Source organism: Homo sapiens, chromosome 3 (genome assembly GCF_000001405.40).
Source record: "Homo sapiens chromosome 3, GRCh38.p14 Primary Assembly".
Classification (NCBI taxonomy): Eukaryota; Metazoa; Chordata; class Mammalia; order Primates; family Hominidae; genus Homo; species Homo sapiens.
In genome coordinates, this window is record NC_000003.12 from 99,802,347 (window position 1) to 100,247,865 (window position 445,519).

Genomic DNA, 445,519 nt, shown 5'->3' on the forward strand with positions numbered 1-445,519 from the left:
ATCTTCCCTCTATCTGTGTCCTTATCTCTGCTTTTTATAAAGACACCAGTCATACTGGATTAGGGTTTACCTTTGTGACCTCAACTTAATTGCTTAAAGGCCCTATTTCCATATATGTCACATTCTGAGGTCCTGAGGTCCTGCAGATTAGGACTTCAACATATGCATTTTGGGGGGGACTCAACTCAGTGCGTAAGAGTGGAAGATGCCTGTGCTCCAAAGATGTGTTTTTGGCAGGAAGATGAAGGGTAGAACTGTGAGCATGGGTAGAGGCCTCATGGCCTCTTGTAATAAGAGGGAGAAAAAAGACTGACCAGTAATTAGTAACACCATTTGCAGAACAAAATAAATTGCTTTACAATTTCCTCCTTTATTTACTGCAGGAAGTTAGTTTAACACATCATTTCATCAAAGATACAGCAAAGGTAAACATCATCCAAATACATATGGAATTACAAGGAATTCCAAACATACAGAGGCAACATAGAGTTGAAACTAGTCATGTCTTATTATATTTTGGGAGCTTCTCTCCTTAATGGTTCTTTTGACCATTAAAATGCAAACGTTCATGCTCATTCCATATCCTGAATAACAAAAATATATCTGAAGTAGCCTTAGGATTATCTTTAACGGAGAGTTGCACAGAAGTTTAGATATTTCCTTTCATTTTACAGAACCAATACTTGTGTCCAGACAAATTTTATTCTCAAACAAGTTATTCTTTATAAGTCAAAATCATCTAATGAGTTTTATTATGAAAAAAAAATTTTTTTGCTAATTCCTGAGGATACATGTAATGGAATTTAAATCAAAGTGGGGCACATCATCTCACTTTTACAAGTTATTCAGAAGCTTCTTGTGTGTGTTACTGAAACACTGGCCCATCTAATCAAATTTTCCTTAGACATATCCAGAATCTTTCCAGAGACTTTTTTCTTTGCTATCTTACTGTAAGTAAAAATAGATTTGTATTAGAATCAAAGACACTTCTAAATTAAAGTTTATAAATCTTGAGGACATCTATATTTCACATGCCTTATTAATTTTGTAATAAGCCTAAAAATTAATTTTGTAATGAGCACAGCCAAGTCAGTTCTCATCTGACAAGTGAGTGGCTGGCAGCAATTTTCACATCTGCTCTTCATTCATGGGATGAGAGACACAGGGGAAAAGCTGATGGAACACTGACGACTCTCCACTTGCCTACTACTAATAATAGTCATCTTTCCTCAGCAAAGATGATGGTGTCCTTGCTACTTATTCTGCCAAACAAGAGTCAAAATAAAAAAAAAATGTTAGGAGAGGGTTCTAGGGTCAAACCAAAAGAGAACAAATCTCAGTGCCTCTGTTTACCAGCTGTGATACCTTGAGCCAATTACTTAACCTCTTTAAACTTTAGTTTTTGCACTTATAAGATAGTAAATGATAACAGTGAGTATCTTCTACAGTAGTTGGAAAGGGAGGTGAAGTAGTAGGGTGTGGTATGGAGGGTGTATTAGTCCATTCTCTCACTGCTACAAAGAAATACCTGTGATTGGGTAATTTATTATTTATTTATTTATTTTTGAGACAGGGTCTTGCTCTGTTGCCCTGGCTGAAGTACAGTGGTGCAATTATAACTCACTGCAGCCTCGAACTCCTGAGCTCAAGCAATCCTCCTGCCTCAGCCTCCCAAGTAGCTGGGACTACAGGCACACACCACCACACCTGGCTAGAGACTGGATAATTTATAAAGAAAAGTTTAATTGGCTCACAGTTCCACAGGCTGTACAGGAAGCATGGCAGCATCTGCTTCTGAGGAGGCCTCAGGAAGCTTTTATTCACAGTGGAAGGCAAAGTCAGAGCAGGCATCTTCTCATGGCTGGAGCAGGAGGAAGAGAGAAAGGGGGGAGGTGCTACACACTTTAAAACAACCCCATCTCATGAGAACTCACTCACTATCATGAGAACCACTGCATGGGGACAGTGCTAAATCATTTATGAAAAACTGCCTCCATGATCCAATCACCTCCCATGCCCCACCTCCCACATTAGTGCTACATTTTGACATAAGATTTGGGTGGGGACACAGATCCGAATCCTATCATTCCACTCTTGGCCCCTCCCAAATCTCATGTCCTTCTCACACTGCAAAATCCAATCATGCCTTCCCAACAGCCCCCCAAAGTCTTAACTCATTCCAACGTTAACTCGAAAGTCTAAAGTCCAAAGTCTCATCTGAGACAAAGCTAGCCCCTTCCATCTATGAGCCTATAAAATAAAAAACAAGTTAGTTACTTCCAAGATACAATGGAGGTATAGGCATTGGGTAAATACTCCCATTCCAAAAGGGAGAAATTGGCCAAAACAATTGGGCTAGAGGCCCCATGCAAGTCTGAAACTCAGTAGGGCAGTCCTGAAATCTTAAAGATCCAAAACAATCTCCTTTGACTCCATGTCTCACATCCAGGGCACACTGATTCAACGGATGGGCTCCCAAGATCTTGGGCAGTTCCACCCCTACAGCTTTGCAGGGTTCAGCTCCCAGAGCTGCTCTCAAAGGCTGATGTTGAGTGCTTGTAGCTCTTCCAGGCAACAGGTGCAAGCTGTTAGTGTATCTACCATTCCAGAGTCTTGAGGAAGGTGGCCCTCTTCTCACAGCTTCACTAGGCAACACTCCAGTGGAGACTCTGTGTGGGAGCTACAGTCCCACGTTTCCCCTCTGCAATGCCCTGGTAGGGGTTCTCCATGAGGGCTCTGCCCCTTCAGCAGGCTACTGTCTGGACATCCAGGCTTTTCCACACATCCTCTGAAATCCAGGTGGAGGTTCCCAAGCCTCAACTCTTGCACTCTGCATACCCACAGGCTTAACAGCATGTGGAAACCACCAAGGCTTATGGTTTGCACCTTCTGAAGCAGTGGCCCAAGCTGTACCTGGGCCCCTTTGAGCCACAGCTGGAGCGAGAATGGCTGGGATGCAGGGAGCAGTGTCCCAAGCCTGCACAGGGTAGTCAGGCTCTAAGTGAGGCCCACAAAACCATTCTGTCCTCCCAGGCCTCCAGGCCTGTGATGGGAGGGGCTGCCACAAAGATCTCTGAAATGCCTTGGAGGCATTTCCCCCATTGTCATGGCTATCAGCATGTGCCTTCCTTTTAGCTATACAAATTTCTGCAGCCAGTCTGAACTGCTCCCCGGAAAATGGGCTTTTCTTCTCTACCACATGACTAGTTTGCAAATTTTTCAAACGTTTATGTTTTGCTTCCCCTTTAAACGTAAGTTCTAGTTTTATGTCCTTTCTTTGCTCATACATTATTAGCATAGGTTGTTAGAAGCAGCCAGGCCACATCTTCAACACATTGGTGCTTAGAAATTTCTTCTGCCAGATACCCCAAATCATCACTCTCAAGTTCAAAGTTCCATAGATTCCTAGGGCAGGGGTACAATGCCACCAGGTTCTTTGCTAACACATAACAAAAGTAACCTTTGCTCCAGTTCCCAATAAGTTCCTCACTTTCATCTGAGATCTCATTACCCTGGACCTCATTGTCCATATCATTAACAGCATTTTGGTCATAACAGTTTAACAAGTCTCTGAGAATTTCCAAATTTTCCCTCATCTTCCTGTCTTCTTCTGAGCCCACCAAATTGTTCAAACCTCTGCCTGTTACCCAGTTCCAAAGCTGATTTCACATTTTCAGGTATCTTTATAGCAATGCCCTACTCTTCAGTATCAATTTTCTGAATTAGTCTGTTCTTGCACTGCTATCAAGAAATACCTGAGACTGGGTAATCTACAAAGTAAAGAGATTTAATTGACTCACAGTTCTGCAGGCTGTACAGGAAGCACTGGGGCATTAGATTCTGGGGAGGCCTCAGGGAGCTTCCAGAGGGGTAACAACTGCTACCATTTAGTGAGTGCCAACCATGTGCCACAAACTGCTTTAAATGTTTTTATGTATTGACTTAGTTACTCCTCATAATAACTCTATTATTAGCTCCATTTTACAGCTAAAGAAATGGAGGCACTGGGCATGGTGGCTCACACTGGTAATCCCAGCATTTTGGGAGGCGAAGGCACAAGGATGACTTGAGCCCCAGAGTTCAAGACCAGCCTGGGTAACATAGTAAGACCCTGTCTCTACAAAAAATATTTAAAAATTAGCCAGTGTGGTGGTGTGCACCTGTAGTACCAGCTACTTGGGAGGCTGGGGAGGAAGGATCCCTTGAGCCTAGGAGTTCAAACCTTCAGTGAGCTATGACTGTGCCTGCACTCCAGCCTAGGCAACAGAGTGAGACCCTGGGGGAAAAAAAAAGAAAGAAAGAAAGGAAGAGAGAAAGACAGAAAGAAAGAGAGAGAAAAGACAAGACAAGAAGCAGAGACATAGTAACTTGTCCAAGATCTAATAAATGACAATGCCATGATTTTAATGCAGATATCTGGCTTCACAGTCCATGCTCTCAGGTATTATGCCAGATCGCCTCCTCAAGGAAGGAGACAAAAGTTCTTAGCTATCTAAGAAGCAAACAACTGCCAGTGAGGGTTCAGGAGATGACAGGGCTCTCTGTTGTTTCTTGATTATTGTGCTTACCAGAGACAACAGATATAGTCAGCTACAAAAAGACTATGACAGATGTCATGGTGACATTCCCATCCCTTAGAATATATAAAGGCAGCAGGTTTTGAAAAGGAAAGGGACCTACCTCATACTTATTAGGAAGACTACTATCAAAACAAACAAAAACCAGATAATAACAAGTATTGGCAAGGATGTGGAGAAACTGGAACCCTTGTGCACTGCTTGGGGGGAATGTGAAACTGGACCACTGTGAAAAACAGTATGGTGGTTTCTCAAAAAATTAAAAATAGAGTTACCATATGATCAAGCATTTCCACTTCTGGTATATACCCAAAAGAATTGAAAGCATGAACTCAAACATACATGTGTATATTCATGTTCATAGCAGCATTATTCACAATATCTAAAAGGTGGAATTAACCCAAGAGGCCACTAATGGATGAATGAATAAACAAAATGTGGCCTATAATGCAATGGACTATTATTCAGCCTTAAAAAGGAAGAATATTTTGACACATGCTATAACATGGATGAACCTTGAGGACATTATGCCAGTCACAAAATAACAAATATTGTATGACTGTACTTATATGCAGTACCTAGAGTAGTCAAATTCATAGAGGTAGCAAGCAGAATGGTGGTTGCCAGTGGCTCGAGTGAGGGGGGTTTTTGTATAATGGGCACAGAGTTTCAGTTTTGCAAGATAAAAAGAGTTCTGAGGATGAATGGTGGTGATGGTTGCACAACAATGTGAATGTACGTAATGCCACTGAACTAAACTGTACTTAATATACTTAAAAATGGTTAAGATAATAAATTTTATATTATGTATATTTTACAATTTCAAAAAATGATGTTAAAAAGTAAAACTAAAGGGTAAACTATTTATCAATAGGAATAAACCATAGGAGGCAATTGGAAATGACTTCCAGCAGCCTCCCTTACCTCCAAGTTCACTGCACTTCTCACCAATAATGCATCAGGGGCCTAAGCAGCAACATTTTGGTGGTCCAAAAACCACAAATCCCAGCTCTCCCAGGAACACTTCTGCAGACCATTATGGAAACTGCCACTTTCTGTGCCTCCTCTACTTCAGTGGATGTTACCTTCTAGAGACCTTAAGACCTGGCTGCTGGACGCAGATGCTCTGCCTTCACCCATTAACTTCAAAGTACAAACCCAAATGACTGGATTTCCTTTTCCTCAGGCCCAAATATGCAATCTGCATGCTAATTCTCTTATTACAAAAGCAAAGTTAACAATCAGGTTTTTCTTCCCCTAAATGAGAGGATCTTTACAGAGTCCATACATACTGAAGACATAAGATTAGAAAAAGGAAGCTTTAATTCAGCCACCTGACCTCAGCAGGCCCTGTCAGGAGAAGGAAGGAAAATCCACTGCCAATCTAGGCAGGGACCAACAAAGGAATACGGTTTTGGCAGCTTGCAGGTCCCTAAGGAACAAGGTCTCCCTCTCGTGGCCATGATAGAAACAGCAGTTCAAGAAGCAGGTTTCAGTCATTTTCTTCTTACAGGAATTCTGTTATGTCAGACATTCAGAAAGGTCATAGTGGGAATGGCTAGCCTCTGCTCCATGATGTCTTGGACCACAGCTTGGGATCAATCAACAGCTGGTGACTGGAATCACCTGGGGGTATCTTTATTTATAGGTCTGGCTGTGGATGCTGTCAGCAGGGACCTTAGCTGAGCTGTGGACCAGAATAGCTACACGTGTTCTTTCCACAGGGTTTCTCTGTGTGGGCTACTTTGAGCTTTCTCAGAGTGATGCCTGGGTTCCAAGTGAGCATCCCAAGGGAGCAAGGTGGAAATGCACAGAATTTTAGGGATCTAGCCTCAGAAGTCACCGAATATCATTTCTACCATGTTCTCTTGGTTGACATGATAAAGTTCTGCCAAGGTTCAAGGAAAGGGAACACAGATCCCACCACTCAATGGGAGAACTGTCAAGGTCAGATTACAAGAAGAGTAGGTGAGATGGAGGATATTGGTGGCCATCTTTGAAAAATACAATCTACCGCATTGTCCACCTGGTTGGTCAATGCTTCACTTGTAGTGGATACTCTCTGGTGGACACACACATGTGCCACAAAGACACACACACTTTGTGCTCACTCCTTTAGGTCCCTCCACATGCCTCTTCCTCAGGTCTCTTTATTATTGAACTTCACATATTCTATCTTAGAGACCTTTCACCCAATCAACCATACCATTCACTGTTGCTCAAGGCCCTACATTTACACTGACCTCAGACTATTTTCTCCATTCAAAGGAGATGAATGCATGTACTGAAGCTCTGCCAACCAGGATTCTGTTCACCTCTGTCCTTTAAGGATCCTCCCTGAGTGGAACCGCAGTGTAGTAGCAATCCATTTTCAGTTCTACCAACATACCAAGCTTAACCAGCTTTGAGCATTTTCCAACATTATCAGCTGGTCATAGAGAATAACCCAGAGGACATAGGTGTGAGCTGAGGAACACAAAAGGCAAGGAGCTCTGAGCCATCTGTTCATGTATCTTGTGACTTTTGGACTTGCTTACATGTGCTCGCATGTATACCATTTCTGTTGTTCAGTGGATTGTTACTGTGAGCACCCAACCTTACAAGAGCCAATTCCTGAAGGGCAGTTCTGGTCATATAGTCATTTGATATTCCATAGTCAAGTGCCTGTTTCTGCTAGGACTCTACATTTTGCCCACAGCTGCTTTTCAAATGGTTTGGCTGTAGAAGGCAAAGCTGTACTAGAAAATCCTTGGAGCAGGCACCGTGATTCTCTCTTTAGGATCTGCCAGAGATTCCATCCAGCATCATTATCTATCACTCAGCACCTTTGGATCTGCCATGTCATTATGGCCTGAGTGGCAGGGCAGCTTGTGTCGTAGCCAAGACTTGCTGCTGAGCCCTCCCTTCTCTTGACCCTATTCAAAAATGGCAGCCTTTTGAGTCACCTGATAAATGAGTTAGAACACTATTTCCAAATGTGGCATAGGCTATCTGCACAAAATACTGTTTCTCTTAGGGGAAGATGAGAGATACAAAAAATTTTCCTTTACATTGAAGGGGATTCCCAGGCATGCTTCAGATCACCAAACTCCTAAAAATATAACCAACATTGCAGTTCCCTGAACATTTGTAATTTCTCTCTCACCCTTTGGCATGCATGTATTTTACTAGGGCATCCAGAATACTTGCCATTACCTGCTCTCTAGATCCAATTAACACTATGTCATCAATACAATGGATCAATGTTTTGTTTTGAGAAAAAAACAGAGTCTTTTTGAACTATATGATGATGGAGAACAGGAGAGTTAACCAGCCCTGAGAATGTTCACAGCAAAATATCCACAGCCTTCAGTTAATCTGAACTCAATCTGCCCAAGTGAATGCAAATTGCTTTTGATCTTCCTTCCTCACAGAGATTGAACTGAACATACCTGCCAGATCAAAATCACATATGAAGTGCTAGCGGCTATGTTAATTGATTCAACCAAAAATACATTATCTGTTACAGCTTCTCTGATTAGGGATACCATTTGATTCAGTTTACAGTAGTCTACTATTATTTGCCATGGTCCACCTGGCTTCGAAGGGATCATACTGGTTAACTGAACTCCTTAGTCACCATTAGTCTTTCAAGTTGGCATTAATCTCTGCAATTCCACTGGACTGAGGTATGGCCTATGATTTATTATCTTTGCCAAGGAGTAAGGGAGAGGGATAAAGTTTCAGGGACTTCCACTAGGCCCTTCCTACCATAATGATTCATATTTCATTGGTCAAAGGACCAGTGTAATGGTTCTATTAGCTGCTATCATAATTATGGACACAGCAACTGGGGAATGACCATAAGTTTATGGACCCATGACAGCCAGTGTGAAACAGATTAGAAAAAGTATCCTATCACCCAGCCACTGCATGCCCCATTCTAACAGGGGTTTATGGTGCACCTTAGACTCCCTGATATCGATGTAGTTCACCCTGTATCTGACAGCCCTTGAAAGAACTAGGAATTCCTAATTTCTCCGGTATGGTTCCTCTGAAAAAATGGCCACAGGTTCCTGTGGAAAAAGTATGGGTAAATACTATATATATTTGTGGTGTTGCAGGGGGTCTTCCTCAGGGGGATCCAGATTCTCTTTAATTGATGAGCTCTGGGTTTCCAAACTGGCTCACATCTGGAAACCGGTCCAGAGATCATACTATTCCATTTTGGCAGTTGACATGTACCTTCTGTTCACCAGCTCAAGTTCATTGTTATTGCTGTTATATAATTCAATCAACACTTTCATTAGCTTTCTATCTATCTTGCCCCTAGGAATATCATAGTCTATGGAACACCACAGATACCCTGAATATCAAGGACCTGTGACTGTAATTACATCCATTTTCCTTCTGATGATTCTGCACTGCCAAATGCCTTTGCTATTCTAGGATTCTATGGTACCTATTGATACTAGAGCATCTCCTGCTGTCATTCCTAGCCTGCACAGGACAGTCGCCATTAAGACTCTCAGCCAAGTTGGTACTCAATCACTACTGCAATCTTATTGCGTTAGTGAAAAGATTGTCCTCTGGCCCTCCCAGGGAACACAGTGAGCTGACAGGTTCTTTGGTCTTAAAAAAACAAATACATTCTAAAAAAAAGTCCAGGGCTCTGAGCCTTCTGACTCTTTCCTTAATAATCTGCCAAGGCAGTTCTGACGTCTCCATCTCATTTACCATAGATCACCATTGTGTCTAAGCTTCAAGTTACCTCACAAAATTGTTGGTTCTTGCTGACATAGAGAAAACCTATAGCTTTTCTCATGAATAAGTAATTTTCTCCTCTAGTAGGTACTATACTTTCCACTCTGTCTATGCCAAGATTTAACCCTAGTTCTTGGTGAAGAGGAAGTTTAGAGAGGTGAAAGCAGATCCTAAGACAATGAGACAACAAAAACAACATGTTTGTGAGGTGCTCAGAGAAGGAAGCTATCAGCATGATGGAAATGGTCAATCACAGCTGCAGAGCAGCTCAGACACGGGTCAAAGGAAAATGGAGCAGGTTATCAACAGTATTGCTTCAAAGTCATAATGAAAGAAGAGGACGGTATGAAAAAAACCAGGAGGATTTTAATAGAATCCAAATCTTTACATATACATACAAATCTTTCCAGGAAATTCCACCAAGCAACCAGAATTGAGAACCATTGTCCTAAATTATTGGGTTTCAAAGTTCACTGAGAAAATAAAAGTCACAAGATAGGAATGGCTTCATCGTCCTGCCATCTCAGGAATCTTCTTAAAATGAAGTGACCCTGCTCCTATCAGATGGCATCTCCTCCATGTGGCTCTGAATCTCCCTCTGCTTCCCCTTTGCAAGAACTTGACTCTTGCAATTATCCCCTTTTCCTTGACTCTCAGCAGTGCACCCTTGTCTTGGGACTACTCTTCTTTCTTGATTCGAAGGGATCATATTTGTGTCGCTCTCCTCCTCCCTCTGGCTATTTTCTCCTGGGCTCTTTGGCCTCTCCTCCTACACCTGACATCTAAACAGTGGAGGCCCGGGAACTCTTTTCTGCTCTCTACACTGTCTCCCTAAGTAATCTCATCTAGTTCCACTTCTCTTCATTTCCATTTCTACTATCAAATTCCAAGACACTGCTATCTAGCTTTGATGACTACAAGAGCCTCCAACCTAGTCTTTCTGTTTGTACTATTACTAGACATCATCCAGCTTAAAAAACATAAGCAGATCTCACAGCCTAAAAATTCCCCAATGGTTTCCTGCTTGAAATCCTTATGATTGCTGAGAAGCTCTTTCAGGTATGGCCCCCATCTACTTCTCCATCATCATCTCTTGCCACGGTCCTCCACTAACCCTCCCACCTAGGTCACAATTGCTATGTAGTTCCTTTATAGCACTTCTATCTTTTAGCTGAATTTATCATTTTTATCTGAATTTATTTATTCATTTAGTTGTCTTTTGTCTATTTTGTCCTTATTGTTTATGGTCTGTTTTGTCCTTGTCTAAGGCCTACCTCATCATTTTACCCCCTAAACTGTTCCCTCCTCGTTTTACTAGTCCCGTCTAAGATTTTTTTTTTTTTTTAGTTTTTAAGATTTGAACCTTTAGATTTTTTTGACTTCTGTTTTCCTCACCATCCTATTTCCAAAATATTAGCACAAATTGATGGTAATGCTCCTCATTTTGGTTCTTCCTTTTTTTCTATACTATTGTTACCCTAGTGCAGTGACTGTGGGTTATTTTGGGGACACAGACCACATTGGGAGTGTATGAAGGTCATGGGGCAGATGGGAAATCACTTACTAGTAACTCAGCAAGTTACTTAATTTTCTGTGCCTTAGTTTCACCATCTATAAAATGGAAAGAAAAACAGTATAAACCTGGAGCAGATGCTTTTTATGCCCCTTAGCTCATTTTGAAATTGGCTCAGCCATGGAGGAAAGTTCTGGGCACACTGTCATTATCCCACCTCAAGTGAGCTGAGGTATACTGCTCTACTCTTCTGCCTCAGGGCTTTCTCCAACAGCAGCACAGCCTGGGAATATCTGCCAATTCATAACCCTGGCAACAACCCTCACTCAATGGTAGATGACAGTCAGTGGATAAGTGTCCTAGCCTTCTGTCCTTTTGAAGATGCTATGTTGTCTGGGGTGTATACCCTGGGGTTCATCGTTGTGCACCAGAAAAATTTAGGACCTGGGCACACACGAGGAGTTTAGGAGCGTACATTTAACAGGCAGAAGAGAAGAAAAAGAGGTCTCTTCTTTATATAGAGAAAGGGGTCTCCAAGCAGAAAAGACTGGCTGGTGGCGGAAAGTGCCGAATTTTCTAGTCCAGTTTGAGGAGGTGGTGTCTGATTTACATAGGGCTCACAGATTGGTTCGACCAGGTATGATGTTTTCATAGCACACGGGGAAGGCTGGTCACTCCACCCTAATCTTATTATGCAAATGGACTTTCCAGTTGATCAGTGCCATCTTGCCTGCTCCTTGCAGTACACGTGGCTGGCAGAGAAGGGAAAACGGAGGCGCCATTTGAACATGTCTAGTCCTTAGTTCCTGCCAGCATTCATTCGTGTAAGCTCCCAGCTTGCAGGCTGCTCTTTGTTAGAAAATTATTTGGGGCTGCTTTTCATTAAAAAGAAAAGCCTTACTGAGGACTCCCATACCCTTACTATGTGTCTAAGTAATTTCTTCTTAACTCCTGTATCACTTTGTGAGGCTAATTCTGGGGTATATCCTATTTTTTTCAGAGGGTCTTCAAGAGGATAAAGAGCCAGTCATTGTCTACATCAAAACCAGTTTAATATCAATCCTCCTTCTTTGTCTCATTCTCTCTGCCTTTATTCCTGCATCCTGGTATCACCTCCCAAATAAACTATTTGCACCCAAGCCTTTGTCACAGGCTCTGCTTTGAGGGGAACCCTAAGTAGGCAGTTGATTTTATCAGTTGGGGTCCTACCATGCAAAAGATGACCCATTTAAGCTGGAAAACTGAAAATAATTTAGTAAGGGGAGTATTTCTGAACATGAGGTCAGGTTAGGGAAATGAAACGTGGTGTAGAACCCCAGGACTAGTAATGGTGGGGAGCAGTTACCACTCCTAAGTCTGAAGAGACAAAGGCAAGTTACTAGACTCAGAAGAAAGAATTGAGGAGAGCTGCTGAACTAGAGCTGTGGCCTTCAGTAAAGGGACCAGCGTCAGGACTCAAGTGAGACAAGCATTCTCAGGTCGGTGTCAGTGTCAGCCTGAGAGTGACTGCCTCCTTAAATCTGGTATCCTAGGTCTCTGCTTGCCTCACCCTAGTCCCAGCACAGTATCTCATGGAGTTATGATTAAATGAATTAAGATATAAGAGGCATAGAGAGGTACATACAACATGCTATTGTTGATATTGTTACTACCATTATTGTCTACATGATGCAAAAGTTTGAATGCATTATGATGGTTCCTGAAGTACACTTATAGGCTGGGCTTATTGACTAAGAACCTCTGCACTGATTAAGACCTTTTCATTGTGTGGTGAGCATTCACGAAACAGCCTTCAAACTTTATCGCTCTCTTACTAATTCAGTTTTTGCCAACCTTTCACATCATGGCATCCATAGAAAATGGTAATATCTGTACAACACTAGAGTGAAAAGATGATGATACCCTCAACCTGAGGCAACTGCCCCAAGGTCACTGCTTCCTCCAAAGACTGCAGGGGTCAGTCTTCAGCCCACCCATGCCAGGTGGGAAGCTCTGCTCAAATCCATTATTCATCCTGCACAGTAATACCAATTTAGCTTTCCTAAAACAATACTTCCATCATGTCCTTTGCCTCTAATAACAACGACAAAAATCCAGAATTCTTGGTCTGATACTCAAGATTAAGGCATGGAGTTGGAAGAGACCACAGGAATCATGAAATTGCTCCCCTTTATTTTACAGACTCACAAAGAAATGCCCAGCAAAGTTTAATAACTTATTCAAAGCAACATTGCAATCTTTCTGCCAAGGAACTATCATTTACCCTATCCATTTTTGCCGACAGACATCCATTGTCAAGTGCTACCTCCCAGTTCGCCCCATTGGGAAATGAATGCTTCCTCCTTTAAACTCTAATAATACTCATTCAGATACTGAACAGTAAGAGGGAGCAGAAAAAGACCTAATAGTTATTTCAGCCTGAGCTTCCCTGTGTTAGATGATATGATCAGATACTGGAGAGTACGGTTTTACAATACACTGATTTATAAACCAGGATGCCTATTCACTAATAACCAATTCACTAATAACAGAACAAACAGAACAGAAATGGATGCTACAACTTAGGTTGGCTATTCAATATAATCTGGGGTCAGTAAACTTTTTTCTGTAAAGTTAGAGCAAATATATGAGGGAATAGTAATAAATAGTAAATATATGAGGGCTACAGTCTCTGCTGCATATTTTTCTTTACGTTTTTGTTGTTGTCGTTGTTGTTTTGTTCTGTTTCTTACAATGCTTTAAAAATGTAAAAAATGGCTGGACACAGTGGCTTAGGCCTCTAATACCAACACTTTGGCAGGCTGGAGTGGGAGGACTGCTTGAAGCCAGGTGTTAAAGACCAGCCTGGGCAGCAAAATGAGACGCCATATCTACAAAAAACAAAAACAACAACAAAATAACCAAGAATGGTGGCATGTGCCTGTAGTCCCAGCTACTCGGGAGGCTGAGGCGAGGTGGAATATAATGTAAGACCATTCATAGTTCATGGTACAAAACAGGTATCAATTCCCATTAATGCATAGACACTCCATAATTTAGTATTGCCAGACTTCTTTTTTTTTTTTTTTTTTTTTTTTTTGAGACCGAGTTTCGCTTTTGTCAACCAGGCTGGAGTGTAATGGCACCATCTCGGCTCACCGCAACCTCCACTTCCCGGGTTTAAGCAATTCGCCTACCTCAGACTCTCAAGTAGCTGGAATTACAGGCGCCTGCCACCATGCCCGGCTAATTTTTGTATTTTTAGTAGAGATGGGTTTCGCCATTTTGGCCAGGCTGGTCTGGAATTCTTGACCTCAGGTGATTCACCCACCTCGGCCTCCCAAAGCGTTGGGATTACAGGCTTGAGCCACCGCGCCCGGCCCATACTTCTTAATTTTGTGATTTATTGCCTGAAAAACGGTCTCGCTGTGGTGTTTTTTTTGTATTTCCCAGATTAATAATCAGACTGAATTCTTTTCATGTTTATTAGCCATAGCAACTCCTCTTCCACACTGGCATTTCTTATCTTTTTCAAAAATCTATTAATCACGAAAATCTCGTCATCTACATTTCTTCACAAAAGCCATATTACTTTTGATCTTTATAGATTATTTTACATTTGCCATATTTATACATAATATCTTCCCTTTTGGGGCATTTAGAGTGTGCGGACAAAGTCTAGGCAGTAATGCATTTATAAAACATCTATGAGTTGGGTGCACACGGGGTAATTTTCCACATATGGCTAATCCTAGCCTCATCAGATTAAGTTTCCCTGTCTTGTCATTTCCGAGGATGTATCCTATTAGAAGTCTAGCCCTTTATTCCTACAAATTGAATTTCCACTACTGTAGGCTAACATCTGAATGGACTCATCTTACTATTCCATGCATAGTACCAGGCACGTTGCGTGCTTTTACTACATTTTGTATAATTTTTACGTCTGTGTTTGATGTCCTGAAAAATACCGTCCACAATTACTTCACAGCTAGCCCCAGCACTTGGCGCCCAGCGGGTTTTCCTAGTCCCTCCCTGCCAAATCACGTTGGGACTGAGACAAGAGGCACTGCGGGTCTCTTACCTATAGTTACGAAGCAATGGACTCCCTTATTACTTCGTTTCCCAAATAGGGGGTGGGACACACAACCGAGGGAGTATGAGGAAAACAACTTGCGGGTCTTCGAGCCACTTGCGTCTTTCTGTGGGCGAGCCTTTCCAGGCCAATTACATTTTCTTTACTCATATTGCATAAATAGCAGAACTACATTTACCACAAAGGCCCGACATTCATGGTCATGGATCCTTGCGCATGTTTTCTAAGAGCAAACTGTACAAACACATAAACTCTGAAACACTGACGCACAAGCGAAAACACACGCACATGTTTGGGTCTTCTCCCGCTGCGCAAGTTCTTTGAAACTGAGCGGAGAAAAATCGTCTTCACATGGTGTCTCACACTTTCGACACAATCTTATCGGGAAACGTAACACGTAAACAAAATTTTTTAAAATGCATTATCAAAAACGATGACAATCCCTTTCGTCTTATGTTCCTTTTTGTCTTTAAGCTTTGGGGGGATTTATGTTGCGTTTCCAAACTGCTTCTGCCTGTCGGCGCCTGTGTGGAAACTGCGACGAGTCTGGGAGCGGCTGCCGGAGAGGCGGGGCAGAGGTGTGACGTCATCGCCGCGGGGCGGAGGCGACAGTGTCTAGCGGGAGCTCCGCGTGTAGCTACGCCGGCCGCCTGGCTTTGAGACAACGTGATTCTCCGCAGCTGGTCGCCTACCCGTGATGTTCTGCCCACGTCGAGACCTGAGCTGAAATGGCAGACGATCTCGGAGACGAGTGGTGGGAGAACCAGCCGACTGGAGCAGGCAGCAGCCCAGGTACCCACTCTGTGCCCGCGCTCCTACGGGGCCTCTCCCGGAGCCCTTCCGTGCGCCTCAGCCCTGGTCGCTTCTGGCGATCGCGGTGTTTGCCCAGCAGGGGTGTGCACCGCCTTGGGAGCGCGCAAGCATCTCGGGGAAAATGGTGCAAGAGATTCTTTAACACGTGAAACAGACAGCTGTGACATTAACTCAGATCTGTCTGCCAGCCAGGAAGGATCCTTTCCACAAGCTTTCTCTTTTCCTTATTTCTTGAGAATGGATAAGACAGTTTTTGTGAAGAGAGGCAACTTTGTATGATGGTTAAGGGTGACCCATGAACTGCTTTCAATTCAGACTGAGGTCAGAAGCAGGGGTTGCTGCTTCAGACTCCCTCCATTCAAATCACGACTCCAGTATTCTGATACTGTTTAGCCTCCTTTTCCTCATCTGTAAAATAATGATAACAATAATGTCCATTTCGTAAAGTTGTGAAGATTAAGTGAAGTTAGTACAGTAATGCACTTTAGCATAGTGCTTGACATATAATGTGTGGTAAATATAAGTTACTGTATTTCTTGTGGTCATCATCATTATCATGGAATTTGGAATAGTAGAACTGGAAGGAGGCTTAAATAGAGATCATCCTTTGAACTCACTTATTTTACAGATGAGAAACATAACCTAAAGATGTCAAGTAACTTGACAAGTTCACAAAGCTAGCTCCTTTCAGAAACAATACTAGAATTCAGTTAACACAATTTGAATAGTTTCTACTATGCTCTGCTGTGTTTACCAACTCCTGATGCAGTGGGCATTTCATCCCCAAGTAGAGTAGCGTTAAGTGACCCCCCATGTCAGGCTAGCCTTGAACTTTTTAAGTTCCATCACACCTACCATGCAATTATTGGTTGGTTGGTTTTTATCACTCCTCAAGGTCTGCCTCTTTTCTCTACAAGAGAAGACAGGGCCAAAGTCAGATTCATACTTCTGTCATCCACAGGGCCCTGCACATGTTAGACACTTGATACCTATTTGCTGCAAACAATCTTGAAATACTAGTTGTGAAATATCCATTAAAAATAACCAACTTCATTTGTTGCATTGTTTCCGGAAGGTCAAGCCTTCAGGTACAAACTAAGCAGATGTCATTTTTAGAAAGGTAGCCAATACAACATTTCCTTGATTAAACTTCCTGACTCTTTTGCAGCCCTGTGGTGTTCCACATTTACTTTAATAACTACCCCTCCCAACTCAGGTGTTAAAAAGCTCTATTTTATGATATGATTGAAGATGAACAGAGGCCATTTAAGAAATAGTTGAATTCTGTTTGAGTGGTGAAGGGGATCCCAATTCTTGGTTCTAGTCCTCACTAGCTGTGTGACTTTCAAGTTATTCATCCGTTGGAAGAAAGGCAGTCAACATGTATTGAGTATCTATTATGTGACAAATGTCTTCATAAATATGAATTGATTTAACTTTCATAACATCCCGAAAAGGTAAGTATTCTCTTCATTTGTATAGGTGAAGAAACAGAAAAAAGTTAAGTCGTGTTCTTAGGAACACACATTGAAGAAGAGGTCTGGGAAGAGTTTAGTCAAGTGTGATTGATTTTGAAAGTCACGCTTTTCCCGCTACTACTTTGTGACTTCTCTGGGCCTTTGTATCATAATCTGTAAAGAGCCCTTAAAGATCATCTTTTTTAGGGTTTTACCAACCAACAGTTTTTTTTTTCTTTTTTTTTTTTTTTGACACGGAGTCTCCCTCTGTCGCCCAGGCTGGAGTGCAGTGGCACGATCTCGGCTCACTGCAACCTCTGCCTCCTGGGTTCAAGCGATTCTCCTGCCTCAGCCTCCCAAGTAACTGGGATTACAGGTGCCCGCCACCACACCCAGCTAATTTTTGTATTTTTAGTAGAGACGGGGTTTCACCATGTTGGCCAGGCTGGTCTTGATCTCTTGACCTCGTGATCTGCCCACCTCGGCCTCCCAAAGTGCTGGGATTACAGGCGTGAGCCACCGTGCCTGGCCCCCAACAGTTTTAAACACTGAATCTAGTAAAACTTTAAATCGCTACAGCCTCCTTCATCTAAGTTGCCAGAATTCTCATGAAGACAGTGTGTTGGAGTGCCTAAGATTGCTCTACTTCTTACATTCCTTCTAGCCATAAGACTAACCCTTTTTTTTTTTTTGAGACGAAGTCTCACTCTTGTCCCCCAGTCTGGAGTACAGTGGTGCGATCTCAGTTCACTGCAACCTCCACCTCCTGGGTTCAAGCGATTCTCCTGCCTCAGCCTCCCGAGTAGTTGGGATTACAGGAGCCTGCCACCACCCCCAGCTAATTTTTGTATTTTTAGTAGAGATGGGGTTTCACCATGTTGGCCAGGCTGGTCTTGAGCTCCTGACCTGAAGTGATCTGCTCGCCTTGGCCTCCCAAAGTGCTGGGATTACAGGTGTGAATCACCGCACCCGGCCAAGACTAAGCTTTGAAAATTGCTGGCATTAAATTTATCAGAGGCCTTTGCTTTGTTCGCTGCTCTTAAGCAAAGTAAGTATATGCCTTTATTTGAAATATCCTTGATTATTCACTGGCAATTTGCCTAATTGTAATCTGTACAGCGTTTCTAATTCAAAAGAAATCACAGCTGAACCACAGATTTCCTGATTCTTCTTTTGTTGATGGGATCTAGCCTTGATCCTAGAGCACAAGGCTTACTTACCTGGCTGCCTTCTTGAAGTCTTTACTTAAGTTATTTGATAGGGATGTCAAATGTATTCAATTGTTGTTTCAGCCTAAAGTATGTGAATTATGTTTTGTTTTGAAAGTTGAAGGAGAAATAATATGTTAAATCAGAGAAAGGAAAGATAGTTGTATTGGTGCTTTTATTCCTGTTGTGGATTATGCTACCTGCCTATAAAAATAAACATTTTTGCTATAATCTGTTCCCACTTGACATCCATGGTAGCAAGGCAGTGGAAGATTTCAGTCACTTACAAATACTTGTTGGTTGTACATGGTTTATAACATCTATCTAATGTGCCTATCTGTTTGTTGTCTGTCTAAGGAACTGTACTATTTTTTGGCTGTTATCATGTCTTCTTAGATGTGGTATGTAACAAAGTTTTCATGGCTCTTTAAAACCTGTCATTTTTGTGCTAGAGTTCTACATTGCACTGGAGCTCAACATGGGACCTGGCACTTAATTGGTGTTTGGTGGATGTTGGCAGAATAAATATATGTGTGTATGCGTGTTACCTGCTACAGAGTATGTAGGCAGACATATAATTTCTCATCCAATCTAGACACTTTTGTGAGTGGAAGGCTATGCAATTAGAATTTTGCAGGGACTCTCCTGGTCCTTAAGGGATGTCTAGTCACTCCATTGGTGGCAATTGGAGTCATGGCCCAACATAAGACAGCTGGGAGTTACAGTGCTGAGTGTGCAGCCCAGGATGCCTTAGGCATAAGACCCCAGGAATCATCTAATGGCATCTAATATTTGATTTATTTCCTTATTCCCTGTAAACCTTCAGCAACTGTTTGAAGTGACTTATAGTAAGTAATACATTCAGTAGAATAATGATGTGAAAATATTAATGCTGAAATGAGCAAACACAATGCCTGAGATTTTAATGTAGTTGACCGGTCTGGGTACTTTCTCAGTGTGAAGCTGAAAACTGAGAGAATGTCAATCACAGCATGGATTTCGTGACTTAAGGAAGAGAGCCAAGGGATTCTGCAGTTGAAAATGTCACTTGAGGGCCTGTAATCCCAGCACTTTGGGAGGCCAAGGTGGGCAGATCACCTGAGTCCAGGAGTTTGAGACCAGCCTGGCCAACATGGAGAAAACCTGTCTCTACTAAAAAGACAAAAATTAGCCAGGTGTGGTAGCAGGCACTTGTAGTCCCAGCTACTCAGGAGGCTGAGGCAGGAGTATTGCTTGAACCCAGGAGGTGGAGCTTGCGACGAGCCAAGATCGCACCACTGCACTCCAGCCTGTGCTACAGACTGAGACTCTGTCTCAAAAAAAAGAAAAAAGAAAATGTTACTTGATCATTTACTCACTGAAGATGAAGAGAATACTAATTGCTTTCCCTTTTTATTTCAATGACATACCTATTAAATTACCAAGTCGAGTACCCAGTAGGCAGCTAAGTATGTGAGTCTGGAGCCCCAGGGCCAGATCCAGGCTGAGATACAGATTTAGGAATAACTGGCATACAGATAGGTTATTTTTAAAGAGCATGTTCTTAGCAGTCTGTAACATTGAGCCTCCATGTCTTTTAAGGAGGGTCTTTCATATGCCTCCCCAACTCATTCTGAATCTTTGATGACATCTCTTCCCAAGCACCTAACTAGAAAACTGAAGTGTTAAGACACTGCTATGTACAGTGCCAGGAGACTGCAGGTAATAATACCAGCTTGCGGCCAGGCGCAGTGGCTCACGCCTGTAGTCCCTACACTTTGGGAGGCTGAGGCAGGTGGATCACCTGAGGTCAGGAGTTTGAGAACAGCCTGGCCAATGTGATGAAACCCTGTCTCTACTAAAACTACAAAAAATTAGCTGGGCGTGGTGGCACGCACCTGTAATCCCAGCTACTCAGGAGACTGAGGCAGGAGAATTGCTTGAACCCAGGAGGCGGGGGTTGCAGTGAGCCGAGGTCGTGCCACTGCACTCCAGCCTGGGCAATAAGAACAAAACTCCATCTCAAAATAATAATGATAATAATAATAATAGTAATAATACCAGCTTGCATTTGTTGAGCACTTAACTACCTGCCAGATGCTGTTTTGATTGCTTTACATGTTCTAGTTAATTTAATCTTCCCAAGTACACCAGCGGTAGTTACTGTTGTTATCTTTATTTTACTGATGAGGAAGTTGAGACACTGAGAAATTAAGTGATTTACTTAATACTATTTAATTTAATTCACCCAATACTATCTATTTAATTGGTAAATAGGGGAGCTGTGATTCATATGCAGGCAGTCTGAAACCAGAGCCTGTGTGCTTATATTTCGCATTCTCATTATCAGTGGTAAGAATCTCATCTCTAAAGGAATAATCTGTTATCGGCTTAAAGAGACTCATAATTTAGAAAGTCTTTTGTTTATATATCATTATGAAATTGTGTCTATTAGTTTTCCAAAGTTTACTCTTTTAAAGAACACTGGTTACTTGGAGCTACAAATAAGCAGCTTTTCCATTTGGGCTTTGAGAACCATTTCTGCCAGTAACTCAAACCTGATCCTGGAGCTCAAAGCTTAACATATGTGGCTGCCTTCTTTAAATCTTTACTTAGTTATTTAATAGGGATGTCAAATGTAAACAAGACCCAGCTACTGAATTATTCTCCAAACCTGCTTTTTCTCCAAACTTTCCTGTCTCCATAAATTAAACCACCAACTACCCAATTTCACAAAGGCCTAGCAGTATTCTGATTTATTTATTTTTTTCACCCCTATATCTCATCCATCAAGTCCTGTTGTCACTACCTCGAAAACATATCCTGATTCTTTCTTTGCATTTTTCTTCGCTCTGCCTCCATTGGAGTATACATTTTCATCCTTACTGCCATAAGCTTCTAACAGGGCTCAGAGTTTCCACCTTGTCCCTCACTCACCAGCTAGAGGCCTTTTGAAAAGAAGTCAGGCCACTTTCCTGCTTAAATCTTCCAATAGCTTTTTCCCTGGCACATAGAATGAAATTCAGATTACTTACCATGGCTGGTGGCCACCAGGTCTTCTACTATTTACTCCCCTATAGTTTATGCTGCCCCACCCACACCAGCCTTCATTCTGTTCCTCAGTAGGCCACACTCATTCTGTCTTACTTAGCCGTTTGTGTTAGCTGTTCTTTTCCTTTCTGTCCTGTCCTTCTGATTGGCTGGCTTTCTTTCTTTCTTTTTTTTTTTTTTTGAGCTGGAGTCTCGCCCTGTCACCCAGGCTAGAGTGCAGTGGTGCGATCTCAGCTCACTGCATCCTCCACCTCCTGAGTTCAAATGATTCTCCTGTCTCAGCCTTCTGAGTAGCTGGGATTACAGGCGCCTGCCACCACACCCAGCTAACTTTTGTATATTTAGCAGAGACGGGATTTCACCATGTTGACCAGGCTGATCTCGAACTCCTGAGCTCTTGATCCGCCCGCCTCAGCCTCCCAAAACACTGGGATTACAGGCATGAGCCACCAGGCCCGGCCAGCTGGCTCTGTCTTAACATTAAGTACTCAGTTCAAACGTCACCTACTCAGAGTGGCGCTTCCTGATCAGGCAGTCTAGAGTAACTATCTAGGTGCTCTATTACATTATCACAATATCTATTAAATTATTATGTTATTATAATTCTCAGCAGAGCACTTAGCACCAACTATTATTTTTCCTTGTTAAATTAATTACTTTTTCCCAGCAGTAGACTGTAAGAGCTCCATGTGAGCAGGTATTTTGTTTGTCTTGTTTGCTTTAGTTTCAGGGCCTAGAGTAGTATCTGGATACAGCGAAGGCACTCATTAAGTATTTGTTAGTTAACCAATTAATTATTAATATTTCGTAGTCACACCTTGAAGACCTCAACCTAGGAGATCTTTATCAAAAGAACCTTGATCTGCTGGCAGATTTGTCAAACTCCTGTCCAGGCTTTTGACAGATTTGGCAAATGCCGCTTTTCTCTTTTCAAAATTACATTAGTAGTCCTTGTAAAACTGTGTCTAACATTTTATTGTAACCATATTTGGATTTAATTTTATAAATTACGTTTGGAAAGAGGACAAGAGACTCTTTGTAAATAAGCCTGTAATTTTTACTGGTGACAGCTTTTGTCACCTAGAATCAATGTGCTTATTCTTTTTGAGATTGCTGAAATGAGCTTTGTAAATATTTTTGTTGTAATATCATTTTATGGTATATTCTTCAAATTATATTGCTTTATCCATGGTGAATTCCTTCTGGAAATGGAGTAGGGGAGCACCTTGGATCTTTTCTTTAAACCCAAGTACCCAGGTTTTTTTGTTCTGTGTTTTTTCTATTTTCACACCAAAGTTAAACCTTTACAGTATTAGTTTTACATATAGACAGTCTTGCATTGTAGATGTTGTAAGGCATTGTCTCTACATATAAAATTCAGACTTGGAATATTTGTAGGAGATGTTAATAACACACAACAGAGGATCGACTTCTGGGCATGTTGTTTTCATAATCATTCGTCAAGCTCTCATGCTTAGCCTTGTTTTAGACACTGTACCAGAATTAGAGGGAAAAAACATAATCAGCTTACATTACAGGATTTACACATTGATGTGGTTCAGTCAAAATGCAAATAGTATTGACAGATATTCAGGGGCAAAACACAGGGGCAGGATGAATTTAAAAAGCAAGGGGAAGGAAAGAAGAAAGAGGAGGGAGAAAAATGACTATGTTATTAGTCATTGCTCTACACTTGAAGGCTGTAACAGATGGACACTTAGATAACCTTCATGGTCTGGTTTAATTTACTGCATATAATTTCCACAGTTCTTTCAGATGATTAAATGAGTGGTTCTTGACAACAATTACGAACATTTAAAGGTGGAAATTTATGCATATTTCCCTAAATTGCATGTCAGGTAGTTCCTGCTATAATTTTGCTAAATGTCCATGAATCTCTTGAAAAATACAACTCATAAATGTGGAAGGCCTATACATAACTTCCATTTCCTCCCTCAGATTCAATAATAATATATCATTTTGTGGCACAAATCTTTTTTTCTTTTTTTCTTTTTCTTTTTTTTTTTTTTTTTTTGAGACAGAGTTTTGCTCTTGTCCCCCAGGCTGGAGTGCAGTGGCGCAATCTTGGCACACTGCAACCTCCGCCTCCTGAGTTGAAGCGATTCTCCTGCCTCAGCCTCCTAAGTAGCTGGGACTACAGGTGCATGCCACCATGCCTGGCTAATTTTTTGTATTTTTAGTAGAGGGGGGTTTCACCACGTTAGGCAGGATGGTCTTGATCTCCTGTCCTCATGATCCGCCTGCCTCCGCCTCCCAAAGTGCTAGGATTTACAGGTGTGAGCCACGGAGCCCGGCCCAGCACAAGTCTTTTATCTGTTGTTAATCTGATGTTATTTAGTGGAACACTTCAGATGCATTCATAGAATTATACATTTTACTAAATATATCACAGCTTGAAATATAGTTTCCCCATTTTTATCAGCTTTCATAGAATTCTTAATTGATTTTTAAATGGCTAATATTGCTTATAAAAAGTAGTTGATCAAGCTCTTAAATTCCTATTTCTGAGTTCCTTGTTCTAGTTCACACTAGACCAGAGGTCAGCAAACTTTTTTCATATAAATCCAGATAATAAATATTTTAGGTTGTGTGGGTCCAGTCATCACCGTCATAACTGCTGTTGCAGTGTAAAAGCAGTCATAGAAAATAAATGTGTAAACGAATGAGTATGGCTGTGTTCCAATAAAATTTTATTTATGGACAACAATATTTGAATTTTATGTAATTTTCACGTCACAAAATAGTCTTATTTTGATTGTTTTTCAACTTTCACAGTGGGTTGAATTTGGCCTGTGAACCGCAGTTTGCAAACGCTGCCCCAAACTCAAAGTCACATCGTGAATTGTATGTCACGTGTCTTCAGGAGAAGAAATTTGAAACAAATCCAGAGAGAATTGTGTTTTACCTTAGTTACTCCGTTACTTAGTAGTTATCAGCTATGTATTAGACCAGTCACATATCTGTTAAAATCAGATATTTGATTCTAAAATATCTCAAGATTAGTTCAGAAACCTTGAAGGTAAATAAATGAAGGACCAGGAAAAGACTTCAGCTTAAAAGTATCAGGTTTTTAACATTTTTGTTACAAATTGGATTTGTTTTCACTCACTTGGATTTTTATCTGCTTACTTTGAAACAGTTCATCAGGTGAAATCACTCTAGAATTATTAGGTCAGCTTCTTTTATTTTCATTTTTCTTCAGAGGCCACACTTCTGCGGAAACAACATGCCCAGGAGGAAAGATGCTTTATATTTCAGTTGTGTTACATATAGGTCAGACATTACTGTTTTGAACTCCAAATAGTATTCTCACTTTATAGTTGTATTTGCATTTTTATTATATTATTAATACATATTGCTTGAAACAAGCATGGTTTTTGGTTGTCAATCCTTTTGTTAAAATATAACTTTATTTATTGTTATTATTTTGAGACAGAGTCTCACTCTGTCACCAAGGCTATAGTGCAGTGGCATGATCTTGGCCTACTGCACCCTCTGCCTCCCAGACTCAAGCGATTCTCGTGCCTCAGCCTCCTGAGTAGCTGGGATTACAGCCATGCACCACCAAGCCCAGCTAATTTTTGTGTTTTTAATAGAGATGGAATTTCGCCATGTTGACCAGACTGGCCTCAAACTCCTGGCCTCATGTGATCTGCCCGCCTTGGCCTCCCAAAGTGCTGGGATTACAGGTGTGAGTCACCGCACCCGGCAAATGTAACTTTACTTTGAAGACTTTTGTCTTAATGGGATTAGAACTGCATTACCATTTAAAGATGAGTTTCTGCTGGTTCCCATAGAAGTGTCAACATTTTTCTACGCAAATTTTTTCTTTTTTTAATTTGAGACGGAGTTTTGCTCTTACTGCCCAGGCTGGAGTGCAATGGCGCAATCTCGGCTCACTGCAACCTCCGCCTCCCAGGTTCAAGCAGATTCTTCTGCCTCAGCCTCCGGAGTAGCTGGGATTACAGGCATGCGCCACCATGCCCGGCTAATTTTGCATTTTTAGTAGAGACGAGGTTTCTCCACGTTGGTGAAGCTGGTCTCGAACTCCCAACCTCAGGTGATCCACCGCCTCGGACTCCCAAAGTGCTGGGATTACAGGCGTGAGCCACCGTGCCTGGCTTCTACCTAAATTTTTTAGTACTTTGTATACTATCTTGTCCCTCTTTTTGTGCTTCCTCTTAAACTTATGCTAGCTTGGATAAAAATGTACTTTAGGAAGTCTCCTGACATGGGAGAAAACAATTTTGAAAGCTTCAACATACAACGTATTTTGTGCTTCATTTCAGAGTAAAATTTTTCCCAAGGTATTTTGTTTTTCTGGGACTATTGTTAGTGCATGTTGTTTTTCCTGTTTTATGCTTCTTTTCAACCTGTTTGGTTTTCACTAAGGGATTCCAATGGGTTTTTTTTCTATTAGCATAATTACCAATGTTGAATGTCACCTGGGCATAACTACTTTTCCTAACCCTGTCATACCATTGCTATCTCTTAGCATGTTTTCTCAAGTGAGAAAATGTCTTGACTGAATGGCCTTCTCTTCTTCATTTACTCATTCTCTATTCACTCTAGATTTATCAAATACCTGCTCTATGTGAGGCACAATACTAAGCACTCTGTACATACGTGTATTTTTTTTTTTTTGATGTTAGAGCTTCATCACTGCACCCTTTTTTTTTTTTTTCCCCACAAACAAGGTCTTGCTCTGTCAGTCAGTCTGGAGTGCAGTGGTGTGATCATGCTCACTGCAGCCTCGGACTTCTGGGCTCAAACAGTCCTCTTGCCTCTTCCTCCTAATTAGCTAGGACTACAGGTGTGCACCACCACACCTGGCTTTTTTTTTTTTTTTTCTTTTCGGAGAGACAAGGTCTTGCCAAGTTGCCCAGACTGGTCTTGAGCTCCTGGCCTCAAGAAATCCTCTCACCTCAGCCTCCCAAAGTGCTGGGGTTACTGGCGTGAGCCACCATGCCCAGTCTTCACCTTCTTTTGTAGTCCATCCCCTTCTACTATTCTCTTCCTGCTTTCCTTTCACTTCGACTTTTCCATTTCAGGCTTTTAATTCACTTGACCTCCCCCTACTGCCCTCTGCCACTTGCCTGCTGGGACTGCTGCCCATCATCCCTCTCAATGCTGCCTATCATCCCTCTCAATGCTGCCCATCATCCCTCTCAATGCTGCCCATCATCCCTTTCAATGCTGCCCAGGCCTCTAGCTCCTTCTCCTCCTTGAAATTGCAGGGGCCTGGGGGTGTTTGTACAGTGGCATTAGTGCAATGAGGTGGACTTAGTTAGATAAGTATGGGGAATGGGAGTTCCTTTACTCTTGCTCTGCTGGCTCCAACCCAGGGCAGCTGGCTAAAGCAGTCCTTAACCATGAGGATTTCTTCCAGGGTCATGCTTCCAGTTTTTAGTGAAGGATCACAAAAAATGTTTAGTGTCGTTCCATTGATTTTTTTCCCCCCTCGATTGAAGCTTTTTGAAATGTTTTTTGAACTGCCTTTTGTGTCAAACATGCCTTGTCTTAAAATGTCCTGTATTACTCTGTCCACACTGAATTACAGGCACACCTTTCTCTCAATTCAATGAGAGAGTTTTCAGTGTGATGTAAAGAATTGCTTTAGCTTTCTGCCAGGGGACTGTGTCTACCCTTATAGATGACTGTTTGAATTCAACATTTTGTATTAATAGTTGGGCATATTCATAGGTTATCAGAACTGGAAGGGACCTGAGGAATTATTTCACTTTCCTGTTTTACATGTGGAAACTCAAGGCTTAGATTGATGAATGCAAAGCTCGTTGTCACATGAATGAAAATCTAGGATTGGAATTTGAGTCTCCTAACCCCAAGCTTTTGTTGAATCAACTGATTTTCGATAGTGTTTATTCAGAGAAGAGATATGAATAAACAATGTCCTGTGAGATGATAAATTCTGTATTTTTTCAAGCACCTGGAATATTGATTCATGTCTCCCTAAAATATCTCAATGTTACTGAGACTAAGTGCCAGTGGTCAGGTATGCTTACTACACCAGTGATTGTCAGGTATTCTGCACAAAGGATATATTCGGCTGTTATTCACTTTTGTTATGCTTTTCCTCCTTTAAGAATTATCACTTTGCTTTTTCCCTCCTGGTCATAAAGAAATCATAGTTTTAGACCTTAAAGTGTGATTTTAATTGTCCTGTCATCTTGATGGAAATAATCTGATTTTCTTGACTCAGATTAGGAATTTTTGCTATCACCTTTTCTTAGCAAAATATGATTAATCAGCAAAGTTCTGTAGAATGAAGAATTACTTCTGTTTTCACCAGAAAACTCTTGAACTGTTCTAGTGAATTCAGTCCTATCCCAGGCTGATTCTAGATAGTTCATCTTTGGGTTAGATTATATGTCGGATGAGGAAATGGGTAGATTTGGGTGTGGGTCTAGGCCTGCGAGTGTTTGTGTGTGCATATACACATATAGAAGTAAAATAATTGTAGACGTGCTGCTTTTTGGGGGATGATCTTCATCAGGTCCACAAAGCTGCTTCACCATTTCCTGGAGAGATGGTCCTTTGGCCTTTCATAGTGGTAATTTTAGCTTTCCACATATTTCTGTAGATGAATGTATCCAGGCAGTGCATTGGTATGAGTTACCTTCTCCCTCCCACGTGGAGGAAGGTGTTGGAGGTGACAGTTCTCACGATGTGTAGCTTCCCACAGCCATTTTGGTAAATAGGCTTATCCATAGGCACTGTGGGGGCTTTAGTGGAAATCTTGGTGATGCCTGTAGATTTCGGTTTAGGGATCCGTGCTGGGATTCTCTGCTTGCATACCTCCTTGATCTTGAATTAAACAAGAGAACAAAAGGTAATTAATGGTACAGTTGGTGGAGAAGTAGAAATTGTTTAGGACATGGAGTCAGTTTGGAGGATTTGGCTTTGAAAGCACCAGTTTCTGGGGATGTATCAGATCAAAGATCGTCAGGTTGAAGAAAAGAATGTCAGTAAAGTAATCTGGTGTGTGTTGAATGTGTGCTGTGTGCACAGTTCTTGATAGAGATAGTGGTAGATACAGAGATGAATAGATATTTGGCAATCACGGTGTAGTAGGACATATACAAGAGTAGTGTCCCAAATTAATCTCAAAGAGCCATGAGATTGCCAGAGAAAGGTTAATTTCGAATGAGATTGTCTTTAAGAGTGCTTCATGAAGAATATGGCATTTGACTTGGGCCTTCAGACTTTTAAAAGTTTTCACAGTATGAGTGAGATGGGCAGCTCCAATGATGATTAGTGGAACAGCTTGGTAGTATGTATCAAGAGCCTTATGAATCTTTTCTAGGATGTAGAGAGGCAGTCAAGGATATTTGATTTTAGCATTGTTTATAATGATGAAAAATGGACAGTTAAATGAATAGGATGTGTTAAATGAATTATAGTATAATTATGACAACATGCTTTGTTAATGAGGCCAAAGCTTCAGGAAAACGTTTACTTAGATATGTTAAAAGTAGAATTTAAAACTGTGTACATGCTTTAATTATTTACATGTGAAGAGAAAAATACTAAAAGAAAATGCACCCATGCTATTGGTTGTTAACCCTGATTAGTGGACTTACAGGTACTTTTGATTTTTCTTACATTTTCTGTGTTCTCCACATATTTTATAGTAAGTATGCTATGAGAAAAAGGAACACTAAATTGTTTTAAAAGACGAAAAAGGAAGGAAACAACTTGGAGATCAGGACATTTCTGTGAACAACCATATTATCCAAGCCATGAGCAGTAGAAGCTGCAGTTGAAGTCAGTGACAGACTAATCAAGTCTGCTAATATTGTGACTATAGCATTAATAATAGCCTTCCCAAGATGGATTTCTGTGATGTCCTGTAACTTTATCAAGATTTAGATTGGGTCTCCAATTTAGTGTTCAAAAATCTATGTTGGGATCGTCTTTAAATTGTAGATTTCTGAATCTTACTCCTATGCATTGTAATTCATTGGTTTGTGGATATGTCCAGCAATTCACATTTTTAATAAACTCTCAGAGTGATTTCTTCAACTCAGGTGGTTGGCCTACCACACTTGGAAAAGTGCTGCCATAATTGAACTTCCTTTAGATGTAAGCTTTATTTTTTCTTCACCTGGAACTCTAGCCTACCTGGGTATGCATAGTTCAATACTGTGAAAGGCCGAGACAGATTGGTATGACACACAGTATTGGTGGAGCTCGTTTCTTTTGAGCAACACTGATACGTGTTGGTGAAGAAAATGTGGCTTGGAATGGTGGTCACTGATACTTTCAGGCCCAGCTGCCTGAAGGTTACTGGGCTCCTACTTGTTTCTACACCATTGATGTGCAAGCTTTTGTTTTCTAGGTAACTCCATTTTCATTACGTAGTTTTTACCTCTAGATGGCAGCAAAGGCTTGTTATTTTATCAGAACAACCCCAATTGTCATTCCTAAATCTTTTTTTTTTTTTTTTTGAGACGGAGTCTCGCTGTATCACCCAGACTGGAGTGCAGTGGCGCGATATCGGCTCACTGCAAGCTCCGCCTCCCGGGCTCCCGCCATTCTCCTGCCTCAGCCTCCCCAGTAGCTGGGACCACAGGCGACCGCCACCACGCCCGGCTAATTTTTTGTATTTTTAGTAGAGACGGGGTTTCACTGTGTTAGCCAGGATGATCTCGATCTCCTGACCTCATGATCCGCCCGCCTTGGCCTCCCAAAGTGCTGGGATTACAGGTGTGAGCCACTGCGCCCAGCCATTCCCAAATCTTTAAAAAAAAAAAAAAAAAGGCCTAGCGCAGTGGCTCATACCTGTAATCCCAGCACTTTGCGAGGCTGAGGCGGGCGGATCACTTGAGGTCAGGAGTTCGAGACCAGCCTGGCCAACACGGTGAAACCCTGTCTCTACTGAAAATACAAAACAGCCGGGCGTCGTGGCGCACTCCTGTAATCCCAGCTACTTGGAGGCTAAGGCAGGAGAATCGCTTGAACCCACGAGGCGGAGGTTGCAGTGAGCCGAGATCATAGCATTGCACTCCAGCCTGGGCCACAGAGCAAGACTCTGTCTCAAAAAAAAAAAAAAAAAAGTTGTTTTTTTTTTTTTTCTTGTATGACTTATCCTTGGACATGTTTCAGTAAATGAGGTATGGAGCATTAAAATGTGTCATCTCTTGGATCATTTTTATAGAGCGTTATGTCAAATAGCTCCAAGAAAGTTTTGTCCAAATTTGGAATGCATATTGCAAGAGAAATACATGCATATGGCTCTTTTAAGACCACACAGTGAATGTTCTACTCAGAGTTGGAGGCTCCTGGGTTTCATCAAAGAGCAGATGTCTTGGAGGAGATTAAGCAAGTTGGAAAGCTCATTCATAGAAGAAAACGATTTTTTAATAAATGCTTAACCCAGTTCAACATGAAGACTGGGATTTGGAATGCCTTAAAAGTCTGAAGGATGTTGAGTTCAATGAGGCAGAAGAAGTGGTTCCACCTAGGGAGCAGTAGAAAGAAGAGGAGTAAATTTGTGGAATATATTAAATTCTAAAAGTGTTGGTTTGTTTTATCCATAGATTCTCAAAAGAAACCTAGCAATCTAGAAGACTCCCTGGTTACAGTGAGTTATTAGAAGGCATTGAGTCATAATGAGCAAAAGAAGTATGGAAAGGTGAAGTGTTTTCAGTTGTATTCAAAGTCTCAGTTCTATAGCCCAATTTCTACATGACTCTTTTGTTCTTCCACTTTATCATGGAGCACAAATATACCAGAACAAAATCAGCATTTATGGAGAAACTATCAGATCTCAGACAGCTGGAGTCAGGATGTTTCCTTTTCTCTAAAGGAAATTAATTTTGTAAGTGCTTTGAACTTTTTGATCTGTATTGACAACGTGTTGTGTAAGAAAGCAGTGTTTTCTCAGGAGCGGTCCTGACTCCAGGGACTGCATCACACCTTAGCTCTAGAGGTTGAGAAGTTGAAGACTCCCAGAGACCTCTGGTCATTTTGATATGTGGTAATTGAGGTGGTGTGGGACGGTGGTTGGATTCAGGGCTGCTCACTCCCTTGGGGACTTAGCTGTGGAATGCTTGGCCAAGGCCATGTGTTATCAGAATTGACAGTGTTTTTGTAGTTTTGTTTTTATCTCAGTGTTTAATGGGAAAGTATATAAGCAATGATGATGGATATGGTGATGAAAAGAAGGAAATGCTAAACTGAAGAAAAATATATTTGAAATATTATTGCCTTCTTTTCTTTTGTCTTTTATATTGTTTGACAAATCACTGCTAATTTATGGGGAGTGGTGGAATGGAAATAAGAGATAATGAATCTGGCAGCTAGCCCAAAATTTCATAATGATGCTTTGGCTTTTTTCTCTTGATTTTTCTCAGAGCTCCCCTATTAAACAATGAAACTTTATCACTACAAGTTTTACGCTTTATACAGGAAAGGGTCTTTCAAAGGAAAGCTGTTTGATTTTATTAGCTCATTCTCATTAACCTCCTATGAGAGATCATTTGGTTTTGAATAGTGTTCTACTTCTATGGCTTATATTAAAGAGTTGTCCAATATCTGATGCAAAGGTTAGAGTAAATAGGTGCCTTTATTCTGTAATGTATCATGGTTTGTGGTTGTACCTAGTCACCTCTCAATCTCTCTTTCTGTGGAAATTATACAGTCAGCAGTGGGGGCAATCCAAGAATAAACATTGAAATAAAGTTTTCAAAATCGCTCCAAACCCAGTTGCCCCCACTTTGTGTCAGACCAAGCATCAGATGTAGCAATACTTTGTTAAAATAAAATATACTAACCTTAAATACTTGTCTTCCTCATTTGTTCTCTTTTTATCCATCTGTGAACTTTTTTCCTTTTACTCAGCTTTTCTTTTTTTGTACCCTTTCCTCCCTCCCCTCTCCTGTGTCTTTCTCATTTCTTCATTTGCACCCACTTAATTGTTTTAGTCATTCTCAGGCTTACATCTTATAACAGCCTTTGGGTAGTATCTAGAGCACAAGCCGTGGAGCCAGTCTTGGGTCTTCATTCTAGTTTTGGCACTAACTAGCTGTGTCTCTTTGAGCAAACACTTTACCCATGTAAACCTCAGTTTCCTCTTTTGTAATCTTCATCTGGGGATTGAAATACCTACTTGTAAGTTTTCTTTGGGGAGTAGAGATATTGTGTAATAAAGTCCCTGGCCCATCTAAAGTTTCGGGTGTTAGGTGTTCCTGTTGTGATCATCATCAGCATCATCTTTGTCTTTTTCCTTATATCACTTCTTAAGATGCCTATTTCTTGGTCATAATCCTAACTTCTTTGATTGTTTTACCTTTCTTGTTTTCCTGCTTTATCTCTCAACTTTCCTCTCTCTCCAATTATTTATAGGCAATATGTTGCTAAGGGTGGGAGTTAAGGCAGCTGAATAAGCAGCACTGATTCCTGGGCTATACTTCTAATCACCTTTGACCCAGAAAAGGCCCACTCACATGTCCTTTATCCTCCTTATGCTACTTTGTCTGGTCCTTGTGAATCTTTCTTTTTTAGAGTTCACCCAGAGACATTATCTGTTCTTTCCTGTTTTCATGTCTTTTGTTTGAAAAATGCAGTAGTTCTTTTAGATCACCTGTAAAGTCCTTTGGCTTTGACATTCTGTGATTCTGTGAAAAGGACAAATGCAGGCCAGCTATGGCTACCAGGTGCCTTTATTAGCCATATGAGCTTTTGTTGAGCACCTACTATGAGCACTATTTAAGTCCTGGGTAGAATAGGACCATGGTTCTTAAATTTTATATGCCCAGAGAGCCTGTTAGGATGCAGAATCCCTGCAGTGGGAATTAATAGGTCTGGGAATGTGAAACTCTGCAAAGTCATATGTGATTCTGATGAAGGTGGTCAATGACTGCATTTTAAGAAACATTGATATAAGGAGTTCAAAAATAAATGATAGCTGATTCTTGCTTTTGAGATGATAGCATAGGAGGGGTAACAAATAATTATGAGGTAGAATGACGTGCAATAATAGAATTACAGACAGCAGTTTTGGAAACTCAGTGGAAAACTAAAAAGTAAGGAAGGTTTTCCAGAGGAAGTGACACATGAGGGATGAGTAGGATTTTAGTATGAGGAACAAAGGAAGAAGAGTATTTCAGCCCTACAAACAGCATGATCAAAGGTAAGAAGGCCCAGTAGTATGTGGGAGGATAGTTAGTATGGTGTCCTGGTGAAGATGTGAGGGTATGTCCAGAGTTTCAAAGGGAGATGAAACGAAAGATGAAGGCCATGGTAGAAGGTTTGGACTTTGGGCACTAAGCAATTTTAAGTGCTGTTTTCTGGGAGGCTGGAGAATTGCTGTGATCAGAATGGTATTTAAGGCTGGATTATAGAGGTGAGGATTTAAGTGTAGTAGATTAACTATCTTACAGTACCATCTGTCCTAAATTCTGGGCTTGGGGAGTAGTAGTACAAATAAGTGGGGAGGACAGAGAAAGAAATAATATGACAGAGTGGAGGATGAGCAGAGAAGTGGAGAATAGTTCCCAGATGTTGAACCTGAGCAGTGGGGAAGGTGATGGACCATCAATAGAGGCGAGACAAAGAGCAGTTCAAGAAAGATAGTATATTGGGTTATGGGCGCATGCTAAGTTTGAAGTGTATAGTTGGGCCTTCCATGTGGAACTGTTTGGTAGAGTTGAAATTTTGGAGATGTTGCTTTGAGGATCGTGGTAGAGAAATTGTTGATACTACTCAAGTGCCTGAGACAGCCAGAGAGAAAAATGTAATTCCCACTCAACTGCCGCTCTTTTCTTCTCCCACCATAGGTACTTCTACATCCCTTTCCCAGAGCCTGAGATGAATTTTGTGGGACCCTACCATGTGCCCACATCCTCTGCACAAGGCCACTCTATCTTAATGATAAGAATATAACTAGTTCTGAGAACAGCCACCTAAGGAGGCATTTATTCCCATTACTTGAACAGTACATAGTGATTGAACCACTATCCAGGGAGTGATTGGCTTGCTAGGGGAAAGGAAATCCTGCACCTCTCTTCCAGTAACCTGGCTGGCCCCTCAGCCATTGTGTCTGAACCAATCAGACAAATTACATAAACTTGTACTCGCAGAAAGGTTTGCCACTTTGTGGCACAGAGCCATGCAGTAAGGACAGGATAGCCTCCCTAAAGCGTATTTCCTTCCTTATTGGCAGTCTGAGAAAAACCTGGAATAGGACCATATTTGATAGGTTTGGCCTAAAAAAATAGTAATAATCGTCCATTGTTCTCCCTAGTCTTCTCATTGTCCTTAGAAGCTATAATCAGCAGCCTCAGAAGCATTTATATTTTTCAGTTTCTGTAATTAATACATACTCTTATAATCAGGAAATTTCATATGAAATAAATGGGCTGCTTATATAAATTACTATGAGAGCTGTTCTTCTCAGCATGATCCGTACTCACTGATTCCCTCCCTGTTGCCCTAAAGGAATAACTATCTGCCTCTTGTGTTATGGAACTTTTGAGGACCTCTTGCAGTTTTTAGTTAGCTCCTGTTTATATAAAACAGTGGTTTTCTGAGGCTTCAAAAGTGACTGATCTCAGGCACAGTGAATTCAGGCAAGAACACCATGAAAAGGCATAAGAATAGAAGAAGAATAGCTTTTTCTAGTTAAAGAGAAGAGAGAAAAAAAAAAAACAGCCAAACCACTAATTGTAAAGGATAATAATGCATTTTTGAGGAATTACTTTGAGTTGTTTGAAGAGTGTCTGTGTTGATGCAGATTATTGTATTGTGAGGGGAGACATAGGAGCCAACTTGACAACTTTCCTTTGCAGTGGCAGTTTTTACTTGGGATGCTTCCTTGGTTTACAGTTTTGTACTCCTGAATTTGGAGACTGACAGGGTTGAACCCCAACACTTCTCCTTCTGACCTGGGAAGATACATAGTGATTATTTCTAAAAAATGATTTTGGGAGTGCCAGTCTTATTAAGTTACAGTGTTCCTTGAGAAATAGAAATCCAGATTTAGAGTGTACCATCTGGGAAAATTTTCTGTTTCTGCAAAGGCAGAATCACACCAAATGTGGCCTAAGTTGGTGGTGCTTGTCTTTATAGTGGCTGGACCTTGATCCCTTGATTGCCTTTTCTGAAAGTCTTGGGTCATTATCATAACTGTCAAGGCAGCCACCTACTTATAAGCTCAGATGTGCATGGTTGTGATGTTCCTTCCGTGAATCATTTTCACTCACTTCTGATGCTTTTCTATCCCATCATCTCTGAGGCTAATCAGGTACCTCCTGCTCTGCACATATTGATTGCCTGTCCAAGCTCATTCTTCATGCTTGGCATTTGTGCCCTTTGCTTATAGAATCTTACCTTAGGATAAAGTGGACACTGACTGCACCTTTTGTGTTCTGAGAACAGTCTCCTAATGAGAACATGAGCTTCTCTTTGGACTTGCTTTCTCACATCTCCTATCCCAGGTCAGTCTTCCCCGTGCCTGCCCATTTGTGTGGGGCTTGGCTTCTCACATTCATTATCTCTTGTCACCCTAACAGTGGCTTCAGGGAAGCAGGTGGAGTTGGAAGGAGAGGCAAATCACTCTTGGCTATGGTGATCATGGGAGGTTTCAGAAGAGGCGAGCATTGATACAGACCCTTCAGTGTGGGTCTTACTTCACTTGACAAGAGATGAAAATTGTGTCCATGTAGAGAAGTGGGGAGGAGAAAGCCCTGCATATGTTTAGGGACATTCTGAGTGTTCTGGCTGAAGTGGCAGATCTGTGAGGTGGAGCACAAGGAGGTAACATTAGACAATCTGTCTGTCACCACAGATTGTGGAAAGGATCAAATTCAACTTATAATGAATTTAAAACCCCTTGCAACTCAGTGTGTTGCCACGGAAAGAGAATGGGGCAACAGAATCAGACCTGTTTTCACTCCTCAGTTTTGTGACATACTAACAGAATGACCTGGAACAGCTTTCCTTATATGTCAGAGTTTTAATCTACTTATCCCTAAAGTTGTCATAATACCCACTTTCTAGGGTTGTTGTAAAATAAAATAATATTGTATAATGGATTTGTTTTTTGCCCTCTCTTTTATGTTACCTCACTATGCAGAAACCTTCTGTGAAGACACAGAGACTCCCTAGTGCTGTATTCATGGTTCTTCACAATCAACAGGTCTTTGCCCTTTAAGCCTTACCCTGCCCCAACCATCTCAACTTCATCCACATTGCACTGCTCACTGTTCCTTGAATGTTGATTATCTGCCCTCCTGCCTGCCCCCACACCTTTACCTTGTGGGCACCTCTTTGGAGCACCTTTCTTTTTTCTCTATATCCTAGTCTTCCCCATCCTGTATCCCCTGCTCAATTCTCATCTGTTTCTGAAGCCTGATCCCCAAATCCCACCTGAAAGTAACCTGCTCTTCCTCTAAAATCCTGTAGTACTTACTGTCTATATAGTTCCTTCTCTGTGTTGAGCTCTTAGTTACCTTTTAAGCTACCCCTTAACTCCCACCTTTTATTCCAAACTTTAACATCTGCATAGCTGCCTGGCACAATAATGAGCAATATTGCATGCTTCATAAATATTTGTTGGTTCATTCTTGTAGGTGATTGGTTGAGGAATGAAGGAAGCCTGTATCCTAATAGAAGACATTCATGCCTGTGGTGGTTATAAGCTAATAATACACAGGGAATTGCAGCTTCTCAGAGAGGACCTTTTAGAAAGGTCTAAACAGTAGAGAGTTATCTCTTCAATTCTTGGGATTCCTGCTGAAAACCAATTCCCTTCTCCCCCGACTCCATTTAAAGCCAAGGTGGTTGGTTTCTAGACTCTTATTTCTCCCAAGGGCACATGAAAAATGGAAAGCTCTAGTTGACCTGAAAATTCTAGTTTAGAATTCAGGTATCTTTGAAAGAGACAGAAGTATAAAATACTGTAATAATACAAATATAGATGTTCAAGTATGAACATGCTCTCAGCCAGTCTGTCAAGTAAGTGGAAACAATTATGCAACAAAACTCTTCAGTATAGGTTTTTAAAGTTGCTTTGAGGCTTATGTTTCATCAGATTCAAGGTTCTCATCTCTAGACACCAGACATAAGAGTTTTCATATGAGTTGTCAGATTTTTCCCACAGTGTTATATAAGAGTGGAACTCTTATAGAGTCACTTGGTCCATCTCTTTAATGTGGTGATTTTTAACCAGAGGGCGATTTTGCCCTTCAGGGAATATTTAGCCATGTCTGGAGATATTATTGTCACAGTTGGGGGATGCTACATGGTGTGTAAGTAGAAGCCAGGGATGCTCCTAAACATTATACAGTGCATGAACACCTCTTTCTTCCCCACAACAAAGAGTTACCAGGCCAAAACCATTAATAGTCCTAAAGTTGAAAGAATAATGGGGAGAAAAAGCTGATAGGATTAGGGGTAAAAGAAATTAATTCGTAGAATCTTTTTTTTTTTTTTTTTTTTTTGAGACAGCCTTGCTCTGTCGCCCAGGCTGGAGTGCAGTGGCGTGATCTCAGATCACTGCAACCTCTGCCTCCCGGGTTGAAGCGATTCTCCTGCCTCAGCCTCCCAAGTAGCTGGGATTACAGGTGCCCACCACCATGCCCGGCTAATTTTTGTATTTTTAGTAGAGATGGGATTTCACCATGTTGGCCAGGCTGGTCTTGAACTCCTGACCTCATGATCTGCCCGCTTTGGCCTCCCAAAGTGCTGGGATTACAGGCATGAGCTACCATGCCCAGCCAATTCATAGAATCTTAGAGAAGGAAACATCTAGTAGTTTTGACATCTGTAAGTGGAAAAATGAGGAAGAAGTTTAATTTCTGGAGGAAAGAAACTCATGCAGGTTGTTGGCTTATTTATGCTCCAACTTTATTTCCCAAAAGGAATTTTAAATGATTTAAGGAGGGTGGCAAGACTTCAAATTCAGAAGTCATTGGAAGTTAGAACCAGATGTGATCTTAAAGATCACCAAGTTCAATTCGCTTATTTCACAAAGGTTAAATGACTTGTCCAGGGCCTCACAGCTGACTAGAAAAGGCATAAACTAGAACCTGATCTATTTGCCTGCCTCCAGTGCTCCTTCCCCCAATCTTTTCACTTAACTGAGGCTTTGTTAATCTACTGTGGTCTTCCTTAATCTCCAGTTTATTGGTAGAGATTGACAGTTTCCCACTTGATTAAATGTTGTCTGATACTCTTGTTTCATTTCTTTGCCCAGGTTAATAAGCTCTTCAAGGGCAGTGAATCTTTCATCTCCATAATATCTGCCCCAGTGGCAAGTAAGAGGTACACAGTTTAATGTGTCATGATCAGTGGATTGATCGATTGTGTACATGTGATGCTTTGAAGAAAACATATTGCATACTAAGACACTGCGCATGTCACTGAGACACAAGTTTGGTTGCATAAGGATCGTTTCCACTCACTTGATTGACAGATTGGCCCAGAGTATATGTACATTTGAACAATTATATTTGTGTTAATACATTGTACCTTTGTTTCTTTCAAATATATCAAATTATAAACTAGAGTTTTCAGATAAACTGGAGCTTTCCATTTCTACTATGCCTGTGGCAGAAAAATAATGTAGATAACCAACCACCTTTGCCTTTTGCCGGAACAGCAGATAACTCCCTCTATTGTTTAGACCTTTCTAAAAGGTCCTCTCTCGGAAGTCTCAATTCCCTCTGTATTAGCTTGTAACCACCACAGGCATGAATATTCATTAGTAACCTCACCTCCACCTATCCAAAAGCCTCAGGAATGGCTGAGGACGAGGTAGGCTTTGTAGGTCTGTAGGGCTTATATTTGTATATTGTAGTTGTCCAAATATGGCTAGCCTTTAAAGAGCTGAACAAAACAGGCGCAATCCCATCATAAAAATGGGCTAAGGACATGAATAGACAATTCTCAAAAGAAGATATACAAATGGCAAACACACATATAAAAAAATGCTCAACATCACTAATTATCAGGGAAATGCAAATCAAAACCACAGTGCAATACCACCTTACTCCTGCAAGAATGGCCATAATCAAAAAAATTAAAAAATAATAGATGTTGGTGTGGATGTGGTGAAAGGGGAACACTTTTACACTGTTGGTGAGAATGTAAACTAGTACGAGCATGGAAAACAGTGTGGAGATTCCTTAAAGAACTAAAAGTAGATCTATCATTTGATCCAGCAGTCCCACTCCTGGGTATCTGCCCAGAGGAAAAGAAGTCATTATATGAAAAAGATACTTGCATATAAGTGTGTTTATGGCAGCACAATTCGCAATTGCAAAAATATGGAACCAGCTCAAATGTCCATCAGTCAATGAGCGGATAAAGAAAATGTGGTATATATACACCATGGAATACTACTCGGCCATGAAAAGGAATGAAATAATGGCATTCGTAGCAACCTGGATGGAATTGGAGACTATTGTTCTAAGTGAAGTAACTCAGGAATGGAAAACCAAACATTGTATGTTCTCACTCATAAGGAGGAGCTAAGCTATGAGGACACAGAGGCATAAGAATGATACAGTGCACTCTGGGGACTCAGGGGAAAGAGTGGGAGGGGTGTAAGGGATAAAAGACTACACATTGGGTACAGTGTACACTGCTCGAGTGATGGTTGCACCAGAATCTCAGAAGTCAGCACTAAAGAACTTATTCATGTAACCAAACACCACTTGTTCCCCAAAAACCTATTGAAATAAATAAATTAAAACAGGCCAAAAAAAAAAAAAAAAGATGGTCTCAGGTAACCCCTCAAATATCATACCAGGACCATTTGGCTATGAGGAGGAAGAAGAACTCACTAAAATAAGAAAACTAGTTTCAGTTTTTCAAAATATTGCCTCAAATAATAAGATAAGTTTTATTTCTCTTGATCAACAATTTTGACAATGAAATTTTAAATGATGCCACAAATAAAAGTGATTATCCCTGGAATGGCTGACTGCAATGCCAAAGGTTATTCCTGAATACATTTTTATGGTGGCATTCTAACTGTAAAACCTGGTACCTGATGGAATGTTGACAGATTTGTAAGTGCTCCCATGTAAATGGTGTTAATTCATTATCAAATTATGAAGTACTTAGAGGTGTTGGCCAGTTAACTCGCTAGACTCCCTCAAGATTCCTTACCCTACAGCATTGCCTTTGGGGGATGGCTGCTCTGATATATTGACTGCCCAAAAGCCTTACCCTTCTTGATGTACCTTGAGGAATGGAAAGGGTCCATCTGCTGGAAAGGAAAGGGCTTGAAGTTTAAGTAAAATGAATTTAAATGGGGTTTAAGGTTTGAGAACCTTAGTAAACTACTTGTCTTCCTTGCTCTTTCTTGTATTTGCTTCACTGTGCCATAAGTTGAATGGAGTCCTTTGTTTTGGTTCATCTAACTGCCTTATTTAATGTGTGTTCTGGACCCTTCCCAAGAAATGCTACAGATTTAAGTTGAGGGCCTGGGATTGAGAGAGAAACAGACCTTGTAGGTGTCAGACAGCCTACTTTAGCTCAGCCAAAGATTTAGGCATCTATGCTTTGCTACAGTTATAAAACCGGGAATCTTCCCACCCAATAAAATGGAAGTTTTTATTGAGCTTTCCTTTTAAATAAAAAGAAAACTTGGAGAATAAACCTTCTGTTTGTCATGCCAGCCACTAGAGGGTAGAATAGCCACATTTCCTACTACAGATGTAATTTAAAGAGAGGGACTATGGTCAGAATACATTTGCCAGTGCTTGTCAATACAGATGCTTTTTGACTTATGATGGGGTTAGAACCACATAAACCCACTGTGAGTTGAAAATATTAAAAGTTGAAAATATGTTTAATACACCTAACCTACTGAATATCATGGCTTTGCCTAGCCCACCTTAAACATGCTCAGAGAACACTTACATAAATCTACAATTGGGCAAAATTGTCTAGCAACACAGCACACTGTAGAGCAGGGGCCTCTAAACCCTGGGCCACGGACTGGTAGCAGTCCATGGCTTGTTAGGAGCCGAGCGGCAAGCAGAAGGTGAGTGGCAGGCAAGCGAGCATTACTGCCTGAGCTCTGCCTCCTGTCAGATCAGCAGTGGCATTAGATTCTCATAGGAGCACGAACCCTATTGTGAACTGCACATGCGAGGGGTCTAGGCTGAGCACTCTTTATGAGACTCTAGCTAATGCCTAATGATCTGAGTGGACAGTTTCATCCTGAAACCATCCCCCCAACCCCCCGCCCATGGAAAAATTGTCTTCCATGAAAACAGTCCCTTGTGCCAAATTGGGAACTGCTGCTGTACAGTATCGGTTGTTTACCCTCATGATTGTGTGGCTGACTGGGAGCTGTGGCTCACTGCCACTACCCAGCACTGGGAGAGAGTATCTTACAGCATATTGCTAGCCCAGAAAAAGATCAAAATTTGAAGTACCGTTTTAGGGCACAATTAACCAGCAGAAGAGTTTGTTAAAATGCAGCTTTCTGGGCCCTACGCCCCCAGAGGTTCTCATTGGATAGCTCTGAGTGGAACTTAATATCAGGGGATTCTCACACAGGTATCTTGGATTTTACTCTGAGATACGCTGATCTATAAGAGTTTTGGGGCATGCATTTTTGCCTATCTTTTCTCTTGGGATTACAAAGCAAAATGATTATTTGGAGGAAAAAAATCTTAATAACAGAAACCAGGGTATAGGAAAAAGCTAGAGTGTTGGTTAATTTAAAGGTCTTTCCCTGCCTTTGTCTAACATATTTCAAAGGAGACTCACTTTGTAAATATTCAGAATCAAAGAAGCTACTAAAACGTTTTTATTGGGAGTTTTACTTCAACCAGTAAAGACCATAGAATCCTTAGACTACAAATCTCTAAAATTTTTGATAAAATATCCCTTCTATGACCATCTCACAGCTCCCCTAATTTTATCCTTTATGGGTTATGTATGTGGTTTAGCTCTGTGTCCTCACCCAAATCTCCTAACTGAAATCCCCGTTTGGATCGTGGGGTGGTTTCCCCTGCTGTTCTTGTGATACTGAGGGAGTTCTCATGAGACCTGATGGTTTAAAAGTGGCAGTTTCCCCTGTGCACTCTCTCGCTCTCTTGCTGCCAGGTGAGATGTGCCTTAGCTTTTCTTTGCCTCCTGCCATGATTGTAAGTTTCCTGAGGCCTCCCCCAGCCATGAGGAATGGTGAGTCAATAAAACCTTTCTTCTTGATAAATTACCCAGTCTCAGGTATTCTTTATAGCAGTATAAAAATGGACTAATAAAACTGGTGTCATGAAGACCCCAAGCCTAATGTCTTAGCATTGTAAAATATAGTTGTGGAGACCTTACAAAGAGTGTATGTAATTTTATCATGATCTTGATTGAACAAGTATCAAGATTCTTTCTTATGTGTACAGATTCAAGTGTAGTAATGCACAATGTCCTTCTAGTAAGGATGACAATTTTATTTTTGTCAGTGCCCCTAGAGAGCAGTGGCATCCTCCTGGGGAAAGTTTTGCCATTGCTTTTAAATAGAAAAAACATGATAAAATCATTCGAATCTGTGATAGGATTCTACCTTTTAAAGAGTTAAAGAGATAGTGGGAATGTGAGTAAAATGAAACTTCGTTCTGAAGCGAGGACTTAGACCAATGAAAGAATGGTATGAGTTTTTCAGAGAGACGAAAAAACAGTCTATCTTCTGTGAGCCCTCATGGACCAAAGAATACAACCCTCCACCCCCACATATTTCATATGAAGATTTCTGAAGATTTTCCAGTGTCACTTCCTCTTTCCTTCCTGGTTTTTGGGGGAGTTCTATGATTATCTGTCAATGAAAAAGGAAGTTCTGTAATCTTCCAATCTCTTTCTCTCTCTCCTCTCTCACACGCACACAAAAAAATATAAGAAATCTTTTCAAAATTAAAGGCCAGAAATCTACATTGTGTCATTTTAGGTGTAATTCTATAGAAAAAAAGATGTTTTGCAGAAATTATGCTGCCTTTATGAACTTTAATTAGTAACACTTGTAATAATCTACACGTTATTAATCTGTCTCCTAAAATTTATTTTGATGCTGATACAAATTATTATACTGAAGGAATCCTCCCAGTAGAGGTACTTCTAAAAGAGGTATTCCTTGAAAGTTTGGTAAATTTCCAGTTATGTTAGATTAACTACTTAGGAAGCCTCTATATAGTTAAAATCTGGAACAAATGATTAAATGAGAATTTGTGCATTATCATAATAGAACACAAGACTTATGGTGTTAACTTTATTATAGAGAATTTCTGTAGCTCACATAAGAAATTGAATCCTTTCAAAATGGGTGGGCTGATGAATAGCCCAAATTTGGCTCCCAAACTCTATTAGTTACAAGTGTGCCAAGAATGGATTTCTTCCCTCCCCCCGTCCCCCACCAGCACTTGGGACAGCCAAGAGGAACCTGGGGTGATGGGAATCCCTTGGCTGGTTATCTCTGCCTCTTTATCTGTTTCCCCCAGTGCCACACAAGCATGTGTTTTGTTTATGCCATTATGTGACAAAGTTGGGAAGACTTTGTTCTTAAATTCTGATTTCCATTGTTCATAATTTTATGATCAGTTGATCGATGCCTTCCAAAATATTACATGTACCCACTCTCAGTAACTAGAAAAAGATCTCATGAAGCAGCAGCATTATCATTGTCTGTTTTGAAAGAGCTAAAATTAAGTTTGCCATTCCTTCTAGAGTTCTGGCCCAAGGTGACTTAAAAACAGTTTTAATAAACATTTAGACCATCATGTATTTTGTAATACAGTTGGGTCACTGTTGATTCCTAAGATAAATGTGTTTAAACAGAAGCTTTCTCATTCATCAGCAGCCTCAGCTTTCATCCAAATTTATTTAATGATGATGCAAGCCCATAGCGTTGGTGTTGCAGTTCGTCACCATGGAAGTGTTTCTGTCAACAAATCCTCGCTTTACTATCATGAAATTGATTTTGTAGGGGAAAGGAGGATAATTGTGAAAGCTTCCTTTTATTCTTAAAGATCTTCACAGTTTGCCTGGATGTCTAAATGAATTGTATTTAAAATCAATAACTGGCAATAAAATTAACCACACTAAATTAACAATTATGAGGTTAGAAAAAGGGAAATGGCAATAAGCTACTTTGTCTGAAATCGTCGTTTTGGAATGTGACTTGGGGACCATACTTGTAATTTAAATGTTCCCTGAAAGCTGTTGTTCTCTGCTCAGAAGTATGGATTATCCCCAGGGACTCCCATGAGGCAGATATCAGAATTTCTAGGAGGATTCGGCTGAGTTATTCTCATCTATATTGTAAATGGCATAATAATCACAGAAGAAATTCACACTATATTACTTCTTTCAACTAACATACTGTATTTTTTAAATATGCCTTTTCTATAGCTTATGTTCATAACTATCTTTGGCTTTTATTTGCTTGTTTAAAAAAAACTGTAAGAGGTTAAAACAAAAAAAAAAACTGTAAGCTTTTGAATGCAGGCCCCTTATGAACAGGGTAGGTAGCACCTACATTAAGTAATTCAAACTGTTTTGGGAACCCCATAGGAAAAAGAAACAAGAATGACATTTTCTTTTTTTTTTTTTGCTTTGAAGTAGAGTGTTCAAGAGTTTATGTCACAGTGGCTGGTTCCAGATTTGGTTGTAGACATACATGTTCTATGGGAGGTTTGATCTCTGGTAGAAATACAGTCAACTCTTGATTTGTCAATGTAACTATATTTCCAAATGTACTTTCTCTGGCTTCCTATCACATGTCAGAGCTTTTTAATTTTATCATCTGCTTCTATGTGCTCATGAAAACCAAAATTATTCGGTAGTATTTTATTTCATTATTATAAACATTTAAGTTCCTAATGTAGTCTAAGCACTGTGCTGGGCTCTTAGAGATACTGAAATATATCCCAAGCATGAAGTTATGTTTGCTTCTGAAAGATCTTATAGTTCACTTTGAAATCAAAGAGATGTAATTTTTATTTATTTGAACCACTTTTCTCTCCTCTAATATGTGATTAGAAGTTGACCATAAATGGGACATAGGTCCTGTTTGTTTTTAAGGAAGAATTAATAGAGACTATAAGCAAAAGACAAAATTCTATTGTACATGCAGAAATATAACACAGAATGACCAAAAGAAAATTCAGCAAGCAATGGTAAAAATAACAAATTATTTACTGTTTTATAATGTTAAAGTATTTCACCAAGACAAGTTGCAGTCAAATTAAAGTGAGTTATGGAAAATGAAATACATAAAGATGTATTTATACAAGTGCAGACTAAATATTTTCCATACAAGTATGTAAATGAAAAGATATACAGTAAGTGCACACTCGATATGACTATGCAGGCAACAGTTAGTTTCAGATACTCTTGTATAGTTCATGCACAAACCTTCCCAAAGTACGAGTTCAGTCAGTCTTGGGGGATATGGAGGGATGATTAAAAAAGGATTGAGTTCCTTGCAAAAATATCAGTATGGACTGGATGAGGGTGAGCGTGGTCAGTTATATATATTACTTACTGTAATTTGTGATTGTCGAGGAAGAGGTGTGGCTGTTGGTGTGATAGTAATACTGCTGGTGACTTTATTGGTTGTTTTGTTTAGTGCCCCGTTAATTAAGCCTTGAGTTCGGTTATCCTGCAGTGGTGCTGAAGGGCTGGCAGGTCTCACAGGGCTGGCTACAGCTTGCATGTAAGGACTTCCTAAGTGAATGTGGATTTTATTATCCTCAGTAGTTATCACACTTGAGCTATTGCTGTTTGAACGCTGAAACTGCCATGATGACTGCCGGTCTGGGGAGACTCTGAATATCGCATGCTTGGCACTGATTTCTGTTGGTTCTGGGGAGCGTCCCTGCTCAGGAGAGCTAGCTGAACCAGTCACAGCCAAAACCTGAATAGGGGACATTGTCCTTTCTGGAGTTAGAGAACCACAAGACTCTGGGGTCTGTGCTCTGGCAAAGGTTGCCATGGTAATTGGGGACATGCCTTGTTCTAAATTCATGAGGTCTTCGGTAGAGGTTTTGGACTTTACTGGTGTTATGGAGGCGTTTTGGAGGATGGTTATCCTTTGCTTTGGCGTGCCACAGTTCGGTATCACTGCAGTACTCGTGTAAGAGTGAGGACTCTCTGTGGTTGGACTTGTGATTTCAAGAGTGGCTGTGTTTTGTACATGGTCTGGAGTAACCTTTATATGAAGTGGCTGCCCAGGTGTGTGGCTTAGGACTAGATCTCCAGGTTGCACAAAGTTGGCATTGGGTTTAGTTTGCATTTTTCCATTCTGAAGATGGCCCTCCTTGGATTTCATCCAGGGAATCCATAGCTTTCTGTTAACAGGACATGGAGTAGACTGGCTGCATTTGAAGGACAGCACAGATCCCTCATCATTAGGGTCCTCGTCTTGATTCTCACTCTCCTCATATAACTGACCATTGATGACTGCACGTTCCAGAGGAATGAGGCTCTTGTAATCAGGTGGTTCATTGTCTACTGCTTCTGTCTGAACTTCTTTAGAAAATACTTGAGGATCGGAAATTCTTCTTCCATTGAGACTAGGCCTGAGGCTCTTACTGAAATGCCGGTACCTCTCTAACTCCTTAGTGAGGTTTTCAATCTCTCTTCCTAAATCTCTGTTCCTGTTTTCTTGTTGATTTAGTTTTTTTTGCAGGACTGAGTGATCTCCCTGGAGGTGACATATTAGGTCTTCAGTTGCCATGTATTCATGAATTTTCTCTTTTAATGCATCCACTTCTCTTGAGAGGTGCCCTGACTTAGCTTCTTCTTCTTGAAGCCTTTTGAAAAGCCATTGTTCATGGCTGGTCTCTGTCTTTTCTGCTAACTTGTACTTAGCAAGTTCCATTTTAACATGTTCTAGCTCTTTAGATAAAAATTGAGCTTTGTCTCGTTCATTAGCATACCTTCGTTCTAGAGTCTCATATTCATCTTCTGTTTTCATGAGGTCATCCTCAATGGCTTTCATGTCCTTTAGCTTCAGTTTCAGTCTTTCCACTTCTTGAGAGAGCTCCTTAATCTTATTGTTTTCTTGGTGTAATGCTGTTGTGGATTTCCCAGAGTCTTGATTTAATTTGTTTTTTAGGAAATCTTTCTCAATTGCTTCCAATGATTGAAGCCTATTTTTCAACATATTAACTCTTGACAGGAGATCATTTCCTTTCTCTTCTTCCGCTTTCAATTTGTTTTTTAAATCATCTCTCTCCTTGGTTACGCTGTACATCTTTTCTTCTACATCGGTTTTGGACTTGAGCGCCCTTTTAGTTTCCTCAATTAACTTCTCAGTAACTGTTGTTACTTTATTTTGCTCCACTTGAAGCTGAGAAGAAGCAGCTTGTAATTTATCTTCAGTTTTCTTTAATTTTTCACTCATTGTTTTCCGTTCATCTACAAACATCACAGTTAATGTTTTCAGTTTAGTTAAATCCTCTTTTAGAGTGAATTCTGTCTTTTCTAGCCGACTTTCAATGGCTTCTAGCTCTTTGATCCTTACTTTTAAACTCTCCAGTTCTTGAGACAACTGCTTTGTGGTCATCCTTTCTTTTTCTAAATTGCATTTCAGAGAGTAGCATTCTTGTTTGCTTTTGTTGAAAGCGTCTTCTAACTTTTCCAGAGCCATAATTCTTTTACTGAGTTTTTCAACCTCTAGTTTAAAGTCTTTACTCTGTAACGTCTCCCTTTCAAGCCTCTTATTGAGATCTCTGCACTGCTCCTCCATTTTTATGAGCTCTTCATCTTTCCCTTCCATATCTAGCACACGTTTCCTGAGCTCTTCCACTTCAGCCATGATACCAGCGTTTCCATATTCTCCCTTACTGATTTTTTCTTTTATATCTTGCAGCTCCTCTTCTGCTTTTCGTAAAGACCTGTTTGTCTCTTCTAACTCATCAATCTGCCGGCTGAGTGCTGCCAGCTTTTGTTGAAGCTGGCGATTTTGACTGTCCTCATTGGTGAGCTTCGCCATAATTGTGTCTTGGTCTTGGTGAAACTTTGTGGTCTGCGTTTGCAGTTCCTTCTCTAGTCTGGTTGCCTTCTGCTCTTCCTCCTGAACTCTGGCTTCAGCAAGGGCTAGTTTGGTATGTGTTTCCTTTGCATTTGTGGTCAGCTCTTGGATTTTCTGTCTTTGAAGGGTGAGCTGTGCCGTCAGCCTTTGCTGTTCATCCACCACCATCAAAGCAAAAGACTTCAGCTTGGTCAGCTCCTCTTTCAGGGTGGTGACCCTTTTCTCCTTTTCTTGCTCCTTCTCCTCCTGAGACTTGATTTCTTGATCAATTAGCTTCTTTAATCTGAAAAATGTAAAGTGCATTTTATTTTGTGATTGATGCTTTAGTAACTCATCGAATGTACTTAAATATATATGTAATTTAGAAATTATGTAATTATATGAGCTGTGTCAGTTCATATACAATATGCAAAAGAGTTCCTGAATTTGATGACAGAGGAAAATCTTGATAAAGTTATCTTGCTTTTTTATTTGACTACCATTGATCAGTAACAGCTGCATTTCACCAGGAGCCTTAGTAAAAGAGTAAGGGCAAGAATATTTAGTTTAAATTGCTTGGGTAACATGTAATTAGTAGGCAGTCTGGCCTGAAGGCTGTGAAAATAGCCACAAGCTTGAGATGATGCAGTTAGACCTGGCTTCAAGGCCGACCCTACTCTTACCAACTAATTGATCTGGGCAGTTATTTAACATCTCTGAGCCTCAATTTCCTCATATGAAAAATGGGGGCAATAATTTTATTTACTTCAGGGGCTTTTTATGAAAATTAAATGCGGTAATTCATCTAAGATTCTCATTGTCCTGGCACATGGTAAGCATTTGGTATTAGTTGTTGCTGCTGTCTTTATTAATATGGTTATTATATTTATCAAATGGCTTGCTTGAACCAAAGTGTTCAATTAATGTTTGATGTTCAAGTCCTTGATTCTTAGTTAAGAAAAAATTTAGTCACATTGCTTAGAAGTTATGCACTTCACTGATAGACCTCTGTGCCAATTAAAACTTGGTTTGCACTAGCACAACATTATTCTAGGAACTACTTCACATATATCTTATCCTCATAGTGGATAGCAATTAAATGAGGAGAATTGAGAGACATCTGTATGGGTTTGGTGTTTTCATAACATTTGAGAAGAGCATGCGGTTTGGTAGGAAAGTGCTTATTGATGAGAGTCTGATGCTAGACATGACAGAAGAGAAACTCTGTTATCAGGAACATAATAATTCCCTCTTAAATGATGACTACTATGACATGCTATTTTCTTCTTTTATGTTTTAAATTTGTCAGCATAACAGGAGGGTATTTTACATGTAGTATAAACTATCTCTTCCACTTAAGTAGTGAGGTCAAAGTTTTAAATTTGTGGCACTCTCAATTATACTGCGAATGGGCTGATTATAGAGGATGTAATTACAGCTTTGCAGTACTGTTATACAGAAGCTAAAATAGAATGGAATCCCTAAGGAATTGAACCAAAGGACTTGTCATGGATGAAGTTATGACTACTTACATTCTGATAGGTATAGAGAATTCATAAAACTTTAATGTATCTTTTCTATTAGGAATGAGTTAATTATCAAATGCATGTCTATCATCCTTATCACAGAACTTACTTTTTGAAAGTTGTGTAAGGATTTGAGAGAACTTTTTATTTATTTTATTTTATTTTATTTTTTGAAATTGAGTCTCACTCTGTCGCCAGGCTGGAGTGCAGTGGGGCGATCTCGACTCACTGCAACCTCTGACTCCCTGGTTCAAGCAATTCTCCTGTCTCAGCCTCCCGAGTAGCTGGGATTATAGGCACGCACCACCACGCCCAGCTAATTTTTGTATTTTTAGTAGAGACAGGGTTTCACCATGTTGGCCAGGATGGTCTCGATCTCCTGACCTTGTGATCCACCTGCCTCGGCCTCCCAAAGTGCTGAGATAACAGGTGTGAGCCACCGTGCCGGCTGAGAGAACATTTTAAAAGGAAACTAATTTAGGGTCATCGTCTTGGAAATTGAGTCCTTCTTTTTGAGATTCTAATCTGCTCTTTTCTGTAATTTTCTGTAATTACATTCCATAGGAGGAACATGTTGAAAATAATTGTATAAGAATTCTGCATCTTTTTTGTGGGAGTCCACTTTTAGTTTTTTCTGTTTTGAGAACTTAACAGGAGGCTGGCCCAAGGGCTGTGGCTTATAAAATTCAGAAGATGCTAGGCAGGATGCTGGGGTGTCGTTGATGATGATCTCATCCAAGGTCTTGGCAAAAGGCTTGCCCATGGTTTCTGGCCATGCCCCATCCCTATCTGAGACACATGAGAGCCTGAAAAGATAAGCATAGCAGCTTCTTCTCAAATGGTCATGGGACTTCTCAACCCAGTGGCAGAGTCCATGGGTAAACTGCTTTGGTGGTGAAATAGTTAAAAAAAACTTTGGCAAAGTGCTTCTTTCTCCTGCCTTAGCATTAGAATTCATTCGATGTAATGGTTTTGACAATGCCTTGAGCATAATTACAGTGAAATATTTTTCCCCTCTCTACACCACAGTTCTTACAGTTTTATTAGAGAACAGTTTCACAAAAGCTTTTAAATATTTATTTTCAACTTATTAAATTATAGCATGTGCTATGTCATTTTTATGAGAAGGGGGTGTGTTTTCTTAGGATATAAGGGAGGGAAGATTGTTTTGCAGTATAATTAAAAGAGTATTAAAAGGGAATGGTGATTAGTGAGTGCAGTGCAGTAACCTGCAAAAAAGGTTTAGAAAAAAATTCAGTTGCTTCCATTTTGTTCAGTGTTTTTGGAGTAGGCATGATGCATATTTTTCAGCCTGGGGCATGTTGCGTATTTTTCAGCATGATGCAAACATAAGCATCTTTTTCATGGTTTTTGTAAATTAGTTGGCATCCCCATCTGTTCCCCAAGTTCTGTCTGATTATTTGAATGCATTTTCTCTAAGCATTTCCTTACTACTTGTTTTCCAATAACCTGCTATTTTCTTGGGCCACTCTCATGAGCGCACCATAGGACAGTCAGCTGTCTAGTCTAGTAAAGCCTGTCGGGAAGGTAAACAAGAATTTATATGCAGAAAAAACTATACCCATAGCCATCAACTTGGGAGCTCAGGACAAGGAACCAGTGAGAACTGAGAGCAGGAGGCCCTGATGGAATCTTTTCAGAGCCAGTTGCTTGCGTGTAATGCTGTTACACATTGTGTGGTTGTACATGTGTGTCAGAGAGAGGGAAAGACAGCTGGTTATGCTACTGAATTTGAAGGAATTAGCACTTCTGATAGTGATGAATGGTCCACCCTAAATCGTTATTTCTTGCCTTGTATCCAGGAGCATTTGAAGGTTGAAGTTTGAGGCTAGTTTTTGGTCTTGAAGAAGGTATAGGGTGAGGAGGGTGTGGAGTTGAGCCTCCTAAGCCTGCTTCCTACTTTGAGTAGGAATGGATTTTAGACAACACAGTAACTTAATTTTCTGTCTCCATTATTTTTCTTTGCATATGTACAGGATTTAGCATTGATACTTGCATTATATGCTAATGCAGGTTATCATGAACTCTCGGTTTGCTAGCCAAAGCAGATCAATGATTTTGATTGCTTTTAACCAGGTTTTTATGATCTTCAAAGTAGCATAGACCTTGAGGTGCAGAACTCTGCAGATCTAAAATTCATTCCCTAAGAGCTGTGTAGTCAAATTATGACTCCTTTTTCCATTAATAGTTCCAGTTTATGTGCCTTTATACAGGGATAATCTATGCCAGGGTTTCTCCATCTTCAGCACTGTTGATATTTGGGGCCAGATAATTTGTTCATTGTGGAGATCATCTTGTGCACTACAAGATGTTTAGCAGCATCCCTTTGTTGTGAATTAAAAATGTTTCCAGACATTGCCAAATGTCTCCTGGGGGGCAGTCACCTCCAGTTGAGAACTACTGATCTATGCATGTGTATGTTTGTGGCATGTGTGTATGTCAGTCTGTCAGTAGAAGTTAGACTCCATCGTTTTGCTTTACTCAGCTTTAATTAAACAGGTGCAACTGAGAGCTCCCACCTGAATTACATGTACACCTGGTGATTTTATCTTCCCTGCTAGTGGCCTATTCTTTACCAATGCTTCTCACAGTGTAAAGTGCATTTGAATCACATAGGAATCTTGTTAAACTGCAGACTCCAATTCAGTAGGTCTGGGGTGGGCCTCACAATTTGCCTTATAACAAACTCCCAGATGATGTCAAGTCTGCTGGCCCTTAGACTGACTGTGGGTAACAAGGCTTTACCATTTACATGTCAGATGTTTCCTGGAAATGGGATACTGTTTGAATATTAACTCTGCCAATTGTTGTTCATTATTGATTTATACCCAGTCTGCAGTACCACAGCCTGTATTCCTGACCTACATGACCACCCATTTTTTTCAAAGAAGATACCAGGTGAGAGAATATGGCTAAATTAACTAAAATCTGTCCACATTTCTGGGGAACAAAATGACTCAAAATGCATACCATAGTTGGTGGGTCAGTAGCTACATTTTCATGCAAAAAGGGCGTTAAATGATTTTAGTTCCAATTTGTGGTTTTTCTCACACAGCACAAAGACTAAAATATATATATAATAGCTGCCATTCTTTACTTAGTGCCAGTGATGTGTTGCCAAGCAGTGAGCTGAGTCTGTACATCTGTCGGTTCTAATTCTCATGACAAATTTACAGGGTTTAGGATTATCTCCATTTTATAGCTGTGAAAATTGAGGCTCACAAAGGTCAAGAAGGAGCAAAGCCTGTGCGATTTCCCCACATTATATTGCAAAGAACACAAACCATTGCATAGGGCTGGTCCACACACAAGGATTTTTATCAAGAACACTCTGAATGGAGAACTATCAACTTAAAAAATCTTACTTAACATTGCATTTGTATTCTTTTTAAAAAGTGTGTATCTCTCAGAGCAGGGGTTTTTAAATGTTTGTTCTTATATCTGCCAAAAGAATGTTGAAAAACTAAGTACTCCTTTTCACATTTTTAACTGGCATCTAGATTCTTTCATTCAATGTTTAAATAGTTGTAAAAGGATATATTTTAACATTTGCCATCTAATGTAAAAGTCCTCATTAACAAATCGGACAGCCAAACCAGTCATTCAGGAAAAGTCTGACTTCATTTTTCAACCTAACGAAATCTGTAAATACATATCCCTCTGGTACCCATCTCATTTCTAAAAGATAAGGCATGAGGACTTGCCCTGCATTGTCCTCAGCTGAAGAAACAAGGCACTGCTCCATCCATTGTTTGGTTCTGAACCTGTTGCTGCTGCTGCTCTTGCTGCTCTGCTCTGCTCTGCTCTGCTCTGCTCTGCTCTGCTCTGTCCTCATAGGACTCTCAGGATTAAGGCTTTCTATAGTTGTACCTTTGTCTGATGCCCCAGAGGGGTTTCCAACCCAGGAAGATGCACTTGATAAGAGTTTGCTAAGAAGTTTGTTTTGAAAGTGTTGTTGGAAAAGGAGAAGTCATAGAACACAAAGAGTATAGGTATGAATAGTGGACGTAGACGTTGATCCCTTAAATCTCTCCATGCCTGTACCCATAGAAAGTCTTTATGTACCCTCAGGGGTACATGTACCCCAGTTTAAAGACTATTGTCTTGGAGTACTCATATTCATGTTCTAGTACTGACACCACAGCATTATAGGAACATTCAGTGAATCCGCTCCAATAAAAATGGGTTGTGGAAGCTGGTTTTATGGACACAAAAGTGAGGTAATTAAATCCAAACTGGCTTAAAGCAGTATCTTATTACAGCTTTCCGTTAGAGTTTCTACTATGGCTCAGAATTGTTATAACTTACTGTGGTTTATCACTATTATTATGTACAATACCAGTTCCTTATTTTTTCAAAAACATCACATCTGTCATCTTCAGTATTCTTTGGTACTAACCATAATTCTGGTTCTTCATTACAAATGATACACTCAGAGGGTTTTTTCAGTTTTTATTTGCAGACACATATAATATATGTCAGCACAGATGTGTGCCTATATTTTATCTCCTCTGTGAGACACTGAGTATTAGTAATAATGCATCATATAATACACATATGAAACACATGGTATATCTAAATGCTATAATACCAGTCATACCCATAATAACTTATATTATAATTCTTACCGCTTTTGATTTTATCTTATTTTTTGTACATTACAGTCAACCCTACTAAAATACAGACTTCTTGAGAACAGGATGAGTATCACTGTCTGATTCATTTCTGTGTCCTACAGTGTCTACCACAAAGCACTTATATGTAGAGGGAACCACATGAATTTTTTTTGAATAAATGAAAGAATGAACAAATACTCCCTTTTGTGAAAAATACTGTAGCACTGTCCTAAGTAGTTTTATTCACTATTTAAGAGGATGCTCTAATATTTACCATGTACATGTTTTTAGGCATTTAAGAAAATGAGGTATGAGTGGGTTTCCCATCAGTGTTCTCCAAGAACATTATTTTCTCTATTTCATAGCTACAGAGCCTCTAGAAAGAATCAACACTGTTGGAACAGGTCCTTCTCTCCTTTCTTCAGATCCCTGCATTAGAACTGTATGTGCTTGCTTGTTTGAGGAGAACAGGGTTAGGTGGTAAACGTCCACATCCTAGCCCATCAGTCTCCTTTGGCTTTATCAACTCTGCTAACAAAGGAGTGACTATTTTATGTTTTCCTCAGAGTCCAGAGATCTACTGGACAAATATGTTTGTTTATTACATAAGCAACATTGTATCAACAGCAGTGACAGTGGAAAGGAAATATCTATAATCTGACCACCCTAAAACATCAATTATGTTTCTGTTTTCACAGATTGTTTTGCAGTTTTTCAGATGCTTGGTCCATAGAAATAAACTTAGGGTGATCATCAAGCAATAAAACGAATTCCACAAGCCATTAATGGTACTGTATTGTTTCTATTAGTTTCAGAAATCAGCCTGTAAATAGAGAATAACTTCAGAGTCAGCTTAGCTTCTCATCTGTCTCTTTAAGGAAACCTATTTTTCACTATGTTCACTATGTAAATCTTGAATTTAATGTTTCTGATGTTATGAATATGGCAAGACTTTTATTCATTTAATATACAAACAACAAAGACAATCATTAGTACTAAGGCTATCCTGAGATGAACAGGGGATAGAGGATCCTATTCTCAAAGTGTTTATAGGCTAATTAGGAAAGAAAAAGGAGATAGTTCCAGCACAATTCAGTAAAGGCTCCAGAGCAGTAGTTCGTAACCTTTTAGGTCTCATGACCCCTTTACACTCAAAAAATTTTGAGGACCCTAAAGAGCTTTTGAGTGTATGGGCTGTATCTATCTCTTTACTGTATTAGAAATTCAAACTAAGATTTTAAAAATACTCATTAGTGCCAGATGCAGTGGCTCACACCTATAATCCCAGCACTTTGGGAGGCTGAGGCAGGCGGATCATGAGGTGAGGAGATCGAGACCATCCTGGCTAACATGGTGAAACCCTGTCTCCACTAAAAATACAAAAAATTAGCTGGGCATGGTGGCACGTGCCTGTGGTCCCAGCTACTTGGGAGGCTGAGGCAGGAGAATTGCTTGAACCCGTGAGGCAGAGGTTGCAATGAGCTGAGATCACACCACTGCACTCCAGCCTGGGCGACACAGCAAGACTCTGTCTCAAAAATAAAATTTAAAAAAAATCATTTGTTAAAAATAATAAATAATAATAAATCCATCATCTGCTAAATAACATATTTTTATGAAAAAATACTTTTACAAAATTATTTAGTGAGAAGAGTTGCATTGTTTTACATTTCTGCAACTAATGTCTGGCTTAATTGAAGACAGCTGTATCCTCAGATCTGTTTCACACATTCCATTAGCTGTCAGAGAAATCATCACACGTCATGGAGCCTCTGGAAAACTCCATATACACTTCTGAGAGAATGAGAGAGAAAAAGGTTGTGTTATTATGAAGATATCTTCTTCACTCTCAAAGGGGGCCACACTTTAAGAACCATTACTCCAGAGGATAGACAGTTGAAACATCAGTGGCAAATTTGTCTTTCTCTGGAAAAGCGTCTGGTTTGGGCTGTCACCTTGTGCTTCTTCTGTCAGCCTTTTGCTTCATCCTGATGAAGTCCCCCAATTCACTGGCTTAGTCACTGCTTTGATGTTTCCATCATTAATAAAGCCAGTCACTTGCTAACCGTCAAACATAGATGGGAGATTCTCTGCCTTCAAATGTTCTCTCCCAGTCCACAGAAAAGTCCTAAATGACAAAACTGTTTTCATAAGACATTGTGTTTTGTTTGAAACTCCAATTTGAAATAAGAGTATGGAAACCACTAAGTTGCCTGGTTTTTATAAATGGGTCCATCCATAGTGCTATGCAGTTCAGCTGACATTTAATTCATTTCAGACCTTGATGAGACAAATACAGTGACAGCTACTATGTGCAAGGCACTGTACTTGCTATTTGTCAGTTCTTTTTTCCCCAAAACCTGCCTGTATTCTTGCACAGATCAGTCTGATCATACTTACAGTATTCTCCCAGTAACAACCAAATAGTATGATGATACCAAAGCTTGTTTGGTCTTAAGATGTTTGAAACAGTGTAACAGTCACCCTAGTCCTAAGTATGTAACTTCATTTTGATGGGCTTAAATTCCTGTATTTGTTCTCATTATTCCAGAGCTAGTTTAATACATTACTTTTTCTTCCTGATTTAATATGTTGATTACTAAGCAGAAAACTGCATACATCACACTCCTTTATTTATTTTTATATCTGCTCTCACAGCTAGACTTTGATAGCCTGATTATGATTATATCCCATTTTATCTTTTAGCAATTCTTGTCTAATACATAATTTTAACTGTGTTGCGTTGATAGTAGCTGTGTTCATGGTTAAATAACCATGGATTTCTAGCAGTTTGCAGAGTAATTACATGGAATTTATTGGAAAGCTTCTTTATTTGAGATAAATTTTGGTATCAGGCCTATAATTTATGTTTCCTTGCTTTCCTCCCTGCTTTTTCTATGGGACTTTTCACTGTTTAGTCTAAATTTTAAGAGCACTCATAAAAATAGCTGTGACCCGTCTTTTTTATTCTGTGTATGCTGCTTCCTTGTATTTCACAAGTCAAAGGTTTTCTAAAAATTACAGCTACAGCATACCATAGCCATAATGTAATGTACAATTCATTTGACTTAGTCAGCAAGATCAGTAGAACAGTAACACTTTTTTTGGCATCTGCTAGTTGAATATGAGTGTACATCTATGTCTGCTTTATGTCCTTGTTACTGAAGATCCTGTCATCATCACTGAGATCCTTTAGAGATACCATAAATGGGTCCAGACCCAGCAATTTGGGTTAATACTATTTTCCTTCATTGTGAAATAAGAATTAGGGCAGGAAGTTAAGAAGGAGGCTTTAGCTTGGTGTCAGAGGAATATATGGTAAAAATGGTATACTGTTAGTCATTACTCTTCATCACCTGAACGATTAATCTTACTAGGCCCCCCAGAGGTCAGGAGAAGTGAAATAAGATGGAAATAGTCAAATGACCCATTAATTATAAGGAGCTTGGTAGCTTTTAGCAGAGAATCAGGATTCTAAAAAGCGGTACTGAAATCCTCAAATTGAGCACAAGGACTGGAATTGAGGCAAATCTCACTCTTTTAAGAGCAGAAAAAGGAGCAAAGTAACTGAGAAAAAGGGTCTCTGAAAGGTGAGGTTCCAGAACAAGTAAAAGGCCAGTCTGAGGGTCCACAGGCACAGAACTTGGGTAGTTAGGCAGCTACAAGGAGAATATTTTCATCTTGAGAACAAAGGAGGTGCCCATGATTCTGGGCTAGAAAAGACACTGTCCATGCTGCTATGAAAGGGCCAGGTGGAGACTTGAAAAGATGCTCAGGCTAGACCTGGAAGAAGAAACTGGAACTGACAGGGGAGTGACAACAAGTACAGCACATGTAAATTTGTACCAGGATAATTACTGCCTAAATAATGTGTTTTGACTTCTGCAGTACTGTATTGTTAGGGAGCTTTCTAGTAAGAACCTTTGGACAATGGATGTTCATTTAATACCGTGAATATTGTGCCTCTCCTATCACTCTTTTAATTTTTCTTATTAAAAATACCTACTCAAATGAAGTTTTCTTTATGCCGTTTACTCAGATGACATCTATCAAGAAGGAGCTTTTAAAAAGTTAATTACTGTGAATACACTGCTGTGCTAGAGAGTCTACTCATTTTTCTCACTTTTCTTTTTGTTTTCCTCCCCCACCCCCTGCTCCCACCACCACTCTGAATTGGGGTTCTTGATTATTTAGAAAAGATCCCTTAAATCAAAGTTTCCTCTTTTCCATACTTTCCATTTTGATTGTTAATACACCCCCGCCCTCCCAAAAAAAATTACCTGTCTTCCAACAGATTAAGACTTTAGGTCTTTGTCAGACTAACAGTTTCAGGTAGATGTCCCCTTAATCCTCCAAAGCCTACCTGGGCCTTCCACAGCCATGATGCCTTCCCCTGGCTGCCCTGTCCCTCTAGGGAGAAGTATCCAAAAAGCCACTCAGCATGTGATGCCTTGTATTATCACAGATGTGTGTGTATTCCTGAAAGTGCCTCCTAGTTCATGGCATACAGAGCTGCCTTTACACCTAGCATTGTGATGGTGCTCCTCCTGGGCTTGTCCTCAGGTTCCTAATGCTTTCATTGTTTATCATTGTCTCCATTCCTTCCTCCCACTCTCTGCAGTTGATTTTGTACTCTCTGTGATCTGCGTTCTTCTGTATCTTGTCTGTTTGCCCAAGGTAGCCTTCTTTAAGACAGGGATAATGTCTTCCCTACTGCCTGTTCCCTATTACCCCCAGCAAGAGATTGCAGTAAACAGTGCAGGTGGCAGAGGGCAGGTGGAATGACTGACAGCATGTACACTCTCTAGTACCGAAGCACCAATAGGAACGAGACAGTGGAAAACTATGAGAGGCAGGGCAGGGCAGTGCAGAGCGAGAAATTCAGACTCTGGAGTTCAGTTTTTGCAGCTGAATCCCGGCTTTCCAACTTCTGTCTAGTGTGACTTGAGCAAGCAATTTAACCTCCCTACAAGTCTCATTTTCTTCATCTGTAGAATGGGGATAATATTAGAGCCTCCCTCACAATAGGGTTGTTCTGAAGATTAATAAAAAACAATCCATACAAAAAGTCCTTATCATAGTGCCTGGCACAATACATGTCCGTTCTCATTAGAAGTAGGATGGTGAGTACTAAAAGAGTAGGTTTTAGATGTTCTCACCACAAAAAAATGATAAGTATGTAAGGTAACAAATACGCTAATTAGCTTGATTTAGCCATTCCACAATATCTAGATATATAAAAACATCATGTTATAGGCCCTAAATATAGTTTTAATTTTCATTTAAAAAATCAAATCAAATAAAAATAAGTGCTACTTGCTTGGCATATTGGAAAAAAAAGTAGGACAGTGAGACAACACAGTGAGACAACGTCAGTCACAATGAGCTGACCTAAAGTAGGGGTCAGCTGGGGGAAGAATAGCACAAATCACATTGGAATGAAAGATATGACTACATAATGTTTATTGCGATCTATTTTAAGGCTTTTCATGGATCTTTTCAGCTATGCACATGGTTAGTCATAATGATTGTCATTTTAGGTCAGAGTTTCTCAGCCTTAGCATTGTTGACATTTTGGTTAATTCTTTGTTGTAGGGGCTGTCCTGTACACTGTAGGGTGTTTAGCAGCATCCCTGATCTCTACCTACTAAATGCCAGGAGCAACACAGTACCTCCAGCTCAGTTGTGACAACTACTGAATGTCTCCAGACAACTACTGAATGTCTCCAGACATTGCAGAGAAATTGAGTCTGGTTGAGAAGTCACTGTTTTAGGGCATAATTTTTGGGTAGACTGTTAGATTCTTTGTGTTCGTTGTCTCTGGCCTGTATAACTCTTCTTAATTATCTGCTACTCAAATGTATTTGGGATCAGCCACTGTCTTCCATTTCTCTTTTGCTCACAGATCTACTCCACAGCTCTTCTCCCTTCCTGGAAGAGAATGATGCTGTGAATGTCCAATATCCAATGAAATGCCAGCATATCAAAATGGATGCTAATAGTTGACCTTCCCAAAGCCTCACTGATGCTCTGCTCATCTTACTCCTGCTCTTCATTTTTTGGATGTGAATGTGTACTTTGTCTGCTGGGTTTAGATACTCATAGACTTGGTCTACTTAGGCAGCGGTCCCCAACCTTTTTGGCACCAGGGACCAGTTTTGTCAAAGACAGTTTTTCCATGGACATGGGAGAGGGTGGTGGTGGTGGATGGTTTTGGGATGAAACTGTCCCACTCGGATCATCAGGCATTAGATTCTCATAAGGAGCATGCAACCTAGATCCCTCACCTGCACAGTTCACAATAGGGTTCACACTCCTATGAGAACCTAATGCTGCTGCTGATCTAACAGGAGGCAGAGTTCAGGCAGTAATGCTGCCTCATCCCGCTGCTCACCTCCTGCTATGTGACCCGGTAATAGGCCTCAAACTGGTACTGGTCTTCGGCCCTGGGGTTGGGGACTCCTGTACGTGGGGACTCAAAGTCTGGGTGGGTTGACTGGGTTAGTACACTGTATATACTATTCCTGGGCTTGGTTTCCATAGTCAAAAATGTCAAGTAGACTATTAAGGATATTTTATAATTTTTTTGACTCTTCAGAAGAAAATACAAAGCAGCAGATTGAAAGATACCCTAGTTGTCTGAGAAATAGGTCATTTGGGGTTTTCATATTGTTGGATAATTAATTTTTCAGTCTATTTTGTGTACTTTTAACTCTTTAAATTTCAATTATGGATTTTTAGATTAAATTAGTATTCCTAAATATTTGACACATATTTCAAAATGTGTGTATTAAAACGTATACTAGGAACAGTCTTCCTCTTACCACATCGTTCATCTCCCCAACTGTAACCACTGATACTAGTTTCTCTTATGTACTTGTAGAGTTTCTTTATGAGTACATAAGCAAACATAAATAAAGATTCTTATGCTCTCCCCTTTTTACACAAAAGTAGCTTACAAACACTGTTCCTCAGCATCTTGTTTTTTGCAGCCAAACATTTCTTGGAGATCTTTCCATTGGATCAGTGTTCTTAAGCAGGAGCAGGAAAAGGGAATAAAAATAAACATGGTTGCTAAATACATCTTTACAACTTCATGCTAAAGAAATTAAACTTTGTAGGATCTATTTTTAATGGAATTAATATGTAGGAGGTATGGAAGACATATACTTTTGCTGTTTTGAAATTATTAAGATAGATTGTAACAGTAAGATTATTTGACTTATAACAACAGCTTGAGTGTTGTATATCTATCTTTATAATGTCTGTGTAGAGCACATGCATTTATTTTCTTAGTTGAAAAACTGAGGCCCAGGCAGATTAATACTATGCAAGGCCATCATTATGGTGGCCCTGGAACTGGTACTAGAGTGTGAGACTTGGCTTATAAAGAGAAGGAAACAAGCATATTGAAGGTCTACTCTGTGCCACTAGATCTCACTTAATACTTATAGCAACTGTATGAGCTAAGTATTATTATTCTCATTTTGCAGATGGAGGAGAAACCAAAAAACTAAAATTTACAGAGGTTAAATAATTTTCCAAACAGTACAGGTAACAGACCAGAATAAAAATTCACTGGCTGCGAAGTCTGTGTTCTTTCTACCTAACAACCAGGCTACATGCCGGAAACCCCAGACAAAAAATGTTGACCTCAGAAGAGTTTCCTCTTATCCCATACCATGTTTTTGGTGTTCATTTGTTCATTCCCATGCTTTCTGCTCCACCCACTTGGCTCCCTGACCCCTTCTACTGTTCTCCTCTTTGCTCACTCTGCTCCTCTGCCCACTCACCAGCTTCTTTGCTATTCCTCAAACAGAACACGGCATGGTGTGCTTTTGTGCTCGCTGTCTCCCCAGGAACCACTGGATTCCCCCTCACCTCATTAGTACCATCTGGCATACTATATTTTATGTATTTATTGATTACTGTCTCTCCTACTAGAATGTAAACTACATGCAGGTAATGGTGTGTGTGTATGTGCGCACACACGCATCTCATTCAATGATTAGTCAATCATTGGTCTATTTTGTTTAATACTATATTTCTGGTAGGGAACAGTACCTGGTACTTAATTGGTATTCAATAAATATTTGAACAAATACCTCTTCTATTTTTGAAATAGGTACCATATTTGAAAGCATGGGTATAACTAAGCAATAGACATATAGTAGGCCCTCCTCTCTATAGTCTAGGAATAACAGCTAGTTGAACAATTTTTATATGCCATGTACCGTGTTAGTCCTGCAAACAGTCATAGGAGGCAGGTATTACCGTCTTCTTATTTTACAAATAAGAACTGAGGCTCAAAAAAGTTAATTTGCCACAGGTCCTGGTGAGTAATTGGCAGAGCCAGAATGCCAGTGTAGTTTTTACTCCAAATCCTGTTTCTCACCCCATTACATACATCCACACTTCCTATCTCATATATTATATCTCATGAGCCATCCTCTCCAGTGAATTTGTGTGCTGTAATATTCTGCCTGTCAAAGATCCCAAATCACCACCACTAGCAATTCAGTGTTGTGTCACAGTATTTCCTATAGGTTCATGGCTACTTTGAGCCTTGATCTTGAGACATTAGCAAATATTCTCTTAGTCATTATAATAATATAGCAAGTTTCGTCATTTGGCATAAATTCATAATTATTTTTGGATGGTTTAAAAAATTGTGACTTTGCCAGTAATAACATCTCATGTTCCCCAGAGGTGGTGGGTTTGTCATAAATACCATTTCCATAGAACATTTCAAGGAACCTAAAGTTCTTGGAAAATATTTTTAACAGGCAGCCATTTCTCTGACAGACTTCAAGGGCATAATAATAAATATATATATATATATCCTTAGAAATATGTGTGTATGTATTTTATCTTATTAAGAATATTTATATGTTTTTTTATTGCTCACAATCCATTTATATTTCAATGATCCTTTTGTATTTTAGCAGATTAAAGAATCCAGGAATGGTTCTTTAGAAAATCATTCCAATGTAGCTGTTAAATTTTGTTTTTAACCTCCATTAGTCCCTTTTTTCTCTTCCCAGGTCACAGGTTATTTTCACTTAGATATTGCACGTGGGCATTTTGGAGGATTTAATATGATTCCTTCTCTTAACCTCTACTCTTCGTTGGGCTGCTTTTCTTTCCTTTATTCTCTCCTTTATTCTCTCCTTTGTAGAAAGCATGTATCCTTTTCCAGAACTTATTCTGAGCAAAAAGTTAAAACTTTTTTTAAGCCTGTGTTTTTTTTTTTAAAGGCTTTCCTTTTTTATGTGGCTTTCTTACCTTAATTGTTGTTCAGTTCACCACATTTAATAAAAAGCCAAAGCAGGGGCCAGTCACGTACCAGAATGGATAAGTTCACTGGTTTTCACCTCCTTGTAGTCTGGCTGCCTACACAGAGGCAGTGGCTAAAGTGGTATGCTTGGGAAACCAAACGTTTCCTAACTTGTTAGTGGGAAATTCAAACTTCAGAAATTTAGAAACCACAACAACAGATGCCTATGTTTTACTGTGACTACTGAAGTCACAGTTTGCCATAGAAACAGGATGGATAGCAGCCTGAAGAGTATAAAATGTGAAACATTTTGATCCTTAGAGGACTTTTTTGGGTCCTCGATTTTAGCTGTCATAAATCAGTAAACAAGGAGCAAGGAAAATAGGGAAATTTAATACATTTAAGAGTACTTAGAGGTTCAGGCAGTTAGAGGATGAGGGTTAATGTGTGGCTTGGCTTCCTGCTGAGTAAACAATTAAATCATGAGCCACAGTGAGCATCCTACTTCTACCTTTACCCACTCTTCCTAGTTCCTGAGGATGATTGGTTTATATCTTTTCCATGATTTTTGCAAAGTGAGAGTTTGGGCCATATGCCATCTCTAATTACAGACAGGTGGAAAAGTTTTATTCTGTAATCTGCTGGAACATGAATGACCATTTTTCTTGTGGTCTGTGTTTTGCTTGTCCTCTTGCATGCTTTGTACAAATTAAAATTATTTTGGTTATCTGAGCCTTGTTTAATTTTCCCTTGACTGTAAGTCCAGAGCATTTGGGTTATGTTTTCCTTTTCAGCAACTTCTGAATACTGAGAAGACAGAAAATGCATAAACAGTCTGATCATACTTCCTTTCCTGTAAGTTGGGTTCTTTTAAGATGAACATGTTCTAGAGGATATTAAGCTTGCATAGCAAGGAGTAATTCCATCAAAATATGACAGTGGTCAACAGCATATCTGCTAGAGGTGAGAGCAATGACTGTACCCCACTTCTCTTGGCCCTGGGTCTGCTGCTTATACTGTCCCTGAGCAGGAGTTTCACCCATTTAGTTTATCTATGTGAGAAATGTTCTGTTTGTGGCAGTTAAAGAAATGGCTATAGTATACCTCATGTATGTGCTATTTGAATACCATCCATTTTTGCCCTGACCATATCTTACCTTGTGATTTGAATTTTAAGAGAAGGCAAACTATCTCAGGTTTTAGTAGCTGAAAAAAAGGTTTTTGAAAAAAGCTCTGGCTTCACTATTCATCGCTTTTTAAAGTTTACTAATTCACAGCTAAAAACAAAGAAAGCAGAACCCCAGGTATTAAACAATTGAAAAGCCACATATCTGATGGACAGGAAATGTTGGACCAAAATCTGCTAGTGACTTAACTATCTGACCTTACCTCATCTGCTTGTCACCTTAGCTGCAACATGGGAAGAGCAGTGCAATTTTGTCTCTAAGGTCTACAAAGCCTTTGGCAATCTCAAATCTCAGTTCCACAAAATAAATACTCCCAACAATCTTTAGAGTCCTTTCCTCCCTTCTTTCCTATATAACACTGTATACAAATTCACATGTCAAGAGATTTTATGGCTCATCAAGTCTCAATGGTTCAAAAGAATGGAAAACCGTAATTGGAATTCCATGGGATTCAGATTTATTTGAGTCTGTTGTAGTTCACAAGTTGTAAGTATGCTGTAAAAGCAAATAAGTACTTAAAATGTTATACTAAATTCAAAGTACAATTAAACTGAAAAATTAACACCTAGGCAAAAAGTATTTAGACTGTTAATTTCAAAAGAGACTCTTTATTGTTTGTGGCTAGGATCTGATATAAGCCATTTAGCCCAGGTTGTAAAGATTTGTCTTACAGATTTGTTTTTTGTGGGTGCATGGTAAAACAGGGAGATTCCAAACTAGCTTTTAAGCCTTTTGCAGTCACCAGCTCTCTTCGGTCCTTTACCTGCTCAGGAAGTTGTTTCTTACTTCAGATGAGTAAGACATTTTTAGGAAAGTTCTTGTGGGTTTCTCACAGGAGGGACTGCCTTGTAGCAGGGAAATCAAGGTAAAGGGTAACCTCTCCTTACAGAGTGGCTAAGGTTAGGCACGCTAGAGACAGATCTTCAACAAGCTTAATCCTTTACTCCACTTCACAGCTGGGTGTCTGAGAACAGGAATTCTTCATGACTGCATCCTACAAAGGACCTCCTCTTTGGCCTGAGACAGCCCCCTATATGTCAGCCCAGCAGCACCAGATGATGAAGGAGCATCATCCCTATGGATAGACTAGCATAACCAGAAGAGTAACAGTAGCTGCTATAGGTTTGGCACTGTGCCAACTGCTTCATCACGTTTAAGCTTCAGGTTAAGAAGTGATGTTACTTTAAGCTGCCTTCCTTTCTGCATAAGTCCAGGTTGTTCTGAAGGCCAAATAATGGGTTTTTAAACTTACAGTTTGGGTGCTCTGATCTTGGCACAAGCCTTATTTGTCTTTTAACCTCAGGTTCTCCTTTCATAATAGACTTCTGAAGAATAAGTCTGCCATCTTTTTTGGAATGCTGCATTCAGTCATCTCCATTTACATTTCAGTTCCCATCTTTTCCATGAATGTTTCTTAACTTGTCTAACCCTGGCTGATTTTCCTTTTCTAAGTCCCCACAGCCCTTACAGCTTTATTACCTAAATATTCTACATTATTTTGTACTGCTTTCTAATTTGTTTTAGTATATTACTTTTGCCGTTAAGCCAACTGTAAGCTCCTTAAAGGAATAATACCTCTGTATCCCTCATATGGGTTGAACTCTGTGCATACTTGACCAAATGATAGAGAGGTAAAAAGAACCACTTCCTAGGGGAGTATAACCATCCCTTAGGCTGAGTGGTACCTAAAGTTCTCAGAATGACTTGTTATTAGAATGGAAGAAGGACAAGTAGAGTTTTGTTCCTCTTGTTCTTGTCACTTCTGGAAGGAGAACCATTTAGTGAAGAGAAGAATTCACTTGGAGACAAATTTAATTAAAGTCCAGATGGGGAAAATTGGCCAGAGAATCTTAACTTTGCCTGTGATTCTTTGCATCTGTGTTCAGCCTAATGAATTTTATTGAACTGTAAAAAGAATTTTATGGGGCAGAATTTGGGGGGAGATTAGTGGAGCCCCAAATCACTTGGCAAAGTTACTCTCACTTTTATTTGAAAGCCTCAAGAATAATATGCGACTTCAAACATAATGTATTTATTTTAATAATATGAGTGTTTGAAAAGTAGATAATTTTCCTTTTAGCAGCAGTGGATTCATTTTCACAAAATTCCACAGAGTAATTCACTTCTTCTGCCATTCCCAATTAACAGACTAACAAGTTAAGACTAAGGGACTTCCACAATATCTCACTGAATGGGTGTTTGTCTTCAGCAAGAAACCAGCAACTTTCTCATGTTCTCTCTAGGCTCCTGGACCAGGCAACTCCTTCCTTTTCTTCAAATTTAACAGGCAGACACTTAAGTCTTGCGAGCCCAAATGTGATGTTTTACATTCCACTTATGATCTCTGCTCAGAGATTTGTTTTTGTTTTGATTCACATAAAAAAGCATTTTAAAAAGAAAGAGAAAAACATATTTCACCTTTAAACTTTTGTTCCAGGACTGGTGGGCCATGAGACACAATAAATCTGGCAGATTTGCTTCTGTCAGGGCAGCCCATCTTAGAGGACTGACCTCAGCCTTGAGGCTGCTTTAGATACAGTGATTTGGAGCTCTCACAGGCCCAAGTGCTACAGCTGTGTTCATCTTTTCTCCATTTACATGTGGACTCTTTCCCTCAAATTACCCTCATTTTCTTTAGCTAATTTGTCTCTGTAGTGATATAATCAGTAGCTTTTATTTTTATATTGTCTCTTCTCTACTTGATCAGAGTTCCCATGAGGGTTATTGCTCATTATTCAATCTTTATTGAGTACTGAGAAATACTTGGGGTGGATGACATTGTTCCCTTTTTGTAATTTGTAGAAACCAAGGGAACAGGAGGCTCACCCAGTAAATGGATGGCAGAGCTAAGAAGAGTAGAACTCTGATTTATCCACCCATTATTCTTACTCTTTTAGTCTCACCGTTGAGACACTAACATTTATCCCTGTCAATTCAGTGTCACTATTCAGCAAGGTTGGCCATTGACTATATTCTGTTGAAGTTTTTATAAGCATTCTCCCACATTGTTTATCTTTACTTAGTTTTTATGTGTAGCTGATCTCTCCTACCTTCATTGCATTACCAGTCAATTAAAATAGAGCAGGGATGGGACCATAATTGAAGTTGTTGTCCAAGAGCTGCTAGTGATCTTAGTCCTTGTCATTAATGTGGTACCAGTCCATGCTAGTAGCTATAGCTGGGTTAGTGACATGGTATGGTGTGTGGTGAACTTAGTTGCTGGGCCTGTTTTCATGCCTTGTGCTTAGCTCAGTAAATGTTTGCTACTGCTGAGGAGAATTATAAGCCCTAGGCTAGCTTCACAGGTTGACATTGGAGTAACTTTGAAATTAAAGAAAAATCACTCTTCTGTAAAATCTGGGAGATACACTGGTTTACCCACAGAAACTTTGGAATGAAGTACATGCTTGGGAAAAGGCAGTCTGCTGCATGGCAAAGATAAGCCATTTGTGCCCCGTAAGTGCATCTTCCAGGCCTTCACCTGAGGCACAGAGATTAGAGAAATTCAGAGGAGTCCACCCTTCATTAACCACTGCACTGTGTTCTTCCATATTTTGCTTGAAGGCCATTCCATGCCCCCGGGTGACTCACCTGATACTCCTTCACCAGGTATACAAAGTCTCATTTTATTGGGGAGGGAATTAAACTGAGGTAGATGAAGATGGGCAGAAAAGCATCTGACTTAGTCTGCCTATATAACATACACTGCCATACAAAGCAGATTTCACTGCCTTGACTTAAGCTGAGCCTAACTTGGTTTCTAGTTAAGTTCACTGCCTTGACTTAACCTGAGCCTAACTGGTTTCTGTAAGTCACTTCCATATGGTTGCTTTAAGTAGTGGCTGAGATTTGTTTTCAGCTCCTAAACAAAATCTAGAAGAAGGGGCCCTCCACAGCCCACTGTTTGCAGAAACACTTTTTTTTTGTATCAAATAAGCAGCTTCTAGGTTGTAATTTGTTCATATATTTATCCAACACCTTTTCTGTCCCAGCAACACACCTACTAATTGTACCTCGGTACTTTCCTAGGCACTGGAGGTAAAGCTGGTTGTAAAACTGACCCTGAAGGAGTTTATAGTCCAAGAGACAGATAATAAGCAAATAAATCATTAATGAGTAATTTAATGTCACATCACAGTGCACAGTTTGAAGGAAAATAAAGCAGGGTAAGTACCACCAGGAGCTTGTAGCCTTCATAGGTGACTTCCTCTGCAGTTTTGGGGGAGGTTGTTTTGAAGGCATTGAGTCACTTTGAATTTTGAAAGGGATCCTGCTAGCTGCGGACGTCTGAGGAGTGCAAAATGCTTAGCTGGAAGATACTAATAGAAGGTCATTTGTCAAGTTAGTGGTTCAGACCCAAATGTCTTTGACCACAGAGTACACAGTCTTTCCAGGGCACCTCTCACCTTCCAAGTAGAGAGTGGGATTTGCCAGCCGGAGGACCTTTAAATACACTTATTTTTTATTTTCTCTTTCCTCCCTTTATCACCTCCCTTCTGTTGTTGTAGCCTGATTAAATTGTATTGATTTTCACAATGCTTCCTTATCCTTTGCTTTTTTATTGCTTATACTTAAGAACTTTGAACCTTTCTACTTTCTTTTTTTAATGGATTTTATATCTAAATTAACACCTACAGTACTGAGGCTTTTTCTGGGGCTTCTGTTCTCCTCTCTTCCTAGCACTAATTAAGGAAAAACTACTGGTGAGCTGTAGCCCAAGAATGCAGGGGGCCCTGGCCCTACCTCTGCATAGCTGTGTCTCTGGGGCAAGTCACACTGTGGACATCAGTTTCTTCTGTAAAGTGAGGCATTTGGATCAGATGACCTCCATTGCCCCTTCCAGCTGTAAAATTCTGTGGATATTCTGTGCCAGGACTGTGTGTGTGTGTGTGTGTGTGTGTGTGTGTGTGTGTGTGTGTGTGTGTGTGTGACTGTGGGGCCTGGGGTATCCCATTTTCCATATAGTCAAGTACCTTATCAAGGTACTTCTCAAATTCATAGTTGAATGTTTGCTGTTCTGATGTAATGTATGCTTTCTTTTGCTGATAATAACTCCTTTAGGCTAGAATAAGTAGTTATCATAAACAGACACAAGGAGTTGAGGTATGTCTGCATCCTGTCTGTCCCAATCATACACTTACCTATCTACTCCTCTACTTACCTCCCTACTGCTCCCCTGCCTGCCCCCACAAACACATCATTCCCCAAGCTTGTTTAAAAAAAATTCTATACTTAACAATTTATCATATTTTGGAGCCAGTAGAGCATAGAAATGTGAGGACGGTCAGACTGGAAAAAGAATACTGCTAATGTGTTCTCGTTCTTGGGCTCAGAATTAAAACTGCTGCTGTCCTATCTTAATCTGCTAAAGCATCTCAGAGAACAAGCATGAAGAGGGAGTGTTTCTCATATCTGAAAAAGAAACCAGGGACTTTCCTTGGTAAGCCTTCCCATTTTTGTTTGCCCAGCTTTCCCAGGCAGAGACGATGTTAGTGCAGATGAAGGTCAAGGAGAATCTCAAGTCTTTTTTTTTTTTTAAAAAAAGGAGGGATGTGCAAAGGCTGATAAGTGTTGGTGATAATCTGCTAGGAATTAGTGTACCTAACAAAATGACTCAAAACATGAATGTCCTACCTCATTTTAAGTAGAAAATGACCAGCCATAGGAGGTTCTAAAAGTCATTGCAGCACACTTTAAGCATAAGTGACTGGGTTGGTGGCTAGAAAATGTTGTGGTGATGACAGCAGCAACCACAGAAATATTGCTTTGAAGGTTTGTGATGCTGGCTGCATATGCAGTGTCTCTTCATCTTTAAATCCTTATTTAAATATAATTTACAAAAACTAAACAATCAGTTTAAATTGAAGCTGAATTCATGGTCAAATACAAATTAAATGGACCTTAAAATCGTTTAAAATTAATATGTCCAACAGATAAGGTAGGGTGTATTAGATTTTTCAAAGATGACAGGCTCTGTGAACAACAGATGGGGCCATTTCAGTTCCTGAAGCAGGTTGAGACCAATATTGCCTTACATCCACAATATCCAGTCTTTTATAAACAGTTCTCTTCTTGCCCCTCTTCCTTTTTCCTTTAAATAGGAGGGGCTGTATGTTTTTTTTCTATTCACCTTGTAAAATGTTCACTTTGCCCTGAAGCACTAGACATGGACAGAACATGACCTAAGCAGAATTATTGGAATCTTATTCTTCCTCCTACATTTTCAGTTTTTTTTCTTAAATCTCAAAATCCATTTATTACCAAAGGCACTTTTTTGGAGGGGAAATTACAGCAGAGAACCCTTAAACAAAATTTACAGCCTTTTGAGAAGGCAAATTAATGGGAACTGCAAGAGAACCGGAAAATTAAGTCAAGGCTTGATTTGTGTTTTCATACTGGCTGTTACTATAGTCTCCATCACAGCATTAGGAAAATAGCACAAAAATACCAGGGCTTAACAGTTAAGGTTAATCACCACAAAAGTGCAAATGAACTTACTAAGCATAAAATTATTATGTGCTTTATTTGGAAGTGTAGAAATTCACATTCATTCTATCAAAAACATTTTCCCATCATACAGATTGTCCCAAGGACTAAGAAATTGCTCATCCAAAGAGCCCAGTGTGAGATAGGGTATCCATGATAAGTCATACTTAGCTTTCAGTTTTAAAAGAGGTCTTATGTGATTGTTCTTTGAACCATGCTTTAAAGTTAATAAATGGGAAAAAGTGTGGAATATTAAAGAGTGTTATTTTTAAATTTTAAAAAATCGATGCTTGCCTGCTTTAAAAAAATAAAAGACACTGGGAAACACAGCTGTTAGAATTTTGATGGAAGTTATGATTTTCAACAGTTGAGTTGTAGTTTATGGTACAGATGGTACTCTGGGTATACCTGAAACAATAATTGATGGTTTCTGTTTGTCTCTTCCTCTGTTAGATTCAGAAGAGCAGAATATCTTTTTTCCAGAGCAGGAATTTTTCAGTTTCCAATTACCGCTTATATCAGATAAACAACTCTTCCATTGCATATTCTGTACTTCTCCACAGTGACATGGGTGTTGGCCCCGCTCTTCTCATTATGGTGGGCTTCCCTAGGTTTGAAATAATAGTTTGTGGAAAATCCTACTTCTCAGTACTAACCTGCAGTTTATATAGCCTATCCTCAGGCCAAATAACATATAATTTTTCTTTTAAAATATGAAAACCAAAGTCGTGCATTGCTCCAAACAAAATTAGCAAAAACAAAAAAACTGCTATGAGGCAAAAATGATAGGCACCAATGTCATATACTTTTAAAAACCATCCAACAGAAATTATTAGAAATATACAGATATAACCCACATTTTGAGTATTTTTTAAATGCTGTGTTTCAATGATAAAATCTGGGATCTGACATTTTCTTCTGACAATTAAATATAAAAACATGAGTTTGTAACACACACATACACCTCAGTGGTTATAGTGCTCTGCTCCTCTGTTAAACTTTTACTGTACCTCCAAACAGTTATCTTATATGGTCATTTTAGTGCCAACTAAAATGCCAGCATTTTAAAATCTCAGAGTAAATATAAATGGCAGCCTATGAATTCTGAGTTTGAATTGTATATACTTATAAAACATAGAGACTGTTTTAAAAGGGACAATTCTGTCACATAGTTGTTAAAGTTTTATTTTACAATATATGTTTAGACCAGATAAGGATTGAATGATGAATCAATTTTTCATCTCCTATTCCAGTGTTCTAAAGTTGACATAACCTTTTTATTTTTAATTCCTACGTTGACTTTTAGTTGGAAAAAATGAAGTAAAATATTATGGAGATTTTTCTGCCAAGTGTTCAGTTATCATACTGTAAGAGTTCATTGGTAGCAATAGCCTCTTCAGGATTTAGATGTAACTAATTATGGTTTAAAATGTTACTGATTAATACAGTTACTCTATAAGTTTTACCTTTTAAATTGGCATTTTTTACATAATATACTACTATCCAAAATATTACTCTAGAAATGATAGCTGTAAGTGAGGTTTGTCATTTTTCCAATGCCTGGACTTGAAGCAGAAAGTTAGAACTCAAAACTATGATAGTTACTTCCTTGTACAAATTGACATATGCTTTTACGACAAAATAGCGTTTGTACGATTTTTTGAAGCTTAAAAAGATTTTACTTTTTAAGTTAGATTCGTCTTAATTCCAAGATGTATTCCTAACAGTGTTTTTCTAGTCGTTTATATTAACATTTACAAAAAGAGGGGAAAACCTGGCACTAACAAATTTTCGCATTCTGCTCATGTAAGACAAGCGAGTTTGAGTCCGGAGGAGAGATAGGGTTGCTGCAGTACAATATAGTCTCCCCCACCCTTTCCCCAAAGATTTCTCAATATGGGCAGGATTCAATGTGTAGCTCACTTGGAAAGCGTATGTAATACAGTCACCTCCCACCTCTCAACATTTAAAATTAAATCTCTAATCTGTTTTCTCCTCCAGAGAAAACTTCTACTTTCAAGTTTTGTGTGAGTTGGAAACGGTTTTGAACCTAGAATTCATTGGATGCGCTTTGCGAAACCTGTCTGCAGTTTGTGATGCTGAGACAGCTTTAACAGCCACCCACAGACTTGCTACCTGGCTGTCTGACAGCAGTGCCCCTTGGTGGAGCGAAGTTGCTCTCCCGGGCTTACCTGAACTGCCTGCGCCGGGGCCGGGCGGGGGCCGGGCCGGGGCCGCTGTAGTGCCGCGCTGCGAGCCGACTGTGCGCGCTCCGAGAGTCGCCCGAACAATGCGAGCGGGGCGCTGAGCGCGCCCGGCCTATGGGCGTTACGTCACTGTTCTGCCTTATAAGGCGCTCCGCGTGTGCGGCGCTGTCGGCGGGGGCGCCGGTGACCGCGGGACCCTCGGCCGCGGCGGCGGCGCAGCCACACACCCCAGCTCCCGCGGATGTTCCGGCCGTGTGAACGGACCGTGGTTCCCGGCTCCCAGCGGAGGGAATGAGTGGTGGGCCGGTGGGCCGGGGCGCCGGCGCCCTCCTGTCGGGCTAACAAAGTCATTGGGAGGCAGGGTCGATCCGCTTGTAACTTTTTTCCCTCTGGGTCCCTAAAGCTGTTGTTGCTTCAGGGACTTCAATACACATCCTGTTATTCTTATGTAAACTTTTGTAAATTCATTATACTTTTTATTTTTGGTTGCTGGGGGTAGGCGGGAGAGGGAAAGGAGAAGTCTGGGGTTTTGTGGAGACATCTCTGGGGGTGATTTAGACTTCAAACCTTCTCTTTCCTCTTTGTAATGAGTAGGGGTCCTCAGAGGATGGTGTTTTATTTCCTGATGATGTAACTACCAAACAATTCTTCAAGTGATGATGGAAAGGCCAGATGAAATCTTATTTTTTTCAGTGTTTTTCCTGAAAGAACTTCCTCTTTCCCCATTTCTGCATGCCTGTGTTTTAACGAAAGCAGTTAAAACTATCATTTTTTGGCAGGGAAAAAATTTTTAAAGAAATTAAATGTTTTGTGCTGTACTTTCAAGACAATGTATAAAATTAGAACTTTAGAGCCAGTTTTAATGTTTGTTCTCTTCTACCGGCAAACAAAATAAAGCCAAAAATAACCACGTGAAGAAAAAAGAAATTAGCCAAATGTGATTGAATTAAGAATATTATCCTCTAGTATGGGGTAGATTTACTTGTACAAATCCTACTTCTTGTGAATGAGAATTCACCTCCGAATTATAAGAGAAGTCATACCTAAAGTTCTAGCCCAACTATATGAATCTGCTAAATAAATTAGGGACGTGGCATTCTTATTTGCAAGCTTCAGATGAGTAATTTTAGTAGCTTGAGTCCTTTTAAAACCTCTTTTAAAATTACATTAAAATAGGATTGCTTCCTATTATGATGTACATATGTCTGTAGAATTATTGTTTCCATATGTTTTGTCAAACAAGAATGACGAAAATAGTCTGCTCGCTTCATTTTCTTAGTGTGGAGTGGAGAAAGGATGTTTGCAGAGTTGTTAGTGGAAATGGTGTGGAATAAAGATGCAGGGCACAACATTAAATGTATGTCCTCTTCACTAAATTGGGAGTTCACTTTATCATTATTCTAGATCACTCTAAGTACCTACTGAGAAACCTAAAGTAAACTCACTCTTGCTTTTCATATACAGTATACTAAGAGATGTGAATTACACATACTCTTCAGCCGAACTTAAAATTTAATATTTGATTTGCAATTGTGTACTAACATTTTGGATGTTGAGTTTGTAGTTTTGTTGGTTTTAACTCTTCTGCCCTATACTTGTGAATTGCATTGTAATCTTTTTAGTCTCCTGTGCTTACCTCATACTTATTAAATATCCTTTTTGAGACTTTTATGCTGCATTTTTTATTACAAATGAGATTAAATGACTTTTATGAAAGTTGTATGATGCATAAACACCTGAATCTCAGCCCCAAACTGATAGCATACTTTTACCCCAAAGCTAACAGTTTTGTAGCTTGTTTTGCATCTTTTTCCCTCTGATAGGCAAATATGTTTCCTAACATTTAACACTACCATTTGTTTCTTTCTCACATATCCATACTCAAGTTTTGCATTTATTTTCATTCTTTTGACTTGCTGGTTCCCATGAAATATGTTAGTATTATTTCCTCCTTTTCTTTAGCTATATTCTGAAGAATAGAGGAAAGAGGATTAGGGCTTCTACTCCTTGTATGCCCTTGCCTGGTACACTACTTGCCTGGTTACATTACTAATGTGTTACTCCTGAAACATCAGTCTCTTGACCCAGCTATGACTCAGCTTTCCAAGTGAGGTCATAGTTATGTGACCACTGTCTTCAGGAACCAATATTAATAGCCCTCATTTGTTGAGCTTTTAGATCATACCTACCACCATACTTAGTGCTCTACAAGCATTTCATCATTTAATCTTCACAACACATTTTGATGTGATATGATCCATTCTTTTCAGATAAAGACATTTAGAAGGCTAAAGTGGCTTGACCAAGGTCACACCGCTACTAAAGTAATGATACAGGGATTTAAAGCAATGTTTACATATATAGCCTTCTACATATATAGTCTTACATATATAGCCTTCTTCTACATAAATAGTCTTGTCTTCTCCTAATAGTTTGTTCAGAATCTCTCAGAGGTATGTTTGGTAAAGGAGTGTTCAGATTTAACTGAGAAGTTTCTGTTTATTTTCTAGACTGAATCTTGAACTGGGAAAGCCAAGACTCATCCTCTTTTTTGTGGATTTGTGGATTTACTGACAGTTTTCTGGAAGGTGGCAGCAACGTATCTTGTTCTAGTAAAATTAGAATATCATCACCATTTCACTTCAAACGAAAGTCAAGGGTTTTGAGGGAGCAGGACCTTTAACTGATACAAGAGTACCCTGGGTGGTGTATTGCAAACTCCAACCAGCTGTTGGCATTGTGCGCCATTGGCCACATAAGTAGATGAGTAGACTTTTATTTCCTTCCCTCTTTCAACCAAAATTCTTTCTGAGATGTAATTTTTATTCTCTTGGTTTCTGAAATTTTCTTCATTTGTGAAATTCTCTTGGTTTCATTTGTGAAAATAGTAGAGTTATGATCACTGTGCCTCAAAATTGGATGAGAGAGTTTTACTTCCTAACCTTGTTCTGTCCAATTACTTTTGTGACTTTCTTTTCATTTTTTAATCAGGAATTTACTACAAATAAGCATACCTAGACACCAAGGTCCTTTCTACAATTAGTAATCTGAGTTTATGATCTAAATCAGCACTAGCTTTAAACTGTTATTTAGAAATGATACAAAGAAATTTTTCTACCAAGTTCATTGCTTTCTAATGCGGGAGAAGGGGTTTGTAGGTAACAAGGCAAGAAACAAGGAGATACCAACTAGATTTAGCCATATTATATTATGTCAAAGACAGCTTAATATCACCAGTTTCCCTGGTTCGAGCTAATTGTCAGGAGGCCATGACAATGACCACATTAACAGGTGTTATTAGTGAAGTCAGTTGCTACTGACCATAATTACAACATCATCATTATTTAACTTTTAAAAAATACCATTAATATACTGCTAATCACATCAAGCCAGTTCCTCTTTTTGAAGTAACTGCTCTTATTTTCTTTCATGTCTTCTCTCCCTGCCTTTGTTTCTTCTTTTGACTGGTCATGTCTTTCAGTCATCCAAGTATAGTAAGTGCCAAAGAAGCAGTAATTAATAGGATGTTTCTTGCAGCTACCCAAAATTTTCATTGCTGGTCCTTTGGTCATTTAAGCAGTTGGTACGCTCTGCTCCCTAGGAGCTCTGCTTTGAGCTATGAGATGGTAATGCTAACTTTGTATATGACATGTTTGCTTCTTTGCCTCTGTGAGATAGTATATATGGAAACACTGTCATGTACAAAGAAAAACAGCAAGACCTGTATAAGACCTGGTCTTATGGACCTGGTCCTGTATAAGAAGCTGAACAGAGTGGGAACAGACCCAGGATTGCATAGGGAGAGGTATAGTTCCATGGTCCTGCATTGCTTCAGACTACAGTTGGATTGGCCAGAATATGAGCTTTCGGTGTTTATTGCACCCCACGCTACCTTCTACCACCTTACCCACAGCCTTCTTGCAAAGCAGCTTTGCCACTGAGCACTGGATAACCTTGCCATGGATCCGATCCTGTGCTTCTACTCTCCGATCCCTTCTCCTCTGCTGCTACACAACTTAGGACGAAGGCTGAAGGGACCTGTAGGCAACTGTGAATGTGGAGCCAAAGGGGATGTCTGTGGTAAAAGAACCTTCTCTCCATGCCCTAGACAATCATTTTTCTAATCAACCTCATTTCTTCACTCTTCTTTCACTCTTCTTTCAGTTCTTTGGGTGCCACCTGTCTGGCTCTGTACATGTAGATACCCACATGAAATATACCATATCTCCGCACTTAAACTGTACTTAAAAGAGCCTTTAACCAGCAGACCTTAATATACATATAAACTGCAGTAACTGAATATATATATGAACTGCAGGTCTATATATATAGACCCTCTTTACTTTTATCTGTAGCCTGAATCTCTGGTCCCAGGCCTATATATGGTCCGCAGAGTTTCCAGAAGGCTTCCAATTATTCTGCTCATACTTCAGCTGACTATGACTCTAGAACAGTGACATATGTACCTTGAGAAGTGATTACAGTAGTAGTGTCCATGTGATGCTAGGGAATGGGAAGTCCTTTGTTATTAAAACATTAAAATGATGATATTTTGTGGTTTTAAAATTAATTTAAAATTTTTTTGTTTTAAAATTAATTTAAAATTTTTTTTATTTTAAAATTAATAGGCACCCTTCATAATTTGGAAAATGCATAAAAGTAAAAAATTTTACATGTAGTCCTACCACATGAATACTGCCAACTATTAACAATTCAATGTACTGTGTTTCTTTTAGTCTTTTTCTAAGCATTTATAAAGCATCATTTTCGTAGTGTGGATGGACCCTGTATGTGTATGTATATGTGTATGTATATTATGTTTCTTTTTGCCTTTATTATATATTTCTGAATCATGTTAGTGGCTTTTCTGTAGACATTGGGCTATTTAAAAGCGCATGTTTACATATTCTCCCTAGCATTGGTGGTCACAAAGCCAACTACTGCCTGTTGGCCCCCTAACATTGCCACGGTCTTGTTCCTCATCAAACAAAGCAAGGAAGTCTATTTAATAAGGAATCATCTGTTGGTAAGAGACTTCCTACCCTTGGTTTACAGGGGATGCCATAAGTTGGCTATGGACTCTAGTGAGCATACTAGTAGGTAAGTAGAATGACTTAGAAAGAATGAAGAATTGGTAATGTGACGCCACTGTAAGATTATTAAATGGGAAGCAGGAAAAGTCTGTTACTTAGGTCCAGTCCATTTGCTTATTTATTCCTACAAACATTTTGTGTTTCCTTGGTAACTAATAATAGTTTTGAGAAAATGTTGAACTCACAAGTATTACTGCAGAAGTGAAAAAAAACCCCCAAATCACAGAAATTAGAGACGGAAAAGACCTATTAGGTCATCTTCCCTGTCCCTTGCCAGTACAGATTGTTCTCAGTGCTTTGTTCAGTCCATTTTTTAAAGGGACCTTGTCATATAATTTGTAGCCCATCTCTCTCTCTCTTTTTTTTTTTTTGAGACACAGTCTCACTCTGTTGCCCAGATTGGAGTGCAGTAGTGCAAGCTCGGCTCACTGCAACCTCCGACTCCTGGGTTCAGACAGTTCTCCTGCCTCAGCCTCCCTAGTAGCTGGGATTATACATGTGTGCTACCACGCCTGGCTAATTTTTGTATTTTTAGTAAAGACGGGGTTTCACCATGTTGGCCAGGCTGGTCTCGAACTCCTGACTTCAGGTGATCTGCCCGCCTCGGCCTTCCAAAGTGCTGGGATTATAGGCGTGAGCCACCGTGACTGACCCATTTCTTTTTTAAGTAATACATTTTTAAAGAAACCACTGACAGATTTTCCCATGTAGATGTGGAGCTTGATTTCAGGGTAAGTATTTGCAGAGAAAGACCTGTGGATTCAAAGTACAATTGAACAAGTTTTGTTAGTTTGAAGTCATTGGAATAGTTTAGGATGTCTTTGGAATAGTTGACCAACTAAGAGTAGAACAGTTAGGTAAATTGGATTTATATGTTTTCTTTTATCTTTGGAACTCAAATAGAGCAATTCCTGAGCATAAATTTTAATTATAAACTTCAAGACTCATTGAAATGGTCCTAGAAAGCCTGAGAAAATAAAGCATCCAGGAAGTAAAAAAATAAGAGTAAAACTATTTCTTCTAAGATTATTTTTATGAAAATTACATTTTAAAACGTCCCTTTCGGTTCCAAATTCTGCTTTGTCCATTATTTATGTAGTTAATTGCTTGATATGAAGGTGGCTTCTAATTGTAAAATCCTTTCCTTTTGTCTGGCAACTTCTTCCAGACTCTAGAAGGACAAAATAAAACTGTCTCATATAAGCAGTCAGTGGTGGTGGTAAGACTAAATCTTCCACTTCCTCATATAATGGCTGGAAATGTATTCACTGAGAAAAATGAACAAATTAAGAGTAAAAGGTGTGCTTAGAGTTTTATTAAGAAGAATGATCCTTTCATAAAATCATATTTTAGGGTATAAGAGGCCTTAGAAAACATCTGATCTTCTTATTGCCACTCTCTGTTCCCATTTTTAAATAGATGAGATAACTGGAGCTCAGAGAGGTTAAGGGACTTGCCCCAAGGTCACACAGTAAATTGGTGACCCAGTCACTGTGTTTTCTGGGACTGAATGTTTCTTTTGGGAAACATGAAAAAATGGCACAAACAGTGTGATTAGTATCTGAAATCCCAATTAATAATTGAGTAATTTACCTAGCTTATACTAACTGCAAAACTAATTTGGAACATTAATGAGCTAGTTGTCTACTTTATGGATTAGAAATGTTTTCTTTTGTTGCATTTGTTTTAAATTGGAGATTTATAGATTGCTGCTTATCATCTCAGGCCACTAAGATTGGCCACATGTCAAAACCCTAATGGAGATGTCTGAACTTTTAATATAAATTTCTGTGTTATCATGTAACACCATTATCTTGCATGCTTGCCAATTGGGGGTTCTGTACATGAGAAATTCTATTATAATTTATGTCACTAAGCATCCAGTCTACATCATAAAATGCAGGTTTGGAAGATATGTCAAAAGTCTTGTGTCTACGCTTAGATTGAATTATCTCTCAAAACTTCAGTGTTTTATCTAAGAATTGGTACATGCACAGTCTAGTTGTTATTAATCAGTGCCGAACAGCTCCAGAGATTTTTTACTTCCCCAGCAAGTCCATTCCATTCCAAACTGAGAACTGGCTGCTTCTAACTTCCACTCATTGTTCTTCATCTTTCCATGACACCATGTTGAATAAATGCGTTGCTTTGACATAAAAGTCTTTTAAATATTTGAAAAGTTTGTCTTGAGTCTTCAGTTATTCCTATATTATATCATTTTAGTCTTTTCACACCCTGTGTCCAAAAGGTTGGTGCTTAGAATGAACAGATTATTTCATCATGATTATTTCAGCATTATCAGAGTTATCCTCCCCTTTTATAGGCTATGTGAATGTGTGTGTTGGCTGGGGGGTGTTGTATAAACAGATTTTCTTACCATTTTAGACAACCATATCACACTGTTGAGTCAAAGAGCTTACTGATCATCAGTCTTCTAATGAACAACTGCACACCCAAATGTTGTCATCATGTACTGCTTCTGTGATAATCTAGGATAATCACTTCTATACTGGTTTTGTTTGTATGACTTCATTGTTATAATAATAACAAAAACAATAATAGGTGACACATTTAATGTTTAATTGATGTCAGACACTACACGCTTTACAAATAGTAACAACTTTAATCCACATAATAACCCTATGGGATAGATAACTGAGGAACAGAGAGGTTAGGTAATTTGTCTAAGATCACAGAGCTAGGGAATGATGGCACCAGAGTTTGAACTGCATACTGACTCCAGCAACTTCTGGGGAAAATCACACTCAGTGTTTTGTAGTAAGATTTGGATTTAGGGGGTAAACAGTACTAACAGAGAGTTACAGAACTTTGTACTTCTCTCATCTGCTATTTAGTTCATTGGACTTGAACTATGGGCTAGGAGAGTGAGAATGGATCTTGGAGATTATCTAGTTAGCAGCCCTTATAGTTCATGGAACTAAGACCCAGGCTGTGCAGTAGCCTGTTCAGGGATATGCATATGGGAAAAGCTCAAGCCAGAATGGAGTGCTTTTTTACTGAAGAATTCTAAAATGTTTCTGCTTCATATAATATCCTCTCTCTGTCCTTTTTCCCCTTCTTTCTCCTTGTCTTCTCTCCCTTTTTATTTATGGTGCTATCAGTGTTAGAACAACAATAATAGAAAGTACATGGAAAAGATCACTTAAAATCCTACCACACCATGTTTTAAACTATTTTCATGTATTGCTGATTTCTGAATCTGTTATCTTGTTAGATTATGACATTGATTTAAGTTTCATAGCTCAAATATGGAACCTCTATAAAGAAGTTCCAGGGAGTGGAAAGGGAAGGGAAAGGAATTGCTGTTATTTATTAAGAGCCTACTGTCTGTCAGTCACTCTGCCTACCTGCTGTCTCTGATGTCTCAAACTTCCTTCCCACTTTATGGGATTCTGTAGGAGGACCAGCACAATACCCTGCACAAAGTGAGCATTCTGCAAACCTAAAGAACGAGGAAATGAATGAAAGGAAGTGCTTTGAATTCAGCAGAAGAAAGAGATAACAATCATGTGCGAACTACTCCCAGCTATTGCCTATTGACTGTTAGCTTTCAGTTCATTTTTGTACAATTTAACCATTGAGGCAAATGTGTATACAGGATACCATGGAATGCTGTTTACAGGTATAGATTTTGGTTCTTGTACTTTTGAAGCAGCTGAATACTGATAAGGCCTGTGTCCAGAAACTATTTTTTTCCTTCATTTAATCAGGTTTCTTTACTTCCTTGACCACAAATATTATTTGCTAAGGAAATTTCTTCTTTGGGGTGGTATTTAACCATGCAAGTGGGGAAAATTGTGCTACGATACTGTTCTGACAGCCTGTGGACTTGAGGGAAAAAACTGCAGGAGCAGAGTTTCCTTTCAGCAGTCAACTATAGGCTCAGTCACTTCTTGACAAAACATAAGTTAAAATAGTGCTGATTTCTTTTTGAACATAATCAATTCTAATGGAAACTGTTCCAGCTGAGTTTGGAAACACACAGAAGCAGCCTTCAGTTACCATTGAGGCTATTATTGCCCTAGTAATACCAAAGAGACTCTTTCAGCCTACTTATTTGTATTGGATGCTTGTAGGGCTATTTCATGGGGACCTGGTGTTGACTCTCAGTGACTTCCACTTTGACTCTGAGATTTATCTTCAAATGCTGATGCATTCTAAGATTTATAGAAGTACAAACTTATCTTATTATTGCTAATTTGTCCCATTACTAGACTATGCCCCTTAGAGTTATAATTATGACTAGCCCAATTACATTTTATTGTCGTGCCCTTTTTTGGCAAAAAATAAAATTTCTTTGTTAAACTCAAGGATTTAAAATTTAGCACAAGTTCATAAACTTACTTTGATACTTCTTCATTTCCTTTTTAAAAATACATCAGTAGACTCAAAATGTAAAAGTGGCTTAGGGCTCACTTGACCTCTGAAAGGTGGCTGACTGACTTTTAGTTAAAAACAATATTTGTCTATATATCTCTGTCATCTATTTGTGGCTACTATGTGTTGAAACTTTGTGGAACAGATATCTTTCTCCCTTCTTCTTCCCTCCTCTCTGCCCAAAAGACACACACACAAACACACACATGTACACACAGAGACTTGAAGGCTTTTGTGTACATTTACCAACTACTACAACAACAAGAAATGAAGAACAATACAGCTCAACTCTGTAAATCTAGAATGGGGAATCTATTTCCCAAAGGCTGTATGCAGTATCTTTTCAGCGAGTCATGGTAGCCTCCAACAACTAGTAGCACTCTTTGTGCATGAGGATATTTCTGACTAAAAATCCACCTTTGTTGATAATGTTTGTTCACTGTAAAGGAATTGAGTGGATAAAAGAGGTATTACACTTTCCTTTCTATATCAAGGAAGGTGGAATATTCAAACAGAACACTCTATGTGTGCACACGTGCACATGGACGTGAGTGAGAGATGATTTATAGATATAGAAGAGTCCTACTGTATTCTTTTAAGAGGTATTCAGCAACTATTTGTTGAATACCTTCTGTGTGTTTATCACTATGCTGAGTTCCTGGTGAGAGGGGAATGAGTGTAAAGCAGGGATGTTATCACTATGCTGAGTTCCTGGTGAGAGGGGAATGAGTGTAAAGCAGGGATGTCCAATCTTTTGGCTTCCCTGGGCCACACTGGAAGAAGAAATCTCTTGTACCATACATAAAATACACTTAACACTAATGATACCTGATGAGAAAAAAAAAAATCGGAAAAAAAAAATCTCATGTTTTAAGAAAGTTTATGAATTTGTGTTGGGCTACATTCAAAGCTGTCCTGGGTCACTTGCAACCCATGGACCACGGCTTGGACAAGTTTGGTGTACAGCACATTCCTGCCCAGATTTTGGGGGGGTAGATAGAACAAACAAATGAACAAAGGCCCAAAAAAAAATTAACATTAAATTAAGATATTGAGTTGGGTGAAGTAAGAATATTTTAAAAATATCAGTTAGGTGGCCAGCGTGGTGGCTCATGCCTGTAATCCCAGCACTTTGGGAAGCTGAGGTAGGCAGATCACTTGAGGTTAGGAGTTCGAGACCAGCTTGGCCAACATGGTGAAACCCATCCCTACTAGAAACCAGTATCTACCAAAAATACAAAAATTAGCCAGGCATGGTGGTGGACACCTGTAATCCCAGCTACTCAGGAGGCTGAGGCAGGAGAATCGCTTGAACCTGGGAGGCAGAGGTTGTAGTGAGCCAAGATCATGCAACTGCACTCCAGCCTGGGCAGCAGAGGGAGACTCCATCTCAAAAAAAAAAAAAAAGTACTGGCCGGGTGTGGTGGCTCATGCCTGTAATCCCAGCACTTTGAGAGGCTGAGGTGGGTGGATCACCTGAGATTGGGAGTTTGAGACCAGCCTGACCAACATGGAGAAACCCCATCTCTACTAAAAATACAAAATTAGCCGGGCATGGTGGCGTGCCTGTAATCCCAGCTACTCGAGAGGCTAACAGGAGAATCACTTGAACCCAGGAGGAGGAGGTCGCGGTTAGCCGAGATTGAGCCATTGCACTCCAGTCTGGGCAACAACAGCAAAACTCCATCTCAAAAAAAAAAAAAGTATCAGGCTTAGAAATATCTGGTAGATCTTCATCAGAAGTTAAAGTTCATCTGGACCTTGAAGGGTGAGTAAGGCATTCCAGGAAGGAGAATGGTGGAACAAAGGAACCCTGGATTTACTATAGTCATTGGTTGGCTCTCATGGAGCAGAGCTGGGCCTCTGCAGGCAATTGTGCATGTGGTGGCTATCACAGCCATGACTGAGAGGTCACATAAGATGGATCCAGGCTACGAATAGGTCTTAAAATTTAAGTAGTGGGTTCTGGGTTTTAACTTCATGTTACAGACAGTCGGGTGCCATCAGCAGCTTTTGAGCAGTTGAATAACATGTTGAAAGCAGTTTTAAATGAATCATGGCATTGTTAGAAAATTCTTTTTCAATTTCTTATATAAGTACAATATATTTATATGAAATGGAACTGGGAATACCCAGATATACATATAATATAGATATGGATATGATGTAGATATTGAGATAGGGCCTCATTCTGTCACCCAGGCTGGAGTGCAGTGGCACAATCACGGGTCACTGCAGCCTCGACCTCTTGGGCTCAATTCATACTCCCTACTCCCACCTCAGCCTCCCAAGTAGCTGGGACTACAGGTGTGCACCACCACACCTGGCTAATTTTTTTTTTCCATAAAGATGGGGTTTTGCCATGTTGCCCAGGCTCATCTTGAACTCCTGGGAAGGTTCAAGCAATCCATCCACCTTGGCCTCCCAAAGTACTGGGATTACAGGCATGAGCCACTGTGCCTGGCCTCCTGTTGTATATTAATACTTCTCTTAGGTACTATCTTCGGACAATTGGTGATGTGGAGCAGCATCTATTGAAAAATTTTAAATGTCTGCTCTGAGAATAAAAATAAAATGGGTCTATGAAGTTGTAATTAAATAGGAGACTTTATTTTGAACTTATTAAATATTAGAATAGCTGTCAGAGGGCCAGGCATTATGTTGTGCACCTGTTGCTACTTGGGAGGCTGAGGTGGGAGGATCACTTGAACCTGGAAGGTTGAGGCTACAGTGAGCCATGATCATGCCACTGCACTTCAGCCTGGGCAACAGAGTGAGACTCCATAGCTTAAAAAAAAAAAGTGACTGCTAGAGAATGGTTTTTGAGCCATTTACTTGATAAGTAATTATGATTTACCAAAGGTTCTTCCCAGAGAAAAGTTGGTGGCTGGGTAAAGATCTCCCAGGCTACAACAAACAAAACAAAACAAAACAAAAGCACCCCTGAATATTAATGAGTTGGTTCGTTGGTTGGTTTTGTAGAGGTGCCTGTTTGATCCATCACTGAAAATAGAGAGAGGCTCTTTATGTTTTAGGTACACCCTCCTAACTGCTTAACCTATCAACAATTTTATATACTGGCTGTGGAAGGTAAAGTAGAGAAAAGAATCTTCTTAGACTGCTTTTTGTAGAGATATGAACACTTTATCTTCATTTTTCTCTCTTCCAGCAAAAGAAATTCTATAACCATCTTTGTTGATTCATTTTGATGTTTCATAAATTTCCTTGCAAAAAAATAACTCTGCTAAGAACTTTAGCTTGTCTCTTTTCTCTCCATGATCTTATTGGGCTTTCATCTCTTTACTTAGTTGTTTAGAATTGTGCTTCTTAATTTTTATAAACATATTTTTAGGTAGAGGAAGAGCATCTTTTTTGTCATTGATTACATTATATTCAGAGAATTTGATCAGTATGTTATCTATCCTTTGACATTAAGGTTTGTTTCATGGCCTCACTACATGGTTACTTTTTGTTCAGGTTCTCTATCTGCTTGAAGATAATTTATGTTTCATGAAACTTAACAGTTTTCTGTATATAAATAAAGCTTGTTAATTGTGTTGTTAAGATCTTCTGTAACCTTACTGATTTTTATCTGCTTGGTTTATTAATAACTAACAAGGATGTGCTGTACTCTCCCACTGTGATGATGGATTAGTTTGTCCTTGTGTTTCTGGCAATTCTTGCTTTACATATTTTTAGATGCACACAAATTCAAACTGTTCCTAGGAAATGGAATCTCTTCATATTATATAATAACCCTTTATAGATGTTTTTAACTTTAAGTTCATTTTGTTTGATATTAACATAGCTATATAATCTTTCTTTTAATTAGTAGTTACTAATGTCTTTTCTGACCTTTTACTTTCAGCTTTACCATACCCTTATGTTCTGGTGAGTCTCATATAAATAACGTATAGCTAGGAATTATAATTGTTAAAATTGCTTTAATCCAGTTTTACAATTTTTATCTTTTAGCAGGATCATTTTGTCTATGTTTATAGTAATTATTTGCTGTCTTATTTGATAATTCCATTTGTACCACCTTTTTGTTGCTTTTATCTCATTTCTTGGCTTCTTCTGAATTTTATTTTTATCTATTTCCTCTCTCTCTCTACCTTGTAATACATACTGTATTCCTATTCTATTAGGGATTAATGACCCTATAAATTCCATCTCACAAGTTAAATTCTCAAAAGTCTAAAGCTACTCAGTATATTAATCCTCCTCCAAAAAAATCTAAGGACTTCAAAACACTTTTAATTCTGAGCATACCCTCCCAGTTTTTATATTATTGTTATTATATATTTTAGTTCTAACTTTAATTCCATAGGACATTATAATCTATTATTGTTCTATTAGGCAATTATTGGTTTAGATATACCAATATATTTAACACTTTCTTCGCCTCTTATTTCTTCTTTTATTCCAGACTTCTCTCTGGGACCACTTTCCTTCAATCTAAATGCATCCTTTTGAAGTTCCTTTAGTGGAAGTCTGCTCTTTGCACACTGTATTTATTTGAATCTGTCTTTATTTCACCATCGTTCTTGAGGATTTTTACTGGGTATAGAATGCTTGGTTGAGACTTGTTTTCTGTCAGTACATTGAAGATATTATTCCACCAACTTCTGGTTTCCCATTTTACTGTTGAAAAATCATCTATCTAATTGTCATTCCTTTTTTCCCTGGCTGTTTTTATGATCTTCCCTTTGTCTTTGATATTATACTATTTCATTTGTATGTACTTAAATGCAGATTTCTTTTATTTTGTCCTTACCAGGTTTCATTGAGCTTCCTGAGTCTGTAGATTAGTGTCTTTCTTCAGTTCTAGAAAATTCTTAGTTTATATTAACATTTCAAATATGGCTTCTGAACAGTTTTTTCTCTCCTTAATCTCTTATAACCTAGATTAGACACATGTTAGACTTTCTTTATCTTCACATCCCTTAACTACTCTTCAGTTATTCCATCTGTTTGGCTTTCCAGACTATATTCTGTGCAATTTCTTTGAATTTTTCTTCCAGTTTACTAATTCTCATTCCTTGATCTACAGTTGTTACCTATTTCATTTCCCAAAGTTTCTATTTGTTTTTCTAGTTTGACCATTTTCTATAGTCTTTTACTTTTTAAACTAGAAATACCAATCCGCTGTTTTTTTTTTTCTGACATATTAAGTATGTCTTACATGCTGTCTGATTATTTAAATATCTGAGGTCTTTGCAGCTCTGATTCTGCCATTTAATGTCACTGGCTTTCAATAATTGTATATTATTTTCTGTATGCTTTCAGATTTTTTTATATGAAGTCACGTATCTCAGAATTTTATATGTAGGAATTCCTTGAGCCCTGAGTTGAAGGTAGTTTCCTCTAGAGAGGATTTCCATTTGTGCCAAATGCCAAAGGGGTATTTTCAGCCTAAAATCTTTTTAAACTGAATTTTTTGACCTAGGATCTTTGGGATTTTTTTCTTTTGTTTTGTTTTTGTTTTTTTTTCAGACCACCCAGTTAGTATGAATCTGCAAATTCTCGTGTGGGCTAGCTTGTTAGTATACCTTCTCAGTGGAGTTTATTTTCCCTCTAACTCCCAATGCCATAGTTCATGGAAAGCAGTTTTCCTTGCAGTCCTTTAGAGGTTGATTTTGTTTCTAAATTACCCTTTCGTCTGGGTAATGTGGGTACTTCCATCTGGGCATTCTGACAGTTTAGCTCTTTGAAATCTCAGCTTTATGTGGGGCTGGGAGGACCCTGGGCTTTGTACTCTGTCTACATGCCCTATGATGTCATGAAAACTAAAATTTAAGTTTATGGAGTTTAACAAAACATTCTCAAAGCAAAAACCAGCTTTTGTGCTTTGCTTTACCTTTCTAGGTTTTCACTTTTATTCAGTCTTTGGCCTTGAATATTCCTAATATTACTTGCCATCTTATAGATGTATTTTTTGAAATATTGTATATATTTTATTTTGCTTTTTAATATGTGTTGGATTTTTTGGGTTTTTTTTGTTTGTTTTGTTTTGTTGGTGAGACACTAGGTTAGGGTAGCTAATCCATTTCACCATCAGCAATGGACATTAGAACAATAATAATCTCATACCGAAAATCAGCCTGAAAACTATGTCTAAAAGGAAATATTTCAAATTAAGAAATGGAGTTTTAGCTTAACCCAGTACAGATTTACATCACAGCATTTCCATTCATTGCTCAGCTTACTAATAAGCCACCAGTGATTTTTCAGTTGCCTAATTGTATAAACATTGTGTCCAAGATAAGGTCCAACTATTAACAAAACTACACTTTTTAAGTTCTAGTCATTCTTAGGTCTACATATTAATAGAAGAATCAGTCGGCTATCTAGAATAGCTATGATTCACTAACACTTATTAGTTAAATTTATATTAAATACAATATAATAATTTTTCTGATTTTTTCACAGTTGTTACTTCTTAGTTCAGGCAAACACATTAGTCAGAGCCTGATGTAAAGAGGGATGGTCTAAGAGCTTCTGCTATGCTTTTACCAAACCTCTGTGAGAAATAGAATATCACTGGAGTCTCATTCCAGATGCTTCAAAGGGAAACTGTTCTTATGTGAATGATGCCACTTTGAGAACTGCATCTTGAATTAAGAAGTTTTTCATAGTGCACTAGGCAAGTCTCCAATTTTGTATGGAGAACCATGTAATGTGAGGGCTTCACATCTTTGAAGAATTCCCAGGATATGGCAACTTTAAACTATTGACCTTCACTGAGAACTGTCATGAAAATAGTGCCCTGGCTTCTCCAAGTGGTCTAGAATGTGAGTAACCAAAAAATTATACTTTGTCTAGGAAGTGTCCAGCTGTAATCATCCAAAAACCTGAACTCCCATTGGCTCAAACAATAGTGAAATATGTCACCACACAACAAAAAATCCAGCCTTGTGGCAGGTTCTAGACATAGCATGTTGCCTCTGACTCCCTGGTTCTTGTGGCTTTGATCTCTTCCCTTTGATGGCTTCATTGTCACACTGGTAGCAAGATGACCTCAGTAGTTCCAGGCATCTCATCCAAACCTGCAACACCCAGAGGTGGAGAAGGTGCCATCTCTTCTGGTGTCTCTTTAGGAGCCAGTAAGCCTTTCCCATAACTCTCCCCCAATTCCTTACTCCATCTCACCCACCCTCAAAGGCTTGCCCTTATGCCTTATTGTCTGGAACTGCCAAAGGGAAAGAGAATGACATAACTAGCTTATAAATCAATCAGATTTTATCCTTGATCTAAACATAGGTCAAGTTCATGTCGATCATGTGGGCTTAATGGATTATTCTAAGTTATCTTTTACATAAATTCTAAGCGTACTATTGGCCTGTATTTTTCTTCACAAAGAAGATGAGGCCCCTGTTGGTGCTGATCCCCCAAAACAGAGCTGAATTAGAAGTGATCAGGACAGTGACTGGAGGAGGAGTGGCAATGCCTTGCTAAGATGCAAGCATGATGCTCTGTGTGTCTGTTCTCTCAAGTGTTACTGGGAAGAAATCTGGGGATTTTTAGAAGACACCTTTCTGCTTTCAGGTATCTCTATTTCCAGTAACAAAATTGGCATCTAGACTTTTTTTTTTTTTTTTTTTTTGAGATAGAGTCTCACTCTGTTGCCCAGGCTGGAGTGCAGTGGCGCAATCTCGGCTCACTGCAACCTCCGCCTCCCGGGTTCACGCCATTCTCCTGTCTCAGCCTCCTGAGTAGCTGGGACTACAGGCGCCTGCCACCACGCCCGGCTAATTTTTTGTATTTTTAGTGGAGACGGGGTTTCACTGTATTAGCCAGAATGGTCTCGATCTCCTGACCTCGTGATCCGCCTGTCTCGGCCTCCCAAAGTGCTGGGATTACAGGCTTGAGCCACCTCGCCCAGCCGGCATCTAGACATTTTTTAATAGGCATTTAGTAACAGTAACAAATATTATTGTTCATTTTATAGAATTTGAAGTCTTCTCAATCTAAGACTAGATTTTGGTTTTTTAAGGTATGAGGTTTTATGGATCTTTTTACTATCATGTAGGTATCTAAGAATTACATCATTTGTTTGACAAAAGCAGATAGCTAATTCCTTTAAAGTTAGCTATTTTAAAGTAATCTTCAATTGCTTTAATCTCAAATCATTTATACTCTACAGATAATTTATTTTTCTGTGATGAGCAGAAATAGTTTCATGCTGATTGAGAATGATTTTTGTTTGCCAGCATCCCTTTATCAAATATAGAGATACTTAAAAATATCTTTAGGTTTTACTTCCCTCCACCCCAACCCAAGACGTTTTGAAGGTAAAAAATCTGGCTCCCCCTTTGCCAAATCCACAAATATTTCTGTGAGTTGCTCTACAGTTTTCTTCTTTTTGAAGCTGGGTGTCAAGATATTCAGTATTCATTTATTAAGGACCTGCTATGTTAAGTGAGATACATTTTGGAGGAGGAAGGCCAGTTAACATAGAACCAGCATATAATAGCTTCAGTAAATTTTCTTTCCTCTCTGCTATGATACTCAAAGTTTTTTTGTGATATTGCAGAAAGTAAGACAAATCTCCTGCTTTAAGACAATTACAGCTAGGAGTTGGTTGGAGAGGTATTAATAGAAAAGGAGATAGGATGGTTAAAAACTAAGTAGATTGCATAAGATACATAAATAAAATACTCTTTCAGTGCTAAGGGAGAAGATCTGTATCTGAAAAGGTGTAAGAGAAGGTGGCACTTAGGAGTTCAGGTGAAGATCTGCCCCATTTGTTCATCTGTTGTGGGTGCCTAACAGGAGCTAGTCTGGTGCCAGGTCTGGCCAGAGGTGGATTCACTGGCCCCATTAGCTTTGTGTGCTGGTGTGCTATTTTCTTGTTTCCACTTTTAGTTGTCACCTTTTTGTTTTGGGTTGGTTTTTTGATACTTCTAAAGTCTGTGTTGCTTATTATTTCTTTTGCTCATGGAAGAAATGTAGGATAATGCTGAATTTACTCTGAATTTAGATCTTAGGGCAATTTGCTTTCTTACAGCAAGGAGGAAAGTGAATACTTTAATTTTTTAAATGTAGGAAGTTTACTATCTTGCAGAAAGACTGTTTCAAGATATTTCCTCATAAAAACGATATTATTAATTATGGAGTTGATTCCCAGACTAGCACAAGGAAGCTTACTCAACCCATAATAAAGCTGAAAACTCCATTTAGGTAACTGTGATAGTATGGTGATTTTGTAGCACAATAATAGCATAATTCACAAGGTTTATATGTACTCCTATTATTACAGTACGGAGTAGAGAACAATATTCTTGCAAACGTATAGAGTTCAAGCTATATTTAGGTCAGCTAGCTTTTTGTGGACTAGCTGGGACCCTATGTGTTACACGAAACATGATATTTAATTAACAAATGTGTTCCAGGTTCCCACTTTGGATTCCAGGTGAATACCTCCCTGTCACATCCATGGCAGCCTCAGGCCAACTAACCTGAAGAAAAGTAGCTCTGGAAATACTCTTGCCCTCCAGGTGCCATCCTTCGAACAGGGTGTAGGCTGGCTTTTTATATAGAGAGAATGTTCACAACTCAGGTGTTCATAACCCAGAGAATGCTTATATATATATAGTGGCCAGGATGGTTAAACTTAACTATATTTTATTCTTAGCTGTCTCAGGTTCAAGCATGATAGCATGTTCTTTTAGGCAACTTGCAGTCACCCATGTTCACTGCTGGAAAAGCTGAAAACATCCCTCTTTAAAGAATGAATCATAATCCAACTAGCTTTGCAGTTGGTCTCATATATTTAGTGAGCTTTCAGTCAGCAGGACTTTTTTTTTTTTTTTTTTACTATGTATCCCATAACATATGAATGGTAATATTTGTGGCTTATTCAAGGTACTGTATTTCCTTCCGCTCATGGGCAAGAGCTTATTTTTTGGCTGATCTCCTTTTGCAGAAGAGGCCAAGTTCCTGGTGGTGTTTGCTAGATATAGTTTAGGGAACTTAGTTCACAATAGCATAACTATGAACCCATGGTAATTTTTTTTAACCTATAGATTGGTTTTCGTATACCAAAAGGGGATAATCAGTGCAGATCGAAATAAACATTCATTTCTTATCACTGTACATGTAATACCACACTTCCACATGTTGTCTTCCTTAATCTCCTTCATCTTTGATGGAAAACCTCTTCCTTTTAACTACTCTCCATCAAGTTTTCTGTTGACTCAGGACAATACCCTAGCAGCCTTCACCCATAGAATAGGTGCCTCCTTAAAAGACTGGTTAAATGTTGGCTAAACTCTAGCAGTGATTGCTAGAAAAGAAAACAATGTTGATGTTTGGTCAGGGCTGGACAAAGGAACCCATCATCTATGTTTGGTCAAGCTCTAAGCTGTAAAGATAGTCTTTTTGTAGAGGAGACATGTGGCTCACTGGAGGAGGGAACCATTTGCTTCTGCAGGGAACTGCCACGGTTCCATATTATAAAGCATGAGTCATGGATGTCTTTGTGATTACACATCCTTCTTCACATATGTGGAATAAACTTTTAGAAAAAAAAAAGGAAGTTAAGGGAAAACAGAAGTGTGAATAACTGCTAATGGTGCTCTCACTGGCTCCATTCCGTCTGCTATTTCATGATACATAAAGGGAGTAGGTCAGAGATTCCTTTCCTGGCAAATAAGTGGCAACATATGTTTGAAACAGTGAATGGAAACTATAGGAGGAAAATGACAGGCATATGCAAAAGGAAGGCAAGGGAAAATTTGTTGCCCTAATGTTAGCCACATAATTGGTATGCTTTTCTAGAGAGAGGCTGTTTCATTTTAAACAGTCTGCATGCCCCATTAGTACAGCATTTCTGTGTGTGAAGTGTATATATTTTCTAGGCTTTGGGGATTTTGGTTTTTTTCATGAATGGTAGTCACCTTAAGCTACTGAGGCTTCATACAGAGTCCTTTGAGAGAAAGGTTCCCAAAAGAGAACGTAGTCAGGAAATAGGACCCTTTATTAAAGTAGTAAGAACAAAAAGAGAGGAAGTAGTTAACAACAACTATTTTGATGGGCTAAGAACAAAGGAACAGGCACCAAATTACTATCTTCTGGAGTGCTCTTCATTTAAATTATAATTCTACAATGATAGTGTTGATTCATTTGTTGCCATAGCAACCGAACCTTTGTTCAGTAGAGTTTTGAGATTCTATAAGGTTCCAGAGGACTAGGGTTTAACGGTTTTTGTTCCACAATATATTCATAAGCAATGTTGCCTACTAATAAATTGAAAGCACAGTGATTTTCTTTGAAAAAATAATTTTCATAACAAATCAGTGTATACAACGGGTGCTGAAGTCCATTTCCACTCACCTGTCATACATGGCTAATAAATAGAAAATGTATTTTCAGTCGCAAAATTTAATTATGGCCAATTGGAGAAAAGTGCTAGAGAGAATGATTTGTTTCTCAGAACAAATTTTTTTTTCTTTCTTTGCATAGAAATGATTGTGATTAAGAATATTGTCAACTTTTGGCCAAGCATGGTGGCTCACGCCTGTAATCCCAGCATTTTGGGAGGCAGAGGTGGGCAGATCACTTGAGGCCAGAAGTTCGAGACCAGCCTAGCCAACATAGTGAAACCCAATCTCTACTAAAAATACAAAAATTAACCGGGTGTTGTGGTGCACACCTGTAATCCCAGCTACTTGGGAGACTGGGGCAGGAGAATCGCTCGAACCCAGGAGGCCTCCGCGGGAGGAGGTTGCAGGGAGCCGAGATTGCACCATTGCACTCCAGCCTGGGGGACAAGAGCTAGACTTTGTCTCAAAAAAAAAAAAAGTTGGCTTACTTGTTCTATACCTTTGACAGTAAATACAGCTCAAAACAAAGCTAAGAAAAACAAGTGAAAGTTTGCCATTATATACCTCAACTAATTTGTGTTCATTTGCCTGACACCAAATTTTGAATTTTCTTTACTAGTTATTTTTTTAGATCTTGAGTAGTCTATATTCTCTAAGGCTTAATATTATTGCCAAGACAATGGGATGCCTTATGATGGAGTGCTGGGGTATCGTGTATTTGAGGAGAAATCCAGAATACTGAAAGTAGAAAACCAAAATTGTGTTTTTGAGATTTGGGAAGCAATGAGGTTCTGAGCTGGTTAGTTTATTATATTTTTTGTCATACCACTATCTCATATTTTACCTTGACCAGATGGGGATGTCCAGGATGGATGATGGTGATCATAGAGGGATTCTGTAAGAGAACTCCACTACAGAGAATCTCCTATAGTGTGTCAAAGCTTTCTGCTGAAATATATGTGGTAAAACAAATGACCACGAATATGTCCAGTGTTCATAGTTAAATGAAGTTTTCCATGTTTCTCGTCACCATGAATAATTGAGAACCAACTCTATTAAGAAAAGATATCCTACCTCCAATTCTGATTCCTCATACCAATGTTACATTTAATTTTCTCACATTGGTTTTTTTTTCTCCAGTTAGTCGTCAGAATGTATTTATTTTTAAATAGGCTTATCTAAGTTATTAGACTCTCAAGGAAACTTTCAAAAGCAGGCAGGCTTGGTTTAAATGTAGCTTATTTGAGGGTTTAGATATGATACAATATTTTTGTTGCATATTTTGACATTTTTGAAGGTTATTTGGAAAAAAAGTATATCTTTATATTGTAGGTAGCATTATTTTTAGAGCTGTATTGTAGGTGTATGGAATGAAAGATTGCAAACAAATTATACTATATGGAATTACACAATGACCAGGGCCTGTGTTTGTCTTGATTCATAAGCCCAACTTCATCTTTTCATTCCATTATAAATAGAAACCTGGAAAGATCAGCTAAATAAAAATTATGTTTTGTGGTGACAAATTTCCATCTGGAATTATGACATGCACCCACTCACACATTAAAAATATATGTGCAAGTCAAGCGCGTTGGCTCATGCCTGTTATCCCAGCACTTTGGGAGGCCGAGGTGGGTGGATCACCTGAGGTCAGGGGTTCAAGACTAGCCTGGCCAACATGGTGAAACTCTGTCTCTACAAAAATACAAAAACTAGCTGGGCATGATGGCGGGTGCCTGTAATCCCAGCTACTTGGAATGCTGAGGCAGGAGAATCACTTGAACCCAGGAGGCAGAGATTGCAGTGAGCCAAGATCATGCCATTGCACTCCAGCCTCGGCAGCAGAGCTAGACTCCATCTAAAAAAAAAAAAAAAAAAAAAGTGCATTTTTCACATCATCCTAGCAGTTTTGTTTTTGCTTTGTTTTAATAAGGCTTGAACTATTACATATGAATACCAGAAGAAGGTACAATTGAATGAGGTATATTGCATGAACACTGACTCTGAAGCTCTAATCGAAGTTTAGCTTTATTTCAAACTACTCTCTTATTAGATACTTATTAATACCAATCAAATTTCTGTTGCTAGTTTCATCACCTGAGAAGGCTGGAACACACATACTGAAAAAAAAATGTGGTTATTCCTCCTTATTAGGACCTCAAAGACAGCTACAGTGAATGTGCTTTGATTATATTAGATGGAGATTTTATGTGTGCATTTATTTAGAGACTTAAACTGGGAACTCATTTCTTTTTATCTAAAAATATCTTTTAAAAGAATGTAGTTTCTGATGTTCGTTGATCTTTATTTTGCATCATATAAAGAGTCTGCTCAGTTTTATTTTGAACAGGACACTTGGTTATAATTTTCAAAAGCAGATTTTTGGTTTCCAATACCAAGTTATTACACTTTATGGGTGTTTTGGTCATTTCTTATTATGATGCATTCCTTTAGCCTTAATGAGCATAACTAATGCACTAGAGTTAAAAATGGAAATCTCATATTTTAAGATCATATTGGAAATTATTCTACCTAAATCTTTTTACAAAGTTTTCCATGAATTATATTAATGACACAACTAAACAAGTTATTGTATATAAAGGATTTAGTTTTTTTGTGAGATCTAAATGGTAGCTGTTGTGATTGCTGTTGTTGCTTTTTTCTAGCAGTTTCCTAACCCCTATTGCATTCTTCAGCAAACTATTTCTAGGACAAAGTACTAGGAATCTGACATAAAGTACACTGTTCCTGAAATTGTTATGATAGATGCTTTGGACTCCCACCTCCTTGATTGTGATTCCATTATGGTCCACCTTCAGGGCATCTTTTCTTAATGCACATTAACTCCCAGGGTGATGAACCAGACTCCCTGGGTTTGCATGTTGAATTGCATAACTTCTCTGTGCCACCGTTTTCTCATCTGTAAAATGGGAATGGTGAGAGTACCTTCCTCATAGGGTTGTTATATTTAAATGAGTTACAAACTTTAAGTGCTTAGAGTAGGGCTTAACTAGTTAGCTGTTACTAGTACATTCCTAAGGTGCTAAATACGGTGTTCTGGTTCTACTGGATCTTTGAAATCGTATAATTCTGAGGTCAGAACCAACTTGTCAGGACTTTAGGATGAAATAAATATAAATGTATGTGAAAGCGATTTGAAAAGTTAGTATGTAATACATATCTAGAACAGTGTTTCACACATAGCAGGTATTCAGTAAATATGTATTGGATGAATTAATTTAAAAATTAAAAATATTATATATAATGGTGATATCATTAGTAAAATTTATGACTACAGGATGGAAGTCAAAACCACTCAACCTCCTTGAGTTTGAGACAGAATATTCAACTCATCTACATTGATGAGGTGCAAAAAACAAAGATGGTGATGATGAGGATATTAATAACAACTAACACATACCTGGTGCTTCTTGTATGTTAAACACTATTTTTAACCCTTTATATTGATATAAATTAATTCATTTAATCTTTACAGCAGCCCTATAAGGGTTATCCCCATTGAATAGATGAAGAAACTGAGTCTCTAAGAGGTCATAAATAACCAGATTTCAGATGAGATAGAGTGCGTTCAGGGTGGTATGGCCATAGACAAGATTTCAAACCAAGGAAGTTTGGCCCCAAATGCCATACCTTTAGCCCTATGTTATAACTAAGGTGTAATTTCATAAAAGTTATTTGTTCCAACCATTTCTTCACACACTTAATATTCATCAGAACTTCCATAAAGTACCAAATGGGCTGATCATTGTGTAATCTTCCCTCTTTCTTCTTTTCCACGCAAGTCTTAAGTGCTGATACTCAAACTGAGCTGCACGTTGGAACTACCTGGTGTGAGCTTTTAGCACAGTTGCTGTTTCAGCCTCAGAGATTCTGACCTAATTGATGTGCCCCGGTTATCAGGTTTTTTAAAAGCTTCTCTGGTGATTCTTACATGTAGCAAAGTGTTAGAAGCACTGATCTAAAGGAAAATGAAATTGGCCTAGGCCCTAGAGTATGCCTGAGGGGAAGGGGCATGATGGTAGTAGGATCTGGACCCTGGAGAATCCAGGAGTTGAAACTCAAGCCAGTTTGCTTTGCTTCTTATTGATAATTATGAAGGCAGGCAGGGAATACTGGGTGGAAATACTGGATAACATTTGGTGTGGAATTTACCAAAGGATTAAACTGTATACAACATTCTTTTAACTTGTTATTTAATACAAATCAAGTAAGCTTTAGTATTGCTTTAAGGATTGGGTCTTAGATGGTCATTACAAATCTTCAGGAAAGTGTTGTTTAGAAAAACAAAATGGCTACACGTTGAAATAGGATAGTACCTTCCTTTAGAGATGCCAACTTAATTGCTCCAATGAGAAGAGTAGTCTCCCTTTACTAAACTGTTTAGGAAAATTGATATTTATTTCTAATGTTTATGGTTTGTTGTCTCAGAAGATTAATGCCAAATCCTCAAAAATGTAGTGACAAGCGATGACTCATTTTAGCTCATGTCAAAACAATGCACTTTTGTAATTTTCCTGTCCCTGGAGAAGCTATTAAACACTGAACAAAATGCCTCAGAATGAAACTGATTGAGTGTTTCAAATTATGTACTTTTGCTTGGCTATTAGCCAGATGTTCGTCGGGAAAGCTCACTGTACATCAAGGCCTATGATTTGTGCTGACAATAATATTACATAGTTTACACTGCTTAAATATCAGCGATGTGTATTCTAAAGCTAAATAGTCAAAGTTCAGTCTCTTTGCATAATCAAGTTGTGTAACTCTACTCTCAGCCAAGTGATTTTTCCTTTATTAACTCTGGACGGGATGTAAGTAATGGGTAAGGTATTTTTCTCTGCATTATCTTGTTGATAAATAGCACAGATTCCAGCTAGGTTAGGAAGAGTCTCAACACACACACATACACACACATTTTTAAGATTTATACATTTGATTTTTTTGTGAGTGGTACCACCTGCCTTGTCCCTAGTAGAGCTCAGCATAATGTTTTTTGTGTAGTAGGTACACAAAATATGTGTTGCTGATAATGATGCCAATAAACAAAACAAAACACAGAGTGTTTTTTTCATTAATTTCCTATAATCTGCCAGTAATATATGAGGTCTTACAAGAATCAGTGTTAAGCCAACTATGTTTTATTTTTTAGAGACAAAATATTTAAATGATTGGCTTGCTTTCACTGACCTCCTAAGTAATAGAAATATTCATGATGTTATATTAGACATTTGTGGAGGACAATAAAATTAGTGTAACTGACTCTTAGTATTCGAGACATTCTTAGTACCATGTGACATTTTTTTGAGTAGGAATTTGGGGGCATGGTCTCTTGACAACCAAAAGTATGAGGTTACTCATAACAGTTTCTATTACACCCAGCACCTGGGAAAGAGTCAGTGCTGAATAGATATCTGTTGAATTGAACTGAATTGAACAGATATTCAACTCATTCTCATTTGCTCATGTTTTACAAGAAGCAGTTTCTCAGATGCATTTCCATGGGAGGACATGAAAAAAGGTAGTGAAAATGAAATACCTTCTGATTCTATGGCATGGTAATAGGAAGTTATCTTGATATATAAGGGTATCTAGCTGTCAGCTCATTCTGAGGAAATGGTGTGAAGGGTAGTAATTCAAACTATATCTGAAAACTATAGTTTTGATCCAGGGAAGAAACCTTGGATTATAGTCCATTGTTACCAGTAGACACTGGACAACCAAAAAGATTAACAAGTCAACAAAATGCTTGTCAGGAAGAGATTCACACTAAATCAATAGTGTGATCTTATTTTTTATTAAAAATCAGGCATATCCATGTTATGCTTTCTACTATTCTAGTTGCCTGTCATGGAAAAGGTTTAACAGAATTTGGAGGTTACACAGACAGAATGGTAATGGGGTAACTTCCATGTGAAGATAGTCTGAAATTTAGATGATAAATTGATAGATTAAAGAGGAAAAAAATCTATGAAAGTGATTTATTTAAAGCAACTAAAATCTATAAAATCATAAGCAGTGTGGCAGGACAAATACTCCTGTTCACCTAAACCTAGAACTGTTAGAATCTGAGGTTTCATGATTAAGGATATAAACAAATGGTCAAACTTCTGGGTTTAATTCCTTTCCTGCCCATTTATACTTTTGTGTCCCTAGGTACCTTATTTATCATCTCAGGCCTCAGTTTCTTCATCTGCAAAATGCTGCTTATAATAGTAACTCTCTCATAGGGTTGTTATGAGGATTAAAGTTTAAGAGAGAAGCACTTAAAACAGTAGCTGGCACGTCATAAATCTGTGTGTATTCATACATGTGTGTATATGTATACACATATGCATGTTTTTTTTTTTGAGACGGAATCTCGCTCTGTCACCCAGGCTGGAGTGCAGTGGCGTGATCTCAGCTCACTGCAACCTCCGCCTCCCGGGTTCAAGCAATTCTCCTGCCTCAGCCTCCTGAGTAGCTGGGATTACAGGCGCCTGCCACCACACCCAGCTAATTTTTGTATTTTTAGTAGAGACGGGGTTTCACCATGTTGGTCAGGCTGGTCTCGAACCCCTGACCTCGTGATCCACCTGCCTCGGCCTCCCAAAGTGCTGGGATTACAGGCGTGAGCCACCGCGCCCGGCCATGTATGCATGTTTTAAAGAATTTTCCATATGGGTTAGGTGGACCAAAAAAAAAGTAGGTTTAGAAGAATTTTGATAGATTTATGGATGATTCCAAAAATTGGCTGTTAGGAGTAATTCATTTTTTAAGCTTGCATCTTAACAGGACCCTACACAACATCCTTGTAGCTACCATGAGAAACTGGGACCCTGGGCTGGTTGGATCAGTGACGTGGCCCCCAAAAAAGTGTGTCTTTTTTTACTAAGATGCTTCATATAGAAAACTACACAATGCTCTTTTCTTATTTCTGAGGCAGAAATAAGAAATAATAGAGCTGTCGTCCCCTGCTGCTTCATTTAATGGTACTCATTTGTCCTAAATAAAAAACTCTTCATTTGGTAATAGAAAAATATGGCTTCAAGTAATAGAAACAAGCCCAAGCTAATTGAGTTAAGCAAGATCTCTGGCCAGGAAGAGTAACTGTTGAGATATGCATCTTGTTTTTCTAAGCAAACACTCCTATTTCAGAATCTGATTGGACCTTAAAATCTGCTTACCTGGTTTAAGCTGCCCAATTTTCAGACAAGCACTTTACATTTCTGGCAATAGTGAGTGTGATGAATGTTTTTGTTATTATTGCTCTTAATGATAAGTGTATGGCTTTCATTACAATAAACAAAGGTCTATAAGGGCCATAGGCCAGATTGTTTCACCATTAGAATGTGCTTATTTTATTTTCATCATTTGCTAGTATTTTTGTTCCTAATCTTGGAAGAGATCTTTCAGTAGGGAGAGAAAACATTGCTATCCAATCAAGTATTTGTAACCATTTTCAGTAGTAGAATCTGCCTGGCAAAAATTTATTTGGTTTCTATGAAGGCAGTGTTTTCAGCCCTAGCATTTTTGAATTATCAAATTAAAATAGAGCTTTTTAAAAATATATTTACTATGCTTCTTTAGAATAGGATATTCCATTAAAATGAGGTCAAAGAGCCTTCCAAACATTAATTCTTGTTATTTTGACATCTTTTTATTTCAAACATAGTAAGCCTTGAGGTTTCCTTACTTTTCTCTTTTTTTTGTTTTTTTGTTTGTTTGTTTTTACTTTTCTTTATGGCTGCTTATTGCCTTCCAGTCAATTTTAGATTCATGCTAATTTTACCCCATTATCACTGTAGCAACTACCTCCTTCTTGCCTCCCACACCCACTTCTCTTCTGCGAGACTTCGTTCTATCCATCCTCTTTTGCTCTAGAATCTTCAATCTCAGTTGGCTTTTCCCCCTAATTTCACTGTTTCTACAAGTGACCAGCCTCTCTCTTTCCTACCAGTCCTTGGCAAACCTCTTGAAGGAGTATTATTACACTCTTTACGTCTACATCCTCACCACCTTCTTTGGGTCCTTGAAGTCAGGTTTCAGTGTCTACCATTCTGAAGAAATTGTTCTCTCAGAGGTCATTGGTGGCATCCTCAGATCCAAAAGCCTTCACTCTGACTTCATCCTCTGCCACTGCTCCATGCCAGTTAACATAGTTGACTGCCTGGTGACTCCCACTGGTCTTTCCAAGTTCTCTTTCTGTTTCATAGACTGCTTCTTGTCTACCTTCCTAGATAGCTTATCCCCCTTTGAATGTAGGCATTTGCCAGGACAGGCCAACTCTTTGCTTTCCACAGTATTTCTCCCCTGGGACTATCATCTACTACTGTTTCAACTTCCCTTCTGTGCTGAAACTCCCAAATTTTTACCTTCACCACTGCTGGCCTGAGTTCCATCTAGTCCCATGTGTGCACTTACTCCTAGATATCTCACCAGTTCCTCAACCACAGGATTCCAAAGCCAAACTCTCTTGTCCTCTACCAGTCTTCTAATTGCTCTTACTAGGACTAATCTTCTTGTCATCAGGGCCCACAGCAATTGCTGGTCTAGTCTTTGTATGTCTTGCATCTTTAGAACATGTAACATACTCCATTTTACATCTTATAGCATAATCATTATTTCTCCATTTTTCTCGTTTATTGAGGTATAATTTATTTTTACTAAATGTGCACAAATATTAAGCATACAGATTGATACACTTTTACATATGTGTGTACTATATAGTCTCTATCCAGATTAAGTTATAGAATATTTCCAACTCTGCCACTAGCCTCCTTTGTGGCACATTCCAGTTGATATCCACTTTCTTACTGAGAGGTTGCCACCATTTGATGTCTATTACTGTAGATTAATTCTGTCTGTTTTGGACTGCATGCATGTGGACTCTCATATTAATGGAAATGCAACTTCATATAAATGGAATTTACATTGCCATCAGAAATGTATGCAAACTCTAGTTGCTTCACTTCTTTAACATTTGGTAATATCTTTTTATTTAGCCTTTCTGGCCAGGCGCAGTGGCTCATGCTTGTAGTCCCAGCAGTTTGGGAGGCTGAGGCAGGCAGATCACTTGAACTTAGAAGTTCAAGGCCAGCCTAGAAAACATGGAGAAACCCTGTCTCTACAAAAAATACAAACATTAGCTGGGCATGGTGGTGCATGCCTGTGGTCCCAGCTACCTGCGGGGGCTGAGGTGGGAGGATCGCTTGAGCCCAGGAGGCAGAGGTTGCAGTGAGCGGAGATCGCACCACTGTACTCCATCCACCCTGGGTGACAGGGCCAAGACCTTGTCTCTAAATAAGTAAATAAATATTAGCCTTTCTGGTAGGGCTGTAGTACTCCCTCGTTGTAAATTTAATTTGTATTTCCCTGATGATTTATAATGTTGAAACTCCCTTTCACATGCTTATTTGCATATTCTCTTTAAGGCCCCTTCAAGTCTGTTTCTTTTATATTGGGTTGTCAGTCTTATTTTTTATTAAATTATTGGTTTATAGGAGTTGTTCATATATTCTGTATGTGAGTCTTTTGTTGGTTATACATAAGCAAATATCTTCTCCCAATCTGTAACTTGCCTTTTCATCCTGTTGTTGTATTTTGATTAACATAACTTATTTATTTCAATAAAGTCTTACTTTTTTAACCTTTTATGATTGGTGACTTTATGTTCTTTTCAAGAAATTTTTAACTTCTTCAAGGTCATGAAGATAAAACTGAAACACAGAAAGGTTAAGTGGTTTGCACTAAGATTGTGGCAGACTGAGTTTTCCTCAAAACTTTAATTGTCCCCCTCTTCCTGGGTATATGGCTGCCCAACCAGACATTTCTAGCTTTTCCAGTACTGAGAAGTGGCTATGTGAGTTTGGATTGGATCATTGAACTATAAGTAGAAGAGATGGTCATCCCTAACTTGAAAGCAAGACACTTTTCATGTATTTTGCCATTTTCCCCACCCATGCCCTAACTCCCTACCATGCCCTATAACAGAGATATGGTAGAGTTTCAGTATTGATCATGTGGATGAAGACAACTCTGAATGGTTTCATGGAGCAGAACGACTTTTAAGTTTATTTAAATAATATTTAAGTTTATTTAAATAATGTTTAGATAATTTAAAACTTGTTTGAATAATTAGAGTATATTTAAACCTAAATAAACATATTTTTGGGACTCTTACTGTTATTTAGACTTCAACAAATACACAGAGTTGGTTAGCATATACTGGAAGCAGCCCTTCAACTCAGATCTTCAGCTTCTTGTACTCTTAATACTTTGTCACGTTATCATAGTGCTGATGGAATGGTGTGGAATAGTTATCTTAACTACCTATTACCCTTTTAATTTTCTTTTTTATTTTTTTTGAGACAGAGTCTCACTCTGTTGCCCAGGCTGGAGTGCAGTGGCGCAATCTCAGCTCACTGCAAGCTCCACCTCCCGGGTTCATGCCATTCTCCTGCCTCAGCCTCCCCAACAGCTGGGACTACAGGCGCCCACCACCACGCCCAACTAATTTTTTGTATTTTTAGTAGAGACAGGGTTTCACCATGTTAGCCAGGATGGTCTTGATCTCCTGACCTCATGATCCACCCGCCTCGGCCTCCCAAAGTGCTGGGATTACAGACGTGAGCCAACGCACCTGGCGTACCCCTTTATTTTGACATCTGCAGCTCTTTGCTGAACATAACATTGCACCCATAGCTTCCACTGTTTTTTCACATTATGTGTACTTAAGCCAAACCATATTCCTTGCTTTTTCCTGAATTTGATTGCTCTTTTTGCCCTAATCCCCTTCCCTTATGCTATTAAGTCCACCTATAATGATTTTTGTGTTCCCTTCTCTTTTTCTCCTTGTCTGAACTATGTCTGTCTTTTAATGTGCAACGCTAATGCTATCTGGATCCATTAGGAGATCAAGCCATTCCTGATCCCCTAATCAGTGATCACCTCTTTTTCCACCACCTGAATGCTTTTCTCCTCCTGAGGGCAAGGGCCATATGTGTGATCCAGTGCCTGGCACATGGAAGGAACTCAGTAAGCATTTTGAAATGAATGAATAAATGAACTAGATGATAAGTAAATTTTTCAGGTACTGAAACTGTGTATTGAATATTTGTAAATATTGATCTGGTCATGCAATGAGCATGGCCAAGGATTTTTAAACTGTCCAATTGTTTTTGTGTCTTCTCTGTCAGTGAAGTTCTAACTCGGCAGTTCTGAATCAGCAGAATTTCTGTGCTGTATCACTTTCATCTTCCATAACATAGCCCATGCAGCTGGATATGTCAGTACAAATTGCTGACATAGTATGTCCATTACCTAATTTGACCTTTTAGCAAATAAGACCTTTCTATTATAAAGTGAGAAGAGGTATATGTGGAAAAAGAGATGCTATTTTCTATTGAAGGCAGATGATTTGACTTAGACAACTATGTGACAACTGGCTTCACTCGTGTTCTCTTGGCATCTTAAAAGAACATTTGAACCATATTTGAAATACCATTATGTTCCTATCTGCAAGTTCCACTGTTGGAGATTCTCATTCAGTATGTTTGGGGTTGGGCCCAGGAATCTATACTTTTAAGTGTCTCCCCAGGCAATAATGATGATCACTTAGGTTTGGGAACCACTGGCAAAGAAGTGTTAAGAGCTCAGATATGAGAGTCCTTGAGGCCTAATTCTCCTCTCCAGTTACTAGCAGTGTGATCTTGGGAAAGTTACTGTCTTTGAGCTTCTTCAGGGTGATTATCTGAATATTATGTGGACAATAATATTACCTCCTTTAAAAGGTTGTTAGGAGGATTAAATGAGATAATCTACTGTGCTTAGCACAGTGTTTGACAGTAAATATTTAATTAAATGTAATTGTTATTATCACTAATTATCAAGTTATTTACAAGAGACCTTTCTTTGTATTTTTTGTATAGAATATACAAAATAGAATCTACCATCTACAAAAAAAAATTCCTATTGTGTGTGTGTGTGTGTTCTTTCTTTTAATGGGAATCTTAATTAGCTTCAGGGATTTAGTTAAAATTCTGTGTGAGATTACTCTGACCCCATTTACTCTTTGTGAATAATTTACCAGTTAACAACTCTATACTTAAAAAAATTATTGGAGAACCTTTGTGTGTGCATGTGTGTGTGCACAGGCCATCAAAGGAATGCTTACCTGGAAAATGTAAGAACCAAATGTTCTAGTGCAGCATTTCTTGAACAAGTAGATGGCTAAAGTGTCATAATTTAGGAGCTTCAAGTTGAGGCTATGGGTGAAAGACATGCAGGGAGACACCTGTTTCAAGTTCTGGCCTCTTCTCATAAAATTAATTTTCTGTCTGATCCAATACCAAACAGAAAATGGAGCAGAGGTACTCTGAGCTAGGGTTTGGTGGTGCTACCTGCAAAATAAATTGAATTTTGATTGTGTGTATACACTGTACCATGTGCTTGTGTATGTTTCATATATATCCATGTAGGAATGATGTGGAAGCCTTGGGTCAGGTGAGGGGGTCTGGGGTGTGGGTGGAGTCATGGTATCAAAAGGAGTTAGAGCCACCCCTTGTACAATAGTTACTTGTTAACAAATTTGTGAATAATGAAAAGTCAAATTTTCCTGCAGACATAATCATTCATGGCAAGGGCAAGATTTCTTTTAGGTGAAGCAGAAACTCTCTAGAGTAAGAGAATGAGTAGATTTACTTGAAAAATCTTTGCATAAAGAAATAATAATACTGCTAATAATAGGGTATCAAGTGTGTCATGTTTTTCATCATACAGATGAAAAAAGTCCATCACACTGCTAATTTTATTTAACTCATAATAACTTAAAGTTGCTATCAGTTATAGTTAATTTAGATAACCTCAGTGTATATTTTGCCACATTTTTATTCCATTTCCATTCAACTGCCTATTGAATTCTGAAATTGCATGGAGAGTAGGTGATGAAAGTCACAGTCTGCAACCCCTTTCCTGTTCTTTCACTTGAGTGAACCCTTCATATTCAGAGTTCATTTATCATTGTCAACAAGAGCTGTTGTCATCTGACCAAAATGAGTGAGAAATTTCAGTTCTCGGGGCAAAATGTGTATTCAGAGCTGAAATTTTGTTTAAGAATAAGGCTGATTACTTAACAGTGAAGGGCTTCAGTGTGGGGTCAGCTCACCCTCATTGCACTTTCAAGTATAATATTAGGTATTCTTAGATGTCCAGAACCTGTGAAATTCTTAATAGAGTTGGTTTATACGTAATTTCTATTCTTTGACTTACAAGAACTTAAATCTTGTCTAAAAACCTGTATGGATTTCAAAGGCTTAGAGAGGATTAAAAGGCTATAAAAATTTAAATAACTTCATCCAGTGAGTATGTTTACCTAAATGTGTCATCAAACTTCTCAGCTTTCTGGTTAGAAAACTGGTTTGGGACACACTGACTCACACTGTCGACTGATAGAATGCAAACACATTCAGAATTCTCCTGGCAAGACTAATGTAACAAAAACAGGGTTCTGTGAGCTTTTAGAGGTGAAATGTTTCATTTCTTTAATAAATCTTCCTATCACTGAGAGCTTTTAAAGTAAACAAACACATGTCTTCACAGTTGTTAGGTGCTAGGTGAAGTGGCAGATGCATGTTGTTATATCCAGTACCCCTTACCACTTTCCAAGGAAACAATTTTTGTAGGTAACCTGGGGAGTATTATGTTTTAGCCCTTAGGCTGAAAAAAAGTAATACGCTATAATTCTAACTATTATCTCCATATGTAAATAAACATTTTATGGGGTTTATATTTTCCCTTTGGCCTATAGATCTCAAATTCTTTGCCCAAATAGTTACCCATACTCTTCTCAGAACCCTCATGCAAGAAAGTAGATAACTAGAATATTTATGCCCATTTTATAGATGGAAGCATCAACACATAACTAGTGTTATTTTTTTTAATGTTGCCCAAGAAACTTGGGCCCAAACTCAAACAATGGCCAAAGGCAGTTATATTCTCTAAGTAAGGTTAGCTGAGCAACCCTTTTCAAGGATGAAGAGATGGAGACTGGCCTGTCTTCTTGGCAGAGCTCAGGTTACAGTTGAAATAAATAGACGCTCCTGTTTCTTTCTCTTTTCCAGTTGGTTATATCTCATTGCCGTTTGTTCATTCACATGTTGCTGTAATTAGCCAATTTTAGGCTAGGCAAAGGGATTAGGTAGCGCATTACACACCCACATCTCCCTTTCTGGGATTTAGGATGAAATGAGATTTATTTTTCCATTTGCTTCAGCCAAATGGAAATGTATTTCTTCAATCCTATTTGGCTGTAAAGTAAGTTTTTATCAGGAAGTTGTACAATAATGGATAATGTGAAATCCATTTCTCTTGGGTGTTTTGCTCGTAATAGTTTTCTGGTTGTTGTTTTTGTTATTATATATTATATAATATATATTATATGTTATTATAACAAAATAATAAGTATTATTATTGTTAAGTTGTTTCCAAATTTGACTCTAGACACACTTAACACAAGGCCTGTATACACTCTAGGTTCTCTAACAACTTGCCAGTGGTGGGTTGAGATTTTTCTGCATGACGAATGTCTCATGGTCTCAGGATAAAGGGGAAATCCAAGGTTGTGGCATACAGGGTCTGTATGCCCTGGCTCTAAAATACTCATCCTCACCCGAGGCTTAACTCCATAAATTTATCTTTTTAATGTACCTGTGAGTGCATTTCTCTGCCTGCTAAGTCTACTCAGCCTTGAAGCTAATTGCTGCCTGCTGGGAAACCTTCACATTCGCTCCCTGCAGAGCTAATCCATCTTTCTAATCAGATCCTTGAGCACTCTTGTACATGCCTCTGTTACAGCTCACAATTAATTAACTCATTCTACTTATGTTTCCACCTGGGCCTCAAAGACAGGATCCATGTCTTCTTCATTATTTTTTTTTCCTAGTTCCTAGTTCCAAGCATAGTGTTAAGTTAAATGAAAGAATGGATAACAAATATCCCCCATTTTCTCTCTTTTCACATATAACCAAAATGTTCGTTCTCTCTTTTTTTTTCCAGCAAATAATCATTTGCTTTCAGTTCCAAGTCTTTATTCTTTGCTTCCTAATAACATTAAAAGTTTTAATTTTTAGAGTGTTAAGAACACAGTGAAACTTTATCTCATGAGAAATCTACATTATCATCAATAGTTTTATATCTATCTTGTTGGTCATTTAAATCAATCAAGTTATACATCCATACTGACCTTTTTGGTTTTATTCAGCCATAAAAAGGAATGAAGTATACTGATACATGTTACAACATGTCTGAACCCTGAAAACATTATTTTAAGTGAAAGAAAACAGGGACAAATAGCTACATCTTGTATGATTCCATTTATGTGAAATGCCCAGAATAGGCAAAACCATAGAGACAGAAAGGAGATCAGTGGTTTCTAGCGGCTGTAGTGTCACTGCTTAATGGGCACAGGGCTGCTGCTTCTTTTTTCTGTTTTTCTTTTGAGACAGGGTCTTGCTTTGTTTCCCAGGCTGGAGTATAATGGCGTGATCTCGGCTTACTGCAGCCTTGACCTCCCTGGACTCAGGTGATCCTCCTACCTCAGCCGCCCAGGTAGCTGGGACTGCAGGTGCATGCCAGCACACCCAGCTAAATTTTGTATTTTTTGTAGAGATGAAGTTTTGCCATGTTGCCCAGGCTGGTCTCAAACTCCTGGGCTCAAGCAGTCCACCTGCCTCAGCCTCCCAAAGTGCTGGCATTACAGGCATGAGCCACCGCACCTGGCCCACAGAGCTTCTTTTCAATTGACAAGTAGTATTCCATTACATGGATATACCACAGTTTTGTTTATCCATGCCTCAGTTGATGGACATTTGGGTTGTTTTCACTTCTTGACTATCATGAATAATGCTGCTGTGAATATTTGTGTACAGATTTTTGTGGACATGTGTTTTCATCTTCTTAGGTGTGTACCTAAGAGTAGAATTGCTGAGTTGTATGGTAACTGCAATGGACTGAATATTTGTGTCCCCCCAAACTCTTATGTTGAAATCATAACTCCCAATGTGATGGTATTAGGAAGTGGAGCCTTTGGGAGATAATTAGGTTTTGAGGTTAGAGGGGCATTCATGAATGGAATTAGTGACCCTCATAAGAACTTTCTCACCCACTTTCCACCACGTGAGGAAACAAGGAGACGACAGCGGTTTACAACCCAGAAGAGGGCCCTTACCAGAATACTTCTAGCACCCTCATCTCTGACTTCCACCTTCCAGAACTGTGAGAAATAAATTTCTGTTGTTTACAAGCCACCCAATCTCTGGTATTTTGTCATCACAGCCCCAGCGGACTAAGGCAATAATTCTACACTTAACTTTTTGAGGAACTGACAGACTATTTTCCAATGCACCATTTTACATTACTACACAGCAGCATATGAGGGTTCCAGTTTCACATCCTTGTCAATACTTGTTATTATCTTTTTGATTAAAGTTATCGTAGTGGATATGAAGTGGTATCTCTCTGTTACCAGTGATTAACCTATTTCTAAAGGAAAGTAGAAAGTAAGAGGCATTTGAAGTTACTGAGAATCAATTAACCAAAGAATGTTTAATAGGAAATAAAAAGGATACAATCTAAAGCTCATAAGGTGGCCTGGCTAAATGAATTGCATCTATAAAATTGAATAATATGCAACCACTTAAAAAAAGAATAGAAAAAGTATTGTATGATCTTCATGAATTGCTGATATATGCTTGTAATAATCTTTTTAAAGATAAATACAAGAAACTATTCATGGTGGATTATCTTTGAGGAGTAGGAAGTGAGAGCAGGGCTATGTGCGTGACCCTGAAGCATATATGCAAGATATAGTGTGAAAAAGCTGTGAGTTGGAAATTACTTATTTTTAAGAAAAGAAAAAACGTAGAAAACACATATTCAGTCTCATGAATCTTGCTAATGCGTTTCTTCTGAAACATCTTCTGAAGCTACAAGTTTGTCAGGCATCTCGGATATTTCAGAGTGTTACTGAGAAATTCATGGAAATAAATGGAGTGTATGTGTATGATAAGTAGGGAGGAAATTTAAAGAAGTGAGGATTGGCAAGTAGAAATTGAGTTAAATAGGAAACTGATAAAGAATTCTCAAACACTCCAAACTAACTGAATTTAAATTAGAGAGGGAATTTGGCAAAGTGGGCCTTAGATCCCACTATTTTCAACAAATCAGACTTTTCAGGACCATGTAGGGCCAGTACTGAGTGTTGTGAGCTGTTGCCAAATATGTCATGTGGTGAGAAAGGTAAGCCAGGATCCTGGATTTGGACTCTAAGACTTGATATAGGATATATGAAGGAGGAAGCCTCAGACATTTCAGAGAATGAGCAATGGAAGTTTTTTTATTTTTGGAAGACCAGTGATGCTAGGCCATGAGAACCTGAATTTGATAGGGAAAAGGAAATATACTGAAATTATATTGACAAGGTGAAAATACTCTTTCAATAAAATGTTATAATCTTTAAGTGTGTTTTTGATATGTTAGATTTTTTTTTCCAGAAGTAACACATCTCTAAACAAAGCCCAAGTCAGTGGGAAAGTCTGATTCATGTCATTAACATTCACTTTATACTCTTTACAACATCATATCATGTTTAAATTGAGGTCAGATTCAAGACTAGTCTCAGGTAAAGTTATAAAGTAAGAAATTGGTTCTCTTCTTCATTGTTAGTAATGGTATAAATATCTTTTACAGAAGGCAGTTTAGCTATAGGTTTTATAACTTAAATAGGTTCATAACTTTTGACTTAGCAATTTCACATATAAGAATTCTAAAACAATAATCAGAAAGGCATAAAAATTCATTGGAATGTGAGGCCATTCAGGATAGAGTTCTTTATACTAGTGACAAAGGAGGAATATAAATGCCCACAACAGAGAATTTGCTAAATAAGTTGTGATGCACCTGTGTGATACAGTAGTATTCATCTACTTTCATTGTGATGTAGAGTAGTTGGTGATTTGGGAAAATGGTCATGATGTTTTTGTTAGTGAAAAAATATTGGATATAAAAACTGCAATGTATGAATTGAGTGAGTTGTTTTTAGTGATTAGTTAATGTCTCTGATGTGTTTAATCTTAAAATCCCCTTTTAGGATCATTTTTTTTCTTCTAGCTCCATGATAAGGGCACCATATGCTCTTAATTCTGCCTTCTTGGGGATAGTCCCAATGCTCTTAAGCTCATTCTGCTTTCCTCATCAAAATGGGCTTGTCTTATATCCCATTCTCCCATGACCATGCTAACCGAAGGGAATGAATCCAGAAGCTAATTCATGATGAGAGATTAATGGAAAATAATAGATTAAAATGTAGCCAACTTTTCCTACATTTCATTCACTCATTCAAAAAAAATATTTATTTTACCTCTCCCATACTCTTGGTCCTGTGGAAGGGGCTGTGTAACAAAATATATCAAAAGTAAGCCCGCTTACCTTAGAGTGGGAATATTTGATTTTTCATAATAACTTTAGACAAGAAGATGCAATTAGTGTGAGGATTTTTGACAGTGGCAAGCCAGAGAAGCATTGGAGACTTTGGATGTACTTAAAAACCCTCACTTTGGTTCAGTCTTGATTTCGCATATTTGGAAGGCTACATTTTTCATAATACCACCAAACTAACATTTCTGTTTCTCTAAGTAGAGTGATTTACCAAAAAGAAGAAATGAGTCTTAATGGTTTAAAAAAAAAAAAGTTCACAGAGCACTGTCTTGCCCAGCTCAGTGTTATACAGTGTTAGATCATTAGGACATTCAGCAATTCTCCTACACTAAAGGAAATAGGATACAACCATGCCTTGAGTATAAGCCCTTATTTTGCCTCCTCTGTATCCTTTGTTGTCATTAGCCTGCAACTTTGCATTGCACTTATTGATGTTATGTCTGTCTCCCCTATACTAAACAATATGCCACTTGAAAACTCTTATTAATTGTCACATTATTAGAACCCAGTATAGGGTCTACATAAATGCTTTCTTGGCAACTCAAAAATATACCTATTGGTATCATGCAGAGTACATAAGTAAACTGCTTTGAAGAAAGGCAAATTTGAAGAAAGATACGTGTAATGGTTAATTTTATGTGTCAACTTGACTGGGCCATGGGATGTCTGAATAGCTGGTTAAACATTATTTTGAGGTGTATCTGTGAGAGTGTTTCCAAAGAGGTTAGCATTTTAGTTGGTAGACTGCCTTCCCCAGTGTGAGTAGACATCCTGCAATCTGTTGAGAGCCAGAATGGAACAGAAAGCTGAAGGCAGGTTGAATTAACTGCCTGGGTTAATTGCACTGGCACATCAATCTTCTGTCCTTGCCACTCCTGATTCTTAGGGCTTTAGATTGGGAATAGAATCTACACCATTGATTTTCTAGCTTTCAGGTCTTTCGGCTACATGACTGGCTTTCTTGGGTCTCCAGTTTGAAGACAGCAGCTCATGCAACTGCCCAGCCTTCAGGATCATGTGAGCCAACACTTTATAATAACGGTTTATACACACACACACACACACACACACACACACACACACACACACACACACGTTCTGTTTCTCTGGAGGACCCTGACAAATACAGTGCTAATGGTCACTGAGTGCTTTTTATGTGCTAGACACCTTACTTAGCACTTGCTGTGCATTATATAATTAGTAATCACAGGAACCTATGAGATCTCTATCATTTTTTAAACAGATGGTGAATCGGAGACTTAACAAGATTAAATGCTTTGCCCAAGGTCAAATAGCCAGTAGGATCAGATGAGAGGATGGGACCATGCTTCATGGTCCATGCTCCACGTTTGTTGTTCTAACTCGAGTCTATGCTTTTAACTCTGATACCCTGTGCTCTTCCATAAGGCCTTTCTGTGCAGTGATACTCACTCATCACTTGTGCCAGCCATCATCTTCACGGCTGGCCAAAGCTGTTTGGCTTCATCTTCTCATCTGAAGAATTAATACACTTGCCAGGAAAGTTTACCTATGAGTTGCAAATTCAGGATACAGTTTAATTCTAATATCCCACCTTGATTTTCACTTATGAGGCAAAAATTTCTATTTTGATATGGTTTAGTGGCTCTTATTCCTCTTTATATTTTTTAGTCCAAATGGAACAGAAGTTTGAGGTTGCCTTTCCACATTCAGTTTTTGGCTACCTGTTTTATAGGGCTGTTAAACTAGTAACCACCAGCTAGTTAGTAGATGTATTATAGAGTATTTACTGTATGTCCTGCATTCTCCTAGGGCTGTGCTGGCTGTTGGATAATTACTGTGTTTAATCTCCTTTTTGCCTGATCTTCCACAGTGTTGCAACAGTGGTGTCTGTGCCACAGAATGAACACCTGCATTCTTCCTAAATTATCTACAGATTATTTTGAGTGCCTTGTCTTTTCACCTGTATTTTAGTTGTGTGTAAAATTTATCTTGGACCTCCCGTAACACCAGGCACATAGTTTGAGTACCTAGGAATGATTCTAGGGATATTCTCTAGAATATCATCAAATATATTGTCAGGAGAGCTGGCTTCTACTCTGACTCTGCAACTATTTAGCTGGAAGATTTGGTGACTTTTTTTTATCTTGGGCTTGAGAGGCCTCACTTTTCTCAATTCAAAAAATCAAAGCATTGGTCTAGATTGCTAGGTCTTTTCTAGCTTAAATTCTTGGCTTCTGAGATTTCTGTAATTTTTTATAGTTATCTGGTAGATTGATTCATGGTGGTTGTATTAACAGGAATAAAAAAGTTGTGAGTGGACTTGGATGTGCAAAGGTGATATTAGGTTAAGTTTCAAATATGTGGAAGCAGTAGGGTATACCGAAATCTAGATGTCCTTTAAGAATGGATGTACAGATTTGGATTTAAAGTTGGTGGTAGTCACTGTCATTCTCACTGACCTCTTTTGGTAGTGGAGTTAGAATCCTAGGCTTGAGGTAAAAGGTACTTGTTCATGACAATCACATAATCACAAATTTTTAGGTGTGAAAGAGACACAGAAATCATAATCATATGCCCTGCCCTTGTTTGTTTGTTTTTTGTTTTGTTTTGTTTTGTTTTTTTTGAGACAGATTCTTGCTCTGTTGCCCAGGCTGGAGTGCAGTGGCGTGATCTCGGCTCACTGCAACCTCCACCTCTTGGGTTCAAGTGATCCTTCTGCCTCAGCCTCCTGAGTAGCTGGGATTACAGGCGCGCGGCACCACGCCCGGCTAATTTTTGTATTTTTAGTAGAGACAGGGTTTCACCATTTTGGCCAGGCTGGTCTCGAACCCTTGACCTCATTATCTCCCTGCCTTGGCTTCCCAAAGTGCTAGGATTACAGGTGTGAGCCACCACGCCCAGCCCCTTGTTTTATATACCAGAAAACTAAAGATTTGAGGAATGGAATTTGCCAAAAGTTATACATAGCTGCAGATCAGGTCTGCAGACCAGACTGCCACTATCTCTAAGCTCCTGGTTCATCCCTCACTAGGCTTGTTAATGTTTTCTTTTTAGCATTCATAGTATTCTTTTGTAAGCAATAAACTCACTATCATGTATGTTCAAATACACATTCAAAATTATTTGTAAAATTTAGTTCAGAAAACTAAATTTCTGGGAAGGAAAAGCAATCAGGTAGCATTGTCACTCTATCTGAATTTTGACCTCTGAAATTAAAAGGCATTGTATGGAAACCGCTGAATTGTGCAGTTTTAAGAGTATGGTTTTATGACATCTGTTGAAAGTTAAGTCATGATGGACGGTCCTAAATGGTTTTTTAGTACCCACATGAGGTAATTAATCTCTCTGCATCCCTTTTCAGATCCTGTGTTAGGTCCAGCATGTATGAACACAAGGCTGATCATGTCATAATTCTGTATAGAATTACAATAACAAAATATTTGTTTGCAGTGGATCTCCATTTTGTTCTGTCAAAGAACTAGATGCCCATGACAAAGGTCAAATGGAGATCTGGCATCCATTTCAATACTTGTAAGACATAGTCTTGAGAATATGTAATACAAATAGCTCCTTGCCAGAAAAACTGAAAGGAAATGATTGCATTTGAGTACAATGTATTCTACAACAATAGTTTAGTGTGTATGAAATTTAAAACTGCTGGCTTTCAAAATATTTTTTTTAAGTAGACTTTATTTTTTTAAAGCTTTATACCCACTGTGTATTGCTTTGTAGGATACCCTTAAAAGCTGAGATTTAAGACCAAAGAAACTGAAAATCTTAATGGCACGATATTGAATTCTCTAGTAAAATACTTTAGTTTAATGTGTTTATTGATTTCTCCTGAATGTTCTGTCTTCATGAGCATTAATGTTATTACATTAGTTTACCATAGTGGTGCCTTTTTTTCTACCCGTCATGAACTCATAATGCCTTAGAAGAATCAGTATCAGGTCTTAAAGCCTGCAGTGGTGTCTTTGTTTTACACAATGAACAAATATTCAGGATTGTATAGGTGAGGACCACATCTACCTTGTTCGCCCAGTATCTAGTATGGGACCTGGCTTGCAGTAGACATATATATTTAATCAATTATTGTTTTTGTTTTGTTTTGTTTCAGTTAATGAATGGCAAGTAGCACTAGCTCCAAACTAATGAGTTTAACCTAAAAATTAGATAAATTAACTCATTCATGTATGTATTTCAAGGAGGTTTCCAAATCCTCTAGAAAGAAAATTTGATGTTTTTGAGAGAAGCCTTTAAAAGTGGTCTGATTTACTCAGTTAACAGTAGGGTCAAATATGGCTCAAGCAGTGTTTTAGTCACCTTGTCTGATGCAGTCTGGAAAAATAGGCCTGTCATAATAGAAAAGGATTGATGGTGAAAATACTTGTTTATAAAGTTGTTTCAGCCAAAGGGAGAGGTGGAAGTGCTTTGTTCTTCATTGAAACTTAACAGCAAAGAACTTCCCAGGGTGTGGTCAAGGCAACAACACTTGAAGCTGGACACCTGGTGACTTTCCTCCAAAGGGCCCTAAGGCCTCTGCACCACTGTTCTATCTAGTCAAACTTGGACAGAAAAGGAACAAGAGATTAATTCTACCTTGACTCCTTTCTTTGTGGTGTTTGAGAAGCTACCATTTGAACTTCTGATTTACAAAACTGAACTATCAGTGCTAACCTACTAGGCCAAGATTTTATGAAAAGTAATTTAAGGCTTTAACACAATCCATGGTTGAAGCCACAGTTTTATACAGAGCTGCCATAACAATATTTCTTTCCTGCTTTAGTTGTTGTTTCAAGACCAGAAATGCAGTAACATATATGGATAGCATACATAGTTTGTTTTAGAATTCTAAGAAAGAATGCATGGTTTCAAAAAAAAGCAACTCTTTTTTTTCTTCAGAGCCTTTTGCCCCATTGAAACTGAAAAAGAAAAAAAAATATGCAAGCTTTTTTGAAAGTACAGACAAAATTGGCATTTCACTTATGGGAAAATTTTGCAAAATTACATTGACTAAAAGTACTGTGAAGCCACACAGAAAGGCCAAAAATTATTGGCATTGCTTTTGTGTAAAAAACCTTTTACATAGACTCCACCTGTAATTCAGCCAAGTACATAATTCAGGTCATTGGTGACACACGTATCCACATGTTGGAGCTGGTCAGTGAACGTTGTCATGAAACATGGATAGAATATTACCATATGGACAGACCAAACCGCACAGATTACAGCTAAGGAAACTTTGCATTAACATGCCTGGGAACAGGCTTTCCTGAGCTGATCCCTGCCCCCACCCACCCTCAGTGGGAAAGCCAATTGCTTACTGATTACGACAGCGACATCACTTGGCAAACATTTTGGCCTGAGCTCAATGTGTGACATCAGTCTCCTTTAGGGTTTTCCACATAAAACAAATTCTCCAAAGAAAACACAGAAATTGAGCCTTAATTTGAAATCCATTATTACATCCTCTGAGGTCTCATTAACTACCTCAATCACGTAGTTCTTAATTTTTGTTTTATTTCCAGGTAGATACAAACCAACACTTAGAATGTGAGCAGTAAACCTTTACCGTGTTTATTTCAGAGTTTCAACCAGATACCCCTTTGTATCTATTTTCAACCAACCTCCCTTTTACTGGGGTTATGATATCTTTGTTTCACTGCTGGGAGGGTTGCTAGTTTGGGAGTGGTTTACAACACTTTGTTTGAGGAAGGAAGTAAACATTGTTCTTTGACCCTTCAGGATAAGTTAGTCTCACTTTTGTGGGAGGCAGCTGTGTCCTTGAGAGAAAGCACTCAGTGAAGTTGGAAGGACTCAGTCATGGTGTGTTTTGCCATGTCACTTGAAAGCAAGGCACACTACGGGTATTTCACACTCTTGTGTGTAAGCACCTCCTCTGAGCGTTTATTTACCTGAAGTCATTAGTTTCCCCCACTTCCTGTTTCGTTAGATGGTATTCATTTAATACTACTTTGATGCACATGGCCTTAAAGCAGATAGAAGTCAGTTATGCCTCATGAGGCCTGCAGTCTCCCAGCAGAAGGCAGGAAAGCATGAAGGGTGGACGTGAATGGGCCCACACTACCAAGATACTGGAATTGTGATGTTCAGGCAAAGCAAGGGAAGTCACATATGCATCAAGGGAGTTGAGAATAGGTTTAATATTGTCACATTCAAAGAATTCCATCTGGAAGGTGTTCCTTGGCATATAGAAATAGATGAATATTCTCATATCTTCTGGAATGGCTAAACAGAGTGATAGACACTTTTTCCTACTTCTTGTTAATGGCATGTTCACTTTAATTATTCTTCAAGGTAAAGAATCCTATAAAGGAAACTTTATATCCTATAAAGCTAAAAGTAATCTCTTAAGTTCTTTCTCTTAAATTCATTTTATATATTTCAAAATACTATTCTTCATATATTGATTTAGTAGTATACACTTTACATTTTTCCCACAATTTTTCTTTTCCTCCAGCCCATGGCCTTTATCCCCACTGATCTTTTGTTCCCATTTCTCAGTGTTGTTCCTTCTTGCTCTCTTGGTTTAAATAATCTTTGCCATCTGCCTCCCAACATTCCAGTATAACTTCAGGATAGCCCTCTCCAGCCTTCCTCCAGAAGATAGTAGAGATACACAGTGAATATCAGAACTCTCCTCCAATAGCCCTTCACATTCCCACCATAAATCTGTATCATCTTGCCTTTTCATTAATGTGGTAAGCCCCCTGGGCAGGGACAGTCTGTACCTCTTTGTATTATGCCAGGCAACACTCTGACCGTGATCAGTAAATGTTCATAATAATGAAAGATGAAAGAAAGTGTCTGTGTTCAGCAAGTTAGTGCCAAATAAGTATGGAGGCCAAATGAGGCCACTAGTGCCAAACCACAGGGGTTCAAAATAATGTTTAATATAACATTGTCTCATTGAATAACAAATCTTATATTGTAATGTCTGAGTCAAATGTTTCTTTGGTGCCAGATTTCTTGTGCTCCTTTAATCTGTCCCTGTAGATATTTCAGAGTTCATGAGGAGCAAGTTAGTAGGACCTTTCCCCTGCCCCCTCTCTGCCGTGTAGTGAAAAATAAACCTCCTGGAAAAAATAGAGTGAATATAAGTGCCATGGATTCTCTGGCACTCCGAAAAAATGCCTACCATAAAGTATATGGAAAATAAATGAAAGTTTGCTATTAGCCTAGATATTGAGGTAACTAACTTAAGTTACCTAGCTGAAGTATGAATTGGAAGTAGTTGAATAAGCCATTTGAGATTGGTTACTTTCCATCTTTTCAGTATCAATAGAGAGGGTTAATTGTCCTTTCAGTTTCATATGGATGCTTATACTGTCTACAGTGGTTCAGAATAGAGGGTCAAAGTAGAACAAAATAATCTACCCTACATATGGTTAGAAAATATTTACCAACCAAACTCTCCTTTTTTGCAGCCACGCTTCTCAAAATGCTAGTTCACATTTTAAGCTTCTACATTCTTATTTCTTATTTTGTTTTTTAAAGCATTGCAATTTGGCTTCTGCCCTTACCACTTTATTGAAATGGCTCATTAAGTTCCTCAGTATTTTCTTCATTGCCAAATCCTGGGACATTTCATTCTTTTCTGCATTATTTGGTGCTATTTGACTGTTCACTCTCTTTTTAAAGTCTTTGCTCACTTCATTTCATTGCCTTCTTTGTCTTCTGGTTCTTCTAAGCTTCCACCATTTTTTTTTTTAGCTTCCATTTTCAACCCCCTTTTTCTTCCAGAAAACTGCCAAGCCTTGATGTATTCTAGGGTTCCCTTTCAACATTCTCTCTTCTCACCACACCAACACCCACAGTTTCAGCTATCACCTGCTGCAGGTCCATATCACCAGCCCATCCTTCTACAGACCTATATTTCTGACCATGGGTTGACTTTATACATATTATTCTTTACACCAGATACTGTAATATACCAAGGTACCTCATACTCAACATGTCTAAACCAGGACTCATCTCCTACCTACTCACCAAGTAGAAACCATCCTGCCTGATCAAAATCCTACAACACAGAAAACTGTGCCCCATTCCCATATTTCATATGTTCCTGAATAGCCAGGAGTGCTTCTCAGTAACTCCTTGTTTTCCTTGCTCTTCTTTCCAGTCTAACCAGTCACTAATTCATATTGACTAAACATCATAAGTAGTTCATGCGCACACCCCCCTCCCAACCTCATGGCTGTTGGAACACATCCCCTCATCTTTCTCATCTGGATATTTGCCTCCTATGTGAGTTTCCTGCGCCCAGTCTAAAGCTCCTCCAGTTGTTCCTCCATGTTCCCTTAATCGTTCTTTAGGAAAGCATAACTGATCATCTTATTTTCCCTTTCACAATTTTCCATTTGCTCCTTCAGGCCAACAGTATAAAGTCCAGCTGCTCAAGGCAAGCCTTTCCTTTTCTCATCCTACAATCATGCCCTATGCTGTAGCCATGTGAAAAGCTTGAGTTCCCTCAAAATGCAGGTTCTTTTCTCACTTCTATACTAACACACTTATTTCACCCCTTGCCATGAATATGGTTTTCATTCTTGTTTGCCTAGGGACTAGACCCCTGTTGCCTGGTCTTTGCAGCCTTCACAGGGCACTCCCTTCAAGAGTTAGGGGCCTAACATTTATGGTTCCACAGTCCTTATCACACATCTGGTTATCCATACATTGTACTGATAATGTCTTCAAACATATCCTTTTCCTCACCCTGGACTATGAGATCTTTGAGAACAGAGACTGTGTCATATTTATCTTTGTATCCCTGAGACCTGGTACAGTGGCCAGCTCATAGATTGCAGAATGGGACATTGTTTGCCCAAAGCAGCCTTACCTTTCACATTCCTGTTCTAGTAGGCATATGAATTCATCACTCTTCTCCATGTATTCTTTATGTTTTCTCTTTTCTTCCTCCAACTCCAATATGGTTTGCCTACGGGATTTTTCTGCCACTAAAAGCTGTCCCAGGATTCGTCTGTAAGATTCTTTATGTTTTTCCACAACTTTGTCCAACTACGAAAGAAAACATTTATAGCCTGTTACCAAATTGTTTATATACTGTTGTCTTTCACTCTTTTAGAAATGTCCCTGTTTTGATTAATTCGGCAGTGGGTTTTTTTGGTTTTTTGTTTGTTTGTTTTGAAACAGTTTTCGCTGTCGTTGCCCAGGCTGGAGTGCAATGGCGCGATCTCGACTCACTGCAACTTCCGCCTCCCGGGTTTAAGCGATCCTTCTGCCTCAGCCTCCCAAGTAGCTGGGATTACAGGCATGCGCCACCATGCCCAACTAATTTTTTTTGTACTTTTAGTAGAGACAGGGTTTCTCCACGTTGGTCAGGCTGGTCTTGAACTCCTGACCTCAAGTGGTCTGCCTGCTTCGGCCTCCCAAAGTGCTGGGATTACAGGCATGAGCCACGGCGCCCGGCCAGCAGTGGGTTTTTTATCTCCTTGTTTAGTGTTTATTCTCTTGTTAATTGATACTTTTGGGTGCATTTCAATACAAATGTAGTCTCTTTATTGCCATCAAATTTTTCTTGACAGAATAATCTGTGTCCCTGTGGGTATCAACTGTTTCCACATAACCTCTTTCTGACACTCTTATGTCTCTCTCCTGAGAAGCTACATTAAAGAAATGACAGGAAGTAAGAGAATCCTTGCACGGTGCTGGATTCGCAGCTGCCCTAGCTGATCTCTTCTGCCCCAGCCCACCCTATAGTTCTCTGTACCAGTATATGCCTCTTGGATCGCTCTACCAGGACATGCTATGATTTTCATTTTATTATACATCAAGGTATTTCCATTAAAATAGATCTATGAATAGATAATCTATTATGTGTTGGTGTATAGTGTGAATGTCACCAAATGTAAGTACTAAGTCCATTCAGATTTTCACAGCACTATACTTACATCTTTTTTACAAAATGATCAACCTGTGGCTGATACATGTGTTTGTCTCCCCTGCTAGACTGTGAACTCCCTGAAAGCTGGGCCTACATCCTTCTTTTTTTATTTTATTTTTAATCCTTGGCATCTAACAGAGTGCCTTGCTTATAAGAGGTGCCCAGTTTACAGACTGGAAACAAAACAAGCAAGCAAGGAAACTGAGATTTTTTTTGTTTTGTTTTGTTTGGTCACACATCTGCCTTTATTGTGAGCAGCATGTGGGACACTTCCAGCAGTAGTTTAAAAAAAATTTTTGATTAACAAAAGTAGGGATTCAGAGAAGCTGTCCAGCTGGTACCCTTAGGGGCTTATACGTGGATGCTAAGCCACAGCAGCAGGACAGGACTCCATAGCCTAGGAAGAGTGAGAGCACCAAGGACATGAGGAGCTCTTGGCAGATATCCCAAGTGCACTTGGTGGAAGTGGAGGTGACCTCATAAAGGAAGAACCAGGCAGTAAAGAACATGCCAGTGGCCAAAAGCATCACAGTCAGATGGAGTTAGACAGCCAAGCTCACTGGGCTGGTTTATCAGCTCCTGGCCTTGAGCTCCATTTTGCCCAGCACGGGGTAAGCTGCCACCAGAAAAACATGTTGGCAAGAGCTAACTCGGGATCTTTTGCTAGTGATAAATTAATATCTATTAAGAACTTGGTTTTGAAAACACCCGACTTTCTAGATTAGATACAGATGCAGTAAGTGATAATGTTGATTGATTTTTACAGTTTGCCTTTGTCATAAAAGATTTAGAATGTGTGACTCATTGTGAATTTAAAGCCAATTTAAGTTGTGTATCCTAAAAAGCATGTACTTGACTAGAAATGTACTTGACTAGAAATCTGGGCACAAAATGACCAAGTCATTTCAGAAAAAGAGTACAACTGAGGTGTCCCAGCATATAGAACCCAGTAAATTCTCTCTGACTTCTAAATGCTTAAATTCACAAAATACTTCATTATGCCATACAATTGTTGATGATTTTTAATGTAGCCAGTCCTTTTGTGAAAGCTGAAACTGCTATGTTGTATTGCCTGCTGGCAGAGGCATCTTCTGAGGAGGCTCTAGTGTTGATTGTCATGGAAGTGTGTTTCAAACCACTGCAGCCCTCTGAAAATTTTATCTTCAGTTGCCCAAACATTAGAGTCCATTGTAAGGAAAATTCAAATCAACTCCTTTTGCAATTTGAGAGTGAAATAGTGATAGGATCAGCTTTACTTTAGGGAAGTTATTAGTTGACTTAGAAAATACATTCAATTTAATTTGTCACAAGATTGACATTAGAATTAATGTATGAATAATTATAGTAGGTATTCAGTAAAGCATAAATGAATTACTAAAAGAGGCTTTTCTAAATCCAAAAACAGTATTTCCTTGGAGAGCTTGTTGTAATTGTCAAGATATGTATATTAAATTTTATACAAACCAAAGAGAGAAAATAGAAGGTTTATTTAATCCACTCTTGCTTTCCATTGTTTTTTTCCCTTTATATGTTCGTGGTTGTTTGAAGGGAATGGAAAGAAGGCTAGAAGGAATCCGTGCCCTTCATTTATTCCATGACCCCCTAAGTGGTCTCCCTTCCTCTAGCCTTACCTCCTTGCAGTCTGTCCTCATCACTGACAGCATGATTTTTCACCACTGGGACTCCACTCTCCTGTTCGGGGCCAAAAGGCCCTTCACCATCTGAACCTCCTGCCACCTTGGCCCCATCTTCACTCCATATCTTCCCACCGATCCTACCCAACTTTCAGCCACACTGGACTTCAGGCAGTTCTTACAATTCACCATGGTGCTTCAAGACTGCTTTTTTCAATGCCAAGACCTGGAAATCTTTTTTCCTCTTTCACCAAAACTTTCCCTATACATGAGCTTTTCAATACATATTAACTAACTAAATGAATAAAATTAAATTTAAAAGCTTAATTATACCATTGCTTAAGGTAAGTATTTTAAGATTTGCCCTAGGTTATGCTAATAATACTGAGACTCTTTTATTATAGTGCCTTGGTAAATCCAAAATGTTGTTATATTTTCTTTCTGTTTTTTTTTTTTTTGAGACGGAGTTTCGCTTTTGTTGTTCAGGCTGGAGTGCAATGGCGTGATCTCAGCTCATCGCGATCTCCGCCTCCTGGGTTCAAGCGATTCACCTGCCTCAGCCTCCCAAGTAGCTGGGATTACAGGCATGTGCCACCACGCCCGGCTAATTTTGTATTTTTAGTAGAAACGGGCTTTCTTCATGTTGGTCAGGCTGGTCTCGAATTCCCGACCTCAGGTGATCTGCCTGCCTCGGCCTCCCAAAGTGCTGGGATTACAGGCATGAGCCACTGCGCCCGGCCCATATTTTCTATAATATATTTTTTGGAAGAACTAAGAATACCTTAGGCTATTAATTTTTTTTTAAAATTAAGTTCTGATATAGAACCCTAGGCTGGAAAGGAATAGGAGGTCAAAACTCTTGTGGACTGAGTCCTTGCCTCTTCCCGCCCTCTTGACCACACCTCTGCTCCTAGCCCCAGCCCCAAGCATGTTCCAGCTCACAGGCTTCCACCAGTTTTTCATCTTAAGTCAGTGTTCCTGTCGTGTCATGTAACCGAGAGCTGTTTGTTCTTCTAAGTTATTTTGCCTTAAGAATTAGATAAATCACCTCTAGTTTACCCTAGACATGATTGAGATTTTTTAGGTTTTTCAAAAAGAACATTATGAAGAAAATAAAAGGGAGAAGGGGCTGTTAACACTTCAAGATGGGGGAATGCAAAAGAAGAATAACTTTAGCATTCAAGATGCTTATTCTCATGTAATTAGGATACAGTCACAGCTGGTCTCAGCAGGAGCACTGCCCTCCCTTTATTTTCTTCAGCCCTGTGTAGGAAAATCCTAGGCAGAATTCCCCTTCACTGTTTATTTTCGGGGCATTCCCCTCTCACCTAGTACTTCCTAGACCGAGGAAAAGGATAGACAACTGGGTTGTGTACGTGGAGTTATTTTGGCTTCGAGGAATTGCATAAACTGATATCTGAGGACAGAGAAATCCATAAGGGGGAAGTAGAGGAAAGAGAGGAAAATTGGCAGATCATGGAGGTGGGAATGTGAGAGGTGTATGTATATAGGGGTATCTGTTGGAGGAGTAATCAAAAAAGGCTGGACTTGTAAAGTAGGGCCAGATTATGGGTAACTTTCAGGGGCACCTTACAGAGTTAAGACTGCAAGCATTTGTAGAAGGGGGGTATTTCCAATTTTGCATGTGCACAATAGAATTATTTTGTAATTAAATTTTTTCCCACCGATTTCAACATAAGTTTGGAATCATCCTGTTCCATTTCACACTGAAGTGTTGAGAGGTTATGCCATTTGTAGAGTTTTGTTAGGGTTATGTTCAGAGATCATTAATTTGCATTTGAGCTCACAGGGGTTGGGGAATTTGTGCCTGACACTGTTTCATAGTTAATATGTTGGGAGCCAGGATACAGTTTTAACAGTATTCACTTGAATGCAGCTCTGGTTCCTTTTGTTTAAAATTTGGATTAAAGTGCAAATCAACAGACTTTGGGTGGTCTCATCCTCACCCCGTAGAGAAGCAGATACATATGACCAAACTCCTTCACTATTTGGCAAGACAGTAGTCTCTTCTCTCATGAGATACTAAAGACGAGAATAGCAAGGACATTAGAGGTCAGTCCTGAGGTAGGTTGCCAGAGTTTATTTGAGGGAAATTTGTCTGAAACTTGCTTTCACTCTCCAGCCTCAACTCATGTTCCTAGTTGTTTCTTTTCTATAAAAATGAAAAATTATGAAATTTTCCATGAAGGTCTCAGAGGAAAATTAAAGAATAAAATAAGAATTCCAAAGGGTTTCAGAAATGTCAGCAAGTAAAAGAGCAAGCAGTACTGCCTTCTCCCTAGTGGTGGCCCTGTTGGGACTGCCCACCTTTGCCGTTGTAATTGCTAGGTACGCTTGGTGAGGGAAAGGTCTTTGCTGTCATTAAACTTTGAAGGAAAAAGAAGGTATGCACTCATCTAAAATATATGTTTTTAAAAACTCTATTTCTTGGACAGTTCTTTAGATTATTTCCATTCATGTTCAAAATTTCTATGACATAATACCTCAGTGTTTTCCAAAAATTAACCTCTATGGTTGAACTTTATGTTTTTTATTACAGCCTGGGTACCCTGCAAGTTCCCAGAGTGTGTGTGTGTGTGTGTGTGTGTGTGTAAGCACATGTATGTGTGTGCATGTGTGTGTTTGTGTGTGTATGTGCCTGCACATGCACGTGAGAGTGGGGAGCATTCTCTGGCATTTGGTAGATTTTGGTTGATTCAAGCAACAAACCTAGTGGACGCATCCTGTCTATGGTTCATTCTTTTTAACTTTCCTATTGAACTTGTCGTATTTATCTGTTTTGTGTAGGCTTTAAGTGCGTTAGAAAGTAAAACTGTAAGGAATCAAAGAGGAGTTACAGATCATGCTCATCTGCAGGGCTAGTGCTTGGCTGCCTCCCAGGTACACACCCCTATTGTGGTACATACCTCATTCATTGGTTTCTCATAGATGTCCTCCTGCCAAGGGGTAGATTTCGCTTGAAAAGCATCTCTCTGGAGAGCCTCTAACACCTTTTTTGGAGTGACAAACCCATACTGAGCTTCCAGCAAAGCCAGGTCCATTTTTTCAGCCTTTAAAATGCCTATGACCTCATCTCGAGCCTGTAGGAACAAAAAGTATTTCAGAAAGCCTGCTGTCTCTACCAGCAGTCTCAGCAAGTGATTTTTGTGATAGTTGGCAGTGCTTTTTCTTCTCTTTCAAATCTAAATGAATCATATTTCATTTTCACACTTTTATAAAAGGTAACAAAACTATATCCCTTCATCCTTCTTGTAGTCTAATTACACAATTAATGTTTTAAAAAGTGATTACTATACAACATTGGAGGACTACTTTTTTTATTATGTTTGACAAGCAGATATCATGATATCCATCAATGTACTAGCATTTGGATTTTCAGGGGGTAGGAAATAAAATTCTCCTATATGTGTACCAGCTGTTTTTAGATTTTCATGTAGGTTAATAATGCCAGGGCTAGTCTAGGAGCCAGTTCACTTGGGGTACAAAAGCACCTATTGTTGTTTAAACCAATCCCGAAGTCATCTGGCATTATTGCTACTGATGCATGCATGTGCACTGAAGCTCCTGAGCAGCATGGGCAGAGGATGTGACCTTTCACGACCTGTATGCCAATCACATGTCATCATGACAGCCCCTTTAGATGGGATTAATTGCACTTTGAGTTGGCAGAGGAGAATTCTTTGTATATATACTTATGCTTTGCTTTCATGTACACACATGTATGAACCACAGATATCTATTTCTGTGGCAGCAGGAACACCAAATTCACAAGCAGCCTTCTGTTTGAAGCATGATGGGGATAACTCCAACCCAGCTGACCTGCAGTTCTCCCTCCAGAATGCTGAGGAGAAATAACAGGTCATCTCTTGAGAGGTCTTCTGCTTGGTGGCCATTACCACTGTGTGGCTTCTCTGCCTTGGGACACGGAAGTATTACATCCGACTCACTGGGGGAGTCTTTGTCTTGCTGTCTATGCTTCATGTTTTTAGGCCCTTGGAAACTGTGGCCTTTAGTATGTCTTGGAAATTTCTTTTGGGCTGAGCCCTCGGTATCACTGCCTCTGGAACGCATTCTTTAAAGCCTGGAAGGAGGGAAGAAAATTTGTAAAGCTTAATGGAAATGGAGTTTTAATAAGAGTACCTATTACTGCTTTAACAAGTCTACATTCTTGTTATATTTACCACAGCCCCAAAGTCAATCTTTTTGATGTCTACAGCAGAGAAGGATATTAGCAGATTCATAAATCACAGTCTTATTTGCACTTCTGCTTTTAAAGCAAACATTTAAAAAAAGGTGTTCTGTCTTGATTAAGGCCACTTATGTCCATGGGTAAACAGGCTGTGTTTGAACTTCATCCCCCAAGCATTCCACCTCAGGAACCCAGGTCAGACCTCCAACCATGACCCTAAGTGCTTGCTTAAGACGTACTTAACATAATTATAATATTGTAAAATGGTGACTTTGCTAATTCTTCTAACTTTCTTCAGATTTACTTTATAGTATTTCCTTTAAAATTGTTGGGAGCTTTTATGGGGTTTTTTGTTTTGTTTTTAAAATTTGTTAGCCTTTAAAAGTGCATTAGGACAGAAATGGCAGAGTTACTGCTACAGAATTACTGCATTATTTTGTTTTGAAGGCCAAGTCTAGTATTAAAGGAATGAAGGCTTGGTCCCTGGCTGTATTCCTGTATTCCTGACATTCTTCTAAAATTCTAGATCTATCCTTGGGTAAGTCAAGGGCTTATATTTAGGACCCTCATCTTCAAAGCGGAGATACTACTACCTAACGTAGTTGGCCATTCTGGAAACAATATAAAATAAATTAATGTTTAAAGGACACATTAGCTCCACATCTGATTATATAATCATCCAAATGAATTTATAATAGGAAGAAAAATTCTTCCACTGTTGAGGTTTATAACTAGGAGAGAAAATATCAGTTGAACTTATAATTGACTCTATGGCATATAAGCAGATTATTAATTTTACTCTTTGTCCCTACAAATCATGAAACTTTCATCATCGCCAGTACCTTACTTTTAGTTTGTAGTATTTCTTTAAAAATCTGAAAAACTCAAGTGTCCAGAAAAGTATAGAAACCATAACAAACTGCTATATGCTACCACACAAATTTATAAAATTTTAATAATTTACTGTATATTAGAAAACAGTTTTTAAGTACTGTATTATAGATGTATTATAATGTATGTATCTCTTCTGAAACCCCTTCTCCTCCCTTCCCACTCCAGAAGTAACCACGTAATCTTGAATTTGGTATTTATCATTCCCCTGTATGTTTCATACTTTTTAAAAACATGTACATATATATTGCTGAACAATGTATAGTATTACATTTTCAAACCTTATGTAAATACCATATTGAATGTATCTTTCTAAAACTTGCTTTTTCATCCTAGATTATATTTTTGAGATTCTTCCTTGTTCTATTTTACTGTAGTTTATGTATTTTGATTGCTGTAAGAATATTTCATTATATAGTCCATCATTTACTTGTTCATTTTACTGTTTTTGAATATTTTTTTTTCAGTATTCAAAAAAATGCTACTTCAAACATTCTTGCACATTTTTTTCCCTTGTGTTAGGTGATAAGAATTCTGTCACAAATCAGCTGTGGAACTTGATTAAGACATTGACCCATTGCCAGGCACAATGGCTCACACCTGTAATGCCAACACTTTGGGAGGCCGAGGCAGGCGGATTACCCGAGGTCAGGAGTTCAAGACCAGCCTGGCCAACATGGCGAAACCCCATCTCTGCTAAAAATACAAAAAATTAGCCAGGTGTGGTGGCACACACCTGTAATCCCAGCTACTCAGGAGGCTGAAGCCCAGGAATTGCTTCAACACAGGAGGCCGAGGTTGCATTGAGCCAAGATCGCGCCCGGCACTCCAGCCTGGGTGACAGAGTAAGACTCTGTCTCAAAACAAAAAGGACATTCACCCTCTTCAGGTCCAATGACCTGATCTGGAAGTGAGGGAGCACTTACTATGTGTGCTAAGCATTCTTCTCAGCATTTTCCATGTATTAGCTCATTCAAGTCTCACAACAACACTATGAGGTAGGGAATATTATTATCTCCATTTTACAGTGAACAAATGGAAGCACGGGAAACTTATTGAAGGTTGCACAGCTAATAAGTGGCAAAACTGGGATTTGAGTCTAGGAAACCTGGCTCAGGGACCCACACTCTTAAAAATCATGCCGTAATGTCATTATGCTGTATTGCCTAAGACAAATGCATATATACACTGGTACAAATACCTTGTCCGAAAAATGCCTATAGCCTTACTGAAGAGACTATTTACAAATACGGTATAGATGAACAATGATGTGTGACAGTAGTTGTCACTGGCTCTTCCCTAGGTAGCCAGGGAAAGGCTCATTTATTTGAGAAAAGCAAAGGCATAGAAGGGATATTTTTGTGTAGGAATGGGAGGTTGGGGATGTGTAAGAGATGAGATTGGGAAAAACCTCATTGTGTGTATATCTATTTATTTATAAAAATATTCATGTACTACCACAGTATATTATGTGCTTTATAAAAAACATTCAAAAAAGACAAAAATGAAAAATTATACATAAACAGGATTTCTAATTATCTTTCCCCACCCCTATTGTATTTTCTTGAACACCTAGGAATATCCTTACTCTGGGCTATAGAAATAATGGAAGGTTGTTACATAAATATATTTAATATAGGTAAATATTACATTCTGCTTTATTTATAGGTATGTTCACAGATTAATTATAGGGCCATCTATGTCCTTTGTCTTATATTTTTAAGACAATTTTATTCTTCATTCATGTCTCACATGGCGTATCTGACCTGGTGCTCCATACATAATGGGCATGCATTAGGGTGACTGGCTTGCTCCTTTTACTTTGTGCCCAACTGTCTCAGGTACATGTTAGTGTTTAACAAACAACCCCAAAACTTGGATGGAGGCTAAATAACAATGGCTCAGAATTCTGTGGGTTACTCCACAGCTTCAGCTTTCTTACAGCTATTCTGGGCCTGGATGGTCTAAGACGGGCTCTCACGTATTTGGCTGTTGGTTAGTTGGACTAGGAGAGCCTCAGCCGGGTCATCTCATCTCAGCTGTATGTGACTCTCAACTTACAAGAAGCTAGACCAGGCTTCCCCACATGGTGGTCTCAGGATAACATTCCAAGAACGTGAGAGTTGAAGCTCCCAACATCTCATTTGTGAAAGAATGTCACAATGTCAGCCCAGATTCAAGATTGAGGAAATAGATTACACCTCTACATGGAAGAAGATACAAGGCCACATTGCAAAGGAATGGAAGGAATTAACTGCAGCCATCTTTGAAAAAGTTCACCACACCCACAGATTCAGATTTCTGTGAAAATCTAATAAAAGTCTAGTTTAAAAGAGGAGCGAAATATATTTGGTTCTTTACTTCTTTTCATTTCCTGGAAGTACATAGGGTTTGGTTTTTGTTTTTTTCATTTTACATGATGAATTCCTATGTTTTCCTCTTGCCCACATAGTCCTGTGTGGAACAATAGTCTACTGATAAGAATCAACTTGTATCCTGCTGCTAATCAATGAGAATTTCTCTGCCCTCATCAACTTAATCTAGGATATCCCTTCCAGAATACCAAGATAATGTAAGCTTTTATTTAGCAGGGTAATTTGCTAAACATTGTTCATAAGTAGTGCCCTTTTAGCTTAAGGCAGCCCTGAGCTGCAACAGAAGACTGAATGGAGCTCTGTATACATTCTAGCTTCCTCACCTCACTCTTAAAGTGGGTTAGATGAAATCTGGTAGGAGAACATAGATCATTTGCCAGTGATGATATTCATAAGTGGTAAAAAAAGGAATGACCTGAAACATTTTTATACTGTGTTTGTTATTCTTCTAAAGAGATTAGAGTTTTACTGAGACCACCAATTCTCTTTGGAGGCTGGGGATAGTAGCATCAACATTCTCACTGATTAATGAAGTGGTGTTCACATTGGATTTGTGAACAGACCCATCATATGCAGACTTCTGGTCTACTGAGGAGCATGTGTCTCTACATGTTTACAGTGGTGGAGTTTCCTTGCCCCTCTGCCAATAACCACAAAATGATCAGTAATGAGAAATAATTAAGTATCTAGAGGAAGAAAACAAAGACATGAATTTCATGATACTCTCATGCTTTGTATTATCAGTGACTTCATTGTTTCTCTTGGCAAATTTTTAATGCATCTGTGCTTGGCCCAGGGGTGCATACTAGGGTAAAGAAAAATTTTGTAATAGCAACAGTGGTTTGGGATTTTCAGGGTACCAAAAAAAAAAAAAGGAAAGTTGCTTTTTGTGTATGCCAAATAATGATACTTTACTCTTCATGAAGTGCTGACCTAGTACCTAGTGAGTTTACAAGGGAAAAAAACCTGCTTAGTTGTCAGTTTAACACAGCCTAATGTGTTGTTATCTGTGACTGTCATAACCCTAGAACGATAACCTTCAGGAGTGTAGGCTGGGAATCAGGAAACCCAGCCTCTGATCCCAGCTCTGCCTTTAATTAGCCAGGGTCTGTGTTGTTGCTTATAAAATGAGAATACTGGGATAGGTTGTCCCATGAGATCACTCAGGCTGGAACAAGGACCAAGGATTGTTTCCTTTGACCTCTACCCTGTTCCTCACCCCCTGATGGATCCCGTGATAGCAGGGTTAGGACCTGAGACTGGATGATCTTTGAAGTCCCGGGATTTCCCGCTTTAGAATTCTGGGACTCTCTGTTGTCTTGTATCTATGGATACAAATACAGTGCAGTTGGCAGTGAGAAGTAGATCCTGCTTTGTTTTCCTATGTAGTTCCTTTAGTCAGTTTTACTTGGGCTTAAGTTAGTTGAAATCATGGTGTATCTTGGTAAGGATGTGTCCATGCAAGAGGACTAGAAGAGAGTTTGTAATTATTTACTTAATTTATTTGCAGGAAATGGCCAAATGTAAATAGAAGTCTATTCTACTCATTACCTTCCTCCAGCAGCCCCTCAGCCAATTACTTATTATAAAATTTAAATTTTAAAAATCATTCTTTATTAATGTTGTATATTAAAAATTACTCTACATAGTTAGGTGCTACTTAGACATACTTTTTAGTCTTCATTTTCTTACTCATTTTTGTTTTAGAATTGTGGATGTGACTAGAGGATATTTTTGCTTGTATCAAGTAAGTGAAAAGCCTCAAAAAAGAAATCATTTTTGGTCTTGGTCATTTAATATGGTATCGAGGTAGCCAAGCAAAACTACTCCAATTTAGAGAAAGAAAATAATAGTAATAATGGTAGCTAACATGTATTCATTACTTATCATATACAAGCCCATTCTAAATGCCTTCCTTTGATTAACTCATTTATTTTGCAGAGGAAGGAACTGAAGCTTGAAGCCTTTTTTTTTTTTTTTTTTTTTTTTGTGACAGCATCTCACACTGTCGCCCAGGCTAGAGTGCAGTGGCACGATCTCGGCTCACTGCAACCTCCACCTCCTGGGTTCAAGCAATTCTCCTGCCTCAGCCTCCCAAGTAGCTGGGACTACAGGCGCGCACCACCACACCCAGCTAATTTTTGTATTTTTACTAGAGGTGGAATTTCACAGTGTTGGCCAGGATGGTCTTGATCTTGACCTTGTGATCTGCCTGCCTCGGCCTCCCAAAATGCAGGGATTACAGGCATGAGCCACCTGCGCCCAGCCCGCTTGAAGCCTTTTTAAATCACTTGCCAAAGGTCACACTGCTAAAAAGTGGCAGAGTCAGAGTCAGGCCCTAATTTAGGCAGTCTGGCTCCAGAGCCTACTAAATCACTATGCTGTATCTACTTAGCTTTTATAAAAAGATATACATAGTAAAGGAAAAATCCTGGTTTAACATTAATTTATTCAACAAACATTTATGAAATGAAGCCCTACTATGTCAAGTATTGTGCTACGCAATTTTGTTTTAACTAGCTTATTTTCTTTTCTTTCTTTTCTTTTTTTGAGACGGAGTTTTGCTCTTGTTACTCAGGCTGGAGTGCAGTGGCGTGATCTCGGGTCACTGCAACCTCTGCCTCCAGAGTTCAAGCAATTTTCCTGCCTCAGCCTCCCAAGTAGCTGGGATTACAGGCGCCTGCCATCATGTGGCTAATTTTTTTGTATTTTTAGTAGAGATGGAGTTTCACCATGTTGGCCAGGCTGGTCTCGAACTCCTGACCACAGGTGATCCACCCGCCTCAGCCTCCCAAAGTGCTGGGATTACAGGTATGAGCCACCATGCCCAGCCTAGCTTATTTTCATATGTGGACCAATCTCCAATTTGTTGAATTCTGAGTATCCAAAATTATACAAAAATGTGAGTAACATAAATTCACAAACCCCTAGCCTTTGAGTCTATTCAATAAAGATGTTCTGTTTTCATATATTGTTTATGTGCAAAAACTATGTATTTTTAAATTTTCATGTGCTTTTCTCAACCACTGCTGTCATATTGAAGTGGCAGGAGACATGTCTTAATAGAAAGAGTATGAGATTGTGGAATCAAATAGAACTGGTCTTAAATCACAGCTCCAACATGTTAGCTCTGTGGCCTTGGGCGTCAGTGAGCCTTTAAATGTAAAATGGAGATAATGGTACTTGCTAATGGGTTTATTATTCATATTTGGTTAGCACAGGGCCCCTGTTGTTAATGTGTGTATCCCCATGTCCTACAGAGTTGGACCTCAGCAGGGATTTATTGAGTGATTGAATCATGCAGTCCTCAGCAGAGCTGGTTGGCTCTGAATAGGAGCTGCCTCATGGTAAAGATGATTCATTTGCAAACCACTGGCTAGAAATTAGAAAAAGGGTACTGAGAATCTACTGAAGTAGCTGTGTATAGACCTCTTACCACATGCCAGGCACTGTTTTAAGTGCTTCAGTTCATTTATCTTATTTATCTTAAAGAATTTTAGCCTGAAGTAAATGAAAAAAACAGAAAACCTGTAGGAAGGGAGTTGGTAAAGGTGAATTAAGGTGGAGACTCTCATAAGAGATAGCAAAGACAAATAAATTAATATCAATTTCAGGGCAGCACTGGTGCCTGCAAAAGGCTCAGGAAGTGTGTGTGTGTGTGTGTGTGTGTGCGCGCGCGCGCGCGCGTGCATGCACACTCGTGCTGGGTGGGGAAGAAATGTTAGATCCACGTAACTTACTGGAAATCTCCATTTAATTTCACTGAATTTTGTAAACTTTCGATCATAAATACCCTGATCTGCTATCCCTCACCCCCAGCCCTCTCACAGACACCCTCACATGCATGAAATGAACTGAGTATGCACTACACTATTTTTTAATTTGACAGCACCATTAACCATCATTAGTTCTGTTTTTAAGCATGTAACATTTTATTAAGGCAGTCATTTAAACTTAGTGTAGTGGGAAATTTTAGACATAAATTGTTTGTTTTGATGGCAAGAAGACTGCATAACACGGAGTGAGTCTGTGCTAACTGTACGACACTCATGGCCAAGGAACAAAGCTGGGAGTGATCCAAGGCTTTAAATTTGAATATATTTAACACCCCATACTTTGCTGAGTTTAGAGGGCAGACTGTCTGCTATCTTTACATTTGCACTTGCATTTCCCCCTATCTTTACACAGAACCTTTAAGCTAAGATTTAGTTCCCTGAAAGAATGGAAAGAGATGTATTAAGATTATGGGGTTCTCAGCAGAGCTGGTTGGCCCCTTTAATATTAACTGACTTATGGTAAATGTGATTCATCTATGAAAATAGTGGCTATAAATAGATGTTAATAGCGCTCAGTTGCAGAACAGCCAGGTTGTGCTCACATGGCCAGATTAGGGGAAAAAATCCTGTTGGGTATTTTATGTGGTCTTTCAAAAAAAAAAAGTTTCCTTTTATTGCCCTACTCACCCACATTTGAAGACACTAAACTCAGCCAGCTGCAGTAAAGCTATCTGATGGCTAAAAAAAGACAATTGAAAACAAGATAACCTAATTTAGTAATTGGCCTCCGTTATCTTTTTTCTCCCATTTTCAGTAAAAATCATTGAAACATTTTCTTAGTGATATTTTTCCTTGTAGGGCATAGACAAGTCTTTAGACAAGGGATTGGAAAGTGGGGATGTATGATTCAGGTTCATATTCCCAAGGATTCTAAGTCCTAAGAGAAAGTCAAAGCCACAGAGAGAAAATCAAATAAGAGCTTCAGAAGGTGGTGCAGTAGTCTCTCATCCATCACCCATAGTATCAGGCACTTAGTATTTTCCATCATCACCTGCTCACTTGTTATATGCCTGTGAGTGTCCAAAAGTGCTTCCTTGTTGTGAGCTGAAATCCAGCTCCCAGGAACTTTAGTTCGTGTATCCTGGTTCTGCCTCCAGAACTAAAGCAAGCCAAGCTACTCTTCTTGCCACAGTGTAGTCCTTTAACCGAAAGGACTCTATTCTTCTTTATTCCAAATGAAACACTCAGTTTCTTTATTCATTTCTTACACCACCTAGTTTCAGTCTCCTCCACCCACAACTCACAAACACATTTTGATTGTGCCCCTTCAGCCCAGGGTCTTTCTTAAAGATATGCATGGAATTGGGTATAATTTCCCAGATATTAAACACAACTAAAGCAGTGAATTGGTGAAGGTATATACTCAGGGAAGATCTTAGCAGCTTTTCTGATAGTGGTTCCAGTTGGAATTTTAAGTATGGATCCAAAAATTTGATAGTAGGTGTTTAATGAAAACTTCTTCCAGTTTAGCTTATCAGGTGAATGCTTGTAATGATACCTTTCACATGCATGTTTCTTGATACATCAGGAGACAGGGTATTATTTCCCCAGTTTGCAGATTCCTCGTCTGCAAGATTCAGGAATCTTCAATAATTTTAGTTTACAAACAGTGGACCACAGATAAAAAGCTAGGTATTCTGACTTTTTTTTCTCTATGCTCATGCTAAATTAATTGACATTTACTCTCTTTTTAGTTTGGAAGTGTTCTTTGGTTTCTTGTTTTCTACGTGCTGCAGTCAGAGAAGCTGCTGGGCTGTAGATACAGAATAAACAACCACTGATGAGGTCCAGTAGGGCAGACTTACATCATGGCTTTTCTTAGCTGTGTGTTGTGAAGAAAGGACAAAAAGAAATATAAAAATCTTCAAGTATAAATAGTGATTTATCCAAGTTTTCCATTACAAATCAGTGACTCTTTAAAGATTCTTTTCTCATTTAAGGTTGAAACAGGGCTGAGAATGTTTTCCAGATCTTTGTGGAATACAGCAGAAAAAGGAAATTATTTTTATGTAGTCCAAGTTAGGTTTAAATGCATTTTTAAATGCCACACTTCCAACCCTAGATCAGAGCTCTTGAAAATCATATGATTCTTTTAACAGTTTTCAAACTACATCACTTTCCATATTTCTTCCAACTTCATGCTCTGGTTTTTCTTAGAAATACAGTGATAATGAGCCAGTCACTTAACCTTTCTATTTTCTTTGAATTTTTGTCCGTTTGGACCTTGGAGCCAGTTTTGTCCAATCCCCTTACACTGTAACCAAATCCCAGCAAGGTTAACTGATGTGCCTATGGTCATGCCCTGAGCCAACACCAGAAGGCAGGTCTCTTGCCTACATCTCTGTTGTTCTTTCCATTGTATCACTTCTTGTTCATAGGCCAACCCCTGTTTCCTCCAGCTCTAGGAAGATGTGAATCCTAAAAGATAAAAATGCACCTTTCAGAGAACCCGAAATTTCCTACAAATTTTTATTTTTGTGAACCATCTTCCTCACCTTTTAGGTAACAATAGATCACCCTGAGTGCCTTTTGGCCTCCTCTTGCCTAGGCCAACCCAGCCTAATAAGGACCTTGAGGTAAACAGGTGATTCAGAGGAGGTCAAGAGTTTCCATCTTTACATTCCAACGTGAGGTCTTCCCTTTCTTTCATCTAAGGAACTGTGACTAGAATAGAGATGGGTTGTTGTAGAGAAGATGTTGCAACTCTTAAAGCGCCTTGGGCTACCCCTAACTTCTAAGCCATTTGGCTCCCCTTTCCCAGCATCTCAGGTATACTCCATTTATCTTCCTATAACTGGCAGAAAGTTTAATAACTTCTTGCCTCTGAAGCATATAAGTTTAGTCTGAAACATTTGCACTTTCTCTTTTTAGGGGAAGAGAGGGAAACTAACTTTTCTAAAGCTTCTGTTTTTGCCAAATAATACGATTCATTCTTCCTATTCCTTACGTCTTTTTTTTTTAGACACACGGAGTTGATATTATTCTCTTCAATCTACTGATGAAAAAACTGAAGTGTTATAAAGCTCACAGCTTATTATATTAATAGTAGAAATACAGGTTCACGAGTAAATACAAAATACTAGGAAATACTGTAAATAATGTTCAATGCACAAAGTGTTTTGGAAGGATTTGAGAAAGAATGACTAATTCTGCCAAAGGGCCTTAGTAAAGCCATCTCAGAGATAAGCTTTATCTTGGAGAATGAAAAAGGGTTCCCAGGCCATATGTATAGGTAGAAGGTGGATGAAAAACACAGTATGTGGGGAATATCAAATTGTGCCTATGCTGAAGCACAGGAGGTGTTCAATGGTGAAAAGTGAGGGCAGAAAGGTCAACTGTGGGTATGCATCACAGGGCTGTTTATAATAAGGGAGATGAAACAACCATGTATCCAACAAATAATAGGGAATAATTATATGGATCATAGAATATCAGTGCACATATTCTGTGGCCAGTGAAGCAGCCAGAAAAAGTCAAGTTTTCAAGGAGTATTTAATAATGTAGGAAAATATTTGTAATTTGTAATAAGTTAAAAAATTTGGAAAAAATATATTGATTTATCTATTATATTGTTTTCATATTTGTGAGGTGTTTTTCAGAAGAGAAAAGGGGATGAATGAGATAAAACCTTGAAATTGATCAACAATGCAATAGCATGTTGCCTTGATAGCAGCTGGTTTGATTATCCATGAGGTGGGAAAAGAAGACTAAGGAAATTTGAATGTGAACTATAAATTAGGTGATATTAAGAATTTACTGTTTTCAGGAGATCTAGACCATCCTGGCTAACACGGTGAAACTGTATCTCTACTAAAAATACAAAAAAATTAGTGGGGCATGGTGGTGGGCGCCTGTAGTCCTGAGGCAGGAGAATGGCGTGAACCTGGGAGGTGGAGCTTTGTAGTGAGCCGAGATCGTGCCACTGCACTCCAGCCTGGGTGAGAGACCAAGACTCCATCTCAAAAAAAAAAAAAGAAGTTACTGTTAATCTTATTAGATGTGTTAATGGCATTGTGTTTATGTGAAGAATGTGCTTTTTATTTTTCCAGATGCATAATGAGGTATTTAAATGTGAAATGACATGTTCTCCTGGGATTTACTTTTAAATACTCCAGAAAAAAATAATGGCAGGGGATAGAGGTGAAATAAATATGGCAAAATATTGAGGATCTCTGAAGATGGGTAAAGAGAACATGGGTTTTATTCTTCTTTCTACATTTTGTATATTTGGAAATGTTCATAATAAAAGATTTGAAAGAAAGCACTAGGCACATATTGGATACATAAACATTTTAAGAAGTGGTTTCCTTGCCAGTCGCCGTGGCTCACGCCTGTAATCCCAGCCCTTTGGGAGACCGAGGCGGGCGGATCACCTGAGGTCAGGAGTTCAAGACCAGCCTGGCCAACATGGTGAAACCCCGTCTCTACTAAAAATATAACTAGCCGGGCATGGTGGTGGATGCCTGTAATCCCAGCTACTCTGGAGGCTGAGGCAGGAGAATTGCTTGGACCCAGGAGACAGAGGTTGCAGTGAGCCGACACAGTGCCACTGCACTCTAGCCTCGGCGACAGAGTGTGACTCTGTCTCAAAAAAAAAAACTGAAAAACAAGAGGTGATTTTCTTAAAAGAAAAAAAGAGAGTGCCATGGGGGAAAGGGGAGAAAAGAAGAAGGAAGGCACCAAGCTTGGGTATCAGGCATAGACAGAGAAACAGGAGAGTAAACTATGTCCCAGGAGCCAAGAGAGAATTATTTCAAGGGGCAAAGAGCTGCTGTGACCTCATTTTAACAACATTACCACTGCTTAGAACAACTTTGGACCTCCACTTTTGGAGTCATCTGCTTTGAAATATCCCTCAGCTGGGGCAAAGCCTGTTTCTTTAAAGGCGAACTTAATTTCTGATAACAAGAACAGGTTCCTTAAAAACAAATCTAGTGAATCTAGTGGTCAGCTCATGCCTATTTTGGTCAAAAGAACCAATTATGACATTAAAATAATGGGACTGGCTTTTGTGTGTGGCCTTCAAAGGAGGTTTGAAGACATTTCCAAAATGTGTCAGCCCTGACACTTTTTCAGAATAAGCTTCATAAGATAAAACCTTCAATAACATTACACATTTGGATTAATAACTCCGGGCTTTTATTTTTCATATTCCATCTACTTTGGTTAAATGTTAAATCTTGCCGGGTATGGTGGCTCATGACTGTAATCCCAAAACTTTGAGAGGCCAAGGCAGGTGGATCATCTGAGGTCAGGAGTTTGAGACCAGCCTGACCAATATGGTGAAACCCCATCTCTACTAAAATTACAAAAATTAGCCGGGCGTGGTGGCATGCGCCTGTAGTCCCAGCTACTCGGGAGGCTGAGGCAGGAGAATCGCTTGAACCCGGGAGGTGGAGGTTGCAGTGATCCGAGATCACGCCACTGCACTCCAGCCTGGGCAACAGAATGAGACTCCGTCTCAAAAAAAAAAAAATTACATCTTTGGTGTCTTGGAGCTTCAGTCTATTTTCTATAATCCAAATATAAGCAAAGCAGTAATAAACAGCATGGTAGACAGCAGGGGAAAGAGCATAGGCTCTGGAGTCGGCCTGGCCGAGTTATAATCTTACTTCCCTCGCAACTTCTGCTGTCCAAATTGGGTCAAACTACTTCATTTCTTCAGGGCTCAGTGTTTTATAGGGTTATTGGGAGGATTAGAGATGACACATACAAGATGCTGTGCCTGGTACCTAGAACATGATAGGAACTCATAGCTTATCCTAATGGAGATGTCATAATGATACAACTTTATCTCTTGGTTCAGCAGACATGCCTTCCCTCTTAGAACATCAAATGAGATAAGAAAATAACTAGTGGATTTTTAGCATCATGAGGAGAGTACATTACTCAGGCCCTACCTCACCAAAGGGAGGGAGTTCTTCTAGTCAGTGCTAAACAAGTATTTTAAGAGTGTGTGTTATTTTGTGCCTAACTGAGATGGAGATTGGCAAGCTGAAGAAATTGGGATTTGGCCAAGAACCAGTGCTTGTTGTTTAGTAGAGAGGTGATAGGGAACTATGATCCTGCCAGTTTGGAGGGACGTAACATGAAATGACTTCTTGGTCCAAGCTGGCTACAGCTGTTCCAAAAAAGATGACAAAGGCTGCTGATTCAGAGGGGGATACTCACCCAGGCTGTCACGTCTGTCTCTCCACCAAGCAAGACTTTTTTAATCCTCTAACACAACAGCAACACAAAATTTACTGTCTGCAGGCACAATGCTAAGGCACTTTGTGCACACTAAATCGTTAGGCACTGAAAACAACCCTGTAAGGTAGTACTCTGATTCATCTGCACTTTATGGGTTAAAGTAACCGAAACCTAAAGAGGTTAAGTTAATCTGCCCCAAGCCACAGAACTGGCAAGTGGCAGAACAGGAATTCAAACTGGCTTCAGAGCCCACCCAGTCTTTGCAAGCCTACTTTCTAATGCCTGAATTCCTTCTCTTTAGGAAGAATTATCTGTGTAAAGTTGGGAGAGACATCTCAGCAATTATGGTGCAGCACTGACTATATCAATAAAATTAAAGTAGCCAGTATCTTTCACCAAAGACCTGCATCACAAAGTGGTGAGAAGAGAAAAAAACATAGATCACCAGGGAGAAAGGGAAAAAGCCTAGGTTTGGTCAAATCTGCGATGAAGGCACAGAGTGAATTAAATTCAAGCTTCTTCACTACTGTTCATTATTCGGCTCATTCTAGGCAGTAGGGAGGGAGTTGTTATAAAGCAGGAGCTTATAACAGCTTTTAGACTCTGCTTAAGTCAAAAATCATCAAGAATCATCAAAAAGCATCAAGGAAAATACACAGAACAAGCAGTCACCCTGCTGTGCTCTCCCTGATGCTTTTTGGTGGTCATGTGGCTGTGACTAGACCCTATGAGTTCGGGTTAAGTCCTGGGTTCTTCAGACTGATAAAAGGTTTCTTCTCATGTCTTCCTCTAAGAAGGGCCATCTCCACCCTTTCCAAAGTCCCACTCATCGCTACGAAGGAGTGCTTTCCCCATACTCCCTCATGAGGTGAGGTTGGCTTACCCAGACTGCTTCCCAGCCTTGTTGCGTAGATCTGGACCTCAGACTCTCTGAGGTCTGTGGTAATGGGGATAGATTGAGCTTGGGGGTTCCACCCACTGTGTGTGGTTCCATATAGCCCTTTGTTAGAAAGCACCCAGGGCAGCCAAGAGTGCGTGTTGACTAAGGAGGGTGGCTGCTGCTAGGAACTGTAAGTAAATAAATGGATGTCAGAAGCTTACAATTAAGGAGGGAAACAAAGAATCATTACTCTCCCTTAAGCATGTTGCTTTGGATGTTTTAGCAATGATTATGAAGCATTTACACACAGACTAAACTAAGCTCTTTGTGTTCCTTGCAAGGTAGAGAGCCTGCCAAGTCAATTTCAGCATGCAAAACCCAGACAATTATTTTGGCATTTAGGAGCAGCCACTGTTTTTGCTAGGGGTTGGGGGCTGGCAGCCTGTTGACACAGGAAGCCTTCATAAGGAAAGAGAAGTCAACTTTAACCCCAATTTTTTTAAAAAGAGAAACCCTGTCAGGGCTCTCACGTTCCCACCTCTTATGCGAAACCTCTTGTCACAGAGCCAGTGGGAGAAGCCCTTGGGCTTAGAAGTGCCACACATGCTTTTGTGTCCACAGCGTGCAACTCATTCATAGCTGTTTTCATATCCTCTGCCTAGCAGCTCTTTTGTGAGTGTGTGCATACAGACAGTTGGTAGATGTATTTCTAGTAATAACCAATAAAAAGATAAAGTTCTTGAAATTATGGTCTTGGTTCATCAGATAATATATGCTTTATGATAGTCATTCTCAACCTGTAAGCCCAGAACTCCTGGGAGCTTTCAGAGTTGACAAAAGGGGCCCTGCAATCCATATAGCAAAAGCATTTTAAAAAATTGGGTATGTCTATTACATCTTCAGAATAGCCCTGGATACTATTGTGATTGATAGCTTATAAGCTGCTTTAAAGTTTTCTGAATTTGTTATAGGCTTTTATAACTATGTCTTCACTCAGTCAATGAATAGAAAAAGCTACAACTATCAATGGAGAATTTGGAAATTTTTTGTTACGGAAAAGGAGTTTTCATCCTAGAAAGGGTGTGTAAGCAGTATCCAAAGGTCTTTTCTGTGTGGCTGCTAAACAAAAGACTGCTTTCTTATTATTGAACCTTTTGGTAGTGTTTTCTGACACAAATGATTTCATGTCTGTATCAGAACTGCCCTGTTGATGTAGCTGCAGCTAAAGAATGGGCTGAAGGCATTTGGTCTTACAGACTGTTAATCTGAAAAAAGCAAATGATGCCATTTTTTTTAGTGTTAAGACTTTATGCATCTAACCCACTCTCTTCAGTACAAGTTACCATGCACATCATAATTACTTGAAGGTATTTGAGGGATGATTGTAGTTTAACGTGGTGGTGGCTACATCTGGAGGCCTGAATCCACAGTATTCTTATTTTTAGCCTTTAGTAGGGACTGCTTCTTCCAGTATGTTGGCTGCAGTATTTAAAGTAGTGATTTGCTGGCTCTATACTACAAAGTACCAAATTGCCAATAGGCACTGTCTCCATCAAGGATACAGTCATTTGTTGCACAGGTGCTAACAGAGGTGGGCGGATCTCCTGAGGTCTGGAGTTCAAGACCAGCCTGGCCAACATGGCAAAACCCCGCCTCTACTAAAAAAATACAAAAATTAGCGGGGCGTGGTGGCAGGCACCTGTAATCCCAGATACTCGGGAGGCTGAGGCAGGGAGAATCACTTGCAGCTGGGAGGTAGAGGTTGCAATGAGCTGAGATTGTGCCACTGCACTCCAGCCTGGGCGACAGAGCAAGACTCTGTCTCAAAAAAAAAAAAAAAAAAAAGTAATAATATATTCAGCACTGAAAAATGGGGAAGCAGGCACAAAGAATTTTTAAAATTTACCTTTAATTCAACCACGCAGAGATTTATACCCTTGACCTTTTGTATAGTTTCCCATAGACTTTCTTATCTTTGTATCTGTTATACTATACATATTGTTTAGGGAACATTAGCTATTGTCATAAATCTTCCATACCATGATATTTGATAGCTACATAGTATTTCATTGTATGGAGGTGCCATTATTTATGTAACCATTCTCCTATTATTGGATATTTAGTTAACCACTCTCCAGTCCTTCCTGCCCCACCCCCTTCACCTTAGTGGCCTTTTCCCTATGGATCCAGAAGGGACCCAGAGCTAAAAAGGAACCTTGACTTTGTCTGGACTTCACAAAACTGGCAGGAGTCCATGAGAACTGTCCTCGGCTGAGAAAAATATCTGTTCGTTGTTTTAAAGTCATGATGACAGTGGCTGCAGGATTTAATCGCAACTCATAATCATTATTCTACCTCCCCTCTAAATTCTTTTTCCCTTACCAAATAAAAATATAAAATTGTTTTGAATACTTTTAATAAGGTAAAAAGAAAAATAGAAGGCATGTATACTGCTGGGGTAGACCACTATACTACCTTTCTAGGCCCTGAAAGTTGAGAATTTGAAAATGAAATAAGAATTTAGAATATTTGTCCAAATAATTCATCTTTAACAATAGGACATTTATTTGCACATTTTTTCCTTTCATGGAGGAAGCTGTTATTATATTTACAGATTACCTCATCATATAGACTTGAATAAAAAATATGAGAATCAGACCTGTAGAGCATATTTCAAACAAAATTAAAAGCAGAGCTGTGTAGACAATGGTGGTGGTAAGATAATAAGTATTTTTTATTCTAAAGCTATAACATTCTGTTTCTGATTTATAGAGTATGTCATCATTTTAATGCTGTCTTATGTCCAAAAAATAAGTAGTTAACAGTAGTGCATTAGAAACATGGTTACCAAACAGTATACCAAAAACTAAAACATTGCATGGTATAGGACATGGAGAGAAGAACCAAAGTTTGTTTAGAAAAGAGAGTCTCAGGCCAGGCATGGTGTCTCACACCCGATCACTTGAGCCCCGGAGTTTGAGATCAGCCTTAGCAACATAGTGAGACTGTCTCTCCAAAAAAATAAAAAAATTAAAAAATTTTTTAAAAATTAAGTAAAAATAAGAAAGAAAAAAAATTAGCTCGGTAGGGTGATGCACACCTGTAGTCCCATCTACTCGTGAGGCTGAGGCAGAAGGATCAGGATCACCTAAGTCCAAGAATTGGAGGTTACAGTGAGCCATGATTATATCATCACTGCACTTCAGCCTGAGAAGGGGGAGGGGAAGGGAGGGGGAGGGGGAGAAGAAGGAGAAGGCGAAGGAGAAGAAAGGAGGGAGAGAGAAAGAGAGGGGAGGGGAAGGGAGAGAGAGAGGAAGGAGGAGGAGGAGGGAGAAAGAAAGAGGGGAAGGGAAGGGAAAGAGGAAGAAGAAGAGGAGAAAGGAGAGAGAAAGGGAGAGGAAGGGAAAGGGAAGTGGAAGGGAAGGAAAGGAAAAAAGAGGAAAAGGAAGGAAGGAAAGAAAAAGAGAAAGGAAAGAAAAAGAGAAGAAAGAAGAGAGCCTCAGAATCATAAGACATCATCAGGGTTGGAAGGATCTGGAGATTGATTTGCCCCACTCCCTCTCAGCAGGACTTAGAGACTGGACACCCTCATTGTAAACTGCACACTGTAACCAGCACACATCCATACTATGAGGGGTCTTTTTGCATAACTGTGTGGTCTTAAAAATGTGGCCAATTCTTTCAAGATATATCCAGAATCCTTTAGCCATTTTATTTCCTAGCATACAGCTGTTAGTTGAATGCCACCTGACATAAATTTTGGTGAGTAAATTCCAAAAAAAATTGGGAGGAATATTTCATAAATGTGAAAGCAGGATAAAGTTCCCAAAAATCTGTGAGCAAGTAGCCAGAGTGATTTATTGTTAAGATTATAACTAAAGAAAAACTTGCCTTGTAACCTCCTGGTTCTAAAAATGCTGAGGCTAGGCCTACAAAAAAACTTTAGGCTGGTTTCCTCAATTTTTATTTTGACATATTTGTATGATTCAGTTTGTTTGTTTTTAATAAGCTAAATTTAAATAAAACCCTCCATAGTTGGCAACTGGCTTCTTGGTTAAATATTTAAATATACTTAGGATTTTTGTTCTTCAGCTCTGTCTAAAAAGTCAGTTGTATAGTAGTTCTTTACTTGAGGAAGTCAGGAATGCATAACTGTCTGTGCTTCCACGTATAGTCCCACCTTTCAACAGGCAATTTTACTCGCAGTACGTTTTATCAGTTGAAAGAAGGAAAAACAAACAATTCTATAGCAACCTTGGAATCTTTCTCAGGGCACTAACATGGCTGTATTTCAAAGTACTTAATATTTTCCTAAGAAAGACAAAGAAGTGCATGGTGCTTATGTTATAATTTCCTAATCAGAAAGGTACAACAACACTTAAAAGGTGATTAGAGTTGCACAATGAAATATTTGTAGTGGTTCTTTTAGCCATTATGTATCTAAAGTAGAATTTTTACTTTTTGGTCTTCTAAGTTCTGAGAATCAGAATGAGACTTACATGTAGAAATAATTCTTTGATTTGTTCATATTTTCCTTAAAATCCATCACAATTATTACCAAGGACATTCTTAATCAGCTGTGTGTGTGTTAGGGAGGTATCAGGCTGAGTTGTTCTGTTGCTGCTTTATACATATTCTTGGATATCATTAATTATTTCCCAGAATAACCTTTACTTTCATAATCAAAGGTATGCTTCTACCTTCGACTTTATATGTATTTTTGGCTACCTGCTAAGGAGGATTGGGGACAAGGTCATTTTAAGGTGTCACTTAGTCACTTGGAACCATTAGGTTAGAGAACAAAAGTAGGTAAAGTTTATAAAGCACAAGGAGCCACCTACTGTAACTGTAGATAGGACTTTTTTCTTATTTACTTCCTTATCTATATTTTCTCTTGCCACTTGCCCTGGTTTCTCTGTGTCCATGCTATGTATCGGAAATAGACTATATTACTGGAAAAGGATGATAGTTATACCAGAGCTCTTACTAAATGTTAGAAATTTTTACAGCATCTCATTTAATCCTAACAATTCTGTGATGGATGCCTGATTATTCTTATTTCTATGGGTAGGGAAATCAGAACTTAGAAAAGTTAAGTAAGTTGCCCAAAGCCACAAAGTTAATAAGTGGCAGGGCCATGATGCACATGTCCTATTCCTGAGATTTTTTCACTTCTTTATATTATCTTCCGTTTTCACTAGTCTCCCCTGGTGACTTTCCTTCCTTTTCAGCTACAAAATTTCATTCATCGGATAGTATACTTGAAGTTTTAAAATGTGCTGTTCCCAGCAGGAAGTGGCCCATGGCTGTATGACTATCCCCACTCACCATTTCCAATATTCGCCTCCCCAGACAGAAAGAGGAATGGAGGCAGCCCACGATTCTCTTTACACGTTTCATATATTCAGAAAAAGCTGTGTGTTAAATTCTTTGTTATGTTTTCCTTTTGCTTTGTGCTCATTGAATATGGTGCTGGAGACTTAGGTAAATATTCAAAACAGAGCTATGTATTTGGCCCAAGATTAAAAGGAGAGTAAAAATAAAGAGAGAGAGAGAGAAAGAAAGAGAGAAAAACTGATCACGGAGACAGTAGTAGCTGGAGGGAGGGGAAGGCTGTCACCCAGGGATTATTGGGTTTGACTCTGCCCTTGGAATAACTCAAAACTTGTTAAGAGGGATCCAAGCCCTGCTTGGTTTGGCCCACAGTTTCACCTCATGCCCCTCCCTTTGTCACTCTTTCTGCACCTAACGTGCTGGCCTTGAGTTAAGTCACTTACACTTAACTATTTTCTCTCTCACTCATAGGCCTTTGCCTGTGCTGTGCTCACTGCTTGGGCCTCTTCCCTCAGCTGTTCACTCAGCTAACTCCCACTTAGCCTTCAGCCCTCAGCTGATACTTCCTGGAGAAGTCCTCCCTGACTTCATAACCACATTATACACTCTAGTAGCACTAAGACCTCCTTCTTCTACCAGTAATTACAGTAGCTATTTTACTTACATCTATATTATTATCTAAAGAATTTCAACCTCCCCCACTGAACCCTTAGTCCTGTGGGTACAGGACGTGGTCTGTTTGCTCACGGATACCTTGCGCATAGTATGTACTCTGTCGAATGAATGAATGATTGAATGAATGAGGTTGTCTTGAAAGTCATCAAATGATGAGATTTTGTTTTAGTCCAGTCTCCCTGGTAAAAATCGCTTGGACTTGACCTAGTAGAGCTCATGTATTTGCAACTCTGTGAGATAGTAGACTAAGAAAGATGAGAAATAGTGATGAAGCAAGTGTTTTTGTACCATCATTGCTGCCTGACCACCTCCCCCACCACATATACACAGTCCCCACTATGTTGGGCTTGGCCACCTTATGTCTCTTCCCTAATGACATCCAGTGACTAATTGACCCAATAGGTACCCTTAGATCATGGGTCAGCAAACTCTTTCAGTAAGGAGCCAAACAGTAAATATTTTAGGTTTTGCAGTTTCTGCCACAACTACTCAAACTCTATCTTTCCAGAAAGCAGCTATGGAATGATATACATGTGAATGGCTGTGGCTATGTTCCAATAAAGCTTTATTTACAAAACAGCCATATTTTGCTGACCCTTGCCTTAGATGAGGTTCTGAAGTAATAGTGAGAGAACCTATAAGTAAGTCAATCTGCAAGAATACCTGCCCCCACACCCTTAGTTGAAATTTATTTTAAAAATTACTGTTTATTCCAGTGGACCATATGTAACTGCACATGTGACCTAGGGCCAACTCTGAAGCTGTTAAAGAGAATATATAGATTTGGCACAGGCATCACCAGAGGTTGTTAAGAGTCGCACAGACCACAGTCTCCTATAGATGTGTTTTTTTTTTTCGTTGACTTAATAAGGGGAATAAGGGTCAATTTCTATTTGAGATCTGATATAGTCTCTGATCACAAAATTTGTCTCCTAAATCAAATTAGGGCAGTTTCAATTGGATTATTTTGGCTTAAGCTAGACATCTAAGGTATTTTCATAATGAGCAAATTATCACTATACAATTCAAACATTTTCCTCAGCTGTTCTTCTGCCAGTCATTATGTCTGTTCAAGTTGAGGAAACAGAATAATTTTCTGGCTGATCCTACCCCAGCCCCAAAAATTCCAACTCTGAGAACCAGTGTAAAGAATTCAGGATCTGTGTGGAGTTCATTCATGGTTGGCTTAGTCATTGTGGAATAGAAGCCACAAGGAATGGATCATTTACATTCTCAGTTTATTAAACTTCTGGTGCTAGAAAACACTATGCTTTGGTTCTTATAGGCATAGATACACGGCTTTTAAACACATACACACAGAGAGAAAGAGAGCACTGTTCAAGAAGCATGAATTTCCTCTTTCTACCCTATATTTTTAAATAATATCTATAGTTTACTAGCTTTGAGTGAAGAAGGGAAAAAACAGAAACAGTTATTATTAAATTGCTCATGAATATTCCTAAGAAGAAACACAAGAAAACGTGTCTTACAGATTTTATTTGAATTAGTTAAGGATAATTTCAATCTTTATATGTTGGATTGTTTTTCTGCATAATGAAAAAAAGAATGCTATAGAGGTATACCCCCAAAATGGGCAATGGATTGTAGATAGTTTTGGAAATAACCCAGAATATAGCCTCTCATTGATTTGGTTTTTGTCACTGAACTGAGTGGTCTCTGAAGGTGGATTTTCTCATGACTGTTCCTTTTCTCTATCAAGTGCCAGAACTTTTTTAAAAATTGTCATCTTGATAAAAATATATTTTAAAGTAATTCATACTTAGCTGCATACTTAAAGGTCAATGCTATGTATATAAACAGCATATGAAGTATTAAATAATATTATCTTTTTGTATTTCATTTTCTACTTCCTCTGTGTTGTCAACAATCATTTATTTATATTGGTTAAGTTATTGGTTAAGCTATAACCAATCGTTTCTTTGTTCCTCTGACCTGCTTCTACCTTCTACCCTATGTCTAGTTTTTGCTTCTAGACATAGGGCAAACCAATGAAATTCTAAGGAAGTAGAATTTCTTAGACTGAGAAATCAGATAACCAATGAAATTCTAAGGAAGTGAAGTAGTGCAGAGGTTCTGAGGGTGCAGTTTGAGGTACAGATGCCTTTATGTCACTTTGTCTGGACTGGAGTTGTATAATTATTATGTCCTAGGAAGGTGGCAGTTGATCTGTCTCTATTTCATGCCACGTTGGACCATTTTACCTTTGAATGGGGTCCTAAATCCTTGCATTTTTAAAGAATTCAATAAAATCCAACCAGTCTTTTCTAAGATGACTTTGTGAGGGCTGTTCCTATTGTCTTGCTAATAGGAAGATGCTATAAATATATTTGAAACACTGATTACTTGTCATTTCTACTGGAATGTGCTTTTCATAGATAATGAAACCACAGTGATGGCCTTTCCTAGAAACTCAGTCTATACTGACAGAGAACTGCCCAAACAGTCCACATAGGCAATTAGCTAGCTTATTCAGTTGTGCCCTTTCATGAGGAATCCTGTCTTCCTTGATCCACAAATAGTCTGCCCATGCTGGAGGCAGAAGGCACCAAGGCATACCTCCCACACTGACCTGCTCTGTGGTTGACCAGTGCCTCTCTTCCCACATTGTAAGTCTCTTAAAGCTCCCCTGCAGTCTTCTTAGAAGTTGCATTCCTTATTTTTGTTGCACCCTTAAGAGAGTTACCTTGTTGTACATGTGACCCTCAAGGAGGAGAAGGTGGTGGCATCTCAGTTTGTAGCAGCCTTAGGCTAAGCAAGCTGTATGAGGGCTCATCTCACTTAACACTTCAGTAACTGTGAGGTACAAATATTGGTCTTCATATTTCACAGGTGACAAACTTGAAGATCAGGAAGCTGAAGTCCATGCCCAACATCACATAGCTAAGAAATAGTAGAGCTGGGCTTTGAGCCCAGGTCATCTAATTCCACAGCCCAGGTTCTCTCTGATACCCCATCCTGCTGCCAAGAGGGAGTATAATATTCATGCTAGACACACTTTGGGCCAGTATCTCACATAATAATCCAGCCACACTGTGAGATAGGTATCATAATGGCTCCCAGTTTAACACAAACAAGGGACATTAGGAAACTTGATGACAGTCACTCATCAGTTAATGGCAAAACCAGAAAAAGAACTCAACCTCTGTTTGACTCTCAGTTTCTCTAAGCCTCAATTTCCTCATTATAAAATAAGAATAACTGGGCTGGGCACAGTGGCTCACACCTGTAATCCCAGCACTTTGGGAGGTGGAGGCAGGTGGATTACTTAAGGTCAGGAGTTCGAGACCAGCCTGACCAACATGGTGAAACCCCGTCTCTACTAAAAATACAAAAATTAGCCAAGCATGGTGGTGCCCACCTGTAATCCCAGCTACTCAGGAGGCTGAGGCAGGAGAATCGCTTGAACCCGGGAGGTGGAGATTGCAGTGAGCTGAGATCACACCACTGCACTCCAGCCTGAGCCACAGAGCAAGACTCTGTCTCAAAAAAAAAGAAAAAAAAAAGTCACAACAGACTGTTAGGATTATTGTTAGGGTAAAATGAAATAATTGAAGTGCTAAGCACCACGTCTGGCATAAAATAAGCCCACAATAAATGTTAGCAAAGGCAAAATCACTTTGAATAGAAAAATCCTGCCATTCTCCTCTCATCTGTTTTGCCTCTTACAAAGATTCCATTATATAATGGTAAATGAAAGGGTATCTTCTCTCACTTAAAACAGAAAATTAGATCAAGTGCTGGGTAATTTGTCTTTCATCACCTAAGTGATTACACAAGTGGTTTCAAGGCCCCTTTCAATTCTATGGCTGTATCATTCTAGCAATGGGGTGCTGTTTTTTCTATTAAGAACCTGCAGGTCAGAACTCAAGTCTTCTCTGTAGTAATAAAGTGGCATGCTCACACAGAGGATGGAACAGAGCTATTAGCAAAACTTAGTAAAGACTTTGATTTTCAGAGTTGTAAATGACAAGGAGTATAAACAGAGACCTACGGAATATTTGTTTCTCATGGAAAGATACCTACAACATTTTTAAAAGATGAAAACAAAGGCTAGATAATTGATTTTTTTAGCGAAGGCATTTAAGAAAATATTTGCTTTGTGCTTGGCTCTGGGGGATAATAGAAGTAATTATTAAACCGGAATTTAGTGGCCCAAGTTGAATCAGGAAGCCAGTTCCTCAGAACAGTTCCCAGCAATGCTTGAGAACTCTAACAAGATATACAGCCAAAGCCAGACACTTTTTTACTTGTGAAAGACTGTGAAAAAAATTAATCATATTTTCCTGGAGCTCCGTTAGTCTTGCCTATCAAACTCTTTGATGATAATGAAATAACTTCCTGGAGCATTGATGATGAAGATCCTTCAGTGCCAATGTATTTAATTGCTTGATTTTACATAGAGTATGGTCATGTACCTTCCTTCCACATTAGTGTATCCTGGAAGGAAATAAGATGGAATTTCGAATGGCCTGTTCTCCATTTTCACAGATTACAGATATTCCCCCTCCAGGAAACTACATCCCATCCCACCCTTGAATTAAACGCATCTTCTCTGTTCTCCCATATAACCTATGTAGACTTCTTACATAGCGCTTACCACATTGTTATGACGTATTTACTTGCCTAACTCCCGGACTTGACCTTGGAGTCCTTGGCTAGGTTGTAAGGTGCCTGCCACTTCAGAGTTATTCAGTAAGTGTTCATTGACTGACACGTTTTTAAGTTTCCAGCTTCAAATGGGTCCTGTCAATAATAGATTTATTCATTCCTTATTGCCTCTGTCTCATTGCTAAGCCATGATTCCAAAGCTTTAACACTCTTTTCATGCCCTTTCTTCCACTTATTCCTTAACCACTCTCACCCTTCACAAACACCTTCACCTTCCTCACCTTTCTTCTTTGTTGCTTTCCTTCCTCTGCCCCCAACACCTCTTCACATCTTTACACATGTTCTCCTTTTCCTGTCTTTGGAAGTATTGCTCTTGGTTTCCGATTCTGTCCCCTCCATCTAAGCTTTGTTTGTTTTTGTGAGATGGACTTTTGCTCTGTCACCTAGGCTGGAGTGCCCTGGCATGATCTTGGCTCACTGCAAACTACGCCTCCTAGGTTCAAGTGATTCTTGTGTCTCAGCCTCCCTAGTAGCTGGGATTACAGGCACCCACTACCACACTCGGCTAATGATGAGATTATAGATGGGGTTTCACCACGTTGGCCAGGCTAGTCTCGAATTCCTGACCTCAGATGATCCACCTGCCTCGGCCTTCCAAAGTGCTGGGATTAAAGGCGTGAGCCCCCGCGCCCAGCCACCTCCATGTAAGCTTTGGATCATAAGCATCGCCTCTTAAATCTTGCCCATCAAATACCCCCTTCCCTTCTGTAGCTGTAGTTTCTTTCTCACTATTGGTTCTTTTTCCACAACTTTATAACACGCCCAGTGGTCCCACTTTCTAATAAAATCTCCCTTTCCCTGCTCCCCACTCTGCCAGTTTCTCTTCCATCTTCACATTGCCTGAATTCATTGTACTCATCTCCTAATTTCCCACCCCCGACTTACAGTCCAGCTTCTGCCCTCACCAATGGCTTCCTAATTTCCAAATCCAGGAACCTCTTCTTAAAGAGGTCTTCCTACCTATTTCTGTCCAGGGCTCTAGCTGGATTTAATAATGCTGTCTTTTTCCCAGCTGCCCAAGCTAGAAATCTTGATGCTATTTTGTACCTCCTCTTAACCCTGCTTAACATACTGTAAGAATAAAAATACTTGTGTTTATGTTTGTACATTTATTTTTTATTTGATATACAGCAAAAAAAATACTGTATGAAGTAGAGGAGTGACAAAACATTCATCAGGGTGATCTGATTTGGCAGTGAAAGGGCCAAGCCGGTGATAAAGCATGGAAAGTAGTAACAGCAGCGAATGAACCACATGCATTGTATGCATAGCAGCTATTCTTAAGAATTCTGATTTCCACATATTCTAAGCATTAACAGAAAGTATTTAGTTGAAGAAAGCCAACCCAACCAAGACTTGAAGCCAGAATGTTGTTTTTTTCACAAATAGTTGTGATATTTTTGAAATGCTAACACAAAATTATGTATCTACACATATGTGTGTATATATATATAGAGAGAGAGACATGAAAGATCCTCATTAGGTTTCTGTGTGGTAATATCATCAGACATCTTTTAAGGAACAAAACAGTGCTCTTAATCACTTCTTTAATACCGTAAACAGTTGGAATTTTCACCCTCTGGGGCCTCCTATGAACCTCTGCAGAGTAGTTCAGCCGTCAGACTGGAAATTAAGCTAATCAGTAGTTACTTGGCACTTCTCCTTTTCTCTTTTCTTTCTTTCTTTTTTTTTTTTTTTTTTTTTTTTTTTTGGTGTGTGTGTTTGTTTGGAACTTGTTTAATGAAAACACAGGTTCCATTCAGTGATATAAAGCAGCACATCACAAAGCTTTTTCACACATAGCTTGTTTTTAGTTCTTAGGCCTGGATATTTGTATGTTCTTAATATAGGCCTAATAACAGCTGAAATGTCATTTTTTAGATTCAACAAAACCTGTGTTTGGAACCTGTTTAATGAAAACACAGGTTTCTTTCAGTGATATGAAACAGCACATCACAAAGCATTTTCCAAGATAGCCTCTTTTTAGTTATTAGGGCTGGATATTCATATGTTTATATAAAGGCTCAATGGGCTCAGAAATGTCACTTCTTTTTTTTTTTCAATTTAAATTAATTTAATTTTAATTTCCAGGATACATGTGCAGGATGTGCAGGTTTGTTACATAGGTGAATCTGTGCCGTGGTGGTTTGCTGCAGCTATCAACCCATCACCTAGGTATTAAGCCCTGCATGCATTATTATTATTATTATTATTATTATTATTATTATTATTATTATTATTTGAAGGTAACATGGAGGTTTAGTTTGAATTTAAGAGAACAGTAACAGAAAGGGAAAATAACCAGCCACCCAGGGTCTATTTTTAACTGCCACGGCTTGAGCAGAGCCATGAAGAGAGAGAACTAGGGCCTGTTAATGCCAGCCATGAAAAAGCTGCTACAGTGGGCAGTGTGTGACTGAGCCCAGCAGGAAAGTGCTTACATAGCACTCAGGCCCACCTTTCAAGGACCATGCAAAGAAAGGAGACATTTGAGAGCCAACAAGAATTATAACATGTATGTGCCACAGAAGGGTAGGAGGAATTCCACGGGGAAATGGTCACATGGGTCTACGGTTAGTAGAATTAGACAACATTTCAGAATACACTTCCAGTGAAGCTTGGTTTGAATCTTGGTACTCTTGCAGGAGAAGAAGAGAGCTGGGGGCAGAGCAGGCAGTGTGAGGCATAGAGGCATGAGCCAGCAGGGCTCCTTCAGGGAACAGCAGTGTGGATCATGGGGCTAGAGCTTGAGGTTTTGGAGAGGCTGGTGATGTAGTGGAACAGGCAGAGAAGGGACCAGAGGAGATGTCAAAATGAACTGGAGATAGCTGTACTAGTTTGGCATCTTAAAGAATTTTGGCTTTACACTTAGGCAGTGGGAAGCTATTAGTTGTCTCTAAGCAAGTTTTCTTGTCTCTAAAATGGAAATAATGAGCTCTATACCACTGGATTCTTGTGTGTAAAAACAGCAAATTATCATGCCTTGGTAACTATTTGTTCCTTCATTTTTTTAATCCGATAAATTATTGAAATAGGTTATAAATGTAACAGAATTTGAAAACACATCAGGATATGATGGTAATTTAAAAAAAATTCATTGTGTAAATGTTCAAGTAGTTTCCATTTTTCCCAAACTTTATTTTTATTTTATTTTTTGAGGCAGAGTCTCACTCTCTTGCCCAGGTTAGAGTATAGTGGCACAACTTCAGCTCACTGCAACCTCCAACTCCCAGGTTACAAGTGATTCTCATGCCTCAGCCTCCTGAGTAGTTGGGATTACAGATGTGCAGCACTGTGCCCAGCTAATTTTTGTATTTTTAGCAGAGGCGGGGTTTCGCCATGCTGGCCAGGCTGGTCTCGAACTCCTGTCCTCTTGTGATCTGCCTGACTCAGACTCCCAAAGTGCTGGGATTACAGGCGTGAGCCACCGGGCCTGGCCATTTTCCTCAAACTTTAAATATTTTATTTTCTATATAAATATTAAAAAGAAGAGGAATTAAGTCATTTAATTTGTGTGTAGCTCTAATTCATTACATGGGTTGTATCAATTTTCTGAGCCTTAGTTTTCCACGTGTATAATTTCTTTAGCAGTCTGATAAATTGAATTTAGTAATCTGTAGACCAAAATGCTATAGCCTTTTAGAGATGGAACAAAATTAGTTGTAATAAAGATGCTTATTTTCTAACAGACTCCAATAAATAGAGCAATAATGAGTCTCCACTGGATTATCACATTAGCTCCCAGAGGACATGGGATAATTGTATAGAAAACAATTAAAGGAAGGGATTGTACTAATGTAATTTTTTTAGAATTACCCAACAGTAAGATTATGAGCATGGTTCTTGACTGAGCCCCCCAGCCCACTCAGTGTAGTAGGACTAAAACTCAGACCACTCCCATTGTACAAAGGAGATGCATTCAATGCATTCAGATGGCTAACATCTGTCACTTGCAGAAAAAAAGATGGGAGTTAGGCCTAGCTGTTCCTTTCACCTTTCCTCCTTTCCTGCCTCCCTCCTTCATTTATAAATTGTCTAAAGTGTGTATAGCATTATGCCTCTCAATGTTATAACGATTGGCTCCATCCCGACCTGGGTTAAGTTTAACATTGAAAAATTAGTGGTAGCTCACAACCTGCCAAGTACCGGAGAGAAGTAGTTCTTTTCTCTCCAAGATGTTTGACATCTTGGAAACGGCAGTTTCTGTGTGTTTTTCTAGTTAGAGTAGCCACCTTTACACACCTAGTTTTTGTTATTCCTCTCAACAACACTATGAGGTAGGTTTTAGGATCCCCATTTTACAGATGAGGAAAACGAGGGCTCCAAAAAGTTAAGTGGCAGAACCTGGATGTCAGATCAAACACTGTAACTCCCAGCCCAGCCCTCTTTACCACAGCTGCTCCTCAATTAGGCAGCCCAAGTGTTTGTCCCTACCCACAGGGGAAAAATCAAAGATTTTGAACACTAGTAGAAGCAACATTCTGATTAGGAATATAAAAGATTACAGCGTGAAGTGAAATAATCTCCCTCCTCACCTCCTGTAGGTCTTGCCCAAATCATTCTTTAGCATCTTCTTCTATCCCTCCCTCCTACAGTCTTTTTACCTGCTTCCTAATCATTAGATTGACATCTCAAGGTAGGGGAGAAGTAGGGGAGTCCAGAGTCCTGGTACTGGGATTGAGGGGAGGAACACTTTCACTTTCAGGGCTATTGTTCTTGCTTTCCTTTGTATGAAGTAGTATTTTCTGTTATTGATTTTATGTTTACTTACTGTCTGAATTGAATACTGTTAATTTATGTGCCCTTGGCTCTAAAGCTCTGGTTATATATTTTTGCGTTGTTAATATTTTTAATTGGTGTTTCTAAAGTAAATGTACTCTGTGTGTTTGGCAGACCAACAAAGTGAAATGTAAAAAGAGTCTATTTTTAAAAGTAACCATATAAGGTGAAAAGTCCCTTTTTGTGTGGGTGTGTGCATGCGTGTGTGCAGATCGCAGGTTTTATCAGGAACATATTCGTTAATATTTATTGTCACAGTTTACAGTGTGCCCCTTGAGTCCCTCTGGATTATGCACAGCCCAAATGACGTAACCTTGGAAAATGCAATAAATCTAAAGTTGGAAACCACTTCTAATAGGAAGTTTCTTGAAAGTTGTAAAGTTAAATTGCCTCTTCCAGGATGAGGGAGGTGGTGCGGAGAATGCCCGAGGGGATCCGGACTTGCCTCTTGCAGGTGTTATCCCCTGTGTTGGAATGCTGGGTTTGTGGGTTGGATTATTTTGTTTTGTTTTGTTTGAAATCCTCTGAGTATTTTTTTAACCCCAATACTCCATGGGGTGGCAAGCTTATATATATACCTTAAAATGTAACCTTTGATCATCCCTTTATGTATCTACAATGACTCTTATGCTATATATGCATACCCAGGAGCCCAGAAGTATAATTTAATTCATCAGAATCTTAACTTTGCAAGGAGACAGGCATTATGTAGTTCATTTTGCCAGCCCATGTGTGAACCCATCCAGTGACGTGCAGCTGAATACTGGTCAAAGTATCCCATGTTTTACATTTTAGGACATTCTTTGCCATATTATTTTGGGGAGCTGGAAAGGCTCCTGGGAACCGATACCTTTGGCCCTGGTGCCTCTTTTTGAAGCTACTTAGAATATTCTTTTATAAGTGATTTAGTCTAAAAAAAATTTTTTAAGAATATTCTTCTCCTTCCAAGACATTTGTAGATATTTAAAGATAATGACACCGATCTTGCCTTTCCCCCTTTCTAGATGTCAAACATCTTTAGGTCTGCCAACCTATTTTCTTATGTCATAGTTCGTTTGTACATTTGTAGAGCACAAACCGGGTATGCATTAGACACAGCTAGAAACTAGGGAAGCACTGAGGGACCAAGTAGTCTGTGATTCCTGCCCTTCAGGAACTTCTGATCTATTAATAGCAGAGTGGCAAGGGCTATTATAGGGGCCCCAAATTTAGCCTTGCTGATTGGGGGTTAGGGATGTCGGGGAAATTTTTCTGCAGGACACACCACACAAGCAAAGTCCTGAAGAGTACTATGAGTTACCCAAGGAAGCGAGATGAATGAGGAGAGGAAGGTATTCCAGGAAGGACTGGCTTGCTGGAAAGGCTGAAGGTGAGGGGATGCGTGGTGAGTTCAGGGAAGTGAGGGTGGTTCATTGTGGTTGAGGCACTAAGTGGGAGGTGAGGAGTGGGGAAAACAGATGCAGAAATGCTAGGGCAGAAACCAGGGCTAACAGTGGGAAGATGAGGTCGCATGTGATGGGAGAGTGGAAGATGATGGGCAGTCCTCATCAGGAAGGATATTTATTGTTCTCTTGGGAACATAATTACTATGGGCAACATAAAAGGTTCTGCATGAGGTCATTTAGGTTTTGGAATATTTTGTATATTATCTTTTGTTGTTAGAGAAAGGATATATTCAGTCATTAGGGTTAGACAGATATAGCTCTTTCAGTAGCATGACCATTTCTCCAGCAACAATATGTTTGGAGAAAGAAGAGGAAGAGATAATATTGTTTTAACATTCTTATGACTGTGAGAAACTTTGGTGGCTTTTATACACAGGATTATAATTAATAATAACAACAACAACAGCAACAAACACATATAGCACTGTAGGCCTGGTCCTGTTACAGTAAGAAATAGAATGTCCACATTAACTCTATGAGGTAGGTATTATCCTCAGATACAGTTAGTTTAAATAACTTCCCAAAAGTTAGAAAGCTAAGTGGGAGAGCTAGGATTTGGCTGCAGCCCCTAAGAACAAATTGGGAAAGATTTAAGTCATAGATGAAGTACTCTGAGGGTGCCTTAAGACAATGGCTGTAGCCTGCTGTTTATGGTCACAACTACATACTCACTGGAATGTTCATGGCCGAGATAAATAAAGCAAGTATTCATCCATATTTCACATGTTACTCACAGGCATTGCTGCATGGAAGAGATTGCTCTCTTGATGGATTTTAGGAGCTAGCCTGGGTTTTACCAGCCGTTGAGGTTGCTTGCAGCCTTAGTTTCTCTCCCTGCCTTCTGCCACTGTCAAAGAGGGTTTAGCCTGCCTACAGAGGGTAAAATAATTAGGATAACAGTGCACCAGAGAAAGTTCGAAATGCTCTTACTCTTAGGGAAACCTTTCCAAATCAAGCCACTTAATGCTAGCAACCATGAAGGTATAGTTGCCCCAGAATAGTGTGTGGTTTTCCACTAGCAGTGATTTTACCCTAGTGTTGACTGATCCCATGTGGTGGATATATGCAGGTAAGTGCTTCTTGGGAACAGAAGGGATGAAGATAAATAAGAGAAAGTTTGAAGTCATGATCCGTGGAGCCTGTGCTATATAGGAAAAGAAGTAAAAATAAGAGTGGGCTGTTATATAAGGATATAGCACAGAAGTAAGGGGCTGACGGTCTCTGTGGGTCCAAAAAGAAGTGAAGTGGGAGCAACTGCTTGAAAGTATTAGAAGGATAAGAAAGAATGTTGATTGAGCGGGATATTTACATTTTGTGTCAGAGAAGACTTTTAGCACTCCTCTTTGCCTTGATGGTGTTACCTGAATATGCATCCATTTTTTTTTTCTTTTTTTTTAGACGGAGTGTCGCTCTGTAGCCCAGGCTGGAGTGCAGTGGCGTGATCTCGGTTCACTGCAGCCTCGCCTCCAGGGTCCTGGTTCGAGCAATTCTCCTGTCTCAGCTTCCTGAGTAGCTGGGGATTACAGGCACACGCCACCATGCTCAGCTAATTTTTGTATTTTTAGCAGAGACAGGGTTTCACCATGTTGGCCAAGCTGGTCTTGAACTCCTCATCTTGTGATCTGCCTGCCTCAGCCTCCCAAAGTCCTGGGATTACAGGTGTGAGCCACCGCGCCCAGCCACATCCATTTGTTAATGACTTAATTAAAATGTGTCATAACGAAAATGATCAGTAGGCCAGGCAGGAGCTCCCAGGTACAACCAAGGTGAAGCTGATTTCACATGACTTTATAATCTTCAAGCCCATGTTTGAATATTTGAACATAATAATTGTTATGTGATTAAATAAAAACAGAGGGCATAGACTCGTTCTGTGGTGCAGATTTACCCTATAGACTTATATGCTCAGTAGGAAGTACATTGAGTTTTTATAAGCAGTGATAATTCTATCTTCCAAATCCATTACGCTTCAGTTAGATTTAATTTTTATTTATCAATATTTATCTTGATTAATGATCTTACCTCTAGCTAGGTTACAGGTTCCATGAGAATAGGGACAGTGTCTGTGTCTAGTTTCTCCCTAGCCCAGTACAAGGCATATGGTACTCAGAGACTTAGGGATTTCTAAGTCTCTTGAGTACCATATGCCTTGTACTGGGCTAGGTGATGTTTAGGATGGGTCCTTAAACAGGATCAAGGCCAAACCACTTACATTATAGTGAGGCAGTCAAGGTCCTGACAGGTAAGTGATCTGCTCAGGGCTCAGAGCTAGGTAGTGAGAAAGCCTGTGCCAAAACCCAAATCTCATTCCTCACTCTGTTCTTTGCACCATATCACTCTGACATTGAATCAGGTTCTTGTAGTGATCTTCTCTGTGTGTCTAGGGCCAAAAGGAAATGTGTTTCCTAAGCTAGAGCTTCCCAACCTGTTTCTCAATATGGCTCACAGAGAAGCTGGGAATATTTGTCTAGAACAGTATGGTAAACAAAGGAGGCTTTGGAGGGCAGCCGAAGAAAGAGGTCCCCTAGGAGACTAATGCCCAGAAACCTCCAGGCTACCCAAGGGGGATCATACCTTCACACACCTCTCATCTACTATGCTCCCTGTAACTGTGGAAAAACTCTTTCCTAAGTTAATATTAGATCACTTGAACATCAGTCCCATAGTGCACAGATACAATAGTTTCCCAGGCTTTAAGACTCTGTATAAAAATTGTTCTTCAAACCAAAAAGAAACATGATCCTTTTCATTGTATTTCTTGAAGTACCTGATATACTTAGATACTGCTGTATCTGTAAATAAATTATGATACCTTATAAAGTTTTAAAGGAAATTTACAAGTGTTATTTTCTAGTAATTACCTTGAAAGATTACATTGGTCCAGGAAAATGTTTTCTGAAGCAATGTTAATCCTACTAGCCAAGCATATCACTTAGTCCCCACTGTGAGATGAGGGATATGTGCTTAAATTGTGAAACAAATATATGAGTCAGGTATTTTTCCTTTGAGTCCAAGTGGTTTATGACTTTCTTTCCTGTGTTCTTTGTATATGTGGGAGTTTTATAATTTTTTATCAAGAATGAAAGGTTGGCCTGTGTTCTTACTGGTGCAGGCTGTCACATTTCTCTCTGTTGCCCAGTCAGGTGCTATGGCATGTGCTGCTTCTGGCGTAGTGTACTCTGTGGATGTACCAGCATGTTCTTCAAGGTCATGACTGATTTTCCAGACCTTTGGAATTGAGATAAATGTTAAATTTGTAGCTATCTCTGAATTTCTTCCAGATACTTTTCTTCATTTGTTTGTTTGTAGGGTAAACATACCTGATAGCAGCAATTTAAGCATACCCTTAGAATGACCATGTATGGCCAGTGCACCTGAATGTGTGTTCCAAGGTAGGGAATCCAGGAATGGCCAACTCGGAGATTCATTCCTTACTATGATAAATATCTGAGCCCCCTGCTCATCCTGTGGAACATGGGCTTATTGGGGATTAAGGCCCTGAGTTTTAGGTTAAATGAAGGTTACCAGATGGAGGTCATTAGGGGGAGGGTGTTAAATGAAAATGCTTTATAAACTGCATGCTGTTTGCAAGCAGTTGCAGTTTTCCTGCCCAGCCCGCAGCCACTGGCCATGCAGTCATGTTGTCCAGCCTGCCGCCACTGGACCATTTCTGTACATAAGGCAGTTCTCCTGTCCCGCCTGCCACCAGTTCTCCACTCTCTCCCCATATGTAAGCCCCTAGTAAACCCCATGTCTCATTTGCTGCCTCTGGGTCTTTTCTTCAGCCTCTTGAACCTAGTGCCTTCCCTGCTGAGGTTAATAGGGGTACAGCACAACAGTGTTGTAACACAGAAAGTGATATTTACAGGGATATCTCTCTCACAATATCTCTTAGGAAAGGTAAATAAAATGTTCACAACTTGTAGGTGAGTAATTCCTTAGATAAGTTGTTTCTTAACTTGGGAGGAGTTTGGGAAGGAACCTAAGCAGGCTGCAGAGGCTGGGCATGGGAGCTTGTCATGGCTGGAAGTTGAAATGGTCAACTCCAGGCAGATCTCCTGGGGCAAAGCAGCCTCCACCACCAGTAGCCCTTCCTTTCTGTTTCTTTCATAGCCCCACTGCTCCATCTGAAGCCTGAACCCTTCCAGAAAATTGATGGATAGATTTTTTTTTTCGGCTATATATAGTTTTAGAGGTTAGAACTAGATATAATTCAGTCTAGAAGATTTCTCCTTCCCCAGAAATGATTGTTTTTGTGCAGAGCCCCGTCAAAATAGTACGGAGACTTAGACTGAGTTCACTCATCACTAACAATTAACTTTATAAACATTCAACAAGTAGGACAACTATTATTACTGTTACTCAGAACCCTTCGCTCTGTATATACAGTTTGATTTAAGATGCCACATTTACATGGCATTTTCAACCTTCAAACTCTAGCAGATTTTAAAACTAGGTGGATGAAAATAGAATCATTCTAATAAATGTAGTGTGTCAGATTTGAAAAATCATTTGGTGAGCAGGATCTCTGTAAAGTTATATGGGCCACGTATACAAGACGTAACTGAAGAAAATTAATTCAACAGAGCATGCCGTACTTGAACGACTTAGAGATTTACTCGAACTGAACTAACTCAAGCTGGCAGAACTCCGAGCAGCCTGGATTGTAAAGTCTGGGTGAAAATAGATGGAGTATGCCTGACTGAACCTCTGTACTGCCCCACATGCTATACAGGTGGGGGATTGGATGGCTGTTAGGTGATCATTGCATTCTCTTTTGGATCCCTATTGAGAAGAAATGATAAGAGAGGGAAAGGATATGGGGCAAGAACAGTCTGAAAAAGAAAGGATAAAGTTCTCAGACTCTCTTCACACTCTAAGAAGAACTTTCTGAAAAGCTTGGATTAGGTCTGGCAATGGATATAATAAGCAAAGGACTCTTGGAATGTGTTCTTGGCTCTTAGCCCCACCTCTGACTTTGAGCAAATCAGCTGATTTCTCTGCCTGTAAAATAATAGTCCCTCTGATATTAATACTTACCTCATGAGGTTATTTAGAGGATAGTGTTGGTAATAATGCCTTGTGTTTACATCATTCCTTTCACAGAGAGCTCAAAGCACTTTACATGCATTGAGAGAGAAGCTTCTCGTGAAGAGTAAATAGAAGTGTTCACTTTTTGGAAATGAACTTAGGCCATAAGAGCCTGAATTTAATGCATTGCAGGAAGAAATATGGTACATAGTGATCCAGTGGGTCAACTGAATTTTTTGTTCCACTAAGAGTCCCCTCCTGGCTCCTTGTTTTGTGAATTGAGGAATATGGTGAGTCCCTACACCTGGATGGGAAATCCCACATATGCAATTGGAATGGTCTCTCACGACACATGCAGAGATTGAAGAACAGTCTGGACATTTTTTGATAACGTTCTTTGGGCCTTGGTAGTAGCTGAAAGACACCTGAGAAATCTTAGCTCAGAGCTACAGAATGACACTAATGGATCCCAGAAATAGAAATGTAGATGTGGAGTGTTTTATCTGTTTATTTCACCTCAATTCAACCAATACTCCTTGAGTGCCTTTTATATACATGATTTTGAGTGATGTGGAGAATGAAAGAGACACAACATGCTCAGGAAAGTTAACCTGGTATTAGCAAGGAGAAGGAGTAGGATTTACAAATAGATAAGTGCAACGGTATGTGGGAGTGTCAGAAAAGCATCACAGTACTTCAGCACATCTACTTGGGCAATCTCAAACATGTATTACTCATGTACCAAGCAGTATGCTGTTCACAGAGAGATACAATCTCTGCCTTAGGGATCCTTGGGGAAAACATGTACAAAGAGATAGTTTTAGCACATTCTAGTAAAGGCAGTGATCAAGGGCACCTAGCCTTACGTGGCAATTTAGGGAAGGTACCTTGGAGGATGAGACTTCTCCTAAAGTCTTAAGAATTGAAAAGAACATGGGAAGGGAATTCCAGGCTGGGAGAGTAGTATGTTCATACGCCCTCAGTGTTTAACCTTCTTTGAACAAAAAAATGGCAAACTACAGAAAGTTTGGTCTTATTGTAGCCTAAATTGTACTTAGGGGTACGAGTGAGAAACAGGGATTAAGATAAAGGACCTGTTTTGCTGTCTTGTTTACTGTTGAATAGTAGTATGAAGTAGGTCCTGAAAAACTATGTTTTTGGGGGAAAAAAAAAAAAAAGACTGAATGATATGTTGGGTTTAAGTCCTTGCAGGCAGGCTATCCAGGTAAATAAACATGGAAGGTGATGGGAGGTAATCTGGGCTGGAAATACAGATTTGGAAGTCACCCCATATCAGTGGTGTTTAAAATCAAGAGCAAATGAAATTGCACAAGGAGAATATATAGAATGAACAAATTACCATGGGTGAAGCCTTGAGTAATACAGACATTTAAGAAGCAAACAAAAGACAAGGAACCCATGAGGGAGACTGGAAAGGAAAAAACAGAGAAATAAGAAAAAATGAGAGGAGAGAATTGATACATTTTCCTCAGGTGTGGCATTATGGAGTTCACTGGTGTCTCATCAGAGAAGTTTCAGTCCAGTGGCCAGGGCAGAATGACATTGTGTCTTGTTTTAAAGTAAATGGGTAGGGTAAGAAAGTTGAGAAGGGTTAGCACAAACCTCTCTTTCAAGTCACTTGCCTTAGAAGAGAAGGAAGGGTATGGTTTCTGGGGTGCAACCCAGGTTCAAGAAGCAAAAAGAAAAAAAAATTCATTTGATAAAAGATTTAAATGGGTTTCTGGGCTTAGAGGAAAGAGTAAATAGGCACTGAGAATTTAAAGATTTAGGAAGTAAAGGGGATAATTAATGGAGCTCGGTCCTGGGAGTGCTGAAAAGGGGGGCCATGTGTGGAGGGCAGGGCAGGATCTTGACCTGGAGTAAGAATACCTCATCCTGTCATTGAAAGAAAGTGCACAAGGACAGGTCCAGGCATATCTAAGAAGGGGAGGGGAACAATATTGGGATAATGTATGTATAATTCTCTTATTGAAGTAGAAAATGATGTCATCTGCAGAGAAGGATGTAGCCTTGTTTGGGCTCTTGAGCAATATGACAGTTTGGTAACATTGCTTAGTAAAATAAGAGCAAGCTAAGCAAGAATGAGTAGGAGGTTGAGCCACGTTGATGGCCTATTTGAGATTGAGGACTGCAGATTTATATAGTTGCGTCAATCTGAAAGCTGACTTTTTTTTCCAGCTGAGCTCAACAGATTGGTCACAGAAATACAGAAGTCTACGTTTGAATTGATTCTAAAGATATTAGTGAAAGAATGGTTGAAGTAATGAGCCGTGCTATCCCAACTGGGTAAAGCAGTGAGGCCAGGAAAGAGGTCAAGGAACTATGGTTTTCCAGAGATTGGAGAGCAGAGGTAGTAAGGGCAAAGGCACGGGGAGCCTGGAAGGATCAGAGATTGTGGTCATCTTCACATAATGGATAGGAAGCAGCCCCACTAGATAATTAGTTGCAGGGTTTGACCTTGGAAATCTGTGACCATGGAGATGAAGAAGGTGAGGAATTTATAGTTTATTGGATGGCTTGTCTAGATGGATACTGAAGTCACTCATTGTCACAAAGGGTATGTTAAAGATTGTTGCCAAGTGCCCTAGTCATGAATAAGTGTTATGGAGGGACCAGGATATTAGCAGGGGGACATCAATGAGAAAAGATAATTGGATAATATGAAATTCAACAAATGAGGCTGTTACATCAGAGGCATTAGGGAGTAATGGTTTAGAAGCATTATAAAAAGGAATAATCAGTTAGGCATTGGCTTAAAATTTGGATAAGCCATATAAACTTGTTGATATTTGAGTATTTTGACATATAAAAATAGTAATTTCATATGGTTCAACCTCATACTTTGCGTGCATTAAATCATTCATTCTCACAACTACCTTCTGAAATGGGTTATCATTTTGCAGCTGAGAAAGTGAAGGCATAGAAATAATAAGTAATTTGCCCAAAGTCATCTGATAAGTTTTGGAGCTCAGTTTCAGACCCAGGCAGTCTGGCTTTAGAGGCTGCAATCACTCTGAATAGGGAATGCCCACCTTACCCTCACTGCCCTTCAGGCCTTCTGGTGTGTGAGGTGGATGAGACCAAACTCCTCTTAAGCATGTAATAACTGAGATAAATGCTGTAAAGGAAATGAATGTGGTTCACTAGTCAGTTTTGAAGTCTCATTCTCACATACTCTGTGCTTCCCCACCCTATTTGTGTTCGCTTTCACTCCCAAACTACTTCTACCTAATTGCAGAACACTTTCTCTACATTTTGCCTAACTGAAACCTAGCATATCCCTGCTTTCCTTGTAGTTTACTAGTAGATAAGTAGGAAAATAGTTCTAGACCTTGCATGTACAGGGTCACAAGAGTTTAAAAAGAGCAAGGAAAACCATTCAGTAAATGACAAGACATTCTGTATATGGGATATGAACTGGGCTGGGAGAGAGGTAGAGTACTTAAGAGAGCGTGCTACGATAGACCTCAAAGGACTTTTTACCATTCTAAAGACCTTAAACATTATACTATCTGCTACAGCCAGCCACAGAAAGATTTTAAGAAGCAAAATGTTGTGAGGATATTATAGATAAATGTTGGTGTGGATGCAATTAAAGGGAAAAAGACTAGAGGTGGGAAGATGGGTTAGGAAGCTGTTGCAGTCATTCATGTGAAGGAATAGGGCTTGGCAGTGCTCCTACCTGTGTGATTGAAGAGGAGGGGCTGTATTCACAAGATATTTAACAGCAAGGATTGGCAGGTTTTGGTGTCTCTTAAGAGAATATGGGGGCTGGGCGTGGTGGCTCACGCCTGTAATCCCAGCACTTTGGGAGGCCAAGGCGGGCGGATCACTAGGTCAGGAGATCGAGACCATCCTGGCTAACATGGTGAAACCCCGTCTCTACTAAAAATACAAAAAATAATTAGCCGGGCCTGGTGGCAGATGCCTGTAGTCCCAGCTACTCGGGAGGCTGAGGCAGGAGAATGGCGTGAACCCGGGGCGCGGAGCTTGCAGTGAGCCAAGATCGTGCCACTGCCCACCAGCCTGGGTGACAGAGCCCATCTCAAAAAAAAAAAAAAAAGAGAATATGGGATGCTGGAACCCATAAGTGAGATCACCACACAAGGAAAGAAGTCCATTTGAAAGGAGAGATGAGGAGTCCTCTTTTCTACATGTTGAATATGAGATGTCTGTAGAATCTGGGTAGAAATACTGGTATGGGACTCAGGAATGAGGTCTCACAGGAGATGCAGATGAAAATATGTTAGTATTGCTTAACCTCTCTAAGCCTCACTTCCAAAATTCCCACTTCCTCCATCAGCTTTTGTCTTGTAGCCACTCCCTGATCTAAGTTGGTACCAGAGTATAGGGACAGAGACCTGAGTGAACTGTGGCTTTAGACCTGCTTTCATCAGGACCTCACACTGTGGACTCACAGGAGTCTGTATGGTAGGGTCTAGGATACACACGGAACCTCAAACTTCTGAAAGGAGTCCTCTCCCTGCAACACCATTCCCATAAAAGAGAACAGAGTCGGTTCCTAGCTTGAATGAATGAATGAATAATGACGTTGGGGCCTCTGGATATAGATCATTCTAAAAAGCACCTATATACTCTTTTGGTAGGATTTGGTACAGGTAGGATTATGTAAACCTGGTTGCTGACCTAGATATATGTAGTCTTGTTGGGAAACATGGATTAGTCATAAAATTAGCACACTGACATGGAGTATAGTCAGCAAATGGATAAGATGGTTAAGTATCTATAATATAGTTTGACTAAGCAGTTAAGTGAATCAGTACGAATATTATTGAGAGGAACCTGGTTCTGACAGATATAAGGTAGTGATATTGCAGACATATAAAAATATAGACTGATATGCAAAGTGTGGGGAAAGATGTCATTCAAACCAGTCTTTTTATGGGCTTAATAAATTTGATAAGGGAATAGGAAGAAAGCTAGTCATCTCTTTCCCTTAGGTTGAAATAAACTTGACCCAATAGAGTACCCTAGTTTTGTTCATTTGCCGAATTGACTTAGATGCCAGGGATTTGCATGTGGAAAACTAATGCCATGGCAGGATTACTAGACTGTAAATTCATTAAGAAGTCTGATGATATCATAAACCGTGAGAAGCCTCTGTCTTGCAGCAGCATCGGAAACGTCCCCGTCCCCATTTGAGTAAGTGCTGGTAATCCATTTTATTTCTCTCCATTAGTTATTATAATAATAACAGATTGGTGACACGGCCTCATTTTCTGCCTCTAGTGCTGTCTGCTGCTGGGCACAGCTGCTCCCAGTCATTCTTTCCAGAGTAAATAACGGTTCATGTTTCCATGGGCTGTCGCGAGAGCTTTCTGTGCTTATGAAATGAGCCCATGTCACCACCCTGTTGGGAAAGATTGAAGGCATGGGCAAAGCCAAGGAACTGCATGGGAAAGCCAGAGCTTTACCCCTACCCTAAGATATGTTTTTTGCTCTTGAAGACATTTAGATTAACTGGGTGTTAATGATGTTAACTTCCATAAGTGTGAGGCAAGAAAATTCCATCACTTGGCATCTGTCTGATGCAGGCCTTTGGCTTTGGAACTTTTTCTTTCATGTTAGATGTAAATAATGAACTCCTTTGTTGTGAGAGGGTTTGTTACAAGGAAGTAAACACATCAGCAAAGAGCATCTTTTGATCTTCACACCTTTGGCAATAAAAGCTGAGAGCAGAAATAGGCCAGAGAATTTGGGACAGAAACCACTAAAAGCTCCCCTTTTATCTGTTCACAAAATTAGGTGCAGAACTATAGGAACAATGGATGGAATGACAATTATTAAAAAAGATGAAGGGCAAAATGAGGCCACCTGAATAATAAAAGCCAAGGTTTAGATTTTATGATCTGCTTTAAAACTCAGTGAATTCTCTGAAAAACTAGGAGCATTATATAGAAACATCATAAACAAAATGAATAAAAATTTTTTTTCTCTTCTTGTGATCTCATTAGTGGATGTTAACAAATTTTAAATATTCATTTGAGAATACATGTTATAAGAACACTGATTTTCTGTGTGTGTATGCAAAATTGCAAAAACTGGTATGTTTTAATGCCTTAATTATGTGACTCTTGTCTCATGATCATTAATTCAATCCTCTTCTAAACATCAAACCACATATTCATATAAAATAGAAATCTAAAATATGCAGTTATAAATACATATGAAAATTCCTCTGTCTTTTTTTTCCTTATTTTGAAAGTTTAAGCTTTATTGCCAGGTTTTATTGGTAGAAAACTAATGTTGCTTTATTTCATGAAAGTTATCAACATCCTCCCTTCAGATCTTATAGAATTTATACTCACATCCTATAGGTAAGTAAATAGATTGAGGAGGAAAACCACTTCTGTAAGAAGAATAATAAACACACTTCAAACTTGATGAAAAATAAATGGATCTGCACTCAAAAACCTATTTAAGCTCACTTTTTTCCCCCAGTTTGGGTAGCTTTATAATGAAGGCAGAGATTGGGATGCAGGTATCATGTTAGATGTTAAATACCTCTATTCCTAGGCCTGGTGTTTGTTGTTGGTGGTGGGTGGAGGGATGGTTGCTCTAAGTTTTAGGTGTTCTTGATAGACAATATATAATTGATAAATAACTTTTCAAAGATCTTGCATTGTTTTCTGTTTTATCCCACTGTTTCCTGTAACCCACAGTTCCAAATAGCTGGCTGAATTGCTGTGTGATAAAAGGAAATCTGAGACTAAGTACCAATTCCTTCCAAGTTTAAGAACAAGAAGGTTTTCTGAATATTTTTCAGAGGCAGACTGGGGAACTATGTTTCTTTTTAATGGTCTTTTAATTTGAAAGTTAAACTAAATCCTTCTAATTGCTTGTAGGTATTGGACAATATGAGTATTTCCATTGGATAACATGGAGAGGACAATTTATCATTGAAGGACTTGTCGTTTTTATCTTAGCTGAATAGGGTGCCAGTATATACAGTTCGTGCTTTCAAGCACGGGTTGATTTATTATGGTTTGGACCTGCAGTTTTTAGAAGGGATCACAACAGGATTTTTCTTTGTAAGTTTAGTAAAGCCCATTTCTTACCTTGTTGACTGTCACTATCAGGTCAAAAAACTTAGAAAGCAGGAATAAAAACTCATTATTTGGGCTGGGCGCAGTGGCTCACGCCTGTAATCACAGCACTTTGGGAGGCCGAGGCAGGTGGATCACCTGAGGTCAGGAGTTCAAGACCAGCCTGACCAACATGGAGAAACCCCGTCTCTACTAAAAATACAAAATTAGCCGGGTGGTGGTGTGTGCCTGTAATCCCAGCTACTCGGGAGGCTGAGGCAGGAGAATCACTTGAACCCAGGAGGCGGAGGTTGTGATGAGCCAAGGTCATGCCATTGCACTCCAGCCTGAGTAACAAGAGCGAAACTCCATCTCAAAACAACAACAACAACAACAACAACAAAAACTCATGTTTGGAGTGGAAAAAACCTGTTGTTTGATGACATGTAGTTAAAATTCATTTACTTATATTCAAATAAAGATAATAATTTAGTCCTTAGGAGATGAACATTTCCATATTCTCTTTCCTACCCCTTGGCATGGGCTCTTGTGTTTGCCATACCAGGTGGATTCAGTCCAAACTCTGTAAACCTGGGCGTGTTATTTGATCTTTTTGAATGTGCAAAGCTAGAAAATAATACCATTTTCACAAGTTCATTAAGACACATTTATGACAAAAGATCAACAGTCATTAATTACAGTTAATAACTCTGAGTGACTGCTAATGTTCCAGGAACTATACTGAGCATCTTAGATTATCTAGATTAAGCCCAGTGAAGTACCTTTCACCTAGCAGGCATTCAACTTCCACCTGCTTCTGTTCCTCCCCGCTCCAATCTACCAGATTCCTCAGGTGAAAGGAATTTCTATTTGTTCACATATTACTTCATCCTTCATTCATGCATCCATTCAACAAATACATACTAAACTCCTTCTAGTTCGAGGAACTGTTGTAAGTGCTGTGGATATAGCAATGACCAGGAGAGACACAGTTCCAATGGTCAAATGTTCTAGTGCAGGAGACTGACAACAGACAGGCAGTGAATTCAAGGAGTTCAAGACCAGCTTGACCAACATGGTGAAACTCTGTCTCTGCTAAAAATACAAAAATTAGCTGAGTATGGTGGCGGGCGCCTGTAATCCCAGCTACTCGGGAGGCTGAGGCAGGAGAATTGCTTGAACCCGGGAGGCAGACGTTGCAGTGAGCCGAGGTCACACCATTGCACTCCAGCCTGCAAATGAGACTCCGTCTCAAAAAAAAAAAAAATTGATACTTCATGTGGAAATAAGTGCTATGAAAAAGAGAAACTAGGGTAAACAACAGAACTGAGAAACACAGAGGAAGAGAGCGTTCTGTTTTAGACTGGTCTAGGAAAGGGACATCTCAGCAAAGTCCTGAGTATATACTCATATCAAGGTCATTCTAATAGTGACATTCTTACTCAAATTGAAAAGTCGTGTATATGTTGAGTTGTAGAAGGAAAGTTTAGAACAATCAACAGCATCCATTATTGCATATTTTCTTTGGGCTAGCAAGCAAACAGTAATAAAATGTCTCTTTTTGTTGTTGTTGTTAGAGTCACGCTCTGTTGTCCAGGCTGGAGTGCAGTGGCACCATCTTGGCTCACTGCAACCTCCGCCTCCTGGGTTCAAGCGATTCTCCTGCCTCAGCCTCCCAAGTAGCTGGGACTACAGGCATGTGCCACTATGCCCAGCTAATTTTTGTATTTTTAGTAGAGACGAGGTTTCGCCATGTTTTCCAGGCTGGTCTCGAACTTTTGACCTCAGGTGGTTCGCCCGCCTCAGCCTCCCAAAGTACTCATAAGCCACCGCACCTGGCCCAGTGTCTCTTTTAATAGATATAAAGCACTTAGAAGGTGGAACATAGTAAGTCCATATAGTGTATGCTGCTATTAGTCTACTTGAGGAGAGTAAAAAGATACTGTGGCCCATATGCTACGCGTTCCTGCTTATAACCAAATAATTATATAGAATTCATACATAAAGAATAAAATTGGATAGGGATGTCTATTTTTATTGGATGTTGTAAGTAAGTTATTAAACTGTGTCCAAAAGAAATTCATAGATATCATGAACTTAGAAACAGTAACCCCCCAAGAGAATTGCAGCCAAACTACTACTAGTAGGACCCATGGTGGACCTGCATGTTACTTCAGTAACTGGCAGTCTAGTCCAGTGGTTTTTCTTTCACCACATTGAAGATACCACTTTATTTTCTCGTGGCTTGCATGATTTGCAGCAAGAAGTTTGCCATAATTTTTATCTTTGTTCCTCTGCATATGCATCTTTTTTTTAAACTGTTTACCTTCAAGATTTATTCTTTATTTTTAGTTTTCAGTAGTTTCAATATGATAGGATTTTATTATCTTATTTTATTGTTGTTACTTACCCTACTCAGAGTTCTTCAGGTTTCTTGGACCTGTGGTTTGATGTCTTTGATTATTTTTTAGAAGATGTTTGACCATTATCTCTTCAAATATTTCTTCTGTTCTTTCCTCCTGTTCAGTTATTTTCTCTGGCTTCCTACCTTGCCCCCAGTCTTTCTAATGAGTGCCTGATGTAGGTCCAAGGAGAAGAGTCTGTGAGTGAGTTTGAACTCCCTGTGTGACTGCACCTTGCAGGAATTCTATCCTCTTATTCTAGCCTATGATCACCGTTTAGCAAGTTCTTAGATATATAGGGGAATCCTTCTTAACTACTAATAGCACCTAGTGTCTCTATGTTAGGATTTGCTGCTTTTTCTTGTCTTTTGGATAGAACAGCACGAACATTGTCATGGAGGGATGAAGCAACCTGGCATGTACTGTACACAGTTCCCTTGTAAGAGGCATAAGGCTGGAGGAACAGACAGGCAGCACAGCCTGCAAAGAAAGGCTATATCACAGTGGAGCTGATGCCTCATCCCAGGAGCAGTGGGGAAGCCAGAAAAGAGACTTAGACCAGGAAATAACATTAACAGCTTTCCATCTTAGAAAGGTTGATCTAGTAGCTGAATGAAGGACAAATTAGGAGAATAGAGAGATCTGAAGCAGGGAAACAAAGTAAGAGTATTTCTGTGGTTCAGAAAGGTATGCTGGGGGCCTATGGGCAATAGAAGTGGAGTCAGAGTTGGATAGAGTAGCTATGAGAGATGTCAAGGAAGATAGCCAATATACCTAAATTACTTGTTTTCCTGGGAATGTAAGCAAGTAATTACCTCCAAAAAGAATAAAATTATTTTAGTGTCTCCATGAAATAAATTTCAACAACAAAAAAATTAGTTGATTTTTTTAGTATACAGGCCCTAAAGTGTATAGTACAAACAGTATAATATCTTAACCAAGATTATTTAAATTCTAAATTTTATCAGAAAAATAAGAGAATGGAATCATTTGGATGGAGCATGACACTGCTGAGATCAGGACTACTGGGTCAGTTCCTTCATAAACTAGTTAACTTACTTTGTCTGATGGCCTAAACCTAGGCAGTCATTTACAAGTATGGATCCAATAAGAGAAATCTGTTACCATTACTAGGAAGCCAGTTCAAAGCACATAATATGCATATATACACCATTAACCTAAAAGAAAAAATTGCAGGAAAAATAGAAACAGGCCAAAATTTCCATGAGCAAATTATTATGCCAGATGGTCCTCTTTAAGATTAATATTCTGTTTTGAAGTTCCTCATAATTCCACCTAAAGTCATTCTTTACATAAAACAAGCAATGAACGTTTCAAAAGAAAACATTTTTAAAGCTCTACCTCTGGAAAGTATTATAAATAAAATTTTAATAGTAAAGCATTTAGAATTTATAGACTAAGAGTAGTATATAAAAATAAAATGTCATCTTCAGGAATTCCCTCATGGAAGCAAAAAAATTCAAATCCAACCATCTCCAAAAAACCATTTAAGTTTTAAAAAAATGAATCCAGCAATCCCACTACTGGATATGTATCCAAGGGAAAAGAAATCAATATGCCAAAGAGACATCTACACTGCCAGGCTTATTGCAGCACTATTCACAATAGCCAAAATATGGAATCAACCTAAGTGTTCATCAATAGATGAATGGATAAAGAAAATGTGGTATATCTACACAATGGAATACTAGTCAGCCATAAAAAAAGAATGAAATCTTGTCATTTGAGGCCACATGGATGAGCCTGGAGGGCATATTGTTAAGTGAAATAAGCCAGGCACAGAAGGATGAACACACCACATATTCTCATTCATATGTGGAAGCTAAAAAAGTCGATCTCATAGAAGTAGGGAGTAGAGGCTGGGCACCAGGGCTCTCCCCTGTAATCCCAGGACTTTGGGTGTCCAAGGTGGGTGAATCACATGAGGCCAGGAGATCAATACCAGCCTGGCTAACATGGCAAAACCCCGCCTCTTCTAAAAATAGAAAAATTAACCAGGCAGGACTGTAATCCTAGCTACTTGGGTGGCTGAGGCACGAGAGTCACTTGAACCCAGGAGGCGGAGGCTGCAGTGAGCTGAGATTACACCACTGCACTCCAGCCTGGGCAACAGAGCGAGACTCTTGTTTACAAAAAAAAAAGAAGCAGAAGTAGGGAGTAGAACAGTGATTACTGGAGGCTGGGAGGAAAGGGAGGTGGATATGGAGAGGTTGGTTAACAGATACAAAATTACGGCTAGATAAAAGGAATAAGTTCTAGTGTCTGTGGCACTGTAGGGCGACTAGAGGGTGTAGTTAACAATTTACTGTATATTTTCAAATAGCTAGAAGACAGGATTTCTAACTTCCCCAACACAAAGAAATGATAAATGTTTGAGGTGATTACCCTGATTTGATCATTACACACTGTATACCTATATCAGAATATCACACTGTACCCCATAAATATATACAATTACCTATCAGTTTTAAATAAATAAATTTTCAAAAACCACAATATTTTTTTGAATGAGACTCTACCTAAAATTTTATTATGTTCTCTCTTTATGGCCTTCTTTTGGGAAACACTAAAAAGATAAAAAGCTTGTCTGTATATACGGCTCAGAGTTAAGAGATGTTAACCAAGCATATCACAGTAGAATGATTCTAAAGATGTTATATCATGTCCACTTTTCTAATGGAGTAATTTCTATGTGGGAACTAAATTTTGAAGATGATGAACCAGCATTGGAGTCAGGTTGTTCATAGGTAGAAATGGTTTATTTTTCTTTCCCAGATTTTTTTAAAGACTTGTTCTAATGAGAAACAGGATAAAACTCCTTAATGAAAATTCCACTAGAAAATGGTTTTTTAAAGAATAAAATGAGACCTGTTATTACATGAGTGTTAAGTATTACCTCTATATGTCAATACAAAAATCATTAATTAAAATACCATTAGCTTTTTATTTTTACACCAACATTTATGGAATAATGATAATATTCATGGCATTGCTCTAGTATTGTAAGGATATAAAGAGGAATGGGACAGGGTCCCTCCTAGTCCTTAAAGAGGGCACAATTTAGTTGGGAGACAAGATGAGTTCACATATAGGTATAATATGAAGTTGAATTTTGTGTATTGTCTTAAAAGAGAGAGAGCGGGACAAAGTGCTGTGAAGGGTGAGGTAGGAGAACTAATTTGTGGTTAAGGACATTAAGAACATTATTTTGAAGGAGGTGGTATGTAAGTTGAGCTTTAAAAGATGGACAGAAATTATTAAAGCAGCACTGGGGGGAAAGAATTCTAAGCAAAGATTACTTAGAAGCTGGAAATTAGAGGGTGTGCCTTAGAAATGATGAGAAGCCTAATTCAGGCAGTACAGTACGGACTATATAGTGAGACATGCAGTAGTACCTTAGAGCTCTATTTGGAGTAGTTTATTGGACACTCGGAGCAAGTTTAGCTAAATGGTTAAGAGTCTAGGAGCTGGTGCCAAATTGGCCTGGGTTTGAGACCTGGATCTACTAATCTTACCTCTGTGACTTTGGACAAGTTACTTAACCTCTCTGTATCTCAGTTTGCTCACCCGTAATCTCTGAAGTCTTGCATTGGATGTTTTGAAATTCAGAATTTTTCAGTTTGGGGAAAGGAATATGGTATAGTACATCAGATATGTTAGGTAACTGCCCCATCAAGGTCTGAGGCAGTTCCTCATAACCAGCACATTTTTATTTCCACAGAAACCATCTGGTAGTTTACAATAAGTGGAATAAAAATGATACACACTTTTTTATACATTCAGTTCAGGTTTTATCCAAATGAGTTTATTACAAACTTAAGAAAAATTTAAAAATTACTGGCTTTCAGCAGTTTTTAGATTTCAGAATTGTGAATAAGGAATTGAGGGCTTATGGTAGTATCATTTTTATAAGATTGTTTTGAGAATCAAATGGGACAGCGTATTGGCAGAGCTTGCACCCTGCCTAGCACTTGGTAAGTTCTCACTGTTATCCGTTCTGCATTATTATTAGTTACAGGTGTGACTTGTTTAAAATGAGCCAGAGAGAGAGTGAGTGACATGTTCTAGCTATTCAGAGGCAGAACAGGACAAGGAGCCTTCTAGGCCAGTGCTGCTTCCTTTAACATTATGCTAGGTTTGAATCGGGTACTTGAAACCCTTCAATACTGGCTATGTACCCATGTTTGCTGGACAATTGGGACCCATTTAACCAAATGAGGCATAATGAAGATGTGAGCTTTGGTAGAATGAGAATGAAGAGACAATTGGTCTTGCTAGTGAAATACAGGGGTGAGGGAAGAGGCAAAGGTTTTAGAAACAAAGGACCTCTCACATTTGTGTGGGATTACATACTCACACTCTGTCCGAGCATTGTGCCACTGAGCCTCACAAACACCCTGTGCTGGGATGTGGTGCCAATAGTTCTTTGACACCTGACTTTTGTTATTTTATACCTTCCAACTTTTAACTGTGGTGCTTCCACTACCCCAATGCTAAACTTGTCCCTGGCCTCCTGGCAAACTCCTACTTAATCCTCAGGACTAAGCTCTGATGTCACATCTTAAGCGAAGCCTTCCTGAAATGACTTAGGAAGAGTCAGGCCCTCCACCCATCTGGCTTCTGTGGGATCCATGTGTGTCACAGCATCCAACACTTTGCTATAGTTCCTTATTTGCATGTCCTGTTTCTCTGGCCACTCTTATTAGTATTCCTAGCACTCACAATGATACATGATAAATGATACAATGATACATGATAAATGTTTGAGGTGATTACCCTGATTTGATCATCACACAGTGTATATCTATATACCTATATACTAAATATGGTATTTAATGCAGATTTAATGTATGTATGAATCCCCGTTTTGCAAGTGGAAAATTGACAGTTTCAATAACTTGTCCAACATTGTGCCTTCAGCACCATTTGAAAAAAATTGGTTGGAATTAGTGTTTAAACCAGGTCTGCCTGATTCCAAATTGCGTGCTATTTTCTCATCTTTACCCAAAAGAGGAAGAAATATGTATAGGTGTTTATTCACACATGCACATGCATAAATATTAGGGAAGGTTCGTGAGACAACATTGCAGAGTCAAGCCACGGCCAGGCATGGTGGCTCACACCTGTAATCCCAGCAAGGCGGGAGGATCGCTTGAGGCCAGGAATTCACGACCAGCCTGGATAACATAGTGAGATCCTGCCTCTACAAAAAATTAAACAACAAATAAAAGCCAAGCATAATCACTTTTCTATTTTATTTTTCTGATAAACATAATATGCTCTTTTAGTTGTTTATAAATATGCATAAATAGAAGTTTATACTTTTGTGACGGTTGTTAGTCTTGGTTTTGTATAATGTTATAATTAGTTTAAAAAACTAAAACAATATAAGTGCTATATATTTCGGTATATGTATTTTAGTATATGTTTTTTTAATAGTATTGTCTATATGCATGCATTTCTTATCTCTTTGTACACATCTTTTTTTATGCCTGTCATGCTTATACATTTTGCATCCACCAATTTAATCTGGGGCTGTGTATTTATGAATGAAGAGCAAACTTTCATTCACCATTAGGTAATTTTTTACTTTTTTTTTTTTGAGACAGGGTCTCACTCTTTCAACCAGGCTAGCATGTAGTGGCGCATTCATGGCTCAAACCCATCGTCAGCCTCCTGGGCTCAAGTGATCCTCCCACCTCAGCCTCCTGAATGGCTGGGACTACAGGCACATGCCACCACGCCCAGCTAATTTTTTTATTTTTTTATAGAATAAGAGTCTCTCACTCTGTTGCCCAGGCTGGTCTTTCACCCCTGGGCTCAAGCATTCTGCCTACCTCAGCGTCCCAAAGTGCTGGGATTACAGGCATGAGCCACTATGCCTGGCCCATTCAGCTAACTTTTTTAAAGTATTTTTGAATCACTGAAGTGCTTAATCATGGAAGTAACCAGACCACCATTCATTTGCATGATTCTGTTAATGCCATATATAGTATTTCATAGAATGATCCTTCCTCATTTTTCAAAAATGTGCTTATAAAATTTGTGATGACAATTGAACAGCCCAACCCTATGAAATGGTAATTTATGCAGCAATAAAAAATAAATAAATTCATATAATGTAGGCTTGCAGCTGAAGACAGCTGTGTTAAACATGTTTTTTAGTCTGTTACATCAAAGTAATACATACAGTGCTGTACGAAAATGTGTAGGGCGAATGTCTTTGAGGTGCCCACATATAAGCTGTGCTTTTGTACCCACTGTGTGAATATGAGGGAAGTCATTGTTCTGTACCCATCAGGAATAACACATGCAATGATGAAAATATTAAAAATGCCTTTCTTTCAGATGGTGCAGTCTTTTTACAGCTATTATCTCACTTGCCTTAAGTGCCATTTGAAAAAAAATTTCTCAGGGATATTGTTATCTAACTTCTTTGAATTACTGAAGTAGCCAAGAAATCTCTCTAGCACTGATATAAAGAAATGGAAGTACCAGCCGGGCACAGTGACTCATGCCTGTAATCCTAACACTTTGGGAGGCCAAGGCAGGCGGATCACCTGAGGTCAGGAGTTCAAGACCAGCCTGGCCAACATGGTGAAACCCTGTCTCTACTTAAAAAATAAATAAATAAATATATATATATATATATATATATATATATGTATGTATGTATGTATATATATGTATGTATATATATATATGTGTGTATATATATATATATATATATATATATATATATATATATATATATGTATATATATACACACACAAAAAGAAAAAAATTAGCCAGGTGTGGTGGCAGGTACCTGTAATCCCAGCTACTTGGGAGGTTGAGGCAAGATAATTGCTTGAACCGGGGAGGCGGAGGTTGCCATGAGCTGAGATGGTGCCACTGCACTCCAGCCTGGGTGACTGAGCAAGACTCAGTCTCAAAAAAAAAAAAAAGAAATGAGAAGTACCACATTATTTACCTAGAATCTCTGTTTCCAACTGTTCAGACCCCAATATTCCATGTAACTCTACCTGTAGCTAGCAAGAAAAGTAAAATCAGAGGATGAAAGCAAAGGAGAATGGACCATCTGATGAAATAAACTTATAATGTAGAATAACTTGCCAGAAGAAGTAACAGCACAGATTTGGTCACAAAACAGCCTAGAGGAAGGCCAAGAGAGGAAAATGTCCTATACCACAAGATATAAATCAGTTACCTAACAGATTTTTGTTGTTTTGTTTTATTGGTTAATCTCCTAACTTCTGTGATATGTTAATTAGCATGAAAAAGGATGTATATGTATGTGTGTTTGTGTGTGTGTGTGTGTTCAGCTACAAAGGTAAAAGAATATCAGGTGCTCAGGTATGAAATAATTGATCCATAGTTCTGGAAGTCCATCACAAATTGGCTTAAGCAGAATTTTTAAAAAGTGAAATTGGAATGTGATTGTTTGAGAGCCAAAACTGCATTCTTTGAGTATAATTTTACTAGTAGCCATTCATGTATTTATTATGTAGAGTGTCCTGTCAAACAAAATGAAAGGCTATATTTTGTCTTCTCCACATGTAATCTAGAGCCAAGAATGAAAACCACATAATATATTTTTAGGATTAAACCATTTATTACTGATAGATAATGACAGAGCAGAAACAGGAGGCACCAGTTAGTCTGCATTAGCTCATGAGCCTGGATAACTTTTTTGTGAACTCTAAAGATTTGTGAAATTCTATCATTTGCATTAACTTTCTGATAAATTTCTGATGTGGTCAGTGGTCCTCTAGCCCCTGGTCACTGAAACTCATTCTGCACACTGCCAAGAGGTATCTACCCTTAGAAGATCTTTGCCCAAAATTTCCCCCTTCAAGTGCTTTTTAGAAAGAATGAGCACCTTTGCCAAATCTACCAAGCCTCCTCTCTGGCCAATTACTTTGGCTACTGTGGGGGAGGGAATCCTAGCATGTAGGAAGATGTGTAGTAAGAATAGAAAGATCTATGTTTTACTCAGAATTCTGCCTGGTTGAGAAGGTAAGATAAGTATATGATAAAATCAAGGATCATATTCAGCTAATGTTTATTGAGTACATTCTTTGTTGCCAAACATCAGCCCCAAAGCACAGTATATAGATATTAACAAACACAGGATTAGGTTAATAAGGAACTTGGACAACTGGAATTCCCAGGTTAAATAAACTGAGGATATTGCTCTTAGAAGAAAAGATTTAGTGGAAATGAGATAACTCGTGTTAAAAATAAATACTTAAAGGGGTTGCCGTGAGGAAGGTATAAGGGGCAGGGTACCAGGTATATATGGTTAGAAGTTGCATATTCTGCTTATCCTTTTTTAATTTAAAACACAGACTACTAGAAATAAAGTTCAAAAGTTAATTGGAGTAAAGAGAAGATTGAACAAAAAATCATCCTAGGGGGTCAAAGGTTGTTTTAAAAGGTTGAGAAAACTGCAATTGGTTCTCTAAAATTAGTCTCAAGAAAGTGATCTAGGGCCCATCATGGTGGCTCACGCCTGTAATTCCAACACTTTGGTAGGCTGAGGTGGGCAGATTGCATGAGCCCAGGAGTTCAAGACCAGCCCGAACAACATGGCGAAACCTCATCTCTACAACAAATAGAAAAATTAGCTGGGCATGGTGGTGCACGCCTGTGGTACTGGGGAGGTTGAGGTGGGAGGATAGCTTGAGCCAAGATCATACCACTATACTTCAGCCTGGGTGACAGCAAGACCCTGTCTCAAAAAAACAAGGTGAGCTTGCCAATTCATACTTTTAAAATTAAAGTCTGATATTTCTCTTCAATCTTGTGAATTTCTTTTATAATCATGAGAAAAGCTTTTTTTTTTTTGAGATAGAGTCTCGCTCTGTTGCCCAGGCTGGAGTGCAATGGCATGATCTCGGCTCACTGCAACCTCCGTCTCCTGGGTTCAAGCAATTCTCCTGCCTCAGCCTCCTGAGTAAATGGGATTACAGGCACCTGCTACCATGCCCAGCTGGTTTTTGTATTTTTACTAGAGATGGGGTTTCCCCATGTTGGTCAGGCTGGTCTCGAACTCCTGACCTCAGGTGATCCACCCACCTCGGCCTCCCAAAGTACTGGGATTACAGGCGTGAGCCACCGCACCGGGCCTGAGAAAAGCTTTTTAAAGTTCTGTTGGATATATTCATAAAACACATTGGGGGTTAAAGTCAGTATGACCACAGAACACATTTGTACCACAATACTTTGATACTAATAGGACTTAATGAGATACAGTTTGCACGTGGACCCAAGTCAACAGCAAGAAGTTTATTCACAGATAAATTAATGTCTATAAGATATTAAAATTTATTTCACTTGTGTTTTCATTGTTATAAGAGGAAAAAAGATAGAAAATCTAAATTGTTTTTATTTTAATAAGAACCAGATATCTCAAATATGTTCAAATTATAAGATGTAAAGATAGCTTACATCAATAGAATGGTTGGTAGATGTTGCTCATGCATCAATCTGTAAATTGAATGGGATATGTCCCAGGAACAGGTGTTTTTTCATGAAGCTTGTGGCATTAGATATGCCCTCCACTCCATTGCCATAAAGACATATCATTGTAAAATAAAGAGAATAGTATGTGTGCTTCAGGGGGTTTTGCATATTTTTTAAATAAAGAAAAAGTATATCACTGGCATACATTATTTTTAACAACACAGTTTTAGACATACTAGTGACGGTTAGTTTTTCTGAAAGTTGATAGTGAAAGAAATAGACGAGAACAGGAGTTACAGGGCTTATATGAGGTTGGTAGGTATATTTTTATTTTTTTAATGGGGAGAATTAAGATACTTGTTTGTCAAAGAGAATTACCAACTGCACATGGAGAGAAGAAATTGAAGAAATTGATGAAGATTAAATGAAGTGGTGATGGGTGTGGGCCTAAGAACTCAAGTAGAAGGAGGAGAATGGTTCTTCCTCTAGTCTAGTGGCCCTAAGCGGGGGATTCTTTTGCCCCACCCCCAGGGGATGGTAGGAAGTATTATGGCATCTAGTGAGTAGAAGCCAGGGTTTCTGCTAAATGTCTGCAGTACAGAGGACAACCCTCCACAGCAAAGAGTTATTCAGACCAAAATGTCTATAGTGCCAAGGTGGAGAAACCCTGATCTAGTTAGGAGGACAAGAACATATTAGGAGAGTATACAAAGAAATATTTAGGCCAGGCACAGTGGCTCATGCCTATAATCCTAGCCCTTTGGGAGGCTGAGGTAGGAGGACTGCTTGAGCCCAGGAGTTCGAGACCAGCCTGGGCAACATAGTGACACCCCATCACTACAAAAAAATACAAAAATTAGCCAACCGTGGTGGCATGCACCTGTAGTTCCACCTACTCAGGAGGCTGAGGCAGGAGGATCACTTAAGCCCAGGAGGTTGAGGCTTCAGTGAGCCAAGGCCATGCCATGCACTCCAGCCTGGGGGACAGAGTAAGACCCTGTCTCTTAAGGGGAAAAAAAAAAGGCCAGGCACAGTGGCTCACTCCTGTAATCCCAGCATTTTGGGAGGCTGAAGTGGGTGGATCATTTGAGGTCAGGAGTTCAAGACCAGCTTGGGCAAGATGGTGAAACCTTGCCTCTACTAAAAATACAAAAATTAACGGGGTGTGGTGGCATACACCTGTTATCTCAGCTACTCGGGAGGCTGAGACAGGAGACTCTCTTGAACCCGGGAGGCAGAGGTTGCAGTGAGCCAAGATTGTGCCACTGCACTCCAGCCTGGGTGACAGAGCGAGATTCTGTCTCAAAAAAAAAAAAAAAAAAGAAAGAAAGAAAAAATATTTAAGTGCAAGAGATTATTTAAACTAAGGGAGTTTGAACCCTCTGGCCTTAATCTTATTAAAATAGAAAGCCACATGTCTGACAAGACTAACAATTCTGTTATTAACATGACCCAAAGTCAGAATTAGTTTAGCACAGTCCCAAGACCTCAGTTATTTTCTTCACAGGTGCATGTAATGAAACTTTTTTGAAATTCCATTTTAAATTGCATGCATATGTCCAATGAGCAAGTCAGCAAAAAGAAATGTTTTTATTAACTTAAAAAATAACATTCTAGCAGTAAACATTTCATTAACTTGATCTGGCAAACAATAATGCACATAGTTCTAGAACAGAGCTGCCAGTCTCTCATCCTGTTGGATTCTTGAAAGATGTTGAGGATACTGTTCTTCCAGGCCATCATTCTGTTTCTTAAGAATAGCTCTTTTTTCTCTAATCAAATGAAAGTAAAAAAGAAGCTGGTACACCAAAATGTAAGGTTAAGCTGTAATTTCATTGCTTGTCAATACATACTTCTTAAGAATCTTCTTTTTATATTCTTCAGTTTCAATAACTTTTTTTTCTATAAGTGAACAAAAGCTAAAAGAATTGTGGGATCTTTTATCTTTATTTTAATCCAACCATATATTCTTTTTAGAAAGTCTGAAATTTGGCCGGGCGCAGTGCCTCACGCCTGTAATCCCAGCACTTTGGGAGGCCTAGGCAGGCAAATCACGAGGTTGGGAGATGGAGACCATCCTGGTTAGCATGACAAAACCCCACCTCTACTAAAAATCCAAAAAAAAAAAAAAAAAAAAAATTAGCCAGGCATGGTGGCATGTGCCTGTAGTCCCAGCTACTCAGAGGCTGAGACAGGAGAATCGCTTGAATGTGGGAGGCGGAGGTTGCAGTGAGCCGAGATCATGCCACTGCACTCCAGCCTGGGCGACAGAGCGAGACTCCATCTCAAAAAAAAAAAAAAAAAAAGAAAGAAAAGGAAAAAAAAAGAAAGTCTGAAATATATCTTCAATTCTGTAGGTTTCTCTTATAAGAAAAACTTTGTTTTAAAGACCATTTCCAAAGTCCAGTTGTATTTTCTTGGTTTGATTCTGACTGGTAGTTAGATGATGCAAACAAAAAAGAAATTAACCCTTTCTATTTGTTTCCTTTAAACATAAAAAAAGCATTGTCTGGATTGCCTCTATAACTTTTACAGAAACATAGTATAATAACACTTAAACTTCCACCATTGACCCATTGTTCTTGGGCTGTTCTTTCATTGGTAATTTTTATTCCAAATCTGGCAGGTGCCTTCATTCTCCTGGCTTCTGCCTTGGTTTCTATTAAAGCTTCTTTCAGCACTCGGAGTAATTGGGAACTTTCTGTTTTCAAATTTCTGTACGGAATTATCAGAAGTGTAGTGTGACTGTGTCTATACCTTTAGAGCAGGTACATTTTTTATGGACTTCAAAGGAAAAATTAGGAATTATTTTTCTCAACAAATTCTTCCATCTCATAAACTTACTTAGCATTTGTTTTGTGATTCACTCACAGTTCATAGGGTGCTTTCATATACATTATCTTGTTTGGACCTAGCAACAACTGTATGACATGGGTATTATAATTTTCTTGGAGATAAATTAAATGTAAGTTTAGTGAGGCTTATGACTCCAAAGCTCACAAAGCCAACCTCTGTTCTGATTCCTGCTTTATATGCTCTGGTCTGAGTTCTGCTCTGCTTTCTCAGGGGCTCTTGACTGCATGTCTAGGATTCTAGGTACTAAATGTAGAGGTGGGGGTGAGGCAAGAGTGAGGAAACAGGAAAATCCCCCAGACAAGAAGACTATCACTTCCCATTCTAGTATCTAATAACCCAATTACTGTGTCCCCCACATTTTCTGGAGACCCAAAACTACAGCACTCTGGATGTTTTCCTCAGTTGACTCCAACCCTTGACTCCATTTCCTTATTGGAGCTGTGACATTGTTATCTTAGTCCTCCTGTTCCTGCAGTTTCACTGCTCTTGCAAGCTACTCTGACTTTATTTTGAAATATTTTCAGAGAGTGGAAGTATTACATTCAAAGCAATTTTTTCAAAATACTCAATTTAGTATCTTCCTCTATATATATATATATATATATTTTTTTTCTTTTTTTTGCAGAAAAATACCTAAGGAACAAAGTAAGGTAATCCTATTTAGTATGCTAATATGTTATCAACATGTTAATATTAAAAGTTAGATATTGATTTGATAGAAAGGAAAATGGAAATAAATTTTTACTTACTCAGATCAGTTTCATAAAATCTCATTACTGTATGTAGTCAATGTTAAGATTTCAAGTGGATTTTAAAACTGGAGTAGTTATTTCCTTAGTTCCAAGACACCTGGTACGTGCTTAAGAGTGCAAGAGAGAGTTATACCCACCCAAAGCAATAATGCCAGTGGTTTATTTCTGACTATAATATTAAGAAGTATGAGTCTTTAAATCCCATAAAATGACTATTTTTGCAATTCTCTGTTTGCCGCTTTGTGTTTGTTTGAGAAAGAGAAATATATTGAACTTATATTTACCCAGCAGCTATTGTATGCCAGATACTGCCTATGCTCTAGAAATAAAATAATGAACAAAACAGAAAGGCTAGTCCTAACAGAATTCTCACTGGGTGGTAGAGAGGGTAGTCAAGAGAGGAGAGAGAGGCAAAGATAGACAGAAAGAGATAGACATTCTGTTTCTATATCAGGGCTTGAACCAGAAGCCACAGATTGCCAACTGAACCATGGCACCCAGTCATCAGAGAACTTAATATTGATCCGTTCAATCTCTCTATTCACAGCTTACATTGAGAGCCCTATGCCCTTAGGCACTTGCTGAGTGCTGAGGACATAACAAAGTGAACACTAAATGTTCAGCCCCCAGCCCTAATTACACCTTCTCTCAACTTAAAGTCAAACTAACAAATGTGTATTAAATGAATATCTATTATGTGTTCCAGTGGTGGTTTTCAGTCATGGCCACAATTAGAATTACTGGAGAGCCTCTAAATAATACCAATTCTTGTGCTTCACTTAAAACCAATTAAATCAGAATCTTAGAGATGATGTCCTGGCATCAGTATCATTCCAAAGCCTCCTGGTATAATTCTGATATGCAGCCAGAGTTGAAAACCCATTTCCTATCAAGTGCCCACGGGAGGAAAAAAAGAAATATAAGAAAAAAAATTTACCTATATTTGTAATAAAAAAAAATACCTTTCTGGAATTCCATAAAGAAGGTGGAAGAAGCAAACATTTAATTTCCCTTCATATTTTCTCCAACAGATAAATATTTGTTGACTCCCATCTATGCAGAGAGCAAATGAAAAAAGCATAAAGTCTGCCCCTTCCCTCAAGTAGCTTAAACTTTGGTTGGAAATAAAAGTCTCTGCCTTTTGGGAATTAAATAAAAATACAGGTGCTCCAGAAATATCCACAAATGACAAAGATGCCCATAATCTGGTCCATGAGTTCCCGTAAGGACAAATGTCACTGGGGGTCAGTCCTGACATAAGACCAAAAAAATTCTTCCCATCTCCCCCCATAATGGAATATAACAGGAAATATGCCCATTCTCATTCGATTTGCAGTAGAAAATTCCCACTAATTTACAAATAAGCAGCCTATTCTTCTTTAAGGAGAGAATGTTCTCATTAGAAATGTATGACCATTTCAAATGGCTGATCTACCTGTTTGTGAAGTGTGAGGCCTACCTGCAGGGGCACACACCCTTCCAAAAGTTTTAAAACACTCAGTGAATGTCGCTGGTGAGGTTTTAGGAGTAATAATAGTAATTGTTCCAAGGTATATTCCTATTGTTGAAAATATATGAAGTGATTTTATAATTTTTTAATTTAATTGATTTTAAATCTATCTTTTTTATGTTTATATATTTAGGAGGTACAAATGCACATTTCTTACATGCATATATTGCATCATGGTCAAGTCTGGGCTTTTAGTGTACCCATCACCCAAATCACAGACATTGTACCCAATAGGTAATTTTTCAACCCTCACCCCCCTGCCACCTTCCCACCTTTTGTATTCTCCAGTGTCTGTTATTCTACTCTGTATGTCCATGTATATCCATTGTGTAGCTCCCACTTATAGGTGAGAACATGCTGTATTTGACTGTTGCTGCGTTATTTCAGTGAGGATAATGGCCTCCAGTTCCATCTATGTTGCTGCAAAAAGACATGATTTTATTCTTTTTCTAAAGCCAGTAAATAGTATTCCATGGTGTGTGTATATATATATATGTGTGTGTGTGTGTGTGTGTATGTGTATATATATACACACATATATGTATATATGTGTGTATATATATACATATATAGGTATATATACACACATATGTATGTGTATATATGTGTATATATGTGTGTATATATACACACATATATGTGTATATATACGTATATATATGTGTGTGTGTATATATATATATACGTGTATATATATATACCACTCTTTCTTTATATAGTCCTCCATTAATGGACACTTAGGTTAATTCTGTATCTTTGCTATTGTGCATTGTGCTGTGATAAAAATACAAGTGCAGCTATCTTTTTGATATAATGATTTCTTTCCCTTTGGATATATATCCCAGTAGTGAAATTGCTGAATCAAATGGTAGTTCTATTTTTAGCTATTTGAGAAACCTCCACACTGTTTTGCATAAAGGTTGTACTAATTTACATTCCCATCAACAGTATATAAGTGTTTCCTTTTCTCTACATCCTTGCCAACATCTGTTGTTTTTTGACTCTTTAATAATAGCCATTCTGACTGATATAAGGGAGTATCTTATTATGGTTTTAATTTGCAGTTCTCTGGTAATTAGTAATGTTGAGAATTTTTTCATGTTTGTTGGCTGCTTGTATGTCTTCTTTTGAAAAATGTCCATTTTTTTGCCTACTTTTAAATGGGGTTATTTGGTTTTTTTCTTGTTGAGTTGTTTGAGTTCCTTGTAGATTCTGGTTATTAGCCCTTTGTCAGATGCATAGTTGCAAATATTTTTTCCCATTCTATAGATGGTCTTTTTGCCCTGTTGATTATTTCTTTTGGTATACACAAGCTTTTTAGTTTAATTAAGTCCAATTTGTCTAGTTTTTTTTTGGTTGCATTTGCTTTTGAGGACTTGGTCATAAATTCTTTGCCTAGGCCAATGTCTACAGTAGTTTTTCTTAGGTTTTGTTCTAAGGTTTTTATGGTTTCAGATCTTACATTTAGATCTTTAATCCATCTTGGGTTAATTTTTGTATGTGGTAAGAAGTATGAACCCAGTTTCATTCTTTTGCATGTGACTATCCAATTTTCCCAGCACCATTTATTGAACAGGTTGTCATTTCCTAATGTATATTTTTGTTGACCTTGTCAAAGATCACTTGGTTGTAGGTATGCGGCCGTATTTCTGGGTTCTCTCTTCTGTTCCATTGATCTGTGTAACTGTTGTTATACCAGTGCCATGTTATTTTGGTTGCTATAGTCTTGTATAATTTGAGTAAGGTAATGTGATACCTCCAGCTTTGTTCTTTTTGCTTAGGATTTCTTTGGCTATTTGAGCTTTTTTTGGGTTTCATATGAGTTTTAGGATTGTTTTTTCTACTTTGGTGAAAAATGACATTGGTGATCTGATAGAGATTACATTGAATATTATTAAAATTACATTTTAATAATATTGATTCTTCAATCTATGAGCATGGATGTTTTTTCATTTGTTTATGTCATCTACAACTTCTTTCAGTTTTGGAGCTTGGAACTTCACTAGTTCATTTGTCAAATCTAAGAGTTTTTTGGTGGAGTCTTCAGGGTTTTCTAGATATAAGATCATATCAGCAGCTAACAGGAAAAATTTGTCTTCCTCTTTTCCAATTTGAATGCCTCTTATTTCTTTCTCTTACCTGACTGCTCTGATGAAGACTTTGATACTGTGTTGAATAGGGGTGGTAAAAGTGGGCATCCTTGTCTTGTTCCAGTTCTTAGAGGGAATGCTTTTAACTTTTCCCCATTAAGTATGATATTGGGTGTGGGTTTGTCATATATGGTCTTTATTATGTTAATGTGTGTTCCTTCTATGCCTAGTTTGTTGAGGATTTTTATCATAAAAGGATGCTGAATTTTATCAAATGCTTTTTCTGTGTATATTGAGATAATACAGTTTTTGTCCTTAATTCTGTTGATGTGACATATCATGTTTATTGATTTACATGTGTTGAACCATCCTTGCATCCCTGGGATAAATCGTACTTGATCATGATATATTATCTTTCTGATGTACTGGTTGATTTTATTTACTAGTATTTTGTTGATGATTTTTGTGTCTATGTTAATCAGGGATATTGGTTTATAGTTTTCAGTGTGTGTCCTTGTCTGATTTTGGCATCAGGGTGATACTGGCCTCATAGAATAAGTTAGGGAGAATTCCTTCCATCTTGATTTTTTGGACAGTTTCAGGAGTATTGGATTTTGTTCTTTGTGTATTTGGTAGAATTCAGCTGTGAATCCATTTGATCTTGTGCTTTTTGTTGTTGTTGTTTCTGGGAGATTTTTTATTACTGATTCAATCTTGCTACTCATTATTGGTCTGTTCAGGAGTACTATTTCTTCCTGGCTCAGTCTCAGTAGGTTTTGTGTTTCCAGCATTCAGATCAGAAAACAAAGATTACTAGACCTAAAGAAAGAGATAGATGGCAATACAATAATAGTAGGGGACTTTATTGTCCCACTCACAGCACTAGACAGATCATCAAGTCAGAAAAGTAACAAAGAAATATTGGACTTAAATTGGACTTTAAACCAAATGGACTTAACAGACATTTACAACAACATTCTTACCAGTAACTACAGAACATATATTTTCATCAGCAAATAGAAAATTCTCTGAGGTCGATCACATGTTAGGCCACAAAACAAGTCTTAGCAAATTTTTAAAAATCAAAATCATATCAAATATCTTCTCAGAACACAATGGAAAAAGGCTAGAAATCAATACAAGAGGAACTTTGGAACCTATACAAATACATGGAAATTAAACAGCATGTTCCTGAACAATCACTGGGTGTATTAGTCCATTTTCACACTGCTGATAAAGACATACCTGAGACTGGAAAGAAAAAGAGTGCACTCCCACGTGGCTGGGGAGGCCTCAGAATCATGGTGGGAGGCAAAAGGCACTTCTTACATGGGGGTGGCAAGAGAAAATGAGGAAGATGCAAAAGCAGAAACTCCTGATAAAACCATCAGATCTCATGAGACTTATTCACTACCACGAGAACAGTATGGGAGAAACTGCCTTCATGATTCAAATTATCTCCCACCGGGTCCCTCCCACAACACATGGGAATTATGGGAGTACAATTCAAGTTGAGATTTGGGTGGGGACACAGCCAAACCCTATCATTCCACCCCTGGCCCCTCCAAATCTCATGTCCTCACATTTCAAAACCAATCATGCCTTCCCAACAGCACCCAAAGTCTTAACTCATTTCAGCATTAACCCAAAACGCGCAGTCCAAAGTCTCATCTGAGACAAGGCAAGTCCCTTCCACCTATGAGCCAGTAAAATCAAAAGCAAGCTAGTTACTTCCTAGATACAATGTGGGTACAGGTATTGGGTAAATACAGCTGTTCCAAATGGAAGAAATTGGCCAAAACAAAGGGGCTACGGGGCCCATGCAAGTCTGAAATTCAGTGGGGCAGTCAAATTTTAAAGCTCCAAAATGATCTCCTTTATCCCCAGGTCTCACATCCAGGTCACACTGATGTAAGAGGTGGGTTCCCATGGTCTTAGGCAGCTCAGCCCCTGTGGCTTTGCAGGGTACAGCCTCCCTCCCAGCTGCTTTCATTGGCTGGCCTTGAGTATCTGCTGCTTTTCCAGGAGCATGGTGCAAGCTGTTGGTGGATCTTCCATTCTGGGGTCTGGAGGATGGTGGCCCTCTTCTCACAGCTCCACTAGGCAGTGCCCAAGTAGGGACTCTGAGGGCTTCAGAGCACATTTGCCTTCCACACTGCCCTAGCAGAGGTTCTCTATGAGCGCCCTTCCCCTGCAGCAAACTTCTGCCTGGGCATCCAGGCGTTTCCATACATCTTCTGACATCTAGGCAGAGGTTCCCAAACCCCAATCCTTGACTTCTGTGCACTCACAGGTTCAACACCACGTGGAAGCTGCCAAGGCTTGGGTCTTGTACCCTCTGAAGCCACAGCTCAAGGTCTGCGTTGGCCCCTTTCAGCAATGGCCAGAGCAGCTGGGACACAGGGCACCAAGTCCCTGGGCTGCACACAGCATGGGGATCCTGGGCCCAGCCCAGGAAACCATTTTCTCGTAGGCCTCTGGGCTGATGACTGGAGGGGCTTGTGTGAAGACCTCTGACATGCCCTGGAGACATTTTCCCCATTGTCTTGGTGATTAACATTCGGCTCCTTGTTACTTATGTAAATTTCTGCAGCTGGCTTGAATTCCGCCTCAGAAAATGGGTTTTTCTTTTCTATCACATTGTTAGGCTGCAAATTTTCCAAAATTTTATGCTCTGCTTCCCTTACAAAACTGAATGCCTATAACAGCACCCAGGTCACCTCTTGAATGCTTTGCTGCTTAGAAATTTCTTCCACCAGATACCCTAAATCATCTCTCTCAAGTTCAAAGTTTCACAAATCTCTAGGGCAGGGGCAAAATGCTGCCAATCTCTTTGCTAAAACATAACAAGAGTCACCTTTGCTCCAGTTCCCAACAAGTTCCTCATTTCCATCTGAGACCACCTCAGCCTGGACCTTATTGTCCATATCACTGCCAGGCCTTGGTCAAAGCCATTCAGCAAGTCTCTAGGAAGTTCCAACTTTCCCACATTTTCCTGTCTTCTTCTGAGCCCTCCAAACTGTTCCAACCTCTGCCTTTTACCCAGTTCCAAAGCCACTTCCACATTTTCGGGTATCTTTTCAGCAATGCCCCACTCCACCAGTACCAATTGACTGTATTAGTCAGTTTTCATGCTGCTGATAAAGACATACCCAAGACTGGGAAGAAAAAGAGGTTTAATTGGACTTACAGTTCCACATGTCTGGGGAGTCCTCAGAATCATAGTGGGAGGCAAAAGGCGCTTCTTACATGGGGGTGGCAAGAGAAAATGAGGAAGATGCAAAAGCGGAAACTCCTGATAAAACCATCAGATCTCGTGAGACTTACTCACTACCATGAGAACAGTATGGGGAAAACCGGCCCCATGATTCAAATTATCTCCCACCGAGTCCCTCCCACAACACATGGGAATTATGGGAGTACAATTCAAGATGAGATTTGGGTGGGGACACAGCCAAACCATATCACTGGGTCAATGAAGAAATTATAATGGAAATTTAAAATTTTTTCGAAACAAATGAAAATGAAAACACAACATGCCTTAACCTATGGTATACAGCACAAGCAGTGCTAAATGGAAAGTTTATAGCATTAAATGCGTACATCAATAAAATATCTGAAATTAACAACCTAACATCACAAACTAAACCCAAAGTTAGCAGAAGAAAAGAAATAACAAAGATCAGAGCAGAACTAAATGGAGTAGAAACAAGAAAAACCATACAAAGGATGGACAAAATGAAAAGTTGGTTCTTTGAAAGGATAAACAAAATGGATAAACTGCTTGCTAGACTAACCAAGAAGAAGGTCCAAATAAAAATCAGAAATGATAAAAGGAGGCATTTTTTACAACTGATACCAAGAAATATAAAAGATCACCAGAGACTATTAGGAACAACTATGTGCTCACAAACTAGAAAACCTAGAGGAAATGGCTGTATGCTATCTTTTTAATCCTCACAAGTGTATTATTGGGAAAATGAGTCACATGTCACCATTAAGTGACAAATCCAGATTTTGAGGCTAAGTCTTCCAAGTCCATTGTTCTTTCTGATACCCCAGTGGTTCTCAATCTTGGCTACGCATTAGAATACGTAGGAAGCTTTTTCAATTTTGCCAGAGCCTGACTCACCAGTAATATTCACAATAGATGGTAGGGGCAGGGTGGGAAGGATAGCAGAGAAACCAACAAAAGTGCTTCCAGAAAAAGTAAAAAGAATATTTCAGTGATCCTTACTGTCACTTCCTCTGAAGTGAATAATAGAGCAGATTTATTAGTAGTTTAAAACTTTGTACACAGAGCTATGAAAATAAAGAATATTTATGAAAAGATAAAATAAGAATAGCATGAGGTAATAGAGTTTTGATTTCCCTCAAATACCAAATATCTGGCAATTTAACACATAAGTCATGCTCTTATTACACAAACCTTAATAAAATGTAAACTAAAGTATAATGCATTTTGAAGATAATCTGCTTTACAAATGTAGGCTTAGGATTTCTACATCAAGAATCAAGATCAAGTTGAATAAAATTATTCAGAAGAGTCATTTCAGGTTCCTGCTAGAGCATAGAGCTAAAACCAGTTAACTGGTGTGGAAAACTTGTGGAAACACAAGTTAACTAGTGTTTAGTTTAACTTGTGAGTTAAAACCAGTTAACTGGTGCGGAAATTCAGAATCATAGTGTACTACTGAAAGAGTTTCTAATCTCAGCAAGATCTGTTACCATCTGAAAAGTTATTAATGGCAAAAACTGCAATTACTTTTGCACCAACCTAATACTTAGTTCTATAAATTAGTAGCTATTTGTAAAGGATAAATCTATCCTAGATATCCCTAATTTAGATCTGAAAATGTCTTTCTTGGAATGTTTTCTAACTACAGGGTTAGAAACATCTTTAAGTAGAGTGAGTTTAAATGTTTGGTGTAGCAACCCATCTTGCATGTGTTTAAATGTTTGTATACCAACACATTCTTTGAGTGGGGTAAACTATATATACGTACTCAAAGAATGTACATTTTTGAGATTAGATTTTTACCAAGCACAATTTGGTAAAGGGAAGTAGGGAAGTAGGACTTGTGGGTTGTACCACTTTTGCAGGAGAAAAATGCAGGTATTTTGGAGCTAATTAAAGAAAGACAAAACTCAAAACTTAGTCTTTCCAGCACCCATGCTGGAGTGCAGTGGTGCGATCTCGGCTCACTGCAAGCTCCGCCTCCCGGGTTCACGCGATTCTCCCGCCTCAGCCTCCCCAGTAGCTGGGACTACAAGCACATGCCACCATGCCCCAGCCAATTTTTTGTTTTTGTATTTTTAGTAGAGACCGGGTTTCACCGTATTAGCCAGGATGGTCTCGATCTCCTGACCTCGTGATCCGCCCGCCTTAGCCTCCCAAAGTAATGGGATTACAGGCGTGAGCCACCGCGCCCGGCCATGGTTCTTAAACTCTAACCTAATCTTTTCCCCCAACTAGAAACTTTCAGTAGTTCTCCACTATCTTTGGCATAAAATTCAAGCACACACCCAGAGAAAACCTCCACCACAAGATTTTTGGTTTATTCTTTAATACTTAGCTTTGACGTTGCTACTCTGTGAAGCCTTCCGTGCCTCCCATAGGCACTTGTACTATGTACCTATATCCGTCATATATATCTCAGTTACTGATTCAATTTACAGTTGTTGAATGCCAGTTTTATGCCATGAATTGTATTTAGTGTTGAAGATACTGAGTAAAGCAGCCTTTATTTTTTAATGATCTCTAGGTGAGGAAGCATATTTAAGCAAATTTTAGAAAGTGTGATAAGCTCTCACTGTAGCAAGGAGGAAAAAGAGGGGCACTGTCTCATAGCACATATCACATTCTTTTGTGATCATTACTGTGTTTCTCTCCCACTGGAATGGAAGGCGTGTATATTCCCTGCATCAGAGTCATAAGTATAGAGTTGGTGTGCAATAGTAGTTGTATTTTGGATGGATGGATGGGTGGGTGAGTGGTTGGGAGGAAATTGCAACAACTGCCTAAAATTGTTTAGTAGATTATCGACAGACTTTATTTAGAGTTGGATAAGGGAGGTGCATGAATATGGGAACATATATATCCTTACACTGTATAAGCTAAATCCTTGCCTTGGGAACTTCTCCTTGTGGTTCAGTGAGTCTTGAATCTGTTAGAGAGGATCTCGGGATATAGGCTTTTCAGTCAGCGCTTTGCTAAACACATCAAAGAAGTCTGTCACTTGATGGTTCATTGCTTTATGATTTGCCAGAAGTTCAGGCAAAAGGTCCCAATTAAAAGCCCTGGGTTGTTTCTCATGGTCTCTTGCTCAATGGCAAGGGGAGATTCCTCAAGGCTTCATCACATCACCAAACAGTGCATCCAGTTAATCTGCTAGATTTAAAAAAACAAAACAAAACAAAACATGCCATGCTAAAATTTAATAGTTCAGTTTCACACATAGTCCAATTCCCTCCATATTGGACTATGGGCCTCTGTTTGTGTTGACATAAAGGTATCTCTAGACTCTAGAACAGTGATTCTCAGCCCTGGCTTAAAAACAAAAAGAAAAGAAATACCAGACTCCACCTCCAGAGTCTTATTTGCCTGTAATGGGGCCCAGGCATCTCTATTTTTTGAAAGCGCCCAAGTTGATTCTAATATATAATCAGGACTGGAAACACTGGCCTAGAGTCAAGACCAGAACACTTTACAATTAGCCTGGAATTTGTTCCACAAAAATTTCTTCCTGCCTTCTTCTGATCCTTCAGGTCTCTATCTAATTATCACCTCCTCAGTAATATTGTCCGGTGACCTTGCTTTTTGTAGGAAAAAAGTCATCCAAAGGGGCCTCCTCTATCACCTTGTCCCTCAAAGTATTTACTACAACCTGAAAATAACTTGTGTATTTATTTGTTTTCTTGTTTGTTATCCATCCCTCCTACTAAATGAGGAATATCATATATTTATTGGCAGCTGCTGTTGTGTGAATGTCGTCAGCTGTAGATCTAGTAATATGTGTGACTGCTGCTAGGCCAAATCAAGGAAGGGGAGAAGGAGCTGGAAGAAAGGGTAAAAACGGGTGAAAATTTGATGGGAAGTGAAAATTCAGACAATACTCCTAAAAGTGAAAATTCTGACCAGGCGCAGTAGCTTATGGCTGTAATTCCAGCACTTTGGGAGGCCAAGGCAGGAGGATTGCTTGGGCCCAGGAGTTCAAGGCCAGAGTGAGCTATGATTGTGCTATTGCACTCCAACCTGGGCGATAGCGCAAGACTCTGTCTCTTAAAAAAATTAATAAAAATTCTAACCCCTATTCCCCAGGAGTAGCCACTGTTTACAGTTTGGTGTTTATTGTTTGAAGTGTATTGAAATGTGTACACAAATAACATACAGATTGGTTTACAAATAATGGAACACTTTAACAAATATATTACTCAGTAACTATGTTGTATATAAATGTGTAGTCAAAGCCTGTAGTTGACCTACGGCAAGACACTTGTAAGAGTAGCTCCTTGATTTAATGCCAACTATGTTTTCTATAAGATAACCTAGTTACTGGGTGATAGATTTTTTAAAACTGTTCAATTCCCTTTGAATTGTTCTATATTTCACACACACACACACTCTTCCCAAAAATATTATTGTGCCTACTTATTAATGCAGTTATTTTAGAGGTTAGCTGTCCTCCCAAAATTGGCTTAGATTTAAATAGGGTTAAGTGGTGATAAATTTAGTAGTAGTAGCCATACCCTCTCACTTTGTCTCAGTTCACCTATTTAATAGTATACTATGACCAGCAGATCAAATCAGACCCTTAATCTGTTTTTGTAAATAAAGTTTTATTGGAACATGGCTATACTCCTTCATTTACATATTATCTATCGCTGTTTCTGTGACGCAGTGTCAGAGGTGAGTAGCTGCGACAGAGATCACATAGCCCACAAAATCTGAAATATTACTATCTGGCTTTTTAGGGAAAAAGTTGGCTGACCACTTCCCTAGTTGATCAAAAAGATTATACCATCAGTAATCAATCAGAACAACCCAACTGAGCCCAGTTTATGAGAATGTATTGGTGGTTCTGGGATTTTACATCTTTAAAACTCTATCTGATTGCTTTTCGTAGGAAGAAAGTCAGCCAGAACATTGTTAAATGACAGGGTGGGGAGGGAGTGGGAGACATGTTCCATCTAGTTGGGTCTTGTCTTCCTGTCAGGCAGGTCACATCTTCTCCCTTTCTCTTCTTTCCTCTCCCAAAAGAAACAGTACACATTGCAGATGTGGCCAAGGTTTTCAAAATACCTGTAGGTTGGATCCTTTGAATTTAAACCAGTCTGCCAAGTCTTTGCTGCCAAGCCTCATAAATCATTTGGCTGAATAATTAAAGGGATGGGTGTCTTGTTGAATGCTGCACCAGGTGTGGTGGGGCAACTTACCCTCCCCTAAGCTGCTCAGCATAGAAGGTCGGGGACCCAACACGGTGTCGCCTATGAGGGAAGCACAATGAGACATCTGGTTTTCATCTCCAGTGGGCTTGTCCATATCCCCCCCAATTCTGAAGCTTTGTTGGAAATGCCCCTCTCTGGAGATTCCATCACAAATCTGCTGGTGATGCGTGTGTGACTGTTTGCAGCTCTGGAAAAGCGCGGTGCCACTGCAAGTGGAAAACATGCCCAAAGCTCACTGGGACTGACCACCTCCTGTACAGACCTGTGTCTCTAATGAATTCTTCTTTATTTGGAGCTGATGGTGTTGTACTTAAAAGCTGCTGGGTAAATCACGCACAGACTGATCATGATTTTGGTTTAGAGTTAGGTTAGAGCATCTCTTTTAAGTTATGAATTATTATGAATTTTTTGTACCTTCAAAACTTCTTGTTGTTCAAAACATTCTCCATACAGAAGATAGGTCTTAATACATTATATCCCCTGATACACATTTGCTTTCAAGCTTCTGTGGCTTAGACTGGAGTATCTCTATAATCTCAGGAGTGAATATTCACATTTTCTAGAACCACCAGTTTCTGCCTGCCACTGCTTACTTGCTTTTACAAGATTTGCACACAGGTACACACTCTTCTAGTAATTCCGAGTAGGATGGAAGTAGCCTAAAATTTGAGTGACCTAGATAGCTGATAAAAAGTAAAGCTGATTTTATGCCTAGCTTTTAAAACCAAATGCATATCTGTCCATCATATGGGTGTGATTGACCTCAATTTTTAATGATGAAATTACATAGCTAAAAAAGACCTTGAAGCTCATCTAATTGTACATGTGGAAACGGGGCCTGTGGACCTGGAGTGACTTGTCCAAAATGATGAAGCCTAGTCCCTTAGGCCTTAGACCAGGTGGCTTGATCTCTAGTTATACATCCCACCCCTATGACTTCCCCTCTAAAGCATGATTTAAACAAAAGGAAGTACCAGAAACTTCAGTTTGGGTTCATATTGCCTTCTCTGATGAGTATGTGTATGTTCTGAAGCTCTCTCTGCTGTCTGCAAATCAGACATTCTTGCTGGGTTGCATCAGAGTCCAGGCGACAAGATTGATGAAGAAAGGGCAGAGGAGGGATGACGTAATGGATTGTGCAGCATTTACCTGCGAATTATCTCTAGCTGTGTACTGCTTGATGTCTGTGTGACTCACATACTGAGGTACTGCCATCCCTATTATTCAGCACTGTAGCCTCACACTTACCTCACCCTGTGTTTCTCTCCTTTTCCTGCCAAATCTGATTAGAAGCACTTTTGTTGTAAGCCCATGTTTATGAAGCCATAAGTGGACTTCATACCAATGACCATGTGGAGAAAATAAAAGAATGTTAGAACTGGCAAGTTACACATTGACTCAGTCAAACCAGCTTGATTTCTGTCTCAGTGTAGTGCAGTAAATACTTACATAGCACCTGCCATATGCCCAGCACTGTCAGGGTTTTCTTCCCTTACGTGGTTGTTTTGTCTTCTTAGCTTCAGTTTAACCAATGCACCTAGAATAAACCTGTAGCAAGTGCCTACCATGTGCAAGTGACTATGATAGATGCGTTCACATGCATTTTTTCTTTTGAATCTCAAAACAACCCTGTGAAGTATCCATTTTGTAGATGGCCCAGGTGACTTAGCTAATGTGTGTCAGAATTGGAATTAGAATCTCAGTCCCTTGACACTAAGTACAGTGTTTTTTCCAGTGCATCACAAGTATATTTGATTTGTGTACTCGAGAAGTTTTTGCAAGAAAACTCTCCAGTTTTCTTAAGGTCATCTTCATACTTGATCTATGATCTTCATACTTGATCTAGTGTCTGCCTCTGTTGTTTGTTTACCCTTGAGATGCTAAAAGTCAAGAGCATAGACATATGTATATTTATTGAGCAATAACCATTAAGTTCTATGTTGAAGTTGTATCATACAAACACTAACTTTGCATGAGTTCAACTACACCTGCTCAGCAAATGAATATAAAGAGAGAAGGCATAAAAATTTACATTGTGCAAACAAGTCTTCTCAGGTTGTATTCAATGAGTCTATGCCTGGGAATGAACCTGAAATGGACGGTGTATATTGATTTTTCTGTACATGTCTGTTCCCACCTGCCTCTCTCAGGGTAAGCATCTTGCCTTACTCAGATGGTTACCAAAACTGGAGGCAAAATCCACCTTGATTCGGCCTACTGAGAGACAGTATTGGCTTCCTGCATGATGCCTTCCTAGGGGATTTGCAAGGTAATTTTGACATAAATTGAGGGTTTTTTCCCCCTTACATATTCTCCAAGAAACCTAAACTCCAAGTAAAATGCAGCTTCCGTAGGATGATAGTGGGTTGCATATAATCAAGGAGGGGATTTTTCTTTAGAGTGAACTGAAACTGTCTTGGGCTCAAGAACATTGTGTATAATGGTAGCTGAACATATCTTCTATTCTCTGTGTATTGTGACAGGTTGGAAGGATTAATACTGAGAAGATCAAATATTCTTTGTGTTCATAAGAGAACTGTGTTACCACTGAAACCAAGGGAGGAGAACCAACAGAAGGAAAAATCCAATGAGGTCACCCATCAGAGTGGTGGAGAAAAAGGATTAAGAAAATCCCATTAAATTTAGTTGCAGGTGACGTTTGAAAGAATAGTTGTAGTCAATTATAAGGTCAAAACCAAGATACAAGGAATTAAGAAACATCATCATCATCAGGACAGAGTAGCCAACAGGATGTCATGAAACCAAAAGAGGACGGCTTCATGAAGAGAGAGCACCATAGGTGGGGGTTGAGGAATGAGAACTGGGACTAGGTAGTGATAATACCTAAAAGGTAGGATTGGTGGGTTTAAAAGTGGAAGCACGTAATGTCATCAAAATGAATTCTGGCTTCTGAGCTAGTCTGAGATTCTTAATGTTTGAGTTTCCCCCTATGGGGCAGGTGGGGAAAATCTGGCCACTGAGAGATTAGAGGCAGGAGAATTATTGGTGTCTGTTGGCAAGCAGATTCTCATAGCCTCATACCCATTAGATATTGGATTTCACTTTCATTACTTTTCTAAGTAGTTAGGTTCTAATTTGCTTGCAATTTGAGAAATCAAGGCTGGCTCTACAAGGCTGTCATCATGCTGGGAAAAGGGGTGCCAGAATGCAGCAGGACGTAACCAGAAAGCCAGTAAAGGTTCAACTCTTATGAATAGGAAAGCCAGCTAATTCATTCATAATACCAAACCTTATCTTACTCAAGGAAGTGGAGTTACAACCAGGAAACCTCCCTTTCTTTCCTGTATTTGTATAGCACCTTGTATTGTTAAAAATGAAAGGTTGTTGGTGATAATTTTCTTTTTCTCAGATTGCTCACTTTGTGTTTTTGGCTCAATATTCAGTGTGACTGCTTGACTACTGTCACTCAAACAGGCTGTCTTGAAAAAGGTGAAGCTGGGAGGTTAGGGGGTTCAGATTAGGATGGGATCTCAGAGTGGGGTCCCTCTACCCCCACTGTATAGGAATCTCCTTGGGTGCTTATTAAAAATGTAGATTCCAGGGTTCCACCCAAGACCTACTAAATATGAATCTATATTTATAGCATCCCTGAGAATTCTTATGAAGTCTAGATTTTAAGAACCCTGGTTTAGGAAATGTGAGTGTAGTGTAATAAACCAAATTTTACAAGAATAACCTTTTAACAAATTGAATTCCAATGATTCTAAAGTTAAATTGTATTTATAAAATATAGCCAGAAATATTTGTTTTAATGGAAATTTATAAGCCTCTTTGAAACTCTTAGAGAAATCTAAATACAAGGCACACAGAAAATGTTAGCAGTCATAATAAACACACTTGGTTATGAGGAAGAGTGTTGTGAATTCAGAAAGTTTGTGTGTTTTGTGGAATTTCTATTATTGCCCAAGAGAGGAAAGAACTGAAAGGAGAGAACTTGGAAGAAGCTTTCTTTGGCTTCCAAGATCCTAATCCTCCAAAATGCAGCTGCTTGCTACCCACCATCTCTTTGCCACAGACCAGCTGTGTCCCCATTCATTCCCACCTCCGCTATTGCTTTTTCAATCCACACATGCCAGAACCAGAATGGAGAATGGTAGAGAAGGGAAAGGTAGTTTGATAGGAAGTGGGATAGAAGTTTTATAGAAAAGAGGTTTCTGGAAAGCCCTAAAGCATTAGACCAGAAAGCCCTTAGCCGTAGACCTCTGGGTAAAATTTGTTGCAGTTATAAAACTCTGTGGGATGCAGGTAGGTATACTGGTGGTTTCTGGGGGCTGGGGCAGTAAGACAGGCTGACCCCATTAAGATAACCTCAGAAACTAACCCAAACTGTTTTCCCCAGCCCTCAACTGATCTTTGGCTCTTATTTAAATTTTGTTTTTGTTGTCTTTGAATTGTTTCCTTTGTACAAGTCATTTCCCTAAATAATCTCCAGATTTCTTCATGAGTGGAATAGTTAGGTACTTCCTTTGAATACCTTTGCCAACAGCCTTTTTTCCTCCTTCCCCATAATTATCATAACTATTACCCACAAATGGATAAATTTGGTTCCTATCTTTCAGTGCTTTTCATGAGGTTATCATCTATAATTTTCTGCCCCAAAGTCTCCTTTTAAAAAAAGTATTTTTTCTATATAGTCATGAAGGCTATCATTCAAATCCCAGAAGTTGTAGTTTTACCCTTTTTGTTTAGTACTGTTAAAACTCAGCTTTGGAATGATGAGAATTCAGCTCATTTATCTTACATCTTTTCTTTCCAAAAAAAAAAAAAAATTCCAGCTTGGGTTGCACTCAGCCCTTAGCATAGTGACTCCCAGAGTTTGCTAGTTAAGTTAGGAAATTAAAAGTAAGAGCTTACTCTGTTTTGAATCAGATAAGTAAATTAATAATTGCGGCATGTCAGCCAAAGTAAACAAGCATTCTTGATGGGTAGAACTGTGCATTGTCTTAAGCTATTTGATTACTAAACCACTGCAAGCTTTTAAAATTGAACTATCTCTAATATGCATTGAGAAGGATAAAAAATAACTTGTTTTAAAAAGTGTTTTTGTTTGGTTTTGTTCTGTATATTCTTTGTCCAAAACTTGAGCATATTCATCTTTATAAATCTTTCATTACTTACTGGCTTTCTTAGTGCCTTAGCTGGTATTTTCCACATGAGGTTTACACCATCTTGTGGCCTACAGTTTTCTGACTCGCTTTTTCTTGCATCCTTGGCATTCATTAGCCTATTGGTAAATGTTTGAAATGGGAAGAAAAGGAGAAATCACCTGTCATTTTCTGCTCTTAAGGCTTTTATTGCTTTTTCTATTTTCTCTTCATGACCATGAAAGTAAATGGTTTGAGTCTCTCAGACATACTCTTTTTAGCTTTTATTTTTTGAGATGAAAATATCTTATTTCCTGAAATTTTTATTTGACTAGAAAACTAGTCCATGTAGAGGAGAGCTTTGATGATGTGTCTGCCCACAAAACAGATTTTTGCCATGGCTCGCTAATGCATTTTGTGTGAAATATCAAATTTTGGAAACCTTGCTTGTATATCTCCCACCACAGAAAAAAATGAGAAGATGAAATGAGAGAAATCAAATCATGAAAGATGCAAAAGTCTAGTCAGCAGAAACAGTAAGAGATCCGTTATGTAATGAAGAAGAGAGTCAGGGACAAAACCAACTCTCAGTTATGTGACTGAGGCACAGAGAGGCCCAGAATTGGCCCAGAAAGTGTACAGATTTTGCTCTAATTGCATTTCAAGGTCAACCTTTAAATTGCCTTAAACCAAAAAAGTGTGTCACTGATGGAAGCTACAGTATCGTGTAGGCAAAATGGGCCTTGTTGCTTTGACTGCCACTGTTACCAATTGTGATATAGTACTGATAGAAAAAATATATTAGTTATCTAGTGGTAACAGGGAATTGGCCACTGCCAGCCACTGAGGGAGTACAGACAGGTGTCTATTGGTGTCTGTTAGTGAACAGATTCTTATAGTCTCTCACCCACTGGGTAATGCATTGCATATAGTTACTAGTTTTTAAAATAGTTAACTCCTAATTTTCTTGCAAATTTGGAAACTGAGGGCTCCCTGGGAATTATAGGTTATGGTTGTTTTCCCCAGCACAACCTTGCCTGGGACCTGTACACAAAGTGTTTCCCTCCTCCAAGTTGACATAACATTTTCCACCTTCCTAATGTTTTTACTAACATAATTACAATAAATTGCTGCTGCTGTTGGAGACATTCTCTTTTCTCACATCTGGGTTTAAAGCTTTCAGTAAGGCTACTAAGCAGTGGGAAGGAAGGAGCCTTTCCATAACTTTAAGGTCATTCCTGATAAAGGTAACTACTCCACCCCTGCTTCCCAATTAGATTCCCTGCCAGCAATAGCATAGACTTGAACCAGTGCCAAATGTTTTAATACCATAAGGACTTGCTTGATAAAGGCTATGCAAGGCAAAGAAAAAAAGCAGCCAAAGTTCCCCAAACTAAAATTTTCCAAGATTTTCATATGAGTTGCAGCCAGGGTACCCTTCATATAAGTGTTACCATGTGTTTGCTGTAGTCATTGGTATCCTGCAATTCTCATTCTCCAGGACTTCTAGAGATTAGAATTTAGAGGAAGTGCTGGTGATGTCAAGATGGAAATCTACTCTAGCTGCAAAGAATATAGTCTTTGACAAAAAGAAGGACAATAGCAAAGACAGGGAACAATGGTGGGGTTAATACTATGATCTTTCCAAATAATTATTAAGTAATTATAAGTCTATTGCACAGCAACATTCAGCATTGTACTTCATTGTACCATTAATGTTTGCATATGTTTGCTAGCCTTGCTTCTCTTACTGTTATAAACTCTAGACTAGGAGGAGTATTGTCTTGCTCTGGCCCTTGTATTTTGCGTGCAGAAATAGCATAATGTCATCAATAAACAGTTGTTGGTCATCTGACTAGATGCAGCAAAGTGATTTTATTCCTGGGCATGGGTGGGATTAATTAATAATTACAAAGTGCCTACATAGTTCAGAAACTTGGAACACCTATAAATATAGGAAAGAAACTTTTTTCTGTTTGACATTGATTTTCAGATTTCATATGCAACGATAGTTTTAGCCTCAACATCCACCCAAACCTTTACCATAGTTGCTAAGAAATAATAAAAATGACTGGTTTGCAGTAGACTTAAAAGGAAAAATAAAGCTTCTTTGGCCTTTAAATATTAGAATATTCCCGAATGAGAATTCAAATTGAGTGCAAGTGACTGAACTTACTGAGGCCTGTTTCAATTTGATCACTCAAAGCTTTGCCTCCTGTTTGAAGAAATTCTTGGATTTTAACCTACGGTATTATCAAGAATATAAGATCTATCTTCAGTTCAATTTATTTTCCTGTTGTCCTGAAACAAAATGGCAGCCAATATAAATTTCCCCATAATTTCACTGAGGGAGTTAGAGTTCGCAGTAGTGGTAATAATAATGATAGCATTAAAAGCAGAAACAAGACTGTCTGCTCCTGTTAGCAACCTGAGCAGTCAAAGACATTAATGGACCATGAAGACTAGAGGGCTGGGGTGACTGTGGGTCAGAGCTAATGCACATAGGCAAGCACGGTATAGGGGAAACTTTCGTCACCTCCACTACACTGAGCCTTTTCACTTGATAGACCAAGCTCTTAATTTCCCCAGGTTGTTAATCTGGCACCTTTCATGAACATCAGTATTCACTTTGGAAAATAAAAAAGCAAACAGCCAAAACATCTAAGTGTTAAGGGGAAAGAAAGTCAACAGAGGAAATTACAGTAGCACATGATACACTGGCACCTTTTTCTTGAGTCATAGGAGGCAAAGATATTTGAAAGTCTGCAGCTTTGATTGTCTCTCTCTTAGTAACCAGAGGTCTTGAGAAAGAGAGTGCAATGTATGGTTTAGCTGTAGCCCTTATATGTATACGTGTCCACGTTTTCAAAACTGACCCCTTAAAATATGTATGAGAGCCAAGTGGTTTGAAAGTAAATACCACTTTCTTTCACCATTGCTTTTGCTCCATGTTTACCATTTCCTTTCTAACATTAGTTACTGTTTCTAAAGGAATTGGTGTTTCCTGATCTGGTATAGTTTCTGTTTGTTTTGGATTGTCCATCAGTTGTTAAGATATCTACCATATGTTTTACAGACTAGTATATTGAGGGTTGAGTACCATACCAAGTTCTCACTTTTTTCTTTCTGTCTCTCTTATTTTTAGGTAAGTCATCTGATTGGAGCCACATTTCATTTGATGGAATTTTCCATTTGGTAAAGTATTGCTATTTTTATCAAATGATGTAAACTGTCATTTTTGTGATTTCTCAGTATGTTTTTCCCCCCACAACATTGTCCTTAGTAGTATACTGTGTTCTGCATGGAAGGAAAAAAAAATGAGTTGGGGAGCGGGGAGGTTTGGAAACAAGAAAAAAGGCATGTAACTGAGTATATTTACATGTCAAAAAACACTTATTGAAAGAAACCTGCCTCTTTATAGCTATTGTCCTCAATTTTGCCTTTTAGAGCTCCAAGAAGTAGAGAAGTTATTATATTTAATGGTATTTAGAAAGGACCATGCTTACTTCAGAGAATCCAACTAAGAGCAGTGACTTCCAGTTGTATTTGGTGACAATCTGGCATTCCTCAACATGTTTCTATACATGTTGGCTAAAGCATTCTATATCATCTGAGAGTTTTTCTTTCTTTTTTTTTTTTTGTTTTTGGAGATGGAGTGTCCCTCTGTCACCCAGGCTGGAGTGCAGTGGCTCGATCTCTGCCCACTGCAACTTCTACCTCCCGGGTTCAAGCAGTTCTCCTGCCTCAGCCTCCTGAGTAGCTGGGATTACAGGTGCGCGCCTCCACGCCCGGATTTTTTTTTTTTTTTTTTTTTGTATTTTTAGTAGAGGTGGGGGTTTCAGCATGTTGGTCAGGCTGGTCTCGAACTCCTGACCTCATGATCCGCCTGCTTCAGCCTCCCAAAGTGCTGGGATTACAGATGTGAGCCACCGCGCCCAGCTGAGAGTTTTTCTTTTGCATCATAGTTTAAGTCTACAAATAATTGCCCCTTTTAAAACAGTTATTTAACAGAAGAAATAGAAAAATACACAATTTAGGAAGTACAAACCCAGGATTCTGTGGTGCAAGGATGGTACCAGGGCTTGTGGTCTGTGATAATAGAAGATTGAAGCTTCTGATATTAAGCACGACAGAGACAAAGGAGTCGTTTCATGACAGCAAATTACTTTTCCCTAATGGTTCTGGATCTTTCATTAGTAAGAAGGATGTCTATATTTGATACACTTTCTGTAAAAGTGAGGTAGGTTATGAACTTAGGAATTCTTTTTTCCTCAGGGAAATGTTTCTCTTTCTGTAGAACTCGACACGTGTTGATCTATTGAGTATCAAGCAACCAAAACCTAAAAACCTCCTCCCAGCATCATGCCATGCCCAGCGTGTTTCTTGAGTAGTACTTGCATTGTATGTTTTCTTTTAGAGACTAACTTAATAAAAAGATATAATTTAAAACACCCAGAGGACTAGTTAGATGCCATCTTCCTCCAAAATGGAGTTGGACTCCATTTTCTCTTCCTTCCCTCCAGTTTTAATTTTATAAACTAAATACCTGACAATTTATATCTATAAAGCCTGTTGAGATCATGGAATATTAGCACTTATTGTTGCTGATTGAGAGAAGACTCACAATTCTTGAATATTGGATGAAGCAGTGGATAGGATGTCATTGATGTTCTGCCAAAAAAGTTCATGTATTAAACCAAAGTTCCTTCTTGAATAGAAGACTGTCCCATCTCTACCCATAGGCTCCACTTCACAGGTCCAAGAGCCCATCAGGTAGGGATGACCTCTGCTCTGTAAAACACTGTGTTTTGGTTGAATGAATGAATAGAAGGATGAGTGGCTGAATGGTTTAATAAATAGATACTCATATCAGACTGTTAAAATTCAAGTTTTAGTATTATAATATTAAAAACTTTTAAAAATAGAGAACTTCCACTTTTAGTCACAGTTATCTTGTTTGGCAATATAAGATATTGTGTGGCTGCTTTCTGATATTTCGATTATGATAATTCCCATATCAATTATCATTTACCTGAATTGGATTTCTTTTGAAAACCTTTGTGAGGGGGGTGGTATGTGGTAAGCAAGGGATGAATATCATCATTGAACTCAAAAGTATTCAAAAAGCAACCTAAAAAATGCAAAATGAAATATTTGTTAATTCTAAACTTGAGTGGGATTTATAATGTCTATATCTGTCTTTTATATTCCAAAAGGATAAAATATCTAAAATTATTTGTTTTATATCTTTATACTAGAAAGAAGATTGGTAGAATTATTACTTTGTCAACCAATTAGAAGGCCTGCCAAATATGAGATGTATAAAAATAATTTCAGTGCTGTTTCCCCATTTTCTTTCCTGAGAATCTCTAGTTTTCTCATCATATCATTAAAAGCCCAAAACGAAACAAAATATTATTTGTATTTTTCAAAAAATTGATTATCCAGAGGAAACTCCAGCTTTCTAGTGTAGTATTTTCTAACTTTGGAGGAAATCAAGAGCCTTAAGGACTACATATCACTTAGTAAAGGGTAGAAACTTATGGGAATAAGAATTTTCTCTAACATTGGGAAGGCTGGGAGAGGTTCTAGTGCTTCAGGAGGATTTCAGATTCCCCCACCGTGGGCCTAATTATTTCATAGACTCAGTTCAGCTAAACTACCATCATAAAAGGCAGACATACATGGTTGCCCCAATTATAAAATCAGTTGACATCAAGTTTTCCAGATTAAATCACTAGTGATGGATTGATTTCTGGATCCAGGAAGCATATTCTTTTTTTTTTTTTTTTTTGGGTTGGGGGAGGGACAGGTTTTCTCTCTGTTGCCAAGGCTGGAGTGCAGTAGCATGATCCCCAGCTCACTGCAGCTTCCACCTCCCAGGCTCAAGCAGTCCTCCCATCTCAGCCTCCTAAGTAGCTAGGATTACAGACTGTGCCACCACACCCAACCAATTTTTTATTTTATGTATGTATGTATTTATTTATTTATTTGGAGAGACAGGGTTTTGTCATGTTGTCCGGGCTGATCTTCACCACACCCAGCCAATTTTTTTGTTTGTTTGTTTTGTTTGGAGAGACAGGGTTTTGTCTTGTTGTCCGGGCTGATCTTGAACTCCTGGGCTCAAGCAGTCCACCCACCTTGGCCTCCCAAAGTGCTGGGATTGTTGGCATGAGCTACCATGCCCAACTGCATATTCTGACAGCAGCCCATTTCAAGGCCAGTGAGGTGTTGTTGTTGTTGTTGTTGTTGTTGTTGTTGTTGTTGTTGTTGTTTGAGATGGAGTCTTGCTCTGTCACCCAGGCTGGAGTGCAGTGGTGCGATCTCAGCTCACTGAATCCTCCACTTCCCAGGTTCAAGCGATTCTCCTGCCTCAGCCTCCTGAGTAGCTGGGATTACAGTCACATACCACCATGCCCAGCTAATTTTTATATTTTTAGTAGAGACCGGGTTTCCCCATGTTGGCCAGACTGGTCTCAAACTCCTGACCTCAGGTGGTCCATCCACCTCGGCCTCCCAAAGTGCTGGGATTACAGGCATGAGCCACCACACTCGGCTGGCCAGTGAGTTTTATTAGATAAAAAGTATGTAGAGAATGTTTGAAATTATATTTATAACAGAAAATGAATGACCATATTCATTTTGTTTTCTTTATAAAATAAGCTTCTTCTAAACAGTGAAATGATATTTTTTCCTAGTTTTATTAAGGTTTAGTTGGCAAATAAAAATTGTGTACATTGACTGTGTACAATGCAATGTTTGATGTATGTATACCTTGTGAAATGATTAAATCCAGCTAATCAACATATTCATCATCTCACATATTTTGTGGTGAGAAAATTTAAAATCTGCTATTTTAGCAATTTTCAAGTGTACAATATGTTGTTAACTATAGTCACCGTGCTTCACAATAGATCAACAGAATTCCTGTCTAACTGAAACTGTGTACCCTTTGAACAACATCTCCCCATGTTCCTCTGTGCCGCCCCCTTCCCACTGCCCCTTGCTCCTGGCAACTGCCACTCTACTCTCTGCTGCTATGAATTTGATTTTTTAAGATTCCGCATGTAAGTGAGATCATACAATGTTTGTCTCTCTGTCCCTGGCTTATTTCATTTAACATAATGTCCTCCAGGTTCATCCACATTGTTGAAAATGACAGAATTTCTTTCTTTGTAAACCCTGAATAGTAGTATTACATTGTATATGTATATATATATTATATATATATCACATTTTCTTTATCCATTCATCTGTCAATGGACACCTAAGTTGATTCCACATCTTGACTGTTATGAATAATGCTGCAATGAATATGAGAATGTAGATATCTTTTCAAGATACTTATTTCATTTCTTTTGGCTATATACCCAAAAATGGGATTGTTGCATTATATGGTAGTTCTATTTTTTATTTTTTTAGAAACCTGCAGACTTATTTTCTGTAATAGCTATTATAATTTACATTCCCACCAACAGTGTATAAGAGTTCCCTTTCTCCACATCCTCACCAACACTTTTCTTTTGTCTGTTTGATAATAACCATTCTAACAGATGTGAGGTGATATCTTATTGTGGTTTTAAATTTTGTTTCCCTGATGTCTAGTGATGTTAAACATTTTTTCATATACCTGTTGGCCATTTGGATGTCTTCTTTTGAGAAATGTCTTTTCAGGTTCATTTTTAATTGGGTTGTTTATTTTCTTGCTATTGAGTTCTTTGAGTTCCCTATATGTTTTGGATATTGGATATTAACCCTTTATCAGATGATTGGTTCACAAATGTTTTCTCTCATTCCATAGGTTGCATCTTCATTCTATTGATTTTTTTTTTTTTTTTGCTGTGTCAAAACTTTTTATCTGATGCAACACCATTTGTCTTTTTCTTTTCTTTTTTTTTTTTCTTTCTTTCTTTTTTTTTTTTTTTTTTTTTTTGCCCCTGTTGCTTGTGTTTTGGGGATCATATCCAAAAATTATTTCCCCTACCAATATCAAGAAGCTTTTTCCCCATGTTTTTTCATCTAGTAGTTTTATAATTTCAGGTTTTACATTTAAGGCTTTAATCTATCTTGAGTTGAATTTTGTGTATTGTACGAGATAAGGGTCTAATTTCATTCTTCCTCATGTAGATATCCAGTTTTCCCTGCACCATTTGTTAAAGATGCTGTCCTTTTCCTATTTTGCATTTTTGGTACCTTCGTTGTAGATCATTTGACCCTAAAGATGTGGATTAATTTCTGGGCTCTCTGTTATGTTCCCTTGGATTATATGTTTGTTTTCATGACAGTACCATGCTGTTTTGATTACTATAGCTTTATAGTGTATTTTTAAATCAGGTAGTATGATGCTTCAAGCTTTGTTCTTTTTGCTCGAGATTGGAGTATTTGAGGTGGTTTCATACGAATTTTAGGATTGCTTTTTCTATTTCTGTGAAAAATCTCATTAGAATTTTGATAGGTATTGCATTGAATCTACAAATTGCTGTGGGTGCTATGGAAATTTTAACAGTATTCATTTTTCTAATTCATGAACACAGGATATCTTTCCATTTATTTGTGGGACAATATTTTTTACACATTCTTGGTTTCAAGTTCATTGCTTCTAGAATTCTGATGGTCCTTGAAACCGAATGCTAAGATTATTGAGTAAAAGTTAGCTACAGCTGTGACTGAAATTACAGAAGAGAAACTTGCTCTTAAATTTTCTGTGCTTCAGTGTCTTCATCGTTTTTGCTTTCATCAAGCTGTAAGTTCCTTGAAGTCAGGGACTTGTCACACAGCCTGGTACACAGAAGGCACTCACTGAATATCTGATAAATGAGAGGAGGGACTACTGAATGTAAAATAATCTCTATCACATATGATCATTGTAGGGAATAATGAGGCGATGTATATATGTGGAGAACCCAAAAATTGTTGCTCAAAAATTGTTTTTTTAAAAACCTGATCCATGCTAATCAAATTCACAAAAAGACAGATTGCCTTTTTAATTTTTTTATTTTCTAAAATATTTTCATTGCTTTACCTTAAAAGAACATGTGCTGACCATAATTTAACCTTTTTTAGATGACCCAAGATTATTATTCACAACACTTCATTTCAGCAAGTGTGATGATCCTTGCAGGCCGTTTTGTGGATTTAGAGGTCTCTTTATCACTCTCCTAGACAGTTTCTGAGTGCTGAGCATTGGGGCTATTGGGTCAGCTTTTGTTTGTTTGTTTGTTTTTGAGACGCAGTTTCACTCTTGTTGCCCAGGCTGGAGTGCAATGGTGCGATCTCGGCTCACTGCAACCTCCGCCTCCTGGGTTCAAGTGATTCTCCTGCCTCAGCCTCCCGAGTAGGTGGGATTACAGGCATGCGCACCACACACAGCTAATTTTGTATCTTTAGTAGAGGCAGGGTATCTCCATGTTGGTCAGGCTGGTCTCAAATTCCTGACCTCAGGTGATCCACCCACCTCGGAAAGTGCTGGGATTACAGGTGTGAGCTACTACACCCAGCTGGGTCAGCTGTTTATAACTTTTCTGATTTCTTGGCTGTGAAGACTGGCAGACTTCTGTGAGGGTGCCTTGCTGAAACTTCCTCCCTGATGTGAATGCTCCTAATCTTCTGTGACCTTGAAACTAAAATACTTTGCCATATGAATATGCATATAAAATAGGAGTACACTAGGAAGCTCTTTCACATGTAAAGTCCATGCAATTCATAAACTGGCTGCTCTTGAATCCTTTTTATCCTTTCACTTATTTCTTGAATCTGAATTGTAACATTTTAGATATGTGCAAAGTTGCTATAAACTTATAAAGCAGACATTTCCTTTATCTCTTTTCTTAATAGTGCTTCTAGGAACAGATGCAGATTTCATGACATCTTAGTCTATGTTATCTAATGGCAAAGTGAGAATTAGTTGTGTCCAAAATATCAATCAGAATATTTCCATCTAATTATAGTTCACAGCTTCCTTATGAATCATTTTATATTTACATAAGATTTGCTTTAATTTTGTTGAACAGTAATGGAGATCTTTAAATGGGTTTTTGTTAGTTTTTCAAATTCACCAGTTTCTCACATGTGTGTATAATTCTTCATAAAGACTTCTATAGCACCTCATTTTGATATTTTTCCTTGTCAAAATGATATTTCCTGAAAATGTTTGTCATCAAAAATCAGAATTTATAAAATATCTGATCAAGTATATGTCTGTATCTGATTATCAATTAAGCTGAAAATGAATCGAGTGCTGGAGAAAAGTCCCATCCAGTTGGTCCATTATACAGAGCGGAAAGCACTAACATGTTACATCAGCAAAGGTTTTTGGGGCTCCAGTGTAGATTGGAGCAGTGAAGTTAGATGAGATTTGTAGCACCTCCTGATGACCATGCTAATCACTCCTCTACCACAGTTACCTCTCCCATTATTAGTAACTTGTTAGCTCATCACATTTCTTCAGCACCACTTTATCCTCTTTAACCATCTGTCCTATTTATATACTCAGATATACCTGGCACCTACCAAATGAGAGTAAGCACCATAGTAACCAAAGAGTGAAATTATTGTATATGTACTTTGTGCTGTCAGCAACATGTATCCTGAGATCTTTGTTGAAGAGTCAGTTAATGAAATTTGAGAGTCCTTGGATTATCTGACATGTAAAGTTGTGAGCCAGATGTGGTGGCATGCACCTGTAGTCCCAGCACTTTGGGAGGCCCAGCGGGGAGGATCCCTTGAGCCCAGGAGTTCAAAACCAGCCGAGGCAACAAAGTGAGACACTGTCTCTAAAAATAATACAAAAAAAAGAAACACTGGTCTTCTCCGACCTTCAGTGCTCCTGGTTTTCAGGTCTTCAGATCCAGACTGGAATCTCTACCATCAGCTTTCTATTTCTCAGGCCCATAACTACATCGCCAGTTTTCCTGGATCTGTAGCTTGCAAATTGCAGATTGTGGAACTTCTCAGCCTCCATAATTGCCTGGAGCTTCCCAGGCAAAGACTTTGAAACTCTGAGAAGGGTATTCAGGAGGATTTTTAAGTTGTGCACAGTGACCAATATGTATAAAAGGTGAAGGCTAGGTCCAGGGGCTCACGCCTGTAATCTCAGCACTTTGGGAGGCCGAGGCGGGCAGATCACCAGGTCAAGAGATCGAGACCATCTGGCCAACATGGTGAAATCTCGTCTCTATTAAAAATACAAAAATTAGCCGGGCGTGGTGGCATGTCCCTGTAATCCCAGCTACTCAGGAGGCTGAGACAGGAGAATTGCTTGAACCCAGGAGGCAGAGGTTACAGTGAGCTGAGATTGTGCCATTGCACTCCAGCCTAGGCGACAAGAGCAAAACTCCATCTCCAAACAGAAAAAAAGAAAGAAAGGTGAAGCAAGCAGGATTAAAGTGTGAGAAATTAAACTGCAGTGTTGTGGCCACAAAACTTCAGCATATTTTGTAGGTGCACTGGAGTTGAGAGGGCCCTTCAAAGTCAGATGAGGCTCATTTGTGTTGTCAAAAATGGAAATGGATAGCCACATGCAGAAGAATGAAATTTGACCTTTATCTCACACCATCTACGAAAATCAACTCGAAATGAATTAAAGACTAAAACTTAAGGCTGAAATCATAAAATTGCTAGTAGAAAACAAAAAAAAATGCTTCTTGACATGAGTCTGGGTAGGGATTTTTTGGATATGATATCAAAGCACAGGCAACTAAAGCAAGAATAGATGAATGAAATTACATCAAACTTAAAAGTTTCCGCATAGCAAAAAAAAAAAAAAAAATCAACAGAGTGAAAAGGCAGCCTATGAAATGGAAGAGTGTATTTGCAAACCATGTATCAGGTAAGGGGTTAATGTATAAGACTGTCCTACAACTCAATAACAAAAAACAAATAAGCTCATTAAAAAATTGTCAAAGGCCCTGAATAGACATCTCTCAGAAGAAGATAAATAGCCAAGAGGTATATAAAAAGGTGTTGAACTTCACTAATCATCAAGGAAATATAAATCAAAACCACAGTGAAACATCACTCACAGCTGTTAGAATGACTGTTATCAAAAAGATCAAAGATAAGTGTTGGCAAAGTGTGAGGAAGAGAGAACCCTTATACATTGTTCAAGGGAATGTAAATTGATACAGCAGTATGGAGGTTCCTCAGAAAATAAAAATAGGTCTACCTTATTATCCATCAATTCCATTTCTGGGCATATATCCAAAAGAAAATCAGTGTCAAAGCAAAAAGTAGCCTGGTATGGTGGCACATGTCTAGTTTCAGCTACTCGGGAGGCTGAGGCAGGAGGATCTCTTCAGCCCAGGAGACTGAGGCTGCAGTAAGCTATGATCATGCCACTGCACTCCAGCCTGGGTGAAACAGCCAAGGGGTAAAAGACATAAAAATATGAATTGACAGGAGAGTAACCTCTCAAACCTTACCCTTACCGAAAGGAATAGCAGGTGATTGAAAATTAATAATAAGTGATGACATTTAAAAAATAATCTTAAAGTTCTTTAAAAATTTATTTTTAGTGATTTAATTTCTAAAAAGATTTTTAAAGTAATTTTTTAAAAGAGAAAAGTAAATACGTAAAATTGTTCTATTTTAATGTATTTAAAGACAGTAGTAGATACTTTTTTCCTCTAAAATTATTTCTAGATATCTTGACTATTGCTGTTGACTGTCTTTCCATTCCTTTTCTATGTAAAACTCTTCTCTTTTTAAACAGTATGAATGTATGCTGATGTATGTTTGTGTAAGACTGCGATTCACATTCTACAGAACTATCATCTTTCAAACTATTACAGCAAAATTAAGGAGTAAGATAATTTTTCATCATATTGTCATCCAACTTCATGACTTATTTTCATTTTTTTAATGTACTTGGCATGTATGGAAGAGAATTCCAGAAAGCTACAGTGACTCTTTTTTTCACTTAAAGGAAGTGGCTAGAATGAGATTGAGGGCAGGGGGGAATGTGGCACAAGGAAACTGGCTTAAAAGCTCTGTGTGTATTATGTGCAATTTTATTTTCTGAGTAATATCACTGATTCAGTAATTACCCTGGGTAGTAGCCATACAAGCTTTCTTGTTCCCTGGAAAGCCTTACTATAATCCAGAACTTTGCTAGCATATCATATACCTTGTAATTTTATTTTCTAAAATTAAGTGGCATTTAATGTCTTCATTTCCCCATGTAACCTTTTAAAAGCCTTGTATCTTCATTTATTTTATTGCTCCCACACCCTCTTTCTGTTTCACATAATTCTTTGCAATTTACTTCACTATTCTGCAAATAAATCATTTGCAGATTTTCTAAAAGCTGTATTCTCGCATTTAGGACTTGGTGCCATGGTTTCTTAGTAGAAGACAACTTTACAACCAGAAGTTGCAAGTTCCCCAAGTTCAAAATCTGTACATGTTTGCACTAGAAAGCCAAAATATTCCCTCTGTAGTCACTGAACTTCCAAAAGAAAATACATGCTGTCAGCCTAGACAGAATTGATTCATTTAGGCTCTAATCGTTTTGAAGGCCTCAGGTAGGGCTTGCGAGACTTAGCATTGCTTTGGCCATTCTGTTTTGAGGACTGCAATTGGGTTATATCTTTTGCCATAAGCTAAAAGGAATAGCAGCAGATTGAAAATGAATAATAATTGATAACATTTTTAAAATAGTCTTAAAGTTCTTAAAAAGTGTTTATTTTTAGTGATTTCATTTAAAAATTGCAAAGCGAGTATACATGTTACTATTAACTTACTAAGAACTATTTTTTAGAAAGTAATGAATAATTAGCTTTTTTTTTTTTTTTTTTTTTTTTTGAGACAGAGTCTTGCTCTGTTGCCAGGTTTGGAGTACAGTGGCACGATCTCAGCTCACTGCAACCTCTGCCTCCCAGGTTCAAGTGATTCTCCTGCCTTAGTCTCCCAAGTAGCTGGGACTACAGGCATGCGCCATCATGCCCAGCTAATTTTTGTATTTTTAGTAGGGACAGGGTTTCACCATGTTGGCCAGATGGTCCTGATCTCTTGACCTTGTGATCTGCCCGCCTTGGCCTCGCAAAGTGCTAGGATTACAGGCGTGAGCCACCACGCCTAGCCTAATTTTGCATTTTCTTAGTGCCAGTGTGCTGTACTTTTCAAGGCCGGTCAATTGCCTAAGACCTCAAATCCTGACGCAAAATTCCCCAGCTTACTGCTCTCACATAGAACACACTTGTGCCAGTGTCACTGCTTTTCCAGGCATGCAAGCAAAACCATTGGAAGTAGCTGAATTTCTAGTGACACCCTATAGAGCTCTCCTTATATATAATAAGTTCATTCTTCTTTGGAGTTGTTAAAAAGTGAGGCTCAGGTTTTTGTGCCCTCAACTTTATCCCCCTTGGTTTATTGCTGCCTTCCAAGTTCAGCATCTCAGCATTTTTATTTCAAGAAATAAGCTTATGATGCACAGCATTAAGCAAGACACTTTGGGAGAGGAGGAACCCTTCCCGGAATTTCAGAAGTCTCCTTGTAGAGAAAATTCCTGTAATGTTTTGTTTTACTTCAAAAATCTGAGTGCCAGAAAGAACAGAGTCAAGAAAGGAGCTATCGTGAGCTCTTGAATTTGAAGCAAAGTCTGTACTGTGACCCCATTTTAGAAGATCACTGGCCCTCCATAGAGCACTACTTTGAACAAATCAGTGAATTTTAAATCAAGTGTCTTGGTTGCTTATATTTTTAAAATCTCAAAAGATCTAAATTCAGATGCCAGTGAAAGCTTTGTAAAGGGAACCTCCCCTTCCTCAGCCTACCCTTAACTTGCATTCTAGGAACTTCTAGGTGCTTTAGATATCCCCTAAATGATTAAAGAATAGATTATAATTCAATAGAACAGTGATTTGCTGGTTAAAGGAAGAATAGCTGATACTTTATGAAACTGTTCTTAGAATAGCTTGGATGCTAGATCCCATTGTGTGTGTGTGTGTGTGTGTGTGTGTGTGTGTGTGTGTGTGTGTGAGAGAGAGAGAGAGAGAGAGAGAGAGAGAGAGATATGAGGGGGGCACCAAGACAGACATAGTTATACCCATTTCCTTTTTCCATAAAGCATTTGCAGTAGCTTGTAACCAACACACATTATAAAATTTACATAGGGATTTTTAAAATTTTAAATAAAAATAGAGGGAAGCCCTTGGAAAAGAAATGATATTAGAATAATGTTGAGTCTCTTGGGAATCCTGCAAGTTTTTTGCTTCAGATGCAATTGCAGTAGCATTGAGAGAGATGTCAAACGTCAAACACAGTTCTGTCCTGAAGAAAAGGAGCAGACCTTCCATTGGTCCTCCACTCCACCACCACCCTAAGTTGAGCCAGTGCCATGTCCAATATCAGCCCTTGGGCTTCACCTGGCCTGTGCATTCATTCTAGTTCCACTGTCTCTGCCTTCATGCTTGTTACGGCACAACTCTGCTACAGTATTCATTCCATTTCTTTGGAAAGGCCTGCAGTTCAACAATTGCACATCCCATTACAGAAACAGCATTGAGCATGATTTTGGAAAAATCACACATATATCTTATATTGGACCTGAGTATTCAAAGACAGTTTCAGACACCCTTGGTTTATTATTCTTTTGGCTTCACAAGTACATTCATGGAATGGACATAGATGAGGGATACCCAGAAACTGGCCAAGCACAGGGGAAAAGAAAGAGGGAGATTCCATTCTGCCTGACTCAGCTGGGATAGGTAGAAAACCTAAGGTTCTTTTTCTTCAGCAGTCATCATATGTTTCCATCATTTGTTCCCATGGTTATTTTCTGCTGCCCAGTTGTTATTTGTACTTATTTAAAAACATCAGTGCATGGGCCTCAAGAGGCAAAGAGAGTTGAGGTCCTACACTAGAGTCAGAATATTCAAAGTTTTGGACTGAGGTTTCACCTCTGAGCCATGCTTTTTTATTACACTACATTTGGCTGAAGATCTGACACTAGATGCACCATAACCATTGCAAAGGCCATGCAATCTCTTGCTTTTTAGATTTCTACTGACATTTTTGCCTGCTGTTAGAGTAGCCACACCTCTCCATGAGTTTCAGGTGTTTTAACCATTTAGGAAAAAGAGGGGAGGGAGAAAGAAATGAATCAGTAGTAAAGAGATGGTGCCTGAGAATGGAAAGATCACAGCTGAAAGTGGAGTATGTGCTACCTTCTGGCCCAGACCAGGTGGCTGGGTGTAGATGGACGTTGTGTGTATCCCCAATGCAGTAACCCTTACAGAGATAATTCTCCCAGTTTAGCCACCACGAAGTATTGTTCTTTGTTTTTCCATAGTGCTTGTCAAAATGCTATGACAACTGACTGGTTTTATGCAAACAGAGCCTGGCTCTCAAGAGACAGTGTGTCTGAAAGTCAAACATGGATGGCAGCCATTGGCACACAAAGGAGTCAGAAACCACAGATTGTTTTCTCGTTGGATGAACAGCTTAAAGCAACGTAAAGTTAATTGAAGAATTCCTTGAAAGTGAAGTCAGACTAAAAAGAAATGCTCCGAGTCTATAATTTACTAAATGTGAAAGAACTGTAAGTGGTATGAGACTAAAACAGTTTCTTGGGGGGAGAGAACATTTTTGTAAACAGATCTGGCTTTTATTTTTGCTTGGGCTGTTTTAATTATTTGCTCTAATAATGTAGATCTCCAGAAGAATCTCTAATTAGGTAAGGCTTGATTTATGGAGTTGGCCTCATATAAACCATGATGTATGTCATGGTATGCTGCAGAAAATTACAGGCCTGGTCTCGCCATTGCAAACTAGTATTTCTACCTAGAACTACTCCTGCTCTGCATGTCTTACTCTCAGGAAAGCAAAGCATACTATGTTCTCCTTCACAGTGCTCATTGCCCAGGTAAACTCAACATATAGTATTACTCATCAAATAATTTTAGCAAACATTTTTAAAACTGGGGAGAGAGGAGTAGAAGAAAAATGCTAGCAGTTAAAGAAATCTTTACTTCCTGGGAACTTAGTAAATACCAACCTATGATTCTCAGTAGAAGTGGGTTCACTCCCCCTTCAGCTGACAGACTGGCAAGGATATGCCAGACTATCAAGAGTAGTGTCTGTGTGTCCCTTCCTCCCACAACTCTAACTACATCTTCCACACTCCGTCTTCAGCTCCTTCCTGGAAAGGTCTTTCAGTGTCATGGTCGCCTATTTCATCTGGTTGTAAATAACAGCCATGGGGCCTCTGTAATATTTCACCATGGTTCTTACTCCCTTTCCCATTGCAGTAGAAGCCTTGGTGTAGAGCCAAGGCCTTTTCTTTGATTATAGGTTTGCCGATTACAATTTCCTAACATTTTTCTCATGTTAATTATACCTTAGTGATTGCATTTTCTATGATTTCTCATTTCAATTTTGTTAAATTTTGGCCCCTATAGAGCAGACTGTAGAAGGAATCCTTCTAGATTTTTACAAATTGTTTTCCTGTCTTCCACAATTGTCTGATTTACATCTGCCCTGAGAGTCAGTTTAAGTCACCTGCCTTTATCAGGTCTCCTTAGACTATTCAATGTACCTTTCATAGGAAGCAACTGTTTTCTTTCATGGTTATATTTCACCAGTTTACATCATATTAAATTATGTAATTATAGTAACAAATCCAACAGGCATAGGCAGGTTTGAGAACAAATACACCTCTAAACAGTTGGAAGAAATGCATGGGATATACTAGTGAGTGACCTTCTAGCCTCTCTTATTCAGCATGTGTGGGCTCAGTCCTGGTTGAAACACAGGGATAGAATTGGTTAAGTGGAGCTCAGTTACGGAGGCTTCTGAATCTGTGCTCTCCACACTGTCTTCATTTTATGGAGGGGGTCCAGGGTGGTTACAAGGCTTGCCCAAGGTCAGAAACATTCGTAGCCAAGCAGGCTATCCTGACTTTCAAGCTATCAGGGCACCAGAGCAGGACTGATATCCTGGGCTTTTAATGTGCTTGTCTGACTGCTGCCAAAGGTAAAAAATGCAAGTTTATCGAGCTTGATTTATTACCACAAAATATCTGTCTTGATGCTTACTTTACCCATAGTTTTTGTGTTACTAATTAACACGCATTTTTCTTTGAATTCTTCCTGATAATAAAACAGACTCTTTGTTATTGTAGGGAGTTAATCGAGGCCGTAAGATTTCCCAATTCTGTCAATGACCATACTTAGCTAAAAGAGAGAAAGGCTGAGTGGAAGAATTTTCCTATGCCTATAGTAGGGCTCGTCCTTCTTGCCACTACACAGCCCCATACTGTTTGTGGCTATTTTTGTTGGTCTAAAGGGCACAGGCCTCTGAAACAAAACTGCTTTTGGGTTTGAGCCAGATGATTAGGTTTGTATTTATTTGATCACATTCACAAACCGTATTTGCTAACTTTCCTAATACCAACTTGGGAAGATTTTTTTTAAATCACTTTCCTTCTTCTCTTCCTTCCTTCCAGTGTTGTCTTCCTTCCCCACCCACTTTCAGAAAGGATTTGATGTTGCCTAGGGTTAAAATAGATAAATAAAATCAAAACCATTAGGATGAATACGAAGGAACGGGGAAAGATGTTATACTCGAATCCCTGAGGTAAGATGGCTTTGCTGTTATATTGAGCAGTGCATTTAGCTCTGAGCTTCCTGGTAGACAAAGTGAAACAAGTCTTTGGGTTCATGTTATTTCTGTTTGCTGAGGAGAAACATACCAGGTCGTCCACAGAGACATTGTTACCAGGCACTTTATTCTAAGCCAGTGATTTTCATGTAAGTGAAGCTAAATAATCATCTAGAATAGGGGATTCACATATACATTAGAGTTTGAGAAGCTCTGCTGTAGTCGACCTCCATTTTTTGTTGGTAAGCCCAGGGAAGATAAATAATTTGCCGGTTACCAGGCTTGGTGGTGATAACACAGGCTTAGAGCCAGTTTGCCTTGGTACCAGCCTGGGCCTCGGAGCTCCCTTGTTTGGAAAGCACAGGTGTAGTGAGATGTGGTATTAGAGCTGGTATGGTCAAGTACCTTACCTCGCTCCCAGGCAATATGGACACAGACTATGACCTGAGTCTTGGGATTTAGACTTAATGAAATCAGAATATGTGAAAGAGGAGTTTTTTTCAAGAAGCTTTTCTTTTTACCACGAGGCTGGACGAGGCTGGACCTCTGTATCAGGATGCTGTCAAATTGCCATAGAGGAGAAATCTGGAAGAGTAGGCTGTAGCAGGTATCCTTTTTATGGCCTGTTTTAAAATACTTTGTCAAAAATGCCCTTCGTTTAGTCAAAATTGTGGGCAAATTTATGTTATATTTTTGCTGCCATGAGTATATGGTAGAACTTTGGGCAGGGATCCTAAACTCAAGCTGTCTGCAGGAAACAGACAGGCACGGACAGCTATTTATTATTCAGAAGGCCAGACATAAAACAAGGAGCAAGGTCGATAGTGAACCAAAGGGCCAGTGTCTTGTCTCGATGGGGCAACTGCTTCTCAGCTCCTGTTCATTTTTTATCATGTGAAAAATGCAGTTATGTAGTTGACCAGATCTTCCAGTATTTTGAGAGGAGCTGGAAGTCTGGATTATTAAATTAAATCTCCTGATTTTAAATGTTGGCAACTCTTTTCTTCTACTTGTTCAAAGCAGAAAACTTGGAGTTGTCCTTCACTCCTGTCTTCCTTTCAAAACCCACATCTAATTCATCAGGAAATCCTGTTGGCTCTATCCTCAAAATATATTCAGAATCTGATCACTTCTTACGGATTTCTGTTGCACTACTGTGGTCCAAACCACCACCGTCTCTCTCCAAGATTGTTGCAGTAGCCTCCTAACTGGTCTCACTGCTTCCATTCTTTCTCTCCTGCAGCCAGAACTGTAAGTCAGATCACATCGCCCCACTGCCCACAATCCTCCAAAGTCTCCGCATCTTACTCAGCATGAAAGCCAAGATCCTCCCAATAACCCATAAGACTCTCCGACCTCATCTCTGCAGCTACATTGGCCTCCTGTCTGTTCCTCACATATGCCAGCTCATTTCCTCCTTGTGACCTTTGTCCTTGCTGTTCCCTATTTTTCCAGGTATCTCTACGGCCCATTCATCCCCTGCATCCCTTTGCTTAAATGTCATCTTCTCAGTGAAACCTGCCTTGGACACGCTATCTAAACTTACACACATGAATACACACATCCTTCCTCTCCACCTTCTCTGCTTTTTGTTTCTCCTTATCACATATGGTCTAGTACACTCCATCAATTTTTTATTACCTGTTTTCTGCACTAGAATGTAGATTCCACGTGGATAGGGACTTTATATGATTTTGTGTATTTGTTCACTGCTGTTTACATCTGGAAATGAGCCTCACACATGGTAGGTGTTCAATAAATGTTTGATGAATGAATGAATCTTAAAAACAATTTTTTTAACTTTGGGCCAAATAAAACTCTTCAATAGGCCAAACCTGGGCTGTACTTCTTTTGGCCTAGAGTCAAAAAGAAGAATGAGTGCTTCTCCAGCAGCTCCTTGTAGCTTGGGAACAGACTTTATGAATGCATCATGATGCCTGCCCTGCTCAGGAAACCACAGATGAGTTCTTCCCTTCCATTCCCACATGTACCCTCCTACTTCCACCCTGCTCAACTTCGATACATGCTTATTGTTTTGTGCCTCAACATTGTTTTTCCCAAGGTATTGCTGTTTAGAATATGGAAAATGTTGTGTGAATTATTTCAGCCTCCTGAGTGAACTTTCAAATCTCTGAAGGTAGCACACATTTGAACAGTTTGACTTGCTTTCTGCAACACAGAGTTTAGAACTGGGCAAGCAATAAGTCAGAGGAAGATTATCTCAGAGGGAAAAGCATGTGTAAAGACAGGTGTAAAAATACCCATGATGCTTAGGAAGAGAACAAGTGAAACTAGAGTTGGGAGTGAGAGGGAAAGTGGTCAGAAAAGATGTTGGAGAGTAGACAGGGCCAAATCTTGCAGACCATGGTAAGGAGTTTGAATGCTGTTGTTAGGTCCAATGGGAAGCTGTTAAAGAATTTCTAAGTACTGAAATGATGGGGTTGGATTTATATTGATTAAATTTTACTCTGGCTATTCTGGGAATTTAGGAGACGAATAATAATAATGACAAAGCAAATGCAACTAACATTTATTAAACACTAATGCCAGGCAGCATGCTAATTGCTTTATACAGATTATTTTAGTTAATTCTTACATCATTCCATTGAGTTAAATGATATCATTATCCCAGTTTTGCAGATGAGGAAACTCAGACACACTGAAGCTAAGTAATTTGCCTGAAGTCACACAGCTAACCTATCAAACCCAGGCTGTCATTTTTCAGCCTTTGTTCTTACTTAGCCCTTAACCTTTACTACTTTTGACTCTTCTTCCAGTACTGGATTCAAGATAAGCATTTAGGAGGTTATTGCTATATTCCAGGCAACAGCTGGTGGTTGTTTGGCCTTTCTGCTAAGGTGGTTTTTCTGTTGTTCCTTGTAAGTTTAATATTCATTCTTACAGATGGAGTATGATTTAATTCACGTTGGAGAATAGGCCTTAGCAAAGACTGAGGTAATATATTTTATTACTAATTACAAAATTTTTCATTATTTTTTAAAAATAATATGTATTTACCTAGTAGGCACTTAATAAATACATGTAAATTATAAATATAAGGCTAAAAGAGACAATAATGGAATAGCATTTTTTTCCATTGATGGAAGTATTTATGATAATTTATCCAGTTAGAAAATAATCTCTAGTTCCTTGTCAATGATAATAGCACATTTCCAAGAGTCAGTTCTTGTTTTCTTAAGAAGAGTTGACTCTGATAAGCTATCACACCAACTGTACTAGACTCCAAACTCATTACTGTGAACTATTCAATGGTGATGTGTTTCAATACACCTTTTTACTGAGGTGTGTAACACACACAAAGACACACACACACATATAAACATAAACATATACATATATATCCTGTTGATGTTTTACAAGCTCGTCAGTCCGTTACTTGAGCAGTTACTTGAGCACCTAAACTCAATTCAATTATTTTTCTTTAAAAAAAATTTTTTTGAGCCTGGAATGGTGGTGCATGCCTATTGTCCCAAGCTACCCTGGGAGCTGAGGCAGAAGGATTGCTTGAGCTCAGGAGTTCCAAGCCAGCCTGGGCAACATAGCAAGACCTCGTCTTTAAAAAATAAGTAAATAAAAACTTTAAAAATTTTTCAGATTTATTTGTCTAAAAAGAATTATTTTTTATTTTCACATGTATAAATAAAATATTAAAATTAATTTTAAAATATATTACAAAAATAAATTTACTTATTTGTACAGAAAAGCTTTGTTTTAGTCACATAACACTATTGATTTTGATTATGATAATTGTTCAATAAAGTCAAGTCCCCTAGGCACAGTCTTCTTAATTGTATCCACTTTAGTTACATAAATAAAAAGCTAAATAGTCATTCATTTTACTGTTGCATTTGCAACCTTTGCCAAGTTACTATCACATTAAATAGTGGTTTTGTTTCTAAAAATATAGCCTATATATACATAGACCATACCAGTGTGCATTAATTGGAGTTTATTAAAGACATAGCTTTTCTTTGAGCTTAAGGTTTATTCCAGCCTAAATAGTCTAATCACTAAAATAAAAAAGCAAATACTGAGCAGTTTACTGACATTCCATAGAAGATAGAATAAGACTTAAGTGTGTGAGAACAGTACAACATTTCTGATGGTTTCTTTTTTAAAATAAAAACCAGCAACTTCAAAATTCTGCTAGACAAACTGCTACTAAGAGGGCTTTTGTAGCTGAGCCTGTCACTACGCTATATAGTGACCAAAAGGGCAGATTCTGAGTCATGATAACATTCTAGGAGATGTCAACAGTCAAAATAAAATCAAACTATATGTCATCTGGAAAGCTGAGATAAAGACCAAGAGATCTTGGAACGTTTAGAAGCAGCCCAGGTGTGACATGAGTGAGGACTCTAAGAAGAAAAACTTCACAGCTGTTTGTAACTTTCTCACAACTGCTTCACATTTCTCTAGCATGGAATGGAAAGTATAGAAATGAAGAAAATCAGAACTGGAAAGGACCTTAAAACCCTTGTTTTACAGATAAGGAAACGGAGACCCAACGAGCACCAAACACTTGCCTAAAGTCACACAACTAGAGTTAACCATAGGACTGAAATTGGAATTTGGAACTCCTATTTTCTAGTTTAATATTATTTTCTCTACTCTTTTTGGGCATTTTGACTGTATAGTATTGGAGTTGTACCAAAAGGAAAAGAGCTGGCTTGGATGAGAAAGGGATCTATGCCACCAGAAGTCAGTGATCAGGCCAAAACTAGACAGTGGCTCCCTGGCATGCGTGTTGGTTTTCCATGAAAGAAACTTGGACTCATTGTCCTCTAAGAGCTTTTCCAACTCTAATTGTAATGAGTATTGATAATTTTCATCATATTTGTAATAGGGTAATGATTCGTCCTCCCTACTTAAGGCATTATTGCTCATTCTCATTCATGCATGTCTCATCTACTCTAGTCTTTTCTCAGAACCTGTTTTCCCGTTGAGAGCACCTGTTCCAAAGTTGCTTAGTAATGCAGTGTGACTAAAAAAGCAGGCTAAGACTCCAAGTTCAGTTCACCATTTGGAATCATGAGTAATCATTGTCCCCACAACTAATTTAACCTTCTACATTAAACCAGTATCCAATAACTGCTGCTTTTCCTCTACCATATAAACACAAATCAGCTATATAGTTAGCAAAAGGGAGATTGGTGCAGTGAAATCAATCCGTTTTCCCTCCCTGTAGCAAGGATGTGGTATGGCAAAAGCTTTGGTCAATTTATAACCTAATAAGGTATAAGTGGTTTTTAAAGTGCACTGTGGTAAAATTTTCTTTACTGTGCAACTATATAGATATTCTTGGCTTAAGAATGAAAAATATATAGATTTGCATTATAATATAAAATCTATGAGATATGAAGTCTGATGAGAAATATATTTACCACCTGATAATATCTGTGTGAATATAAACATCTCTGTTACTCTCTTCCTAACATAAAATGATCTTTGCCCATTCTGCCTTTATTCCTTTGTCCAGCTGTCAGATTCTATTTTTTTCTGCTATAATTTAGAACATATTTTCCTAGACATCAGCATTTTTAGACTATGTACTTAAATGTCATATTTATAATAGGGAATTTCCAGAAAACAAGTGATTCAGTCTCATATGCCCAAAGTACCCCATTCTCTAGTGGAAATCAGGATGAGCTATTCATTGTATTAGTTATGTGGTCACAATGGAGGCCTATCTCCATAGGTTTAAAACAGTAGGTTTTAAACTTTCATCTAGCAGTCCAATAGAAATGTTTCCAAAGTTCCTGTTACCCTCGTTTCCACTCATCCTGGATTGATTTGGGAAGTGGAGTGAGGAAGGAGTTGGTGGTAGGGTTCACATTATCATCATGGTGATCTAGTAAGTGAGTGAAGGATTCCTTTTTTCAAATATAAAGGAAATTCAGAGCGCAACAAGGAAGAAGCCACGTTACAGAACTAGAAAAGTAATTGTCCAAACTGAGCATAAAAACCCAACACCCAAACAAGACCTGAGACCCGCATCCCTTGGCTCCTCCTGTGTTCTTTTTTTTTAACTAACGCATTCTCTCCCCTCAAGGAAAAGTCAAGCTAAGCCAATTTTCCTTCTAAGGCTGAGGATCTACGACAAGAAGGCAAAGACAGGGAGGGAGGACCTTGTATTTTACGTTTATTTGCCTCACTTTCTCCAAAGGGAAACACCCCACTAGGGCAGTGTCAACAGACTTTTTTGTAAAAGCAAAAATAGGAAATATTTTAGGCCTTGCTGGCCATATGGTCTGTGTAGTAACTACTAAACTAGGTCAAAATCAGCCAAAGACAATACATAAATTAATGAGCATGGCTGTGTTTCCATAAAACTATATTTTGGACAGTTAAATTTGAATTTTATGTATTTTTCATGCATCATGAAAAATCCTAATTTTTAATTTTTTCAGCTGTTTAAAAATGTAAAAATTATGCTTTCAGATTATATAAAGACAGGCTACAGACCAGATCTAGCCCATTAGCCATAGTTTGCTAAACCCTGCCCTATGGGAATAAATAATGAAACATGAGGAAGATTGTAGGTGTTAAAACATGGAGTAAAATATGATACTTGAAAGACAATTATTTAAATGTGGTAGAGGAAATTATTGATATGTATGCCTCTTTCAGAGAGAGCAGATGGATGCGTTGGCCCTTGATTCTGTTTTAGGTAATCTTAGTTGGTACTAGGTCAAATTCCAGATTGGTTATTTTGATTTACTCTCTTAAGATTTATGAAATGCAGGTTATAGCTGGCTTTAGAGAAGAAAAGTGGAAATAAGAAGAGGACATGTGACTTAGAGCTTGCCATAAGGTATGCAGAGCCAACAGAACATTTTATTCGGAATGGCAGCTGGTGGTTTCTGTTATCTGTGAATCATTGTGAAGTCTGTCTGAGGCAGAGAGGAGACAGCTAGCCGAATTCCCCTTTCGCAAAAACTGATTCATAACATTGTAAAGCTCACAGAAAATGCATTTTGTATCACAAGAACACATAAAAATCTCTATTTTTTGACATAAAGGCTATATTGACGAACTTTAAAATAAAAAGAACCTGTAAATGTAAAACCATAAAGAAACATTTTTTAAAATAGTATGAATAATTTATGGGCAGTTGAATACAGCTTTTGTTGCTTTGTAGGTAACTCACTTATAACAATTGCATAAATGGTAATGCAGTTGTGTGTAACAAAGGACCATTAATTATGACACTTATGACAATGATAACATAATTAACTATTTTTTGAGCTGCTACTATTTGCTGCCACCTAACATACATTATTACATTTATTCCCTGCAACAAGCCTGCAAGGTAGGTATTATTCTCCTGTTGAAAATGATGCTGAAGTTCAGTCACACAAACACCAAGTACCAGGGCCAAACTGCAATCCATATCCCCCTCACATGAAAGTTAGTGTGGTTTCCACTCTACTGTTACCATTGATGAGACATGGTAACCAAAAAAAAAAAAGAATTCAGGAAAACTATCTTCAACTATATTGCTGGATAGCATTACTTTATAAATATTAATTTTACTCTGTGGTTACTGTATGGTAATGGAATTATTTTGGCCCCTTAAAACCTTAGAAAAAATCAAACTAATTGTGCCTTGTAACATTTGTGGTTTATGTGTCCATTGACTGCTTGCAATTTCCAGGCAGGCTGCATCCTTGAACTATTCACTGTCTGAACTTGCCCTCAAAGAATTCTTCCTCCTGCCTCACCTCTATCGAGTGGCAGCCAATGGAAAACCCACAAGCTCAGCAGCTGCAGCTCTGGAAGGCTTCCATCAAACCCTCATTCCCAAATCCCCTTTGAAAATCACAGCTCCTAGAGCTTTGTGTTATCTTCTTGAAGGTCTTGACTAATGTTTGTAACATTGTAAAACTTAAGCAAACACTGTCTTCAAGACCAGGATTCTTAAAGTTGGACTCTGTGTTAACTTGCCTGCACCAAATCATGTACTGCCCCTCAACTGCACTCTTAAATTCTTACCCTGGAAAGTAGCCTGAAAAGCAGATATTAGGACGGGAGCTTTTTAAATGGTCAGTAGGAAATTAAAAAGCTTAATAAGTTCAGAAAGTGCCTCTTTGACAATTCAGAATTGATTTTAAAAAAAAACCTGATATATTGAAAATATGTGGTGACTCAGCCCTGTTCTTGCTCCTCTAAATTTTATTCTTTCCATGAATTGTTTTTAGGATTTAGAGGTCAAGTATCCAGTATACCTGTCTCAGAGGAAACAATATTATTTTCCTAAGTGAACATCTAGTACAAAAGTGACTGTTTTATGTATAACTGAGCAGTACCAAAATCCAGTTCTTAGCCAGCCTTTTTATATATGAATCATATTATTTAATCCAGATTTCTTTGAAACCACAACCAGACACACAGTATGGTTATTTGATTGAAGAAACATGGTGCTATTATTCAACCCGCCATGCGTTATTTTGCTTACATTAGTGACCCGTTAATACACTTAAGAAAAGAAGTAATTTGCATCATCATCCATTGAAATTGACAAGACTGGATGTTGGTGATTATGGACACTAAATTCCATTGTGGGGAAAGTTCCTGATCTCTGTGTAGCACAAGACTGGTTTTTCTAGACTGTCTCAAAAGTATATCCAGGAACTCAGAATGGGGGGAAAAAGCTGCAGCCAGGGGACAAATATGTGCTAATGTACCACTTATTGTCTGGAGAAAATGTACACTCATGGCAGCAGTAAGAAGTTATTTGGTCTGTATTTATTTACAATGTGCAGGCTGCAGAATGTTAGCATTCTGATTATGGCCAGATGTAATGGAAAGAATTCACTAGCATTTTCACACTGGCTTTAGTAAGGAATGCACTTTTTGAATCAACATTGGTTAAAAGGTAGCCACTTCGTTCCAGTAATCCAAAAGGTTCTTTGTGTTGCCTAAATAATAGAGGAAATTATTTGGGGCCTCAAATCCCATCTGAATTGGCTGCTTTTGGTCATTTAAACATGCTTCCTTATCAGTAAAACTAAGCAGACACTTTTAATCTGATAGCAAATGTCTAGTATTTAGGTAAGACAGTGAGTTTAGATTTATGATGGGGAACCCTCAGAGTTCAAAGTACACCTGCTTGAAATAATGTTGATAAAGAATATTAGTGTCAGTTTTCCTAATGGGAAGGAGGGGCATGCTTTAAACCTAGACTTTCTATGAAATATGCAGCCTTAGGAGAATATCCACTCTGATCAGTAAACGGTATATACATACGAATATATTTGTTTGTGGTGTTTTTTCTCAGTAGAATATCTCAATCACTGCAGTAGTCCACTTTCCTATTTTAATGTTTTGACTATCAGTTGTTTAAGTATCAAAAAACAACTTGGGATGTCAAGAAAAAAGCCATTTTGCTATCTCCATGTAGTCAGCAAAATGCTAGGGGGTTCTCTCCAGATAGCTTGAAGACCTGTTTATCTTATGTTATTTTTTAGGGTTGATCTGTTATCATAAATGTATATTCGAAATTGTTATCCAAATTGTATGTGTTTCAAGTTTGTGCTTTCTAGGATTATTAGCAATTTGATGATGAAAGCCATCTACATTTTCAAGTCCCTTGAACCAAATGTATTTTAAACAATTAAATTCATAAATGAATGTCCATGCTGTGCGCATATTCCTCCTTAAATTATTAGTATTATTATTATTATTTGAGACACAGTCTCACTCTGTCACCCAGGCTGGAGTTCAATGGCACAATCTTGGCTCACTGCAACCCCCGCCTCCTGGGTTCAAGCAATTCTCCTGCCTCAGCCTCCGGAGTAGCTGGGACTACAGGCGCATGCCACCACGCCCAGCTAATTTGGTATTTTTAGTAGAGACAGGGTTTCACCATGTTGGCCAGGCTGGTCTCGAACTCCTGATCCACCCGCCTCAGCCTCCCAAAGTGCTGCAATTACAGGCGTGAGACACTGCACACAGCTGAATTATTTACTTGAATTTTTTAATGCCCTCTGGTTCCCAGTAATCAAACACTTTGACCTTTTTCACCCCACCAAACTGTTAAAGAAATTGAACCATAGAAGAGGCAGAAACTTTTATCATTCTGATATAGGGGTATTTCTTGATTACCTTTAAATTTATTTTATTGTAATAGAAAAATTCAAATGTAGAGAGAAATGGAAAAGAAAGAATCCCCATGTGCTCATCACGAGCTATAGCAGTCATCAACTCATGGCCAACTTTGTTACATCTTTATTCCTTTCCCCCACATTGGATTCTTTGAAAGCAAATCACATACATGTAATTTCTATGGATGGTCTATTATGTGATTTGAACTTTGTTGGGCTCTGAGGATAAAAAGATGAATGAGACATAGTCCTTATTCTCAGGGATCTCATCAGATTCTTCTGGGATAATAATGTTTACTAGTAGTCAGTGTAATTATAAGTCCATTGTAACATAGAACCCAAAACTAAAAACCCCTGTACCATCTCTATACATTGCATAAACTTAATATAAAAGGAATTATGGTATAGTAGTTCCTAAATCCACTTTTAGGAAGGTCTTCTAAGGCATGAAAAATTTCCTAGCTCTGTCAACTAAAAAGGTCTAGAATCAATGACACCTTGTAGCAATGAACACATGCAACACATAAAGCTTCTACATCTCATTTCCCACTAAGAGGAACAAAGCCTTCTTGGAGAAGTAGCTGACTGCAGGGCTGTTGGAGGAAAAAAAAGATGAGCCTGGAACATCTTTTCATGCCACGATGTTAGGAAGTCTCAAAAAATGATGAGGACATGTCAAAAGGACACCAGAGTTGGCTTGAAAGGACTGCCACTGGCCTAATCTGAAACAACCTGAAGAGCGAAATAATTATAAAATGGAAGGTGACCCATTGAATAAAATAAGAATTCATGAGTTTGTTCATGGTGATAATAGGTAGATACTACATGTGTAAGAAAGAAAAGTTATTCTTTACAGTAGAATGCCTACTAATAAATGTAGAAGAAATATAGATTAGAAAACCACCATTTTGCAGCCATCATAGTTGCAAATAGTTAAGAAGTATCAATGGCTGCTGAAACAATTTTTTAAAAGTTCAGTGAGGAACAGGATATTTACATATCTCAAAGAATTTTCCACAAATTACTTATTAATAATCATGGGAAATAGTAGTTTTGGAGTAGAGAAGCCTGGTAGTGACACTTTAACCAAGTGATCAAAGTTACCATCATCAATAGTAGAACAAATTGACATCTTGTGCTTCTTGATATTACGCAGTGAGAAAGATACGTTATTTCTGTGGTATTCCTGCCCCAAATATGCATAATTAATTTAATATTAAGGAAATATCAGACAAACCTAAACTAAAAGATACTCTTCAAAAATGTTAGTATCCTGAAACACATAAATAAAGCTGAGCCATTTCAGATTAAAAGAAACCAAAGAGACATAAAAACTAAATGTGTGGGTTCTTTCATTTGGATCCTGGATCGGGGGAGGAAATGCAAACAGAACAGTATTGGGACAATTGGTAAAATTTGAATAAAATGTGGGGATGAAACATAATGTTGTGCTTATATACATTTCCTGATTTTGATCATTGTGGAGTAAGTGAATTTCTTTATTCTTAGGAAAATACATTGTAATATTTAGAGGCAAAGGGACATGATGTCTGCAACTTACTCAGATGGTTTAGAAAAACAAATGTGTGTATATGTAGAAAGAGAATAAAATGCAAAAGTGGTAAAAATTTTAATAACTGGTGAATATGGGTGAAGGGTAAAAGATTTTTTGTAGTATTCTTGCAAATTTTAAGTTTGAAGTTATTTTAAAATTTAACAAAAGATTAAAACAAAGCAAACAGACACACACACACACACGCACATTGTTATCTTCACTTTAAATAAAGCCAGCGCAACATATAGAAATCTGAAAATCATACCCTAAGATAAACTGAGGAATACAAAATTTTTGTCTCCCAACAAAGTTGCTACAGAAATCCTTTTAGCAATCTTTATGTTCAAATCATAAAATGTATAAATAACATAGAAATAGTGTCCCATATCCCCTTCTGTAAATTGAGGCACACCTACATTTGTTTTAGCTCTGTCCTGATAAGTTTCTCTATGCATCTTGCTTGCTTTGGGAAGCTCATTGCATAAAGCTGTGTATAAGTGAATGTTTAAATGTTTTTGAGGAAAATGACAGTGATGATAACTTGACCTCCAGTACAGATTAAGACCTTTAAAAAACTAAAGCTCTACTAATTTCTTCCTCACAATTACCTGAGTAGCTTTACAGCCACACTAACTGGCTCTGAATCGCTTAGGTTTTCCTTTTTAATCGCTTTTCTTTTTTTTTTTTTTTTTGGGGGGGGAGGGAACAGAGTCTCAAATCTCGCTCTGTCGCCCAGGTGGAGTGCAGTGGCACAATCTCGGCTCACTGCAACCTCTGCCTCCTGGGTTCAAGCAATTCTCCTTGCCTCAGCCTCCCGAGTAGCTGGGATTACAGGCACCTGCCACCATGTCCAGCTAATTTTTGTATTTTTAGTAGAGACAGAGTTTCACCATACTGGCCAGGCTGGTCTTGAACTCCTGACTTCAGGTGATCCAGCTGCCCTGGCCTCCCAAAGTGCTGTGATTACAGGCGTGAGCCACCACGCCCGGCCTCTCTTTTCTTCTCATTAAAATATAACTCTTACAGAAATAATAAGAAAAGTAATGAAGTAATGAGTCTATTATTTTGAGCCCATCCAAAAAAAATTGCTTAACTGGCAACAGATAGAAAAATAAGATATTGAATTATCCAAAAGCTGATTAGCCAAATTATTTCTTTTTTCACCATTTTTTTGCTTATAGAGAATTCGAGTAGGGAGCGGAAACAGGCAATACTACTCAGTCAGTTGTAGTTTCTTATTGACTGTTCGGTTTAATTTCAAAATTAACAAACATTGTAATTGCAAAAGATTGGAAATAACCTAAATGTACTTTTGTAGGGACTGGAAGTAAATAGGATTATTCATTTATCCAATACTATGCTTCCATAACAAAAACTGGAAAGCTATTTATGGGTTTTGTTTGTTTCTTTCTTTTTAAAGGACACGATCTCAGTCCATGTCCTACATAGTAGCCTCAAACTCCTGGGCTCAAGCGATCCTCCCACCTCAGCCTCCCAAGTAGCTGAGATTACAGGTGCCAAGCCACGGTGCCCAGCTGCTCCTTATGTACTGATACAGCAGGATCTCCCAGATGTATTGTTAAGTCCAAAAGGCACAGTACAGAACATATTGTCTATATCGTATGCTACCTTTTGCATGTAATAAAAAGAAGAAAGAATGAACGTACATGTTTGTCTGCATATGTATAAAACGTCTTTGAAAAATGCACACACAATATTGCTTGCCTAAGGAAATAAGAATTTTGTGTTGGGAGACAATAATTTTGCATTAATTCAGCAATAACAGATGTTGGAAAAACTCCTAAATTTAATGCTTATAAAAAGAATAGGAAATTATGCTTTCACCAGTGTTGTATTGGTATTGAAATTATCATCATCTAATAATAGTTCATCAAACACAGAGACATTCCCAGACCTTTCACTGTAGTGGTGAAAACCATTATGCATTTTATCTAATTCAGTTAGTCTGCTTTACTTATTAACTTGACCTCAAAAAACTGAGCAACCTTTTCTAAGTGTTCTTGATCACAGTAGTACAGCCTATGAAGTACATAAGAAGTACAGCCAAGACTCACCTGCTACAGGAATATCAAAGAGCAGATGAAATATAATCTATGATTATATTTCACAGTATGTAGTATAAAGATTTCACAGTATAAAGATTTCAGTGGAGTTCTACAAAAATACCAACTTGGTTTAATACTTAATGGAAAGGAAAACAGTAAAATTTATTTCAAATTAGATAGTGTAAGATTCAGTCTTATAATATGCGGGATACCAGGAGTACCTTGGAAAAGCCAGATACCAAATAAGATCTAGGAAATTTTTAGGAATCCAGAAGAATCTAGAAAAGCATTGTCCCTAGAGTTGATATTTCAGTATATCACCAAGTAATTTTTCATCCAAGATCTCAGTGCTTCCCTTAAATTAGATATTAAATGGCATGTGGTAATTCCCCCCAGTGGTTTTCTTCACAGTTAACGACTTTCTTCTTTTTTTTTTTTTTTGAGATGGAGTCTTGTTCTGTTGCCCAGGCTGGAGTGCAGTGGCATGATCTCGGCTCACTGCAACCTCCACCTCCCAGGTTCACACCATTCTCCTGCCTCAGCCTCCCGAGTAGCTGGGACTACAGACGCCCGCCACCATGCCCGGCTAATTTTTTGTATTTTTAGTAGAGATGGGGTTTCACTGTGTTAGCCAGGATGGTCTCGATCTCTTGACCTCATCATCCGCCCACCTTGGCCTTCCAAAATGCTGGGATTACAGGCATGAGCCACCGTGCCTGGCCTCATAGTTAACAACTTTCTTGATCTATCTACCTGCATTTTATAATTGGATACATGAATCAATCCAAGCTGTCTGAATATTTTTTTTTCTTCCTGCACCCACAAAAGCCAGTGAGAAGTAGGAACCTAAGACAATCTCTGGAACAGGTAACCATCTCTTACCACTTACAACATAAGATTAAACAAAGAGTTCTCTCTTGTGGCTTATTTGCATATTTCATTTGCATAATTCTCATCTAACTCCCTCTTTTAAAAAAAGTATTAATTATTCAAATAAATACTATTTATCCAGGCCATAAACAGTATATTAAAGTTCTCTCCCCGAGAATCATTTGTATAGTTCCAGATAATAGCATTCCATTTTAATATAGATGAGTACACAGATGTGACCGTGGTTTTAGAAACAGTTTAGGTAGCATCAAGAAACATCTGCACATTTTCCCAGCAGCCTGAGTAACTAGTAGTGATTTGTACAGACTTCTCTGCATCTGCTTTTTCCCCCCTTCCTTTTTTCAGCACATCTAGATGATTAATAGACTGAACAGGCCCTTATATATGCATTCTGACAGCCTTTAGGACGGTCTTGGTTGACAATACACACATAAGCCAGTGTTGTTATCATGAAACACTTCATTTGAATGACTATTACAGGCTGAACAGGATGTCCTATGCCAAGAGGTTGTGACATTTTGAGAGGGTGGTGCTGGGAGCCATGTGGGACTCTTTTCCCATCACAGCCAAGTTGACATTTTCTCAGGTTGTAGGATCATTAGGGCTGCAAAGGGAGAAACTTTGTCAGTGGCTGGGTAGATGTCCCTTGAGCCTGGATTATGCATTTGAAAAAATGGTTTCTTTGCCTTAGGGAAGAGAGTCTCATTTTAAAAAGAAAAAGGTTTTTATAACGAGTTCATGTATTCCACTATGAATTTTGCTGAAAAATCTGTCCTGAAGTATGTCTTTGCTGCCAAATCCCACGCTTTACAGTTAACCAAAGTTGACTCTGTATGACCTGTTACATTTTCCTTAGACAGTTGGATGTGATCACAGAAGGGTGACTGCCAAAGTTTTATTTCAGCTCAGATATAGCTAAATGCAAGAAATCACTTCCTGACACCTTTCTTCTGCCTGCCCCACCCTAAATCACCATTTTTCAAACAAGCTATGGAATCTACAAAATGGCCTACCTGTGTTCCAAGTTAATTTTGAGAATGGCTTTTTATGGCTGGTTTGTAATCTCTTTAGAAAAGCAAAATTATGATGGAAACTCTATGACATCCTAAGCTGTAAGCACTTGAAGATGAATGTAACTTCAGGTCTGTGAAGCTAAATATTTACCTTCCACATGATTTACTGCGTCTTTGTTCCTTTCCACACTGAGCTTTTTCTTTATGTGCATCCCTTCATCTCCAAGCTACTTTTTAGTAGCCCTGTTATATCAGTGTTTTGTGATGTTACAAAAAAGCAAAGAATGTGAGGTCAAATTTTCCATTACACACTTCAACAGGAATGCCAGGGAACTTAGCCAAACTAAGGCTACAAAAAAAATAAAAATAAAAATTACAGGAAAGATGATTCATTAATCAACAATTGCCTTACCAAGAAAATAGAATTACTTGTATGTATTTGGTTTGGGGAAGGGGGATAAGTGCAGATATCCTGGCTATGAGTGAAATGGAGGTATTTTATGTCTATGTAGCATGGTTTTAGACCTACCAGAGATCTTTTAAACAGTAAAATTCAGGAGAAAGGATAACTCATGTTGTGCCTTGATTTATCTCACCTTTTTCTTCTTTCAACATGAAAGTATATCACATGCTGACCCCAACTACAATTTGATTTAAAAAAATAATGACAGCTGAAAACTAGGATAGAAAGGCACAGGCTGCACCTCAGGAACAGTGAGAACAGGGACCATTGCCATTCCTTCCTCTTTCTTCAGCTATATGATCTGAGTCCCTTTTTATTTCATATATGCCCCCTTCTGCTCCCCTTTCTCTTTATTTTGCCATAAGCTCTGGATCGTAATCCATCCCTAAAACATTGTCATATTAATAGAAATTCTGGAATTTGACCTTTAAATGTAGTCATTATTACATATTAAAGGATCTACAAAGGGCAAAAATTGTGGCAGTAGATGAAAACAATAGCCACTGAAATTTTTTAAAGCCCACAAGCTTGTAAGATTCCTCTTAAACAAACAGAATGATCCAGTCACAGAGCTTAGTGCTGTAAATGTCAATATAAACTTGATTTTTTTTTGTATTCTAATAAGAAGACCAGCCAGTAACAAAAAAACATTGGCTCTGTGACCAGCCAATACCAGATACAGTGAAATCTGTTATCTGATGTTTCGTCAGCTAGCCTGTGAGCACCATCATGTAATAAAATTCTCTAAACTGTGATTCACGGTGCTACAAGATCTTTGTGCACCTTTTGACTAATCAGAGACAAATCATATCAGGCTCTTGTATTATTTTATTACCAAGTGTATTTTATTTTAATTCTTTGGAAATTGGTAATCCATGTATGGTTCAGACATTGTTAACCAGAGTACATAATTAGAACAATTCCAACCATGCCAGATGATACTGTATTTACTGAAGAATTTTATTGCCTTTTATGGAGAACATGAGGGAGGAATAGAGAACAGGTTTTTTTTCTTTTCTTTTGCCACATAGCTGATAACCCAGTTGCTATAACCATTTCTTCCACACAAAGGGACAACAACATGAGAAATACACGTTTTAAAGTTCCTAACAATCGAGTACTTCTTACGGGAAGCTGGGACAGTTCAAGAAAAAAATGGATTGAAGGAGAGGAATAGAGCCAAAGTTCCCAGACCTTGACAACTAGGGCAAATGTAACAAGTCCACATTCATCATGGAAAAATGTAAAGTCCTACATGTTTGTGGAAGAAAATGACTGCATTCGCAGAACAAGAGGGATAAAGGGCTAACATAGCCTGTGCTGGTCACAGCCTTCTTTGCTCATCTCTCTTTACCTCAATGTGAAGATCAGTGACAGACCCCCTGAGCAGGGAATGTTTTTTGAATTATAATGATGGAGACAAGTATCCTGTGTCTCAAATTGACAAGAAGTACTCCCCAGTCCTCAAAGCTCAGAGAGGCTTTCTTCAGGCATATCCAGTATTTCATTCTTTACTGTGTTGTGCCTTATCTGCTCTCTGTACATACAAGTAAGGAAAAGAGAAAATATATGCAGAAAATCATGTCCAGTAAGTTTTATTCCCCTTTGAAAGATTATATTTTGTCTTTTGAAAGTCTCTCTGTCTCTGTTCTTTTCAGCTATATTAAATATTTGTTTCCTTCGTTCTTGAATCTCATTTTCTTGAGGCTTATAGCAGCTCAGCAGTCTCTAAGGTCTCTTTTCCCTCATCCATACTCTCACTTCTCTATTTTTGACTACTTTTGCAGGCCAGTAGGTATTTATTATGTCTCATTTGCTGTGGGAGACAGGCTCCACCCCATCCTACCATACTCCCAGACTTTATTCCTTTTAACCATCTAACTAGCCATCCATTTGAGTCAGTTAGGACATGGAGACTTGAGAAATTTACATCCCTGGAAGGTGATTATGATATGTTGAATTTATTTTTTAAAACTTTTTTTACAAAATGACAAAAAATTGTGTATATTTAGGGGATACAATGTGATATTTTAATCTCTGTATACATTATAGAAAGAATCAATCAAGCTAGTTAACATATCCATCACCTCACCAACTTATTTTATTGTGACAAGAACATTAAAAATCTATCCTTTTAGCAATTTTGAAATATGCAGTATGTTATTTTGAATAACTGTAGTCATTATGCAGTGCAATAGAGATCAGCTTTTTAGATTCTACATAGAAATGAGATCATACATACTTGTCTTTCTGTGCCTAGCTTATTTCACTTAGCATGATGTCCTCCAGTTCCATCCACGTTGTTGGAAGGACAGAATTTCCTTCTGTTTGAAGGCTAGCTAGTAGTTCATTGGGTGTATATACCATATTTCTATGACAAACTCTGTCCTGCTTTGCAAGATTTTAAAAGGGAATGTGCTTTAGAACAAGACACATTGAGATTTGGGTTCAAATCCTGTGACCTTGAGCCAGTTACTTGCCTCGTTTATTCATTTAACAAATTTTGATTGAGCGTCTTCTATGTGCCAGGCATTGTGATGGGCACAAGCGATGCAGTTGTTTACAAGATTGACATGGTCTTTGCCCTAATGAAGTTTATATTCTAGTTAGGGAAACCAGTGAAAAATAAATATTTAAATAAGTATTTACATCATAGTATAAAGAAGTAACACAGGGGTAATCTGTCAAGGGGGGCAGTGAAAACTATTTTTGAAACAATAGGTAAGCTGAGGCTCAAAGAATGAGTAGGAGTTAGCCAAACAGAGTATACAAGAGCATCACAGGCTAAAGGACAGCTTGCTCCAAGAACCCAAGTCAGGAAGGAACTTGAGACAAAAGAGGAACTGAAAAAAGTCAAGCTAGACTAGAGCCCAGTGAAAGAGAGGGAAGTAGAAAGATACAGAGGTAGTGAAGCCAGATTATACAGGGCCTTATAGGCACTGGCAAGAATCTTGGTCTTTTCTAAGAGCAATGAGTAACCATTGAAAGATTTTTTTAATGAGGTAAAAACTTGATTTGTATTTAAATCACTCTGATTATTGTACCTCATCACACAGTAGATGAGAGAAGGAAACCAATGTGAAAAAGGCTGGTGCCATTTTTCAGGTGAGAGATGATGGTGGCAGTCAATGGAGTGGTTAATGGCTCCAAAACAGATTTAGGAGGTAGAGCTGACAGGACTAGTGGCTCTCTGCTTTGGTGACATTGCAGAATAGTAGTGTCTCTGATGACTTCCATTTTTCTGATATGAGGTGCTGTTTCCTGAAGTTAAGAACATTTAGAGGAGAGTCTAGCCTGGGCGTAGAGAGGACTAGATCCTAAGCTCAGTTTGGAACATGTTTGATCTGAGATGCTTGTGATATATCCAAGGGGAGATGGTATGCAGGTAATTGTAAAAACAGATCTGGCGCTCACAAGAGATGTAGGCTAGAAATATAAATTGGATAACAGTTTATAGATTATATTTAAAGCTGCGAATATGACCTCTCGAAGCCTTAGTTGTTGCATCTATAACTTGGAAGTAATGATCTAGCTGTGCAAAGAGGTTGAAAGGGATGCGTACAGCACATAGCACAGTATCTAGCTCATAGTAAGCACTCAATATATGGTAATTGCCATTATTACTATGTCTAGGAAAATCTCACAGCCTTATTCTCTGAGTTAGCACTAATTGACAAAGAGGAGAGTGGAAAAGAGTGAATAAAGGAATGAACATAAATCTGTGAAAATATGTGTATAAAATCGAGATAAAACCATTAGCTTTCATTGTGCTGCTGTGTTAGAATTTTTTTTTTGTAATTTTTAATTCCCAGGCATCCCTCCTCTCGCAAACACCTCCTATAATTCTCCCCCTGAAAAATCAGGGGACTTCATTTATCTTAAATGGGACATTTGGACCCAAATGATTTCTGAGGCTGCCCCCAGGTTCTTCATCTTGGTGGGTTCTCATTATTGCTGCTGCAGTGACTGATTGATTTGTTGAGAAATATCTGTCTAAATATTCTTCTGGTAACATTATTTTTAGGAAGGCAAAGCCTTTACATTTCCAGACGGCAGCTTTGCTGTGAATGTGGGGAAACCACAGAAAGCTGTAACACATTGCACATGTCAGCAAGGCCTTCTGGGCTTCTTGGCATTCCTAATGATGATAATGATCCCACTTGGTGGAGTCTGACCCTCCCTGCAGCTGGTGTCCTTTCTGCGCAGGGATGAGGTCACTGGGGAAGGGGGAGGAGGCGGAGCTGGGGTGGATGAGAGAAGGGAAGGGGAAGAAGCTGTCACATCTGCATTCTTGGTGGAAAAATGGAAACATGTTTGCCACATGCTTGCTTTGTTTGTTTATTTTTTAAGGAAAGGGTATGGAGAGGCAAGAGAATAGTGAGGAATTGTAACATGATGACTGCTTGGTTTTCCCCCAAGGCTTCACAGCTAAATAGCTGTATTCTCAATAACAGGCTCATCAAATTTCCCAGGGCACTGATAACTCTATGAATCTAATCCTGAATACTTGAAACTGATCAGGGCCAGGATATTCCAGCGTTTGGATCCAGTAACTTCTTTAGAGTTGTGAAAATTCCTAATTCTAGATAGTCCACTCCTCCTTATGCCTCAGACATGTCTTAAAAAGGGAAATTCAGAATTTGCAGAATTATTTTTATATTTGGCAATGTAGTTAAAAGTATCAGGTTGTTCACCTATTTCTCAAAGTTGTCACTGAAAGTAAACAACCTTTTTTTTTTTTTAAGTTTACTAGTAGTAGCCTAACTGGTAGATCATAGTTTTATCTCTAGAGCTTGTTGTATATACAGAGATTATAAATCTAGAATTCCCCAACTCCCCCCAGGATTTGGGATTGTTGTTACAATTGGTTGTTGTTGATGTTTTTGTGAGGAGAGAGGTTAGCAAAAGAGGGGTCCTGTTGTCATTACAGGGAATGACCTGGCCTGGGCAAAATCACAACCAACCACTTGGCCATCTCAGCTCCAGGTAATAGAAATAAGTCAGCGCTGACAGAAGTGAGAAAAATACTCAAAATGCTCTCAAGATGGTTTTGAACCCTTCAAACCTGATAAGGCCAGGTCTGATTAGCCTTTGTATCTTCAATACCTCAGCCAGGGCCTAATAGATAGTAAGTGCTCAGTGAGTGGTGAGTGGCCAAGTAACCCAGTTTTCCTATTTTCCATGGTTCAGGACTACTGTTGGTAGGCAGAACAAATGACCATGAGTAATTAGGTAGAGGGAAAAAATATTTCCTCCTAAATCATGGAGAAAGAGGCTGTTATTTAAGTAAATATAATAATTGACTATCAACAGTGCTCCCGACTTGAGTTTTCAAGATAAAATGTAAAGGGTATTGTCCTCAGGTTTTGAAGGTCCAAAACTGCTAAATGTTTAGCCATTGAAGTTTTCTAACCTAAATTTCCTTGTTGGTAAAATGGGTATAATACTTTCTCTGCCTACCTTTCTAGGGTTATTTTCAGGATTAAATGCTTTTAAGGAAGTGAAACTAGTAAAAACTATCGGAGGGAAGTGTTGTTATTTTCTTCTTTTGAGAACAATATATCTTTAAACATTTTTAGAAGAAAAAAAGGTTTTGAATTCCTTGAAGAAAAGGTGCTTCCAAAGCATATTTATTGATGCTATTATTGTAAATCCCTCTTTAAGCTTCATGCATTTAAAAATTAATGACAACTCTCCTCTTCCTTTCTGGAAAGCTTTTATGACTTAACTCCAAATTCTATGTGTTTAAAAAAACTAAAGTATCATGTCCTCCTTAAAGAATACCATTATTATTCATAACCTCTGAAACCAGCGAGGGTCATAAAGCTACTGACTGCGAATGATTAAGTGGCCACAAATAAAACACTGGTATTACCACATGTAAATTCTTTCCCTGCAGTTTATGCCTCCGCAAACAGTGATTCAACTGCAGGTGTCTGTCAAGAGACAGTAGAGTTTTGTCCTTCTGGAAGCCTCACTGTATGTGAAGTCAAGAAACAATGCCCCTGCCACTGTCTAGCTATAGCCTCAATCAAATCATTTCACCTCTCTTAGCCTCTGCTTCCTCTTTTAACTGACAGGGCATTCAGTGGCTGTGCGTCTGGGCCTCACTGCTCTCCCCAGAAGGCATTTGAAAAAAAAAAGGAAGGCATTTTTGGTTGTCAAAATGACAGGGTGGGCGAAAAATGATAGGATGGAGGTAGCTTCTGGCACTTAGTAGGCAAATTTTCTATGGTGAGTTGAGCAGACTCATGAAAGAACGAATTGTCCCTCCTATAGTGTAAATATACCCTCCTAAGAAACACTGGGCCATAGCTTGTGAAAGTGAAAGGGTTTAAATTAGTAGTAAGGGACTGTCCCAGGCAAGCTGGCATATAGGGGCCAAACAGCCACAATCCAAGTCCACTTGTGCTTGCATTGTCTTCCTGCATTCTGGCCCTGTTTGCCCCACAAATGACCAGGTCCCAAGCTCTGCTGAACAGCCCTCAGGGAAGGGGACAGATAGGTCCAGACCAAATCCTTCCACTGTCTTTATTTTACTAGGAAAACTAGCAATAGACTTAAAGTTAACTCACTTGTTTATCCCTTAATTTGGTTATGCTTTAGTCCCAGAGGCCCCTCATTTCTCCCCTTTCCAGACCTTCAGAGCCTTCGGCACTGCCAGCCCTCAAGTATGGCAGCTGCTTGAAGCATTTGCTTGGGGTGAGTTGGGGAAAGAGGAGGAAGAGTAGAGCCAGCTCTTCCCTGCAGCTGTGGCTAACCGAGGCAAGCTGTGACACGGAGCTCACTCCATCTCAGTCAGAGCCCACCCTGAAGCCATATCTGTGGGTGCAAAGTTATTGTGACACAACCCACCACACAGTGTCAGGGGAGAAACTGAGCATGGTAATTGAGGTGCCAGGTGATTCTTGCACCACTTTTTTGGACTGCCATTTAGAGAGGGAAAATAAAAGCCAAATCAGGAATCATTTCCACTCTGTTAACATCTCACTAAAGGAAGCAATCAAGTCCAGGTGGGTTTTATGTTTCTCAGCCCCTGTACATGGACAAAGACTGGGATTCCAGATTTTCCTAACTAGCCCTAGGTTTTTCTCCTAGGACATTTTCTTTCTGCTTCTAAAATTGTATTTTACTCTTTAAAAAAAAATCTGTTGTGCAGAATTATATAAGGTTGATATGATGGCCTAGACTGATTGCTTAAATATGGACTTGGACAGTTATGGAAAAGCACTTTTGTTTGTGTCATGGAATTAAAGTTACCACACACACAATTGTCTATTTTCAAACCTAATGGATTACATCTTATATGAATAAAAGAGTATAGCAAACAAAAGGGCATAAAATTTTTATGCCAGAAACAAAGTCGATGTCTGAATTTAACTGGAAAAAAACTGTAGAAATTTGTGTCTGACAATTGCAAACAGTTCTCTTTCCTTGTTTTTTCTTTTACCTTCTCTCCTTACTATTTGAAGTTATACCTTTGGGAACACATATCTTCTCTACATTATAGAAACGTGGCAATAAATCATGGTAACAAATAAACTGTTCTCTTGTTTCATTTATCATCTGTTTTTGAGGTTTGAGCATACTCAACAAAGATTAGAGGTTAGACTATTGCTCTTCTAGCTTGTTATGAAACCCTAGGGTCTTACCGAACTTACCAAAGTCGATGAAGGATTAATTTGGGGAGAGCTTTTTAAAAAATCACTCAGCATTATAAGGGAGGTTAATATGGCACTAGAGTGTCATATTTTTAAGAGGGAGTCTTCTTTTTATTGATTGATCTATTTATACCTCACTTCCAAAACATATGCAGTACAGAAAATTAAAATAATTCATTGAGGGAATAAAAGTGATTAGAATATAAAGCCAGAGATAATAGTGAGAAACAGAAATAAGTTGACCCTTGAACAACATGGTTTTGAACTCTGTCGACTTCTGCCATTCCTGAGACAGCAAGAGCAACCCTTCTTCCTCCTCCTTCTCAGCCTACTTGAAGAATAATGAATAGTAAATATATTTTCTTAACAAATAGTAAATGTACTTTCTCTTCCTTATGATTGTCTTCTAACATTTTCTTTTCTCTAGCTCACTTTATTGTAAGACTACTGTTTATAATATATATACAACATACAAAATACTTGTTAATTGACTTTTTATTTTATCAATAAGGCTTCTGGTCAACAGTAAGCTACTAGTAGTTAAGTTTGGGGGGAGTCAAAAGTTATATGCGATTTTCAACTGCACAGAGGGTCAGTGACCCTAACTTCTGAGTTGTTCAAAGGACCATATACTGTGTGGTTCTTTACGGTTATTAGAAGTTAATCACTATTTAGCTCTAAGCTTCCTAGTGGCCTAAGTGAAAAGGAACATGCTTTTTTAATCACACAGACTCACCTGTGGAATGAATCTATTAAGGGCATCATGGGGTAGTGTTCGGGGGCAAATTTTTAAAATTTGTTTATTTACCAGCATTTCTGGTAGATCAGTTTCATAGATCAATAAATAAAAAGAAGAATCCTTCTTAAAAATATGACACTGTGGTGCTGTATTAACCTCCCTTATAACTCTGAGTGATTTTTAAATGTGCCCTCTAATGAGTCAGGAACTTACACAGAGAGGGAGTTTGGGCAATATCAGAGAAAGCCATATCTTTTTTAGATTTATGTGAAATGCTCAGTATGAAAATTTTAAATCTCTTAAAATTGATTATAAAATGTTTTAATGCTAAAATAGAATGCTTATCTGATTATGGTAAGATCCAAATTAGATCATAGTCATTTTCTGTTTTTTTAGAGGCATCTCTGTAAATTCCCACAATTTGTTTGTTTATTTGTTTATTTGTTTGTTTTGAGACAGAGTCTCGCTCTATTGCCCAGGCTGGAGTGCAGTGGTACAATCTCTGCTCACTGCAACCTCCATCTCCCAGGTTCAAGCGATTCTCCTGCCTCAGCCTCCAAGTAGCTGGGATTACAGGTGTGCGCCACCTTGCCTGGCTAATTTTGTATTTTTAGTACAGATGGGGTTTCACCATGTTGGCCAGGCTGGTCTCGAACTCCTGACCTCAGGTGATCCACCCACCTTGACCTCCCAAAGTGCTGGGATTACAGGCATGAACCACCGCACCCAGCCTCCCCCAGGTTTTGTTAAATTAGCGGCTTTAACTTTGGAAGATAACTCTGTGAGACACATTCTTTGGGAGCATGGAAGTGGCTCCTTGTGGAAGAGTCTTCAAGAATTTGATCCAAAAGTCAGCTCTATAATGCCCTCTACCAAACTATTTTCACATGTTTTAGGTAGCAGTTTCTTCTTGCAAACAATCTTATACCCACCTTCAATAGAGAAATCACATAAAAGTGATATTTTATTAGTATAAATTTATTTTTAAACCATCATTTGAATAATATATACTTATTATAAAGACAGTTGTTAAGATCAGTGAAACCCTTTCCATAAGTCAGAAATTTAAATGGATCACAATTCTTCTCTGTGAGTCCAGCTTCTTATTTTTTCCGATATTCTGTTTTGTTACAGGTTTTTAAAACTCATTTGGACACCCACCTCAATATATGCTGTGCAATTAGAATAATCCAGAAGACTGAAAGAGTAGTAAATAATTTTATTTCAAAATTTAATAATATAAACCAATGGCTTATATTTCTTTTTATATATATATATTTTAAGTTTTAGGGTACATGTGCACAATGTGCAGGTTAGTTACATATGTATACATGTGCCATGTTGGTGTGCTGCACTCATTAACTCGTCATTTAACATTAGGTATATCTCCTAATGCTAACCCTCCCCCCTCCCCCCACCCCACAACAGGCCCCGGTGTGTGATGTTCCCCTTCCTATGTCCATGTGTTCTCATTGTTCATTTCCCACCTATGAGTGAGAACATGCAGTGTTTGGTTTTTTGTCCTTGCGATAGTTTGCTGAGAATGATGGTTTTCAGCTTCATCCATGTCCCTACAAAGGACATGAACTCATCCTTTTTATGGCTGCATAGTATTCCATGGTGTACATGTGCCACATTTTCTTAATCTAGTCGATCATTGTTGGACATTTGGCTTGGTTCCAAGTCTTTGCTATTGTGAATAGTGCCAATGGCTTATATTTCTAAAAACAAACATTTTATTATATATATTTTTTATAGTATAAGTATATAATTTAATGTAATATATTTTATATGTCATATATTTATTAATATGTGTTATTAAAATATATGTTTATAATATGAAGTATATTATATAAAATATTTTATGTATTTATACATAAATATAAATGTGATAAATATAAAATATTTCAAGCAAGAAACACATGCAATTTACCAACTCACCCTTAAATGATCTATATTATTATGTCATATGTGTTATTTGTCACATGTTATTTAGGCTACTAATGGGCATAATTTGTGATCTGAGAGTTCAGTTCCTTTAGAACTGACTAGGACCCCATGATGCACACTTATAATAGGCAAATGAGTTCAAGCTTTTCTTGACATGTAATTGACTATGGCATATGTGGGCTATACTAATACACTCCATTGGAGTTTTGCATGAGCAGACATGGCACAGTCCAGAAACGAATAAAAAACTAATGCAGAGCAATAACCTTCTTATTGAATGGCACATTTATGAGAGATTCACTTCTCTGCACCAAAATTCCAGGGGGAACTTTTGTTCCAAGGTCTGAGGGGTAGTAGTGGTGGTGATGGTAGTGGTGTATCCGTGTGCATGTCCTATTAGAACTGAGTGCACCCAGTTGGAGGATGGGTCTTATGGCACCATTTGTGTTATTATTGTGGTTTTATTAACTGAACCTCTAAGTGAAACTGATGAAGTCTGTCCTCCATTTTCTTGGGCATACATTAGCAATTCAATGCTAGTATAGGAAAGAGGGCCTGAGACATGAAGATAGCTCAGGAGCAAGTATTAACACTGAGAATCCATGGGTAAGTTAATGCAATGTTTCTTTCTATAACCACATTTTAAGATAAGTATATTCTAAAATTTTACAAAGGCAAGGTGGAAGGTACCTTCCCCAACCTCATGTAAACCAGTTGTTTGAGTATATACTGTATAAGGTAAACTTTCTGGATATGATACAAGATAAAGTTATAAATAAATTCATATTTGATCTTGTTTTTAAATATGTAAATATCCTTAAGTGCCTTGTTATTATTTTCTAGGATTTGTTTTTTCACAGGAATTTTTAAAACCTGTAATATATAATTTCCCCTAAATAAGATGAAATTTAGTTCATCCCTGGGATAAATGCTCTGTATATCACCTGTGGAGTTGTTCGCCTGCTCTCCCTTTGGTTACCAGTCATTATTTCTTATTTCTATTCTCTCCTGAAACAAGGGTGCTCCTTGTTGACAGTATGCTTCCTGTGCCTTTATCTCTTAAACCCTATATATTGCTCCAATTTGGGGCATAGTTGTAAGTCATTGTATAATTCACCATAGCAAGCCTTCTGCCCCAGAAGTGTCTTGAAAAGACACAGTTTCCTAGGACTGCCATAACAGATTACCACAAATTGGGTGATTTATAATAACAAGAATATATACTCTCACAGTTCTAGAGGCTAGAAGTTTGAAATCAAAGTGTCAGCAGGGCTATGCTTCCTTCAAAGGCCGTAGGGAAGAATACTTTCTTGCTTTTTGTAGCTTCTGGTGCTTGCCAACAGTCCTTGGCATTCCTTGGCTTGTGGCAGCATAACTCCCAAATCTGCCGCTGTCTTTACATAGTTGTCTTCCCTCGTTGTGTCTGTATCCAAATTTCTGTCTTCTCATGAGGACACCAGTCACTGGATTGGGGCCTACCCTAATCCAGTTTGACCTCATCTTAACTTGATTACGTCAGCAAACACCCTATTTCCAAATATAGTCACATTCACAGGTTTTGCTAGGTGCATAAATTTGGGGGAGTGGGGAGAATGGGTATTCAACCTGGTACAGCCAGTAAGAATCTTACTACATTCTCTCATTTCTCTGAGCATTTAGGGGTCTACACTTGAGCATTCTGTTTGTTTTCACTGTGTTATCTTTCTTACCTGGAAATCTATCCAAAGCCACAGAAACCCTAACTAATCAATTCTTTAGTGACTGCCACAACACATGCTGAGTCTGTATTATTTTATAAAACTGCCCCCTGGGGCCAGATTTTGTTCTCCATTATTCATATGCAGCTTCCTACTAGAATCAAAGTAAATTGCATCCAAGTGTTTCCAAGCATTGACTCTGGCCCACACTTCTTCCCAAATTCTATACTTTGTTCTTTGTATATCTGGACATTCGGCTTACTTAAAAGTATGTAATATTCTCCCCAAGGCTTTGAAGAGCTACATTATTTCCAAATCTTTTACCACTTGAGCTTCCCTAGTATTGTAAAAGCTGGCCAAGGGTCAAACATTTGTGTGCTTTCAAGATAGCATGTAGTGTTTAAATCCCTTCCTTAACCAAAGTTGCCATTGTACTGTGAAGGAGGTTCAGAGCAAAGGTCACAAACTAACCGAGACATCACATTCCCCCTTCCCTCTTGATATGTTCTCTTTGACTTGCTTGATGGTTTTTTGAAAGAACATGAGTTAGTTGCTAGTAATAGCAAATTTCACAAAGAAATTGAGATATCTGGCTTTTCTTGAAAGCTCAGATCTGGAAAACCTAGGCCTACATTCTTGTAGCTGGCCAGAGCTGGGGAGTGGCTGTCCCGTCAAGTGGAGCACGTACTCTTGCCTGCACCATGAGCCAGTCTGACCTGCTTCGTTCATTATATTATGTTATGTTTTGTTATGTTATGTTATGTTATGTTATGTTATGTTATGTTATGTTATGTTATGTCATGTTATGTTGTTACCTACCTGCCCCTGTTGGCATTTGAACTATCCACTCCTGGCCCAGGACTTGGGAATACAACGTGAATAATCTTGCAGATGTGGCTCAAAGAAACCATGCTGGACAACTGGATCAAAGGAGGGCAGATCACTGATTTCCCTTCCCTCTGGGCTGCACTGTCTTTTAGCAGTTCCCACCAATACCCTCAAGCCCTGGGATGAGATGCACAACTTCTATCACAATGCCTCTGGATCCCGTAACCTTGCCCCCTCTCTCTCACCATCACTGGTGTCACAGTTGAGTTCAGATGCAAAAACTGAAATGTTCAGAAGTATGAGGTCATTTCAAATTTAGTCTCATGTTATTCTGTTAAGCTTGGATTTCATTAATCACAACATAGTTCCTTCCAGAAACTTCTGAATGCCCTTTCCCAGCTTGCAGAGCCTCTTTTGGGCCTTCTTGCTGATCATCTCTGCTTCCGTGCTTTACCCTTTACCTCCTGGCCCATAGTATTTTGTTGTCAGGTCACAGTTGTCTTTCTGGAAGTCTCCTGCCTCAGACTCTTACCAAAGTCCTCGTGGTCTGCCCTTCAGAACATTCTCAGCAGCTCCTATCCCAATTCAGGTCTCCCAGTTCTCCTCGTCCTACTCTTATCAATTTCTTCGTGTATGCATAGGATTTCCAGTACAAGAGTATCATCTCAAGCACTGAGGATCCTGAACAATGTCTCTCTTGCTTTCCTCAGTATCTTTAGCATTACTGAACACCTCTTAGTTCTGTTATCCCCAACATCACTGGCACACTCAGTCCATCCAGGCGATAGAAAATCAAGGTGACTGTATGATCCACGTGGCCATATGCTCTTCTCGGAAATTCCTAGGACATGTTATCACACTGTGACAATCACTGTCTAATGCTAGAAAAAAACTGATTTGTCTCTCGTTAAGTATTTGTAAATACTAAAGACTGTCTTTACCTTTATTTTAGAGTTTATAAGAGTAGCCTGTGTTCATTGAATGTGGAAAATATACAAAGATGCAAAGATAAAAATATAAATTACCCATTGCTATACCACCTAGATTAAAAACCACAGCCAGCATTTTGATATGTGCATTTTCACATTTATATTTTAATCTCTTCCTTTCCCTGTTCTTTAGTAGTCAAACATTCTTGAGAGGAGAGTAATTTTTGTGATTATCCCAGTAATTTAGAAAAGAGAGATAGGCTAGAGAAAAATCTAGCCTTAAATTTCAGAAATTTTTTAATATTGTACACATTCTTTCTTGTTTATATTAAATTACTCTTCCACAATATGAAGGGTAGATATGAAGTTTTTCATAACTACCTTCAAGGAGTCCAAAGATTATCTGTATAGTACCCTCATTTTTCTGATAGGATAGATTGTATTATAGATAACACTTGTGTATGGAGTCCAAGCTTAATCTTAGGCATTCAGAGAAGGATAGCCTAGTTGATCTGGTTGGGGAAATAAGACACAGGTAAAAGAAGATTCATATTTGCTCAAAGTAGCATAAAAGTGCAAGCTATGGTATACCAAGGTCTTAAGCTGGGGCCTGAAGGGAAGGGAAGGCAGGGAGTAGAGAAGAAAGCTACATAGGTGCATTTTACATTACAAAAATGGTAGGGTACCAAATATTATTACCAGCTGAGGGTGTGGCAAGACCCTGGCTAGGAACCAAGTCTGACTCTCAGCTCTGGGATTTCCCCACAACATTTCCAGCTGATAAATTGACAAGTCTCCAATGCATCCTTCCATAAATATTGTTACATTTTCCAGACCTTACATCTACTTTTTAAATTTCTATGGGAGGCTTTTTAGAAACTTACAGCCTAGAAATACTTATTTTAAACAAAAGTGATTTCATATTAAAATAAATAAATTTCAGTGACTGAATGCTTACTACCTGGTGATACAAAGATAACAAAAGTTTATAATCTGCTCTTGTTGAGCTAGAGATATCATTAACATTTTAGCCTCCAGGTCAGAAATGCTGCTAGCCCTTACTGGCTTTATCTGCTTGTGATTAACAAGTTTGTCATAATCTAATTAACACAGCTAATGTTGAGTTTCTAGGCAGCTGGAAACAATAAATGTCTTATTGCTTTGGACTGCCACACAACCAGGTAGCAGCTCTAGACCATTAAAAAAAAAAAAATGGGGCCGGGCGCGGTGGCTCACGCCTGTAATCCCAGCCCTTTGGGAGGCCAAGGCAGGCCGGGCGGATCACGAGGTCAGGAGATCGAGACCATCCTGGCTAACACAGTGAAACCCCGTCTCTACTAAAAATACAAAAAATTAGCCGGGTGTGATGGCAGGCGCCTGTAGTCCCAGCTACTCGGGAGGCTGAGGCAGGAGAATGGCATGAACCTGGGAGGCGGAGCTTGCAGTGAGCCGAGATCGCACCACTGCACTCCAGCCTGGGCAACAGAGCGAGACTCTGTCTCAAAAAAAAAAGAATTGGGCAAGTGATTTTTCCCACAACTTTGGGGTAGCTCTGTAAGAGAACTAATGATTGGCAGGCTCAGGGCAGGAGATTTTAATGGAAAGTCCTGGACCTGCAGTCAGAGAAGCTCTGGTGCTGGCAGAGCCAGGATTTAGCTGTATAATCTTTGCCTGCCACGTGGCTTCTCTGCCCCTCCAGTGGACTAGGTGACTAAAGACCCGTCCCGTTCTAATATTCTGTGACTATTCTCCAAGAGTCTAATCTTTCTGCAGGAAACCAGGAAAGCAGTGAGATGTTACTTTAAGGAAAGATGACATGATCTCTAGGCCAAGCTTCTTGCCCGGCCTTAGGCATGTCAGTTTCAAATACTCATTATATCATCAAGGAAAAAGGCCAATAAAAGCCCAGACCTTTCAAGCTATAGAATCTGCTTATAAATTGGAATGGACAGAGTTGCTGCGGTTTCTCCAAACTCTGAAACATTACATGTTCTTGGGTAACACTAAAATGCATTTTGTGTTCTGCGTCTTATTAAAGTTCTCGTGATATGTCTCTGTAAAAGTCTGCTCCCCTCCTGCAAACAGGGAATGTCCCCTTGGTTATCTGTTACCAGTTAGTTCAGTTGGTTGAAATCCAATGCTTTGGGATCAGGCCCCATATGGGACAGTTGGTTTCATGCAGAGAAGCCCCCTGCTTGCCCGGGTGTTTCATAAATGCATGCATTTGGTCGCAGAAGGTATGGATGTGAGCGTGGCTGGCTCAGCATAACCTACCCCTGCTACTGGAAAAATCACTCAAACCCTAGGTTTTTTTAACAGGGTCACTGCCCTCATCCTTGTTTAGAATTAACAACTGTGAATACAATGCCGGTCCAACTTCTATGTATTCCTCAAAGATCCTGATGACCTTTTACCCAACTAACTGACTGTCTAAATCTTTCGACATCGTGAGAGTCTGATGAAAATAGCTAGTTATTAGAGGCTGACTCTCTGTGAGGTACTATGCTAAGTGTTTGTGTCCATTCTCCCACTCATGCCTCAAAGTAATCCCAGGCAATATGCACAATTTTTTATTTTCTTTTTGCAGTTGAGGAAACTGGCTGGGGAAGTTACCTAGCTTTCCTAGGGCTCCACATTTACTGACTGGCAGAACCAAGACTGAGACTCCTATCTGTCTGACTCTAGAGCCTATGCTATTACTCTCTATACCCTACTGCCTCTCTCAGGCAGAAAATTAAGAGGCATCTGAATACTGTTCTATGTTCAAGGCACGGAACAGAGTTGGAGATTTTAGAAACTGTGATAAGCTCCTACTTACAGAATGAAACTTTGTACAATCAGATGCTTATAAACGGGTATGATTTTCCATTGTCATTCTTTGGAATGTAAAATGAGATCACCTCTGAAGGCAGGCAGAGAAAAGTTGACACATAGTTAAGTGAGGCACAAGTCTGTTCTTGGGTGCTTCTACAAGCTTCCCATTGATGACCTCCTCTCTGTCCCGGCAGCTTGAGATACTCACATCCCCAATCTAAAGCTTTGCTCAGCTTTTGCTCCTCCAACTTTCATTTCAAACACAAATCCCCTTGGTGGACAAAGAGAAAAGTTTCTCTCCGCTTTTTTTCTCCTCTAAATTCCCAAGCACCTCACCACAAACTGACTTCATTTTACACCCTCAAACCCAGAAGCATCAACAGACAACAGGGCCCATTTTTCCTGACTGTCCCACTCAGAGGCTTTTCAGTAGAAGGAGGACGCTGTATAACCTCCTTTGTTAGAACACTGAGTTAAGCCATGACTTCTCTTCTGGAGCCACAGTTTCATATGTGAAGTTTAAAATAAAGTTTAGTAGTTGAGTGATGTGTTTAGTATTCTAGAACCTTTTTCTTTCTGATCTTCTAACTTAACTTGCATTTGAGAGCAAAGGGGCAGTTTGGACAGCATGGAGAAGGCATTTGGTGCAAGTTCAGGAAAAGGTCCTTGGTAACATCCATCTCTTCCAGTGTTTTTCTTTTTAGATTTTGTAGATAGACTTGAAATAAAGGCTACCTTTAGGGTAATTTCTCTTTTACCTAGTCAGCACTACAAAGTAAAGCTTAAAGTTTCATGGTTTTCCTTAAAAGAAAGAACAGATTGACTAACTTCACTGTTGATACAGAAACATATACTTGGAGTTGAAGAGCTTTGTTAGATACTCTAGGTTGTTTCTGTCCAGTTTCTGGGAAGCTATCCTTTAAAAAATACAATGCCTCTTAATTTTCTTTTTCCTTAAAGGGCTTTATAAATCTCTGGCATTTGAGGCTATAATGGGACGAGCCTTCCATGTGACATCTTTTTTGAGACAATGAAAAATGCTTCACACCTGTGTCCTTGTCCGTGGCTTGCTTTTAGCCTCATCTCCGTGATCATCACTGCTTTCCCCTGCTTCTTCACTCTAGCCTTGCTTCCTTTCATTCAGGAAGCATTTTTTTTTAGCACCTGTTATTAAATAATGGTGTGCTAGGCCCTGAGGAGGTGAGGAGATGAAGACAAAGTTTCTATCCTCCAAGGGTAGAGGGTGTAGTTCAGAGGTTGAAGATTCAAACAGCGTTAGGAGCCAGGAAGGTTTGTGAGCCAGAAGGCGGGGGCCAAGTGCAGGACAGAGTAGTGACTGGGACTGTACTGTAATGAAAAGGACCCATCATGCCTGAAGAAGTCAGTCATTACACAACTCCAGCTGACTGGAACCATCCATATGTGCCGGCCTAGAATTGTCAGAGCTTCCAGTTTGTCAAGAGAAATCAGAAATCCAGATTTCTGTGTGTATGTATCATCTCCTGATTTTTAAAAAACTCTGGCAACTAATTCATATTCTTCAAAAACATCATGTAGGCCAAACAAAACATGCATGTGGACTGGATTCAACCTATGAGCCTCCAGTCTGGGGAGTTCTGGCCTCGTTAGTGAGGTAAATCACATATGTATGAAATGATTAATTTAAAATGTGACCCATATGACTAGGGGTGGCACAGGCAGTTTTCCTGCTGGAGGAGGACGGTTGGGGAAATGGGGGCGGGGGGAAGATGGGCTCCAGGTACATGTGCCCTCAGCTGTGCCGGGTATGGTAAAGGGATTTGAGGAAACTGGAGGTGTGTGTCACATGGTGGGTGGGCTACGGTGCCAGACTGAAGAGGTTGAGATTTACTTTCTATGTCATGAGGAGCCCCTAAAGATTTTTTTGATCTACTATTTTAGAAAATAAAATCTACTGGGAGGTAAAGGAGTGAAGTACCATGCAAGGAGAAACCATGAGGAGACTCTTGCCTTAGTACTTTAACTGTTTCCCACTCCACCTCCTCTTCCATCCCTTTATACCACATCCAAAAACCATCTTCCTGATGCCCTTCTAAGAGAAGGCAGCTCCTTGGCCTAGCAAGGTAGCTTTAAAGTATGCCAATGCCCTAAACGAAAACAAGAAAATGAAATCAGAGCACATTAGAATAGCATCTTCACCCAAGAAAAAAAAAATACATAAAAATGCTTAGCTACCACCTCTCACTGAGTAAAAACCACCACTTAAGAAACAAATAGGGGCTCGGCGCAGTGGCTCACACCTGTAATCCCAGCACTTTGGGAGGCTGAAGCAGACAGATACCTTGAGCTCACAAATTTGAGACCAGCCTGGGCAATATAGTGAAACCCCATCTCCACAAAAAATAGAAAAACACAAGATTTAGCCAGGCACAGGGTGTGTGCCTGTAGTCCCAGCTACTCTGGAAGCTGAGGTGGGAGGATAACGAGCGTGGGAGGCGGAGGTTGCACTAAGCCAAGATCACACACCACTGCACTCCATCCTGGGCAATAGAGCCAGATCTTGTCTCGAAAAAATAAAAATAAAAAACAAATAGGGCATCTCTTTGAGCCATACAGATCTATCAATGGCCTGCATGGCTTTGAAATGGAAGTGCAAGTTGCAGAACCACATCCTCATTAACCGCACGAGGTGATGAGTTGCAGCATAGCAATAGCCACACACAAGAAACCACACCCTTTGCCCCAAGATTTATTAGCAGGGCTTTCTCTCTTAAGTGGCCAATAGATGTGCACATAGAAGTTGACCTTTACTTCTAATCAAGGCAGAAAGGCACTGTTAAAATTTAAAAAAAAAAAAAATTTTAAAAGGAAGGAAGGGTACAATTTTTAGATTTTAAAAACTATACTTCTTCTAAATAAACCTAAAATACCAAAAACAAGTGATCCCTCTGTACACACTGAGTATGTTTGTGTAATGAGAGGCTCCTTATCTCTGGACAGCCAGATGGGGTGAGTCCAAGTTGGGGCCAAGCACATGACATTCGAAAATCTTCACAGGTGGTTGAGGACCCTGCACAGTTTTGCTTAGAGATTAAAACTTAAATGTTTGGCTGATGTAGGCAATTCTTGGTTATTCCAGGGTGTTAATTTTCCCAGGCCCTTGTTTTACTTTCTTTCTCCTCCTACCCACATTTTCACTATTTTATTTCTTATTAATACCTCCTGCAGAGAATGAAAAGAAGAAGAGAAAGAAGATGGAACTTTTTTAAAAAATTGCTTTACCTCATAATAAGAGCAGTACTAATAATTACAACACCATTAACAACCACTAGCATTTCTTGGACTTTTATTGCATTCTAGGTGCTAAGTGCTTTACACATATGAATTCATTTAATTCATTTAACCCTCACTACCTCCGAGGTGCATGTCGTTATCCTCCCATTCTGAGGTGAGAAAACTGAAGCACAGAGAAGGTAATGCAATACCCAAGGACTCACAGCTAGGAAATATCAGAGGCAAGATTTGAAGCCAAGAAGACTGATTCCAGAGACTTCACTTTTTTCATTTATTCATTTATTGTGGTAAAATATATATAATACAAAATCTGTCATTTTAACTATTGCTAACTGTGCAGTTTAATAGCATTAAGAACATTCACATTGTTATGCAACCAAGACTACTACCCATCTCCACAAACTTTTTCATCTTCCCAAATTGAAAGCCTTTACTACTCTATATTACTTCCCTAGTAATACTTAGAGATCTGGAAATATCCACTTGTGGTTATCCTGTCTTCTTCTTTTTTTTTTTTTTTTTTTTTTTTTTTTTTTTTTTTGAGACGGAGTGTTGCTCTGTCCCCCAGGCTGGAGTGCAGTGGCGCGATCTTGGCTCACTGCAAGCTCCGCCTCCCGGGTTCAGGCCATTCTCCTGCCTCAGCTGCCCGAGTAGCTGGGACTACAGGCGCTCGCCACCACGCCCAGCTATTTTTTTGTATTTTTAGTGGAGACGAGGTTTCACCGTGTTAGCCAGAATGGTCTCGATCTCCTGACCTCGCGATCCACCCGTCTCGGCCTCTCAAAGTGCTAGGATTACAGGTGTGAGCCACCGCGCCCGGTCTATCCTGTCTTCTTTTAACAGAAGATTTTGAGCCCTTTAAGCCTTAACTTCATTACTTCTCCATTAGTCCTCTGTGTTATGCATGCCTTGCAGCCAGTCCCTCATACGGGGGTCAGTCACACCAACCTCTCCAGGCTCTGAAGTGCTTCTGTTTTTTCCAAGAGATTTGTGTGTTGGCATATGCATGGGCAATTAGAGCTACATCACCTCTGCTGCCTGTCTTTTAACATTGATTCTAAGCTGCATACTAATTTCAAAAATCTCAAAACCCTAAAAGAAATTTAAAAGCCCCTATATCTTAGGCTTAAAGAAATAAACTCTTTGTCCTGGCTGAGATGTCGTTGTGAAAAAGCTTTGTCCTGGTTCCTCAGCATTCGCCCTACACCTGTCTGGCCCAAGCCTCCTCCCCTCCAGCCTGGATTACTGTGATGACTAGTCCCCCAACTCTCAGTTACTTGTACAAAGTGGACATCATGAGACCTGGTTCTAGTCTTATAACCTTGAGCAGCTTGCTTAATCTCTCTGAGCCAGCAGACGTTTTGTTCAGCACGAAAGGAGGATAGAAATAGATGTTTCCTTTTGACACATAAAGGCAAAATTTCTAGGAGTTCTCAGGCATCCTCAAGATGGCATTTGGAGTTCATTGAGGCCAAAGTCAGAAGAACTTTGAACTATATTATATGCCTCTTTGTCATTATTTTATCAGTTGGCACCCTGTTTTGTTTTGTTTTTACTGCTGAGGTATCAGTACCCTCACCCACTACTTGTTGTCCATTTAAAATCTGCTTACCCTAGAACTTCACCTCTGGCTCACTTGTTCCCAAATAAGCCCTGGTACTGCTTCTCATTTTTCCTTTCTCCTCAGTTTAGAAATAAAATTTTAACAGAAAATTTAAAAATTGGTTCCACACTCAGTATTATAATGATCTCAACCAACCATTAAAGGGTCTGAATGACTTATTACTATATATCTGAATTATTGTATTCTTCTTGGTGTAATTATTATTATAGTATTATTATCTGAATAGCTTTTTACTGTAACTCAGAATGATGGCCTTAATTTTCTCCAGGTGAATTTACTTTAAAAAAAAGAAAAACTTTATAAATCAAATTTAAAGGCTCCTAAGCTTCCATCCCACCCTGCATAATTAGCAACTAATGTGCAGATCTGAATACTTTCTCATCCAGACTTTGGTAGTCTTTTAAAAGTTATTTTAAGGATTATTTTAATCTGGGGACTTGACTTTTCATTAAATACCACTTTTTAACTGGTTAGTGAGTTGTGTGTGTTGGGTTTTTTTCTAGTTTGCAAGGTTGCAAGAAAAAAAGTCAACCTGAATAAAATTTCATATCAAAACTCTGGACTTCAGGGTACAGAGGAAAACTAATTTTTAAAGCATCTAATTTCTTCTCTCTGTAAAGAGGATTCCATTAAAGAAATAAAGTGATTTGTTCTGTTACTTGAAGTATAGAGAAAAACCTAATCAAATGTTAAAATCTCTCCACATGTTTACCCCAAGACTGTCAGGAGTACATACCGTCAGCCAAACCCATTGGTGCCAGTACTGAATGTTCACACTTAAGGTTGGAAAAGTTGCTTCTAGTTCTCCTCTCAAACCTCGGACCTCTAGAAGCAGGTGGAAGAGTTCTTGTTTTGTTTGTTCTTTGTTTTGTTGCTTCTGGTTTCAGAGAACCCAGAAGAATGGAGATTTTGAAAGTGAATTTGAGGTCTGCTGTAAACCTTCAAGGGCTCTTTCCTGTTAGGATTGTGGGGTTGTCTTCCGGGAATGTATTTAGGACGTGTGGTGGATTGGGAAAGAGGAGGATGTATCAAAGTAAACATTTCATGAGCTTCTGCTTTGCAGTTTAACTTACTAATAGACAAAACTTCTGACGATTTCCTGTGTATCCTAAAGGACCAATTTGCCACCAGCTCCCCAGTCCCACGGCCTCTCTTTTTCCAGCTAATCCTGACCCCCCCAACACCCTTTTTTTTTTTTCAACATTAAAGCCACTCATTCAATGTGCAACAGTGTTCGTGTTTGCCAGCCCCTTACTGCATTAAGTGTGCTGTGACTTCTTGGTTTAATTTGTGATGTAGCTGGTTTTCATTCTTTATGTTTTGACAAATGCCACCCACTATTATATGTAGAGAACTTTAAGATCCTTTGGCTCTCCAGAGGATAGAAGGCCCTGGAGCAGAGGAAGGGAGACTGGCAAAAGGGCTTGGAAAATGCTTACAGACCTAATGGAACTTTTTATTTCCACTTGCTGATTTTCTTTAGCTTCAGATTCATTAAGGGCATGTTGGCAAATCATACTCATCTGTAAGAACATTCTAATAAGTTCCGTGTTGCTGTCTACTACATGAGAGTCAATTTGACAAACAGCTAATTTTTTAAGGAATTCAGCAGTTGGATTTCCACACAGTAAAAAGATTGGTAGAGGGCAGAGATTTGGCCAGGGGCCTGGGGGTGGGGTGGTGGGGCAGGGGGACTAACAAACATGTATTGCTGTTGCTGCCTATGCAATGTATATCTACTAACATATGTTAAACACACACATACACATGTGTGTGTAACAAAACACTATGCTAGGCATTATGTGTGAGATGAGGAACAAGATACAGTTCTTGCTTTAGGGTCAGTCTCATAAGATTGTAAACTATGAGCCCAAATGCCTGAATTATAAGACAGTATGGAATGTATATATAATTAATATATACACTGGGCAGTCTACTTAGTGTGATGTAACAATGCGGGTTCCCAGGCCCCACCCCAGACTTACTGAATCTGAATCTCTGGGAGTACCATCCAGCAATCTGTGTTTTAATTAGCTCCTATGTTTTAACGAGAATATCCAGATAATGCTTTTTCCTGCTATAGTTTGAGAACCATTGCTCTAAATTGCAATTCTCAGGCCAATCTAACCTTCATGATAGGCATTATTATCCACTCACAGGTAAGGAAGTGGAGAGTCAGAGGAATAAAGTAACTTTGCCTAAAATCATCCTGCTAACATTATGGCAGTCTAGATTCAATCCCAGTTCTGTTGAACCACATATTGTCTGTATCCTCCATCTACCCGTGGCTGCCTCATCCTAGAAACTATTGTCAACCACATATAAGCCATTTTTTCTAAGATTTCATTCTTGGTCTTCCACTTTTCATCTTACTCTTTCTTCCTAATGAAAAAAGTATTCACTTTAACCATTTTACCACTGCCATAGTGCCCCATAGTTGTCACCATTATAAAGCTGAGGTGCAAATGACACTTGATTTGTTTTCCTTGCTATGTCATCACCACCTGTATTCTTGTATCTAATTAGTCCAACAGCCTCTCAGTTCATATTCAGATTCAAGGTGGAGAATAAAACGTTATATTTCAATACTAATTCAATTCCATCAATAAATGTTTATTGGCCAGGTATCATTTACCTAATACTGTGTTCTATGCTGTAAGGTAGTGGTGCTCAAAATATGGCTCCTGGATCAACAGCATCACCTGGGGACTTTTCAGATATGTAAAGTATTAGGCCCCACACTGGACCTTCTGAATCAGAAACTCTGGGAATGCGACCCAGCAATATGTACTTTTAAAACCCTTCCAGATTATTCTAATGCACATTAAAGTTTGAGAGCCACTGCTATAAGGGATAAGAGAACTTAGAGAGATGGTCTTTACTCTTTAAGAGATTACCATCTATTTTCCCTTGCCCACCTGTCAGTGTCTGAATTCAAACTGGAATTTCTGATAGCTAAGAGCTGACAGCAGTATAATGATTTTGTTTTACCATGTCTGCTAGATTCAGAAATGCCTCCTGCAGCTCTCTGTGGGATTCTTTTCTTTTTATTATTTTAATGAGAGTCAATCACTCATTTATAAAACCTCTTACAGAAATTAAAGTATGTTTCAGATGACAGTTACACTTTTTTATTTCTCCAGGGGTCTGATTTGCAAAGAATTCTTATGGAACTGGATTGTTTTGTTTATGTAGGCAGTCATTTGCCATGTGGTGATCTTGAAAACAGACTAAATAAATGGTTTGAATGGTGATGTCATGGATAGTGGTGATTAAAGCAAGGATGATGTGGAAGGCTTTGCTTCTTTTTTTTTTTTTTTTTTTTTTTTTTTTTTTTGAGACGGAGTCTCGCTCTGTCGCCCAGGCTGGAGTGCAGTGGCGGGATCTCGGCTCACTGCAAGCTCCGCCTCCCGGGTTCACGCCATTCTCCTGCCTCAGCCTCCCAAGTAGCTGGGACTACAGGCGCCCGCCACTACGCCCGGCTAATTTTTTGTATTTTTAGTAGAGACGGGGTTTCACCATTTTAGCCGGGATGGTCTCGATCTCCTGACCTCGTGATCCGCCCGCCTCGGCCTCCCAAAGTGCTGGGATTACAGGCGTGGCTTTGCTTCTTAAACCACCCAGGGACCAGACCAACTCCTGAAATCCTGGGTCACAGTTTAAAGATTTTTACTTGACCATACCATATTTATAGCCAGTCATTACTTGTTTTCTCACAGGATATTCTGTTTCAAAAGAATATTTGTCTTCTTTAGAAGACACATAAAAATGTGTGTCCCATACACATATTGAGTGAGATTCCTCAGTCAAGTGTGCTTTGTATTCAGAAGGGCAAGCGTGGACTGTGATTAGGTTAACTGTCACAGGGCCACTGAGATGCATGTTCCCAGGGCACCAGTCACCTAGAATACAGGAGTTTTGCAACTCTGAAGCCCTGGCTATGTTTTTGATCTCGTTTGTTTGTTTGTTTGTTTGTTTGTTTGTTTTAAATAGGGAAATTTTAGCATCACAGTTGAACAAAAGTAAGGTATCCCTACTCAAACTGAATTACCATGACCTTTTCTCTCTTCTTGGCTTTCTTGGCATTTATACAAGTTATTCTGGCCTACCTATGGTGCAGGTGAAAGTCTAGAGACTCATACCTTGGAAAGCAGGTAACTAAGCACCCTGGTGAAGGTTGTATATATAAGAAAGGTGGAGGCTTTTGGAATGTCTGTTGAATCCCTGGCTCCAATTATTCCCATTCCTCCATTAGTATACATGATTGAGGATAGTGAGTGTTTTTCAGGTGAAATCTGACAAAATTCACTTCATCTAAAATGCTGTCAAATCATCTGAATTTTGCAGATTTGATTCAGATACAGGTTTATTTAATGTAAATATAAGCCCTTAGGGGGAAAGAAGAACAACTAGAATTCACAAGATTATCTAGATGATTCAATTTTCAGTAGTATACTGGTTTGATAATAAACTGATTAATGATTAACTAGTTTAAAAACTGTGTACTGCACACTGAGTAGGTGCTAAATATATACCACACTACTTTGAAATAGTCTCTGTGGTCTCTATCCAAGCCTTGAGTGAAGTGGGCTGACATTTCAAAGAGGCTTTAATGGCCACCCAGGAGGACTCTGGGTATAGTACAATAGGGAAGCACAGTAGAGAAGCACAATATTAGTAAACAGATGCAATCAAAGCTTTCCCTACCCTACCACCCAGGCAAGTCATTCATGTCCTTGTGTTAGTCTGTGTCCCAAAGACCCAAGGCACCTCCAAGAACCCTCTTTTAAGTGCCTCCACAGCATAAGCTTTAAAGTCAAGCCAACCTGGATCCACCACTAATGATGGGAATTTAGGAATAACTACTTCCTAAAATTGTGAAAGATTACATGGAGCATATGTAAAACTCCAAGGCAATCAGAGAAATGCACATTTAATCAAAGAAATACCATTGTTTGCATGTCAAATTGGCAAATTTTTTAATGGTGATTCCTGGTATTGACAAAGATACAGTGAATTAGGACGTGCACTTGCACACTGCTAGTAGATGTGTAAATGGCCTTTAAAGCAATTTTGCCATGTTATTATAAACCTGGATGGATGCATAGTGAGACAAACATGAATGATGAAAGAGCCTCTGTGTGTGTGTGTGTGTGTGTGTGTGTGTGTGTCAGAGAGATATAGTATCTTTTGACTCAGTAAACACATTTAACTACAAAACATCATCTGAACTAACACACAAGTCTATCTAGATTCTTTAACAATTTAATGTAAATATTCATACATCTTGCTATAGGAATATTAATGTTGGATTAGTGGGTGCTGCCAAAGAACCCACTGCAAGTTTCATATAATACATAGTATATGTATCAGTTTACTTTTCTAAAACATGAAAAATTCTGAAACAATAGTTTTTTTGTTTTTTGTATTTTTGAGACTGAGTCTTGCTCTGTTACCCAGGCTGGAGTGCAGTTGCACGATCTCGGCTTACTGCAACCTCTATCTCCCAGGTTCAAGCGATTTTCCTGCCTCAGCCTCCCAAGTAGCTGGGAATACAGGCGCCCACCACCATGCCCAGCTAATTTTTGTATTTTTAGTACAAATGGGGTTTCACCATGTTGGCCAGGCTGGTCTCAAAGATGTTTCTTCTGTTTGTGATTTCAGAGGTTATTTTGTGAATTCACAGGTACCACTCCCAAGAAAGTTCAGCTTGCTCTCACCCTCGCCCAGCAGGTGGCACTGTGAAATAGAGGGACATGACAGTGCAGGGAGCTGCCGTTCTGCTCCACAAACCCAGATAGAACGTTAGCAAGTACCCACGTGATTTGGGCACTTCATAATAGATCAGTTGATATACTTGAAAGTCTCATACAAGTCTGGTGCCTCAAACTAGTTTTGTTCCATTTAGTTTCATGTCTTCTGTAAGGCTCCTACTCCTTTAAGGTCAGTGGCATCAAGTGCTCACATACTGAGCGGATCACTGAGGTCCTTTAAAAAGGTGCAATTCTATTTCTGCACATGGATGTTAGTTGCATTCTTTCTATCATTTGTAGGGAAAGCCACACTCTCTTCATCCTGTTGTAGGCATTATTACCCCTCCTGCTTGGGAAAAGATCTATTAATTTCTTGAATAAATTACCTAATTTTTGCAACAGCCTTAACTGAGCCAGCCATTAGCTGCCCACATAATGCTCACCTGCTCTGTTCTAAGCAGGCAAGTGGTTAAGAGAAAGGAGATGGCTGGTTGTGTGTTCCAGACCTTTCTTTTTGGAAAGACACTTTTTCTTCTCCTCTGATAGTGGTGTTTTGGATTTCTGATACGGCAGCCAATGGAATCAATGTCACAGTCTAAAAACTAGTGGTTCCTTCAGGCTTCAGTCTCCTGAGGCACCAGACAGTTTATACTCTTAAGAATTTTCACTGCTTTTCACAGACATTAATAGTTTCCTGGCATTGCCTATCAGGAAATGTCGTCATGGTCTGGAGGAACCAATAAAAATACAAGTAACCTGTTTTGACAGATCTCTTTTCTGCCAGAAATTTCAGAATTTGTGGTAAGAGGAGGTGGCAGAATGGAGGGCCAGTCTATTTGTGAGGGCATAAGCAGAAATATTTGCCCTACGAGAGGGAGCTGATATCTACCCTGGATATGAGAAATAGAGGACTCACACTATCCAGTTCATTTTGTTGGAAACTTAAAAAAAGAAAATCTGGTTTGATAGGGTAATTCAAGTCTATGGTACATTAAGATATTTTTCTCCTTTTTTTTCCTTTTATTTCAAACATAATTCTTGTTTGATCCTCAAATAAAAAACTCATGCGTTAAAAATTAACAGTATTTGATTAAGGATGTACACATGGCACTGTCATAAGGTATGCAGAAAGAGGCCGTGGATTTGGACAGTGATACCAAACAGCTAACATGAAGTGCTCTGTGCTCATTCCTGTTACAGCCAGAGCATGATTCTGAACTCCTTTAATGTGAGAAACACTGAATATCATCCTTAGATAGTTAATTGAAGTTAGATTTTGTGGGGAGGTCAGTTGTTTCTCCCTTGCAAGTTTGTGGGGAAAATTGATCACCATAATACTTGAAAGAGTGTGATCAGAGTAAAATTAATAGACATATCTGAAATGACTGTTTGATCTCTTCTAATTAATGAAATTTTAAAGAAAATTTTATACTAGTGCCAATTTTGAGTACTCTGTTTTACTTAGGACTTGAATATTAAATAATGTTGATTTATTCTCCCCATCAGTTTAGTTTTCAACTTAAATACATTTTAAGGTATAAAACTTACAGATAAACCTTGTGCCAATTTAAGTGGATGTATGGGGTTGTAATAAGATACTGCCCATCCCCATCAAAAGTTGTCTATGAATAAAGACTTCATATCATCGTGGGGTTTTTTTGTTGTTGTTGTTTTTCTTTTTTTGAGACGGAGTTTCACTCTTTTGGCCCACGCTGGAGTGCAGTGGCGCAATCTCGGCTCACTGCAACCTCCACCTCCCGGGTTCAAGCAGTTCTCCTGCCTCAGCCTCCCAAGTAGCTGGGATTAAAGGCATGTGCCACCATGCCTGGCTAATTTTGTATTTTTAGTAGAGACCGGGTCTCACCATGTTGGCCAGGATATTCACGAACTCCTGACTTCAGGCGATCTGCCTGCCTTGACCTCCCAAAGTGCTAGGATTATAGGCATGAGTCACCGCGCCTGGCCTGTGGTTTTCTTTGTGTATGATTTTCCTTATTAAATTCTCACTATGTAATGCCCTTTTTTTGTTTTGCTTTTAAGCTATTCAGTTATACAGAAAAAAATAAGCCAAGTTCTTTTTTTAAAAGAAAGGGGTTTGTTTGTTTTTAAGAGAAGCTACTCTCTCTTTTTTTTTTTTTTTTTTTTTGGATGGATTAGCATTTCCAAACTTTCTTTTTAAGTTCTTATAATTACCCCCTATTTCAGACATATCACTGTCAATTTATGCTGGGGAAGTGGAGAAAAGAAATTAGATTTTATCCTGATTTTCTCTTACTCACTTCATCTCCTGAGAGCTGAATTTGCTACATAACTAGCTGGGTAAGATGGAGAAACTTGTACATCAAGAAGACAGTAAGGGACAGGGACTGTGACCTCCTGTTCTATGGGGAAGAACTGCCTCAGTAATGCTCAGTTCCTGCTGAGACTGCCAGCCTCCCCATCTTAACTGTAGCCTGGCCTTCACCTGAGAAAGACAGTCAAAGTAGATACTGTTTCCTCTTCCTGAGCCTGCCTGGATTTCAAAGCATTCACTAAAATTTACATGGGAGAAGGGTGGGGGGCAGAGTACAGAATAGCCCAAGGGTGTGGGTCTTCTGTCCTACTGGTTCCAGTCAGAGCCAAGCCCCATTTTTGATGTCCTCGGGCCAGTGTTGGAAGTCAACTTCTGGACACATCTTTATCCTGGACAGATCTTCCTTGGTCCATTCTTAGGTCTTTCTTTTATTCTGCTCCATAATTGCTCTTTCTTGGCCAAGACTGCTCCTCCCCAAATGATCCTTGTCTGGCTCTACCTCCTGACTTTTCACCTCTTATTGTCTTCTTCCTGCCCTGGTCCCTTTTCCTGTCAGCTCTCAAGGCTTACACTTATTGGGCACCCAACTTCATTATTTCCCAGGTGTGAACCAGTGACCCATCAACCAGGTGTCTTCAGGGGGACTTTGCCATATCAGCTAATTACATTTTTACAATTTGGTGTCTTGATCGGCAGACTGAAACTGAAATATAGGGAACTCTCTCATCTGCAGCAGTTCAGAGGACCAGTTGTCTCCGTGGCAAAGTAATTAGCACGTTAGGATAAAACTGTCATCTTTGATGGACTTAAAACTGTCATTCTTCCAGAAGAGAAAGATGGACTCATCACCCACTTGAGCGTTACATGGACCATATTTTAAGACCAAACACTAGGCAATATGCTGTGAACTAAAGGTCTACTGATCTTGGCCACTGCAAATCTCATGTGCCAAAGTCTTTCAGCTCTATCTCCCCAAGCCCAAACCCAAGGATTATTCAGTCAGAAATAGAATGTGTGTAAAATTGATAGGAGATAATTTTCTCATTGGCCTCCTGCCCTAGTTCATTCTGTGCATTTCCAAATCTGGGCTCAAACTTGAACATGGCTCTGAGAGCTCTCCTTGATTCAGGCTTGGAGCTCAAGTAACAGAGTTGTCTCTGGCTGACTTCCTGGATTCCCCCCTTTCTAGATGGCCCTTAATGGTGCCTGATTTTCTCTTATGACTGATTTCATCAACTGAGGCATTTGCAGTGGTGCAATATCTTGCATTACTTTGTAAAGTTGTGACACCTTCTCTGGCATCCAGTTCCAGCATTTTAACTGTCAACCGACCATCGCACCCCACCTCCAATCCCCAGCTGGTACAGTCTTCTTTGCAACAATTAGGAAATCTTTATTGCCTTCCAGAAATATGGGATTGCTTGAACACAGCTGAAATACAGATTATCTACTGGACAGAGGTGATGAGGACTTATCACCTGACCTCACTTGATAATGTATAGTTATTTAATTGGGACAGCTTGCTAAAGAACAGAGGTTCTCAAATTCTAGGGACTCATGAGTCACTTCAATACAAGAAATAATCCTCTCCTTCCCCCATAAACTACCTACCCACTTCCTCTAACTTGTCACTGAAAACCTCGCCAGAAGAGTGAACACTGAGGCTGCTTTTGTCACAGGGTAGGGAGAATAATGATGATAGCATATGTTTGAAGAGCACTTTTTAAAGTTTTTTTTTACATCCACTTCCTTAATATATATCTTGATTAATATCAGAGGCAAAGCATAATTAGTTTATGTGTATGTTCATAATAAAATGGAAACCATCATGTTTCTTTCATCTGCCCACCACTTTTTAAGAATGCTGTTATATTATAGAACAGGGGAGAACTAGTACCAGGAGTCACAAATTATAGCCTGTGGGCCAAATCTGGTTTGCCACCTGTTTTTATAAATAAAGTTTTATTGGAACTCCACCATACTCATTTATTTATATATTATCTGACTATTTTCATCCTACAACAGAAAAGTTGAGTTCTTGTGATAGAGATTGCATAGCCTACAGAGGCTGAAATATTTACTATCAAGTCCTTCACAAAAAAAGTTTGCTGGCCCAGGACAGCAAAATGAAGCAAGCTGTCCTGTCATGAAAGTATACATTTAAATACAAATAGAGTAAATGTTGTCTGCAGCTTCCTCGAAAAGACTGGGGTAGAGGAGATTGCAGGGAATTGTAGGCTTAGGTCAAGAAAACAGAAATCTTGAGGTTTTCTTGAATCCAAAAAGAAATAAGGAACTTGGGTCCAGGATGCAAGAGAGGGAATTCTATGAGTAAATATCTTCATTTAGCACATTTTGTTAGAGCTCCTCAAAGAAGGCCAGGAAGTTTTTCATGCCAGTAATAAACCTTGAGGAAGCCTAGGAAATAACCCACTGGTCTGTCTTCTAACATGACAGCCGGTGTTCACTCTACATTCAAATGCAGAGTAGGGTGTGTGCCGGGCAAGATCTCCTGTTTGATTCCTCTGTGGGTCTTGTCTCCAGGAGGGCTTTATTAAGAATCTTTCCACTCACTCTTTTTAAGCTTATGTCCCTTTCCTTTTAAAACACCAGAATTCAACATTCATTACCTTTCTTCCCTTTGATTGCCCACTGAAGTTTTCACAGAGGAAGTAATGGTTTTCCTGTTTCCTTTCGGTGTGGCCATTTTGCACGCCATGGTTCTCCTTCCCTTTTTTCAGTCTTGCATTCAAGTAAAAGCAAGTCGTCTTCTACTGTTAACTGCGGGAAAAGGTTTGTGGGGGCCTTTTTTTTCCCTTCCCTCCTCCACAACTGGAAAATATGAGGCAGATCTTGTTTATGTATGCTGTAACCTCAAAAAGAGCTGATACGCTGTTGTCATTAAAGAAGAATCCCAAGCTGTTTATCCTGCAGTGGAGTCCGAGAGCTCTAAATCTGACAGCCCCCCTGGGCCTCCAGGCACAGACTGTGGAGAGCTCTTCGCTGCTTTCCCAGGCCAGCTCCAAAATGCAAGGCAAAGGTTTCCGTTGCTGAATCCCTACACTCTGGGAACAGACAAGATGTCAATGTTGTGGCTTTATTAAAAATCAGAGGCTTTCTTCCCTTGTATTAACTTGTTCTTTGAAATCTGTTTTCCAGAGGCCTTTTCTACTCTAAAATGTAACTTGAATACCCATCTTTCTGCTACATTTTTCTCTGTGGATCTCTTATCATGTTCCAGAAATCATTTTGCAAATTTATTCTATAGCCAGTATGTTTGGCAAAATTATAATAAAATAAGCTTTCTTATTTATCTAAAAACTAGTAAAAACTATGCTTGAGAAATACATCTTTCTGTTGAAGTTTGGTTCCCAATGTTTCTTTTAATCTTATTTTCTATGCATGTGCAACATTTGATTTTTTTTTTTTTTTTTTTTTTTTTTTTTTTTTTTTGAGACGAAGTCTCACTCTGTTGTCCAGGCTAGAGTACAATGGCACGATCTTGGCTCACTGCAACCTCTGCCTACTGGGTTCAAGCGATTCTCTTACCTCAGCTTCCAGAGTAGCTTGGATTACAGGTGCGCACCACCACTCCTGGCTAATTTTTGTCTTTTTAATAGAGACAGGGTTTCGCCGTGTTGGCCAGGCTGGTCTCGAACTCCTGACCTCAAGTGATCCACCAGCCTTATCCTCCCAAAGTGCTGGGATTACAGGCATGAGCCAACATGCCCGGCCTGATTTTCTTTTATAATAATGATTTTTTATAAACCTTTGTTTGTATAAAGCTATTTTAATTGCTTATATTTTTTTAGGATATATTTTATTGGTCTATGTTAGTTCCCTTTGTTTTGGTTTATCCTGGGGTCAAACCCAGATTCTCCCTACAAGGATTACATTAGATAGAGATCGTCAAAACCAGAAATGATCAACCTGAAACACTTCCTGGTCAGCTTTTGCTAAAAGAAGATATATCAATGCAATATGATTACCTTTCAAATAATGGACTTCTAATGACACAAGAGAACAATCTAGAGCATGCTAGTTGCTGCCACAGAAATGGATACAGAGACAACCCACAGTCTGGTTCTCATCCTCGTGTCCTTTACCCTACAGGAGAGAAGGGCTTATGATAACGAGCAGAGATTCCACTTTTATTTTAGGAAGCTTAGAGGTTAGGAAGACCATAATTTGTTCTTTAAACATCTCTTGCATTTTTATAAGTTCTCTTACCTTCAAAGCTTTATTCGAAGCTTCGGGTTTTTGCTTTTTACTTCATATCCCAATCTTTGTCTTCTCTTTTCTTTTTCTTTTTTTTTTTTTAACTGTCTCCTATACCCACTGATGGCAGACTCTGTTTTCTTTTATCTTCTTTTCCTTATTACACAAGAATTAAATGAAGCAACATCTATAATATAAATTCTCGGAAAAATTACACAACATGGTAATAACTAATTATAAAGGCAATTTATAGATTTGGGGAGAATTTCATCCCACAGTGATAGTAACATCGTTGGACCTGAAACCAGGACCTATTGATGACTGACCTGGGGCAATTTATCTCTGAGCTTGACTTTTCTTATCTATAAACTTATCTTAAACTCTACAAGCTTCTTGAGCTAATCCTTCTGGGGTATTAGGATTCGATTCAGGAGAGCTGAGTTGGAGCCTAGAAATCTTCATTTCTGATAAGCTCTCCAGGCAATAGGCCCTCAGACCTCACTTTGAAGACACAAAACTATGTAATTTCTAAGATCATTTCCTGCCTAAAATTCTGTGATTCTGAGTCTTCTTTCAACTACATGGCTTTGGGCAGGGCTGATGCTTCCTGGAAACTCACTGTTTCATCTGCCATATGTATAATTAAGAAATATATTTGTTAGTTATCTTGCCCGGAAAACCCTTAAAAATGTAAACAATAATTTTGATCAGAGTTAAGTACCTCTTTTTGTCACTGCTCAGTGGAGGCTTGTCTGTTTCATTCCTTTAATCTCTCATCATATGCTTATCTCTGTAAATATATTTTTCCCTCTCTAAAGGCCTCTCAGATGCTTTTCATCTTTCTGAAAGAATGTTTAAAGCCAAAGTCCAGGTGCTTACACTTTTGGACTTAATAACTGAGCTGTTTTTACTCACCACCCGCCCAACACCCTTCTTTTTCTTTTATCATTGTCAGCATGTGCTGAGCCCCTCTGATGGACAGCTTCACATCTACTTTATGCTTTGCTATTTCTGTTATATTGCAAAATCCTATCTAATCTGTGGGTTACAGTATCTATCTGGTTGCTTTTGACATGCTTTCGAGGTTTCATCCCCACTGAATGTCAGTCTTCTGAGTTATTTTTTCCTGGATACTTGTACTTAATTGTATTTTGCCAGACTGAACTCACTGTGTACTTTACTGTTCATTTTTCTGATCTCCAGGGATCCATGAATATTGTTTGACTTCACCTCTGTTTCTTCTACCATCTCCACCTTTAGTGCCATGTGAGGAACTTATTAATGTAACGTCTTCTCAGATTTCCAGGTCATTAATAAAGTTGTTTAATAAGATCTTTTGTGCAGCCTGGGAATTAGTCAGACTTACTCAGTATTTACAGCTCTGCTATCATTTCTTGCCCACTATTATGTCCTGTGTAGTTAAGGATGCAATAGAGACAAAAATTACTTTTCAAATTACAGTTCCTGCAAGAGATGTCTCTTCCCAGAAGACCCTTTACTGTTCCACATAAGAAATCAAAACTCTCATTTAATTAGAGAGGGCTTTCGGAACAAGGCTGGCCAGGGTACGCTTACATAAGCTTGTTTGCAGATTCCGGTTAGGTCTCCCAAGGTCACAGACAGCTGTGTTTTGCATTTAGCGTCCTTTGAAAGAAGAGTGGATGCTTGGATAGCTTGTACTTGACATGCAAAGAACTTAGGAACTGCATACTTTCACATGTTGCTCGTAGGTTCCAAGCAAATGGGAACACACCATCATGCAGAAACTCTCTATCTGCCGTTATCCTGTGAGCTCCCAATCAGTGATGCATGGTGTTCTTAAGAAGTAGACTCAGGCAACAGCCAAAGTCATTTCTTTCTCTTACAATCTGAGAAGCAAGTATGTTTGTACTTCACTGAGAGTGTTTCAGGACAGCAACCAGTTTAAAAATAAGAGTAGTTAAACAAAAAAGGTGGTTAGCTATTAAGCCATGGCTGGATTTTATAGCACAAAAAGTTAATGCAAGGCAGTGTGTATTTAAGATAAGGAGGATTTAAGGAAATGGAGAGGGGAGAAGAGTAACATTCCAGGTAGAGGAATTGCAAGATAGCCTTCATCCCCACAAGAATTAACATAGTAAAACAGTACAGAATGAGATAAATTCAGTAAAAATAATAAGGAATTGGCTTTGCCCAGTGGCTCACACCTATAATCACAGTGAGGTGGGACAATGAATTGAGCCTAGTAGTTCAAGACCAGCCTGGGCAACATGGCAAGACCCTGTCTCTACAAGAAATAAAAAAATTAGCCAAGCATGGCTGTGCATGTCTGTGGTCCCGCTACTGGGAGGCTGAGACAGGAGGATCACTTGAGCCCAGGAGGTAGAGGCTATAGTAAGCTGTGTTCGCATCACTACACTCCAACCTGGGTGACAGAATAAGACCCTGTCTCAAAAAAAATAAGAATAATAAGGAATTATTAAAATAGAAATTTAGGACACCCAGTTTCACTTACTCAGACTCTAAAATGGAATGTCAGTCGTTTAACAGCCAGCTAAAACATTATTAATTGTACTAACAATATTGAGTTATCCTATTTATAAGTTAGAATTGGGCTTGCTTTAAAAAAAAAAAAGATAATATATGCTGGTTTGATAAAAATTTCATGTCAGTATTTTAGTATACAAACATCATATTGGTGCTAATATATTTGCTCCCATTCCTCAGAACAACTAAAGAAAAGTAAATTAACTTTTCAAAGTGTTGAAGTATATAGGAGGGAAAGTAACAGTAGTTATTGAAATAAAACACCCTCTAGAAATGCACCCTTGCATTTTAGCCAATAATTGATAAATCCAGAGAAAACGTAGAACTTTGCCTAATTTTTTTTTCTGTTACAGTTCTTACATGTAGAACGATGACATAACACATATGTAATATAAAACATAATGGTTGTCTTAATTCTCTATTGCTACATAGCAAACCACTCCAAAATGTAGTCGTTTAAAACAGCAATAATTTATTTTTTATTGACTAGGTCAAGGGTGTCCAATCTTTGGCTTCCCTGGGCCACATTGCAAGAATTGTCTTGGGCCACACGTAAAATACACCAACACTAGCGATAGCTGATGAGGTAAAGAAAAAAAAAATTGGCCTGGCATGGTGGCTCGCTGGCCTGTAATCCCAGCACTTTGGGAGGCCGAGGCAGGCAGATCACTTGAAGTCAGGAGTTCAAGACCAGCCTAGCCAACACGGCGAAACCCCATCTCTACTAAAAATACAAAAATTAGCCGAGCATCATGGCGGGTGCCTGTAATCCAAGCTACTCGGGAGGCTAAGGCCGGAAAATCCCTTGAACCTGGGAGGTGGAGGCTGCAGTGAGCCAAGATCACACCACTGCACTCCAGCCTGAGCGACAGAGTGGGACTCCATATCAAAAAAAACGGAAAAAAAGATTGCAAAAAATCTCATAATATTTTAAGAAAGTTCACTAATTTGTGTTGGGCCACATTCAAAGCTGTCCTGGGCCACATGTGGCCCACGTTGGACAAGCTTGGACTAGGTTCAACTAGATGGCTCTCTTTTCCAAATGAGGTGGGCAAGACCTCTGCAATAGCATTCAGCTGAGGCTGAAATGTACAAAATGACCCCTCATAATCCAGGCCTCTCTCCCCAGTCCTCTCAGCGTTAGCAGTCTTTTACAGTCTTTACAGCATGGTGACTGGCTTACGAGAATGCAAAGGTGAGAGTCGCCAGGCCATTTTGAGGCTTGTTTACACCCCAAAGTGGTAAAGAGTTACTATCGATGCTTTCTGTTGGTCGAAGTATTCAAAAAGCCAGCCTAGATTCAAGGTAGAGGAAATAGCCTTCACTTCTTGACAGGATGGATGGCAAAGAATTTGTAACCATCTTTAATTTCCATATAGTTGCTTAGTAAATATTTGTTGACTGATAGTACGAATATTGCATTTGAACTTCTTTATGTCCTTGGTTGCACTGAAGTGATGTTTATGTTATTATTTTGTGGTAGAGTTTACTTCATAGTTCATGAAAAATCAAAAGAGTTATTTTATCATGTCAGCAAAAAAGTAGATTTTTTATTTTTGAATAGATACAGTCAGTGTCACTTTTGATTATTAAAAATCTTTGTAAGGGTGTGGAATCAGAATCCTCTTTCAAATCCTTCTGATTTTCAATTCATTGTGAGGTTCCATTATTTTATGTGAGATTATATGAATGCCCCAAACATTAGGTACCTGTATTCACACTTTAGAACAAAAATTAATCCCACAGCAAATCCCAGATTTGAGGAGTTACTACCGTTTTACAATTTCTATGCCTCATTACTCTCATGATAACCTAAAAAAAAAAATCAAGATTTGATATCTCTATTATTTAAAAAATAACTAACATAAAATAAACATAGATGTTGGGATTTTTTCTTTTTATTAAAGTTTAAATAATGCATATATGGGTAATGTCATCTCTAACAAAGGTTTTCATGGCATATTGAGAAACAGAGTGGCTTGGAGTGGCTAGATCAAGCAACTCAGAATTCACCATATGAGAAATTAAATGCTTCACAAAATTAACGGTGTCAACACTGGGTCTTCTGCACCCTCTTTTAACTTTTACTCCATCCCTCTGCTGAAATAAGCTATTTTTCTTTTCTTTAATTAATAAAAAATTAAAAATTTCTATTTTTTTAATAGAGACGGGGATCTCGCCATATTGCCCAGGCTGGTCTCAAACTCCTGAGCTCAACCATCCACCTGCCTTGGCCTCCCAAAGTATTGGGATTACAAGCATGAACCACTGCACCCGGCCATCATTTTTCTTAAAGCTCTCATAACCTAGCTAAGAGGGGGAAAAAAAAATTTAATAACTCTAGGGTTCTGACTCTCCCTGAACAAACTATCCCTTTACAGAGGGTTTCTCAGACTTTAGTGAGCATAACAATCACCCAGGGAACATGTTAAAATGTAGATTTTGGGGAGTACCCTAGACAATTTCAATTTTATAGTAAGAGATGGGGCCCAGGATCTGAATTTAGTACCTGGGGCAATGCAGATATAGGTGATCTGTGGACCACATTTTGAGAAATCCAGCTTAGATTTTCTCCTGCCAGTCTCAGAAAGGCTGAAACTGGTTAGGTATGAAGGAGTGATGCCTTGTTCTGTTCTCCCGATAGCAAGAGGCAGTGGGGATGGCAGAAAGACTTAATGTGGGTTTGTCACATGATTAGAATCGATGCCATTTCTTGGTCATATCAGCTAATTCTTTATTTGCATTGGAACTGGAAGGCTTGTGAGAATAGATATGGAATGTTTCACCAGTCAGTTATTAACCAAATAAGGCAAGGACTGCCTTTTCTTGCATAGTCCTATTTTAGGATGGATGTGTACACTTTTCCTGCCATGGTTACCAAAGCAATCCCTTTGAAACCAGCCCATGGTTCTGTCCTAAAGGATGAGTTGAGAGTATTAATTGGTTTTAGGTCTGTGTTTGCAGAAGATAAAAAGGAGTCATGTATTTATGTCATTATTTATTCAAGAACTATCTGTTGAGCATCTTGTGTAATGAAGGTGTTATTTTAGACACTCTCAACAGCCAATGTTATATCCATTAGTCTTGCTGATATTTCTAGCCCCCTTATTTGATGAGCCTTAATTTTTGAAAAGAATTGCAGAACTTCAGACCACCTCCATGGTTCATAATCCTCTCTCAAGATGGAACTTCACCGAAGCCACCCAAGAGTCCTTCTAATCTTCACATGTTCAAGAGATAAATCATCTTTTATCTCTTTTTTTGTCAGCAATAAAAATGGAGAACAAATCACCTTTCATGTAAAACAAATTATATACCATGGTTTATTATTATCCAGCAGATACACTGATGGTCAGTTTATGCTTTTGGAAACCCAGCAGGATTCTTTGAAAGCCCACTGTCATACTCTTAAGCAAATTTTAATCTTGTCTGTCAATGCTAGTCTCTTAGAGGAATCTGATTATACTTGACAACCCTTATCTTCCATGTATACTTATGTAGAAAGATATCTCTGTGGATAGCTCAGGGATTAACGACTCATGAAGATTCTTTGGTTGGGAATAACATTGTGTAGTTTGGCCTCTGCACCCTAATTGTTGCCTCCTTGAAGTCTGCATGCCAGTATAGTGTGATTTTATGAGAGTAACAGTCATGAAAAGTTCTCTAAGAAGGGATTTTTTAAAATATATCCATCAATACAGGTAAATAGTAAATGTTACAATGATACATCACATCTTTTTATTATTTTTATTATCAATGTCTTTTCTTAGTTGTTTTAGAGCCAGGTTTCTCCTTCTGTTCTGGGTCTTAGTTGCAGAGGGCTGTCCTGTGCATTGTAGGATGTTTAGCAGCATCCTTGGCCTCTACCATGCCAGTAGCACCCTCCGAGTTGTGACAATTAAAAATGTCTCCAGACACTGTCAGATGTCTTCCCAAGATAACATTGCCTTCAATTGCTGTTTTAGAGTAGGAGGTATGGCATATTTAGACTTTAGGCTATCTGAGGAAAAACTGTTCCAGTATCTTATGATATTCTCTCCCCATCTTCCAAAAAGTGCTACATGAGCCTCTGAAAATACTGGCATGTTCCTAGACATTTTTAGTTCAGTTCAGTCTTTAAAATGAAATTGCAAAATACAAACAACTCTTTATTTTCCCATTATGTTGTTTATAACAAACCAAGAACATTATTGCTAAAGAGTCATATATCATGAAGTGTGCTGCATAGAATTCATAGAATAGAATCTGTTTAACATACTGACCTAAGCTGCACATGTAAAAAGTAAATACTACTTATTACTCATATAATTCATAGGCAAGAATTTACAAATACAGTATAGCAAAAACTTAAAAGGAACTCCTCTGTACTGCTGGGGAGAGAGGTCAAAATTTTTTGTCATCACAGATAAGAAAACTCACTGTTATCATAACTTACAGCTTTAAGACTGGTAGTTAGTTAATGGTTTCTATTTTCTTCTATCAGTGAGAAATTATTCGTTTCCAGGAATCTCTTGGAGAAGACAGCCCATAATATCTGAGTGAGGAATGAGCCAGCTTTGAAGACCCTAAACAGCAGCATGGCATTCATATTTCTGGTCAGAAGAATGCAGCTCTGGGAAACAGGGTCCCACAGGGTAACTATTTTTTGGTTATAGTCGAGCTCCAACAAATTTTATTTAGGAAGCCTTTATAGATGCCACACAAACACACCCATTTTTTATACCCTTACTTAAATTTATTGTTACATGTTTCTGTTTCTGTGAGGTCCATACATGTCACAAAATCTGTTTTTCAGCATGGTAGTCATAGACTTACCTTCGTTGACTTAAGACACCACCTAGTTTGAAGAGATATAATTCACCCCTTGGGTTTATTTTGTGAGAATGGCCTATTGTACATTCCACAATCTGTAGAATTAGCTTGCCTGTGGTTTTGAAAAAAGAACAAATTGAGAACTCTTGCCCTTGTGGTTTTATTTAATGTTTAGAAAAATTCAAGTTTAGTCTAGTACTTTGGGATGTGTATATTCTACTGGCTATATTTATGAAATTACAATTATTTTCCAGCAATTTCCAGGTCTAAATAAAATCATGTATGGATTTTATTGTTTAGGGTCAGACATATTGGCAGTCAGTACCTGACAGGGTCAAAGTGAGAGTTTTTTTACTTAATGCTTCAGGATATTCAACATAAGACTCTCCAGAATATTCAACATAAGAATTAACTAAATAGTTTTACTTTATCTTGGGCTTGCTTGCGCCTGTAATTATTTGTTTTTATCTTGACCGACTAGTTAATTGCCAAAGGATTATTTTAGATAAGTAGCCCTTAACGTATGTTGTGTGGAACAGCAGCATCAGCATTACCTGGGAACTTGCAAGACATGAAACTTCCTAGACCCAACCCCAGGCCTACTGAATCAGAAACCCTAGGGGTGGAGCCCAGTGATCTGTATTTTAGCAAGCTCTCCGTCTGATTCTAATGCACAGCGAGATTTCAGAACCATTGTTTCAGACCATAATCATTGTGACATTTTCCCGTCTTGTCTCTGATGCCATGAAAAGCAAATGATTTTTGCCAAGAAACAAATATTAGTTGCTTAGTGCATGCTTCTTTATCTTGTTTGAAATATGAGGCCTACATTTAGTGTCATATTTTTTAAAGTGTTAGAATAATCAGTCTTAACTAAATTGTGTTTTCAACTTCATAAAAAAAATTTTTAACATCACCATTTCTTTGTTTGTTTGTTTGTTTAGAGAAGGGGGTCTCCCTATGTTGCCCAGGCTGGTTTCAAACTTCTGGGCTCAAGCAGTCCTCCCACCTTGGCCTCCCAAAGTGCTAGTATTAAGGCATGAGCCACGGTGCCTGGCGTGATTCTTGCCATTGGAAGTTCTATAGTAGATTTTGGTCAGAAGTACTAAGGTTGTGAGCATAATTATCAAAATAAAATTTATGTATGCTGAAGTTGACAGCTGAATTACAAAGAATATTTCTCCGTTATAGTTAATTTGTGTTATTTCTTCCTTTCATAAAATAATAATAATGCTTGTATTAAAATTTCTGCTACCCCCATGCCAGCAGAAAGGAGCTCAATTTTTAAAATAAAGCCTCGGGCCATGAGACCCATGTCATTTGCTGCATGTCTAGACTTCTAGATTATGCATTTGTGCCCCAGTTAAGCAAAAGCTCCGTATTGTTATTTCATGTACATGTTTAAATAACTTTAATAGCAGCCTTTGGAGTGGCTCATTTTAAAAGTCCCTTTTAGTCTCCTACCTGCTATTTTTCACTAGCCCATTGAGTAGAGGGGTTTTTCATGCTACCCACATAAAAATATGCAAATATTTATAAGCTTAGGTCCATCAAACTAGTTAATTTGGACCTAAATATGAATTTTGATCAAGGCTGCTTGCAAATTCACATTTTGGGCTTACTTTCAGATTTCAGATATATAGAAAAACTCAAAGAAAATGAATAAAGCCTTTCAGTGCTCCAAAGATTTGTTTAAAAGGAACAGCCACTAAAAACGGGAAAACAATACAGTGTTATGGGAAGTAAGAACCTTATGATAGCCGTGTCTCTTAAACAGAGCTTTATAAAGAGGAACTGATGTGGTTTTACTATGTCTATGCAAGGGATTTGACCGTAAAGCCATAAGTTAGAGAAATTGTCACTTACGTATAAACATGAGGATATGGATATTACAGATCAACCTCACTTTTTCCACTTATTTGTGTTCCGAAAACTGAATATTTATAAATCAAATCATAGTTTTCACTTGGTTCATATTATCATCTCAGAGCTGTAGCTTCTTTTTCACTTGCGTAGGTGGAATTTGGTTGCTAAAATACCTATCCCCAATCAGTCCCAGCCTTGCATCAAGTTAGGGAATTATAAATGAAGTAGCCACTATGTAAAGGTAATGTAATGAATCCAAAAATTATCTTATAATGCAGAAACTCATTCTCTGTCCATGTCTTTAGCTTCAGATTTTTCTGTCATTTGTTGAATTGTGGCGCACTTTTAAATATGTATGTATGGTACAGATCTCTGCTGAATCTCCTAAACTAAGCCGTATCCCCTAAAGTGGTGGTTTCCAGCCCAGGCTGCTCAATAGAATCACAAGAGAAACAGTCCTGATCAGTTGAATTAGAATCCCTGGATATGGAATTGTTTTAAAAGTATCTAAGGTGATTATACCGTACAACCAACCTGAAGTTTGCCAGAAGAGAACATTAATATTTTAGAACAGCTTATTATTGTAGATAGTGTGATTATAAACTAGTTAAAATGTTTCACACTAAGAGGACTGATGTTTTATATCTTCCCTTCTCCTTAAGGAATTCATTTCTTTCTGCTTCCTCATGTAGGGAAAAATGACTGACTTTTACTATAATAGCAGGGTCTTTTTATACAAATGTTGCCCATTTGGGACTATGCTTTCTCCAAGTGCTTGTAATTTCTCAAAACCATACATCAATCCAAAGTTCCTTTGCTTTTTTATCTCAGAAGCAAAAATATCCCCATTTCTTCCTCTCTTATCAACCAAGACCCCTCTGTGTTCCTCTTTCATCCTTCATCTCAGCATAGCTCTAAGATGCAGGCAAATAACATCCTCAAGCTTACAGGCTTTCCGTCTCTCATGAGGGAATGAAGTGCCTTTCCTCCAACTGAAATGTTTCTGAAGTACTCTTCAGCCACTGCAGTGTTCTGTCATTTTTGTCTGTCATCTGGGAATCAGAGCTATGCACGTGGATGATGACCCCCTCCTAAGTGGCCAAATAAAAGAAGTTACATATGTCTTTTATTCACTCTGTGTTTCTCTGGAGACCTCGACTAGCAGGAAAAGAGGTGGTTACATTTTCATGAAGAGTAATATACTCCCAAGTTGCATTTTAATGGATAACTTAGCTCTGGGTTAGATTCTTCAGCATAAAGGTCACCACTTTTAATATAGAGGGTCATGAGTTTAGTCATTGGACAAGTTAATCAAATGGCTGCTGTAGTTGAAAAGTACATCTGCATTTGAATAAAATATGATTCGTGTTAGAGAGCTAAACTTGATGTTTGGTTTCCTCCAGGTAATAAAATAGCTTTTAATGAAATAAACATGTATCTTTCTGCAGCGAACCTGCATAAAGAGCATAGAACAGTTGCGTTTCCTTTCTGGCAGTGGTAGAGAGTCTTTGACCTGCCATGGGCTGCTTTATTTTATTCAGTCTCAAATAGTTAACCTATTGAGCTGATTAGAAAACAACTAGAAGTCATTCAGTACCACAGAAGAAAGGGACAGAAAAGCCACGAAGTTAGTTGTACTTGTTTGGACATCAATATCATTGATTATATCATTCCAAGTATTACTACTGAGAAATGTCTTGGAATCAGCTGACCCCCTCTAGTTCTAATACCATAAAGGGGGAAAAAAAATCCAGGTTCTACTCTTATCTGTGCTTTCTCACTTATAACAGTACCTAACTCCTAGTTGATACTCAAATACTTTTTTTACAATTTGTTTTAGCCCTAAGCCTGTTTACCCAAATCAAATACCTTTTTAAGAAAAATTAAACTGGTATTTATTACCCACCAGGCTAACGTCCAAAATATGTGCCTTCCTATGAATCATTGCAGCAATTTAGTGTAGAGCCTCTTTAAATTTTTGATAAAAATCATTGGAGAGTTGGGAGCAATGGCTAACCCATTTTTTCACTTTTTAAAATTTACATATGGTAAAATTCACTTTTGTGTCTAGGACAGGTCTGTGATTCAGACAAATGCATACAGCAGTGTGATCACCACCATAATCAAAATGCAAAGCACTTCCATCACCCCCAGAAATCCTTCAGGCTCCCTTTTTAATCAGTCCCTCTCTCTATTCTCAACCCCTAGTAACTACTGATTTTTTTTCTGTTCCTCTAATTTTACCTTTTCCTGAATGTCATATAAATGGAATCACAGTATTTTGAATCTGGTTTCTTTTACTTAGCAGAATGTACTTGAGATACTATCCAAATTGTCATGTGTACCAACAGTTTGTTCCTTTTTGCTGCTGTTTAATGTGCTGTCATACAGCTGTACCATAGTTTGCTAATCCAATTACGAGTTGAAGGACATTTGGTTTATTTTCTGTTTGGGGCAATTATGAATAAAGCCACTATTAATGTTCACGTACAGGTTTTAAGTGAATGTAGCTTTCTTGTGAGTGTTTCTCTAGGAGTGGAATTACTGGGCTTTGTTGTAAATGAATGTTTAGCATCTTATAAAGAACTGCCAAACTGTTTTCCAAAGTGATTGTACTATTTTGTGTTCCCACCAACAGTGTATGAGAAATTCCAGTTGCTCAGCAACCTCACCAGCAATTGGTATTGTCAGTGGGTTAGTTTGGTTTTGGTTTTGGTTGACTGGGTTTTGTTTTCTTTTGTTTTTCTGGTCATTCTAATAGTGGTATCTCCTTGTGGTTTTAATTTGTATTTCCACAATGACTAATGGTGTTGAGCATCTTTTCATAGACCTATTTTTCATCCAAGTATAGTCTTTAGTGAGGCATCTTTTCAAACCTTTTGCTTTTTTTGTTTAATTGTTTTCTTATTATTGAGTTTTGAGATTTATTTATATATTCTGAATACAATTCTTTTTCAGATATATAACTTGCGAGTTTTTTTCCCCAGTCTTTGGTTTGCCATTTCATTATATTAATAATGTCTTTCACAAAGGAAAAGTTTTTGAAGAAGACCAATTGATCAGTGTTCTCTTGTGGACTGTGCTTCTGGTATTGTACCTAAGGAATCTTTTCCTAACACAAACTCACAAAGATTTTCTCCTATTGTTTCAACTTTTTTTTTTTTTTTTTTTTTTGAGTCTCACTCTGTCACCCAGGCTGGAGTGCAGTGGCAAGATCTCGACTCACTGCAACCTCCACCTCCAGGGTTCAAGCAATTCTCCTGCCTCAGCCTCTCAAGTAGCTGGGATTACAGGTGCCCACCACCATGCCTGGCTAATTTTTATATTTGTAGTAGAGATGGGGTTTTACCATGTTGGCCAGGCTGGTCAGGAACTCCTGACCTGAAGTGATCTGCCTGCCTCGGCCTCCCAAAGTGCTGGGATTACAGGCATGAGCCACTGCACCTGGCTCTAACTATAATTTTTTTAAACTACTTTTGTAGGTTTTTAAAGTGAAATTTGGGAGCTTGCTGGGATGGAAAAGGCAGTGAAACAGAGAAGTTATCATTATATGTGTCCCTTGGACATCCCTTACCTAAACCAAAAGCTTAAATTGATACAGAAAAAAATAGTTTCATTTCAGAAGTTAATATAGGTTTTCAGTGTAACGCTCAGACATTATGGAATACAGATACCTAGATCCCCCAAAACTACAAATAATGCAAATGAGTAAGTTATTATTGTCAGAGGAAATATATGAAGATATAGCTAATATATGGATAACTAAATTATTCATTTTCTGATTGAAATTAACTTTTAAAACCTGAATCATTTCAAAATCTTTATATTTGTAGGAAATGAATATTCTGCACATTAATAATTCATAATAAATTGCTGAGAAAACGATTACATTTTCAAAAGTGTCAAAGCACACCAGTTTCCTCAGTCTTACAGAGACATCAAGTTCTTGCACTTTCTCTCCTTCTCTGCAGTTTTCTCTCTCTTCTTTTTCTCCTCATCACTCCCTTGAGTCTCCCATTTTTCTTGCTAATCCTGACATATTTTCTTGTCCTTGTGCCTTGTAATTTCTTTTTCTTCATATTTTTGTCTCTCTTCTCTATCTGCCCCACTTTTTTGTATCTTTTAATTCACTACAATATGAAACCAGTTTCTTTCTCTGGGTAGTATTTATTTAGTGAGCTTTTTTTTCCTTTTTGTGATGTAAATGTTTGTTTTTTGTTATGTTTATTTTTTGTCCTTCTGACTCAGAAATTTTTCAGAAGCACTAAGTAAGTCACTGTTTGCATGTACTTGAATCAATCATGGTTTACACTCTCCAGAGAGAAAGTATCCTTTGATGAAATAAGGACATTACCCACCTCTGCTCTGTAAGGCACCAGTATTAGAAGGCATCAGTGAGGATCATTTTATCCATTTCCCTACCAGTAAAGTATCCAAGAGTAAAAGTTATATAATATAGTTAACATGAAGTGTCTAGACATAGCTACTTTGCTAATACATTCCAACGTCTAGCTCTTGTTTTCAGTGGCTTAAAGATATGTAGTAATCTTATTGATCTGCTTTCCAATTTTTCTGGCTGTATTTGCCCTACAGGAAGTATTTTATTATTTAGAGTTCAGTTGCATTTTCTATTACTACACGCATATCCACAAGCAAAACCATCCAGAGAGATTTACTTGGTTTTCCTGTTCTTTCCTACTCAACAATGCTAGCTAATACTCTTCAAAATTAAATATTCTTTGTTTTTACTAACTTTATGCAAGTAATGGATTAACTGAATTTAAAGCCCTAAAGAGTAGATGGAGATGAAGATATGAAGATTTTTCTGCATCCACCTATAAGTCAAAGCCTCATGTCAAGCAAAAAGGATAGGAAGCAGAAACATTTCTAAAACTGAACAATTTAACAGACTAGAACTAAGCATTTCCCATTATGGTTCTTTATATGATATTTGATAACTGAATCACTTTACTGATGTCTTACATTGAGTGAAAAGGTAGTATAATATAAATACAAATTTCATAGGCATTTGTATGAAGTAAGAATTCATTGCTCGTTAATAATCTGGAAAAGAAGACACCCGTGGCTAATTGAGGAAGATTTAGTCAGGCTTTTTAAGTAGAATGTCATATTAGGAACAACTGGATTCTAGTCTCCATTTTTGCCACCTACTAGTTCAGTGACCTGGAGCAAGTCTTGTCTTCCGTTTCCTAGGCTGTGAACTGTAGGAATTGACTCAGATGATCTCTAAGACCTCCTCTAGTACTGAACAAAATTGGAGGGAGGAAATAGTACACTCATCTTCCCTACTCCCCCGCAACTGCAAAGCCAGCTAGCTTTTCTCCTGATAGGAGTGCGTGGAGCCACAGAAAACTTCACTGATGTTTATCTCAAAGCTCATTGCTTCACTGTCTGCAGCTGATCCTTCTGAGCTCCTTCCATGGAGGGCTTGTTCCAAGGGCAGTCCCTCCCTAAACTATGAAGCACTCTATGAATGCCCCTTCTAGTAAGGCCCCAGGCACCTTTGTCCACATGGGTCCATTGTGCAGCTGTTTGCTATTGTTTTCTTCAAGATTCAAATTTAACTGTCCCGATCTTCTGAGTCTTTAAGATAGTCAAGGGAACATTAGCTCACTGAAAATAATTGAAAACACCTTTTGGAAAAGTGCAGCTGGGAATGCAAGCATGGGATTCAATCATGCTGGTCGTGATTTTTCAGGGAAGAGATTATTCCTCTACCTTATAACATTTTCTAAGAAATTTAGAGAAAGCAATTCCACCTCTGATTTTCTGAGTCATAGTCTTTGAGAGCAAAACCAGGCGACAGAGATGCATGACTTGCCCAGGCCCTCCCAGTGGTAGGTTATGAAACTGTTCTGCAATCCCCTGCCTGGGCTCTTTCTCTGCAACACTAGCCTCTGCCTTTCCAAAGCCTTCCTGGTGTTGCAGTCGTGTTCTCTGTAGCATTTCCCATTGCCTTTGACCCTGAGTCACTCCTATCATGAAATAAGGCTGTATTTAATTAGGACACCCAAATGCTCAGGAAAACCTCTCCATCAGAACTGCACAACTTGTCTGATCACCACTGTCCTAGGAGCTCTCTGCAGGTATGCCAGTGCTGACAGGCTGACTGGCCTCAGGAATATGGTATCTCCTATCCTCCCTAGAGCTTGCCTGCTTCATTCCATCCCATGTAGTCTAAAGTATATTTTAAGAAAACTTGAAATGAGTGCAGAGGTTAAACATTTCAAAGTAGCTTGGGATTACAAGTAATTTTAACCCAAGGTCATTTGGAAAATGTCATTCCTGAAACCCTACCTTAGGCCCGGGCACAGTGGCTCACGCCTGTAATCCCAGAACTTTGGGAGGCCGAGGTGGGCGGATCACGAGATCAGGAGATCGAGACCATCCTGGCTAACACGGTGAAACCCCGTCTCTACTAAAAATACAAAAACTTAGCTGGGCATGGTGGCGGGCACCTGTAGTCCCAGCTACTCGGGAGGCTGAGGCAGGAGAATGGCGTGAACCTGGAAGGCGGAACTTGCAGTGAGCCGAGATTGCGCCACTGCACTCCAGACTAGGCGACAGAGCGAGACTCCGTCTCAAAAAAAAAAAAAAAAAAGAAAAAAGAAACCCTGCCTTTAAGGGGTGTGCATGTATGTATGTGTATGTATGTTCACCTTCTTCTTCCAAAACAAAATGTTTTAATAAATGAACTTTGTGGAATTTGATTGGAAAGACTCATGTTTTGTAAGGGAAGAAGAAGTGTAAGAAATTAGGTAACAAGAGCAGCCAGTTTTAAAGATGCATGCTGATAAATGCTTTGCAGCACAAGCCTTCTACCCTGTTCCCAGCCATAAGCATCATAAGTTATTCTGTCACCAAAAGTGTAGCCATGTTCTAACTTACGTGCCTGACTTACATTACAAAAGTATAACTAGCTTCTCAATTTCCCACATAATCTTTTTATCTGCAGCCACTTGAGTATCCCAAATTCCTGTTTCTGCCATCTCTGACAAGAATAAAAATAATGGAAAACTAACCATTTTCTACCAGTATCATTAGTCAGAGTAAAATCCTTTTTCTAGACATATTTCCAATATTTTCCTTAAGACAGGATTATTTGCTCAGCGTCTCCTCTCGTGATTCACAGGTACATTGTTCCGATTCCACGTTGGGCCTGAGTAAATATTAATTGAAACTGTAAAGGCAGTATATAACATGGTGGTTAAGAACTCAGGTTCTAGGGTCAGATTTCTCAGGTTAGAATCTTAACGCTGATCTTTACCAGCTATCTGTCCTAGGGCAAGTTGCTTGATCTCTCTGGACCTTATTTGTGCCACATATGTAAAATGGGGTTGCGGATATTAATATCTATTTCATAGGGCTATTATGAGCAGTGGTCCTTAAAAATGTACTCTGTAAAGAATTTAGAAAAAATGCATACTTCCTCACACATTTTTAAGTTGGATCTAAAACTTTTTATCATGGCTTTCAAAGTTTATTTTTGTTAAATAGGAGGTAGAAAAGAGTAAATATTCTATAACAGTATTAAATAAGAATTGATTGTGATTGGAAATAGTTGACATGCTGGCTAAAGATGTCCTGATGAAAGCATGTGTCCCTGAAACCAGTAGATTTCCCGTCATAGCATATTTTGGATTCCAGGAGTCTGTTTACCCCAAAGACAATGGTATACAAGATAATGAACTGTAATAAGATTTGTTTTGAGTGAGAAGTTTGGCTTTTTTTTAACATGGAAAAGCCAATATGAATGTAGTTGGATTCTCAGGCAGCTGAAAAATAAAGTACAAATGGAAGTTAAGGTCTAAAGACAAATTTCCTTAAAATACCCTTGCATGTGTATATCTTGTATTTGCATGCCCAGTACACATACCCCAGTTGGAAGGCCACTAGTTATGAGGGTTAAATGAGTCAATGCATGTTAAGCTCCTAGAATAACGCCTGGTATCTAGTATGCACTGAGCAAACATACATTATTGCTATTATTATTTTAGGTTCTCCCTTTAGAGAAAAAAATATTCATACTTACTCTGAGGTCCTACCTTGTCCTCATGTCTTATCTCCCTGCATTCAGCATCCTTTAGAATTAAGTGACTAAGGATCAGAAGTATCTATTACCTCTGTATTGGGATCATGGTTCCATTCTTCTCACAAGACAAACTCATTCCAGGAGTTAACAGCGGGGACTTTCTGGTCAAATTCTATTCAGTTTAGCTATCTATAAATATGACATTCTCCTGGATACACATAACTCTCACTACCTATGGATCCAGCCTGATGCTAAAGGTTCCATAAATTGAGAATTTGTGGGGTTTCATAAATACGTTGAAGGAGTAGAGGTTACTAGATAACTGCAGAAATAGAATACAGAATGGAAAAAATTGAAGTGTAAAATTTTAAAAGAAAAGGTTAGCTCATTTTAAACATACTCTATGCACTGGTCATCAGACACTTAGAAATCTCAAAATCAAAACAGGGACCTCTGGCCTAACATATTACCAGATATACTGAGTTGAGCAGCTTATGTCATTAGATATTAGTTCTGTGTTTTTATAGCTGATGTCTTCTGTAACTTTTTAGTTACCAAAACAATGTATGTTCATTTTAGAAAAAGTCAGATAATCCAGAAGGAGAAAATGAAAGTCACTGATATACTACCACCTAGGGATAAAGATTTTGATACATATTTTTTCTTACAAAAAATATATACTTACATTATTTTTCTTACAAAAAATATATACTTTTTTACAAAAAATATATACTTTTAATTTTTTAAGTAAACTTTTTACTTTGAGATAATTGTGATTCACATGCATTTGTACGGAATAATGCAGAGTGATTCCACATACACTTCAACCAGTTTCCTCCAATGGTAACATCTTACAGAACTGTAGTGGAATGTCACAACCAGTATATTTACATTGATACAGCTTAGAAAACATTTCTGTCACCACAAGGATCCCTCATGTTCACCTTTTATAGCCACAACCATTTTCCTCCCATCCCCTACTCTCTCCTGAAACCCTGGCAATCACTACTTCTCAATTTATATAATTTTGTCACTTCAAAAACAGTATATAAATAGAATCATACAACATGTAACCTTTTAGGATTGACATTTTTTTCACTTATCACATAGCACAATTTTCTGAAGAGTTATCTAGGACATCTGAGTTTTTTCCATTTTTTGGCTATTACAAATAAAACCACCATAAAGATTTGTGTACAGGTTGTTGTGTGAACACAAGTTTTCATTTCCCTGGGATGAATGCCCAGGAGTGCAGTTGCTGGGTTCATATGGTAGTTTTATAGAGTTACTGTACCAACTTACATTCCTACCAGCAATGTATGAGTGATGTAATTTCCCTGCATCCTTGCCAACATTTGGTGTCATCACTATTTTTTTAATTTTAGTAATTCTGATAGATGTGTAGTGATATTTCATTTTGATTTTCATTTGCATTTCCCTAGCAGTTAATGATGTGGGACATCTTTTCGTCACTTGTCATCTATATATCCATTTGAATGAAATGCTGGCTCATGTCTTTTGCCCATTTTCTAATTGAATTGATTGGATTGTTCTTTATTGTTAAGTTTTAAGAGTTCCTTATATTTTTTAAATGGTTGTCCTTTCTCACATATGTAGTTTGGTATATTTTCTCCCAATATCAAGATATTATTTTCATTCCCTTAACAGGATCTTTCATGTGGCAAAAGTCTTTTGTTTTGATACAGTGTAACTTATCAATTTTTTTATGGATTATACTTTTGGTGTTAAGTATAAAAACTCTTTGTCTAGACAGAGATCCCAAAGATTTTCTCTTATTTTCTAAGAGAATTTTATGTTTTACATTTAGCTTCATGATCCATTTTGAATTCATTTTTGTTTAAGGTGGTAGACTTGAGTTCAGATTCATTTTTTTCCTATGGATGTCCAATTTCTCCAGCACCATTTGTTGGAAAAGCTGCCTTTTTTTTTTTTTTTTTTTTTTTTTTTTTGAGACAGTCTCGCTCTGTCACCCGAGCTGGAGTGCAGTGGCACAATCTCGGCTCACGGCAAGCTCTGCCTCCCGGGTTCATGCCATTCTCCTGCCTCAGCCTCCCAAGTAGCTGGGACTACAGGCACCTGCCACCACACCTGGCAATTTTGTGTGTGTGTTTTTTTAGTAGAGACGGGGTTTTATCATATTAGCCAGGATGGTCTTGATCTCCTGACCTCGTGATCCACCCGCCTCGGCCTCCCAAAGTGCTGGGATTACAGGAGTGAGCCACTGCGCCTGGCCAAAAGCTGTCTTTTGTTGGCTGAGTTGCTTTTGCACTGTTGTGAAAAACCAGGCAGGCATATTTGCATGGTCTGTTCACAGATTCTCTGTTCTTTTTCATTGATCTATGTGACTATCCCTTTACCAGTACATACAGTCTTGATTACTATAGTTAAAAAAGTCTTGAAATAGGTACACTGATTCCTCCCACTTTCTCTTCTTTTTCAACACTGTTTTAGTTATTCTATTTACCTTTCCCTTTCCATATAAATTTTAGATCATCTTGCCTATATCTACAAAAATCTTGCGGAGATTTTAGTTAGAATTCCATTAACACTATATATCAATTAGGGATAAATCGACGTGTTTGCTATGTTAAACACAGTTGGCCCTTCATACCCTTGGGTTCTGTATCCGTGAATTCAACCAACTACATATCAAGAATATTTTTTAAAAACTATTTAAAAAACAATTAAAAATAATACATATTTAAAAACAATATACTACAGTGAACTTAATTTTGACAGTCATACCGAGAACATGCATTGGAGAAAAGACAGTCTCTCCAATAAATGGTGCTAGGAAAACTGGACATTTATGTGCAGAAGAATGAAACTTGACCCCTATCTCTTGCCTAATACAAAAATTAAACCAAAATGAATTAAAGACTTAAATATATAAGACTTCAGACTTTGAAACTGAAACAGGAAAACATTGGAGAAACTTTTCAAGACATTGGTCTGGGTAAAAATTTATTGAACAATACCCCACCAGCACAGGCAACCAAAGCAAAAATGGACAAATGGGATCACATCAACTTAAAAAGCTTCTGCCCAGCAAAGGAAACAATCAACAAAGTGAAGAGAAACCCACAGAACGGGAGAAAATATTTGCAAACTACCCATCTGACAAGAGATTAATAACTGCAGTATATAAGGAGCTCAAACAACTACATAAGAAAAAAATGAATAATCCAATTTAAAAAATAGGCATAAGATTTGAATAGACATTTCTCAAACGAAGACATACAGATGACAAACAGGCATATGAAAAGGTGCTCAAAATCATTGATCATCAGAAAACTGCACATCAAAACTGTAATGAGATATTATCTTACCCCAGTTAAAATGACTTTTATCCAAAACACAGGCTGGAAAGGATGTGGAGAAAAGGGAACTCTCATACACTGTTGGTGGGAATGAAAATTGGTACAACCACTGTGGACAACAGTTTGGAGGTTCCTCAGAAAACTAAAACTAGAGCTACCATATGATCCAGCAATCCCACTACTAGGTACATACCCCAAAGAAATGAAATCAGTATAGCAAAGAGAGATCTACACTCCCATGTTCATTGCAGCACTGTTCACAATAGCCAAGATTTGGAAGCAACCTAAGTGTCCATCAACAGATGAATGGATAAAGAAAATGTGGTACTTAAACACAATGGATACTATTCAGCCATAAAAGATAATGAGATCCTGTCATTTACAACAACATGGATGGAACTGGAGGTCATTATGTTAAGTGAAATAAGCCACGCACAAAAAGACAAACATCACATGTTCTGACTTATTTGTAGGATGTAGAAATCAAAATAATTGAACACATGTTGATGGAGAGTAGAGGGATGGTTACCAGAGTCTGGGAAGAGTAGTAGGGGGTGGGGAGGAGATGGGGTTAGTTAAGGAGTACAAAAAAAAAAAAGAAAGAATGAATAACACCAGGTATTTGATAGCACAACAGAGTGACTACAGTCAAATTAATTTAATTGTACATTTTAAAATAACTGAAAGAGTATAATTGGATTGTTTGTAACACAAAGGATAAATGTGTGAGGGAATGGATACCTTATTTCCCATGATGTGATTATTATACATTGCTTTCCTGTATCAAAATATCTCATATACCCCATAAATATATACACCTACTATGTACCCACAAAAATTAAAAATAAAAAAATTTTAAATGAAAGCCAATACAGTATAACAACTATTTACATAGCATTTATATTGCATTACACCCTGGGCCACAGATCATACCACTCTGTGGCCTGTTAGGAACCAGGCCACAAAGCAGGAGGTGAGCAGCAGGCAAGCCAGCATTACTGTCATTACTCCACTTCCTGTGAGATCAGCAGCATTAGATTCTCATAGGAGCACAAACCCTATTGTGAACTACAGAACTGCACATGCGAGAGATCTAGGTTACATGCTCCTTATGAGAAAGACTAATTCCAGTTGCCCTGAGATGAACAGTTTCATCCCCAAACCACCAACCATCCCATCCGTGGAAAAATTGTCTTCCACAAAACCAGTCCCTGGTGCCTAAAAGGTTGGGAACCACTGTTGTATTAGATATTGTAAGTAATCTAGACATTTTTTAAAGGCTACAGGAGGATCTGCATGGATTATATGCAAATACTGTGCTATTTTATATCACTGACTTGAACATCCTCAGATTTTGGTATCTGAAGGGAGTCCTGGAACCAATCTTCTGTGGATATGGAGGGACAACCCGGTATTCTAATCCACGAACACAGTATATCTCTCTATTTTTAGATATTTGATGTCTTTCATGAGCATTTTGTAGTTTTCAGTATACAAGCCTATATATATACATGTTTTGTTGGATTTACATCTAAAAGTGAGATTGCACTCTGTTTTTAAAGCCATGTATTTGTGAACATGTACGTCATGAATATTTTCTAAACTATTAGGTTATTTTCAGCACCATTAATAGACTCTAATAATTAGTTCTGGATTTGAATATTCTTCGTTATTTGGCAAATATCACAAAGACTACTTGGTTATTAAATTTTTCCTAGCCCAGGATTAGGCCTCCATTTCAACAAAATACTCAGCTGGATACTTGCTACCTTCTAAGTTGCAATGGCTTTGTTGCACTTTTTCTGAATAGCTTTGTGTTATATTTTTACTCAGTAGAAACTCTTATCATTTATTTTGTTGGTTTTTTAAAATTTCATCAACGGTAGCATATCTGACAAGGTAATAGTGATTTTTAATGTTTAGCTAGGCATAGTAATGGTACGTGCCACATTGCTATTTGAAAAATCTAGTAAAACAAGAATAGCAACAAGATCATAGGTCAGGGACTACTTTGACTCTTGGCTGTGCTGTAATTTGTTATTGCCAACCCACTGGAGTCTGTACTGCTTGCAGCACAGCCAGCTGAAAGCCTCCCTGTGATTCCCTCACCAGTTAGCAGATTCACATTTTATGACAGGTAAAAAAACAAACTACACGGTACCTGTATTGGTGATGATAAGCTTCAGTAGAAGGAGGTAACGAGAAGTAAAGAAACAAGCACTGTGTTTTAGAGTGAAAAACCCTATATTTGAATGCCATTTCCACCATTTAAACTGCTCTTTGACCTTAGGCCAGTTACTGAACTTCTCTCAGGCTAAACTTTCTCATCTGTAACATGATGACTAGAATGGCTACCTCACAGGATTCTTGAAATTAAATAAGTTAGTGTATTAAAGTATTCAGCATGGTACCAGGCAGATAGCAAGCACTCAAGAATTGTTAGCTATAATTGACTGACTCTATAAGTTTTATTTGTATTATTCATAATTGAACTTCGGCTCTTGCTGCTAATCAATACCAGTACATGCAAGGAAGTTATTTTTGTGCATATATTTCTTCCCTACTGGAGTATAAGTACCTACAGCCCTGAAAACTTTACATGCCTCACTGTGTAGCATAGCAGTGCCTTCTGAAGAATGTTGAATGTCATTGCCGTATACAGAGGTGGAAACTCACCATGAAAACAAACCATTAGCAAGGATCTGTTTTTAAAAATGCCTTTCTTAAACTAGGAAAATATTTTAGGGATCTCAAATGGCTTCCTTAAACTAGGAAAACATTTTTAAAGATTCCAGCTGATAAGAAATATTTTTGATTCATTGCCTGGAACTAGATACTTCTCAATTTGGGATTATAAATAATGCCAGTTAAGATGGTGTTGGATTCAGCCATGCATGGGATGTGGAGTAGAGTGATTCAGCAGGTTTTTGCTTTCCTGATTGCAGAACTCTTCTTTATATATTAAAAGGGAGTTTTCAAATTTCTACCAATGATCATTTTTCATTTGTAACCCAGAGAAGTTTTGAACTGTCATTCTGCAGGCTTTTTCAGGAAGCTTAAATGCAGGATTGAATTAATCAGAGAATACAATACTGGATTTCTGCATTTTTTAGTTTTGAAATTGACTTAATGTAGGTAATAGACTGAATATTTATCATCTTAGTACGCACACTAGGAGCAATCAAATATAACATTACATAGTTCCTTTAAAAAGATACCAAGAGTCTCATTTCAGTACACCCTTTAAAGCACAGAGATGCATAATCCTATCAGAATTATGCATATGTGCATTAAACGAGTAAGCTATCACTTTCCAAATTTTCTGATAAGATTTTATAAGAAACAAGTATACAAGGGTAAGGAAGGTAGAGGAAGAAGAGAGCTGATCTTGTAGCTAGGATGGTAGGAAAAGCCCCTGCCAGCCTCTAGGTGATATAAAAGTATTTGTATCGGTCTAATTATGTATCCTTAACTAAGTCATTTAACTTTTCTGAGCCTCATTTCCCTGTTTACACAGGGGAATTACAATAATGTTTCTGTCTTCCTAAGGTGATAAGCAAACAAGATTATCTCTAGAAAACTATATAAATATACCATGTTATTCATTCCATAAATATTTATTAAATACCCACCGTGTGCCAGACACTGTCCTAGGGATAAGATTAAAACCTCTCATAAGATATGTTCTGTAGCAGTGGGAACCTAACAGGCCACCAAGGAGAGCCAGACATTTGAACCACTTAAGTATGGTAAAGTATCATAAGTATGCAGCGGTAGAACATTCCAGGTGTGGTTATGGAACTGAGTTGCTGAGAGTGGGCAGAGGGTTTTGGAGTTGAAGAATTCTGAAGCCACAGTGTTATAAAGATCATCCATGCTCAAGTTGAGACTAACCACAACTGGGAGGGAATTAGGAGAGAAAAAAGTTTGACACAGTTGTCAAAGTCCTTATTAAAGAAAGTGCAATGATGAGGAGAGGCAGAACTGAGGAGTGGGCAAGTGTGGCATGAGCCGTGAGAGCAGAGGTATTTTGATAAGAGAATGGAAAGGAATGGCCTGGAAGTGGCATGGTGGGCTGGGACAATGCTGCCACTCAGATTTTGGTGTGTGGGCTCTGGGGGCACAAGTAGCCTTCTCCTGAGATATTCAAGGGTTGTACATCCTGAGGAAAGGGTTGGACAAGAGATAGAACAGGACTTAGAATGAGGAGTCTGTGAAAAGGGTAAAATGTAGTAGTCCCAAAAATAGCAATATTTGTCATTTGTTGAACACCTAGAATGTACCATGTACTATACTTGGCTGTCTTATACATTATAATATTATCAGACCCTGCAAAGTAATTACTATCATCTGGATTTTACAGATTAGGTCATAAGGCACAGTGAGGCCATATGCATTTAAGATTACACAGCAAGTCCACATTTGAATCATTAAATCCAGTTCAGCCTGGCTGCAAAGCTGTGCTTTTGCATGGTTCTACATGTCTTCAGAGAGATTCAGAGCACACCATGGGAAGGATTTGGAGGCAAGTCAGAGAGGAAGGGAAGAATCAGAGGGAAGAATGCAAAATTATACAGGAATGAAAATACAGTAAATGAAAGGACTATTGACCCTTGAGGCTTACATTTTTGTTGGTAGCTGAGAATACCAAGATGATGAGAAATAGCATCACTAAGATATCTGGTGGAGTGTGAGACCTCGCAAGGTTAGTATCGCCTTGCTGCATATTCTGGTGAAGTGCTGTGGAGAAGGTGTCCTGGTGTCTTTTGAAGAGAATTCTTTCAGGCAGTTCATGAGGAAGATCAGTTTTTCCTGATTCTTCCATTCCTGGTGGAGTGGTTGACCAAGATTTAGCTTCCTTGTGTGTTAGTGGTCAGTTTTTTAGCCCAGGTATATGGAGAACAGAGAAGAAAGTGTGTGATGACAGTGGCATCTCACTTGCATGCATGTAGGATAGCAGCCTTCAGATTTTGGAGTACCTTGACCACTTTTGTACCTGGGGGCCTCTGGAGCTGGGTGGTACATACTGGAATTCTCATTAGACTATGGTGAAAAGTAAACACATGTATTAGCCTCTCCTGAGTGGTAGTAACCAGTTACTTTCTGAGACAGCGTTATACTAAGACTGAGAAAGAATCCCAGGCACAGGTAATGTCCTACTTTCCTTTACTGAGGGACAGTTAATACTACAGCTAAAATGACAGCTCCCCACTGCCTATGAGGAGAGGGAGTGCATTGACTTCGTTGACTGAGGACACAGACCAGGACCAGAGACTTTTGTGGGAAGAAGCTTTGATATTTGGCGGGAGGAGCAGTCCAGCTTTGCAGGCAGGTAGCAGTGGCCTCAGGTAAAGTAGATCGGGTTAGAAGAAGCAAAGAAAAATGCAGAGAGGCAGCAACTGAAGAGACTCTCACAACCTTGCTTTCGGTGAAGTACTTCCATTGGAATTCTTGATTGTGGTGGAAATAAATATACCCTTCAAAGTAACACATGCACTCTCTGATCCAGTCCAACACAGGAGGGGTTGGGATGTTTTTTGTTTGTTTTTGTTTTTTTAATTATACTTTAAGTTTTAGGGTACATGTGCACAATGTGCAGGTTAGTTACATATGTATACATGTGCCATGTTGGTGTGCTGCACCCATTAACTCATCATTTAACATTAGGTGTATCTCCTAATGCTATCCCTCCCCGCTCCCCTCACCCCACAACAGGCCCCAGTGTGTGATGTTCCCCTTCCTGTGTCCATGTGTTCTCATTGTTCAATTCCCACCTACGAGTGAGAACATGCAGTGTTTGGTTTTTTGTCCTTGCGATAGTTTGCTGAGAATGATGGTTTCCAGCTTCATCCATGTCCCTACAAAGGACATGAACTCATCATTTTTTATGGCTGCATAGTATTCCATGGTGTATATGTGCCACATTTTCTTAATCCAGTCGATCATTGTTGGACATTTGGCTTGGTTCCAAGTCTTTGCTATTGTGAATAGTGCCACAATAAACATACGTGTGCATGTGTCTTTATAGCAGCAAGATTTATAATCCTTTGGGTATATACCCAGTAATGGGATTGCTGGGTCAAATGGTATTTCTAGTTCTAGATCCCTGAGGAATCACCACACCGACTTCCACAATGGTTGAACTAGTTTACAGTCCCATCAACAGTGTAAAAGTGTTCCTATTTCTCCACATCCTCTCCAGCACCTGTTGTTTCCTGACTTTTTAATGATCGCCATTCTAACTGGTATGAGATGGTATCTCATTGTGGTTTTGATTTGCATTTCTCGGGTGTTAAGAGGATAACTAAATATCCTTGGAAATGGGATAATAAGGAAAGAGAAGTGAAAGTAGCCTAAGATGTGCACAGAAGAAATTGGATCCTCATCAGCGTGATTTCTGCTTCTCCACAGGTGTGAGATCTCTCTTTTCTTCAAATTACTCCAGTATTTTATCTGTACGTCTCTTGTAACACTTTTTATATTCCATATTGTTTTATATTTTTTGTGTTTTTCCTACTTCCATTACTAAACTATTAATTCTTTGAAGGCAAGGACAATGCCAAGCTGCATTCTGTGTCCTCCGCCATGCTTTGCATTCAGTAGTTACTCCGTGTTTGACTAAATTCATGACCCCAGGGACACTGTGCTTCCTCTGGGTTTGTTCATTTACTTGGCTATGAAAGACAATAATTTGCAAAGCCAACTTTCTCCTTTTTCTGAGATCAGTGACTAAATTATATTAAAAGTATTTTGCAGTGCTATAAGTGTATAGGAGAGAGGTTTTCTGTTTAGGGAATGTTGCTAAGCCCTGTCATCAAAAATAACCTTTCCATCTACCACTAAGTTCTGCCAGAGCATAGCAGATTGGCAAGAGCAGTTGAAAGGAAAAAGCAATGTAATGCCCTCTGCTTATGGCACTACAGGTGCCAGTGGAGGAAAAAAGTGTGAGGTTGAGGCTTGGGAGACTAAGTGCTGTAAAAATGAAGCAGACCGACTGTGGGTACACAGATCTAGTCTTTGTGAAATACCTTCCCTGACTTTTGTATATTCCTGTTCACCCTGTGATTGTAGGCCAGGAGTCTTTAATAGGAAACTGGTGATTTGAAGTCTCCCCACATAAGCAGACCAAGCAGCTTTTTGAAAGAAGCCCACTCAGACCATGGAGAAGGCAGCAGCTCACAGTGGCAGCAAGAGCTATGAGACAGCAAGAGTCAGCCAGAAACACACATGCAGAACCCGAAGTCTTGAGCACAGCAGGAGGTTGGGCAAAGCTGCTCCATTCTGAAGGTTATTATGGCCCCACTGGGGGCTGCCACACAAGTACTGGCATGAAAGCAAACTAGTGTTGGGATAACTGTTTTAATATTTGCAAAATCCACTCTAGGTGTGAGCTCCTTTGTGTAACTGAAGATCTAGAGTCTTTAGGAGTTTATTCCTCAAAACTTGAATCAGGTTTTTTCTAGGCAAGTTGGAAGCACGGATTGGGCAGGTAACAACAACCATTCTTCATGTTGAGCAAAAAGGAGGTGTGGGCAGTTAAGAGCCAAAGTTGAGATGGAGGAGAGAATATTGGTTGCCAGCATTGCACTGTATTAGAAGCCATGGAATGGTCTCTTCCAGCAGCTATTACAAACTGCCCCCTGGGAAATTCAAACAAGAAAACCTTTGGGTTTCACTTCACTGGCCTTGCAATAAACATGTTTGTTCAAATAACAAATTGTTGCATTAAGATAAATCTGTCTGTGTTATCCTAAAGAAAAGAGTCTATGCCCTGTGTGTTGGCAGCATTATCAATGAACAGCTGATATTTATGTAAATATCAACCTTATTAATAAGAATCATGAGCACGGGTCTGCCAAGGTTCCTGACAGCTTGTTTAATCAGGCGCATTAACTCAGAGGTTTTCAGTTAGTAGAAGCGTCCTCTTACCTTATTTGCTTAAAGGCCCAGAGGCCATGTCACCAAATTGGGGCTTCTAGCCATCCACTGAGGAGAGGTGACTTTTCATTTCTCTGAAATGAAGCCAACTGCTCTCTGTGTGTGTTTGGATTGGAGAGCACAGGTTACAATGAGAGTGGCCCTCTCTCACCCCCACCCCCATTGCCAGTCATGCCAAGTTACAGGGTAGGGACTGCAAAGAAGCTTGCTCAGGCAAAGCATCTAGATGGACTGACTGGTAGGAGGCCCCTTTGTGGGATGGCTCACCCTGACCTCTGCCTGAAACTGGAATCAAGACCAAGATGACATAGCTGTGGTCACACAAAGCCCGTTAACTACATCAGTTGTCTTTGTTTATTCAATAACTCTGAGCTACACTTTTTTTTACACAAGAAATGTGACCCACACTTTGTTTGAGATACTCCAGAAAGATGTAGCAATGTGGTTACCATTTTATAAACTTTTAAATAAAACTGTTAGCAGTTCACAACTTTGTTTAAAGAACAATGGCTTGGAACATAGGCCTGTGTTCCCAAGACCCAGAGGACAGTGACCAAGGCAGAGAAGAACCGAGTACAGATCTGGCTGACCAAGGCCTGCTTTGCATGCCCAGGAATCTAAAAGTTAAGCTTGAGGGCCTTTTCCTGTTTTGCAGGAGTAGTAGCAGTGAATTTGACCCGATTGCTTTGGTGATTTGCACTGATGTTCTCAGCTTGTTAGCTTTCATCAAGAAAAACTTTCATCAAGAGAAACTCAGAAAAAACAGGGATGAAAAGAGTCACCCCTGTTATTTTCCCTTACCCCCAAAACTGGCTGAGAATCACCATTTACAGCTTAGCTAGCTCAATATCTAGCTATTGCCATCCTTGTTTCTTCACTTCCATGTTTTTCTACCTCTATAGTTTCTTCTGTCTGTAACAGCCAAAACCTCACCTATGCATTAACTCTAATCTTTCTGTAAAAGTATCTGCCTTTATTTAACTTTCTGCTCATGACATGATTTATGTATATAAGAATCTTCATTTACAGATTGTTTCTTTTACTATACTTAGGTGTAGCTATTGTTCTCTTAGCCTAGTCTTGGAAAGGGTGTTCACAAGTAAGCATTGTTTAAGTCTCATATACTTTCCTCTAACAGCATACAAACATTTATGCCTGTAAAGATTTTTCTGGCCTGTTGACAAGGCTGATTTAGTAGATAATGTATTCTCCTACCAGAGCTTAAAGTTGAAATAACATATAATTGAAGCTGACCATTAATACTGATTTGGGAGTGGCAATATTTAGTTTGTTAAGTACTCAGGAAAGACATGAGCAATAGGAATTTGGACTAGTAATATCTTTTTAGACACATATTTCTCACAACTCAGTTTGGCTCCCTGGAAGGCATTTCTTTTGAATCAACTGCAATTCGTATCTAACAATTTCATAGCTTACAAGTAAGACTGCTATTAAAATGTTAACTAATTCTGGGGCAAAAGGGACTTCCAGGAAGGTTCAGTAATCATTGAACAGGGTGGTTAAAGGGCTATAAGATTAACCGAAAACATAGCACTTCTCATATACCCTTTAAGCAGAATTGATAAGGTATTTCCTAGAGATTAATGACATTCTGAGTTAATAGGCTGAGGGAAGGTCATTAATTCTTACACAAAGGTGGTCTGGAAAGTAGAAATGAAAAACAACTGCTAGGTCAAGCTGATGCAATCCCAGGAGACATTTCAGAAGATCAGTTTCCTTTTTAGAAGCCCATGCTTCTTACTGTTGTCACTCTTCCTTCTCCAAATAGCATACCTCATACTCAGGCTTTTAACCTCCTGGGATGCAAGTAGTTTTTTGAAAGGAGTTGTAAGTTCTCTGTTTATCAAACAAAAACTTTTTTTTAATCAATGAGCTTTCTTTTCTCACTTCAAACTTAGAAACATCATCTTGGAAGTCATTCAATTCACATAGCTTCTCACCATCAGATGGTGTGGACAGAAAGTTGTGCCTGGGAGTCTAGAAGTCAAGACAGACAGATTATACCTCCTAGGGGTTTCAATTAAATAAAATATCCATATGTGCTGTGTATAGCATATGGAGAAAATATGATATTACTGTCAATGGTAGACTAGGATTGATGGAACAATCAGATACAGATACCACATAGTAAATCAGAAGAGGTTGACTTATCAAAAGGATGCAGCAACAAGTCAGTACAGCCAGGATACCATTATGAGCAGAGGTGCAAGCTTCCAGCTGTGGAATACTCTCCAGGGATTTACACTTGCAGATGATAATGTCAGACTGAAAGCTCAGTCCTCTTCCAGGCCAGCCTAGGCATGACTGATTCTACATGTAACCTAATCTGGATCTGTTCCAAGGACCCTCCCATCTAGCCAGATTTATTAATCTCAGGATTATGCAAGATATGGCCCCAGGGACAAGAAGGACTCCAGCAGAAATGAGGGTAATGGTGGCAGATGATCTGGAGCCACCCATCTGAAAACTGCACCCAGAAACCCCACTTTGACTCTTTACCCAAAGAAAGGTTGAGAGCTGGAGAATGATTTCTTAGTTGAAAAAGATCTGCCTTCATGTGTGGGTATCATTTTCTCTAACTGTGTTTCCCTGGTAAGGGCTGTAGGATCCAGAAGCATATGCATGCTCACCTGGCCTAAAGCATGTTGCTCACCTTCCTGCTGTAAATGTAAGCTTCCTTTTGAATGCTTTAGATGAGTTATACCCCATCTGATTCACTCAAATTGTGTCTAACTGGTGGTTGTACTACTCCTAACCTAATGCCCTGATCCCTGTAGTATGTTTTCATATGTCTGGAAAATTTAAGATGCCAGAGGTTATATTGTTGCTTTTTAAAAATATGCAGAAAGTTAATAAGATAACAGAAGTATGCTAAGGGAAACTCTGAGAAAAATATTTTCTGGTCAGTAGATGAAGGGAGCCCCATTACAGTGGTGACTGGCATTTTGCCACCAATGTGTGTCTGACCTAACTCTCAAAGAATAAATACTTATGGATTTTGTTACACAGCCAAGAGATATAAATTTGTAGCTACCAGTTCAAAATGCTTAGTGCTGCAGGTACAGGTGAAAATCTTTATATTCTTCCATACAGTTAAAAAAAAATCCTTGTTTTATATACAGATTAATTCCACTAGACCTAGCTGGACCTTTTGAGTTCTCTTTTCAACTGAAATTGCCTTTTAAAGATGAACTGTCCAGATGTAGATGGGAATATAATAATAGAATTCTATGCTGAAAAAACTAGGTTATTTAGGTCATGATTGCAGTTTTATGATGCCATCTGGGAAAATGACAAAGTGCATGTGGGTTTTAAGTAAACTAAAGTTTTTCTCCCTTCAGTAAGCATTATAGCCTCTTCTGACACTTTGTTGGTAGAATTTCTGAACACTTTGTTTACTTTGAGAGTGATGAATCCACGGGTGTGTCATGATTTGAATTGGAGCTTTCCTTCCGCACATTTGGCAGGTATTTAATGCTTCAGTACAGTCTTTCTGAAACTAACCTAACCACTAAACGATAGGCTAGTAAAACTTGCAGTCTTGTGAGTATAAATGCTGTCTTTTTAAATTAGGAAAGAACAAATAAAACCCTGTTGGAAATTCCTTGTTTTAAAAGGAGTAATTTAACGCTCTACTGTTAACATTCTCCCAAGGTAGTATTACATAAATAATTACTGCTAGACAGGAAGAGTCATTTCCCATTATGGAATAATTTTGCACTTTTAGAAATTTCATTGTCTCCTCAGAATCCTCTGGACTGTGAGGCCATAAACTAACACTTTTTTGATTATGGAATCTTCATTACATGATTTATATTTTATGGTAGAAGAGAGCAAGAGAATTAAAAAAAAAAAAAAAAAAGTTACTTGCTTAGGGCCAGAGAATCTCAGGGAAGGGAAAAGGATGTTTCTACCTTTCTAACATCGGTCAAGAAAATTTCTGGTTTACATTTAATAATCAATTTTCTGGGATTTTTCTTAATGCCAAAACCATGAAATGAGGCATTTTAAATTCATACCTGTCCGTGGATGTGTACTCTAGAGCACTGGTTCTTAACTTAGGGTCCCAAAGAAAATACATGATTCAAATGCTAGTTCCTTTTATTTATAGATGACATTTCTAGCCCATGGCTTCTTAATTCGGTCCAGGGAATCCAAAGTTTTGTGTCTGTGTGCAATCTAACTAGGTCTTGTAGCATTTTTCAGCCTTTCAGAAGGAACTGACCACGTTGTCAAGACTGATTATTTTTTATAGATCCAAGGTATAGCACCATAGTGGGAGTTTTCTATATTAATGATAATGATAATAACAGCCTCTCATTATTGAGCACTTATGTGTCACTAACTGTGCTTATTACTTACCAAGGCAGGTACAATTCTTATCTGCATTTTATGGCTGAGGAAACATGAGGCTTTAGAGGGTAACTTGTTGAGGAACACACTGAAATGGAATTAGAAGCCAGTGATGCCATCTGGGAAAATCTATGCCCTTAGACATTAAATGCATTGTGGTACATTCTGGTTTTGACTCTGATTTTGTTTGATATTCATGTATTCAATTCAAACAGTCCTCACTGTATTCTAGTGGTTGGGCATTGCCCTGTATCTAGATGCTACTGTGTTACAATTCCGAGATCAACATTGGATTACAGGACCCAAGACAGTGTCTGGCACTCGTTTGTTTGTTAGATAACTAAGTAAGCAAATGAACAAATGTATGCCCCTTCCAAACATGGCTTGGGTCTTCTTTTGTGGTACACCTCATGCTCAGCACAGCGTGTGGTTGTGGTGGCTGTTGTTTTTGACAAACAGTAGGCTTGCTATGTCTATCTGAATACTAAAATCAGATCATATTCCCTTGTAACTGTGTATCTGTCAGAAGCCAGCAGCTTCTGGCCAGTTTCGCAACATGGCATTTGGAAGGCAGGTACTTAGAGTTTATTGCGTAGTTTTTGGTCCCATGGCTTTTTCAATGCAGTTTGACAGTCGGTATTATACAAGAACAGAGTTGAGTTTTCTGGGTTCTACAGGATGATCGTTTTTAACTGTCTCTTAAAAAAAAAAAAAAGCATATTTCTCTGCCACTAACTTTCTCAGGCCTCAATTCTTCCGCTGTAAATCAAGGTGGTTGGACTCTATTAATCATTTTTTAAGGGTTCTTTTTCTTTTGTGTGTTTTAATATCCTAAAAAAAAATTTTTCAATGAAAATCTGCAAGAATTCCATACAACACCAAAGCAGGATACGCTGGTTGAAGTTTGAAGTGGGATTCTCTCAATATAGAGCCACACAATAAGGTATGCTTTACATATAGTAAAATTACCTCTTATATAACGTACAATTCTGAAAATTTTGACAAGCTCATGCAATCATGTAACCACCATTATAGTCAAGACATAAAGCAGTTCCATCACCCGAGATGTTCCTGCTCACCCTTTTGTAGTCAGTTCCTCCCCTCAGCGTCAGCTGTTGGCAACCACTGATGTGTTTTCTGTCCCTATAGTTTTTGGGGGTTTTTTCCCACAATGTTGTATAAATGAACTCATTCAGGATGCAGCTTTTTCAGTCTGGATTCTTTCAATTGGCATAATGCAATTGAGGTTCATGCATATTGTTGTGTGTTTCATTGGTATTGCTGAGTAATTCATAGTATTGATATACTATAGTTTGATTATTCATTTACCAATTGAAGGGGTTGTTTCCAGGTTTTGGCAATTATGAATGAAGCCACTGTAAATATTGTTACCTAACATTCTAAGGTTAATGATATATAAGTTAGCTGCTAAAGTAGATTAAAAAGCATCAAACTCAGGAATCATTGAAGGAAGAGATAGGCACTGCAATCTGCATCTGCAAATGTTTCTTTTATGACCCCCCCCCCCCAGCACCACCCCCCAGCCAAAGAATCCTTAGTAACTTCTGTACCCATACCCACCCTTCAAACTGTTGGCAACCATTTTTTTTCTTGTTCGAAGAAGAAAGATTAGGAGATGTCATCTGAAATAGAACCAGCCCGAAGATAAATCAAGTCACTAATACACCCCTGGTAGCTTTGGGAATATAATATTTTTACATTGATTGGAAGGAAATGCAATAATAAGTTTTAAAAATTTGAACTACTAACTGCACCTGCTTAGAATCTAAAACTGGAGGGGAAAACATAAGGTTAACCCCACATGCTCCCTGATCAAATGCAAAGGTTCTTAAAATAGCTTCATTTAGAGATGTTAGGGGCAGCTGAAACAAGGAGCTGGTGTCCCTAGTCACAACCTGTCAGTTTAATATCATGGCTCAGAAGCAGCTGCCTCTGTATTTTTTTGTTTCAGGGTCAGGAGCAGCAACTCTAAGGAGAAGCACAGAAGCAGCTTTATCCCGTTTGCTATCCTCCCCTGCATTCCAATTTCCTAGTCAAGTGATTGTCCCTGGATCCATCATGAAGATACCTGTCATCCATTTCAAGCCACAAATAGAGAAAAAAGTAGCTAAAAGCCTCCAAGGAATTACAACAAACTTTAAATACATGTACAGGAAATTCCAGGAAGAACGTAAAAAAAGAAATAAAGTCGTGTATTTGCTTGGTCATAGCTAATAATAGACAATACTAGCTATGTGGCTTAACTCTCAAAATCCATCAGAAAAACCTTCTCCATTCACTGCTCTGCTCAGCTCTGTATAGCTCTCCATTACCTGTGCTTACCATTTTTCCATATAGAGTATTTTTTCTTGTGAATTTTTCCTCTTACCCATGATAAACTGCTTCTTCACAACAGCCTACTTATGCTTGCACCAGAAGCAGGATCTGGACTGGGTAGAAAATTGTCTGATCTGATGTGACAATGTTTTATGTTGCTAGGCTGGTGGTACTAACCAGCAGTGTAAAATTCCATTTGTATTTTGCATGTAGGTGGATATACTAATATACTATACTGTTCCTGTCCTAAACAGTCACAAACTTTTTAAAATCTTATTACTCAGAATAATTTTTTATTTCATTACAATAATAGGAGTCAATTCAGAGCTTTACAGCCCAGTTCGCCATATTCTACTTCATCATTCCACCCAAAAAGAAGAAGAAAAAGGCAGTAGCTTATATCTCTTTTAGCAACTAAACTGAATTTTCAAGGGCCAGAAGGAAGAACTCTAGGGTAAGGACCTAGAAGGGCAATGGAGGCAGAAAGAGGATGGTAGGGGGAGGAGTGAAACTTTCCTCTACCTGCATGTTTTCCTGTTTGCTAATACCACTTTCAAACAATAGGTCAGGGCTATGAGTACTCATGTTGAAAATGCAGAATTTTTCTAGAACTTTATTTAAGAGATTACTCCATGAGGCTGTGCGTTAGAGAAAACATTAGCTGGGCTAGTCCCTTAAATATCTAAAACTTAGTTTATCTATCTGCTGAACAGGGAATGGTAATACCTGCCTTTCCTACTACATAGGGTCAAGTGCGTAATTGATATGCGAGTTTTATACACAATATAAAACACCTTGTAGGTATAAATGACATTGTTAATGCCATTATGAAAAGTCTCCTCAACCAAGATGAGAAGCACAGTAGGGCTGCTCTTTCAGTGTAGGCTCCAGTGATTGACCATCAGATTAAACAGAAAATCTTGAACTACTGTCAGATTTGAACCCTAGACTTCTAAGAGGCTATAATACAAATTTTCTTCTGTCTTAGACTTCCTGTCTGACCCAATTCTGAAGAACCAGATGGTATTAGTATGTAAAGTTTTTGTCTAACATCTATAGCTTGCACCAAAATGTCAACATCCCTCAAAGAAGGCTCAAGTATTTGCACTAAAATGTGTTTTCTAATTCAATTATTTGATGCTGAGATGGTATCTAAAATTGTCTCCATATCTATGTTGAACAACATGCACAATACACAGATTCAAATCACTAGTAATCAGACTCTCTGTGCAGATTCCTACACTCAGGGCATCTGGAGACCATGTTTGCCTCATTCACTGTTATAATCCCAATAACCAGCACGGGGCCTGGCACAGAGTAGGCATTCTAAAATAGTTGATGAATGAATGAACAAATGAGCAAACAAACTAAGCTATTACTATAAAAGTGTTCCCCTAATATAACTAAACAAACTTACTGTGTATTGCTGGTAGGCACTAGTTCTACTCTAAGGAAAATAAAAGCTACTAGCACTTTTTCTTTAAATGTTTTTTAATGTAACATATTAGAAAGGTGAAGCGGGTATTACATTGGTAATGAAAATTTTGCTTTAGGTTAGAACATAGAATAATATGGACTGTAATCAGAAGAAAAGAAGATAGAGCCCATTACATTTAGGTTTTTTGCATCCTTGGACCTGCCTGACTCTCGGCAAGTTGCAATGGCAGTCTCCTACAATAGCACTCTATTAAAGGCACCATCATTTCAATGGCACAATAAAATATCTTCATTTCCAGTGCCAGCGCCACTACCTAAGACCAAGTCTTGACTAAATTTATTACTTAAATTTATTGCTAATTTATTGCTTAAATAAAGCTTAAGCAAAAAAGACAATTACACATGAACTTTAATAGAAGGTAAACTCTAAAAATAAATTGTCACTCTTTAAATAATGAATGCTTTTCTTTGCTGCAGAACTTTTACAGAGTATCTTTGTATTGGTTAGTATAAGAATCCAAACCCCACATTGCTTTGGGAAATTACTGAGAAAATTCTCATCAGAGTAGTAGACCTTAATTACCCAGGTGGAAAGAGCCCATGAATATTATTGCTGCCTTTAGAAGTTTTTATTAACAAACAGCTCTTACAGTATTTATGCTGATTTTTAATTAAGCATAATGAGAGTTTCATAATAGTGTCAACTGATAAATGTAGAGAAATGTTTACTTGGAATATTTGGCTTTGGGAGATAGCAGATTGATAAATCAGAAAATGTCATCACAGGAAAAACAAGTTTAACTGTAGCTAAAGGAACATTGCTGTAATTGCAATGCATTCTCTCTAGTATTAACTACACCATGTTCTCCTTTATGCATATCTAATACACACGTGGAATATGGTAGTGTAGTTAAACAGTGTATGTGTTGCACCTCTTCTATTCCTTCCTGAGATGTGAACAGATAATGAATAAAGAAAGATATGTAATCATTAATTGGTATGGAAAGAAAAAAGAATAACTGAATATGTCACAACCATTTTAACTGAACACATATCTCTCTTCAGTGGAGCGCCTATATACAAAACTGTGCAGCCACCCTAAACATTGAATAATCCTCCCATTGAGGAGTACAGTGAGCAGAATTTTCTGTGATATCATTTGGCAGCAGCCTAGCATCATTTCCCATTTATATCCAGATGTGATGTGCCCATGGATATCCAGTCATCTTCTGTGGGGTGTTACAGAACAAGTTCTTGATAGGTATCTCCCAAGACCTGCCAAAAACCTTATCTCAGAAACCTGCTTCTGTTCTCTGGCTCTCATTCATTAAATCTTAACATCAACAGAAGGTAAACAAACAAAAGAAAAAAGATACAATATAGTTGCCATTTGAAAATGTTAGTTTCTTCCATTAATCTTTCCATGAAAAGAGAATTCCTCCTCTGCAATTTAACCTATTCAGTATAATTCTCCATTTTCAACACATTGTGATGATTTTGACACTGTATATTGATCATTCACATCAGCTTACAAAATCAAGCTATTAAGAAGGAAAGCCATTTATCCAAACATACTTTTTCTTTAATTTTTGACTATCCATCTTACTCTTAACAGGATAACAATTTAAAGTTTCATTTTGGTTTTCTTTCATGTGTATCACTATAGTAAAACTTACCTACTGTCAGGATAGTTCCTCTATTTTGCAAGCAACTCTTAGTCATTTTAGCCTAAAAGTCATCATCTGTCATAAGCTCTTAATCATACTACGTTCCCTTGCATAATATTCACAAGATCCTACTTTTGGAGAGTGGTGTTGGCCGCTCCTAGCTGGTGAATAACACAGAAACATCCCAAAGCCTCTTCTCAGCAAGGATGGGGACACTTAGCTTACCGTGCAGGTACCGTGCAGGTGTTGATCACACCTGGTAATTCCTTCTTCTCATCCCCACCAAAATCCAACAGTGGAATCCAGGACCAACAACAACGTTTTCTTCTTCTCTTTTTGGACACCCTCTCAGTTTTTGTTTTGTAGGCTTGAAAGCCACCGAGAGTTTGCAACCAGGGGCCAGTGATAGCTCTGCAAAGGAGAGGCAGTGGGGAGCCCAACAACAAGTAGGCCCAAACACTAAATATTGCCCTCTTCCCTCTCCGGGCAGTGTCCTTCATGCTCTGAAGACAGGCAGCCTTACCAAAACTCTTACCCCACAGCTTGCCAGTCTCTGTGGAAGAAAGGTTCTAACTGGACTGGGCTGCAGGATGAGGTGACCCAAAAGCCAGGAACCATCTGCGCAGAGCAGACAAGTAGAGGCAGGCACAGGCTCCGTGAGCACGTCTGTGTGTGTGTGTGTGTGTCTGTGTATGTGTGTTTGCATGCCTGTGCCCAGCAGCTGCTCTCCAGATTAGAAGACACCACTCTTTGGCCAGCAACTCTGAAACACCCTCTTAGGTAATTTTAAATTCATGTGCACATCTTGGCTGAGAGTAGAAACTTCCCAAGCACAACCTGGGTCCCATTCTTTGCTGTGTTGCTACCCCAGATATATTGTGAACCACAGACAGCAGTGCTAGCACCTTAGGAACAGATGCCCAGATGGACATTAAATTGCACCTCATTTTGTACCCTGCAGCCATGAGCTGATGTAAGCCTTGTTTGTGATTTAAGTAACAAGGGCATGACCCCTTCTTTGACACCCATAACCCAAGGCACTGTAAACATTCGCTATTATTAACGCTGTGTTGGACTCAAACTTGAATGCCTGCCTGTTCCATTTAGTGTCACAGGAGACACGAGGGCAAAGTGCTGAGGAAACTCTAGAGCAACATCGGAATGCATGGTGGTATGTTTATTATTATTATTTGACATTTTGTTTTATATTATTCAAGTGTTAAGAAAACCTTCATACTTAGGATTGCTAAAATTTGAAGCATCTAATTTTCTTTAAGTAGGATCACTTGTTCAGATTGAGGGGTTGGATAGAAGGGAGGAGTTTGTTCATTTATTCAACAAATATATATTTCAGCATCCATTATGTATCAGATCACTTACCAGACATGCCTACCACCTGCCCAGTGCTCAAGTCATGCATTATCTAATTTAATCCTCACAGCAGCCCTTTAAATTAGTCCTACTCCTGGTGATCTAATGAGAAAACCAAAGATCAGAATAATTTAATAACTTCCTAGGATCTCACAGATGATAGATATAAGACTGAGGATTCAAAATTGAATCTGAGTTACTCCAAAGCCCATGCTCTTTATTTTTAATTTTTAACATCAAAATAATTTCAGACTTATAGAAAAAATACAGGAATAATAAAGAATTTCCATATGCTCTTCACTAAGGTTCTCCAATGTTTAACATTTTACCACTGGTTGTATTCTCCCTCTCTTTCTCTTTCTCTCTCTCTCTCTCTGTCTCTCTCTCTCTCTCTCTCTCTCTCTCTCTCTCTCTCTCTCTCTCTCTCTCTGTCTCTCTCTCTCATCCTCCTTTCCACCCGTGAGTTTATTTTGGTGTGTGTATATTTTTTTCTGAATTAATTTATATACTTTAGTGTGATTATCTTAAAAATGTAAGTATACTCTTCTACATAACCACAGTATAACAATTAAATTCAGTAAATCAACTTTACTTTCTAATCCATAGATCCCATTCAACTTTTCACCAAATGTCTCAATAATATCCTTTATAGAAAAAAAATGGTTTTTTAGTCCACGATTATGTGTTGCATTTAGTTGCCTTGTCTCTACGTTCCTTCAATCTTGAACAGTTCTGTAATCTTCCTTTTTTATATGTGACCTTCACATTTTTGAAGAGTACGTTTTGTAGAATGTTCCTTAGTTTAGATTTGTGTGATGTTTCCTCATTGTGAGATTGAAATTGTGTATTTTTATGGCAGGAATACTACAGAAACAATGCTGTATTCTTCTTAATCATATCAGGAGTCACATAAACGGAGTTAGTCTTGTAACCAAACCCACTTGCTTAAGGTGGTATCTGTTAGATTTACTGTAAAATTATGGTTTTTCCTTTTGCAGTTAATAAATATTTTGTGGGGAGATACTTGGAGACTAGGTAAACATATTGCTCTTAAATAAACTTTCTTAGAGTGAAGAAGAGCATTCCCTTCTCCTCACTTATTTTTGTGTTTATTTATATCAACATGAGCTCATAAATTGCTGTTTTATTGAATGAGTTATAAATCACTAATATCATTATTTATTTTAATGCTCAAATGATCTCAGATGTGGTCCTCATGTTTTTCTGAGTACTTTCTTACCTTCTGGCACAAGAAAATGTTCCATAAGCATCTTGTACTTTCTGTGCCCAACTCTGGAATTAGCCATATCTTCAAGAAGACCTCCATCCATTATGGAAAATGGTATTTAGAAACCAAGATCTGGGGATTGCGTGAGCTCATTGCTTCCAGGCCCTTTCAGGTAATAGGCTAGGAAACACAAACACACACGCGCGCCTATATCTGTTGCTCTGTCTATTTATATTAAAGACTATGAGATCACACTGATAGCTGCATTTCCAATCTAACACCATAGACATAATCTGGCTTTTAACCCTTTCCATATTTGTAACTCCTTTCCCCAACAGTGAGGATAAGGTGGTTTCTGTTATCCTCAGAATACTTATGTATTTGCTCATTGCCCCTGTGGGTAAGGGCCCCTTTGGCCCTTAGTCTTTTTGGCCCCATCATCCCTGATTTCTCAAGGAAAAGGAAAGGAAGTAGTCAAAATTTTTTAAATAAAAAAGAAGGAAATGATGAGAATAAGAGTTTCATGTTCTTTCTATACCATAAAGTATCTGTATCTTCATGGCAAGGTAGGTATTAGAAATCATCATGCAATCTCTGTGAAGGTGTGAAGATGTCATGGAAACAAAAGTTTATAAAGACTGAGGGAAGAGTTCAATTATTTATTCACATAAATAAATAATTGCCATGTGTCAGGCACACTGTGAAAGATAGACGTAGCCCTTGCCCTTGTGAACCTATAATCTAGTGGATTATTTTTATTATAGTTGCTATTTATTATGTCACACTTTGGCAACACTACATTAAGTACATTGAGCACTTTATTTATGTTATTTGATTTTAATTCAGACAGAAACCCTATGGGAGAAATAGTCTTTTTTTCCAACTTTACAAAAAACGGAACTGAGGTTTTGAAAGATTAAGTAATCTTTCCAACATCACTGAGATAATTAGTAAGAGACCGGGATCTGCATTTAGTTTAGTCTGACTTCCGAGGCCTAACTCTAAACACTAGGGCTATATGAGAAAAAAATAAGGTGGAATTATTCATCATGGTGGCATCCAGAAGGAATCATGATTTTTAAAATCTTGAATGCAAACTCTCCTATAGAACTGTGCTATCCAGTACATTAACTACTAACCACGTATGGTTATTAAGAGCATAAAGTGTGGCTAATTCAAATGGAGATATGCTGTAATTATGAAATACACAGCAGATCTCAAAGACATTAGAAAACAACTAATGTAAAATATCTCAGTAATAATGTGTATATTGATTACAGGTTGAAAGATAATACTTTGGATAAATTGGGTAAAACAGATACACTTTTTTTTTTTACCATCACAATAGCCAAAAGGTGGAAACAACCCAAATGTCCATCAATGGATAGATAAACTGCAGTATATATATATATATATATATATATATACATATATATATATATATATATATATACACATACAATGGAGTATTACTCAGGCTTAAAGACGATTGAAATTCTGATACATACTACAATATGGATGAACCATGAAGGCATGCTAAGTGAAATAAATTAGGCACAAAAGGACAGATACTGTTATGATTCCACTTATATAAGGTACCCAGAATTGTCAAATTCATAGAAATAGAAAGTAGAATAGGGTTATCAACAGCTGGTGGGAAGGAATGATGGGGAGAATTGTTTAATGGGTGTAGAATTTCATCTGGGGATGATGGGAAAATTCTGGAAATAGAGAGTAGTGATGGTTGCATACCAGTGTAGTTGTACTTTATTTCACTGAGTTGCACACATGAAAAGGGTTAAAATGGTAATATGTTCTGTGTATTTACTATTATTTTTAAAAATTGGTTTTACTATTTCTAGAAAATTTAACATAACATACACGGCTTATATTATATCTCTATTAGATAGCATTGCTATAGTATTGTATTATTAATACAGAAAATTAGTTATTTAAGAGATTTTGAGATATTAAATGATCCTACATTAGACTTTTCACCTCCTGATCAGTCAGCTTTGAAAGAGTTACAGGACAGCTTTTCACTTACAGTTGTATTAGTGACATAGACTTTTGAAATTAACTTTATGAAACTAGCCATTTGTTGTTTTAATAGTTCATTTTCCAGTTGCAGAGTATCCATGCGGCCTCTGTTCAAGCACTAACATAATTGTCTCAGCCTATGTAGATCCTACAATATAATTATCTTAAAATTCCATCTCCGTTTAAGCTTCCTTGGGTCCATGGAATTGATATTAGTTCATCAGTTAACTTTCAAAAGTTGACCCCTAGGACAGAAACTCTTCCCCTTTCCTGTGGCCTTTCTGTCACAGCATCTACCAAAAATAGGTATCTGTATGGGGAGGAAAGGAGGGAATGTATTGGGCTGACTCTTAGATATCATCCTACAGATAACTGAAAGAATTGTGAGTCCATAAACAGAACACATTCTCTAAAGATGTCTTAGTCCCACCCACTGACAGGTGACCAAGCAACCAAATAAAGAAGGGAAATATCAAGAAAAACATTCCTAATCTTTTGGTGGTCGTGTTGTTGTTTTTTTTGTTTCGTTTTTTGTTGACTCTCTGAGCTTCGGTTTCCTCCTCTGTGAAGGTTTTGCACTGAAAAAGATGTCTTAGTTCTATTTTAGTACTAACATTATGTGAGTCTGTGAATTAATGACTTTAAAATGATTCAGGGAAGCCTAATACTGTGCTTTTTGCTAGATTTTACAATTATTACTGCACATGTCTGCAAGGTGTTGACAGATATATATTGCTAATTCTAGAAAATATGAGGTATAAATTAATTTGTCTATTTATTTTGTTTCTATGAATTATAAAGGAAAAATGAATTCTTGTAGCAGAGCTAGATCACAGGACATCAGTTTCCCCCAGGCATGCCTACTTTTTCTTGACTCACATCCCAAATCCCATCCTTCCCACTGTCCCCTCTGTATCCCAGATGGATCATGTAACCCTCATAGTGCTCCCAAGGCACCCAGAGTTTAACCATACTTTACCCTCAATCCCATGTTATTGCAATTGCCAAGCATACTTGTCTCTCCCCCACTAATGGGAAGTTCTTGGGGTGCAGAGTGCACCTTCCACCTTTGCAGTTGCAGCCTCTGGCACATAGTCAATACACAACACATCATAGAATTGATGCATCTTTGAATGGATGAAGCATCTGACCTCTTTAACCAAATGAACAAAGGATGAGAGTAGCAGCCCCAGAGGAAAGCAACTTCAGAACAGCATCTCACTGAGCTAGAGGGTAAAAAAAATAAGAAAATTACACATATTAAACCAATTAGTCATTTTTCAATTCCAGGGTTGTAAACTTTTGTCCTAACAGACATTTGACTAACAGCAAAATTGACAGTTAGAATTTCATGTATTATCCTGTTCTTAATGTTCCTTAAGAGTGGGATTATTTATATGTAAAATTGAAAGTTCTGGATAATCTACAAAATAGACAAATATCTCCAAGTTTACAGGTTTATTTAGGAACTGGTATAATGAGGGGAGCCTCTGTCTGCCTTTGATGCCTACCTATAGGCAGTGTTTAAGTATTAGACATTTTAGAGCATCATAATTTTCTCAAGTGAAAATGATAATAAGAGGTTAACTTTTTTAAAAAATGAGGAAAACATGTTCTTGACCTCTGAAAATTGTTGTTGCAAATAAGCTGTACTCTCCAGTTTCCAGGGACTATCTCTTCATGTTCTTCAATAATGCCAAAATACCAGGTGACAGCTGTTTTAGCTCTAAGACATTCCTCAAGTGTCCTATTTTGATGTCATTATGTAATGCTTTTCTCTGGCATAGCTATCATCGTTCAGTAGCCTTGTTGACATATGTCACTGCATTGCTTTCTTCCTTGTGTGCCCATATTACTTTTCCAAATAGGCACTGGTTCTCTGAAATGTAGAGTAAAAGAGAGGGAAGGGATAATTCTAGCAACATCTCAGATTGGACCAGTGTCTTCTCCTTGGCTAAAAGATTCCTTTTGCACAGGAAAATACACGAGTTAGAAGTCTTTCTCCCCTCTCAGCCTTCCTTCTGTCTAAAAATGTTATTTCATTCTAATCCTGTTTTCTGTATTAATTGCACATCTTATAAAGAGGTATTATACCAACCGTGCTAAGCGTGGCACCTAGCACTGTGCTAGGTCTTGGTCCTTTAAAGACAAAACGTTGTCCTGTCTCTGTCGCTCAGGAACTCATAGTCTAATAGGAAAGGTGGTATGAGATTCTCATTTTAATAGGCTAGGTGTTCTGATGTAGGGCTGAGTAGCCTGTTGTCTAAGTCTTCCTGAGGTGGAGGTCAGGGAGGCTTCACGGGGTGGGGGTGGGGATGCAACTATTTTAACTGGACACCTTGGGCAAGGAGCAGTAGGTTTCTGGCAGGAAAAGAGTAAGAAGGAGGGCATTCTAGGCAGAGGACACCGAGTCAACCCAGGCACCCTGGCAGGAAAGCGCAGGATGGCTTCAGCCCTTGCAGCTGCCCCGTGCCTTAAGGACAGGGCTATGGCATCCAGCTTTGTACTCATGAAAATTGTGTGGCTCAGCTTTAACTTTGGTACCACTGCATGCCCTGTATTTGACATAAAACCTTAGATAAACCACTTACGTCACAGCTTCTCCAAAGTGACCCCTGAATTCAAGCAAACTCTTTTTTTTAATTCTTTAAGTTCTGGGCTACGTGTGCAGAACGTTCTGTTTTGTTACATAGGTATACACGTGTCATGGTGGTTTGCTGCACCCATCAACCCATCACCTACATTAGGTATTTCTCCTAATATTATCCCTCCCCTAGCCCCCCACCCCCCTACAGGCCCGATGTGTGATGTTCCCCTCCCTGTGTCCGTGTGTTTTCATTGTTCAGCTCCCACTTATGAGTAAGAACATGAGGTGTTGGTTTTCTGTCCTTGTGATAGTTTGCTGAGAATGATGGTTTCCAGCTTCATTCATGTCCCTGCAAAGGACATGAACTCATCCTTTTTTATGGCTGCATAGTATTCCATGGTGTATATTTGCCACATTTTCTTAATCCAGTCTATCATTGATGGACATTTCGGTTGGTTCCAAGTCTTTGCTATTGTGAATAGTGACACAATAAACATACGTGTACATGTGATGCTATTGTGAATACTGCCACAATAAACATACATGTGTGTATGTCTTTATCATAGAATGATTTATAATCCTTTGGGTATATGCCCGGTAATGGGATTACTGGGTCAAATGGTATTTCTAGTTCTAGATCCTTGAGGAATCGCCACACTGTCTTCCACAATGGTTGAACTAATTTACACTCCCATCTCAAGCAAATTTATCCTGGTGCTCTGAGGGGGCCCCTGGTGTCACCTCAATACATGTTTGTTGATGAAGGATGCTGGGACCTCAGAGGCTGGCCTCACGGAGGGGCTAGAAATAGGTGAGGCTGCTCCCAGCAGCAGAACCAGTAGCATATGTTACAAGTGAGGTATTTCAACACTGCAAGGAGAATCTCGGCAGAAGGCTGCGGCACAATTCCAGGTGTGCTCCTTGGGTTGGGGCCTGATCCCAAGCAGCAGATAAGGAACGAGTAGCAAGAGACATGGAAAGATAAGAATTATGCAAGGAAGCAGAACCCCATGCAAATAAACTAGGTGCTGAGCAGAGCTATAGTCCTAACAGAGAAATTAAATGCATGGAGGAAACCAAGGGAAAAGTTTGGGCCTATACCCTGAGCAAATCAGGAGGTGATTGGAGAAAGACTGCTGTTCATGCTGTGTACAAGTACCCAGAACCCACTGCAGGGCTTCCAGAGAGCATCCCTAGGCAGTAAGACAATTCTAGACCCCCCTTTCTGGTGTGGGTGGGCTCCTGGTAACCTACAAAATTTGGTTTTGCTGGCTGAAGAACCAGACAGGACACAGTGTGAAGACTCAAGATCTTCCATTTTAGCCACTGGGCATGGTTGGAAAAACAAGACTGGCACCCAGGGTACTTCTTAGTTTCCAACAACTCCATGATTTGGCAGCCTAGGCCGGAGCCACATGGCAAAGTGACAAGGGTATTCCTCCTTAGGCCAGCTTCACAATAGCTCCCCAGGAATACATTGTGCTATTCATTCTTAGTGTTCTGGTGCTTCATGTTAAGGTTCTTTGTCATTTTTCTTCAGTTAAGGAACACCATGCCACATACATAATAGGAACTCTGCTCTCAACCGCAAATAGCTTTAAATTAGAAGGACTAACCCCTCTCCCCCTTATTCAAAATGCATTGTGTGCCAAACCTGGTGTTTTAAAGCAATAGTTTTGAAACTTTCTAATTGCAGCCATACATCAGCTCTCCATTCTCTCAGCTTCTTAAGTCCAGTCAGGGTGGTCCTGGTTAAAATGAATACATGAAAAACCTCTAATAGTAATCCAGATTTATGGTAGTACAATAGTATTTATGGTAGTAAAAACATAAAATATAAAGATGGCCTTCTTTACAAAAAATTTATTATTTGCAATTATATTCATTTCATTCATCTATTCAACAGTTATTTATTACATGTCCACTATGTCCAGGCATATCTTGAATACTGGGGAGATTATATTTAAAAAGCAGATGGTATTGGTCCCTCCTATCTTGGAATGTAAAGTCTATGGGAAGGATCAAATAAAAACAAGGTAACAAATCAGATGATAAGTACATCTTGTGATAGTGCTGTAATAGAAAGGAAGAGAAAATCATGACAGAGAACTGGGGGAGTGAGCGAACCTCAGATGTCAGAGGAGACCTCTCTCTGAAGAGGCCATTTAACCTGAGATGGGAGTGATGTGAAGGAGCTAGAGGAGGAAGCGTTCAGGTCTGAGAACAATAGGTGTGAAGGCTCCGGGGCAAGAAAGGAGTTTCCATGTTCTAGGCACTCCAGGAGGTCAGCATGGCTGGGGTATTGTGAGCCAAAGAGGAGGCAGTGGGATTGAAGGAGGAATTAGGGTCCCAGTTAGGGGAGCCCTGGGGGTGGTGCTAGGGAGTGTGAGTGTTATTTTAAGTATAAAAGCAGACTGCTGCGATGTTTTAACCTGGAAGTTTACATGATCCTATTTACCTTTTGGAAAGATCTTTTTGGCTCTCGTATGGAGAATGGAAGGGTCGAAGTGGTTGCTGGGGGTCCAAATACTGCCTGAACAGGGTACTCCCAGGCCGTGCGCTGGGTAGACCCAAGGAAAATGACCTGGGAATTCATGGACTGTAGGCAGCCTATCATTAATTTTCCTTCACACGGCTCTTCCTCTAAAGGCCAAAAGCATTTCTCTCTGCCTGATGATTAACAGAAGAAAAGGTGTCAGAAGTGCTGTCTTTCAGGTGGTCCAGTAAGGTAGGTCCCGGCCCTAACGCTTTGTACAATGTCCTAGATCTGCTATCATTTTCACTTTGCAGGTTGGTTAAATTCATGCCAACTTCCCAGTGTTCTTCACCTTTGTTCCTGGTACAAATAAGGTATTCAATAAATATTCATTACATTAACTTCACTTGGATTTCTAGTGGTCTGGGTAGAGAGGGAGAATTAGAGATAGCACTGGGGTCCTCTTTACCTCCTATGTGGAGAGGATATATTTGTCAGGTGGTTACCATGGCTCTTAAAGTATTACTATTTTCAGTCTATGACAGATACAGTTCAGAGCTGAAAAACATGACTCTCCGCTAGAATAAAAGGTGCTGTATACATACAAAAAGTTTTTTAAGAGCATCTGGTTAGAGTTTAATGTGGCTGAAAACATTCCTATTTTTTTTTTCCTGTTTCAGTTACTCAATTTTGGCTAAAAGTGTGCTTTGGAGATTTTCCAAAATAAAAATTCTGAGGTGAGAGATATTTCAACCCCAACAATAACTTGAAAATTGGAAGTTGGAATAGGAACGCTGTCACCAGCACTATGATGATTCAATTACATGTGAGAAGTCTAGTTTCTGACCATTCAACTGCACACTTCAGCTACAGGCATCAGTGTTTCCCTTGTTTTCTTTCACAGTGAGTAGATTTAGGGGCAGAAATGAGAATGATGAGAGAAAGCAAGAGGCTGAGGAGTACAGGCCTTTCCATTGGCCCCCAGGTCACAGCTGGTGACCCTGACCTTCTCAGCAGCCTCATGTGATTAGGAGCCTGCAGCAAACCAGTCACGGGGTAGGTCCTGGTTCCCTCCCTGTCCTCGCAGTCCTCACCACCCAGCACCAATAGCCTTGCTTGAACATCAAGGACATCCTAGAGGAGGAAATACATCCCCAAATGGCAAAAGGCCACCTGGGCCCGTGTGAGAAAGCAGGGGACAGCACTCCTCAGCGAGGTAGTAAACACAAGGCTCTGGGGACAGGACCTGGCACTATATGCTGTCTAGTAGCAGCAGCAGTTGCTGCTGCTGCTCTTTATTATTGATGTCAATGGTTTATAAATTGATGAGATGTATATGCGTTCACATGTCAGGTACTAACTCTCAGATCCCCGTTTTCAGTCTGTACCTCATCCCCACCAGCCATTCCTGCACAATCCCTCAGGCACTGCTTGACGCTTCCCTTTGAGTAAGGGCTGTTTATTCTCTGTATTTTAGAGCTGCCCCTGTTCACAGTACTTGCATTATTCCAATATCTCCATTCGGCAATTGCCATTTCTTCTTAGTGCCACTCCAAATCTCTTTATTGGGAGAGGTCAGTCTTCGGAAGTGAAAGAAATATATAAATGCACCATTCTAGCCACACCATTTATTCCCTGGCTTCCTCCTCTTTCCCATAGGGAGGGTGGTTTTGTTATCATGTTACTCTAGTGCTTCTCATGACGGAACATAACTCAATTTCTTCAGTCATCTTTTGCACTTCACTGAAGAGCTCTGTGATCTCAGGTGCTTCGTTTTGCTGGAAAGGGAAGAGCGGGACACATCTGATCCCTCACTTAGAAAAGCAGGAAATAATCATTTTAGTTAGGGGCCTGGGAGACACATCTGTTTGCAAAAGGAAGGAGTTGCTGTTTCTCTGGCTGTCTGCTTCCTTCCATCTGTCCCAAGCCCACCCTTGGAAGTTATAGCTGAGCAACTCTCAGTGAAATAAATGTTGTAACGGGTCAAGTAATTAGCAGGCAGAATTATGATTGGGCTGTAACCTAACTCTAATCGCTGACCTCAGATAATTAATTTCATATGACATAACACCTTAGCTGTGTGCTGGCTTAAAAGTTTCCACTTGTCTCTCTCTTTTAGCTAGATTGCATTTTCTATTTCTGGATTTGTCCTGTTGATGAGTCAGGTGGCCCCAGACTCTTCCTGTGGATGAAAGGGGCATCCTGACTTGGACATATTTTCTACATATGTAAATTACAAAAAGGAAAAACTCTGTGTCCTTTTTTTGGCATAAAAGTAAGGGAAACTGGAGGGTTGAGTGAGGAAGGTATAAACTAGCCAGTGTAAATAAACTCTAGCCCTAGGGCATGAATGCAGCAAGATGTACAACAGAGAAAATGGTGCTCTGGAACAATGCTTTTCTATATTAAAAACAGCCATTATAAGGAACTTGTGGTATAAAGGGTCATGTTAATATTTGCCACCAAGTTAAAAAAAATTTACAAAATAAGATATAACGTCTGTATGATGATCTATGTATTCCTATGCCACAGTGAGTGGCTTTGTCTCTTCCCCTGTAGTACATGTGGAAATTGTCACTCTACCCATATCCCTGAGTCCTAGAACTGTTCCTACAGCTAGTGGGCTCACTGGGGTCTCACCTGCTTTGACTTTCGTAATGGAATTTGCTACATGAGTTCAGAGAGATGGTATGCTTTTCATGTTTTTTTAAAATTCACATGGTGAATTATCTTGTATACTGAAAAGACAGTTGAAAACCAAAATCATCTTTGAATGCCTAGTTTTGTTTAATAATCAAAGGAAGCTACTGTGCATTATGCCAAGTTGTAATTATTAGGAACCTAAAATAGTTGTACTTCTCTTGAGTAATTGATTGTTTTGTCATTGTCATTTTAGCTTATGCATACTATGAATAGTGACCAGGTTTCCTTTTTCACATGGGTTCCTACAAACGTAGAATCAAATTTGTGCCCCATCAGTAGCAAATGTATAGGCCATTATATCTTTATCATAAGTCTTGGATTAATTTCAGGTCCAATTCTTATTTTTCTTTCATATTCACTCCCACTTTTAATTTATATAGTCTTTTTTTGTAACCTTGTAAGCTGCCTTAAATTTTTTTCTAGAATAAGATGATCTATAGTTAACTAAGAGCTAGATATTGAAAACACAAAAGAAGAAAGTTGGGGCTGGATGCGGTGGCTCATGCCTGTAATCCCAGCACTTTGGGAGGCCGAGGCCGGTGGATCACGAGGTCAGGAGATCGAGACCATCCTGGCTAACACGGTGAAACTCCGTCTCTACTAAAAATACAAAAAATTAGCCAGGCGTGGTGGCGGGCGCCTATAGTCCCAGCTACTCAGGAGGCTGAGGCAGGAGAATGGTGTGAACCCGGGAGGCGGAGCTTGCAGTGAGCCGAGATCTCGCCACTGCACTCTAGCCTGGGCGACAGAGTGAGACTCCGTCTCAAAAAAAAAAAAAGAAAGTTGGGCAGAGAGAGAACTAAGGAAAGAAAGCAGACAGGCAGGCAGCTATGCACGTCTCAGTCACTTAACCTTCCTAAGTTTCAAATCTGTAAATTGCTGACGTCCAGCATATTTGTGGGACTCAAAATCATTTTTAAATAATGAACATGAACACAGTTTATAAATTCTACCCTTATAAATTATAGAGCTCTATGTAGCTTTGTTGTGATTATTTTAAAGCCATTTTCAACTGAGGCAATTCTCCATTGCCAAACCCTTGGCCTAATCCTCATTCATCTCTGTCCAGTAGAAGGCACTTCCCTCGAGAGCAGGGCCCAGGCTCTTCTGAGAGCTTTCCATGGGTCCAGCCAAGAACCAGAATCCTTACAGCACATAGAGACAATGTCGTCTTTCCCAGGATGGCTCTAAAACCTCCAAGCCCGACAGAGTTCTGTACCTTAGCTGTTCCAGGGCTAGGAAATCTAATTATCTAGCTGCAAAACAGCTAGCCAGGAAATCCTGTTTACCTCAGTGTCTCAGTATCATCTAGGAGATTTGGTGAGGACATTTGCACAAAATTCCCCAGTCAGGGACCTTCCACCCCATATATAGTTCCCAGTGGGATTTGGGGACCCCAAGAGCATCCCATCTCTCACTTAGAAACTTATGGGACCATCATCTCACTGCTTACATAATCCCACAATTAGAACCTCTTGACAAAGGAGTCTGTGGAATGGAGGGCGTGGAGACAGACCTTGGTGATCACTGTTCAGCCGCTGTTACTAGTGATCTTGTTGAAGTAGTTGTGCTTTCAGGTGAAGGGAAGCAGGAAGAAAGGCTGGTAAGTACAGCCCAAATGATCCATTACTGTCAGTCTAGTTATCTTCTTAAAGTAGATTCTGGTTAGGTAAAAGCCTCTCTTAGGTCCCATCAGTGCCATGATTAAAGCCAGACACCCCAGCATGACAGGAGACAGCACACGAAGGAGGACAAGAGTGAGTTTCTGCACTATCTGTGTGAGAATGCTTGCTCTGCCTATATGACAGCCAAGGAACCTGGACCAGGCCTCATGCCTTGTCAAGCCTGGGCTATGAAACATGGAGATAATAATGAGGATTCAACTGTCCAGGCAAAGTGCTTAGCACAATGCCAGCCTTTCTCACATCTGTGACTTTGCACATGTTGTTCTGGAACGTTCTTTTCCTGGTCTGTGCACTGAACTTCTACCCTTCAACATCCTCTTGAGACTTGCCTCTTTCTTGCCTTTCCTAAAATACAGCAACAAATCCTCACCCCAGCAGAATGTAGAGTTCTGCCCTTCTCTGCACATTTTAATTATTAATTATCTTTGTCACAAGATTTATTATTAGATATTATATTTACTTCATTAAGACACCAAAAAAATCCAATTGATCTTAAAAATAAACATAACATATGGTAGAGAGATTGTTAATGTTTTTTGCAACTTTAAACACCATTAGAAATTTTATGCTGTGAAAGACAAGCCAATAGCTAAATGCATATTTTAATTGAGTTATAATTTACATTTATTGAGGTACTCACATCTTAAGTGTACTGTTCAATCAGTTTTTACCAAGACCTAGAACATTTTCATCACACCTAAAAGTTCCTTAAGATCCCTTCCCAATCAAACCCACCCCACTCCCCACACCCATATACACAGAAGCAACAGCTGATCTGACTTCTATCGGCATATGTTAATGTTGCCTACTCTAGAAGTTCCTATAAATGAAATCATACAGGATGTACTTCATCATATCTGCTCCTTTCACTCAGTAATGCTTTTGAGATTAATCCACGTTGTTGCATTTGTCAGCTATCTATTCCTTTTATTACTCAGTAGCGTCTACTGTATGAATATGCCATCGTTTATCCGTTCTCTCTTGTTGATGGGCATCTATCAGAATTTTTTTATTTTAACTTTTAACTATCATAGAGTAAAATTGGCCTTTTTTTCTTTTGGCATACAGGTCTATGAATTTTAATACTGTACAGATTTGTGTGGGTGCCACCACAGTCAGTATACAGACAGTATCATGAGATAACTCCCAGGTGCTTCCCTTTATATTACCCCCTACCACCCCTAGCCCGTACCTCACACCTGTTCTCCATCACTGTAGTATCACATTGCATTTTAATTGCTTATACACATGTCTGTCTTTCCTGCTATATTGTCAGCTTCTCAGAGTAAGAACCACATCTTCTTCATCTTTCCTCCTCGGGGCTTAGCACAGTGCCTAGTACATAGTAGGTGCCCATTAGATTTTTGAGGGATGAATGAATGAATGTCCATGTGGCCACACAATGAGTCCTTTCATAATTCTTAGTAGGGAAGGGGAAGAAGAAGGTTGAAGGAAACCAACATTACCTTTGCTCTTTTAAAGAAAAATTTAGGTCCTTTTTTCACAGCAATAATGATTTTATGATTTCAAGAAATTTTAAAGAGTGCTCTCTGGTAATTGCTACTTAAGAGGATATGTTAAGTCACACAAAACAGTAATCTCTCCATAAAAGGAGTTCAGCAAATGTTTATACTAAAAATATTACTGCTGATTAAGTTTGGGCTTGAAAATTAAAAAGGAAAAATTTAAACATGCTTTTTTGTCTATTACCTGTTTCTAACTATGTTCCAGAAGCCTAAAATTCTCCCCCAGAGTCTTTAATATATTTTTCAGCTATCCCCAGCTCTATAAAGATCCTTTACACTGTATTCAGAGAAACTCAATACTCACACTGTTACTTTTGACTGAGGTTTTGGTTTTCTTATTTTTTCCTAAACCAGTGCCATCTTTATCTAAAATTCGTTTTACTAAAGTCATTATTACTATAAGTGACACTTGGTTCTCATAGTGTCTTCCCTAGAGCATATTCAGTTCTTTTCAGCTTCAACTTTACTTTTCTTTTCTTCCTTTCAGTGTTTATTACTGTTTCCTTTTTCATTAATCACAATGCTGAAATGACTCTGTATATATTCTTTTTATCCTCTAAATTTCACCCACCAGGATATTATCTCCTACAAACTGAGCCCTTTGCCAACTCCATGTCACATTTTCTTTAAGCAAATAAATTTTCTCCATATGCTTAGCATATACCCCTGAGCCCTATAGCCTATTTCCCCTTTTAAAACAGAAATGGGGAAACAGCTGTTCCATTCCTATAAAGTGTGTCCTGTTTTATAGATAACCCTGAACAGCTCTATTTTGATGTCTGCAATATTACTTGGTCCTTGAAATTGTGAATTTCCTGGACCTGAATTTCCCTTTCACATTTGGGAAAGAAAAATTAATTCTACTGGATGTTTCAGTGCACTACGTAGGCCATGAGGTCTTCTCTAAAAGTTTGTTTTGGTAGCTACTGAAGGGCTCATTTCTTCCCTGCAGCACAACAAACTTTTTATCTGTAAAGACTCATATTATGTGGCCATCTCATTGAGTGTTTTAGCAGAAGTTGATTGTATATATCTGCTGGATCCTATGCTGCCTCCAGAACATACAAGGATGAAAGGACACATTGCCCTAAGGGGGACCACAGCCCAGTAGGGAGGACAGACGCAATGTGAAGAGTTTTCTAATACCTGAGCCGAAACAACCACCTAGAGTACGAACTAGCAGACTATGGCATGTGGGCTGGCCACCTGTTTTTGTATGGCTTGTTTTGTTGTAATATAGCTATGCATACTCCTTTACATATTCTCAATGGCTTACATATTGTACAATGTGTAGTTGTGATAGAGATTATATGGCCCACAAGCTTAAAGTATTTACCTGGTCCTTGAACTTAAAAAATTGCCATCTTCTAGCTTAGAAGGAGCATCAAGAAAGTGTATGGTTGGTCACCAAAGAATAGGATAGTGGAGGACATCCTGGAGGATGACAGCATTTTAAGGGGTAGGTGAAATAAGAAAGTGCATGAAGTGATGGGTTGGGAACCAAATCACAGTGTTCCAGAAGACAAAGGAGGAGAGAGTGTCAAAAAGTTGAGAGTTAACATCAGTACCAAATGCCCCAGGGTAATCAAGTGAGGTAATGGTTATGATGACCATTTTGTGAGAATTCACTTGTGTGCCAGACTGTGTGTTAAGTAACTTACATTCATTACATCAGGACTCCATGTAACAACCCTATGAAGTAGGTACTGTTAATATCCCTGTTTTATAGATGAGGAAACTAAGGCGCAAAAAGAGCAAGTAACTTTTCCAAGCTCACACAGCTTGTAAATGACAGAGGTAAGGTTCCAGTCTAGGCATCCCGATTCTAGGGAGCTTGTAATTTTAATCCCCGTGCTATAGTAATTTACAGTGGCATGATGGCGGTGGAAGATAGCTTCAAATGAGTGATAAACGATGTCTACCACGGGCAATACACTCATCTGAGTGTTTCTCCCTATCTCATTTCAACAACTTCACTTTATATTTTAGGAAACCAAAGCACACAAAGAGGAACTAACTTGCCCAAAGCCAGCTATTGAGTGGCAGAGGTGTGATGTGAACCAGGGCATTGTGGAAGGACACAGCTTGGTACCTGACTTAGCCTGAGCTCCCTCCCTACATCTCTACTGACCCCCATCCAGCCTCAGGCCTTTCCCAGTTCTCTTGGAGATTTTGACCTAAATCTGGTTCTCGCTTCCTTGCTACTCCCTGCACCCCAATGTGATAGCCATTTAGGAAAATAAAAAAGAAGAAAGCTCAATGTGTTTTTTAAATAACTTAAGGTGTGGTAGCAATAGAAAACTCATAGGCAGATCAATGGAATTATACCATAGCATATGTATAATTTGTGTTTTGATTAAATAAAAGTGTCATGACAAGAAAGTGAGGAAAGGAAGAATCATTTGGCAAGACATTGGGACAATTGATTAAATATTTGTAAAGGTAACAGAGTTAGAGCCCCACATTATACTCAACAAAATCTATTCCATATGGATTTAAGTTACATGCTTTTTTTAAAGATTAAATTATTTTAAACACTAGATTATGTACTTTGAAATAGAGATAATTTTTCTAAGCATAACTGCAATGAAAAATGATATATTTGATCTCATAATTTAAAACATCTGTAAATCGAAAGTCATAAAAATTAAAAGATTAGGCAGCATTAAAAATTAATCTTGGCTGGGTATGGTGACTCACGCCTGTAATCGCAGTGCTTTGGGAGGCCAAGGCAGATTGCTTAAGGCCAGGAGCTCAAGACCAGCCTGAGCAACAAAGAAAGACCCCCATCTCTAAAAAAGTTTAAAAAATTGGCCAGACATAGTGGCATGTAGCTGTAGTTCTAGCAACTCAAGAGGCTGAGGCAGGAGGATAACTTGAGCCCAGCAGTTCAAGGCTATAGTGAGCTATGATGGCACCACGGCACTGCAGCCTGGGCAACAGAATGAAAGCCTATCTCTAAAAATGAATAAATAAATAATTTGTTAAGATTAACCTTAAAATTAATAGAGCCATAAAAGTTGATAAGCAAAACATTAAAACTTTCCTTGACAAATGAACAGTTAAGAACATTCTATGCATATAAGAAAATAAAGGCCAGGTGCGGTGGCTCACGCCTGTAATCCCAGCACTTTGGGAGGCTGAGGCCGGCAGATCACAAAGTCAGGAGATCAAGACCATCCTGGCTAACATGGTGAAACCCCGTCTCTACTAAAAATACAAAAAATTAGCCGAGCATGGTGGCGGGCGCCTATAGTCCCAGCTACTCAGGAGGCTGAGGCAGGCAAATGGTGTGAACCCAGGAGGTGGAGCTTGCAGTGAGCCGAGATCCCGCCACTGCACTCCAGCCTGGGCGACAGAGCAAGACTCCATCCCAAAAAAAAAAAAAAAAAAAAAAGAAAAAGTAAAATATTTAGTCTCATCAAATGATCGCAAATTAGTAAAATGCTATATTATTTTTACCTATTTACAATATTAGAAAGGTAATATTCAGTGTTTACTGGGGTGTGATAAAAACATACACAGTGTTATACAGTGTTGATGACTTATAAATTGACCCAAAAGCTTGTGGAAAAGAGTTTAGAAGTTAAGACCTTTTAAAAACATGTATACCTTTTTACAATGCAATTTTTCTTCTAGAAATCTATTCTAAACAGAAATATATAAATGTTACATATAATGATGTTTATTATACTATATTTGCAAAACCAAATTTTTGAAATAATCTAAGTAATGATAGAAGAACAAAGAAATATATTGTAGACAAACCATGGTTTACTATAAAGCCACTAAAAATGTTTTTCAAGACTAATGACATGGGGAAATACTCATAATATAATATTAAAGGATAAAACATTTGTATATGATACATAATTCCAGACATGTAAAGCTATGTGGATATATACATAGTCTTATTCATATACACACAGAGACAGAACAAAAGTAAATACCAAAATTAGAATGCTGGATATCTTTTACAGTAGGACTGTCTTTTTATAGTGGAACCAAATTTTTTTGGTTTTTTTTTACTTTTCTGCATTTTCTAAAAATCTCCACAATGAATATGTACTATTTTTATATGAAGGAAAAGGGTAAAAAAAGGTTTTTAAAAATTATGATGCTATCAAATTTGTAGTATAGTATTGATAAACCAAATCTTATTTTACTCTGTCTTGTTTATTTACTCCATTAGACTTACATCTCAGCGTTATCTCACCCCCATCACGTAAGACTTTAGGGTTGTGGTTCTCGAAGATCAATCCAAACACAAATCATTATGTGAATACTTTTCGTATAGTTGGTAGTCAGTTGATAGGCTAATTCCTTAAGCCCAGTTTGTCAATAGGAAACTTTAAGGATGAAGCAATGAAGGACCTTGTCCTAAGCTATACCCAAAAACTCTGTAAGAAAAGGCTTTTTCCATTGAGAAGCTGGGTGAGAAAATTAAGCATTCTGAAGCAGGGTAGGTGAGCATTATACCTACCTTGAATAATTTACATTAACGGGATACATTATGTATTAATAGTATAATAGGTAGTTGAAGTCTCTGTGAATGCCAAAGGGTACTCTTAACAGAAGTACTGTGTTTTTTCCATTGTAACACTTCTCTTCCTTGGGGTTACACTCTATAACAAGGGTGAGTGGATAGTAGGTCTAGATGTAGCCTCATAGGCTTTTTTCTTATGAAATTTCTGTTCGGGGAAATTATGTAACTCACATACCCACATGTGGGCCACATTAACCTATTTTTTTTTAATGTTACCCTATTCCTCTGTACTTCAGCATTCCACCTCACTCTGGAAATTTTGACACATCCAGGGTATATAGCATTCTTAACAGAAGTTGGCCCAAACCAGTAGAGAATCATAAATCACAGCAGTATGACTTCATCAATCCACAATTAAGAAAACTGTGGCATAAAGTGGTTTGCTCAGGATCACAAAAATTAAAGCTAAAATTTAGGCTTTCTTCTGTCGCTGTTCTGGGAGCTGTTAACAGGTGTTCCGCAGTGAGGGGTTTGGGGATCAAATAAGTTCGAGGATGGCCTCATCTCCATTTCCTTACTTGGACAGTAGTAATCCATATTAATATATTAAAGAATCTCTGCAATAAGACAGATAATATTAATAAACCAGATGGGATATAGGGAAAACAAGTATAAATCAGGACTAGCCAAGGCAAACCAGGATATATTTTCTTCCTAGCTAAAAGATAGGATGGGGTGGAAGGAGTGGTAGAGAGTTACTGACAGATATTTGAACTCAATTAGGTTTAGGTTTTTTTGGAGGAGGGAGGCTGCCGGCCACATGTAGATGAATGTTAGTTAAATATAACATACATTATTATATGAAATTGGGCTCTACCCATAAAGCCCAATGGATTCTAATAACTTGCTTAAAGACCAGTGCCACCAGCAAGCTGCTTGTTTTGCCTTCCAAATTTGAGAGGCAATATTGCATAGTAGTTAAGAGCAGACTTTGAATCAATATTGTGTAGGTCTAAATCCTGGCTCTCTTTCTTATTAATGTTGAGCAGGTGCCTCCATTTCTACCTCTGTAAAACAGATTATAACAACAGTACCTGTCTCATAAGATTGATATGGGAATTAAATGAGTTATTTACAAAGAGCATTTAGAACAGTGCCTTGTACAAAGTAAGGATTATGTAAGAGCTGTTATCATTAGAATTGGTTTCTATTCCAAGAATGAAGAATTTATATAGCAATGCTTCCAAATGTACAAGTATTCAGGCCCAAAATGCCACCACCAACATCCATGGCTCTGTTCATTTAACTGTAAAAGTTGGGTAGAAAAGATTGAATTGAAATTGCTCATAGCTTCAAAACTGCCCCAAAATATATAAATGTTCAAACATTTAAAACAAACTAGAAAGGAAGAAGGATTGGGAGCTTTAACATTGCCTGAAGTTGAGGTCATGTCACCTAAACCCCTGATGTGGACTAATGATTCCTGAGGAGCCTTTGTGTGTGTGTGCATGTGTGTGTGTGTGTGTGTGTGTGTGTGTGTGTGTGTGTGTGTGTGTGTGTGTTTAAGAGACAGGGTCTTGCTCTGTCACCCAGGCCTGGAGTGCAGTGGCATCATCATAGCTCATTGTATCTTCGAACTCCTCAGCTCAAGTGATCCTCCTGCCTCAGCCTCCCAAGTTGCTGGGACTACAGATGCATGTACCACTGCACCTCACTTCCTGTGTGCATATTTAAAAATAAGTGAATACAACATTACTAAACTGGAGCAGTCAAATTTTTAGAAAATAACCATTAAGTTTGCTGACTTGCAGCTAGTGACAGAAATTTTGTAGCATTTAAGCATCCCATAAAAAGTTGAGGCATTTTTCTTTAGTTGTGTTTTTCAAATGATCTTTTTGTTCTTAGTACTTTGCCTTCTGTCAAATTATCAGGACCCATGAAATGACTCCAGCTCAGTGTTTTACCATCCTAGTCCAAAAGTTCTAGCTTTAAAGTTTTCTGTGGGAACAGAAAACTTTAAAAATTTTGTAAGCAAACTCTAGATCTGTTGTCTCAACTAGGAAAATAGGAGCATTATTGGAATGTACATCAGGCTATAGCTGTTGCCACTAAAAATGGCAAAATGAAAGGAGAAAAAGGATCACCCACTCTCCTTTCCAGTTCAGAATGACAAGAAAACTTCTGATAGAGAGAATCAAATCACAAGGACTTATATCCAGAAGCATTTGTTTTGTTAAATCTTTTGGAGAGAAGAAGAGATCTTAAGGAGCTTGAGAGATGGAGAAGATAGATCATGCCCAGTTTTTTGCCGTATGTTAGACAGCAAAAAAGCAAAAAGGAAGAGATGATAACTAGAAAAAAAAACAAATAAAACTGGACTGGCGCCAATAGAAAGCCCGATGAAGCACCACACGCCCACAGCTTTGAGTGGTCTTGTGTCCTGGGACCTGGACCCCAGGACTGCAGGACTTGAAGAAGCCAGGAGGCTGAGGGCCGAACTTGCCTGAGCTCCTCCAAGCAGCCCCCTCAAAGCAACCAGATGCCCTGCAGTGGGCATGTCAAGCCTGTCTTGCTCCTCCTGGACTCTCCTTCAATGAATTCCTCATTTTCATACAGGCCCTGCCCCATTTTCCTTTCCTAGTGAAAGTTGTAACTGCTTGCTACATTATCCCCTAAGACAGTCTTGTTTCTTGTTTCTGCCTTCAGAAGATCTTCACAGAGGAGGGAAAACCTGAGCTGAGGTTTAGAGGGTAGGGGTGAGATTTTGATGGAAAAGGAAAGGAGACAAGGATAAAGTGAGAACAGGCATTCTGAATAATTAGAGTAAATGAGAGATACACTTACAGGCCATATGATTATTTGATCATGTGGCCTAATTGACTATAAACCCTTCTTTTCTAGTCATAGCTTATCTGTAGTAATTATTTTGAAAAAATGTGCAGAAGCAATAAAAGATTGACCTTCCTTCACTACACAACCTCTGTGAGTATAGGTGGATTCAGAATTGAGAGCCTCTTCCTCCTTGGCTAGGCTGCTCACTGCCTTTTCCTCCCCTTCCCTTCCCTATGATCTGTGTTGCTGGCATGGCCTTACGGCCTTCACAGAGTTCAGTCTCAGGGTCCTGTTCTTTGGATATGGGAATTGTGTTCTTTCTCAGTGATGCTGGTGGGAGTCTCTTAATGGGCTGGGAACATGGTTCTTGAAGAGTAGTTCCCAGCCCTGGCCAAATAAAACATTCTGGCTCCTAGGGATTGAGTAATTTTAGCAAAACACTGTAGACTGTTGAAGTACAGCTGTGTATCCAGCATTACTTTTCAGTGTGTATAGTGTAGCCTTCCCAGAGAACAGCTGATGACCTCTAGAAATATAGAACTTCCCCCACAAAATGATACTGAACTAAATAAAATGGATTTTTAAAAATAGAGCCACAACATGATGATAAAAGGAACAATTCTACAGGAAGTCATAACAATTCTAAACTTGCATGCACCTAAGACAGCTATGAAATATGTAAATAAAAATTGGTAGAATTACTGTAAAACATTGACAAGCTCAAAATGAGAGGGGAAGATGTTAATATACATACACCCCAATAATTGATAGATAAAAGAGATTAAAATTCATAAGCATGTAACTTTTTTTTTTTTTTTTGAGACAGAGTCTCGCTTTGTCGCCCAGGCTGGAGTGCAGTGGCGTGATCTCGGCTCACTGCAAGCTCTGCCTCCTGGGTTCACGCCATTCTCCTGCCTCAGTCTCCCAAGTAGCTGGGACTATAGGCGCCCGCCACCATGCCCGGCTAATTCTGTTTTTGTATTTTTAGTAGAGACGGGGTTTCACCATGTTAGCCAGGATGGTTTCGATCTCCTGACCTCATGGTCTGCCTGTCTCGGCCTTCCAAAGTGCTGGGATTACAGGCTGAGCTACCACGACCAGCCAGCATGTAACATTTTTTAAAACACAAGTTTATGACCATACGTAGACATCTGTACCTAACAATTAGAAACTATATACTCAGAAACAGGCTACAGTAACCAAAACAGCATGGTACTGGTACAAAAACAGACATATAGTCCAATGGAACAGAACAGTGACCTCAGAAACAACACCACACATCTACAACCATCTGATCTTCGACAAACCTGACAAAAACAAGCAATGGGGAAATGATCTCCTATTCAATAAATGGTGCTGGGAAAACTGGCTAGCCATAGGCAGCAAACTGAAACTGGACCCCTTCCTTACAACTTATACAAAAATTAACTCAAGATAGATTAATGTCTTAAAAGTAAAACCCAAAACCATAAACACCCTAGAAGAAAACTTAGGCAGTACCATTCAGGACATAGGCATGGGCAAAGACTTCATGACTAAATCACCAAAAGCAACTGCAACAAAAGCCAAAATTGACAAATTAGATCTAATTAAACTAAAGAGCTTCTGCACAGCAAAAGAAACTATCATCAGAGTGAACAGGCAACCTATAGATTGGGAGAAAAATTTTGCAATCTACCTATCTGACAAAGGTCTAATATCCAGAATTTACAAGGAACTTAAACAAATTTACAAGAAAAAAACAACCCCATCAAAAAGTAGGCAAAGGATATGAACAGACCCTTCTCAAAAGAAGACATTTATGTGACCAACAGACATATGAAAAAAAGCTCAACATCACTGATCATTAGAGAAATGCAAATCAAAACCACAATGAGATACCATCTCATGCAAGTCAGAATGGCAATTATTAAAAAGTCAAGAAACAATAGATGCTGGCAAGGCTGTGGAGAAATAAAAACACTTTTACACTGTTGGTGGGAGTGTAAATTGATAGTTCAGCCATTCTTGGAGACAGTATGGCAATTCCTCAAGGATCTAGAACCAGAAATACCATTTGACCCAGCAATCCCATCACTGGATATCTACCCAAAGGAATATAAATCATTCTACTCTGAAGACACATGCACGCGTATGTTTATTGCAGCACTATTTACAATAGCAAAGTCATGGATCCAACCCAAATGCCCATTGATGATAGACTGGATGAAGAAAATGTGGTACATATATACCATGGAATACTACGCAACCACAAAATGAATGAGATCATGTCCATTGCAGGGACATGGATGAAGCTGGAAGCCATCATCCTCAGCAAACTAACCCAGGAACAGAAAACTAAACATCACATGTTCTCACCCATAAGTGGGAGTTGAACAATGAGAACATGTGGACACAGGGAGGGGACCATCACACACCAGGGCCTGTTGTTGGGTGAGGGGTGAAGGGAGGGAACTTAGAGGATGGGTCAATAGGTGCAGCAAACCACCATGGCACATGTATACCTATGTAACAAACCTGCACGTTCTGCACATGGATCCTGGCACGTAAAGTAAAACAAAATAAAATGAAAAGTTTAAACTCTTTAAAAAAAAAACCCTTGAAACATTTTTTTAATTGATTAAAAATCCAGCCAGGAGGCCAGGCATGGTGGCTCACACCTATAATCCCAGCACCTTGGGAGGCTGAGATGAGTGGATAACCTGAGGTCAGGAGTTTGAGACCAGCCTGGTCAACATGGTGAAACCCTGTATCTACTAAAAAAAAAATGTGTGTGTGTGTGTGTGTGTGTGTGTGTGTGTGTGTATGTATATATATGTGTATATATATGTGTGTGTATATATGTGTGTGTGTATATATATATATATATACACACACACACAAAAATTAGCTGGGCATGGTGGTGGGCACCTGTAATCCCAGCTACCCAGGAGGCTGAGGCAGGAGAATCGCTTGAACCCAGGAGGCGGAGGTTGCAGTTAGCTGAGATCGCGCCATTGCACTCCAGCCTGGGCGACGAGAGCAAAACTCCATCTCAAAAAAAAAAAAAAAATCCAGCCAGGACAAGTTTCTATAAATAAAGTTCATCAGAACACTGCCATTTCCATTTGTTTATACACTGCCTAGGGCAGTGTATAAATTAGAACAGCAGAGTTGAGTAGTTATCAATAATGTTCATATTACTCTGCAAACCCAACACCTACTTACCCTATGTCCTTTACCTTAAAAGTATGCTGATCCCACTGGGTGCAGTTACACAACTGTATGCATTAATCAAAATCCATAGAACTCTTCAGTAAAAGTTATTTTTAGTATATGTAAATTATTCCTCAATAAACCTCACTTTAAGAAATAATGATTGAAGCTAACTTCCATTAATTTGTAACACTTGCCCAACATCACACAACTAATAATTGCTGAAGCAGAGATTTGAACCCCAGATTATTTTAATCCCACAATCCATAATCTTCCTCACTATCCTTGCTTCAAAAGAAGCTGCTTACAGCTTAATGAAATTTCCTTCTATTCCTCTATTATTTTGGTAAGAGGTCTCTTTGATGCTTTTATTTTTAAATCACCCCCCAGAAGTCCCCCACTTCCAGTCTCTGGTCACTACTGATCCTTTTTCTGCCTCTATAGTTTTGCCCTTTCTAGAATGTTAAAATAAATAAAATCATGCATTATATAGCTTCTTAGGCCTGGCTTCTTTTGCTTGGCATCATGCTGTTGAAATTCATCCATGTTATGTTTTCTGTTCTTTTTCTTTCTTTTTTAGAAATGGGGTCTCACTTTGTTGCCCAAGCTGGTCTTGAACTTGTGGCTTCAAGGGATTCTCTTGCCTCAGCCTCCCTAAGCACTGGGATTATAGGCGTGAGCTACAACCCCTAGCCTGTTGTTCTTAACTGTGAGAACTAATAAAGACAGAGGAGCAAGGTTGTTCGCTAGGGCAGATGTAGGTTTTTCTGAGGCCTGAGCTTATGCAATTTCATGGGCCCTCTCTTAGAAAAAGAATGCAAAATTCCTAATATAAAATTAAATATAAAAGAAAAAAAATTTTTTTAATTGGATATGAAAGAAGTTATTTTAAATAAGAAAAAAATAACAGTACTGCCCCAACCACAGCAATTCTGAAAATTGGTATTTTACTCATCCTCATCAAATAAAGAAAAAACATAGTTTCTTTTCAGTCATATACAGTGCACCATCTACTATATGTATCCTACAGGAGAGACGTTCCATTTCAAATAGGCAAAAATGAGAACCTAATTCTCTACTTACAGTTTTATATTTTTTATGATTGGAAGAATCTTCCACTGACTAGTTTGAGGTTTCCTACATTCCAAACCTGGTTCCTCCTCCACTTCCCACATGGTTCTAGGGACTGATGCTCTAGGCACATCTGTGTCATGATCTACACCCTCTAGCCTTGCCCACTTTGTGTCAGAATGTCTGGTGAGTTAGCACAGGATGTCTAGTGCAGGATGCCAGCACTAGAACAGCTAGCAATCATTTGATCATAGACAAAAGTGATTGCAAACCACATAAAAATCCCATTAAATTCAAACTAAATGTATGTGCAACTAGCTTCCTCTAAATGGATCCCCAAAAATGCTCCCAGCCATCCAGCACTACTCCCTGGGAGATACGTGGCAGGAGAATTCTGAGTGGAAACAGACAATGGTCTTAACATATTGTGGTGAAGACGGCGGTCTTAACGTACTCTTTTGCACATTTTAAAGAACAATTGACTGTATGATCCCATTGCCAGGGCCCCTCCCAGTGTCTTCAAGAGTTTGTGCAAGCAAATACCTGAAAACCTAAGGAAAATGATGGGAAACTGAACTTCAGATACTTATCAAAAAGAAGATGAAGGTAGGGATTGAGGTAAAGAGAAGATGTGCAACCTTATATTTTCATTTGCTGTTGTTGCCAGGGGTTGAAAAAGGACAGTGTACTTGATGACTCCTCTTTTGGAATAACTTAACCAATCCCATCTGGCAGTGTCTTTTTTTTTAAGTAGACTCTTCAAGGAGTTGGGGAAGAGGCAGTGCAGTCTTAGTGACTCCACTTAACTGGCTGAATCAACCACTGGGACTGAGTGGCACAGGCCCAGCTTAGCCTCCTCGAATCCCAGCAGTCCTGGAGGAACCTGAGTACTGGAGCCAACCTGGCTAGATTGGGTCCCCATACTTTTCTTTCAATATTCTCTTAATGGAAATCACAGAACTAGCATCCTTACTTCAGAAAAGCAGTTTCTTCTTTTGGAATCAAAAAACATCACAGGCTAAGGAAACAACTAAATTATCCAATTTACAGTGATATAAGATGATCTCATTTTATATGTTAAAAGGTGTCACATAAAATAACTTTTTGGAACAAGAAGTAACAGATTTAGAGCATTTTATAAGCAAGGTATTTTAAATCTTTCTCATAGTTTTTGTTGCATAAGTGCCACACATCTTTAAAAATATGTTACAGTCAGCCCTCCATATCCATGGGCTCCACATATGTAGATTTCACCAACCACAGATCAAAAATATTTGAAAAAAAATGTGTCTTTACTATGTACAGACTTTTTTCTCTTGTCATTATTCCATAAACAATACAGTGTAAGAACTCTATACATAGTATTTATATTGTATCAGGTATTATAAGTAATCTAGAGATAATTTAAAGTATACAGGAGAATGTACATAGGTTGTATGCAAATATTACATCATTTTATATCAGGAACTTGAGCATCTGTGGATTTTGGTAGGTGAAACAGGTCCTGGAACCAATCCCCCACAGATACCAAGGGACTACTGTATTTATTTTCAACTAGATTGCTTAAATATAGACTGTGTTCTTCAGCTAGCAGATTCTGAAGAATGGAGGAATACAGAGTTTCTATTTTTTAAGATCATTCATTGATTTTTAAACATTTATGGGGCTGATCCTGACATTTATTTGTAGGTCATTCTTTTTACCTCAAAGGATTTTTATGATATGAGGATATGAGGAAATTTGTATAAGGGATTAAATGCTTTACATAGAGAATATATGTTACTTTATAATAAAAACGTAAATAAAGCAATAGGTATGGGGAGTCCTTTTTACTTTTAGTCAACACTGGGTCAAGTACTTTGGGCACTCATATGTACCCTCAGAGAGTTTACAGTTCAGATGGAGAGAAAACCTAACATTTATGCAACACCAGTACACATTGTAAGACAAGGTAAAATTATGTGCCAATTTACAAGGTACAGGCTACCAACAGTGTAGAAAGAAGTACAGAGGCAAGAGGAAGAAGGAGAAACATAGTTTCCCTTAAGGATCCCAGATGAAGATGGGTTGGAGAATATTAAGAGAAAGGAGCCCCCATTGATAGAAGCCAATATAAGAATTTTCACAGAACTTGGGGTAGCCTTTAGATTTCTTGGGATTTTTTATGTACACAATCATGTTATCTGCAAATGGAGGCAGTTTGCTATCTTCCTTTCTAATGTATATGCCTTTTATTTCCTTTTCTTGTCATATTGCACTGGTTAAAAGTTCTAGCACTGTGTCAAATAAGACTGGTAAGAGCGGACATCCTTGCCTTGTTCCCAGTCAGGAGCAAAGCTTTGGCCTTTCATTATTAGCCATAATGTTGCTGAAAGTTTTTTTACATGCTGTTTATCAATTTCAATTCTTTTTAAATTTGTTAATGTTTTATGGCCTAGAATATAGTCTGTCTTGGTAGACCCTCTGTGACACTTGGAAAGAGTGTGTATTCTGCCGTTGTTGATTGGATTCTTCTACAAATGTTGATTATATCCTATTGCTTGATGGTGCCACTCAGTTCTATATCTTTGCTGATTTTCTATCTAGTCATTCTCTCAATTTTTAAGAGAGGACTGTTAAAGTTTACAAGTCAATTATGGATTTATCTATTTCTCATTTTATTTCTACTAGTTTTTACTTTGCATGCTTTGTACTTCTACAAAGCATGGAGAGCCTGCTGTTTGGTGCATACACATTTAGGATTGCTATGTCTTCTTGACAGATTACCCTTTATCATTATATAATGTCTCTCTCATTCTCTGGTAATTTTCTTTGCTCTGAAGTCCACTTTCCCTGAAATTAATATTGCCACTCTTGCTTTCCACTGACCAATATTTTCATATTATGTCTTTTTTTCATCCCTTTGCTTTCAGTTTGCCTATATCATTATATTTGAAGTAAGTTTCTTATAACAGCATATAGTTCGGTCATATTTTAAAATTCATTCTGTCAATCTCTGTCTTTAAATTGGTATGTTTGGGCTATTTACATTTAATATATTCATTGATATGTTGGGGGTTTAAATCTGTGTATACGTTTTTTTCTTTTGTTTGATCACTAATTTTTCCATCTCTGTGCGGGGGAGGAGTAGGGGTTGGTCCCCTATCTTCCTATGGGTTACTTGAACATATTGTAGAAGCCCACTTTGATTTATCTCAGTGTTTTTGAGTACATCTCTCTATGTAGCCTTTTTAATGGTTGCTGAAACTATTAGTGTGGATTTGGCCTCATTACTGCTGGGTGATATAGAAAGTCATAACTGTCCACTAGGCTTCCTCTGACACCATCCCAGTGGGATAGGAAAGATATACTTCATTACAGCCAGGAGGGGATGGAAGTCCAGGCTCCTCATGTGGTCACCATTGATACTGCAGTGGTGGTGGTGGTGGTGAAGTTGGGGATGGATGAGGGCTCATTACCACCCTCTGGGGATAAAAATCCCAGCTCCCAGTTTGTCTCCAACATCACCCTGGTAGGAGATGGAGCCTTCAGGGGTCCATCATGGGGTGCCTCATTACACCCTGTCAAGGGTGGAAGTCTAGGCTCCCCATTCTGTCTTTGGTGGTGAGGATGAGGTCATAGTTTTTTCTGTGCTGTTTGGCTACAGTCAAGTGGTTATTGTCTGAAAGGTTTTAGTCTTGCTAGGCTTCCTCTTTCGTGGTCATTTTGGTAAAGAGAGCAGACTTTTGTTGGGGCTTTTTTGGTTGGCTTCCATTGGCATTTCCAGGTAGCTGCCTTCTTCAGCTCCTAGTCTGGGATAATGAGGCAAAAAGATAACCCAGGGAGTTTGCTATTGAATTATTCTTGGTCCCTAAAATCTCTAGCTGGTCTGCTATCTTATCTCCACCTTTCAGAGTCTTTCTATTTTTTTTAAATATGTAATGTCTAGGATTTTTCATTGTACTTCGCCAGAGGGGTAGGGAACAGTGTAACTACTACAGCTATCTTCCTAGAAGCAGAGATCCTATAAATACTTTTAATGACAATTTAATTGTTCATTTTTGAAGGCCCTGTTAATCTGCCTGCTATTTTTCACTACCCTTTTGGGTAGGCTTTTTTTCTCATGCTACACACTTAAGAGTATACATATTAGGCTGGGTATGGTGGCTCATGCCTGTAATCCCAGCACTTTGAGAGGCCGAGGCAGGCGGATCACCTGAGGTCAGGAGTTCAAAACCAGCCTGGCTAACATGGCGAATCCCTGCCTCTACTAAAAACACAAAAATTAGCCAGGCGCCAGGCATGGTGGTGGGTGCCTGTGATCCCAGCTACTCGGGAGGCTGAGGCAGGAGAATCGCTTGAATCCGGGAGGCGGAGGTTGCAGTGAGCTGAGATCACACCATTGCACTCCAGCCTGGGCGACAGAGAGAGATTCCGTCTCAAAAAAAAAAAAGTATACATATTAGTCAGGGTTCTCCAGAGAAACAGAACCAACAGGATTATATAAGGAACGAGATTTACTCTAAGGAATTGGCTCACATGATTATGGAGGCTAGCCAGCCCAGCCCTAAGATCTTCATGGCAAGTTGACAAACTGGAGATCCAGGAGAGCTGATAGTTTAGTTCTAGTCCTAGTCTAAAGGCCTTAGAACTAGAGAAGATGATGCAGTTTTAGTCTAAACATGATAGGCTTGCGACCCAGGAAGAGCTGGTGTTTCAGTTCAAGTTGAAAGGCAGGAATAATTCTCCCTTACTCAAGGATAGGTCAGTGCTTTTATTTCAACCAATTGGATGAGGCCCACTCACATTATGGAAATTAATCTGTTCTATTCAGTCTATCCATTTAAATGTTAATCTCTCTAAAAATACCCTCACAGCAACACCCAGAATGTATGACCAAATATCGGGGCACCCCATGGCCCAGTCAAGTTGACACATAAGATTGACCATCACAGTATGCAAACATTTAAAAGCACAGGCTTAACAAAATGGTTAAGTTGGACCTAAATATGAACTCTGACAGAACATGTTCACATATTCACATTTGAGGCTCACTTTGAGATATACAGAGAAACTCAAGGGAATGAGTAAAGTCTTTCATAGATCAAAAATTTGTTTAAAGGAAGCAAGCACTAAAATCTGAAAGGCAGCGCGACATTATGGGAAATAAGAACCTTCTGGTCACCGTGTTTCTTCAGAAGAGCTTTATAAATAGGAAAACTGTTAAAACTTTTATTTTTCCTGATTCTTAGGGTAAGAATTTATTTTTTCTATTGTGGAAAGGTTAAAAAATTCAAAATAAGAATTTCTCATGACCTGTAATCCCTTTGTCACAATCTCTCAACATTTCCTCCTGGGGCCAGCATCTGATGTCAAGGCCTGGCTGGTTCTGGGTGCAGGCATCACTTGCTGGGGATAACTTCAGACTCAAATAGACTTTAGTTCCCAGGTGTGTGACCTTGGGCAAATGGCTTTACCTCTCTGAACAGCAGTCTTTTTATCTAAGAATAGAGGGATTTCATATCTGTAAAATCAGTAGTTATATTGTAAGAATTAAATTAAATAATGTCTGTGAAGCATAGTGTTAAACATGTAGTAACCACTCAATAATTCTAGCCCTGACCACTTACTATTATCATCATAAGACAGCCTTTTGTCATTGTAAACTCTTAATAAATACCACTTTTTAAAGGCTGTAAAACGTCCTCTTGTATGAGTGTTCTGTGACAAAACATTCCCTCCTAAGGTGACACATCTAAGTTATCTTTAGTTTTTCAGTTTTATAAATGAGAATGCCATCTTAGTGCTTAAATATCTGTTTTACTTTGGACCATTTCCTTAAGTGCAGCTTCTTTGAGGTAGAATTAAAAAGTGAAGAGATAGAACCTTCTAGAAAGATGGTACCAAGATTGCACTAGCAATGAGAGAGAGAGACTTTTCTGATTTTCAAACTTTATATTTTCTAGAAGCATCAGATGGTGAAGGAGAAGGAGACACAGAAGTGATGCAGCAGGAGACAGTTCCAGTTCCTGTACCTTCAGAGAAAACCAAACAGGTGAGGGGTCACTGTGGGAGAGCCACCACTGTTAAATTCTGAAATCAGCCTTTTCCTCCTCTCTATTGAACTCCCCATGTCCTAATATCGGTTGTTGGTGGGATTTAAGAGAGCCTTTTACTTTCTTTCCCTTTGAAAAGGCCATGGGCCATGCTTCCTTCATTGTAAACCAGCAAGTTCTGTTTTTTGCCCTAATTCTTTTTCTTTTTTTTTTTTTTTTTTTTTTTGAGACAGGATCTTGCTTTATCACCCAGGCTGTAGTACAGTGGCACAATCATGGCTCACTGCAACCTTGACCTTCTGGGCTCAAGCAATCCTCTTACCTCAGCCTCCCAAGTAGCTGGGATACCACAGGCATGCACCACCACACCCAGCTAATTTTTTTATGTTTTGTAGAGATGAGGTTTCTCTGTGTTGCCCAGGCTGGTCTCAAACTCCTGAGCTCAAGCAATCTACCCACCTTGGCCTCCCAAAGTGCTGGGATTACAGGTGTGAGCCACTGCTCCTGGTTCCTAATGTTTTTTAACTATATAAATGCATTTCACAATAATATCTTAGATTCTTACATCACATTTTTGCCAAAAATCCAGCCTTATGCTTTTGGGTACAACTCCTAAAAGGAGATAAATAGTATAAAGATAGAGAAGGTTATCACACACTAGAGTGCATGATTACAGCACCAGGCCATGCTGCCAGCAGGCTCCTGGGACCTTATTTCTGCCCAGAATTATGGTCTGTCATATGCATTCTTAACAGGTGATTCGTGGTCTTTGCCATTACCAGAATTGGCCATTTGGATAATCTTTTTTCCTAAACTTGTGACCTTTTATTGCCTTTTTAATCTTCCTACTGACTTTAGAAATGCCACTCACATCCATTTGTAGCTTTTTCTCATTGGGTTTCCATCAAACCTGATTGGTATTTAGTTTGATGCAAAAGTAATTGTGGTTTTTGCCATTCCTTTTAATTTTAAAAAATTACTTTTGCACCAACCTAATAAATCTATGTGATTTGGGGTTTTGTTTGTTTGTTTTTGAGATAGGGTCTTGCTCTGTTGCCCAGGCTAGAGGACAGTGGCACAATCATGGCTTACTGCAGGCTCAACCTCCCAAATTCAAGTGATCCTCCCACCTCAGTCTCCTGAGCAGCTGGGACTATCGATGTGCACCACCACACCGGCTAATTTCTTTATCTTTTTGTAGAGATGAGATCTCACTATGTTAGCCAGGCTGGTCTCGAACTTCTGGGCTCAAGTGATCCTCTTTCCCTTGGCCTCCCAAAGTGCTGGGATTACAGGCATGAGCCGCAGTGCCTGGCTTATGTGTGATCTTTTAAAGGACTGTCTATTACCAATCCAAAGTTACTATATTTTTCATTGCAACAATTTGGGGTCTTATTCTTATTGTAGGTGCTTTAAACTCATTACACCAGAGTGTTATTCTACCCAAAGTTTGTGACCCAGCTCAGGATAACTGTGAGAAGCAATTTAGTGTAGTGTTGCTTAACTTGCCCACCGAAGTGGACAAGTTAAATTTCCCTGTGACTCAGTCACCTTCTTGGTAAATGATAACAATTATTTCTTCCTCACAGAGTTGTAATGATGATTAAATAAGACTGTGCTTGATAAGCACTTCAAACAGTGGTTATCAGAGAGTAATCACTGAAGTGTTAATTATTATATAGTTAATAATTATATTATAATCTTTTTTATTTTGTCCATTATTTTTTCTTCCTGGGAAGGGACATGCAGAAAGGTATACATGTTTAATATATAATCATCTTGGTTTTTTTTCTCCAACCATTAAATATTTTGCTCAAAGGCCCTATACTAGTTTTAGTTTCAATCATTCTTCTGGAAACCTACAGGGTAACACATCCGTAGCTCTTCAATTTATTTCCTCAAGGTGGGGTTTAATTTTTCCCTAGCTTATCCCACTAATCATACCATAGTCATGCCCTCTCTGACTTTTGCCTCTAATCAATGTCTACCTACAGGACTTACTTGCACGTAGTCTTCTTCATACTCCATTGGCTTTCGTTTTTTTCTTGCTTTCCCCTTGATTTTCTTCTTGTTTGTTCCTTGCTCTTTCTGGACTCATTGGTAAAACAATAAAGACCTTTTATTGAGCAGTTAATACTGTTACTGTATAAGGCACACTGTAACATAATCCTCACGGCATCCCTAGGAGGTAGGTGGTACCCACTTTACAAAGAACCAGAGGCTCAGAGAGATGGGTTCTGGGGGTCATGGCCCATCTGCTTGGCTGTGAGCCAGACTCCAAGGATACTGTTGCTTTCACTTTCCTTTTTACCTGTCCTCTCTCTTTCAGCTCAGGAAAATTGGATTAACCGTGTTCTCATGTGTTTTGTTGGTCACATGCCATTGCTATTTTCTGCCAAGCAAAAAAATAATTACAAAACCTTAAGCTGTTACTGCCCCCTTTTAATCACTTTTCTCTTGCTTTAATTTCTTTCACCACCAAATTGCTTTGAAGAGTCCAAGTCCTAACCCCTTTCTCCAACCCTATCCTAATTTCCCTGGCCAGAGAAATATCATTTTTTTCTGAATTGACATGAGAATCTGCATGTGCTCCTCTGCCTCATATGAGTGTTGCCCATCTTGGTCCCTGCTTATCCCCAGGAGACTCACCTCGAGGACAGATTTTATCTGTGCGTCTCCACAGCGCCTGACATGGAACCTTGCCCTTAATTGGCACTCATTATTTGTGAAATGAAGGAATGAATGACCATACCGGTATCCCAGTTTTCTCATGACTCTTCCCATCTCAGCCCTTTGTCCCAGCTTGTGAGCTGTCCCCTCCCTGACACAGCTGCCTGCAGAGGTCTCTTGGGGCCTTGTGATGCCCTATCCCTCCTCCAACCACATCCCTGATTTCCCAACACAATTCCCTCCTTGAAAGGCTCCTCCACCTTGACATTCAGGGCTGGGGTCTGTCCTCTCCATCCCTGCCTGCCCACACAGTCCCTCCAACTCCCCTGTGGCCTCCTTCATCCTCTCTCTCCCACTGCTCTTCTCCCTCTGGAACTCATCCCACCACCCCAAGGATGACTTACTTGTCAGGCATACTGTCTGTCCTTTCAGGAGTCCTTCTCTAATTGTTTACACGCATAGAACTTGAGTCTCCAGCTGGTTCGTAAGTCCCTTGGGGCCAGGGTTTCTTTTGTGTCCACTATAGTACCTAACACAGTTTGGGGCTCTTATTTGGCAGATATGACCAGATGTATGTTTTCTAAATATAACTGCATTTTTTCTGGATCAATTTTTTAAAAATGTTATGCTATATTTAAATTTTAGATTTGTTTCAACTTTGCTTAAGACTGTACTATTCCTTCAGTTTTTCTTTATGCTTGTACAGGAACTACTTGGCATGATGCTGTCAGCTGTAATATACATTTAGGCTTTAATATCACCAGGCAAGAGCATCTGTCAAGATAGATGATGTTCCCTCCTTTGCCATAGCTGGGCCTCACATTTCTGTCGCTGAATACATGCCTCTAGTTTGTTCAGTATTTTAAGCAGCAGATTTATAACTTTAAAGTTTTTAAATCCATGCAACTACCTCATCTCTAGCAACCATTTCACATCTAAATAATCATCCTTGGCCTGCTTAATAATGTGAGTATAAAGATTTGCCAATAGTTCTTTTTCCCCCAGTAATCACTTCCAAAATAAATGATGAATTCCCTACTCCTAGAGATTGCATCACCCTCTTCCCTCTTCAGCATCAGTCATTTCAGAGCCAGCCCTAGTGACTTTGTAATTATGGTTCCCAGAATATAAACCCTTATGAAGGATTTTTTGACTTTTCCTTGATGCTTCCATGATGTCAGTAACATTTCAGTGGTTCCATGACCCATCTTCTCCTGCTCAGAGACCACAGTGGACTTCTTTTTTCTTCTGCTGGCCTTTGTTTATCTCCTTTAATCATAAAGGAATCTTCAGCAGGAGTGTTTCTCCCTTTCCCTTCTTGCTCTCCTTTCTCTACTGTTGTATTTTCTTGCTACTACTTTATTTGACCATTGGTCATTTCATATTTCTTCCACTCTTCATCTCCAAGATTATGCTTATCTATTGTTGAAAGAAAACAGAGCTGTGTCCTATTCATTCTCTGATTCACCTTTTTCCTTTTCATTATGGTTTCTCAGTTCTGTTCTGTGTATTAATCTATTGTTTCATTGACAAATTGCCCAAAAGTTAGCAGCTTAAAATAAAACAAAAACATTTATTATGTCAGTTTCTGTTATCTCACAGACATGGCTTAACTCAGTGCCTCTGGCTCTGCTTCTCTTGTCAGGTACCAGCCAAGTTGTGGGCTGGGGTTGGAGGCTTAGCTGGGGAGAGTTTACCTTGCAGCTCACTGGTGTGGATGCCGGCACGTCTCAATCTCTCACTATTTGAGCCTCTCCACAGGGTTGCCTCACAGCGTTGCAGTTGCCTTTCCCCAGGCCGAGTGATCCAAGAGGGAACCAGCAAAAGCACCCAAGACAGAAACCACAATCTTTTTATAGTTTATTCTCAGAGTTGACACCTCGTCACTTCTGCCATATTAAGCGAGTTAGTAAATCCAGTCCACATTCATGGGGAAGAGATTACAAAGGAATATGAGTACCGGGAGATCGAGATCATGAGGAGCTATCCTGGAATCTGGCTACCACACTCTTCCTCTGGCCCCCCAGTGACTTATATCCCTTCAATGTGCAGAATATACTCACCCCTCCAAGGATTGCAAAGTCTCATCCCATTGCAGTGTGAGCTCAATATCCAAAATCTTGTCATCTAAATCAGGTCCAGGTGCAGTTGGGGCTCCTCAGTTTTAATTCCTTAAGTACAGCTCTTTGAGTACATTTCTTCTTCTTAACCTGTGAAACTAAAGAGACAAGTTACCTCTCCCACATGCTCAACACACAGTGGTGGGACAAGTGTAGTATAACCTTTATTGACATTTCTATTCAAAAGAAGGCAAATAGGAGGCACATGGAGTCATTGGTACACAGCATTCTGAAGGCCATCCAAGCAAATATCAGGAGTTTATTTATTAAGTCTCGAGGCCTAAGAGTAATTCTCCATGGTTCTTGGCTCTGCCCTTGGGGCTTTGTTTTGTCCTCCAATTATCCTTCTTCTTTTTTTTTTTTTTCTATTAAAAGCAGAATGGGTTTGCAACTGAACAGCTAATGCAGCCTGCTTCTTGACAGAATTCTCCGTGTCCAAAGGCCTCTGTTCTCATTGTTCTCTGACTCTCTCAGCCCAAACTAGTGGTATTTCTGCATATATACCTCCTTTAAAAACTGTGGGTGTCACCTGTGATGCTTCTGGGGGTTCACTCCATTAGGCAGAAGTCACACCCCTAATCTCTTCTCTACCTTGGGCCCTTGCTGAGAGAATATGAGGCAATATTCCTTAAGCTTCCTAGAGGCAGCTTGTTTAAAAAAATCTGTGAGCACACCCTTAATTTATTTAAAGCGCTCCTATGTGACTGAATCGTATTCTGAGGCACCATCTTTGTTTCTTCTGAGGTCTTCACGAATGGTTTTAAGTCACACCCTTGATTTCATCTTTAATCTTCCTTCTCTCAATTCAACGCCTTCCTGTAAGACCCAAGAAGAAATCAGGTGTCACCTTCAACACTATTTGAAAATCTCCTTAGCTAGATTACCCTTGCCAATAGACACATTTTCCATATAATTTCAGAAAACTGTATTGCTAAACTTTCTACCACTGCATAACAAAGAGCCCCTTTCCTTTAGTTTCCAATAAGATTTTTCTTTCTTCAAGCCCTCACCTTCCATGTCTTCAAAGTCCAAAATTTCATAGTGTTGTTCAAGCGCATTCTTCATCAATCACTTTACTTTTGACACATTTCAGAGTAGTTTGCAAAATCAGTACACTCACTCCAGATACTTCAGCATGCATATCACTGACTAATGTTTAATATTTATCTTAAAGTATGTATATTTTCTTTTGAGGTAAAGTTAATATACAATAAATGTACAAATGTCAAATATACCATTCAATGAATTTTGACAAATAAATACAACTATGTAATTCAAAGCCCAGTCTGGATTGAAAAAACAGGATCATCACCCCCAGAATCCTTTCATGCCACCTGGGTCAATCACGATGCTAAATTCCTTGCCTCAGAGGCAACAACTGTTCCGATATTTTTTCTAAAAAATTAATTTTGCCTATTCTAAAATGGCATATAAATGGAATCATACAGTTACATGCTGTTTTGTTTAAGGCTTCTTTCATTCGACACAGTATTATTTAGATTCCTCCATGTCAGTGTATAGTATTTCACTTCTTTTTATCGCTGAGCACATTAAGTCTGCTAGGGCTGCCATAACAAAATGCCATAGACAGGGTGGCTGAAACAACAGTTCTAAAAGCTAGAAGTCTGCGATCAAGATGTCTACAGGTGTGGTTTCTCCTGAGGCCTCTCCCCTTCACTTGCAGATGGCCTTCTCACTATGTCTTCACATGGTCTTTTCTCTGTCTGTGCATATCCCTGGTGTCTCTTCTTCTTATAAAGACACCAGTCACATTGAATTGAGGCTCCACCCTTATGACACCTCATTTAACCTTAGTTGCCTCTTTAAAGGCCCTATCTCCAAATATAGTGGCATTGGGGGTTAGGGTTTTAACATATGACTTTCAAGGCAATACAATTCAGTTTAGAACACTGAGTAGTATTCAGTTATACAAATGTACCATTTTGTTTATCCATTCCTCTATTGATGGACACCTGAGGCTATTTCTTTTTTTTTCTTTTTTTTTTCTTTTTTTTTAAGATGGAGTCTTGCTCTGTCGCCCAGGCTGGAGTGCAATGACGCGATCTCAGCTCACTGCAACCTCTGCCTCCTGAATTCAAGCAATTCTCCCACCTCAGCCACCTGAGTAGCTGGGATTACAGGCATCTGCCATCATGCCTGGCCAATTTTTGTATTTTTGTAGAGACGGGGTTTCACCTTGTTGGCGAGGCTGATCTTGAACTCCTGACCTCAAGTGATCCGTCCACCTGGGCCTCCCAAAGTGCTGGGATTACAGGTGTGAGCCACCCCAGCCTGGGACTATTTCTTGTTTGGCACTATTGTGAATAAATCCACCATGAATATTCACATACAAGTTTCTTGGGGAATGGTTTTTAAGCTTTTTTATTTTTTTTACATTTTTAATTGACACATAATAATTCTACGTATTTATGGGGTACATAGTGATGTTTGTATAGTGTTCACATCAGAGCAGAACATGTATTTTTATTTTTGTTTAGTAAATACATGACAATTGCTGAGTCATCTTCAATTTCATAAAAAAAAACTGTCAGATCTTTTTCCTATATAATGTATCATTTTGCACCCCCACTATCAGTGTGTGAGAGTTTTGGTTGCTGTACATCCTTGTCAACATTTGGAGTTATTGGCCTTTTAATGTTTGACATTTTGGTGAGTGTGTATTGAATAACTTTGACCATGTCCAAAAGAAACTAAAAGCCACTTCTAAGTTGTTTTTATCTTTATAATGAACATGCTTGTTTTGTTGTAAAATGGCAATTTAAATTTTTTTATTTTTACCAACCTAATAATCATACATATATTTTTAAAAAATATCAGCTGGGCGTGGTGGCTCATGGCCTGTAAATCCCAGCACTTTGGGAGGCTGAGGCGGGCAGATCACTTGAGGTCAGGAATTCAAGACAAGCCTGGCCAATGTGGTGAAACCCCAACTCTACAAAAAATACAAAAGTAGCTAGGCATGGAGGCACACCCCTGTAATCCCAGCTACTCAGGAGGCTGAGGCAGGAGAATCATTTGAACCCAGGAGGCGGAGGTTGCAGTGAGCTGAGATCATGATGCTGCACTCCAGCCTAGGCAACAGAATGAGTAAGACTCTGTCTCAAAAAATAAAAATTTAAAAAATTTAAAAATCAAACAGTATTACTTATTTACTAAGAGAAAACTTCAGCTTCTCTAGCTTTTTTCCTTACTTTCTGCCTTACAGTTTACACGGGTATTTCTTGACTTATCGATTTCTGACATAATCTACTGACATCCTGACATAGCATATGAGGACATGGTTCTCCTATCTATTATACTTCCTATTTCCTCACCAACTGCTGCCTCCCCTGCCAACAAGATACCACATTTTGGTCAAAACAGTTGTCACTATTACATCATTATGATGATGGAAATATTGTTCAACACTGAGAGAAAGAAGCTATAACCATCCCTCCTTTCTTATACAGCTCTTTATTTTCATGGCATTAACAGTTGCTTCATTTCTTTATTTGCCTGGCTTACTCTGTTCCTATTGTTAATTGTTTCCATATGTTCCAACATCTCTTCCACATTCCCATGAATAATATTTTCCATATGCTCAAATAGATTAGTTGTTTTGTTTTGTTTTGTTTTGCTGCAAAACTCCATATTTCTATTTCACTCCAAACTGGTTATTCTCCAGGCCCACTGAACAATTGAGACCTCTTAACTGTCATCCTAGGATGCCCCTTCAGCACCCTCCTGGGCTGGACTCCTTTTTGGCTAAATCCCATAGCTTCCTTTTGTTTGGTTTCACCCTTTATATTCTGAAATACAGCCTTCAGTATCTGCAGGTAGGAAGTAAATTTTTTGAGACTTCATATTTGAATATGTCTTTATTCTACTCTTACACTTGATTGATACTTTGGCTGGGTATAAAAGTTTAATTTGCAAATAAACTTTATTCATAATTTTGAAAGCATCATTCCATTAAGTTCTAGCATCCATTATTGCTTTTTAGAAATCTTGGCACTATTCTTTTTTCTGATCCTTTGTATTTTGTATGTTATTATTTTGAAGGGGAAAATTTTAGAATCTTCTTTGCCCATGATTTTCTGAAATTTCACAGTGATGCTCCTTGGTATGGGTATTTTTCATATTCATAGTACCCTATACCTAATGGGCTTTCAATCTGGAGTTTTATGTTCTAGAAAGTTTCCTTCAGGCAACACAAAAGTTTGTCATATATATTTCTTTTTTTTAAATTTTATTTTGTCATGTTTTATGTCTTTGATGACTCCTTTTTAGAGACAAGGGTCTCACTTTGTCACTCATGCTGGAGTGCAGTGGTACAATCATAGCTCACTGCAACGTTGAACTCCTGGGCTCAAGAGGTCCTCCTGCCTCAGCCTCCCAAGTAGCTAGGAGTACAGGTATGCGCCACCACACTAGCTAATTTTTTTTCTTTTTTTTTTTTTTTTTTTTTTTTTTTGAGGCAGAGTTCGGCTCTGTCACCCAGGCTGGAGTTCAGTGACGCAATCTTGGCTCACTGCAACCTGTGCCTCCCAGGTTCAAGAGATTTTCCTGCCTCAGCCCCCTAAGTAGCTGGGATTACAGGCGTGCGCCACCACGCCCAGCTAATTTTTGTATTTTTAGTACAGACGGGGTTTCACCATGTTGGTCAGGCTGGTCTTGAACTCCTGACCTCGTAATCCGCCCTCCTCGGCCTCCCAAAGTGCTGGGACTACAGGCGTGAGCCACCACGCGCAGCCTTTTTGTTTGTTTTTGTTTTTGTTTTTGAGACGGAGTCTCGCTCTGTCGCCCGGGCTGGCGTGCAGTGGCACGATCTTGGCTCACTGCAAGCTCCGCTTCCCGGGTTCACTCCATTCTCCTGCCTCAGCCTCCCAAGTAGCTGGGACTACAGGCGCCTGCCACCACGCCTGGCTAATTTTTTGTATTTTTAGTAGAGATGGGGTTTCACCATGTTAGCCAGAATGGTCTCAATCTCCTGACCTCGTGATCCACCTGCCTCGGCCTCCCAAAGTGCTGGGATTACAGGTGTGAGCCACCACGCCTGGCTGTTTTTTGTTGTTGTTGTTGTTGTTGAGACAGGGTCTCACTATGTAACCAGGGCTGGTCTCAAACTCCTGGCCTCAAGCAGTCCTCCCACCTTGGCCCCACAAAGCACTAGGGTTACAGACATGAGACACCATGCCAAGCCCCCTACTGTTTTATGTGATCTCTTTTTCTATAATATCATTTATTGAAAAATTGAATCTCTTGGGCTGATTCTCTGATTTTCTCACCACTTTTTTCTTTTCATTTTTCATCTCTTTCTGGGACATTGCCTCTACTTTATCTTCAAGCCTTCCTCGTTTATTTTTATTCCACATTTCTTATTTGTTTTAATGCTTAACTGTTTTTCCCATTTTTACAGCATCTTGTTCTTGTTTCATGGTTGCAAAATCTTCCCTTATCTCTCTGAGGATATGAATTGTCATTATTTTGAGGTACCATCCCACTTTTCTCTAGGTTCATTTTTCTTTTTGTTATTTATTTGCTCTTGTGTTGGAGACTTTCCTTAGATGTCTGAGGAACCTTAGCTATCCATTCTTATTGAAGAGAGATACACTGAAACAGTGATGAGTTGGGTTTGTCAATTAGTGTATTCATGGTAGGGTGATAGGATAACAAGCTGGATTTTTTACTATGGAACTCCCAAACGTCACTCTCTGATGGTATTTCTTTTAGGCCATTCCATTTTTCCAAAGAGGAATTCAGTAGTCTCCTGCCTGCAATATGTAAGCATGGAATAGGGACAGGAAATGGAGGCAAGCCTCAGCCTCTGCCCTTTCTCCCCTGGCCCAGCCTTGATCCTCTTGATGTCTTCAGAGAATAGATCTCCAGTCGGCTGGCAGGACAGGCAAGGTGAAAGGAAGCAGTAATGGGATAGTTGCTTGGCTACCAGGGTAGGAGATATCACCTAGTGGGGGACAGGAGTAGCTAATCATTCTAAATATAAACTTTCAGCCAATCTCTTCTTTTTTAACCCTTTACTCTCTGTAGTACTTTGTGCCTCCAAAGTACTGGACCTTCTCAGAGTCGAGCAGGTCAAAGACTTACTTATTGTTAGCTTCCACCCCTTCTGAAACCCAGCTGCTAGCTTTCTCTCTGTGCCAAGTCACTTCTATCCAGCTCCAGCCACTTTCCATTTTCCAAAAAGTTGTTGAAATCTCTCCATTACTGTTGTTCTCTCTCCTGGTTTCTTGGTTTTTATATAGATCCTGCTCAATAGGTCCTTTTCAATGCCCTTTATTTTCAGTTTACTGGTATTTTGAGGTCCATTTGCCATGTGTAACCAGGAGAATCATTCTTAAAGTAATTTTTGATACTTTAAGGAATTGAAAATATGCTCTAGTTGCTTCCCTTAAAAGCAACATTTTTTTAGGGGAGTGTGATTCTTCAGACTACATATTTAAAATTGCTACATTTCATATAAAGAAATGACATTACTTATCAACTGTCAAAGTCACACAGTGTTGGAATTGGTTTCCAGAAATGCTTAGTGGCTTGGCCGGATTCTTTCACATCTTCCTACCTAGTCTCCCTGAGGGTAAACAGCAACATTCATAAAGCAGTTAACTAAATGTAAGAATTTTCAATACTGTGGATTTGGATTTCTCCATAAAGTCATCTCACCTCTATGGAAATTGACCCCATAAAATTGGCCTCTTCATTGGCACCCTACCACAGCCAGCTAAAGTAACTAGTCTCCAAAACCAAAGATTATTTTGCATTTCCTTTAGGATGATGTAAGAATTTGAACCTATCATTTAACTGAAGCAATATCATGGCTAAAGCAGTTCATCAAGCATGTTTCGTTTTCCTGTGCATGATTCAGAATTACATTTTTATTTTTTCTCCCAGAATTAAAGAGTCCATATTCTTACAATTGAGCTCATTTCTAGATTTAATTTATGTCATGTTTTAATTAATTGGCTTTGTAAACCTAGCACAAATGCAACCAGTACACTGAACATATTCCTCGAGAACACCTCCATACGTTAATAGATTGTAACAGGTTTCTAAATACGCTTCCCAAAAACCTTGATACTGGTAGAGATAATGCAGTATAGTTTAAGGGATCTGCTAATCATATCCCGGCCTTTGCCTTAGGAACATGAGCTGAACACTGGCCTGGTTTGTAATTGGACTCTTATGGCCATCTGGCAGCTTCTGTGACATATTAGTGGCCTTGGCACAGTCTCTAATTGGCATGTACCAGCATCAAATTGGCATGTATCTACATCCACAAGACAGTTTAACTTTCTAAATAAAAGAAGCCATATCTCTCTTTTCTTTAGCTATGATGCAATTGCTCTTTGCAGGTTTTTTGTTTTATCTTAGAGGAAACTAAAATTTCAAGATTTCCCATGTCACTTTAATCCTGAACTTTTTAAATCTATTTCTGTAATAACTAAAAGAGAATCTTGAAACTGCGGGTCTTTGGCCCCATGTCTTGAAGAAATTATGTAGTATTATATCTTTCTCTCTGACTTCAGGCCATAGACATTCTCAATCTGCAGGCTGTCTGCAAGCTTTCATAGAAAGATTCATCTGTAATCATTTTAGCAGAGCCAGTGGAGACAAGATTGCTTTAGTTAGTAGCTTATCAGTTTAAACTGAGTATTCTCTGGTTGGAATGGAAAGTTAATCAAGGAAAACTCAGAATAAGTTTTCACTTACATTTTATATCTTACTTGGCAACTTGTTTGACAATGTTGCATAAAAGGTCCAGCACAGGAAACATTTTATACTCCTGCTTATGATTAATAAATATGGAATCTGGGGCATTCTATTTTATAAATCAAGGTCTTAGTCCAAATTTCCTGTTTTTCTACATTAGAAAAAAGCCCTCAGGGTAAAAATAGTACTAAACTGGGGTACTCAGGGGTCAAGGCAACAGGCAAAACAGATTACTCTAGATACTGTGGTGCTGAGACGGTTATCAGACTAGTAGCAAAGACATTCATTTTGTAGTCATTATAGCAAAGGCATTTGATGCAGCTGGTTTATAAAAACGTAAGTTAATATATCTTACTTTGGATTTTCTATGCTTATTGAAAAGAGGAAAGGAATGTATAATACAAAACAATAAACCAGTGACTTGGAAATGTAGGCTCACACACAGCTAGTTCATGGAAAACCTTAGTCACTCTAGTCAAAGACTGTCTTACCACATCTTAATTTTAATCACATCGATTTCTGCTGTATTATACAAACTCAGCCACTGTCTTCAATCTCCAATACACTGCACTTCCACACCAAGCACACATATACACTCACTCACAATTTGATCTTGCTCAAAGATTCTCCAGTCTTAAGTCATCTGCGCTTTCTGACTTTCTCAAATTCTCTCAGCCCAACCGCTGCATAGTAACCTACGGTAGATCTTCCAGCATCTCTCTTTCTGTAGAATATTACCAAGATACTCTGAAGAATACATGCATGGCAGAAAGTACTTTGGGGTTCATGCCACTAATTGACACTTTATCATGAAAAGATTAAAATGTTCTCATTTGTATTTCTTAATAGCCTAAAGAATGTTTTTTGATACAACCAAAGGAAAGAAAAGAGAATACCACCAAGACCAGGAAAAGAAGAAAGGTAATATTAATAATTTCTTAAATTTGTATGGCCCCACATGGTTTCCATCACATTTTTATATATCATACTTTCTTGAGGCAACTATTGTAATCCCCACCTAAGAGATGCAGACATTGTAAGATTCTTTGAGGTTTGGTGACTTTCCTAAGGTCACTACTAATAAGTGTTTCTGTTGGAGCTAAGAATAAATTCTTCTGACTCCTATTTCAGTCCTGTGGAGTGCCAAATATCTTTGTTACCCACCCTATGTTTTCAGTGTGGTCAGATGTCAGACATAGATTTCTAATTCTAGAAGGAGTCCAGAGCTATCCTCCCCCGGCCCTTCTGGCTCTGTCCATGAAAAGAAATATACCAACCTCCTTTTTCTATTCATTCCGGATTTTAAGACCTTATACCTTAAAGTATGAATAAAAAGAAAATAATAAGCAGATGAAGGTAGTATGAGGCACTTCTGACTAATTTGGAACCATAAATTAGGTCAAAAAAGCTCCCCTACCTTGCATTTTGATATTTGCTGGTGAGCACAGGAAAGACTCTTTCTCATATACAAACTTTTTTATGGCTCAGCCTTGGAGAAAGTATGGTTAGCTATGACCTTCTCCCACAGTTGTGAAAACAGCAGTGTAATTCTCTCCCTGCCAAGAGGGGTCTGCTGCTGAAGTCAGCCGAGGAAATACGATTGGGATTAGAGGAAAGAAGATGGACTCAAACCTATTACTTAACAGCAAGCTTTTAGAAAACTGAGAGTGTGTGTGCATATGTTTTCTTTTCTTACAAATGGCCAAATAGGAAAATGGGAGATGCCAAATTGGCTGAGGTTTGGCAAGTCCTTAAATAAGTGACTTTAACTTCGCTTTGATAATTTGTACACTAATGGCCTTCTGGAGTGTTAAGTTCTTGGTGGCTCAAGGTCAAAACTCTAGCTAGATAGTTTAGTCTTGACTGAGGTCACACTAAAATGTGCCCACTGATGACATATTTTTAAAAGTTAATTTCTTTGACAGAGGCTTGACCATTCTTGGCAAGTGTCTAGAAATGAGGATATTGTAGAAGGAGGGGGAAAATCTGGGGTCAGGGGTGGGGAATGCTCCTTCTGGATCTTTGGTGGAACATTAGAAGGAAGTGAGAAGGGAAGCTTATGATGGAAATAAATGAATGATTGTGGGTTTCTACTACTGCAGCATTCAATACATGCTACACAAATGAGTCCAAATCAAAATCGATGTTGGAAAGTATTTCCTGTAATATTTTTTCTACTTTGCATAGGGCCACTTTAATACCATCAGTTATCCAAGACCTGAGAATCGAGGGTGTTAAGTCCCCTTCTCAGTAGGCCCCTATGCTCAGATTCCTACTGCGGGTTTTACACTAATGACAGAAATCCAAACTAAGACTCAGCACCTCAAAAACCAGATTGGGCAAGAAATTCTCAAAATTCTAATCCTACAGGAATATAAATCATCTAGGGCTAAAAGAGAGCTCTCCATAGCAATGAGATTTCTTTACTTTTAACAGAAAATAATACCCCAGTATGGAGATGCCTGCAAAAATTTAGTTATCTTGGAAGTCATAGACCAAGAGTTACAGGGAGCTTTCTAGATCATTTTTTCATTTTTCAAAGCAATAGTTATGTCCAAGAAGTATTTAGTGAATTTTCTCAAATGTATTTATTAAAACCCACATTCACACTTGGCTAACACCAAAAGCTATGTGCCGTTTAAATGCCAGAGGAACTAACCTATTCCAACCAAATGCCATTTTAAAATATGTCGTCCCATTTTTCTTCTTTCTCATATCTTAGAAGAAAATTACTGATGTTCTTGCAAAATCAGAACCAAAACCAGGGTTACCTGAAGACCTACAGAAGCTGATGAAGGACTATTATAGCAGCAGACGCTTGGTGATTGAATTAGAAGAACTGAACCTGCCAGGTATAGCCAAGCTTCAATTTTCCTAAAGACAAGGAGCAAAACATAAGTATCTGTTATGGTTAGGTGTCTCAGGCAGTCAATTAACACATTTTCCAGCGGGCATGGTGGCTCATGCCTATAATCCCAGCACTTTGGGAGACTGAGGCTAGAGGATCGCTTGAGCCCAGGTGTTTGAAACCAGCCTGGGCGATACAGTGAGACCTCATCGCTATTAAAAATAAGAATAATAATAATAATTGTTTAAAGAGACATACTTTCAGGCCAGGCACAGTGGCTCACGCCTATAATCCCAGCACTCTGGGAGGCTGAGACGGGTGGATCACTTGAGGTCAAGAGTTCAAGACCAGACTGGCCAACATAGTGAAACCCCATCTCTACTAAAAAATACAAAAATTAGCTGGGTGTGGTAGCACACGCCTGTAATCCCACCTACTTGGGAGGCTGAGGCAGAAGAATCACTTGAATCTGGGAGGCCGAGGTTACAGTGAGCCAAGATGACGCCATTGCACTCCAGCCTGGGGGACAGAGCGAGACTCCATCTCAAAGAAAAAAAAGAAACATAATACTTCTTTTCCTCAATCTAATAGTTTTAACTGATAGATTATATCAAATAGTTTTAACTGATAGATTATATCCTTACTGGATGCTAAACAGTATTTGTCAAATCTAATATTAAGATTTGTGATTGTATTTTTTTATTCAAAAGGTTAATTGTTGGGTGTGCATTTTTAACAAACTATTCAATGAGTAGGAATTCATCATGAGGATAGAAGTTGAAGTACACATTTAAAAGTATGGATGTGAAACACTGATTTACTCAACTATTATAGACAAGAACTTTAGCCTTAATAAGCAATTTAGTTTTGTTGTTGCTCTTATTATGGATTTCTAGTCATGGTTTTTAGAATAGTATTTTAGGTTGCAGGCCAGACTCTTTCAAGCAAACTGTCAAAAGGTAGGAACAAAATTCTGTATGTTTTGCGAGGCTGACACTTTGCCTCAAGGGATTCTTAGGCCTACTAGAATTTTAGATCCTCTGCCTTAGTGTATTTATAATTAAGCTAAAAGATATTACAAAATTTAAACAGCTAATTTTTTAAAAATATTTATTTATTTATTTTAGAGACAGTGTCTTGTTGTGTCGCCCAGGCTGGAGTGCAGTGGCACCATCGTAGTTCACTGCAGCCTCGAACTCCTGGGCTTAAGTGGATCCTCTCATCTCAGCCTCCCGAGTAGCTGGGAATATAGCCACGTGCCACCATACCCAGCTTAAACAACTAATTTTAATTAATTTCAAAATTATAATGCATCCTTTAACTCTTTTAGGCAGGGATGGGAGGAAATAGATGTTGTCATAAAATCAAACCATAAAAGTTTGGGTACAACTGCTTCAGATGAGCTATTTATAGACTACTAGGCATATCTAATATTGCTTTTGGAAAAAGTAGAGGGTGGCTTGATTTCCGTTTTCCATTACAACTTTATGCTTTCTAGAAGCTTGAGAAGCTGAAAAACAATCTGTTCCCTGAATTTTTATAATTCTTTTGTGATATCCTTTTTCAAAAACACACATTGGGTTTGGAGACATGAGTGCCCTGTCTGTTTTCCAAGGAGATTACCCTTTAGGGAATTGAAGGAGTGCATTTGCACATGAGCAGGATCTGGACTTTTAGACTTACTAAGCCCAGACAGTTCCAATAGCAGTTATAATCCACTCTTCTCAGCACACCACGGCCTCTGCTGTGAAAACTATGTCCTGACTGCACTATCACAGGAACTATTCTAACAAAACCACTTTTGAAGCTTTAACTGAAGTTTAATTTTTACTGTGACTCAATGGTCAGTTTTCCATTCTAGTTCTTTGTTAGAGCAACTTGAACTTAGGAAGGATTTGTGAGCAGTGGGACCACTGCTGTTCTGTAACCTCATGGAACATCGTAAACCTTGCTCCTCTCTGGAGTTAGAGAGAGTCAAAGCTCAGAAGAAACTTTTAAGGAGTCATTTGAGTTCCATAGTGAATTTGTTTGGTATTATTGTTTTATTAGAGTTCAGTAATATAGTTAGGCAAGAATGTGTGGTCATGGTTTGGGGAGGAAGGAAAATATGTTTGAAATAACGTTATAACCAAAAAGGACAGGTTTTTATTTTTAGTTAAAAAAATTAGGCCATTTAAGACACAATAAACTGAGACATCAGAGGAAGGTTTGAGAGAACAGGCCCTGGTCACTACACTGATGAGACCAAGGACAGAGAATAGATCTAAGCTAGATGTGGGGAAGGAGATACAGTGGGTTATTTGGAATAGGCTCAAGGAGGGACATAAATCCCCTTATATATACACATATAAGGTAGATATAAATAATAACATACTGTTCCTATTTAGTTTGTCGAGCCTCTGACTTGGTTTTGATTTGAGGTTGTTTGTGTCTGTAGGGCAGGAACATGTCTTTTCAATTAATATTGTGCACTGTACATTGTTAATGTCATACACATGGGCACTTAATTAGGATTTCAAGGTTGGAGTCACCCGGAGCTAATTAACTTCTCTGCTGTCTCCTGAGAGCTGCAGTGTGATTTAGATTAGTGATTCCTAATTGCCTATAGGCTAGTTGCAACCGAATCACCCAGGAACTTCTTAAAAATCAGATTCCCAGGCCCACCCCCAAGAGATTCTAATTCACTATGCAAAAGAGACTTCATCCCAGAAATCTGTATCTTCAGTTCTCCAGGTGAGTCTGATCATATCCAGGCTTGGGACATTATAAAGACCACCAAAGGCTCCACAACAATATAGGAGAAAACAGCTTTGAATTACTCACTTAATGAGTTATATGTGCTGGGTCACAACATAAATTTCATTTTGATCAGTCCAGCCCCTGTTTTATTTTAATGTGTTATATTGTTTTTTATTGTATTGTTATGTTGTGTTGTATTTTGAGACATTATTCTCATTCTTCCCTAATCCAAACTCTATTTTCATATGATAGGAATTTTTAAAAATATATATATATTCTTATAAAATATGTCATCCTGTGTATGTATATACATATTAAAATGTATCTAAAATGGCTTTGTGCTAATGCTTTCGTTCTGTTTCTTTCTTCACTTGACACTTTTTCCAGATATGACTAAGTAATTTTATGCATATCTAGTTCATTGCTTCTAAATGCCACATAATATTCCAGCGTTTCCATCTACCACATATACTCATCCATTTCCCCAGATATGGACACCTAGGTTGCTTCAAGCACCCTGCTATCACAAATAATGTCAGGATGAATATCCTTGTGTGTGTACCTTAATAGACCATGCAAGAATTTCTTTCTATTATTTACCTTGAATTGAAATGATAGAATTATAGGGTATATACATATTAATATTATTACTTTCCAGAATATCTATACCAGTTTATACTTCCACTTACAGTTCACAAGAGTTTCCATCAACTTGCATTCTCAACAACACTTGGTATTATACATATTGCTAATAGTTGCCATTCTAATGAGTGTGTAAAGTATGCTCATTATATTAACTTGCACTTCTCTGATAACTAGTGAGTTTCAACATGTTTACATAGATTTGTTAGCCACTTCATTTTGCATTTGTGTAGTCCCTATTTTATGGATTTGGAAAATAAAGTTGCTTCATAAATCTGCTGAGTGATGTAAGAAGCTCCTATTTCACTGCTCTAAGAAATTATGGGCAGCTCCGTGACAGGTTAAAAGTTTACTTGTTGCTGCTGCTGTTATTTTAAATATAGGCAACACTTTAAGATATAAAATGGGCCCCCAATTCACTAATATTTTACAACCTTATACATCACTCATAACTCACATATAATCTGTTTTGATTGTGTGTGTGTTTACAAAATTATCTACAAAGCATGTTTATTATATTTCTAGACTCCTGTTTCCTCAAGGCCAATGATTTGACTCACAGTCTTTCCTCATACCTAAAAGAAAGTAAGTAAACTCTGATTTTAATCTATTTAAACTCATTCTTATTTTGCTCTGGTTTTGGGAATTTAGGTTTTGGTCTCGTTTTTGTTTTATAACACATTAGGCCATTATTGCTCTAGGAATCCAGAGAATGGTGTTCTAGTCCCAGGTCCCCCACCAATTTGCTGTTTGACCTGAGACGAGTCACTGAGTACTCCCCTGGACTTAATTTCCTATCTGAAAAATAAGGAAGATGGACTATGTGATATGTGTTCCATCTGTGAGATTCTGAAATTCTGTTTGCATGTTTACCACTCAGACCATGGCTATTGTGAAGTCAATCTAATTTTATCTTTTCAAAATTTATTTTTTGGGAGGCTGGAGAGGGACAGGGTCTCACTCCATCTCCCAGGCTGGAGTGCAGTGGGTCTGGTCACAGCTCAGTGGAGCCTCAACCTCCTGGGCTCTAGCGATCCTCCTGTCTCAGCCTCCCAAGCAGCTGGGACTATAGTTGTGTGCCACCACAAGCAGCTAATTTTTTTTTTTTAATTATTTTTGGTAGAGACAGGGTCTTTCTATGTTGCCCAGGCTGGTCTCAAACTCCTGGGCTCAAGAGATCCTCCCCACTCAGCCTCCCAAAGTGCTGAGATTACAGGCATGAGCTACTGTGTCTGGCCCTTCAATATGTATTATATGTAGCCAGCAGTAATTAAATTATTCATATCAACTGTTCATTTATTCATGGCCAGCAATGAAATAGTTTAGATATAGGGAGTTTCCATTCTTCTTTCAAACTACAAGCAATTCTGATGACACTCAACTTGAGTTCATAAACCTTTCTCAGCTTCAAATTCAGAAAATGTAAATCTAGGTAATAATAGAATCAAACTCACTAGATTATGAGAACTAAAAAGAAAATGTATGTAAAGTGCTTAGCACCATGTCAGTATTTAGTAAATGTTTGCTGTTTTTAAATGTTTGTTCCATTTTATATCTTATGTTGAATGTCCCTTTAAAATTTAACATGATTGAATCAGCATTTGTTTCCTATTTAATCAACATTGTCTTCAAGTATCAAACCTAAATTAAAATATCAAAAATGTAATATTCCAAATTTTTTTACTTAATTTTAAAATTAGTCACATTTAGGGACTTGGTATGTTTGTTTTGTGTTACAAATTAATGATACTTTATTTTAATCTAATATTTACAATAACCAGAAAATTGAATTACAATTGTAATTATAATGAACCATGCTTACTATATTTTGTTTTGTTTAAATACTCAACAAAGAAGAAATGCTCAACTTGGGAGGTGTGCCCTGTTTTGCCATATTTCAAATAATTGTTTTCTGTTCTTTTTTCCAGTTTGTCCTAAGTGGGTAAAACTTAGGAAGAACCACAGTGAGAAGAAATCGGTCCTGATGCTGATCATCTGCAGCTCGGCCGTCCGAGCCCTGGAGCTCATTAGGTTGGAAGGTTCACCTATTCCATATCATAAATGTTTTCTGAATAACTGATATATGCCAAGCTATTATGTTCTATGTGCTGGAGATGTAGCAATAAACAAAACAGAGTCCCTGCCCTCATGGAATTTATATTTCAGTGGGGGAGACAGATAATAAACAAATGAAGATACATTATAACGTCAAGTACATTGATAAGTTATGTAAGGAAAAAATAAAGCATGGCAAAGGGATATAAGTAGATCAGGACTACTTTTAAAAGGGTGGTCACAGAAAGCTTCTCTAAGGAGATGACAATTTGATCAGAGACTTGAACAAAGTGAAGAAGAAAGCCCAGCAGCTATCTGGAAGAAAAGCATTCCAGGTAGAGGGGAGAGTAAGCACAAAAGACCCCAAGATAGGATGCCATTATAGGATTTTGAGGACTTACTTGATCTGAATCATCATTTTAAAGGTTCACTTTGGCTGCTGTGTGGAGAGCACACATTATAGAGAGCAAGGGTAAAAGCCAGATCATACCCCAAACAACCAGTTAGAAGAAAAGATCTGACTTAAAATAGTAACAAGAAAAGACAGAAGCCGGGCACAGCAGATTGTGCCTATAATCCTATCACTTTGGGAGGCTGAGGTGGGAGAACTCTTGAGCCCTGGAGCTTGAGACCAGCCTGGGCAACATAATAAGACCCCATCTCCATTATAAAAAGAAAAGATAGAATACCATGGAATATACTTACCAAAACTTATGTACAGACAACATCATCTAAGGGATGCAGAAAACTTGGACAATCAAAAATGTATACCATATTCTTGAACAGGAAAACTCAATATTGTAAGGATGTCTGTTTTACTCAGGGTAGCCTTCAGATTTCACACATTCCTAGTAAAACTCCAATAGAATTGTGTTGTTTTTTTTTTTAACTGGATAAACTAGTTCTGAATTCTTATGGGATAATATACAACTAAAAATAGGCAAAGAAATTCTGAAAAAGAATACTAATGAGAGGATTATATTCCTAGAGATTACAAATTATATATATATATATATACACACACACACATATATATATACACATATATATACACACACACACACACGCACTCTGAAGTCTCAATAAAATAATTAACAGTATGGAACTGGCACATGCATGACAGATCAGATGAGTGGAACAGAATTGAAAGTTCAGGATCAGACCCAAATGCATATGAAAATGTAGCATATGCCTAAGGTGACAAATCAGAAATCAGTAGGGAAAGACGGATTGTTTAATAAGTGGTGTTGGAACAACTGAGTAGCCATCTGGAAAAATAAAGTTGGATTCATATCTCACTTATAACAAGATAAATTCCAAATGGAATAAAAACTTAAAGGTAAAGATTATGTTTTAAAGATAATTTGTCAGTGCTTTACTAAGGGCTTGCACATACGTTTTCATTTACTATTGTTTTTGTAGAATAAACAAAAAGGCTTCCACTGGTCAGTGGTAATATTCAGCTTTCAGAGAAGAGCCGTGAGAGTCAGATGGGATTTGCTAGGACCAGCTCTCTCTGAGAGCCTGGCTCTGGGCCAGGCTTTGACAGGAGACAAAACAAAGGAAAATCCAAGTCCTGAAGAAAGAGGAACTTGGTCAAATAGACTAAGGTGCAAATCTAGATATTCAATAGTTATTTACATCTGTTTTTTCTAAATGAACTAATCTAATCATGAATTTAGAAAAGTAGTTGTTAAACTGAAATAGTCCTTCAAACCCTCCTTTCTCCACTGAAGTGGAGACACACATTAAATTGTATCACATTATGCACACACATTAAATTGTAGCATATAATCTCCCAGTGAAACACTTGTGTTTCTTTCCATTTTTTCTGCTCTAAACATAATTATCTTGAAGATTCCAACTGCTTCCGGGCAGCTGTACTTGCCGGTCCTGAAATCATGGGAATTCACACTGACTTTTCAGTGCTTTAAAAACTACCTCATTTCACATTCAGATGCTAAGGGCAAAGAGTGTGGCCTGGAGGTGGACTCTTAAAATAAAGCTATCAAATTGATTTGAACTTTTGTTATACATAAATTCCTTACTGAGGGCATAAAAGTACTGTGTTGTCACACTTCATTTACCAATTTGCAGTATTTTTTTGTGTCCCCAGTAATACTATGATCCATTTCAAGGTTAGGTGATTTACAAAAGGTGATTTCTGAGTAGGCACAACAAGCCCTATTCATAAAGACTAATATTTAATAATTCTAACTTTTATAAGAACATCTGTTCTATTGAGAGCCATGACTTATTTTAAATTGTCTTCCTGGTTAACCTTGCCATGGAGAAAGCTTATGTGTAAGTAAAAACTTGAGGCAACAGAACTTGTATAGCATGATTCACTATTTTGCAAACTCATATGTTTTTACAGGTCAATATTTCTCAAAATATAATAATGATATATGAAGGAAAGTAGAAAACCCATGTTAGGTCTGTCCTCAAATATAGATGATATATAGAAATACATTGAACAAATGAGAAACAGGTTGTGAAAATAGAAGCAAGGAAAAAATAAAGAACAGAAAATTAGGTGAAGCGAGCTAGAAATGGTGCTGAAAATCACATCGATAAATCCCTGTGCAGTTGCAAAGGTGGCCCCAACTGGGGGCCTGCACTTTCCAACAGCCAGGATCTGTTGGGAAACATTATCAGTTGCCAGATTGATGACATTCTGTGGGTTTAAGAAGAAAAAAAAAGAGTTCCCTGAGAAATAGTTTTCCCCTCTGTGACATAGTGACAGCAGCATTCTCAGTATCATCTGTACAACAAAAACCCTGGACAGATAATGTTATGTGGCTGTTTATAGAGCAGCTGTTGGTGCCAGCTGAGGACCTGATGCCAAAGTAGAGGTAGAAAGGCAGGCACGGCAGGTGCACCAGCGCCGTCTCAGCCCTCAGAGCTGGTGGTCTGGATTGTTGTAGATAGATCTAGCTTCTTGACTACCTAGAAACTAAATGGACTGCCTGTCCTACTGGTGTAAGCCAGAGACTGTAAAGTGACAACTCAAAGGCTAAGTTTACCCTACAAGTGTTTGGCACCTAAAAAATTTGTGAGTGACTTGCCCATATTTAAAATCAGATTGCACATATAAAAATCTAGATTTCTGGCTTCTCTAAAAATCAGAGAGTCTTAGGCCCATAGTCTCACATCATCATAACTGGCAAAGCTGAGCACTAGTTGACCCCTTTACGGGGGGCATCACTCTCAAGTGCCCCTCAGTCTTCACCCCTGCTTCCCAGATCACCTCATTTACAATAACCCCCTGCCCTCATAGCTTTAATTCAGCCAGTCCTTTGTGTCAGTGGTTTCTTCTTACTTTTTTTCCTTCCTTCTTTGCTTCCTCTTTCCCTTCCTTCCTTCCTTCTTTTCCTGCTTTTTGGCTGAAGCTTCATTTCCACCTATAAAATTTTATAGAGGAATTTAGTCTACAAAGTAGATAAGAAAGGACAGCTGTGATAGAAGGATAGAAGCCCCCCCTCTTCCCCCTTTCAAGCTCATCTCCTGGCTTCCCTCATGGCCACCACAGGCAGACCTTTGTAGATGCCCTTGGCTCCACAGAGAACGAGCTGACATCACCGCTCCAAGATATCTTTTGCAACCAAATTTTGTATGAGAACTGCACTGCATAGTTGGAAGATGAATTTTCTGCCAGGGACCTGAAATACAGGAATTCTGTATTACAAATGAAAGGCAGGTCATGTGTTTCAGTAATCAAGGAAGCCTAAGTAAGGTTGACCTTGTGTATGGCAGTGTAAAGCCAACCCAGATATGTGCCTGAATAAAAGGCCACCCCACTCTCATTGCAAAGATTGGCTAACCTGCAAATCTCAGAATTTGTATGTACATATGCACATATATACACACGTATGCACACATCCTTTGAATAAAGCAAGACATAATACTTAAGTAGTCATCGTGGCCTAGAATGAGTTGGTTTTCTTAAGCATTCACCTGCTTCTTTTCATTAGGTCGATGACAGCATTCAGAGGAGACGGCAAAGTTATAAAATTATTTGCAAAGCACATAAAGGTAAGCAAGGGCCTGTGTGATCCCTAAAGGCCTCTCCCAGACCTCAGCTTTTTTCCTTTCAACCTCTTCTCCTAATCTCCTTAGCACATATTTTATTGAGTTCCTTCCTTATGTAACATTTAACAACTTTTCTGGTTTTTTAAATTCTATGCTTCTGCATACCTACCTCCCCAGTATGGCAGTCGCTACTGCCATGCTCTGTCCCTGTATAGAACCTGAGGCTTGACCCTTTGATTCCTTGAAGATTACCAGTTTTCTAGGGATATGCTCATCTCTGCCCTGGAAGTCGACCCTACACAAGGGTAGCTCCATTTGTATTTCACTTTCTTAACTTTGAGATAAAATGTTCTAAATTGGTGTAAGATAGCACTTTCTTAATGACTTCCTTTTCTTTCTTCTCTTTCATCTTGGAACAGGTCCAGGCGCAGGTAAAGTTGCTGGAGAAGCGTGTGGTGCACCTGGGTGTAGGAACTCCGGGGAGAATTAAAGAACTTGTTAAACAAGGTATGACAAGAGGGCAGTGATACTCTTGCCCAGGGCTGGGAGTTTGCCTTACCTACATGTGAGTCTCAGAAACTAAATTCAGGATATACAAAAACCAGACCTCTGTGTTAATTCAGGAATTGGAAACTCAGCCTTTAATCTCTGAAACCAACCAGCAAGTATAGCACAATAGGGAATGATAAGGACTGTGGCAAACTGAAGTACGTGTGCCCACCTAAACAGAGTCAAATTCCAGCTGCTATAAGCAGGTTAGTGGTTCCACATAGCCTTCATTCCACCAGTGTGCAGCCACTGCTTGAGTTGAGCAGTTCCCTGTCACTCCACTGAGTCTTGGGGAGACTCCCATTTTGAGGGCTGGTATATAAAACATACTAAAACAAAAAACGTAGTTTCCATGAATGTAATGCAGGCATTCCATAATAGTTCTTCCCAAATGTGTTTCTCTTTTAGTGCTTTACAGAAAGTATTCTAGACAACATCCACTGGTGGGTTTTTATAGTTTGCCAACTTTCTCAAAGCCAGTAGCCTAAGAACCTGCTAACCTGCCAATTATCTTATTACCTCTTCTACCTACCAGGCAGATTGAATGATTTCTTTTCAATACTTATTTCCAAATTACTTATGTATTATATAATAGAGCTTTTTTTTTAAATAACTGTCTGGAGCTATTCTCAGATTATTTTATATATCTAAAAGTAATGTGTTCATCAGTGTAGTAACTCATTATAGAGATGGTCATTTGCCAGGGAGCAACAAAAGCTAAAACTACTGTTGTTTCTCTCCAGATGAAAATCATCCAGGGTTAGTTGAACCCACTATATGCAGAGTTTTGTACAAATACCAACAACTAACAAATTTGGCTGCCCCTGACAAGGAAGGGAAACAACACTTTCGAGTTCCTACTTGTACGCAGCGCTACGCTTGACACCCTTACATATGTTACCTCATTTAGCACTCACAGCATCCTTACAGGCTAGCCTTTTTATTTTTTATGAGAGAGAACTGAAGCTCAGAGGGTTAAGTCACCCTCCCCAAGGTCTGTCAGTCTAGGCTCTCCTGGTTCTAGAGCCTTTTCCCCTCAAGGAGCTCCTGATCCAGCTGAAGAACTAAGTGTACATAGACTGAGATCGATAGCATGAGGCAGTAAATGCCAAGAGCCAAATGAGCACTTCTAAGTCCTACAAGAGTTGAAATGAGAAAGAGATAGTTATGCTGGCCTGAATCTGCAGGGCAGGGTCTTTAACTGATCTTTGAAGTGTGGGGAGGATTGAAATAGGCCGGGAGGGTCAGAGGAAGCATTCATGAATGGGAGAACAGCCCAGTGAGATTCTCAGAAAGCAGGCACATGCACATGGTATATCACAAGGAATTGATGAGGAGGTAAAACAATGTTGCAGTTAAGAGCCCCTGTGATGGACTCAGACCTCCAGATTCAAATCCCAGGTCTAGCAACTTACCAGCTCTGTGACCTTGGCAAGTTACTTAACCCTTCTCAGCCTGTTTCTTTGTGCGAACAACAGGGATAGTAATAGTAGCTACTTAGAGGTTTGTTATAAAAACAAAATGCCAATAAAGAGCTCAGCACAGTAAGTGTCACACCCTAAACACTTAACAAATATTAGTTATTTATTAAAGAGACCAACTTTCTTGCTTGGAAACTTCGTGGGCTCTAGTAGCAGCTGATGTAACTGGAAAGAAATTTGAGGAAAGTCCTTGAACAGTAAGCTGAGGAGTTTGGATTTTTGTCTTGTGGACATCCTATGGCATTTGAAAGTTAAGGAACAGATGAGAGGCACCAAGGCCTTCTATGAGACACAGATTTGGGAGTAATTGGCTGGGTATCAGAAGCTAAGGATGGACTCTCAGGTTGGTTCCTGCCTCCCTAACAGCTTTTAGCTAAAGATTCACCACCAGCCCCTCCTGGAATCCAGATTTTTTTGTGTGTCACCAGACTTCCCCAGCCCCCACCCCATGCAACAGGATTACTCTTCTCTGTATTTAAAAGAAAGAGAGGAAGAGAAAAAGCAAAGCTATCCAGACTATTGAAATCAGATCTCTACAGAGTTGTGAGACCTCAATATGAAGGCTTATTTCATATGGAAAAATCATTTAAAGGGCGATTTTTAAAAAAATATTAATGAAAATAATTTTTACATCTGATTCTAATTGGATGAATGGTTTCATATTCATTAACCACAGGTATTTGCCTACATACAAAGTGTTTAAAGAGAATAGTCCCAGCACCCTAAAAGTGAAAAATCTAACAGAGTGACACCAATAGCATATATGTAGCTGTTTATGACTTAATAAGATGTTTATACGTTTGATATATAAGGAGAGTTTTCAGACATTGAAAGATATCCCATGACATTGGGATGTATACAATTACAGGCAATTGTGTTGTTTTAATTTAGTAATGAAGGGGATTTTCTGACTATAGGAGCCTTTGAAAATGCAAAAATGTACAGAGAAGAAAACAAGTCACTTTAGAAGCAATCTCTTGTTAATAATGAATGTATTTCCTTTGAGTCTTTTTTCTATACAATTTGTATGTTTATTTTTATACAACAGAGATTGATTATACTGCATCTCATAACTTTATAACCTACCTTTTTCACTTGCTATATCTCATGAGGACTTACCTTCCTTGTCATGAAGCACGTTTAATTTTTCATTTGTATAGCTACACTATTTACAATATTCTATTGTAAATTTATTTTTTTGCAATTCTATTATGGTAGACTTTGGGTTGTTTCTAAATTGTTGCTATTATAAATAATGTGGCAATGATCATTTTTGCAAGTAGCTATGTTTATGTTTCTGATGCTTCACTGGGATATGTCATAGAAGGAAATTTATTTTATCAAATAAAAGCATTTTGGCTGGGCACCGTGGCTCATGCCTATAATCCCGGCACTTTGGGATGCTGAGATGGGCAGATCACTTGAGGTCAGGAATTTGAGATCAAATAAAAGCATTTTGAAGCTGTTATAATATTATGCTCAGTTTCATTCCAGAGAGGCTGTACCTATTTGCTTTCCTGAGAGCAGTTATATTAAGGGAAGACTGATGATCAACTCATTGTCTTTTCCAGTTCACTATTTTTATTTTAATTTTGCAGAGAGTTTTTAATAACAGGCATTTGAATTATAAAAAGCATGAACAAGTATTAGGGGCAAAGAGGAAAATATTTAAATACTACAGGGAAAAGCTGAGGGGAAGTGCCACAGGAGAGGAAGGCTGCAGGTACTGTTAACACAAGAGACGTGGAACAGCTTGGAGCAGAGGCAAGAACTGACTCTATGCCCAACTGTGAGACATCTGAGGACTACACATTCCCTGAGGTCCCCTTCAGCCCTCACAGTCCATAATTGTCTTCTAGACAAACAGGAAAGCAGAGAATGGAGTCATTAAGTGATTTACCAACCTCATCGAAGGATAGCTGAATAGAGCCTATTCATCTCAACTTCCTTTTCTGCCTAAAAGGAACCACCCAACCCTGTCCTCATCTTTCTCCCCACTCACCTCCTGAGAGCCCTGCAGACTCCATGGACTCAACTCCTTTGAAAGGCAACTACCCCAAACTGCGGGATTTAACTTAGCAAATCCCTGTCAGGAATGAGACTATAGCCTCTGGGGCTTCATGAAATGGATGCCTGGCCAGCGTGTGAGCATTTGAGGAGCTTAGCAAGAGCAGTTTCTCTGCTTTCCTCAGGAGGAGTGATGAGATGATAAGAAGAGCAAGTCTCAGAGTGCTGCATTTGTTTTCCATCAGGGAAGGGCAGCACTTAATGTGCGGAGATTAGTTACTGGGGGAGAGGACAACATATGAGACAAAAAGTAACCCGGAGAATAAAAAATCATTTTAATAAGCTTATGTCATGAGGTCTTTACTACAGCAACTCTCTTCCTGTCTCTTTCAGGTGGCCTTAATTTGAGCCCCTTAAAATTTCTGGTTTTTGACTGGAACTGGAGAGATCAGAAGTTGAGGAGAATGATGGACATTCCCGAGGTACCACGTAACCAGCAGTTGCCTTTAATCATTTTTTCTCTATTTGAACTTGGTTCAAACACAGTAATAAAGTCTTTGACATGAGGAGCCAGCACATGTTAGATTTTGAAATGATTTCTATCTTTTTTAACTCTGAGCTAACTATAATTATAGAGGCCACCTCATCCCCTTACACATAATTGTATCCTTTCCATGTGTTTCATGGGAATCAGCTCTGTTGCTCCTTAAATGACCAATGGCCTCTCCTCACTAGGGACCATTTTGAGAAACAAGAAGATCTGAAGGACCTGCACTTCTCCTGTGCCTTTCTTTGTAGACACACTCGTCTTTATCTTTCATTCTTATATGTGCACTTTTGGCTCGGGTTAGGGGAGCAGGGGTACAAACTTGCCTCTGCCAGCATCTCCACATGGATTCCCAAGAACCCACTTACTTAATTTAGAAAGATATTTTGGTTCATGGGGTGGGGAAATTTTTTGATGTCTCAGTTGATCAGAATTGAATGACCGAATGCATTTATGGGCACAGTATTAGCTCATTATATATTTTTAAAAACAATCCATTATCATCATAATGTGAAAAAATTACTTTGCCACCTACCACGCTATTATGGGGCTAATTTTTCAATCTAGCCTGATGCTTCACAGTAGCTGTTAGGAAAAAAAATGATTACCAGTCACTAACCAAGAACAAATCATGGCAGTAACTATCAAAGAGGCTTGGAAATACTCTTCCAAACATGCTGAATGAATTAATTTATCACATAAAGCTATATCTCCAGATTGACCAAACCTGATTATAATTGATCAGTGAGTTATTTCAGACATCAGTTCAGGTTAAAAAACAATTTGCTCAGTTACACACACGCACATGCACACACACATACACAGTCGTGCATTTTGTCCCCTGACTTGACTGGTTTCTTAAAACTGGTTTAACAAATTTGATATCAGGCATGAGGCCATAGTTGATTATTTCAGTTATAATATTAAATTTGACTAATCTACTAAGTTTCTAATTCTAATAATGAGAAATGTCCAAAAACATCTTGTCACCCATAGTTATTTTTATTCTGTTGCTGTCATTCTCAGCAGTTATCCTAAGGCAATAAAATCCTATACTGAACTATTGTATATAATCTTGTTTACAGAAAGCACACTGTGGAGTCCTTGAAACACCTTTGTATAGCATTTTATTTTGAATGGCTGCAAACAAAAGGGCACTTTAATGAAACTAATGTTTTATATAGTACCTCCTCCTTCATTTATATAAATATTTTAATTCTGCCAGGCATGGCAGTGCACACCTGTAATCCTAGTGCTTTGGGAGGCCAAGGTGGGAGGATTACTTGAAGCCAGGAGTTCGAGACCCGCCTGGACAACAAAGCAAGACCCTGTCTCTACAAAACAATAATAATAATAGGCCAGGCACAGTGACTCACACCAGTAATCCCAGCACTTTGAGAGGCCAAGGCAGGTGGATCACTTGAGGCCAAGAGTTCAAGACCAGACTGGCCAACATGGCAAAACCCTGTCTCTACTAAAAATACAAAAATTAGCCAGGTATCATGGCACACACCTCTAATCCTAGCTACTCAGAAGGCTGAAGCATGAGAATCACTTGAACCTGGGAAGCAGAGATAGCAGTTAGCCGAGATCACGCCACTGCACTCCAGCATGGGCAACAGAATGGGACTCTGTCTCAAAATAATAATAATAATAATTTTAAAAATTTCAACTCTGAATCAAATGTGTGTTAGGACTTTTGCACTCTCTGATTCTGGCCATAACAGCTGGGTAAATATCAGGGAGTCCTGATGGTTGAATGTATTCACCAAGACCATTTTGGCTTGATCTTAATCTTTTTTTCCCCCCTTTTCTCTCATTTAGATAAGAAAGGAGGTATTCGAACTTCTGGAAATGGGAGTGCTCAGTCTGTGCAAGTCAGAATCCTTGAAACTGGGCCTTTTCTAAGTCTGTGTCCTAATGAAGATTCCAGTTTTCACAGTAGAAGTTGCATCTTATTTAATGACTCTGATACATTGCAAGCACTCAGTAAATATCAGCAAATAGTTTATGTTAATTGTGTCAACAGATGGATCACTGGAATGTGGGGATTCTGAAACAGAAATGAAACTGTCCTTTTGACAACTCTCTTATATAATAAAGTATCACCGGCTTGTGTATGATCCTTGTTGAGCGGACCGTGTTTTTCTGTCACCAACTGGCTTCTGATGTAACTGTGCAGGAGAAAGGAAAGAGCAGCTGGGTGACCTTAGGCAAGCGTAAGGTCTTGCCTCTCTGAGCCCCATCTTATCAACTCAAAGTGGGAATGTCTCACAGCATTGTTGAGGATTCCAGGAGATAGTACATGGGGAGCAGATTTGTAAACTCTGAGGCATGGTCCCAGCAAAAAGGGTGGCAGGTATATTAATCCATTCTCACATTGCTATAAAGAACTACCCGAGACTGGGTAGATTATAAAGAAAAGAGGTTTAATTGACTCACAGTTTCACAGGCTGTACAGGAGGCATGGCTGAGAGGCCTCAGGAAACTTGGCAGAAGGTGAAGGGGAAGCAAGCACATCTTCACATGGCGACAAGAGAGCAAGAGAGTGAAGGGAGAAATGCCACACACTTTTAAACGACTAGATCTTGTGAGAACTCACTCCCTATCATGAGAACAGCAGAACAGCAAGGGGAAAATCTGTCCCTATGATCCAGTCACCTTCCACCAGGTCCCTCCCCCAACATTGGGAATTATAATTCAACATAAGATTCGGGTGGAGACACAGAGCCAAACCATGTCAATTCCACCCCGGCCTCTTCCAAATTTCATGTTCTTCTCACATTTCAAAACACAATCATGCCTTCTCAACAGTCCCCCAAAGTCTTAACTCATTCCAGCATTAACTGAAAAGTCCAACTCCAAAGTCTGATCTGAGACAAGGCAACTTCCTTCCACCTATGAGCCTGTAAAATAAAAAACAAGTTAGTCATTTCCAAGATACAATGGAGGTACAGGCATTGGGTAAATGCTCCCATTCCAAGTGGGAGAAACTGGCCCAAAGGAGCTAAAGGCCTCATGCCAGTTTGAAACCCAGCAGGGCACTCTTTGAATCTTAAAGCTCCAAAATAATCTTTGACTCCATGTCTCACATCCAGGCCACTCTGATGCAAGGAGTGGGCTCCCAAGGCCTTAGGCAGCTCTGCCCCTGTGGCTCTGCAGGGTACAGTCCCCATGGTTGCTTTCACAGGCTGGTGTTGAGTGCCTACAGCATATCCAGGTACACAGTGTAAGCTGTCAGTGGATCTACCATTCTGGGGTCTGGAGGATGATGGCTCTCTTCTCACAGCTCCACTAGGCAGTGCCCCAGTGGGGACTCTGTGTAGGGTCTCCAACCCCACATTTCCCCTCTGCACTGCCCTAGTAGAGGCTCTCCATGAGGGCTTCACCCCTGTAGCAGACTTCTGCCTGGACATCCAGGCGTTTCCATACATCCTCTGAAATTGAGGCAGAGGCTCCCAAACCTCAGCTCTTGCCTTCTGCACACCCATAAGCCCAACAGCACGTGGAAGCTGCCAAGGCTTGGGGCTTGCACCCTCTGAAGCAATGGTTCAGCTGTACCTTGGCCCCTTTTAGTCACAGCTGGAGCTGGGGCAGCTGGGAATTAGGCTGCCATGTCCTAAGGCTGCACAGAGCAGCTGGGCCCAGGGCCTAGCCCACGAAACCATTTTTTTCCTCCTAGGCCTCTGGGCCTGTTTGGTGGGGCTGGGGAGGGCTGCCACGAAGGTCTCTGAAGTGCCCTGGAGGCATTTTATCCATTGTTTTGGCTATTAACATTTGGCTCCTCTTGTGCAAACTTCTGCAGTGAGCTTGAATTTCTCCCCAGAAAATGGCTTTTCTTTTCTACCACATGGTCAGGCTGCAAATTTTCAAGCTTTTATACTCTGCTTTGCTTTTAAATATAAGTTATCTCTGCTTATGCAAATGAGCATAGGCTTTTAGAAGCAACCAGGCCACCTCTTGAACACTTTGCTGCTTAGAAATTTCTGCCGGATACCCTAAGTCATCTCTCCCAAGTTCAAAGTTACACAGATCCCTAAAGCAGGGGCACAATGCCACCAGTCTCTGCTAAAGCATAGCAAGAGTGACCTTTGCTCCAGTTCCTGATAAGTTCCTCATCTCCATTTGAGACCACCTCAGCCTGGACTTCATTGTCCATATCACTATCAGCATTTTGGTCAAAACTGTTCAACAAGTCTCTAGGAGGTTCCAAACATCCCTCATATTCCTGTCTTCTTCTGATCCTTCCAAACTGTTGCAACTTCTCCCCGTTACCCAGTTTCAAAGTTGCTTCCACATTTTTTAGGTATCTTTATAGAAATGTCCCACTTCTCTGGTACCAATTTTTTGTATTCTTCCATTTTTACACTGCTATGAAGAACTACCTGAGACTGGGTAGTTTATAATGAAAAGAGGTTTAATTGACTTCCAGTTCCACAGACTGTACAGGAGGATGGCTGGGGAGGCCTCAGGAAATTTACAATCATGGCAGAAGATGAAAGGGATGCAACCACATCTTGTGGCAACAAGAGAGCAAGAGAGTGAAGGGGGAAGTGCTATACACTTTTAAACAATCAGATCTCTTGAGAACTCACTATCATGAGAACAGCAAGGGGGAAATCTGCCCCCATGATCTAATCACCTCCCACCAGATCCCTCCCCCAACACTGGGAATTACAATTCGACATGAAACTTGGGTGGGGACACAGCCAAACCACATCAGCAGGGTAGTGGTAGAAAGAGCATCAAGTGAATTTGGCCCTTTGTAAACGTATAAAAAGACAACAATATAATTACAGCTGTCTTATTAACTTTTTTTTAAAAACTTTCTATTTTGAAACTTCAGGCTTAATAGAAAAGTTTAAAAAATAGAGAATTCCCATATCCCCTTCCCTGAGCTTTCCCTGTGTTAAATTCTTGTATAACCATAATAGAGTTATCAAAACTAAGAAGTCATCACTGGTACTGTATAATTAACTAAACTACAGAGTTTATTTGGATTTCTCCAATTTTTCCACTAATGTCCTTGTTCTATTCCAGGATTCACTGCAGGATCCCACATTGCACTTACTTAGTTGTTGTATCTTTTTGGTTTCTTCAGACCAGTGACAGTTCCTCAGTATTTCCCTGTCTTTCATGACCTTCACACTTTTGAACAGTATCCATCGTGTATTTTGTAGAATGTCCTTCAATTTGGATTTGTCTGTAATGTTCTCATGATTTGATTAAAGTTATGCATTTTTTGACCAGAATACCACAGAAGTGAGTATGTCCTTCTGGATTTATTATATCAGGGGTACATAATGTTAATATGTCTTATTACCAGTGATGTCAACCTTGATCACCTGGCTAAGGTGGTATCTGCCAGTTTTTTCTATAAAGTTATTATTTTCCCTTTGTAATTAATATCTATTTTAGGGGCAGTACTTTGAGGCTATACAAATATCTGTTTTTCCTCAAACTTTTGCCTGCTAATTCTAGCAAATATTGGTAGTTCTTGCCTGCGACAGCCATTACTGTAATGGTTTTTCTATTTTTCTCATTCCTTCAACATGTGTTACATTTATTACAGAATTCCTCTTTAAGAAAGAATTATCTCCTTTCCCCCATTTCCTTGTTTGTTCAATTATTTATTTACATCAGTATGGACTCATTGATACTTATTTTATTCTATGAGTTATAAGGTAATAGTATTGTTTTTTATTTTTTTGCTCAAATTCACTTTTCTTACTCATTTAAATAATGTTGATTGGTTACCCACTCTGTGCCAAGCACTGTGTTTACAACTTTCATTTATATATAAGCTGTCATGTTTAATCACTGAAATAGTCCCAAAAGAAAAAGTAAGTCACATTGTATAGACAATGAAACTAAATCTGAGAAGGGACATACACTAGTTTAAGTAGCAGAACCAGAAGTCAGACCCAGGTCTCCCATATCCACTTCAAGACACCCAACTTATCTGGAGACTCAAGCATATACAGCAAACGAGATAGGAAAGCAAACAGATGCCATTACTGATATATAAAATTCTACATTCCAATTTTGTGAAATTGTAAATGAGCCTAACAGGCTAGCAAGTCAAAATCCAGGAAATCACACAGGCCTGCACACCAGCACCTTGTTGTTCATGCACCTTGCACCTCTGTGGCCTGAAATCCACACACAGGAACTCAGAGGAAAGAGGAGTAGGTTCCATTCTCCAGGATTCCCACTAGAGTCCAGTAAGTTAAAAGAAAAAAAACCACCACAGAATGAACATTAAGCTATCGCTAAACTTAACCCTATCACTTTCATCCCTTTAACCCTAACAGGTGAGATATTCTTGGCCAATGGTAAGAAAGAAAATGGACCACATACCTTCTCAATAGAGGCATTTAACTTCCTGTCAAGTGACGTCTTAGATTAATGTGGAAAAAAAGCCATCAAGTATGATTGTATCAGAGGAGAGACTTGCAAATTAAGACACTGTGGTCTGTGCTGTCAGAATTCAGACCAATCTGCCAAGCGGCTATTAATTCGCCAAAATATGAGACTATCATGAATATTACATGTGTATATTCATATAATGTATATTTAATATATATTTTTATATTTAGCATATATATTTTCATCCCAGCAGTTAATAGGAAAGACAACGAAATATAAGGCAACCCCAAATATACAAATGTCTGCTAATGCCTGAGAAGGTTATCTACAGTGGTTAAGGAAAAATGAAGACAAGTTAGAAATCACTTTAAAATTTTTCTTTTTTTCCTTTTTTTTTTTTTAAAGATGGGATATTGCTCTGTCTCCCAGGCTGAAGTGCAGTGGTGCCATCATAGCTCACTGCAGCCTCAAACTCCTGGGCTCAAGTGATCCTCCCACCTCAGTCTCCCAAAGTGCTGGGATTACAGGCATGAGCCACTGCACCTAGACTTTGAAATTTCTAGTGATGCCACAATACAACAGCTGTTAACAAATTGTTGTATTGGTATCAATCTAGAACAGTGATTCTCAAACATGGGTAATAGAGGCCGGGGATGCAACTAAACATTTTACAATCTTACAGGACAGCCCTCACAACAAAGAAATATCTAGCCCAAGATGTCAGTAGTGCTGAGAAAAAGAACCCTGTTCTGGAAATATTGAAAGGCAATGCATATGAGGTATATTTGCACATTGAAAGTAGATTTATTTAGAAGAGAGGAATAGATGAATATAAAAGTACCTGGAGAATGTATATCTAGCTGTCTCTCAAGAATATTGTCCCAGAAATATTTGTACTTACTACCTGTGATGGCTAATTTTAATGTGGCAACTTGGCTAGGCCGTAGGATACCCAGATAGTTGGTTAAACATTATTCTGGGTGTTCTGTGATGGTATATTTGCATGAGATTAACATTTAAATGGGTAGACCTGAGCAAAGAGGATTGCCCTTCATAATGTGAGAGGGCCTTGTCCTGTCAGTTGAAGGCCTCAATAGAACAAAAGACTGACTCTCCCCAACCCCCCAAGAGAATTCTGCCTGACTGCCTCCTAACTGAAACATTGGCTCTTCCTGATTCTGTGGCAGCCTGTTGGCCTTCAGACTTGAATTGGGACATCAGCTTTGCAGATTTTGGGCTTTTCAGCCCCATAATCATGTGAGCCAATTCCTTATAATATATATATATATGGTCATATAATCTCCTGTTGGTTCTGTTTCTCTGGTGAACCCTGAGTAATACACTATCTGTGAAGCTCCTTTTAGTCTGGGATTTGAGTTAGTTGGTTTTGTTGTTTTATAAACAGTCTAAGAAATACTATTCTCATTGGTTTTTTGCTGTAATTACCCTCTTGCTAGGCATTATCTATGTAATATAATGCCATCCAATCCAATGTTGGAATAAGTATTTGAATCACAAACATACCCCAATGTTGTGTAGGTCAACCCTGTTCTTATAATCTAATCTCATAGCCTTTTACTGCCTTTTAAACCCAAGCTCTTGACCATGTTTTATTTAGTAAAACAAATGGTAAATGTTAACTAGAAGTGTTCACTGCCATCTCCTCACACAAGGCTGTTTGATACCAACAACCGTACTAGTTGCCACCTCCAAATTAGATTCAAATGTCATGCTGAAAATTTCCCGTTGGTATTTTGCTTTTTATACAGTTTGTAAATGGAAAGCTTTAACTCCGAATTGGAAACTTCCTAGTGTAAGCATTTGCATCAATTTTGTATTCTTTCAAACTAGGTACATTTGCCAAAGTCATTACTTTCTTTGATACAAAAATAGTCCAGGATGGCTTCTCTGACTAATGTAAATTAAAAGGGAAGATTAGAAATTCACATGCTCCCTAATTTTAAAAATTCTAATTCTAAATCCTAAATGCCAGTTTTAAAAGAAGTAATTATTAATTATTAATGGCCTAAGGAAACTAATGTTAGTGGATTTCTAACAAGGGAAAAAACCCAAAACCAGACCTAATACTGTACTTCAATATTGAACATCTCATTGATTATCTTCCTCTTCCTTTCTCTTGTCTCATTTGGGGTACCCCAAAGCATGCACTTAAGACAGCTTAGGAGGAGATGTTTTTAATCCACATTTTCTACTAGAGCCTTTTTTGTGGATGAAAAAGAAATTGGAAGCTGCTGAGATGAGACATCTGTGTTCTACAATTTCCTGTTTGCTGCTCTCTTCCTCATTATCACAAATAGCAAAGTTAGCTATGATCTGAGAGTATTTTTCCAATTTAGTTTATATTCATGTTAAGCAACAGCCACATTTGGAGAAAAGCTGACAGCCCTTTTATTTTTTTTTATTAATCTCCAAGGATTTAGGCAAGTTCCTAAAGATAAATCCATTTCCCCCTCTCAGGAAGGGCTTGCCTTGAATTACTCACCAAATCCCAGAAATAGCCCATCGTGATTGCTTCCTAGTGTCACCAGATGTTGGTTTCTGCAGACCTTGCTGGGGACTATCCATCCTAGGCATGACATTTAACACAAGAACCTTTTTGATCCTAAGTCAGTTATACTCAGTAATGGCTGGTTGGAGACAGCTGAGCTCCTGCTAAATACCAGCTCTGGTTAAGGAATAATCCGGGAAGCAGAAAGACTTTGCAACTTCAAAGGAAGGGTTCACATAATTCATTTCACATTACCATTATGTGGTATTACTATGAGTAAAAATGTTCTAAATGTCCCAAAAGTATCCGAGTCACCTGCAGGACCGAAATGGAGGAGAGAGCACAGCACTGCCTGTCCAGATTACTAGACAACTCTGCCCTGAAGCAGCAGGAGTTACCCATCCACCGGCTATATTTCACGGCCAGGAGAGTCCTCTTTGTCTTTTTCGCAACAGGAATATTCTGCCTTTGTATGGGCATCATCCTTATATTGTCTGCAAGGAGCACTCAGGAAATAGAGGTTTGTCCCATCTTACAATTTGAATGCAGTTTCTGAGAATGTTCAGCTTTGGCACCATACGTGAGAATGGTTAGTTTGAGAACACAGGCCCTCAAGAGGGTATGGATAAGACGGGAACATCCCTGTTTCTGCTGGCAAGCACAGATGGTGACAGAGCCTGTGTAGAGTGGCTTTGTTCATCTCTGCTCCCTCTTGAGGGCAGTTACTCTCATGCCAGTGAGCTCAGACATATTTGTGTACAAGGGATTGACAAAGTTAGAAGCTTTTTTTTTTTTTTTTTTTTTTTTTTCCGAGATGGAGTCTTGCTCTGTCACCCAGGCTGCAGTGCAGTGGTGCGACCTTGGCTCACTGCAACCACCGCCTCCTGGGTTCAAGCAATTCTACTGCCTCAGCCTCCCTAGTAGCTGGGATTACAGACGACTGCCACTATACCCGGCTAATTTTTTTGTATTTTTAATAGAGATGAGGTTTCATCATGTTTGCCAGGCTGGTCTTGAACTCCTGGCCTCATGATCTGCCCGCCTTGGCCTCCCAAAGTGCTGGGATTACAGGCGTGAGCCACCATGCCTGGCTGAAGCTTTCTTTTTTTTTTTTTTTTATGCTGGCAGGGAAGAGAGCAAGTGACCAATAGGGGAAGAAGGAGAGTCAAGGCCACATGACTGCCAGAGACCCATGAGTCATATTGATAAAAAGAGTAAAGTGTCCAAGATACAGATCTTCAATATTGCCCCACATTCAAGCATTGTGTCTTTCCCTTTGCAAATGAACTCCCTCTGAGATCCAGGAAAGACAAGAGCCCAAGTCTTTCTGGCATCTTAAGGATATTTAGCAAAGCTAAGTTCTACTCAGAGTGAGAAAAGCTGGTGCTAAGGGCAGACCTCTCAGGCACAAGCCTTTTGCCAACTTAATAAGCTGTTGGAGGATGAGAATCCCTGAAGCTGGTCTAGAGAGGGAAGACAAGAGCTAGTCTAAGGCTTGATTGGCCATGCCCATATTCAGTCTAATTATTAAGTATATGTTTCATCCATATCAACTCCAGGCAGATTTCTGGACATCCCAGACCGCATGAGCTCCACTCTGCAAGAAGTAACCATGGAAAGCTGATCTATTCCCTCTCCCGACATGGCTGCTGGCAAAATTAAGATTAAGGCCAAGTCTACCAACATTGGTTTAAAATTTATGAGTGTCGCCTGGGTGCGGTGGCTCATGCCTGTAATTCCAGCACTTTGGGAGGCTAAGGCAGGCGGATCACCTGAGATCAGGAGTTCAAGACCAGCTGTGGTGAAACCCTGTCTCTACTAAAAATACAAAAATTAGCCGGGCATGGTGGCACATGCCTGTAATTCCAGCTACTCAGGAGGCTGAGGCAGGAGAATCACTTGAACCTGGGAGGCAGAGGTTGCAGTGAACAAAGATTGTGCCACTGCACTCCAGCCTGGGTGACACAGCGAGACTCCATCTCAAAATAAAATAAAATTTATGAGTGTCTGAAGGTGCCTACAGGTTCTGTTGACTATGCAGATGAGTAAGATGAGGAAGAGTGGATTTGTGCCCTCAATGAGCTGAGAACAGAATAGGTAAAATACTACGTGGTAAGAACAGAGAGCTTAGCCAGCTGCCTCACCACCCTCTTCCTTGCACATTGCCCAGTATGTGATAGGCACACACTTATTGAAAGAATGGACTAGGTCAGATAGTGCGGAACCCAAAGAGGAAAATGTCTTTTCAGGCTCTACTCTTCCTCCCAAAGCACACTGCTCTGTTGCCTCTCTACTTAACATTTTTTCCTCCCCACTTCCAGCTCCCACCGCTTATCTCCCTAGGAATTAAATGACAGCAAGACCTCCAGTGTTATATGTAAACTCCCACCAGGCTCCACCATGTGGCACAGGCAAAATGGCAGGAGGAGATGAATCTTGCCTTGCTGAAGGGGATAGCAAAGGAATGGGCTCACAACGTTGATGTCCATTTCCACGGAGTTCATGCAATTTACTTTTCTACTTTCTTCCTCACCAATCCCTTTCGTTCTGGTTCTTCCTTCCATGTCATTCTTACTCCCTCCCTTGCAAACCTGCCCCCCACCCCCCCACTGTGGAGTGCAGCCTTCACTAAGAGGTGCCCATGCATGAGAAGGTGACCTCATTCCATTACCAACTATTGGCCATGGCCCCTCCACAAACAGAATGCTTTTATCTCATGAAATCTATGGGCATTTTCCAACTAACATTGTTTCTTTAGTTGCTTCAGACAGGATTGCTTCTGACACTTCATTTTTATACTCGAAAACCAGTGTTTCATTAACCAGTGTATCACTGGGTGATAATATAGAGTGCACACTCCAGGCCAATGTGATCAGGCACAAACATCATAGAAAAGACTTCTGAGTTAGCCTTTCCTCTTCTCACTCAGCCCTGGGACACAAGGATGTGCTCTCTCTGCAGTTCACTTTAAACAAGAATAATTTCTGCCTCTCCAAAATTCTATGACGAGCAGACTGTGATCTTTGCTCCATCTCATAGCTATTCATGTACAAGTCCACTCAAGTAGCAAACTGAGGATACCATCATTGCATAGACAATAGATAAGGGATATTTTTTAGGCAAGAAAGCACCATAGATATCAACTACTCAAAAATTATTTGATCATGAAATATTTTCTTGAATACTACATTGATAGAACTCACAAGAGGAATTCATGAAGTAGCATGTATACTACAATGACCTCACAGATCAATTAATTGCTGCATGAAATGATGCTGATGGGCGAAATGTGGACTCTAGAGGTTAAGCACTTAACTCAAGGTCAGAGATTGGCTGAACTAGAACCCCAGTTTCCTCAGTCACCATTCAGTATGCTGTCTCTCCATTGGGATACAGCCCTGTTCTTTAATGCTTTTTATAAATTGAAATGTAGTCTACAAACAGAAATGGCATAAATATTTTCAAAATAATAGTTCAAGCCTTGCTGTGTATTTAAAGAATGATTTAGCTACATATAAGCATCTAAGTACAATGAAGTGTAGCATTTTCACTAGTCTTCAATTTAGTGTTCACACTTCACCTTTGGGCTTCAAAACCCTTAGTAGCTTTACAAGGATGCAAATTCCTTCTGTCTTCCTTGCTAGTCTTCTCTCCAAAAGAATCCTAACTTCTACTAGCACCTTACCCAGGGGAAAGCCACTCCATTGCTTCCCTGCTTCTCCGCACTCCCATAATCGTCTAATCACTCCTCAACACAGTGAGGGCAAGCCAGAAGCAGCCCACTGCAGCATCCAGGACAGCCCCAGGGCCCCTGAGATGAACATTCTTGCAGATAAGGCAGCAGTGCAGCCCTGTGCCCACCCGCCTGAGCCTCTCCTCCTTACTCTTCTAGCTGCATCTTCACAGAATGCAGTGCCTCAGCCAGAGCTCACAGGAGCCACCAATTTGGGACATACTACCTTTTTTTTTCCTTTTTTTAAGGAGTCCATTAAACCATTTTTCACAGAATTTTACTTTTAAAAAACAGAATGCAGCAGCATTTTAGAACCAGAATAATTCAACATACGTCAATAATCTTACATTTTGGAAACACTTCTTTTTCTGTTTGTTCATTTTTAATAACTTCCTCTGGATGCCATGTAGAATAATTCACTAGTATAAATATCTTCCATACAATAGAATGGAAAAACAGTGAAGTGACTTCCCCATAAAGTTGATTAGACTCAGGCTGTAAGCCTAGTTCTCATGAGTCATTGACTAATACCTTCCTAGCAACTGACACCTCTTTATGATCGAGGGTAAAGCTTCATCACAACAGGTTATATAAATAGGCAACAGAAACACCAAACTCTGGGCCAGTGGCAAAATGCTGCCAAGTCCCCAGATGAAAGACTGTGGGAAGGCCCACGCCTCCTGAACATCCCCAGAAATACTGGCCCTGCACAGTGGGCTGCCCCATTCGTGTCCTAGACTCCATGCCCCTGACCCAGACAGGCGGAGACTTGGGTGGACTCCAGATTTGAATTTTAAGGTATGTACCCATGTAACCTTTTAATTAATCATTTTTTTCCTTGCCTGACAGATTAATTACACAAGAATATGTGCAAATTGTGCAAAACTGCGAGAAAATGCCTCTAATTTTGACAAGGAATGCACCTGCTCTATTCCCTTTTACCTTTCAGGAAAAATGATGGTAGGTGAAATTCAAGAAACTCGGTTGACTTTACACTGATCTATTCCTATGTAACACTTAGCAGTAAGTTCACAATTTCCATGAAATGCTTTCCAAAACTGAAAATATGAAACATAAAGCAGGATGGTGGTGGTGAATCCGAAAGATTGTTGAGTTCATATCCCCTCCCTCCTTTTTGAGTATTATTCTCCTCCTTTGTTTCTAAGTTGCAAGATTCTTTACCTATCCAACTTTGTAACATAAATCTTATCTACCAAACAGGTTTTACTCTAAATATCAGCACAGGGACTTTGTGTGAATTTACATTGAATTTAACCACTCATTTTATGGTGAGAAAATTAATGGGCTAAGAGGTGAAGTAAGTTGGCTAAGGTCACATAGTAGGTTGGTGTCAGGGGTCACACACTTGGGGAAACCTTCCTTGGGTCTCCCCAAGTCATTCCACATGTGCAATTATGTAATTCCCAAGGAGAGAGTCTGGCTGTCCAGCACTGTGAGAAATGCCAAAGAAATATTGAGAGAAGTCCCCACTCATGGGCTGATTTAAGTCTCATGTTAGTCAAGTCCTCTGAGAAGCAGATGCCCAGACAGGGTGAGACATCGGAGAGATTTACTGGGTGAAGCCTCTGAGGGGAAATGGGGAAGGAGCAGGAGGAGGTTGGGAGAGCTCTGACCCTTAGAAAGCAGAGGGGAGGAGAGAAGGAAGGAAGGAGGGAAGGAGAGAAGTGAGGAATATTTTTCAGGAGATGATGAGTCTGGTTTAGAACCAGCTGAATTTGAGGTGGGAGCAGGGCCTTGAGATAGAATGCTCAGTGGGCGGCTCAAGAGAAGGCCTCCCTGTACCTAGATTTAGCCCATGTAGAGTCATTTATGAAGGGGAAGGATGGGGGACCGGTTCAGTGTGGAGAATGCTGCAGGGGGGAAAAGTGTAGAGTCCAGAAACAGAACAGGACCTTAAAGTACACTTGAGGAGTTGAAGGAAATCAAATTTTTTGTTTGATTAAGTCTTGACTAACAAGTAAGACTGTGGAGGCCATGAAAAGGCTCCTCTCAGATCTACTGCAGGGAGTGTAATTGAGGGATATCCCCGGCTGCTGTGCTCTGAAATCACCATGTGTTTGCACCAATATCATGATTTCACAGCCACCTCAGCCAGTGGCTGAGCACAGTAGGGACATCGAGGTAGGTCCTTTCCTGGGAGTGGGGACTCTTCTGATGGATGTCCTTGGGGACTTCCTGTCAGCCTTGCTGAAACTTTAAGAATGCATTGTAGTCTTGGCTCTTCCTCCCTCACTCTCTTCACCCTCTCTTGCTGCCCTCCTTCCTTCCTTTCTTCTTTCCTCTCTCCTTTCGTCTTGAGGGCTCAGAATGCTAAAGTTTTTGGGAAAAAAACAAAAACAAAAACAAAAAGTGCTTCAATTCCCATCGATCAGTGTCCTTCAAAACTAAAACAGCAAATGAAGTGTTACCAGCTGCTAACCATTCCCTTCAGGCAGAGCCTTCTCATAAAAACCCAACTAAACTACTTAGAGCAATCACAGGGCCTTCAGCTCAGCAGCTACCATGCATGACACATGGGGAACCACAGCAATGAATCCACGCAAGGCTCTGTCTTAAAATAAGCGAAGAAATCCTGCACAAAGTGCCACTGAATTTAAAGAGAAGAAATACCATAAAGTGAATTGTGCCTCCAGGGATCATCAAGATGATCTTGGAGGCCTTGTTCAGCTAAATCTTGCACAAAGAATCACTGAAAGAGACTATTGAAACACCCCAGTCCCTAGTGTGCTGAGCGTTCTTTGTCTGTTTATTTTGTCATATATGTGAACATATAACTCTGATTAAGTAGAATTCTCTTTTTAGCTTCCAAGAAAATGTATGGTAAATTCCATTCTGTGGATTTCATATTTTCTGTAGTCATGGGTCAACAATAGAGGTTCCTGCTTTGGATGAGAAAACGTAATGGGTCCTTCACACTAAGCCTGGCTTGCTTGCCTTCATGCCAACACTCCCTGTTGACTATGATGCTGCCTGCTTCTTCGTCATGCAGCCTTTCTTGCATTCTTCGTCTTCAGCCTTTCTTGCATTCTAAGGCTGGCCACATTTACCATGACTTTCCTTCCCTGTTTACCATGGATACCACCTCCCATTTTCCATGCTCATCTTAAAGAAGATGCTCTTTAAGGTCCTTAGGAAATAAGGTCAAAGCCTTTCCAAAATGCTGTTTTTACACAGGGTAAAAGAATCAATGGACTCAGGGACTTGTAAAGGAATGCTTTTGTACTTCTAGCACTGAATATAGCACCTAACACATGGGAAGCACTTAATTAAAGTTAGGCTTTTATATTTTTGGATGCAGGTCTTCATTATTTTGGAGGTATGGAGTGTATTAATTTTAAACAGCTACATTGGACATTTCTATATGTGCTGTTAGTAGAATCTATGAATATGTTAGTTACATCCATATGGATATTTCCATATGTGCTATTAATAAAATCTGTATCAAGTCGGCCTGGAGAATTTCCAGGGCCTTAATATATTACCATAGAGGTGGAACCACGGTGCTAGGTTGTGTCCGGGCAGCCTTACTTACATGGCAGCATACATGAAAGACATATCTCTCATGACAGCAAGGCTCCTCATGGCTAGGGTGAAAATCACCTTCTTTCTTTTGGATCAGTGAATTATTCCATCTTTTTCTCTATAACAAATAGTTCACCATTTCTTAAGCAAGTATTATGTGCCAGGTACTGCATTAGATCCCAGAGATTAAAAAACCAAAAATTCTAGGCCGGGCGCGGTGGCTCACGCCTATAATCCCAGCACTTTGGGAGGCTGAGGCAGGTGGATCACGAGGTCAGGAGATCGAGACCATCCTGGCTAACATGGTGAAACCCCATCTCTACTAAAAATACAAAAAATTAGCCAGGTGTGGTGGCGGGCGCCTGTAGTCCCAGCTACTCGGGAGGCTGAGGCAGGAGAATGGCGTGAACCTGGGAGGCGGAGCTTGCAGTGAGCCGAGATCGCGCCACTGCACTCCAGCCTGGGCAACAGAGCGAGACTCCATCTCAAAAAAAAAAAAAAGAAAGAAAAATAAATAAATTACCAAAAAAAAAATCCCTAGACTGGGACTGCAAGGAGCTTCCAGTCTCATGCTTTTCACGTGCTCAACGTACACATGCACCTAAATATGCTCAATGGCTTGAATTTTACATTCTTTTTCACGGATTTGCTGTAAAAATCACGTTATTTTTGGTGTCAACACAACCTCTAGGCAAAGCATTTTTCCTCATATTTCTGGGAAATGAGAACATTTATAAAACCAAATTTTATGTATTGAAAATATGCTTGATTATAAAAATTTTTCATGGCAAGAATGCAGCAGCTCTTTAAAAACATGCAAAAATAGTTATTTAGTTATTCCAACAATTCTGTACAGAACAGGATTTCCCAGTGCAAATTTTTTTTTTTTTTTTTTTTTTGAGACAGGGTCTCACTCTGTCACCCAGGCTAGAGTGCAATGACACGATCATAGCTCACTCTAACTTTGAACTTCTGGGCTCAAAGGATCCTCTCCTCAGCCTCTGGAGTAACTGGAACTACAGGTGCATGCCACACCAGCCTAATTTTTCTTTTTTTGTAGAGACAGGGTTTTGCTACATTGCCCAGGCTGGTCTCAAACTCCTGGCCTCAAGTGATGCTCCTGCCTTGGCCTCCCAAAGCACTGGGATTATAGGCATGAGCCGCTGTGCCCAGCCCCAAAATTGATTTTTTTAAAATGACTTATTGGGTTTCTATTTCCCATAAATAGGCTTTGAGTTCCTGTCAATTTTTTCTGTGCTTTTATTTAAAAATTTCCTGTCCATGTTTATTAATATTCCAGTTAATTTTTCTTACTCTCCTCTTCTTGCTTTTCTCCCACACAGGGTAATGTTTATATGTACTACAAATTGTATGGCTTCTATCAGAACCTGTATCTATATATTCGATCCAGAAGTAATAGACAACTGGTGGGCAAAGATGTAAAAGTAAGGCTTGATTTAATCTGGTATAATACTCTTTTTCTTTTTTTTAAACCAAGTGTATTTTTCAGTCTAAAAGAGGAGATGGAAAATAAACTAAAATGCTACAAAACAGAAATGCTGATTTCCTTCTTGTGTAAATTGAAGGGGCTGGGTAGTCAGGATAACTGTTATTAAAAAGTAGCACTTTCCCTCTTTAGAGCAGTGATGTGAATCTTGTCCAACTGAATGGTTATCCTTTCACGCACCATTTTGATAGCAACCTTGAGTAGTTAGGCTCAGCCTGGCTGAGCCTAACTACCATTGTCCTCCCTGTCACTGGGGCCTTCAATCCAGCCTACTTTTAGGAAATTAGGCTCTATTCGATTGAGTAAAAGCCTTTTGCTTTAATCGAATACCTTTTCAAACCTATGATTATACATTTTTACTCTTGGTAGATGATAGCGTGCTAGCAAGAAAAGCTAGAATAAAATTTTTTCCATAGCGACATTATTATACTGAAGTGATTTTTAGCAACCACTCTTTTAAAAATGTATTTGGTAGTTGTGTGGATGGATTCCCTGTGATAAGTCATCTAGTTGTAGACTCATGATTTTTGTACTTTTCTGAATGTAATCCTTCAATATTGCCGAGGCCCTGAGTAAGAGTGTGGAACAAAGCCTCCCTACCTCCACCACCCCATTAGATAGTGATACAAGTGAAAAATAAGTTGTTACTATTTTAAACCACTAAAATAAAATAAGCTACATGTCAATAAAAAGAGGATTTTAAAATGTACTTCATTATAGGTTTAGCGCATTATATAGCACAGACAGTAAGGTAAAGTTCCTTTTTGCAGACATTTTTGGTATGCTATGTATTATTAATGAGGAAAAAACACAGAGACACACACCCACACACATACATATCTCCAAAACACAAAAATGTCCCAGTCTAAGTAAACCAGAGGCCTAGGAAAACCAGGTAGCAGTCTGTAATCTTAGTTACTGCCAATAAGTCATTGGGGGTGATTTATATTGCCAATGTTCTCACTTTTAACATTCTAAGAGAGTTTACCAAAAGCATTTCTCATTGCTGTATCCTCTTGCATCCACGCTGTTGAGGATTGTGCCCCATTTAAAATGTCCGACAATAAGACCCCCATCGTTCCTTGTGGTGCTATTGCCAACAGCATGTTCAATGGTAGGTGACTTTTCCTATCTCCATGGTGTACCCTTTCACAAGTGTGTAACAACCTAAATGTCCAGAAATTCACCTCTGAAGCTAAGTGGCAGTTTTTGTTTTGTTCCATTTTAATTCTGTAAGCATCATCCGGACTAATGCAGAGCACTGACATACAGTATGTCATTTGCAAATAATTTCTCTCTTGCCAAAAATCTGAAGGAATAGTCAAGGAACATGAGTTAAATGGAGCTTAAGGGTATTTTTCAATAATTGGCTCAATTTTGACAGGAAAAAGAATGGTCTTGTGATTCCAGCATCCATGGCATGTAGGCGTGTCGAGAGTCTGCAAAATCCCTGATTTATTTGTCAGCTGTGTCTGGTTCTGCATTTCAAAGGGTGGCGAAATTGCTAGATTGCATCTCTAACAAAATTTTTAATTTCCTTACAGACACCATAATTCTTTCACACAACATTAATTCATCTGTACAAATCAAAGTGCCAATGTTAAAGAGTAGACTTACGTGGTGGACAGATAAGTATGTCAAATTTCAGAATCTAAGTTTCAAGAATCTTGCTGATGAATTTAGAGGTAAGATCCATACAGTAGCTCAATATACGTATCTCTTTTTTTTTTTTTTTTGAGACGGAGTCTCGCTCTGTCACCCAGGCTGGAGTGCAGTGGCGCGATCTTGGCTCACTGCAAGCTCCATCTCCCCGGTTCACGCCATTCTCCTGCCTCAGCCTCCCGAGTAGCTGGGACTACAGGTGCCCGCCACCACACCCGGCTAATTTTTTGTATTTTTAGTAGAGATGGGGTTTCACCATGTTAGCCAGGATGGTCTCGATCTCCTGACCTCGTGATCCGCCCACCTCAGCCTCCCAAAGTGCTGGGATTACAGGCTTGAGCCACTGTGCCCGGCCACTTATCTCTTTATAAAAACTTTGTTTCTTACATGTGGGGAAATGTTTATGAATCCTCCTTCTTTATCTCCTTGTTGACTCCTTTTTGTTCTAACTCTCCCTACCATAAACATCTCCAATCCATATCTATCAAAAACATGAAATGCTTGATGCCCTGGTTTCTTCCAGTTTTCATTAGGGAATAGACAATGGTTTAAGACACCTATTGCTTCAGTTATAATAAGGATGAACATGTAATTTGTTGTCCAAACTGGTACCCTTTAGAGAGTGAAAGGGGGCACTTGAATATACTTACTTAAAATTTTTATTTATCAGTCAATAAATTGACATCATATTGATGGACTTATAAAATAATACAATTAAAAACTATTTTCTTGGGAGGCCAAGACAGGCAGATCACTTGAGGTCAGGAGTTTGAGACTAGCCTGGCCAAGATTGTGAAACTCTGTCTCTACTAAAAATACAAAAAATTAGCTGAGTGTGGTGGTGCGTGCCTGTAGTCCCAGCTACTTGGGAGGATGAGGCTGGAGAATTGCTTGAACCTGAGAGGTGGAGGTTGCAGTAAGCCAAGATTGTGCCACTGCATTCCAGCCTGGGTAACAGAGTGAGACTCTGTCAAAAAAAAAAAAAAATTCAAAAATTAAAATGGCATGTACATTAAACCAGCTTACAAAACTACTCCACTTATTATCTAAACATTAAAAGATAACATAAACTGAGTCCTGGAGGGGCTTCAAGATGGCTGACTAGATGTATCTGGTACTTGCTTCTTCCACAGACAGGAACTACAGAGAGTGAGTAGGTAATCACTCTTGGAATTTACGAGAGAACACTAGAATTCAACAGAGAAGTGATGGGAGGTGTTACCAGTGGCGAATCCATACGGGTCTGCAGCAACTTGATTGTTGCCTCCTTAGAGGAAAGAATTTAGCCAAGAGGCATAAGACAGAGGGAGAGACCGAGGAGGCAAGTTAGAGCAGGAGTGAAAGTTTATTAAAAAGTTTTAGTGGAGGAATGAAAGGAAGTAAAGTACATTTGGAAAAGGGCCAAGCGGACGACTTGAGAAATCCAAGTGCTCTATTCAGCCTTTGACTTGGGGTTTTATACATTGGTGTGGTTCTGGAATTTGCATCTCTCCTCCCTTGATTTTCCCTTGGGGTGGGCTGTCTGCACGCACGATGGCCTGCCAGCACTTGGGCGGGAAGGGGGTGGGGCGGGGCACACGCATCGTGTGTTTACTAAAGTTGTGCACATGCTCATTTGAGGCATTTTTTTCCTTACCAGTCAGGTGTTCCTAGAGGAAAGTCATATATCAGTTAAATGCCTCCATTTTGCCTCTTAGTGCCCATGCTTGAGCCTGCTCACCCAACTCCTGAGATTTTATTGGGAAGCTGATGATCACCAGCTTCAGGTGTTTTCTACTGGGAGACTGCATTAACCTGGCGCCAGCTGCAACCAATTATTATTTTACAGAGACAGTTTAACAACCACCTGACTATCACCTGATGGTCACCTGACATTCCTGGGTTGGGTGCCTCTCCTGCCCTGCTCTTGCCTGCCTAACTACCTACTCTAACAGATGCACCAAAAACAGGGAAGGAGGGGAAGAAAGGCGGCTTGTTTGGCTGGGATCAGCTGAAAGTCTGGGGAGGCCCCCTAGTGAGGGAAAAGATTGTAAGTGAGAGATCTCCAGCAGTTCATATTCCTACTGCTGACTCCTACAACCCTAGCCATGGGAGAGCCCCTTGACTCTCGTGGGCCACGAGACTAACAAACACAGGGAGCTCCCTGGAAACCGCGTGAAGGCATTACCCCAGAAAGAGAATTCATGCTGGGTCCCACAAACTCCAAAGTCCTAAGCAGCTGCAGCACAGCACCATTTTGAGAGCCCAGCCCATTCCAGACTGCATCCTGGGCAGCTGCCTGAGCCTGCTGCCTGGGCGGTAACAGGAGCCACAGGTAGCAATCTGCCCCAGCAGAGGGGCAGCCATGTGTTTTCAAATGCCTGGAGGACAATGAAAAACAGGCCAGGCGCAGTGGCTCACGCCTGTAATCCCAGCACTTTCGGAGGCTGAGGTGGGTATATCACAAGGTCAGGAGTTCAAGACCAACCTGGCCAACACAGTGAAACCCCATCTCTACTAAAAATACAAAAAGTAGCCGGGCATGGTGGCACATGCATGTAGTCCCAGCTACCCAGGAGGCTGAGGCAGGAGAATCATTTGAACCTGGGAGGTGGAGGTTGTAGTGAGCTGAGATCAGGCCACTGTACTCCAGCTTGGGCAGAGTGAGACTTCGTCTCAAAAAAAAAAAAGGAAAAAAAAAAAAAAACAACTCTGCCTTCATCACTAGGAAGTCTACAGCCCAACATGAGCATTCTGCCTATGGCCTTGGGGTCACTCCACCCTGGCCTACCGCAGTCAGCATCTGCTTGCACCACTGGGGAGCCTGAGGGCACTGCCCAGCCTGGCTCCAACCCCTGCAATACCTGAGCACATAGTCCAGGGGCCTGGGAAGCACACAGCCCAGCCCACCACCAGTGGAACATGAGCACTCCTCCCAGTATCTGAGGTTAGGCCCGCTCAACCTGTTGCTACCACCACAGCTGGCACCCACCCACACATGCCACCTGCACGTCTGGCAACTGGCTTGCCCAACCCATGGTAGCTACCACCAACACCAGCGAGGACCACTGGGGTCCCAGAGCATTGTCCCACCACTGCTACTGCCATTGTCCACACCACATCCACTGCCCAGACACTCAACAACCCATCAATCCACCTGGCCCACCACTGCCATTCCTGGCACCCGAGCAAGCCATCTGGAGGCCCAAGAAGCAGCCTGCCTGGGCTTCCTAATACTAGTCACAGTGTACATCCTGGGGTCCAAGGACCCCCGTGCTCAGTTCACTGCTGCCATCACTGGGGCCCAAAAACTGGCCTACCTGGTGCCCTAGTCCCCAGCAAAACTTCACCACAGCCTCCACTAACAACCACAGTCTGAGCCACAGAAGAAATCACTGACACCATAGATGCTGTTTAAAGCCAAAGAAATCAGACACTGTAACTGCCCAAAGGGTTCTTCCTGCCCTTCCGTAAACAAAATTGACTCACTGAGACCATGTCATTGCAGTAAAGCAAGATTTTAGTTGATCTGAGGCCGGCCACACCACACGGGAAATGGAGTTATTACTCAAATCAATCTCCATGAAGGCTCGCAGGTTAGGAGTTAGATAGTTTGGTGGGCAGGAGGCCCACCTCCTGGTAGGGAGGATAGGGAACATGCTGATTGGTTGGGTCAGAGATAAAATCATAGAGAATCAAAGCTGTCCTCTTGTGCTGAGTCAGTTCCCGAATGAGGGCCACAGGACTGTTTGGCAGGTCCAGGTGCGGCCATCCAGTTGTCAGAAATGCAAAAACCTGAAAAGACATCTCAAAAGGCCAATCTCAGGTTCTACAATAGTGATGTTATCTGCAAGTAACTGGGGAAGTTGCAAACCTTATGACTTCCAAATAATGGCTGGTAATTATTTAGAATTCAAGCCCCTCTCATCCTCCTAACGTGGCAGCCTTTCATTAGTTTTGTAAGAACAGTTTAATTTTGAGAAAGGACTATTATCACTCAAACTATAAACTTCTCCCAAAGTTAGCTTGGCCTACACCCAGGAATGAGCTGGGGCAGCCAACTTGTGGGGCTAGAAGCAAGATAGAGTCAGCCATGTCAGATTTCTCTTACTGTTATAATTTTGCAAAGGAGGTTTCAAAACTATCCTACTGCATGCACCCAGAATCAAAGCCAAAGTGCCCTACCCAACCAACACCATAGACATATCTTTAAAAAAATATCCTCCCCCATAAAAGCAAAATTTAAAAATCGGAAGATGTGACTGTAATACCAGATGCACAGATATCAACGGAAGGATACAGAAACCATGAAAAAGCAAGGAAATAGGATACCTCCAAGGAAACACAATAATTCTCCAGCAACAGATCCCAATCAAAAAGAAATTTGTTCAGGAGTATGTTAATTTCCATGTACTTGTACAGTTTCAAGAGTTCCTCTTGGAACTGATTTCTAGTTTTATTCCACTGTGGTCCAGGAAGCTACTTGGTATGATTTCAGTTTTTTAAAGTTTATTGAGATTTGTTGTGTGGAAGAGATAAACACAGTTGATAAACCGCTAGCTGGACTAACCAAGAAAAGAAGAGAGATGCTTCAAATAAGCAAAATGAAAAAGGAGACATTACAACTGATACCACAAAAAAACAAAAGATCATCTGAGACTACTATGAACAGCTAACAAACTTTTATGCTAACAAACTGGAAAACCTAGAGGAAAACATACAACCTTGTTTGAACTAAGTTTCAATAAAGATTCAGACTTGTTCAAGTTTGAACTAAGTTTGAATTAGGAAGAAACAGAAAACCTGAGCAGACAAATAATGAGTAGCAAGATTGAGTCAGTAATAAAAAAATCTTCCAACAAAGAAAAGGCCAGGATTGGATGGATTTACTGCAATATCCTACCAAATGTATAAAGAATAACTAATACCAATCCTCCTCAAACTATTCCAAAAAATCAAAGATGAGGGAACTTTCTCTAACTCTCTAATTCTGCAAGACTAGCATTATTACCCTGATACCAAAACCAGACAAGGACACACAAAAAAAAATGGAAACTATCGGCCAATATCCCTGATGAACATAGATGCAAAAATCCTCAACAAAATACTAGCAAATCAAATCCAGTGGCACATCAAAAAAAAAAAAATGCACCATGATCATTACACATTCTATGCATGTAACAAAATTTCACATGCACCTCATAAATATGTACAAATATATCAAAAACAAATAAATAACATGTAAATCTTTTTATTTTTATTTTTAGTTACCAGCTCTTACACAGAAAAAGGTGAATTTTTAAAAATTTAAAAAATAAAAGTAAATCTAAAAAAGAGATAACAATCAGAATAATTATTCTTCATATGTACTCACATGCTTTAATGAGTTTCTTGGCCATATCTGTCTTAATTACGTACCTGTGTATTTTTCTAATGAATTTATTTATGTTTTTTACCAAGGCCTTGTTAATTTTTTCACAAAATTGTAACCTTTTTTTTGAGACAGGGTCTCACTTTGTTGCTCAGGCTGAAGTGCAGTGGCTCAATGACAGCTCACTGCAGCGTTGACCTCCTAAGCTCAAGCTATCCTCCCACTTACCAGCCACCCCAAGTAGCAGGGACTGCAGGAGAATGTCACCACACCCAGCTAATTTTTTTTTTTTTCCAGACAGAGTCTTGCTCTGTCGCCCAGGCTGGAGTGCAGTGGCAGGATCTCAGCTGACTGCAACCTCCACCTCCCGGGCTCAAGCAATTCTCCTGTCTCAGCTTCCTAAGTAGCTGGGAGTACAGGCGCATGCCACCACACCCAGCTAATTTTTGTATTTTTAGTAGAGACAAGGTTTCACCATATTGGTCAGGCTGGTCTCGAAAGCCTGACCTCAGGTGATCCACCCACCGCCACCTCCCAAAGTGCTAAGATTACAGGTGTGAGCCACTGTGCCCAGCCCCCACCTGGCTAATTTTTAAATTTTTTGTAGAGACAGGGTCTCACTATGTTGCCAAGGCTAGTCTTGAACTCCTGGCCTCAAATAATGCTCCTGAGACAAGGATTTGAATGTAATAAATAAATAAATAAGCAATCCTCCTGCCTCAGCCTCTCAAAGTGCTGGGATGACAGTCATGAGCCACCATGCCTGGCCTGTAATCTTTTTTAAAGTCTCATTTTATGGTTAATCAATTGGAAATTGTTTACATCTTTAGCTGATTCTTTTCCTTTGACCCTAACTTCCTTTACTGGAAAATATTCTATAGTGCTGAGGTATCTATTATGCTTATGGCCAATTTTACTAAATGGAGGATATTCTCAATTGTAATTTTTTTTATTGAAATATGTTACTATTTTAACCCAAATATTGACATAAGCACTGTCTTTTTGACTTCATGTAAGTTTTTTTCTCATTTTGGTTCTTTGGAGCACACCATGAAATTTAGATAAAATCCTACACCTTCTCAATATAATATCATTCTGGCACAGAAAATGTTGTCCAATTGGAAGTACAGCCAAGTGCAGTGGCTTGTGTCTGTAATCCCAACACTTTGGGAGGCAAAGGCAGGAGGATTGCTTGAAGCCAGAAGTTTGATACTGGCCTGGGAAACATTGTAAGATCCTGTTTCTATAAAAACAATAAATAAATAACAGCACTATCAAAAGAGTCTTCACATATGTTGAGATATTCCAAAGCATAATTAGAGAATTTTAAAATTAAATCTTATACATATTTTGAACTCCCATTATGTAGTATATTCAATTATTCCCTTGCTCCTATATGGGTACATTTCAATGTCTTCTTGTTTGCAAGCATGGTTTTCAATAATTACACTTCTCTAAATCTTCTAAAACTAGAGTTTTTGGTATTCCATATTTCAGATACTTTGTTTAAAGATTTTCAACTATTTTAAACAAAATGCAACCAAAGTTAGAGGGCTTATTTACAGAAAAATTTCAGGGTTGTGGTAGGACAGATGGTTTGATATAGAAAAAAGTTATTTACAGGCTCAAACCCTTCTAAAATTCTGTCTGGTTGATGATGCCCAACAAAGAGAGACCACACATACTACCACATTGAAGTATTTGTTTAATTTAACATGTGTCATTATAAAAATGTTGCAATGGAAAATTCAGTTTTTTGGCCGGACGTGGTGGCTTGCGCCTGTAATCCCAGCACTTTGGGAGGCCGGGGAGAGGGGGGGCAGATCACAAGGTCAGGAGTTTGAGACCAGCCTGGCCAATATGGTGAAACCCCGTCTCTACCAAAAATACAAAAATTAGCCGGGTGTGGTGGCGAGCACCTGTAATCCCAGTTACTCGGGAGGCTGAGGCAGGAGAATCGCTTGAACCCAAGAAGCAGAGGTTGCAGTGAGCCGAGATCGCACCACTGCACTGCAGCCTGGGTGAGAGTGAGACTCCATTTAAAAAAAAAAAAAAAGAAAATTCAGTTTTTCTAACTGTTAATATGCAATAATACTTGAATTTGTACAACTACAGCTCTTCATTTAATTAACAAAATATTGTAGCTTATTTGGATACAATTGTGAATTATGTATGTACCACGACTAATTCTAAGTACATTTCTTCTCTGTCAATTTCTCAATTTATTAAGAGCATTATGTTCACTCTGATGTTGTGCTCCACCAAATTTGCAGTTAGCACTACAGAACCAAACAATTTAAACCTGATTGTTGAATTTTGTTTAGTGGGTTTTTGGTTTTTGGGGTTTTTTGTGAGACACAGTCTCTGTCTGTTGCCCAGGCTAAAGTGCAGTGGCACAGTCTTGGCTCACTGCAACCTCCACCTCCCTGGCTCAAGCTATCCTCCCACCTCAGCCTCCTGAGTAGTAACTTTTTTGGTTTTCTTTTTTATAGAGATCGGGTTTCACCATATTGCCCAGCCTGGTATCAAACTCTTGGGCTCAAGTGGCCACCCTCCTTGGCCTCCCAAAATGCCGGGATTACAGGCATGAGCCATTGCACCTGGCCGATTGTTGAATTTTGTAACTGAACTTACAGTAATGTTTATAATAATGTCAGAGTTTTCATCATCATAGATTGAACGTCTAAAAGGTTTGATTTCATGAAGAATCAAACCGACAAAAATCAAATCATTATTACAATTAACCTATTTGGTTTTTCTATTTGAAGTATCTGAATACATTCATATAAAATTGACCTCACTTAACTATTTACAAATTATTTTTGCACTAAGCCAACACATTAAAAGCTGCTCTTTGATTACAAAAAAAGAAAACAACAACAACCTGTAGCTAGGCACAGCTGTGCACACCTGTAATCTCAGCTCTCGAGAGGGAGGCTGAGGAGGAGGGTCGTTTGAGCCCAGGAGTTCCAGTCCAGCCTGGGCAACATGGCGACAACCCGGCTCTAAACAAACAAACAACACAAAACAAAACAAAATGTAATAAACAAGTGAAACTAGAAGGATATTCATTTGATCTAAATGAAAAGTCATGCTCACACAATGATATATAAGTGGACCTTCTGTAGATTGTTGTCTTTGGACATAAACTTTTTTTTTTTTTTTTTTTGAGACAGAGTCTCGCTCTTTCACCCAGGCTGGAGTGCAGTGGCGGGATCTCAGCTTACTGCAAGCTCCGCCTCCAGGGTTCACACCATTCTCCTGCCTCAGCCTCCTGAGTAGCTGGGACTACAGGCGCCCGCCACCGCACCTGGCTAATTTTTTGTATTTTTTAGTAGAGACGGGGTTTCACCATGTTAGCCAGGATGGTCTCGATTTCCTGACCTTGTGATCCACCCGCCTCAGCCTCCCAAAGTGCTGGGATTATAGGCGTGAGCCACCATGCCCGGCCTGTCTTTGGACATAATCTTTAAAAAATAAGCATAAACTTTTGAAGTAGATAACAATGTTCTTCAGCAGATGTATATCTTTCGATTTTCACATGGTCATTTGAGACCACTATGGTACCCATGGTGGGGGGTAAATATCAACCAACATTGCGAGTATAACATTCAATCATCTTAAAAAACTGTACTGAACTTTACATGAAATATGCATTTTCCATTTTTTAGCTCTTCACAGCTAAAACGAATTATTAGCAAATAGGAAACTGATACCAAACAATACAATAGTTATATAGTCATACCACATAAGTAACAAGGACAGGTGCAGTGGCTCATGCCTGTAATCCTAGCACTCTGGGAGGCCAAGGCAGGTGGATCACCTGAGGTCAGGAGTTCGAGACCAGCCTGGCCAGCATGGTGAAACCCCATCTCTACTAAAAATACAAAAATTAGCCAGGCTTGGTGGCAGGCACCTATAATCCCAACTACTCAGGAGGCTGAGGCAGGAGAATCGCTTGAACCTGGAGAGCGGAGGTTGGAGTGAGCCAACTTCACTTCAGCGTGGGCAAAAGAGCGAAACTCCATCTCAAAATAAATAAATATAAAATAAAGTAAAGTAACAAAACCACTGTTGCAAGAGAGTTCAAACTACTCCCAGCAGGACTGCTCAGCATCTAGTTCCCACACATGCATCATGTACCCATAACCTAACCCATAATTTTCCACGTTTCTCACTGACCCCATTGATTTGCAGCCTGGCAGCTTCACACATCTCACAGGCTAACACAGAAAGAAACTATTGCCTAACTGGCTGGAATGCTTAACAGCTTGCATGGGTTACAAGGATATGTTTTATTATGTTTTGACTGGAAGGGTCTCTGGTTGACTTTCATATATAATCATATGTAAAAGTAAGCATTCCATTCACTGCACATGGACATCTCATACACTACTAGCTAAGATCATGGCTGGATGCTGGAAGGATGAAATTATATGTACCTTGTGTGGGATACAAGCTAAATCAGATGAGATAATGAACAACAGACACAAACTGGAACTGCACTAGGCAAACTGATATATATGGTCACTGTATCTATAATTGAATTACTGTTTTCAAAAGGGACTTGGCAACATTCTGTAGCATTTTCTTACCACATAACCATAGACCTATACACAAAGGGCCCTTAGCTTCTTCTCATCTCCTGCTGCACTTTGTTCTTACCTCTATTGTAAGAGTTACATTATACTCTAATTATCTGTTTATATACCTGTCAAGTCCACAGCCTGTAAATCCTTGAAGAAAGAGATTGGGTCTTTTGCAGTTTTGTATAAGATATGTTTAGGAACATAGATTCAGGGCATCTTGAATCTATGCTCCCAAGAAAAAAAATAATTTTTATTAAAAAAAGAAATGCTTATAGATAAATAAATGGATCAATGCAAATGACCCAAATGAACTTAGAAAATGAAGTTGATGTCTCTTAGACCATACTTTTCATACTCTCCGAAGACATGGGATGGGGTAGAAGTAGGAGTTGGTAGGGGAGGACACGTTTGAACCTGCATTTTTAACAAGCACCCTGGGTGATTCTGATGTCAATAGCTCATAGGACACACTGCCTTCAGTCAGGAGCTCAGGCCAAAGTAGAGAGAAGCTGAAGACCACAGTGCAGGCACCAAAGGCAATTTCAATTTTGATCAAAATTCTTCTAGCATCAGCGATTGAGGTCTTGGGAAGAGCCAAAATAAGTGGGCTCTACAATATTTGCAGAAGATGCTCCAGCAGAGGATTATTTCCCAAGGGAATATAAGTGTACAAACATATGTCAGCAGATTAAACCAACCACACTCCACGTATACTTTTACAAGCACCACAGCCCATGCTTAGAAAACAGGTCTGGGTTTCTTTCAGGAGAACATAGTTTAGTCAGTAGTTAGAGTTGAGAAAGAGTGACTCTCTATATAGCATTCTAGCATCCTACAAATAGTAGAACTGGCTTTATGGAAGTAAAAATTTCATTAAGCAATTTACTCTTTCTGACTAGCTCTTTACAATTCTGTATGGCTTTTGTTATCAGATTTAATTGGAATCTTTCATCCCTTTATCAAGCATTTATTTAATACCACTATGGGCCAGGCACTAGACTCAATGCTAATGAAAACACAGATGAGGATGACACTGTTTTCAAGAGTCTCCTGTAGAGTGGGAGAGACAAACATGCCTCCTGTTGTAAAGTGGGAAGTGTGAGAATGACGGTAAATCCAATGGGCTCATCTCCTGGAACCACCCTCTACCCTGTGCTTCCAACATTTCTCCAGCTCCCAAACCTACCAGGCTTCCTGGCTTGAGAACAGGCTCACAATGCCTTTGCTTTCCACCTCCTCCCACTTACCAATTTCTCCTCTCTCTTTCCAGCTTTAGCTCTTAGATGCAGTGCTGCAGTGAACATCTATGTAACCCAATCTTCATGCCATGATTATTTCCTTAGAATACATCCCTAGAAATAGAATTTCTGGGCCAAAATGTATGCAAAATATGAAAGCATTCAATGCATGTTCCTAGATTGCTGAAGAAGTTAACGCACCTATCTGCTCAGTACAAGAGTTCTCATTTCTACCGCCTCGTCAATGGTTGTCACTTTTTTTGTAAAATATTAACAAATTTTTAGATGAAAATGGTATCTTGGTTTAATTTGCACTCTTTAGATTACTAGTAAAATTAAATAAAATAAAGATATTTCCCAATAAAAGTTTTAAAAAGATATTTCCTGTGTTTATCACTAAATGCAACCACCATGATCATTTTGTTCTATTTTTTAATGCTTTATATGCATTGAATGTAGTTGAAGACACAGTATGCATATAATTTGATAGTCTGCTCTTTTTTTTTTTTCTTTTTTGAGATGGAGTCTTACCCACTCTATCGCCCAGGCTGGAATGCAATGGTGTGATCTCGACTCACTGCTACCTTCACCTCCCAAGTTCAAGCAATTCTCCTGCCTCACCCTCCCAAATAGCTGGGATTACAGGAGTGCACCACCATGCCTAGCTAATTTTTGTATTTTTAGTAGAAACAGGTTTCACCATGTTGGCCAGGCTGGTCTTGAACTCCTGACCACAAGTGATCCACCCACCTGGGCCTCCCAAAGTGTTGGGACTACAGGCGTGAGCCACCACACCCAGCCAATATTCTGCTCTTTATTAACTTAATGAAAATATCATGATCATTTCCTTAGAATCTTTAAAGCCATTATTTTTCATGGTTGCACACTCAGGTAGCTAACACACACATACACACTTTTTAAAAAAGTATAATTTCTATTTCTATTTCCTCAAGAATGCAGAAGTTCTTTCATTCTCTACATTCTAAAGAAAACTGAAGAGGATAGGTGATTTTTTTCTCTATCATATCCCTTATTTTCTTCCCACAAGAACCACAAAGCCCCCAAACTGGCCCAAGCCTATCTATGACTTGGATAAAAAGGATCCAAGAAACAATGGCTTCCTCAATGATGACTTCATTGTGTGGATGCGGGCAGCTGCCTTTCCCACTTTCAAAAAACTGTATGGTCGACTCAGTCGAACACACCATTTTATAGAAGGCTTGCCTGCTGGTAATTATAGTTTCAACATAACCTATAGTATCCTTTTATACCACTTTTCTTTCTGAAGATGAAAGAAAACCTGGCTGCTAGTTGTTGAGCTATTTCATTCTATACTTTTCTATTTTCTAATCAAATCTGTATACAAAAAAAAAAAAGTGTAAAGGAGGATAAAATTCTCCTATTCCCTCCCAGAGGCTCCAGCTGGGACTGACAGATTAATAACAGAAAAGCATATGAATTTTATGCCTTTAAATGTACATGTGAGCCCTTACAAGAAAAATGGAGACTAAAAAAAGAAGTGACTAAGTCTAAGTTCTCATATACTAGGTTGAACAAAGAATGGCAATTGTAGAAATGTAACTAGGAAGATAAAGGTTAGTTTAGCAAGGGTTTTTGTTGTTGTTGTTGTTGTTTTGTTTTTGTATAGATTTCTCTCAGTCTTGACTCTGTCTGGGAGGCCGAGGCAGGCAGATCATGAGGTCAGGAGTTCGAGACCAGCCTGACCAACATGGTGAAACCACATCTCTACTGAAAATACAAAAAAAATTAGCCAGGCATGGTGGCGCATACCTGTAATCCCAGCTACTCAGGAGGGTGAGGCAGGAGAATCACTTGAACCCGGGAGGCGGAGGTTGCAGTGAGCCGAGATCGCGCCACTGCACTCCAGCCTAGGCAACAGAGTGAGACTCCGTCTCAAAAAAAAAAAGAAAGAAAGAAAGATTAAATAACACTGGGCCTAGAGATCTGTTAAAAAAACTGTGAGGAGAAGCATGCCAGATAGGATGGGAGGAGATGGAAGACTATGAAAATAGAGAGGAGTTTGATAAGTAAATATAGACTAAAAATTACTAAAACTGAGACTATAGAACCTTTTATTGTAGGGAAAAGTATCATAGACCACAGGAGCTGTGGACTCAAGGGACAGGTCCAGTTCATCCAAATCCACGTGAGGTGTGCAACAGGCTCTGCACTGAAGATGCCGTGTTCCCCCCTCCCTTAGGCACAAAGCCAGCATGTGGGAGTTAGTGCCCTAATGATTAGGAATATATGGTCCAACTTAGGAGACATATGTTTATTTTTACTTTCATTTACATATTTACTTTTGAGACAGGGTCTTGCTCTGTTGCCCAGGCTGGAGTACAGTGGCGCAGTCACATCTCATTGCAGTCCTGACCTCCTGGATTCAGGTGATCTTCCCACCTCAGTCTCTCAAGTAGCTTGGACTATAGGCACTCACTACCATGCCCAGCTAATTCTCTCTCTCTTTTTTTTTTTCAGAGATGGGGTCTCCCTTGTTGCCCAGGCTGACACATGCTTAAATATAAGAGTCTGAATTTTTTCACTTAATGTAAAAATACAAATGTAGTTCTTGATTTGAAAACAAACAGGCTTTAACTTTAGCATGGCACCAAACACTACCTTTAAGAAATTATATATTTAAATACAATTTACACTAACTCTGGTCTTTAGATTTAATTTTCAAGTCTCCTCCTGATTCTCCCTGAGGTAGCATTCTCTGGAGGCAGAATCATTCCAGGCCTTTTACACGACTTTGAAATTGCAGCCCAGTTAGCACCGCTGTGTTCATCCTCCCAAGGCTCCTGGCTAGTTGTTCAATGGGACCCCCAATGGGTCAATTTTAACACAAAATTGTCCACCTCCTTAGTTTCTTTACCTTTCAGGGAGGCTGAATAAGAAATTCTTGAGGAGAAGGGAATGATGGCATGTGCTCCAGTTCCCTGCTCCAACTTTTCTTCTTTTCCATCCTAGAACAGGTATGTGGACATTTCCATTCTGACAGGGAAGTGGGAGCATTTCTCAGTCAGAAAGGCCCCCACTGATGAGACATGATCTCTGCCTCTCAGCTTTTTGTCTCCTTTTGTTTACTGACCAGGAGGAGGTATGACTTCAGTTAGTCCCTTTAGCAGGGTGTCTAGTTCTATGAAAATGAAAATGAAAGCCACAAATTGCCTCTCATGGAGCATTATAGGTACAGATCAAAGAGTAAACCCTTTGAATAAGAATTTCAGCAAACTCCTCTCTCCCTCAAAAAAATTGAAGCAGAGGTTGAAAGTTGCTTAAAACTGGTCTCTCAAGGTGGGCCTTCTGATTCTGTCAATTTTGGGACTGCCTTACCATTAAAGCAGTTATGGGTGCATTCGAGGAGCAGGAAAAAACTTCATGCACTACTATCCCACGATGTGTTACAATGACCTTGGGGTTGGCAGGATGAGGAAGGGAGGCATGTTCCCAATAACAGAGACATTCTGTTTCTCCTCTCTGGACATGCTTTCCCTGGGTGACTTCATTCACAGTCATGTCTTAATGCTAATCCCTCTCAAATCAAAATTTTTTGTGTACATAGAACTTCAATCCTAAGCTTCAGGCCTATAACTGCACTACCTGGGTACAGCTCTGGTGTGAGTATTATCCAACCAGACTAAGAAAGTGCCTACCATTTCTAAGGGGAAAAAAGATGTTCTGTGTATGAGGAGAAGACCTTCTCATATAGAACTGAGGGAGGGAGAAAACAGGCAGATGGGTTGAGGTGGCACCCAAGGACCTGGTGACAATGAGGAATTCTGATGGAAAAGAAGAGAGAGAACTAGTTTCATACTAATTTTCCTTGTGCCTTTAAATAGCACGTTGCCAAGTGATTTGAGGCCCTTTAATAGCTTTGCTGGGAAATGCCTCCTTCCTGTGCCGTTGCTATGAGAAGCCTTTCTTTGTTTATTAGTTTGGTTTACAAAAGGCACCAGATGTTTAAAAACCTCAGGCCACATGTATAATCAAAATGACATCATTAAAATGCTAATGATAGCAAACCCACTTCAAACACTTTCTCCCCAGCATGGGGATACTGGCCTTTCCAAAACCCAAATGAATGTACCACCTTTAGTTCGACTACCAAAAATGTTTTGTGATCTTTTTGTTTGCTTGTTCTTCACTCCCCTTAAAGAATTTTCCCTGAGGTAGGAATTCAAACCTTAGCCTACTAAAGGACTATAGCCTGCCCTGGGTCTTCTAATTCATATATAAAAATTTAGGTTTGTATGATTGTAATTTCCTTGGGTTTGCCAAAGGAAATTAAATATATTTGTTCATTATCAGTTGTCTATAAGTCATTCAGATCTGTGTCAGAATCTCTTTCGTAGCTTACAACTATGTAGAGGGAAGGCTTGTTTTTATTTTCATTCCAGCAAGATACAGAGTAGTGCTTGGTAAAGATTAAGTTGCAGCATATGAGATTAGATATTTAACCATTTTTTTACCTATAAAAAAGAGCAATTTTATATGTGTCAACCTAATATATTCAGTATATGCAATACTAGAAATGTGAAGTGTTGAGTCAGATTCTTAACAGGTCTTCTTAGACTTCCCAGTAACCAGGTTCCACGGAGAAAAATCAGTTGTTCTCTCCACCCTGACATGGTGTGGGGGTAATAGCCTTTTCTTAGGTCTTGCCTACACAGTGACAGGAGCTATGACATGGTTGGCCTCCTTTGCCATGATGGCAATTCACATCATGCTGAAAAACAAGAAAATGTCCTTCTTCCATCAATAAAGTCAAGCTTTAAAAAGAAAAGGAGGAAACAAAACTGGACAGTGAAGTAACAGAACCAAAGATCTCTGAAGGGCTGGAGATGACTGGGATGTTTCAACAAGGGGAACTAGGTTGACTGAACTAAAATCAATTTCAAATAGACAATGAAGAGAATTTTAGAGTTAAAAAGAAGAAGGAAGAAGAGGGGAGGCATAATTATACGTAGTAAAATGTCCTTGGTGTGGGGAGAATAAGTCACTCTTGAGCTCTAGACCAGTTTTCCAGTATTTATTTGAAGTCCTTGAGCCTGAAGGCAGGTGAACTCTGTAAGAGAGTGCCATCACCAGAAAAGAGCAAGCAATCTGGGGTACCCACGATTAGGTGAGTCCTAACCATCGGATCAGGCTCAAACCATGAGTCTTCACTGGCTATTTGAAATTTGCTTTTATTTTTTTTTTTGAGATGGAGTCTAACCCTGTCACCCAGGCTGGAGTGCAGTGGCACAATCTTGGCTCACTGCAACTTCTGCCTCCTGGGCTCAAGCAATCCTCCTGGCTCAAGCGATCCTCCTGCCTCAACCTCTCAATTAGCTGGGATTATAGGCGTGTGCCCCCATACCCTGCTAATTTTTGCTATTTTATTTATTTATTTATTTGTTTGTTTGTTTGAGATGGAGTCTTACTCTGTCACCCAGGCTGGAGTGCAGTGGCGCAATCTCAGCTCACTGTAACCTCTGCCTCCCAGGTTCAAGCAGTTCTCCTGCCTCAGCCTCCCGAGTAACTGGGATTACAGGCGCATGCAACCATGCCCCGCTAATTTTTGTCTTTTAGTAAAGACGGGGTTTCACCATGTTGGCCAGGCTGGTCTCGAACACCTGACCTCAGGTGATCCACCCGCCTCACATTCCCAAAGTGCTGGGATTACAGGCTTGAAGCACTGCGCCCGGCCTTTATAATTTTAGTAGAGTTGGGGTTTCACCATGTTGGCCAGGCTGGTCTCAAACTCACCTCAAGTGATCCACCCGCCTTCCAAAGTGCTGGAATTACAGGTGTGAGCCACCGCACCTGGCCTGAAATTATTATAACCACCCCAACAATTGTTGAACTAAATTCAGCATCAGGATGATTTTTGAAAACTGATTTTTTTTTAATGTTCTCCCTTTTCTATAGAGTTAGAGTTAGAGTTTTTTCTGCTAAGAACAGACCAAGCAAAGGTTATGGCAATATCCTGAGCACTCAAAATACAGCCATGCACCAAAAAGAAAGGCTAGAAACTTCCCTAAAGTTATCCATTTGGCCAAGAGGGAAGCATTGAAAGTGACTGATTCTCAAACACTGTACTCAGCATGTTGAAGGCACAACAATGCTAGAACTTATATTGGGATGACATGTTCTAGAATACAAATGATGTTGTAGATTTATGATACTTGAATTAACGTTTTGAGGAAGGTTCTCAGGGTCTCTCTTGAAAGGCTTTAATTCCTGCCAAAGGTCCCTCACAGGAGACTGGATGGAATGCTTAGTGAATCTGTCAGGACATGAAGCCCCACAGATTTGTATACCTAGCTGGCCACAATATTATATTTTTTAAGACATTTTTATGTTAATTTTTTAGAGGTGGGGGAAGCTTTACTCTGATTATTCTAGGAGCAGAATTGTCATTGTTAAATAAAAATATAGTGCCAACACATGTTCATCTCTTTAGTAGCCAAGAAAGCATTTCTTTGTTGCAACTTTCTATGTTTGTCACATAATCGAGTACTTTTCTAAAAAATAAAATAATTTTAAGTACCAACTCTGAAATCTTAGAATCCTTCCCCTATCTCACCTTCCATTTGTAACCAATTACCTCTGACCAGGTGTGGTAGGTAGAATAATACCCCCTGCCCACCACCAATGATGTCCACGTCCTAATTCCCGGAATGTGTAAATGTATTAAATGTCCAGAGAGACTCTACAGATATGATTAAGGACACTGATAGAAGGAGATGATCCTGGGTGATTTGGGTGGGCCCACTGCAGTCATAAGGGCCTTATAAGAGGCAGGCAGTGATAAAAGGAGTAGTAGGAGATGCAACAACAGAAGCAGGAGGTTGGAGTGATGCGAGGAAGTGGCCATGATCCAAAGAATGTAAGTGGCCTCCAGAAGCTGAAAAAAGCAAGAAATAGATTCTTCCCCGAAGCCTTCAGACGCCCTACTGACACTTTGATCTGATCTGCAGAAATGTAAGAGAATAAATTTACCTTGTTTCAAGCATACTGTGTATGGTAATTTGTTACAATGGCAATAGAAAATGAACACGTCAGAGGTTGGCAATGCTTTAGTCATCTGAGTAATTGTTTCTGGAGCTTAGGTAATCTATCCAGAGCAGAGCACTAGGAAGGGACAAGGCTCACACATAACCTAGGCCCACTGACTTACGATCCTGGGCTCATGGCCTCTTAGTCCACACTCCTCAGTTACGGTGCTGGTTAGGAAAGGCACGAGCACATTTGTTACATCTTAGCCTTGCTTGTCAGCTTAGGGGATGCTGGATTAGTCAGAGTTCTACAGAGAAGCAGAATCACTAAAGTGTGTACAGGTGTATGGACAGGATAGACAGAAAGATGATAGATGGATAGATAGATTAGATAGATAGATAGATAGATAGATAGATAGATAGATAGATAGATAGATAGATAGATAGATTTTAAGATATTGTGGAGGCTGGCAAGTCCAAAATCTGACAGGAGAGGCCTCTCAGGAAAGAGGTGCAGTTCAAATCCAAGGCAGTCTCCTGGACAAGCAGGAATTGCCGATGTAGATGAAGTCTACAGGCAGTATGCTGGGGAGTTCCCTCTTGCTCTGAGGTCAGCCTTTTGTTCTATTTAGGCTTTCAGGGGATTGGATGAGGCCCACCCACATTATGGAGGGCCATCTGCTGTACCCGAAGTCCACCGATTTAAGTGCAAATCTTATCCAAAAATACCCTCACAGAAACAACCAGAATAATGTTTGACCAAGTATCGGGACGCCCCATGGCCCAGCCAAGTTGACATATAAAATTAACCATTAACCATCACAGCTGCCAAGAAGGCATCTGCATCCATGAAGTGGTCCAACATTTTCCCAACAAAGCATTTGTCATTTAACTTTATGCTAGAGTCAGCTTAATGAATAGGACCTATACAAAAACGTGTCATATCCATGAGAAGCTAAACTCTTCAAGAAAAATGCATGGCCAGAATTTATGACAGAATGGAAATTGTTCCACTCCTTTTTTCTCCTTCTCCACAAGTCAGTGCATCCAAAGCAGTTTATCTTTGCAGGACTCTCACTCTGCTGTACAATCTGGGAGCCATCCTCCTTAACCTTGATAGAGGAAAAGCATTGTCATTCACAATTCACTCCCTACCCACAATGGGAAGCTTAACTTCTCTGGTTTTCTTTCTCACCTATTCTTTCTCTTCTCTTCCCCTCTCCCATCATCTCGCTTGTCTCCTTCCTCCACATTTTTTTTTTTTTTGAGACAGAGTCTCACTGTGTCACCCAGGTTGGAGTGCAGTGGTGTGATCATAGCTCACTGCAGCTTTGACCTCCCAGGCTCAAACAATCCTCCCACCTCAGCCTCCTGAGTAGCTGGGACTACAGGCATCCACCACCATACCCAGCGAAATTTTTTTTTTTTTTTAGTAGAGATGGGGTGTCTCTATGTTGCTTAGGCTGGTCTCGAACTCCTGGGCTCAAGTGATCCTTCTGCCTCAACTTCCCCAAGTGTTAGAATTACAGGTGTGAGCCACTGCACCAGGTCCTTCCTCCACTTTTCTAATTCTTCATCCTTGTGCTTTTGTGAACTGGTTGGTGAAAATTTGGAAAAATCAAAAAAGTAAGTGCTATTCTACTCTGTCTCCAACTCCTGGCAACAATGCTGGAGATGGAGGAGATATAAAGTGAGTGTGAGATTGAGAGAGAACAACGAGAATGAGAGATTCTGAATGTGTAAGTGTGTGTGTGTCAGCGTGTAACTGGTTAGAAACTCAATGGGGTTTTGAGGTGCTTTTATTTTGGTGTATATTTTAAGTGCAAGGGCAAATGCAGTAAGGTATAAAATGGGGCAGGTTGAAATTACAGGTGAAAGCGTAGACTTGACCTTTACTTGAAATTTACTTATTAAATCCCTACCTTGTGTGACAAGTTCACAATGTTGAGGATACCAAAATGAGCCACCTGGGCCCCTGTTTGGAAGGCACTCATCATCTCACACCAACCTTTGTGTCCTTTTTAATCCACTTGCACTCAGCCCACACAGTTGCGCATGATTCCATACCCTCCTTAAGCAGGTTTCTCTCAGTTTCCTGTATGTCAGTCTGCTCCTGCTCCCAAAGACAGAAAAGGGAATGCTCTCACAAGACAGCAGCAGTCTTCCAACTCCCTCCGTATTATCCCAGAGCACCTAAGTCCATGCAGAGGTGTTCAAGTTGATAGAAACCTACTGACTTGGACAAAACAATATCTTTCCCAGCCTGCAATAAGCCCTCCTTGATGAAGGCTGGTTTTTCATCTGGTTTCTTTCATGGTACAGGCTTTATTAACCAAATTTTAATAAGAGAAAACCAGCTTCGGGCAGCTGCTGGTGGTTTTCCTTTGCAATGTGTCCAACAGAATTGCACAGTGCCACAGCCTATGGTTGTCAACATTGTTGTCTCTGGATGTTCATAAGTGATAGGACTGCACAGCAGATTTCTGCTGGCTTTTCCACTGGGTGAGAGAAAGGGAAGCCCATGTCTGAGAAGGGGGTTTCTTAGAGCCCGGGAGTCACTCAGGCACTCAGCCCAGGGTCACCCTCATTAGGACGGTCTCATGATTCCATTGCTAAATCTGCTTTGGTTTGGCAAATAGAAATGTGGCCCTTTGAAGTATTTATCACTACTAAGCAGGTCCTAAAAACTTCATTCTCCTTTACCTGGTGACAGTGTCGATATTTCATTGGCACTTCTTAGTTAAATGCATTTTAGGGAGTGCTATGGCCCCTTTAATAAAATCTGCATGCCTGCCCCCCCTTTAAATGGCTCTCTGGTAAAATGATAGAAGAGAAGGAGATGAAATTATGAGATTTGGATTGCAGTGACTCAGAGAGTAGCAAGAGCAGCTCATTTAGAAGGGGAAAAAAACTTAACTGCAAAGGGTCAGGCTTGTACAATACCCCCATTCTAATCCTGCGGTGGCTGTGAAGTGATTCAGAGCTACTCTGACAAATGTAGGAACTTTCAAAGTCTGGGGAGTGAAATATTGTCTAATAATGAATCTTCCTTTTTTGATTAGTGTGGAACCTGTATGCTGCTTCCAGAGGCAGGACTCAGTTTTCTTATTCATTTTCACCACAGTTGGAATGGAAAAATTGAAATCATTGCTCTAATGGCAAGAAACATCTTATGGTGCTCAGAGCCAGCAGTCAGTACAGACAGGCACAGATGCGGGCGCCTTTTGCTCCTTTTTTGTATGAAAAGAGCTTCACTCCACTGAAATAGATGATTTTCTAGTGGAGGCTAACATTGTAATGACAACATACTCTGATGGGTTTTCTTTTTTTTTCTTTATAAGGATTTCTCAGTTTTATGTCTGTAATTGACATCTATGGACCAGCCATAACAATGTATTCCTCAGTCTAAGGTGAGGGACTTTTGAGAGGTCCAGGAGATTCCAATTGGTTTGTGGAAACTCGAGCTGCAGAACTCCAAGAAGTAGGAGGAGGGTGGGAGAGACAAGCAGGGCCTTTATCTAGGGAAGGTCAGCAAAACTTTTGAATTTCTGTATTTCTCCTAAACGTGAAAAATGAGGAAAGAAAATTGAAGGGGAGAAGGGAAACATGAAATAAAAAGAATTAATGAGGATTGAGCCCCTTATGTGCCAGCCCAATAAGAGGTGCTTTACCCACATTACTGCATTTAATCCTCACAACGGAGTGAGGCAAATCTGTTGCCTCTCCAGGAGTCAGTTTCCTCACCTTCCATCCCTCCTGTCCCAGCCCATGTCACATGATAACAGTTAAATGCTAGAGACCCACTTTGCCTTCATGTTAACAAATGACCAAGGGACCCAGTTCTGACTATGGGACATAACGCTAAGTCTGTTGGGGGGATTTGGAAAACAGTTTTCCTTCAAGACGAAAAAAAAAAAAGCAAGCACACATGAGAAGAGCTCTCTTGTCACCTGAGCTGCTCCCGGCTTCCTACATAGCAATGCAATTGTCTGAGGACCCAGTACTTGGAGCTGCAGCAGCCATCTTGCAAGTAAGAGACCAAACGTTTTCATGTGAGGACGGTGGAATGGAGGATGAAAAAAGCTTCATTCATTCTTCATGACATTATTGAGACCACTGATTCAGCCCTAGAACCACCTACTTCTGGATGTCTTTTTTGTGTGAGATAATAAAGCTCATTATTTCAGTCACTTTTAGCCAGATATTCTACCTGCTTGCAGTCAAAAGCATTCTAATAGACACAATATGACTATTTCCACTTTACTAAATTTGTTTCATCCAACGAACCAAGAAAATTAATTCACTGACCACTACAGTAGAAGCAAAAGATAGTTGCTTTATAATCTCTCTGAAATAATATCTGTACAGTCCTTTAGTTTTTAGCTTACTACATTTCCTCCTCACTGTCCTTCATGTATAGATAACATATGATGGTCATGAAATGACCATGTACCACAGATGGTAACCTTATTTCCTATTATTTCTTGTGGCATAGGTGCTAAAAGCTTAATCCCAATCATCAACCACTGGCCTTAGAATTTGGCCAACACCCTTCTCCATCGAGAAGTTAGAGACAGATAGAAGTTTAGACACTAGTATTGTGAGGCCAATCTAACCTATGAACCTTTGATTATGAACTCCTACCATGATGATGATGATATCAGGTTCACAGTTTGGGACAATTCTGCAGAACAAGAAGGATGTTGCTCAAAATGGTTCTTAGCAAAATCATCAGTCACATTTAAGCTTTTAGTCACAGACACAACATATTACACACCATATGACATTTTCAAAAAGACGAAAGAAGAAGATTAGTGGTTGCCAGAGGATCAAGGAAGGAGGAGGATGTGACAATAAAGAGAGATGACATGCAGGAGTTTTTTGGGAGTGATAGAACTGTTCTGTATCCTGATTGCGGCAGCAGTTACGTGAATCTATGCATGTTTATTCCTTGAACTGTATACCAAAAAGAAGTCAATTTTACTGTAAGATTTTTCAAAATAAAAGTAAATTCATTCCATAAAACCTGACTCCTAGCCATTTGTTAATTAGTCCAAATTGATTTATTTTTTCCTTCAATTGTTAGCAAGAAAGAAGGGAATACTATAGTTAGTTACTGCTAGGCTTAAGAATACAGTAGACAGGTCAGGGAAGGAAAATATCTAGGTTTGATTGATGCAATTGACAAGTGTTTGGATTCACCAAGAGGCATGGAAGAGAACAGGGTTTCATGAAACAAAACTATAACTTTTAAATTGCTGGGGCCTCTTCCGATAACTTTTTGGGCTGGGAATTAAAGCCATTTCCTAGTTATAAAAGCTCAGGTTTGTGATCATCTCAACTGAAGCAGAAAAAGCATTTGACAAAATTGAACCTCTTTCATGATTAAAAACAACAACAACACAACAAATTAGAAAAAGAGGAAAACTATCTCCACACAATAAAGACCATATATTAAAAACCCACAGCTAACATCATACTCAACAGTGAAAGACTGAAAGTGTTTCCTCTAAGATCAGGCACAAGAAAAGGATATCCACTTTCACCACTTCTAATCAACATAGTACTAGAAGTCCTAGCCAGAGCAATTAGGCAAGAAAAAGAAATAAAAACATCTGAATTGGAAAAGGGGTAAAACGATCTCTGTTCACAGGTGACAAGATCTTATATGTAGAAAAGCCTAAAGAGCTCACTGAAAAAAACTGTTTAAAATAATAAATTCAGCAAAGTTGCAAAATACAAAATCAATACACAGAAATCAGTTGTGTTTCTCTACACTAAGGATAAACAATCCAAAAAGAATATTCAGACAACAGTTCAACTTACAATAGCATAAAAAACAATTGGGGTGCCAGGTGTGGTGGCTCACACCTATAATTCCAGCCCTTTGGGAATTGAAGCCTGGGAGTTCAAGACCAGCTTGGGCAACATAGAGAGACCCTGTGTCTACAAAAATTTTTAAAAATTAGTGTGGGGGCTAAGTGCAGTGGCTTACACTTGTAATCTCAGCACTTTGGGAGGCTGAGGTGGGTGGATCCCTTGAGGTCAGGAGTTTGAGACCAGCCTGGCCAACATGATGAAACCCCATCTCTACTAAAAATACAAAAATTAGCCAGGCTTGGTGGTGCATGCCTGTAGTCCCAGGTACTCAGGAGGCTGAGGCACAAGAATTGCTTGAGCCTGGGAGGTGGAGGTTGCAGTGAGCTGAGATCATGCCACTGCACTCCAGCCTGGGCAACAGAGTGAGACTCTGTCTAAAAAAAAAAAAAAATTAGCTGAGCATGGTGGTGGTGGCACACTCCTGTGGTCCCACCTACTCACTCAGGAGGCTGAGGTGGGAGGATCACTTGAGCCCAGGAGGTTGAATCTGCAGTGAGCCATGATTCTGCCACTGCACTCCAGCCTGGGCAATAGAGCGAGATCCTAACCCCTCCCCCCAACAAAAAAATATATATATACTCACACACACATATATATAATATAGATACATATCTAATATACACACATAAATATATATAAATACTAATTTGGAATAAAGTTGACCAAAAAGGGGAAAGATTTTTACATTGAAAACTATAAAATATTGCTGAAAGAAATTAAAGAAGACACCAATAAATGGAAAGAAATTCCATGTTATGGATTGAAAGGCTTAATATTTTTAAGATGTTAATACTACCCAAAGCAATCTACAGATTCAATGCAATGCCTATTAGCATCTCAATGGCTTTTTAAAAAATTTTTGTAGAAATGGAAAAATCTATCCCAAAATTCGTTATCTATCCCAAATAACAAAAATAATCTAAAAAAAGAAGAACAAAGTTGGAAATCTCACATTCCTGATTTCAAAACTTACTACAAAGCTATGGTAATTAAAACAGTGTGGTACTGGCATAAAGACAGACATATAGACCAATTGACTAGAATAGAGAACCCATAAATAAACTCTGGCATATATGATCAAATAATTTGTGACAAGGGCCAAAACCATTCAGTGGTGAAAGAACATACTTTCAACAAATGACATCATGAAAACTGGATCTCCAGATGCAAAAAAAAGAAAAAGAAAAAGAAAAAGAAGTTGGATCCTTACCTTATAGCAAATACAAAAATTATCTCACAATGTACCTAAACGTCAGATGTGAAAGGATGAAACTCTTAGAAAACTCTGGTAAAAGCTTCACTACATTGGATTTGGCAATGATTTCTTGGATATAACACTAAAGGCAGAAGCAACAAAAGAAAAAATAGACAAACTGGATATCATTATAATTTAAAAATCCTGTGCATCAAAAGATACTATCATCACTTCCAACAAAAGTGGATTCCATCCACTGTACAGGTTCAGTGAAACAAGATATACACTGAGCCTGACTCCCTGTGGTTAGCCTGAAAGATGGTGTCATTTTCTTGTGGGCAACAGCTATAAAAGCGCTTCCTGCATTATAACCCAAAATGCTAGAATTTCAAAATAATGATCACCTGCAACTCTCAAACAAACAAAACCATTAATGATTTCCAAAACAATGAATAGATAAAATGTGCAGTATTTCTTAGAGGACAAAATAATATTACATTGATTATGCTACTTAAATTTTCAATAATCCCTACAATCTGATTTTTGCTTTTTTTTTTTTTTTTTTTTTTTTGAGACGGAGTCTCGCTCTGTCGCCCAGGCCGGACTGCGGACTGCAGTGGCACAATCTCGGCTCACTGCAAGCTCCGCTTCCCGGGTTCACGCCATTCTCCTGCCTCAGCCTCCCGAGTAGCTGGGACTACAGGCGCCCGCCACCGCGCCCGGCTAATTTTTTGTATTTTTAGTAGAGACGGGGTTTCACCTTGTTAGCCAGGATGGTCTCGATCTCCTGACCTCATGATCCACCCGCCTCGGCCTCCCAAAGTGCTGGGATTACAGGCGTGAGCCACCGCGCCCGGCCGATTTTTGCTTTTAAGAATTTACATTCTTCTTGAAAGCAGATTTGAATTCAAAATTTTTATATTATTCAGTCAAACAAATTCTTCCTAGAGAAATAAAAGAAACTGTAATTTTAAGTACTTTTCAGCTACTGAGACAAGATAAAATATCCAGAGGATACAAAATATTTTATATGTACTTCCTGCATTTGTAGAGACCCTTGCCCTTCAATACTTGTGAAAGGGTGATTGGGTCAACAGCAAAGAGTTCTTGAGGTAAATTCTGCAATTTTATACGACATAATTCAAATGTATCCATTTGTCAAAATCAACTCTGCATTTTCAGACAAAATTCAGTTAATGTCAAATTGAGGCAAGTGCTAAACCTCGGCAATTTAAAGTTTGAAAAATATTCCCAGCCAGATGTGGTAGCTTACATCTGTAATCCCAGCACTTTGGGAGGCCAAGGCAGGCGGATCACTTGAGGCCAATAGTTCAAGACCAGCCTGGGCAACATAGCGAAATCCCATCTCTACTAAAAATGCAAAAAATTAGCTGGAAGTGATGGCACACACCAGTAATCCCAGCTACTCGGGAGGCTGAGGCAGGGGAATTGCTTAAATCCAGGAGGTGGAGGTCTCAAAAAAAAAAAAAAAAGAAAGAAAGAAAGAAGAGAAGAGGAAAAGAAAAAAGAAAAGAAAGGGAAAAGAAAAGAAAGGAAAATAAAAGAATTATACAAACTATGTGACCTTGAAGAAGTTATTTCTCATTAAACCACAGTTTTAAAAGGTAACAACAGCACAGTACAATAGTCCTCCTTACCTGCATGGCACATGTTCCAAAACCCCCACTGGATGCCTGAGACCACAGACAGTACCAGACCCAATTGCTGTCATTTGGAACACGTTTCATTTCATGTCTTCCACCCACAAATTTAATGCCTTTTCCATCTTAGGTAAGCACTTATCACATACTGTGGCCATAACTTTTGCAGTCTGAGGTGCAACAGCAAAACTAGCACATATTTCTCTTTCTTTTTTCATGACAAAAATGGATAAAATTCTTACTGTGGATCTTAGCAACCTCAGGATACTATTTTTTTTTTGTTTGTTTCCTTATTTAGTTGAGAACGTTCAGCTTTTCATTTAAAGCAAATACTTTACGGCTTCTCTTTGCCATATCCAAATTGCCAGCCTCACTACTCTTGGACTTTGAGGTGATTACTAAGTAAAATAAGGGTTACTTGAACACAAGCACTGTTGATACTGCGACAGTCAATCTGATAACCTAGAGGGCTCCAAGTCACTGTCACTAATGGGCGGGTAGCATGGTCAGCGTGGAGATGCTGGACAAAGGGATTGTTCACATCCCCAGCGGGATGGAGCAGGATGGCCTAAGATTTCATCACGCTACTTAAAATGGCCTGCATTTAAAACTTATGAATTATTTCTGGAATTTTTTATTAATATTTTCAGACCACAGTTGACCTCAGGTAACAGGGACCATGGAAATTGAAAACAACGGATGAAGGGGAACTATGATATCTGTCTCACAGAATTGCTAGAAAGGTGAGAAATGTACCCACAGCACTTAGTGTCAGAGTAAATGACATCTAGAAAGGGCTCAATACATACTAGCAATTATTACTTACCTGGATACTTTTCCATGACCTTTTGTAAACCATATTGCTTATAAATTGCACTACAGATATCCATTTCATATCCCATTACCTCATACAATTTCAGTTGCTAGTCAAGCCCACATTTAATCCTATAATGACAAACAAATATGAAGTTCAGTTTTCTTTAAATAAAATCACATCACAAAAGAAGAATTATTACTAAAACAACTCAGCCTCTGGCAAGATATTTTACAGATTTTCACAGGCTTTTTCCAAGGTAAATTGGTAATTCTTCATCATAAAAGCAGTCACTATAGCAATACTTCAACTGACTCTTGCATGACTGAAAGAGACCTTGAAAATAAAATAGCAAAATAGCAACAATTAAAAAAAATCCAGCTGCCTATTAATGGTAAAGTTCATGTCTATTTCATGACTACTTCTACTCAAATAAATCCTCTGCCTCTGAAATATGACCAATGGTGAAGGAGAAAAAAGGCACTATCAACTGAATGAAAACGCAACTCACAGAATGGGAGAAAATATGCACAAATCATGTATCTGATAAAAGATTAATATCCAGAATATATTTTTTAAAATTCCTACAACTCAACAACAAAAACCAAAACACCCAGTTGAAAATGAGCAAAAGGACTTGAAAAAAATCTCCAAAGACGTACAAATGGCCAATAAACACATGAAAAGATGGTCAACATCTAATGATTAGAGAAATGCAAATCAAAACCACAATTAGATACAATTTCACACCAATTAGGATGACTGTTATTTAAAAAAATAATAATAACAACTTTTGGCAAAGATGTGGAGTGATTGCAGCCCTTGTTCATTGCTGGTAGGAATGTAAAATGGTGCAGCCACTAGGGAGAACAGTATAGCAGTTCCTCCAAAACTTGAAAATGGAACTACCATATTATTCAACAATTTCACCCCTAGGTATATACCTGCTCATGTTCACAGCAGCATTATTTACAATAGCTACAAGGTAGACACAACCCAAGTATCCACTGAGAGATGACTGGATCAACAAAATGGGGCATATACATACAAAGGTCTATAATTCAGCCTTAAAAAGGAAGGAAATTCTGACACATGCTACAACAACATGGATGAACCTTAAAAACATTATGCTGGCCAGGCACGGTGGCTCACGCCTATAATCCCAGCACTTTGGGAGGCCGAGGTGGGTGGATCACGAGGTCAGGAGATCGAGACCATCCTGGCTAACACGGTGAAACCCCATCTCTACTAAAAAAAAAAAAAAATACAAAAAATTAGCCGGGCGCGGTGGCGGGCGCCTGTAGTCCCAGCTACTTGGGAGGCTAAGGCAGGAGAAGGGCGTGAACCCGGGAGGCGGAGCTTGCAGTCAGCAGATACCACGCCACTGCACTCCAGCCTGGGCGACAGAGCGAGACTCTGTCTCAAAAAAAAAAAAAAGAAAAAAAAATTATGCTAAGTGAAATAAGCCAGTCACATAAAAAGAAATGCTATACAATGCCATTTATATGAGGTACCCTAAAATTCATGGTGAAAGAAAGTGGAACAGAGATGATTACCAGGGGCAGAGGAAGGGGAAAATGAGGAGTTGTTTAATGGATGTAAAGTTTCAGTTTTGCAAGCCGAAAAGAGTTTGAAGGTGGACGATGGTGATGGTTGTACAACCATGTGAATATACTTAATGCCACTGAACTCTACGCTTAAAAATGGTTAAAGCGGTCCTGGGCTGCGGTGGCACGGCGGTCGCCATGATGGTCACTGGGCTTGGCGGCTGACCCCCGGGCTAGGAGAGGGCCCAGCGCCCCGGATCTCGGTGGCCGCTGCTAGAGCGCGGCCTGTGCCATGGCCACCTTCACCGCCTCCTCAGAGCATTTCGAGAAGCTGTACGAGATCTTCCGCGGCCTCCATGAAGACCTACAAGGGGTGCCCGAGCGGCTGCTGGGGGCGGCGGGGACCGAAGAGAAGAAGAAGTTAATCAGGGATTTTGATGAAAAGCAACAGGAAGCAAATGAAACGTTGGCAGAGATGGAGGAGGAGCTACGTTATGCACCCCTGTCTTTCTGTAACCCCATGATGTCTAAGCTTCGAAACTACCAAAAGGACCTTGCCAAACTCCATCGGGAGGTGAGAAGCACACCTTTGACAGCCACACCTGGAGGCCGAGGAGACATGAAATATGGCATATATGCTGTAGAGACTGAGCATATGAATCAGCTTACAGTCTCAAAGGGCAACGCTTCCGCAAGGCACTGAAAGCCTAAAACAGGCCACCCAAAGTATTGAACATTCTCATCAGATTGCCACGGAGACTGACCAGATTGGCTCAGAAATCATAGAAGAGCTGGGAGAACAACGAGACCAGTTAGAACGCACCAAGAGTAGACTGGTAAACACAAGTGAAAACTTGGGCAACAGTCGAAAGATTCTCCGTTCAATGTCCAGAAAAGTGACAACCAACAAGCTGCTGCTTTCCATCATCATCTTACTGGAGCTTGCCATCCTGGGAGGCCTGGTTTACTACAAATTCTTTCGCAACCATTGAACGTCCTATAGGGAAGGGTTTGTGGACCAGAACTTTCACTTTGTGAACGCATGATGTTAGGGATGTGGATGGAATAAGCATATTGCTGCTGTGGGCTAACAGTTCAGGGATGCACTGTGTAGCCAGACTGTGGGAGGAGGGAGGAAAGATGGAAAGCCACTTAAATGCGAAGGAACAGCAACAAGACCAGTATGATATACCAAGGTAATAAATGCTGTTTATGACTTCTTTAAAAAAAAAAAAAAAAACGGTTGAAGTGGTAAATGTATGTACTTACCACTTTAACCATTTTTAAGTGTAGAGCTTAACCATTTACTACTACTTTAACCCCCCACAGACACTCAAGATCAATGTGCCATGCCTGGAGTTTGGAATGGCAGATATGAAAAGCCCTTTTTGAGTGGGTAATTACATGTGAACTAACCATGTGAACAAGCCAAATATCAGTAAAGAAGATGGCATGATGATTGCGGCAGCTGAAAGCTGCAGCATCTTCTAAAAAGTCTTGCTAGTTTCATTGGGAATGAATCGTCTCCCTATCAATGGAGAGTTTCATTAACTTGGGTTTATTGGGTTCGCTAAAACAGTCCCATTATTTAAGCACTCAAAAAGTTCTTCAGTCAGAGACATCTTATGTCACTACATCACCGAACAGAACTCTGTCAAGGATGCTCTGTAGATAACTTCTTAGCACAAGGAATTCATTCTCCTAAATACATGGGAGCCTCCACATGGCCCTTTAAAAGACACTGACCTCTTTGAAATTAGGACTGCAAGATCTAGTTAACTGAGGGCAACTCCCAGTTGCACGGATTCTTCTGAACTCTGGTTCTCAGAAAGACTAAATGAAGGAATCATCGGAAGACTCAAAATAGAATCTGTCACATACCAATCCTATGAGATAATGCGTGATCTTGCAGAGGCATTAAGAAGAAGGAAGACAGATAATCTGAGGCTGTGTTTAACGTGGTTTATTGGCTTCTATGGACTCAAAGACCGTGGAAACAATCTTCTTCTTCCATAAGAAGAATATATATATATTTGTTAAACTGAAAATAATGGTTAAATCCTAGGATCAGGACCACTAGAAGGAAGGAGTTCCTGACTCCCTGACTTCCTTCTGGCCAGATGAGATACCATCAGTCTCTCAGCCAATACAGAAACAGTCTGTATTTCAAGATGTTCATTTTTGACCTCTTTTGCATTGTCAGGGATTTTTAGATGGCCTATAGCTTCATGCAGGCTTCTTTGGCTCATACTAGTGAGAGTTTCCCATATTGACTAAGGTCAGTTTTTGACCTCTGGAATCCTCAATATGCTATCCTCAAGGCAACTGCCTTCTTCCTAGTGTCTTATAAATTAGCTGTGTATTTTCTGGGATCAACCATATCCTTGGAAAACTGACTGCAGCTCATCCAAGAAACTTGGCCCCTATATTTCTCTCTCCAGAGACAGCTGTGTGAAGATTTCAGGAGCAATAACTCAGACAAAGGGTCCTCAGTGGTCAGCAGAGCCCCAAATTTGGATAAGGTTTCACTTGAATATTCATTGGCTTTAGCAGTTTGGCAAAAGTAGGAAAGAACTCCTAATTCCATGGGGTTAAATATCCTCCCTGAAACTAAAATGGAAAAGATTAACTGACTCATGGAAAGGATTCTGTGATAAATCTGATGTCCTGGGGCCACTTTCCTAATAGCACCTCCTCTTCTCGTCACTCATCTCCCTTGTATGTCTCTTGAATAATATCACTCTCAAGGATTTAATAAAGATTTCTCTGTCAGCAGCCCAAGTCAAAGCCTCTAGAGAAGCTGGTATATTGTTTGAAAAATCCTGGTCCCTCAGTCCCGATGAAGTATAGGAATAAAGAGAATGTAAGGGAAAAGATGTCTACTGGGGGCAGCCTGAAGCCAATAGTATTGTGTGTTTAGAAAGGATTATGAGACATCAGACCAAGAGAGATATTTAAATAGACTAGGAGTTAGATGCTATTAGCAATTATTGTTAATTTGGTATGATAATCATATTGTGGTTATAGTTGTATTTTTATATTTTTTAATTAGCAATAAATACAGGGATAACTAGTTTCAATGCATTCCACTTTATTGACATTAGCAGATATTGTGCTTTTTATAAATTGAAGTTTTGTGGCAACTCTGCATGGAGCAAGTCTATCAGTGTCATTTTTCCAACAGCATGTGCTCACTTCACGTCTCTGTGTCACCTTTTGGTAATTCTCACAATATTTCAAGCTTTTTCATTATTATTGTATCTGTTATGATGATCTGTAATCAGTGATTTTTGATGTGACTATTGTAGTTGCTTTGGGGCAATGCAAACCATGCCCATGTGACAGTGAACTTAATGAATAAATGTTGTGTATGTTCCATCTGCTCCACCAGTTGGCCATTCCCCCATCTCTCTCCCTCTTCTCAGGCCTCCCTATTCCCTGAGACATAACAACAATGAAGTTAGGCCAATTAATAACTCTACAGTGGCTTCTAAGTGTTCAAGTAAAAGGGAGAGTTATATGATTCTCACTTTAAATCAAAAGCTAGAAATGATTAAGCTTAGTGAGGAAGGCATATTGAAAGCAGAGATACACTGAAAGCTAGGCCTCTTGTGCCAGTTAGCCAAGTTGTGAATGCAAAGGAAAAGCTATTGAAGGAAATTAAAAGTGCTACTCTGGTGAACACATGAATGATAAGAAAATGTAACAGTCTTACTGCTGATAGGGAGAAAGTTTTAGTGGTCTCAATAGAAGATCAAACCAGCCACAACATTCCCTTAAGCCAAAACCTAATCCAGTGCAAGGTCCCAACTCTCTTCAATTCTGTGAAGGCTGAGAGAGGTGAGGAAGCTGCAGAAGAAAAGCTGGAAGCTAGCAGAGGTTGGTTCATGAAGTTTAAGGAAAGAAGCCACCAGGCATGGTGGCTCATGCCTGTAATCCCAGCACTTTGGGAGGCTGAGGCAGGCAGATTGCTTGAGCTCAGGAGTTTGAGACCAGTCTGGGAAACATGGCAAGACTTCTTTACAAAAAAATTAAAAATTAGCTGGATGTACTGGCACATGCCTGTAGTTCCAACCACTCAAGAGGCTGAGGTGGGAGGATGGCTTGAGCCCGGGAGGTGGAGGTTGCAGTGAGCCAAGATTGTGCCACTGCACTCCAGCCTGGGTGACAGAGCCTGACACTTGTCAAAAAAAGAAGGAAAGAAAGAAAGAGAGAGAGGAAACGAAGGAAGAAAGGAAGGAAGGAAGGAAGGAAGGAAGGAAGGAAGGAAGGAAGGAATGGAGGGAGGGAGGGAGGAAGAGAGGAAGAGAGAAAGAGAGGAAAGAGAGGAAAGGAAGGAAAGGAAGGAAAGGAAAGGAAGGAAGAAAGGAAGAAAGGAAGAAAGGAAGAAAGAAAGAAAGAGGAAGGGGCCATCTCCAGAACATAAAAGTGCAAGGTGAAGCAGGAAGTGCTGATGTAGAAGCTGCAGCAAGTTATCCAGACGATCTAGCTAAGATAATAGATGAGTGGCTACACTAAACAACAAATTTTCAGCATAGATAAAACAGCCTTCTATTGAAAGAAGACACTGTCTAGGACTTTCATAGGTAGAGAGGAGAAATCAATACCTAGTTTCAAAGTGTCAAAGGACTAGCTGGCTCTCTTGTTAAGGGCTAATGCAGCTGATGACTTTTTTTTTTTTTTTTTTGAGATGGAGTCTCACTCATTTGCCCAGGCTGGAGTGCAGTGGCATGATCTTGGCTCACTGCAACCTCTGCCTCCTAGGTTCAAGTGATTCTCCTCCCTCAGCCTCCTGAGTAGCTGGGATTATAGGTGCCTGCCACCACACCCAACTAATTTTTGTATTTTTAGTAGAGATGGGGTTTTGCCATATTGGCCAGGCTGGTCTTGAACTCCTGACCTCAGGTGATCCACCTGCTTAAGTTGAAGCCAATATTCACTTATTATTCTGAAAATCTTAGTGCCTTTAAGAATTATCCCAAATCTATTCTGCTTGTGCTGTATAGATGAAACAAAAGGCCTACATGACAGCACCTCTGTTTACAGCATGGTTTACTGAATCTTTAAAGCCCACTGTTGAGACCTACTCAGAAAAAAAAATCACTTTCAAAATGTTATTGCTCATTGACCAATGCTGCTGATCACCCAAGAGCTCCGATGGACATGTACAGAGATTAATGTTGTTTTCACGCCTGCTAACACAAACTCCATTCTGCAGTTCATGGATCAAGGAGTAATTTTGGCTCTCAAGTCTTATTATTTAGGAAATATATTTTGTGACCAGGCACAGTAGCTCATGCCTGTAATCCCAGCACTTTGGGATGTTGATATGAGCAGATTGTTTGAGCTCAGGAGTTCAAGACCAGCCTGGGCAACGTGGTGAAACCCTGTCTCTACTAAAAATACAAAAACTAGCTTGGTGTGGTTGCATGCACCTGTAGTCCCAGCTATTCGGAGGCTGAGGTCGGAGGATCGCCTGAACCCCAGAGGTCGAGGCTGCAGTGAGCAATGACAGTGCCACTGCATTCCAGCCTAAGTGAGGGGAGTTAGACCCTGTCTCAAAAAAAAAAAAAAAAAAAAAAAAAAAAAAAAAGAAATACATTTTGTAAGGCTATAGCTACCATAGATAGCGATTCCTCTGATGGATATGGGCAAAGTAAATCGAAAGCCTTCTGGAAAGAATTCACCATTCTAGATGCCATTAAGAACATGTATGATTCATGCGAGAAGATTAAAATATCAGCCTTAACAGGAATTTGGAAGAAGTTGATTCCAGCTTTCACAGATGACTTCAGTGGAGGAAGTAACTGAAGGTGTGGTAGAAATAGCAAGAGAACTATAATTAGAAGTGGAATCTGAAGATGGAACTGAATTGCTGCAGTCTCATGATAAAACTTGAATGGATGATGAATTGCTTCCTATAGATGAGCAAAGACAGTGTTTCTTGAGATGGAATCTACTCCTGGTGAAGGTGCTGTTAACATTGTTGAAATGACAACAGAGGAGCTAAAATATTACCTACACTTAGTTGATAAAATAATAGCAGGATTTGAGAGGATTGACTCCAATTTTGAAAGAAGTTATACTGTGAGTAAAATGGTGTCAAACAGCATCACATGTTTCAGGGAAATCTTTCATGAAAGGAAGAGTTCATTGATGCAGCAAACTTCTTTGTCATCTTCTTTTCAAAAATTGTGACAGCTGCTGGGCACGGTGGCTCACGCCTGTAATCCCAGCACTTTGGGAGGTCGAGGCGGGCAGATCACGAGGTCAGGAGTTCAAGACCAGCCTGGCCAATATGGTGAAACCCCGTCTCTAGTAAAAATACAAAAACTAGTCGGGTGTGGTGGCACGCGCCTGTAGTCCCAGATACTCGGGAGGCTGAGGCAGAAGAATCGCTTGAACCTGGGAGGCAGAGGTTGCAGTGAGCAGAGATCACGCCACTGCACTCGAGACTAGGCAACACAGTGGGACTCTGTCTCAAAAAAAAAAAATATGACAGCAACCCCAACCTTCAGCAACCACCACCCTGATCAGTCTTCAGCCACCGACATGGAGGCAAGACCCTCCACCAGCAAAAAGAGTATGACTTGCTGAAGGTTGAGATGATTGTTAGCATTTTTTTGCAATCAAGTATTTTTTAGTTAAGGTATATACATTTTTTAGACATTGTGCTATTGCATACTTAATAGATTACAGTATAGCACAAAAATAACTTTTATATGCAATGGGAAACCAAAAAAGGTGTGTGACTCATTTTATTGTAATATTTGCTTTATTACAGTGGTCTGGAACCAAATTTGTACTATTTCCAAGGTGTGCTTGTACTGAAATATATATGGGTGAAGTGATGATGTTTAGAATTTGCTTTACAAAATTCCAGCAGGCCGGGCACCGTGGCTCATGCCTGTTATACCACCACTTTGGGAGGCTGAGGAGGGTGGATTACTTGAGGTCAGGAGTTTGAGACCAGCCTGACCAACACAGTGAAACCCTGTCTCTGCTAAAAGTACAAAAATTAGCCAGACGTGGTGGCAGGCACCTGTAATCCCAGCTGATTGAGAGGCTGAGGCAGGAGAATCACTTAAACCCAGGAAGCAGAGGTTGCAGTGAGCCGAGATTGCGCCACTGCACTTCAGCCTGGGCAACAGAGCAAGACTCCGTCTCAAAAAAATAAATAAATAAAAATTCCAGCAAAAACAAAGAAATAAAGAAATGCTGATAGGGTAATTGATTAAATAAAATTGGTAAAATGTTGGGACTTTTTGAAGGTGGACTATTGTTACCCGGAGGTTCATTATACTGTTTTCCCCCCATTTTTGTATGTGTTTTAAATTTTCTATTAAAAAAAGTAGGAGGGAAAAGTTGGAGGAGAAGAGGGTGCCGGCAATGCTAGAGTCACTCAGTATTTCCCTTTGAAAAGAACAGTTTCACAAAAAGTAACTCAAAATGGATCGTAGACCTAAATGTAAAATGGAAAACTATAAAACTCACATAAGATAACAGAGGAAAAAATCTAAGTGATCTTGGGTTTAGTGGTGATAAGTTTTTAGACACAACATCAGATCATGATCCATGAAAAAAAATTGATAGTTGGACTTCATTACAATTTAAAACTGCTGTCCAGGCATAGTGGCTCATGCGGCTGAAGCGGGAGGATTATTTTAGCTCAGGAGTTTGAGACCAGCCTGGGCAACATGGTGAAATGCCATCTCAAAAAAAAAAAAAAAAAAAAAAAAAGGATGCTCAACATCATATGTCATTAGGGAATTTTAAATTAAAATAACAATGAGATGTGACTACATAACTCTTAGAATGGCTAAACAAAAACACTATGCGACCAGATGCTGGAGAGCATGCAGAGCAACAGGAACTCTCATTCATTGTTGGTCAGAATGCAAAATGTTACAACCCCTTTGGAAGACAGTTTGGCAGTTTCCTACAAAGCTAATCTTACCATACTACCCAGCAATTGTGCTCCTTGGTTGCCTAAATGAGTTGAAAACTTATGTCCACACAAAAACCTACACATGAATGTGTATAGCTGCTTTAGTTATAATTGCCAACACTTGGAAACACCAAGATGTCCTTCAATAGGTGAACTGATAAACTGTGGCACATTCATACAAAGGAATATTATTCATTCCATTTTTTCCAATTCAGTAATAAAAAGAAACACCCTATCAAGCCATGAAAAGACACAAAATAAGCTTAAATGCATATTGCTAAATGAAAGAAGCCAATCTGAATAGGCTGCATCCTGTATAACTCCAACTATGTGACATTCTGGAAAAGACAAAACTATGGAGACAGTAAAAAGATTAGTGATTGCCAGGGCTTTGGGGGAGGGAAGAAAGATGAATAGGTACAGCATAGGGGACTCTTTAAGCAGTCTAGGAACCCCCTGGATTTTCCATTCAATTTTTCTATAAATCTAAAACTTCTCTAAAAAATAAAGTATATTAATTTAAAAAGAAAAAAAAGCTGCTGGTAATGCCTGTCTGCATGAAGAAAGGGGCCAGGGACAGATTTGCCTCCTTTCAAAGCTGTACATTACGTGTATGGCTATTAAATGGGAATACATTAAAGGGTTTACAGCACAATGAAGTTTCTCAAAATTAGGTCCTAGAACTACGTCTATCAGAAGCAACTGAGTTGCTTGTTAAATGCAGATTCCCAGGCCCTGGGCCAGAGCTACCAAATCAAAGTCTCTAAGAACAAGGCCTGGAAATCTGCCTTTAGAATACCCCAGTGATTCCTATGCACCCATTAGTATACACTCTACCAATCTGCTCAACTGTTAGTCTTTTATTTTTGCACATATGGAGGAATAAAGAGAAAATGTCCATTAAATTCTTCTCAAATATATGTAATAAGACTATGAATAGAAGGGCTGAAGACGGAAAGGGTAGGATGGACACACCACAGGCTGTTGAACAACTGGCTTGGAGAAGCTTCTGAGCCTGAGTGGAGAAGGACAAGAACTAGAGGTGAGCTATTCACTCTCCACACCATGTGACAGCTAGGTTCATTTGAAACAGCAATTAAGCAATACAGAGGACCAAACAACATTGACTAAGTTGGAAAATAAAGACATATGAAAGAAAGTCTTTCAGAAAACAAGTGCAAGGTGTTAGAAGTCATCTAGATTGAAGACAGAGAAAAAGTGACAAGAAATATTTCAACTGATTCTTAGGAAGGCTGCTCTGCAGAAGCAAAACAAAATAAACAAAACCAAAAAAGTAAGGAATGCCAAAAAAAAAAAAAAAAAAAAAGAGAGGGAAGATAAAAAGGAAACAAGGGGAAAAAACTGAAGGAGACACCCTGAAAAGGCAAAAGTTGAGCCTGATGGAAATAAAGTATCAGAAATGACCAAGGCCAGGTGTGGTGGCTCACCCTTATAATCCCAGCACTTTGGGAGCCTGAGGTGGGAGGATTGCTTGAGCCCAGGAGTCCAAAGCCGCGGTGAGCTATGGTCAATCACACCACTGCATTGCAGTCTGGGTGACACAGTGACACCCTGTCTCAAACAAACAAACAGAAAAGAAGTGAACCCAAGTAGAAGATAGCTCATGAGCTTTGAGTATAGGAATCATCAGTGATTTTCAGAAAGAACTGTGAAAACAGGCCAAAAATTTTTTTTTCTAAAAACTAAAACAAACACCCAAAGCAAAGAAACAAGAATATAAAAGACAAGCATTTTCCATCATAGATACTACATTCATATCTTTTGCAGATTATGGTTTTCTTTCCAGTTAAATAACTATAATTGTAACCTGAGACTGAAGTAACAAAATAAAATGAAACTGCAGAGGGAGGGAGAATGAAATATTTTTCTCCTCATTGTGCTATATCCACTTGTATAACGAAGTCCTTTTATGTTTATACAATGCTTTATTATTGCTATTTTAGTACTTATAGCCAGATATGTACTATCTCTTTCACTAGCCTGTGAACTATTTAAAGGCAGACTGGCTCTTATTTACCTCTGAGTTCTCTTTCTTGGGCACATAAAAGGTATTTTGTGAATATGTTTTGTTAATTAATTAATTAATTAAAACAGGACCTCAGAGTCACACTCTCTGATGGAAGTGGGGTTCTATAAATGAGGGCAACAGAGCAAAATCCCATCAACTTAAAGCAAGTTGAAGGGGAGACTGAGGCAGTAAGGAAGATTAGGGTCAGCAGCTGCAGAGAGTGAGGAGGAAGATGACAACTGGTCATTAGAGTTCCCAGCATTTCATCATTTTTGTCTGATAGCAGAACAGATCCAGAACTGTGCTTGGTCCGCTAATAACCATAGCCATTTTTAGTATAGAGTTTTCCCTTCCTCTCTTCTATCCAACATTTATCTTATTTGCACCCCTCCCCACCAAAACAAACAAACAAACAAACAAACAAACAAACCATCTAGGGTAGAACTACTTAAAAGATTCCATAAAGTCAGGTGTAGAGAAGTTAGGCAGTAGACATAAAAAGAAATCAGATGAATTATGTTCTAAGTGTTTAGGTAACTACATGCATAGGAAATGAGATTTGCATTTCAAATGAGTATACGTGCTGCTTGCTAAATTTTCCTGGCCTGTGTTATAGCTTCTCCAGGTTCTATGAATTAGAATTTTGTTTCTGTTGTCTACAGAACTAAAGGGCATAATTAATATTTCTGCAAAACACTTAAGTAACATTAGAAAATTTTAATTTGACCTGTTTATTAGGCTTACTTTTACTTAGACTAACAAAGGCATAGTTTAATTAAGGCCACCCCAGAGGGTAACAGCAATCTGAAGGAAAGCTGTAAGTAGTGAAGTGAGATTCACAGTGTTACCTTCTAGTCATCTTAAGTTACTTTGAAAAAGACAAATACATTAGTAAAATAAAATTGGAAAATACTGTGCATTTGAAGATTTATGGTTTACCAAATTATTTTATGTATATTAAATCTCAACAGAGAAAATACCAAGTGTTGGCAAAGTACATAGCAACCAGATATCTCATACATTACTTGTGGGTGTATTAACTGGACCAACTATTTTGAATAATTGTTTGGTGATATCTACTAAAGCCAAATATATGTACAAGCCATGATTATGCAATCCCACTTATAGGTATATATCCAATAAAAAGGCATATATTTATTTTCCGATTCATAAAGCCAGAAGAGGAAACTATTCAAATGCCTATCAACAGAGAAGCTGAAAAATCAATTATTGTATTGTCATAAAATTGAATACTGTACAGCAAGGAAAAGGAACAATCTATAACTGCACAGAACAATACGGATTAATCTCACAAACATAATGTTGAGCAAAAGAAGTCAGGCATAAAAGAGTACATACTGTGTGCGTCCATTATATAAAGTTCAAACACCAGCAAAATCTATAGTATCAGAGACTAGGATAGAGAATATGCTTTTGGCAGGGGATTAGTGATTTGAAGGGGTATGAGGGAGATGTCTGGGGTACGGTAACATTCTCTTTCTTGTCCTGTGCGTTCATTACATGGGCATGTTCAATTTTTGAAAATTCATCAAGCTGGTCACTTCTGATGTATATACTTTTCTCTAAAGTATAGGCCAAAGATATCTTGTTTTAGTCTCAGTTGCTATACAAACCCTAGGAGGTTGTCAAGAAAGCTATTATGATATCTCCATTTTATACAAGAAAACAATTAGGTAAAGACAAATGACTTTTTCAGAGTACTTATTTTTCACATTGTTGCCCAGCTCTAAAACAGATCTTTATCCACTTGAGATCAAGAAATGTTGTGCTTTGTATTAATTGTACATTTCTTCCCCTTTGCAGCAAGCAGTGCTTTAGAATAATAAATTACTAATTACACTAACATCTCATACACATCACCTCCTGGGCTCAGATAAGCCTCCCACCTCAGCCTCCCAAGTAGCTTGGACTTTAGTTATGTGCTATAATGCCTGGCTCATTTTTATTTTTAATTTATTTATTTTAATGTATTTATTTATTTATTTATCGTAGAGACAGGGTCTTGCTTTGTTGCCAGGCTGGTCTTGAACTCCCGGCTTCAAGAGATCCTCCTGCCTTGACCTCTTAAAGTGCTGGGATTACAGGTCTGAGCCACCGTGCCCTGAACATTCTATTCTTTAAAATATCTCTTTAGTTACTGAAAAGCCAGTAATAAGTAAAATTATCTCAAGATGTTTGGGGCCAGATGCAGTAACTCATGCCTGTAATCCCAGCACTTGGGAAGCCAAGGAAGAAGGACTGATTGAGATCAGGAGTCCCAGACCAGCCTGGTCAACATAGTGAGACTTTCGTGATGAAAGAAAATGATGAACTCAGGGATTCTAACTCCCGGCTTCAGAAGCAGATTCTGAGCCTCAAATCTTCTAAGATTGTCCTGATTCAGAGTCTTATCCCCTGTAAAGAAAAAGCTGAAAAAATAAAATTAAAAAAAATAAAAAATTAGCCAGGCATGGTGGCACACATCAGTAGTCCCACCTACTAGGGAGGCTAAGGAAGGAGGATCCCTTGGGCCTGGGAGTTCTAGCCTACAGTAAGCTATGATCACACCACTGCAATCCAGCCTGGGTGGCAGAGTAAGACTCTGTCTCAAAAAAAAAAAAAAAGAAAAAAGTTCTAAAACATTTAAACAACTGTGTGATGGTTAATACTGAGTGTCAACTTGACTGGATTGAAGGATGCAAAGTATTGATCCTGAGTGTGTCTGTGAGGGTGTTACCAACGGAGATTAACATTTGAGTCAGTGGGCTGGGGAAGGCAGACCTACCCTTAATCTGGGTCAGCACCATCTAATCCGCTGCCAACAAATATAAAGCAGTCAGAAAACCATGAAAAGGCTAGACTGGCTTAGCCTCACAGCCTACATCTTTCTCCCCTGCTGGATGCTCCCTGCCTTTGAACACTGGACTCCAAGTTCTTCAGATTTGGGATTCGGACTGGCTTCCTTCCTCCTCAGCTTGCAGATGGCCTATGGTGGGACCTTGTGATCATGAGAGTTACTACTACTTAATAAACTCCCTTTTATATCCTATTGTATATATCTGCATTGAATGTTGCAGCTCGGGGAGTTAAAAAAAAGTTCTAATAGTTTATTTGCGGCCAGGCACAGTGGTGCAAGCCTGTAATCCCAGCACTTTGGGAGGCCGAGGCAGGCAGATCACCTAAGGTCGGGAGTTCAAGACCAGTCTGATCAACATGGAGAAACCCCATCTCTACTATAAAAAAAAATAAATAAATTAGCCTGGTGTGGTGGCACATGCCTGTAATCCTAGCTACTCGGGAGGCTGAGGCAGGAGAATCACTTGAAACCGGGAGGCAGAGGATTGTGGTGAGCTGAGATTGCACCATTGCACTCTGGCCTGGGCAACAAGAGCGGAACTCTGTCTCAAAAAAAAAAAATATATATATATATATATTTGCTTGGTGAGCTGAAATATGGATGAAAAGGTGGCCCACTGTGAGTGAGCTGGAAATGCCTGATCTCGCTTGGTTTAATATACAGGAAGGAATCCAAAGGCTTAGGGAGATTGGGATGGTGGAGTGGATTAGTTACTTTAGAAATACTCATCCCAGCTGGGAGGTTCCAGAAGATATACCCTTCTCTAGTGCTTTGCAAAACATATTTGTGAGGGCAGCGCCTGCATTTTTGAAGAGCCCTGTAATTGCTCTTCTCTGTATGTCAGATCTAACAGTGGGAACCACAGTCACTCAACTATGAAATTTAAATACAGTGGGAATAATTGGATGCTGAGATGGCAGGGGCCAATTGGTGGCACTCAACTGTGAAAGGCAAGGTGGGCATAGCTACTGTAATGAACAGCAGAGGCAAAGCAGCAATCAGAATAGTCTGACTCATGTACAGCTCTGCATTGGCTAATTAATTACAGTGTTCCTAGAAGTAAAATTCATAGGAAGCCTACTGCACTCCTACTTAATTTATATAAGCAGGAAACTTCTAGGTCGAATGGACAAAAGACTAACTTGAATTATGAAAACAACGAATCATGGCCCCTCATCAATTTCCAGACTTGAGCCAGTTTACAAACCCAGAACTTCTCGAATAAATGGGAGGCTGGGTCCCCTTGAGGAAGGACCCCACTACACTACTGACTATTTATGCTGTTAATCTTTCTCCCATCCTTCCCCAAGGAGACCTCTGGGCTTTTTCCAGGGTAACTATGTATTGGGGAAAGGGAAATGATCAGACACTTTGGGGACTACTGGACATTGGCTGAGGTGACGTTGATTCCAGGGGACCCAAACATCATTGTGGCTCTCCAGTTAAAGTAGAGGCTTATGGAGGTCAGGTCACTGATGGAGTTTTAGCTCAGGTTCAACTTATGGTGGGTCCAGAGGGTCCCTGGACTCCTCCTGTGGTCACTTCCCCAGTGCCAGAATGCATAATTGGGATATACATAATAATTAGTAGCTGGCAGGATGCCCACATTGGCTCCCTGACTGGTAGAGTGAGAGCTATTATGGTGAGAAAGGCCAAATGGAAGCCATGAGAGCTGCCTCTACCTCGAAAAATAGTAAATTAAAAACAATGTCATATCCCTGGAGGGATTGTGGAGATTAGTGCCACCATCAAGGGCTTGAAAGATATAAGGGTGGTGATTCCCACCACATCCCTGTTCAACTGTCCTATTTGGCTTGTGCAGAAGACAGATGGATCTTGGAGAATGACAGTGGATTATCATAAGATTAACCAAGTGGTGATTCCAAATGCAGCTGCTGTACCAGACGTAGTTTCATTGCTTGAGCAAATTAACACATATCCTGGTACCTGGTATGCAGCCATTGAATTGGCAAATGGCTTTTTCTCCATTCTTGTCCACAACACCCACCAGAAGCAATTTGCCTTCAGCTGGCAAGGCCTGCAATTTACCTTTACTGTCCTACCTCAGGAGTATATCAACTCTCCAGCTTTGTGTCATAATCTAATTGAGAGAGAACTTGATCACTTTTCACTTCCACAAGCTATCACACTGGTCCATTACATTGATGACATTATGCTGATTAGACCTGGTGAGCAAGTAGCAGCAAACATGCTGGACTTACTGGCGAGACATGTGTATGCCAGAGGATGGGAAATAAATCTGACTAAAATTTAAGGACCTTCTACCTCAGTAAAATTTCTAGGAGTCCAGTGGTGTGGGGCCTGTTGAGATATTCCTTCTAAGGTGAAGGATGAGTTGTTGCATTTGGCCCCTCATACAACCATGAAAGAGGCACAATGCCTAGTGGGCCTATTTGGATTTTGGAGGCAACACATTCCTCATTTGGGTGTGTCACATTTATCGAGTGACCTGAAAGGCTGCCAGTTTTGAGTGGGGTCCAGAACAGAAGGCTCTGCAACAGATCAGGCTGCTGTGTAAGCGGCTCTGCCACTTGGGCCATATGACCCAGAAGATCCAATGTTGCTTGAAGTGTCAGTGGCAGATAGAGATGCTGTTTGGAGCCCCTGGCAGGCCCCCATAGGTGAATCACAGCAGAGGCCTCTAGGATTTTGGAGCAAGACCATGTTATCTTCTGCAGATAGCTACTCTCCTTTAGAGAGACAGCTCTGGACCTGTTACTGGGCTTTGGTGGAAACTGAACGTTTGACTATGGGTCATCAAGTCACCATGTGACCTGAACGGCTATCATGAACTGGGTGCTTTCTGACCCATCTAGCCATAAAGTGGGTCATGCACAGCAGCATTCCATCATCAAATGGAAGTGGTATATACATGATCGGGCTCAAGCAGGTCCCATAGGCACAAGTAAGTTACATGACGAAGTGGCTCCAATGCCCATGGTCTCCACTTCTGCCACCCTGCCTGCACCGATGGCCTCATGGGGAGTTCCCTAAGATCAGTTGACAGAGGAAGAGAAGACCAGGGCCTGGTTCGCAGACGGTTCTGCACGATATGCAGGCACCACTCCAAAGTGGACAGCTGCAGCACTATAGCCCCTTTCTAGGAAATCCCTGAAGGATAGCAGTGAAGGGAAATCTTCCCAGTGGGCAGAACTTCTAGCAGTACACCTGGTTGTACACTTTGCATGGAAGGAGAAATGGCCAGATGTGCAATTATATACTGACTCATGGGCTGTAGCCAATGGTTTGGCTGGATGGTCAGGGACTTGGAAGAAGCATGATTGGAAAATTGGTGACAAAGAAATTTGGGGAAGAGATATGTGGATGGACCTCCCTGAGTGGTCAAAAACTGTGAAGATATTTGTATCCCATGTGAGTGCTCAACAATGGATGACCTCAGCAGAGGAGGATTTTAATAATCAAGTGGATAGGATGACCTGTTCTGTGGACACCACTCAGCCTCTATCCTCAGCCACCCGTCTTCGCCCAATAGGCCCATAAACAAAGTGGCCATGGTGGCAGGGATGGAGGTTATGCATGGGCTCGGCAACATGGACTTCCACTCACCAAGGATGACCTGGCTACAGCCACTGCTGAATGCCCAGTTTGCCAGCAGCAGAGACCAACACTGAGCCCTCGATATGGCACCAATCCTCAGGGTGATCAGCCAGCTACCTGGTGACAGGTTGATTTTATTGGACCTCTTACATCATGGAAATGGCAGAGGTTTGTCCTCACTGGAATAGACACTTACTCTGGATTTGGGTTTGCCTATCCTGCATGCAATGCTTCTGCCAAGACTACCATCCATGGACTCAGGGAATGCCTTATGCACCATCATGGTACTCCACACAGCATTGTCTCTGACCAAGGCAATCACTTTATGGCTAAAGAAGTGCAGAAGTTGGCTGATGCTCATGAAATTCACTGCTCTTACCATGTTCCCCATCATCCAGAAGCAGCTGGATTGATAGAACGGTGGAATGGCTTTTTGAAGTCACAATTACAATGCCAACTAGGTGACAATACTTGCAGGGCTGAGGCAAAGTTCTCCAGAAGGCCATGTGTGCTCTGAATCAGCATCCAATATACGGTACTGTTTCTCCCATAGCCAGGCTTCACGGGTCCAGGAATCAAGGGGTGGAAGTGGAAGTGGCACCACTCACCATCATCCCTAGTGATCCACTAGCAAAACTTTTGCTTCCTGTTCCTGAAACATTACATTCTGCTGGCCTAGAGGTCTTAGTTCCAGAGGGAGGAACACTGCCACCAGGAGACAACAATTCCATTAAACTGGAAGTTAATGGAATAACTTCCATTAACTTTGGGCTCCTTCTACCATTAAGTCAACAGGCTAAGAAGGGAGTTACAGTGTTAGCTGGGGTGATTTACCTGGACTATCAAGATGAAATCAGTCTACTACTCCACAATGGAGGTAAGGAAGAGTATGCATGAAATACAGGAGACCATTAGGGTGTCTCTCAGTATTACCATGCCCTGTGATTAAGGTCAATGGGAAAGTACAACAGCCCAATCCAGGCAGGACTACAAATGACCCAGACCCTTTAGGAATGAAGGTTTGTGTCACTCCATCAGGAAAAAAAGACTAAGGCCTGTTGAGGTGCTTGCTGAAGGCAAAGGGAATACAGAGTGGGTAGTAGAAGAAATTCATCAATACCAGCTACAACCACGTGACCAGCTCAGAAACAAGGACTGTAACTGTCATGAGTATTTCCTCCTTTTGTTAAAAACCTGTTTGTGCATGTATACACTTGTACTAAGAAAGTATCTTCATTTAATTTCCTTTTCCTTTATGTGACATAAGATTTATAGACTTCATGTCAGCATTTAAGTATTGCTAACTTTATGTAATAGTATTTGGGTTGGGGATTGGTGCATTTCCAGTTGTACAAAGGACAGTTGTATTATGTTAGGTGTAATTATGACCTTATTATTGTCTTTATTTGAAGATTATGTATGATCTCAGGAGATGTGTATAGGTTTAAGTTGACAAGGGGTGGACTTGTGATGGTTAATACTGAGTGGCAACTTGATTGGATTGAAGAACACAAAGTATTGATCCTGGGTGTGTCTATGAGGGTGCTGCCAACGGAAATTAACATTTGAGTCAGTGGGCTGGGGAAGGCAGACCTACCTTTAATCCGGGTGAGCACCATCTAATCAGCTGCCAGCAAATATAAAGGGGGAGGAAAACCGTGAAAAGGCTAGACTAGCTTAGCTTCACAGCCTACATCTTTCTCCCCTGCTGGATGCTTCCTGCCCTTGAACATTGGACTCCAAATTCTTCAGCTTTGGGACTCAGACTGGCTTCCTTGCTCCTCAGCTTTCAGATGACCTATTGTGGGACCTTGCGATCATGTGAGTTAATACTACTTAATAAACTCTCATATGTATATTAGTCCTATTAGTTCTGTCCCTCTAGAGAACCCTAATACAAACTGTAATCTCACTGTAACACAGTAACTATTTTGATATTATATTCCAGGTGAATTAGTATGTTTATATCATGGTAATCCTAAAATAGGTACTTTTTGGGTGATGTTTTATTTAGTTTTAAATGAAAATAGCAATATTATACATGCTGAAATATTTTTAATAGAAGTATAAAAGTAAAAGGAAAAGTGCTATACCTTTCACATCCATTCAAGAGTAATCACTGTTGGCTGGGTGCAGTGGCTCATGCCTGTAATCCCAGTACTTTGGGAGGCCAAGGTGGGTGGATCATTTGAGGTCAGGAGTTCGAAACTAGCCTGGCCAACATGGTGAAACCTCGTCTCTACTAAAAATACAAAAAGTAGCCAGTCCTGGTGGTACATGCCTGTAATCCCAGCTACTCGGGAGGCTGAGGCAGAAGAATACCTTGAACCTGGGAGGTGGAGGTTGCAGTGAGCCGATATGGCACCACTGCGATAGAGTGAGCTTAGTGTCCAGCTTAGGCGACAGAGTGAGACTCCATCTCAAAAAAGAAAAAAAAAAGAGTAGTCACTATTAACGCATCCACCTTTTTCCTTGTATACTTATACATACACATCTATAATTTGGTCTTGTTTTACTTCCATTTAACATTTTGTTATAAACATTTTCCATGTTTTCATATAATTGCTATTTCAAAGCCTACATACCATTCCTTTCTGTGGATATAGTAATCAGGACTCTTAATTTTAAGTGACAGAACTCAAACTGGCTTAAGAAAAACAGAGGCTTATTGACTCATATAACTGGGGTGGGCATAGGTGGAAGAGATGTTAGATGTGACTGGATCCAAGGCTCAGATGACGTTTTCAGGAATGTGTCAGCTGAGTCTCTGTCACTCTTCATCTCTTGTCTCTGCTTGTGTGTAGGCCTTACTTGGTCTGACTGCAGCTAGGCTTTCTGCATGTGGCTGAGAATGTTAGGGTTATATTTTTCCAGTTCTAGACCCTAGAGGAAAGAAGAGGTCTTCCTAACCAACTCCAAAGGAAAAGTCATAGGAAAGGACTTTGATTGACTTGTCTTTAAACCAACCACTGTGGGCTATGGAGATGGGACAAACTGATTGATCACCCTAGGTCATGTGCCTACCTATACATTTAGGAAGGGCAAAGGAAGTGATAGGGAAGAAACAGCTGAGCAACAGTACCTTTCACAGATTCTAAATCCTGGACTTTGAGATTGTTTCAGTATTTTGGCTGTGACTGATAACACTGGGAACATCTTTAAGGCTATTCCTCTTACTCTTATGGGATTACAGTTTGCCCTCTGTATCTGTGGATTCCACATCAACAGATTCAACCAACCATGGATCAAAAATTTTTTCAACAATACAGCTGGGTGTGGTGGCTCACGCCTGTAATCCCAGCACTTTGGGAGGCCAAGGAAGGTGGATCACTTAAGGCCAGGAGTTTGAGACCAGCCTAGCCAACATTGTGAAACCCCGTCTCCACTAAAATTACAAAAATTAGCTTGATGTGGTGGTGCATGCCTGTAATCTCAGCTCCTTGAGAGGCTGAGACTCAAGAATTGCTTGAACCCAGGAGGCAGAGGTTGCAGTGAGCTGAGATTGTGTCACTGCACTCTAGCCTGGGCAACAGAGTGAGACTCTGTCTCAAAACGACAACAATACAACAAAAAATAATGCAAATAAAACAATATAGTATAGAAACTAAATAGCATTTACATTGTATTAGGCATTGTAAGTCACCTAGAGATGATCTGAAGTATATGAGAGGATGTGTGTAGGTTACATGCAAATATGACACCATTTTATATAAGGGACTTGAGCATCTGCAGATTTGGGTATCCACTGGAGGTCCTGGAACCAATCTCCTGTGGATACCAAGGAACAACTGTATTTCCTTATGAAAAATTCTTTGGAGTAGAATTTCTGGATCCAGGAGTATCACACATTCTTGTGGTTCTTGCTACATGTTACACTTATTGTTTTTCAAGAGGATTGTGCCAAAGAAGTAGCTTTTAAAAAATGAGACCTTATGAAAATTCTGAAGTCCATTTATTAATTCAACAAATATTTGTTCAGCACCTACTATATGCCAGGCACTATATTTACCCACACCTGCCACACAGGGAGTCAGCAGGGTCTAAATCCAAATCCATATGAGTGATCTGTCTCTAGCAAGAAGACTACATGTCCAGAGATGTTAAGTTCTGTTTAAAAGTCATTATGGATGCTTGTGGGTGGGGCAATGGTCTTCAAAATAAATTTTTTGAGAAAGGCTCTCAGACTGTTGCCCAGGCTGAAGTGCAGTGGCATGTTCATAGATCACTGTGATATCAAACTCCTGGGCTCAAGCTATCCTCCCAGTTTAGTATACCGAGTAGCTAGGAGTATAGGCATATGCCACCCTGCCTGGCTAACCTTTTTAAATTTTTTGTAAAGATGGGGTCTTACTATGTTGTCTCAAGCAATCCTCCTGCCTTGGCCTCCCAAATTGCTAGGATTACAGGTGTGAACCACCCCACCTGGCCAGGCCAATAGTCTTGATGTGGGTCTATCAATTATCAACTTTCCTAAAATGATGTCAGCATTTTTTGGTTGTCCAAACGATTTCTTTTCATTCAGAAACTTTTTTGCAAATTAACTATACGGACACAATCTAAATTGTAATCTGAGTCATCACCACCCACCAGCGAACTTCATTTTTCTGAGCTTCAGCTTGCTCATATCTGAATGACAATGCCTGCCAAGCACTCAGCTCTGGGCCACTGAGGGGATCAAAGGTGATGAATGAGGGAACGAGGAGACTAGTTACTTAAAGAGTGATGAGAAGGTTTTGAAGAACCAATGCAGTGAACATGATAGGAAGTTAAAACACTGAAAAAGATAATTTGTTAAACTGTAGAGCATGATATGAATGTAAGATATTATTACAATCAAGAGAGGTACTGCAAGAGTCAGTTCTTTTTTTTCATATAAATATGGCACAAAATTATAACCATGGAATATAAAGCTAGGTTTTGAAATTCTGTCACTACCTTTACAAAAAGAAATAAAGGAAAAAAATTTCTGAAAATGCCTCTTCCTTTAACCAGGATCTCTTGGTATATTATGAACACTTTATTAAATATGGAGATGGAATGATGAGTTAATAAAAACAAATGAATAAATTTACATAGACTTGCTAACTTCCCTCCAGATTTGAGTTCCATAAACAAGAATTGATCACGTAAGGCATGAATAACAGGGCATGTGAATTGTACTTAGGTTTTAACATTGGCTAAATGTTCTTAGAGTTACAGCCATAGTTTCTTCCCCCCATAAGTGAACAACTTTAGAGATCATTTAGTTCAATTCCCTTGTTTTACAGACTGTTTTGGTTTCATTGCTTGAGCAGAAACTTATAATATATGCTTCCATGTGGTTACTACCCATATATTTTAAAAAGACATGTTTGTTTAGTTCTCCTTCACTATATTGTGGCTATTTTTGAAAGGTACATAAATAGAGAAACCATTAGAACTATTATGGAGTGGTCCAGCTTGCTTATGAATACATTTCATCATGTAATCAATCACAAGATTTAAAAATAGTTGGCATTTACATGGAAAGGTTCATAAAATGCTTCATGAATGAAGGCCTCATTTATTTCTAAAATGCATTCATGGTTATTGAGTTCCATCATAAGTAATAGTGGGAATGGAAATTGTGGAATCTCAAATCTATTGTTTTTCAATTTTCAACATATGTTTTAAACATACACCTACTGCTGGGAACTGTGAGCTGTCTTCTTTCTGATGTTTGCCACATCATTACACTATTAACAAAAGGTTTCAGTTGACTAAAAGCCAAATTCTAGCAGAAAGGAAGATCAATTAAGCACTTAATTATAATTTTCTGTTTAATGGCATTTTATTTAACTCATGCTTTATCATTTTATCACCAGTTTTAGCATATGCAAATATTAGCTAATTTTGTTACTGTGGTAAGAAATAGAAGCCATATAGAATTCACAGGGCTCCTGAGTGATACCCAAACACAGTACTATTTACTTACTTTATTATTTTTTTCCTTTTTTCAAGACAGCATCCTGCTCTGTCACCCAGGCTAGACTGCAGTGGTGTGATCACAGCTTACTGCAGCCTAGACCTTGTGGGCTCAAGCAATAGTCCCACCTCAGCCTTCCATGGAACTGGGACTACAGACTAACTGGGACTACAGGCATGCACCACCATGCCTGGCTAATTTTTTTGTAGAGACAGGGTTTCACCATGTTGCCCAGGCTGCTCGTGAACTCCTGGGCTCAAGCAATCTACCACCTCCCTTGACCTCCCAAAGTGTTGGGATTACAGGTGTAACCCACTGCACCTGTCCCACAGTACTATTCGTTAAGTTGCCAGTGACCTCAAACCAAGGTAAGAGAATAATTAAACAATGACAACCCAATGTTTGAAGAGAAAACAGAAAATTACTG

The 445,519-nt window shown here is 39.2% G+C and overlaps 2 protein-coding genes, 3 long non-coding RNA genes, 1 other non-coding gene and 4 pseudogenes across 24 annotated transcripts, besides 18 other annotated features; 4 read left to right on the plus strand and 6 right to left on the minus strand.

The window, feature by feature from the left end:
- Positions 1–14,285: 14,285 nt before the first annotated feature.
- Positions 14,286–21,519, minus strand: HP09053 (uncharacterized LOC101929357). The gene is made up of 3 exons (NR_110821.1): positions 21,398–21,519; positions 16,574–16,628; positions 14,286–16,126 (listed from the first exon to the last, which is right to left on the minus strand). It is a non-coding gene; the product is annotated as an uncharacterized LOC101929357 (long non-coding RNA).
- Positions 15,197–15,951: a silencer, noted in NCBI's record as "fragment chr3:99536387-99537141 (GRCh37/hg19 assembly coordinates)". NCBI's record gives its function as "represses an EF-1alpha promoter that drives an FKBP-Casp9 reporter gene in an ReSE screen in K562 erythroleukemia cells {active_cell/tissue: K562}" and the evidence as "EXISTENCE:reporter gene assay evidence [ECO:0000049][PMID:32094911]".
- Positions 15,197–16,241: a biological region, named in NCBI's record as "H3K27ac hESC enhancer GRCh37_chr3:99536557-99537431".
- Positions 15,367–16,241: an enhancer, noted in NCBI's record as "H3K27ac hESC enhancer chr3:99536557-99537431 (GRCh37/hg19 assembly coordinates)". NCBI's record gives its function as "activates a minimal SCP1, AML or CMV promoter by ChIP-STARR-seq in primed H9 embryonic stem cells {active_cell/tissue: H9 hESC(primed)}" and the evidence as "EXISTENCE:reporter gene assay evidence [ECO:0000049][PMID:30033119]".
- Positions 15,473–15,782: an enhancer, noted in NCBI's record as "active region_20149". NCBI's record gives its function as "activates an Ori minimal core promoter by ATAC-STARR-seq in GM12878 lymphoblastoid cells {active_cell/tissue: GM12878}" and the evidence as "EXISTENCE:reporter gene assay evidence [ECO:0000049][PMID:35858748]".
- LOC105374010 (uncharacterized) lies at positions 15,516–239,047 on the plus strand. Its single transcript, NR_189163.1, has 5 exons — positions 15,516–15,697; positions 209,357–209,412; positions 220,973–221,176; positions 223,082–223,212; positions 237,429–239,047. It is a non-coding gene; the product is annotated as an uncharacterized LOC105374010 (long non-coding RNA).
- On the plus strand, positions 15,516–379,386 carry CMSS1 (cms1 ribosomal small subunit homolog). 2 transcript variants are annotated; one of them, NM_032359.4, is made up of 10 exons: positions 15,516–15,697; positions 344,627–344,715; positions 358,084–358,155; positions 359,957–360,086; positions 363,989–364,048; positions 365,392–365,494; positions 369,493–369,553; positions 369,970–370,057; positions 373,981–374,069; positions 375,959–379,386. In NM_032359.4, exons 1-10 carry the CDS (start codon positions 15,634–15,636, stop codon positions 376,040–376,042), a joined length of 840 nt encoding a protein of 279 aa, NP_115735.2. In that variant the 5' UTR covers positions 15,516–15,633; the 3' UTR covers positions 376,043–379,386. The 2 variants fall into 2 exon arrangements, with proteins under 2 accessions (NP_115735.2, NP_001161396.1); NM_001167924.2 differs by lacking the exon at positions 15,516–15,697 and adding an exon at positions 312,587–312,652.
- On the minus strand, positions 26,465–312,155 carry FILIP1L (filamin A interacting protein 1 like). 12 transcript variants are annotated; one of them, NM_001387850.1, is made up of 6 exons: positions 311,707–312,155; positions 128,423–128,684; positions 127,510–127,683; positions 121,884–122,062; positions 45,949–48,724; positions 26,465–28,259 (listed from the first exon to the last, which is right to left on the minus strand). In NM_001387850.1, the coding sequence occupies exons 2-6, from the start codon at positions 128,672–128,674 to the stop codon at positions 28,068–28,070; spliced, it is 3,573 nt and encodes a 1,190-aa protein (NP_001374779.1). In that variant the 5' UTR covers positions 128,675–128,684; positions 311,707–312,155; the 3' UTR covers positions 26,465–28,067. The 12 variants fall into 12 exon arrangements, 11 of the variants coding, with proteins under 11 accessions (NP_001374779.1, NP_001374781.1, NP_001374780.1 ...); NM_182909.4 differs by lacking the exon at positions 26,465–28,259 and adding an exon at positions 30,798–30,915; NM_001387852.1 differs by lacking the exon at positions 45,949–48,724.
- Positions 41,149–41,650: an enhancer, noted in NCBI's record as "H3K27ac hESC enhancer chr3:99562339-99562840 (GRCh37/hg19 assembly coordinates)". NCBI's record gives its function as "activates a minimal SCP1, AML or CMV promoter by ChIP-STARR-seq in naive H9 embryonic stem cells {active_cell/tissue: H9 hESC(naive)}" and the evidence as "EXISTENCE:reporter gene assay evidence [ECO:0000049][PMID:30033119]".
- Positions 65,799–66,093: a silencer, noted in NCBI's record as "tiled region #1863; HepG2 Repressive non-DNase unmatched - State 2:TssF". NCBI's record gives its function as "represses a minimal TATA promoter and a strong SV40 promoter by Sharpr-MPRA in HepG2 cells {active_cell/tissue: HepG2}" and the evidence as "EXISTENCE:reporter gene assay evidence [ECO:0000049][PMID:27701403]".
- Positions 73,664–74,133: a silencer, noted in NCBI's record as "silent region_14566". NCBI's record gives its function as "represses an Ori minimal core promoter by ATAC-STARR-seq in GM12878 lymphoblastoid cells {active_cell/tissue: GM12878}" and the evidence as "EXISTENCE:reporter gene assay evidence [ECO:0000049][PMID:35858748]".
- Positions 75,699–75,993: an enhancer, noted in NCBI's record as "tiled region #14327; HepG2 Activating non-DNase unmatched - State 6:EnhF, and K562 Activating DNase unmatched - State 5:Enh". NCBI's record gives its function as "activates a minimal TATA promoter and a strong SV40 promoter by Sharpr-MPRA in HepG2 and K562 cells {active_cell/tissue: HepG2 | K562}" and the evidence as "EXISTENCE:reporter gene assay evidence [ECO:0000049][PMID:27701403]".
- TMEM258P2 (TMEM258 pseudogene 2) lies at positions 123,303–123,544 on the minus strand (annotated as a pseudogene).
- Positions 146,866–147,066: a silencer, noted in NCBI's record as "peak4749 fragment used in MPRA reporter construct". NCBI's record gives its function as "represses an SCP1 promoter by STARR-seq MPRAs in K562 erythroleukemia cells {active_cell/tissue: K562}" and the evidence as "EXISTENCE:reporter gene assay evidence [ECO:0000049][PMID:32103011]".
- On the minus strand, positions 161,968–162,052 carry MIR3921 (microRNA 3921). The gene has a single exon (NR_037486.1). It is a non-coding gene; the product is annotated as a microRNA 3921 (primary transcript).
- Positions 245,413–245,502: an enhancer, noted in NCBI's record as "active region_20150". NCBI's record gives its function as "activates an Ori minimal core promoter by ATAC-STARR-seq in GM12878 lymphoblastoid cells {active_cell/tissue: GM12878}" and the evidence as "EXISTENCE:reporter gene assay evidence [ECO:0000049][PMID:35858748]".
- Positions 266,586–266,665: a silencer, noted in NCBI's record as "silent region_14567". NCBI's record gives its function as "represses an Ori minimal core promoter by ATAC-STARR-seq in GM12878 lymphoblastoid cells {active_cell/tissue: GM12878}" and the evidence as "EXISTENCE:reporter gene assay evidence [ECO:0000049][PMID:35858748]".
- Positions 270,511–270,590: a silencer, noted in NCBI's record as "silent region_14568". NCBI's record gives its function as "represses an Ori minimal core promoter by ATAC-STARR-seq in GM12878 lymphoblastoid cells {active_cell/tissue: GM12878}" and the evidence as "EXISTENCE:reporter gene assay evidence [ECO:0000049][PMID:35858748]".
- Positions 271,132–271,666: an enhancer, noted in NCBI's record as "NANOG-H3K27ac hESC enhancer chr3:99792322-99792856 (GRCh37/hg19 assembly coordinates)". NCBI's record gives its function as "activates a minimal SCP1, AML or CMV promoter by ChIP-STARR-seq in naive H9 embryonic stem cells {active_cell/tissue: H9 hESC(naive)}" and the evidence as "EXISTENCE:reporter gene assay evidence [ECO:0000049][PMID:30033119]".
- Positions 271,667–272,201: an enhancer, noted in NCBI's record as "NANOG-H3K27ac hESC enhancer chr3:99792857-99793391 (GRCh37/hg19 assembly coordinates)". NCBI's record gives its function as "activates a minimal SCP1, AML or CMV promoter by ChIP-STARR-seq in naive H9 embryonic stem cells {active_cell/tissue: H9 hESC(naive)}" and the evidence as "EXISTENCE:reporter gene assay evidence [ECO:0000049][PMID:30033119]".
- Positions 287,827–288,327: an enhancer, noted in NCBI's record as "NANOG-H3K27ac hESC enhancer chr3:99809017-99809517 (GRCh37/hg19 assembly coordinates)". NCBI's record gives its function as "activates a minimal SCP1, AML or CMV promoter by ChIP-STARR-seq in primed H9 embryonic stem cells {active_cell/tissue: H9 hESC(primed)}" and the evidence as "EXISTENCE:reporter gene assay evidence [ECO:0000049][PMID:30033119]".
- Positions 339,285–358,358, minus strand: LOC105374009 (uncharacterized). 5 transcript variants are annotated; one of them, XR_007095984.1, is made up of 5 exons: positions 357,839–358,358; positions 350,181–350,322; positions 349,450–349,604; positions 346,718–346,804; positions 339,285–344,161 (listed from the first exon to the last, which is right to left on the minus strand). It is a non-coding gene; the product is annotated as an uncharacterized LOC105374009 (long non-coding RNA). The 5 variants fall into 5 exon arrangements; XR_007095983.1 differs by lacking the exon at positions 357,839–358,358 and adding an exon at positions 347,028–347,108 and having other exon boundaries at positions 347,791–352,128; XR_001740460.2 differs by lacking the exon at positions 357,839–358,358 and having other exon boundaries at positions 350,181–350,489.
- Positions 342,196–342,315: an enhancer, noted in NCBI's record as "active region_20151". NCBI's record gives its function as "activates an Ori minimal core promoter by ATAC-STARR-seq in GM12878 lymphoblastoid cells {active_cell/tissue: GM12878}" and the evidence as "EXISTENCE:reporter gene assay evidence [ECO:0000049][PMID:35858748]".
- A 4,091-nt stretch (positions 379,387–383,477) lies between the features above and the next one.
- Positions 383,478–391,840, plus strand: TMEM30CP (transmembrane protein 30C, pseudogene; annotated as a pseudogene). 2 transcript variants are annotated; one of them, NR_028357.1, is made up of 3 exons: positions 383,478–383,532; positions 387,595–387,705; positions 391,632–391,840. The product of NR_028357.1 is annotated as a transmembrane protein 30C, pseudogene, transcript variant 1 (transcript). The 2 variants fall into 2 exon arrangements; NR_028358.1 differs by lacking the exon at positions 391,632–391,840 and having other exon boundaries at positions 387,595–387,849.
- Positions 384,019–384,313: an enhancer, noted in NCBI's record as "tiled region #11159; HepG2 Activating DNase matched - State 9:DNaseU". NCBI's record gives its function as "activates a minimal TATA promoter and a strong SV40 promoter by Sharpr-MPRA in HepG2 cells {active_cell/tissue: HepG2}" and the evidence as "EXISTENCE:reporter gene assay evidence [ECO:0000049][PMID:27701403]".
- Positions 407,635–407,684: a silencer, noted in NCBI's record as "silent region_14569". NCBI's record gives its function as "represses an Ori minimal core promoter by ATAC-STARR-seq in GM12878 lymphoblastoid cells {active_cell/tissue: GM12878}" and the evidence as "EXISTENCE:reporter gene assay evidence [ECO:0000049][PMID:35858748]".
- On the minus strand, positions 418,937–421,512 carry DUSP12P1 (dual specificity phosphatase 12 pseudogene 1; annotated as a pseudogene).
- VTI1BP1 (vesicle transport through interaction with t-SNAREs 1B pseudogene 1) lies at positions 422,904–423,924 on the plus strand (annotated as a pseudogene).
- The last annotated feature ends 21,595 nt before the right edge of the window (positions 423,925–445,519 follow it).

What these genes read in the sequence shown, in the direction of transcription:
- CMSS1 (NM_032359.4), top strand. Translation starts at nt 15,634, where the DNA reads ATGGCAGACGATCTCGGAGACGAGTGGTGGGAGAACCAGCCGACTGGA. An exon ending in TGGAGCAGGCAGCAGCCCAG is followed by an intron (nt 15,698 to 344,626) that starts GTACCCACTCTG and finishes TATATTTTCTAG; the next exon opens with AAGCATCAGATGGTGAAGGA. An exon ending in AGAAGAACTGAACCTGCCAG is followed by an intron (nt 360,087 to 363,988) that starts GTATAGCCAAGC and finishes TTATATTTCTAG; the next exon opens with ACTCCTGTTTCCTCAAGGCC.
- FILIP1L (NM_001387850.1), bottom strand. Translation starts at nt 128,674, where the DNA reads ATGCGTTCCAGAGGCAGTGATACCGAGGGCTCAGCCCAAAAGAAATTT. An exon ending in ATGAGAAACCAATGAATGAG is followed by an intron (nt 122,063 to 127,509) that starts GTATGTACCACA and finishes TTTCTTTCGTAG; the next exon opens with TTGGACAAAGTTGTGGAAAA. An exon ending in CTAGAACAGGAATGTGAAAG is followed by an intron (nt 48,725 to 121,883) that starts GTAAGGCTGCTT and finishes TACATTTTTCAG; the next exon opens with ATTAAAGAAGCTAATTGATC.